The sequence below is a fragment of the Buteo buteo genome, chromosome 7 (genome assembly GCF_964188355.1).
Source record: "Buteo buteo chromosome 7, bButBut1.hap1.1, whole genome shotgun sequence".
NCBI lineage: Eukaryota > Metazoa > Chordata > Aves > Accipitriformes > Accipitridae > Buteo > Buteo buteo.
This window is the reverse complement of record NC_134177.1, coordinates 43,869,942-44,371,883: the sequence shown is the minus strand read 5'-3', so window position 1 is coordinate 44,371,883 and position 501,942 is coordinate 43,869,942. Positions and strand designations below refer to the sequence as shown.

The 501,942-nt window shown below is 40.5% G+C and overlaps 11 protein-coding genes and 1 long non-coding RNA gene across 42 annotated transcripts; 4 read left to right on the top strand and 8 right to left on the bottom strand.

The window, feature by feature from the left end:
* The first annotated feature begins 22,301 nt into the window (after window positions 1-22,301).
* Window positions 22,302-61,388, top strand: TBX4 (T-box transcription factor 4). Of its 4 annotated transcripts, XM_075032952.1 has the most exons (10): window positions 22,302-22,545; window positions 23,917-24,075; window positions 24,999-25,093; window positions 37,014-37,133; window positions 38,864-39,011; window positions 52,189-52,341; window positions 56,099-56,187; window positions 56,717-56,958; window positions 58,338-58,721; window positions 58,900-61,388. In XM_075032952.1, the coding sequence occupies exons 2-10, from the start codon at window positions 23,920-23,922 to the stop codon at window positions 59,088-59,090; spliced, it is 1,578 nt and encodes a 525-aa protein (XP_074889053.1). In that variant the 5' UTR covers window positions 22,302-22,545; window positions 23,917-23,919; the 3' UTR covers window positions 59,091-61,388. The 4 variants fall into 4 exon arrangements, with proteins under 4 accessions (XP_074889053.1, XP_074889050.1, XP_074889051.1 ...); XM_075032949.1 differs by having other exon boundaries at window positions 58,338-61,388; XM_075032950.1 differs by having other exon boundaries at window positions 22,302-23,517; window positions 58,338-61,388.
* Window positions 61,389-88,200: 26,812 nt separating this feature from the next.
* BRIP1 (BRCA1 interacting DNA helicase 1) lies at window positions 88,201-193,202 on the bottom strand. Of its 3 annotated transcripts, XM_075032946.1 has the most exons (28): window positions 192,931-193,202; window positions 192,306-192,412; window positions 191,985-192,103; window positions 191,367-191,495; window positions 190,470-190,581; window positions 189,791-189,985; window positions 189,384-189,511; window positions 188,342-188,476; window positions 181,760-182,053; window positions 181,047-181,268; window positions 180,331-180,530; window positions 176,619-176,751; window positions 175,949-176,100; window positions 175,229-175,400; window positions 174,975-175,112; window positions 174,350-174,511; window positions 150,511-150,670; window positions 149,638-149,759; window positions 135,962-136,074; window positions 133,578-133,660; window positions 131,549-131,875; window positions 129,959-130,798; window positions 127,393-127,466; window positions 126,578-126,656; window positions 124,187-124,408; window positions 122,013-122,170; window positions 88,923-88,990; window positions 88,201-88,492 (listed from the first exon to the last, which is right to left on the bottom strand). In XM_075032946.1, exons 4-28 carry the CDS (start codon window positions 191,457-191,459, stop codon window positions 88,453-88,455), a joined length of 4,422 nt encoding a protein of 1,473 aa, XP_074889047.1. In that variant the 5' UTR covers window positions 191,460-191,495; window positions 191,985-192,103; window positions 192,306-192,412; window positions 192,931-193,202; the 3' UTR covers window positions 88,201-88,452. The 3 variants fall into 3 exon arrangements, with proteins under 3 accessions (XP_074889047.1, XP_074889046.1, XP_074889045.1); XM_075032944.1 differs by lacking the exons at window positions 88,201-88,492; window positions 88,923-88,990; window positions 122,013-122,170; window positions 124,187-124,408; window positions 126,578-126,656 and having other exon boundaries at window positions 127,189-127,466; window positions 192,944-193,202; XM_075032945.1 differs by lacking the exons at window positions 88,201-88,492; window positions 88,923-88,990; window positions 122,013-122,170; ... (1 more) ...; window positions 126,578-126,656; window positions 191,985-192,103 and having other exon boundaries at window positions 127,188-127,466; window positions 192,944-193,202.
* Window positions 193,203-193,410: 208 nt separating this feature from the next.
* Window positions 193,411-213,352, bottom strand: INTS2 (integrator complex subunit 2). 2 transcript variants are annotated; one of them, XM_075032947.1, is made up of 24 exons: window positions 213,001-213,352; window positions 212,345-212,483; window positions 211,511-211,613; window positions 211,155-211,268; window positions 210,335-210,465; window positions 210,064-210,237; window positions 209,287-209,513; window positions 208,333-208,458; window positions 207,674-207,745; window positions 207,464-207,578; window positions 206,736-206,804; window positions 206,159-206,293; window positions 205,498-205,674; window positions 204,667-204,850; window positions 203,534-203,638; window positions 202,897-203,061; window positions 202,523-202,724; window positions 201,866-201,991; window positions 200,140-200,329; window positions 198,946-199,188; window positions 197,810-197,917; window positions 196,340-196,445; window positions 195,986-196,162; window positions 193,411-195,142 (listed from the first exon to the last, which is right to left on the bottom strand). In XM_075032947.1, the coding sequence occupies exons 1-24, from the start codon at window positions 213,291-213,293 to the stop codon at window positions 194,973-194,975; spliced, it is 3,651 nt and encodes a 1,216-aa protein (XP_074889048.1). In that variant the 5' UTR covers window positions 213,294-213,352; the 3' UTR covers window positions 193,411-194,972. The 2 variants fall into 2 exon arrangements, with proteins under 2 accessions (XP_074889048.1, XP_074889049.1); XM_075032948.1 differs by having other exon boundaries at window positions 204,673-204,781.
* Window positions 213,353-213,472: 120 nt separating this feature from the next.
* On the bottom strand, window positions 213,473-273,336 carry MED13 (mediator complex subunit 13). Of its 3 annotated transcripts, none has more exons than XM_075032941.1 (31): window positions 271,781-273,336; window positions 269,589-269,823; window positions 259,704-259,872; window positions 244,984-245,129; window positions 244,484-244,534; window positions 243,694-243,891; window positions 242,565-242,759; window positions 241,446-241,608; window positions 241,026-241,136; window positions 238,340-239,023; window positions 234,409-234,625; window positions 233,386-233,470; window positions 232,857-232,978; window positions 231,590-231,680; window positions 231,204-231,418; window positions 230,537-230,733; window positions 228,368-229,284; window positions 226,774-226,941; window positions 225,447-225,670; window positions 224,682-224,871; window positions 223,691-224,156; window positions 222,804-223,023; window positions 221,964-222,155; window positions 221,590-221,813; window positions 220,989-221,131; window positions 220,602-220,760; window positions 220,330-220,515; window positions 219,986-220,134; window positions 219,568-219,741; window positions 218,266-218,366; window positions 213,473-217,554 (listed from the first exon to the last, which is right to left on the bottom strand). In XM_075032941.1, the coding sequence occupies exons 1-31, from the start codon at window positions 271,844-271,846 to the stop codon at window positions 217,422-217,424; spliced, it is 6,591 nt and encodes a 2,196-aa protein (XP_074889042.1). In that variant the 5' UTR covers window positions 271,847-273,336; the 3' UTR covers window positions 213,473-217,421. The 3 variants fall into 3 exon arrangements, with proteins under 3 accessions (XP_074889042.1, XP_074889043.1, XP_074889044.1); XM_075032942.1 differs by having other exon boundaries at window positions 244,484-244,531; XM_075032943.1 differs by lacking the exon at window positions 244,484-244,534.
* A 1,208-nt stretch (window positions 273,337-274,544) lies between these two features.
* On the bottom strand, window positions 274,545-306,200 carry LOC142033184 (uncharacterized). 4 transcript variants are annotated; one of them, XR_012651111.1, is made up of 5 exons: window positions 306,105-306,200; window positions 305,250-305,288; window positions 304,459-304,499; window positions 284,064-284,121; window positions 274,545-275,882 (listed from the first exon to the last, which is right to left on the bottom strand). It is a non-coding gene; the product is annotated as an uncharacterized LOC142033184 (long non-coding RNA). The 4 variants fall into 4 exon arrangements; XR_012651112.1 differs by having other exon boundaries at window positions 274,545-275,627; XR_012651109.1 differs by lacking the exon at window positions 284,064-284,121 and having other exon boundaries at window positions 274,545-275,627.
* RNFT1 (ring finger protein, transmembrane 1) lies at window positions 306,170-315,295 on the top strand. Its single transcript, XM_075032939.1, is given in 10 exon segments — window positions 306,170-306,189; window positions 308,202-308,233; window positions 308,236-308,616; window positions 308,942-309,018; window positions 309,631-309,731; window positions 310,299-310,452; window positions 312,150-312,308; window positions 313,155-313,220; window positions 314,066-314,167; window positions 314,361-315,295. Coding segments are annotated over 10 exon segments (1,212 nt in total). The 5' UTR covers window positions 306,170-306,184; the 3' UTR covers window positions 314,496-315,295.
* Window positions 315,296-317,881: 2,586 nt separating this feature from the next.
* Window positions 317,882-336,146, bottom strand: RPS6KB1 (ribosomal protein S6 kinase B1). Of its 7 annotated transcripts, XR_012651104.1 has the most exons (16): window positions 335,946-336,146; window positions 332,416-332,465; window positions 331,223-331,343; window positions 330,790-330,858; window positions 330,186-330,333; window positions 329,462-329,519; window positions 328,352-328,452; window positions 327,320-327,410; window positions 327,027-327,117; window positions 326,620-326,727; window positions 326,261-326,323; window positions 325,349-325,426; window positions 323,593-323,700; window positions 322,878-322,990; window positions 318,526-322,307; window positions 317,882-318,159 (listed from the first exon to the last, which is right to left on the bottom strand). XR_012651104.1 is itself a non-coding variant. In XM_075032937.1 (15 exons), the coding sequence occupies exons 1-15, from the start codon at window positions 336,015-336,017 to the stop codon at window positions 322,070-322,072; spliced, it is 1,509 nt and encodes a 502-aa protein (XP_074889038.1). In that variant the 5' UTR covers window positions 336,018-336,146; the 3' UTR covers window positions 317,882-322,069. The 7 variants fall into 7 exon arrangements, 2 of the variants coding, with proteins under 2 accessions (XP_074889038.1, XP_074889039.1); XM_075032937.1 differs by having other exon boundaries at window positions 317,882-322,307; XR_012651107.1 differs by lacking the exons at window positions 317,882-318,159; window positions 318,526-322,307; window positions 322,878-322,990 and having other exon boundaries at window positions 323,610-323,700; window positions 327,023-327,117.
* A 191-nt stretch (window positions 336,147-336,337) lies between these two features.
* TUBD1 (tubulin delta 1) lies at window positions 336,338-354,763 on the top strand. Its single transcript, XM_075032924.1, is given in 12 exon segments — window positions 336,338-336,545; window positions 337,871-338,065; window positions 338,669-338,816; window positions 339,262-339,478; window positions 340,017-340,248; window positions 341,060-341,224; window positions 341,928-342,068; window positions 342,604-342,787; window positions 345,585-345,615; window positions 345,617-345,719; window positions 351,262-351,405; window positions 353,784-354,763. Coding segments are annotated over 10 exon segments (1,479 nt in total). The 5' UTR covers window positions 336,338-336,545; window positions 337,871-337,893; the 3' UTR covers window positions 351,348-351,405; window positions 353,784-354,763.
* Window positions 354,764-354,768: 5 nt separating this feature from the next.
* VMP1 (vacuole membrane protein 1) lies at window positions 354,769-426,101 on the bottom strand. 8 transcript variants are annotated; one of them, XM_075032930.1, is made up of 14 exons: window positions 426,000-426,081; window positions 421,631-421,759; window positions 418,947-419,134; window positions 417,246-417,347; window positions 414,343-414,478; window positions 411,949-412,039; window positions 409,648-409,758; window positions 396,529-396,696; window positions 391,623-391,754; window positions 376,867-376,947; window positions 372,921-373,037; window positions 370,417-370,478; window positions 358,955-359,057; window positions 354,769-357,656 (listed from the first exon to the last, which is right to left on the bottom strand). In XM_075032930.1, the coding sequence occupies exons 4-14, from the start codon at window positions 417,319-417,321 to the stop codon at window positions 357,513-357,515; spliced, it is 1,221 nt and encodes a 406-aa protein (XP_074889031.1). In that variant the 5' UTR covers window positions 417,322-417,347; window positions 418,947-419,134; window positions 421,631-421,759; window positions 426,000-426,081; the 3' UTR covers window positions 354,769-357,512. The 8 variants fall into 8 exon arrangements, with proteins under 8 accessions (XP_074889031.1, XP_074889028.1, XP_074889027.1 ...); XM_075032927.1 differs by lacking the exon at window positions 418,947-419,134 and adding an exon at window positions 422,980-423,092 and having other exon boundaries at window positions 426,000-426,019; XM_075032926.1 differs by lacking the exon at window positions 418,947-419,134 and having other exon boundaries at window positions 426,000-426,101.
* A 15-nt stretch (window positions 426,102-426,116) lies between these two features.
* Window positions 426,117-427,470, top strand: PTRH2 (peptidyl-tRNA hydrolase 2). 2 transcript variants are annotated; one of them, XM_075032936.1, is made up of 2 exons: window positions 426,117-426,192; window positions 426,810-427,470. In XM_075032936.1, the coding sequence occupies exon 2, from the start codon at window positions 426,829-426,831 to the stop codon at window positions 427,345-427,347; it is 519 nt and encodes a 172-aa protein (XP_074889037.1). In that variant the 5' UTR covers window positions 426,117-426,192; window positions 426,810-426,828; the 3' UTR covers window positions 427,348-427,470. The 2 variants fall into 2 exon arrangements, with proteins under 2 accessions (XP_074889037.1, XP_074889035.1); XM_075032934.1 differs by having other exon boundaries at window positions 426,130-426,192; window positions 426,746-427,470.
* A 1,784-nt stretch (window positions 427,471-429,254) lies between these two features.
* Window positions 429,255-464,722, bottom strand: CLTC (clathrin heavy chain). Of its 3 annotated transcripts, none has more exons than XM_075032917.1 (33): window positions 464,399-464,722; window positions 454,253-454,460; window positions 451,828-452,096; window positions 451,319-451,480; window positions 450,400-450,513; window positions 449,820-449,993; window positions 448,757-448,954; window positions 447,901-448,101; window positions 447,171-447,323; window positions 446,739-446,861; window positions 446,330-446,467; window positions 446,040-446,204; window positions 445,739-445,919; window positions 444,476-444,639; window positions 442,638-442,763; window positions 441,918-442,060; window positions 441,277-441,511; window positions 440,808-440,930; window positions 440,566-440,711; window positions 440,216-440,399; window positions 439,683-439,875; window positions 439,062-439,219; window positions 438,680-438,844; window positions 438,479-438,586; window positions 438,185-438,352; window positions 437,864-438,013; window positions 437,458-437,589; window positions 437,179-437,289; window positions 436,292-436,462; window positions 435,786-436,007; window positions 434,662-434,682; window positions 431,616-431,691; window positions 429,255-430,263 (listed from the first exon to the last, which is right to left on the bottom strand). In XM_075032917.1, exons 1-33 carry the CDS (start codon window positions 464,438-464,440, stop codon window positions 430,139-430,141), a joined length of 5,049 nt encoding a protein of 1,682 aa, XP_074889018.1. In that variant the 5' UTR covers window positions 464,441-464,722; the 3' UTR covers window positions 429,255-430,138. The 3 variants fall into 3 exon arrangements, with proteins under 3 accessions (XP_074889018.1, XP_074889020.1, XP_074889019.1); XM_075032919.1 differs by lacking the exon at window positions 464,399-464,722 and adding an exon at window positions 454,556-454,965; XM_075032918.1 differs by lacking the exon at window positions 434,662-434,682 and having other exon boundaries at window positions 464,399-464,720.
* A 1,894-nt stretch (window positions 464,723-466,616) lies between these two features.
* DHX40 (DEAH-box helicase 40) lies at window positions 466,617-481,754 on the bottom strand. 4 transcript variants are annotated; one of them, XM_075032921.1, is made up of 17 exons: window positions 481,450-481,754; window positions 481,048-481,193; window positions 480,552-480,671; window positions 479,123-479,353; window positions 478,855-478,921; window positions 478,162-478,293; window positions 476,634-476,733; window positions 476,094-476,180; window positions 475,413-475,595; window positions 474,780-474,860; window positions 473,912-474,069; window positions 471,675-471,789; window positions 471,281-471,389; window positions 470,863-470,957; window positions 470,223-470,292; window positions 469,576-469,804; window positions 466,617-467,722 (listed from the first exon to the last, which is right to left on the bottom strand). In XM_075032921.1, exons 1-17 carry the CDS (start codon window positions 481,586-481,588, stop codon window positions 467,586-467,588), a joined length of 2,199 nt encoding a protein of 732 aa, XP_074889022.1. In that variant the 5' UTR covers window positions 481,589-481,754; the 3' UTR covers window positions 466,617-467,585. The 4 variants fall into 4 exon arrangements, with proteins under 4 accessions (XP_074889022.1, XP_074889021.1, XP_074889024.1 ...); XM_075032920.1 differs by having other exon boundaries at window positions 466,617-467,725; window positions 481,450-481,753; XM_075032923.1 differs by having other exon boundaries at window positions 466,617-467,725; window positions 481,711-481,732.
* Between the last annotated feature and the right edge of the window lie 20,188 nt (window positions 481,755-501,942).

Here is a 501,942-nt window from a genome sequence, read left to right as displayed (position 1 = left end):
GCAAATTGCAGAGCAGATTATCAGTGAGCACGTCTGAGATTAGAGACCCGTATTTATGTCTGCTTCCCCCAGAGCCGGGGAGGCCAGAGCTGAATTTGGTGCAGACTCTTTGGCACCACAGGGCTGATTACTGGGGTAACCTTTTACTTTGCTGGGACCATTGCAAGGAGGGCTCAGATGATTTCCAGTTAAGAAAAGAGGAAAAAAAAAAAAGAAAGGAACACACAACAGCAGTTTCCTCCATCAGGGTGGTGAGAGGAAAGTCAGGCGCATCTCTGGGAAGCCACCGTTTTGTGCAAGCTGTGACCCATGGGGCAGGGAGCGAGTTACTGGGGTGGGTTGACCCCATGGGCTTCTTCAGCTGCCCTTTGGTTCTGTAAATTCTTGATTGAGAACCAAGTGAGAAGCCCAGAGATGATGGTGGATTTGCAGCTGCGGGATGCAGAAAAGCCCTGGGGCTGCTCCTGCTTTGCTCTTCCAGCCGCATGTGCCCTGCAGAGCACGTGCGGGTGCAACGCTTGCTTTTGCTGGGTTACAGAGCCTGGGGCTGTGCAGGGAGGGCATCCTCATCAAACCAGAGTGAGATTTTTTTTTCTGAGGGTGCTCTGAGGGCTCTGGTTAGGAGAAATGATGGAGATTTCTCTCTGCACGCTGTGTTCTCCTAGGCAAAATCTGTGCCCGGCTTCTTTGGGCGAACCTCAGGCTTTGGAGGGTGCGCAGCTGAGCGGCGGCTTTGCCGGGCCAGCCGGGTGCTGATAGCCCTGGCCAGCCAGAATGGCTTAACAGGCTTAGCGCGGCGTTGTTCTTATAAACAATCACGTGAATTAGTACAAATCTCATTAGAACCGTGCTTCTCCTGGCCTCCTGCGTTCCTAATGCCAGGAGCAGCCCCTCGCAGGGGTCCCGCGCAGTCTCTGGGCGAAGAAACTCTTTCCAACGAGCTCTGAGCTGCTGCTGTGGGTGCTCAGCCCTCCCGGCTGCGTCCCTGCGGAGCCGTGGCTTTTTGGGTTTGCTTTTCTCAGAACCATTTCCATTAAGGTTAATGGGTGGGAGAGCAGAAATCTAATAGGTAAAAAGCCATTCAAGGTCCCTGGCTATTTCAAACCTGATTTAAAGCTTTGGTCGCTCTGTTAGCGCAGTGATTCAGCTGATGTTGCCCGGGGGTGCTCCTCACGTCTCCCCTCGTTAAGCAGCGGGTACGTGGCGATGTGCTCCGCTCCGGATCGGCACCAGCCCCGCGGGGCTGCGGTGATCATCCCCGGCAGCTCTGCTCTCTGTTGGCTCTTGCTCTCGGCTGGCCAGTGGCCTGCCGCTGCAGGGAACGGGGTGTCTTGGCAGGGTTTTATAGGATGCTCAGTTAAGAGTTTAGCAGCAGAGGTGGTCCGTGCCCAGAAAACATGGGAACTGTGGGTTTTAGCCTGGAGCGCTTTGGGGAAGGGAATGGTTTTGTCCTGTTGGTGCCGTGCATGCCTGCTGAACGCTGCTAGATGCCGGGCAGCGACAGGCCTCCGTGTCTCCCATTTCTCCTCCCAAATCACTCCGAGAAGCAATGCAGGAGTCCCCCTTGTTCCAGAACCGCGGCTGTTCCTGGGGCGAAGCACCTCGGCAAGTGCTTCAGGGCCTGGATTGGGCTCCTGGGAGTCGTGGCAGGAAACGCCACGGGAGCTTTAATGACAAAAAATGGTTTTTTTTTTTTTTACATCTCTGCTGAAAGTCTGTTGCTGCTTCACCTCTCAGCAGAGGAGGGACGTGAGCAGCAAAGGACCGGGGCAGGCAGCAGAGCTTGAGAAAGCTGCTCCCCAGGGACCTGGGCTCTGGCGGAGCAGCCCGGGATAAGCGAGCATGAGAAAAGCAGGCTTAGCCCTCCAGTCACCCGTTAGATGCGTTTCCGGCTGCTTTTCATCTCACTTTGAGTTTAAAAGCCATCTTATTCCGGCACCGATACTGCCGCCAGCTCCGGCATGGCTTCAAAGCGGGGCTGTCTCGGGGTGGCCCGGAGGGAGAGGCGCAGGCGGGAGGAGGAGGGCTGTGTCCCAGCAGCACCTGCCGGCCCAGTGGGAGCCGCTTCTCCGGGCACTGGGAGGGTCTGGCCTCCTGCAACCCCTCTGCGTGCTGGGAGTCCGTCCCCGCAATGGGTCTGTGGCTTCCCGGGAAAGCGTGGTGGTACGGGGCTGCCTGGGGGGGACAGGCCAGGGATGCTCTTTCTCCAGACCCTTTTTGTCCCACTAGCACAAGGCTCAGCCTTGCGGTGGGGAGTGGGATCACCCCTAAGGCAGTGACCTCTCAGAGGTTTGCATCCCCTTTTTACCTTCCCACTCACCTAAATCTCTTCTTTTCCCCCGTAGCGCTCTGCGGCGTGGCTGAGGACAAGCACACGGAGGGGTGGGTGGCACCTGCTGTCACATACCCAATTCTGGGGGGACACTGGGGATCCCCCAGCGTGTGCTTGTGGGGTTAGGCATTTAGATCCTCTGGAAACAGGAGGACGGTGAGTAACGCAGTGCTCGGCAGAGCTGTGGTGGTGTTGGCCATCAGGGCGGTTATTGTGCCCATCACAGCTCGGGTGATGCTGGTGGATCCCTGCTGTTACAGAGGGACCGTTGCCCAAAGGGCTGGGGCTCTCCCGCAGTCCAAGCGAAGGGGTCTGCTCTGTCCTGGGTCACGCACAAGTGATTTCACCTTAACAGGGCTGCTTTGGGCAGGAGCTCGAGGATCTGAACCTCATGTTTTAGGCTGGAGGCGAGACCTGGATTCAGCTAATGGTGATTTCTGTGGATTTACTGGAAAGACTCTTGGAGTCAGGGGTCGTATTTGCTCTTCCTTCTTGGCTCTTCCTCAAGTGAGAAATACCAGATACGCAGCGCACTCTGGTACAAGCGGTGTCTGCCCTCTGGGAAAAAGCTCCCAAACACCCTTCTGGGCAGCGTGGGGTGTCTTCGCTGCCCTGAAAGGAGCCGTGTGGGCAGTGCAGGGGAGCGGAGGGGCTGAGTCAGAAACCCGGGCTGCCTAAGGATGGATGCACTTTTTTTCTTTCCCCGATGCTTAGAGGATGAGCAGCAAACCTCCCTGGATGGAAGAGCGCTGCCCAGACTCTTCGCTCCTTGGCTTTTATTTGTTTGCTGAGCGCCCGGATGCGATTCTCTGGTTTTTCCAAGAGCTCTTGCTTAAGCAAATCTGTCGGGAGAAGTGCACTTACTGCTTGGTGACAAAACGTGTTCTTGAGATGGAAAAAGCTCTTTTCAAGGAAAACATGACATTTCAATGGAAAAGTAACTTTGCGTGCTGTTTCTAATTTTAAAGCTCTGCCTTGGAATGCTCCCATGGACTTTGAAATCAGAGCTGACTCTTATGCTTTCCAGGTTTTATCCACCTTTCCCATATAATTTCAAATTGCTCCCTCTGTTAATGAGACAATATTAATTCTGCCTTGGTGGATTTTGCGTAGATCGCTTCCAAAGCACAGTTTTCCTTATCCCATCCCTTTTTTTTTTTCTGGTTTGACTCCCCCCCCACCCCAGCTCTAGGCTATAAATACCTTTAGGCCAGGCTCTGGGAACTGCGCAAAGCCCCGTACCTGGCTGATACCTCCTGAATGGATGAATGAATGAACGTGCTTCCCGGTATTGCTCCCTACTAAGATTAACTCTTACAGCCACATGCTTCAAATTAATGCATCTGCTCATTCGTAAAGCATTTCATCTCTCTTAAATGTGCTAGTATTAATTTCCCCCTGTTAATCTGACCTGTGTCATGAGGGAGAAATGCTGATGGGGTTTTTTCCCCCCTGTATTCTGCCTAGTCCTGGTTTGGCCTCGCTGTGCTTAACTCAAAGCAGGAGCAAAACCGGGTGCGAGTCAAGTGCTGCAGCTGGCCAGAGCCAGCAGAGGGGAGGCGAGAGCAGAGATTCTGCTTTTACCCACTTTGCAATAAATTTCAGGAGAGGGGAAAAATGGCTACTGGCTTATTTTTATTATTATTATTGTTATTGTTATTATTACCCAAAATAAGAGTCATCTGGTCAAGCTGATAGTAACAGTGGTTATAGGTGGGTGAGCGGGGCAGATGTGGAATTAAATCATTACACCGGCGGCCAAAACTTCCCGGCTTGTGCAAGGTCCACGGCCGCATCCTTCCCATCCCCTGTGGGGACCACTGACCCGGGTACCCCTCTCCTCGGCAGAGCTGCTGCCAGCGAGGTTCCGCGCTCCGGGAGAGCAGGGGAATATTTATACTGGAAGATGGTATCATGGTGCTGCTCGAGCTGTCCTTTGAGGTGAAGCACAAACAGGTTCGTTTAAACAAGGTCACCCCTTTAACAGGTTTAAGTGGGTTTCACTGTAAAATGAACTCATTTCAACAAAACCTTTTTTGATAAATTAAACCAGCACCACTCTGTATATAATTTCTATAAACAATCTTCTCTAATGTTTACCTAACCTGGGCATGCAGAAACTCTTGCACATTAAATATTAGATGAAAAGGAGCTATGAAAGCTTTAAATAATTTTTTTTTTTTTAGCAAGAAAGCCAGCATGCCATGGGAAAAACTTTGCTGCTTTTATGCTGGGGCTCTCTGTGCTCCTGTTGAAGGTGAAGGGAAGGAGGCAGCCCCTCAAGTTGCTGTGGTTTTGTGTTGGGGGTTTTTTACTTTCAGGGCTGTGGTGGCGTGGGGCTCGCTGGGTGCACGGTGCTGGGTGCTGGCACCCACCCATGCACACCCCTGTGTCGCTGGAGGTTGGCAGTGCGATGGCTTATCTCCTCCTGTGCCACATTTGCGGGGCCTTGAAGTTTGGGACTCTCGTTAATTTGTGAAATAATGGTAGAGCATTCATTAATTCATTAATTAAAAGGGCTGCAGCCCAGCCCCACTTCAGGCGGTGGTTTGGGAGAGCTGAGAACTGTTTGTGATTTGAAGCGTTGCGGTGTTTCGGGCTGTGCTGGGTCATTTGCTGAGTGATTTGGATGCTTTCCCTTGATCACCCTGGTTGCAGAACACCACTGGAAAAGATGGACATGACTTCAGTGAGGACAAACTGTCCGGCTCATAAAAGATAGCTGTGGTGAGTGAGAAATCTTCTGCCTGCAACGAGACTAAAACTTGCCTGATAGGGGACATGTAGGTTTGAGTGAGTTCGGGTGAATTTGTGCTGTTTGTCTCCAGAAAGAAGGAAGGGGTGAGTGGGTTGGATCCATTCCTGCGGAAAGCCCCAGCCTGGACAAAGTGGCTCCCTTCCAGCTTTGCTCTTCGAGGGCAGATTGCTGCCATTACCTTAACTCCTTTTTGGACTGGTAGGAAAAATCTTAGGCAAAGACCTTGTTGCAGCTGAGTTCTCCCTAAGACATCACCGAACCAAGCCCCAGATCCCACTGTGATGTGAAAATAAGGGGAACGTGCTTTGCAATTAAGCTTATAGCTTAACTGGATTGGAGGGAGGACAGCAGAAAAATTTCTGCTGAATAATTCAGTATTTAGAGACGCCCTCACAGCACATGTCCTGCTCGGCTGTTCAGATCCATATCTGGAGTCTGCTAAGCCAGTGATTTCATCATGAATTAAATTATTCAGTAACATATAGACTAAATTTGGTCCTTTCAGGGTTGCGAGAGTACTAATCCAGCGAGCTGCACCGTGGGGCTGTTTGCAGATGATTCAGCTGCTGCAGCGGCTCCTGCGGAGAACCGATGCCGTCAGGGGAGCACCCACCCCAAAACCAGCCCCTCTGCTCCCCTGGCACCCGAAAGCCAGCCGCTCCCCAGCTGGGATGCCCATGGCTCCATGGCGTTTTCTATTGCCTGTTGGTAAAAGTTTCCAAAAAAGCTTTTTTGGGGGTTATTTAGATGGTTTCCCATGGTTTGCTCCGGCAGGTGACAAATAGCCCGAAATGCTCAGTGAGAGGGGTGCTGCTGTTCAGAGTATTAATGGCAGTGGCAAAGCAATGCACGGTGAGGCACGACTGCCTGCAGGAGAGAGAAGCGATATAAAATGATGCGGGAGATGGGAATTATACAAAGGAGGTCTCGGCTGCAGGACTCGTGAGCCGGGTGAGTTCCCATCCACTGGGGACGGGATGGGACCCTGCAGCTCCCAGCCAAAGCCGGGACTTGGATGGGCTCAAAGTGGTTTTTTGTCACTGTCTTCAGTGGAATTGTGTAGAAACCCTTTCTCCTGCGGGCCGGGGGACCCTGCAATGAGCCCATGGCATTTCTTCAGGGCTTTGTGGATACCGGGATTGCACAGTCTGTTTAAAATATGTGTTAGAAATCAGCTTATCTTCCAAATAAACCCTCGGAAATTCCAGTATCTCCAAGATGTGCTTGGAAGCGATTTATTCTTTTTTGCTTTTGGTGTTTCCCTGGTGCTTTTCAGCATTATTTTTAATGACGCTGTGTTACCAGAGATTGCTTTTGGTGGATAACACGGTATTTAGGGAGAAACCAACAGCTAAATCTGGTTATCATTGGCGTTGCTTATAAAATATACATAGCAATCAAGATACTGACCATGGCAGTAAATTGAAAATATATTGAAAACATAAAGCATTTTTTCAATTTATTAGTAATATAAAAAATATTTGGGCATTTTTTTTCCCCTTGTTAAAAAGATATAGAAGCTGTTGTAAGGAAATCTGTAATAGTGTTGGTCCAAACTCCGGCACAGCGCGGAGGGCAAGCAGTGCGCTGGGTTTTGTGGGCTTTTAGATAGCAAACAGCCTGCTCCGGACACGCTACGGCAGCGCCTGGGGCACGTTCCCATCTGCCGAAGGGCTCATGGAGGGAACCCAGCCTGGAGCAGCCGCTGACTCAAGGCCCTAAGGGGTCCTGGGAGCAGGTTTAGGAGCTGCTGGAGGGCTGGTGGCTTTGCAGCGGTGGCATTAAAATATGTGACTTTCCTCCCCGCTGGCTGCAGCCTCTGGTGCTGGGTGGGGTCAGCCCTTGTGCCCCCACAGCACAGCACGATTTGGGCGCGTTATTGAAGGGTTAACCTCGGCAACTGCTGGGTAAGTGTAAAAATATTAATAAGGCTGCTGCGGGTCGCCTTAAAAATGGGAATTTACGGTGGTAGTCAAAGCTAATGTTTTGGATCAATGCAACATCCCTTCTCAGAATGAAAAAATAAATTAAACGGACCGTCATACAGAGGGTATGTAACCAAATCAATCATATTTATTGCATTTAATCAAAACTTGATTCAGTTAAACTTATTCCATATGATAGCCGTGCGCTTCGCGTGATGCACACCTAGCTGATGTTGCTGGCGCAGCTCGGTGAGCTCTGCACCGCTCACCGGAGGGAGGGCTCAACCCCCGTGTCATTACACATTAATAAGATTAGGGGTATTAATTTGTGTATGATGCTCTGAGCAACGGGTGGGGCGCGTGTATACGTACCCGGGGAAACGATCACAGGGGCTTTACCGTGGATAAATAATACGTGTTTAGTAACCGATATAATTCCCGCTCCCGCTGCACTGCCCCGTTTGCTTGCTGCTGGCCGCGTCTAGAGGGCGAGATGCGATCGATGCTGCCGTACAGCGTGCCGGCCTCGCGCCGCGCACACGCCGGCACCGTCCGGCATGGCCTTGCAGGTAGGTGCGATGGGGCGAGACCTGCCAAAAATCCCAGGTGGGGCCGGAGCGGGGCCGAGGGATGCGGCACAGGCACGCTGGTTTATGCTGTGCCGATATCCAGGGAATAGAAACAGCAGCCCGCGCTGCTGCCCTTGCCGTGCCAGCGTGTGGCCGGCCGGCCTCGGCAGAGCTCCCTGTCCCACGCCATCCCTGCCCCGACATGGCCTGGGCTGCTTTCAGCTCCATCGCTAATTGAATCCGTCCATCCCTTCGGGAAGGCTCTTGCCACCATCCCGCAGGAGCGGGTTCCCAGGCGCGAAGGGTGCTCACACCTCCCCTGCCTGCACCACCGGCTGCTGTATTCCCATCCTGGAAGGAGGATTCGATCACACAAACCTTCCTTCTCCTCCTGGAAGTTAAATATTAGAATTCTTCCTAGCTGCATATATAATTCACTACATTAATCTTCCTTTAAAATGTGCTCCTTCCACAAAGCCCCTCTGTATTGATCCAACAAAGACAATTATATATTACGGGGGGAGGGGGAAACAGCTGAAATATTTGAGATTGGCCCTTCAGTGGGATTTATTACGTGTCTGAACTATAGTGTCTGCCTATTTTTTATTCTAAGCCTCTATGACAGGGGTCATGTCTTCCTCCATATACTGTACAGCGCTGTGCACTCCGATGGGGCTATATTAAATACTCAGGATGATTAATCACACTGTATAAATAACACTTCTGTTGTGTTTGGAGGCGTGCACGCGTGTGTACGTCAGCGGTACCTCTATAGCGCGCAGCCGGAGCGCCGTCTCCAGCAACAGGTACTGCTGCCCCGTGCACAAGGGTCCTGAGCATCGTGGTCTGACTTTGAAGTGCTCCTTGGTGTGTGCAGAGCCTTGGTCTGGAGACCCCCAAGGTCCTTTCTGACCTAGATTTGTCCTGGTTCTCTGTTTTTTCCCAGCCCAGTCGGTTGCGGTGACCTTTCTGAGCGGGATGCAGTCCCGGGGCATCTCCCGAAGGTGATGCAGGGCGTGAGTCTGGGGGCTTTTCTGGTACCCTGCCTCTGCGTGGGAGCCCATCGCCCTCTGCCTCGGGGTGCCGAAGCCCAAGTTGCGAGGGTGCAGGGTGGATGCCCTTTAGTAGAGGGATCGTGTACTGCCTCCATCCATACCCCAAAACAAGGAGGCAAAGCAGACAGGCTGAGGTCTGTGAGTCTGACTGGGTAGGGAATGAGAAAATAATGAATGACCAGGATCGACTGTTTGTAAATGTGTGTGAGATTAATGAGCAAAGGCTTCTCCATAACACAGAAGGCATGAAATCAATCCCGCACTCTGAGAATAATGAGGGAATCAATAGGATTACGAGGTTAAGGCTGGAGTAAACCTGAATGACAGCTGCAAAATAAATTTTATTTGGAGGACGTGGCTGGGGTTAAATGAAATGTAATAAATAATGTAAAGCATTTAAGGGGTGGGGAAATGGTCCAGAGATGTAAGGAAGAACAGAAGGCCCCACAGTCGCTAAATCTGTCCAGTTTATATCCATGGTGTGTTTTCGCAGGCGTGTGACGAGAGTGTGACATAGACCATGCCTGCGGCTGGACTAGCGGCACTGCGAGGTTGTCCCCTCTCCCCTCGCTGCCTGGGACGGGGACAGGAGCGGGGAGGTGCCGCCGGCACCGATCGGGACAGGGATGTGCACGCGTGAGCCGTGTAACACAGCCCCGGATGCGTTCGGGGTGCATCCCGTACGAGCTGCCGGTTTGTGCATCCCTTTCCCCCTGTGTTTCTCTTCTGGTGTCTGATTTTAAACAGCCGGTGTTGCCGCCATCCCCTTTCCCGCTGGCCGCAGGCCTCCTGCTGCAGGGCACGGAGACCTCCATCCGCAGAGCCCACGGATGCGCTCAGGGCTCACGCGTACCGGCATGGACCCGTCCTCTGTGTGTCGTGGTCACTTGCAGGGACGTGGACCCTCCTTGCGGTGAGTGCCTGAAGCCACTCCACCTTCAGACCCATCGTGGGCACGTCCCGTCCTGCTCTGTGCTCCTCTGGGCATGGGGCTGCGGCTGGAGGGGTTTGGTGTCCTGCTGGCCTTGGTTTTGGGGATAAAAGCTGTGCAGGTGGGTGCAGGGCTGGGATTTCAGGTGCTCGGCACCTTCTCCTTTGCGGCTTTGGGGGGATGGTTGTGGAAGAGTTTGGCGTCGAGGCTGCTGCTCTCTGAGACCTCAGCGACTTTCAATGCCTCAGTGAAAACTGAGCTGCTCTGAAAAATTGGCCGTGGGGGTGGGTGCCAAACCAGTCTGAACCCTGAGGTTGTAGCAGTTACGCTGATTCTTCTGCCATGATTATTAACTCCTGGTCCTGTTCCTCTCTGCTAGGAGTTTTTGGGGAAGGAGATCTGATGTTCCCAGGACGTGGTGAGTGCTTTAGAGGCAGAGCCTAGAGAGATGTCAGCTGCTTCTGTCCCCGAGGACACAAGTATCCCCCTCTGGGAGGAGCAGCTCTGAGCTGGGATGGGACAAGCAGAGGTTTTGCTCTTGAATCTCCACATAAAAAACCCTCATGCTTCCTTCTGGGGCTGGCTCCCAGGGGTCCCCGCAGTGCGCTGCTTCCCCCGGATGCTTTTCCATCAGGTTACCCTGCGCTGCCAGGGCTTGTCCTCCCAGAGCGGACCATGCGTGTGCAGCTCAGCCCTGCTAATAATGGCTGCATGTGTTTTTCCAGTCATTAAGCATATGACTAATAGAGCTGTCCTGGCTGCATAATGCACGCTGACAACAAGGAGCCTCAGGGGAGGGAAACAGAAATAGCGGGATATGAAGAAAATGGCTTAAATTTATCCCCCGCCCAGTAGACGGGTTTTCCCTGTAGGTGTTATATCCCCGCTGTGCTGGGGCGGGAGCCTGGGGAGCCAGAGAGTTGCCCTCTGCTGCCCTTCCCATTGTGGCGGTCTGGGGCTCTGTGTGTCCGTCTGTCCGGCCCAGGCCATTCGATGCAGCACCGTGGCACCCTGGGCCGTGATCTGCCCCTGTGCGGGGGATGCCGTGGGCTCGTCCCCGTGGGTGATGCCCCTGTGCATCCCGACCCCACCGTGTGTTCGCTTCAGCTCTGGTGGCACCGGCACAGACTGTTAACGGCACCGCTGGCGGTCAGCGGTTTATCCCGCTGCTGCGCGCTGCGTGTGTATGAGGAAGGGTTTGCAAACCTCTGCGTGGGCCGGCGGGTCCCCGCTGCCTGCGCATCGCTGCCGGCCCCTGCACACATGTGCCTGGTCCAGGGCAGCACCTCCCTGCCAGGGTCCTGCAGACCCCGCCTGCCTCCCACATGAGACCTCTCTGCAACAGGGTGCAGAAAAATGCCCCTCAGTTTCCTTTTAATAGCTCCTGTAAATCTTATTTTATGCAAAAGCCATGTTCATTATTGTCATAAAGGAGGAAGAACTGGTGAGTGCCTGGCTGGCCCCAGACTGGGTGACTTGGGCAGAGCAGAGGCAGCAGGTCGAGGGCCACGGTTGTCCCTTGCCATTTGGCACATTTGGGGACACATCGATGACGCCAGGTGAAAACCTCCAGATGCTTATGAGGTGCAGACCCCTGTGCCTGGGATGGGCTCGAGGGGCCCCGGGTACAGCACATGGAGCTGTGGGTCAGGCTGGGGATACGTGTGTCTAAGTGCCCGGGCGCTGGTTTTGTTCCAGCACCTTCCACGCCATAGAAGTCACGCAGGATGTTTGGAGTTGTTGGGGGTTTTTTTATGTTTTTATTTAATATTTTTAAACCATTGCACAGGCAATCTCAATCCCAAATCCCAGCCCAGAGGTCAGCGGAGAATTGGCCCTGCACCTGCAACCTGAAACCAGCTCTGCCTGGCTGGCGAGCCTCACGCTGCGCCGCTAATTAAGGGTTTGGGGGGTTGTTTTTCTTTTCTATTTTCTTTTGAGATGCTGTTTTGAAGAGCATGGCCAAGAATGGGAATTTCATACGGTAAACAGAAAACCTGTTCTGAAGTTATTTATTGGTTCTGTTTTCTAGCATGTGGACTAGTATTGATTTATTTTGCAGTGTCTCTAGAGGCTTCTTCAAGGTTAAAATGTAGACATCGCATGTTAGGCTGGACTAAATACTGGCAGGAAAATGCATTTGGCTCTTTTAATTGGAAAAACATACTCCTTTTATCACCCTGAGGCGAAGACTCTACCAGAGCAGCACAAGGAGGGCAGGGGAATGTATACAAGCGCAAGATGCTCTGGTTCACACTCAGGGGATTCGGTGGGAGCACAGAGGCCCCCACAACCGCATCTGGCTCTGGGGTCCCACCAGGCCCTGAGAGCAATTCCCCGGGGGACGCTGGCCCCAGGTGGGGAGGCTGGGTGCGAGCCTCCTACTGAACAAACCTGCGCTGGTTTTAGGAGCTGCCGTGGCCAAGCTCGGTCCCAGCTCCATTTTTGCCTCTCTGAGCTTATGTCCATTGGCATCGGGGACTGACCAGGCTCCCGCAGCCTGGCAGGGACGGCTCGGTGCCGGTCCTCCGCAGCTGATGGCAGGGGCTCGTCCCAAGTGGAGATGCTCTGCATCAAGAGCAGGAGAGACCCACACGCGCTGACCGCAGATCCCGCTACCCCCTGTTTTCAGTCCAAACAGTTGCATCCATTATTCAGCCAGAGACAGTGATGGGGAAAAGAATTTTTCATCCCGAAGAAACACTTGGCAGCCCCTTGCATCCTCAAAACGCTTTCCAACCCCCGTGCTGCTTCTGTACTGCTTGTGCCCCTTTCTTTGGCAGGTTAAGGGACTTGCCCTGGGCCGTCGAAGGAGGCAGTGTCAGAGACAGGACGGCTGCCGCTCCTGCGGGTCCCCCTTCTCCGTCGCTCCTGAGCCGGCAGTGAGTGCGTGCAGCCGGGGCGGAGGTGGAGAGCTCTGCTGGGAAGGTACGAGCTGAGGTTTAGAAATCATGATGTGTGAATTGAAATGGGAAGCAACGGATCTCAGGAATCACCGCAACTGCTACAAGGTGTTCCTTGAAGCTTGTCAGCAAGCCATCTGCCCGCTCGCCCTAGGTAAACACCGTGCTGCGGCCAGCCCTCCTTGGAAAGCCGTGAAGCGGAGGGGTCCCGTGGGGTGACCCCCCCCCAGGGCGGCAGTGTGGTCCCGGGTGGGAACGGGAGGAAAAGGGCTCTGGCGCACGCATGCGGAGGGAGCTGTGTCGGGGCTCTGGAGCAAAGCCCTGGCTGCGGCGCTCGCTCCTCGTAACTCATCCCAGGGACACCCGCGGTGGGGAGGCGGTGGACATCCGCGCGAGGGCCACTGGACCCAGCGTGCAATTTATGGTGCCGGGGGGGAAAAAAAGCAGCCGGTTTGGGAGCAGAGCGGCGTGCGGGAGGAGCGTGCCTGGGGTCAGGCTGCTGCCCGGTTTCTCTCACTCGGAGCTCGTTATTCAAGCGTTGACTTTGCCCGTCGCTCCCCCGCGCGCGCCACAGCCACCTCGGCTGCGTGGTGGATGCAGCGGGGCACGGCTCGGGGCACCGGGTGGAAAGCCTGCCATTCTCCAGTCCTGCTGCACATCACGGCTTCCAGCACGGTTTGGGCAGTGGGGACGTCACCCCCCCTCCATAGGGACATCTGGGTCCCTGATGCCCTTCGACATCAGGCACCTGCGTGCACCGGTGCTCGCGGCCAGCCGGCTCAGAGGCCACGTGGAGCGGCAAAATGGCCACGGGCTGGCCCCGTCCGCAGCCCCAGCACAGCGAGGCAGGCAGTGAGCCCTGAAACAGCTGATTAAAAAAAGCTGGGTGACCTGGGATGACACAGGCGGCTGGTGAGTCAGTACGGCCCCAGAAACGCACCCAGTGGGTCGGGACTGCAGCATCGCCGCCAGCCCCGAGGGCGGGAGAAGGAGGAATGGCCCACGGCCGAGACAGACCCAGCACGGGAGGGCCTGGGGGGGCTCCTTGTGCTTCCCCCTGCCCGCTGCACGCCCACGCTGTTTGTTGTGCCGTGCCTCAGTTTCCCCTCTGCGCAGGGGACAGTGGTGTCCCCAGGCACCCAGGGCAGGGCGCTGAGCTTTGGTAAGTATTAGGTCTGAGTGAGCTGGAGAAAAGCAAAAGTGGGGAAGAACGAGTGTTTTTTGCAAAACTGGTCAAACGGATGGCAAGGTCCGTCTGCGCCTGGTGCAGCCGTGCAGGGAGGAGTGTGGAGGGTCGGGATTTGGGGGCTGAGCCCCCTTGCTGAGAACGCCAGGGTCTTCATTAGCCCAAGGCTCCCCGCAGTGCCAGCCAGCGCTCTCAGTCCTCCCGTTCACTCACAATTCAAAATAAATACAGAGAGTGAACATGACCTTGAGTGTATAGTCTAAAGCTTTTAAAACTCTCCTCTAATTCTTTTAACTTCCCGCACATCTATCCTCTGCACCAGCCTCCTCATTTCTCTTTCTCTACAGTAAACTTATACCCTTTCTAAAGTGCCCGGAGAAGACGCCGCAGATGAAATGTTGCTTTAGCTTAATTTCCTATTCCTAACATATGCTTTAATTAATGTCATTTGCTTTGATTTGCTGCCAGCATGCCAGTGCGGCACTTCCTTCGTTTCCCAACCTTTACCATAACCTTGTGGGAATGAGTATCAGGTGTTCCCGGCTGAGTTCATCTGTTGCAGGGCATTTATCTTGAGCTCTGTGGCTTTTCTGCGCTGTGTTGGTGGCACCAGCACAGAGGCAAAACCGCCGTGTCCTCCTTTGCTGGAAGTGCTGAGTATCTCTCGCGCGCAGAGAAGGATGCTTGTACATAGAGCACTGATCAACATTTCTTGTCCATGTTTTTTACCCTTTCTAGGGCTGAAGGTTCAATCCAGAGCAGTGAGGAACACGGCAAAACAGGGGAGTGGAGGGATGGGACCCCCAGCTCCTGGTTTCTCTGCGTCAGGATCAGAGAGGTGTCCCTGCCGCCAGCCTGGGCGCGTGCTCGTGGTGGTGGAGTGATGGCTGGGGTCCAGGGCAGAGCCCCCTTCGCCCCCTCCCAGAGCTGGCTTCCAGCGAAGCGCGGGGAACGGCAGGGGCAGAAGCCCCTGATCTCCCTGCGTGGCAGCGGTTGTGCTGAAGCTCGGTGGTGCAAACCTTCTCCATCCTGCTGCGCTGAGCAACAGTGCTCCGGGGGGTCGGGGGGGGGCAAAAGCAGCATCTCCTGCTGTCCCCGCTGCTCCTGCTTCTCCCCAGATTTCATCCTATTGATTTATGACAGGTGCAGATGGACCAAGAAGCCCCTTTTCCATCCCTCTCGCTGTTCCCACTGCACGGTGACACGCGTGTGCCCACATCATTCACCGCAGCTGCGGCCACACGATGCCCTCCCTCCAGCTGGAGCTGCCCTGGCCTCGCTGCACCACCAGGTCAGTGCCCTGAGCTCCTATGTGAGAAGGAAAACTGCTAATTTGGGGGATCTTTTTCCTTCCATTCTCCTGATGGAGCCAGCTTGGTCTCCCATCCCAGGCAGAAAAGCACCATTAAGCTCCCCACAACTTTCTGTAACTGGTACGCTTGAGAGCAGCTCCCTGCACAGCAGAGCCCGGAGGAATATTTAGCAATTGTCTATTCTGGCCCCAAATCGCTGGCACTTCCATACAGCAGGCCTGAAATGGCCCCTTTCCCAGACAGCTCCTTAAGCAAGGTTTTCCTGTCTCTTTATTTAATGAATCTCAGCCATCCTTTCTCTCCTCGCTGGAGCCAGGGGCAGATGGAGGAGAGGGAGCACACTCCGCTCCAGCGCTTCATCTCTCCCCTCTCTCCAGTTTCCCTCCTTCTACCTACAGCATTTGGGGTTCCACAGCAAGTCATGTCCTACGAGGAGGAAATTCCCACCTTCTGGGCCCCATCCCAGTTGGCTATGGTTTCCCTTCCCATTTGCTCCTATCGAGAACCCTCCCCCCCGCCCCAGGAACGGGAGCGTGATGCATTTTTGCAGCTCTTCCCCCCCTCCCTTACTATGGGGGCAAAGCCACCCCGAAGGCTGTGCCCTGCTTTCAGAGCAACCCCGCTCACTGGGCGAGGAGGAAAATGCCCAAAATGGAGAACAGCATTTGTCCCAGGCCTGGCCCTGCCCCGCTGCAGCCCGAGGAATGTGTTTCATCGCAGCGTCCCGGGAGCAGGACGGAGGCGTGGGAGGGATGCGACTGAGCAGGGAGCGAGCCGCCACATGCCGGAGGCCGGCTGGTGATGCGGGGTGGCTGCCTGATGAGCAGGGTGATGGGGAACCAAACTCAAGCTGAGGATTTGCCTCTTGGGAAATCGCATCCCAGTGCGTCCTGATGGCAGAGGGATGCGGTGGTGAATTTTGATGGGGTTTGCCGACCTGCTTCCTAGGAAGGACCTTTTATTCTGCCTTCTCTCCCTCCCTCCCCGCTGCCAGCTCCCCAGCAGCTCTGCAGCCTCCCAGGGCTGGGCTTGGCCCCGCAGCTTCTCCCCCCTCATCTGCGGGGCAGAAACCCGAGGTCATCGCGCTGCCCTGTGAAGCAAAACTCCTCCCCGAGGTGGCCCCTTCCCTCTGCAGCAGCCTCCTGCTCCCCAGACCCGAGCAGCTCTCTTCCTCCCTGCTCTCATCTGCCTCTCACCTCGCCTTCCTCCATCCCGTCCGGCCGCCTCCTCGCCGGCAGCTCCACATCTGGATGCGTGTTTGTGCCGCTCTGCTCTGCCCCGTGAGCCGCTACGCTCGGAGGCTGGCCGCCCGCGCCGCTCGCCGCTCCCCTCCGCCCTTTTAAATCACGGCTGCCTTCCCGCGCCCCGAAAACCTCACGCCCCTTAAATCTGCCCTGGGTGATTTAGCAAGGACCCGAGACAGGACTGACCCCCAGGAGCATGATACACGGCTATCAGAGGCATCTGGCAAGTGTTTAAATCCCCAGGGTCCCCGTTTGCTCCTGGCTTAGTGTTTCCAACGAGCCCAAAAGAGTGGGTGTCCCCCCACCCGCAGCTACGGCGGCGAGCCCTGCTTTGACCCGTGGCCGTGCTGCGGGGTCTGACCCCAGCCCAGGGAGGAGGAGGAGGAGGAGGTTTCCCTCTGGGCAACACCATGGTGGAAAGGCACTGGCCAAGAAGAGCGTGGGCTCTGGCAGGGAGCGAGGGCTTGCACTCACTGGCCTGGGATGCGGTGGCTTTGCCGGTGGCTGAGATGATGCTTTTGCCTAAATAGCAACTGGGACACTAAGAGAAACAGTGGGAGCATGGGCTGCTGCCTCTGTCCCAAAGCGTGGCAGTGCACTACTGGCGCCCGCTCGTGCGTTGCTGTGCTGTCTTGCTCGGGCTGTCGGTCGGTGGGGTCTGACCCCAAGGCGAGGGTCCACGTTAGGGTGAAACGTTTAAATGTGACTGTTCAACCCCACCGGCCCCGGGTGCTGTGGCAGAACAGGGAGCTGTGCCACATCAGGGGCTTGGACGGGGTCTGCGCCCAGCTCCAGGGCAGAGACGGTGCTGGCAGCTGGCTGCCTTCATCCCTCCCGCTGGGAATTTCTCACCTGGACCAGCATTTTCCTCTGTTCACCCTGGAGGACAGCGATTTCCCATAGCAATAACCTCCTCCTCATCCCCAGCACAAATTAAATAATCACTTTGGGCAGGACTTGCCCCGAGCCCCTCGTCCCCTGCACAGTGACGGGTGGATGGTGCCAAGTACGCCGTGCCGAGCCACAACGCGTTGCTCTGAGGGTGCGCCGGGCTAGTTTTGCAATACCTTAAGGCAGTTTCTTGCTCTGATGCAAGGCTTCTGAGACAAGCCTCTCCTCTTTTCCTCCTGCCTGGTGAGAAATGACTTGCAATGTTGTCACTCGGTGGATTTATGTGCGTCTCGGTTTTGCTCGTAGCCCATGTGCTCCAGAGCAGCTTATCCAGGAGGTTCCACGCGTCCTCCTCCCGCTCCACCGAGGTCCCCGCAGGATGCCGAGCTGCCGCGGGGCTGCTCTCCCCTCTCGGTGCACATGTCGGGCTGCCGCCCCATCCCACGCCGCTGCCCGAGTCCCTTCTCTCTGGGGCTGTGTCCTCCGGCCCTTGGCCAACGTTACCCGGCAGCGCCGGTGACCACGGCGCGTCTAACCGGGGGCTCGTGCGACCGGAGGCGCTGACCCGCTGACCTGCCGTAAACGGCGGCGACCGCGTGCCGAGCGGCGATGGCAGGGCCTGCTCGGACCAAATCCCCGCAGCACCATTTTGGCTTGGTGCAGGGAGCGGGGCTGCGGCCGCCGTGGCGCTTGTAGCCAGGCAGCGTAAAAAGCACAACGTGCCGAGCGCTGGGCATTGTTCTGCTTTTATTTTTTAAAACCATTATTTCCATTTTGGCGTGGTCCCTTTTGCCTGCTCCCATGCTCCAGCATGCCGTAGCTTTAGGGCTCTTTTAATTAAAAAACAAAAAAGTCATTGCAAAGCAGATGGAGCAATTCTCTTTTTTTCTTTTTTTTTCTTTTCTTTTTTTTTTTTAATATATTGAAGTTAAATCAGACCTTTGGCTAGGAAAGACCATTGGGGACTATGTCAGTCTGACGTTCACCAGGGCAGTGATCTCTGGACTATTCATTCTCAGACATGAGTGGTGCTGAGCTCACAGTAAATTCTTATTTGTACAAATTGTGCGATGGACTTCCAATGATGTTTTTCTAGATGCTACTTTAAAAAATAATAAGACAGCATATTAAAAAATAAAAATCCAGAGCATTTAGACAAAATTAATGTTAGTTTTAAAAATTAAAACCATGCCACAATTGTTTGCTTTTATTTGTAAAATACTTAAGCTTTTAAAAAATGTCTAGATAAATGAATATTCGTTCATCGTTTTAATTATTACTGGTTACACAATGAACATTGCTTGTTTGCATCCTACATAGCTTTGCTGGAAATTACGAGGGGTAAGTACGCTTGGTACGCTGGGACGAAATTATCAAATATCCCCCAAATATTTAAAACCAAATCGGAATATGGCTGTTCGTTTGATTTACCCAGTTTCAGCGGAGCTCGGTGCAAGACTGAGTAACACGTTACTTTCCAACATTTTAAAACGTTCGTTAAATTATTTACTTACTGGTCTAAAACAAAGCCTTAGAGCCTACAAACGTGCCCAGGTCAGGCAAATACATGCGGATAATTCGACCGAACGATTTAGAAGCAGAGAATCACTTGCATTTAAAACCGTGCATATTTTCAATGCCCCCTTACTGCGTCTATTTTAGGCAGATGCTGAAGATTAAAGGGCCGCACGTCAGCCCGTATCTTACCCATGCTTCCTGTCATCGTTTCTTTGCAATTTAATTTTGTGTTTTCCTTTCAGCCTAGAAGTGTTTGGTACCAGTCTCTTGGCAAAAGAGCCTGAGGAATGGAAGGGTAAAGAAATACGACCCAGCTGCTATGCACAATGAGGTTTGTAAGTCCTTGTATGGTATAAATAAGCATATTACACAGTTATTAGAAGTTTGGCACTGTCCCTGTTTAGAAGCCCGAGTCTGATGCCGTGTAATTCCTCCCGAGTACACGCATAATTCAGTATTAGCACTCCATTCTTCCAGCCTTATTACTGGCCAAATTCGGCAACTTTTTCGCGGTCCTCATCCATTCAACCCCTCCTCGGCAGCGTAAACCGGTGAGTTTCCGCTCCAGCCCATCCATCTCTGCCAACCCATGCGGCCGAGGCTCGGTCCTGGCTTCCCGGGAGCCGGGGCCGGACCCCGCGGGGTTTTTCCCCGCAGCTCCGAGCCGCGGCCGCCGTCGGGGCCGCCCGGGACCGCCGGGTGCGGGCTCGGGGCTCGCTTCTGCCCTCGTCTCCGTCGTGGCTGGCAGGTTTTCTTGAGGAGGGGGGGGAGAGAAAGCAGGTTTTCTTGGAGGGCGGGGGGGGAAGAGGAGCGCGGCTGGAGAAGCGGTGGAGCATCCCCGCAGGTAACGCGTAGGTCTGAGCCCGCTCGGTTTTTTTCCCGGCTCGCAGCCTGAGTGTAATTATTGGAGAAAAGCGACAGTAAACTTTTATTAATCGCCGGTGTTTAGGGCCAAGGCATGAGCGAGCTCGGTGACAGTGATGAGTGGTTTGGAGAGCCGGTCCCTGAAAGCGGGGCTTATCCTCCCCCTGCCTGCTCCTTGGGCTCGGCGGTGATGAGCCGTGAATAGGAGCCACCCTGCCGTCGGGGATCCGGCCGTTTATCTGCCGGGTGATGACAGTCAGGCTGGTTTCGAGCCTCGCCGGGAATTGCCGGAGCCTCCGGGAAGCGCACGGCGCTGCCGGGGGCTGGGGGGGTGGGCTCCGTCCGACGGGGACGCTTCGCCCCTCGGCTCCGGTCCCGTCCCCTCCACCGGGGGCTGATGAAACCGGTCGCGGCCTCCTCCAGCCCCATCGGTGCGGGTGGCGGCTGGGGGAGCCCCGGGGGTGGGGGGGGGGTGGGGTGCCGTGGACCGGAGCCCGTTGCGGGCAGGTGCTGCCCGGTCTGAAGGCACGGAGGAGCCGAGCGTGGATAACTTCAGCCGGGGAAGGGCCCGACACCGCGCTCCAGCATCCCCGGCCGCACAGACGGGGAGGGCCGGGGGCTGGCGGGAGGAGGAGGGGGAGGCTTTGGCTTTGCTTTAATTAAATCCTCCCCACTTGGGGATGGCCCCCTCCCCCCCCCTTTTTTTTTTTTTTTGTTCAAGGGGGAAAAAAAAAATGCATTTAACGTAGGGAAGCGCAGGCAGCGTCCCTGATTCCCGCTGTCCCTGTCCGCGGCTGCGGGAGGAAGGGGTGGAGGGAGACTCACCCGAACAAAGCCGAGCGACCGGCACCAGCCGCAGAGTAAATCCCCAAATTCACCTTTGCCGTGGAGCCCGGCCCTCGGCAGCCGTCCCGGGCCCCGCAACCTGCGGGGAGAGCCCGGCCCGCAGGTGGGAACCGGCGGCGGGACGGAGCGCTTCGAGCGGGGGTCGGTGCGGTGCCCGGCTGCGCGCATCCTCCGCGGCTCTGCGCGGACTCTCCCCTCCCGCGGCGGTGGGGTCGGGGTACGGGGACCGGCCCGTAGCTCAGAAGCAGCTACGACCCGCGGAAACCACCGCGGTCGCGTACGGGGCCCAGCTCAGCGGCGGGGACCGGTGCTCCGGGACCCGCCGGACGAGCCGGACCGGGTCTCCCCGCTCCCACCGCGGTCCCGCCGGGACGGTTCCTCACCCCCAGGCCGTCCTCGGCCCCTGCTCCGTCTGTGCGGGGGGCAGGACGGGCGCCGGTCCCCCCCATCGCCCCGGCCCCGCAGGCGCACGTCGGGGCCCGGCCGCCGGCCCGGTCTCACCTGCAGCCGGTCCCGGTCCCGGCCCGCCGGCTCCTGCGGGAATTGCTCGCCGCTCCCTCGCTCGCATCCCCCGGCCCGCACGGGTCCTTTTTTTTTTTTTTTTACCTCTCCCCCTTTTTTTCCCTCTTTTTTTTTTTCTTTTTGTAGGAGTGGGGAAAAGGTTCATTAAGAGGTTGACCCCAGTTTACTTTTTATTCTGCTCCTGTTCCCAATTTCGGCACCACGTGACGGTGGGAGTGAGTTTGGGTTTAAATTCACTTTCAAGATAAACCCCGATAAAAATCCTGCCCCGGGAAGCCCCGCCGGCTCATGGCCGTGTCCCTGTGAACCCGGGGCTGCGGGAGGCGAGCGGCACCTCGGCGCCCACCCGGGACCGGCCGGCTCGGGTAAGCGGTTCCCGTCCACCGTCCTTCCCCGCGGGCGCGGAGCCGGAGCAGAACCAGGCGGGGCTGTCGCGATATAGGGCGGTGCACAGCAGCGGGGCTGTCGCGATAGGTATAGCTATGGGGGGGGGGAGCTCGGGAGCCTGGGCGCGTTTCGGGTGGAGGCGAGGGGCTGCTCGGCACGGGGAGGGCAGCCGCTCTGCGGGGTGGGTGGGTGTCGGTAATCGCGACAGCAGAGCTGAAGCGGCCCGTTCAGTCGCGACAGCGCTTGTCCCGAGGAAGGTTCTCTCCCTGGTTTGGGGGGGGGGGGGGTTTGGCTTGGCGGTGGGAGCCCCGAGCAGGCGATGCCCGTGGCCGGAGGGTGCGGGGGGCTCTCGCCCGCGGGTGTGCGGGGCCGGGAGCCCCTCTCCCCCCCACCGCGGCCGCACTCCCCTCGGGGCGGCCCCGGCGAGGGCTGACCCCGGCGGCCCGGCCTGGTCGCCGCTTTTTTTGCAGCGGCCGCGCAGCTCCTGCCCGCCTTGGGGCGAGGCTCGGGGCTCTCTGTCGCGACCGAAGGAGGACAGGGAGCCCTGTCGTCTCTCTCCCGGCCGGTCCCACCGCCTTCCACGGCCCGGTCCGCCCAGCCAAGAGCCCCTTCCAAGCGCGGCCTGTGCCCACCGCGGCACTCCCGCTGCAGCCCCCCCGGTCCGGCGGGCGCTGGGGAGCGCCGGGACCATCGGGGTTGGGAAGGGACCGGCGGGGCCGGGGGTGTCGTGGTGTGTTCCCCCCTCCCTGGTTTCCCCCGCTCCCAGCAGCGAGCGGCTCCGTTCGCCGCCAGGCCCGGCCGCAGAGCCGAGGCAGGCCGGGGAAGGAAGGCCGCGACCGGGCCCGGTACGCGGGGAGCGGGAGGTGGCTGGGTCCCGGTCGGTCGGTCGGTTCCCCCCGGTACGGACCGTCGGGTGGGACCGGGGCCGGGGCCGAGCGGGCCGGGCCGGGCGGAGCGGGCCAGAGCCGGTCTGTGGGGCCGTGATTGACAGCGGCAACGTCAGCAACAGGAGGGGAAGGGAAAAGGGAGGGGGGGGGGGGAGAGACAAAGAGGGAGGGAGTCGAAAGGCCCCAAACTGGATCTTTATGGAACATTTTCCGCCGAGATCAAGGGAAAGTGAATCCGCGCAGCGGGGGATGCCCCGCACGCCGCTGCCATCGGGGGCCGCGGAGCCGCGGCCGGCGGCCTGAGCGCCCCCGCGCAGCCCCCGCGCAGCCCCCGCGGATGCCCTTCATGCCGCAGCCGCCCCCAGGCGAAGCCCGGAGCCCCCCGCTGCGCCTCCTGCCCCCCCGGCCGGCCGTGTGAGTTCCCGGGGTGCGGAGGGAAGGAAGGAAGGAAAAAGGATGGGAGGGAGCGGGGACTCCGCGGGTGCGGAGCTCCCTGCAGCCTGCCGAGGTGTCCCCCCCGCCGCCACCCCCGGCCTGTGCCCGCTGCTCCCCCCCGGTTCGCCACCCTGCTGCGTCCCCGGGAGCACCGGGGTCCCCGGCCGGGGGAAGGAGCCGGGCCCTCGGGGGGGGGGGGTGTCGGGGTCGTCGCCTCCCACCTGTGCTTCCCCCGGGTCACCCGGGTTGACCACCGGGAACATCCCCACCTCGACCGGGCTGGGGCCGTCCCGTTCCCTCCCGGAGCGGGACCGGGGGAACCGGCGGTGCCACCGCTCGGGGCACCGGGTGAGCCGCTGCGGCCGGGGGCTGCCGGGCAATCCCTGCCCCGGGGCGGGGGGGGGGTCCGCGGTATGTACGGTGCAGCTATCCACGGGAGTGTGTGTCTGTGTGTGTCCCCTCGCCCAGAAGCCGGGCTGGCTGGCTGGAGCTCTCCCTGAAGCTCTGCTGTGGTTGGAGCTGGGGAGGGGGAGCGCCGGGGACCGGGACCGGGGGAAGAGGAGCGCTCCGTCGGGGGCCGAGGGACCGGGTACCGTCAGCGTTTCCCCGTAGGGAAGGCCGGTATCGCTCCTCAGGGCTGCTCCCCCTCCTTGCCGGGGGAAATCTGAATCTCCGTCCGTCCGTCCGTCGAGCGGAGCGGGCGGCCGCGTCCCTCCGCGCTGTAAAAGTCGGGGCTTGATGCGCGGCAGCCCCGGCGGAGCTGTCAGGCCTTATCTTTATTGGCTTTTCCCAGTCTCCGTCCAAGTTTAAGAGGGGCCCTTTTATCTCGGAGCCCAGCACTCCGCCTGTTTACGCCGCCCGGCTCCGCCGCAGCGTTTCGCCGCGGTCCCGAGCGCCGTCGCGAAGCCCCCGGAGCCCCGACGGGACGGGACGGGCTGCCCTCCCCGACGGGTACCGGTGGCAAGAAAGCAGGGGGGGAGAGGAGAAAAGGTCGGGGCTGGGAGGGGGACGACTGCGGCCACAGCTGAGATGAGCTGCTCGGGCCTCAGGCGGGAGCGCAGCCACGCGTGGGCGGCTCCCCCGCGGGGGCAGGCGGGCCCGGCCCGGCTCTCCTGGGCACAGCGGCTTTCCCCCCCGGGGCCGGGGGTGTCACGTCCCAGTCTCGCCGAGTGCCGCCGCCTGAGGAAGGACCTCGGGCCGGGCCGGGAGGGTCTGACCCCCGCAGGTGGCCGTGCCCGATGGCTGGGGTGGGGGGCGGCGGGGAGTGGGGGGGGGGGGACACACACCACACAGGGGCTGGACGTGGCCCCCGGTGCTGCCAGCTAACGGTGCGCCTCTCTTCCCCGCAAGGAAATGCTCCAGGAGAAAAGCCTGTCTGAAACCGAGGAAGGGTTTCCAACAGCCCCCGCGCCCGGCCATGCGGACTCCTCCGCCGGTTCCCCCGTCCTCGGCGTAGCCGGGGGGAGCAGCACGCCGCTCAGCAGCCCGCAGCTCCCCGACCCCGAGCAGGTACGCACCGCCCGGCCCCGCGTCCTGCCCGACGGCTTCGCCCCTCTCGCTCTCCCCGCCAGCCCGGCCGGAGCCCGGCTGGGGGGCCCGGAGTCAGCCCTCCCCGCCACCGCGCAGCTCCCTCGGCCACGACCCGGGTGGTGGTGGTGGTGGTGGTGGGGGAATTGCGAGGAAATTGCATTTTTCTTTTTTTTTTTTTTTAATTTTTTTTTTTTTTTCGGTGCAAAGCAGGCCGCCCGCGTCCCCGCCGTCGGGTGCAGCCATCGGGGCCCGTCGTGTGGCAGAGCCGCGGCCGCTCCTCCCGTGGGTTTCCTTGGGTTTTCTTTTGTTTTTTTTTGTTGTTTTTGTTTTGTTTTGCTTTCCCCGCTAAATAAAACGTCCGCGCCCTCTCGGTACATCGCGGCTTCTCTGCCTTTGTCCCCTCCTCCCCGCGCCCGGCCGGCGCCTCCGCGGTGTCCCCGGCATCCCGCGGAAAAGAACATCTCCGCGCAGAAACCGCGGCCCTGGACGCGCACGTTGTTCCGCGGATGCGGGTATCCCCGCGGATGCTCCTGGCCCCGGTTTTTTGGGAGCCCCCAGGGCGACAGCGGGGCCCGTCTGCCCCATCGGGGCACGGAAACCCCTACGGAAAAAAAAATAAAAAAATCCCTTTGGCCTCAGTGTCCCGCCTGGATGTGAAAGTCTGCAATTAAAACCGGCCTCAGTTTGTTTCTCTTATTTTTGGCAAAGGGCAGTGGAATTTTTGGGACTCCATCCTCCTCCCGCACAGGCAGGACCGGGGCTGGTGTGGCTTCGCCCGGCGCCTCGGCTGCGGCACCGGTCCGGGGTGCGCAGCCCCCGAGTCCCACCGCCCTTCCCCAGCCCCTCTCCGAGGTTTTCGCAGGCATTTCTTCCTATCCTCATTGTCTTTATTTTTTTTCCAGACAATAGAAAATATCAAAGTCTATCTCCATGAGAAGGAGCTATGGAAGAAATTTCATGAAGCTGGCACCGAAATGATAATAACCAAAGCAGGCAGGTTAGTGAAAATTCCCCGCGAACACGTGTTGCTTCTGATCCGCATGAAATGTCCTTGTTTGCCGAGACCGGGTTTTGCTGCAATTAGTGTCATTTAAAAAAATTATTATTGTGGTTGCAGATTTCAGTAAGGTCATTTTTTTCGGTATAAACTGTGCATGCGTTTGACTGTGGCAACGAGACTGTGGATGCAAGAAAGAGTTGTGGAGTCATTTGCTACATTGAGTCCCAATTCTCTTTGGTAATTCTTCATTTTATTATTTGGGTTTTCTTTTTAAGATGTTAGCATGATTGTGGCTCTACTTTTTTTTTTTTTTTTTCCCAAAGCAAACCCAACTCCCCTTTTCTGCCTTAGTGCGCTAAGACCTGTGGTGGCATACTTTGCACCGAAGTTTTAGCAATACGAAGGCTTAGGCTATGCTTCTAATCTCAAAAGTGAAAGAGAGATGGGTACCATTTTGATCCTGTTAATGTGGGAAAAAAAAAATCTGCCTTCCCTTGGAAACAAACAATAATTTTGACCAAATCAGAGCCCAGGCCCAGGCGAGAGGGAGCCCAGCGGCTCGCAGAGGCTTCGCTTCCCTGGGGAACCCATCCCTGCGCCTGCTCAGGGCTCCCTTCCCACCCGGGCTGCTCAGGTGGGAGATGGCAGAATTAATGTCAGAAAATTCAACAGCAGAATTAAACCTCAGCCCGTCAGCAGCCTGGGAGTCAGACAGTTCCCAACAAAACTAGCCAGCTCCCACTGCGGGCACCGAAATATCTGTCCTCGGCTTCTGCGGCAGCAGGCTCGCATCGCTGCTGCTGGAAAAGCAGAATTGCCAGACTTAGGTGTGGAAATCCGTTTAATTCTAACACAGCTGTGTGGTTCTGCCATGCCCTGCTATTGCTGATTTTACCCTGTACTAGAGAGCTGTGGAGGAGGACAAATAATGTGGAGAAAGCAGAAAAAAAAATTAAATTCCCACAGTCAATATCTCTGCAGTCTTTTTTTCCCTGTGGTCCCTGAGCCTTGGTGCGGGGCAGGCGGGGGGCTCGGGGGGGTGCGCGTGACTTTTCTGCCTTGTTTGCTGCCCACACTGCGAGACCCAGACCCCAACCCCGGCCTTCGGATTTGGGAAGTGATGGGCGGTTTCCCTCTCCTTTCCCCCATCCCCGGCAGTGCTGCTCTGTGCAGCAGCTGGCCAGTGTAGGGAAGCTTTACTCTAATAACCGAGATATTCCCATTAGTCCCCCTGGAGAGGGGGTGTATGTCCCGGGGATCTTCAATTTGTTTGCTATTTGGCCTATTTATGAAGTGATTGTGCAGGTAATTCTGTCCTTATCACCCTACATTTTGGTGTATAAAATCTTAGGGCTTGTTCTGTAGCGTCTGCTGATGTGAAGAGCCGGATTCATTTTGATAGGTCTGCTGCCTAAGTCAGCTAAGACTAGAGGATCAAGACCTCAAATATTTCACCCTTAATTTATAGTATCTGAGTGCGTCTGTGCGGGACGTGTAATATCTTTACCAAATTCTAGACCCTAAGCATCCCAAATGTGCATGTTATCTCTTTGTAAGTCTTAACGTGGATTGTTTAAACAAATCCATATGTATAGGGCTCAGTCCCACATTCTTTGTCCGGTGGAGCAGGCAGTGCACACGTAGTCACCTTTCGTGAGCATGTGGATGGGACTGAGGGGATGGGGGGATTGAGCCCAAGATGTACAAAACTTTGGTTTTTACGTTATCGAAGCCGAATTCTCCATTTATGAAAATAAGCGCGGCACCACCGAGCTAACAGCATTTCAATTTTTTTTTAAAAAATAAATAGCTTTGAAATTAAAAAAAGAGAAATGGCCAAAATGCTGATGAATAACACGAAACAGAATAGTCACTTCCTTTCTTTTCCCTGTATCCAGCTGCAAATGGTGTCGAAATAAAGGGCAATATTTTTTATTTTTTGTCCTCTTTGGGCACCGGGCTGGGGCTGAGCGGGGGCCGCCGCCGGGGACCCGCCGGTGCCCGGACCCGGCTCTCTCCCTCCCTGTCCCGGGTCGGGCTCTCGAGCAGCACCGAAAGGGAAAAAAAAAAAATTAAAAAAAAAAAAAAAGGCACAAAATAATTAGTAAGAGGACAGCAGAAAACCCGAGCAACTTAAATCCCGTGATCGTTTAAGTTTCTTCGCTCATACCGAGTGCGGGGCTGGGAGCGGGGCAGCCCAAAAGCAGGAATATGCCGTTAATGGTAATGCGAATGACGAACTGAAAATTATTACTTCATGCAGATTTTATTTTACCCAAGCTATTTAAATAAAGAGGAGCAATAATAAACCTCCTCTTGACCCAATTAAAAAAAAAAAAAAAGGATGCTTAATGGAGATTTGTATGCACTTGCATTTAGCATTGGGGGGGTGTGTGTGTGAAGAGGGAAAACGGCTAATTGCAGGCACTAATTAGGACTCTAATCCCCCTCCCAGCAGGCACAGAGATGCCCCTGAATGCAGTTAGTTGAAATCACTTCAATGTCGGTCTGTCTGACCTCAAGGGGCACAAACGAAAAGAAATTGAAGCCTGATTTTTAAATTTCAAACAACAACAAAAAAAGTGACTTTAATGACAAGTTCACTCAATGGAGAGGAAATGTAAAGCTCAGCGGAAGCGTTAATTCCATGGCAATGGTGTAAAATAGCCTTTTTGTATAAACAAGGCAAATATTGATAACTTAGTGGGGGGGGGGAGAGGGGGAGTCATTTGTTTCATTCTTTGTAGAGCTCCACAGAACGAGCCAACTATAAATTATCGAGAATTTAGGGCTGAGAATTACTTTGGGGGATTATTACTCCCTCTTAGGACTGATCTGTAGGAGATATTAGGAGAACACAGCAAGCTCAGCATTGAAATAGAAATCATGTTGTTGCCAAGGAAGCTTGATTTATAAAGTGGAAACATCTTTAAAATGCACTCGCTATCTTTTTAATGTTCGACTGCTTCATTGTGGGAGGGAAAAAAAAAAGAGATTATTTTATATTAAAAGGATCATCAACAGATAAAAAGTTTATGTTAGCAAAGTTCCCTGAACTTTGCATAAAACCGCTCGCCTCCTTCAGACATAAAATCCTGCCCATCGCAGCGCCCAGAGGATGGGACGCCGGGCTCCATAAATCAGAACCTTTTCTTCTTCCTCCTCTCGGAGGTTTCTTCTAATTCCGGATTTCTCCTCCGGAGGATTTGGCCGTTGCTTGTTTTTAAAGGCTGCCATAGACGTAGCGCAAAAATCTCCCCGGTTTTGCCGTTGCCCGGGGCTGGAGGTACCCGGGGGCTGCCTAAACCGGGGGGGGGAACGAGAAGAAAACCGGCCACGCGTGATTTCTCTAAGCGCTGGCCGTGGGAAGTGGCATTTTTTTCAGGGCAGCTCTTTCGGCAAGGCAGCCTTGGCTGTGAAACCCCGGGCTTCGCTTCTCCCGAGCAGCTTCTCACGGCTGAGCCCCGGGGCGGCGGCTGCGGCCGGTGCCCGGTGCCCGGTGCCCGGTGTCCGGTTCCCGGTGCCCGGTGCCCGGTCCCAGCACGGCTTCCCGGGATGGCTGAATGAGCCCAACACCCACATCGAGCTGTGCACGCCTGTGTTTATAAATAAGGCTATTAATTATTCACAAATCCTCCCATTTATTTAAAAAAAAAAAAAAAAGCGCGTTTTCCAAGCGGCGGGGTCCTATTAAATGAAATTAATAAAATCACTGTAGATGGTAATAAAGGGGACAGGGTGTACTGGAGGATGGAGGTGCAGATGGCCATGGGAATTCCCTCCCGGGACAGCCCCGCTGTGCCCGGCGCTGGCTGTGCCTGTCCTAGGAAGGCGCTCACCTTCCTGCTGGAGTGCAGGCATGGGGCAGGGAGGGAGCTTTACCAGGGTGGGTAAAGCAGAAAGCAAGCGAGAAACTTCAGTATAAACCCTGCTTTCCCATTTCATCTCCTCGCTCTTACGTGCTATCATTTAACTGAGCTATTGTGATTTTTTTTTTTTAACCATGTGGCAAACCCCCGCTTTCTCTCTCTTAATGCTTTGTGAAATCTCATCTGCCAGACCTTATTTTTGCAGGTACTTAATCTTTGCTTACACAGTCTCCCTGGCTCAGGATTTCTTTCCTTCTGTTAGTTTTTATTTAGCTCTAGCTGTTCCCTTGTTTTTTTTCCAAGGTGCCAGTCTTTGCAGCATTGCAGTTCCTATCCAGATATTGCCAGGGGCAAACAATTTGATGAAGCTTATGGCTAATCAGTAAAAAATGCCAGTTCACAGGATGTCTGGTCACGTTTTTGTGAACAGTTGCTGAAGAGAAAATAACGTGTAATTCCTCTATGGTAGCATAACCACCCCAGAGATGTGAACAGGAGGCTCAAGATACTGAAATTGGGTTTTGGCCGGAGCGCAGGATGTGCACAGGTACAAAGATAGCTTCAGTCTTTATGGTAGCAGGTTTTAAGAAGCATATGTAGGAAAATATTGCACAGGAAAAAAAAAATCAATAAAGCAGCTTGCATGTGTGGAAAAGACGCAAACCCCCTTTAGATGTTCAAGTTTCATTTTAAAAGTGGCTTATTTCAGTTTAAAAAAATCTGTTCCTAATCAACTTTAGTAAACCAAAATAAAACTAGTTTTTAGGACATCAAGGTCTGAAGAAGTATAAATACTTTGGCTAAGCTGGTGCAGCTTTCCTCTGTGAATAATCCTTTAAAAGTTAAATTTTCCATGGCTCTGTAGGGCATATGGATGCCCAGTTCTCGTTACAATTAAAGGGAAATATTTGTCCAGAATCTTTTGAGGCAGTTACAAGAATCTCTGCTAAAGGTTTTTGATCCAAAAGCAAACCTTAATATCTGAGATCAGCGATGGAATGCGAGCCGTCAATTTAAAACTTGGAAATAAAGTAGATATTTAAGGAATGTTTGATCTGCTTAGTCCTAAATTCGGGGTCCTGGAATTACCCTGTTCGGGCAAACTCCTGCTTTTAGAGAAAGGAGCGGGAGCAAACTCCAATGGCTCTTGGCCGGGCTGCTAAGGATGTCGACAGCGTTGGCAAGGAAGACGGAGCTCGTGCACGCTGAGTAGGGCAGGGATGGGATTTTAGTTTTTAACACGCTTCTCTCTTCAAACAGCAACCCTCGCTTTTAGTTTGTTAAAGACACGGGATGCTCATGATTAAGGGTGTTCCCAAAGCTTTCCCGCTCGTCCTTAGACTGGAGCTGCAGCAGCGCTGGCCAGGGTTGCAGGGGAGGGTTTGGTCAAGCCCAAAGCAGCCGGGGAAGATCCCCACCGTCGCTCGGGCTCTACCCCTGCGCTGCGGATCACCTCCTGCTCCGCACCGATGAACCGGCGCACGGCCTGGCACTGACACCAAGGCTGCCCACGGCTCCTCCGAAAGCCCCCGTGGAGCCCCTGCGGCTGGAGGGGCTGCACCGCCGAGGAGGTGGGCTGGCGAGGGAGCCAACCTGCCCTCAAAGGTTGCGGCGCCGGGTCGTTGGCCACGCTCTTGTAGAGCTTCTCTCGGAGGTACCTCTGTGCTGCGCTGCTGGTGCTGCCGGCATCCCCCTCTCCCGTCCTCCGGCACGTTGGGACCTTTTCTACTCGACTTCAGTCGCGGCAAAAGGAAAGGACCGGAGAAGCATCCCACGGCAAGAAGCCTGCCCGTGTTTCGAGTTACCGTGGGGCAAAGAGAGGAAATGTTCTAGACCATGAAAGCAGCCATCCAGCTAACCAAGTTCTCAAGTATGTGAGAAACAATGTTTTATTTAAAAATTAGATGCGCCAGCCAGAAGAAAAAAATACAACCTCGCCATTCCAAAATATAAAAATCCCTTAACTGTCTGACCTTCTCATCACTAGGTCATGGTCCTGCCACCAGATAAATCTCTCCTATCTGTCCATAGACTGAGAGTTCAATGTTGCTTGTGTTAGTGACAGTGAATTTGGGGCTGAAAAATGAACTACTGATGAGAACTCCTGTTGAACCTGTATTGTTTGTTATTCTGAGGCAAGGATCTGGCATGGGCTAATCCAGCACTTCAAAGTTAACTGCTCTTACTTTGTATACAGAGCGTCATAGCGGAGTGGCGTGGGTGATAAGAGAAATAAGGGACTGAGGGTTAGGATACACTGGGAAAATGGGACCCTGTTGAAAAAGTCTTTGATCTCTTTAAAGTATTTTCTGAAAGCAAGAATCTATCAAAAAGGAAATGCCATTTAAAAGGCTAAAAGAAACAGCTGACATCCCCAAATTTGTTTTAATCTGCCCCGGAGAATATTATTTTTAAAGATGCTTTAAGTCAGGGGAAGAAATGCTTGTCAAAAGAAGGGAAATTAGAAAAAAAGGAGAAAGGTCATCAGAATGGAAACGTGGTTCTTGAAGCCTCTGCGCACCATGCCTTTCCCTCTTAACAATGAAGATGTGGAGAAGCATCCTTAAGCAGCCATGGCCAATTCCTGAGAAGAATTTGGGGCCACATTAGTCATTATCAGGGATGTAGGCATGTCATCTGCCTCGGTGCTTTGAAACCGTCACTGGAGGCATCTTCGCATGTCCAGCAGCTTCTGAGGAGGTGGTCTTTCAACCATGATATGGCTCGTTAGTCAAGATGTTGAGTGATTTCTTGTTTTCCTGATCCTTCCACAACCTGATATGCCATAAGCATCACCTTTCCAGACAGCACCGTACAGGAGCTTCTGAAAATCCTGGTTTTGCTTTACTTGACGACCCCAAACTCAAGGATTTGTAAAATTGCTGTCTGTCTGTGGAAAGCTTTGTCTTACTGAAACTCCTTTTGAAAACAGGACTTCAGCTGCTGAGGGGCTGGGGGACAGGTTTACCCCCCGAAAGGACAGAAGGAAGCGCTCGGTAGTACCTGAAGCACCATCCGCACCACAGGGACGTGCAGTGAGCACCGGTCCGCACGTTTCCGTGGGCTTCAGAGAGCACCGACGGCCTTTGGTGAGGACGTGACTTGGGTTGCTCCAACAGGACTCAGGTGTCCTGTTCCCATGCAGGTTTTTTTCATGGAAATACCATTTAAGTTCCCCATGGCTTCCCTGCTGACCGTGTGCTGGTCAGAGAAACCCCTTCCCAGCTAACGCATCAGAAATGGTGTTTGCATCTAAGCAAGGAAGGTCAGATCAAATCCCTGTGAGCGGGAGGGTGGTGAGGCCCGAGGGGTTTGCAGAGGCCACCTCGTCCCCCAGCAGTACCAAGGCATGAGCCAGCGTCCCTGGGACACGCAGGGCGGTCGGTGCTCGGATGAGTGTTTTGAGCTCTTTGATCAGCTCTGATGCTCTCGGCTTTTCTGGCTGCACTGGGTTGCTGTCCCCTCTCCAAAAAATATGACTTTATTGGACCTGGGAACCTTGCAGTCGCCCAGTTCTCCAGGACCAACCAGGCCTGCTCGCATGGGGATTAAAACACAAGATGCCCATGAAGTGGCCAAGCCTGGAGACCCGAAAGGCTGGGAACTGCTGCTCCAAACGAAAGCAAAGCTTTCCTCTTATCGCTCGCTTCTAAATCCAACCAACCAATTACACATTAATTAAACTTTGTTTGAACATAATAGAAGCTTTGGCTCCATGTCAGTAACTGCTCCGTGGTTAAGGGGATTGGATAGTAATAGAATAAATAAATAAACAAGAGATGCTTATTCTAACAGTTCATTTTAAAACAATTTGTGAATATCATGTAGAGATAAAATGTGCCTAGCATAAACTTAGCTAAGCAATGACTGCTTCATTATCAGAACAAATAATTCACTCGCACATCATCTTTGAAGCTTGGGAGGGCTACAGAATTGTGCTGCTTGTTTATTTTCCTGGCTTTTACTGGTTTTGCTACATTTCATCTGCACAGAGCTGCGGGGAAGGGTTTAGCCGGGGCTGTGGCAGTGCAGTGCCAAGCCCCGGTGACACCGGCCACGGTCCCCAGCGCCGCGCTCAGCCCCTCTGCCCTCCCCAGGGCATCATCCTGCGTTTCAGCCCCCCAGTGACCAAGTGCCAGACCGAGGTATTTTAATGCCATATCAGATGTCCTGCTCGCACAGGAGCGAAGCACCGTAGCCTTTCCCCCCGTCATCGCTTTCTTTGAGGGTGGTTTTCTCGTGTGAGTGTAAAAACCGATTTTTCTCGTGTGAACGTTAAAAACGGATTGAAGTTTTCCCCTCCGAAGGGTGGTGAGAGCTGCTGCCGTCGCACAGCAGCACCGTGCCCCTGCCAGTGCAGGGAGGGAGGTAGAAACGTGCCCGGCAGAGCCACTGAGCCCCGCAGAGAGCTTTGGGGGGCACAGGAGACCATCAGGATGGCGCTGAGGAGTCTGGACGGTCCCTTTCTTCTCTGGCTTGAGGGAGAAGCGGGTTTTGAACGTGTCCAAAATTGGAGTCTTACTGACTCGGTGTTTTGCAGAAGAACCTTGTGTGGTTTTCAAAAAAAACCCGAAACCAAAGGATAAAGGGGAAGAAATTGGTCCGGTCCTGGCCTCCCCCAGCGCAGAGCTGGCGGCGATGTTTGCACGTTCAGGGCGTTTGCTGCAGCCCCTGGACACCGTGTCCGACCCGGGCTTTGGGTCTGAACGAAAGACAATGAGGCCAGGACTTGCTGCTCTTAATCTCCTGATTACCGATGGCTTAAACTTCACCTAATAGTTGGTTTATCCCGTGCTGCGGACGTGCGCAGCGCTTAACCTCGCTGAGCATCCCCGTTTGCACGCCTGCGGCAGAGCTGCGGCCGCCCTTGGCGCAGGAGGTGTCGCCTGAGGATCAGATGCCACCCGCTTGGGCACGCTTCCTGGGAAGCCCCAAATTCCCAGTTTTTGTAACCGGTTTCTGCGCAGCAAAGCTCTCGCCCGGTTTGGAGTCGTGCGTGGCAGCGGGAAGGAGGGTGGGTGAAACACGGATCTGCCTGGATCTTGCTTCAGACCTCCCACCAAAGCCAGGCTGAGCTTTCCCAGAGCTTGGCAAGACGTTGGCAAGTTTTTTATTGCAGCGCTGGGTTGTTCTTCTGCCGCTGCTGGTCCCTGAGCAATAGATGATGAAGCAAGCTATTGTCAGGGAAAGCTGGCCGGAGCGAAGCATCCTCTGCGGAGACGCCCATCCGCCCGAGAGCTCCTGCCTGCGGAGATTTGGCAGAGGGGCCGGTTATGCAAAGCTACTACTGAGCGTAGCGCCCGTGGCTGTGAGTAGGTCCATTGACCTGTAGTAAATTTGGGGAAGCAGGCAGGTTTTTGGCCCCTTCCCAGGGCTGACGGGGAGCTGTATAGACCCACTGTAGGCACAGCCTCGCTCCCGGGCAGGGCTGGTGCAGCCCCGTGCCTCCGCCGTGGTTTTCTGCTCCCTTCTTTCGAATGGGACATTTAATAAGGGCCAGAACATGACATTAGGCGCTCTCTCTTGCCCTTATTTATTTATTTTTTTTTTAGTTGAAACTCTGTGACTGCATTTTCTAGGACCCAGCTCTTCAGTTTGTCATGCCTTCCTACCAGAAATGCACAACCCATGTTTGTATCGTATTGCAAAGAGATATTTACTAAATGAGTCTCTGCCAAGGGGTTGAGAAATATGTTTTCATTAAGAAAATTAAACTGACAAGTCCCTGGACAGCACATTAGTTGCATATTTTTTTTTTAAGGCCAAAATGCAGCAGCTAATAATAATGATGAAATGTCCATGCACAGCCAAATTACTGAAATCTGCCCCGTGTTTTCCTGGAAAAGAATGCAGAGAGTTGGCAAACTTGGTTGTAGCTGGGTCTGTCGACTGCCGAGTACAATGCTACCACTGCAAGATAGCGAGCGGTTTGCAAGTTAAGCAACACCTTCAATCAGATGTGAGTCCCCATTTGTTATCCTTAAAGAATTTCAGCTGTATATATTATAGTAGTACTTTGGCTCTTTGTATTTATTTTAGAGGGCTATACTGAAGAACATTATAAACTCAGGCATGTCCATGCTATATGAACTCCATATGCTAAAGCTTAATTTTAAATGCCATTAAAAAAGCACTTAACATTTACAGTATATCAGTCCGGCTACTTTAGCAGCTTGGATGTACTACAGTAAATGAAATGATTGAGAAAAAAAAGAAATTCAGAAGCTAGATGTTATAAAAATCCCTGATGCGGGACGTTTGCCTGGTACAAAGCAAGTAACTGTCAAATCGTGTCCATCTCATTTCTGGTTTTTAATCAGTTTCTCTTCTTTTTTTGTTTCATTTTTAAATGTCATTCTAAGGCCTGATTTTAAAAAAAAAAAAAATATCTTGGCATTCGGATTGGATTCCTAATGCAATTTTTTTCAAAGCGTGAATTGGGCTGTGTATTCGCAAATTGAAATGTCCTACTGTATTTATCCAGGTGCTTACCTGTAGGAGGACAAGGTTAAGAGGAGTGCAGAGTTTATGAATGAAAATCAAATACGGACATTGGTAAACCACCCCTTTTTAGTCCCGGCTAATTACATGGTAAACATCTGGAATTTATGCAGGGCGGTTAAAAGAGTCAATTGAAAGGATGTCGAACAGGGCCCATTTTGTTGCCTTCTCCCCAAGCAGTGACAAAATGGTGCTGCAGACCCGGGCCAGCTCGGCCGGGCGCGGGGGCAACGTGCGGGGGAAGGAGGGATAAAGGGCGGGGGGCAAAGTGGCCGCCACGTCCGATGGAGAAACGACATCGGGGTTTGGGCCCTTGTTCGTTAGGGTAATTAGGATGACTCCAGGATGTAGCAATTCTCATCCTCTGCCCCCTTACGCTGGTGGAAGGGGGAATTTTCTGTTCTGGCTGGTTGCTCGAAGGCTGTGGTGAGCCAGTTTGTTCAATTGACTTGTTTTTTTTACTGGATGTGGAGGAGGTTGGGAAGACGGAGCCAAGAAAATAGTTACTCTGAGGATGTAAGGTGTCTGATCCTGCAAATCCTGGCTCCTGATGCAGCCTCGAGGGCTCGGAAAGCCCATGGCAGTGCCCGTACCCATCAGGGCTATCTCCTTTGGATCGTAAGACCAGATCATGATGGTATATACCGGTTTCACGGCCACAGCTTTATAAAAAAATATTCTTTAATATTGCAAAGATTCTTTAGATATGTAATGTATATGTATATATATAAACGTTCTTTAATGATACACTGGTTTATGTGATGTTGCCTGTTTGGTGTTGGTTGCTACGCGTCCACTAAAGTCAATGGGAAATCAGTGGGATGGGCGCATTTTCGGCAGGGAGCTCTGTGGCGCTCCTGGCTCGAACAAGGTTTAAAGGGCTTGCTGTGAATTTGGGAAATTCGGAAAGGCCAGAGGAGCAGTGGCTGTCCGCACCACCGCAGGGTTTAACCCTTAGTCTCCCGCCAGGCTTTAGTGATCCTCAGTTTTCAGTCTGTTGAAGGGAACACGGGTTCAGCTGCTGCGCAGGAGTAGTGGTGGGACTCGGTGTTCTGGGCATTGGGAACGTGTGAATGAGAAACTGCGTGTGCTTAGTTTCTTCTGAAGCGTAGTCACATCTCATGACTTTTCACGCACTTTCACGGCAACAAGAAATCTGCATTTTTTGAGGCTGCCATAAGCCATGCGGAGCTTCCTGAGGTAGTGAGGGCTCCCTGTCCCAGCCTCCCGTAAGGAGGGACGTGTTGACTCCCCCATGTCTCTCTCTACACACACCTTTTCCTGGCACTGGCCCATAAGCCCCCTCTATATACCCTCACCCGAATTTGTGCCCCATTTTTGCGCTAGCCCTCTGCAGCCCACGCTCTGGAAAGGGTGAGTGTAATTCAGGTGATGTATAAGCAGCAATAATGTTTTGGAGCTCATTTGTCCTCGCGTGAATTCATCACATGGTGGATCTGCCTTTTGGGGCGCTGCTCCAAGTTTCCATCAGTTCCAGTGCTGCTCCAGGTTGTTCACTAACATGTTAACCCTTTGTTTTTCCTAAGGAGGATGTTTCCTAGTTACAAGGTTAAAGTGACCGGAATGAATCCCAAGACCAAGTACATCCTGTTGATCGACATTGTCCCAGCTGACGACCACCGGTATAAATTCTGTGACAATAAATGGTAAGAGAACATTTCTCTTTGCCTTCTTTTCCTTAAGAAAATTGCAATTGGATCAACCATTTGCTGTGCAAACTCAGAAACCAACACAAATACCTTCCCACGGGAGGGATGCCAACATCCCAGAGTGCTCTTTTGTGGAGCAGCGACAGATACAGGAGCCAATGGCTGGAAGTTAAAACCAGACAAACATAATATAAAATATTCTTAACAGGTCGGGTGATTAACTGCTGGAACAAACTGCTAATAGAGGTGGTGGGGTGTTCATTTCCAAAGCGCTCAAGGTTGGATGTCTTTTCAGAGGAGATGCTTTAGGCCAAGCATAGGTTATCAGACCATGTGCAGGTGTAAGAGGGTAAAGCCACAGCCTGCATTATACCAGAGGCTGGGCTAGATGATCTAATGGTCCATTTTGGCCTTACAACTTAGGTGTCTACATGAGTCGAGAAAAGTTTTAAATTCCTTTCTTCTAGAGTAATATTTTGCTTTTAGGCAATCGGCTATAATGCAAGAGGTGGGGTGGTTCACTCAAAGCCCTGGTTCAGCCACGCTGATCCCGCAGACGAAGGGAGCGGCGATTCTCCCTATTGCAGTCCAACACCAGATCCAGTCTAGATTTTTTTTTTCTTTTAATTCATTCTTCCTCTGGAGTTTCTTTCTGTTCTGTTATTCTTCCCTTCCCTGTGCCTTTGATAGTAAAGTTACTTACCCAAGAGGCAGCTATGATTTTTGCTTTCTGACAAAGGAAGCATGTTGTTTTCTCTTTTGATTTTTACCCCAAATACACCCAGCAGCCTCCCTCGATGTGACTATTCGCTGTGCTTTTCCCAAACCCTTCTACTGACTGCTGCCTAGTGAAAAGACGAGCAATGGAAAACTTTGTAGTCATCTTAATGGGAACGAGCCTGGTGACATCCTATAAAACTGTAATAATTCACTTGCACATTAGGGCTGCTCTAGTTTTAAAAAATCCCTTTTCCGCTCACTTTTGTCCTGGAGTGCCGCTGGGTAAGAGGAGTGGACTGAGGGCCTCTGCGGCGCGGTGGCCACTTTGTGTTTTAACCATTAAGCCCTAGATGATGGATAGTTGTTAACTCTCTTTAATTTAGCTTTTGCCAGCCCTCGAGCTGTTTCCCCTTTTCATTTTATTGCCACTGGAAAGTCTCTGTTGGTTTTGGTAATATTGCTTTTTATTGGTGTTTTATAAGAGGAGAACAATGCACAGTAATGGGGGAGTTGCCATGAAGGGATGTCTCACGGCTGGGTCTTGTGTCTGCGAGAGTTGGTGGTGGTGGTGTTGATGTGGGCGCGAGGGTACCTGGCAGGAGGGTACGAGGGGCAGCACCGTGTGCCAGCACGCAGCTCCGGAGCAGGGAGCTGCCCCTTCCCACCGGAGCTGCCGGAGCCCTACCAGGCTGCGGAGGCTGCACCCACGCCGCTGCCCGCTCCCGCTCCCAGGTCCCTTCTCCCCGGGGGAGCGTGTGAGACCGTCTCCCCGTGCAGAATGGCCTTGGAAGGCTTCATCCTCTTCAGAAACCCGGGCGAGATTTCCTCCTTGACCAACGCCAACACAACTGCCCCGTAGAGAGAGACACCACAGAGCGGCAGGAGCCTCCCTGAGTCCCCCTGCCCCAGCGCATCCCCCCAGGGCTGGCGGGAGGGTGGCTGGGTCGAATTTAAGGACAAAAAACCCCACTCTCCTATGTGCAAATCTGTAACCGCTGTGTTTGCAGGATGGTGGCCGGGAAGGCAGAGCCAGCCATGCCGGGGCGGCTGTACGTGCACCCCGACTCCCCCGCCACTGGAGCGCACTGGATGCGGCAGCTGGTGTCCTTTCAGAAGCTAAAACTCACCAACAACCACCTGGATCCCTTTGGACATGTAAGAGAGACGTTCTGCGAGGGTTTTGGGCAGAGGTGGGCCCGTGATGCTGAATTTGTGTCCGGACCGGGATGCTGGTTGGGATGTTGGAGTTAATTTAATAACGAGGAGCAACGTTTATTCTGCGCTGCCAGCACAGCTGGGTGGGGAGTGTTTAATGCTGAGGGAGGGGGGCTGCCGTTGCTGCCCGCGTGCTTGCCCTGCTCTTGGAAATGCAGCCTCTGACTTGCTTAGTCGTGTCCTGCCGGATGCCACCGACCTTTTATTTTCTGCCCAGGAACTTTCCAGGCAGCGCTGTGGGATTTTCAGCCCGGCTGTTGCTGCGCGCGGTACATACAGCTCGCAGAAACAGGTTGCATAAACTCATGATTTTCCAAGCTGGCTTTGGCAGCTGTATAAAAGATGAAGTATTTTATTTGGAAAATCTTAATTCATGTGTATTGCGAATGCAGAAGTGGGAAGTACACAGTTATCTACCACAGTGCATTTAATAACTCTGAACAAGGGCCCTTCCAGCCTGCCAGGCAAACCAGTGCTTAGATAATGCGTATAAAAATACAGACCTGTCTGGTTTGCACTGCCCGAGCTGAAAGTCACGTAAAAATAAACAAATCTTGCTGGTTGGAGGGAGGGAAGGTAGTGTGCAAAATCCTTTTAAGTTTAGTGCCATCAGCTCCTCCTAGTACCACAGGTAAGGGAATCTACTTTGCATCGTCAAATGTGGTTTTTAACCTGGCAGTCTTGTAAGCAGCAGCAGTTTGGGGGGTGAGGGGGGGCTGTGCAAAGGTCCTGAAGAAGGGTGCAGAGGGAGAAGGGGTGTAGCTGTCTTGCTCAAAATGATCCTGCATCAAGCCTCCAAAGAGCAGCTTTTCACGTGGAGCCAATTGTCCTGATGCCACCCAAAAGCCGTACAGCGAGCGCGATCCTGACACGGCTAAATCAGATGGAGCTTTACGGGCTTGACTCTAGCAGCAGGGTGACCCTCCTAGCTTAAAACGCTGCGAAAAAGTGAGACTTTTTGCTGCGTTCATAATTTTCTGCCAATTTCGAACTTCAAAAAGCAAGCGTGCCGGTCCCGCGCGGTGCCGCGGCAGAGCCGGGCTCTGGCAGCGTGACACGGTGATAACCCAGCCCCGCGCGAAGCCGTCAGCAGCGCCGGGGACTGACCCTCTTCCCCAACCTACTGACCCCAATGAAACATGTGTGAACTTCAAAGGCTAATCAGGACCATTTAATGCTGACGTTATTAATCACAGGCGAACCTGCCCCTTCACTCTTCTTTAAGGGGGAAAGCACCACGGAAATGAAATGAAAACAACCACGTTAAGGGCTGCACGGTAAAAATGACATGAAGCCCACAAATGCCGATGTTGCGGTGTCGGCAGCAGCACCGACCTGCTTGCTTTGCACGTGGCGTTTTCTTACTCCCGTGTTTTTCTCTTGGTTAACTGTGTAGTCTAATATATGAGTGTTTACGTTGTAAAATGTAAACCATAAAACATACAGGATGTTCGATGTGGCCGTAAAACAAACAGGATGTGCAGTGTTGGTTTTGCAACTTTAAACATTTGCTTTTCCTGACTTTGTCATTTTTTAACTGTGATTTTAACACTGCATTTTAACAGGGAAGATTTCTCCACCACCCCTCACCCCCCCTCGCCTTTTAAAAAACAGCCTGTTTGTCCTTCCAGAAAGCTCCCCTAGTGACACAGAGAGGACTCTGCTTTGTGTTTTGGGGCGATACCTGCAGCACGATGTGGTGGCCACGCTCCAAAAAAGCCCCGCTCGGTCCCCTGGTACCACGCAAGCCTTGTACCACCGCCCAGCCCGCTCTGTCTCACGCTGCTGGGAAAATGCCTGAAATAACCTGTTTTAAGTGTCAGTGCGCTGACAACCTGCCTGGCTGAACGGGATTTAGCCCCTTCTCAGACAGTTCCTCGGTAGGCTTCTAAATGAACCATCCGCTTTAGCAAAGTGGGACTCCGCTTTCTGCCGTGCCCGTGGAGGAGAGCTGGACGCTGTACCAGGCGAGCGTGAATTTTCCCATCGGTTCATGCTGAGAACTGTTCCCCTGCTGTTCCCTGGGTGGCCGACGTCCCTGGGCCAGGCAGTGCCTGCGAGGTGTCTGCCCGGCGCAGCGCAGTCCTCCCAGCCCTGCCTGCGAAGGCATTACATTATGAATAATAACAGCTTCTCATTTCTAGGAATTTGTTCCCAGCGATTGCAAACGCTCTCTTAAAGCTCCCTAAGAAAAACAAGTCAGAAAACCCACAGGATTTGTTTGCCTTCTTGTGCTCCAGCGAAGCCTGCCTGCCATTTCCTTTTGTCTTTGATTTTCTCCAAACCTCAAAACCACGCGGAGCGATGATTTCTGCAGGCTGCCGCTGGTGCTTTTTTTGGTGTGCGGGCAGCAGTCCAGCCAGAGTCGTGCCGGCTCACCCTCCCTGGCACCCTCGGCCGCTGCGGGTGCCCGCAGGTGTCGCGCCACCGGGCTCCTTACCTGGCTCCCACCGTCCTGGGCTCCAGCTCCTGCCGGCATCCCAAAATCCCACAGAGCCCAGCCCTGCCGGCAGCTCTTTGCTGCGTCTCAGCAATTCCCTGAAGCCCCTGCCGTGCTCGGATGCGCGGGGCTCGGGCAGAAACTGCCTGCTGCTTGGGGGCAGGAGGGGCAAGGAGGCAGGGGAGAGGCACTCGGCGAAACATCTTTGCATGAATTATTCCTTTTCTGGATTAATTGTTTGGTAGATGCTTATTTGGGGGGAAAAAAAAAAAGAAAGGAGCTCTTCCAGCTCCCCTGCCTGTTCACCTAAGGGTTAACACCGAGTGCGGGGAGCTGATCCTGGGGGTCAGGCTGGAGCATGTGTGGTGTTTGGGGGGTCCCGCAAGAAGGACACGGTGCATTTTATGGGCTCGCAGCCGCAGCTGGAGCACGACAGGCTGCTGGGCTCCGTCCCTGTCCGTTTTTTTGTTTGTTTTTTTTTTTTGCACGGTGTGGGGGAGATGCAGGTTTGAAGGGCAAACCTGTCACGGCGTGGGGCACAGCTCCTCTGAGCCTGGCTCCTGGGTGCCTGGGATCTCACCTGAATAACGAACCGGCAGAAATTTTGCATTATTTCAGTGAATTCGTTGAGAAATGAATCCATGCCCTGACGCTGTGCGCTGTAATACTTAACATCAGGGAGAAGCAGCCCCACGGAGTTCATGAAGAGAAGTGTAGGTACATTAGAGGCTTAAAATAAGTAAGTTAAACAGCTTAATTAATAAGCCATGGAGCTGAAGCCCTCGCTGCAATCCACGGAATTAGATTGAAGATTATTTACTGTGCTGGTGGGAGGGGATGCCTTACAGGCGGCGCTGGAAAGCCTCGCTTTCTGACACCCAGCCCATAAAACCCAGCCACCAACCGTTCCTCTTCAGGCTCAAAACCCCTCACCCCTGCTTCTTCCACTGGCCAGTTATCTATTGTGGTGAATTATTAGTTACAGTCAGAGGCACAGGAGGCATTTTTCAATGCAGACCCATAAAAACACGCAGATTTTAAATAAGAAGATATTAAGTGCAGAGCTCTGTAATCTGCCTGCAAACCCTGGGCAGGTTTTGCGGCAGGTAAGCCTGTGCCCAGCTCATGCACCACAGCCTGAAAATGTGGGCTGTATATTTTCCTCTTGGGGGATTTTTCGACCATGAAAGGCTTCTTTCACACCAGGCTTAACAACTGAGAAATGCTCATGTTGAGAATGGATTAAGAAATCAGCAGCCGCTGTTATGTTTAGCTACGGCGAGGTCTATCTGATCCTAAAGAAAGCATTGTAAGCCACCTATGCTTAGAGTAAAATCTTAATTTATGTATTTTCAAATCTTTACATGCAGAGATAATCAGCCTGATAGAGCCTCTGATTTACGCGGGGCTGGTGAGTGACAGGGTTAGTGATTCTGGCAGAGCCCCTACTTCGCGCTCTAATGCCACGTGAATAATAGGCAGTTGCGTATAGTCTGCCTGCGGAGACAAAGATGCTCTCTAAGTGCCAGCAAACTGCGCGAGGGTGGCACGACCCTTACCCGTTCCCAGTGTATTCTCCCTGGGAAGCACCTAGCTGTGTTTTCCAGGTGAAAAATGAGAATGACGCCTTCAGCACGCACCAGGTTATATCACTGCAAGTGCTAACAGATTGGTTGGCTCATAGCAGCTGTAGGCGATGCGCAGAAATAACCTCTCCGTCGGAGAGGATAACATAATATTTGTATTTCTTTCAGAAGGTTAGTTCAGGGCATATGGGGAAATATTGAGTGAGTCCTGATGAGTATCTCCGTAGTGATTAATGCTCATGAATGGAATTCCACTTTCTTCAGAGGTTTAAAGTATGTAAACAGCGGGGTGGAGGGCGCCCATGAGATGCTCCTTATGGCCGGCGAGCAGCTCCTGCTCCCGGCGCCGGCAGGTGAAGGATGCTCAGGGCTGGTGCGAAGCCACCGAAGGGACACGGGGGGGCTTTGCTGGGGGGCTTCGGCTCGGTCCCACGGCGAGGTTGTTCTCCTGCGCAACTCGTTTCAGCTATCGGGCTTTTTTTTGTTGGTTCGCTGTTTGGGCTTTTCTTCATCTCCTGAGACAAGGTATTATTTAAGCTGCTGAGGCTGGCAGGTCTTTGAAGCAAAAATCCTCTCTTTTCTTTGCCACCTGCAGTGCTGAGCAGTACAGCAGGAAAGCCTGGGGCACGGCACTGGCAGAAATAACCGTACTAACCCCACGGCACACTCGGGCCCTCAGCCCCGGCTCCCTGAGACCCTGCAAGTGCTGCCCGGGACTTGAGCAGCGGGCAGAGCCAGCGAGGGTCCCGGGAAGGGTCCCGGGAAGGGTCCCTGCTCCCACGGGATCGCGTGGGGCACGGGGGGGGCTCCCTGCCCCACAGTGCCCGCAGCGAGCGACCTCCCGGCCCAGCCAGCCCTCCTGCTAACGGTACATAATAATGTACATAATAATGTACCTAATAATGTACGTAAAGGTACTTAATGCACCTTGAGGGGTGGCGAGGATGAGCAGCAAAGGTTAGAAACCGCCCAGCAAGGGTTAAGCAGCGTCCTTAAACACGAGGGCTGCGGCAAAGAAGGGGAGGCTGTTAATTAGGGCAGGCTTTAATTTGGTTTTAAGCTGGGGATGGGATAGATAGGGAGGGCACGAGGATGCCTTTCAGGCATCGGCGAGAGGGCTGGCGGCGAGGAGTGCCAGCTTTAGGTACGGCGTCGGGGAGGGCAGCGGGTCGGTGGCTCGAGCCGTCTCCAGAGACGCGCTGGCAGCGTAGGAGCCCAGCTTTGCTTGGATCTTTCTCCTGAAGACCTTTTGAATGGGGTTTTCGGTATCCAGAGGAGTTAACGATGAGTTGGATGGCAGCTCCGGGGGAAGCCCGTCTCACCAGATGCAATGTATCTGGAAGAAAACCCTGTCTCACTCTCAGGCCCCCCCGATTTTAGGCAGGCTGTGGACACGCAGAGCCACGTAAGGCCAGCGCTCATGGGCACGGAGTGACGCTGGAAAACGGCAGAGGAGCAAGCACATTACTTCAGAGGTTTCTGCTTTTGTTGTTGCTGTTGTTGTTAATGACTCCGCTGAAATTAAACCTCTGCCAGAGGACTCAGCCTTTCTCATGGGCTTTTGCAGCCAGGCCAGCTTGGAAAGGGCGATAGCATCACATCAGTATTTCTGGCAGGCTTCAGCTGGGACCAGATCAATTGGAAATGATTTTCTTTTTTTTTACAGAATATATAAAGATATTCCTGCAGAGGAAAAAAAAAAAAGACAAGTAATAAATGAAGATGAGATGTGGAGGTTGTGACAAATAAAAGTAGAGATTTAATTTAATCCCCCCCAACACAGTATTGCTGAGCTTCACTATGTTACGTACCTTGTACCTACCTCGCTCCTTGGCTGCTGACCGTGCCTTTAATTGCCATAATGGACTTTTTATCTGCTTTTAAAGTGTGAGGTTATTTTAGTTTCTGAGATGTTCCCTACTGAGGCTTAAAGCTACAGGATATTATAGATGGTCTGCCACTTGTGATTGATAGAATTTTAAGTGATATTCTTGGTATTCTTGACCCAAATCTGCTATTTACTGGCTTTACTCTTTAATGCTGATGGCTTCACTCTTTAATGCTGATGAGTTTGTTGTTTCTCCCCAGGTTTATTACTTGCACACTTGGTTTATTTGATTATCAGTGAAAGACTTAATTTTTCCCCTAGTCTTGGGGTTTCCCTCTCATTTTTTAATTAATTCAATTTTAGCATTTTTCTGTCTTTGCTCATCAGGCGCACTCAGGCACTTTAATTAGGTTAACGTCCTAGTAATCTTGTGAAACCCTAGATTTTATTTAGAATTTTTTTTTTTTTTTATTTGTTTGCTTTATGACTTGCAGCCAAGCAGTTCCCTCGCCCTGCGCTGGTATGAGGTTTATGTGCCGCTTCCGCAGCAGCCTCCCCGCGGCCCTGGATTGCCTGCGGCCGAAGGGATGGGGCCGCTGCAGCTCCCAGGCAAAGTCCTGCCTGGTGGGAAGAGACGCGGCCTCGCTGGCCGCACCCCGCTTGTCCTCACTTAGAGCAGTGCTATAGTATCGCTGTAGCAAGAGAGCAGTTTCACATCCTTATTCTCAGCTAAAGATTTCATATATATTAAAAAAAGATTTCTTTTTTCATATATATATGATTTCTTTATACATATATACACAATTTCTTATATATATATATAAAAAAGACATATAAAAGAATTTCATATATAGATACACATGTCTCCCATTACTAAACTAGCTTTTTTCTCAGTCCATTAAAAGCCTGAAAAAAACCCTTTTGCCCAGCCCTAGATTTGAGGTCAATTTTTTTGGAGCATCACTAAGTCTTCTGCTGAAAGAATATCTATGAAAAGGTTATTTTCCTTTTTTTTTTTCCCCTCCATTTTAGGAAATATGTCTTACAGCTGATCTGAGAAATAGTGGTGCCCAAATAAATTATGAAGTCCAACGTGAAGTTTTATGTTGCCTGCTTTGTTCCTGCAAAAAAAAGGAGCAGAGCTGCGTGCTGCTGGGGATGGCATGCGTTTCGCAGGGATGAATAGATCCAAGTGTGCACTTTAAATAGCTGGGTAAGAAGCAACCAGTAGAGTTCTTGGTTGAAAAGAAGATTTACATCTCTTCTGTTACATCTTTTTGTTGTTACATTACTGGTTTATAGGAGTCAAATGCCATGGATTTTAGTGAAGTTTAACTAGAATCAGATCCTGAAATCGTCTTCCAGTCTTGGGTGGGGAGCTGGCCCGGAGAAGGGCAAGTGCAGAAGTCACGGCTTGCCAAAGATCTTTTGCGTCCACGGGTGAGAGGAGGCCGGGCAGCAGCGTGGGCTGGGGCAGGGGACGCTCTGGGTCCCGCACGGTTGGACGTCCCAGGATCGCGCACCCGGGGTCGGTCCTGTCCTCGCCGTTCAGAAGCAAATGCCCACGAGCTCGTGTGGAGGGGGGCTTCTCCTCCGCACCAAGGCTGTATCCCAAGGCCGGGAAACACTACGACGAATTTCAGCTGACATTAGGCAAAAAAGGACCGACCAAAAAAAAAAAAAAAAAATAATCCCAGCTTTGGCCCTCTCGTAAGGAACAATTTGTCTGAGCTCATGTTGAATCTTTTCCCAGGATTTTCCAGCCTTTCTTTTTTCCCTCATTGTGCGGATTGCCAGGACAAACGTGTGGGTTTGGGAGGCTCCTCCTCCGGCAGCCCGGCGGGGAGCAGTCTGGCTGGATTCAGGGCCGGGGCCGGCTGGGAAGAGCCCCTTCCCACCATCGCCATCGAGGCCGCCTGGCTTGGAGCAGAGCAAGGTGAATCGTTTCGATTGAAAATAAATAGGATGAAGTTTAGGTAATTTTAGAGCTAGGGTTTTAGCTGCCGCAGAGGTTGTCTAAATATAGCGGTTTATTTGGTTGACCTCGATGATCTTAAGGGTCTTTTCCAACCGAAATGATTCTACGATTTTTAACGGCTTGCTTTGGGGCGATGCATCTCTGCAAGCTCCCGAGGTGGCTGCAGCGAGGGCAGCTCTCCCGGGGCGGTGGCACTGCGCTCCCGCCATCTCCCATCCCCGGAGACATCCCGTTCATCCCGGGCAGCCCCGGCTGGGGCAAATCCTGTACTGATGCCGCCTGGCATCTCTGAACCACTGACTCGCAAAGAAAAGTGAGGTTTGGGATGGCTTACACCATCAAATGCTCTAAATATTTATCAAGATGAACGGCAGCAGTGGCCGCGATTCTGGAAGAGCCTCGTTGATTAACGTGCTCTTTTTTCCACGCGGGAGACTGAATCGTCAGGTTTTTGTTCTGGTCCTTTGCGCCCCAGCTCAGTGTCCCGGTGTGGGACAAGGGCCAGCCTCAGCTCAAAGGCTTTTTCACTTTGAAAGAATAGAAGGAAGGAAGAAAGAAGCAGAAAATATATTAAAAGGAGAGATTTTATATTAGTTATGTGATCCTCCGGGAGCAACCATAAAATTATATGGCTTTTTCGTAGCCATTTACTATTCAATATAAAAAGGGTAGTTGCCATAACAACCACTGCATCATATGACATTTGATACCTTGGCGAAACAGGGAGCGCTCTTAAATCAACTCCCCAAATTTCATATGAAAGTAAATACATTTTACTAGTGATTTCAAGGCAAGTTTGCATTGTGACAAGCAACGCGGTACCATTACCCCGCTAAGCTCCTGGCCTCTGGGCCCAATCCTGCAAACTGGCAAATGTCTTCAAGCCCTGAAGCCGACATTACTCAGCAGTGTGTGAGATTAGATGCTAAAGGAGTATGTTTTCCTAAGTAAAATTAAATGGAAGGAGCAAATGACACCATTTTTTTTGACATTTGTTGCTGACTGGGGAATGCCAAAAAAATAAAGAAGTTGAGCTATATTACAGCTTAGGTTCCAGCTGCCAACTGTGTGATCAGCACAAAGGAGGGAGACGGGGGGGGTTAAAAAAAAAAAAAAAGAGATGTTTGTGTAAGCTCACATTTGACTTTGGAGTTCGTCTCTCTTGCAATCTGGTCTGCACGTGCGAGGTTGAGGGGGTAGAAGTGACATCACCCTCGAGATCCGCTTTGGCTCCTTTCTGGCCGGCAATAACACGGGGAGGGGGGGTGCGCGGGGGCAGGAGGAGGCATCCCTGCCTGCTTCGGGCTGTGCATCACCGTGACCGCCCTGGGAGGCCAGAGATGTAAAATGTTTCTCAACGACTAGAGGAGATGTTTGGGTCTCGCCTGGCGCAGCCCGAGGAGGGTCCCCACCATTGGGACCCGCCGCGGCGCAGGTGGCTCATTACAGCTTTTTGGTGCCATCCATGGTGATGCTCTTAAAGATGAACATTGCTGTTACCCACACGGATATTTTAATTTTTAGCAGCTGTTTTGTTTCCAGAAAATGTGTATTTTCCAGGCAAAGATAGCGCTTGTGTGGTGGTGGTGGGAGATGGCATCCCCATGGGGGCCCATGTTGGGCTGTCAAGCCAAGATCCACTTCCTAAATTTGGGGTTGTCCATCTAATTTGAGGAGGCTGGTTGGGATATCTGTTTAATTTACCTTTTGCTGGATTTTTTTCTGTGGTTTTTTTTTTTTAATACAGAAGAAAAATTGTATTTATTAGACTCCTAAGTGTGCCACCATTTCATGCAAGCTGAGCTGTTTCTTTCATAGGCAAATAGACAAAATCACCAAGTTGCAGAGAGAGAGGCTCTCAGTTACTAAGCCAGTGTGCCTCAGTGCTGCTCAAGAAATGCTTGTTTCCCTTACTAACTTTGTATCCTTGTCCTTTGTCACATTAAAATTCTCCTCTAACACACACACCAGTAACTATTTTCCATGGCAAGACAAGGCAAACACCGTTTCTTTTTTAGTAGCTAACCTATTTCAAACTATCTCCATTTCATACTGAAAACAATTTAAAAATGCGTGTGACAGTGTCTGACACTGACTTAATCTCCCCGTGCCCTTGCAATGAAAAAGATAAGTACAGGAAAAGAGAAAGTTATTGTTTTAGCATCATCTTTGAGGCTGAGAGCTCCTACACCACCTTCTGTCCTGCCCAGTGCTGCTGCGGAAGCCCTGCCTGCCCAGCACCGACCAGCAGCAGCCATGCTCTGTCCCGTCAATTAAAATACTTCTCATTTTTGACACAATTCTTTAAGTTACTCTTTCCACTGATGTTCGTCATCGGAGTGGAATTTACATTTATTTTGTGTATTTTTAGGCAGTGACCAGTTTTCCACAGCAGCCTTGAAAACTATTTAGCCTGAATTGTTGGCATTTCCCTTTGCACAGGCACAGTGTTTTGCCACTAAGGGTTGGGAGGCTTTTCTGAATGATTTGTAGGGTTTTTGAATGCATGAGGCTTACACCGAGCACAAGTAAGGAGGAAGCGTGTGCAGACGCAGCCTCTGTACACGAGTTCTTCTTTTCAAGCCTGTGAAATGTTGGTCGTGAGTGGTCGCTGCACCCCAAAAAAGATGCGAGGAATCACCCATGCAGCAGGCACAGGGAGGCTGTCCAAAACAGCACCACGACTTCCCATTTTCATCCCCAACCTGGCACGCTGACCGCTCTGCCAAGTCACTGAAGGGATTTTTTTTTTTTCATCATATGAGAATGGCGTATTTTTACGGGGCTTTGCTTGGCTGGAAGCTGTTCCTCATCCGCGTCCGTGGACACTGACTTGATGAAGTTAACTAACTGCAGCACTCTGCGGTTCTCGCATCTATTAATCACATTTCGTGCTCAGTGATGGCTGTTCGGCTTTGATCTGGCACATCTCAAGGAGGGGGGTGTCTCCTTTCATGGTCGCGCACTCAAAGAAATTCGGCACTTTCCAACGGGTACTTACACTGAGACATGTGGGCAGATACTCACTTCGGTGCAAGGGACAGAAATGTCCAACCTTGTAAATCCAGTGGCTAAATTAAACCATTTAGGGTTCCCCCCGCCAAACATCCTACAGCTATCAAGCAGTTCATGTTGGATCTCCAGGCAGGTTTGCAGTCACAGCTGTAACTTTGAGCATCTGTCAGAAATCCTTTCCTGCATGTGTCTGTCAGGCTCCAAAAAGTAATGTCTTGTTCATTTTAGAAATTGTCTGGACACTTCGGGTTTAAAGAGGGTATATAAAAAACAGAAAAAGATTTTTAAGGGTTAGCCCAGTGGATACTACTTTGAAGGGGAAATACAGACTATTCATCCAGAGCGTATCGAAACGTGGGCTTCTAATTTTTTTCCCTTTGGAAATCTCAGTTTAAGATTGTTTTCTTCATCCTGCTGTTGGCTTGCTCTGACTCTGGGGAAAAAAAGTGACCTGTCCTTGCTAGACCTGGGCAGGCAGGGACAGGCGGTGAGGAGAGCTTAGCACACCCCAGCTTCTGCTCCAGACAACCATTATTTATCAACTTGGCTCAACTCTTAATTACCGAAAATTAAAATGCCCCTTCTTATGAAAGTCTCGGCCCTCTGGCATTATTCATCTTGGCTTTGTTTTACGAGTGGCTGATACATGAAAGGAAAGAAAAGGCTCCAAACCCAAACCTGAGCCGACCCTCTCAGATCTACACCCTGCACATCAACAGCCGCAAAGTGGTTAAGAGACTTGATGCAAAGCTGATAAAATGCCAAAAATTCCTCATTCTCTCTCTTGGGGAGCAGGGAGGGTTGTCTGGAAAACGTCAACAATAAAAATTGCATTTAAGTGGTATATAATGCAGCCAGCTACTGTGGGCAGAGTTACGTGCAGCCAGACGAAGGGGTTTAAAGAGCACAAGCTCCCTACGCTGCCTCCCGTCCCAGCTGGAGCGCACGGAGCCGCGCTGCTGCTGCGAGCCCTCCTCGGCATGGAGGGGCACGAAATAGAAAGGCTTCCTGAACGCAAAAGCCCATCACGGAGCAAATGCCTCCTGTTTCTTAGTAATCTTCATTTAAAATATCGGCTAAACCCACAATGAGCGTAAACTGATGCTGCTCCGCTGCGTCATGGACATCTGTCCACCCGCCCACCCATCCATCTTCTATCTGCCCGTTTCTCTACCACCGGCTGCAGACACCTCCCACCGCAGTCTTCCTCACTTGGCCCTTTGCCCGTGTCTCCCTCGGGGATGGACGTGACCTGGCTGGAGATGCCCTCGCCTCTAGGACCAGCCGGGCTTGGGGAGGACGGACTCAATTAGCCCATTTTGGGAGAGGGAAGAAGAGATTGAAAAGGGTTGTGCCAAGAAAACGAGAAGAAAGCAGTATTTCTTCTTTGCCCAGTAAAAAGAATAAAGGCTTTTCTTAAAACCATCCCAGTTCTTAAAAGAAATTCCATTTCTTAAAACCATTTTCTTCTGTAGCACATCCCTTCTTTGTGGAAGAGCGATGCTGCGGGGCCAGGCTGGGACGGGCAGCCCCTCTCGTAAGGCTCCATCAGAGCAGCCCTGCGCTGGCCCGAGCCCGGGCCGTGCCATCCCCGCTGGACCTCAGCGCTTCCTCGCCTCCCCTAGCCCCCGCCGTAAAAAAAGCACTTGGCTGGCTTTTGCCTCTCGCTCCCAGAGACTCGAGAGGAGGGCAGGAGCCACGGGGTGCCCGGACCCAGCCACCCGTGTGGAGCCGCTCCACAAATACGAGGAAAAGGAAAAAAAAAAAAAAAAAAAAAATCTCCTCTTTTGTAGTTTTCTTTTACCAGCAGATAAAACAAAAATAGCTTGGCTTTTTTTTTTTTTTTTTCCTGTGGTTTGTGTGATTTTTTTTTTTTGCCTCTGCTAAACTGTGTATTTTTCAGCTCAGTAAAGTATTTATTAGGAATCTTTATGGACCAGTCTGCTGGTGAATTATATATATTGTACAGCTTCAGCATGAGCTGGGAAAAAAATTTATGACTTTTTTTCCACCCAGACTGACTCTATCCAATAGCAATAAGAAAATGAGGGTTTACCAGGAAAGCTTTAAGTTCAGTTCTGCTTGCCAGAGCAGCAGATACCCTTTCTGTCTTGGTTCATGTGCATTTATATAATGTAATTTTCCCCTCTAATTTGAAAGCAAAGCTAAAGCTGAGCACTAGCGGGCTTTTGTGTCCCACTAGTAAAATCTGTCTTGTTTTTGTTTTTTTTTAAATTGGATTTCTCACTTTAGCATCAATTGTTTTTCAGATCATTCTTAATTCAATGCATAAATACCAACCACGACTGCATATTGTGAAGGCGGACGAGAACAATGCTTTCGGGTCGAAGAACACAGCCTTCTGCACCCACGTTTTTCCAGAGACGTCCTTTATATCGGTGACTTCCTACCAGAATCACAAGGTAGGGTGCTTTCCTGGCTAAAGGTGCTTAATTTCTGCTCGCGGGCTTTCGCGACTCGCAGCCCTCTGCTACCAATGGCTGTGAAATGTTCTTCCAAATGACAGCGGCGCAGCGATGTCGCTGCGGTGCTGGGCTTTGATGAGCAGGATCTGTTTGCTCGGAGGGAGGGGGGAAAGCCTATTATGCTGCTATTGTGCAGCAGAAAATGCCAGCTTCAAAAGACAAGTTTCCATCCCAGCATTAAGCAAGAGTGACGAGCCAGAGGATGCAGCTAAGGAGCAGCATGAACGTCGTTGGGTAACAATATCTTGGCAAACCCTGCGAGTCCAGACACTAATGAATTGGCGTGCTCAGAAACGCTAAGATGTCATTCAAAACAGCAAGCAAATCTAATAATGACCAGTAAAGCTTGCTCATAAATCTACAGTGAAAAGTAATTATAGTATGTGTATTTAGTGAGACATACGAGGAATGTAACCATAAAAACGCAGCTAAGAGCCTGCTCTGTGGTTAGCACATGAAGGCAGGAGGGGGTTTGGGTTTGTTTTGGGCGAATATAAAATACAAAGGGCTTGGTTCTGCACTTTGGGTGTGTGTCACAGATACCCGTGTATTGTAGGGGTTGGCTTCCTCTTCTTTTTGGAGCATTTTGGTGGTGGCAGCAGTGGGTAGTGTTCTCTCTGAGGATTTTGCCAGCCCAGGTTACCAGCAGAATGGATTTAATTGTCACCTCCCCGTGACATTGTGTGCATCGTCACCGGGGCAGGGAGGGGAGAGGATGGCAGGCAGGGGATGGCAAGGCTCCGTTTTCAATCCTGCTACCGATTTGCCTGCCTTTGCGCAAGTTCCTGCTCCCCCGCAGTTTTCCTAACGGTGAAGTCCGACTGCGGGGCTGTATGAAGATTAATGGGAGTTTTTAAAGTACATCAGGGTTCATAAATAAAGGTGCAGAGTGAAGTAGCACCACCGGAGCCCTCCTGTCACCCCAAATGTGAAATCGGCCACGTGTTACTGTATCAACTCCTTTTCTACGCATTCATAGGAAAATACTACAGGAACAGGAACATATGTGAAATTCTTCCTCCCCAATAAGCTGACCAGACCTTTTCCTCCCAAGCAGGATGCCTGTATGCCCTTTGATGCTTGAAACATAGAGCCCTTGCAAGATTTTGCAATTAGTGAGCCAGTTAAAAGGCTCAGAGCAGAAACATGGATGTGTGTGTTATGGGAAGATGGAGAGGGGGGAAGAAGTCCCTATTTGGACACTGAAGTGAATCCTGTTTGAGAAGTTGTAGCAGCTGGTGTAAAATGACCAGTTGCCCAAACATGGTTAACCAAAAAAGGCTCGAAAGAGCTTATTTAATACCTACTTAAAATGTCTCGCGTGTCAATAGTGCCTTTCATCCCTAAGGTTCCCAAAGTGCTTCATAAACTTAACACTTCCACTGTCATTGCCATACAACCACTGCGGGGGGGGGGGGGGGGGGGGGCGGGGAGGCGGTAGCTGGCTGAGCAGCAGCACAGAGCGGACCCGACAAGTTTAGGGAAAATGTCCCAATTCTTTTGCGAAGATGCTGCGAGGAGCAGCCCAGCTCTTGCTCTGCGGTCTGTAGGCTGGGGGGGGTTGGATGCTGCCCGGCGGGGGGGGAGCAGGGCGGTCTGCAGCCGAGAAGCGGGAGGCAGAAGGTCTCGCCGCGACCTCACTGTGGTCTCGAGAAAATCACAACCTCAGAGAAGTAGCCGAATGGTTTTCCTTATTCTCTTAGGCATTAACAATTAAAAACATAGTCTGGGTATCTGTTTGAAAAAACAAACCACTGAACTATTTTTAGCTCAGAAATACCCTGCTAGCAAGAAGTGTCCTTGCGAACAATCGTCTTTCTAAACAAAAAATGAGAGTCGTGGTTACGGAGCTGACTGTGGGCTCCCAGAGATGGAAAGCTGATGATAGAGGTTACCCCTAAGTACAGGTCGGTGAGGAAGGTGTAGGTGTTTACCCCAAACTCCCTCCTGGGTAGGATGAAGCCAGGGAAAGGCGGCAAGGAGGGACCGAAGCCCCGATTCTGCTCAAGTCAGAGGAAAACCACAGTCACTAAATAATAAAATTAAATTAAGTTCTACAAACCTGACGTCAGGCTGTGGGTTAGGAAGGGCCCTACGCTTCTTGTGGTTCATCAGCTGATTGGGAGCTACCCTGGAGCCACTGTGGGAGCAGAGAGGAAAAGCTCGATCCCTCAAGGATGGTTGAATTCACATGTCACCACCTTCCTTCTCCATCACAGATACCGGCCAGATGTTTTCTCAGGAGTTTTTTTGGTAAGGGATATTTTTCAGCATTGCTAAAAGCATAGTTGTTAGTTATAGCGACACTCTCGCAAAATGATCCGAACGCAGAACTTGCTTGTTATCCTCGCCCCTAAAATGGGATGCAGGCTGGTGCAAGCCCGCGGCCGGCTTGCGGGGGGGAGCAGGGCTGCGCTGCCTCGGACACAGCGGGGACCTGAGGGCAGTGGGTCCGCAGGGAGGTCCGCGTCCTCACCTCTCCTCCTCCTGGAAAAGGTCTTTTCAGTGACAAGCAGATGCCCAAGGAGATGATCCTACCCACTGGCGTCCCTTAGGAGGGAAGGACATTAATAAGACCTGGTTTTGACCCATTTTCTTTGTACTATGTGCTAGACCTGTCTGTAACTTTACTGTCAAAGAGCCTCAGGTATATGGTTGTGCGCAGACACACGTACATCTCTTTGGGAGGCGGACAAGGGATATTTTTAGGAGCTCCTGTGTCCCTACAAATGTTCCGGTGCTGTTCTGGCATTTTGCAGCTCCTGAGACCCGCTCAGATGATCTTGTTCACTACTTGTTTGCCTTTACAAAATCCTTTGTTAAAGAGGCGGTTTATTTGCATTTTTTCACTGGACAACCAAGTACCTCTTCCTGGCATTCCTGACCATTGTATGGCTTTGGTTTGTACTTGCCTTACAAAGGGAAGGGATCGGGCGGCAGCGTTGGCAATGGAAAACTATATTTACTGGCGCTGTAAGATGGATGAACTAGTGAATATTTTTAAAGGAAATTTCACACATAACTGTTTTTAACAGAATTTTCATGAAATGGCAGAGCTTTCACAGCTCCCTCACAAAAGCTGAGCTCCATCAAAATTAAGTCTGGTCTAAGTGAATTCTAAGGCATTTTGACCCTTTTAATACACTGCAGCTCCTGGGGGGAAAGGCAGTCCTTGCAAAAGGCAGCAACTTTCCCTTGCCCAAAGAGAATTCACTATTTATTTGAGCTATGAGTCTTTTCACAGAGGAAAAACGACTGAATGAAGAATGTAAAGATATATAAAATTGTTATGGGAATGAGGGAGAGCCATGCCATAAAGAATAGGGCTCTCTAATATGGAGACATAGGAAATCTTCTTTTAAATCAGACAAATATATTCTCGCTAACAAGAGCCTAGACTTAAGGAAATTTGCATTCCTGTCCTCATTAATAATCAGCAATTTTGTCAGCTTTAAAAGCTGCTTCTGCAAGATCCAGCACCAAACTTCACAGCGCAGTTTCTCTCAGCGGCGAATGCAGAAACGCCGTCTCTGCCGCCATGTCTTTAGATGGCTGAAACTCTCATGGCCTCTGCATTTCGCGGGGTGTCACCGAGGACAGGGCACCTGGAGACCTACGGCCTCAGACCTGCTGCTGCGCCTTTTGGTCTGACCTATTTTCAAAACGCTTTATGCTTGATTTCGTTCTTTTAAAGATAACCCAGCTGAAAATCGAAAACAACCCCTTTGCCAAGGGATTCAGGGGGAGCGACGACAGCGACCTGCGCGTGGCACGACTGCAAAGGTACGGCAGCGAGGAGGTGCTCAGCGGGGTCGGGGAGCTGCTGCAGCGTGCACGCCTGTGCACGCGTGTGTGCGTGGGTACGCTCGACCCGGGCAGCCGCTATGGGCAGGCGGTGTCCGACACACGGCCAGCCAGCTCACCCTTCAGAGCCTGTGCAGAAATACAGCCTTACCGCTGGGCTTTAATCCTCATTCTGCTACTAACGTGCGGCACCTCTTTGGAGAAGAAGAAGTTAAAAGGTGCCTACGCTGCGGGGGGCATCACATTTTCTTGTGCTTGAGGGCATTAGGGCTTTAAACGCTATTTATACCCCTAAAAAGCTCCTCCTGTAATTCAGCAACACGCTCTGTGTGTTGTCGTAATACTTGCCCACACCCAGCAGAGCGTGATGAGTGTGAGTTCATTGTATTTGGCAGAGGGCGTTGAAGTCATTGGATGGAGATGCTCTAGGGAAGCCAAACTAATATTTCATCTTTCTCTTAATGCTGATTGCTGTCTAACTGGTAATAATTTTTCTCACCTCTTTCAGCAAAGAATATCCAGTAATTTCCAAAAGCATCATGAGGCAGAGGTTGGTGTCCAGTCATGGCCAGCTTTCAACAAAGCCAGATGTTAACCCACTTCATGGGAATCACCAGACCCTTCAACATTATCAGTATGAGAATGGTGCTCACATGCAGTTTGCAGCTTCAGATACTCAAGATCTGCCACTCAACACCTTCACAGCACAGAGAGATTCAGGGCTCTTCTATCATTGCCTAAAAAGAAGAGGTAACTCGAGTTTACAGCTAGAAAAATATGATAGCAAATAAACCTAAGAGCACGAGCACTGAAAGACTTCTTATCACTAATTCCAGTTCGGATCGATCTCTTAGGCCTTGATCTTAAAGATACTGATGTGATCAGAGTGTTTTGGAGGGTCGGGGCCCAAGAGCTGAGAGCGGTTTTGTCCCATAGAAGGCAAATTCAGACTCTGAGTCAGAGCCGAAAAAAAGAACCAGAATGCATAATTCAAACGGCACGAAGCTACACTGGAAAATTATCCACTGTTAGAATCAGCTGAATTAGTAATTGTTTGGAGGAGGCCTTATCTATCCTGAGACGTTCTGACACTGCCATTATTAGCCTTAATGAAGTTATACACATTCAGCACTTTTCCAGGGCAAAGCCATTAGCAATTCTCTCAATGTCTGCAGATTAGTGAGACTGTGGTAGCTGGGTGTAAGCATCCCTTTCTTCTTATCCACTAGCTCTCAAGTTTAAGTGAGCTGTAACTACATTCTCTTCCTTTTAGTCCAGCATCAGATGAGATCACGGCATGTTTTAAGTTAAATGGAAAAATTTTGCACAGAAGAAAATCCTTCTATTTGCATGTCTCATCGGCCGCTAATTTATTTAAGCTGTGAGAATCCTCTGATCATGGGCAAATGAAGAATCTAGCAGCACCACTAATGAGGACTGCGAGGCAAATGTGTAATTTTAGCAGATGTTTAATCTGCAGATGTATTCGCTAATTCATCCAGAGAATATTCCTAACAACTAACAGAAAGCTGCTGGTAAACGCAGCCACGGTCACCGTAATCTGTAGGAGAGGGGCTACAGCTTCTCAGCATAAAGCTGAGGGGAAGGACTGATGACTGGGAAAGGGCTCCTTTATCTGGAAATATTTCTGCAGCTTTTGACATGAATATCTGGGAAATGTATAGTCATTTTTGCAATGACAGGAAGGCAGGCTGCGATAAGACCTTCTAAGAGACATCTTGAATTTGTCAGGAGTAACACTGCAAGAGCGTCAGGGACCTCTGTTATCTGGATGAACGTGAAGTAATCTCTGATGTGAGAATAGTAGCCCAAGTCACTCACTTAGCCTGATAAATGTCACCAGAGTGCTTTGAGGCCGAGGGGATTAGCCTGACATTTGCAACACAATGTCTTTTTGATGTTGTACATTGTCTTTCCGAACTAAAATGGTTTAACTGGATTAATCTGAAAAAGAGCACCAGTTGTCTAGGGAAATAATCACAGATTGCATGCTCGGCTTCTAAGGGGACTCCATAAAACCATGCGGGGCTCTTAGCAGATTGCTGTTAAACGCCGGCCGTGGCTCTGGGAGCTGCTCCTGAACGTGCATTTTTTTATTTTGTTCGCAGAAAGTGCTCGGCACCTGGACCTGCCCTGCAAACGCTCCTACCTGGAAGCCTCCTCTTCCGTAGGAGACGATCACTATTTCCGTTCCCCACCTCCGTACGACCAGCAGATGCTAAGCCCTTCCTACTGCAGCGAGGTGGCTCCGAGGGAAGCGTGCATGTACTCTGGTTCTGGGCCTGAAATTGCTGGTGTCTCAACGGTGGACGACTTGCCGCCTCCGCCTCCCCCCTTGAGCTGCAATATGTGGACTTCTGTCGCACCTTACACCAGCTACAGTGTTCAGACAATGGAAACTGTCCCTTACCAGCCTTTCCCTGCTCATTTTACTGCCACCACCATGATGCCGCGGCTCCCGTCCATCACGGGTCAAGGCTCGCAGCCACCAGGTAACAGCCACTTCAGTGTCTACAACCAGCTGTCCCAGTCTCAGGTTCGGGAGCGCGTTCCTTCTTCATCTTTCCCGAGGGAAAGGGTGCACCCATCTGTGTGCGAGAGAAAACCCCCCTCTCCGCACCTAAACGCGGCGAACGAATTCCTGTACTCACAAAGCTTTTCCTTGTCGAGGGAGTCGTCGCTGCAGTATCATTCAGGGATGGGGACTGTGGAGAACTGGACTGACGGATGACTCTGACAGCCAAGCGATGCCACAGCCAGCGTTACTGCTCCAGGACAGTGTTCAATCAGTGTTGATACCTGTGGGTAACTTGCACTTCGGTGAGACAAATGTGCATTTCCAGAGGGATTTGAGTGGGTGAAGAGCTCGTGTCTTCAGACACACAGAGAATTCCATCTCCTGTCTTGGTGGGCTGGATTCATCAGTCTCTTACTGACTCCCGAATAAATTAATTCTCGCGTCTTCGTTACTGATCCAGTAGAAACCATCTTCATGACTAACAAGTGAAGTAGCTAGTCATTTTCTTTTGCTCGTAATATTAAACATCCATGAGCAAATTTTGGCTATTTGGGAAAGATACGAGCTTCACTTTCATGGTACTTCATTCATGAAGTCACAGCATCCCAAAACTCAAAGGAAAAAGTGATCCGTTCGGTTGCGTAGTTCAAGGACTGCTGTAGCAGCACTTCTTTAGCTCTTTTTATCTGTAGAAATTACTCCTTCCTCTGGAAGTGACGGAGCTGTAGGAGCACAGGGGCCTGCGGGGAGGCTCAGCGGTGGGGTCAGGGAGCTGCGGTGCCGCTCCGGTACCTCCCCGGCGCAGCGCAGGGTTCGTGCCATGGCGCGGAGAGGAGAAGGCACCGATGCACAAATGTCTCTTCTTCTCCCCACAACGCCATCGTTTGTGGCTGTGGGAAATGAGGAGGTGAAGCGTTATGCCCGAGGCCAAACAGCAAATTAATTGCAGCGTTAGGAACACACCCAGTGTCTTCAGACTCCCATCCGTTGATTGAATCACACTTGCTTATTGCAATATATTTATGAAGTTTAAGCTTAAAAGTCGCTACTTTCCAGAAACAATTTCTGTATTTGCTGGTCCTTGATTTCTTTCGTATTCAGCTGAAATGCGCCTTTTGTGCTATGTTTTTTTTCTTTTGCAGCTAACTCGGAAAGAATTGTTTTCAGCATAAAGGAGGCATAGAGGAATATTTTCTTAATTGTGGGGTGGGGTGGGAAGACTGCCCATTACCTGTCAGGCTTTACAGTGTACAAATATTTGTAGAACAGGTAAAAATCTGTAACCAGTGTATACATTGCTACTATTGTTTACTGTGGAAGTATCTTGAACTGACTCCTTCAGCGCTGGCTTTGCCTTCCGGACCGTCCCTGCGAGGTAAGGAGGGATCACTCGGCGACAGCCACGGCGCGAAACAGCCTCGCGTGGGAAAGCAAGCTGCGCTCTTTCTGGAACGAAACTCCTGTTGCCTTCACCCAAAAAACTCCTGAGCTGGGATGCATCCTCCTCCGGTCTGCAGTGTGTCCATCCCGCTGAGCTCCCAGGCGATGGTGTCCCAAGGGATGGCAACACAGAGGTGATGCTGGCAGTTTGGTTCCACTAAAGAGTGCAATATTTAAGATTTAGTCATGCGCAGCGGGGGTTCCCCCCGCCCCCCTCCCCCGGCCCCCGCTTCCCAAATGGGCAAAGGCAAAAAAAGCTGAAATACAAATTTGGAAGTCGGGACGTACTTCTGCATTTTGATGAATCCATTCCAATGAAGAGAGGCTGATGGATGAGGGCAGCTGCTTGCAGCGAGGACCCTGAGGGCCACTAAAGTGGAAGTCACGTTTCAACCAGGACAATCTCATACACCCATTCAGCAGACAATGTGTGTGACTGGTGTGGATTTTGTAATCAGATTTTGGAAATCACTACAATTTTTGCATGCTGAATAGCTATTTATATACATATATATTATATATATATATATAAAAAAATATATATATATCACAAATGCAGGCCACGTGTCCAATTCAGCTTTGCTTTTTACGAACAAAATACTTAATAAAAATGAATGTTGCAAGGTTTTTTTGGAAAGACATCTATTTAAGATTTTTTTATTACACACCTTTGATGTAAAAACTAAGAATTGGTTAGATAAAAAAACATATATACTACAGATAAATCTTTATTAGAAACCACATTAGATACAGGTGGTATGGAATTTTTAAATGTTTGTTACATAGCATGGACATTTTATTTTACATATCAGAACATAAAGTCATTTTACTACTATAAGCTGTCTCTGGGTGCATTTCAATAATTAGCATAAAAATGTTCCATGGTGAATTACTGGATGCCTCGTCTCTCTTCTGTCTCCTACTGTCCGAGTATACCAATCTCACACTTTCCCAAGGTGCACATTTGACCCTTTTTTTACCATCTCAAAGCTACACTATCAAACTTTAACTGCCCACTGCAAGACTAAAGGGGTTTTGGTTTGTTTGTGATAGGTCATGTTTCTTTTATTTTAATGGACACATGAACTGATCCGAATACACCGAGCACTACTAGGCTAAGTTAAAAGCAGCCACTGGCCCGATAACAGGAGCATGAAAATGATGTTCCAGTACTTACGGGCAGATCAGTTACAGTGACAATAGTGAAGAATTAAAGGTTGGAGGCGGGGGGAGAGGTCTGAGGGTGTCACTACCCATAATTTGAAATGCTCAGTTCATTTCTCATAGTGACACTGAATCAACACTAAACGAGACAAATGCTGCCACTATAACCTAAAAATTAATGGGGTCAGCGGTCCAGAGTCCAAATGACAAGCTAGACTGGATCTTTTGCCTGTATTACAAATATGATTAACAGAATAACAATGTTATGTTTAATGAATAATCATTGCTTCTATTTTTAACCATTTTTCATATACCGTCTGCTCACCAATGCAATATTTATAGATTTAAGGCAGTGTAAAAAGTAACTCCTGTAAGAATTGTTCCAGCTTTCAGTTAATGGAGAGGATGTAGAGGAGACTTGAACATGTAACTAATCCAAGTTTTAACTTGCGAGCACACAGCAGGCAGTGCTGCCAGCCTTCGTAAAGGGCACAGCCGAGGCTCAGTCCCAAGCCAGCCACTGGAGCTGAGTGTGTGCCTTGTGAAACCCTATGGCAAATAACAAACTTTTAGTTATGAAAATAGGACAGGATATTTGCAAGTACAAGACCTGATTGTAAAAGGCTGAGTTAGCACATCAATGTGCAAAATTTGGGTATATGCTAATCTGGTCATCTGGGCTCCTTTTATAGTCAATGCAGAGAGATCAGACATTTAGATTAAAACGGGATGAATCATTCTGTACTGATGATCTTTTTCCACTCAGAGAGGAATCTAGCTCAGCCACTTAGACTAGATTTCCCATTTCTAAATAGCTAAAGTTAAGTTAGTGGGATCCCACTCCTACATGACATTTTTAAGAGCATTTAGATAGCATTAAATAGCGGTCAGCTTCCATATCACATTCGACCTGAGCACAGACCCATAGCTAGCACATCTCTGAAGCACATTCTGGTTGTATTAATTCATGAAATAAAAATGTGCTGTTCTTTTTTGGTTTTGTTTGTTGGGTGGGTTTTTTTTTTGCATTACAAAATTTCTAACCTGTTTCTGTATCCAATTCCAAGAGCAAGCTCATGGGCAAGGTGGGCGGCACTGGTCTGGCCAGATGAGGCACCCAGGTTCCATTTCATTTCTTCTGCATTTCACATCTGGGTAGGTTTGGCAGTCACCGAGCGTGCGACTCCCTGTCAAGCACCCGGCTGTGCAGCATCATTCCCGGTGATGCCTGCCTGGCAGCGTGCCGCCCAGCTGTGGGCATTCAGCAACAGAGAGCGCAGCAATAGCAAAGTATCCTTGAGGATTTGGTCTATTTGTTTTTCAAATCAGAAACACTAAACTGTGGACATCATTAAAAAAAAAATATCCCAACAACCTGCACAGCATTAAAATAGATCAAGTATGCTTACTGTGTCCGGGCTTGATTTATTACAGTTTAAAGAGCTTTGACTTCTCAAGAATGTGGAGAACTTCACGTGTGGGGAAGCTTTTTCAGCTCTAGCTCTGGTTAGACGGCTTGTTGCAGCGTAGCAGGGAATGGCAATCCAAGTGCAGAAAAACTAGGTCCATTTCAAATCAGATTAAGGCAAAAATTAGCAAGCGAGGAAAACTTGGATACACACGAGGTCTGTTTTCCATTGATGTATTCTAATCTGTACCTAAAAAGTTAGGGGATTTTTTTACTCTGTTTTTCTTTAAGGTAGATGTCCAAATTTAATATTGGCGCAAGCAAGCGTAGTTCCACCGAGTCCAACAGCACTTATGCCAGCACTGAGTTTGGACTTCGCTCTAAATAGAACAAATATTTGTATCAGTTTGCTGAGTATGTGAGTAATACGCATATTTGCCAAAATTTAAACAAGCTAAACTTAAGTCATGCCAAAAGCCCCACCATTCAATTTGGTATCATTGGCAGCTCACAGGCTCAAGAGAGGCCTAAGTCTGGAAGAGCTGGGGTGTTTTTGGCAAACACTTATTTTTTTTTTCTCTCTCTCTACATTTTGGAAAATTTGTGCCTCTCTGTATTAATTTATGATGTCATTAAATAATTCTTTTTGCAGCTTGTGTAGAAAGAATGTTTCTTTTGAAGATGAGAACTCCCCTGAGGATGGTTATAGTGAAAAATTCCAGCAGGAGGAAAAAACCTCCTCTCTCCTTGGCCACTCATGTTTCTGCAGTAGTGTTTGAATGGCAAAAAAATTTACAATATTTTAATTTAAGGACCTCCTCCAACGAGATGCCGTACACCTGACTGTGACAACAGGCAGCCTAAACTCGATGTGATTTGAAGGAGTTTATTGCTGCGATAGTAGGCTGGAAGAGAAATCATGAGTCCGTGACTTGCTGGTGGAGAGAATAAGGTTTTGAACCGATTTCCTTTCCACAAAGTACAGGATTAATATTAAAAATGAAAGAGAAGAAAATATTGGGAATGGTACAACAAAAGCAAAAAGCCTTGTCCAACATGAACTGTATTTTAATGTCAAAACACTGTCACGAGAGAAACTGCCCCTTGGGCTCTGCCTATAAAACAGCCGCTGTAGGCATTGGCGTTTAGATAGCAGCTTCATGCTAGGATTCACAGTGCTCTGCAGTATAGACCCACCTGTGTTGTATTTAAACCAAAGTGAAGTTTAAAATTAAACTAGGCATGGGTGGCTCAACCCCGCTGAGAAACTGCTTGGGTAATGGCAAGGGAAGTTAATACCCTTGGAGCTTTGTGCCATGGTGCTAGGTGGTTACGGCCGCCAAGCAAGCCCACGTACCCGCCTTCTGCCAGAGAGACCAGTATTCCGGTCACAACCACCAAAAGTACCTGTCTGACTACTTTTGAGACTGACTCTTCAAACGTGCGGTGGATTTACACAGGGTGTGCACACCCTCCGGGCTGAAAGTTGCACTCCTGAGCCTGAGTCCACCTTTGGAACCAGGTCCTGAGAGAAGGAAGTAAAAAAGTATATTAATTAGTGCAAAGGGCTGATAAAGCTAGGTCAATTAAAATCAGGAGAGTTTTGATTTCTGTCAATTAGAAACTTGTTTAACAAAAGAGAAGCAAACCCCACTGGAATGAAAACAGAAGGAATAGCTATGACAGGTCAAAAGGCTCTTGTTCCACTGAAAAATACTGATGGGTAAGAGGTCTGAATGAGTATTCTGCAAACGCCAATATTTTTCATCTGGCTTTTTTGTTGCCATTTCCCTTAGTTTTCAGCAAATACTAATTTTTGGCTTTCAGCCATACATTGTTACAGTTTTGATTAATATTTTCAGTGGTGTTGTATTTACAAACTGGAGGAAGTTGTTTTTTTTTAAAAAGATAATTATGTGGAATATTGGCACCATCTACTTGGACACCAATGATTTTAACAATTCTGAAAGACAAAATTTGACAAATGTAGCTTCTAGTTGGGAGGTTTACACTGATAGCAGGAAACGGGGCCAAATATGTGTACTAAGCCTTAGACACTGCCAGCAGGAATGGATGCATCCTTTGACAAGTATTTACTAGAGAACAACATGTGCAGAGAACAAGATGTGCAAGACTGCTATTTCTCCTTAACAGCCTTTATCTTACGTAATGCAGACAACAATGCGTGCTGCAGTTCAGCGTTCACCAGAGATGAAAAAGAATATTTTAATGTTTTCATGCCAAAATCATCAGGCTCAGTCCTATTTCTGTTGAAGTCAATAGGAAAACTTTTATAGACTTCAGTATAGTAAGACCAGCCCTTTAATCTTCTTTTCAACAAGCCCAGCTCGCAGCCTTGGCTGTGCAGTGTGGTTTAGGTATGAGGCAGAACATAGTTGAGTTTGATGGATGACACAGCCACACTCTGCAAATTAGAGTTTACTCATGCCCAGTGCATCTGAGCAGCTACTGAGAGAATACTAAAATTTGGAATCTAATACATTGTATTGTATATACTATCAGTTGTGAATCTAATACACAAATGGATAGCTCAAAACATAAGAAGAAGACTCAAACCACTGATTATCCCCACTAAATCCAAGCACTCATTTTAGCCTGAAACTTTAGAGCAGATTGCCCTGGACATGAGGAAACAATCACGAGACATCCTGGAAAGGTGATGAACTCGCTTCGTGCATCAGAAGTAATATGAAACAGTCAGCATGCAATGGATACCTAGACTGAAAGCAAAGGTGATGGCTACTGAGGAGCTACATGCAGGACAAAAATGGAAGTAGGAATAGGTAATCAATTCAATTTACGGTAAAAGAATAAAAGTAGCCATAATATCTCACCTGATTAGACACCTTTGGGTAAGGATTTGGTCTAAGACTTACTTATGAGCACACCAAAGGTGACCAAGAGGAGAAACATACCAAGGATTTCAGCCATATAAAAATTCTGTTTTAAATGAATCTGCATTCTTCCTTCCCATCCTTCTTAAGACACAACCAGTTCAAAGTTTAGATAGTTTTAACCCCTCCCTCACCCTTTCCCTCCCACCATTTATCATTATGAAGACAAGTAGACAGGTTAGAGGCAGGAAAAACTTCCACTGGGATTTCTGTCCAGTATCACAGAGAAGGACTAGATTTACACTCAGTGTTAGGACTGAGCACATGCCTGTGACATAAATGTTTGGACAACCTGCAGTTTTTCTACGTTTCTTCATCAGTCACATGTAAGGAGAAAGGGGTTTTTAACTCTTTCTATAAACATTGCCCAAGCACTTCAAGACTGGAAGGTGTCAATGCAAGTAGGCTGGAGGGGTGTGCTTGAAAAAGCAAGAGGGCAAATCTCATACTTCAACACATGCAGGATATTTAGAGCGAGGCAAGCAAGGTTTGGAATACTGATGTCTCGATGGATCCACTGACCGTCCTCCTCGGAGTGATACAGAAACTCGGGAGCAGCAGAGACATTAAGTCAAGAACCTAGAAACAGAAATAACCTGAAGCTCTGAGAACCCAGGGGAAATGAGGACCAAGCTTGCACATCCCACGCTAGGGCATGTCCCACTAAAGCATAATAGCATGTTCAGTGTGTGACCAAATGTGCTGCTGCTAGCTCACTGCATGTTTTAGTGTCTACTGCAGACATAGCTCACTCTCCTCCTAACAAAGGCTAAGCTGAGTTAAAGATGCAAAGAAGCCACTACTAAGTCCTCGTTTAGACCAACTACTAATGAAAATCAGCACATGGGAAGCTAAAAACCTGTACTTACTTGTATTGCTCTTAGCTCTGGTTTCAAAGGAGAAAACAGCTTCAGTTGCAGGCTAAGAACTCCAGTGAAATTCAGGATTTACAAATGCTAATACCTTCAGCAATGATTCAGTCTACAGCCATTAGTGAACTACTGGCTTCTTTCATGCATAACACAAAAATAATATGCACTCACTTCTGGGAAGTAGTTAATTCGATTGTTTGAAAATCCGTTTTCATCCTGTTAACAGCAAAAGAAGGGGAAGTAGGAAATCAGTAGCCAGGAACTAAATACAAGGAAAACGTGAACTGGAAAACTAAAGAGAAGAGAAAGGGAGGAAAAAAAAATAAATCCCTCTTCTTGCCAAAGAGCAAAACCAACTGGCAACATGCTAACGAGTTGCCTGAGGATCTGACTGTCGCTGGTAAATGCAGGCACTTGCGCTTACATGCCGTGAGCAATGCAACCCACCCAAGTGCCGTTACGTGCAGGGCGTAAGGTGAAGTTCACAGTTCCATATAATTGAGACTGGGACCCTAGTTTACCGCAGTCACATGTGGCAAGGTCTGGCAGTATTGAATGAGATTATGAATTGTGTACACTGCAATATCACTTAGTGTGGAGTCAACAACTTTAGTGTCATGGAGAGAGGTTTAGGTTGTTCTCCATGTTCACTTGGTTTAACTACTTCTCTTCTCATAGTATGTAAAGAACTATGGATAACACAGCCATGCTTTTCTTAGTTTGAAAAATAGGTCTTTCAAAATGTGTGAAAAAGGAGAAAAGTAACTTTTATCCTATTTAAGACAGACTAAACATCCCCTTCCTCCTGGGACCAGTTATTACTTCTTTGGTTAAGTTTCAATTTTACAGGTATATGGGCCAGTCCTGATCATCACATTGATGCTAATAAAAAAAATTCCTATTAATTTCAAAATGACATGGTATTCTCCTACGCCATATACTGTATGGCCCTTTCCTGACAGGATAATATACTAATAATTCCTTGCTTGCCTCCAACACTATGCTCAGGTGTTTCCTTGGAAATATTTTGTTCCTTTTTGTTGTTTCTTACTGCGGATTGAGATTCGTTGTGTGGCAATCGTTTCTTGAATTGGTTTTCCACAGCTTAGCTTCTTTTGCGTCCTTCCCAGTTTTCCGTTCCATAGATACTAAAGTGCACTATTTCAATGAATCATGCTTTCTTCTAATAAAATATCTGAGTTCAATGCCGAAGGCCAGATTTCTATAAAAAAGATTCAGAATGAGCAACAAGTACAGCAAAAATGATTTTTTTTCTGTTGTTCTGTGGGTTTCTTCCCCCTTCATTTTTGAGGGGTCAGAGCCTCGTTAGAAGACCAGTAGCATTAGAGGAACCGAGCAACTCATTGCACTGTAATATTTTTTACCTTTATCCACATTTAAGAGCTACCTTTTCGGCTGGAGCCCCTTAGCTAAGTAAGCTAGGTATTGCTGTCTTCCTCATGCTCCTGGGCAGGGCCATCAAGAGCTAGTTCAGTTCTTGGCTCAACAAAATATCTGTCCTCTTCCTACTCTGACCTTTCCCACCCCCAGTTCCTAAAGCATACTGACAGGTAGCCCAGAGGCAGCTGCAAAGGGTCAGTCAGAGGGGAAGGAGCAGGGGGCCCATGGGGTAAAAGACTTTTCCTGAGCTCTCCCGGCCCAAGGGGAATCGGTCCGGTTATTCTTCTCACCCTCCCACCTCCCCTCTTGGCAAGGAGGCGACCCGGCGCCCAGTAAAGCGTTTGAGCAAATACTGGGGACGATTACGACGCAGAGCAAAGCTGAGCCAGGCTTCCTGGCAGCACGCATGGAGAGCTTGGAATTAGGGATATGGTTATGGGCTATGAATAGCCGTTACCCAAATACCTGCAGTAGAAGGATAAAAGTCAGTAGATGGTACAGTAACGCTTTGGCTTATAAAGGTCACTATAACTTATCAACAGCGACACAAAGAAGAGTTGCTGTGTATGGCCCACCATGCCAGCAAGCCAAACAAAACTCATTTGTTCCGGTGTTGCACAGGTGACTTGGCCGTCTGTGCAATGAGCTTTGGATACCTTACTGCCTAAACGGGCAAGATCTTCAGATCTTCAGGGTATCAACAATGTCTTTCACATGTTGGTACAATGCCTCACACAGGGGAACAACTGGGAATTACCAATATAAAGCGATAATAATGGCTGTCCACACATTTCATTTAATAGGCTACTTTCCTTTTTTGTAATATTACTGAAACCCACTAAAATATAAATGAAATAAAAACTGTTCTTTTACTTACAGCTAATAACAGCCAGTCATACCGTCCTTGATACCCACATATAAAAACATTAAAGAAATACTTTAAAATGGCTTGCTCTATGGTAAAATACTACACTATAAATGAGATTTCTGGAGATGTTACCTAAATTAGTCTTGTTGAAATGCCTTTGTGATATTTAATCATAATAATAAAAGGTGAGTGCTTTTGCCTTTCCATCAGAAACTGGTCTTATATGTTTTGCTAGTCCCACTCTATACTGGCAACGTGGTGTCATGGTGTATAATTTCATAGACACAAAGACACTTCACTACCATAGCTCTCATTATTAAACAATATATTTTAATTGTCACCACCTTTCTCATGTAGACATGGGCCAAATCTATCCTTATTGGCTTCAACTGAGCTACACAAGGGATGAATTTGGCTCAATATATATAAAAATACAGCAAGTCAAGTAATAAAAAGAAATGTTTGGGTTTCTTTTTTTATAGCAGCCAATGCTTTTTGCCATAAGAACACACATGCCTGGCCAGTAAAATCCCATGATAAAGGACTAAAGTGTTTAAGACTTCATATGCAGAATAGCCCATGGTGTTTAATTACAATAGCGAAAGATGCCATGTTATAAAAGCATTTCTTACCTGGAGAAGGGATCCATGCTCTCCAATGAAGCTTAATTACCCAAGACATGCTGAGTTTTTCCCTCCTGGCAATAACCTCTAACACCAATAACTTTGGTATTTCTTTTGACATCTGAATAGCTGAATATTGTTAATTTTTGTTCTAATTTCCTTATTTGGATTATAGCCTTCTAGTGTTTTACTTCCGATGAAAGTTTTGAACATTATAAGAGCTTCATTCCTGGGACATTCCTCTTCCTTTCTTCCACTTTTCCCCTTGGAATTCCGCTCGCTCTCAGCCCTGCTCTGGCACTCCTGCTCCCCCATCTCTTTATGCCTTCCCAGCATACTTGGCTCCAGATGTAGATTTACGCATTCCCCTCTTGTGATTCTTTCCTGCTCCACTAGAAAGGTTTCAGCTTCATCTCAGGCCCAGAAGATCCACATTTCTGCAGCATGAATTTACTTAAGTCATTAAAGAAAATGCCTTGCCTGCCTGTAAGTCCCAAGCCCTCCCGAGTCACTGGTTTTACAGTTCACACACACACACAGGGCACAGAGCAGTAACTCTGAAATGAGCAGCGGAGCTTATAGGGAGTAATTCTTTTACTTGTGCAAAAACCCCATCCAACTGATATTATTTTGGGGAAACTGAGTCTTCATTATTTATTAAGTTACATTAGATTTATAGCTCAGATTTGTGCTGAACTTTTATTAATTCATAAGGGGAAGATTCAATTTTTATATAGAAAAACCTGCTTTTTTTTCAAGGTGGGGAGGAAACCTCTCCCTTGGAAAATGATGTGATATTGAGCCATGATTTAGAATCATCACCTGCGTTATCCTCCTCATCCTCACGCCTGCATCCTCGGCTTTTGATGAAGTCAATTTCCTGAGTGCATGTGAAAGCCTGTGGCTGCAGCCTGGAACAATCCTACCTCAGTGCTTCCCTTATGTTGTTGATCCTTTAATTTCCTCCAGCCGACTCCTGCAGGGGACTAGTTCGAAGTTTTATGCTACTCTTTTGGACTAATCATTTACGACTGACTTAAAAAAAAAAAAAATCACTTACATACTGCTACTGCTAGATAGAAGGGTTACTAATTGGGATGTACTTCTAGCCAAATGGCAACAAAGGTTTAACAGCAATTCAGAGGAACCTAAAAATTCTGCCCAAAGCTTTATAACCAGACCAGTTATTTAGAATCTTATTCAGAAATCACGGTTGCAATCCATAAAATACCTCTGCAGTGCAAATTTTCACACCTTGAAAAACCAGGCTAGCAGAAAGTCATATAAAACTGATTAATAGATGAAATCACAATATCAAGAGAAAGGTCTCCTATTCTGATGGTTATGAAAGTTACACACAGGGCTCTTATCATGGGACCCAGTTCTGTGTTAAAAACACAAAATCGAAGAGTATCTGAAATCACAGATCTGAAAGAAAGACGTGTGCTGGATTAGAAGTTTAAAAATATGTGCCTTAGGGGCTAACTGTTGACTAATGACAAAACAGGAAACAAGACGAAATACAGAAGGGACATACATTACTTTCTCCAAGATTATTGATGTTAATATTCAGTAAAATGGAGATCAAACCAGTAATTTTATTATGTAAGAAAAACAATTACTTTTGTAATAAAACCTATTAAATTCCAACTTAAAGTTGAGAATCTGATGCCCATCTCTTAGACAACAACCCTATTATTTTGTTTTCTCGTGTTAATTACATTATCACAGATGCCTATCCTTCCAAATACACTCTTTTAAAATAGTGTAGGTTTTTTGAGCTGTGCTACTGAAGAATATCATGACAGCAGTGACCAGGCTTAAATATACAGACATGAATGGTCAACTAGAATAATTCTTTTTGCATTTGTATATGTTATAGGTGATAAAATTTTTCTTGAAGAATCTTTTATTACATTAAAGGATAAATTTATACAACAGTTTGATACATTTTACACACCAGCTACCACTACACACTATTGTTAAATCTTAAAATCAATACATTACTTCAAGTGAAAGCAAAGTCACACTACATTTTCAAGACTAGAAATGGGTTCTGCTGCTATTTCTGGCTGCATCTGTTAGCCTGGCTCAAATTCACTCCCACAGTGTGGGTAAAAGCTAGTAATTCAACCATTTCACACGCTCATGATAAAAATCTGAGAATCGATTAAAAAATTATTCTGGCATCCCAAAGCACATGTATTCCAAAATACCTTAGGAAACAGAAAGGAGGAGATAGAAAGGCTGAAGCGACCATTTATATGAAAGGTTTTGCATGGCAGAAACAAAAAAATCTCAAGCAGCAGCCGATTTATACGCTGCTAATTCCTTCCTTAGACGATCAGACTTAGACCGGTCTGATTTCAGCAGGAAAATCTCTGCATAGACATCAACACTGGTCTCAAGCATAAGATCCTAATTATTTGAAAGGCATTTGTTTTCATAGCTTTTTTTTTATGTGTCCAAGTCGATGGCATTTTAATGCCTTATTAAATGGTTGTTTTACAGCAGCCCGTCTGTTCAGTCTCTGTGCCCATGTCTGTACTTTGTGCTGCAGGATTTTACCTTTCATGCTAGCCAAAAAATATTTTCCGAATTCCCTATAAAAGTTTTCGATATTTCCTAAGACAAATAGAGTGGTTTTTTTACATACTCTAAAATGACATTGATATGGTAGATATGACATGTATGCCTCTCCATTTATGGTCTGCTTGCAAAAAAGGTGAAGGTTTGTGTTCATTAAAGGGATATGCTCGCTAGCTTGGGTCCAACTTTATATGACTTTTTTTAATTACATAAACAAATGCAAATGTTTTCATTTCTGTTTTTCTTTAATTCAGTTTAAATCCCAGCAATACGAAATATGCAAACACTCCCCTACCATGTTTTGAGTCCAGACATTGCCATGTGGGGTCTCTAAATGCACAAGAAATAAAAAAATGAACCAATTCAAAACCAACTTGAAATAAAATGAAATTGATGAGAAGTTTTTATATCAAATTACTTTGAAGTGCATGTGCAGTAAACAAACATCCAAATGTGAAAAGGACGGTAGATTTAAAGATTATACATTCAACAGCATTCTGACAATAGTCCCAGTGAAATATTTCTATTACACATATGGTGAAGCCCTTGCTTTGTTGAAGTCAAATGGCAGAACCCCCACTGACTTCAATGGGGCCAGAATTTGTAACCAGCTAGCTCCTTCCCATCACTCATACACAAGGATTGTACTGCCTCTCCACTTGTGCTGAAGAATAGCTTTATCGGAGTTGGCATTAAATAACAAAAAGTCATTTACTTATCTGTCTTATTAGTCCGGATGAATACATGGTATGGATCAGCAAAAATCTTTTAAGATAAAGTATAATCTAAATTGCCTGTTTTCAGTTCTTGAGGGTTCTGTAGCAGTAAGCAATAATGAACGGATGATGGAAGCAGCCAGACCTACAAAAGAAATAGTATTTTAGAAGTACCGTACTTAGGGGAAAAATGGTTTGCCTTTGTACATAAAGAGCTCTATTCATTAAAAGAAGTTTTTACAAATGTGGTTATTTCAAATAGTCAAAAAGTGTGAAATACACTTAAAATGAGTAAAATTTGTGGGTTTTCCTATGGGTTAAATATGTGCCATACTAATAAAGCTCTCCTCACACCTCTTCCTAACTCATAGACTTTGGCCTCATTCTGCAAGATGTTTTGAATTGAGGGAGCTCAGCACTTTGCTGGAATGGACCATTAAAGTTCCAGCTCTGTAAAGATTAATGGATTTTAAAGGGATCCAGAAGAAATCATCTAAACCTGACATTCAGCATGGCACACATCACAGTATCCTGCCCCAAGCCCATGAGTACATACATGAGTGAGCTCCATGTGCTTACGTGGGTCCTAACAATTCTACCCCGAGGAGCCCAGCGGAGGACAGAGCACTCTGAGGGGTAGCTGTTACACTGAGTAGCTAAGCAGGCACAATAAAAGTGAAATGAGAATGGAGACCAAGTCCCACAAATCAAAACCATCAAGCAACCTCAAACCTTCTTCCTTACAGCCCCCAACAGGTCAAATTTTAAAGCACAGATTACTTTGAATTCTGCCTAGGTGCTCAGATCTCGTGTTGCTCCAGAATCCAAGCACCTCCCAAGTACATAGGTATTGGGGGTCCTTGATTCAGAGGTCCCAATATCAGGCACAAATAACAGCTAACTGAGTCTGCTATTTCATGGTAATGTGCTTGTGTCTGCAGGAGGGCTTCCCACATTCAGAACCAGTTTTCTGATGCTCTCCTTCCTACTCCTGTTTTTAACATCTACCTGGCACTTACGCTGTATAAAAACCACATCAACAGCTTACACATGAAAAAAACATCCCTGCTTCATGTTTCATGAAATGTACCCCTGCTGATGTAGGTCAGTATTACTGGATAACCCATAGTAACCTAGCAGTACCACTGATTTACATGCGAGCTCATTCAACAGAGGTTTTACAAATCGATGAAAATCTTTACACAACTGATTTTCCAGTGTTTGATCCCTCCTACTGCTTGAAGAAAGCTTCAAATAGCTTTAAAATGAAACAAATGCGTTAAAATCAGATTATTCATAAGTACCCAGTTCCCTAGCTTTTGTCCTTTCAGTTTTCAGCTGCCTATGATGTCCAGAAGTTGTTTAACATAAACATGGTTAAACTCATGCACTTATTTCCCTTTGCTTCTCTAACTCCGATATCATGGTCTGTTGCTGCATGTCAATGAGACACTAGAAATGTAACATCATGGCTCCATGATGGTTCAGGTATAGAAAAATAAGACATTTAGGAAAGCAAGGCTTTCGATACAAAAACTTTAAAGCTGAATGTCCGTTTGCTATAGCAAAAAACCCTCAAAATTTCATAGCACTTGGTTTAACGTAGCAAGAAAATTATCAGTCTATTACTTAGTTCACATGCACAGACCCCAGAAATCATCACGATATTTTATAGATAGATAGGTATAAAACCACATACGTCTCAGCCACATGGTATTGTGTCAGTCCTTCACTAAGGTACAGATTTTCTTTGCTTCATCTAACAGTAGAGATGGAAAATTTAATAGCAGCATACCTGCTTTAATTCAATTTATTGCAGCATACTTATGTCAGGAGAAACTAACGGATGATACAGCCATGTGTTTCTCCAATACAATTATTCTTGTTTACAAAAAGAAGCCCATAACACAGCAGGAATCCCGTAACACGAGATGATATCTTTGCCCACCGCTCCAACTCCCTGTCCCGAAGGAACACAGACTTCCAGGAGAGCCATTTTGACAACTGGGCATTGGGCTACCATCAGGGTTTCCCCAGGAGACCCGATCCTCGTGTTCTGGGATAGGGCAGTGTTGGTAAAGAACCCCCAACGTTGCTCTCTAGATGAACCTGCGCTCAAGTGTGTTTCACACCACGGAAGCGCAACATTCTTCCTTTCTGCGATCAGGAGGCAACGCGCCCTTCAGAGTCCTGCAGCCTGCCGAGGATTTGTCCAAACCATATATCCTTTTCCAAAGAAACGGCAGTGAAAACGTTCTATAGATTTAACCACTGTCAGATGTTCTTTGAGCAGAATATTAATTTCTCTCCCGAGAACATAAACTTTTTGTTGTAATAAGCCACCATTCTCTCAAGTCCTTTGATTTCCTCTGTCAATACTGCCCCCAGCCCATAAGCGCTAGCATCTGTGTCCAGCCTGAGAGGTGTCTGAAACATGGGGAGGCTAAAATGGGAGCAGTTACAAGAGCTTTTTTCAAAAAATGAAAATATTAAATCACACTATGCTAGCCACTGAAATAGCTTCCTTCTCGCCAAACTCATGCAGTGGTTTTAAAATATTAACAAAGCCACAAATAAACGGCCTGAAATACTAGTAGCAGTAATCCTTAAAAAAACCCAGAAACCTTTACCTGACTGCCATTGTCTGGAGAGCTGGTCAGGATTGTCCTGCCTCCATTTTCTTTTTGTCTGTGAAAACCATTCCCTGGCTGGCTGTGTACTCATAATTAATTACACTTGCTTGCAATGATTCACTTGTCTTTGGATTTGATTTCAGGTGGATGACTTTCAACGTATTACAGACCATTTGTAAATACGTCAGTTCCTGTTCAAATGTTTTACTTCATACCAAGATATCATCTAGAGATAATCTGAAACAGGCATGCTGTACCATACCTTCTCCCCATCCTCTAAAACACAGCAGGTGTGGAGCCAAAAGCCATCTTTTTAAATTGCAGTAGGTCTTGTCCTGCTCTGAAACCTGTTCCCTCCCCCTTTTCCTGTTACTTGGCTCCGCAGAATCTGCTCAGGCCACCATTTGACTTTAATCAGAATTGTGAGTGAGGTCCAAAAATTGTTGAAAGCTCACTTATCCCATCCCAGTTCATTTCCTTGATGCCCAGTAGCACTCCTTACCGCTTTGCTTTTGCTAAGTAGCGAGGTGCAGTGTAATGGGTTGGTTTCCCTCAGAATCAATCTGTGGTAGACCACTGTGTGCATGCTGTACATTTATTGGATCCAGAGAACTGATTTTTAACTGGAAAAAACTTTTAGGGAATCTAAACAGTACACAGAAATTGTGATTGTGGCACAGCCGCAATGTCTTTATCCCCGCTAACACAAGTACCAACAGCAATGGCACCTCTAACTTCAGGACAGTCTCGCAAGCTCAGTGTAGTAGACCGTTACGACTTGTATTGATCTCTGAGCTCTTGTATTTTCAAAGTTACAGTTAGCTGTGCTAGCTGGGTTAAAGCTAGAGCAGGTATACCTACCTACAGCATCATATGCTGCGAGGAAATCACTTGAGAACATGCTGCAGCTCTGCCTTTAAATGAATTTAGAATTTAAGTTTCTCAGTGCAAAAGAAAATTAACCTCTCCTTCAGATCTAGCACCTAAGGTTTCTGCAAGGGCTTGGCCCTTAAAATATGACTTCCACCACTCTACCTTTACTTGGATAAAAAGATACTGCAACAAGTAGCTGCTGTACTAGTTCACTTCTGTACTAGGAAAATCTGCTCACTGTAAATCAGTTATCTACAAATACTCTGCTTCACCTGGGCCACATGATTAAAGAAAATTTCCAGAGATTTAATTTGTAAGACAATACTTCCAGCATGTATTACTCTATTACTAGCTAAAATGAAAACCAAATCCTTCCATAGCTTATCCGTCATTTTAGTTACAGTTCTTGCTCAGAAGAGGACAAATTTTCAAAATCGGTTTTCCCACCTTTTGGATGTTTCACATTCGCCAGCAGTTACTCTCCCTGCTTGAGACCAATTTATTCTTTTTCAGTCCACCTAGTCCAATAATTTCAGTTTGAGAAAGGGTACTTTATTCCATTCATTTCACAGATCCTAATATACATTCAAAAAGTAAACTGACCAAATCTAGAGAAAAGCTATAAGCTTTATCCTCATTCCTTTGGAGCTCAGCACTTTCAGCTTCATGTCTTCACATTTCCTGAACTGATTGAAGAACTATCCCTAGACATTTCTGAGGCTCTATCCTGGCCAGCCTCAGAACAGATTTTATGGCCAATTTTTTCATAAGTCTAATATTTAACTGAATTACTTCCTTTAATTTTTCCACAGCTGCCAATTTTCCTTGTTTTACAAACCAAGATTATCACTTTTCCTAATTGTACAGTAAGGCCAGGGATCAGATTAGGATCGCCCCTTTTCATCATTCATTTTATAAACAGTACTTGAGTTACGGGATTTGGCTGCTAGGAGCTCCAGTTTCTGCCCATCTTTCCAGTCATTCACTGGGGCTGTGATTTGAACAGACTGTATGTGCTCCTCCTAAAGCCCATAGCTCAGAAGTAGAGGGTTTGGTATTTTTTGAGCTGATCTGAAATATCCCATCTGAGTAGCTGTAAATTTCAAATTACAAGTAGTTTTTTCTCCTAACTTCTCATCTCAAAGACATCACTGACTGACAATCATTTTTTTACACTACGGACTTCAAATGTGACCTAAGATTCTTTGATTTCATTCCAAAATTGATATTTTAGTTTGTATCTTCATCTGTGCTAGCAAGTTCCAGGCTGGCCAAAACTTTCCTGGTCTCCGCTATCTTCTGGTAAGCTTTCCGGGTGATGGCAGTCAGATTCAAGACCATCTAAGGAACCTGAAGGTGTTCAAGTCCATGGAACCCGATGAGATGCATCCATGGGTCCTGGGGGAACTGGTGGATAAAGTGGCTAAGCTGCTATCCATCATACTTGAGAAGTCTTGGCAGTCTGGTGAAGCTCCCATTGACTGGAAAAAGGGAAACATAACCCCCATTTTTAAAAAGGGAAAAAAGGAAGACCCGGGGAACTGCAGGCCAGTCAGTCTCACCTCTGTGCCTGGCAAGATCATGGAGCAGATCCTCCTGGAAACTATGCTAGGGCACATGGAAAATAAGGAGGTGATTGGTGACAGCCAACATGGCTTCACTAAGGGCAAATCGTGCCTGACATTTGGTGGGCTTCTATGACAGGGTTACAGCATGGGTGGATAAGTGAAGAACAACTGGTATCGTCTACCTAGACTTGTGCAAGGCATTTGACATCCTTGTCTCTAAATTGGAGAGACATGGATTTGACAGATGGACCACTCAGTGGATGAGGAATCAGCTGGATGGTCACACTCAAAGACTTGCTGTCAATGACTCGGTGTCCAAGTGGAGACCCGTGATGACTGGTGTTCCTCAGGGGTTGGTACTGGGACTGGTGCTGTTTAACATCTTTGTTGGTGACATGGACAGTGGGATTAAGTGCACCCTCAGCAAGTTTGCCGATGACACCAAGCTGTGTGTTGTGGTCGACACGCTGGAGGGAAGGGATGCCATGCAGAGGGACCTTGACAGGCTTGAGAGGTGGGCCTATGCAAACCTCATGAAGTTCAACAAGGCCAAGTGCAAGGTCCCGCACTTGGGTCAGGGCAATTCCAAGCACAAATACAGGCTGGGCGATGAGCAGATTGAGAGCAGCCCTACAGAGGAGGACTTGGGCGTGTTGCTTAACAAGCTCAACATGACGTGGCAATGTGCATTTGCAGCCCAGAAAACCAACTGTATCCTGGGCTGCATCAAAAGAAGCATGACCAGCTGGTTGAGGGAGGTGATTATCCCCTCTACTCTGCTCTCGTGAGACCCCACCAGGAGTACTGCGTTCAGCTCTGAAGCCCCCAACATAAGAAGGGCATGGACCTGCTGGAGTGAGTCCAGAGGAGGGCCATGAAGATGATCTTGGGGCTGGAGCACCCGCCCTATGAAGACAGGCTGAGAGAGTTGGGGTTGTTCAGCCTGGAGAAGAGAAGGCTCCGGGGAGACCTTATAGCAGCCTTCTAGTACCTAAAGGGGACCTACAAGAAAGCTGGAGAGGGACTTTTTACAAGGGCGTGTAGTGATAGGACAAGGGGTAATGGCTTTAAACTGACAGAGGGTAGATTTAGATTAGATGTAAGAAAGTTCTTTGATGTGAGGATGGTGAGGCACTAGAACAGGTTGCCCAGAAAGGTTGTGGATGCCCCATTCCTGGAAGTGTTCAAGGTCAGGTTGGACAGGGCTTTGAGCAACCTCGTCTAGGGGAAGGTGCCCCTGCCCATGGCGCGGAAGGGTTGGAACTAGATGATCTTTATGACCCTTCCAACCCAAACCATTCTATGATTGTATTGCTGGATGAGGCAGCGACCTTGTCAGTTCAGTCTTGGAGGTCTTTATCCAGCCTTCTCATTTGGCCTGAGAATTTTGTAGATGTACCCAGAACTTTCTTTCTTATCACAGGTCTCAGTCCTTCCAGAAAAGGGCTTGCAGACATTGCAGATTTCAGTTGAAATTACATCTGACCATCTTTGATTTCTGCAAGTCCTGCAGAAAACAAGGTACCTGAGAAAAAAAAGAAAAAAGCAGCAACTACTTTTCAGATACTGGTGCTTAAAAACACTGTCTGGATGTTCTGAATTAATATTGTGTTAGAAGAAGCCAAATGGCTGTACGCCAAGACTCAACTCAAGGTGTATTTTTATGGCAAAGCTATAAACCCACAAAATCAGTGGTTTATAATGGAAATTCTGACACATTTTTAATATTAAGAGCAGAAATATACTGGTTGTGGCAAGTAAGTATTTGACAGCTGTGGTACTCACCTGTCAGCTGTACTGCCTAAACAAGTCCATTTTGATGGCAGGATTCCTCCTTTATCTCGTCTTGTTTCAGCCACACAGTTTTGGGGCAGATGGGTCCAGGCATATTCTGCAATTCATTCTGCAGCCTTTCAAAATCCTTCTTCTGGCTGATTACAGGGAAAAGCAGCAACTGGGATTCACAGAGTACTGAAGCCTGCAGTGTTCTGAAGCTTATTGCACTGACATGGCTCCAGGCAGAGCGCAGCTTTCATCATCCAAAAGATGAGAGTTTTCCATTGACACTGTTCCTTTTGAGTGGCACTTCCCACAGGGTGACAAGGTATTGTGGTTAGGAAGGACTGTGGGACTGAGCAGATGGGCCTTGCTTTCAATTTGAAACACAATCAAAAACTATCATTGGAAACTTGTTGATACCAGAGCTATGGATCAGCCCACGCACAGCTGGAGAAAGGAGCAACCTTGAGTGATACTTAGGGTACTCCATCAGTTTACATAGGCCTAAAGAATATCGACATGCTGTGAACGTGGTAATAATAAGACAATACTGGCAATAAAGATAAAGGACTAAAAGGAATTTCATAAGGTTGAAATGTCTTACAAATAAATACTATACCTAACACAGTATGTTACAACTCTAATTTGAAAAAAGACCAGGGAAAGTTTTATCTGCACATTAATGCTCTAACTGGTCACCTACATTAGTAGCCTCCCATCAACATATCATTTACAACATACATATCTATCTATCTATCTCAAGGAAAAGTAGGAAGGAGAAGCGTGAAAAGGTAGAGCTATTTTTCTTTACAAATATGCAAGATGACAATGTTCAAAACAAAGGTATGCACTGGCTCTATATCTGATCTGTCTGTATAGCTTCTATTAAACTTGAGATTTCCAAATATAGTTAGGGGGGTTACAGATAATTTTCCCATCCCAAGCATCTTGATTTGCAGTCATATTCTTCAGGAAAACCAAAAAAGAAATGAGTCAGTCTTTGATTGTCAGAACAGAAGTTGAGACACGCATACACACGCTTATGTACACATCTTGAACTTATTTCATACTTCACACACAAGTTGGAAAAAAAAGATTGTGACTCAAAGAGAATGAAATCTAAACACAATAAACATAGGATGATGGATTAAACTTTCCAAGTAGCATGCAAGCCTTCTATGCCATAAGATTAACTTTTGCTACTCTTAATGCACAGATTAACTGCAACAGCAAATAACAATGCAGAGAGCTTTTTCTTTTAAATAAAATGGAGAGGAAATGAAAACCAAATTACATGTTACATAAAATAATATATCTAGAGATGAAATAAAACATTTGTGACTGTGAACCAGGATTCATACCTTTACTTTCAACATCTTCAATTAACACTGCTAGGAAATTTAACACAATTAAATTAATGTTCTAAAGGGTATGCTGGATCGAGGGAAGCAGAGCCTGGGGCATACTAACTGGCTGTGGTCTTTAAGAAAGTCTAACAGCTTAAAGACATAAGGAGATTTTACTTGCATCTTGAGAATATTATTCATAAATATACATTAGCATTTATAGAATGCCTAGAAATTAAATCAAAGCTAAAAAAAGGCATTGTTTTGTTTCAAATCACAAGCAGGCTGCTTGTCTCAGATTTGAAAACCTCTGATTCTCCACAGGACTGTCTGTAAAAACAAAATGCTGCCATAACGATTTAAGACAGGACTGAAACACTATTGACCTACACAAAAAGTTGAATACAAGGCAAAAATCAGATGGAAAGACATCATATGAATGAATCCTAGCAAAGATACATCTAGATAAATCGATAATTATGTAGTCAGAAGTTTTCAAAGGACTGTGAATTCAGAAGAAAGTCAATGCTTATACAAGCTTGTGCTTTCCATGCTGGACACATTAGTAGAGTTAGCTAAACTGTCTACAGTCTGCCTGACAGACAAGAAACACCTTGGTGGTTATGTGCTCTAGCGTTTTTCTTTGGAAATACAACTGGTATGTGAGACTTAAACGTCCTGGCTTCAGCTTGGATTAGGAGACCATTATAAGGTAATACACACACCCCCTTTTATCAGTTACGGCCGATACTGTTTTAAAACGTGGTACAAAGCATGTCGCTGCTCTACTCAGTTGACATGTCTTTAAAGTCTGCGTATCTACATATCTAGTCTACATAACTTTAAGTTAATTATTTTAGTGGCTGTTTTCATGTTTGTATATAGGTAAAAGATAGACGAGGGTATTTTTAATATTCTAGTAATGGAGGTTATGTTCAGGCAAAATTCTGTCATCAACAGAAATAAGGGATCCTCCCTCCTGCCTTCATTGCATATCTTTTCTGAACAAGTGGTACCTATTATACTTTCCACTATTTACTTCAGTCAGCCTTTTGGGTGCTCTAGGCATATACACATACATAGTTAGAAATTAACATTCATTTAAAAAATATAAAATCAGTTCTGATGCAACATGGTAAGCTGAAGGAAAGTATTAATGTGTCTGGGGAAAGAGTCTTTGGCAAGAGAGTTTATTTTTCTTTTTGTGGAGATCAGGCTTTTCTTTATGATTAGACTCATATGTTTCTTGTTGGTTACTTAGGTTAATTTTTAAATATAAATTAATGTCTATGTTAGTTTAATCTCTCTATTTGGATGCTATTGGAATGGAGCCCCAGCGTGGGTACGTGCCCAGGTCTTCTCCAGCTGTGCCTTGCAAATGAGGAAAAGGAAGGAGATTGACAGCAGCTCTTGTTGCTCCCCAGACCAGCTCTGCAAATCTACAACAGCCACAGTGCTTTCTTTGGACCAGCCTTCCTCCTTTTATTAGCTCCTAGCTGCTTTTCTGGGTAAGAAAATCAATGGAAAATGGATTTTTAAAAATATTTGTTTTGGTGTAAAACAAAGATAGCCCAAGAAAAGTACTTCAGGCAGAAATCTCATGACTGAAGAATTAGACTAGTAAGATTTTAAAACCAAGCTAAGAGTTAAGGGTTTTCTTAATTTTACTTTCCTTGGAAGCAACAGAAACTAACAAACCCTTTTTTGGTACAATGATGCTCAGGACCCTTGAGGGTCTAAGTATCTCCTTCTGACATGATTTAAGTCAAGAGATTTTTCTTAAATAGTATTAACTATTAGACTATTAGAGTTAAAGAAAGATATACAACTTTCACCACTGAGATGTGAAACAACTCAGTCCCCTACAGTCCAAGCAGCAGAAGGGCTAGAATATTTCGGCTATGGCATGGGAGCAGGATGTGGAAAGTTGGAAGGTCATTGGAAAAAATATGTGCCATAGGAACTCTGTTTTGTTCCATTTTGAAATCATCAGGGGAAAATTGAGGGATGCAAGCCATGAGTACGAATACAACCCCAAGCAGGGGGAGTGCAGCTGTTACGGAACTGGTGCAGCTCCAGGTCTGCAGTGGGAATTTGGGAGATCCGCTTTGTTGGCGTTTCCCAAAATGGCCACCCTACACCACTGTGCAAACCCCATTTACCTGGGCATTGCACAGAGGCAGAGGACTGATCCAGCGTCTGCGAATGTGTCAGATATAGTCAGTCTGGATGGAGCAGAAGAAATCCTAAAATCACTCAGGCAAAGATAAATCTGTTTCTTAGGCCCTGCCTAGCCTATGAAAAGATGGGTTCTGTCCCTCACTGCCAGGGCTGGAGAGGTGTGGTCAGCTAGGTACATTTGATCATGTATATGGTTGGACTACACAAAACTGAAATCGCTTTGCAGAACTAGTGTTCGCTGAAAATATTATGCTAACCCTATAGCAGCAGCCTTGCTGGGCAGACAATGTCAACCTGCCAAATATAAAAAATGAGGTTTTGTTAAGCTACTTGTTATTAGCTGCTCAAACCTTGACTGCAGCTGAATGAAGAAACCCCAACATTCCCACGACGAACACATGGCTTAACCAAAATACAGGAGGTTCTTTCCTCGGAGAAGATGACAAGTCTAGGAATAATTGTTAAAATAAATACTTGAAAACTTGGCTCTCTTTCTTCACCTACACAAAAAGGAACAGTTAAATCCATAAGCCGAAGTTTCTGACTAACTTTTACAAAGTATTTCTCCTTTAAAACAGTTTAGCAGCACACTTTGATCTTTGTGTATGAAATACTACATCTTTTAGGGTAATCATAGTCAATGTCCAGTCCCATTTTAAAGTATAATTTGTGGCTTTAATATTTACAAAGTTGTTTTGAGGAAACACACAAAATATAATTCAGTCAGTATTGTTTATGTCTGGTTTGAAGTCACAGATGTTACAAATTGAAGTTAAGATATTCAAATTTTTCACATCTTTTTGAATTTTAAATTGTGCCTATGGGACAAAACGTCTTCCTTCACTGACTGATCTCCAGTTGATTTCAGGATGATTTGATTTCTACCTGACATTAGAAGACATAAATTGGCTAAAAGTAAATTCTGGATCATATTAAGGATTATTTTTCTTGCCAAGTAATATTATCCGATAAGTCTATATAGTATAAACCACCACAGTAAAGGAATAATTACAAATGAATTATTTCCATACAAAAAGAAACTGATTAAGAAATACAGCACATAACTTCCTTATATCAGTGTAACACTACCATTTCACATATACAGGGCTGTCTGAAAAGGCCTGGGATAAAGGCTAGTGTACGCGGTGGGAGAGACTACTTGGAGAGTAGATTAATGGAAAATGAAGAGCATAGAGGATGTTCACTGACTCTAGCACAAATTACAGCAACAATTTAAACACAGATCAATACAAATAAAAGTTTATATTGACAGAAATCTTACCTAATACAACACATACCATTTCATATGTAGTAATAATAATAAAAAAAAAAAAAGAAAAAAGGATTGGCTCAATCCTGTAAACTCTTTAATGCGAGTACCTACAACATTTTCACGTCTTCCTGTCTTATTTGTGATTGCTTTCAGAAAATTGGATAAACTGTACTACCTTCAGTTGCCTTAGGAATAACATCTCTAATAATCTGACAGTGTAAGTCACGCAATACTCCTTGTGCAAACAAGGAGGACTGGACAGGAAGATAGCAGTTTCTTTTTTTGGAATTACTTTACTGCATCGCCTCCAAAAGAAAACTGGTATGTGCTCCTTAGATGAGAAAATACGATATTCCTTCAAGCACAAACCAGTATTTAATTTGTAATAGCATTCATCTGATCCAGTTTTTAAACAGAAATAAACGCAGAAGACACCATCTTCAGAACCCAGAAAGAAAAAAGGCTCGCGTGCCTTGAGAGCCATTGTTACCAGAGAATAAGTTTTCCCAAGAGGCACCAACAAAATTAAAAATAGGTGGCAAAGATAAAATGAAGCAAATGCTTATAAAAAAGGAACATCCACTATCTCTGTTCCTTTCCAACAGACAACCCCATCTGGAATTTATTTTTAGGATGCTCATTCCTTCTCACAGATTCAATGCTACCCATTTCACACCATTTAACTATTGAAAGCTCTTGAAATTCCGGACCAGAGAAGCCAGAGCCCAGTGTATTTCACAGTGATGTAGCTAATGTGTCAGACTTGTAAAATAGCTCTTAGTGGTAGACCTCCATTTAGAGAAAGACGGAAACTAGCTTTAAATACTTAAGGCTTTAATATCTAGTCCATTACGCTGCAGCAAGGTCTTGTAAAGAGTCAATTATGGGATACTTCTGATTTGATCCACATGCAAGGGAAATCCGCTTCTTTGCCTTTAAACCTCTGTAGTAAGTGTCCTGTTTAAATAATTAGTGACACTTTTTCTTTGATCAAATTGATTCACATTGTTATTCTTTTATGTTAATTTAAAACTTAATCCATGTAAAATCCAAGACAGATCTTAATCCATCATTCAGAGACCTTTTACAAAAAGGCACTATCATGAGATTGTCCAGAAAACACGACAGGTTAAAGACAGTAGTGAACCAATGCGAAGTAAAATGCTTTTTTTTGGCCTTCTGAAAACCTGTGAATCACCAACCAAGTTAATACTAGTAGCATTGGTAAGCTGTGCGACAATTTGGAAATAGCTGTAAGCGGAGACACAAGGCTAGCAGCTACTCTAGCACAAAACCTATTCTCCAGCATATGTAATGATGAAGCCAAAATCTGAGCGTTTCCTGCCATTAAAAATGTGTTAATAATGGAAAATATTTTAAAATAAACTGCAGCTACTTTTACTTATATTCTTGCTTTCTATTCAAAGCTTAGTTGTCCAGGTTACAGGGAAGTTACCAGCAACAAAGTTGGAAGGGTTTTCAGGCCAGACAGAGCTAGTTAAGGTGCTCAGCCAGCAGAGCAGCAGTAGAAGAAAAAATACTCTCAATATTTATTGTTTTATGTCCATGCCATTGCCTTTTGTAAGATATTTCTAAAAATCTATGAATGAGAGGTTGGTAATAAAGTTACCTGTGTAAGTGCATAAATATTTAAGTTTTGTCCAAGCCCATAAATTCAATAGTCCATGCCAACTCTTCACTTGCTGTACACTTTCAAATAATTTGAATTAGTATCTCTACAGTGACATAAAAATTAGTTACAGTCTTAACTGAACATGAACTGATAATTTCTGGATAGGAGAGTTACATTTTACCATAACATTTCAGATGCTTGTATATTTTCTACTAATAATTAAAAAGTTATGCTTCTAGACAGCAGCACTGTCATTTAATGACAAATGAGGCACGGGAACTACTTTGTTAAAGTACTGCTGTATGTTTCTTCAAAAGGCTCGATGGAGGAGTACGTAAACCCTCCAAGTGTTTTTCTAAAATATTACTGCAATACTGCAAAAGAAATAATATCAGATAATATTTCACAATAATTTAAAAAAAAAAACCTTAAGGAAAACAAGATTACCATTTTGTTTAACTGCATGACAAAATCCTTGAGCAAAATTGTTTTATAAAATGACTAACAGAATGTAATTGCTGCAAAATTTCCACGTGAGCACGAACAGCTAGGTCTTGAGGACCTCTGCTGTTCAGGCGGTGCACTGTACAACTGCATGTTCGGAATGTTAACTCCGCTCAACAGCGAAGGTGAACAATTTTGCCTTACCTTTAGAAATTACTCTGGCTGTATAGTCACACTGAAATTTGAAAATTTATTTCATTTAGTATAACAACCTCAGTACTTTTGCTCTCTATCATTTATAGAGACTGCCATGAAAATTTAAATAGCCAGTATTTCAGTTCACCTCCTTAAACTTGTATAGTAACAAAACTGGGAGATTTGCATATATTTTCCTTTCACAATTTCAAATAGAGTGGAGTAAAAAGGAACTCGCAGATGACATTGGAGACACCAAAGCACCAAAGATATGGCAGACGCAGTCTGGTGAGCTGTACACTGATAAATCAAGCCAAAGATAAGATCTCCACAGAGTTCCCTCTGTATAGGAATAGTCCCCATCTCCTCGGACAATGGCAAATCCAAACACGTAACACCCTAAAGCTGGAGACAATGGCAACAGCCCAGAGAGGCTGACCTCCAAAACCACAGGGCAACTCGAACGGCACAAGAATGCCACCTGCGAACCAGCCACATCGATCCACTACCGATTGAATGTCACTGGCTACAAACATCAGTCCCTCTTACGTACAAAGGAGAAACACCTAAGTTAGGGCTAAAAATGCCAATAAGAAAAAGAATGTCTTGTTATTAAAATAAGGAGGCACTTTCAGGGACCATGAGAAAGGTAAGCATTTTATTCTGCTCTTTAGGCTTTGGGAAAACCACCCTCTCTGTAACATCTGAGCATTGTGCATACAGAGTTCAGACACAATCTATGGACTTGCATGTGCTACATACCTATAAAAGCTGCTGGGGTGTATTCTAATCTTGTTTAAGCTACTAATTGTCCTTTATTAAGAAACAGCTTTTATATTTCAGGAAAAGTTGGACAGTAAAATTTTTCCCCAGAACCTGCTATTTGGCTTTCAAATACCATTTGAAGAAAGACTGCACAAACAGAGAATGCAGGCAGTGTTCTAACTCCACCCTCGGTGTCCTGCCCTTGACAAGTATTCTCCTTTTAGAGGTATTAAATCTTGGCAACATCCATTGCAGTTCCCACTTAAGCTGAAGTAAGTACATGTACAGAAGGGCTCTGTCAACATATCTGAGTGGAAAGATGTTTGGATTAACTAAGAAAACCTATTTCAAATCTCAGATAATAAAATGTCCTCCTAAATCCTAATTGCAACTTTCATCTTGTGTCTTAGGCCTTGCCACCAGCTGATGTGCCGATACAGATCAAGTGTTTAGTTTGATAAATGCGGCTTACTAGGGTCTTGGTATTGCTGACTGACAGAGTAGCTGAATAGGATCCAGGCTTCTAAAGGTGATTATCTGCCTAAAGAAGGAAGAAGATGAGCACAGGACAACCTTGTTTGTCATTTTGCGCACTTAATCAGACAAAGCTCATAATACTAAGAGCTTCTCTATACTATCAAAAATAAAACAAAAGCAGCTTTCAAATAAATTACACTACCATTTTACAGAGGGGGAATCCATAAGCATGCATTGGAGAATTATCTTTTAGTTGCTATTTTCCAGCAAAAGAACTTATAACTGGAACACTAAATCATATTCCCAGAGTCTTTTCCTTAGAGTGTTGAGTTTGGAGTTTATTGCAGCCAGATCTCACCATACGGCACACATAAAGAAGCATTCTTGTTTTAAACAATATATCCAAGTAGAAAGTCACTAGATAAGAAGATCTCCCCTTTTAGTTTGAATTGTTATTTAAAAGAAATAGAAATATAATGTTTTTTCAAGAAAGATATCAGACTGACAAGGCTATCTCACTAATACCCCTCTTCCGTGTTGAGCTAACACCAGCGGTATGTGTCCGTTGCTTTATCTTTGTGTCTGTACAAAAAGAAAAAAGCATAAAGAAATTCTAATGTAATATGACAGAGTGGTATATTTCTCACTTATGGATTTAACTTACAAAGCATTACGTTTAAAGAAGGTCAGTGAGCGGTGTCCTATTACACCTTACTTTGAGCTTTGTTTTATACGAAAAGAAAAGAACAATTAATTTTCATGAAGTTCTCTTTACTTTCAAAAGGGAAAATCTGAGAAGGGGAAAAAAGGGGAAGAAAGAGGAAGGTTTACTCTTGGTTCTGCTTTAGGGTTAATATAACATCTACAGCTGTATTACAAACTTCTTTCTATTTTGTAAAAAATCTGTGATATTTACTTTGTATTTCTTTAACCAAGAACTTGCATTAAATCAGTTTAATAATACTATAAATACAAATGGTGTATCAAAAGCAGATATATGCAAAATACTTACAAATAAACAGCATTTGCAGTGGGGAGTACACCACCATTTAAATGACAAATGAAACAAAAACCCCAAACCTGAAGAAGCAATAAAGATGCCTAATTAATATCGCTTTAATACTAGTATTTCAAAAAGAATGAAAGGAGTCAAAATCTCAACTGAAATGCATTCAGAATTGCCAATAACTTGTTATTTGCATTATCATCACAATTTAACAGCAACTGAATTCCTATTTCATATTGAAAGGTCCTAGTCCTCACTTGTAGATCACATACAGCAAATACTTAATCAGCCAATTGTCATAAAAAAAATTCTAAAGTAAAGGCCATTTTCTCTAAACCCTTAACATGTGAGTAGGCTTATTGACACCTACAGGACTATTCACATGAGTGCAGTCTTGCAAGGTCCGGCGCTGACACTAAGAACTGCACTTTTTGGTTGTTGACTGGTATCAGAATAAAAGTACTTCAGTTCACAATTTCAGAATTTTACAACTGATTATTGTCAGTATCATTTATTACGATTAATTTCATAGCTGAAAGGTTTTGATTATCAACTCTGTCAATCCAAGCAATTTCCAAGTGTCTTGTAATCACACCTAATTCTACATCTAAATCATTAGAAGGATAAAGTTGTTATACTTGTAATGGTATTTGTCCTACTTTGAACATTACCAAACTGTTTTATCTAATCCTTTAGGAAACACCATAATGAGGCTCATCTAATGGCTTCTACTAGTTACGAAGGCAAACTAAAAGATTTAGCTCCTCAGTCTGTCTCTAAATCTTCTAAGTGAAAGATGATTTACAGTTAAGCTATGAAAAATGTGACCACTCTCAAGTCTGGAAAGTCTCAATCTGATTTCAGCAAACTTAAATAATGAGAAAAGATTGTGTCTCACTAACTATAGATTTGCTTACCTAGGGAATCAGCATCTGGTGTGAAACATTCATTAAGTTATAAAAGGTTTATAGACTTGTCTGAGCTTCTATTAGGAAAAATTGTTAGATTTTTCACTGAAAACACTGATCTGAAAGGTTAAGTTTACAGCTTCTGTGTTTGATACCTAAAATAATGGTTTTCTGTCCCACTTCCAAAAGTGTTATAAAATCAAATAAAATATAAATCATTATTGTGAGAAAAAACAGAGTAATCTCAATACATTAAGACAAATATTTACAGAAATTAAAAGAGAAAGTGGGGTGGTTCTTGTTAGGATGAAGCTAAATACCCATTCCTTTGGAATTAATTGATCTCCAAAGTGTCTGGAGAACAAAAGAGGAGAGTACTGACATTACAGAAGCCATAAAACCTTTATAAAGACAAGACTACATTTTCTTCAGAACTTAAAGCAAAGATTTAACAATAGTTTCAGGGCAAGCAAATCTGGAGGTGAGAAGGGGAATGGAAGCTATGTAATTCAATTAAAATATAAATGTATTTGTACCAAGCTTTTGAAGGTTGATGCTTGCCTTTCACCTTGTCAGAGACCCCTGCTCCATCACACCCTAGTACAAGCTCCATTCCCCTATTACTTTGTATGAGTCTCTACTCAGCACTCACACATAGGTTGGAATTTGCAATACAGCTCTGCACCCAGCACTACCAGTTAAAACACTAACAGCTGCTTGGTATTAATAAAACTCAAGTCTCCAATAAACCAGTGGAAGCTGTTTTGTTGAAATGAACTGAAATTTTCATTTCATAATTAAACCCTGTGCAGTACAAAAGACAAAACTGAACCTTGCAGCCAAGTCAAACGATAAGTCATGACTGGGACCGAGAAGCTGAATTTAACAGAAAGTTACTATCTGGGAAAAAGAAAAAAAACAACCCAAAACCAAAAGAAAACAAAAGAGGGAGACATCAAGGCCAATATTGACCTAAATATGTATTTAAAGAAATGGATTTCAAATGTCTGTGCCAAAATTCACTTCCTGAGTCTTCACTGGTACAAGAAGAAGCACTAACGTCTGTAGTTTTCAGATTGTCTCTCACCCTCTGGGAACACTGCAAGTACAGCACATACTCGCTTCTGCAAGCATATGTTTGTCGTGTGTCCTCCAAGTCCCCTAAACCAAAAATCCACATCACGGACTGTGGAGGGAGTAAGGCTGAAGTAAGCACTGGAGCTGGACTGTGAAGAACAGAGGGGGAGGAAGCTGGGACAAACAGCCAGCGACAGAGAAGCCCTTGTTATTACACGATGTTCTGGTGGAATAAGAAAGTAACAGGCTCATGTAGATAACTTCAGTTTTGCTGGTGGCAAAACCTCCTGCTGATTCAATGACAGCAGGAGCAAAACACATGGTTTCCTATTCAGAGGTTCGGAAAAAATGAGAGAAAGCAACCGCACAGAGATAGCCTCACTAGATATCCTCACTGTTGGTGCTGCCCTGCAAAGCAGGGAGAACATCCTTTCTTGTCAAATTTTAAATATTTGTGATAGTTGTTATTATCCTACTTAATTCCTTAAGAATTCACTGTTCTTCCTAAACAACAAGAAAACATTTTTTATTCTTTTCTTTCTTAGGCCTCGGGCTTCCTCCATGTCAGAAGATCTCACAGTTGATTTTCATTCCCTATTAAAAGAGCATCCTCACTGTCTGCAGAAAGGCAGGGATACAGGTGTCTCTGTACTTGCCACCAGTATTCTTCACTTAACCAGAGAAGTCCTGCTAAATGACATGTGGGAACCTTGCACTCTAAAGCCAGAAGAGTTGGCTTTAGATATAAGCTTTTAAGTAAAACAGCCTAGGGAATATGCAAACTACATCTCTGAAAGTAAATTTGGTTTTGATCCCAAGAACCGCTCCTAATTAGAGTCAAAGAAAACTATTTCCTTGCAAAAATATTCTTCTGTCTTAAAAATAAAGTTTTGTACATTAAACAGGAATTTTATTACTAGTTTGATGGCCAGACAATAATCACCTAGGTATATAAGCAAGTCTGCTACAGCTGACACCACCGTGCAAAAGTTAAACCCCTAGCTCCCCAATCCCACACACATAAAAAAAAAAAAAATTAAAGAAAAAAGAAATGGCTAGAAAGAAAAGCAGAATCTCAGAAAGGTAACTTTAAAAGGTTTTAGAATAGAGATGAATGCATATCCAATATGTTTATGTGTAAAACCAGTAAAAGTATTTGGAATAGCCACAAGTTCATCATACTTACATGAAAATTAAAGAAGATTAAAGCATACAAGTTTAGCACCATGGGTTAACGTGCCCATTTTACCTCCCTCCCAAGCACATATTCCAACAGAAATCTGGGAAAGAAACTGTTTTCACGGCGTGTTCAAAGGGCTACGCATTGTGCAGTGTTGAGTGGTTTTCAGTTTGAATAGCAATATAAGCACACCTGCTGAAACATTATTCTTAAGTTAATGTTTACTTGGGGAATAAGAGTTTGGGTTTTGGAGTTTCTTGCTATGACACCATTGAAAACGTAATCTGAAAAGGTTATTTCAGTAGTACGTTTTCAATGATCTGCATTTGACTTTTGATCTGCTCTGTGCTTTTGTCTGTTGTTCTGGTGTGCTTACCCAAAGTCTTTGTTATTAGCAACTTGCTATTCATAAAACCTGTGAAAAGTTTAGTACAACTAGTGATCAAATGAAAGCATCTTCAAAAACACAGTAACTTTTGTGGCACTGGGTGTAACCTAAAATTGGAAGCTCTTCAATATTATGTATCACTACTTCAGCACATTGATATAACTAAACTCTATATGAAACCTTTATCATAGGCAAAAAAGCCCTTCCAATGCTCAAGGTATTATAAAGCCAAGTTATTATTTCTGTTCAATGCAGTGCTGACAATAACAGAACAGTATGATGTATGACTAAGGCAGATGAAAATGAACATCTGAAACAGTCCATGCAAGCTGTGAATTGCTTCTTGTTCTAAAGAATATATTCAAAGTTTCCTTTGAACTTTCCCCTGCTGTGAATGATGACTGTAAAGAATATGAAAAAGTGGAGAGAGAGCAAACACGAACCATTGTCTGACTTACAGCTCCATTGTCCTCAGCTGCACTTTTTTTCCCACCTTTGCATTAGGAAGAACTACAGTATTAAGGAAAAGTTCCTTTATAGATAGCCGTGAAAAGGTTTGATTCATGGTCGCATTCATATCACAACATTGTCAATCTATCCACAATGCACGTCAACAAGTAACCCAATAGATATAGATATTTACTAGACTGGCGGAAGTAGTTACCAATTTGATAGGTTTGGTGGAATTGTACCGAGCTACCAAAGGACATTCTCCAGGTGCCAGCTCTTCACCGCACCCCAGAGGTACCCATCACACCAACCACAGCTTGTCTTTATGAAAGCTGAAGTTGCACAGCTTTCATAAATTAAAAAGCTGCATGAAAAAGGGAAAGAACTCTTATCACAGAAAGCCTACAGACAGATGTCTGCCTAATAGCAGTCCAACAGCACGGCAGCTTCCTCATCTATACAGGAGTTGCAGACGTTAGTACCAGCCTTTAGCTTTCTCAGGACCTTGCTAGATCAAACAGCCTTCAATCCTTCTGAAATTTAATTTTGGGATCCTCCTGGTTCCTTGTCCCCAAAGAGTGGCCTGTTCTCCATGCCTGGGAGGTTTTTCCTTCTTTACAATAATTCATGTGCCCGGGTCACGCAATGTTGATTTTAAGACACTGAAATGCAAATCTACTCATAAAAGAACATAAGGTAAAAAGCATTAGACAGCACAAGCATTCCAGTATGTCTGATCCTTAATCTTGTTACGACGAATAGGCACACACAGCTAGAAAATAAGCCAGTAGTAACACTTCTCTGTTAGGACAAGTTATTTTGTGAACAATTTAACTAGACAATGTGCTCTGCAAATAGCCTCTATTTGTATTTTCCAGAGGAAAATTCATATACACCCCCTATACTTTCTAACCACATCTTTTTACAGTTTGTCCCTATTTCACTTTCATAACACAAAACCTAATGGATAATTTAAAATATTCACTTACAGCCAGGTTGTATTTTGTCTTTTGGTGCCACTTACAAATATACCGTCCATTGTACAAAGTTTTACAGGATTCTGTATGAATATATCTGGCAAATTACCTGCTTATATTTGAAGTTACAGCGCTAATCTCGCTGATGCTTAACATTCCCTGTTCCGGCTCTATACACAGCATATCAGTTTGACTTAAAATTCAGCTAGTAAATGTGTATCTGCAGGCAGCAGGATAAAAATCTTAGAACTTTGTCAGACCAGAATGCTCTGTAATACTGAAAAGAAAAATTAGTCCTATTTGCAAAAAATAATTCAAGCTGCATATAAAAAAAATAAATCTTTCAACAGCATTATCAACTTTTGTATTAATATCCTCTAGCAGTCCATTCAGATATTAGGGATGGGTAAAAATAACACTAGTGTTGTGCTGCCACCTGCAGCTGAACGAAGAGTGCTTGTTTCTTCAGCAATAACCCAAGGCCAGTACTTATGTCTGAAGTTATATACTATTTTCAGCAGTTAAAATGATCTCTCCCGGGTTATAATCCACAAATCCATAGGAGTTTTGTCTTGCATTACTGAAGAGAAAACTGGTGAGAAATTCGAAAGGCTGATCCACCTACTTGAACAATTCATAATAGACTAGGAGGAGAATAAATGTTTGAAAGCTTTGAAGAGTACGAAATACAAGTCAATTAAGCATGCAACATTCAATACTTGCAGAAAGAATATTTCAAACTGTCTTTATTTAATATTTTAAAAGCAGTATTAATAACTGTGGGTATTTTAAAATTTCCAATGTCTTTAGCTGTACATATCATTACAAGCACTTTGACTCATTCAGAAGCTTTATTATCACTTTGCTAAGGGAACTGTGCAGTATGAATAAACTTTCACTTTTATGCTGAACAAAACTGATTCATGTTCTGGTGAACAGACGGCAGACTCCAAGCACCTGAGATACAAACTTGTCTTTGCAGCTGGACTGCTGTGTGCCAACAGGAGAGGAATCACATCCATCCATCATTAGTCTCAATTTATTATCTGTATAGAGGGTGTTAATAATGCCTTAGGAATCTCAGAGAGGCTGCAAAACTTAAATGTTCCAAGATCCTAAAGACAAAAACTATTATTGATACACATCCTGCTGTACTGAAGCTAAACTATCGCTGAAAGCCATTGAAAGTTTTCATGAAGGACCCTAGTGGATATTGGCTGCTATAACAGCTAATCTCACTCTACCCTTCCATTTTTTTAAAAAATTGTGAATATTCATATCAGCATAAACCAGAACATTAAATGCATATTAAAATCCATTTTATTAAAATGCACTAACACTAGACATAAATCTTCTGTATCAGCTGTGTTAACTCATTAAGTACTACCTCTCACTTCATCTGTACAGCTGCTTACAAGGGAGGCATTAATAGAGGATGCCGTAATATTCTATGCTTCCTTTTGGTCTTCCCAAACAGAAACCAAGGAGTAAATAAAAGAAAATATAAGAATTTATTGCTGTTCTGTATGTGCAATGAAAAACAAGGTAACACAAAAATAGAATTCTGGTCCTTCAGAGCAAGCTATTAACAAAAAAATGGTAAAGAAATAAATCCCAAGTAAACATACTGTGCTTAAAACCTGTAAATGTTCAAAAAGAAATCTCTTAGCTACTTGTTATTCTTACCATTTGCACAACTTTTTAATCTACCTTTTCATTAATAAAACACTCAAAGTATTTCTAGAGCCATCACAAACATACTTGTCACAACTTCTTATGCTTTACTTGTCACCATAAGCTATATAAATAGTTTATTGAGATTATAGGTCATTCTTCCTGGAATGAGGCAGTAGTAGTCCTTGTAAAGATCTATTACAGCCTCCTACCACATCCTGATACTTTTCTCTGGGCGTGTTATTTCTAAGCATCTATTAACATCCAGAAGTCAACCCAGCCATATATCTGAAATGACATATAAGACTTAAGACACATAGTCATCAAAATTAAATGAACCACCTCTCACTCATCTTTCAGCATTGTGTAAAATGTTCCTAATTTATCTATAATCTTTAAAATAAACAAAGTGATTGCCAAGAAAGGCTCTGAAAGCTGCAGATTAAACTAGAAACTTTCTGTAACAGACCTACAGCTTTGAATGGTCAGTTCTGAATGGCCTAAATTCTTATATAATGGAAGTCAGATATATATACATACACACCCCCTTATCCATATGCATGTATGTGTTTGTGAACACACACATACATCTATTTAAAAAAAACCAAACAAACCAAAGATATGCCCTAAAACAATGCAGATCTAAGGTATGAAGAGCCAAAAAATTAAATAGGTCATATCTTGCATGACTTATCACTTATTGCTTCAAGAAGATATAAAAGCCGACGAAGAAAAACAGATATCAATATTAAATCAGAGGAGTAGGTAAGAAACTGGAAATAAAGCATATACTCTTTTGAAAAAGTATTTTGTAACAGTAGCATGTGTCTGAAAATTAGCATAGAAAATGGGCCCAGACATCAAATAATGTGACAGGTGGCATTAGCGCATGAAAGATAAGCATCCCGTGGAGGCCCCAGAAAATGAGTAGGGACTGCTTAATATTTACTAGTCTGGGCATCCCGTCTGGCAGGCTGGAATAGCGACTCTACCAGTCACCAGTGCTGTCTGCCTCCTTTCCTCCCAGTGTCAGAGCTATGAGCTCCACTGCAGCTTCTTAGCTCTCTTGTCAATGTTACTCTCTTACAAGACGTAGTGAACCCCTGATGGCTTTACAATTTAATCATACCAAAAAGAAGAGTGACTATCATGCTGACAGCCAGTGATTGACACAGCCTGGATTTCTGCTGTCAAAGATTCGCATGTCAATCAGTAAGAACCAATATGGCATGTGTTCACAATGATCAGAAGTCATTTGATATCGGTATCTTAGCAAAGCTTTGACAGAAATGAAATGAGATCCATGTTCTATATTCCCAAACATATGAACTACAATAGATGCATGCAGAGTTCTCGGTAGCTGAGTTAATGCACATTAATGCTGAGATGGGTTTGAGAACACAATGCTCTAACAACAAAACCATCAGGCAACGTTCGCTTATTAAATTCAATGAGGATGCCATGTCTACTGCCGGCACTCTGTCCCATAGCTGTTCCTATTGATTTTGCAGCTTTCCATTTTATGAAATAATACATCTCCTCTAAATGTGTATGTGTGTGAAACTCATCACCTCTGGTAATGTCATCAACCATGAATTATTACTGAGCTACATCTAGACTTCTTTCATAGTTTCTTTTGGCACTTCATGTGTTCACTTCCACTTTCTGTCTAAAGTATTGCAAGATCATTAGCTAAATTTGGAATGCAATTGGAGAACACTCAGGCTGACAGAAGGATCTGAACGTTAGATTCCAGAGAGAAAAATAACTTATCAGGCAGATATCCTTATTGCTTTAAATATCTGGCATGGTGCTCACTGGGAAACCATTCTGGATGAATGCCACAAAAACTCACATGAACTCATGCTGTTTTTATTGCAAATTCTTGATAGCAAAAAAATGCACGTCTGGTAGTAATCATAGCTGGGCATAATACCATCCTGTAATGCAATTCTGCACACCCAAAGAGTGATAAAAAGTATCTTGACCCTTCTTATTCATGACTGAGGCAGCCACAAATTCACCCAAGTGTACTGCAAGAGCAATAAAGCTTTTCTCTCCATAAGTGAGTTTCATGTCCTTAATCCTGCCCGCACGCTGACAGATCGTATCCAAGCATTCTTTCGCACGGATATTCTGACATTAAAAAAAAAAAAAAAAAAAAAAAAAGCACCAAGGCTGCTGGATGACCGTACAAGTCCTTCTATTTTTTTGGTAATTTCTTCCTATTTCTTCACATGAAAGCTCTTCTAATGAGTGACCTGCTACAGCTGTTAATGCCAGTTTTTCCAGATAAGCTGAGTATTAGCTGTATGTGACATTCAATTGCAGTCAAAAAGTGTAAAGTACACTCACATTATATGTAGCACTACCTGGATCATCCATTAGAAGATGGATAGCTGTCAGATTTCCCATGTCTCTCTGGGGACGTAACTAAACATATGAACAAATGAGTTATCCAGCAGAACAATAACAATCTGAACATTTTTTGATGGAAAAACATGAAAAAAAAGTTAGAACTGGGGGAAAAATAAAATAAATAAGAAAAAAGAACGAACTACAAAAAAAGCCCAAGTTCTCTCTGCTCTAACTGCCAAATCCATGTTGTCTTGCTTGTATCAGCTACTTGCATTTCCTGGATGGTCACTTAATGAAGTAATTGGTTCATCATTTTTAAGTCTAAATGCTATGTGCCTAGACAAGTTTTGCCTTTGTGTGTGTGTGTGTGTATATATATATATATATATATATATATAATTCCTTCATCCTTTTACTGGCTTTATTACAATTCAGTGGTGACTCAGTTTATGAAGAAGACATGCACAGTTTTAGTTTGGATAAGAATTAACTGGCTATCCAGTAGCAGCAAGTTTTTCCTTCCTGCATAAAATACTTTTTCACTTTAGCACACCATTATTCCATTGTGACCCTAATCAAATAAACTGATGAAAGTAAACATCTGTAATTCAGGAGGCATTTGATCACTGCACTTCCTCTGCATTTGAACCCAGGGATTCTTTTACAAGATAACTGCTCTCTCCCAGCGTGGTATACATGATTACCCGATTCCTGTTGTTACAACAGACATGCTTAAACCACCTATTGTGTGTACTATCCATAATTATATTTGTGGTTTTGTCCCATACTATCTCCTGGTCTGTGAGCTCATGCCTCTCCTAATCCTCTTTAAATGAATGACACACAGTTCTAAGGCCCAGAGATCTTGTTACCAACAATTACCAATTTCTGCCTTTTTACAACACTTAAGGAATCAAACATACAAAGAGGATATTAAAGATCTTTCAAATACATGAATCAATAAGTCACATTGGATTAAAAGAATTTATCAGCAACCCTTTAATAAATCTGGAAGCATTAAAACTAAGAAATATTACAGTGACCCCAGGTTAAGTACAATAAGGGAATATAGATGATGAAATATGTTTAACGATTGTATTGAAATATGTGTGCAGAAGACACACGGGAGGCTGGAAATGCAGTGCTAGATTGCCCCCTCCCCCTTAATCTTGTACCACACTATTATTATTTTTATTGTGTTGGTACACCATGAATGTTCACAGTCCATGGAACTAATTAAAGCAAAAAGCCTACTCTTTGTAACAGAAAGACTCTTAAGAAATTTGAGGTACTTGCATCCCTGCAAGGTCTGGTTCTAAAGCATTTTGGCCACTTAAAAAAAAAGTATTCCCCTGCTACCAGCCCAAAACAGCTTTATTTCTATTATTTATGAGTTTAAAATGTGCTATATGAGAGAACCCCACATTTTCAAACATTGCTTGCTTAGACAAATACCTGGCAACTATAAAGGAAAAGAAAAGCCCCTTCCCACCATGGTTATACCTGCAGGGATAAGGAGGAAAGTAACTTTATTAATACTAAAGTAACCCTGTGCCACTTTGCTCCTTTATCATTTTGATAACCCAGTAAGTCTTCTCTTGGTATATTCTGTGTGATTTCACCTGGCAAACAGACCCTATACTTGTTCCTCAAGTATCAGCAGGTGACAAGTCCCTTGAATTATTACTGCAACATATTACGCCCTTTTTTTAAAAAGTGGTTTCACTAAACTCTTCCTAGTAAATTTTTTCAATATGTTGCACCCAAAAGCTGAGTGGCATCTGAAAGGAAAGTATTTAAAAGAGAACAACTATACATGAGAATTAACTCTGACACTAGATAATTAAATACCGTATGCCTGCAGAAAAAAAGCTCACCAACCCTGCAAAATACTATAAAATGAGACAAATATTTTCCTGATTGTTCCTGTTGCATCCGTTTTGTGATAAAGCACAAATTAAGATCTGCCTATATTTGTCAAATACAATTAAAGATACATTTTATTGATAAATATCAATTTTATTCTCTGCATTTTGCAGTACAATTTACAGGAATCAATCTAAAGTAGCAATCCCAAACTATTGGGACTTCATCCAGTTGTAAAATTCAGATTCAATAACAGGAATGTTTTATAATGCACACATGATTGAAAATCAAAGTTGGGGAAAAAACCCTCTCTTTAAAGATCAGATGTATTAAATGTTTGACTGCAATTTCAAAAAGATCAGAATAATAAAAATTACATTGAATTCCAGATACAGAAAAAAAAAAAGTATAAAAACCCAACTTCCATAATAAAGCCAGTTTTGGTTTTGCGTCACTTTATGTATAGAAAATCTTACACATTACTAAAGCTATCAACTAAACTTCTATTGGGTTTACTTATTTAAACAATCAACTGCAGGATTACTGAATATATATTTGTTACATTTCAATGAATGTCTAAGCACTGTGTCCCTACAATAATAATATTCATACCAGAGATTAATATTTTACAGAGAGACCTTACTATAAAGTTAGTATATTAACTACATTCTTTTCTCAAACACAAGAGACAAATTAATATCTACTCTATGCTGACTACCACACATAAAAGGTAGTTAATTTAATTGGAATATCTGGTAAAGTAAAAAAAAAAAGTTTACAGACTGCATTGCAATACTAACAACATTTTACAGTCCATAGTGTATTTAATTCTTTATTGCCCAACTCTGATGGTTTTATTTTCTTCCCCCTATATAGAACCTTTACATCTAAGTTGGATTTGAGAGATTAGAAACTGGCTGGAAATTTTTCATTGAAAGTGGCCAAATTCTTATAACTGAATACATTTTAGAAAGTGTGGGCAGATCTCTGTGAGCATATACATGCATGTCAGCCTATGTAAAGTCCTTTAAGATGAAAAGAATATGAAGATTCAGGTATACACAAAATCCCGTACGGGTAAATCTAATCAGCAGTTTAATCCCATGCCCCATCTCCCACAGTGTCCAATACTACTTGATTCAGACTCTGTCAGAATTGAGGTAACAGGCAACCACAAAATCACGGTGTACAGTTCTGGACCCCCAGTCTACGACAGACTCTGATAAACTGGAGCAAGTTCAGCAGAGGGCCACCAAGAAGGTCAGGCTGCTGGAATAGGCAGTCTAAGCGGAGGAGATGCGAACTGACTCGTTTAGCCTGGAGAGGAGAAAGCTTAAAGGGGGAGCAAAACAGCAGCTTGCCAGTACCTACAAGAAGGTTACCAAGAAGACGGAACCAAGCTCCTTACTGATGTGTAGTGTGGGACAAGAGACTGTGGTCATAAATTAAAACAGGGGAAGTTCTGACTGGGTATAAGGAAACGAAACAAACAAACAAAATCGCTGAGAGGATAATCGAGCAGTGCAACAGGGGCCAAGAGAGGTAGGGAAATCTCCACCCTTCCTTGAAAGTTTTTGAGATTGGACAAACTCCTAAGCAACCTGGTCTGAATTAAATCCTGCTTTGAGCAGGAGGCTGGACTACTGATCTCCCAAGGTCTCTATCAACCTGAATAAAGCTGTTCTGGGCCAGGCTAAACATCCATCTGAATCCACAAGACCATTCTTCTGAGAGTGGCCAGAAGTGACAAGGAAGAGAAAAAAATCAGGAGAATGATAATGACCCATAGCCCAGGTTCCAGTTTATGGATTTGCAGAGCTGGTAGAGTTTTTTCTTTACTAACATCTTGTTTTCAATTCTTGAAATAATTCAATCAATTCTTGTTGCACAGCTTTCTTTCATGAGTATTTCTAATTGCTTTTGGAATCCATTTACGCACAAGGCACATGTTATAACCCGTTTCAAGGAGTCTCATAATTTAATTCAACAATGCATGAAAAGTATCACAGTCTTTCATATACATCAAACACTTCTCATTCATTGTTGAGCTCATCTTTTTTTCTTATTAGAAATCTTTTTTTGCTTATTATTTACAAACAAAGTAATCAAAATGTAATCAAGTTTGCCATGATCACTTTGGAAGAAAGGCAGCAGTGATAAAATCACTTTTGGATCCATAGTGTCGATCATTTTTATCGGTTCTCTTCGAAGTTCAAATACTAAGATTAGACACATAACACTGAGTCACTATTGCAAAATGCAGTATTGGCCTAAGAAATTAAGAGCATTCATAACAAATATGTTCCTTCAGAGAGAGACAAGTTCCCTTTCGATTTGCTTAAGGGCCCCATCTAAAACCCTTTTACATCAGTCTTTCAATGGATTCCAACAGGACCCGCATCAGATTTTTTACCGACCAATAATTACAGGCAAAAACATCCTTTTCAGGTTTGGTTTCTTTCCTCTCACAAGCCTACATATAGGTCTTAGGCTTGCTGTAACCAGAACGCACCTCCAGCCAACTAAGGTGTTCCATTGCTGTTTGACTCACCCAGGCCACAGTCAGCCACACACACGGGCAGGATCTGGGCACAGAAGCTCATGCAGGAGGGCACAGTTGTTTAGGATTTAGTATTGTATGCAATTTCTTATTTTGAATATATTATTCCTCATTATGACAGCTCCAGAGAAGAGAGTTAATAACAATAAAGGGCTGCCCTTGCTTGTCTTTCAACAGCTATTAGATACTGTTCTTCTGAACTTTTGTACTAAATTTAACTTCACATTGTTACAAAAGTTGACTCCTCCCAAATCTTTCAACATGCATTTGAATCCCTCTCATTGAAAAACTGTTCTTTTCCTCTGCTGCCGGATACACAAGAAGAAACGAGCTTAATTTGTAGCAAAGATTAAGGTTGCATATAGGAAACCTTTCTTAGCTCTAAAGGTAGTGCAACGCTTGAGCAGGCTACCCAAGAAGCCTATGGAATCTCTTTCAGTGAAGATTTTTAAGATGACAAACATTTGACAAAGATGGTCTAATTATATTTGATCTTGTCTCTGTATAATGGGCCAGACTAGAATGTCCGTCTAGTCACATCCTTCAATGAGTTCTATGACTGATGGATTCTTTTTCAAATTTTAGCTTCTGTGCATTGTGCAAATAATACTTTTATTTCAAACCACTCCAATCACTCACTCATTCATCAGACTATAAAGTTTGTAAACATGGTAATACCTAAGCAAGAGACAGTGCATGCCATGCAAATTCTAAACATGTCTAAAGAAGTTTTATGCAATTCTAGTAAATCACAGGGGTTTTTTCTTTTTAAAGATAAGTATACCACTAGAATTTAGTCTTACTCTCCTTTTAAAAGTGTCTAAATATGCTCCTCAGAGATTTATCACTCATGCAAAGACCAACACAGTCCAGGAAACTAGAAAGACATGGTTTTAAAATCTAGTTACAGAAACAATGGAATTTACTGGGCTCCCTTATTGTACTAGCTGAAGTTTGTTTTAAATGACTATGGCCTATAACTTGGCATAAACTATTCCAATACAACTAATTTTCAAAAGTTTTACTCAAACTAGATAATTTGGGAGAGTCACTTTTCTTACTTTTTCTTTTCTTTTTAAGAGAGCAATGAAAGTATAGTATTTACAAGGTCTGCTGTCAAACAGAAGACTTTGATATGGAAAAAGGAAATATTACATTCAATTAAACCTGTAGAACCAGCTTTAAACTGGGATTTTCAAAGTTGCTAAAGTAAGAAACCTTCTTGAAAATGCCATAATCAAAATAAATACATTTACATGTGTTTTCAGACAACTAACAGTTATAGCAAGAAGGCAAAATAGGGCAAGTTAAGAACAAAATGATAAACTGAACTATGAAGTTCGTTGAAACTTTCAACAATACATTCAATGTTACTTTAACATATTTTTAATAGAATTTCAACTAAACACAACCCCCTGTATATTATATATAAACCTCCTCTGGGAGGAATACTCAATTACTTTCTGCATGCATAATGACACTATGCAATAATCTTAAACTTATATACAAAAGGAGTTTAAGTTTTTAACTAGGGATTTAGTCACACTTCATCAGTATCATATTTACATGAGCTCAGTCAAACACAAGTGAAAGTTTTACTGTCAACTTACTTTGCATGTTCTGTTATTAATCCATACAAAGTCCATTGAGGTAGTCCCCAAGGTAAAATCAGTTTTCAAATGTTATGAAGAGTGTTTAAAATCTAGGCTAAATGGATTTGCCAAGGTATGGATTTTGTCCTATGACAAGTTTAAAACGTGTCACACAATTAAAAAGAATCTGTAGTACTAGATACCAGCTTTAAAGATGACAGAGAGGTAATGCAGGCTATTAAATATGTGAACATTGTGTATCTGTATGATTTGTATGTGTATGTATATTACAGATTTGTAAATACATGCATTATAGAAATTATAGAAATCATTACTACGAATACTGTTTCATTCTATTTGCAGCCCCGAATTCCCAAAAGGCACTAATTGAGGGTGAAGCTCCATCACACTAGGTGTTGTCTAGACAACACAAAGCAAACTTTCAAGGGTTTGCTGTCTAGACAGACAAGTCGGACAAGTCCTATCTCTATTAACGGATTTATACATCCTATAGATAAAAGATACAACAACAACAAACAATACAAGCACTTACAGTATGGGGCAGCATTATAGGTCTGCATACCATTACAAATGTTTAATGTATATTTCTATACACCAACAGTACTTTTTAGCTCTTTAACTATTATAAATAATCGGAGGGATGCGTATATGGGAATTTAAGGTCTAAAAAGTAAGTGAATATGAGCTATTCTTAAAGTAAGTCACATAAAACTGAACATTTTAAAGCCATAAACTTCCCAGCCTATTAGAAATAAAGCACGTTTGTATTTTAAGAGGTTTTCCAAGTGCAAGTGTGATTTACATTGTTCAGACACTTAGAGTTATTATTCATTTCCATGAAGCAATGCCCAGGAGAATGGCTTTGCATGATTCATCTTAAACTTGTGCCAGTTCTGTGCTTTCTGTTTACACCTGTGTAGATGGCAGAGGTTTTGGTGGTGTTTTTGTGGTTTTTTTTCCCATAGCTGTGTTTTCCCTCTGAACTACCTAAACAAACACTATACCCCTTATTTTACAAATACCTACCATTATTACAGAATATTTGATATATTCTATGTGTTAGCTCTAAAAAATTCCATATAGTAGTCAAGAACTATCAAGGTCATTTCCTTTAGATGAGTTATGTTTTGACTGGATTTTTCAATTTTTTTACTATGGCAACATATGGTCAATCAGAATAAGAAAATCCCATCTGTTTGCAATTGGTTTCAGCTACTATGTTTTAGTCTGCTGGCAATATTTTGCATTCTAAGCTAAGTAGGTCTTAAGCTAAGACTTTTTTTAAAATAGACCTCTACAAAGGAGAAGATTCCAAAATAGGTTTAATTCAGCACTGATACTTCAAGAAATGATTTTAAGGTTTTTCTTTCTATACTATTATCAGAATAATTGCATTTGTATATCTGTAGTTCTATAAAAGATAAAAGCACAGAGGAAGCTACAAACCCACCTACAACTATAAGTGTCTTTAATATTATAGCCCAGTACAGCATTCATTGTGTTGAGAGATCAATAATTGTCTCAAGCTATGATTTAAAGCATTCAGAGGAAATAGTTTATAACAAAGCATGACTGCTTCTGGCATTGAAACTACATGACACTGGACTTGTCCAACCAGCTTTGAGTGAAATTCCTCTCTCATCATGTCTCAAGAAGACTTTCTGCTAAACAAACACCTGGGTGGGGAAAGTAGCTGGATGAACCAGGACTGCAAGCCTGGGCTACATTTATTTTTACTGGATTACTTATAATCCATAGCATTCCTTCTTTCGAAAACTCTTCCATTTATATATTCCTAGAAACTTTTACTACAACATATCACCAATTTTAAACACAGCTAAGCTGCTTTAAGAAAAAAAAAAACAAACCACACAACAGTGGCCACTGAATGATCAAATGGTATATTGAATTTTATTTTTTTTAAAAGAGGGCAATATTTATTATGTTTAAGCTTCTATTCACTACATGGTATATTATGTACCTCTAGACCTTCTGAAGCAACTAACCAAGTGGTATACCAGATGCTATGAAAGGTGCCTTATGAGATTATTATACTTGCTAGGCATCGACTAAAACAAGTTGCATATTCACAGGACAAGGAAGTCTTTAAGATTAGTGTCTGATAAGGGAGTAAATAAACCGTACACCAAACAGGAATAATAATCTAAGCGTTTAAGTTATTAAACCTACTGTGCATCAAATCATCTCACCACTGTGTATGATGAAAACTTTTGAAAATAAACACCTGATAAATCATTCATGCAGAGACACAGTTAAATACAAACTTATACAATGTACACAACCAAATGAAAATTTCAGGACAGATTTATTAGCTTGTGGATGTTCCTAATTATTTGAAAAACTATAGTCTTACTACCAATAGTAACAGCAATCTGTAATAAGACTCTAAATCTCAGAAAAAAAAGAAGTCACTTATTGAAGAAATGAAGAATAAAAAGAGAGAAAATTAAACCAATCTTGTAACGTAAAGCAAACATATGGTAGGCAAGGGCAGTGGTCCCTTGCATCAGCACTGTTATGCTGTCACTACCAACAAGGCTTACTATAAGTATGAACTCAAAGATACAATGCAGAAGGCATACCAGAAGGTAGGCAGGGGAAGATTTATTGCATTCAATTATTTTTGTTTAAAAGTTTCCTCTGGGGCACAAGCACGTAATATATTGTACTTTCCATTACCTGGTGCAAATGTAAAACATACCTGAAAAACACATTTCATGCTTATAACATATTAAAACAACAAGTAAGATGTCATGGCATGAGTTTGATAGATTAACTGCCAGTTACTGATGTTGTACTATATTAGTTAACAGCAAATTAATATCATCAGGCATATTTCCTCTCTTATACCTAAAAAATATTAGTATGGAAACAGAGATTCCCATAAATTCTTATCACTAGATTCTAGAACAGGGCTTTTAATCTAACTTGGGACAAGATAAGCAGCAACTTATAGATTTTTTTTGCAAACATATTACTCATATTCAAAACCTTTTCTACCTCAGTTACCTTTTGCAATTTAGAGAATTTTTATACTATAAGCCCCAAAATCTACATAGGTATCCCCACAATTTTTCCACTGTGATACTGATTCTACTTGACACATACACACACATACTCTAGTACTTTATGAAGCAGCTCTTAAAGAGCATTTCAACAAATTGTACTGTATTTATGATAACTGTCCCTACGATAAAATTTCAATAACACCTTTAATTTAAATTTACATAGGTCTATAGATTCACTGTTATTCAAAGTAAAAATAATGGGAGACCAGCATGTTCTTGTATAGACTTTATATCACCATACTGATTTACTATATAGCCTGACCACCTGGGAATGCACTTTCATCTTATTTAATTTCTTTTCTTTTGTCTTCCACAATTTTTTAAAGCAAGGAAAGCAAAGAAATAAATAAAAAGCAACTTGACACAAAAATCAGATGCAAACTAAAGTCTAAAACGTTATCATGTTGAACATATGGCTAAGTTTGGTCTATCACGCTTAGCATTCTGCATGCTCCACTGGATGCGCATTTCAATTATAATTAATTGTAGTAAGTGACACTGTGCTACACGCCTTTCCTGGCTCCACCTTAATAAAACTGCAGACACATTAGTTTTGGCTAAAATACTTCAACTTCCATTCAGATACCACTTCAAACCATGTAACAAAATGAAGCTTGTTTTAATATATTGTGGCCAAGTCCTCCAAACCCCCAGCCATAACCATGAGTTGGACACATCCCCAGTGCTGCTGCAAGTCAACCTTTCCTTAAAAGTCTCCCCTCCAGGACAGGCTTCTTCTTCCATATTAGAACTGTATAATCTTAGGCTTCCTTTGACCCGAGCAGAACACAGTAGCGACTCTCTGGTGTATTTCCTAAGTACAGGGTTTTAAAATTGGAGTTCACAATCCACTGTCCCTGTTCGAGTGACAAGCCTCACAGTTTCTAGTGATGGAAGTACATCCTTCCTTACAGTCCCAGTTTCGCGGAATTTGAGACTGTATGTGGTCTCTTCATGTATATAAAAGAAAAAGTGGAGCCAAGGGGGTTTACTTGAATTTAAAAAAATACCCCTCCCCACAAACATTGATCAACATCTTATAATTTTTGAGAATTTTCTAGGCTTCAATCAAATTTCTCAAAATTGTCCAAGACTCCTCACATCCTGCTTGTATTTACTGTCTGAATTATGAAGTTTCTCTCAATCTTTTCCTACTTCTCCTTCTAAAATAATTTTCTCAATTATCAGAATATTATCCCATTGCCAGAATTAATAAGTTCAAATATAAGTTCTCCAGCAATCTCTATTAGCAGTAGCTGGACAAGCCAGCCGTTCTAGGTGGGTAATGGCAACTACAAGTACAGTCACCCTACATGACTGGATTAGGAGTAGTAATTCTATTTAAGGCAGCCTTTGGTCAACAATATAAGCCAGCATCTGTGGCTCTAAGCAGCACTCCTGACCTTTGGTTTATGTATCAGTTTCTGGCTTAGACTTCCAGGCCCGTGGCTGCTATTTTGGTTCCTGTCTGGCTCCAGGGCCTTGGCTCTTGAAACACTGGCTAGAGCACGATTGCCGACAATCCAATCCTTCACATCAGTCAAAGGATTTACTACTTCTTCCTGGGAGTTCCAATTCCAAGAACTGTTTTGTCCAGTGCATTCACAGCTTTTTCTTCCGTTACTATTTTAAATTGGGAATCATCAAAGTTTCTCCCATTGTCCCAGGTTCTGAAGATTTATTGTGTAGAGTTGATATGATACGTCTGACTTCACATTCAGTAAAGCATTGAGTAACGCAGAAATTTCATAGCCAAAATTCTTAAGTTATGCATATAGCATCACATTAGTGACATGGTCTGAAGTCACAACTCCAGTCTCTGAAACCTAGAAATAGTATAAAATCTAAAAGAATAAATTATCCATCTGTTTTTCAGTTTAAGTATATTTGTATTGCTTCTTATCTTTACTGTACAATCCTGAGTACTAGAAATTTAATTTAATCAAAGAAAGCTGATGTTCATACGTGCTCACACACTTCTAGGAATTAAATTGGGAATGACCCACCCACCTTACTTATCTCCAGAAAGAACACTTCAGAATATCTGTGCACTTTGTCTCCATAACATTACCAACAGAAATGAAAGCAAAACCGTACCCTGGATGTTTAAAAGGAAACAGGTATCTCTTTGAAAAGCACACTGTGCACTACCTGCACCTAAGCCTTTGCTATCATCACCAGTGGTGGTATTTCTACATTTCAAGCTTGTCTTTCAGACAAATTTTCACTCCGTCCAAAATACAATTTATTTTAAACATTTTTTCTTACAGCTATTTTCCATTTTTCCAGCCATCCCCCATCCTTATCCACATTAAAATTCTTTCTCCAGCACTTTTCCCACTCCCAAATAAACTGTCATGTCTATAATCTATCTACTCCAAAACATACTGATTGGCACAAGCAGGACTATGCAGTGGAGATCAGGAGTCCAAACTCTAATGCACACCAGTCGACAAAGGTTGATTTAAGTTAATCTTAAGCACTTCAACCACAAAAAGTTTTTAGTATTATCTATGTTTTTAGTATTATCTATGTATGTCATTTCATCTATTCATAAACTTAATAATTTTAAAAAATTATTAATAGATATAAAAACCATAGAATAGAAGTAGACCTGGGCTATGTTTTTTATAAGTTAACTTTTCAGTGGTCTAGTGTGGCAGCTATTGTTTAATATGGAATGCAAAGAGGAAAAAAGTGTCTTTTAAATGCTAACCTTTCAACTTTTTTCTTTAGTATGCCATGAAGCTTCAAAGTGACTGATACTCATGTTCTTTTGCAGAAGCAGCTAGGAACACTGCTTCCCCCGCCTTCAAAAAACAACTCTTTTACAGAATTCTAATGTAGATTAAGTTATGACAATATAAACCCAATGGAGTTCAGAGTCATGCTATTGAAAAACACAGTAATGAAGGAAGATTCAACCTCCATTTCAGTGATGACAAACGAGCTATATAAGCTGACATTCCTAGCTCTTGCCAAAAAGAAAATCAATAGCATCTTTAATGGCTAGCAATCATCTTTAATCAAACCAAACAACTGGTTGAGAACCCTCCTATGATAGAAACAGGACTATGTTAATATAGTAAAATATATGCTATAAAGTAGAGGAACAGCTCTCCAACTCCTGCTCTAAAGAACAGCTCCGCTGCTGCTCCAGAGATAGCTGGCATGTGTAGAACTACAGAAAATGAAGCTTTGAAGGATCAGGATTCAGTTTATTATAAAAATACTAGTAATAAGATGATAAATAGAGGAGAAGAGAAAAATCATGCTCTAGTTATATTAATTTGTACTATAAACTCAAATGCAGAAGTAAACAAACATGAATGTCTATTAAATCCCTATTTTCATATTTTCCAGATCCAGACCATAAGAAAGTATAGAGTGGAGGAAGTGGGTTTGATTAATTAAAAAAGAAGCAATACAAGACTGCAGCTCTTCCTGCTTAAGCACACAGCTTCAGAAAACTTTGTTCAGTTTTGCAACCTTGATCTCAAGGCATTCCATCCTGGTTTCCTTCAGAAGAGGATGAACAACTTGAATAACACTGGACAACATGGCTAACCTTTCATCCAGAATATCTTTTGTGGTTTTGTTTTGTTTAAATTAAAGAAATGTATTTTTAAAAGAATTTGGGAAAAAATATGGTATATATGAAAAAAAACATAGCTGCTGAACTAGAAAGCAAAATTATTCTGGGAAATTTTTATTTTGACATTTTGGAGTGCTAAGCAAAAACTGTAAAAAATACCATACTGTATTTAGATTATTTTAAACAAACAAACAAAAAAAGAATGACTGTACCTGGTTTATTTAGAATCTAATGAGTGTTCTCAATGCAAAGGGGGAAGAAAGAAGTTCTGTGTAGGAATCCTAAAAGAGCATGTATCAAAAAAAACTAGTGAAATGTGCAGCCCAGTGAAAGGTTCAGCATCTAATGATAACAGCACAGCAGTGATTCAAAAGCAAATAAATCCTGCTAGAATGAAAAATCAATGAGCTTTGAGAAATTCTGACAATGAAAAGGTCTCTCTCCCTGTGAGATCAAGTGGAGAAGCCCCATTAACAGAGCAGCCATCTGCTTTTTCCTGCTTGTTACGTACTGTACAACCATTCACGTTACTTTCTCCATCAATGCAAGGACATTCACAATTGAGCAAATAGGCCCAAAACTTGGGGGGGGAATCATCTTGGGTGACACAGAAGGGAGCCAGAAAACAGTCTTTAAAACCAAACCAAAGCAAATCCAGCACAGTATTTTGAAATCAGAGAAACAATTCCTTGCTGCGTGCACTATCTCCAGTGCCAGGGAAACCGATGAATTCGTGAGGTCCGGAGCCTGATCCCAGCTCTGCTCCCATTGACGAAACTCATTATTCACAAGAAGAGAGATTAAACATTTGTGTAAGTTCTTTTGTAAGATTATCTGACACAGCAGTGGGCAAAAAATTTAAAGAAGCCCGCATCAAACAAACATGATTTCCCTGAATGCTGCTGAATAAAACTTTGAGATGAAGGACAAATTTCTATTATTGACAAATGGCTTCTTGACTTGTCTGCATCCACTGTGTTAGTGTCCTAGACAGGCTAAATGTTTCTAATATAAAGGCTGATATACATACTGCGGAGGAAGAAATTTTACAAGAGACACCACGTAACAAAGCGGCAGTAGATAACACAAGCTTAAAAGAGAAAGGAAGTAAAAATTCCACTCTCTTGAAGAGAATATTGGCTCCGATTCATTCCCTGAAGGTGACATTCATAACAAAATCCAAAGCAACAAGTGGTTTGGATTTGGGGTCTGTTTTATCAGCTGATATTTGAAATCTATTTAAGAAAGGAAACATTCTGGTTCCATTCATGCTAGTTATCTTGTTGCTTTGCATGACTTTCAAAGCAACAAAATAGTTGGGCAATAAATTAAATAACTACAAAATATAATTAACATTCAGACATCTGCATTTACCAAAACACCAAAATAAAGCTGGGTTCTTAATCACAATCAGTCATGTGGACTGTGGAGGAATGCAATGAATGTTTTGGCTATAGCATTAATTCTTTTCAGTGAATAAATATATTTGCTTAAAAAGTAATGCAAAACATACATATTCCTTTCCAAATATCCCAAGTGCCTTCTCTTCTTTTTCCCTATCCTTTCTGAGGGGCTGTATTTAATGGACAAACATTTCTTCAATTTAGTAGTCTTACAGCTCATTAAGAGGGTATGCTCGTTCTTTACCACTAGAATTCAGATCTGTTTCTCCTCCACAAACTCTAGTCTTCAGTACAATTTATACTGAAAATATAATATGAGCAGACTGACTTTATAAAATGGCTCTCAAGTTTATGACACAAGAAAAACATTTTCTCTATTACTATAAATTCTAATGATTTTAAACTAGTAAAATGGGGTTTTTAGCTCCATTGATGAACTTACATGTACAGTATCGATTCATCTTTTAAAAAGCATAAGTAGTGCAATGCGTCAGAAAAAACAAACCCAATCATTCACCAGCTTGCGGCATACTGGCTTTATGAGTTAGAATAAAATTAACCTTTATTTATGTATATTCCCCCCCCTCCCTGTAATATCTTAGAATGTTAAAATTTGGCATGGAATATATATGTGCATCAAGCAAAATAGTATTTTACAGTGACAAAAGGGATGACAACAGTTTGAGAGATAATAATGCCTGCTTGTGTCCGAGAAGAACAAGCTGTAATCTCTTGGTAGGGTGGTTCAAATGAAGTAATATTTACTCAACCCCCCCCCCCCCCCCCAACCTACTCTGTAAGTTACATATTTCTTACTTTTAAAAAGAATGTGCAGTACTATCATGGCTTACTATGATTTCTCAGATGATTTCCAAATGTTTCATTACTACATAGTACGGGATACAATTTCTGATCCAGATGCTTAGAAGAACAAATCTAACAAAGAAACTTAATCTGAGCTAGACTTGGCAAATTTTCCAGAAAAAAAAGTAGAATGATGTTTTGGAAGCTGCTCAAACAAAAGCCAAAATGGAAATATGCCTCTTTCAACCATACCCTAGGCTGCTGTTAAAAATAAAAGGACACTTACAGTTTCCACAAGTGTGAACTGCAGCTGAGGTTTATAAAATATAAAACTTAGATGTCTAAACTGCCCAAGAATATTTCTTCACTTTTATCTAAAGCTAGAACAACCATTTTCTACAATGCATTAACAAAAGAAATATATAAAGGAGAGGTCTTACATGTACATGAAAGATTCTGTATCAATTAGAGTGAAAACACTCATTATTTTAAAATTATGTCTAAAAATAAATCATGGAAGCATGTCAATGGTAGAAAACTGACACAAGTCCACTAAGCAATAATAATGCATGCTTCTGTATAAACTTTAATCTGACCATTTCAAAGGACCTAATGAACACAAGCTAAATGTATATAGAAGTTTTTTCCATCTGTGTACTAGGAAACTGTAGGACAGAGAGCTCAGATACATTCAGAGCTACGTACGATTTATGTGAATTCAAATGTGCTGAGGTATTGTTTTATCTGATAGCCTTGTTCCTCCCCTGAAGAAAGACATGGCTGAATCTTTGTATAGCCATGCATCTATCTATAAACACCATAAAAATCTTTAAAATCTTAGCCAATTCTTTTTATTATTATTATTTCAAGCCCTTCAGAGAGGAGAAAGAACCAAATTTATCCTTGGCTCCACTTACTTCAGGCAAAGAATTTGGCCAAATGTTTGTATTCCATCAAGAGGAAGAAACTATGAACTTAAACAATAAAAATAACCAATACCATATACAAATTACATATGGAAGAATGGTGGTAATTGTCTGTCTTTCCACCCCCCTACCTTATATTATTGCTGTATGGTTGCAATTTAAGAACTAGAAAAGTTCCCAAACTAGAATTCCTACAGTGAACTAGCCAGACATAACTACTACAGAGAATATCCCTGCCCACTGCATACCACAGTCTGCATGGTCTGATATACACTATGGAGTTTAATTATGTAAATCTATAATACTATATTCACATTATATAAATATTTTTTTTTCTAATTTCCTAGAAAGGAGGAATGGCTTAGAGAACCCAGAGGTATCTGATTTAGAAGACATCTGCAACAAATCTAATTCACTCTTTCATTCTACTACAGCCACTTGGCTCTTGAAGTGTGAAAAATGGCTATCACTTGGTAAACTTAGTGTCAAACTACTTGAAAGTACACTCACTTTAAGAATAAAAGAAAAGTTAAATTACTAATGTTCTTACCTTGATTGGAGAATTACATTTTATAATAGAACAGAAATGTACAAGAAGGGAGAGTTCGCTATACAGAATTAATGTTGAGAAGTTTAGATGCATCTAGTGAACAGAAGTTCTATGGCATTTGGATGCTTTAACTACTTCATCTATACTTTAATTATATAACAAGGTACAATTTTTTAAAGACTTGAATATAATAATTTATGCATGATGTTTAGATTCCTGTCAATGAATCGTGGAGCTTTTAATTTTTCCTGTGCATGATTGCTATTCTGTTTTAAATTCACACCCACAATGGCCAAGATATTTCCCATACTGATAACAAAGAGGGGTTTTGTTACTGTTGATTGAGGGGTCAGTGGCAGCTGCACTATGTGGCTGACAATCAGTATAAAATACTAGCTTGCAACAAAGGCTGCTCATTAGAATATAAAACACTAAGAATGTTCAGAATGTTGAATCTGTAATTTCAGCAGCTGCTACTGTGAATTTTCCATAACTTTTAAGCATCAGCTATCAGCGCACTAACTTTCTGCTTCTTCACATCCCAGATCTCATTTTAGTGATAAAAACCGTTTGTGGGATTGTACCACAAGTAAAATGCCTGAAATGATTCAGTATAAAAATAATCCCACAAAAATGGCAATATACTTAATCCAAACCATTCCAGAGATACATTTTGCAATGCAGCTTCTCAAAGAGTTGCCCTAATGTAGCCAAGGAACAGACTGAGGCATAGATTGAGACCTAGGAGTCGGGGAAGGACAGAAACTTACCAGCTCAGGCTTTCCTTCAAAACCAGGTTCACCTGTAAAGGTGACCTGAGTTTATATAAACAAAACTTTACTGTGTTTTTGCATCAATAGAGAACTACTGCATAGGAAGCAAGCAAAATTACTGCGTTTTGCCACTCACAACATCAATGAGCATTGGCCTTGTCTGATGAAAGATCACTTGATTATCAGCACTAGGCAGACAATAAATCACAGCGCTGGCGACTGTCTCAGCACTTCAAGAAAATTTTAATATATGGTGGGCGAGCCTAACGCTAGTTTTTGGTTCCTATATTTTTAAATCTCTCTCTCTCTCTAAAAAATATTTTTAAAAATTCTGTATATTTTAAAGCAAATTTCAATACAGTGGAATTCAAATAAGCCTGACAACTAACTTAACAGAATTTTTCTGGCAGGCAGAATGCCAGCATGAGCAGGGAGGCAGGAGATTAATTAGTGCTTCATTTATGTTATTTATCTATTAAGAAAAAAAAAAGTGCCTCTGGGAGTCCAGCCTTGAATTTAAAAAATAATACACCAAACTCTTCTTTCTCTCCTGTACATAGTTTTTCTCAGAAGACTACTTTTGCAGCAGCCCCCATGAACAGACATGCTTTCACACATGCCCGACAGGCTTGTTCCCAGACTAGTCCATTTTAACAGTGCAGTCCTAAAGTGACAGAGGAACAAGGTTATGGATCTAGTACCACATCTAAATAGCAATAATCTCTGTCAGCACCAATCATAAAAACCATCCTTGACTAGGAGATCATCCTGGTAAAAGCATATTATATCAGATGCTATGAAATCCTCCTACAATACTTAGGGAAGCCTATGCAACTTGTCCCTAACCCAGACAACAAAGGAAAGATAAACTTCCAGGTTGGAAAGATAACATATTAGTACATTTACTGGCTTCCCCTCAACCACTCTTACTCTTGTCTGGATTGCACCTCTGCTGACCAGCTTTCTCACCCACGTCTAACATCTTCTGACACTCAGCAAGCTCTATCAGAGGAGACAGAAATGTGGCCATCATCAACCTACTGAAAACTTTGCAGGAAGCATCTTCTCATCCACTCTCCTAACGACACCTTACATGCATGAAGACATTTATGATTAATGAGAATTTAACTGCAAAAAGAGAAGAAATGTTACTTTTGGAATTTAAAAATCAAATTGGGTAAGCACTATAAATTGTATCATGAGAAATCTGAGAGAAAGAATGGATTTGATGACCTAGGAGTCTGCTTCGTTCCTCTGCTTTACAGGCCAGTTTCTGCACCCTCCTTGGACTGGGTTTATAGGGTAATACACTCCTTAATGAGTTAGTAGCTACTCAAGAGTTATCCCTTCTTGTCAGTGACCATGGAAATATGCATTTGTACAAGTAAACATATAAGTATCTGGTACAATAATTCAAGAGAAGGAGGAAAATTCATGTCTTAAAAAAAAGACGACATCAAAAGCACCAGTAACTGCATGACAGCACTCAGAGGTTGACATGTATTTCTCACTAAATAGGATTTAGTTTCAATTAAATATAGCTCTCAAGGAATTCTTTAAAGAATAAAATATTCAATGCCTGATACCTAGAGCTTTCAGCCTTATCAAAGAATAGTGTTAGCATGGGTATGATGACAAATACATGGAAGATTTTGCAATGACAACATAGCATACACTAGGATCCATAGAGGCATTTACTAAAACATTGGTTTACTCTTCTTCCCAGAGTCATAAACCCATTTTTTCTTCTTTAACAAGGCCATATGTTCAGCAAATAACAATATTTACAGAGTCTGCGAACAATCTTTTCATGAGAAAGGTAGAGGTAGCCTGCAAGTATTTTCAATGCATTTCATACAATTCGAGCAGCAACGTCAGTTGAAACCAGAAAGGAACACAGTGAGGAGGAGAGAGAACGAATGAATGCATTTTTGGCCAAGTGAAAATTAACATATTGAATTTCAAGAGTAAGTACAGCAATTCAGTCAGATAATTCCTGGGAGACAATTGATTCCGGCACCAGCAGAAAGAAGCAACACAAAAGACCTTTTCCAAGGTCGTCTATGGCTCTCCCCTTCCGATGTGCGCATACAGATGCTCTGAAAATATTTAATCCATTTAAACTTAAACTCAGGTAAGTTCCAATATCCCCTGGCCTGTCAGTACATTATTTCTTGAAAATTCTCAACAAGCCTTATGCAAGTGCTCAAGAATTGGTGTGGTAGGGGTGTAGTCTTTCGTATGAAATAAAATCACACACTGAAAATAACACAGATTAGATTTAGTTATGATATTAATTAAAATCAGTAACTAAACAGATCAGTTAAAACTCAAAGAGGCAGGAAAAGAAAAAATGCAGAGCAGAAAATGTCATTTCATAGGAATAGAAAAATATGGATTGTGAAGCAAAAGGAAAAGCGCAGTGTCAACCCATTGCAGATACAACTTCTTTTCAGTCTGATTTAACAATTAGCTGCAATTACATGTGAAATGTTTAAAGAATATTTTACAGCTAGTATGCTCCATTTATTTTAACTTGTATTATATGAAGCCGCCACCATAGTTAATTGGTGGTATCAGCTGACATAAACAGCTATTTAGCACCAACCAAATGCAGTTAGACTCTAAAATTATTTAAAGTTAACGTCAGATGAATGTTATTATCCTCCTAATGCTCAAAGATACCTGTTTCCATGTTCACAGATAACAAATAATTGCCAGTCACAAATACTTTTCTTCAGAAATAGTCGCGATATCATTTAGGTTATATTGTCAACAAAAATAACATTAAGAAAATTTAAGCTGATGTAATGGTTTTCATGGCATCTTTTCGACAACAAAGCTTGTATCTAAGATCTGACCACTCACAATTTCTAAACCAGATTATAAAGCTAAATCCATGCAAACCCTTAATGGATCAGGATTTTATTTCTAGTGCTGCAAAAACTTCAGTTGTGGCCAAGTCTTATCAGCTACAGTGGCAGACAGATTACAGAAGATGTGCCATGGATAAGTATGAAGCACTACCAGCTTAAACCAATTACACACTTAGCACAAAGTTGTCAAACTACAGATGAATGCCAAATCCTAACATGTAATTTCTATCATGCTTACAAATTTTAAGGAGAATTATACTGAATAGAGAGCCTGTAAGAAATGCAAAATGTAGCTGGGAAAACATTTGGTAGAAAGATCAGTATTTGGGAATATGTAGGATTTTAGTGGTGTGTAAATAAGGAAACCACACTAACTCAAGAATTACCATTTCAGAATCTACAAGATTTCTTACTAGAAGCCCACAGTTCAAACTTGCCTGCATCTATTCATTGGCAGACATATCTATTAAATTATTTGCTGGCTGAGAGTCATTTATTTTACAATAAGAAGCGTAGTGAGAGGTAACTACAAAGCAATCCATAGCTCTCCTAATTACTCTTTACAGGCAAGAAAACGTGTGATAAAATGCATGTTTTGCGATTGCCTTCCTCTGGTTTACTTGCTTCGGTACTGTTAACCTGTAGCTTCTGATGGCCTTCTACAGTGTTCTTAAACCACATGAAAAAAAATCTAGACAGACAAATCACTGTACAATTTAAGGCGCATAATTAGCAATTATTTCATGCACACTTCACAATAATAATCTGTTACGTACTGAGGGAAAGAAACATTAATGAGCTACTTCTGGTGCTGCTCTGTGTACTGTGTTTGCATAATAATGAGGTCCAATCTGCTGGAAAACACATAAAGGACAAATTAATAAGGTCGTCATTTTTGTCTAATGATGCTTAATACAGTTTTAGCAATCTGCTCAAGACAAAAGACGGTCACTCAGACATAGCCGATTATGCATTCGCGTGGCAGATGAAATCTTTATTAAACAGAATGATGAATCTGATTAACATGCGATAACAAATATACAGTCTGCGAAAATGACCGTGCCACCTCCTGCAAGCATCCCTCACGTCGACTATTAAGGCTTTACTCAGATTGAGGTCAGACTGGTATTCCCGATAGGCGCATTAAGATAAAAGTTTGCCAAATGTGGTAGCATGATGAACAAAACAATATCCTGTTATATAAAAGCTACTGTCTCAACAGCTGACTGTCTAATCAGTTACAGCAACAACTCCTTAATAAGTTTAAAAATTTAATTGTCAGAGTTTCATTCACCTTGTAACATATGAAAGACAATTTATTACATTAGCTAAGCTAGATCTTAAAGCACCCCGAGTCCTCTACATTTATGGTACCAAAATATTTTCTCAAAGTTCCAAAGTACTGTCTTCTACAACGTCATTACCATTTCACAAAGACAACTGCAAACATGAATATACAATTGTTTAGGGTACTTTAAGCAATATAAATAATAATATTAATTTGTATGCCACTGATTTCACATAAAGCCTGAATAAGTTAATGGAGGTTTCTAGGTCAATGGCAAACACAAGATGTAATTGAATTTGTACAAATGTAGCAGTAAATTTAAAAATCTGATTTTCAATATAAATGTGTAATTGATAAAAAAGTAGGTTAAAAAAAGATTTACAAAATGTAATTTGTTAATCACACCTTAAATTTAAGTCATGAAAATACAGTGTTGCCTCTTTAAATGATTACCAAACCTAGAGGTAAATTACACATATTAAACCCAGTGATTCTATTTTAAGCTTGTTTTGCTACAGCAATGTGATTTCTATTAAATGAGCAATTCCTTGCCTTCCAGAACCAACTGTACTTGATTTATAGACAGCACATGACACGAAGTAATTTAAGATGACATATGATACCTCATGACAATGTACATGATTTAACACAGGGTAGGCAGCAGTATAAACTACAATGTTGATTTTATCTCTACAAATATACTGCTCAACAGCAGCAGGATCTTGTATTCAAGAATATGTAACTGGGAGCTAAAACTGACTTAATCACAGCTCCTTCACTTCAATGCATATGTATTAGCTTTGGTATATGATAGCATATAATAAATCATCACTTTAAACTCCTTTGACTCATTCTTCATGTCTTCAGCTACATTCATATATTCCCAATTACAGGAAAACAACAGCCATTCAATTTAAAGCAAGGAGATGATAAAGTTAAAGCTGTATTTACCTCTACCATCATTCATACCCAGTCCATTCTACCTTTCTAAATAAGTAACATTTTGACACACACACACAAAATAGTAGCTTCGTTCCTCACCCTCACAACTCTCACATTCAAGTCATCTGGCATATTAATCTAGTCATACGGCATACAGTTTGCAACAGATCCAAAGCAGAGATGCCAGTTCTGACAATTGTTTCACAGGTCTATTGAAGATGATGGGATATATTTTTCCCTGAGCCTCTCTTCGAAACAAAGACATGCATTAAGAGATTAGATGTCTCTCTACTGAAAGCCACTAGCTTTCCAAATGATTCTCCAAAGCCAGATGTGATCTTTTTTAGCCTATGTTGCTCTTCCAAGCCTAAAAGTTTACCAAGATTTCTTTCTAGTGGATGGAAATAGAACATAAGAAAAGAATAGGAAAGAGACTTATTCAGAAAACCTGCAACAATTAACGGTGTCTTTCTAGCTAAAAGAAACATTAGTTAAATCTACAGGTAAGCTAAGAACATAACACTTGTTTATTTTACACTAATAAAAACACAACCCTTGTAAACCTAATACCAGCTGATTACACATTAATACTTGACACACCTGGTAATGAAAGACAGCCAGTCCCCCCCTTCAACTGCCTACCTAGCTAGCAGTATGAATAAAACTGCTGACAGTGTTTGGTTTGCACAGCCAGTCATGGGAAGCGACAAAGAAGTAGAACACAATGCTTCTGATTTCCTGGCAGTGTTACAGAGCCCCTTATTTTAAACGTACAGAAAAAGACTGTTAAAAAGATAAGACAAGAAAACATTTCATTATACATCAGAGGAACCCATTATTTCACATTCTTTCAATACACATTCCCTCAATGTAACATTTCATTACCTTTGATATAAAATGAATGCTAAAATACTAAGAAATCTTAGTAATAGTGTTTGAAATATCAACATTCATACCATACAATGCTTCATAAACTTTGTTCTATTACCACATTGTCGTATAGTGCATTTCAAATACCTTGTACTAATGATGCACACAGGCCAAAACATAAGGATGGTATTCAGTTTTTGGCAAAGTTTTAGTCTCAAAAATCTCTGCTTAATTTCAATTATATTTATATCCACAGTATATATTTATATCCACAGAAGGAAAATTCAGGAAAGGCATAGGTGTCCTAAGGTTACCTGCACAGCTCATTCAGGATGGAGCCTCACCCTCTGTCTTTATCTTAAACTAAGGCATTACTAAGAGTACAGTAAAAATACACAGAGCTTTCCTGTCTAGATTTCAAAGAATTCTGTTGAGAATTTAGTTTGCTAACATTGTTGGAAATACAACACCTATAAAAAAAATTTATTCCTGTTGACTCCTTTAGACCTTGTCTGCGTTCATCCATCAGGGTCTGATTAACATTTTTGTTAGTACCACAAATAACATAAAACTACATGTCTGAAAATTGAAGTCTGAATTTATCACTTGTGCAAATATGTTTCGTTCTGTTTCTCCTTTCATGAAAGACATGGATAGCTGCCACCTATTTTTCTATCCCTTTTCATAAGATACAATACTATAGACACTGCATCTAACTATGTATAGACAATTACAAATACATCAAGTGACCTGAACTCAGCTCTTAACTGTAATTTCAAATCTGTGGTAGAAATTAGATGAATCATATACAATTAATCTAGATGAAATAAAATTTTCATTCTATCTTTTACAGAAATGGTATTTTAACATTTACTAAGCAAATCATTCAGCAGTGATTTTAATATACAAAATAAACTAATTTGACTTACCCGTGACTGTACTTTATTATTAAAATGAATAACCTCAGCTCCTATCAAAGGACACGGAGAAATCGACTGAATGACACAGCTCCTGCATTGTAAGTAACTTGTCAGAGAATACTCCTTCTCATTCCAAATAGCATTTAAAGATAAACTGGCATTCAAGTCTTTCAAAAAGAAAGAAAAAGTGCTTTACATAGGCATCAAGACATATTTTAAAACAGATAAAAGATCACCAGTTGCACTTCACATTTCTAAACATAACGTTCTTTATTTTGCCAGAAAGTAACATGGTAAAGAATGCTTACTCATCTCTGCAGACTTTGTAATTTCTAAAACAGAGCCATTGTGACAAAAATCACATATGATTAATTGTGCCATCCTAACACTAGAACTGCCCAGACACAAACAGAAGTACTTTACATTTGGTCTCTGTCACCTGAATGCTGCTAAAGGATTACACATTCCATGGTCTGACACCTGGAATCATTTCATATCAAATACATTGCTTCTGCGGAGACCTACTTTAACCACAGGGGCTGCAGGGTATATGCCTCCAATTCACAGATTTTAATTTGTTTTAAGAAATGTAAATTATTCTGTTCTCATTATCCTTATCTTTTCTTTTTCATCAGAACAGTATGTAAGGACCCAAGAAACTGGGGAGTGGAGGGTAAGCTGTTATGCATCCTCAGTGTTCGATTAAACATGCAGAGCTCAACAGATCTCAGTGGAGTTTTGTCTACTTCCAGTCAACAGTAAATTGTGTGTGGCACTCTTTTTATGTGTCAACCAATTCTCTCAATTTCAGCTATTGATGGCTGAGGGAACAAGATAGCATCTCAAAGGAACAAATCTTGCCAGCAGCTTCCCAAAAGGTCAAAGGCAAGGGCTGTAAGTCTTGTGAATGGCCCGGTTAAGAGAAAGTAAGTGTATGTAATATATTTTCTTGGCCCAGTCCCACTGTCAATATCCAATTCTCCAACTTCGGTATTTCCAGTCTGCTGAAAAAAAACCATTGACCCACATGGTTTTGCTGTTTATCAGCTTTCTAGCCATATGCTGTGCCTTGGTCAGTAAGCTTCTACTGCCTTCAGTGTTCTTACTCTGTAAAATAGTCAAACTTCTCCTTATAAGCTTTAAATAATCTTCCTCATTTATCTAAGGTCAAAGACACAGTTTACGGTTCTCACTAACATGTTTCAGCATGGTAGTATCGCTTTTACACTTGTTTCACCTTTAAAATATTTTCAGAAAGATTTTCAGAAACATTCACAAACCTTGGCAAGAGGACACAAAAATATCAGTATCATTGAAAGATTTAGTATTTTTTTATTTAAGAAAAACATTTCATTTGCTTTAAGAAGCAAAATGTTCCTTTCAACAAGCTATGAAAAGCAAAGATGCCCTTGAAGGAGAAAGCAAATAGCCAGAGCATTTCATTCATATCCAGTAGAGAATTGTTGGATATCAGACTTCCTTCAAACTTACAGAAAGTTAAGTAGGAGCACTGGAAAGGTGTGGAAGTTAAAGAACAATGCAGACTCAACCACTACACTGTGGCAATAAACAAAACACTGTTAAACAAAATATCTCTTGAACAAAGATGTAATGAAGCAAGATGCTAAGAGATGAAGATCACAAAAAAATGAAGTCAGAATTATTGACCAATAGGCAAAAATCAAGACCTTACTGACACAAAAAAGAAAACAACGTTTGCAGCAACTGCCCTCAGCCAATTGCTAACAGACAAGAAAACAGGTAGAACGCATGATTTGTAACACGGTATTCAATGTCCCTTACAAGGAGGAAATTTCCTTATAAGGAAACAATTATAACAAAGCTTTAGTATAGCTTTGAACAGCCTATATAACAATTTAACGAAAGACAGGTTATAGTCTTTTTGAAAGCTCACATGTTTCTCTTGGCTTAAAAACGCCTTCCGTTAAAAATATCTGCAAGACGTGCACAGTGCTGTTTTGGAGAGTAAGAAGTATTGGGGCAAGAGACTTCTACTGGTCCTCTCCGTAGGAGATTTCACACATAGATCAAAAGATAAAAACACGTTACCAAAATCAAAAGCTTTTGCAAGAAATGAAAGAAAACAATGTGTTGTATTTAATTGAAATCTAAAGGACTTGACAAATGTTAGGTGGTATTTATCAGTAATCAGTAAGATTTACCTTCACTTTTCATGGGCATCTGATAAACCTTCAAAGTTTCTTTAAGATGACTGAGACTTGCAGCATCTGAGATGATCAACATCATATTATCATCTTCTGAAGTGTTATCTAGTTCACACATACAATTATTAATGGATTCTTTACTTCTTATATTAGTATTTCTGAAGAGTTTCCAGATTATTTTCAGTTCAATATTACTGTAGCAAGCTTTTCTCAAAATTCCTATAATTTAAAAAGTGGGGTGTAAGACTTATATATACATGGTTTTGAATACAGTACTGTTTGAACATACTGCAAACTTTCCACATTTACAAGATGGTAATTTAGGCCCTGATCCAATACCCACTGAAGTCAGTGAAAAGACTTCTATTGATGTAAATGGACCTTGGAAGAAGGCCTTATTTAAATTTTTTAACGTGTCCAAAATTTACTTTTCAACAGATAATTTTCCCCTTGTTATTACTCCCAAATTGACCAGTGAGTTTGAATCCACTTTGAATAAAGTCATTTATTTTTCATTTTCTTCAAACTGTGGCAGATTTTTTAACTTTCATCAATCAACTGACATCCGAGATTCAGTTTAAACAGCATAAAACTTCTCGCTGACAACGGACACCTTGGTAACTGTAGGCATTAAAGTACCTCAGTGATTCACAATGCTTCCATTTAATACATAGTGATTCCATTTCACAGATTCTATACCAAATTGCAAAGATACGACGATGCTGATAAATTAATATTAAGGACATGAATGAAAGTCTACTGATGAGATTACACAGGTCTTAAAGGAGATACATTATGGTTGCTCTGGGAAAACAGAGAGGCAACAAGTGGCCTCCATCACCTGGGCCTCCCTTTCTTTACTCGTACGGCAACGTGGACTTTGCTAGCTGGCACATGACTTTAATAGGTCCAGAAGCAACAGGGATTTCTCCCACTCTCCCTCAGGCTCAGGTTTGGTTTGCAAAAGAGGAGACTTGTCCTTTCTTGATTTCAGTTTCATTTGATCCAGATAACGTCTGGTCTAGCTTCATGACCTGATGACCAGTTCAGCTACATCACACAATGGAGTCGTGAGCCAAGCGCACGCAGTTCCTGCCTACTAAAGCCTGGCTTCCCTCACTTCTATGGCTGAAAAGGATGACTTTGAAAGGGTTGGGGTTTTTTTGCTAGTGTCACTTCTTTGCTTGCTTCATCACTTCATGAGCTTTTGGGGCAGCGGAAGGGACCTTAGAGAAGGGGAGGGGATGTTTAAGGGTCTCATAGCATAGGGACTACTGTAAAGAAGACTGCACAAGAAACAGGTCTCAGCTCTGTGTCTAATGTGCACCCCTCTTCATCTCAACCTCTGTATCATTTCTAACACCTCCTAAAAATGTAGTTTTCTGGCTTGCTTTCAAGGTCCTGAGACATACTTACAAGGCACACAAAAGCAAATGTCTTCTTACCTTCAGACCTGTAAAACCTGGGACCAGTTAAATCCTCATTAAATTCTCCTGGAGGACAATGTTTTATATATTAAGCGTATTAAGCATCTATATCTAATTGTTTCTTCATGAAACTGATGAGAACATTTTGTAATTAGGTCATTACCACACACGGCCCAGTAGCCTGAAGATGCAGTGCATTTTTTAAAAGTAGCAGAGTTGTTATTACTGATATCAGCTTTTAGACTTTCACAAATTAAAGTGCCTCACAAAAACGTAGAGAATTTCCAAGAACATCTAATCAACACTTCATACAACGGGTCAACTGAGGACTAAAACGCAAACTAAATTAATACAAGGTAGGTTACATATTGAAGAATAACAGTGTGATCATACAGGTTTTCGGTAAAACTTTTGACAGTTTCATTAAAACATGTATTAGATTCACAGAGTTACTATGCCAAGATATTACCAAACTCCTCACAGCAACTGGTAGCAAATTAACACCTAATCCTTAGAAGGAACATACCCCAGTGAATGGGCCACTATGTGACAAATAATTTCTTTCAGCCTCCCATAATGTCAGGACCAGTTGCTTTCAGTTAACTCTTAAATACCAGACTCCCATTGTACTTCAAGATAGGTCAGTGTCTCAGGACCACTGAATCAAGCAACAGAAAGATGTCAGAAAGAGATTACATTAACAGTAACTTATTTTCACTGAAATGCCAAGTAAAAATAGTTGTGTGTTTGTGACAACTCCCTCTTTCTCCCCCCAAAAAGATTTTCTGCAGGTCTCAGTGCATTGCTAACAATTCATTTATCTGGTTACCATATCCAGTGGAGAAATTAACCAGTTATTCTAAAATACCGCTCCAGTATCCAAAACTGTAAAAAGAAAAATATGGATTAAAAAACTCATCATTCCCAACCTGAAACAAATGATCAGTTACATAGATGTTACCCTTTGCTTTAGGCAGTATTTCAGCTCCACAGACAATACAATAAAGTCCTTTCTTGCAAAGCTGGTGGTGTGTTTCCTTCTAACAAGACAATACACAAATTAATGTAAATACTAGTTTGCATATAGTCACTATGCAACTATGCAGATTGAAGCGTTTAAATATAAACAGAAATATATCAAAACTGCTTCGGAGAAATATACTACTTGAAATACTCTAAGAAATCTATATGAATCAATGTTTATCATTTACACTAGCCAATAATGAAAATATACATCATGCTAAAAATGCCTAACCGAACTGAAATAGAAACACTTTCATATAAATATGAGGTATGTTTATAGTCTATAATGCTCCAAGCTATCAAAGACTTAGTTTGGAATTTTGCAAAGGAGCCGAGGAAGATGGGTGCCCAACTCTCGTTGGGTTTCAGTGTGATTATGTTCTTACACTTTGCAAATCCTGCCCTAAAAATTACGTACTAACCAGAAATCGGAAGCACTGCTTATATTGAACAGGAATCACATCTGTAATGAGTTATGAGCTGGACTCTGTAAGCAGTCCATATCTGCAGCTTCTCCCTGTGTCAATAGGGCTTGAAAACACTCAGCCTTTTTGTTTCCCATGAGAAACATAGGTATCTATTGAGTGTGTAAATCGTAAAGATCTAGAGCAAACCATACAGACCATGAATAAACTATTTCATCTGTATTATTTCACTGAAAAGATTATATAATACATTGTTCTTATTTCCCTTGCACCTTAACACTTAACAGTAGCCACTTAAAATAGGTACTTTATTCTATCTACATGGTACCTTTCTTTCACAGGTGTCGGCACTTTGCCTAACTGTAGCTTTTCTTCGTCTGCATTGTCTCTGATCTTTCAATCCTTTAATAAATTCAAGATTTTATGATTATCAAGATTATTCAAGATATTTATGATTATTAAGAAGAGATCATACTTAGCAGTATTTCAGCTCCACAGACAAAGTATGAGAGGAATTTTCAATAATTTAGCTTTTACAGATTTGGGAAGTCCAAACAATTAATTCTAGGAAAGTTGGTACATAGACTTCACTTCCTGCTATTTGCAGACTGGGCAGCAGGGTATTTAATACTGGGAACCACCATAAATATATTAACAATAGAAATAAAGAATATCCTTACCACTAACATATTAAATATCACAGTTAGTTAGATATAAAGACAAATTAAAATTGAATTTACACAGTTTTTACACCAAAAGAAACCTTGTACCCTGCCAAAACCCAGCAGTAATACAAAGGATTATTATCCATCAGTTGTCCCAAGCAACACAGCTATGGTCAGGATTTGAGTTTAGTGAATGGGTTGATAGAGACTTTTCAAGAATAATCTAATATCTAGTAGGCCAAATGCTGATATTTCAATACATATTTTAAAAAATAATACTTAAGGAGCAATTTTATATAAAATGTAGATTTTGTAAGTTAATGCAAAATATTTGACATGAAGAAGGCCATGTCTTAAAGGATTTCTAATTAAAGTAAGATGCAACACAAGACCAGGAAAGGAACAATCTCCTCCAGATAAGGAAAGGAAGATGGATTTTCTTTTTTTTAATGTTACAGATTTAAAGACAGACAAAGACAAATAAGGGATAGTGGTCTATGAGATGAGCAGACAAGCCACAAAGCTTAAGTGATTGCTATCATCTATTTAGATATACATAAAAAATGGTTTGGTACAGAACACTTGTTTTAAGAAAACTGAGCTATTAGAGACTCAGGAAGATCAAGCTGATCAACTCTTGGGAGTGTAGCTGCAAAGCCGCCTGCCACAGGCTGCCTCAGCATTTGCTGTGGGATGTGGGACAGTTCTAGTCCAGAAGCCAGTTACAAACAGAACCATGCCTACCCTACTAAATCCTGATATTCAATCAATTACTTAAATCTAAATTAAGTATTTTTGTCTTTAGACGTGTCATATATTTAAACTGCTATCAATATTACAGCTTGCTTCTGCCCTATCAACTAGTTCAAAACCATCAGCATCCAATGATTAAGCAAATACCAGGAAACCTAAACCAAGAAAACATGATCCTTACGTGGCATCAATATAACTAGAAGTTTAACCAAATGCCTTATACCAAGTACTGCAAGATAATGCTTATTAAAGAAATTCAACAGCATTCTTGCCATTTTTGCAAACAGAGTATCTAATTTTATAAAGATGCATTTATTGTGTAAAGAGAGGATACAATTTAAACCCTATTGATACGAACACATTCACAGCTCTGTAGAGGTGGACATCAGAATGTTATTCAGATGAACTTCTATGGAAAATGACCAGTTAACGATTTCATCTCTGCTCTCAGTCAAAATACATAAATACCTATGAACCAATCTTAAGATTGTAAAAATTCTGTGTCTTCGTATGAATATATGATGTAAATGAACAACCTTTTCTTGAAAAATCAGGCATAATATGTTTTATTACAGCAAAATCCTGGCTGTTTTGATTGCAATAAATGAACGAAATGTTTGAAATACTTCAAAAAAGTAGACTGAGGAAGATTTATAGACCTTTAAGTACATATTTACATTGTTATACATTGCATAGAAAACGTGTTTGTGGGGCATACAAATAAGTACACATTTTTATATGAATACATACAGAATCCGACCAGAAGAAATGAGATCCTGTCACAAAAGAAAATTTTAAAGAAAACTCAACTTTAATATAAAACAAATAAAGACCTCTGAAGGAGCCTCTCATCATCATCAAATATCAAAATATTCAAATACTACTATATTACTACTATACAGCTTCTGAGAGACATTTTGACAAAAGAAATTTGAGGGAAGCAAAGTACTGAAGAATACAGCTATTTCAGTATCTAGGCTCAATCTATCATATTACTTGATCTGCAAAGATGCTGTTCTACATATTTGATTTAAAAAAAAAAAAAAAAGCCCTAAGAAATGCAGAAAACCATAATTTGATTATATGAGTGTTTTGCTTTCTGAGAAAAACCCAAGTGTTTGATTGTATTTAATGGCAGATTAATTAAATCTGTAATAGACAAACCTCCTCAACCTATAATTACAAGTCAAATGCTACTTAGGCTTCTATTTAGGATTTCTACACAATGCCCTTTTGCTACACAATTAGGATGAAGAATCTTAATTATATCTATAGAAAACTGCATGTTGCATAACTTTCACAGTGAAAAACAAAAAAGTATAATGAAAAATCAAGTCTGATAGTAGTATATATTAAATGAGAACTAGAAAGCCATCCCTGCTCTATAGTGAGGCTATATTGTAAAGGCTGCTCACTATGTTTCCTATAGAAGCTGTCACTATGTGCTAGTATTGTTAAATAGAAAAGATGACACACCTTTATTTTGTGATCTGGAAAGATTGATCTTCCGTTTTTTGGTGTCCATCTCTTGAGATGCTATCTGCTCTGCTTTTATTTCACTAGTCATCTCTGCATTATTAACTGCACTATTCTTACTCCCCTTGTTTTGCATTATTCCATGTAAACTTGTGCTTCTGTCATCATCATCATCAATCTTTTTTTTAGTCACACTTGGTGTTTCTGTGGTGTTGATTGCAAAAAGATCATCAGCGACTATGGAGTTTCCACATTCAATCCCATTTTCATTTGTATTACAGGTTGGAACCAGTGGTCTGATTTTCTGTTCCTCTGATTCTACATCATCATAGAGTTCTGGTGTGAAGTAGATACTCTCATCCTCATCTTCAGCTTCTGCAGATACGTTTAACATTGAAAGTTCAGATTTCCCTCCTGATGAAGGAAACTCACTGCAGGGCTCAACTTTAAGCTGTAGCTTATCAGGATGCTCTTCAGCAACTGCAGCCTCAGTATTTTTAACTGAAAAATTAGTTGTTTCCAAACATGATTCTGGTACACTTGGCTTATGTTCTGAAATTAATAATGACTGGCATTGATTTACACTATCAATAAGTTCACTAGCCCTATTCACATTCTTTTGTTTGCTACTAGCTGTGGACATGCAGTTCTTGGCCACAGGCAAAGGTGTTGAAGTCGGTGTTTTAAGGCAGCAATGTTCTTTCATAATATCAGCATTAGTCCAACCATTCTTTTTTTCTCTCTCTATTTTAGTTGCTGGCATTTTGGGTGGGGAGTCCATATGTTTTCTTCTTTGTGTTACATGGTGAGAATGAGTCTCGACATCAACTTTCTGGCCACCTGTGAAAAATCACAAAACAATAATTAATTGTATATGCCTTGCCCCCACTGATTTACAGCATGTTTAGCACATCAAATTTACCACTGTTTTATTAGGTTTACAGTTATTTTATAATACTCATTAAGATCCAATACAAACAAAAGCCCAGATGTTACAACTATCTTTGGACATGAATAGTCTCAATTAAAGCAATAGATTAACTGGCATATGTAAAGTTTTGAGTAAAACATGACTGGGTTTTAAATTTGTAACTTTTTATTATTGTGCTCTTATGTTACTTACATCTTTCTTGCCTGAAATAGTCATAAGCTTTCCTAAAATTAAGGAATGGATAGAAATTTACTTGTAGAGCTGGTACCAGAAGAGATTATATGAAAGGTGTCTCACAACAATGTCTAAACAACAGATGTAGCTTGAACCAAGGCACTCATCTTGCAATAATACTAATCTTTATGTGTTTCAAATATATTTTAAATTAACTTCATAGTTTTCAATGGAAGAAGAAATTTAAGTGAAAACATTTTTGATTGTACTATAAACTTATCAAACATTATCAATTTTTTTAAGACAACCAGATGGAATGACAATTAATTTCAGTCTGTTGAGCACAGCTCATACACATTTATGAATAACTATCATTTTGCACCATAGCACTTCTGTAAAGATAAAAACCATTTGTTTCTTCAAAAAAAGATGCAACTTCACATTTTAAAACGTTAATGAAGTTTTTCCACAGGAAATGAACATACTTTGTTTCATTGTTGTCATGATGTTACTTGGCTGATTTGATGCTGTAGGATTAACTGAGCTGATGGTTGTAGTAAAATTAACTTCTGGAACCAAACTTTTCTCCTCACTTTTAGCAGGAACATCTGGTGACAGATGAATAGTTGCCTCCTGTTGAGAGGCTTGTGACAGGTCTTTTGGGTTTGAAGGTACATGGATAAGTTCACTGCTGCACTCTGATGAACAATCAATGCTCTTCTGGTTTCTTATAGCAAATGCATGCAAGGATTCAAGTGCACTACCAAAATTTTCATGGTGCTGGATTTGTTGCCGAATCCATTTAGATAATCCTAAGAAAAATAAATAAATAACTAAATAAAGTGTTACTACAAAACTACATCATCTATACCAGGTATTTCATATTAGTACATAGTACCTTAATATTGCAAATACTTCTACATACGTATAAACAGATTCATAAAGATTTCAAGAAGTTGCTCGTGAAAGTAAGATAATGCATGTCTTGCTTTCCAGGGCTGGGAACTTGATTTAATCAATGGTAGTATTCTGATGAGTAATACTAACAACATAATTCCTTTTAATAAAAAGACCTTTACCTTTTTTACTAATACTTTTTTTAAGTGCAAACTTCTGCTTTGCAAAAACATCATTATACTTCTTTTATGCCTGGGTGTTCATTTTGCTTGTTGTCATGAATTATTAAAAAGTAACTTACAGAGAGTACAGCTATTTATTATCATACTGACAAGCTCTGACAAAAATTAGAATATAATGAAGTTTTTACAACTTTATTTCAGATTAAGTAAGAGTAACTCAGATATTCAGAAGGAATCATAAATTCCCGATAGCTAAAATATAATACAATATGCTCTTATACAGCAATCATTTTAAAAATTCTCAAATACTAGACATCTTGACCATAACAGCTGTTTAGATTATGTTGGAACACACAACAGTGAAGTAAAAACTAACTTTCTTGATTTTAAAAACTGTTTTTAAACCCATTTAAATATTCTTTTAATAACAACAAACAAAATCCCAGAGAACTTGATTCTTCTGTTAAGTTTTACTTTTTAGAAGTACTAATCTTATCAAGTCTTGAACATATAGATTATTTGTATTACTATATGAATTACTTCTGTTTCCTTAGACAATTTAAATGTATTTTTAGTACAGACATGTCAGAAAAGCAGTTTGACTCGTACTACAGCAGCTGAGCTCCACCTGCTGACTAGACTGCAACATTATCTGTTTACATCATCTTTTTGCCCATGTCTTCTAACCAGGGCAGGAACAAATATACATAATGCATTCCTAAGCAATTTTATTTTATTTTATTTTTTATTTATTTATTAAGGTTATGTGCATAATATGTTTCATTTTATCCGCATTTATTTCTAGCCAGTATAAAAATGCAAACAGAAAATAACTTTTTGCATATTGAGCATTTGGTGGTCCCAAATGGCACAACTTTTACCTGGTTCTTACCTAAAAAGCCAGAATGTTAAATTCAGACTGCCAACCCTAATCATTAAAGCTCCCTATAGGCAGAAAGTATACATCCACTAGAGACTTATCCAAAGTCCAAATAAAAATCTAGTAACTATTTTTTAATATATACATATATATACACATATATACACATGCACACATATGTATATACATACATTGTATATACTTAATATGCAAAGATTGAGAGTCCTTAAGTTTTTGTAGGTCCCATTTTAAGAAGGAATTCTCAAATTCTGCACACTGAAATTTCTATATCATTACCTGTATATCCAAAAGCGGAAAGAAATTGAATACACTGAGCATTGGTATCAACATGTTTCAGTGTATTTAATGAACTAGCAATACACCAGGCTACAGTTTTAGACTTTTCAGTTTCAGCTGCACAATTTGAGTTCAATGGATATATTTCATTATGACTTTTCCTACTTACCTGTATTTGTATAACCATACTTCTGTAATCTTGATTTTTCACTATTTGTTAATAATAGGAACTTTCCCAGAAAGATTTTTACAACTTACCAGTTATGTACTTATTAGGGTTATTCCGGAAGCGGTCATCAACTAAAATAAGAGCACCCCAATCATTCCTATGTCTTATACACCTATAAGTGAGCAACAAAAAAGAGCGTATATGTAATTAGAGTCCATATAGTAAAAAACCATGGGGATCTGACAACAGGGATTGCAGTGAGTCAGCTAGAATATGCAAAAATATACAGGAAGTGCTTTCGTACTGTCTTGCACCAACAATTTTTATGGATGTCATGGAAGCTTAATTTCTCTTCAGTTCTTGAATTTACTATATGAAAACAGGTAAATTAAAAAATCCTACACAAATATTCAGCAGCTAATCAAACTACATGTCATTTGCTTTCCACTCTTAACTGAGTAGTGTAAATACTGAGAGGAGAACATGTAAAAGTGTAGAAGAAAAGAAAATAGACTGATGCAAGTGCAAGCAGTTTTTTAAATAACTATGCACTTTTTTGTTTCTAAACTACATTATTCCTAACTCTCTTTAATGAAATGAATAATGCTACAGATCAAAGCCGTAAGCCATACCATTGAGTTCGTAATTCAGTTGTTAGAGGCCTACAGAAATAATCCAATAGTCACTTTACATGTGTTGATATTATTTCTAACATTATTTGGATTTCTATACTGCCTGCCAGAAAAAAATTATTAAAGAACAGTGATAACACAAATGAAATAGTTTAGGGTTATTATCCCCATTGTATAAGAAGAGGACAATTTTTGAAGATGATGTTTACAAAATGTACATAAAACCACAAGTGTATCAGACTCAGGGCTTAAAATGGGAGTGAGAAGGCTGGCTTTCCAAAGAAATATTATTTATTTATATTTGAAGTTTCTCCACGATAAGAAAAGCTACCAAAACATCTTTAAGAAATAGATTTCTTCCAACCTCTCATTTTTTCATTGCTTTAATAAAAGTTCTTTCAACTCACAGTTTAAATGAATTATGCCCACTGGAGATATATCCCACACTTTTAGAAAAAGTAGCAGTGCAAGGAATTCATAGCATGATTGTCACCTGGCCATACACACCATCTGTTATATTCCCAAAGGCTGCTATTTCATTTCATGAACTTGTGTTACTTCATATAATGCAAGAGCATTAAATTAAGAGAAAAGTGCCAGATTGAAGACTATCATGCTTCTGCTCACTTCTGTCCCTGCAGGCATCTTTGCAATAAGAAGCCTGCCTATCTACTATATAACTTAGTATCAACTTAGTAGACTGTTATGGTTTTATAAAAATAGTCATCATACGCTGTCATCATTCCCCAGATCCCAGTTTAGTAAGAGCTTAGCTTAGACTGATGGCATTATACACAATTTATATTTTCTCCATTTAAGTTTAGACTACCATAATTCAATTCAAATGATAAACTATACAATACGCAATTTTCACTAAAACTAAACTTAAGTTAAAACTTATTTCACAGTGACAAAATTTCAAATTAATTTCTTACTAGTGGCATTCCACAACTTAGAATTTTCTAAACAAATTTTAACTAATGCTTTTACTCTCCAAAGAGTAATCTAAGAAATCAGACCTGTAACAAGAATTTACAATGAGATTTTACTAATGTAGACTATTTTCTCTCAATTTTCTTTCTAAACCTTCATTATGTCATCACATTTGTATTAGGTGTAATTCAAATAACAAGAGTCTTCCAGCTGATGTTTCTCCTCTTATCTATAAATCTGTGTCTATACCTCTATATATCTATGACAGATGTATGGCATCTATAACATAGATGACAGATAGCTATATCTATCTATGTATATGATAAATTTTGTTGGAAAAGGATGAATTAATTCTATCCTGTTAATAAAATTTTGGGGGAATTTTTTCATTTGAGACAGTAAGCTATACCACTTCTTCTAAACCTGCAAAGAGATCAGTAAGCATGATAACTGAATTGACCTTTTGCAAAGGTCTGAGAAAACCCCCCACTATTTCTCCCTTTCAACAATACTTGTAGGCTAAACATCAAACAACTGCTCCAAGTCCACCAAGAGTGTGAACAATTAGTACATTTGAAAAGGCCTAAGAATTTTCATTTGGTTTATAAGCTCAAGAACTATTTATCTCTGCAAATGTTTTCCTTTCTGTATTTCTGGACTACAAGCAATAAAACCTGCAACCAAACTAAAGTGGATTCTGAATGTAAAATAAAAACTCTGAATTATCACAACACTCAAATGCACAACAGACTGAAAACCAGACAGCTGCCAGTACAGAACAGCTGAAGACCTGATTTACCCCCTTTGTATTAACAGTAAGGAATTAATCCTTACAGATGTCGCAAAAAAAAGTTCCACAAATATTTTTTTTATTATTATTATTATTTTTTAAATTATGTTCAGCTTACCTTCCAAGGGCTTGGTTCAGAGCCCTATAAGCTTGAATTTCATACCACTGACTCCCTGGTAAAAGGCCTCTTGTACTTTTGTGCTGGTCATTGTACTTCCTCTTTAATTCAACCTAAGAAAGAAATCATAAAACATTGTTTTTAATAATGATGTTGAAAAGGAAATATTCTCAAAAGGGAAAACAAGCAAACATTGATTAAATAAGTGAATATGTAAAGCGTGTTTCAGTGTTCCAACTTTGTATTTTACATACTAACCAATATGGCTTTTACCCTTCTAAAGTTATTCTTAACATGTGATCTATTCCAATAATTTATATGTAATAACACAACAACCACACACTTATCCAAATGTCTCTGTTAGCAAAAGAAGGATAAGCTGTTCACACAGGCAAAACACCCAGATGTAAGTAAATGGACTAACTAGACCACAGTTTTATTTGCTCATCTGGAAGTAAATGATACAATGGAGATCTTTATCCTTTCCTTTCTCACAAACACTGACTCCTAATCTATTGCTGGGACCAGACCACGCTTTTCCCAAGTGAGGGTTAAGCAAATATAACCCCTTCTACTACAGAAGCTAAGAAAGTACTTTAGAGACAGAGTGGCCTTGCCAAAGTACCAGAAGTCAGCAATACCAACTCTAATTCCGAGCTTGGCACCACCTTCTGCGGTTTGGAAACAAACGTTTCACTGGCTAAATGTGAGGAAAAGGCGGCAGCTAAAGTTTGCAGGCCCATGGGCTAGCATAAGGCAGAAAAGAGCATGCCCCTCTTTTTTTAAAAATGCTCTCTCTCAGCTGCTGCAAGAGCAGATCTGGTATCAACTGCAAAAGAAAGCCCCCGCCCTCCCCTTTCTAATCTTATGCATAACTACACATACAATGCCTGATCTGAATTTGAACAAGAATTTGTATTTGGACATTGTACACAGTTACAACATACATCAAAAGAATTTATTATTGGGGGGTGGATGGTGGACTGACTTTTATTTTTTTTAAATAAACCTAAAACTACACCAAAAAGGGTCTTTCCATTGCTCTTTTGTAAAGTATTAACCTTTCTAAACTGACAAGTGAAAGGACACGCTTCAGGAGAGAAAACAGCAGACTTCTAACCTCTTCTGACAGGTAACTTTCAAGTTGCATTTGGATAAAAAATTTTATTTTAAGTACTTATGCCCTTTAAATTGCCTGTCAAATTTACAAATTCAATCTTTACAGCCAGAAAGTAAATTCAGTTTGATTTCACAGATTTAATATTTGTTCCAGTCACTCAGAATTTATTGACTGGCATGTGAGGTTTCCTTTGTAATTTTCAAAACAGAAGATGATTTCTTCTGAACATTTTATGTACATTAAAACCATTCCTTAAAAAGGAACTTAGGCATATCTGTGCATTCCTACAAAGGGAAATACTACGTGGAGAAACAAAAGGATACCCCTCACCATTTGAAATGAGTTACGGTGTCAGAAAATTTCACTGAAGTCTTTAAAACATAACCAATGACAATATGCTCCTGTACGTACTTTGCATTTGTCTTCTAGTCCTGGTAAGTTTTCTAACAATTTCCTCTTTTGAAGTATTTATTATCACTAAGATTTTGGCCAATTGCAATAAATGTAGCTTTACCACAATTTCTTACTTTGCTAGCAGACTGTTATGTGATAAAATAAATGTTTAATTATGTGATAAAAACTACAACATTTTTAATTATGTGCATAAAGCCACTGAAGTAACAGGAGAACGCAACCATTCAGATCATCTGCATTGTATTGCATTATCCTGTGAATAAAATACATTACTTTTACATTCTTCTAACACGTTAGCATTATGCAAATGTATACTGCTTGTACTGCACATCAACAATGACATTTCATTTCTGAAATTATATAAAAATCCACATTCTCTTGGTCTAAATGTGTAATGTATTTTTAAAACCTATCTTTTCTATCTTAATTAAAAAAGGGTTAACAGAAAATAAACATTCTGTTTTCTCACTTAAATGATCATGTCTCAGCATGAGATGACAACTTACATTGCTGAGAGTTCAGTTTTCATTATAAGTCTACTAAAGGTAAAAGGCCAGGGCATGTCATTTTAATGCAATCAGAATCTATTTCATTGTATAACTCTTACATTATCAAGCATCAAATCAACGCCCAATTCAAAATGACATGTTACATATGTGAAAAAGCCAGTCTCTCCTGCTAGCAAATATCCTAAATGTGCAGTAAACCACAGGCTAGAAGGGATTAGTTAAAATGTCAAAAGACAGCCTTTTACTTTTACCTGTTCATCCTTAAAAATATACTCTTAGCTATCAGGCATGCTTTACAGACAAATAGCTTCAGCAAGCAGCAGCAGAAGGCCTGTGGCAAGCTCTGCCATCTTGTAGCTGTCAGACAGATTAGTCTTTGATCTATCTGGGAGGTCACGGTCACATTCACATTAACTGAAGTCTAACAACATTATACCTGCTAACCTCTCGTTCTTTTAATGCTTAATTAGTTCGACATGTTTCACTATGGAATATCAACTGAGAAATACCAACAAAAAATAAATGCCATGAACAAATTTTTTTTTATATGACTTGGAAAAATATTTTGAGGCAGTTTCTGTATAATTCAAAAGAATTTCCAAGCGTATTCTTCAATCAAAATTAGCAACACAAGTTTTCCTTCAATGACAACAACATTAAACAACATTCATTATATTAAGATTTTAAGTGTTTGATAAACCACCAAAAAAAAGTTACTTGTGGTAACATTGCTTCACATGAAGAAACTCAGACTTATTTAGGATTCAAGTGATATATATGTACATAAAGTGAATTTATACTGTGATGACCATGGACTGTATCAGTTAGCTTACGGCACGAAGTTCAGAAGACTAGCTCAAAAACTAGACCTTGTTTTTGAACCTCCAAATAACCTGCAAATTCAGATACAGAAGCCTGCAGCATGCCTTTTTAGCAACATGCCAGGCTGAACCAGATTTATTCAAAATTAACAAAAACATGGCTATATTTAATAGCAAGGTATACAAATATCAATCTATTATGAACTATTGGTTTCTACAGAAAAATAAATGACTAGACAATAAAATTAAAACATCATTTTCTCCTTTAAATTGAGTTCTTTCCATTCCATAAATATAAAGCTTCTCCTTGTTTTGCAGTCATAATTACAACTGGGATAAGGAAATGTGAAACAATTTCAGTACAATTTAGTTATCTTCAGTTACAGGTTTGCACAGCATCCTACATGCTAATTTACCTGTTAAGAAGTTAAGGAGAAAGCATTTAACCTACAAAGAACAAAAACTACTGTGCTACACAATTAATTACTTTTTTAAAAGTTTACTTCAGTAAAAACGAGCAGATGGTCCAGCAGACACTCGTCCAGAATCGTTTTCTCCCAGCCAAAGAACAGGACCTTAGACCTAAAGAGCTAATAGCAAAGCCTAGCAGGACTGGAGAATGTGCATTTGGGGCAGTTACTATTCATAATCAGAATACTGTAAATGTATTTATCAGCACTAGTATCACAATATGAAGGTTGAATGGGCTAAGCCACAGTATAAAATTTTTTTGTTTGTGCAATTTAAATCAGCAAAATAAACTGTGTTTGGTTTTACTTCATCTGGCAAAGTTACAAGATTATTTTTTTTAGATGCATTACTTTATTTAACCAAATGCAGTGCTATACTTTGCTTTCTAAAAACAAACAAAAAAATCCTAAGATGTTACTAATGGTTAACAAGCCAGGCCTGTTCTTTGACAAGGCATCACTTCACAAACATCTCCAACCGTCTCCTATTTTCTCTGGTAGATTAAAAATGACCTCCAGTTTGTAACCTGTGGGATTACAAACCAGATTACCCAGAATTCTAAAGACAAGACAGAAATTCATGAATACAATGGCACTATTGTGAGTGGTTAAACAGAGCACTCATCTAAACCTGCATTTCTCTATACATCAGCACTCAGCAGTGTTGTGACAGCCCAGGTTAAAGAAAGAGACAACTGCTGAAAGTGAAAAGGCAAAGAAGTTTGGAATTGTGTCACTACATGCACATGTGTGTAGGTAGGTATGTGTACACACACACGCATGTGTAAACTCATGCCCTTCACTCCCCAGCACTCTCCTCCAACTATCCTCCATGGAAATAAAAGTCAGAAAATGGATATAAGTGTTTTCTGGCATTCCACTGACTTGTTTCTCTGGTTTTATGAGAGGAAAAATGGTAATGAAAATAAAGACCATTGCTCATATCATCCAAAAAACTTTAAAAGACACATTCATGTTTAACATCTACTAATTCCCCACCTCCTAAAAACAAACAAGCAAAAAATACCAGGTGGTCATTCCCTACTTCCATCCCAAAAAAAGACATAAAAATGGTTTTTAAGCAAATCTACCGTCTTAAAAATCTCATGTGTCCAGTTAGAGTCTCTCTTCCACCTGAAATAGCAATAATTAGAATTCTTCAAGAACATACTTGCCATCTACTTTCCTCCTGATGAATGCCAAGTAATCATAAAAGTTTGTAAGTGCGGGAAAGTAAAAGACATGAAAACCCATTTCATTTCTTTTACATCTGAAAATCCTTAAATGGAAGTAGCATTAAATAGTGCAGCATTTAACTCCCCCCCCCTCCACTTCAAAAGCAGTAACAACGTCTGTGAGATTTAAGACTAAATAATGCACGTGTAAAGACCTGGGTGAGTCATAGAACATGCTTCAAACATCCTAACTCCTCAGTAGACCTACTAAAAGCTGTATCTAAACACATAGTCTCAATTTATTGGTCCACAGGAAAAAGATATTATGGCAGGACGTTACCTTTAAATGCTCCAGGCATTCCAAGTGCAGTGTTAATACATACAAAACAGTATGAAATAAGCAAATGCTTATTACCTCTAATTTATCAAACTAGGTTCTGTATGTGACAGTAATTTAAGGCCATTCAAACCATCTCATATACCTAAAGATGGTCACCAGACACTTAAATATACCACCCTTCTGCTTTCACACACAAATACTGCATTTCTTTAAATAACAACAAAACCCCAAAACTGTGAGTACAGCAATACCATATACTGTGAATAAGACATTATCAGGTAGAGACATGATGAATACTTTGTATTGCTCAATTATCTTCAAGACACTCTGTTACACAGCTCCATCCTACAAGAAGTCTCTTCAGCAGATGAATCACTGTGAGGCTGAACTCTGCACCCACCATCCTCCAGCAGCCACCCCTTACAATGGCTGTCAACTCAACAGTTCGTGCATCAAAGCCACAGAAGCTTAAAAATAGTTCAGGTGACCTCTTCTGCCTTAAAATTTCTACGCGCACTTAAAAAATTTGCCTTCCTTGGATAATACTGAATAAAATAAGGAAATAACTTCTCTGCAAATCTAGATCTCAGACTAGCTATATCTTGCAGACTGTTGCACCCAAATAGCACACCTGAAAAGATACTGGGCATCCATGGGATTTAAATGTTTCTTGCCTGAATGAAGATATAATCAAAACTAGAAAAAGCTACTGAAACTGGAAAAAAAAAACCCCCATGAAGGTGCCAAGAAAGAAACTATACACTGAAAAACACTGCTAGCTTGTTTCCCCATAGCCCAAAAACTTAAACATAACTTCAAAAGTAAAGCCAAACAACCCAACAGCAAACTGCTGTCTGTTAGACTCTACTAACTGGCCAATATTATCTTCTGGGGCAGAAAAACAGTACTACCACTTTATGCAAAGCCGTACTTCTCTTATTTTGAATTTACCAGGTATTTTATGACTAAATGCTTCCCCAGTATTCTCAACTCTTAATCCCAGTGTTAGAGAGATGGAAAGCTTATGTTATGTTGTAACCGCTGAACACTTTTAGTATTGTCAACTACACCATGTGGCATCTCGGAGATCTGGAAGTTTTACGGTTTAACAAATCTTGTAGCACATTCACCCCAGGCCCATCTACTCATCTCAGTCTTGTAAGCTTTGAGGGACTGCGAACAAGTGACTTGATTAAAATCTAATGCAACCAAAACTCTCCTCTGAAGAGAAAATTCAATCCATTTCCAGTGAAGCAGAAGTGAAAAAAATCAAACAGCTTCCCTTGAGGTACAACGCTGCTGCATACGCTCAGTGCTACTGCGTCTAAGGTGAAGTGGTAAGTGTCAGTCATCCTTACAAATCCCCAAGGTGATAGCTTCACTTTTAAAGCTTTCAACATACTTTGACAGTAAGGTAAAAACGTAAAGGTCAACACTACTTGCTAAGGACAAGATAAACACAAGAAAATCACTTTGGAATTTTTTATGGATCAGAAAAGTAAACTATTAAATGTAAAGGAAAAGTTTTGATTTGCTGTATTATTTATCCAAAGGCTTAACTTCCGGATATATTCAGGGATGATTTCTGTGATCTGTGCCAACATATTGACATTAGCCTGGCACCAGTAGAAGAGAAATGCCATCCACTAGTCTTACACGTTAAGTTGAACTTAAATGTTACCTTTCTTAGCTACAGGAATGCTGTATTCCACAGGATTTTACAGCTACTCCCACAAATTAAGCCTCTGCCATCGATTTTTTTTTTCTTAATTAACACAATTTCTGTTGGATGTAAGAAGAGTATGGATGGCTTTAACATTTTACAACCATTCTTATTTCTGGAAAAGTGGGAAGTAAAAGACTTTTGAGATATCTTATTGCTTCAAAGTGATGTAAGAAATTGCCACACCACCATATATTTACGGCATTGCTTGGGTTTTTTTGTAACACCAGTAGGTATACCTCCTGGCATTTTCCTTTGGGGAGAAAAAGGGCGGGGGGGGGGGGGGGGAAGTGATGGAGATCTGCAATATGCAGCCAGTCATCTTGTGATGACGTGATTCTGCACACTGCATTATCCCTTAATAAGCAGTATCACAGCAGATTGCAATAATTTACAGTGTACTGCTGCAAGACAAGAACAATGCTGGCTGAATAATCTGAAAACATGCTCTTTTACAAAATGTAAAAGTATATTGTCTCGATAATTGTTATTTAACATCTAGAGGCTTGCTAGGTAACATTATACATTTCAATGATGTAAGTATATTTCTTATTTACATCCTTAACTTGATTGTTTCAAAAAGCTACTTTGCAATTAAAATACAAATTAATATTGAATATAAAGTGGGGCATGGAAGAAAGACAAGTGTGTGTGTGTATGCGTATATATACAAACACATACGCACATCACACTTTTATCCTATTCACTATTTCCCACTCAGAGAACATTCAATAAATAATAGACCATCATATTTGGCTTTCCTGTGGAAATTCCATAAATGCTTTTCTGCTTCCCACTTTATATTTAGAATTTTTTTCACAGTAATGGAATGAAGAAGAAAGTAAAAGTGGCTCAGGTTTAGACAGCCATTAACAGACAATCAAACAAAACAAAAAAGTCAATCACTTTTTACAAACATTTAAATCATACTGAAAATGATAGTACACACTGTGTCTCAAGGCTTTTGCAATGAATGTCAGATTTAACTGGAAAGTTGTGGCAAAGTTGCTCAGAAACATTCGGCCTGCTTAAAACAATCACATCAATAACAGAACAGTCAATCTTATATCTCTAAAAAAATTCTTAACTTCACAGGGAATTTTCAAATTCTACTAAACACAACAATGACCTTCCCATAAAATGTAATTTTCTGTACCAGTTTGCCCATATTTTAAAACAATACTTTGAATAAGGAGTGAAGATATTTTTTAAGTGATGCAAAGCTATGATGAAATTCATACAGTGCATGCTATGTTTCTCAACTCAGGTTAAGCATCTAAAATAACAATCATTTTCTTAGAAATTTTTCTTTTCTTAGAATATAGTATGCAAGAAATGCATTATTTCAACAACCACTTATCTAGCACAAGATTCTTTCTCCTTTCAATGGAGAAAAAGCATATAGGCTTAAAATTTGCCACAAGGACTAGAAATTAACTTAAATATTTGGAAAAATGCCATTATTCTGAAATGATACAAATACTCCAATTTGTTGAGCCCTCAAGAAAGGAGAAAGAAACTTCAGCCAGATAGCTGCAAACTCTTTGTATCATTAAGGTACATATAACCCAGAAAATTGTAATTGAAATGATGTATTCCATCATGTTTCACAAATTATGTTACTGGAAACAATAAAGAACGTATTTGCCATTGTAGTTCATATTCACCCTACAGCAGCTATGGCAAATACTTCTCATTAATGGCAAACTCAGCTACAGTTCTCAAGTAATGTCACTGCACAGAAATCCTAACCTTATCAAGTATATTTTCCTTGCACATCTACTGATGTAAAAGAGTTTGACTGCATTTTCCTCTATATTTTGGTAAAGTTCTCTTAGCTGTTACATGATTAAGTACACTCTACTGTACTACGATCAAAAGCATCTGGAAAGGTGGAAGTGAAGAAATGCTCTCTGGGAAAGTTAGCTTAATACTTGCACTTCAGAGTCGCCCATTATCAACATTTCATAGCGAGTTTCTTTATTTTCAGGTCCCCAAGGTAAGAACAGTAAATTATGACTTGAACTAAACAAGTCACACTTGGCTCCAAAATCAGATTTTCCTACCTCTAGTTTCAGGTCCCAGAGGTGGGCAGAGGAAATCCTGGTCACAGCCAAAGAAGTCATTTTTGGCTCTGAAATAAATTTTCCTGCTTTACTAGAGCCAAACCCTACCATTGAGAGTACCATAGCTTTAAGCAATACTTTAACATTTCTTTTATATATTTTGCTTGAGCAACCTGATTCTTCAGCAATATGAAACCTTTTTCAGTAACACAGAATTAGGGTTTTGGCCTCTCTTTCTTAAATCGGTATTGTTTATTATCAAGTACACTTCTGAGCCTTAATCGTTTCTTTCTCTCCAACACTGACAAAGTATTTTAGACTCTTCTCTTTGTAAAAATGAATGAACGTAAGATATTATGAGCCTAAAATTTTTAAGTGAAACTAAATCATACTCTTTAAAGGTTCTACAGAAAATAATGTAACTTATAAAACCATACAGTTACTTAAGGAGACCAAATGCTGGCCATTTAATACCAGAAGTTGTGGCATATATTTAGCACAAACATATGGAGAAAATAAAATTGGATATTATACATCACACTTGACAATGATTTTCTTGCCCAAGTAAAGACTGATGTCTGGATCCAAAATGCTACAATTCAAAATATATAACAGAAGTTAATGAATAGTATGTTAGCATCAGATAACATGTATATGGGATTACACATCTTTTTCTGTCACATTATTTATGTTCCCTAATATTACAGTTCACTGGTATTAGCATCAAGTTACAAATCATAAAATATATTTAGAAAGCAAGTTGATCACAGACAAGTAATATTAGTGGAGATGAGCCAACATCAAACTGCCAACATAAAATATTGGTCTCCAAAGGTACGATTCTACAAACCCTTATGATTGTGCACAGTCCTAGAAGTATTAAAGGGATTACTCACACAAGTAAAAGCTATATGCAGGAGTAAGGGGTTATGGAATTGAGTCTTAAGAGGACTTTTATTAACCCAAAAAGCAGACATGCAAGTGTATTTTCATGTAGAAGCGGAGCACTTTTTAGTGATTTAAACCAATCCTAGAAGTATATCATTCATGGATATTCCAAGGGAATTGTTAATCACTTGCATTTCCTATTTTTAAGGGGATGTCATTATTCATCATCAGTTTCTTTGTTCCTATACCTACCTATACATACCTATAGCTATGTAAAGGAACAGATGTACCTGTGTTCACAATTTTATGTCTATATAGGTCTAACTTGACTTGTGCCACTGTGTTTTGAATTTTCTTCTGTCTGCTCAAAACTCAAGCTCCTCCCCAAACGTCAAAGCTGGAAGTTTTAAAATGTCCAGGTTTTAATCAGTTTTCCGGTTAGCCTACAAAATCTAAACAAACACTAACAACTATATCATAGAAGCAAATGTCATAACTATCCTATAAATTTTAACTGTATTGTTTGGGAACTTAACATATCCTAAAATCCTACAAAAGAGATAGACTGTACAGTGTCCTCTAACATTTAAAAGTCTGAATTCTTCTAACCCCAAAGAAAAAAAGAATTCCCATAGAAAAAACTGTTAATAAGGAGAAACATTTAAAAATAAAATCAGCCACCCTAAAAGAAAGTCACTCAGTTGTACTTGGAAGGGAGAATTCACATCTTGGTATGATGAACAATACTGATATGCTGTGAATACAATCCTGAGTAGGAAAAAGTATTTGAATAAATTCTGTAATCATATTCTTCCTCATAGTTGTATCATAAAATTCCAAATGACTTAGAACTGATCATAAAAGTGTGGTTAGAAGATGAATTTGCGTCATAAGCAGGATGGCACAAGTATCATTTAATGCCCTGACAATTGGGCTTGTGACTTACAGATTCTAACTGTTAATGAAACAGTAATACAGCCAGCCGAACTCCAACTGGTTAGGACAACAGGTTAAGGCTTAACTATAGACAATCATCTATACTTAACAAAGAATCTCTTTTCATTTCAGGTAATACTAATAACTATCTGCTACATGAGAGCATGGTTTATAGCATCCCTTCCAATCCCTACAAGTTTCATGTACCTTTTTTCCCTTATTGACAAATTAATACTCCTTCAGTTCTATGAAGTTTTATTCACTGAAGATAACTCCAAAGCATTTATAAGAATTATAATAAAGTGTACAGGAATAAAACTTTGTTTTCCTTTCTAATGTTCAAGGTAAGGTCTGTTGGTCTAGGGGGACTGAAGTAACGAACAACAATTTGCATTTGTTGCAATACCCCCCAAAATAGGGTATCAGACTGGTTTTATATAAAGCTAACCAATTTTTAAAAATGTAGTGCTCACTTTTCTCTACCCTTTTATAACACATTTGTTTCATGCCATTCTCGGAAGCAGTACTATTGGGTCAGCTCTCCCAGAAATATACAAAAAGAACATTTTCAAGTGAAAATTGGTGTCCTGTCCCATTCTCCCTCCCCTCCCCTCTTTTTAATTTTACATGGCAATCTTCACTATCAACAGCCAGTTTTCCTTAAAAATATAATTCCAATTCCTTTCCTGAGCTGACATACTGCTGAAAAAGATGCTTAATCTTCCAAATTTCTTTTGTATCTATGCTTATGTTTCTACAAAGCTACTAATTGATCTTCTTCAGTGAACAGAGCGACTATCCTTCACACTATCATTTTTCACATAATTGAGCTCAACTGGTAAAAGAAATGTGCATTAATCCAGAACTTTTTGGGGTATCTGATAAACCTAAAGCCTTGGACACAACAAAACATCATTCAATTTAAAGGGAAGTACTGCTAGCTGAATATCACTTTGGATCCAAATTCTGGAGCAAAAGACACATTTACAATAAAAACAATTTCCTCCAGCATTATTCTAGGAGCACTGCCATGCACCAGACAGCAACTCAAATCTGATGCTAAGAGACTGGTGCATGCCCTTCTCTCATCTAGAATTGATCACTGCAGTGCTTTGTGCATTACCATATCTAAATATATACACTCAAACCTTTAGCTGCTTGCAATTTGGCAGCTAGTGTTTCTATCCCTACTTAAAAATGTAGAGGCTTTCTTCAGTCTAACTAAAAAAAATTGTTCAACACAACACTGATTTTTTTTGAATTTAGTTATCACTAATGGGATGTACTGCCTGTGATTCTATTATATTACATATTTGGTTGAACTCAAGGTAAAATCAAATACACTATTTTAAGATTAAGGAACATAATCCACTGTGAACATAATTCACCCTTGACACGTTCTTTTCAATTTAATTTTGTATCATTTAGAACATAAAAATACTGACTTTCTGGAAATCATTTGGAGTAAATTGTAAGAGTTCCAGCCATACTACAGACCAAGTATTTCCAAAATATCATTTCAGCATATGCTTCTAAAACTAAGCATTTCTAACTCTAGGAAGAGTGCTAAGTAGTCTTTGAATGTAAATGTTTTTATACTAAAGTACAGTGTATTATATTTTAGTAAGACAAAAAATGTTGTGGCTGAGTTAAGTGCTTCGAGAAAGTTATGCAAACATTGAAAGAACACTGCACCAGGCAGCCACCACTAATATAACCTCACTAGTCCTTATAGGATGTGGTTTTTCTCTAGCAAGGCTGTAATTAGGCACACATTGTAGACAACAAAGAAGTCTTTGGTTGTTCACTTAAGCTCAGAACGCATCTCTAAAACCAAAGCTGAGTCTGTTTGGTCTTTCAAGTGTGAACCTACGATTTTCTTGTTTGATTTGGCATTACTAATAACCAGAATCCAGCTATTTCTGGTATTTATTTATTCTATGATACTTCACTTTATTTCTTAGCTTCACAAAGTAGTCCTCAAAAGCTCTAAAAGGTAAGCATAAGATAAAGCAGTGACAGTGGCTATTATCACTGGAAGAAGTGTGCCAGCAACTGGGTGACTACCTAAGTGGCATGCACAGACCACTAAAAAATATAAGTGGTCTTACAAACTAGTCAATAATAAATGTTCTTTTTCAGTAAGTAGAAAGTCTAGAAAAATACTTTTCCATATTCATTGGCTTTCTTTTCCTTTATGAATGCCTGGCTTCAACTATGAAGTGCCTATTCTAATGGAACATCATCTATCCATAAGACAAGACCTGTTGAAGTCAAAAGGAAGGAAGTGTTGATGTGAGTAATTACACACCAGTGCAAGCAACAGGATGCTACTTTGGCCACCTGCTGAAAAATACAAATAGTCTCAAATTTCTTTCATTGGAGACACTTCAAAATACTATTTTTAGAGGGCACTTAGAAGCTTTTGCCTAAAGTTAGATGAAGCTTGAATTATCAAAATAGTTAACGTCCTCAGTATCCACAAAGAGGTTACGTCATGTCATAATTTCATACCTCAAAGCTGCAAGCTAATAAAGCAGCATTAGCTTGGAAAAGGTTTACAATTCCAGTCTCCGTTTAAGTGGGAAGTGTCATACACATGGTTACACGAAAGAAGGCAATAGGGATTAGAAAGGTGATTATACTGCAATCAATAATGACCTAGGGCATGATATACATTGATTCATTATGCTATTATTTTACACTATAACTATCTTTATCTTTCCACCTATTTTCTGAAATAATCTTTTGATCAATCTGAATGCCTTAAAGTACTATTTTCCTAGTGTTTATCCTAGACCTTCGCAACCAAATGCCCCACACCACAGTAAGTCAGGAAGTAACTTCATTTCTGTACAAATGACATAAGTTTCAGTGTATGAAAACAGGCAAGTGAAGATGGAAACATGTACTACTGTTGCTTGGCAGAGTATGCAGTTAATGAGCATTTTGACAATGCAATAGCCTTCACTAGCAATGTCAGACAAAAATTTACAATATATCTAGCACGATATAAATTTATTTAGAATGACAAATGAGTCCACAAGACATGCTACGCTATTCCTCCTCTTACCTGTGTAGAAGGTAACTCAAAGAATTCAAAAGGGATTGAGAGAAGTCCAAGGGTAAACATTTAGAAAAAATATTTTGTGTGCATTTAGTGTTTTAAACATGACATAAAAATAAAGTACAACTCTTTCAATTGATATCCTACCTGAAGGTCTTTCACATTTGCAAACGGAATACCTATGGTTATAACTGCACGGGCATTCGCATCACAGAAATCCAAGCCTTCACTAACTTTTCCTCTGCATACAGCTATAAGGAGTGCTCCATCTTGAACAAGCCAGAGAGGAATATACAAATCATTCCCAGTGATAAACTGAGTGTCAGAAGAAAGTTTCACCAACATCTTTTAAAGAGCTAAACATAATATAGCATAATACACTGTGGCAGTCTGGAAAAGGTGAGTGGATATAAAAATATAGACTTCTTTGAGATTAACTTCACTTTGATCAATAATATTGTGATTTTGAGTATCAACTAGCAAAATAATTTTGCACTATATAACATAGCAGTACTTAATTAGGCAAGAACCATATGTATCTATACAAAAATTTAAAATTTAAACCTTGGATTTTGCACTTCAAAAATCATGCTATTTATTTTTTGACATACTATCATTCTTTATTCTCTATACTAATATTTAAGTATTTTGAGAAAAAAACCTATAGTGGCTGTAATATAAGATGGTAAATCACAGTTATGCAATGTACTATAAGTTTGATTATTTGAGAAGCCACTCTGCACCCTGCTGGACACACAATTGCACATCCTTACACAGCTCACTGCCTTTTGAATATCACTGTTAGGATTATGCATCATCCTGTACTTCCCTATATCCTCATGCAACAATATAAATCACAGTTATTCTTCCTCATTTATCACAATAACAACTTAATGTGAGGTTAATTTAACTGTTTATCCATATCTTATTCTAATTGTTAAGCACTTTAAGACGCCCCCCCCTTTTTTTTTTAAACTTGAAGAGTCTGTATCAACAATTTCGTATGTCTGAAGAATGTACCTTTTTCTCCTTTACATTTTATGGCATCGTAGTATATTTTCAGCAGTTCATCAAAGTCACTCTTTGCCCCTCCTTGAGGCTCTGCAATGACTGTCTTAACCAGCTCCAGGTTTCTCCATAAGCCAGTGTGCATCCAGCGATCTTTCAATTTGTCCAACAGCTGAAAACAAACAGAAAAATCTGGAAGAGCTCTAATGAAAGGTCAATCACTTGAACCGTTCAAAGAAAGCACACAAAAGACACTTATTTTAGTGAAATTCTATTGTTCAGTTTTTGTACTTATGAATACAAGTGTCCCTACTGTACACCGATCCACAGATATGCAACAGTTTCTAAACATGATGGACACTAACTTTGCTAATTAGAAACAGTGCGGATTTTTGAGTTATCAAAGTAAAACTCTCTAAAACTATAAGACTGGTCAATAAAGAGCATCTTCTGGTATTCCTCAAAGCAAGAGGAACGTCATTCAAAGAAAACTGGAAATTACCTGTTCTTCTGCTTACCAAGAAAGAGATCCATCTTCCATAAGACTGGAAACAAATTCTAAATTAATTTGAAACAAGCCTTTATATGTTAAATTTCCATAATATTTCAGTATTTTTAAATTTACATAGATAAGTTGGGGGAGGAAGTATTGATGTAGGGTTTATCAACAGCCTCCTCGGCTTCTTGAAGGAAGTCAGCTTTGTTATATCTACCAGCTTCTGAACTGTACACGTTTTACTCCAAATCAGTACATGTTCAAATCTTGCAAGCAAATAAGCTTGTTCTACATTTAGTGCAAACGTAATGAAAATACGTATTGCATTACAAAAAGCAAAGTTTAAAACTACCACAGAAACTGAAGTCAGCTGGGTGGCGGACATTTTGCAGTTAGCAGTCATGCCCTTTTCTCATCAATTTCTAGACTGAATTTTATGAACACAGGGAGCAAAAAAAGTCACTCCTTCACCTGACATGTTTGTCTGATGGTGCACAGCACTGGCCTCAAGACAAAAGCAAGGCAACCAACACATTTTAGAATGAACTGAGTAGATCTGGTTCAGTGGACAGAAATGAATGCTTTATTTCACTCCTTTTACTGTTCAGTGATCATTAGCGTGTCACTAACTATTGTGCAGCAGACTTACTGAGCTTCATATATACAGAGATTTTAAACTCACAGATTCTGTAATAATGGTTATGCTCCTAATTTGTTTGCACTTCCCTCAACCCCACTCACTGAAGACTTTCTCAGCATTTTGCTTCAGGCTATATGAACTGCTCCATCTGGAACCTGCACTCACCCCAGTTCATTGCTCAAAAAGCCACAGCAACCCTTAACTCCAACCCACTTGGCTTTCTGAGGCACCCCAGCCAAGATCTCAGGATCTTTAACAGTTAAATTGTTACAAAATTAATCTGTCCCATGTCCAAACATACAGTTTAAGTGTTATTGTGAAACGGAACTAATGGTAACTAACTGTTGTCACATTTGAGTTTAACAGGGAGAACACTTGCAAATTTATAGGAAACCGTTTACAAGAACCCTTGCATATTTCACGTTCTCAGAATTAACAATCTGAACTTAGTCTCTGACTTGGATCAGTTCTTTTTGAGGTACATGTGGTTCAGAGTGGACAAATACTATGGTATTCTTGAATTTTCACTAGCTTTGTCCAAGCCTCTATTCAGGGAAATACACTTGCTTACTACTGACGTGACACCATTCTCAAGCAAGCACAGAGAGACTAAGTGATGAATAGTAGGAACAGTTTCCTACAAATACAGATGTTCCTGTAGAATAAATCATCTTTTCTAAATGTGTCTGTCCTACTGTTTGTCCCCTTCTCTACCAGCTCTGTCATTTCCTGGCAGCATCCTGTCTGTAATCTCTTTTTATATAAAAGGTCGTAATACTATGACTGAGCAATGACTGTCCATCTTGCCATCCACAGCCTGCCACTATGCCTTCAGTTCTTGGATATGATATGGAGATAATTCTGGTAAAGAAAAGAATCAAACAAATTATACCTCTAAGTACATCCATTTGGGATCTGTTAGAGCTGCCAGTGACTGTAACATTATTAACTTTCCAGATTTCATTCTTCCTTCTGTGAAACTAATGTCTGCCTGGGCATTCACTTAGCAATCTATGCTGAACTCACTTCTAGCACTGCCTGCTGTTCACCATACATGACAAAAGGAGGCCAGTAAGAGAATACAGACAGGATATATTTGGATATAACTGAATTTGACATTTACATATTCATGTAAACTATCCATGCTTTGACTTCTAAGAGTCTCTTGCCCCTGACTTTCTCCTCCTTTTATTATCTCAGCTACTGAAATCAACTGGTATTTTTCACAAACACACCCTTATGAAGCTTTGTTAGCAGAAAAATTGTTTCTTAAATTAAGAGAACCAAAGTCTGTTAATAGCCTCAGAAAGGGCAACATTCCTTACAAAAATTACTTAATCCCTCTATTCCACTGTATTTCTCTCATATTTGAAAGACGTATAACTTATATTCATAGTTGGAAAGATGGCAGTAGAAAACCTTCCTCCAAATTCTTAAGAAAACATATTTTCTCTTTTGTCGGTTACCCAGCCCCTGCAGGTAAGTATCTGTTAGACTACAATAGGTTCAGGTTTCTTGTTTAATTGACAGCAACCATCACAATAGAAAATCTACTTTATTTTATGGAAATGTGTGAATTATTTATGAACAGCTTTGGCAAGAATGGAACAATTCATTTAATTCACACAAAAGCTGTTACCTCTTCCATTTAATGGAGTTTGCTATGTAGAGAAACTTTCTTGTACAGAGGAAAGCATGCACAAACATGCACAATACCCATGCTACAGACACTAAGACGACAAGAATTATGGACACGACAGAATACAAATAAATAAAATATAGAACACAGATATGCCTCACAAGAGCTAGGAATCAAGTGCAGGTTTCTCATAAAAAATTATTTCACTTTGGGTTGAAAAAGTGCAAATGGGAGTAAGGTATAATGCCAGGAATCACAGGAAGCGACCATTAATGCCCACAGTCAGTCATTTTTTCTACCCAGGGGAATAATAGTTTCTGCAGTGGAAGGCAGTCTGTGTATATTTTATTAAATCCCTTAAAAATGGATTCTCAAATGGTTTATTAACAAATGGTCTTCCTCCAGGAGAGCAGAAAATCTTGTTAGAAAGAATCTGTCATCTTCCCATGCACTGAAGGATGTTTACTTTGATAGCTTTTTCCTTTTTTTCCTTTCTGCAATTTAAAGACACCTGTAAGCTATAGAAACTACAAGCTTAGTATTTAGATTCACCATTCGTCATTGTCAGCATCCCCCTTTTTAGGCAGCTTTTGAAGCACTCTTGAAGTTTGGGAATGGGGGAAACTGTTTTCTCAACATCTCTTGCCATTATGTTGCACTCCTAAGCAAAATCCTCTCATCATGTGTCCACGAAGGAAAAGCTTTGCCCCTTATCCATTTGCTGTTTTGTTTTATACAGTGCCAAAAATTGCATTAGGGGTTTCCCATGTCATAAAGCAAGACCAAAGATTTGTTTAATGTGTTTTACCCTAAGGCAAGCTCATTCTAATTTCCAGCATCTTAACGAAGTTGAGAAGTTAACTTGCAGCAATCAAGTTGCTGGGGATGCACTTTGTCTGCAGTATTCATTACCTCCTGACAGTGATTTTTGAAGTAGCAAATACCTGACATGAGAGAGGGTCTAACAGAAAACACTGTAGCATGATGAGTTATTCTGGTTTACAGTTCCCTAGCTCTTGTCCTGCTACAAGCACCTGCTACCAAATTTCTTCACATCAAATATTCCTTAAATATTTTAGCATTGATTCACATAATGAATGGATTGCACCTTGCCAGCAGAGTAAAAAGGCATCACAGAAATAATCCCTCCATCAGAAAGTGCTTGGGAAAGCAATGGAAAACTTAAAACTACGAAAGGATGTTCAAGAGCAGTGCAGGACAAAAAGGATAATGACCTAAGCAATACCTGACAGCAGAGTAAAGTAACTCTGGCTTTATTGGCTAGCTTAACAACTACTAACTATTTAATAATAACTATCATTTACAATTGTATTGTATATTCTTGTGCACCTTTAAAACTATATGCTGTCTCATTACCCATACATTTATATAATGATAACTGAACAAAAGGTATTTCAAGGTACACAGAATTTACACAAATACCTTGTAACCCTCTTAGAAGTCTGCCATTATACACTAAAAAACCCCACTTCTCCAAACTTTGGTATTTTTTTCATCTTGTTTCTATGTAATATTTTTTTAAATGATGTGAAGTTCCACTTTTCATTGTTATTCAGATATGAAGGGTAGCTGGGGGGAGAAAGGAAACAGCCATTAGGTTTTTCTTAATAAAAATCACAGTATTGACACCACTGTTAGTGCAAAAAGTCAGAGATTCCCGAGGGACTAACATTGATCTAAAAGCCTCTTCCCAAGCACAGCTCTTCATGTGTTTGCTACCAGAATTTTCTTTTTGAATAAGCACTGCTTCAAATCAAAGCCTGTCTCCAGTGGGCTGGAAACGTGTTTGAAGGGTCAAATAGAAGTTCTACATGCAGTCAGCACAAAACTTCAGAAATGGGAAACAGACATCTATGGCCAAGCTGGAGGCTGAGCAACAGGACTTACTTCACTAGACTTTGTTTTGGTAGAACTAAGAGGGCTATGCTACACTTGGGACTAAAAGGGCAGTCACTTGCAGAAAACAGGGTTATCATCCAATCCACCAACATGTAAAAGTGACACACAAAGACATACGGTGCTGCTATAATGATGTACTATTACATCATCTTTTACTATCAGTCCATTAACACACATTCTATATACAGACACCAAAATTCTACATTTACATGAAATGGAGCGAGGAAGAGGTGGTGTCAGTTTTAGAAGCAGTTAAAATCTCATAATACAAACATTTTCCCTTTAATTTCAAGGCTGACTTATGTGGTAGTATGGATTTTTAAAAAAATGTAATATAGACATATGCATCTTAACATCATTTCCAGCTATGGTTTGTAAAACCTGAAGTTTCTTGAGAAACACCAAATGGAAGAGACTGGTCTGGGCCATTCTCTGCTGAATACCTACAACAGATTATAGAAAGTATTTCCAAAGGGAATCTAGCCTAAACTACAACAATACAGACATGTAGATTAGGGACTTCAAATATGGAATAAAGGGATCTCCCAAAGCTTTAGCAGATGGAGAAGAATATACTTTTACACCTACAAAACTGAAACACATCATGCTATTTTCCTAGTACACAGACTAGGGAAATTACAGATTATCTCATTAAACAGTTTTCTTTTTCTACATAACAATGGAACTGTCTTACAGATTTATTTTTGCAATACCAAAAACATTTTAAGAAGCTGCAGATGTATGCACCCGCTTCCAGCTGCACCTCTCCACATACAGGATGAACAACTATTTCAGCAACCATAATTAGATTCAGAGAGAGACAAGAGAACCTGTCAAATTGAATTGTGCTCTGCTACTCCTTTCACATCTTGCATTGTGAAAAAGGCCGTAAATTCCTCATGTACACAAAATCAACCACAAAGTCAGGAAAATGTATCCAAAGGCAATTCCAACTGCGTAGAAATCTAGCTAGGATGAGGGAACAAAACTAAAACCTACTCATTTAAATAAATCAGTAAAACTTTTTCCAACACACTGCTCTAATTTTAAAACCAGTGCTTCTTCCACTCTCATCTGAGTCATACTTAAATGTACAGAAATGAAACAGGTATCCCCACATATTTTAAACATGCGTTAATAAGGTCTTATACCTTTCCAAAGAATGCAACACTTGACATCCTACCAGCATTTCAATTTCAATAACCCATTATAAAAGAGAACAAATACATCATAAAATAGACTATCGGAGATGCAAATCTGCAACTGATATATATTGTGATTCAGTAACCAACAAAAAGCTAAATAAACTAGAGATAGTAATCCAAATATCTAACAATAAAACTTAATAGTATTAAATAATTTTTGCTCTTTGTAAAATCTTTTAAAGTTTTTCATCTATCATTAAGAATATGCATGAATCAAAGTTTTTTAAAAACAGACTATTCAAGACAGACTTCACCAGCAGTGTGCCTAACATTTTAAATACCTTTTCTTTAAATTTTATACTAGATATAAATATAATTTATACCTTCTTCAATAACAGAAGACATTAATTTCTGTATCTTTCCTCTCCTCCTCTTCCACTGATTTCATAAACTCTGTTTTGCTTCAAGACATTGAGGAACTCAGTCCTTCAGTGAGTGCTTTTATCTTATCTAAACAACAGGAGGCGGCAGTGGAGTAGAGGAGGCATATACCAAATTTATACACAGAGTTTTATCAAATGTTTTTGCTTCAGTGCAGTGCTTGTATCTTGACAGAAAATAACAGGTGTCAAAACCAAACAAATAAGAGGCTTTTTTTTTCCTCTGCATCTACTGAAAACCCTTACAGTCAGAGAGAATGTCAAGAAGAAAGGTAGTTTTCTTGTCTTTCTGCAAAATGTTTCCCACCATTTGGACTGTCTGCAAAAAAAACCCAAAAAAACCAGTACAGGTTGTTTTATATACCACAGGGCAACTCAACCTGCCTCTGCATCAGCTGCCTCCTCTCTTCCTTTCGGGGAAAAAAAAAAATCAAAAAAAAAATCTATATACTCTGACAGATCCTTCTGCAAATTTAAGCTATTAGGATGGAGGACATAATATTTTCCACTAAAGTAATCCTCTGATGATCTCAAGGCACAGATGTTTTTATAATGTATCTAATTCCATAGGTATTGCATTACCTTTAATAAGCTTCCAGGATGATGCAGTTTGCTGAGTCAGCCGGTTAGCTACAGCTGTAACTTTTTGTTCAAATCACTCTCCCACTGGTCTCCAAGCTCTAGTGTGTTCAGCATGATAGTTAATTCCCTGGTTGAATGTTCTAACATTATGAAAGAATGAAACGGTCTCTATATTTGTGATAATCCCAAAATGTATTCAGTCATTAAATAAATGCATTTAGTACACCACTTAAACATTAGTGGCCTTAAATTCATGTTATTTCAAAGTAACCCTGGAGAATGTATATGGCCAGACTCCACCCACTTTTTCACATCACTTACATACTGGTAGCACAGGCTCATATTAAGCTAACTTCTTCAAGAACTAACATGTTTTGGAAAAGTACAGAATTAGCAAAAGTTATTTGACAGTTCTCTGAACTAACAGGGTTGCCAAGCATCTCTACTAAATGACCCAGAACCCTATAGGTAACTGACCTCCAGGACTATTGGAACTCTTCAATTCAGGGGAAACAACACTTTACAAAAAACATGGGGCGGCATGGGATCAGTAACTAATTCCATTTCCACCTTTAGTTAAAACCAAAAACCACCACCAACAACAAAAAATCCTTTGAGGTTAACAGTGAACACAAAGGAAACAGCAGAAGGAATAAAGTAAAGAGAATAATGAAATGGGAATACAAGATTGAAGGGACAAGAGATAACTGCCTGGAAGGATTCATGTGAAAGGAAAAAGCTGAGTTTCCTTCCAAAAACAGGAGGGAAAATATTTGGGCCAACTAACCAATAAAATCTAATGTCCATTATCCAAATCTTTAAAATAAATTTGGAATAGCACTCTAGAACTATTAAAAATAGTACTATAAAAAGTGCAGTGTCCCTTAACAAGAATAAAAGGTCACATGTATGAAAAGAAGGCAGTGAAACCCAATAACATTTATCAACATCACCAAAAATATTACATGCTTTCAAAAGGACTGAAAGAATATGCACTTTTGAGCCACAAGTCATTTACGAAATTGGCAGAGCTAATTTATATTTCATCTTTTTTTCCTTCTTAATCAACCTGTACACTTTTTCAATAGTGATTTTATTCTTAATCACATTCCTCACCAAAAAAGAAAAAACCCTCGATTTTGCTTGACACCCAGACATTTGCACTGCACTACGCTGGGACTATACCAGCCAAGAATAACTTAGTCCATTGAATTATTTAAGCAGTTGTTCGCACTCAATTAGATTTTCATGAAAGGTTAAGCAATACTGATGCACAGAAACCTCTTCATGTTTATGGGAGGTATCTAACATAATACAAGGAGGTATTTAAAATACATTCTTTTGAATGACTAAGCTGATATGTTAATATTTTTTATCTATTCACAAAAATAATTATTTTAAGCTTCAAACTGAATTTTCTCCATTTCTAACTCTAACAGATTTCATTAAAAGAGAACATGAAAATATCTGTGCCCAAAATATTTCACTTGTGAAGTAAAAGCTACTTTCAAAATAGAACGTTAATTTCCCACTGTTAATGGGAAACTGGAGAAAAATACCAAATGCCCATATAAATACATATGCACAGGTAATCTTTTCTTTATGTGCCAAAAATAAACTGATTTAATGCAGCATTTTAATGGAAACAGGCCACACAAAGATGCTATTCTTATCGAGGAGAGGCTACGCCTCCTTTCTACTGCACATTTCCCCAACTATTTATTATCATCGTGGGGCTACAACCAGCAACGCAAAGAAGTGTTCTTTTGAACCAGACTTGGTTTGCAGAGTACTAACTCAAGATCAATTTCTGTCTGATTTCCTTTCCCAAAGTGTCACAGAGCCTCTGTAATGAAATGCTTCATAATTGCAAAACAGAAAAGATTAAAAAAAAAAAAATTAAACATTTTTTCTGCCATCAGGAAAAAGAAAGCATTGTATTGTAAAACCAATAATTAAAGAATACAGGGAACATAATATCTTCAGAGACTTTGATTTCTTTGTTTTAAGGAATATGAAGACTAGGCAACACAGAGAGGAATTTTAATGTGGAAAGACCTTAGAAAAGTCCTGAAATAAAAGTAGACATTATGAAGGAATGAAACTAGAACGTATGCTCGTCTAAGTACAACTTCCAGAGGAATACACACATTCCTCGCTTTTTTCAGAACCTCTCTTTTTCAGCTGATGGGAAAGATTTTCTAATGTGTATTTGACTGCTAACCCTTACCATTTGTTACAGCAAAAATCAAATCAAGTGCATAAAATAAGAGTGCATATATTTAAAGCAAAAGTAGTTAAAAGTAAAGCAATTTTAAAAACTTAAGCTTGCACAGATAGTCATGATTCTAAAATTAAAACAGAATTGCTGAAGTTGATGAATGCTCAGCAGGTTATTCTCTTCTATAAGAAAAGTTACATTTTATTGGAAAGACTTCAACAGTCCAGAGACAGAACCCAGGAAGCTGTGAAAGGACCTCGACCCAAGTCACATATTTATTCTGACATTTTACATTTCTTCTAGAGTTAAGAAAGCTCATACAGCCTTTTAATTTTCCTAACAGGTGGTCTATATCATGGAGTTTCTCCTCAACCCATCTCCCAGGAGAAAGCTGCCCTCAACTGGAAATCTATATCACTACTACTTGTGCTATTTCAAGAGATTTTTCACTTTGATCTCTCTTACCATTTCTTCGGAACAGAAAATGAGCTTGAAGAATAAAACTTTAAAACCATTTAAGCGTCTGGTTTTCAAGAACTTGTGTGGGAAAAGTGTCTTTTTAAGTTTAGAAGTACTGTACTTACTTTCTCAAGGAAAATTTTAAGCAAACATGAAAGAAAAACAAACATTTATGGCCAAGACTCCTGTTGAGATACCTACATATGCTAGGAAATGCGGGGTAAAATCTGTGCTAGCCCGCACAGCCTTGGCAGACACACTGTGGGGGACAAAAATAAAATAGATAAAGCTACTGTGCAACTCAACTACATAATTAAACTAAACCCTGAACATGGTGAAAAACTCTGTATTATGAACAAGATTCTGATCACCATGTGCACACTCCAGCACAATAAAATGTGAATAATTCATAATCATTTTCAAAGAAAAAGTATGCATCACTCAACTTGGAGGAAACACAGGGGATTTCACTGGTATGATTTTTCTTTAGGGACAATGACAAAGTGCCGCTCACCAGCAGGAAACTGAAGCACTGAACTGTGTTCCATGTGCCATAAATCAACACTGCAGCCTACAGGATGTCTCTCTGGTACCAACATACCATCAATTTTTCAATAACCTCCTTAAATAATGGAATATGTGAACGGCGACAACAGTAATGAAAAATGAAATGTTTTGCACACCAAAGACTCTAGAATAACACGTTTAATATGTTGCTTCTACAGTTAAAGAAGCTTTTTTATATAAAGTCTTTCCCCCCCCAAACCAACATGTTTTACCACAAAACAATCTGGATAGTCTTTGAAGTATTCAGTCTTTGAGCTCCGTCACAGCTGTTTCTAAACAACCTGGTTCAAAACAGGGTTTCTTTTGTGGTTTTAAAATTAACCAAGACAACAGCTTTCTGTGTTACAAGAACTGCTTGTACACTCAACCCTAGGCTATCATTACACTTTCATGTTCCAGTGAGAGAGCAATCTTTCACGCAAAGAGAGCTCTCCAGAAAAATTTATTTTTAAAAGGATTGTTTAGATCCTGGTCTGGAGTCAAAACCAAAATTATTAACTGTTCATGAATGAAGTCAGCATCCTACACTGCTGTCCTCTTCTTCACCAGTCAAAACCCAAGCTCAGTCATCTTTGACCTCTTTTCTTTCCAGAATAAAGAGAAAAAAAAGACAAGGTTGTCTTAGTGGCACATCAGCAGTGAAGCACAGTACCACCTGGGAAAACTGATTCAAACAGACATGCTGTGTAGGCCTAGGCATGAGGCTGACCAAGTCCATGAATGCTCACACAGTAAATGGGGGCAGGCAGATGCCTGTCATGGGGAACTGACTCCAAGAGTGGAAGAGTATCAGGTTTTAGCTTTTAGTCTTCTATTAACACTAACAGGGAAAATATTTTTACATTTATAGAAGGCATTTTACACATGTAGTTATTATATCATTTTCAGAAAGATTAATATTCTTTTTACTTTCTCAGAAAGGTTAGTCATTTTTCCCTTGTTATACAGCAAATCAGTGCACATAAGAGAATGAAGACAATTTCTCAGCAACAACCATGTATTTTATGCACAATGTTTAGCACTGAATAGGTAATTACATAATGATAAATTATCATAACAGGGAACGGTATCAGCTCTGATTCCTGGAGACATCTAAAACCTCTCATTTGGGAAGCAGGACCACTAAACAGAAAAATCAGTACAATTCCAGACCTAAGTCAAAGAATGAATCAAATGCTAAAACAGAGAAATGCAAAGCGATAAAACTTTCCGCAATCGTGACAATGCAAATGATGTCACCGATGTCACCATTATTAGAAACATGTACTTCAGTCAGCAGCAATTAAGGAGGGAACAATAAGCAATTAATCTCACACAGCAAAAAGCTATTCAATGACTTTACTGAATGAAAATTTTACAGCAATCTGCCAAAGTTAAGTATATAACATTTCTATAACAAACAAGAGATAAGATATGGTTCTGTAGATAAAAGAGCATGAATACAAAGAATTAATCATAACCTGTTATCTATCCCACAAAAAGAATCTAATCCTGGGGAGGAAAACCTGAAAGCAGGATCCCTAAACACAAACTTTACCATAAATGCACTGACCTCATTGGAACTGTGCAAAGCCATGCTAAGTAAGGAGATGATATTCTGGTTTGGGGTGGTGTTTGAATTTCATTTTTTTTAATTAAGTACCCTTCCTTCCCACGTGAAAAAGAATTATCTGACCTTATGTAATTTGGACCATCTTTTTTTCCCTAAGAGTAAATGCTTGATATACCTTCACCATATATACCACACAATAAAAAAAAAAAAAAAAAAAAAAAAAAAAGCTAGTGTAAGTATTTCTTCAAAGTAGACAACTCTATCCCCTCTCCCTCCTTCCATTCTCCCCCACAAAAATATGTGGGAAGACAGAACAGCAGACTTCTCAGAATATCTGATTCTTAAGAAAATAATTTCTCACCTCATGATCAAAAATAGGACAAAAAAGCTGAAAACAAAGTTTTAAATGTAACACGCTGCAATGTGGCTACCAACAAGCCAAGTGGCTCATTTGTTAGCCAAAATCAGAAGCTTTATGTTTTGTGCAAGTTGTTTCAAAACATTTTTGCTAAAAATAATCCATTAATGAGCTGTGAACTGAATCAAAATGCAATGAATACTCTTTTGAATACACCAGCTAATTAAGTTTTATCACCAAGAAGCTTGCTTACCCAACTAGCAACTAAGTCATGACTTTCTAAGACACGATTTGGTAGGCTTCCTGACTTTCCAATGAATTAGAATTTTTCTGAATTTAAAATAGCGCAAGTATCCCTTTCAACATATTTAATATTCAAATTCTTTTATATGCTGTTACATTGCTGATACAGAACATGCTACCTAAATATAAGCTTTCAAGTATATTCTAGCTCATATATAGTGTTTTTCACACATGAAGAAGTCGCATCTCTACCACATCAGGCAGTGAACCTCTCAGAAACCTCTCAGGAACTCTGCAGGTTCGGAACAACAGGAACATCAAAGTAACCCGTGAAAGATACACCTTATTCTTAAAAATAATGTTGCTTCTGTATATTGTTCCTTATTAATAACTACTGTTTTCTATCCCACTTTCTCTCCCCTTCATTAAAAGCTCTTGAGGAAAAAGATATGTCGACTGTAATTGTTATTTACTATTTGGACTCTAACATTCACAGAGTGCAAACTTCGTGACTGTGAAAACTCATTTTCAATGCAGTTACTACTTAAACGGTAGGAAAAATATGCAAGCAGAAAGTGTTAATTACAATGGAAACTGGAGCATGTGTTAACTAGACACAACAATTCAGCTTGTAGCACTTTTACAAGTCAGAGCTTAGAAGTGAGAAACAATAATAGATTTTTCGTTTATTTTCCTGATGCTGTATGCTCAGGGTATTTAAACTAACAGCATAATAAAATATTAAACTGCACAGCTCTCAGGGTGTGAAATTCACAAGCAAAACACTCATCTACCAGTATGGCATATAATTTTTTTAGACATAATACCCAATAATCTGCCACAGACTGTCGCTATGGATTCTACTTTATATGATGTGCAGATGCTACCAGAAAGTGTATCCGCTCTATGTAAAAAGCAAGTGCCACAGGGCACTTGAATAATTGCAAGTCCCTTGCTGGTCACCATAACAGTTCTGTAAGCCACAGAAAGTATATTTGTTCATTCTTTGCAGCCAGTAATTCAAAAAGATAAGGTGGGACCTAGAAATTTCCCCTGAGCCAACAGCACTGAACTGCTAGAACACTCAACCACAACAGCCATTGTGTACTGGAGGAGCGGCCGTGTGTAAAATGTCTGATTGCATAAGTAGTACATACAAACAGCAAACAGCTCCTCCATTCCCACAGTTTCTGCGGGTTTCCACAGAACAAGAAGTCAGAACAGTTCATTCCTTTCGTATCACCTCACCCAAATTTCCATTCACCCAGAATATTCACCTGAGTAACTCTCCAGTTTATTTGGTTAATATATGGTAAAGACAGACTCGGTTAACAACGGTGCAATTTCATACTAACAACTTTATAACATAAATCATATTTCATAAAAAGATTAGCATTTCCAAATGAGTATCTTTACAGATGCTTATTAAGGTCAAGCACTGAGAAATGTGTTTTTAAAAAAGCACAGTAATGTTTCATCCCTGAGACTGAGCTCTAGCAGTAAAAGGGATGATCATGCTCCCCTCCTCGAGTGTGCAATATTATCTCTTCCCTTGAACTATCTCTGACACTTCTCTGACCTCCTGATGAGCCAACTCAGTTCACGAGGCCAGCAGAAAACCAACCAGCATGGCGGGGGGGGAACAAACAATTTTTCCTTTGTTCTGATCTGAATCAGTTGACACAAAATTCAGAGTAGCACAGGAACGATCCCAAGGAAAGGGGGAAGAACCTTGTCGTTCAGCAGCAAGCTGCTGGATCATCTCCTCTAACTTCTCCAAGCATATCTAATGTTTGGATTGTCTCTTATTTCCCAGAAATCAGGAAAATTACTCTATAACCAGTGCATATATCCAGGATCCTGTCATACTATTTAAGAAAGAAAACATGTATTGTGCACCTATTCAGATTGTCAGTTATCACCCCCCAAAGATAAAATTTTATCTTTGACATAGCCCAACGTTTTACTTGGCCTGCTTTGTGTGTAACACATATGGATGGTCAAAACTGAAATAAGCCATCAGTAACCAAGCAGCGGGGGAAAAAAAACAACCACCAAAAATGCCAAAACCCAAACAACTCAGGAGGTTAAAAAATTTAAGTGAAAACATTCTAATAAATCTTTGTAATAAAACAAGCATTAGCTTTAAAAGTTTAGGAGAACTTCAACTATACAGCACTTCAATTATTCCTTTGGAGCATAATTCAGCACTATTCTGGCTTATTTCAAGGAAATATGTTTGCTGTAGCCTTTATCATTACACAAGAAATGATCTTGCCAGGGTGTGAACTGCCAGCTCCATCTTCAAATTTAGTTTGGCAGAATAACTTGACTGAACTGATGGCATGAAAGAAGGAAGCTTGCCAGCATAATTTGAGGATAAAGATTATATACCTGTTTATAGAAAACCTTCTAATTCTTTTTGTATGAGCTTCACTATTCCTTCTGCTACTGTTCTTCTCTATTTGAACCGATACCACCACAATAGTCTTCACTGCCTGAGGCAAAGAAAAGAGCATCGTGATGGAATGGTTGAAATCTTCCATTACACACAGTGATTTTTACATGCATGTCTTCGTTATCCCCAAGTCAATGGGATAAACTGAAATGGTAGACCTCAGAAATCACATTAAGATTTACAGGAGCCATTGGAGCTCTCAGAAGACACCTCAGATAATGTACACCAAGCCTGAAAATTGTTCTTTTGGATGAATGTGAGGGCCCCAATAGCTAGATAGTTTCTATTACAGGCGTTTAAATGTTTAAATGATGAAAAAATAGAAGGTAGATATTGTATATGATTAATGGGAGAAAAAAACCCATAAAACATGAAGAAGCTGAGATAAAGATCAGAAAGAAAACTACCAGTGCAGAGTAAGAGTGAAAAACAATCAATGAAGAAACAACAGCGGACAAGTAAAACAAAATTCCATTTACAATTATTAGGTACAAATGCTGAAATGCATAGTTTTTGAGTCATTAGAATTTGGCTTTTTTAGATGACATGTTCCCAAAATTATGCCTCAACAGACAGAAATCACTTTACTAAGATTTTCAGCAGAGTAAGGCAAAACCCCACAGCTTTAGAATCTGCCAATAAGCCTTTCTATTCAAAGAAAAAGAAAAAAAACCCCAAAGGGTCACTTCAGTGTCATGAGCCCTACCTCAGCCCTCTGCAGTCACTAAAAAATTGCCAGTGACTTCCAGGGGGCATTGCACAGAGTCGTTAGTGCCTGGAAAGAGACACAGAGTGCTTCTCACGTGTTGTTTAATTACTCTTCCATCATTTTGCTCTACTTTTATTGTTAGGTACTTGCACATAATTTGAGATAGCAAGGATGACAGAATTCTATTCCCTAAAGTCTTTTCTTGTTTTTAGGGTTTCTTACACACTGTAATAGCACCGTTGCAGCTGTTTGACTCAAACAAATAAGGCTTCTGGAGTAAGAGAATGCCTTTCCCTTGAGAGCAGAAAGCAAATGCTGTGCAGAAAGTGAGTATCATTATTAATTTACAATTATTTCATAACTTACCCCTGATATGCCAGCCTGTTTAAAGGCCTCCTTTCTTTTCATCCCAATGAACGTGATGTTGGATATTAGCTATAGTTAAAGCATCTAAAACTAGATGACACATTGAAACCTTCTGTTTCCTTTATCAGTTTAAAGCTGTAACTGTAAATTACAATCTCTAACATTAAAATTATGCAGAAAGTTAATGCGTATGTAACTTCAGAGAACAAATTTGTGTCATAAAACATACTTGGTGTGAACAGATCCCTACATCCTGCAAATATTTACACATAGGAGTAAATCTCTTCCTCAAAATACTCCTACAGCTGCCAACAGGAATATTGAGGAGAACATTACTCTTGATAAAGCATTTATCCCTGCATATTATACCTAAACACACCTAACAGAAAACATTTAAGCAAACTTACGGAACCCACCCGATGTTACTAGGCAATCCCTCACATAAGCACTCTGCAATCAGTACAACTGCACCACAGAGCAACCATCTGTGGTGCAAATAACTATTTTCCTATTTAATTTCGAATACACCTTTTAACTGCACAAACCTAATGGTTTCCAATTTTTCCTCCATATACATTACAAGCAAAAAGACACTGTGGAATGTTTATCTCTTATCTGGATATTGTCATTTTACTGTCTCAAACTTCTTAAAACAAGCTTTTCGCTAGGGAGGAAATCAGTCAGCATCAGACCTAGTGGGGAAACCCTGCACTTGCTCAATGTCTATGGCTCTTACATAGTTCCAGATGTTCAGAACATTAATAATGCACTAACTCAAAACCTCTTTTTGAAACTTTAGAATGTGCAAATTGCATTAAAACCTCTTTGCCCTCATTAATGGTATTGTTACAATCCCAGTACTCTGGAAAATGTTTTTTGGCATTTGTTTAACTTTGTGATATTGCCATTTACTCATTTTAACAGCCAGTGCTTGAATCTTAATGCTTTTAATAGGCCTGGCTAAACAGACTACCATCTTTTGTAAATTTATTGAAGTAATTTATTAAATAAGTAAAAGTTGTCTGAAGGCAGTGTTGTTTTTTTTATTGATGGTAGAAAAAAATGGGTTTCTTACAATTTATTTACAAAACTGTTTCAGGAAAGTTTTAGAAATGAAAACATTCTGTTCTTTTTTCAGTGTTATGACCAATTAGTTTTCTGCCACTCTGACATAGACTTCTTAAAAAAAAAAAATTTCTACCAACCTCACACAAATCTCACTAAGAAAAGGGGTCTGTCTTCAACTAAGAAGAGCCAGACATTCAGAACTAATACTGAAACTGTATCCCTCCCTCAGCCTGTCATATATAGGGGTGGCACATTTATGTCCAGGCCAGAAGAGAGTGTGTTCAAGGACTCAGGCTCACATCCAATGCAGACACGTTGCTGTGCAATGGCAGAAGAGTGCCATAGTCAGAGGTTAAAGTGAGGTCCCTCCCGTTTATTCCAAATAACTACCTAGACTGAACCTGAAGATTCTGAGTCTGTCTGAAAACAGCACAAGTTAGACCTATTGCCATGCTCTACACTGCTCACAGCATTAATTAGTATTGTTAAGGCCTGCTCGCCTAAAGTTGTGTAATACTGCCAAGAACAGTTTGTCAACAGAATGGTAAACAGCGCTTGTCTGCAACTTCACTACAGCTCTGGTTGATACCTTAAACATGGAAAGGGAGCCAAGACAATAAACAGAGGTGTTCAGTCCAAATGGATTTGCTGTCACCCAATCCTGTCTGTTCTCACTGAAGAAAACATGATCAGCCAAGAGAACAGGAAAATGGGAAGTGATTGACAGAACTTAAACTCCGAACTAGCAGCTCTTAAAATTATGAGATACATGGAAACTCGAATGTGAAATTCAGCATTTATTTTTTGCAAGTGACAAAAGTTACTATATATGTATCATTATAACCTTACCCCAAAAGTCGCAAGGAAAACAGCAAATGCAATGCAGCATTAATTGGTCTGTACCTACCTGTTAATAGTTCCGCCTTCCTAACTAACATAGTACACGGCAATGCCAACTTACGATGAAGGGTATTTGTTCATTAGCAGTAGGATTGAGACTGCCAGATTTATTCAAGATTGGATATTGAATAGTTTGGTCTCAGATTTATTGTACGTAAAACTCATGACATACTTACTTGCATGGAAAAGTAACAACTAACTGTTGTTAGAGCTGACTGTATTGCAAATATTTACCCTTATATTTAAACCTCAAGTTCAATAGCATCTGTGATAAAGTGACCTAAAAAAGATTTTCTTGTGGTTTTAGTTGCTTTTAAATTATACCCTTAGTTACCAAAGTGCTACTTCAATAATGGAACAGTGCTTTCAATTAGCCTTGTAATTCCTGTTTCCTTTTTTACCTTGTCTGTTCTGTCATTCTCTACCTCAATTCCAGCTCCCCAGTGAAGAGCTAGTGAACAAGAACAAAACTCAAAACCACCCCTTAATATAGGATGTATGAGAACGTTCTTTAGGATATACCAACTAACTTTACTAGAAATAAGTCAGTCTGAAAAAAAGGTCATCCACAAGAAAAGTGCTCTAGGAAACACATGCCTTAGACCACTTTGTTCCAACGCAGTATTTGTTAGTTACTCTTCCATAGCCCTTGGAACCATTGTAGTACACAGCAAAAGCTCTAGACAGTTCAACAATTTTCCAGCAGTTACTGTTTAGTTGTAAGACAGTCTTGCTACTTTTTCATTATTCTCCACTAATTTCTCCTAAAAACATTAATTTGCTGGAAGTTATACATACAAAAAGAATAAATGTTAATGCAATATAAGAAACACTTAAAAATTCTGCATTCGTTTTCTTTTCCTTTTCTATTATCTTCACTACTTTTGGAATTAACTACTCATTAGAGGTAAAATTCATATAGCACCATAGCTATAAATGTCAAACAATGGTCACCTGCATTTTAAAACAGTAACACAACTGTTATGAAAAAAAACAAGCATGTATTTTACAGACATCTGGAAACAAATACTTCACAGAGTATAGCAAATAATTTTTAAAATGTAGATTTAGATCATTCAGCCACTTCTAAGAGGTTCATGAGACAGACAACAAAGCAGTTACTGTTTCTGTCTTTTAAGGCTAGTATTTCTTGAAATTATCTTCATTTTTCCAAGACATTTCCCTCTACAAAACTATTTGATACAGTATAATGAAAAATACACAGCAACACTGTGCAACTACTGAGTAATACTGATATTTGACCTCAAAAGTTAAAGCTTTGTAAAGGAAAGCAGATACAAAAGAAATATGATTAATCTCAATCAATGGAGAACACTACATCTTGAAGATATAGGAGAAAGAAAAAAGTAGTAAACAAACTTGGACTCTCAAGCAAAGAATACTTACCAGTTCATAAGTTTTACTGTTGAAAACAGTCATTCAAACCCTTTTGAACAACTATGTTATTTTAAAAATTTTACTTCCAAGTTACGGCTCAACAATTAGCAGATACAAATTAACCAACAATGCCTCACAGAAAAAAAAACCAACAAAACACCAAACCCAAACCCGACCAAAACACCAACATTAACATTATTGTCCAAAGCTTATTTTGTAAAAAAAGCTACTAGAGAAAGGTCAGTTAATTCATCATGATGGATTACCACTAAAATTTATAAGCATTAGCATTTTTCTCCCTGCTGGATACCTTGACTTTGATATGACACATATTGAATGAATCATCTAAGATGCAGGCACCAGGCAAGATATATCTTAATGCAGACAGGTCGGCAACATGAACCCTAATGGTCCTTATCTTAATCTTGTTTAAAAGCATCTTAGATTTCTGAGTAATCTTTTCACCTTCTGATATTCTTTTTTATAGAGTGTTTTTGCTGGAGTTGCTACTGATTTTCACATAAATGCATTTTTGTTGCATAGTATCACCAGTTTTAGTAGCCCTAAAAATGATTAGGTTTGCAATTTAGTAAATGTTAAGATTCAGATTATTTTTAAAAAAGTCAATGTGCCAGAACTCTGATAATGACAATAAAAATTTGTATGTTATTGTAGATTATCCCAGTTATGCAACATGGCATCACAGCTGTTCATAACATAAAAAGACACTTATCAAATGTGGAGATGTATATCTGATGCATTGTTTTCTTCTCATCCATACATTTTCCTCCATTGCATTATTAATCTCAAATATTTGCGATATGTGTATTTTAAACAGTCACTCTTCAATGAAAAATGTTTATTCAAATACCTGATTAAGATAAGGGGAAGTTACTCTATTATTGCTTTTTTCATATTCACATTGGATGTAGTAATTCCAAATTACACAGAGATAACAGGGTGGCAGACTTTTCCCACGAAACTGCACTAAGCTCTTTCTGCTACAGCTGCTTTGATTGAAAGATAAAAACCAAAAAACAAAACAAACAAAACAGGGGATGGAGGGGCACAGAGGAAGGTAACAGGTGAATTATTTTTAATTCATAATTTTTTTGCAGTAACAGCAGTTCATATATTAGGTAAAAAGGTCTTTGGAAAGTACCTTCTCAGCCTGACAAAGTATTTTCTTAAACTTATCATTAGGAAAGGATGCAGGCTTAAAATGTTGTGGACTTTAAATTCTTTACAAAACAGCTGAATAACATTCTACAGATCATAAACATATTGTTGTAAGGGGCACTCCAGAACAAAATATAGACAAGTGACTACTACCTCTTCCTGGCAGTAGACAGCTTCTTCAAAGAAATCTAGAATCTCCCAGGAAATAATCTACCTGAAGAAACGCTAATAGAGAAAAATGCAAGCCATTAATGGATGCTTTTTGAATGCATTAGCACTGGAAGGAGTATGTGACTAAAATGCTAGCTCCTATGCAACATATTCTGCTGACATAACATTTATCTCAGACATTCTATAAGCAGCATCCAGTTTTCTCATTTTATGATTAGGTTAATGTGGTGACATTTAGAAGTTTTACTTGCCCTCTATTTATTTGCACATGGAAACTTTCTAGTAGGTTGATATCTTCCAGGTAAGTAAGAGATATATTTTCTATTAAACACTTCAGAAGTCTGAAACAAATCACTACATTTCTGCCAGAGTTTGTTTTTCCACCTCTAACATGACTAGAGGGGTCATCATTTTCACCAAGTATTGGTAGATTACTTCTTTAATGTATACAAAGCAACCTGAAATTCCAGACAAAATATAGAGAAATAAATAGTACTCATGGAGGCCCCTTAAATTCCACAATGGGAAGTTCAAATGGTATTATTCATTCTATTTCTGTCATAAATTTATTTTATTTCCAACATCGTGTAATGAAGTTCTGATTAACAGGACAAGCAGTAAGAGAACACTGCTTGGGTGCTAGCTCTAGGGTCCCAACATTGTTCACCACAAACTGTGTCAGGCAGGGTTCTCAGCTTCTGCTTCCTGTGGCAAGCGCTAGACCTTCCATTCTTTCTGTTCCCATAAATCGAGGTCAAAAAGCATTGATTTACCATTCTTACAACAAAAAAGAAATATACCTATATTTTATTAAAGTAAACAAAAGTCTATGAAATTCAAAGTGAACGGAAATGAATGAAAGTGCAGTAAGATGTTACTTCTCTCTCTAAGCACTCTCCTTATATATAAACATGGAAAGTAACACACAATTTACTCCCTGAGTTAAACTAAATTCTGGGCTTTCCAGAAAAATAAAATTAACTTTATTTACAAAGCAAAATAATTAGGGATAATTGTCAAAGAGTTTTCGGACAAACAGGTAAAAATGTGCAGCACGAGTGCTGAAAGCGAGGTACTGAAACAGACAGAGCCATCCAAGAAGCAGGGCTTCAGGCTTCTGTCAGAGGTGCAGAGCAAAAGGACATCATTGCTGAGCCACAAATTCTTAAAACTGAAGGAGAATGTTGCACTGAAAAATGCATCTGTAAGTGCAACCAAACTGAAATCCAATGTACATGCCTAAATTCAAGCTCCATCAAATTACCTGGATAGACAGTACTCAAAATCCAGAGCATTGCCCTCAGCCTTCCAGACATTTAAAAAGACTTTATTTTTCACTTATTCCAAAGTTGAAACTCCAATTCATAAAACAGGTTGAGCCCTCAAAAAACCTGCTTAACTCATAATAGTTAGTGAGGTACACAACCATGTACATTAATCAGATCTTGATAGCCTTGAACAGTTTCCTTAGAAGCTGCTGTATTTTAAAGAGACATAGCAATTTCCCCATGAAAAATCTCTGAAAATCAGTTTTGAAATGCATATGTGCAGGTAAGCAATATACTGCATGATGATGAAAGAAAAATACCTTGTTTGCCCTGCACTAACATGCTTATGCTTACATTATTCTGTGTTTTCAACATATTAATCTCAGAATTAAAGGCAACTCAATCCAGAATAAAAGAAGTAGAATGAGAAAGGGCATCTGTAGAAAAATATTGGCAATGTCATTTTAAAATATCATCCTTCAATTGTCTGCAATTTATATTTATCAATATTTTCGCTAGGATCATGGAAGTGTTCCCACAAAGGAAAAAAAAAACAAAACACTCAACGCGTTTAGCTAGATGACCTTTCAGTAAAACATAAGGGCAGTGAGAGGGGGAAGGGTACCAGAGCTGTCCAGCAATCTCTTTCCTTCTTTATTAAATGTCATTACAAAGTCTCTTTATACTTTCAATTCAGATTACTATTCTCAAAAACTTACATAAATATTTGTCAGGTCTGTATATATAAGATCAACTATCACATACAGTTCAACATTATACACTTTAGTAAAAGAAAAGTGATGATACTGAAAACTGAAATATGCTCCCATTTAAATTCTTAAATAAACTGAATGCAAAATCTATTTTCAGATCATTAACTTTGCGTATAAGTGCATAGTTTTGTGAGCTAGGTTAAATAAATTTATAGCCAGTATCTGCTTTTTTCAGTGACTGTACATTACCTGGTCTAATGTGGTCACCTAATGGTTACTGTCAGTAATTGCACTTCTTCATAGACACCCAGCGAAGAAAAAACCCTTGCTTTGTAGCCTCAGTTAAATAGTAAAGCTAACATGAAGGTTTGTAAAAATAAAGAAATCGTTTCTGTTTCATTTTTTAAAATATTCTCTATTAAGGAACTTCAGAGATAAGGGAAATGGTCTGAAACCTTTATTTCCATATGCTGGTTTTTTTGTTCCATTTCATAGGATTTTGGGGGTTTTGGTTTTTTGAGAGGTTTTTGTTTTGTTTGTTGAGAGGATTTTTTTAAATCATAAATGATCATTTAAAATGAAAAAAAAAAAAGCCACCACACTCATGCAAGCATTACAAGAAAAATGGGCATGAATTACAGAATTGCAGGTTTATATTCCTGTTTGTCAGAGCTGACCAAAAATAACAGTAAGAATTAATACAGAAGAAAGCAGAACTATACTGTGAGGTACAGATTAACCATAATTAGATATCTGTTGTCAGTGACATTAGATATTACATAGTTTGAAATTGAGAATTTGATTCCTTTCAGCCAATGCCAGTGAGCAATTCCCCAGACTCAGGAAAAATATACTAGAATCTCCAATGCAGTGAAATGGAACAAGAAACAAGGAAAGAAGACATTCACTGGATGAATACTGCATTCAAATAGCATACAAAGAACATGCAAAGGCATTCTTGCTGCTGAATTATACACATAAAGTTTCCTTTCAAGATGTGTGCTTATATAGAGGAGATTTTTTTAAAATAATTTCAAAACATTCAAGGAAACAATTTAAGAAAAAACTGCAGATCAGTGTGGCTTTTTTTGGTAAAACTAATCGAAACAATTGTATTCTAACATACAGACATCTGTTGAATACAAATATGAACACGTTTTTTCATGAAAACAAACTCACATGCCAGCCAATATGAGATCCTAGAAATTACAATATAATATAATCGCAGTGTACTATTACAATATATTTATTTTATAAGCATCTATATATGCTGATGCATAAAACAAAAGATTACACAGGACATTTTCAAATAGAGTGTGTGTGGTTTCAGAGGAAGAACATGAATTAAGATTTCCTTACCTTATAGGATGGCAAAAAGCACAAAATTCCTTGGCCAACTGTTTGACACACTGAAAGCAGAAGGGCTCCCACCTCATCTTGGAACTCAAAGGTCTCTGTATGCTGGAATGTGGCACACAACTTCCGACCATTAGGGCCTGCTCCAATGGTGCCAACCCAAACCTGGTGTAATTTGTATTATAAAAGTTAATTCTAAAATACATGGCACAAACTGTATTAAATCACATTAGATTCAATAATGAAATTTAAGTGTGAAGGAAAATATTGAAATATTTCTAAACAAATTAATTCCAGTACTTAAAAACAGAAAGTGCAATAAGTGATACACAACAGAAAGTGCAATAACTGATATACAACATGGTTAGTACCAAAATAGCATGACTTCAACTTTTCCAGAGGAGTACGTGTCTAAAAATTGTCCCTTTTTTAATTTGAAAATTTACTTTACAATTGCATTAATCCAAGCAGTAGTCTGCTCTGTACATTTCTTTTTCCTTACAGAATGGGTTTGTCATCATTTTTATTTGCAAGTTATTGTTTCTTTTACAATGGATTGAATTCACAATTTCTTTTACAATGGATTGAATTACACCTCAGGAGAGGGAACAATGATGCAAAAGTTTACCTGTGACTTCTGAATAATGTGATTTGCCTCCAACTGAATAGAAAACTTCACACCAAGCTCTGAAGAAAATGAATCCATTGGAGAGAGTGTCCCAGATGTCAGAACAATTGTTCTAACATCACTTAAGTCTGAAAAAGCCTAGGTTGCAGAAAGAAAAGAAGGTATTTAGAAAATCAGTACAATCACTTTAAGGTCTTGTATGTATTTGTTATCACTCAAATTACTTAAGGCCACCTACTTCACAGTCAGCTTACCACAGCAGGATTCAAGCACCAAAAATTAAGCATGCGGACTACGGTTTTCTGCCGCAAACTCCTTTTATGCTTGGGCCGTGTAAAGAAGGCACTTGTATCTGAAACATCAAGTTGGTTTTCATTCATCCAAGCATAAGTTTGTTGTAGAGCAACTCTGTAGTCATCTGCATACCTATATAGAGATATAGAAATATCAGTAAAAACTACATTTAAGCAACCAAACTGTAAGCATTAAGCTCATACAAAGCAAAGACAGTGTTGCTACAATTCATTTACAATTTAAGTATAAAAAATAATTTTATACTTTCTGAAAAAACAGTGAAACTTTACAATAATTAATACTTAAAAATAAGTTTTAAATCAGAAATTTTTAGTAACTGCTGGCTGGCATTAGTAGTCAAGATATCAAGGCAGTCAAACAATAAGTGCTATGTAGAAAATCAAAACCCATGCATATTTAACTTGGCAACACATCAAGAAAATTTACACCTAACCTTCAAATAAGTTTCTTCAATATTTGAATTCATTTATGAATGAAAAAATAATTTGGTAGTATTTAAATTCTTTCCACATAAATAGATTTTCCAAAGCTTTCCGAAATGTTAGTTTTGCTCAGAAGCCAGACACCATACGTGAGGTGTTCACAAATGAAAGAGGCAGTTTGGCAGAGCAGCTCAATTAAATACCACCACACAGCTTGGGCTATGTATTTACACTGACCTGCCATTATCTTTAAAAAGACATAAAAGAACCATGAATAACCCTTTCAGCACAATCTGAGTGGCAGGGCTCACAACTGGTATCTCAATAAGTTCCTCTTTACCAAGCACTGATATTTTTTCTTCTTTTTCCAGGACAGTAGCAAGATGTTTCTATAAGAAGCAAACAAATTCAACATCAACAACATTCTAAGTATCTTCTCAAAACCAAAACTAATACAGATACAAGACTATCAGCATACTGGTTTAAAAGTTCACCTAAGATAGCTATGAAGTCAGACTGAAGACAGAATTGGAAAGGAAAAGTAACAATGCATTTAACATACAGCTTACACAGAAAGGAGAGAGAAACTTGAAAAGAGGGTAAATACATTTCAACAGTCAATAAACATGCAGATGGACAGAACAGACAAAACTATCACTGACTCTCAGTGGTTCAATTTAAATAATTGTACATGATCAATTATATCCTTTAAAACATTGATTCTCTACAAATTCCAGTAGCTCAAGTGGATTATTCCTGGTTTTCATCATGTATCATTTTCAGACAGCTTTTCAGTATTGCAGTAAATTAAAAGATCTGTTAGTATTTAACTTATGTACATTTTAAGATGCTTAACATAATCAATATTATGCACTCTGGTACTCATTTATATAGCATACAACATTACCTGTAAAATGGGAAAAGTAATACCAGTTATTCCCATTTTGTACAAAATGGTGACCATTTCTTTTCCGCTCCAAACCTTACAGGAAGTTTCATACCCTCTTTCTACTAGTTGACTAGAGCTCTCCTGTAACCAGCTGTAAAAAGGGAAAAATCAGAAATAATTTCAGCATTAATTTTAGAGAATTAGAAATACTTTGCAGGTACAAACCAAACCAAACTTCAAAAATTGTACCAGACTTCTATGATGATGATAAATATTTTACTACATCTGAGTAGAGAGACTCTGCTTTTCCTTATGCCAGGTTTTCACTGTTGAACCAACTTCTACGGAACTGCTCTTGATGCAGCTCATTGAAGTGAGAGAAAAACTTGTCCCTATACGTTTCTATTTTATCATCATATATCTTTACAATAAAGAAAAAAGGTCAAAATATAATCTGTTCTTATGATATAACATCAGGCTCATTTAAGAAAGATTTCTGCTGTACTTTTAAAGCCACTCATTATTACTCTAACTGATGCAAGTTGGCTTATTACCCCTGTCAATTGCAGGCTTTCCTATTAAGAACAAATCTTGAGGCATGAAATGAGTACTTATAATATTTATACAGAAATGAGTACTTATTTATACACAGTAAGAAAAGGTAGGGCAATAAAAAGCATATACCTTAGCCTACCTACAGGTATTTGTAACTGCTACAACTTGAAAATTAAGCAGAATTATAAATTGTACTGACAAGGAAAAATGTGATAGGACTTCCTAAAAACATGATCTGAACGTGCAGATTATCTCATTTGTGGCAGAGCTAAAATTTTCTCTAACTGAATGTGTCACTCATCATCCCTACAGTATTACAAGACCTTCCCTCCATCTAGAAAAGTAGGCAGGGTTGCTCCTATCAGAAAATGCCGAAGCTGTCTGTTTCATCAACGAGCAGAAAGTATCGGAAAGACAGCTGTCATTTCTACAACAGTTCAAAATCTTTATCTGTAAAATCAGTTAATCACTATCGACTAAGCAACAAGGCTTAGTGACTGTTTCAGTTCCAGATTTCCTGTCCTGTCACTGCAAATAATCTGATCAATGGAACAATTTAAAAGCCTTTCTTTTTGCCAGGTTAAATGCAAACAAAAACCCATAAATACCACCATGACAATCACTTCTTTGGCTATAATTTGCTTTATCTTATTAAGGAATGATGATCACTAACACAGGCACAACTTCACCAGTGTAGTACTCTGCCCCATTTCCTCAAACGTAACATCAAAAAGACCTGGAGCTAAAATTAGGAAGAGGCCACTATGACAGAAATGAAACAGATTTACAACAGATAAAACATTTCAGAAAATGTAACACTTCTGTTTCCCTGTTATGAACTTCAAACACCTTCATGATCATGCTATGAATGCAAATACAAACTTAACGCAACAACCTTCCTAATATTAAAACATCACAAAAACCCCAAAATCTAGAATAAACTCCATCCAATTAAATCTAACGTTAAAGCATTTACTTGAAATACCTGTTTATTTATTTTTAGAGTAAAGCAGTAAGCATAAATAAAATTAGCTTGATTCCCAAAAAGATATCTATGGTTTTGAAGTGAAAATTGGTGTATGCAATATTTTCAGGAAAAGATTTAACGAATGTTAGAAACATGCCTTCAATTCAAGAAAGTATATTTGCTCCTTCCCTCCCTATCAGAAAATCCCATTGTTGATACAGCTTACTCCATTGAACAAAGTAATTTGTCCTGGTTAATCTGCATCTCATCAGAAAAGCTTGCCACTATACCTCTATCGGTGTATCTTCAAATTCCTCAGAAAGGTCATTTTAGCACCTCTGTGGCACTAAGCCCATGTTTAAGTGCTTTCTGGAATGAGGGCTCAGGATCTTTATAATTGAAATAAGATTTTCCTAATTACCCATGCATTTGGCAAAGTCATGTCGCTATGCAACAGCATTTTACCAATTACTGGCCATTTACACCCAGTCTTCTGCTTTCCAACAACTGGTTTTCATGCTGTTGGCAGATTTGCCAAGACAATCAACCTTAGTTTTTCTGATAAGGTTAAGAAGCTCAAGGCAATCAAATCTCCAGCCATGCTGTTCTCATCTTTTACTAAAATTTAACATTTGAAATATCCCAGGTAGGAGAATGAGCTTCTGCAGAAAAGAAAAACAAAAGTCACTTGTCTCTGTGACACATAAACATTAACTCTCGAATAGAGAAAAGATAGGAAAAATGGTGAACTACTTGCTGTAGTGTACCCTGAAGTCTATTTCACTAACCACTAATGCAACAAAATGATGATTTGACATGCACTGAATCAGAGTTCAGTTAACTTCAAAGGCACTTGTATCATCATTCACTTTTACTCTGCTGCCTTAGTTGTTCAAGGTTTCACTAGCAGTGTGTTTCTGAACTCTTTCAGTTCGTGGATCCCTCAAAAGAAAGGTTCAAAAATTAAGAGCTACAGAGCTGAATTCAAAATTCTCTAGTGGTGACAGACTCTTCTGACGTTGTTTCAACTTTCTCATGTTCCCACTCCACCCAATACACTCTTGGCCCTTGAACCCTTGTTTGTTTCCCTCCTTCCTGAGCTTCTGCCCCCAGCCCATTTGCTTCTGTTCCATCCCCTCTCATGATTTTTAACTTCTGCTCAGGTCCTCCCCTTCCAACTCTGTCTCCATAGTTTCTGGGTTATACCTTCTTTTTAGCTCCTACTTCTTTTTCCTTTATGGGTACATGGGCAGAAAGAAGCAGAGAAGAGCAGAACATTTCGTATTTTTTCAGCTTCTTTCTGCCTTACTGATCAACTCTTGCTTTCAAAACCACTCCCTCAATCATCCATATTTCTCTATCCAATGAACTCCACAATGCTTGTGTTCCAACAAGGCAGATACTAAGAGATTTAGCACATCCTTGTTTTCAATTTCAGTACAAAAGCAAATAATCAAAACCACATTCTACTGACATAGTCCAGGGAGAAAGAATGATCAATAATTAGGTGTTTGGACATCTTTTGCCTGAGAATAATCAGAAATTCAAAGAGGATAGTGCATGCTCTGTGCAAAGAGTTTGCTACCTGAATCCTCTAAAGACTTCAACAAGTCTCTTCCGAGAATCTGCGTGTACCCCAATTTTTCAGACCCTTATCTCTTTGCTCAAGTTTGAGTTGTTTCACAGGGAAAACAAAGGGCATGACTGATAAATTCACTTCCAACTATGAAGAATCTGTTCCAAATAGATTCCAATCAGATTCCAATCTGATTCCAACCTGTTCCCAACACTTCCTGTCCAAGGCTCTGAAAGTATTTTATAAATGTCAACTAATTAATGCTCTGACAAAATAATGCTATTAGTATTTGTCAAATAAGCAAACAGAAGCATGTGAAAGATAAGAACTATTTATCTTTGGTAAAATTTTCATACAGAGCTTCATACAGCACATCATTCAAGAACATAACATACTTTTCAAAACAGAATTTCAGTGCTTCCCTTCAGGACGAGTATTTTTTTTAAATAGCTCAAAACCCTCTGGATTCCTTAAATGAACACAAATCAGGTGACTGAGTAGTTTGAAGTATACCTCTGTTGCATTTTATCTGATGCAACGTCGTAACCAGTAAGTTGCATCAGTGAAGGGAATCTAAATGTAAATTTTAAAAATACTAATTGATATAATGGAATTAAAAAGAGTAGTCTTACTTGGTCAAAGAGCAGCACACAGCCCGTAGGGGCTCATGATCCTTCTGTCTGATGTTGTTATTGACCATGAAATCAAGCTCTTCTCGAGCAACTCTTAGTTGACTTTCTGTAACACTGTAGCTCACTGACTCCCGAGCACAGTCCTCAATATTATGGGCTTCGTCTAAAATGACTACTTGGCCTTTTAGGTTAATTTCCATCTAAAAAAAGAAAATTATTATCTAGTAAAACAGAGTGAAAGACATTAACAAGAAGCAGCAACTAACAGGATCCTGTTAAAAAAGTGCACGTTCTGCACCACACTGCAAGCAACACAAAGTTTTCAGCTTTTTGATCCAATTTCAGTAACCCAGGAAATAACATGGGGGTGGGAGAGCCTTATCTCAGCCTGGATGACTATAATCTGAACCTACTACGCTTTCCATAAACCAAACAACTGTGAAGTTTGCAAGGGTTTCTTTTCCACTGATTGAAAAAAAAACATGTGACTGATCAGCTAGAGTATGAGACCAGTGGAAGCATTACCTGGAATACAGAAATGCGGGGTGGGGGGAGGGCAGAGAGAAAAAAAAATCCTTTAACCCAGGAGTTACTTTGTAGATAATATTTTGGATATAAATAGGATTTCAGTTGACCACGGCCACTGAACATTATGTTCTTTTTTAACTTCCATTTAACCTCAGTTATTGCAATCTCTTTCTTACAAATATACTTACGCTCTCCCGTATCTGTGGGTCAAGGAGATAATTGTAAGGACAAAATACAATATCTGCGCCCACCATGAGTTCTCTGGCTGCAAAATATGCACAGGCACGAAGCTTCTTTCCCAGGCTCACTAAATCTTCAATGTCCCAAGCCTGATACATCCTATGTGCAGACTGTAGAGCATGGTGTTCACTGAGTTTATGAACACCGTGATAGTAAAGACAGGACTTGCCCTAAAAGCAAATAAGTTCAGATAGCGGTTACATAAAATAATGAAAACCAAGTAAGCTTAAAACCTCCAAGTTGTTACGTGCATTTGGCTTTATTTCCTGGAAACATTTCTAACAGCCACTTATTATGTCAGACAATGATGAAAAACACATCATATCAGAAAGAAAACAGGCAAATCCATGTTCCTAAAATGTACAGCAACAAAGAACACTTCTTTCTTCTTCTTCTATAAAACCAAAGACAATTTAACTATTACTGAGAATGTTAACCTAGCAGTTACAAATATTATTCCTATCATCATAAATTTTTTCAGTATTGATACCGTGTATCAACATTTTCTAACAATTAATATTTAGTTTAAACCAAATTACCAGGAGGCATTTAACCAACATAGTACAAAGAAGTAAAAAATGTTACTCATTCCAACTGTTCAACTACCTTTCATTTTAATGTATTTAAATGAATGCTCATTTTCTGAAACAAAATCACTTACATGTTTTCCTTCCAGCAATTCCACACACATTTCGTTCCTGTTACTACCACTGCTAGACACCACTGGATGAATACAGGTATAATCCCGGCTAGAAAGAATTGTCATAGGGACACTGGAATATGCTGTTCTCTTCAACTCTTTGGTAATCTGGGATATTTGCTTGTGCGTTCGTGTTCCAAAAAATATTTTGGGAACGAATGACCGATCTCCATTTTCTTTCTTCTTTGTGTTTCTAGTATCTTTATCAGTTTCTTTTCCAGAAGAACAGGAACACTCAGTGCAAGGGCCAGAAGACTGCAACCCAAGACAAAAAAAAGATTAACAAAATCCCACTGTAAGATGAACATGCTAAATCTGCTTATGGTCTATTTAGAAAATGCCCACTAGGGTAGTTCAAGATAGCCTGTTAAATCGCCAGGTTGGCCTACCAAACTGCAGAAAGTTTAAAAATGTTAAAGCATACACACCATGTCCTCAAGCCTGAAAATCTTGAAAAACTTCTAGCAATCACTAGGTACATCTTTATCACAACCCAATCGTAGAAAGAATTATTATTCCAGTGGAGTATTTACACATCTGAATAATGCAAATAAACTTCTCACATTTACGCTTCAGCCTAAGAACACTGCTGTTACAGAACAAGAAGTGTCTAGCTACTTCGATGAATAAAACCTTGGGACCAGGCACCCAAATTAAAATACTGAGAAAATTTTTCCTTAAAGCAAGCAGAAGAAATCTAGATGGTTTAATGAAATCTGTTTGCAGATAAAACAGACTACATCATACACTCTCCATTAGAAACGTTTGCCATGCCATTATGTCAAAGGCCTTCTAGTAACTATGAGAATAAAAGACACATAGGGTATAATTCTAAACAGAACCTAATCCTATTTGTTAAAAGCCAATGTTTTTTTCTTCCTGAGAAGCATCATGTTTCATTATATAAAATACTGGAACAACTGTCATGAAATTGTAATAACTGGTGTGAAAAGACACACAGAAAACAAATAACTTGTGAGTAACCACATCCACACACACCTCCCATAAAAAATAATGGATTCTTCTAGCATAAATGATTTTGTATTTGGTTTTCAGGTGATAGTGCAAGTAACAACATGTAGCTGCCTGCTCAAATACTCCTCCCTCCCCTTCTAATTGTAATCAGTAAGATTATCCATTATAAACAAATGCTAAGTCATGCCGTGTGTTACACCACAATTCTGGGGATCAAGCTGTCTTTTAGCCTCCACTCTGAGGAAAAGCAAGTTCGCATTACCCTTAGTCCCACTCAGCCTTGTCCGCCATTAAATATTACAATACATGATAGAATGCATGTAAATGTAACCCTTCTGGAGCTGTCACTCACTGGGATAAAAGGTTCACTGATGTGCCAAATAAACAGGCCCTCAAAGCAGATGAAGTTACACCCATGCTGGAATTGTTACATTCCCCTCTCAGGTTGCCAGTAACAGCAGATTTCATTACGGTGTGCTGCCACATTAAATAGCCAGTTCCAAATATCCTGCCTTCTATATTGAATAATTACTTATTCACTGAAAGGATAAAAAGAAGAGTTATGAATGGGGCTCTTGTCAACAGCAAAGCAGGAAACAGCTGACACATGGTATATGTTACATATGTAGCAATACTCAACTCCATTTGTACTCACACAGAAAACTGCAATGCAAATTATACCTTGATATTTCTATCATCTATTTTGCTCTTTGAAATAATGAAAACCACATTACCATGCTAACGATTAATATAATGGAAGCAGTTACTGTGTAGGGCCTTTAAGAACATGTTTATCTTTTAATTCATGTCAGTTTGAGTTTTCAGAGGTAAAAAGAATACACAGAATTCAAAGATGATAACATACCACTAATACTTCACTGCTAATGCTAAGCCTCACATTTAGTTTGCCAAATAATAGTAACAGAAAAATATTAGGACCGATGGGGCAGCTATTTTGCAAAAGTTGTTTTAACAACAGGAAAATACAGGTCAAATAAATATATACATAAAACATGAACAGAAGGCTCTTCTATGATGGGTTTTAAAAAACCCAGATATATTTCTTTTTTATGAAAAGAATAGAAAGTGTTCTTATGTGTAAGGCTTATAAATTACAGTATTTTACAGGTAGCCTTAAAAGTTTTTCTTAAAAGGTTTGAAATTGGTATAATACTGGCTTTAAGAAGCACTTTAGCCAGTTTTAAAATGTTACCTTTATCTTTGCAAAAAGTTTAAAAAAAAAATCAACATTGAGAAAGTTGTAAACTCAGACTGATTTTATAGTAACTAGTAAGAGCATAAAACTGCCTGCAGTAGTTATAACATTTCTGAAAGCCAGAGACACCATTAGCCCAAAATACAAAAATAAATAAAAAACCCTTTATAGAAGGTCCTTTATAATGAAGAGAAACTTTAAGAAAATGGTTAAAACATAGCTTAAAAGTTGAGTTCTTCATGTTATTTGCACATTATTCAAGCATGTCAATTTGCACTTGAATTCTTTGTTATCCTTTAGAAAATGGTTTGGCCATCTTTAGATTTTAATAAAAACAAGCTATTTTAATTCTATATTTCTATAAAAAGAATTTACTGTTGATATCACATAGCAAAATCTAACATGATGTTAATCTCCCATTACTACAGCAAAAAGAAAGATAATACTCTCCAGCTGAACAAAGCGGTAACACTAATATGGCAGTTTCCATAGCCATGTTGCCTCAAATTTTTAGACTCATAACACAGAAATACTGGTTAAACAATAATAAAATTAGAAAATGCTTCAATTTATTTATGAAATATTTGGGGGGGTGCTGACTAGAAATAATCAGTATTAAGACAATAGACAACTCTTTCATGATACCCTCTGGCTTCAGAACTAAAACTGTTTTCAGCAGTTTGAATCTGGGATAGAGATTTTCATGGGGGGGGGGGGGGGGGAGATACTCCTCTACTTTCTGCAGTATTTAATCAGAAACATCCAGTAACAGATGCTGTTAGAGATCAGATACCAGACTATATGGACCTTAGGCTAATCCAGCTTGTTTTTACTTCTGTCAAGGGGTAGATAAAACAGCCTATCACATCAATATTTATATAGCAAAAAGTGGAAGTCCGATTAAAAAAGGAATAATCGAGTCCACCAACCTGTCCTACGTGTAAAATAGAGCTAAACAAACACTGAGGCTATGATCTTTGAAACACAAAGAGGTAAGAGGAGTTCTTCATATCTTCATCTACATTTCCTGGTTACAAAGCCATCTAAATGATACAGCAGTGAATACCTCTTGTGTGAAATATCACACAAGCACAATCTTGTGAGATATCAGCAGTGACATTACCAGAGCTTTTCAACTATTCCTTTATAAGCTCTCAAAAAGCACAGTATTCTGCTGCTGCTGCAGCCTCTTGATTAAAGTACACAAAGCAGCTGTTTATCCTCTCACAGTAACCAGCAGGTGAACCCAGTTCAATATTTATCACAGGCTTTCACAGATCACTGCTAACCAAGCAAACGTTTTAATTAAGCTGGAACTTGCTTCAAAGAGCTCATTCAAAATGTCAATCAGCAGGAAAAGGATCAGATACGGTGTCAGGTGAGAGCGTGTAATACAAATCCGCAACTTTCTTCATCCCATCGCGGTAAATTAGCCTATTCTGGAGTCCAGACCCTGATTGTAACAGGCTGCCAGTCTCCTGGAATGTGTAACAGAAGTCACTCAAACTCCATTGTGAAGGTTGTAAGCAATATGTTAAACTGCAATGGGCTAGCACATTAAGACAGATTCTTTTCACAGTTGTTTTTTGATACCCCAAGTGTTTGTTACACTACTCTCCATTTACTGTTTACTTTTTTTACCTAGTATAAATGGGGATTCCTTAACCCAGCTGCCCCAGTTTCTCAGACCGTATGCTTTGACAGAAGTAATCAAGAGAGTACCACAAGGGTATAATTTCTCATCTAAACTCACACTAGAACTGCCCTTTTTTGCAAGAATTAACAGCAGAAGGACAGAAATGGATTCCCAGGCTCCGGACTGAAAGCAGGTAAGAACAGGCAGTCACCTTGGGCAGAAGATCCTCACCCACAGGATCTACCAGTGTTCTTCTCGTGCAGCAATGCTGGGCAGCACCTCTCATGCTCTTAGAACAACCAACCCATACTCTCTCTTGGGCTATAAAAAGGACTTGACAAGAAACTAAGTTTGCTTTAAGCACAGGATTGACTACAGTAAAACACAAGTTATACAAAGGCAGGTTTGTCTCATTGATTAAGAAAATATTTTTATTGCATTATTGTATCATACTAAATACATAGTCCATTATGGTAAGTTTTGAACACAACCTCAGCTGACTTTATTTCATAAGCTACACTAGAACAGCATTTTTATACCCAACAGCCTAGGCTGTGATGCTCTTCACATCTTAAACTTAAAGTAGTTAAACCACAGAACTAAGGCCTTACTTTCTGCAATTGTTTCTTGATACCAGAGAAGTTCTCAGTCTGCTCAAGTAAAAGTTCATCACAGGAAAAGAACACCTTATTCTTTCATTCTTAAAAAGAAACTTTTTTTTTTTTACAAAGAAATAAACACTGCTTTCATTCTTAAAAAGAAATAAACACTTTTATTTCTTCGTAGGTTGCTTCTTTCTAAAGAAGTAGTAAACAGTATAGTGGTGAAACCTTGAGTAGTATTCTGTACTACCTGTCTGCAAAATCAGACCCATGGATAGCACATTATAACACACAGATGTACAGCTAAACTACTGTTACAAAAATGAAGAGTTTTCTTAAAAAAAATCAGTGAGTATGATTCACTATTTTAACAGTTAGTTGATCTATACTAAAAATTTTCAGTTTTCTTCACTACGTGAAGTTTCCAGAAGCTGTAAATCAAGTTTTTCAGATACCCAAAGAACCAAAGCAAACTTTACAATCAAGGAAGGAAGGAAGGTCTTTTTAGTTGAAAATCAACAGCACACTCTGCTGGCCTATGTATTTCAAACTACCAACTGAAGTTCAGTAGCACAATGCATTTCAAATCCTCCTCAAAAATCTATGGAGCTCTCCAAAACTAATATAAATTACTTCCCATCAAATGACCTAGAACACAGATTCACTTTTGTCAAGAAAGATTTAGCTCCCAGAGTCTTAAAGCAATACCAAAGCTTTTGGCTTCTTTTGTGTTTACAAAGGCACAGTATACTGGAAAACAGCTCCTGAAGTTAAAACATGAACTGATTAAAATAGAAGCTAATTTAGGACATACAAAGAGCCAAGTGCTGTTGAAAGAGGTGGAAAGAGAATTGAAATGCTTGTTGAAACCACGCATATTTCCAAACATACATAAAAACTCTGTACTTAGAAGCTGAGTTACCTACAAGATGGGTATTACCATAGAACATTAAAAATATATATATATTGGAATGGGAGGATGTTCTTTGCCTTTTGAAAAAAGAAAGTAGATATCTGTAATGAAGAAAGAAATGAAGGTCAGACCTCCTTCCTTTCTTATATTTGTCTCAAACATACAATTTTATGATTTCATGGAGCGCTCCTATATTTTAGTATCGACAAGAACTATTCTGTCACAGCCTTTGATAAGCATTCATGGGAACTACAGCACTAATGTAATTTGGCATCTGACATCCATCTCTACTGCCTCAGATTTCTTCTTCTACTGGTTTTGCTTCAACAAACTTATGTAAAATCAGTAAGATTCAAACACCAAGACATGCAGAAAATGCCTAGCAGAAAGCTGCAGAAACAGCTGCATATTTGTATCTCAACTTCTCATGTTGTACTTCTGCTATGGAAAGTGGCAATTTAAAAAAAAAAAAACCAAACCAACCAACCCAAAAGGTAAATCCATCACAGTAACACATAGGATTTTTCTTCTTAATCATGTGCAATATTTATTACTCATTTTTTGTTATAGTATATTGTAATGATCAGCTCCAACTTTCTCCATACTACTTTTTTAAGGTCTAAAAGGCACACATGTTAATATTAAATGCTATCTTTCATTTACTACATATGCCACAAAACAATGAATGGCAAGTTGAACAAAATCTACAAACGGTGATGTCACTTAATTTCTATGGTCCTACTTTCGTTCCTCCATAAAGTCACAAATCTACTATAAACCGGAATATAACACAGATTTATATCTGCTGTACAACTGCTGTCACATATTGAAAGTTTACAGGCTGAATTGCTGTGCCAGATTCTGTGCTACAGGGGAGCCATGGTAAAAGAGTTCAACCCACTGTTTAGAAGAACACCCTTCACAGAAATAATTTACACTTTGCAAACCACATTGGTTAGACAGCACTATTAGGAGTAAAAGCCACTGCAGTTCTCGCTATTGATAGTGACAATGTATTACTTTAAGACAACTTACATACTTGGGAACCTTTACATTAGACTGTAATGCAGTCAAAGGTACAGTGTTTTCTGAAACTATATTAACAAGCTGCATTTAATGCAGAATTTCTTTACAGTAATTTTTTTTTTAATTGCTCTCAAACTAACAGTCCTGATGTAAAAGATATTATTGTATTACTTACTGTTTTGGGACAAAAAGTAGTGGTTTTCACACTTTTTTCGGAGTGAACTGTCAGCTCTCCATTTTTTCTCTGATGATAAACTTCTAAAGCATCGACTAGCTGCACTCCTTTTGCAAAACAATGACGTTTTCTAACCTGCCAGAGGAAAAAAAAATGTACTGTGTTCAAATACACTGAATGGAAGTATGTGCTTACACTAGCAGTCAGTGATTTTGTTTCAACTGTTTTCCAGTGAGTATGTTTCAGTAACACAGTGCATCACTAATATTTGTTAACAGTTTAACCAAATCCAAGCCACACAAAAATAATTTGGAAAAAGCTATAAAGTTTTAATTACAAAATTCAGTAACAACAACAACAAAACCCTGTAATTACTACTGAGCTCTTCTTAATTTCCCACTGTTACAAAACTGATACATTACAATACTATATAGATACAAGCAGAAAACTTCCATAACTAAAACAAGAAGTAAATTCAAGCCATATTGATCTAAAAACTTAAACAAAAGTAACCACCTGAGCAATCCTCTAAAGCAATGTAAAAGCTATTTACAGTGCACATCTGAATACAAGTACTAAGTTACGTGATACCAATACTGACACAGATGCAAACACTACAGAAATATTGTAGTCCACATATTAGGCCAGAGATAACTACACTTGACAGAATATAAAACAGAACTCTCATACATTCATAGTATTATTTGTATTTGTAATACATATTTGGAAGAGCCCTTTCAACTCTAGAATCTCATACTTTGACTTAATATTACAGATCAACTGGGGGTAAATATATTTGAGGGATATTAGGTATTTAAATATGCAAGATATAATTTAGGACATGGTATTATGAACAGTTTAGTGCAACAATGGACTCCTTTGTAACAAGAAACAATAAAAATGAACAAAAACCTGTCAATCTTAACTATGACTGTGACATGATTCAACTATTCTCTATGCCCTTCTCTGACATGTTGATTGGTGTTTGACAGCTTTGTTGAGCTACGCCTGGATTATTTTACGGCCAATAATCTTTGCTCACCTGCTGCTCAGTTTCTAAAGGACGAATCCTTTTCCTGTCTACTTGAAAATCATCATTCTCATTGGCACACAGAGATAATCTTTTTTTGGCAGACAATTTCGAAGCTAGTGTTTCATTTTCCTTACATTCTGTAATTAAAAATAAAATAAAAGGTATGTCCACTACTAGAAATGCATTAAATAAGGGCCACATTTTAAAACTAGAATTTACTATAAATATACACTTAGGAAATATTATGAGACGTTTTTAGACCCATTAACGACCATTTCCATGCAGGGCAGAATCATGTTGTACTCTGCTATTATGATCATAAAAAAAGTCCCCGACTTGAAAGCAAAAAAATTGACATCACTCCCTACATATTTTACTTCCAGGACAGATTTTTAGCTGCCTATGTATGAAGTTACCTGTGTTTGTTAGTGGGCTTCCAGGTTTTATAGAACTTCCTGTTTCATAATTATTAAAAGAACTAGAAGCACCATGATTCACATTTGTTGCAGCCTCGTTGCTCTTAGATTGGGAATGACACATGCAGTGACATGGTGGTGAGGTCTCTGGCTTTCTGTCTTCCTTTTCACATGATGATGTAAGCAGTGATTTCTCTAAAGGACACAGTCATTTGTCTTCCATTAAAAACTACTCAAGAGTATACACGAGAAATAGACCTTCAAAACAGTTAAGATGAAAGCTTTTGTTTAGGTACCAGCTATAAACCTTGTGCCTCTACCAAGTCTGAACAAGCTACCATCACCCTTTGAAAAACTGCAGTGCAAAGAACTGTAACAACTGGCAGAAATGAAAAATACCCTTCTTTTTCAATTCAATCTGCATGACTACAATCCAGAAGTATTTTCTTTCAAAGTTCCAACAGCCATACAATTCCCTTATGGTAACAGATATCTAAATCCAGCTTAGTATTACTGGCCGTTACTGTTTTACGATGCCAGTAAGGCAATATGTATAACGGTGGACAAAGACCTGGTTAGATTCCTGAAACCAAATGTTTAAAGGCTGATAAACAACAACAGTTCATTATAATATATTTTGGTAATAAAAACTGGGCAAACAGACACTAAGACAACTTACCATACAGAGACTGCTGCCATGATAATGCAGAACAAAGTAATGCCAAGCTTTTGCCACTTCCTGTAGGGCTCTCCAACAAACAGTGTTGCCTGTTATTTAAACCCTTAACAATCTTTAAGGAGAATAACAAGAACAAAACCAGAATTAATAGAAAAAAAAACCAAAGAGGATGTCTTTAAGCTAGAAATAACTTCTTAAAATAGATCAGGACACCTGCTGTCTTGTAAAACAAACAAACAAACAAAACAACCAATCAATCAAACAACCCCCCACCCCTCTTTAATAATAACAACAGGCCAACAAGCCTTAGCTGTATTTCTCTCAGGAGGAACATGCCTCATTAGCAATGCTCAGGAGTTCACTTACAGGAGGCTGTGAAATACTTAACTGCTAACAGCAATACCTGATGGGCCTAGCTTGCTTTCTTTAGTCTTACAAAACGTTGAAAATATCTGTCAGACAACCAAACCATTTGTCCCACAGAGAAAAACTGTTTAAAAATGGTTACAACTGTTTAAAAATGTTTAAATGTAAAGTGTAATAATTCATTTTTAAAAACCTCTCCAAAAAGTGAAAACTTACTGAAATATCGCATTCTGTTTAAAATACAGATGTTTTAATAAATCATTCCCTCCTTACAAACTTGCAAAGTTATGTAAAATTTCTGTTACAGTATATCTAGTTAAATAATCATATATATTACAGAAGACATAACTTCTTTCTTAGCATAAATGTTCACAAATCCAAAAGTACTTCAGCACTCCCTAGTCATGGGCCAGGTATCACTGTACAGCACTGAGAACAGTAAGTTAAGTTACAATTGAAATTCTCAAGATATTGGAGGCTCTGAAAACATAAGCTATTAGTTTAGCAAATGTTAACACAAATTCTACTTACAGCATTCATCATAGCAAGTTGTGAAGGATAAGCCTTGCAAGGGAATATAATCTTCACTCCCCCAATAGTATATTCTGACACATCAGAAGACATTGCCACTTCTTCCTCCCGTTTACTTCAGGTTTATAACTGCAATAAAAAAACAGTATTAACAAGTCAACACTAACAACCAGGCAAAGCCTGAAACAACATATGGCACCAAACAAAAACAAGCAGAAAGTGCTAACCTGATAAGGGGGCTAAGTGGTTCGGGATATTACCAGAACTGGCATGTAAGAATTTATATTACACACCATCAGTTCAGACTCAGTCCTTGTTACAAATGAGAGCAAGTTGCCATGAGCAGCACCAGCAATTTAAGCAATTTAAATAAAAGTATGAATGAACTACGCACATCATTTCAGATTCTATTTCTCAGACTGAATATTGTTGCGATAAGAAACCAAATCCTTGGGGAAAAGTATGTTATGATGTTAATAACTAAAAATAGCCAGTTTTTCAATTCTGCAGGTCCGTTAGCTTGAACTCCAAGACATTGCAAACTACAAAGATACAGTAGACAACAGTACCTTATACTGTTCATTTTATGACAATGAGAAAATAAAACTGGACACTGACCTTAGAAAGGAGATGTTTTAAACTAACATTTTTCTTCCACTAGTAATACAGTAATTATTCAGGGAAAAAGGAGGTGTCATTCGCTTTACTGTTCTGTATTATCTTGCATTTCTCTCACTCTGCATAATAAGAGAAAGTCAGTTTCCATATCATGCTAAAATGTTGAAGTTATTGAATTAAAAATACTGAAGAGGCATAGGTGGCTTAAAAAAAAGGACATTTTTAAGTGACAGAAATTTTTTCTTACAGGTTTTCAGAATCTACAAAATAAAAGAGCAATTTTAAATTGGCAGATTCCCTATGATAAATTAACTCACTAACCTGTGTCCTCATCTGCCTTTTAACGAGTAAACGTATACATCAAAAAACCACAAATGTATGGCATGATTCAGCTTCATCATCAACTTTCTCAACAGGAAAAAGAAATCCTAGCGAAAAGAGAACGCTAACATGAGTTTACGTCCCACTCCCCCTTCCAAAAATGTAACCGCACCCCTTGAAGGCTTTTCCCTAACACACGCGGGGCGGGGGTTCCCTTAAACGAGCACAACTTCGAATTGCGCTTTGCCCAAGAAAAAAGCAAGCCCCCGTCGGGGCAGCGGGAAGGATTCAACGTGAACGCGGGCAGGAGGCGGCAACGGTGCGGGACACCGGGAACGGGGAGGGACACCCTTCGCCCCGGTCTGCTCCGCTCCGCCTCTGGGAGGACCGGGGCCGCTCCCCAGGGACACCCCGACGCCACCTCGGCCCTCCTCTAGCTCCAGACCCGGGGAGAGTTTTTCCGCCTCTCTGCGGCCGAGGGCAGGGCCTGAGGAACCTGCTGTCATTCTCCTGTGCGTGTCGCCCCGCCCTAGCCTGTAGAGAGGTACCCGGGCTCTTCCTTCATCTCCTTTAAGAGGCAGAGACCCCCAGAAAGCCACTTCCCTCCCTCCTTCCCCGCGCGAACCCGGTCCCCTCACAGCCGCGCTCCGCGGGAGGCGACCGCGGCCTCTCCGGCGTCCGTCCTTCCCGCCTCCGCCCCGGCGCCAATCAGCTGACAGGAAAGGGCGCCGAGCCACCAATCGCGAAATGGCAGACTGAGCCGCCCCCGCCTCCCACCTCTTGCGCTATTAGAACCAATCAGGGAGGGACTTGCTGGCTTCCGGGTTGCACTCGTTGCTGGGCAACCACGCGTTTACCGTGGGGGAATTGCGTAGCAAAATACTTTTAATACTTTGTTTACTTACCTTGTTCTAAGCATAGTGCGCTGAAAACACTGTGTTGGGAATGAGTGATCGTTTTTAGTAAAGCCAGTGGCTTTTCAATACTGCCACGGAGGAAAGCCCCGGCAGGAGAAGGCCCCCACGTACCAAACTTAAAAATCAGTACGGGCAACTCCCTTTGAAATTACAAGTATGAATACCTATGACTGGATCCAAATCATACACTAGGTTGTTGGGTTTTTTAATTTAAATACCACTACAGCATAAAAAAATTACACTTAGAACGGGGGGGTGGAGGGATACATACATTTAGATTATTTACATAATTTACATCAAGATGACAAAAATATACTTGGTAGACAGATGGTGTTATCATTTGGTTACAGCAGGCTGGTAGTCCTGGAAAGCAAACCCAAGTGTGTTTGGCAATTCAGTATTATTAGCCTTCCCAAATCACTGTCCAACACGGGCAGGAGACAAGCTGTGCAAGATTTTCCCAAGGCCACACTAAAGAATCAGACCATTAATTTCTGGAATATAAACTGGTTTTAACTGAAAAATATTTTAACTTACTTAAGGACCCTGGACGCTGTCATTTAGGAAAAGAGTAAGTGCTGGATTGACAAGTTTAGCAATTCAAGTGTCTCGAAGTACTACCGTCACTTCTGGCACAACAGCCAAACCTTAATTTTCTTTCTCTGACACAAAAGCGTGTCCTGCCTCACATAAGAGCTTGTGCAACCTTCAAGAAACTCCCAAATATTGCATCACACACACCCTTCTGCAATGCCACAGAACACATCTGTCGAGGCTAAATCCTGGAGCTTTTGTATATGAAAGAACAACCAACTTCATGCACGAAGCACAAAGGATTCAGCCTTCTTGTCCACCGAGCTGCACGTAACCACTTTGGTACGGCTGAAATCTGTCATTCCTTTCATTATAGGGAAATTTAGCTTCTATTACAGTCACTCTCAACATTAATTTATCTTTTTTAATCTTATCCTGATGAGAACTTAAGATACCTTTGCACTTATTTCTTGAAATCTTTCTCATCTCTTTTAAATCAAGTGATGTTAAAAAATACTAAACCATCTGAGCTGCATTAAAAATACATAAGCTTTAAAAATCACATTTATACAGCTCATTTTATAGTGGTACTTTTTTTTAAAAGAAACTTTTAGACCAGTTTTAAACTTTTAATGAAGGCTGGCTGATCCTTTAAATGAAGTTCCTGATCTCATGAAATGAACTTTGACCAATGGTTTGAAACACAAATTAAAAAAAAGTTAAAGCATTTTCTTAGTGCTCAATGTGATGATGCAAGTTACTTACATCACTTTTTCAAGTCTTCCTTGGAGTATTTTATTTCATCTTGCTCTGCAAGGCTCTGGACAGTAGTTCATTTAACTTAAGCAAAATGCTTCAATCTCAAATTTTTCTTACCCATCATTTTGCTGTTTGCTCAACAAATTAAGTATTCACTTTCTGGAGTGTTATAAAACCCTTTTGTGTGTGTTGCTGTATCACTTCAGAAACCAAGCAAGCCTGAAAAATCACACTTGGTTTCACTGGAAATTGTCTGCTGACCCCATCAGCCTCCAAAGTGTTCACTGGAAGCAACACAAGCCTCTTTAAAGAATTCTTTTCTTTTCAGCCATAACTGAATTGAATGAATGAAAAATACAAACTTCTTGTGTTCCTCAATGCACTTTCACAGCTTTCTCCAAATTTAAGCACCATAGACTGTGGGACTAGCTACAGTATAATTTCATTTGCGTTCTTTCTAAACTCCACTTACGGTCATGTTAATTATTTCAATGATAGTATTTTCAACACACTGGCATAACCGGACGTCAGGGTCCATGCTTGCAATGTCCCTTGAAATGCTTTTGTTAGATGAATCTTTACAAAGTCCTGACACTTCAAGTGGTTTCTCCTTCAGTTGCTGGAGACCTAGAAGATTAAGTAAAAGAAGCAAAGCACATCTAAATAAATAATTTTTTTAAAATTGTTAATTACACCCATAACACAAACATGTATGCTATGAAACTGCAAATCTGAGCTATTACTGTTTCATGCACCAGGCTTAATTCCACAGGTTATTTCTAGAGAGGCTACCACACTTATTTTTCATCTACCTATGTCTGACTCCTTTGGGGTTTTTTATATTCCCTCTTACTTCTTTTAACATAAATATTTTAGCACAGATAGCATCAGGGAACCTTGTATCACATGAACAGAGCATTTGACTTTAGACAAAAAAAGACACAAAAACATGCTCAAGATCAACTGATAAACAGTTAACCCGTGTTCACACCATCACTATACGTTTATCCAACCATGCTATGTCATGTGTAAGGCTTCAGGTAGCTCATTTGACTTTGCATTTCCAACAGATTAGGAAGATTTATATGGCCATTACGCCTCAGCTGAGGGGTTGAAATGCCCTTGTGTTCTCGAAAGCCAATGGCCTTTGCTCAAGTCTTTCATCCTTAGACTACAATGGCAAATTCTATGCACAACACTTGCACGCAGGGATACATTTTGAAATGACACAAGCAGGGAAATAAAATGGAAGGCAATACAAAGTTTAATACAAGGGGTACTTTCAGCCCCTTTAGCCTCTAAATTCCTCCAGTCCAGTAAAGCCACCTATCCCTATTCCTTCTATATTTACAAGACAACAGCAGTAAATTTCATACTGCATTCCAACTATGCTCAAACTTTTTAAACATTAACATAATTTTCTCCCTGAGACCATGACATTACTTTTGAAATACAAGGCACTTTACTTACGTGTAATAATTGGGTCGAAGTCTCTTGTCTGTGTAGCGACATCAGAGGCACAAACTTGTCCTATTTGTATCAGCAGAGACATAATATCCTCGTACAAAGGAGGAAAGGCTTGACAGAATGACACCAAACAAGGCAGGGTCGGCATAAAAAAAGCATAGCGCTTTGACTGGGTTAAAACTATCAAGGAAAAGGAAATGGTTAAATAAAGAGAAATTATTATAAAAATCCAGTCAAGAATTATTCTTACTTTTACAATAGTAATTAACACAGTGGCATTTAGATAAACTGCATTCAACCAAGACAAATAATTCTAATTTACACAACAATGTATTTAGGGGTTGCCAGAGCACTTACCTGTGAGTAGGGTTCCCATCACATTGATAGCTAAACGAGCCACACTGAGAGATTTAGGTAGTGCATACTGGATACACAAAAATGAAAGTAACTGGATGGCAAATATCTGTTAAGTAGGTGAAAGGCAAAAGAGAAATAAGCAAAAAAGTTACAGATTACTTTGCACTTCCTATCCAAAGCTCTTCACGTAATTTATGAATTAACAAATATTCTCTATTTTACCAATGAGGAAATTAAAGCTAGAGAAACCTTAGTAATACCTATTCTGAATTTTTTCTGCTAACATTAAGAAAAAACCCCACACATATTTAACATTAATCAAAGTACCAGTGTCCCCCACAGACACAATGTTCTGATATTAACAATGAGCAACAAAGCAACACACAATTTACAACATAACCCTTGTAAAAGCTGTTTAAGGTCCAATATGTTAGAGTTTTAACTTTAGTTGAGTGTCGTCTCATCAGCAGTAACTTAATAGTTGAGAAGGGATACATAAGAGCAACTACGAAGTTAGCTGGATACAGAAAACAGAGGAATCTTTAGCCAAACTCCAGTTACCTACAACTAGCCAAATATGTCATCTCCCCTTGTCACAGTATACTAAATCAGGGTCTACATATTGCTTTAGAAAGTAATAATAAACAACTATTTTCTGTTGTTTTTCACAGTCATCATGAGAAGACCTTCAAAAATATTGGTGAAACATTTCAAAATCAAATTCTTGACTCCCCCTTTCCTGAGCTTGTAGTGAGAAGAAACTACCACTCTTCATATTCAAATAGCATAACTTGGAGGAAAGCCACACGTCATTCTAGCAGGCTTTGTTCCTGCAGTTAGACCAGGGAACAAACTGGTAAGACAACTGGCAAAGGAGAAATTTAAATTGATTTAGAAATTTACGCCTATCATCTTGTTCCAATCTTGCTTCAAGAAACAGTAGTAGTATTCCCTGGAAAAAGACTTAGTAGTCAAACTTGAATGAACGTTTCATTCAATGAATACAATTCTGATCTTAAGGCTGCTTCGTATGTTCTACAGAATATCTTTGCAAAACAGGTTTTCAGAATTTAAATCTTCACAGAAGTTCCTGTAGCTATAAAGTGTCAGATAAAAACTAAGTAGGCAAAACTTTTGCCAACTGATTTATACTCAATGTAAAGAATGAATGAAAGTCATTATTGAAAAAGTGTTTTCATCCATGTTCTTGAAGGTAATACTGAAATTCATGAGTATTTCCTGAATAAGTGTACAGAGGTACGTTAGAGGAGTTGTCACAATCCCTGATTTGAAGGGGAGTTAAAGTCTGGGCCTTTAATTTAAGGTAAAAGTGCGACAGATATTACCTTAATATCTCAGGCAAGTTAGAACAGGACTTTTTTAGTGATCCTTTTATTTTCTCCCCTTAACCAATAATTCATCAGGGTTAACTACTTACAGTCATTCTCAAGCTAGATGACTGTACACTACCTGTTTTTCAAGTTCAGGCTGGGCAATGAGCTCCGGTATGAAATCCAGACAGATATGCATCGATGGAATCCCCGCCACTGTCAGCGCCAGAAGTTCACATGGATAACCCTGTGTGATTAAGAAAACAGACGAGTCAATGTGTCAAATATGTTTTAAAAATTCTGCTTCAATTAAGATTTTAAATCAGATCTGCGTTAATGCTTTTTTCAAAACTAATATATTTGTAAATCTCTTTTGTTCAGAATCATAAGCAACAGGCCTGTATCCCAAGGCAACAAGAGGCAGGCTGGGTGACAAACCCAGGGTCTGAATCAGTTCTTTATCCTCAATACTCAATGTATTATTTGCACAGAAACTCTCCCTCCACTCTCCAAACTAAACCAAGCTGCAGTGACCCTTTCCTTTTGTGTCTTTCCCCTGTGTTCCAAACTTCACCATAGGCCCCAACTTGCTTATTTCACAACTGCACCATTAAGACTTTTTCAGTCACTTAATCGGTTCCAGGTCAAGGCAAATTAACTCCTTTTAAAGAGACTGCCATCTGGCAATGAGCAATTTAACACACACTAAAACCGCACTTATATTAAAGAATTTGCTAATCTTTCCCCCTTCTTTTTTTGAAGATATACAGCTGCTTTGGCAGGGGCAACCTTTCTCCTTCCACTCTAAAGAGAGAAACTGTGCCCTAACAAAAAAGAAACATAAGGTGTTTACATTTGAAGCCAAATTACAGTTTTGAATACTGGGCATACTAATTTAAAAACATGACGAGAAAAAAAGTAACCCACAAAAGATGCGGAACAAGTAATTATAAGATGATTAGGCCAGTCTTCCTTGGCCTAGAATGGACAAACTATTTTGGTATAAAAAGGGGCAGAGGCACAAACAAAGCATATGTTTAACGATGAGGAACAGGCATAGTTTAGGTGTTCCCTTCTCGGCTACAAGACAGAGTCCAAGCACTGAAATATGGAGGAAATGTAGGTACTACAAATTTGGTGAGAAGGGAGGCAGAAAAGTGGGCCATTATAATTTCTGAGGAACACAACAACAGCATTCAACATCCTTTAACCACTTCATTTGGCTCTTTCTTAACCAGAGAAACCATGAAAGAACTAAAATAGTGCAAAGCAGACCTGGAAATGAACTAGTTTTACTATGTTGGGATCAGCTATATACATCTGATGCAGAAGACAGCAGATCAGACACTGGACCTCTCGAAGATTACACAGCAAGCTATCTTCTTCTTCTAGTTCAGGACTCTTAGGGCCTGTGGTACTATGAACACTCTTCAGCAAACTGTGGGTATTACTGCTCTGGGCTTTCTCTTCTTCTGTAGGTAAGCAGATCTCTAGAAGAATCTGCACAGCAGCACTGTCCTATGAAGAAAATAAGCAATAGAACATGCATAAAAAACCCTGATGAAATCAAATATGACGTAAGGACAATTTAAGAAATGGAAGACTGTCAGGTGGCTAGAATTTCTAGGTAGAGATTATTTTTATAGAGAATAAAACCAACTCAGTTCAAGAATCACAAATCCTGCAGAGCATTAAGAAAAACCCAACACTATCTGAATCAAGACTCAAAGAAAAAAAGCTTAAATCCAACAGATAATCATAAATCATAGATCAAAAGAGTGAATTCAACGGAATCTCGTTTTGTTTCAAAATAAATATCCAATGGTCCCTTAAAGCATCCAGATCAGACACAATATGTACATGGCCAGGTAATTCACAGCATTCAGGGGAGACTACCCTACTCATTAAAAAATAAAACTTCCTATTAACTCAAAAATCATCCGCTAATAGGGACCATATATGTGACATTCTTCCATACAGAGGCAAGAAGAGACTGTGAAATGGGATTACTCAAGAATTCCCATAATGTCAAGCTAAGTAAGTTAACCACTCTTCAGCTTCTTCATACTTTACAATGCTGGCTGCTTCTCTTAAATAACATAGTTCAAATGATCATGCATAGGTCTGTCACATTTATTCATGTTTTACTGCTCCAAATTCTAAGTACAGAAAGAGCCTCTGGATAACACAAGCAACAAAACAAAAAAGGCTAGTAAGCAGAACTCTACTGTTCTAACTAACAAAAAAGAATACCATGAAAGCAGTTAACCAACACAATGCTTCAGACTAGAAAACAGAAAACCAAAAAAATTTAACAATCTGAATACAGAGGCAGTTTTCTTTTTCACAGTAACAGAAGTCAGTAAAAAAAGAAGTGAAAAGGTCTTCTTTTTTAATTTCCTGTTTCTGTATTTCTGTTTTATGATTATCTTTCCTCACATCATTTAATATCCATTTCTTCCCCCTTACCTGAGCAGCAAGCAATGCATTTTTTAATTCTTCCCTTGTAACTTCTGGGGCCTCTGGACCCATTGCATTGTTTTGGGATGGCCTAATGTCCTGTTCTGCTGTTTCTTTTAGGTGAGAATTGAGGTAAGCTTTTGAGGCAAGAAGATATCCGTTCAACATGTGCAAAGTTATATCCATCAGAGGAGGACTCCTGATATGGGAAGACATGATAAAATAAAGACATTTCAGTAGGCAGAACAATAAGACAGTAATAATATGAACAAACTAAAAGCACTCACTCCTCAAAGGCTCATTGGGTTGTAGTCTGGTTCACACTAAAGGTCTTTTCCCTAACACAGCAAAACACTAAAGGTCACAATCCCTTCTACATGAGCGTATGCGTACATAACACAAAAACAAGGAACCGTTGAAGAAACTTATTTCTGATGAACGAAGGAAACCCAAAAAGTATTGGCTGTATGTGAAGTAAGGGAAAATATTTATCTGAATGATGGGGAAAAATAAGGCAGACAAGCTCTGAACTGCTTCTACAACACCAAGATGGTAGTTTTCAAATCACACTGCATTACAAATCTCCCTAACAGTTTTAGAAATGTAGGATTTTCCATTTGCATCCAGAGTTGAAGGGACATACTTTTAAATATTTCACCTATGGGTTGGGGATTAAAGATGTCATCAACAGAAACTTGAAGTCTAGCAGAGTTGTAGCAACTCAAATGAAAACTGGATTCATGGCTCAATTGCTAAAAGGCAAGGGGGGAGAGATGCATACAAAAAAGAACACAAAGAACAAATCAAGTTGACTATTAGCCATTTATTATGAACAAAAGGATAACAAAAAAGAGGAAAAATAAACCACAACCAACAGAAAACATGAAAAAGAATACACAAGGAATAAAGCTAGGGGCTAAAGTACATTTAAAATTATTAACTGTATCTTAGAATAACGGATGCAATTTTCTTCATTACTATGAAAAAGCAAAGTTATAATTTACAAATTCTGACCTATTGTTTCCATCATTTCATATTCTCCTTAAAAGCTGGTCCATTGCTATCAATTACGATCATTTTCACTACTTAAATCCTCAGCTTACTCTTCTGCATCAGAGCCATAAAGCAGCATTACACATCCTCCTCTGTCATCACTGACATCTAGAGGAACTAATTTCTAAGTACTACTAAAAGACTTTCTTGGGAAATTAAGCAAATCTACCTTTATCATATCCATCAAGCACCCACTGGCAGAAACTGCTACCCAAAAAGATGGAATACCTACCGGCCCACAAGGGATGGCAAGAGACAGCATGCAGTGGAAGGATGTTACAGCTACAACCTCAACCACCACCACCACCATGTGGCAGCAGCCATTTTAAGCACGCTGCAAGGTCTATTTAGAACAAATTCACACCCACAAATCTAAAATGGATGACCTATGTACAAATCCCAAAGTTCCCAAAATAGAACCGAGTGTAAGGTTGTCCAACAAGACACTCAGCTGGACAGGATGGCATGCTGAATCAGCATGCACAGCTCGCTCAGTCCTCAGACCAACAAGCTTAATACAAAAAAGATGGAATTTACAAGCTCATATGATTAGTTTGAAAATATGTTTTGAAGTACTGAAAGCTTTTAGAAGTTTTCTATGAGACACCTTTATGTTTAGCATTCACTATGTATCAACGTAAGTACCACAGAACATAAAAAGCTAAAGGAGGGAGACGCTTACCTATGAACTCTCTGATCGCATCTTAGAACAATCAAAGGATCAATCATCAGATCATTCTGAGTGTACTTCTGCTGTCGGACTATTTTTACTGAAGGCTGCAGAGCGTTAACAGTCATCACCCACAACCTAAAATGAGATGATTTTTATGATTTTTTGACAGATAATCCGTACGAGAAAAGGGATCACAGAAGCACCTGGACACTCACTTATCTCAGCGAGTTCTATCTTTCTGGGCCTACCAAGGAACAAAAACCCCATACTTCATTTGCAGCCCTTGAAGTTAACTTACATTCACTGGAATTACAGCAACCAAACAGTTTTCACTGCAATTGAGCATCCACTTCCTCAGAAAAGGCATGTTCTTACCAGAGCGAGTTCATGTTTCATCAGTAATTCATCATAAACAATGTACACAAACCGTACTTCTATATTTTAAGCAAACTGATGACTTCCTTTCCCCTGAGAGCAAGAAGTACCGTCCTTTTAAATGCAAAGGTTACAAATTTCAACAAAGCAAAAAGAAATGCAACTCCAACACATTCTATTCAAGTCACAACCTCCAATTTCCCAGACAAAGGCACTGTGTCATTATTTTTGAAACAGAAAGTGGCGTTCCATCTATCTGCAACAACAAACTAAACAGTATTCTGAGCCTACCTTCTTGGCATCACAGTGTTAAGAACCATCCAAAGTTTATTGACAGTCTGAAGAATCCTCCGAGGGACTCCAGCATTCAGCAAGCGATTCATATTTGATGTCAATACTTCTGCATATGGGATCAATTCACCAGCTGAGAGAAGTGTTAAATGTTCTAAGATCTGCATCAGCTGGGTATGATTTCCAGGCAGCATGGAAAATGCTAAAAAAATAAAGACAATGGGATCTAACATTTTTTTCTAACTTGGCAGCAGAACATTTTCATTATACAAATGTAGTATGATCAAATGAACTAAATGGCTACACACTTCCAAATCCATTATATTCCAACCAATTTGGAAAGAACACTGCTTACTTCAAATGAAGTTATTTACCTTCCTGGAGCTGTTTGGGAGAGTGATTCTTCGCAATGTTTGTAAGAAGCATCCTCCTCAACAAGACATCGGTGCCTGTAATCTGTTCCTCGCAGATCCAGTCTTCCACAATGCAGAGGTGTGGATAGTTAGTTGCAAGAAGGCGTAACAGTGCAGAATGCAAGCCTTTATGGGTATTAAGAAAGTATATATCTTAGATCTGAGTAGCTGCATCTTTCACCTGAACATATTTGCATCTACCATTTCAACAACAGACCTTAACTGAATCACTGTCAAGAAGGACAGTGAGCTTGCATGTTTATAGCCTGATATTCTAATTCCAACAGAAAGGAAAAGTTACCTTTTGGGAAGGTGGGAGGATCCTATAGCAGCAACTCAGTCTGGAATAATAAAAAATTCTCAGGCAATTCCTACTCTAAAACCGACCCTACACAGGTAAGACCTACTCTAAAAAGAACTGCCCTCCTCAAACTTTCACTATTACTCTTCAAACATATCTGTAATCTCATTAGTTAACTGACAGATTTTAAAAGAAAGAGAAAGGAAGGCACACTATGAAACGGACAATAGCCACAGAGCTGGAAACATGCTTAGCCTTCCTTCTTCACACACATTAGACATCCACACACAGATATACCTCCCAGTTCCTGCTGCAGTCCCTGTGCCTGCCGGATGAGGTACTTGATTGGAATCTGATCCATTAAAGCTGAAGAGTAAGACTTGGGTTTTTTCTGCATGGCAGCTATAAAGAAACAGGACAAGAACACATGTACAACAGTTACAGTTGGAAAAAATTATTTCCCCAACTAAATCAATACAGAAAATGTAAAACACTTGTCTCTGTATTATCCAGGTAAACTAAAGAAAATCCTGAATAACACACCTCATTCCTGTTAAAGTATTAAATTAAGCTCTTCAGGAAACCATTTCTGTGAACATTTCCATTCAAAGATTTCCCTGGCATTCAGATTTGTTCACAAAATCCCCATACTATCTTTGACCAAGTCCAGCTGATTTTGAGATGATAGCTCAAATCTGCACTTTCTTTATTCCAGGTTTTTTATTCTTAACAAAAATATTTATCAGTTGGTACATGGAATTCAAACTGTTGGCACACACGACACCCTGTAGTGAGGTAGAAGCTACAAATGCAGGAAGAACTGTAATTGATTTTATAGTATTTCAGTCTTTCTTGAATAGCATGAAGAGAATAGCAACAATGAATGCTGGAAGTTTTGCACCCTAAAAAGGGCAGGTAAAAACACCCACAAGATGTAAATACTATGTTTTCACTGAAATCAAACTCTGTCAACAAACTACACAACATTCTTTTAGAAACAATTTAAAGTCTCAATTTCAAAGGTAAAAACGGACCATTCAGTATTGCCAACCCAAAGAAATGCGTGCAGAAGTTTGATAACACATGAATAAACAAAGATCTTAAGTAATTAAGAAGTCTCTTAACTGTTGCTGTATTTATTAGAATAATAAACATTTATATGTCTTTTTATAATTTGTTGGTCACAAACATGTCTGGTAACTTTTTGGCCAGCTTGGACCTTTTTTAATCTGGAAAACAAGTTACTCAGCTACAGAGTTTTAGCAGAAACTTTATCTCCTGAATTTCTACAGCAATGCTGTATTTATTACAAGAATCTAAACTTTTTATGCTGTGCTTCAATCTGACAGCAACATGAATTTTGGTTACTGTAAGAATTCCTCTCTTTGCATCTAATTTTCAGTTAATCTGTTTTCCACTGGTGCACTCACATATACCTAGTATCTTTGTGTTTGCCAGAAGCGCTTCTTCGTACGACAGGACATAGTAGAGGACAAGCAATTGTGTTGTGATGCTGTATCGTTGAGTAAGACGAGTATTTTCTCCCTGTACATAAAACCACATACAAAGGTCATGTTGCATTCCTGATTCTTGAGAACAAAAATTTGGATTTACCTGCAAATATGAAGAAAGATAAGGCAGTAAGCCTTCTACAAAAATATCAAGCCATATGAGGTTCAAGCTGAAAGTTGCAGGGAACTTTTTTTTCCTGTTTTTTTTTTTTAAATGACCTTCAAACATAAAATGTATTTTTGATAACTTGGGACGGTAATAAGGAGTAATCCCAGGATTCCAACGCAAGTCAATGCTTGCCACTCATTCTACATGTGTCCCAAGTGACCATTCTCATAATTCTATCAAAATGAAAACACTTCTTTCAAAAACAGCTGCAGTGCTTCAGTTAAATAGTATTTTTAGCTAACAAGATCGAGTTGCTACAAAAAATATACAAATCCTACATAAAGACCCACACTTCTCAATCCCTGAAGTGCTTTTCTTTGCATTTTTAACAGCATGAGCTGGTGAGTTCCCAAGGAAAAGGGCAAAACAGGGACAAATAGCAATCCTCCTAAAAAGCTGAGTAGCACTAACAAGATTCACTTCAAAACACTTGACCATCACTGTAGTAGGAGGCAGTTTACTATACAGGCATTAAAGACAAAAAGTGAGGCAACTTACAGGATCTGCATCAAGCATATATACAAAATACTGAACTGCATGTTCATATTAAAGTACACGAAAGAGGCAAACAAACCATTTACCCCAGAGAGTCCTTGAAAAACATTCAGTATCTCCTGTTCTGTGACAGGCTGATTTGTGGCCTCTGGGTTGGATTTAGACGCAGGAGTAAGAATAGAGTTAATGTAGACATCAATAAGAGGAAGCAACTGAGGATGGAGAGGAGTGGTGGTTTCACAGAGCTGCCGATAGATCCAGTCCTAGAAAAAAACATGCCATTACATGTTCAGTTTCAAAGCTGGAGGGCATATTTTTTTTTTTGGCTGCAAATACATCCCCTTTTAACTAGTTACAAAAAAATGTAACTGGCTTTAACTTTGGAAAGTGTAATACCAGTTCTGAGTTGGGTCTGGTCATAAACTGTGTATCCTGGACCCTGCTCTGTGCAGACCCACCAATAAAACTACTTCTGGCTGGAAATACCATTCTGACTATGATTTTATTAAGCATAGACAGGGGGAAGAGAGATAACTTCATTATTTTTAACTTCACTAAGTTGTGGTCTCTGGATTACAGAGCTAAAACTGGGTATCCTAACTTAATACACAGTTCCTTCTTAAATCACATGGTAATAGGCTGTAAGATTCATCAAGAATTCTGTTCCTATAATTCCACCAAAAAAAGCAGCCTGCAAAACCTAGTCAGCATTCAAAATTATGAACAGAAATAAAATTAAGGCCATACCTTAATGGATACTTTGTGCTTGGTGAATGATCGACTTTTTAAAAGCTGGTAAATGCAGTGAATAGGTAAAAACCCAGTAATGTTGGCACTGAGATTGCCTGTAACAGGCACGCGAACTGCATGTGCTGTAACAACCTAAAGGAAAGTTATAATTAACAAGAAAAATACTGCAAATATTCAACTTACCACAACATATAAGCACAAGGTGTCAAAGTCGCACAGCTACATTCTTTCTGACATTTACTTATTTCTGGTTGTTTGAAAGCTGAAGAACATTTTTATGTAGTTTAATACGGTATGTGTAAAACTGAAGCACGCATACTACATTTGTGAATGATTTCCTGCTACTGCAACAAATGTCATAGTGGACAATTTTTCTCCTTTGCTTCCCCATTATTTAAAAAAGCCAATTGTTCAAAAAGCATAATCAGGTCAGAGTACAAAAAGAAAGAGCCAAGGGTCTTCAGCACCAGCAGGGCCTGGATTCTTCTTGTAGGTCAAACTGAAGCAATTACAGAAGAAAGAAAAAAAGAAAGAAACAAAGAAAGAAAAAGAAAAAGACCCAGGCTTAAAATACCTGTTCAGTGAAAATCTCCTGTGTGAAGATTGTCTTCATTCTGCTGAGTGAGCTGGGTTTAATAACAATCTGAAACAAAGAACCGTAATTTTAAGTTCTAGCTTTCTTATTAAAAAATACTGCAAATTTAACTTATAAACTGTTAACTTTAAACCTTTTTAAACTTGTCTTCATTGGGATACCAGGAAAATATTCACACCTATACTTCAAATGTAAACCAAAATTATTTCCAACTGCCACAAGTTCATCACTCCACGTCTTCCTTATCCTAAAAACTACCTACCTAGCTTTTACATTTGATGAGACACTGTTTCACGATAGTAAATTGAAGGCAAGTCTAGCTTGGTAATTTTCACAAATTAATTATTACATATATAGGTATTTCTTGGAACTATTTAAAATAGCTGTTTGCAGTTCAGTTTGGACACTACTTCAATTAGTCTTCTAAAAAAGTTCACTTCTTGCAAGTAATGATTTCAACAAGTCAGCACTTTCTGAAGATACTTCTATCATAACATTCCTCTGTATCAAGAGGTATGCATAGTTTAAAGTTTTTCTAGAGGAACTGATTTAGTTACCCATTTTTTTTACTTTACATTTGCTTTAAGTATATTAGCAAAACCAAAGTTCTTTATATCAAAACTAAAGTAAATACAAGAGTATAAATACACAGTAAAAAGTTAATTTTAACAGAAAAATATATGTGCTAGAAACGGTTTAGGATTTACCTTCATTCCCAGTGTGGAGCAGACCAAATCAATGATAGCACTGAGCTGATTACTATGGAAATACATGGCTACCAAGAGAAGCATCTCTCCAAAAGAAGCAGACACACCAGAAATGCTAATAATAACAAAGAGTAAGAGTTAATTTCCAATAGGACTTAAGTAAATGTGAGATTACTGATATCATTAAATACAAAAGAAGCTTGCTCTCACCTTTCAAAGTAAGCTTCTTCCTTTATCATCCAACTAAGCCACATTACCATGAGTTGCTCCTGTTCCGGGGTGCTGCACAAAAAAAAAAAAAAAAAAAAATCCATAAAAGATCCTTTTCCCAGGAACTACCCCTAATTTTACTAACAATTACTAGCAGAAAAGCCAGTATTTGAGGAATCTTACACCAGAAGACTTTTTATCACTTTCACTTTAGCATCAAGCAGCTGATAAGCACTGATATTTAGCACAACCTTCAGTCCAATTGTCAGACAATTTCCTGTCTTGAATGCAGAGAGCAGAAAGCTACATCCATTAAATACCTATATTGCTACTCTTTTGAACAGGGTCTCTGAAGAATTTAGCCATAAACTTGTTCAATGGAAAAGTGAACTAGTAAGGCCTACTTTAGCCTTCAAAACCCATGCCAAACTAAGCTAATGCCAATGTTCTCCTCTCAAAAGATTTGCTATAAACAAGAGGCAGAGCAGAGTGGAATATCAATTTGCTCACCATAGTGTGAGACAAATCCCTTCAACCAACATATGGAGATTTGTACAAAGAACTGGGAGAGAAAAGCTGTGCAGCTCTGGGGAGGTCATTGCCTTAACAGTGCTGAAAGAGTAACATCTTTACAAAGCTCCTCCTTTATTGAGAGGTACCTGACGAGAGTGGAGAAGGCCAGAAGCATACAAAAGGAAAGAGATACAAAACGAACACCAGCTGGAGTCGCGGGAGGCCGGCTGGTCATCAGCTGCAGTAGCTGCTCAGCTTCTTCGTCAGTTGGCCTGAATAGGACAGAAAAAGAACAAAACCCTCACTGCTAAATTAAAAGGGAAGATATTTCCAATCTCATCACAATGGTTAAAAATTAAATTTTCTCTGTTACTTAATCTGTTTATCAAGTTGCCATCAATAAATGAGCATCAAGATTAACTGGCAATTATCTCTGAACTTAAAGACATAAAAATCTCTGTAAAGAGACAATAACAGTGAGAAAACTTCCTCATGATATAATCTTGCCTATTGGTACAAAATACCTAAATTAAAACTAACAATGCATGAAGATGCTCATTAGCACTCTCTAAAAAGTAAAAGCAGAGGAATAGAAATTCTAAATTCACGTAGTGTATGTTGCTAGAGTTTTCAGCTGCTTTCTCTTCTACACAGTTCTCCAACCACATAGGCTTAGACTTCTTTTAACAAGCCAGTAGAACGGACTTAGCAGCATTAACAAGAGCACCACGTTTCTTGCATGATTTCGGATTTAAAAAATCAGCAAAGTTGATAAATGGATCTTCACCATTAGAATGAAAAAAACTTTTCTGTTGAGAATACTACTGGAAAATAAAAACCATACATGTCTCCACAGACTCTACCATTACCTAATATTTGTTCTCTGCACTATAAAGAAACTTCCATCAACTGGCAACTCCAGCCCTCAGCACGTGAGAAGGGCCGCCCTTAGTACTAAAATTGGCGAGTCCTGCCAAGACTGTTTCAAGGACACAATGGCATTAAGAGACAGCTCACGTTAAAAGTGCCCAAAGCTCTCAACCTCTGTTTAAATGGACAGACAGTGAATAAAAAACACAGAGCATTAAAACATTCATTACTTCAGCCCAGCGATTCCCATCAAAGCGCAATAGAGACGTAACAATGCGCTGGCTTTCACGACATGCTCTTCCTTCAGTCCTGAATACACAGACACATTTGGCTCCATATCAACATCTGCTTCTTCAACAATGTGTGTGCTGCGAACCGTGGGAAGGATTCCCATGAGCTCCAGGAGCAGCTGCCTCCTCATTTGCCAAAGCACAGAACTGATATTATCTCTTTTTCTCTGTGTAAGAGGTTAAAAGATGAGAACAACAATGTAAAATTCATCCCGTCAAACAATGTATTACCTAAGAGCTTCCATAATGATAAAGTTAAGGAAAAAAAAAAAAAAAGAAGGGGGGTAGGGAGAGGAATTTTTTTTTAAAATACACAAGTTTCAGTACCAGGGCAATAGGCAACACGTGATCCTATTACAACAGCTCATTACATCAAAACACAAGCTTTAACTAATTCAACTCACTAAGCAAGTCAAGATGCAACCTCCTACTGTGAACACTGAGGATGAACATATTTCTCAGGGAAACATTATGAGCTTACGATTCCCTGATTTCCATGCCTAAAAATCTCTCAGAGGAACAACCAAATAGCTGCCTTCAGGGACACTATTTATAGACCTGATGGTCCAACAGGAGGAGGCTGCTTTGTAACGGATGCTCCAAGGCATGCAACATGATTTGTATGCATTCAGACAACTATGGGTGCCCACATCCAGAAGAGTTACAGCAAGCTGTAAGAATATTTTTTAAAAGCAGAATACTCAAAGATTTTCATACCTGTTGGCCATTTCGGATAAAAGTTCCAAACCAAGTTCGAACCTTTGCATTTGTTCCAAGTAGCAAACCACTCACAAAACACACCAGGTCACTCACTCCATCATCTGGAGATTCATTTTTGGTGTGATCCAAGGTCAAAGCCACACCAAGACCTGGTAGATGACACTCTTCCACCTAGATAAAATGCTCAGGCTCAATCATTTTCGTTGTTTTTAAAGCTCCAATAAGCATCATAATTATGATTCTTGCGACAGACTAATGACAGACTTACCACCATGCCGCGGACCCTTAGAGCTTGGGAAGGGTTCATTTTACACAGGTGGCGAAGTGCTTCTGTTCTCCGGCGGCCTCCAACGCTTTCTTCATCCTGCCGTTCACCATTCTTAATCAAACCTCTACAGACTAAATACCCAACAGGAGGTGTAAGAAAATCTGGTCTTTCCAACAGAAAGCCACATAAACGTAAACAGAGAAAGCCAAGGCATTTTGCTCAGCTTACTAGATTTATTAGCTGGGCTGCACAAACCTTGCCCGGGCAAGGACTCGTGATCTACACTATATAAGCAGAACAAGAAAATGGTCTTTCTCCTCAGAGAAATTACAGGGTCGTTACAGATCATCCAGTTACTACTCATACTCTATCTAATGTAACCTGTGCATCTGGCAGCCCTGGAAGCTGAAATCTTACTGCAAGGTATGGGATGCTAAACAGGGACGTCAATACAAATTTTTCACCTCGTAATATGGCTTATTCAAAGGGACGTGAACTATTAGCAAGGCTAGACCAGGTTCGTAGTCCCAGTCATTTACTGCCCGAGTCAGCCTTTATAACGGTGAACTACAGATGAAAAACTGCAACACACACACACTATAAGACTACAAGTAGGCTGCAGAAAAGGGGAATCAACCTGATGAGAACGGGAGCCCATCAGCATCTCTAGGTATAAACGCATTCAAATTATATTTCATAAGCCAAACATTCTCTCATTCAAATATTTATGACACATGGGCTTAGCCCAGAATTAACTACATTACTAGAAATCATTTTGAACCTTTAGAAAAAGTAAGCTGAACAAGAAACTGTAACTCACCCTCATTAAAGCTATCAGGAACATTGGCCACCAGAAGGCAGAGGAACCAGGCTCCATTTTTAACGTGCAACAGAGCTTCAGCCACATCAACTATTGGCAACAATGATGGGAGCTCTGGATAAAAAGAGGGTTTAAAAAGTCACAGTGTTTCGCTGTAAAACCAGTAAAACCTTGCTTTTAAGATGCATTGAAATAACACGCTCAAATCAATGAACAGAAAATCAATCTATGATCTGTATTTCTCTTTCAAAGAGCTAGACAGCCTTGGTTAACCTTAAATCAGTCACAGGCTCCAAAAGCTATTTTGTTATATTTGTAAGAGGTTAGAAAAACACTATAAACACAGAATACTATACCTGCTTGCAAAATGCAGAGAACATCTGCTGCCTCTTCCAGATAAACAGGACTCTCAAAGAGCTCTGAAGATTTGAGAAAAAACTCACCGTTTGATTCTGACACCTACAAGACATTATTCATCATCACTGAACAGGTATTATGAAGCAATTTGTCTAATCATTCTTTTGTGGCTTTCAATTCAGCAGATTGAATACATTAAAAATTGTCAAAAATGTACAGCTATAAACACAGAGCAGGCAAGGGAAGTGTTTAGACTAAGAAATATTTACTAATGGAAATAGTTCGATACAGCTGGTATCATTGCTTCTTTCCAGAAAAAAACAGAAATAGCTAACTGACAATTCTAAAAACACTGTAAGTTTACAGAAGGAAAATAAAATGCTAGGGGGCAGGCAGGAGTGGGGGGTAAGAGAAATAGGGTGGCTAATATTATACTGCAATAGGAGTAAAGAAGTAGATGGAGAAAAGTCATAATTTTGTTTTCAAATATGATTTCTGCACTGACGCATCATAAAATCACATTATGTTTGAGTACAACCAGCATATTACAGAATATACAGAATCCATGTCATGTTAGAAAAGATCACCCTCATGTTGTGAGGAAGAAAGCCTTCCTCGGGGAAGCTGGTTCGTAAGGAATTTAATCACAAGCCACTGTTCAATCAATCAATCAATCAGACTACGACTTTAAGTCTTGGTGAAGCAGGTAAGAATTGGAGAAGAGTACTCACAAACAATAGCACCAGAAACAGAAGCAGAGAGCGTATCGACCCATCCAGAGTGTGTTTTCACTGACATAAAATTTGCAAGCATCCAGATACGGAGAACTTTACCTTATTCATAATTGCCAGTAATTCGCTAAGTACGAGACGAAGCCGACGAGGTGAATCGCTGTGTTCAAATTCCAGCGTCAGCCCATGCTGAAGCTGCGACACCAAGATGCTTTCTCCACTACCTCCTCCTAGCTTGTGCCTAACAGACAATTAAAAGCAACAACTATTAAATGTTTCTGCAAACACAGACATTTTATTGGTTAACGGAAAACGGCAATCCGGCAGGAGTTTCTTCTATCCTGCCAATAACCGGAAAAGACTGTTGTAACTGTAGTACGTCGCGAAATCTAATTCAGTAGACTGTCAACGTTTCAAGGGCCCGCTATTCCCCGTTAGCACGGACAACAACAGCCGAGAAAGTGCACCCGCCTGGTCCGTCTCTTCGCCTCACAAAGGCGTCCCAGCCGCCTTCCTCCCCCCTCGCAGACCGGGCAGCTCCGCCAGCCACCGGGGAGGAAAAGATGCCCGAGACGGACACCGAAACCCCGCTCCCTGTCCGTTGCTCCGCCAAAACTCGGGGTTTTCCTAAGAGACTACCAAAGGACGTGAACGGGAACGGCGGGGTCAGCCCGGCGCTCCGACAGCAGCAACAAACAGAACAGCCCGAAAAGCCCCGCAGCGGCTTTCACCGCAGAAAACGCCCTTCTCCGCCTTACCGCAGCTGCTGCTCTTTGCTGGCGTCCTGCTCCAGGGCGTGGAAGTCCACGGACAGCAAAGCCACGATGGAGTTGACGGCCTCCACGCCTGAGAGGAGCCGCAGGATGAGCTTCTTGTCCTGCGCCCAGCTCTGGCTCTGGTCGGCGGGGGCGCAGAGGGCCATGCGCACCAGGCAGGGCAGCAGCAGCCGCAGCTCGGGGTCGCTGAGCGCGGCCAGGCGCACCACGTCCACCTTCTGCATCGCCTCGAAGGCGTAAGGGCTGACGAACTGGAGGCCGGAGCATTCCGCCATGGCGGCCCCGGCTCCCCCCGCCCCGCGCCGCCGACCGTCGCCGTCCTCTTCCGGCGCGGGCCGAGCGCGTCACGGCGGGAAGTGAGGTCATCCCCGCGCGGCGCGGCCGGCGGGAAAGGCTGAGGGGAGCCGGCAGGCCGCGGCCCCGCCCCCGCCGCAAATAAGGAGACACCACAATCAAGGCTTCATGAATAATTTATTCCATTTGAAATTTTTTTAAAAAGTATAAACCTTTTTCATTTCCTCAATCACAATTTGTACAACTCAGTGTTTATGGCATTCGGCAGCAATAGTGTTTGTTCCTTAATCGCGGTTTTTTTTTCTCCTTTTTTTTTTTTTTTTTTTTTTTGTCATGATAAATACGACGACTTGGCCCATGGCGTGTGGCGGCTGTGTGAGAAGGTCGAACAGCTCCCTCGGAGTGAGCCAGCCGTGCCGGGAGGGGCGGGGAAGGTGACATGTCCAGCAACGAGGCCGCAGGCTGCGTGTGTGTCGTCCCGACCCAAGCACTCGGCCAGGTCCTCACGTCCAGTTGACTCGGAAAAACCTAAAGCTAGATTAGTAACGTCCTGAAAAAGTGACCCTGAGGATTGTGGTAGGTCCCAAATCCAGTTTTACTGTAAATTAAGCTTTACTCCACTGAAAATAAAAAAAGTACACCCACAAACAGTAATTAAAAAAAAAAAATAAAAAAACAACAACCAAAAACCTTTTAAGTATGAAGCATAGTCCTGGGTCCTTTACTAAAAACAAAACCAAAACCTTCCCAGCTGGAGGTTGTGGAGATAGTAATGTCATACAATGTCACCTAGTCAATGAATTCTCAAAAGAAACCCAGATCAAAACATTGTTTATGCAGCATTACTATCAAAACAGACTGATATGCTGTGCCATACTGTTGTGCAGCAAATTATATGGTGCAATAGCATTTTTTAAAACATTTTACTCCTATTTTTGAAAGCTTTAAAATAATGCAACATAATATTTTGATATTACAGTATTAACAAATAGTGCTTGATTAAAGACATCTGCAAGTCTTCATAGCAACACATGAAGTTAAAATTACCATCAGAGGTAAATATAGAAATACAATAATCTGCGCCATAACTGACAGCTAAGTAAGAACATAGCTGAGGATTTAAATATAAATTCATTTAATTATTTCAGGAAACGTTAGAAAGATCTAAGTGTTACAGCTACTTGAAAGTGTAAGGGTTGTTTGCAAGTACAACTGGTGGCCTGCTGGTCTAGCAACAGGGTTTTCAGAAATCTGATTCCAACAGTAGCGAGTCAAAGGTGACTAAATGGCTTAAATACAGCAGTGGCTATGTTAAAATACGTATTTTTAATCAGAATGGAAGGATCTCAGATTCTTCTTTCATTGGATACTCAAGAGGAGGTAAACCTCCACAGCTACTAAACAGAGCACTGCCAGGAAGAGTATTTTCTTGCAAGACCATTTTGAAAAGCTATAGCTGAAATTTTCAAATATTTAAGCTTGTACTTGCTAAAGAACCCAAGGTACTGGATTGTGACAATTTCATTTATAAACCACCTATTATGTGCACTTAAAATAGTTAAATGAAAGTAGCTAACAAGAAAGTATGCCCAATGTAGTAGTTGGCTCCATGGTGCTGGCAAGTTTGATATGTACGTTGCCGGCTGTGACCATCGCTCCAGAAATGGCCTTCCTAATCCTTTCTAGTGGTTACAGTATTATAATTTACTTTAACTGCATTTGGGGAGGGAGTGGGAAAGTGGCAGCTTTCACAGTTGGACAGTTTCACAGGGAAGGCTGTGGTCCAGGTAACAGAATAGTTACACCAACATTCAGGCAGCCGATTCACTTACCTTTACGCATACAAGTCAGATTTAACACAAAGAAAGCCACACCAAAACCCAGCCCCTGGAACTTGGCTAGCTGAGCCAGGGTTAAAAATGACCACTTAGCAAAAAAGCTTAAAAAAAAACCAAAACAAAACAAAAAAGATAGGACATATGCTTTGAAAATTCCAGTTTTAGGAGCACTTTTCCACTTCAAAAAAATCTCAGCCAAATGAGAAAAAACCTTCTGTAAAACAATAATGTGCTGTTTAATCTGCAGTGCATTACCGTTATCAAGACAAAGTAATGGGCAGACCCAGTTTTTAACTCTATTTATCAAAATATGCTAACTTCTGATTGCACTTATGTTATTTTGAAGAAATGACTGAAAATTTTCATCACCAATTGTACAGCTTCTTTATACAAAACCAAAAAAAAGTTGCTAATATTGTATATACATGATTCAAGGAGACTGTCTATATGAAAAATTATCTCAGGCAGGTATTTTGCATTTACAAGACATGATTTTCATTAACACAGTAAGTTTTGTAAATGCAAGCTAATTCTTCCTTGTAGAGGATTAAGAGCGGGTGCACAAATGGATCTTAAAACTTGCTCCTTTAAAGGTTTAAAACAGTGAGACGGACAGTATTAAGACCCAGGACATGGGTTATCACAACAGGCTCATGTGAGCACTGCAGGAGTTAAGTTTTTAATCTGGCAGTCAGATGAGGAACCCAGAAAAAAGCATATGCAGTTGCTCTTCAGCACCCCTAGGGGCTATTTTAGAGCATCATCAGACATTTGGCATGTGCTAGGATAAAGGAAGGAAACTACTAAGAAAAAATGGTGACTGTAGATAGAGGGAGACGATTACGAAAGCCTTGTGATTTGTCAGTCCCTTCCTTAGGGAGGGCTAAGCCTCCTTGGCACATGCCCCAGCCAGAGCCTGAAAAAGGGATATGGGGAAGGCCATACACTGATACTTGGGACCTTCACCACAGTGCCAAAAATACATGAAAAAAGAAAATGTTCAGGGTTTCGTGCTGTTTTTTTACTAGTGGAATAAAATCTGAATACCAGAATTCACTGAGAATCTATATACACCACATTTTAGTTAAACACACACCAATCTTAAAGTCAAGATTGACTATTTTTGCATTTGTAAAATGGCTAGAGCTGGGCTAAATTTCAGCCTTACAAGAGACTTTGGATAAGATCAGAGTTTTCTGTGTGTTCCGCCTCAGATTCATGTTTTATCGCAAATGTGGAAGAAAATAATGCAGTCACCACAGTGCCAAGAATATCTAGGTAAACAACAATGCACAATAGATATTCTTGTAGTATTAAAACTTGTATACTGGAAATAGATCTGAGAATCTAGCCACAGCCCTGAACCATAACACAAACTTCAGTTGAAGAGTTTATTCATTTTATTCTCACTACAAGTTAAACCACCTACAATATCACTTATATATTGCCATTGTTACTCTGTAAAGGTGTGATATAAAATGCTGTAAGACCCGGTACCTTTTCAATTTATATAAACACAGTGAACTTCATTACTGTACATGTACTCTGCAACTACAGCTTAGCTGTAAATCCCCCACACACAATGGTATGGACATTAACCCCTCTATCCCCATTAAACTGTACATCAAGACAATACAAATTTACTGTCCCCACCCACCCCTTACAAAAAAATAATACTCTAAAAGCAACCTACTGCAACTTTTAATTAAGACGATTACATATATTTTAGACCAATTGCTTTAAAGCAAGAAGGCAGTATAAACCTTCTAGGAAAATTTTTATAAAAGAGGTTAAGAAATATAAGACAATTTATACATTTAAAAACTTACAATAAATAAGAGATGCAGGCATTTTTGAATACTAGATACTATAATCCAATACAAGAACATCTTGATGTTCTGAAGCCATAGGTTGAAACTTATTGTTCCTCATGTTTCTTCTCATCTCCATGCTTTTAATATTCATTAACCATGACCGGGTACTATGGCTCATTACTCTTCACAAATACTGTGGCTGGGGAAAAATGGTTAATTTTGCTACTAAAAATGTTATAATACACTTTCTGATCATCGTTCTAAAGCGTCCCCCATAGTCAATGACTCAAAGACAGTAGGGCGATAGGTGCCCCTCTCACAAGTCAAAACAATATTTGCTGGAAGTAACAAGATTCATACCCCATCACAAACAACTTGCACTGAGAAGAATTATAACTTAGTCCTGCAGTGAAATATCCCTTTTCCTCATTTTTGTCTTGCAAAATTCAGGTGAAGATCACAGCATATTCATGATAAAGTTATACAACTGATTCAGCACCACAAAATGAATTGGGAGACATGACCGTCTGTCCTGGGTTGCAGGATCACAGGTTAGCCAGGAGAGTGCATTGTACTGTTCCAGAACAAACCTGAAAAGCAAACAAGCTTCCATCAAGCCAACAGATTTTCTCACCAGTATTTTACAGTCCTAATTTACTATAATCCAGTTTCTTTGGCATTAAAAACATAAATAGGTTTGCCAACATTCTGAAATAACAGGCCTCCAGCAGTTCAAAGCTAAACTTTTTCAGAGGAAAACTGTCATTTTAATTGTCTATGCTTAAGTAATGTGAAGAGGTTCACATATTAAAAGAAAAAAAAAGAAAAAACCCAACAACAACAAAAAAACCAAACACACCGCGAAGAAAAAAAAAAAAAAATCTGACTTTTTGTCAACAAGTATCCTATGTTTACGTGAGTCTAGACTCTTGTACTTCAGCATTTCCACAATATTGCTGTGCAAGATTCTGGCTTAACTGTAACTATCTTCCACTGCTTTATGCACCATCTTCTGTGTTACACCTCAAACTCCCTTCTGGCTTGACGAGTTCATTGTCTTTCAAATATTTTCAGTTGTAATCAACACTGATTAGTTAAAGAAGGGCTTAGAGATGTTTGTTTTTAATTCACTGTTGTGTAATAAAGCCATCTCTTAATCACTCAAAGCACAGCAATTTATATTGTCTCTGTGATATACTAAGGATATCAGCAGCGCAAATAAAAACAAATATGTAGCTTCACTGCAGCAGTATTAAAAATGAAATGCACAATATTTTTTGCAAGTGATCAATCATAAATACCTGAGCACATCAGAAGTTTGATTAGAATCAAGTGGATGGGAGTGTTTACTGTGGAGTAGCTCGTCTGATTGCACTGAAGGCACGTGGAGGTGCAAAGAGGCCTAAGAATGCAAGAAAGATGCCAGCAGTTACTGCCTGATTCAACTATTTTCTTCCTTCTGTGTTGTCAGCCTGTACCTTGCAATCACCTTCTATTCTCTGACACACAAGCCAAAACAAATCTTATACCTAGGCCATCAACAAGTTCAGGAATTATCAGAATATAAAGGAAATGCATGCAGATCCCTCCTAAAAGCATAGTGCTAGTAACAATATATTTTAGGAAAATTTTTTTTTCAATCCCTTTGCTACATTAAGTGATTATTAAAAAGGCAACTCAAGTGGCCCAAGATGTCTAGTAATATACAGACTTGGAAGTTCAGTTGCCTTCTGTAAGACTGGTCTATTTATTTTCCATATATAGAGTTGCTTAGGGTAAATAATAAATCCTCTATTCAAAAAAAGTGTCTTATACCAAAGCCACAGCTGAACTTAGGCCAAGAGGAACTGCTAATCCAGACACAAATAAGACTGCAGAAGATATATCTGTATCATTAGAAAATAAAGCATAGTATTAGAGGTGCTAATTTAAGTCAAAAGTGAATAATGTTAATACAGAAAATTTCTCTGTGTGGTAATGTGTAGCCTTAAATGTGCCAAGTATGTCTTGATTGTGCTGTAAAAAGATAAAGGGATCAGACAATATCCAGACAGATGATATAAAGGCTATCACTTGGCAACAGACAACATGGGAAACCTAGCTTTTATGCTTTGTGCAATACATACAGAGGGTTTTTTTGGTTTTGGTTTGGTTTTTTTTTTTTTACCCGGTGTAAATGAGATATTACATTACACTTATGTACTTCCCCCTCTACCACCTGTCCCCACAGGAATCTAGCATTAACCAAAGATCTGTCTAGAAACTCAACCTAGTCTTACAAAAGACCATAGCACAAAACCAGAAAAAGAAAGGAGTCCAGACTACTGCAAAGAACTCATCAGAAGAGTAGAACCCTTGAGAACATTTGCTACTTCCATTAATCATTTTTCTTCCCTTAAAAAAAAAAGTGAACTTTAAAAACCAAAGCTCAAAAATTTAAAACCCTACCTCTCTTAAGGTAAAAGCAGACATATTCTAAGCAACATGCATCAACTTTGTTTTAAACATAATAGTTCTCATAATTCAGATCCCTGCACACTGCACAATTTTCTATGACAGACTGTCCAGGAAGACGGCTGCACAGCCTGCCGAAGTTACACTACCTTAAGAAACAAGGGACACTGATTTTGTGCTTGAGGACACGCTGACCAAAACCAGTCAGGCAATGGACCTGCTTTGGCAGTTGACACAAAATAACCAAGGGCCAATGGCTGCTGCAGTATATTTGTTACTTCATCGTGAGATTCTGTTGAAAGCAATCTATCTGTACCTTGACCCTGTAAAAAAACAGGCAATGGTTTCATATTAGGAGAGCACAAACTTAATAAAAATTATCTGTAGCTTTCAAAACACAAAGCATTTTGAAACATCCAAGCATTACGTGAATCTTGCAAAGACAATCCAATATCCAATCAATTCAAAACATTTCATAGGAACCTTTCATTCCACAAAAGGAAATTAGCAGATGGAGAAAAACCAAACAAAACTCACACACAACTCTCTATTTCCTCTAATACTTACCTTGCCCATATCACCTCCATGGGGGTAGTGGGACCCTGGAGAATGTACAGGGGATCCAGTAGGGGATGCAGGAAGAATATTTATAATATCAGGATCAAGATCATCTCCAGTGTCTAACAAGTCAAAGATTCCCATTCCATCTGCTCCATCTAGAAAACGAACAAGACCAGTGAATTTCTACAGCTTCCCTACGTACAGGATATGACAACGTATTCCGAAATCAAGTGATTTTCCATATAAATCTTGTGGCTCATTAGAATAAACAGTCTTATTCTTATTATAGGGGGAGTGACGAGGCATTTTTTGGTTGTTTTTTAAAACAAGAATAAATCCAATCTACTAACCATTGTTTGTGTTAAAGGCCAGATCCAAGTTTTCAGTGGTGTAAGTTGACGATGCTACTTGCACAGATGCAGATGTGGGAAACACAAGTATATGAGTGCATGATGTGTCCTGTGGGGTATTCAGCTGAGACGTCTGCATATTTAGAGTGGTGCTGCGTCCAAATACAGAGCCAGTCGATACAGAATCTTTAGAAGAGAAATGAAGTATTTCCTTAGTTTTGCTAAACCTGAGCTATTTGTTCCCTTGCCAAAAAAGAGAGTTTCTCAAATACCTGGCATAATAATGAAGGACCCCTGTGGTTCCATTGCCACCAAACAAGCACTGAGAATGCTGGGAGAGTCTGCAGCAGAGATACCACACATTCTGCACATGTCTTTTAGTCTCTTACTAAGGGACTGAAGGTTTCGGCGACTCAGCAAACAACTCCAGTCTGAGGATATAAAGGACACAGGTTTGCCTAGAAGAACAGTGCTTGCTGCAGAATACCTATTTCACATGTAAGTGTGTGGTGCAAACTTCACGTGCGTTAAGCTTCGAATACACAAAGCAACTCTAAAATTATTTAGGTTTTCTTCCAGAAACAGGGGCAGACACTTTATATGCTTGAAAAATGAAAGCTTAAAAATCAAGTTTTAGACTCTAAACATGCTAATATTACCTTTTAATTCCCCATGTCCTATTCTTCCTAAACGGCCTATTACAACTCTCCATGGCAAAGAGCTCATCTGCACAAGTCCCAAGCACCATTCCCAGAGTTTCTGAAGACCAAGTCTGCGGGCAGAGCCCTTTTTCCTGCGAGCTCTAGAATTAAGAAAGAAGGGAAAACAAAACTAGAACTCATCTGCAACAAGTTTTTATTGCCGCGTTTGGGACTTCTTATTTGTATTAACCTGAACATTCACAGGACCCAGGAACGTTAGTATTGTACTACATCAGTTGCAACTTTGGTTTGCTTGCATTTTTTTTTAATTAATCACGCTCCAACACTGACATCAAAAGCCAGCAAGTGTGTGTGAAGAGTATGAACACACATACAAAAACACTCAAGAATCGCATGAAACCAAATAATGTTCTTCTAGAAATTTAACTCAAAGCAATATGCATATAATATGGAAAATATCCATTTGCTTTAGCTAGTTTTGCAATATAGTGAGTCTACAAAAGTCAGAGTTATTTTTACAGCATCATAAACAAACATTCTTCAGGGGAATGAAAGAAGATACACATGCTAAAAATTAATTTAACAGTTTCGTTCTTACCTGTTTGGTACATCAATATTAATTATGCAAGTTTCTAACTGTTCTCCATAGAGATCTGTACAGGATGCAAGAAGCCATCTTTGATCATGAGACAAACAGTAGCCTACAAAAAGTACGTTATACTTCTGGCCAGCTTCTCCAAACGTTTCTCCTAGTTCTGTTTGCTTGTCCTTTACAGGAGCCAGTATAAAAGGAGGGGTGTATAGTCGAATACACTCAGGTCTCTATAAAAGATGACAGAACAAACAATAAAGTTTCAGGAAGCAATTATTCCTAAGAAATCTAGTTAGTCAAGGTGAAAGACACCAGTGATTTAATAAACACGGACATTCCTCTGATCTGCATATTTACACAATCACATTAACAATACTCACATCAGGGCTCTTAAGAGCAGTTTCCATGGCTAAACCTGGGCCAAAGCCAGTTAACGTTTTCACATTGGTGGAAGTTGGAAGAGGCCTTCGACACTGAGTAAAAGCTGAAAATGCCAAAGATTTTAAATGCTGAGTGTAAATCTGCCGGTCTTCATGTTTCACAGGTTGTAGAAGGTACTGACATGGAACAATCTAGAACAGATTACAGAGGGGGGAAAAAAATAATTACTGTTTCATCATTAGATTAAATGGCTTTTGAGATAGTATTTGGGCATGCTGCTTTTAAAATTTTACTTTGCAATCAAATTTCTCTGGTTCTTGGACATCTCCTGCCACTTCTTCCAAAGCTACGTGGGACTTCAAGCAATTATTCTCACCGAAATTTTCTTCAGGGGAACAAAAGAATTTATTTAGAAGAGAATCTTAATGATGCCTCCAAAAAGATGCCCTCTCTTAACTAGTTCTGCAGCTGCTGACAACGTTACAGTTGGATGTCAATCAGGAAGGAGCACTGGCTAAAGCCCAGCAGGGTCAGGCTGGCAGCACAGATTCTGGTGATGGGACAAGCAGCTTTCCTGTACTTCACTCATTATTGGAGCAGGCCACTACATTTCCTCTGAGATAAGACTGATGAGTTTGGAGTCTACTACAGGATTTGGCTTTGGTTAACAACACCCAAACTGCTTTAAAAACTATAATTTTAATGATTTAACAGCTGTGGAACTGTAATCAATGTTTATAAAGCAAATTAAACTTTCACCTTGAGGGCGTTATCGCCTCCAAAACACAGCCAAAGGCAAAGATACATTGTTCAGCATGTTTCTATAAATGTTGGCTCACCTGCACAGAAATTATATTCTTGATGTTAGGAGGAAGAACCTGAACCATCTCTAAAAAGCAGCGCAGAAGTCCAAGTGTCCACAAACTAGATGAGCTACTGTTCTCATCCTTTTTTTCATATGTAAAAGGATCAATTATGTAAACTACAATTGCAGGTGGATAGGTGATAGCATGTGAATCTCCATCTGTAGGGACTCCAACTTTATCACGATCCATAGTGCTGGAAATGAAATTTTGAAACCAGTTACAAAAAGATGACTTTTACGATGATTTATTTTCACTGTAAAACTAACATCAAATTGTCAAATATTAACCTGAAAGACCTTTGAGTCAACTGTGGTGTAAGAAACAGTCGTTTTATTTCATTTTTGTATGTGAGCTTATCAGCAATTCAGTATCGCTTGTCTCTTCTTTAGCCTTCTTTATTACAGAAGCTCAACAGCACATGGTTCTATTGCTTCAACCAGGGAACAAGAATATCTACAAGGTCAGTCTCTCAGTAAGAGCTGTCTTTACTACTATAACTTTGATAGCAGAAGACAGAACTTTAAGATGGTGCCAGTTACCTATTCCACCCTGCCCCTTTATTCTGAAGTGAGTAGTTTGGTGAATTTTCCCTCTTTAGAGAAAGAAGTAAAAAGACAACGTTTATTTTTGTACCACAGCAGACATTGAGATGCAATTAGAACTGCAGCTAAGACTGGAACCGAAAAGTTCAGCTCCACCATGAATGAATTCTCATTCTCCCTAAAAAGCAGGCTGATGACTAGAAGAGAAATACAGGATTTTTATTGAGGGGACGAGAGTGGCATTAATAGGTTCACATTAGTGGAGCTGAGGGGTTGGGGTTTTTTTGCCGAAGAACGTTTGACTCTGCAGTTCATTACCTTTCAGAAACCTCTGGATGGGGCTGTGCAGGTGCTGAAGTAGTATCTCCAGACATCCCTGCTGTTTGCAGTGTTGGCTGTTGCTGCTGTCCTCCTGTTTGTCCATTTTGGACTGTTGCAGCCTGAGTGGGCAGAGAGGCAGAAGTGGTATTGTTCATACTGCTAAAAGGTGGAAATGAAGAAGGCTTGCTTGTTGGTATCCCACTGCCTACATTGGCAGAAGAGGATGATGGGGCAGTGGTAGTCAATGTTGAATTAGCTGTAGTTGCTGCAGAAGGCATGGCACTGTTTGATGTCGCTGTCATAGTACTACTGGTGGGAGCTGCAGGAGCAGACGATGGAGTGTTAGGATTTCCAGTGTTAGCCGTCACTGGGGGCAGAGCAGAGGCCGGCTGGCTAGAGGGAGGGACCAGATTTGTTTGGGAAAGTAAAGAATTGTCCAAAGGCTGAGAAGCAAGATAAGGACCTAAAACCAGAAAAAAAGCATAGATTTTATATTGCAGCTGTTTTTAAGCATTCTTCATCTATTTAAGTCTATAGTTTTAACAAAACAGAGAGCAAACCTTTAGCATACATTTTACCTCTCAAATAAAAATACCTGCATTAAATTTTCAAATTCCAGTATTCTCATAAGACTCTTTCAGAAATATCCAGAAATCTATTTTAAGAAGAATTTTTTTCAGCCATGTTGAATTGCTAGAAATCACTGCTTCAGAATCTAAGTCACCAATACAAAAAGACAACCGCAGTCCCTGTCAGGCAGCAACAGTGCCATTCCCTAAAGATACTGCTAGATGATAAGAAGCCATTTTAGCACATATCTAAATATAGGGGCGTTTGGGATTGTTCCCCCCGCCCCCCCAAGCTTAAAACCAAAAAACTACAACAAACAATAAGTCTCAATGAATAAATGCAATGATTTCTTCTCCTCTACTGGAATGGAGCGAGTGGTCATTATATGAAATAAGAAACACTAAAAAGAATTTCATACCCAGCTCGTATCTGCAAACTTGGGCATATAGTTTGAGTTTGGAAAATGCTTCATTGTTGGCATTAGCTGTCTGTGAGAACCATTCTGTGACCAGCTTCTCAGAAAGTTTCTTTGAAGCAGTAGGTCCAACTCTCATGATCCCATCAGGCAATAGCTTACAGATAGGTCTGTGCTGACCAAGCCTGCATGACTGCAAAGAAGGTAGAATAGAAGATGCAAGGTAAGGAATCTGCAAGCCCTAAAAACTGTTAAATATCACGCAAAGGGTCATATATAGAGAGACAGAGAACTCACAGTTTAGTTATGATATTCTAAAGTAATGTTTTAATTCTAGAATACTACACCAGTATGAAACATTGTATAGTGATTTTATGGTTTAGTTTCAGGTTTTCCTAAATGCAAGAAAAAACAGGTTGATACATCATCTACTCTAGTCTTAATCACAATCCAAGTAATACACGCATTTAATTAATTAATTAAATGTAGCTAAAACAATTAAAGTGGTAATACAGAGTTTCACCACTGAGTGGCGTTTCTCAGATAAAGATTCTCAAAACAGCTATTACTAAAAGAAATGGTGAGCAGCATGAACAACCCTTATCTTCCAAGTGCCCATTCCTAAAATCCTTTCTAGCAGCTTTCCGAGATAGCATTCTGTGCAAGTGTTTATATCATCCAAGACAAGCTTGATAAGTAGTTATGAGTATGTATTAGAAACAGTCTTTCAAAAACCCATTTCACTGCTAACTGCCATCAATAATGTACCTCATATATTGCAGTCAGATCCCTAAAGAAGCTTTTTGCTCCATTCAGCAGAGCCTCATTCTCAGGGCACACCACAACATAAGCAACATCTCTTTGAGATCCGTAAGGTTCCAACATCAGCCTCTCCCAATAAGGTAATGCAAATGGAGACAGCACCAGAAAATCGTAATCATATCCCAACAAAAATGTTGGGATTGGCAGTGGTTCCGGGGACTCATCAGTTCCTGGAAAAGCAAGACACATTTTCCAATATATTAAGCAGAAAGCTTAAAATTAACACCCTGCTTCTAGGAAACATCTAACAGGAAGTACCACAGATTATAAAACAGAATAGTTCTCATTTTAACAGATACAAATGAAAAACGTGCATGTATGATCCAACCCTCTGCAAAAAGCATCAGCTAATTATTTTTATTCGAAATCTCTCAGAGCCTCAAGAAGTTCCACAGTTGTATAATATTTCTACCAGTATATAGACAATCAGGAACAGATCTTTACTGTCCAGGAAGCCTTCCCCACAGGGTCTAAGCAATCAGTGATCAGAAAAAAAAAACAGAAAAAAGAAAAAAAAAAAGAGGGGGAAGAAATGTAAATAGTCTAAGCGGATACATAAAGAACCACAGAAGGAAAAAACCAAAAACTTAAGAACATGCATTTACATGTACTCTAAATATATAATTACCATGTTCTAAATATAGCTACAAAAGAACTGCTGGTGAAAGTTCACTCTTCTACATAGTGGTAAATCAATCTCATATGCTAATGAAGTCAGTTTAAAGCTTGAGTGCACAAAATTTACCTTGTATCTGCAAATGTGCATCACGTGTTGGCCACTCCAAATATTTATCAGAGACAACACACTGGATAACCTCAGATCTTCAACATAGTTCTGAAACTACTGAGCAATAAAGCACACTTTTTCAAGCATTTCAAAGCTAGTATTTTTAACTACGCTATTTTTAGAGTAATTAAAATGGAGTAATTCTTTTGAGTGAAAAAACCAGAGCAATTACTCTGTTTTTAACATTAAATCCATCTTTTCAATTTCAGTCCCTCAGCTGGAGAAGTGTCAGGTGTATATAAACAGTGCAATTTAAGCTGTTAGTTTTAAATACACATATCTTTAATTCATTTACTGTTTTAAGGAATATAAATATTTTCTGTTTTTCTAAAGAGTAGAATTCTCCCCTGTCTAATAGCTCTTGTTAGTTTAAAGAAAGGTCAAATGCTGTTTAGAATTCCAATAGGCTGAACAGCATCCAGACACTGAGGTTTGGTGGCCGGATCAAGCAGAGATTAACAGACAGGAGTCTACACAGCAGTTTACCGTAAGAGCCTCTGCCAGCCATTTTGTGAAACTGTTGCCACGTGAGGGGGCCTTGCACACCCCAAGACCGGACTGTTCGCTTTTTCTGAATTGCATCCTGAAGAACTGGCTGGAGCGAGAGGAGCATACGAAGGATGTCCTGGGAACACTGCATGCTCACATCCACAACTGAAAGGATGAAAAAAAATTGTCAAGGCCTACTGCAACAACAGGATACAATAAAGCCCTCCACAAACAACACAGAATCCAAAACCACCTTGATTTTAAATAAAGTCACTCTCTTCTGAAATGTAAATGCAGGCCACCCAGAGGCCATGATATAAAAAGTTAAGCACACTGATTTAGAGCTCTCCATCTTTCCCTTCTAGCCACTTAAAAAAAACAGAGATGATTTTTTTTTTTCCTGTAGAGCTTTTTCCCTTGAAAGCCTTACTATCTTATGATTTAAATTAAGGGGAAAAAACCTAAAATTAGAAAAAAAAAAAACAAACAAGTTGTACAACCCTTAAAACTACAGGATTTTCCCTCCAAATAAAGGAGGGTTAGGCAGACTGCCACCCAGTGCTCACTTCTATGAAGTCAAGGGAAGTCTCAAACAGTCACAGCGTGTTTCATCAGCTTGCAACCACTATGCCATTTAATGCACAGTGTTTAAGATAAAAAGCTGACACAAAATTTGGTATGGCTATAGTTTCATAGCCTTCCATATAAAATTATCTTTACATCTTTTTATCCTAAATACTAAGGTCACAGTAACACCAAGTCTTCTCCTGGGTGCCTGAAAACATTGATTTATCTACAGCCTGGGCTTTTAAAATTAAGCCCCCACCGATACACAGAAACCTAGCTGTGTTTTACTGTCAGTCCTCCTCATTCTCGTTAACAACTATGAATCGCAGCTAACTGCTATCAAAGTTTCGTACTTCACTCTTCACCCCGCTCAAGTTGCTGCTTGAAAAGACTATTATTGAGAGGAGAAGTATGCAAATACACACAATAAAGGGTATTCCTTGAGACAGTATATCATTAGTCAGGCCCTAGAAAGAAAAATCCAAGAATCTCCGGCAGATCCAACATACAGTGACGGCCACAATAATGCTTTATTTGCTACACATGCTATTAAACTACCACCCCCCGCTTAAAGAAGGGGGGGAAGCCAACTGAATCATAAATCTTGTTTAATTCTACCACAGTAGCCTTGACAATACAGTCACCATTTGAACCACCTACACTTCCTATGTACACTCATTCCACAGAGCCTCTGTAGATGCAGTCAACAAAAGCTGCTTTAAAAGAATAAGCCTAGTGAAGTGTTGTGGACGGTTACTGTGGTCTTACATTATACTTCAAATTTATGTTAGAAATTTACAATTGATGGTAGCCAAGGCCTACACTCTACTTGGTGTATGGTACCAGCACAGAATGTAAAAGGAATGGCTATCCTGAACACTGTTAAAATAGAAGTTTATGCAAGCATGCAGGTGGAAGAACAGTCTTAAGCATCCAATAGTCACAAAGGAAAAACACAAAAAAATGAACCCTTAAAAAAATTCATAGGTGGACAAGTAGAAAATAAGCCATTTTCAATATTTACCATTTCTTTTTGACCAGTGGTGCAAGCAAGTAGTTTTCACAAGTGCTTCATCGACTTTCCCTCCTGACATATTGTCCATGAACTGCCGTCCATGTTCCAAGGCTAAGTAGCAGTCATTGCAACAATCCCTTTCTTCTACACGTACCAGGTTGCTAACTGCACCAACTTTGGGAATGGAATCTTGATCTGCTGCTCCAAATGGTGAGAACAAGTTGGTGCATTGATCCTGCAGCAACAGTATTAACTCATCAGGCAGCTTCTCAGGTTCTTTCAGTCCTCCACTGCCATGTTCAATAGAAGTAGCTCTGAGAGCTTCAAAGCGTTTTTCTGCTTCTTTGCCGCATTCCGTATTACGTCCTAGAATATCCAATTCATCTTCAAGAAACAGGCCAGAACTGTTGCCAAACTTTCTATTCATAACAGCACTGAAACCACAGGTACACCTATACTGGGCCTCTTGTGTTGGATCAGGAATGTAAACTCCAACATCAGCACCTTTGATGTTCATATTGCAAACACATATGCAGCAGCTGTCAAAGTTACAGTCTTTGAAGAGATTCATTACAGACTCTGAGAGGATGAGATTCACATAAAGACTGTGTGCCTCTGGAATAGAAGGCACAGTTGCAGGTTCAACAGAATTAAGCGGTCTACATGTCGACGGTGTGGAAGCTGGTGAATATAAATCGGAGTTCTCATATTTGACTGAACCCTGTGCACTTGCAGGTCCACCAGCTCCACGAGGTGTTCGAGGAGTCCTTGGTGTTCTAGGAGTTGGGAAACGAGGGGTGGAAGGAGAAGGGAGAATTCCAGCTCCACTGTTACTGGGAGGTGCGCTACTTGGTGGCATCCCAAATGGAGTATGAGTCTGTGGTGTGTATGCAGGGCCATACTCTTGATCCATAGTGCTTCCATCACTAATAGCAGCCACAAGAAGAAGGAAATACTTTAAGTGCACAACATACTGGTTTTGAAGTTTAAGTCTCAAATTTCTAAAGAAGGACCTTCCTAATTAATATTTGCTTTTTTAAACTAGTCTTTCATAATCCACAGCAAGATTTTCATTCCCCAAGGAACTTCAAGAGCATTTGTTCTAAATGACTTTGCAGGACTCCCACTGACAGCACTGTTAAAGAATCTATCCCTGCCTCCTTTCATCTTTTCCTTTGCACAAAGCGTCCAGGAAACAAGTGTGGTCAGAATAAATTATAAATTCTGTGGTTGTACAGAGTCTAAAGGACACCTTTTTTGTTCATGTTTTATTTACACATTGTGTTGACACACACTAAAGAAAATATACCAGGTCTATCAACAGCAGATTCAGCTGGATCCACGAGGAAAGTATCACCTGGAAACGTTTAACATTTTCTTTCCTAAGCAGCTGAGTGTCTCCAAAGACCTATAAGGCTAATGTGACCTGGAAACATATTGCTTATGAATGACCCTAACAGAAGCAAGGTCAGTATTTACTCCAAGATTTAATATTCATTTAATTTTATCAATAAATACATAGCCTCATTGTTGCCTAATCCATTTATACCAGCTACTAATGCAGAAGAGAACAAGGAATAAATATCTTCTTCAAGAAGAACTGCCAGCAAGATTGTCATTACCAAATGCAGATTACAGAAATGCCTACTGCAATACTACTGTTACCAGGCAATGTCACACTGGGCATAGCTTCCAATCAAAGGAAATGTTTTCCTAGTCCCAATACAGCTGAGATTACTGCTATTTAAGAAAATAATTTAAGAAACAGAAGCACCACCTACTAAGTGCTTACAGTACCTACAACACCACCGCAAAAACAAAGCCCCAAGTTTACATTTATCTTCATTGTTCATTACTTCATTACTTATTAAAACTGGACTTGCACCATTAAGCTTCCCCAAGAAACCTTTAAATGAGACAACGAATAAAATGTATGCACAGTTAAGAAGCTCTTTGAGAAGACAGTCTCTTACAGTAAGGTTTAATCATAAGGATTTTTTTTAAAGGCTCTTGTCTGTTGTATAAGCACAGTGTGTCTTCACAAATATTTCTCATTACAGATTTACCAAAAAAAAAAAAAACCACCCCAAAAAACCAAAAAACCAAGTAGGGGTACTACCTATAGTGTGGATAACTGACCACCTTACAAAGCTTAAACATTTGTGGTACAGGTCATACCCATCTTTGATGAATGGCATGGCAGGTCCCGGAGGAAGTAAATCCAATTTTCCCACAGTCCAACTCTGGCGATAAATGCATTCTTCTGGCAGTTTGATGGGAGGAAGACACTGGCTGGGAAGCGTCTTCAGTGGTGCAAACATGGAACATCCCACTAAAGCTTGACAATTCTCAGGTTTATAAACATAAGAATAATCCTAGAAGTCAGACATGGTAAAGCATCGACATGTAAATTATTATGTAATTACATGTAAAATCACTTCAGCAATTAAAATGCTTCTCAAAAAATGTGACTAAGTTCAAGCAGTAGTTCTTTAATATTAATTCCCAATATAGCTGTGAAAAGAGAAAGTTAAATTTATATGAACATCATTTGCACCTATAGTTGTCCAAAAAGCAATATGCCAACACAAAACAAACAATGAACTACAATTATTGAAATGCATTCCTTCAGCTTACTAATGACTAATTATGTATTACACTGTCTTGAAGTTCAAGTGGTAAAATACTATATACTACTTACTAGAATGTGCGTTACCTACCCCAGTATAATGCAGGACACAAGTTACAAATTGTACTTGATTTCCCACAGTTCCCATTCAGGATTAAGTAATAAACTGAACAATAATCATTAGAAACATTTATCAGGACTATCAGCACTACCTACCTTTATTTCAGCAGGTTTGGGGCTGCAGAAACCCTCATCTACTTCAATTCTGAACTGAGCTCCCACACTAGAGCTATTCCCTTCAAGTACTGTTCCTCCAAGTGTAGTGTCCATACTGCCATACTCCTTATTATTCATGTTCATTGGAGAAAATCCCATAATATGTTGTTCCAGTGAAGGTGGAGTTGGATACATTTTATGGAGATCTGCAGTGCCTAATTTCAGATTAGAAGTAGGCTTTAGAGCATGAAAACATTTTGAAGTATTTCCTTTGTCTTAAAATTTCAGTAGGGCAAATGAAGCATATGTTTCCAAATTCCCACAACATATTAGCAATCAAACGTTTAGAGCTAGTATTCTATTTAGAAAAAACAAATAAAGCTTACTTATGCATGACAGTGGGTCTAGATTTCCAGCTTTTGCCTCTTTGCAGTTGGATTTGTCATCAGCGCCATTCACTGTTCTTTTGGATCCAGGCTAAGAAAGAAAGGAAGTATTGTAATAAAATCACTTTAGACATGAACACATGTTCATATTACCTGCTAACAGGAAATTTCATGCGCAGTGGACATACAAAGCTGAGACTTCATATAGTATTTAGAAAAAATAAAATAAATCAGAAATCCAATGCTAGTAGTTGAGGTTACACTTGTCCTCCCTTAAAACTTGTAACTTGGAGAATGCTCCCCCATCAAGTCATGATGCTATTAAAATGAAAGACCAGTTATAAAATAACTCTCAGCCTGTTAACAGACATATTAAAAAAAGGCTGCCCACAACCTATCAGAAAAAACATACATACTCCCAAAGCCATACTAACTTTATTGATGTTACCACATGAACAGAAAAGACAGAGAAATACAAATCCTGGAACAAGAGGTACAGGGAAGAAAATCTGCTGAAATTAAAAGAACAAGAGATATTTTACAATGTTTAGACAGTACTAAAGTCTATAGAAAATAAGAGTCTTCATGTTTAAGAGCAAATACACTTGCTTTATATAATGATGACCTTTGATGGCTATTAAGATCCTTCAGCCCTTACTCAGCTACAGCTCCCATTAAAGTTGATGGGCATTTTGTCTGGGTAAGGGGATTTAGGATTAAGCATGGAGCAAAGTACAGTTCAAAAAAGACAACCGATTACAAACAGTATTGAAATAGAAACTAGAAAGATAATGGATTCAGAGCTATCAGAGACTGCAAGAGAAACTGTTCCAAGATAATAGCTGCTGCAATGAAGCAGCTTATTTGGCAGAATGTCCGCATGTTTAAATGCCTCTTCTCTTTCAGAAGTTTTTGTTTTGTTTCAGTATTACCTTTATTGACTGGTTAAACAGAACCTAGACTATGGGAAAAGAGCACTAGTACCACTGTCAAACCTGTAAAATTATAACTAAAGATATATTCAAGAAGCTTATACTGTCTGGATAATAAGGATATAAGGTATTTCTGATACAAACAAGCTTTTGGTGATTGTATGAGTCAACCAGAACAGTATGTCTGCTACAGAGGAGCCACTGCACTTGCTTATATGCACATTTTGCAACTCTTCTATAAATGCCAACCCCCCCCCAACCCAAAACCATAAAGACATGCTTGTTCCTCACAGGTTTTTGCCTAGCAGCTGCCATTACTTTTGCACATCACTTACTGTTAGTTCATCTTCATCAGAATTGAAGAGATTGTCAAGGTCAGTATAAGAGACCACTAAGTCTGTTTCATGGAACAGGCTAGTTGATGCAGTGCGTGCATGAGCAGCAATACGTTGGGCTTCTATAAAGAAAAACAAACATTACAAAAACTCTGGCGATATATATTCATTAAAAAAACCAGATGTCTTAAGAACTATTTCCACACTGGGGGGGGGGGGGGGGGGGGGGGGGGGGGGAGAAAAAAAAAAAAAAAAAAGAGGAGGAGGGGAAAGTATGTTCTCAGTTCCACTCAACTACCTTACACATAAAAGTGAGGTCTGTTTAATTTTATAACATTTGGATTTTATAGCCAACATTTACTTGTAAGGTGCAAAGAAAATGTGTTCCAAGCAGATTCCTAATTCTGAAGGGACAGGGAAATGCAAACCGTAAAGTAAAAACTTAGTAGCCTATTAGAATCTATTGACTTATTCAAGACATCATTAACATAGCACAATTGAAAGAGGAGAAAAAAAAGAGTCTCTTTACCTTGCTTGACAGAAGGACTAAATAGAGACATAGCATCCTCTCCTTCATGGGATAAAACTGTAACACTAGATGTCCCATCCTCAGCCTATTAAAAAAAAAAAGTAGAAAAGTTTGCTTAAAATAATTGGGGAGGTGGGGGCACTTTATCTCCCTATGGGAATTCTTGTACTGATATGTACAAGTGTCAGGTTCTCATTAGCCTTCTAGCTCAGCAAAGTGTAGTCTGGGAGTCTGGTTAGTGTACTTGCTCAGTGAGAAGGAAGCTTGGAATACAGACAACATGCTAGCAACACACAGATGATGAGCACAGATAAGAACGTAAATCTTAGCTTTTGTGTTGGGGATAAATTTAAGAAGCAAGCTGTGGATTCTTGCTACAACAGCTTATTGAAAAACACTTGATATCAAATACTATACATTAACCATACTAGTTATTGAATGAAACTCTCAATGCCAGGAGTGCGTACAGACACAACTAGGCCTAATAAGCAAATGTATTTCATATACAAGTTCCCAACACAGTTATACTTTCTCCTTTTTTGGAGGGTGTACTTTTGTTTTAAGTAGCAGCCTCATATAGTTGGTACTGGCTAAAGCACAAGGAAGAAGAAAAAAAAAAAAAATCAATTCACTGTCCAGGCAACCAGTCAGAGTTCACCTCACCCATCCCCAAACCTTTCCACACATGAACAAAGCACTTGCATTGCTCTTCCTCTCTTCCCCAAGCACCTGCTGTCACCCATTTCTACAGAAAGGCTACCGAGCCAAACTGGGTTTTTTTTCTGATCCAGCAGTGTTCTCCCAGTATAAGCCATAAACCCTATGCAACAGCACCATCAGTGTGCCAAAAAAATTTTAAGTGTAGTTAGAGGCATGCTGCATAATTTCATTGATCATTTCTGCTAGAATACTTTTTTTTTTAATTACTTCTAAATACACAGAGAAGGATTTAAATTATATTTGGTGACTACAGCAATTTGTTTTAATCTCATCACTGATTTGTACCCTCACTCCTTTACTCACCTTGTGTTTCTTCCCGGCTTCCCTCTCAATGTTCTGCCTGTCTTTTTTACTATCAGGAAATAAGAATTCCACATCACCATCAACAAAAGCATAAGGATCGATTTCAGGTTCCTGGTCAGCTTCCGTCGCTACTGCTGCTAGGTATTGGTTTTTACTCTGATACTGTTGCACCAATTCATCTGAAACCTTTAAAGGTTTCCTACATTGCACCATTAATCTGCACAGAAGAAAAATAAAAAAATCATAAAACATTATTTATCATTTATTATGTGGAAATACTTTTGCTATCACACAGCCTTTACAAGAACTACTTCATCTTCCCTTCCCACTTTCTTCCTTTCCACCCCAGCTTCAGAAAACTTTTTGGGAAAAAGATTAAATCGTTAGTCATTTAATATAACCTCTTTACACACGTCAGATACAGCAGTGTGATTCATTCTGCCCATCTCTCCTCAATCACTGTCAATTCAGATAAAGATTAGTAATTTATCCCAGGTCATAGCTGTCATTTATTATCAAGTATAACTGTATTAAACTATCTATATCCACTAAAAGATACTCACCAGGTTAAAAAACTACTCATTGCCATTCCCAATCCATGATCAAACAAATGATCAGAAAAAATGTGGAAAATTCAGGTTTAATGACTTCTAAGAATCTAATTCCTGAACATTTAATTCATTTAAATGTAGAAAGTATGCCAACCCTCCCAATACCCAGCTGTGCCTAACACAAACAGACCAACACTCTGTTGTACACAAAGCCTGGCTATCCAAAAAGCCCAAGCGATAACCCCTACTAAAGCACATAAATGCCACTATGTTTAGTAGACATTTGTATCACTTATATCAATACAAATGAAGCTTGCAACACACCAATATCTAATTTACTAATGAGACTAAAATAAACACATTTGCCTTTGTCAGTATTTTTCTTTTCTTAACATTTGGAACCAAAAATGGAGTTGGTAAGTACAGAGAAATTAAGTTTTTGTATCAGGTTCGTTTGTTTCACAGATACAACATTGCATCAGCAAAAAGAGATATTGGCAAGTAGAAAACTACCTTATTATTAGCTATAAATATGGCCCTCAACAAACCTTATTTTATGTATCCCGGTATACAAAAGGCACCATGTGATGTCCCTTATTCCTTCAAACACAAGTATTTCAGGACTGTCAGACTAATGTAGGTACATAATTTCTACCTGCTCCGAGACCTCCTTCCTCCCAAACAGCAACAGATTGACCAGTGAAAAGCATTTACAGAAGTCTCACATGAAATGAAAAAGGGACATTGCAAGGATTAAGATTACAGAGGGATACTTCAAGTCCAAACACAGGTTCCAACATATCTATCTGTTCTTTCCCTTCTCAAGCCTTTATCCAAAAGGAAATGCTATCCCGTAAGAAAATCATGTGTCTCACAACTAGTAGGGCTTGGCTTTGACAGCCTAGATGCAGACGCTAATCTGGGGTTTAGAATAAGATAGGCTTACATTTCTCCTCTGAGAGACCAGAAAGAAAGAAAAGCGTGATAGAGAACAATTCAAATAGTTCAACCTCAAAATTCTGCACACAAAAAGGCATGGTGATTCCTCAGAGTCCTCCTTGCTGCCTTGTACATCCCTGTCAACTACGTGGTATGAGAAAGGACAAAGAAACAGTTTTACTTTGTCAAAAGACTTTCTAGAAATAAGCTTTCCAAAGAAACACCTCACAACCAACATCATCGTCAAATCCATGCGTGCTGGTCACCCATGCTCAATAAAATCTTGTTTTAGGCATGACCACCACAGTACAACTGCCCCAGGCAACAGTGCAGTGGGTGCAGCTTTGTGTCAAGCACCATCGGCATTTACATCTGGAGTAGCACTTCATGGAGTTCAGGATTTCCTCTTTTCTAAGTCCTGCAAAAATTACCATCAGGAAAACAAAACAAAACAAAAGATGGGAATGACTTTCTAGGAACAAGGAATTAAACACCAGGACAAATACATAGCAAAAGCAAGCAGCAGTTTCCAGTATTTTTGACCACCAAAGAGGAAGAGAAGTTAATAACCAGATACTTGGGGGGGAGAATAAAGTTCAATAAGTTGTTAAATCAAGCCAGAAGCCATACAAGGAAAGACCATGTCTTGAACAGAAAAAAGAAAATTTTGAAGTAGAGCATATCTTTCTCGATCTGGCTGGCTGAAATGAATTCAAGTCAAAAAAACCACTAAAAATCCTATAAATGCACATCTTGAAAGAGTTGAGACATGCACTAGCTAATATAAACTCTTAAACAGTGAAGACAAAAAGATATGGCTAAGAAAACACATACAAGAACAGAGCTACAGCATATTTACTTCTCACAGGTTTCCAATGCAGCAAAGTCAATGTGACTGCCATCAGTGGCTTTCCACTGCCAGCAACAAAACAGAAAATCAACATAAAATTTCAGTCTTGCGAGTAGCTGCTTCAACTCTTCTACCACAAGTGAAACACACTATCTCTTAAAAAAAGAAAAAGGCACCTCAATAATTTGATACTGGTCACATTAAGAGTCTCCTTTCACCTGAACAAGAAAAAAAAAATTTTTTGAAGCAAAAATAATCAACAGCAAGTGAGTTGATAGAGGCAACTCTGAGTGCATTCAAGATGCATTTTTTAATCCCTCGATCACAACCCCAAGCCAAAGTTTGACACCTCTGCATCCACATCCCAATCATGTTAAGTTTAGACTGCTATTAACAGTCCTGTCAGCACCTGTTGCTTCCCATTACCATCCTTTTCCTGCGGCATGTCCTCACAAGGAAGTGTTGTAAAAGATGGATGACAGAAAGAATTTCTTATGCAGTACAACAGCAAAAGAGACAACACAGAAGGCCAAATGGTTTTGTTTCAAGTTTTTTGTTCTTATAGTGTTTTGGGGGGTTTGGTGGTGGTTTTGGGGTTTTTATATTTATTCAACAAAATCCTTTTTTAAAATAACTATAGACGACACATTCTTTATTTCAGACAATATTAGCTCATGTCAAAATAAAACAAAATTAACAAATAAATATTCTCAGATACATTTCCTGTAGCTTAAAGGCTGAGGTTCTAACAAGGATCTAACCTGACTGTCCCAATATTTCTTAAAGTTAGACAAGCTTTGCTTAATGAATAAGGATTTCCCATATGATCTGAGGTCCAAGAGTAACAGTAGACACACCAGTCACTTGTTTGCTTTGAATGATAACCTCAAATCCTTAAGCCTTTTGAACAACAACACAGAGAGAATGCACCATGTGCAAGAACACCAGTTTATGTTATTTATTCCAAAGACAAATCTCTGATATTAGAAAGTACTTGCAGCCTACATTAAAGTTAACATCTTCCAGGAAACCAGATTAGCTTCCTCATTGTTCCCATCAGCCATTTAAATAGCAGCTTTCAAAATCTAAGAGCTCTTCTGAACAAAGACAAGAGCAGAACTGAGGTAGAAGAAACTTTTAACAGGGTAAACCTGCAGCCAAGACCATCCACACTTTCTTCAAATAACAAAGAAAGCAAGTATTAAAATAAGAAAGTTAGGGGTCTGGGGGGAGGGGCAGGACAGGGAATAGGGCGGGACACTAAGTCCCAAATAGGCATAATTTGGCTACAGCTTAATTTTACAGCAGACAAACTTCATTGCCATCTGCTAAATCAGAGTTCTAATGAAAAAAAGCTGGAAAGTCTTAATACATATTTAACTGTGCTTCATGCTCACATTTCACAAATATTATCTTCCTGTATACAGACAGCACAGATAGTTACGCTCACACACTCAGCATTACTGCTTGAGCTGATGAGAACCACATTACGCTTTACTCACAAGCTTGCTTATAACAAGAAACTACTGCCTTTGGTCTTTCAGTTTCCTCACTTTCTCACGTTATTACTACAGTATTAAGCACTACTTACTCTGTAACTGATGTTACGTTTTCTTGTCCAGCAGGTATTACTGGATCATCTCTCAACTTATCATTTGGAAGCTGAGGTGGTAAGAATTCCACATCCTTTTTCTTTGGAACTTTGTAATACTTCCAAGTAGTATCAGCTTCATCTTCCTCCAAATTCACTGCAGTACCAACATACATTGTAGGCTCTATAACTTCAGGAAACTGAGCTGGAAAAGGCTGAGACAAGCCATCGAGTCTGTCCTCCATTGTTTTTGTGGGAACCAAGGGGTCTGGTGTTGGCATCTGGTAGAAATGTTGACTCTGAGGAGTAGAAGGAGCTTTAGCTACCCCTTCATCAACTACGTCACACGGGTGAGGACTAAGTGGTGGTGGCTGAGGTGAATTTGCCATTTCAGCATTATGCATCTGAGGAGTCTTTGCTACATCATTAGTTCGGATATTTGAAAATCTCACTTGACTGTCTGGTGCAGTCATCACAAGCCTCTGACTTGCTGAATCTGCCTCCATGGCAACATCATCACTGATAGATACACGATGATGAAAAGGAGTCAAAGGGCGTTTCTGTGGCTTATCCCCTTTGTCTTGCTTCTCATTTGTCTTGTGCTTTGGAGCTGCTTGCTGTTGTTGGCCCACAGGTGGTGCCTGCCCCTGTTGACCTGAATTTCTTGGTTTGAGATTCTTGTGCCTGCAGAATTAATATAGGGGAAAACACTTTGCATTAATCTTTCAAATACGTCTATCATGTTCTTTTTCACCAGATAAGAACCCACTTCTAAGCCATTAAACAGCCGATTATAGAAGTCTGAAACTGATACCATTCTGAAGTGAAGCTGTCTCTTTCTGACCGTAACTTAATTTGAATTACTTGAGTAGCATTGCAAGATTTTAGAATACCATTTTAAAAAAAGAACTGGAAAAGCTGTCCTATTAGCCAAATGTGCACATAATCCTCATAACTGAAGACAGTATTTTATAACTGCTTTTAACAGAAATAGATAGTCACATGAACACGTTCTCGCTTTTAACTTCTGCCAACACTGGTGAATCAGTAGAACAACATATGAATTAGTGAATGACTTCTTGACTTCAAGCATCAATACTAACCAATAGTGCTGTCCAAGTCTCTATGGCTTAAGGAGTGGAAAATTAACATCAAGGATCTAGAAGCCAAGCTCAGTCCTACAAAAGCTATTTCAAAGCTTTCGTAGCTATTTACATACAAATTTAGCAAGCATGGGAAAAAGAAAAACTCAATGTCTTGACTGCATTCATACAGTTAGCCTTTTTCCAGTATAAATGCACTTGAACTTAAACATTTTATCTTGAAATTATTTCTAGATCATCTGACAAAATGAGAGACATGAAATACCAAAGTCTGGAATGAAATGTTTATGATTAAGCTATTGAACTGCACATACATCCTTAGTGCCTGGATATTTTTTGCCACTCTTCCATCAGGAAAGTTAAGAAGCATGCAGCTTGTATTAAAAAACCAGGATTAGGCAGGAATAAAAAGGTAAGAGGTATCAAAAGCTATTTTTGCTTTAAAATCTCATACACATACACATGTTTTTCACCACTTAGAATTAAAAATACAGAGAACAATAAGGGGTTCTAAGTCTTTGCAATTTCTCTTTAGGCAACTGCATATTTCTAATACACACACCTCACAGTTAACTGACTGTTTTCTCTTAACTAATGCTATCATATATAAATTCTCCTTTAACAGAATATTTAATCCTCCTCCATCTCCCAGCTCGTCTCAGGACACAAGTATTTCAACAGAACTTAAACCAACCATTTCAATAAAGGAGGGAAAAAAATGCATTTCTTTCAAAATGCTACATCCTCCAGACATTAATTTATTTTTTTTTTTTAAGATTCCAATATTCAATGCAAGGTAATCAGTGTAACATTTACATCAGGGAAGAGTTTAAAACTTTGCAACACTTCAGTCACCTGAAGATTATTATTCTGCCGTAAGTACAGAGATTGAGAATTCACTGAAATTAATGTTTCCATTTATGTTAAACAGTCTGTATCACTGCACAGTTTCAAAACAAAAGTCATTACAAAAACTGGAAGTTGAATTCAGGCTTTCCCCTTGTGTTTTGATCTTTTTTTTCCCCCAGCTAATATAAAAAACATATACTGGCAATCAATTCACAGAAAAGCAGTTGTATATACAACCACCCACAGAATGCCGTATTTCCCCCAAAGTAAAGCAGGTCTGGGTTTCATATTCATCAAGACACAATGCTACAATCGTCTTGCTGTTGCTTAACAGCTTTCTCCCTTCAAGGCTAATGCCACGGCCCTCTAGAAAGGGTTCTTAATTCGTAAATAAATAGGCATTCCCTTTACATTGCAGCCCCAAAAAGTTGCCCATGAGATAGTTTCTACCCATATACAGGCCTAAGGAATTCCAGCCCAAGACTCGGGAATTGTCACTGAACTACCAGTAGGTCCACTCAGATGATTCACTTGAATAAATACCTCTGCGTTATCTTATTGGGCAGAGTTTCAAGACCTACAATGACATTTAGGATACAAGATACAAATTTTGTTACAGCTTTCCTACAAGCAGCTATTGCTTAATTACTCCTTTAGGAGTCATCACAAGCCCTCTCCTGAGAGCTTCAGTCTCAATGTACATTGTTGGACTGCGGGTTTGCCAAGCACTGTACCTTGAACAATTGCAGTTTGTCCTTTGCGTGGCTTCAACAAAATCCCAGGATGCTACCTTGTCAGCTGTCTCTTCATCACACAAGCCATTTGATGTAGCAGAATACTTCCTCCTATGATTCAATATCAGAAGAGTTATTTGGTATCAACATATGTTCTTTCCTTATCTTCTGTCAAACCACAAGAGCAGTTTTGTGACACAGGATTCAGCAAAGAAATTATAAATAACCTTTTCATAACATATTAAACTGAGAACTAAGCAAACTACTAGTTAGGAACAAATTAACTTCTTTAAAATGTTTTTTTTTACTAAGAGTAAAGCACCTTCTACTAGCAGTCACAGCATCTTTAACAGAACTACCTTCTACAATGAAAACACAAGATACCATGGGTATTTTTAGCTTCACAAAGTGAGTACATACTTGTTCTGTGCTCTGTTCATATTGCATTCTTGCCAAACTCTGTCCACCACTTGATTGGCTAGCTTTCTAGGTATTTTGCCACCATGATGGCTAGTACTGTCAGAGATAAATCCATCAGAAACTGAAGAAAACTTCACCCATTTCTGGGCAGATTGAGCATCAACTGAAAAGCAGCACCAGAAGAAATAATTTTAGGCAATCAGGCGATAAACCCACAACCGCTACTATTCCAATTCAACCACCACAGTAACACCTTAGGAAGAAAAGTGTCTTCTTAACTCAATGTTAGGAAATAAAAACAAATAGAAAATTTAAGTATAGTAGCAGATTATTATAATATGGTTCCCTCTCATAGGAGAGAGGGAAGAAAAAGTAGCACCATACATGTATATAACTGTGCTGGCTGTTCTTTATTTTCCAAGAAACTATAAAGCTGAAAAAGAAAAAGAACTTGAGCAAAGCTACCTGTTTGCAAATTTAACAGTATTATTAAAAAAAAAAAAAAGGTAAAACTAAGGTAACAGAAGAGCTGGGGAGGAGGGGGCCAGAAACAAACAAAACCTCTTCTGCACAAGAACAACTGTACATACACCACCTGAAACTATCAGTGAGCCTTACCTACTTGGACTTAAAGCAGCTGACCATAACCCCTACTCACACGCAGCTCAGAGTGCACACAGCCTTTCTGGGAACTTAGCTACAAAGAATCTTCCCTGGACTGTGAAAAACGCTGAAAACATCCCCTTGCTCACTAATGACTGAGATGCACAATGCAGTTTATAAAGCTATGCCAGAAAACATACATGCACACAAACACACACAGAGAGGAAAAAAAACAAAACCGAAAACTCAACCACAGAAATTCAAAGTACTGGATAACAACATCAGGTACAAAAGCACTCCTCATTTCCGCAACTTATAAAAATGTTCAAGTTAATTTTGCCCACAACTGAACAACAGAAATTGGATTTACTACAACAGAATTACGACTAAAGCAATGTGATTTTTGGTAACAAGTCAGCTGTACAGAGAACATCCGAATCCTTTCCAAACACTGCCAGATTTAAAGGAAAAAACATCAAAATGATTTCCTGCATGCAGGAGCTAATATTGTTATACCTGTTTGAACTTCCTCTGGGGATGTTGGTGGAGTCAGAGTTACCGAAGACATGGCAGGATCTCTTGTGGAAGCAGGCACTTGGTGGACACCCAAGCAAGTAGTCGAACAGTGAGATGCCCCTACAGTACTAGGAGCAGGGATGTCTGTCTGAGGAACTAGAACGAAGCATGCTGGATATACCATTCGTACACCAGCTGAAAAAAAACGCAAGTTGATTTTACAGTTGTTTACCTTATATTTAAAATCATCAACAGATGGATCATTTTACCAATCACTCAAATTTATCTGCCCTTCCTACCTACTAAAGCACTACCCTTGGACAAAAACTCTCTCTTGTCACCCTCATCATTACTTTATGATTTGCTTTATACAGAAGTTTTGGGTGAATGAATAAAAAGGGCTTTGTGTACACAGGCAGAGACAGCCCTGGCATCTACGTGCTACTACTTGCTTCTATCATTTTGTTTTATAAAGAAGACTGAGAACATACTTTTAATATCACGTAAAACTGACAATATACCCCTCTCCACCATCATCAGGGTCTCCAGTCATCACTGCAATACAAGCTTGTAACACTTATTACAGAGAAATGATTACATTAGTTGGCAAATCAAAGGTCAATAGCCCACAGCAGAGGAACAAACTACTGCGTCCCAGGGGCTTAGATTTTAGGAACAGTAACAGATAAATGCAGTGCCTGAGTACATTAAGTTCTCCAGGATTGTGGTTTTGAAGACATCCCTGAAAGGCACGTCTGTTCCGTTTGAATTTGCACAGAATCTGAAACAGTACAACATGTTTTTGTCGCATCTCAGATGTCAACAGTGATGGTCTAGGGTTTTTTTGATTATTTTTCAATTTATTTATTTATTTAAAGAACAATCTTGCTTCTCAGGGCACATAAAGAAAAACACCTCCTACTAACAGGTCTGCAAAACCCACTGTAAGCAGCAACTCATTTTAGATACTCCTGAGCATTAAACAAACAAACAAACAAAAACCCAAAAGACCAACAGCAGTTGCAAATAGTTGCAAAAAGAATAAAATGGGGTCACTTTTGCATTCAGAATTTTGCAGATCTAACTGGCTAGTTTATTTCAGTAATTAAAAGATAGTTGGAGCACTCACCAACAAGGACTTCAACAGCAGCTAAAGAATCATCCTCCCAATCCATTTCTTCTTGTTTTTCCTCAGATCCCTCCTTCAAGTTAGATGTGACAGGATAGAATTGTTTCCATTCACCAATAAGCTTTTTTGTTGATGAATCAGAAAGCTTGAATGACTGCCCTGTGAGCGTGCCATTTAATCCAAAGGGACTTAGAATAACTAAAAAGATAAATAAAAATATGTTGGAGCTTATATTGAACCAAAATTCACTACGCCCCACTGAAATAGCATTACTGTTATTTCAGCCACACCAAATAAACAACTTACCATCAGTAAGTCAGAATGCACCCTAATTACATTTTACTATACTGCACAAGTTGTTGGTAATAGGTACACATTGTTAAATGTATGTGTACTGTAAGAATCAAGGTACCACAATAACATTTACAAGTTAATCTATTTAAACAAGCAACAGGCAAGTTTTCATCTTGGCTAGCAAGGATGTCTCTAACATACAGGTAGGACAAAGAAACACTATTTCAAATTCTGACAGAGTTACGGTGTTTCCTCATCCTTTCATTCTGCTTGGTACAGTTACAACAACAATGTATATTGAGGGAAGTAATCTGTTTCATGTTTAGTCTTGTTCACATTAGGAAAGCACAGCTGCTGTTAAATTGCATTCAAAAAAAAAAGCAAGTTTGGACACTGAGCATTAATAAACAAGGGCAGTGTGTGGTCATGCAGGAGAACTGATTTCTATTGCCAACACAAGTGTGTCTAAGAGAGAATGATCAAACAGCCCACTAACCAGACTCAGGCCCCATCACTCCTTTGTCTTCGAGAGCATACCCTGCATCTGCTGGTGGAACCAAAGGAGTTTACAGGCAATGAAGAGCCAAATAAAAAGGGGTAGGGGGAGTGAATAGGTTAAGTACATTGAATCAGAAATGGATTTCTAAAAGAGGGGTTGATAAAGGTGCATGAAGGTTATAAATATTTTGCTTTTTCAACAAGCTTTAAGTCACCACTAGGACAGTACTTGGAAATTAAGTTTATTTTGTTGTGAAGACAAATTATTTGGCTACATGCCAAGAGATGAATATGGAAATCATCCACTTGCAGAAGAGCTGAGACACACCAACTGGCTTCTGACTATGTCAAGACAGTGGGCATTTGGGGAGAATGCGTAATCAATACAAAACAGATAATGCCTCTGCTCCTGCTTCCAGTCTTTGCCAGAAGTCCTCATTCTGAGCAACTCAAAGGATTCATTCATTTTAATACTTGCTACTGACTGGCAAAACCTACCTTGAAAAGGGCTGTTAGACTGCTGGGCGAGAGTGAGGTGTTCTTCACTAAGCAGGTACACAGGTTGATGCTGACTGATTTCCACACTGGTGCAAACATTGCTATCTCCATGCAAGAAGAAGGTGAATGAGCAGGACAAGTGCTCGCTGGCGAAAGAGAAGTGGGGAGGGTGCAGGGCATGGAGGGGAGAAAAAAAAAAAAAATTCCTAAGTGTAGAGCTAAAAATGAGTTAATGGCATTTTCACTAGTTTGAAGGCATTTCCTCCCAAAATATTCATTAATCAAAAATTCCTTCTATCTAAATAGCAAGAAAATGCTAAATACATGTTCCCATGGAGCATTTACAAAGCATTCCATCATTAGGGACAAAACCAAAGATCAATCAGTTAGAAAACAACAGATACTAAGTTTCAATCTCTTTAGACTGATGCTTTACATTTTGAGGTCTGGAGGAAATTTAAAAACACCACTTTTTTGCAAGACAAAGAAAACTGTAACTTAATAATTCTATATCTTACATATTTATTTAAAAATCTATAAAAATATTTCTGAACATATATGAATTTTAGTGAGGTCATATCTAGGTTCTCCTGTCACAGATCCACTAAGCAGAATTTATATTTTAAGATTTATATTTAATATTAGCCAACAAGTCACTTTAAAAGCAGGAAGAAGAATGCCAGCAGCTTTGAGAAGTGTTTTGTTTGTTTTTTAAAACTGAATCTTATCTTCATGCTCCTGAAGCCAATCAAGTAACTAAAAATGAAATCCCATACCTACACACAAAAGGGAAGATACAATCCATTAAAAAAAAAAGCCAAAGCTTAAGTCACTGTTAAAGTCATTAAAGCAAGTATCAATGTATACTATCTAGGTGCTTCACTGATAGCTTCTCTCAGTCCAGAGTGTTTTAGAAAAAAAATAAAGTCCTGTACAGCAGAAAACGCCCCAACAATAAACATCTCCTTCATATAACTCTGAATTAAATGCTGTTTTCACAGTGCTGTACATAGTTACCAGTCAGCAACTCCATGAAATCTTCTACCTCCCAAGATCATGCTTCAGAGACTTTCCAATTTTTGCAGCTTTGCTAGTTGTTGTTTTGTTATGAAAATATAGATAAATCCCTGCAAGTATAACTATCAAAATATTTTATGTTGTATCTAAATAAATTCAGTGGTTTATGTGAAATATATTCTACCAATTTTAATTAAAGGGCAGGAATAGAGCAGGAAGGCCAAAAAAGCAGATCCCTGCCAGGATGCTGCAGAAGTGGTACATCTTCATACCCAGTTCCATCTGAAAAAAACTTTTTTTTTTTTTCTAAAGAAGTTTAACAGGCACAGTAATTTTCAGTTATATTAGCTACAAGTCATCTCAAGTGTCTGCCAGACTAATACACTCCCACAGGAAAAGAACAGATGTTTAAAAGCAAGAAGATGCTATTCACATTGGACATTAAATTAGATCCACCATCTCAGTAACAGAAGAATGAAAGTCAAGGAGAACCTTAAAAGTACTTCATAAACTACTGAACAGAAAATAAGTCCTTCTCTGTAAGGAGGGTAGCATCAAGAACCTGCTCGGTCTTAGGAAAAGAAAAAACAAAACCAAAACAACAACAACAACAACAACAACAAAAAACACCACACAAATCAAGGGAAACAGACTAAATCAAAGTCAGTCAAAATACTAGGGCATTTTTTGCAAGGTCAGATGGAAAAAGACACTCCATGAACTACCGTAGCCTAAAAAGACTGTATGAACGCAACACCCCCCAAACAACATGTCCCCCCAAAATAAAATTAGACCAAATCAACTAATGCCCAGGATCGCATGCATGCTCTCTGACCTCATGAAATGCTTGCATTTCTTAGTCTACAGCATGAGAACACAAAGCAAGTTTTGTGTTCCTGAAAAAGATATAAACGGAGCTCCAGAGCATGAAGAACTGACAAACTCCAAGCATCTGAGCAACCTATTAAAATGCAACCTCGACAGAGGTTGCATTTTAACCAACCACCACTAGATACATCTTCAGTGTCATTTCCAAGATGTTTCTTTCCTCCACCAGCAGGTAGATGGTGGGACAGTAAACAGTAATGAAAAAAAAAAAAAGTTTCTGGAATCGGCATAGTCTGTTCAATCTATGAAAACAGAGATAAATCGGTTCACCGAGTCTCACCCCAAAGATTCAAACAGCAACCACCAGGGTAGTCACTACAATGAGAAGAAAGGCTACAGTGTTAAATACATGGCTTTGCCTAACAGCAGATTTAAAATTAGGGACCTAAAACTTCAAGGATGAGAGAACCCACAAACCGTTCAAGGAGGAACAGGAAACGCAGCACATTTTTTATTACAGTAACTTAAAGCAGACCATGAAGTGAACTCAGTGAGGAACTGCCCTAAGTGGCTGGCCTTGACTGAAGCATAACAGTTTTCAAGGTGCATCAAGTCTGCAGTGGTATGCTGATCTGCTGTTCCATTTTAACTGTGTTTTAGGAATAAAAAAAGCCAGCATTCAGCCATACGAGTGAATTACCATTATTCGTTGAAAGCTATGTAGCACAACTGTTTCAGTAATCCAACTCTGGGCGGAATACTCCCTGCAGATAAGTAACACACTGCTCAGGAACCCCAGTAAAGTTAGTTTCCAGAATGCAGTGATGATGGAGCTAAGCATCTTGTTGATGATTTCAAGTTCAAGTGAAGTCACATGGTTAGCAAACAGCACTAAATTCCTATATGGAAATCTGATTAAACTTTAATCCTTATGCAAACAGTTGAAGACCGATTTTCAAGTTTTATTTTATTTTAAAATTGTATTGGATGGTTTAAGGTGAAAGAGCGGATAGTGTTCTTGGTTCTGAGTGACAGATAACAATTTAGAAGCTTGGCAAAGTTTAAAAATAAAAGCACATATTCTTTAAATACACTTTAAATGCAATTAAGCCACGCCTCCTGTAAACACATTATTACACAGATAAAGGGCAGACAATTGTAGCATAATCTGATGGAATTCAAATAAACCAAGACAAAGAGAATCATCAGCATGATAACAGAAGCATTTCAACTCATTACACTGCAAAACTAGTCCTAAGAAGTAGCAGGGAAAATTCAAGGTCATCATGTAAAAGCCAAATCCAAAAAAAACCCCAAATTAGGACTCTTTTCTCCCCCCACTCAGCAGGGGAGAAGCTTCCAACAAAATAATAAGGTAAGAGAGTAGCCATTGTTGTCACTGACACCATTCAACCAGCTTTGGCATGCAAGCTGCAGGCACACTACTTGTACGGCAGGGCGAGCAGATCTGCTATGATACAATTCATTGTAGAAAACCGAAACATTATAAAATTTTCACTAATTCTGCCTATAAATTTAAGTGTTACACAGCAAAATGATGCAACCACCTCGGTATTTGTTTCAGTACTTTCAGAGGTGCAGCAAAGTCATTTTACGCACAATAGAATAATGTTGTTTCACAGTAGAAATACATAGTAAAAACAGTGCTGTCCTTAAACTCAAGCTAAGGTAAAGATTTCCACATGGTGCACAAAGTATCTCCTGAAAACACCAGTCTTCTTTAAACTAAAGGTTAACATGAAAAGCAAAACTAACACTTTATGTACTCAAACATCATTAAATTTCTTCCTAGCTAGTCATGCTCAGAAACTGTTTCTTCGCATTTAACATCACCATTTCTGTTAGGTTACAAAACTGTAGGAAATACCAATATATGTGAAATAATCACAAGAAATACAATGAAGAATCCTAATTAAAAACAAAACAAAAAACAAACAAACAAAAAACAACAACAAAAAAAAACAAAACCCAAAACCATACTGAAGGTCTTTGCAAGGGGAGTGGAAAAAAGGAGGAAGGAAAACAAAGAACCAGAGCTTTAAGTTACTGGATGCCTCTACATACACTGTTTTACGGACTTAGCAAGAAACTCTATAAACACACATGCTTAGTACTATTTTTTTTAATTAATACATTTGTACATTCTCAAATTCCTTATGTTACCAGAGATTGATTGCTAATACACAACGCCGCCTCAACCTCAGTTTAGGAGGAATCTTCTCATGCCTTACCATAACCTATTAAAAAAAAAAAAAAAATATATATATATATATATATATCCCTCCACCATTTCTCTAAGTCTTTCTCTCCTATTCTCAATAACTCACCTCAGAGCCAAAAATCCTAAACAAGGAAAAAAATTTACCTACTTATCACTTTGGGGTAAACAGGCAAATTACTTTCATAATTCAGTCAAGGACACAATAACAGAAAGCAAGCTGGTGGTTTCCTGCCTGCTAACGCAGAGTTCATCCTATGCTTTTATTTGCAGACTTTTTTTTTTTTTTTAAGTAGCTCAGAAGATCACTAGATAATTTGTGCAGAGCATCTCATGACTGAAATATAAAAAATATACCTATAGCTCAATGCTCAGAACTTTTGTCCTGCACGCAGAGAGAATCAGTGAAGTCCTTAAGGTGCAGATACAGAAAAAAAAATAATAGCTTGTTTTAAAGCTAGTATTGGCTAGTATTGATGTCCCCCTCGGGCCCCCCCCCTTTTTTTTTGTACTTTTACAATTATGATCAGGTATTATTGTATGTGCATACATAAGATGTAAGAGCAGAGGACAGAATTTTATCAGAAAATTCTGAAAACAAAATCCTAGTCCTCCCAAAACCCTCACTTTCTTGCCTGACCCTGAATTACTCCATTAATATTTCTAATATTTCTAATTAACTTAAGTCCTAATCACAGACCTTAAATATCAATAATCCAGTTTCCAACTGATCTCTGAATATAGATGTTATGAACTGTCATGAGAATGAGCATTCTTTATGATTTTTCATCTGAACGCACCAGAATTCAGTCAGAATGAGTTCCAATACTGAAAGCAACTTTAAAAATAAAATAAATTAAATTAAAAAAAAAAAAAAAAGACACTCGTTGGAAGTAATGCTATTTTAAGCAATCTTCAGTCCTCACCTATGCTCCATTAAAATACATTTGTATAAAACCCATTTTTTTATTCCCCCATGCTCCCTCTTCACTGTAGTCATATAAAACAAAGATGTTTTAGTTTCAGAGACAAAGTATTATGATTCTATGTGAAAAGAAACAGAAACTGATGTTGACAATTTCAATGTAATTTCTACTTCTACCTTTTTAAGAGAAATTGAAGGTTAGGAGGGGAAAGCACACTAAAATTTACATATACATGAGGTTTCTACATCTCCGTTAGCAAATCTGAAAATACCTTCTTGATAAGAAGGTAATTAGGTCTGTTTTTCTCCTCCACATTAGTACTTACATAGAGCTTTGTATCTTCAAAGTGCTTCACAAACATTAGCTGCATTAGAACCTCACTAATCCACACTTCACTAGATTGCATACTTCCAATCAGCACCACACTACAGCTGAAAGGTAAGGAGACTGCAACATCAGAAGCAACAAGGAAATCTCCAACTAAAACACCCTATGGTACATTCAGTAGTAAATTCAAAAAAGCATCCAAACGTTTCAACTGAAAGAGAGGATTTTGTTTGTTTGTTTTATAATTACCATCTCATATTTTCCTAGATTGTCTTTGTAAATTACTTCTGAGTTGAACCAAGATTGGCTTACCAAGTCAAAGCACTGCCAACCCTGCCAAAATATTTACCGTATCCTTACAAACTATGTACTTTCTACTCCCATTTCCTAGATGAGGAAAATGGACATTACAAAGCAAGATTACTGTCCCAGAACTAGTGGCTGTCACAATTAGGATTTTACTATTTCCCTTTCAATGGGGTAGAACACACCTTGTTTAGAAGCACAAACACATCAGCTACAGTTTTAAGTCTCTAATTACCATGCATCAGTATTTCAGACTGTTATAAAATATTTGCCAAAAATTGGTACATACTGGCCAGCACCCAGAATCCTTCAGGGCATTTCGACCAAGAATCAATATATCATGACTGGCTGACAACAATTATCAGTGGCAGCAATGGAGCTGAGAGTTCCCAGCTGATGCATCATAGCTGCCCAAATAGAAGCATCTCCAAATAGTCATTCTTCATTACAGACTACTTTGGTATGCCACTTAAATAAATTTAAAGTATCAAAGAAGTTCCTTTTTAAAAAGGTGACAGTTGCCTATAGTAAATTCTTGGGCTGAAGAACACAGTCTTAGAATTAAATAGGGTCTTTTGGGAATAAAAATTTAAATAGAACAGAAGTTTCAAGGTGACACACACCCACACCCACCATGAAGCCCTAAGACCCTTCATATTCAGTCATTTGTTTGTTGCTTTTTCTTTTTCCTTTAACCAGGTTGAGAGACAACACTATAGCAACCAGCATAGGATAGAAAACAAAACGTAACTGCCAAAGAATAAGTCTTAGAGAAATTACACACCTGACCACATGCTCAACATGCATTACATCGTCCTCTATTCTATGATAGATTACACTATACGCTTTGTTCTTTGTAAGGCAACCCTCTAGGGCTTTTCATCATGGAGAAGAAAGAGTGAAACTGCCAAGCCACTTGAGGCTTTCTGAGCTAACAGAAGAAAAGCAGAAGCAAGTCCCTCAAGAAAACCCATCTACCACCTTTTTCTTTGTAAGTGCTCGTTCAGAATAGTTCTTTGTGACTATATACATCTTCCAGGTATAGCCACAACACCGCAATGCACTAATGAAGAGAAAATTTCTATACAGCCGCCTTCACACCTATGCTGCTTCAACAACCAATCTTATTTTAAACATGGCATCTTTAATTTCCACTCACCATCCACAAACCTGAATCATGAAACTCCACAACCTTAATTCAGATTATAAGGGAGCAGGAAGTTAAGTAGGCATTTGCTGTAATATGCAAAATATGAAATAAGTAAAATACTAAAATCAGATGGTTATATTAATGCAGTACCAAAAATAATTGCCAGGAAAAACATTTGAGTTTTCTTGACTTAAGAAATGAAAGAAGAAAAAAAAAAACAAAACAAACAACAAACCACAAGCCAAGTACACAAATTTTTTCAATTACTAAATCGAAGCTTTCTTTGGTTTTGTTTTAGTTACTGGGGAGGGGTCGGGGGGTGGGGTGGTGGGGTGTATGTTTTGCTTTTTAAGCACTGAGGGCTGAGGGAAATAGAGGATAAGAGAAATTAGTTCCGAGTTCTCTAAGAAGGGCATGCTATCATACATACTCATTACATTGCAGTACTACTTTTTATGATAACAGTTTGAATCATCATTAATCAATTCACAAACATGCCTTTCTTGCCCTTGGCTACAAGTTCCTCTAACATCAGAGTTTGTATCAGCCCCATCACAAGATCTGCACTTCACGCAGACTCAGTGGCATTAATATCCTTAATGTGAAAGTGGAAAGAAATCTAAACAAATGCACATCTACATTTTCTAGCAAGTTACATATTCTGTATCTTAACATGAAGTAATAAGATCTCAAAATACAGATGCTTCTTTAACTACTGACAAAAAGATGGAACAGCAGACATTCTTCTAAGCATCTCTGAGTAACTGCCTATGGTCATGAAGGTAAATATAGCAGAAAGCTGATTTTGATGATAACACAAAGCAAAAAACATAGCTAATAGCAAAGTAGAAAAAAATCTTCCAGTTCAAAGCACATCATTAATGACTACTGTCAAAAGGCTCTCCAAAATATTTTTCACATAGCTGAGAATGTTTTGATTTTAGTTAGACCTGCGAGTTAAAAATGTTTATTTATTCCATAAACAAGTTACGTGCACTAAAACAAATACAAATGTAGCAAGTGACCTGTATTCCAGAATAAATCATATTCACCTTAAAGACTTCCACATTTTTAAATTAACTTCATTATTAATGAGCTTAGCTTCATCCCAATAAAAACAAGGTTGAAACAAAAAACAATTTTATTTTTGTACACTAGAACTATAGCATGACATCTTACAAAGAAGCAGAACTGATTTTTTCAGAATGCAATAGAAGTTTATATATACACATATACACTTAAAAAGTATATATTTCTCCAGATACAACAACTATAAGCAATACTACAAAAGGAGTTTGCACATATTCCTGTATTTGAGAATTCAAATGAGATTAATAAACCTGTCATCTTGTATTTTAGCATCCTTTAATTATTGAGGATGCAAATCTCAGTTACCTGAACTTGAACTTTCACAATGAAATATAGGTGTGCTATAAAGAATAAGAATCCTGAACATATTTGGAAAATGGATAATAGCTAGACATTACTCTATTTCAAAGACAGCATAACAGCTTTCAATGTATTGCTCTTTCCCATTCTGAAACATTTACAAACATCTTGTTAAGCCAGATTTTTTCAAAGTTCAAAATTGAAATGCATTATAAAATTTTCATTTAACAAAATCTGAAGTATCTGTATGGTTTTTGTACTATCTTATTGTTCAGTGAACAAAAAGAGCATAGATTTATTGTTGCAACCTAAAAACCAAGAGCCATATAATTTTTCAATTTTTCTGATGAACCAACTACCACTGTAACTTAAGCTAAATAAGAGAAAACTGCTTTGTGATGTAAAGTGCTAAATTTGTCTGCTTGTAGTCTCTGTAGCAACCCAATATTCCAAAGAGACAATCATGTGATCAATGCTCTCAGCTCCTGCTGTTTATCCTGCACTGTCCTACTTACAGCAGCTCTCAATTCCAGCTGTCTACAGTAAAAGGAAAAACATCACCTGCTCTCCTGCCCGTACATGATGCCAGAACAGCCTCATTAGAGCTGTTGTAAAAAAATGTTGACATTGTTTGATTTAAAGATTAACACAGGGAGGAAATTTACACTGCAAAAAGAGTTGAGCAGACTTAATAGAAAATACTCCAACAGCATCAAGGAAGAGCCCTGTAGTTTCAGCTATTAAGGTTTCATTAAATATATAGAAATAAATGCAAAACCTGTGGCTACACATTGCTCTTGTATAGTTAACTCTCTCAAGTACGAAGAGGTTTTTGGGATTTAGCACCCAGAAATCTCCTCATTCTGTTCCTTAATAATAATTCACAGCATCATTCTAGAGGGATCAAGAAGCAAACCACTCCGTTCCCCTGGAAAGGGGACCCATGGGAAACAGGTAGCCAAACAGAGGGGGAGAATGCAGAAATGTGGGGTCAGGACCAAAAGCATAGCATTCCCTTTGTCTTAAGGGCAGCGAAGACCAAACAGACCACAGCTGATCTCATTCATGCTGTTACATTACCAATACAAACATTTCTGAAGTAGGCAGCAAGATCATTTTCATGGCCCAAGTGAAAAACAAACAAACAAAAAAACCCCAACCAAACAAACAAAAAAACAAACAAAAAACCACCACCACCACCACCCCCCCACTGCAGCCACAGCCATTCATTACTGCAGATCTGCCAACACACTTGCACCAAACTCAGGAATCACTCCATTGTGACTAGTTTTACCTCTTCCTCCCAGCAAGATGAGGCCAACCCTCCCCTCCCCCCACATATATATTCAGAACTATGATAAGCACACCTTCAATCAAGATAACTACATGTACAAAGGCTTATAATAAACCCAAATTTATATCTAGAATATTTTTCAGCAGTCATTTCCCATGAAGTCATATACTTATTATTTACATCAGGTAGCTAAAATAGTATTTCCAGGAAAAAAATAAAAGAACAGTGGGCTGACATTTTAAAGTCCTGTATTCAGACTAACGTTAAACAGCATTACTTGTGAAACCTGTGCAGCAAGTTTCATTTTGTAAGCTATGATAAGCTTATCACTTATGATTTTCCAAGTGGGTTTTTGGGTGGTTTGGGTTTTTTTTATTTATTTTGGGTGTGTGGTGTTTTTTTCTGGGTTTTTTTTTTGTGTTTTGTTTTTTAAATGAACTTGTCAGGCACAAGTTCTGGTTTGCCACCCACTGCAATTGGTTACATTAGTTCCTATTTACATGGAAAAAACCCAAAACAACCATACACGTAGTATAGTAGCTTTTAGTAATCTAGATTTTCAGGTGTCTATCAGATCCTCCCACAAAATCAGGATTACTCAATTATTTGCTTACTAATATTTCAATTGTGTCTAGCAAGTTGTACTTATTACCAAAACTTCACAAGATATCCTCCACATAAGCACTTGATACTTTTGTTTCATTAGGAGTATCAGATTTAATCTTCATTAAGGAACTGTATCTAAAATAGTGTTTAATCTGACAAGTTTCCTAATCATATTTGTTCCAGGTATACACTACTATTTTAGCATCCAGTTGGCAAGAGGAAAAGTCTCATCCAAAGGCTGTTACTTGAGCAGTCTAACCAGAAGAGGTAGACAGACAATCAGATGCAGCAGACCACAAATTCTGTCTCATACATTTATAGGGTGTATTTTTTAATAAAGCATATACAACTGTATTTCTGAACATGGCAATAACAACACAATAGGTTGGAAAGGAGAAGAGAGAATGACATTCCTATTTGTCAAACTTTTTAATTTAATATGCAGTCATTTAAACCGCATTATTGAGCTTCTGTAATCTACCTTGCCTTAAGTGACTGAAAAAGGTTGTGACCAATACCGAGGCAATGATTTTTTTTTTTTTTTCCTGTTTGGTTACAACTATGACCATTAGCAAAACCTTCTCTTTAGTCTTTTATTCTACTGTTGTTCTCCTGCTGACCCCCATTACCCATTCCTGAAAACTGAAAATTGCCTACTTACAAACGAGCGACGACAAAAAACCCACCACACACACTTCAGGGAGTTAGCTACTCCGTTCCTACCCTATCTATAAACAGAAGTGGAACTAGCATACTTGAAAACCTCAGACAGTTTCCTCAGGCATGGTAATCATGACTTGTTCTAACAGATCAAATTTCACCAAATACATGACTGTCTCACTTTTCTGAATGCTGGTTTTAGACTGGGGAGACGTAGGGGGAGGGAGGGAAGAGCAGGTCATGGTTATTACCTTGCAGCTTTTTCAACATGCAGCACGTGACTGCATAATGCAAACATCTGAGGTTTTTACTTTTTCCGTAGCAAAATTTTTAAGAGATATTAAACAATAATATGATGTTAGTTTACTAAAGTTAGTTTGAGGAGTCACATGATTAAATGTAATTAAACAGTGAACACTTAAAACTATCTAATTCTTACTTTCTTGGTCATCTATTCACATGCCACAATGGCATCCGTTTATGAACATTAAGGACTGTTCTTTTAAAATTAAAACATATGCAACACAATGATGAAAGGGATATATTTTTTTCCTTTTAATATAACCTTATACAAGGAGGAAAAATAACAGCGACAGGAAGCCACAGCTGTCTGAGGATCTGTCATCACAGCCAAACACCTATTAGAAATCACAGCCTTATGCCTGTTGCACTACCATATACATACAAAAAGTGCAACACAACTGACTTCTATTGTTTGGAGACCAAATAACAGAAAATCTCACATTCTGGAACTACATGCTTTCAAACAGAACTCAGAAAAATCCAGATGGGATCAGCTTCAAATGAAATAAATAGCTCTATTTGCACATCCTTCGAAGAGAAGGAAAGGGAAAAAGCAGGACTAAGGTCCTGCACATTGCTCAACCATAGCTCCAGAAAGCACATGTTAAGAAGTTACCTCCACCACCAAGAGAACCGATTACTCGGTCTCTAATCAAAGTCTTTGAAACTAAAGATTGCCAGCAAGGACAACCAACCTTATCAAAACCTGTAGTTATAATACACAGAGAACAAGTATATATAGCGGCCGGCCAAGCCCTGAAGTGCAGGGTAGTATAAACTATGATCTGAAGCAGACTGGTGGCAGACTTCATAATCCCAGTGTACTAGGTACCTCTAAATTATATAGGCACGTAAATTCTATACTGGGGGTTTCTGAATGTTAATGCAAACAACAGTTCCAAAGAAAGCAAAGCATATGTAGCAACACAGGATGAAACAGGAAATAAAGGTAACAGTAACAAGGTCTGAAATGAAGCAAGACAACACTCATGCAGGGATACCAGAGACTGGGGCAAAACATCCCTATTTTTGGCTACACGCAATTTCTTCCTCTATTTCTCCCACTATTCAATGTTTTCTAAGAAAGAAAGGATGACTAAGAATATACCAACACCGTCACATATACTTTTTCCTTCCTTAATAATGCGATATACATTTAATCAGCACAAGCAATACAGAGAAGTAATTACAACCTTCCTGAACAGAAATGCTTTATTCCCCATGACAGATGCAATACCTGCCACATTTATCTGTGGCCACTTTTGCATAGGAGAAGCACTACTTTTTGGGGTGATACATATATTTCTAACAGAGGAAGAAAAAGAAAGCCTTCCAAAAAAGACTCTATTCTTCCTACATCAAGAAGCTAGTATGACATGCTTTTGAAAATATCATTATGAATATTACTATTCCTATTACTTGAAAGATGATAAAAATGCCCAAAAGACAAAAATATAGCTTCAAAACCATTCTGATCCTTAAGATATGTGCATCCATTATCATGAAGAGAAGAATAGCTTTGTGGGGAGGGGTTGGTGGTGGTTTGTTTTAATTTTTTAATTAAGCCAGCCACATCTACAAAAAAAAAAAAAAAAGATAAACTTAGTGTAGGTCTTGCTGATTAAATGGATGCTAAGGAAGGAAAAATATGCCAAAGTTGTCTAGAATAAAAACTAAACCTTAGTACCAGTTGTCTGGTAAGAAACATATTAGCACCCGAGGTGCAACATTAACAGCATTTTCTAGGCAGGCTGCAAGTCCTTTTATGTTGAGTTTGCTGCAGTGTCACGCTTAACATTTGATAAGACAGAAAAGTCCCTTTGACTAGAAGAGTATTCCAATTTATACAAGAGAGCAAAATCCACTCAAACCATTCCACTTGACATTTCCTCCTCAATCACAGAGCGACATACTTTCCAGCTACAGAGGTGGTATCACAAAACACCTATTTCAATCATTTGGGTTTCTCCCACAGGAAGTTGCTGGGAGCAGCAGAGGCCTGAATTGATACCTCTGAACAGTTCAGCCTAACTTCCCAGAGAGTATAGATTATCCAAATTCTAGTTATTCCTAGAAGGGATGAGCCAAACATGCCATGAGTATGCACATCTGTTAACCATGCCCCTCGCTTTATTTCATAAAAGCCAGTACTCAGAATATCATGTGGTATTGAGCTATCTGATATGAAACATAGAGATTTCTCTACAATGAAGTTGTCTTACACAGATCTAATCTTTCTACACGTTTTTGCAGTGGTTCTGGACTACTTATGATGGAGTTGTTGTGTGGGTAAGCACACAATTCCTTCAGTTATTTTCATCAAGCATGCTGACCTTCTGACCTTCTTAAAAAAAGAATCAGTCTCCAAATTAAACAAACACTGCTATTTTATTTTAAAAGCTTTCATCAGCTTTTGCAGCTGCTGCAGAGCGCTTTATAGAATTACTGTAAGAGATGCCATGCCATAACTAATGCTAGTTTCAAATGGCAATTTGGAAAACCAGTTCCTCAAATGAGGGAAGCCCAGACCGTGCCAAGACAATATTGGCCTAAGTAGTTAAAAGTAAACTCTTTACTATCAATTTATAGCAACATCACAAGAAGAAATGCATGGACAAGGACACCCCAGAGAGGAAACATTTGCCCCGACCAGGGTGGAGAAAGAGATGCCTAGAACTAAAGGATAAGTTTATACATAAATTAAAAGCAGCAGTTCACAACTACTAATAGAAACACACACAAAACATGTGCTTCTGCTTCTTTTGCTACAGAACAGCTCTAATTTTCTTTCAAGTTTAAATTTATTGCAGAAGATGCCAACAATGGCCAACTCCACACCCAAAAAGCCAAGCCACTGATCTCAAAATTTCCTGCATGCAAGATTTAACACATACATATACACACACAAAAAATACTCCACACACAAAAAAAAAAACCAACATCGTCTAAGCTTTAAATTACTTTGGATTTTAAAAGCTGATTTGGGAACAGCGATTAAACTTGTTCCAGCTAACCTAGTTTTTATTCATTTCATTATTTATTGCTAGGCAACACAGACCGTGTCAAACCACGTTAGAACCATGAGAAGAAGTCCTTCCAATTCAGATCAAAAATTCTCCTCTTGCCCTCCTCCCCCTCAGCGCGGAGGCCACATGTAGTCTTTTAACACCAGTGTTCCCAGACAACCTTCTTTCTGACCAGGAGCTGACATTTCAAACTCTCTTCTCAACACCTCCCATAAGACGCAATTTATTCAAACCTCATGTGGTGCCTGTAAATAGCTCTCTAGATCCTACTTGCTCAAAGAGCGAGTCTTAGTATTTACAATCAGAATTAGTCCTAGACACTATACTGGCAAGTCCAAACAGCAAGTATCTCTTCCTACAGTTATCCTTTTCTTCCTTTCCAGAAGACTAGCTTCTTTTCCAGCATCCCTATTGTCCATGGTCTGTATATGAGTACCAGTACAGAAGAGACTGCCTACTACCTTTAGTATTACTTCCTTTCACCATAAGGAAGTTTTGAAGAACTCCAAAAAGGCAGAAAACCAAGAAAGATCAGAGATCCAGGTTCCCAAACAAACTATAAAGAGTGCTCTTAATTAAATGTTTATTCTAGCATGAAGCTTAAATAAACCCTGTAGCTTCTTCAATAAAGCAAAATAAGACATCCTACCTTTTGTTTATAGGTTTTTCATCTTTCTCATAAGGCTTGACAAACCATTTCCCAATGCGTACAAAATTCCGATTCATTAAACACCTCTCCAACAGGTTGTGAACAGCTTTGAAAAGCAGAGTTCGACATTCATAAGAAAGTCCATTCTCCCAAACACCGTCTTCCTCTTCTACAAGACAAAGGAAAAAAAAATAAATTAGCATTGAATTCTATCCTATTATTTCATGCACATATCACAATATCCTTTTCTCTCCCACAAGCTTTTAAGACATTCACAGTATACCATGCAACCAAAAAAAGCCTGTAACATTCAGATAATAACTCTACTCACTTTATAATAGTATAACAGCTAAAAGTAATCAGCTATAAAAATATCTCGTCTCCCACAAGAAAAAAAGATTCAACAGCTATTTGTTCACAAAAGGGAACAACTAGCACCAGTAGGTTATATATTTCAGCCTGCAAGATCACTGTACACTGATCTGTCTGCAAGGTGGCCCATGTTTTGGGTAGTCTGAATTAATATCCTGAAGAGTTAGCTGACAATTATGCTTAATAATAAATTGTCCAAAGCCAAACTTTCAATATATCCTAGCATCTTTAGCTACCATTGACTGAGGAAAGCTGGGCACAAGTATCATTGAGCAATTGACCCTCAATGTTCAACAATTTGCTAGAGGAAGGGGGCAGGGGGAAAATACTCGGATTCAGAATACTGGTTAAAAGCAACCTGATTCTCCCCAGAAGACTCTCACAACTGCCATTTTTCTTTTTAATTCAAAATCAAAAAGAAAGATATTTAAGCAGGCTAGTTCTGCTTTCTGATCTATACATAGAACAGAAGCGAAAAACAGCAAGCAGAAAGACAAAGCCCAGTTCATACTGATAGGATTCTGAAGTGAAACACTGAGATCTTATGTGCCCTAGAAATCAGAGTCATGGAATCCAACTTACACAAGCCAAGCTGATTTGCCAAATTGGAAAGCAAGATTCATTACAAGAAGCTGTAATCTCTTCAACCACTCTGACTTGTAATCAGTGTTTGAACATAGTTTACAGGCCCTAGAAGTATATGCGCTGGTCCAAAGAATTACAATGGCATTACAATTACATTACACAAGTAAAATGAGGGACATTTGAAAGTTCCTGTAGTATCTCTCAGTATATATGTGATATCATTCATTCCCAGCAACACACTAATATGGAGGATAATATAAGAAAACTCAAGATCTTGTCCTTAAATTACTGGCAATCAGGTCTTATCTTTATGCCTACAATTCCTTGTATATTGTGTTTTACATATATTCTCTAAGGATCTGCTACTGGTCTCCTTGGACTAACCTAGCATAGTTATTCTTATAATGCCATTGCTTTCATACTGCAAGTAGCAGCAGAGACTAGAAGATTGTCTGACATAGATAAGACGACATATTTTTACTTCAGTCTCTGGATAGTCATGGAATAAATTAGGTTGAAAGGGACCTGTGGAGGTCATCTGCTCCAACCCCCACTCAGAGTTCAAAGTTAAAACAGGTTGCTCATATCTCACGTTCATTGCCCCTCATGCACACCTCCAAGTTGCGAGGCTTGGGTTCAGGTTTAGTTCCATACAACAAGTCTTACAGTAGTGACCTGTCTGTTCATCTCTCCTTCGCAGAGGATTTTGGTTCAAATAGCTTTCCACTGGTTTGCTCGATAGTCAGGAAACCTCAGTAATACAGCCAAGTCCTTGCATTTTAAATCCCCCTTTGAAAAAAAGCCCCTTCACCTTTATCTGGAAGCCAGTTACAAGCTTAAAAGGTTGCAATAGTATTAACTAAAGTCTCAATATCCTTAAATTAGAGAGCGTGTAGAAAACCAGACACCAAAGAGCTTATTTAGAAAAAAAGCCTTACAGATTATTAAATATTTAAGACAAAGATGACAGAGAAAGAAATTTCAAGATACTATTGCAACCAGAACATGGCGGCCATATTTGTATCTTGCTAAATGCCACACAAGTAAAAATACATTTCCACTCAAGATCAGTACTGCAAGTTAAAAGAAAATTACTCCCAGTATCCTTCTCTGAGAGACAGAATAAGAGTAAACAGACCTGCCACATAATTTATAAATGAGGAGATGTGCATCATTACAGATGAATCATTACATAAAGTAATTTTCTGGTAAAGACAAGGAAAAGCAAGGAACCACATTTCCTAAATAAGAGACCCGACCATGAGTTTCCCACCCCACCACCCTATTCCAGTTTTGAAGTTCAGCAAAAGCTTGTTTTTAAAAACCATAAAGCTACAAGACAATACAGTAACTCACTAAAGAAACATTGAACAAGAAGCTTGTAACAAAAAGCAACAGAGGTCCAAAGTCAAAGGGTATAAAATGTTTGTGACAAGAGGACACTTTTTTTTTCCCCAGCTCAGAGATTTGTAGACATACACAAATGAGCAGCCCTATCCTACGGACAGCTTTGCTGTTCAGCACATACTGCTCAACTGGTAGCAAACAAGCAGCTCAATAGAGCAAACATTAACTACAAAGCTTAATGATATTGGACTTTAACTGCACAATAAACTCCACACCATTTCAAAGGTTAAATAGTTGGTTTCTATATGGCTCTTGTAATTTAAAAAAAATCATTCCAAGAATGCATCCCCTGCATCAATTACCTATTATAAGAGGAAATAGAAAGAGCTATTTCCAGCCTTTATGCCTAATTTTGTTTTGACATATTAGTGTATCAATGAGAAGATGCTGAAATTGCAGATATTGAGTGTAATTCAAGGCTTGTATTTTGATGGTCATACTATGGACACAAAGGAGAGGTTTCGATTTTCTGAAGACACTACAAAGTGCTAGGTATTTCATTTAACATTAACAGTTATGCTGACAACCAAGTTATGAACAAAAGTTTACATGTAAGAACTTGCCACAAGATTGTAATTCTTAAGAGCTCTCCTAGCTGTCTTAGTTTATTGCTGAAACAGAGCACTCTTAGATGAGCATATTATGTAGGGAAAGCGTAAGGCATTAGATGGAAATTACAATTAAAACTCTAATATTTAAAAAGATAGCATGCTGTAAGCATGCCTGCTGGTCAGGAAGAACGTCTGGTACCCAAAATAAGACCACCTGTTCAAGTTGAAGTGCATCTTGCTAAAGAAAGGGAAGGTTAAATAAGATGACAGTTAAAGATACCCTCATTTCTGAACATTATTCAAATTCATGCAAAAATAATAGCAGTAAGTGTTCTGTGTCTTTTTGAAGTCTATTTAGTCACTCCCCCCCTCCCCCCTTTTTTTAGAGTGGAGGATGGAAGGAGAGAAACATGACATCTGCTCACATCTCCCAACTACTTTTCTTCTTTCAAATTGTTGTCTCTCAACATGAGAAAAGTCCTCCTACTTAATAGAAATTGTACAAAGTAAACCATTTTTAAAAAGGGAGGGGGAGAAGAGGAACTTTTGTCTTCTAATCTTTCTTAAACACAATAACTTCAAATGTTCAATGTGATGGTGATAACAAACCAAAATAAGTTGCTGACTCATTTTAACAAGGTGTCAAGCCACAATTTCACTTCAGACAAGTGTTATCCACAAAAGTGCTCTGGCAACCTGAAGGTTACAAATATTTTATTTTTTATTAGTTCTCTTAGCTGTCCAAACCACTCAACTCCCCTGCGACACACTTTTATGTCAATCCATTAAACAAGTTATACACATATCATCCCACCATAATGAATTTAGTTCCCTCCCTCTTTATACCACATATTAGGCAGCGAGTTTTCCTTAAATGAAGCTAAAAAAATATCAGGAAATGAAGAATTAATGGAAACAATAGCCAGGAAAAAGCAATTTTCATACTACACAAAGAACAAACTTTCTCAGTCACCACCTCCTTGATACTACCACCATTCAATTTTAATGAAACAGCTGTAGGAGGCTATTTGCTTTCAGTACTTTTATGTTCTACTTTACATTCTTCATATAGTTCACCTGAAATAGTAAAGTTCATTTTTACTGATTATGCCCTTCTGTCTTTCTAGTGCTCTTGGACAAGCATACTATGAGGCAGGAGTTTGGAAGCATGTTCATATATGCTTAATGTATGTTTTTTGCAAGAAAACCAATTTTGAACTTCTTAATCTATATTGCAACAGATAAACATACAGTATTAAAAATGACATTTTCAAGATGACTTTTAAAGAATGTGGATTTTCCCCCTTCCTCCTTTTAACATATAGATGGTCACATCAGCAAAACCCCAATAAGCATCAATTCTTGAAAAGGCTGAATATGTTTAACATACCATTAAAAATATCTTCCTAATGCTCAATGAACCTCTAAAATAAACCATGCAAAGAAACAAATTACAGTCAAGCCTCCACTTTGGACTACAATTTCCTCCCCCACACCCCCCAATTACTTCAATTACAGAGGAAAAAAACATTCCTTAGTATCGTGACTGAGACCTGTCTTTTAAAAATACTACTTACCTTCACAGGCTTCCTTTCTGTCATCATTTGACAGCATGCCAGTTATAGAAATAGACTGATGCAAAACTGATTTATACAATCAAACTTCCTATATAAGCTTCAGATTACAAGGGAAGTATAATAAGCAAAATAGTATGAAATTGCTGCTGTATACAATATTGTAATAATATGACAGAAACATTTCAAGTAAAGTTTTCTATTTAAAAAACAGATTTTTATTTAATCTTAAAGTATTGGAATTTAAAATTGCTCAAAGCAAGAATCACCCAGTTTACTGAAAAATAATATTGAGGGCCTATATCCCTTACAAAATAAGCGAGAAACAACAGATCTTGCATGAAAAAGGGACTGAATACAATTCAAAAATACCAATTTACAAATCCAAGTAAGACAACTTAAGTTTGTTTCTAGTAGAGTTGTATCTGTTATCTATGTTCACTGAAAAGACTCTAGATTTAAGACTCAAGATATCCAAACTAGTTGGAAAATTTCATCGACTGAGAAGGAAGCCAAAATGTAAGCTACTGTCTAAAATGCCGTACTCACAATATTCAGCACCATTACAAGTTAGCTTTTATACTGCTAGCCCATTACCAGCATCACATATATGGGGTTTATGCTTTCTCTACCCAGCAGAATATTTTTGTAAATATTAAAAATTTGAAAGTATGACCTTTTTGTAAGTGTGTAGCTATGCCTGTCTATAAGGATAATAAGGTAATAGCTTTCCTTCACTACTTTTTGGGCGTAAGTTTGGCTGGTGTGGTCTGCACGGCCACAAGACAAGAAAAGCTGAAAAACTTTCTAGCTAAATGTTCCAATATCCTCCTCCACACTGTCTTCGAGTAATACCATATGCAGATACATTTTACTTATATTGTTAAATCTTACCCTTAGTGCCCATGGAGTCATTGCTCTTATTTATACAGGTACATTATGCACGTGACGTTGTACAACCAACCAACATAATATGACGCAAAATCCTCATTTACTGTGACAAAGTATCTTTTACCTTACTCCACAGATATTTCACATGCATATTGGTCAGGAGAAAAGAAAAAAGGAAAAAAGTTAAACTTCACCTTCAAGCTGGTACTTACACTGAGTCACAGAAGTTTTACAAAGACTGCTTCAGTAATTTTTGCATAATGATTATCAGTGGTTTTGCTTAAGCAGAGACACATCTATAACATGGAGGACTAAAATGCTAAGACATCAATGCACCACACAGTAAGGAACATTCGTAATGCCTTCTTATTACATACACAAAAACATACATATCCACCACAGATAAGTTACTTAAGCTCACCCTACTGACATTAAGCACAAAATTTTTAAGAAAGCTTTTTTTTTTTTTTGTAGGAGTTAAATGGTCTTAGGAAGCAAATGTTATTAAAAAAAAAAAATGCAAGCCACTAGCCGAACTATTTTCAAAGCTCACTTTGCCAACTGCTTTCAACTGGTAGGCTTTTTTGCAGAACCCTCAGTATGATAACTGGCTCATGCTCTGGTTTCCATTGTATTAAAAGTAATGAGACGCTCAATGCTGACATCAGCACAAACCAACCAATTCACAGATTTGTTTGGAGACAAGGATTTGATCTATAATGCACATGTATCAAGAACTACACAACACACAGAAGTCTCTGCTGCCGTGACTGTTGCTGTTTTTACCACACAGTATCAACAGACAAGCAGCAGTATACAGATCTTTCTCCTTATTCTTTCAAGCCCTCTTACAAGCCAAGCAAGGAGCTAAGACTAGCATTATTTTTATACATTTATCCCATGCAGAAGCATGAGGAATACTGCTCAGCAAACAAAAACTGATTAACTTGATATATGACAGGTAGAAGGAAAACTCTTTAATTTTTAAAATAAATTAACAAGATTTAATAGACACCAGGACGAAAAAGACGCATCTTATAGCTCACCATTTAAAAGATGCAATCTGAAGGTCAAAGCCATATAGAAGCATTCCCCTATCCATGCATTAATCAAATTGTAACCATTTCCTTGGGACTACGTCTTGTACATAATTCATACCCAACTGTTCTCAGGTTTGAAACCATCTACTGCCAATTTAAAAAAAAAAAAAAAATCCAAGTGTATAGGTAACCACTTTAAAATAAGAAAGAATCTATCTGATAAAATAACTGCTGATCAGACCAGTGAGAGACCATTGCCTTCCAAAATTTGAAGATATGTCCTACTTTAAGGTTTGAGTTGCAGGAATTACTATAATCAAGCCTCACTGTCACAACAAAAACATAACCTTTGAGGTTGTTGGGGGATAAAATAACATTTCACTAACTTCTGTCTGCCTCTAGCTATGTTGGGGTAGAAATAGACTTATGGGTTTTTTGGTATTACATACAGTAAGTAGCTTCCTAGGGAAGGAAAAAAAAAATTATAAGAGCAAAGTCAATATTACTGATCAATCAGCATCTCTGAACAAGTCTCCTTTTGACATGCCCCCAGGCAACAACAATCCCTGACCATCAACAAGACAGTTATCCAAGGCTTGATACAAGAATTCAGATATAGCCAGTAGCAGGCATTCAAACATATCTCCAGGGCAAAGAATGAACTTCTAGAATGTACAGGCTGAAGAGAGGGAGATATAGTTTATTTTTTTAATCTGATATGCATAGATGTACCCCCACAAAACTGTACATTCCCTTTTGAAGTGATCTTGGGAAGGGGACGAAAGGATTCTTGAAGGCTGCCATGTTTCAAATCCCTGAGGGTTGATAACCAAGATGCGTTCCAGACACTGAACATCCATTGTTCACTGAAACTACAAACCACCAAAAGAAGTCAAAAACTGTACAAAACACTGACCTCTCCTTAACAGGAACGGTTTCATACCAAAGGAAGCCAGAATCAAAAGTTATTAACATTGCTCTGGCATATTTCTAATTACAGCCCTTTCAAGGCCCACTTCCCCAAGAGAAGTCTGTCCGTAGGCAATAAAGGACAGGCTAGCAGCAACAGACTGCTTTTAGCCCCCCTCTTCCTCCCTCACCCCATTCTTCAGGACAATTCTTCACCTACTGAGTAGAAAAGTTCTAAATGAGGCAGCACCTTAACCTTCAGCAGCAAACAATTTCCAATCAATTTTGCAGGTAACAAGCCTCTGCTAGGAAGTAATTTATCTTTCCCATTGAAAATGTAACAAGCAATCATTGGGAGAACAGGGCAATGTGAATTACTAGGAGAAATTGTCCACCAATGAAAAAAATCCATTAGGTCTACGACAAAGGTCAGATAACATTGTTTGGGTTCAGCCATAATTCTTTCTTGTATGAGGTTCACATTAAGATTTTGTCTAATGAGAAAAAGTGCAGGTGCAGGCACTCCTCAGCCATCTCCTCTACGATCTAGCTGATTAACATCTTTATCAACTTCTGGTCAGAAGAGCCAAGCAGACTAACACACTCCAAGAAATTTTTTTGTCTCCTTTTAATTAAAAGACAACAAAAACATGCCTGCAAAAACCAAGATGTCAGACACATCGTCTACACATAGACGTAGGTAACAGTCTCACGGGTGATATGCTTTTATGTAGAAAAATATCTAACAGCAAGACATGTGGAATAGCTCCACTGAAGCGCAGACATCCACAGGTGACCCGAACAAAGAAAATACCCAAAACAATTGCAAAGACATGGCTGGGAGACACTAATCCTCTACTATCTCTCCCTTATACCCTAAGAGAGGTTAAGAGTTGTTAAGTACCTAGGATGATACGTGCTTATCTACCTGCGCAAAAGTGTAATTCCGTAAAAGCATAAATACACACTGATCTAAAAGTTCAGCTACAAAATACCACTATTTTTAGAAGGTGCCTATATACTAAATCACTAGTAGATAGATTAAAGAGAGAATGCAAAGAAAGTTGCTCAAACAAATAATTTTGATGGCCAGGTAGTGCAGAAATGCACTCCCCAAATGGCTTAACTTTTATTTGATCTTTCACTCAAAAATAGTAACATTTGTCTCAATTTAATCCCACCAGCCAACAGCATACAAAATTTACATAGATACTTTCACACAAGCGTTGGTCTTTGCTCAGGGCAGGCCCGGGCCAAAACCAGCATTTAGTCTAAGTCTAAATTACATCTCAGTCATACAAAGGATGTTCCCTGCAGTTCAAGACGGAGGTTATTCATAGGGCAAAATAAGGAAGCCTTAAATGCAATAACATATCAAGCAACGTACAGTATAAGTGCCATTTAAGATGCAAAGTTTCTAGTTCCAGGACAGACAGGAATACAAGCAACATCTCAATCTTTGAAGTCAATTATTCAAAGAAATAAACATAATTTCAGTGCATCAATTATTTTTCAGATCATATTATTTTTGTATGAAAATTCCACACGTTACTGTTTCAAGTCAACTTCCTCAGTGGCACTTCAAACTCATATTTGTTCTTCAGCTTATCCACAAACACAGACAGCATTAACAATTTCTGGTTACCAGGTCACCAAACCTTGGTCTCATTTTACACTTCAGTAATCTGAATACTGTACACTATTTGAAAGGAAATTGGAGTGATGTGACTTTTTTTTACCCCTAGAGTCAGTATAGCCTCACCACTAGACTTACACAGACAAGGTTTTTAAACCTAACTTTGTCACCTTACTGTGAGGCAACTGGGAAGCCATCTACTTCAGGAACTGAGATCAACAAGTAAACATTTTCAAAACAAGGTGACAAATTTGAAGTACAACATTATTGAGAAATAGAAATACTGCTGGTCTTTCAAAAGTCCAAGTTGGAAAGCAGGTGCAAGTTCAGAGCACTGGGGAAGGGGGGAGAGAGAAATCCTAAGAATACAAGGTTTAGAGATTCTTACACAAAAACAGCAAGCTAGTTTCAGATGCCTTTTTTTGAGGGCTTCTCACAGATGATTCGACTTCCAATCAAAACAGCTCCATACGGTTCAAGAGTTGCCCAGATCTCTACAATTCTTATTACATAATAAAATGGGCTTTACTATTTGAATTTGAAAGTTCTAATTGCCCAACAAAAGGGATCTTATCAAAACACATTTAAAACATCACTTCTGAATCACAGGCACAGCTTTAGGCACAGCTTTCTTGTGAAGAAGCTACCAAAATTCATAGGCTCTTTTTTTTTTCAAAAGAAACAAGTGGGGAGCAAAAACTTGTTTCTTGAAAATCTAGCAGTCCAAGATGACCTAAACACAGACAGCAGCTGTTTGGTCACTGCGCTGCCGTAATAATTTGGTGTAGATTATAGGAATAACTTTATCTTATCTATAGACAACAGTCCATCTAGTACAGATTTTCTAAGGGCTGGCAGAAGACAGCCCTGAGTAACAGCATCCTTTCACTGACCAAAAGAAGGTATTAATTTCCTCCTACCTGAGAGATCATGATGAATAAGGTCAGCAAAGTTGGGGTCATCACCCCACCAAAATATCCATAGCTCCCTACGTCCAGGTCTCTGGTCTCGGCGCCAAACACTGAGTACATCCGCCTTCAGACAGCGACTGAAACTGCTCAAAATAGGGTCCTCTTCCGTGACCGGAAAGAGAATTGGGGCAGATGTTGGACCCTGCCATACGTATCGCTTCCATTTAATCCCAGTTAGATCAGCCTAAGGGAAGGAAAAGAACAACTGTCAGACACTGGGGTAGGTACATCCTCAACAGAAACATCCTGCTGTAACAAGATGATGGCACAGGAAGAGGCGGGTGGAAGGAAGAAAGCAAGAATTAATCCAACAAAATATAACAGAAACCATACTTCCAAGTTTTGTGTACCTTAGAAGACAAACTGAAAATAATCAGGCACCCTGTTTTAAAGTCTCCTTTAATAACTGCAGTAAAGCAAGAGCTGTTCATTTTCACTGCAGCTTTAAGATTACAGAGAGAAAAGTCAGATTTGATTTAAAATAAAAGTGAAAGATGAGTGAATAATGTAATTATTTCCAGGCTGCAACTGTCCAATCTACTAAACACTTGCCTTAGCAACAAAAAGAACGTCCTTTTTGCTTACTTATGCATACGCTACCTTTTCAATCCAAGATTACTCTAAGGAAATAGGTAATACAGTAAATCTAACTCAAGCATACATTCTTCCAGTCATCTACTTTGGAAAATTTCACAAGTTTCTCCATTGTAAGAAATCCTCTATGTCTCACACAGGAAGCTTCTCAAGTACACTTATTTTACCAAGAGCTATCACACTTTTCATCTCTCACACCACATTTTAAGAATTTCAACCCTGGTTTTATCATTAAATTATATATCAGACTTGCGTCCGCATTGATTATGATCCACTAAATCCCCTTCTAGGCAAAAATTTGTTGGACTTCCTAAAGTAAGAGAGTTACTGCTGTAGGTAATGGGAAATAGACAATTCCTGGATTATCTACAATGCAATACCATACCAAGTTTTAGCACCAAGTTTTTTCACTTGAGCACAGTCACCTCAAGGCACATAGGGGAGGCATTGCCCCTGGGTTCTCTTTTAAAAGGGAGAACAAGGTGGGCTGGCATTTGCTGGGAAGTCACTTGTGTTTTTTTTTCTTCCCAAGATGACAACACACAAAAGATTACTGCAACATTTAAACCTAACATGGCAGTCTTCCTACATTCAGGAGGAGAAGCAATTTAGATGAAAGGTAGGGAGTCTGCAACAGTTGATACTTTAGAAAGGCTTCAAGATTTAAAAATGCACTGCTAATACACAGCTGCGGGCCTGATGCAGGCTGCAGACATGTTCGGGCTGCCCAGATCCCCCTCCATCCAAAAATATTAGTACCACAGCTTGGCACAGGTTTTTACTTATAACAATCTCTAGAATAACAAATATCAGGCAGTCAGCTAAGATTAGCTCATTTGCATTAAAAAGCAGATGAAACAGCTCAGCACAGCCACCAAAAATTGCATCACTGTCCAGTTAAATCAAATTTACTTTGGGAGCTACCAAAATCAACAATTTGTACGATTTCATACTCGGGTTAAAAAAAAGACTACAAAATGGTGCACAACAAAACGTAAGATACCACCGCTTCACAGGAGTGCATCATCAAAAGCAGACCTCCAGAATAAAAACAGGCAGCAAAAGAGATCACTTTAAACAACAAGGAAGAAGGGAGCTTTCGGCTCAGATTTGTCTGGGATGTCACGAGTGGGGAAGAGAAAAGAGAAAGTTCCCCGAGATGTGGGGCTGAAAGAAGAAGGAGCAGCAGATCTCCTTACCTCCTGTGAGAAACATCACGTTCAGAAGCAGAGATAGGAAGATACGGAGAAAGAAGGAAAAGTTGCAGGCAAGGAAAGCGAAGGAAAAGGCGAGTTGCAGGGAGGATACTATCCAGGAAGAAAGCGGAGGGAGGGGCAAGGCTAGACAGACAGCGATGGAGGGGGAACCAGAGGGGCATGGGAGAGTTGGCTGGCTCCAGGCAGGGCCTACTCTGAGGACTCATCCAACAGAAGCTATGCTAAAAATGGCTGCTTTGCTTCCACTACCCCTTCCTCCCCTCCCCCAAACCTCCTCTCTCTTTCACTCTATGTCTGTCGTGCGTGTGTGTGCCGGTGGCCGACACTTACCAGGCAGAAGAGGTTGGAATGGCAATCCTCCAGGCTGGCCCCGTTCGGCACGAAGCAGGAACTCATCCTCACAGCCACAACCCACACGCCATTATCCCACAGCCTCCGACAAGAAAGAAAGAGACAGACAGAGAGAGAGAGAGAGACAGACACCGAGAGGGAAAGGGGGGAGGGGGGACTATGCACACGCACAAATAATAATACAATTAAATAAGGGATTTACATACAGACACACACGCACGCGAAATAGTGGCAGGATAAATAACCCAGGAGGAGAGTGGTATCGGAGAGGGGGGTAAAAAAATATATTAAAAAAATTTAAAAAAAAAATTTTAAGAGAAACTCGGAACGTTTTCTCTTCTTCTGGATATCAAACGGGGGGGTAAAGCCACCGTGGAAGGGGAGAACAGAAAGAGGGAGGTGGTAAGTAATCCAACGACGGGAGATTAAGATCAAAATCCTCCCTGTTCCTCTTGTCTTCTCATTCGCATAAGGAGGGGAGGGAGAGGAGGTAAGGTGAAGGGGTAATTGATCCAACAAGAGAATAAAAATGGGGTAATTAATCCAGGGGGGCTAGGGGTAAAAATCAGTTGACATCCCTCCTTCCTCTCTTCTCAGATGCCAAGCAAGAGAAGTAGGAAAAAATAAATAATCCAGTGGGGGCAATTAATCCAGAAACCTCCCTCCTCTTCCTCCTGTTTCTTTAGTCATCAGATGAGAAAGGGGCAAATTGTGGAATGACTGGGAAGGATTGGCTGTGGGAGAGAGAAAAATCCAGGCTCGTCTCTTCGGAGTCCGAGGGCAACAGGGTGTGGGGGGGGTCAGATTCTTCTCCCCTGCTCCAAAAATATTCCAAATAAATTAAAATTTAAAATCATAAAAACAAACTTCAGGGGCCAGAAGCAAGGCGAGTCTGAAGAATTCGTAAAGGCAGGACAAGAAAAATTTCCTGGGGTGTACCCCAAAAACACATCTGCGGGGGGCAGGGGAGGGGGGAAGGTATTCCTTGAGAGAGAAAGGCCGCAAAAGTCTCCTTAGCAGCCCAGCAAGGGATTAAATTCCCCTGTGGAAACCCCCCCTCCCCAAAACAAAATACTCTTCGCAGAGAGGGCGAAACCAAAATATCCTCCGTTGGCTAAAAATCCTTCCGTGGGGAAAGAAGGGAGGGGGGAGAGGGGTGGAAGGAGGAAATTGCGGGTGACCCTCGAAGTCTCTTCGGGGAAGGATGGAGGAGTCTCCCAGAGGCCGATCCCCAGTCCTTTCGGGGGAGGAGGAAGGGGTAAATCGCAGAGTCTCTTCAGGGAGGCTCGCCACCCCCAGCTGTCCTCCGGGGCCGAGGGAGCCCCACAAAGTCCACACAGCTGGGCGGGTCTCTTCAGGGGAGCCCGGACCCCGCCAAGTTACCGCCGAGAGCCGGAGGAAGGGGGGGGATCCGGGGCAGGGAGGGCCCCCTCCACCGCGCCAAACCCCGCAAGACCCCTTCGAGCTGGGGGCGGGGGGGGGGCAGGGAGGTGAAGCGGAGAGGGACCAGCCTCGCAGCTGGGCTGGTCCCTTAAAAAAAAAAAAAAAAAAAAAAAAAAAGGAAAAAAAGGGGGCGGCGAGAAAAAATATAAAATGATAGTCTTCAAACGGAGCGGTCTCTTCTGCGGGGGGAGGGAAGCGAGCCCCGAGGCCCCCCCGGCGGGGCGGGGGCCCCCGCTCTCCTCAGATGAGGGGTCTCCGGGAGGGCCGGCGAGCCGGCGGTTGCCGCGGGAAGGCTCCGCTCCGCGCCGCGCCGCGCCGCCCCGCTGCGGCGTCCCCGCGGGGGGCAGTGGGCGGAGGGCCCCCTCCCCGAGGTCTCCTCGGGAGGGCGGGGAGGCGGCGGCCGAGCCCCGGCCTCTCCTCAGCCGGAAGGGCCGCGGGGGAAGGGGTCGGAGCCCCACAATTCCCGGCCCCGCCGCCGCCGCTGCGCCGAGACAGAGGGACGCGGCGGCCGCTGCCGTTGCTGGCGGAGTCGTTGCCCCGAAACCCCCGCCGGCGGGTCTCCTCCTCGCTTCCCCTCAGCGGTGCCTCTGTCGGCGGCTGCCCGGCCGCGGCATCCTGGTCAGCCAGCTCCCCCCTCAGCGAGTCTCCCCCATGTCGCGTCGCGGCCGGATAAGGGAGGGGGGGGGGAGGGAGGATTCTTCTCCCGTTTAATTCCGAGCCCCTTTTTCTTTAATGGCGGCCACAGGGACGAGAGTCGGGGCCCCCCTGCCGCGCTCTCATTGGCCGGCGCGCCGTCACGTGCGCCTGCACAACGATGGCCGCCGTCGCTGCTGGGGGAAGGAGGCTGCGGCGGCGCGGCGCGGCCGCCAGGCGCGTCCTGGGCGCTGGAGAGCCGCCCGCCTTCCTCGTTGGGAGGCCGCCATCTAGCGGCCGCGCCGGGCCGTGGCGCGGCGGGCTGCGCCGCAGGTTGGGGCGCAGCGGCAGCGGGGCCGCCTGTTCGAGTCCCGCCTCCCCCGCCAAGGCCCGCGGTCGCCGGGCCCCGGGGGGGCTCGCTGTCCCCCTAATCCCCCCCGTGGCTCCCATCCGCTCGTGGGCATCACCTCGGGGGCTGTGCGGGAGGCGTTTCTCATGCACCCATCGCTGCTGGGCAGCCTGGGGCCAAAGTCCGGGCACAGACTGTCCCACCGGCACAGAAATCGCTCACCTGCGCTCAATACCCTCTTGGCCCTTTGCACCGCGGAGCAAATTCCGTACTAAGGCTATCGGAGCCTTTTTAAAAAGATAGGCAAGTATTCGGAAAGCTTGCGTTAACATTTAATGCAAGAATTAATGGTTTCGCTAGTCACACAGGCATCGTAGCTGCTGGAGCAGAACTGTACTCCAAAATCCAATTTTTTTCACGTACAGATACATATCGTGCAGTTTGTGAGGATGAAGTGGGTGGTTTCTCCGTTACTATATGCACAGATTTGCAGGAGGACTTGGAGATTATTCAGAATTAAGATGCTACAGTGACAGTGAAACCTATTTTTAAGAGATATTTGGAAAGCATTATGCATCCTGTTAATCCTCTCATATTACATACTAATTTTCTATGCAATGGTTTGCATGGAGAATGTAAAATTTTAAGTCACTATATACAGAATTTTTTGACTGCAACGTTAAAGTGAAAATACAAACCAGTGTAAAGTGCCTAACGTAAAAGAAAGACTTGAATCTCAGCTAACATGACATTCGCATTAAAATACGATACGTTCATGCAACAGCAGCACATTGCATCACAACTATGCAACACGATGATGTTTCAAAGGCCCTGCAAATTATTTCAGGACTCAGGAACAAGATGAGCAGCAACCTTCTGCAAATGTCTTGACAGAGTAGGAGGAAAGAAGGACACTCTATAAATAAATTTATGTGATAAGTTAAAAAAAAAAAGTGAGGCTAGATATTTTCACCAAGAGAAACTTTGAAGATTTACTCACACTAAGGCTATTTTTGTATGTCAGTGTAGGCAAGCAAGATTCTTCTTTTTATCTAAATAGAACCAGAGTATTTTTAACGCAGGAGATTCATTCCCTCACTGCTCATCAAAACACGGCAGCTGGGGACGGAGCCGGGATGCGGGGGGAGGGCGCGTGGAACCAAACCCCTTTCCAAGTGGAACAGATGGTTTTCTCCGTGGTGACTGCAGACGAGGACCGCGGTGCAAGGAGGATTCGCTCTGCGACGGCGCTCAGAACCCGCTCCTCCACGCAGCCGTGGGTGCCGAGGGGCACGCAAAGGCCCTCCAAAGTTTCAGCATGCCGCTTTGGTCGTTAGAGCAATTATCTCACTGCGCAGAGAGATGTTATTAAGTCGCACCTCCCGAAGGAAAAATCCAATGCTTTGAAGGAAATAAGAGAAAGCAGCATTTGGCATTAGTACAGAAGGACTGGCGTGATTTTCCCTCTAAGAGGAAAAACTATCCCTTGGTAAAACTGGGATTTGGTAGAGGGAACGGAAGTCCAGTACGATGACTCAGTGTGGGCTTGATGCACCGCAAATGTACTCTTGCATGTCCCCATTGATTTCAGGATGACACCAAATTTTCACTAGCTGGGAATCCATTTCTTTTGCCTGAAACAGCACAGCTCAACGTCTGGAAGAGAGGATTAATCTAGCGTCTAACACTGGTTTTGGCATTGATTCACTTCACAGTTTTGAGGAACCTAGCTTCTGTGTCTCAGTTTACTTATTTGTAAAACGCATTTTGAGATCTGGTTCATTAGTACTTGCATATTAGTCACAGTAAATACTTACATAGGACCCCAGCACAGTCATATGCAGAATATAATTTTTCCAGTAAACATAAATACGGGATAAAGAATTAAGAAAATATTGACAAAAGAGGAAAGAAAACTAACACTACTAGAAGCGTTTTTTAAGTCATTCCCTTCCTGCTTTGTATGCAAATTAGAGAACCTACAAGCCACCAGCTTTCCCAATTACATGTACAGCACCAAATAACAGTAAGACACACAGGATAACAGCCATACCCATGTTTGGCAAATTTTGGACTTAAGACATAGCTTGCCCTTTGCATACGGTACATGATGCTACTTGGGAAATAAAGCCTCCTTAAAAAATGGGGAGGAGGCAGGTTGAAAAAACAAACAAACCACAAAACATTGTGGAAAAAACGCTATTGGAAACATGCTTTCTATTTCTTAGATAGGTTCTTATATAGTTCTCATCTCTGCAACTTCCAGAAGTGCATTAAGCTGCATAATTAGCATCTGTCACATGTAGCCTTTTCCTTCCCTCTTCCTCTCCCTAGAGGGAAACTGCATGAAGAAATTTTAATATAAATTTTAGTATATACACTGTGCAGTGCATTCATATTAGGAAAGATACAGTCAAGTAAGTTTCTGCTTGATCTTAGGTTCACCTTTGTGTAATATAAATTTACCAGTTAAAAAAAAATGCTACTGATCCAATTTAAAAATTAACTAGTCTTTTGGAAAGACAACGGGGGCGGGGGTGAGACGATCCCCGTTGCACCAGATCTAAACCAATGGAATTGTTAGGAACTGGGCAGTTAACACTAGTCACTCGTCCTGGTGTTACATCCTTACACTCTCACATAGTCACACTGAAACATCTAGACAAAAGTAGTAAAGTAAGAAATGGATGATTTTCCCCTTTAGTCAAAAGTATTTATTTTGAAAGGAATAATTATATTTTGAAAAATATCAAAACAAAAAGTAGGACTTCATATGGCTTTTTCATTCACATTAAAAGATACTCCACTGCTGAATATAAAAAGTCAATGGACTACAGCATCTCCTAGTGAATCTCTGTAGACAAACTTAAAAGGAGATGCTACCTTTTAGAAGTAAAGACTAAAAGAAAGAAATGCAGCTTAAGAACAATAGCAACATGAAAAAGAATGACATTAGCCTTTGATTTCCATTCAGACTATCTCCTAATTTTTCAAAGTATTTGTTTTCTACTTAATTAGTCAGAGAAAATTGAGATTATAGGGTTGAACATGTTGCCAACAACCTGAGGTATGAAGTGCAGACTGAATGCTTAAACTTCAGCTACAGAGGTGGTAATTATTGTAATTGGTCCACGTGAAGCAAATATATCAAGCAGTATAAAGTTCAAACTCATGCCAGTCAGTCTCCAGTTGGCACCAGCAGTTCTATCAGGAGGATACAGAGGTCTCAGCAGGACTTACTATTGGCAACTGTTCAACAGTTCTCTTCTCCAAATGGTTTCAAGGGGATTTGGGTGGGAAGAAAGATCATTTTTAACAAATTAAACTACCTAAAAATGGCTAGATGCCCAGAGCCACCTAGTCTGCATTAGTCACTACTACCAAACAATTTTTAAAAGAAGATTAAAAATATCATTTCTGTAAAGAAATGTTTATCCAGCTTTAACAATATGATCAGATCATGGCAAAGTTACCCAAATACATACTGTACACCATACTACAAGTATGTATACAAATATGTCCAGAATAAAAGGTATAGCAGAATATTTACACCGTGTGTGTTTTTCAGAAGACAGCTAGCTCAAGTTACTGGAATCCAAGTATTCCTGTAAGGACATGCCATATAGTTTCAAGAAATGAGAAGACCACTTACTTTTTAATTAAAAATGACAATAGCAAAGGCCCCATAGGAGATAAGATTAGGGGGACTGTTTATTTCCCATTAGTATTTATCTTACAGCATTTGTAAGGTGTCCATAATTGTGGTGTAAAACATAATTTAGATTTGCACTGAGAGTTTTCACAGGAGACTCTGCTCTATGCCATATTGACGTTCAGCTGCTTTGTTTAGATTTTGCAAGGATGCTTTTTTCAAATGGTGAATATGTCATTTTTAGCAGAGGTCTCTAAGAGAAGATTTGAGTTTAATGGACGGCAATAAAAAGAGGAATATGAGAATTCTTGCTCTCTTTAGTGTCAGCTTTGGTTAAGACGTATGAATGCACATGAATAGTCTTGTCAGAATCTCTGGGGCTACTGACATTCAAGATCTAACATATTATTACTTCTGACCAGAACATTAGCTGCTATGCAGTAAGGAGAAGGGAAAGAGAAAAAGATAGGACCACTCCCTAATCAGACAGAAATTGTTATGGATTCCTCTGGTTGGAAATCCCTGAACAGAACTTTTCTGCTGTGAAAATACAACGCTTATTTTCTCCAATCTGAGATGAATGACTGTACATACTCCCTACATCTGCAGCAGGAAAAACAAAACAAATCATCATTTAATGCCTGATCTTGCACCTTTTACTCATGGAAAGGATCCTAGTTAATTCATATAAATACTGTACAACCAAGCATTATATCCTTGTAAAGGACGCATGCTTATCAGAAGAAAGGTTCTAGCATTTCTAGCTGCTGACTCTATTTTCCACCACTGAAAGTTTCTTTGAAGTACTAGTTTCAGATAAAAATAAGCTAATCAAAGAATTTAGTTAAAAGAAGATAATTTTAATTCAAATGTCAGTATATATCAAATCTGGATACCACTCCAATGGAAAGGTTCATTCACCAGAAGCAAAAATCTTACAATGTGCTTCTGGCTGAGTTAAAAGAAAATGTATTTCAGATTTTGTTGTTGTTGTTGTTAACAATTTGTTGCCAAATAATTACTCAAAAGCATGGAAATAAGATTAATCAGTATGTTTGTCTTCTGAAATTTGAGATGAGTAAGTACCTTTTATTTATAGTGCAACAAAAGAGAATATCCTGCACTTTGCAACTGAAACTCCCTTTAGTCCACATTCACAAAGTACAGCATGTCAGACAAAGAAACTGATTTGTTTGGTGCAATAAACTATAGCAGACCTTTACATATTTGAAGTGCAACAGATGGTCTTCCAAGAAGAGCATAATGACTGGCAGACAGTACACTTCGTTAGAGTGGCTTGGAATGTCTTCAGCAATTACACAGAGAGTGTTTTCGGGGGGGGGAAGCCCTGTCATCTCTATGATTCTTCTCATGTAAATAGCTGTGATTTCCCTGTTTAGATGCTAAAAAATTCTATCTTCTAAAACCTGACAAGCTAGCTAGTGAACTGGAAAAGGAAGCACCTTTGGCCCTCCCAAGACTATTCAAAATGAGGCTTCAAATATTTAGTCACCTGAGAAAAGAGATGTAAGTAGAAAAAAAAAATAGCATTAAAAGGAAACTACTTTGGGCATGTAACTGTAAAACTATTAATCCACAGCCAAGTATTCCATGGAAATGTAATTTATGAGAAAAGGAAGGTTTAAAACAAGGTCCTTCAGACATTAAGGAGCTGGGAGGTCTACAGATGCAACATGTGGAATATCTAGAGGAGGGGAGCGGACAGTCAGACCCAAAAGAATAAATTATCAAATTACAATTTCCTTCCTTTGGGAAACTGGGGCCTTTCGAAGAGTCCTCTTCAACATGAAACACTGGCTACGGTTCTTCAGGGTGAGCTTTTTTGAGGCTGTGACAGTCTTTCAATTTTCATAGACAAGCTACTCCACAAGCCAGCAATTAAGTAAGAGTTATAATAAATAATCAGAGTAATAAAAAGCTGATATTTAATACTGTATCTGTGGGTTGGAAAAATTTAACTCTTCTCTCTCCCTCCCTTCCCCCTAATCCTCGAATTAGTCTTTTCTGTTATAAAAATCTTCCCCACCAAATTCACCCTGAGTAAAATTTTATGTGGCAACATAAACACAACCACAACGTGTCCTTTAACAATGTAACTTAAATGTTGATGGAATCATAACTGCATTACTCCCTCTTCAATTAGCAGCAGCATTCTTTATGTTTGCTTATGAAGCGTAAACTGTTCGCTTGTCACTACAAAGACCTTCTGTAGAGGACGTAAAAAAACAGCCACAGCAATTAAAATGACAACAACAGAGGTGGATTGGTCACATTATGACAGAAAATATCCAGCTGTTTCTTTCCAGTAAAAGGATACACCAACTATCTGAAATACCAGGACCAAATTTTGTCAGTCTACATAATGCTGATGGATATTCTGGCAAAAGTATGGATTTCCAAGAAAGCAATAGACTAATATAGAACTAAATCTAACCTCATAGACTAATTTTTTTTTTCCACCCAGTCAGGATTACCACTCATCCTTTTTACCCATACAAATTTCCCTTTTTGCTAGAACTATAGATATTCTATTCTGTGAGAAATTCTCTAAAAATAAGAAAAATTTTGGGTTTTGTCATCCAAAATAAGCAAGGCAAAAAGTAAACTGATAGGGTTAGGACAAGTAAATTAGATTTTAAACTTATTTACTTCAGTTGTGTTAAAAACATTCTAAGAGTTAATTAAGACCATAAGTCTCATTACACCCAGGCTATTACTTATAAAACACTAACCTCTGTTACAGTCACATCTGTCTCTGCTGCTGGTTCCTGCCTGTTCTGCTTCACAACAGTAATAACATAGGGAGTTAATTGTAATAGATGTAGGGATTTTTTAAAATTATTTTAAACATACATTTAAGTAATAAAAAAGCCTGAAAAGTAAATGTTTCAGGTTAGCTTTTCCTAGTTAAGATTATAGGGACTGAACATCTGAAGTGATAAGGTAGGTTTGATTTCTAATACACCAAGAAGGACCGTGAGAAAATAACTGACACATACAGAACCAGCCATTCGGGGGGGGAAACCAAACACTGTCTGTAGAATCCACCTACAGACACATCCTTGGAGAAAAAGTGATGAGAAAATTATCAGGAAGATTTTCACTGCTGTTTCTTTTCTGGAAGTTTTTGCCTCTTGTAACAGCACAGACGTGGCAAGTGATATGTACCAGAATTCATCCATGCATTATATTTTGCACATCAAATTAAGTTGATTATCCATGACTTTTTAGGCAAACACAGGAATGCAGAAAACATGTCAGCTGTTATACATAGAATATATGGGCATTTCACTCCTTACTTTACATTTAGAAAGAGCAGCAGATAATGAGCTCAACCATCACATTGAGAATAAATTTCATTTGCAAGTTCAGAAGTATCTCTGGCTCCCTATCTGTTTGTGAACCAGAATTTACAGGTAGCTTATAACGACTGTCTTCTTTCTGTCTCCAGAGTAAGTGCCATAAGTGGGCAAGAGCTTTAATGTCTCCATCTGTATACCTTCAGCCATGATGTTTTTCATAAGCTGAGAACTTACAGACTCAAAACAATTACTGCAAAATACACAGGACAAGAAGGAAAAATATTAAGAAAACCAAAGAACTGTCTTTTCTCTTCCCTAAATTCCCAGAATTCATCTTCAGATTTCATGCTTGTAAATCAGCTAAAGTATTTTCAGACTATAATATTACCCTTCTGTATGTTTCATCTGATATAATTGCTTGACAACAAGCATCTCTTTCTCCGTAAGTATTCTGTAGTGAATTTATTCACATAAGGAAAAAAACATTAGAAAGGTGTCTAATTTTAAAGTCTGCAAATTAGACACCAATGACAAACAATTTAGTGTGACAGCATAGGCAAGACACAACCTTGAACCATTCTGCCATTTTGTGGACACACAGATCAATAGCTACAAGAAACATTAGACTGCCAAAAGTTTGGAAATCAGCAGGTTTTGACAAACCAGTAATAAATCCTGAGCAATTTAAAAAAAATAGTGTTTGAGCAATATCTCATAATTACAATTATTCTTTGCAGATGTTTGCTATTTAATACAATGGAAAGAATGTTTTGTTCCATCTAGCCAAGTGGTATCAGACACCATTTTTACTAAGACAATGAGCACAAGACTGTTCAGTCTCAAAAGGTAAATTCCTTGACATTAGGCTGATAAATTCATTTGAGATTTTGTAATACATGTGTGTCATACAATAATTACATTTTATTTTGTAGTTTGCAAAAATCTATTCACTGAAATACAGAAGCTTTTCATGCATTCTTTATTTTCAAAGAATAAAACTCATCCATGTAAACAGTCCAATTTAAATCACTGATTGCTTGCCTATGAAAAGTACCGGATAAAGCAAATAGTATCTTATCGGAATGTATTGGAAACACAGAAATCAGAATATCTTGTGTGCCTTGTTTTGCAACTTCCTGGAAGTCACGTATACAACACAGTGTGAAAGTAAAGCTTTACAATAACAAGCCGGAAAGTAATAACTGTACCTATGTTATTGTCTTTGTTGGCTAATTCACTCATATTTGTCTCAGAAAGGACTGACTACCCATCACTAGGTCAGAAAGGAAAGTACTGTAACAATGGCTTAGTAAGATGTCCATTGTTCCTCTGAAGTCCTAAGCTTTCATATGCTCAGGAAGCTGAAGCTTTGAGTCACTCTTATTACTTAAATCCTCAAAACCAACGAGGTTAAGAAGGCATTAGGTACTAGAAATGCTATCTGCTTTCAAACACAATGGGCCTCTCTGTTCACAGAAGTCTTGCAGGATTCTACAGTGAAATAGAAAAGAGTCCAAATGTGGAAGACTTGAAAACTTGGCCCCAGAATGACTGCAAAATGCAAGTAAAGCATTAAGTTGCAACTGCAGTGTAGGAGTAGAGATGGAGTTCTAGCTGGAAGTTGAATCAAATCCCTTTGTATGAAGCAAATAACCACTACTTAATATTATATTTTAAAAAAAGTAGAATTCTATGATCTGACCAGTAAAAAACTGGGTTCTATTTGTCCATGTATCAAAAGTTCTAGCACACTTAGTCAAAAAAGGTCTTCTTTAAATAAATAACTTTCTGGAAGATTGATTGGTGTTTGTTAAGTACTCGATATGGTCTGAATATTAGCATGTTTCACAAACTTTAGAATGTAATTCCAATAAGGCTGCAGACCTTGTAGAACTTGTAGAGCAGAAAACTAGGGAGAAGGCAAAACACTTCTTGTGCCAGAAAAACCTAAAAGATTCAGTGAAGAAACTGATGGGAAGTACCCTTCCTCTAAATGCACATATCTGCATAGCCAGAGTAATTGCAGTGCAACAAGTAAAAGGCCATATAAATGACAAGACAACACGGCAGCCATGGAGCAGGACATTCCACTGACATACAGATCCCGAAAACACAAACTTCTGGATTACAGCATCTGCAACTACAACAGAGAATAAAACCCCACTTCTGTCAGGTAGAGCAGAAGCCTATTTCAACAAGAATCACATGCTCATATTATTGCTCAACAGATGTACTTGAACTAGAGAGGTAAGCTACTTTAAAAAATACATGGAAGGTATGTGCAAACTGTTTTGCCTCTTGTGCTTCCTTCATTGTAGGGGAAGTGCACAGTAGCCAGGATTCAGAATACCTTATTCTGTAGTAAGTGAAAAAAAAATGAGCAAAAGAAATCTTGTCAATACACAATCATCCAGCGTATTAGGAGAAGATGGGAGGACAACCTGGATAAAGCCAATACACATATAAATTAGAATATAGTACACTCTCCACTGAAAAAAAAAGTATGTAAATCTCTCTCCTGAGGAAGGTTTTAAGACTATTTTCCTTTTTCCAAATCTACACCACCAGTGAAGTCCCACAAATGAATATTCTCTTGCAAATATGGTCTTCTTCACTTTTGGGCAACTGCGGTAAGAACTGCCTTACAAAAAAGATCCCGTAAGTAGGTTTTATTCCTGTGAGTAATCTCCTCAAAGAGTGAGGAGAAAACATGAGCTAAAATTACTTGCACAGTCATGTTTCATAACTGTTCCTAGCCTAGTGGTATTGGTCCTTCTCTTTCCCAAGTACAAAAAAGCACAAACTTTTCTCCCTCTTTTACTAAGAGGAAAAAAAAAGATCTGCTTATCCTTGGATACTTACAGAGTTTGGAGGAGCTCAAAACAATGGAGCACTGTGTGCCCCACTCATCACATAGACTCTGAAAAAAAAAAAGTATGGAAAAGAATGCACAAAGTATGTAATTACTGTTTCACAAGATAATTTCATTATTAATACATCCCCAAAGATAGCATGCACAGTACTGCAGTTTAATTAGATGATAACTGGAGGGGGTTTGAATTTTATGAGGTAATAAATATATTTTGGACTAATAAACTCCAAGGCTGAAGTGTTTATTAATCTAGAATATAAAGATTATATAGTTGATAGGAGACAACCTCAGGTTGTGCTGAGATGCCTATTGTTTATATATTTGAAAATTAATATTTTCCTTCTTTTGGGAGCTAGATCAGAAAGCCAAGATTGCTGTGGATGGTACTGAACAATACTAGAAACCGTCCAGCAACTATGGCTTCTCAAACGTAGAGTGTTTAAGTCTCAGAAGATGTTTTTTTTTAAAGTTTCACCTTTTAATCAATTTGTCACCTCCTAAAATATTAAGTACTGCAAATATACCCTCTATACTATGCTTTCTGACAGCTGTCAATGCCTTATTCTGATGGTAAGAAAGCCAGACTCCCTTGTAGGATAACCGAAGCCTTTACAACACCAACAGACCCCTCCCCTGCTCCCCTCAAATACTCAATTCTGTCTGTTTTCCTGCTTTTGGATTCACCTGCAAGACTACACCATGCGGCAAGCAAGCACATCAATTTTAGTGTCTCATTAAATTTTTTTCTTTCCTTAACATCATTCTATAAACTTTTTGCCTAGTACAGCACATTAAGGATTTGGAAACTAACTGTTCACTACTGTGAGGATTTATATCCCAAACAGCTGTGCCAAGAAGTCAGAGGAATCAAATGGCATAATCTATTAACTTGTCCTCGGGTAGTTACAACTAGAGCTTTATAAATTGCCATAGACTTCAGTCCATTTAAACTACATTCCTCTGTTATTTTGAAAGTGTCAATGTCCCACACAGGCAAGACCAAATTTAGTCCAGGAAAAAGTGTGCATGACTGAAGTCAAAGACCAGGTTGCTTAAGCCAAAGCTAAATTTAGGGCTGAGAGAACTACAAAGAAAAAGGAAGAAATACTAGGAGGAATAGCATGTGGAACCCTCTCCTTGCAGATGAAACAAGACTAACAAATGCAAAGGAAACCCTATCCACACATGACTGAGTGACGGCTGCTGTGGCGTTAATGGACAAAACCAGGGAAATCCTGGATGTGCCGAAAGAGACTCGGCACACTGGAGCAGAAGCAAGGGGAGGAGGAAAGGGGCAAGACACATCACATCTTAGATTTATTGGTAAGAAAAAATCCTGATTCTCTGAGCCTGTCCATGTTTAGTGACAGTAGTAAGAAAGTTGTGTTACTGAGGGCCATAAAGATTTAAAGATATTTAAGAAAATGCTTATTAATTAGCTTAGGTGATCCAAATATAATTGGCCATGGGTTCAGACACCTTCCAGTCTGGCTCCATAGGTTCAGAGCAAAGGCCTCAACACTAAATCTTGAGAAGACTATACAGACAATTAATGGAAGATGATGATGACGGCCATTTCCAAAGCTCCTGCTTTTTAATTCCCAAGCTTATATACTCTCTCCAAATGAAACAAGCAACAGAGCTAACTTTCCAATATTAAATCTCTAGGCAGTATGCTATTCATACAGCTTATGTAGATGTCTTTACCCTCTGGAAAAACAAAGTTTAAGAAAAATGGTTCTATCTTTGGGGAACAGTTTAAGTCTCAGGATAACTACATTAGGAAATCTAACTCTATTACTTTGTATCTTACATTTTATTACTAGATTGGTAATAGGAAATTACCAAATAAAATTGGTATTTTACTTGGTAATTTTTTTCCGTGGGCCTCGTCTAATATGAAAGATGGTGATCATCAAATTTATTCAAGTTTTCCTGTCAACAACATCATTAACCAAATCCCTCAATTTCAAAGTAAATAAAAGCATCTGGGCTTCTCGCACAGCAAGACTGACTTGCATATTTAAGCCTCATATATAGATGAATTTGCACTGGACCAAATTTGCATATTAATGAAGGACTAATTGCTCTTTGCAGTCAATTTTATGCAGATGAATTTACTCCTCTCAGTACAATTTTCATAATGTTCAGAAAGAACCAAAAAATGTAAAACTTTTTAAAAGTACACAAATGTTAGACAATCAAGGAAGAAATATCATAATGACATCAAACAGCTTTACATTAAATTGTATATAATTCATCTTTTATATTGTTGCTTTATTTTAACAGCCTCCCACAAAGAACAGAACAATTCATAGAATAACTTCAGCCTATTCCCCCTCCTCAGACTCAAATTTTAACAGCTTGTAACAACCCATTATATTATCTTGTTTCCAGCTGGAAGGATGGAGCCTGAATTTTTAGGAGAAGTTAAATTTGCTAAACAGGAATTTATTTTCTCTCAATCATCCTCATGCCACAGGTCAGTTAGGAGATACCCTGCCTCCCATGATTTTAAGGTACTTTCTACCCAGTTTTGCTCTATTAAGAAAAAGCTCAAGGCTCAAATCCCCATTCGGTCTCTCCTTCAGAGCTAAAGTACAAAATACCGAGAAAAAGACAGAAAGGTACATGGGAAAGACAGACATCAACAAATGCTGAGGAAAAAAATGGTAACATTAGGGAGGAAAGGGGAAAATATAAATACCGGAGTAGAAGAGGAAAGGAAGTGGAAATGGAAGGAGAGAAAAATGTTGATTCAATGTGTATATTCAGGTCTAGCTAAAAAGAGGAAAACTGAAGGATTTGGGAGAAAGTTCAAGGCAAAGTAAACAAATAAAAGAGAAAAATGCAGCCATGAATGTATCCACAAAAGAAGAAAAATAATGGGAAAGATAAGGAAACAAGAAATAAAGCAAGAATCAAACAATAGAAGATACATAAAGAAATAGACAAAAGAGAAGATAGGAAAAATATAGGCTTTCCTAATTCTGTTGGAACATAAGGGCAGAGTTAGTGGAATTGCATTAGGAATCTGAATTTGCATGTATAGCCTTTGTCTTGCCAAAGAGAAAAGCCTTATTTTAACCGTAAAGACCGATAACCATAATATTTATATGTATCATAAAATCACTTAGAGAAGACGATTTTAATTGGGAAAGGAATAGCACAAAGTATCTTTAAATTACTTCAAGGCCTTTTGTAGAAGGAACATGGGAATGCGGTTCACAATCACCACATCTGCCATATCTTTGATTGGATTTGTTGCCCTTCTCTATAGCTTTTGCTGTTTTAACATATTCTTTTTAAGACACACAGTACTCAAGATATATGATGGTTTTATAGTGGTATCAAAAAGTTTCTTGTGTTTTGTCTCTATTTCTTCTCTAATAATTCCTAGCATCCTACTTGCTCTCTGGACCACAGAGCATTGAGCTTACAGATCTCCTATAATTCCACAACTTTGTTCCTGAGAAGCAATAGTTTATCACCATCATGATATTCCATGATCAAAATAAAACAGGCTTCAGTATGAACATCTTTTGACTGAGCTATAGAGTCCTTCCCAAAGAAGAATCAGAAGAACTCCCAAGCCTCAGATGCAAGGTGGAGAGAGCACAGAAAAACTGCCAGAAGGTCGCTTTGCAGTCTCTCCTCTTGGTCTTTCCAACCTTGATGACAGAAGCCACAACATATGGACCATTTGTTAGGGATAAACTCCTCCAATGAGCAATAAAGGCAATGGTTGTATCGAGGCAAGATCTAGCCATTGCGGGGGGCAGGGAGAGGCAGGGGGAAGGCTTTAGGGCAGAAGAGTTGGCAGAAAATATCAAACTGAGGGGAAGGACAGGGAAAATGACCAAGAAACTTTCACTAGCATTCAAAAAAAGAATAGACCACAGAACAAAGACAAATAGAGTTATAAAATAATAACAGTAATAACTGGAAAAGAATGAAAAGTACTCCACCAGGAAAATACTGCAATGCTACTGCTGAAGAATTTTTACCGAGGAAACAAGACTTAGTTCAGCTGATCAGCCCGGAGGACTTGCTTTTAAAAGTTATTTGAAAACAAATGTGTACTTTGAAAATACAGCTTTTATTCTGGATTATGAATTCAAAATGTCTTCCTATTTTGCTCATAGGGAGGAAGGAAGGGAAATGCATCCTCCTTTATAACTTATGTATATAGCTTTGAAAACCTGCTCCCCCTTTTTTTCCAAAAGATGTCTGGTTCAAGTGATTAATGCTGTGTGAATGTAAACAAAGATAATTATTCAAACAAGAACAAGATGTTCCACCCCAAATGATTAGCTTTTTCAGTGGATGAGATGCCTACTTCTAATCATCAAGAAAGGTTAACCTGACCAGATTTAATTAGCTACTTAGTACAATAGTAAAGTTGCATACGTAATTGGTGAGGAAAAGACTGCAGAAGCAACACTGAACCCAAACAAAATACCTCTGTCAAGCACAAAGCCTAGGCTGTTATTACACGATCACACTGATGTAAGAATTCCCAAGGTTTTTTTATATCTACTATATATACTTTTGCAATTGTCCATGTGGAACTTCACCTGTTTAATAATAATAAACATATATTAAACAATCAAAAAAGGCAAGAAACAACATCCTTAAAGTGAAATAGGTTACTATTTCCTCATAATCAAAAGAATTAAAAAATGTGCATCACTTTTTTGGAATCACGGCTGCTCAACTAGCCCCTGCAAGCCAAAGTTGTGACTCTGAATTAAGAGACAGCTCTTCCTGCTTAAGTGTATTTTAATCACTACTTCTCTGCAGAACAGATGCTTTCAAGTTTTAGGGGTACCATAAATACTAGGAACTGGACGATACATTTTAGAAAGCAGTTCTCATTAATCTGCTAGTATTTGATTTCTGAATGAGAAGGACTACATCTCATGGAAGATTTTATTATATATATATATATATAAGGAGATACCAGACAGACATTTTCAACACAGTTGGTATTTTCAGTGAAAAAAAAGTCCTAGTCTTACTCTGGAATATTTCCCTAATAATGAAATGAAAGCTTTCTATTACAATAATAAAACAACTTGCAAGTATTTAAATGTTATATATTGGGAATACTGCAAAATATATTACATTTCAAAAAATGTTAGGAAATTTTATTAGCCTTGTATCTCTGGATAACATGTACAGCACTTGCTAGTTGAGGCAGGTTGTATCTCAAAGTGTTACCAAATAATGAGTTTTAAAGTGCAAGACTGGCCATCAGACTTTCCATTTTCTTTCAGTAAAGTTTAAACATCCCTTAAAATAAACAATTCAGTGCAAACCACCGTATCTGATATTGATTTATTCTATTCATAAAAAGTAACAACATAATGGTAAATTCAATCTATTCAATGAGAAGTTTATGAGCTTAAATATATCAAAAGGGCAATGAAAGCTAATATATAGTGATTAAATAACAATCTGTGAGAAAAAGACACACAACTTTCAATTCCATTATACCGAAATCATATACTGACAAAAAGCAGGCTTTTGAATTGTTTCAAAGGAAGCTGCGGCCATTCGCCCTTTTTAACGGCTTGGAAGTTCACAAGGAAAGATTAATTTATAATTTAGCTGAAGTGTATCTCAAATGAATTTTTTGATTAAAATCTACATTTCTGAGCCTCCTGGCAGTGCCAATATTGCTGAAACAGGACATCAGCTGCAACGCCAGCAATTCTAGAATGCAATGCCATAAACTGTAAATCAGTTTTGTCCTACTTTAATATTGGTTTAACAATAAAAGAAGAACTTTGATGTTTAATATTTAAATAGTATAATTATTCCTTTAGAACTAAGTCCAGAAGGACACTTCATGGGTACACAATGCAAAACAACAATGAAGAGAATGTGGTTTTGCTACACTAGGAGGCTTTAATTTGTAGGACCCAGTTGCAAGGTACAGCACAATTTCTGTGTGCTGCAGGAGATTCCACAGGAACTCTTTAAAATGGGAAATGCTCTCCCACAATGAAGATGATGCCAGTGGGTCCATGCGTCCATGCACAAAATTGAACAACAAAGCTTAAATACTGTCAAAGCAGAGAACTGTGAACAATATCCACTACAGCTGCTTAGAAATCATCACCAGCTGGCTATCCTGGTGCCTTGGTTTTGAAACCCAGACACAATGGTTGCCTTCTTCATCATTTTTGAAGTCAAGATTTGAGCAACCAAAGCCTCCCTTTCCCTTTTCCTCTCTCTCCTACCTTTTGTCACTTCGGGATGGGTGAACACAGAAAAATTCAGATTTTGGGTATGAATGCCTAATATTATGAGCCAAGTATTATCTCTACATTTAATGAATTAGCGATGTTCAGATGCAATAGTTTTTCTCTTTTGGAGGAAGGTTAGAGAGAAGGTAAGTTCTGCACCTGCACTACAACCAGGGAATGCAGGGTGATTATAACTGGAACTGTCGATTTTTGCCAACCATACAGGTAACTAAAAAACACAAAAACATTTCTCACTACTTAAATAGATCCAAAATACTACCGTAAATACAGAGACAAATACAATTATCTGCTGTAACAGAGAAAACTCTTGTATGTTCAAGGAAATGCAAGAGAAGGATGTCATTCATTTTGACTTAGAGTGCTGTTTGTCAGATCAAGCAATTACAGAGTTACACCGAGGAAGGATGAGAGAGTGATAAAAGGGATACAGGCTGAACTATGACTTTGTGATGCAAGGAACATCCAAAGTAGCAGGAGCTTCTGCGATGCAGAAGACAGGCATTATAACATGACTTCTAGTGGTGGGATCACATCAACTGCCTGTGTCTACAAATATTCATAACCCAGTTCTGTACTGCACTATGCAGTATTTGGCCACCATGTTTCATATGCATTACAATACAAGCTAGGCACTGGAACTAAATCATGGTTATCTAATTAAGAAGTCAATTATTTATAGCACTCTGCCTTAATTTGTTCCAGAAATTTAAAAAAATAATAATAATAAAAGTGTAATGAATAGAAAAGGAAAACAAAAGAAGAGAAAGTTTCATGATTAAGATGGATGAATACTATCTAGGGAACTGAATACTGCTGCTACTTCTACCATGGAGTTCCACTGCAATGAAAGAGAAGTTACATAAAGCCATGCTCTTCAACACTCAGTTACTAATTGGGCTCTCAACATGAAAGCATCATTAAATGTAAGGTCTAGTCTCAGCTCTATTGCCTGATATGGTACACTGCACAGTTCAATTACAGGAAGAAATTGTGACAGCTGGAACAAGCTCAGGAAACATAGATTCATCTGAGATTTTAGTTGCTGAAGTCTATCAATATGTTTACGTAGTTGTGGATGCGGACTCTAAAAGAGATTCTCTCCCACAGTTTTCCTTCTAAAATGCCAAATTTGTAGCTACATTTGAATTTTAGTACAGGCTAAGGTCTTTCATAGGGCAGCGCTGGGATACAATGTCTCAGACTTGAGGAATTCTCCTAGCTGTACCTGTCTATACTAACCATAAGCTGGAGCCACGGCCCATTCTCTCCATTCTGCTACTTCACACGTACTTGATTTCAGCCTATGCGTGCCCTGAAGTGGTTACTTGTAGGTGTAAGGCTCCTAGATCACTAGTATAGGACAGAGACCATGGTGATTCATCTACATAGCCAGAGCCTACAAAGGCTCCACTAAACACATACAGACTCAAAAAGAGAAAAGGATAACTGGCACTCTGAAGAAGGCAGAGTTTGGAGTCCCACCAGTATCATTAAGAAATGCTGCTAAAAATGTAAAAAGTTATATAGTGATAATTATCATAGTAATTGCTGTTTAAGATCAAAATTCATATTGATTAACATCTGAGTATTGGAAAATAGCAGTCACCTTTAACAACAATTGCAACCCTGGCTTATTACACTGAATTAATTCTGAGATTAAGGAATCTTTATATCTGAATGCAAATAAAGACATCTACTTCATCAATGTAGTAAGAAACTGGTCACTTAATGAATGCAAGATTGTCCTTCCCTATTTATCATTGTATTCTTACTCCACAGTTTTCAAGGGCCATGTAATAGCACAGTGAACTGAAACAAAAACTAAACTGCAAGTTTATTTGCTCAAGCATTATTTACTATTTGCATTTATCTATATCTTGTATACTTGTATAAACACTCAGATACTTCATACACAATTATTCTTAGTGTTTAGTGACTTAAGTCCAGAAAGTGTATGTACACTTATGTCTAGACAGATAAGGATCTACAGATTACATGTGTACAGAGAGGGAGTGCGCATATGCAGACATTTGTATGTAACAAAAGTAGAGTGCTATTTACTACCTAACGCAGATGGATAAGTCCACTTTGGAGATCTCTGTAGACTTGTGAAATCAGGATGATGTGTTTGGAATTCTTCTTCTCTTTTTCACTGCTGAAGTAACTCGGGCAAATGCATGTTGGCAGCTCCCTTAAAAGATTCAAACTAACCCATTTTACATAATAACCTTCAGCTGCATTAAACACAAACACACAAAAAACAGGTAGCACAAATACTAAAGTCTAAATTTGTATTACTTGCATACAAAATACACAAAGTCTGAATAATTTTGCAATTAAATCCTAAGTAAACTAAAATAATTTTTACACTAAGCTGGATTGTCCATGAAACACATTAGTCTTTCAGGAGTGAAGTCTGCACCCAGAGGGAGGTTCCAGTAACAAAGTGGTGTGCTTCCTGAGGCAACTGAGGAACGGCAAATAGAGCAAGACATCTCTGGACCTATTGGTTCCTAACAAAAAAAAAAACAAAAAAAAAAACAAAAAAAACCACAACAACAAATCCAGTCTCCTGGGGTATTATAAGCCCCGGCCCAGAACAGCTCTGCCAAATGCAAAGTGCAAGTCTTCTGTATTAAAGAACCCTCTTATTCCATAGCTCCTAATGAGCATTTGCCTCAACATAGCTTTCACACTCCTTGTATATTAATTTATTTGTTGCTGAGCATAAGAAAAGCTTAAATCATAACTCTCTGAAATACCAAATGAAACTAATCTATTTCCAATCTAAATTTTAATTAACTATTTTACTTCAACATTGCATTGTATCACTAGAAATTACTTGGAGGTATATGCACTAGAGAAGCTCTATAGAACAACTAAATGCATGAGAATGAATAAAAATATTTATTTTGAAACTTTCATTTATTTTTCTCCAAATTGTTAAAAAAATGTATTTGGTTGGTTGAAATAATGTACAGACATAGTAACAGAAATATTAGGTGACAGAAGAGAATGGACCAGATCCTTGTGAATCAACTCCATTTTACCAGGCACATAAAACTAAACTAGCCTCAGCTTGATGCAACTGTTTTATCTCCAGAATGAATGCTAGACATGAAATGGCAAAAAGGCTAGTGAGCCAAATTTATCTTACAGGTTTTTTTGTTGTTATTCCCCTTCTACACTTTCAAAATATCCCTTAATGCTCTTTCCTTTCAGAAGGAAATGTAAGTCTCTCAAAATAATATTTATAATCTCAGCTGCAATCTCCTTCATGGTAATTCACTCTGGATGTTTGCTACTTTTTGTGAGGAATAGTTCTGCTCGAGTTCTCCACTTAGAACAAAACAACTCTGTTTTCCTGATATACTTCATATTCAAATTATTTCAAAGTGTAGCACAGAGAAATGAATTAGATAAGGGCATAGGGAAATGTGTAATTCATACATGGCTGCCATGATGAGCTCACCAGTAACTGATACAGCTTTGAACATTAAAACAACTTTAATGAGAGATGATATTGACCTAGATGCCAGAGTTATCACCACTACTTCCTTAAAAAAAAAAAAATTTGATTGAACTTCCACTTCAGCAGTCTCCACTGACAAATATTTTAGTTTAATACCTACTTCTGATTTCCATTAAAGTACCTTTAGATCACTACTTAGATATATGAGAATTTCAAAAGCAATCTCCATCTTAGTTTTTTATAGTTCTATGATTTTTTCACTCTCTTATAATTAATTAAAAAGAATTCCAACATCTTTTCATTTTCTACCTAATTCAAAGGCAGACATAACATATCATATCTTTTGCTACCCCCTCTCTAAATTACTAACATTGTTTCTGTGCAGCCTTTCATAAAGTTTCCAGGTGAAAATAACAGCTTCTAGTGTAGCGGGTATGTTGTTTCCGGTTATTGCTAACACAGAACCAGGTACAATTCTTTCTTTTCTACAGCTACGTCTACACTGCAGTAAGAAGTGCAACCCAATGCAAACAGGTACTCAGGCTGCAACTCTTAAAACCAGCAGCCATATAGCTGCAGCAGCAGAGCCTACAACCCCTGCCCTCAGTTTCTGAGACATTGCTGTCCATGCCAGGTGGATTAACATGAGGTTAGCTTCCCTGTGCATGTTGTAATCACACATCTGACTGCTGCAGCAACTTTGGGGGTAGGAAACAAACTATAAGGTAACTTTCATGATTAAGATGAGCTATCAATAATCATCTATTTTTAAGTACAGCATCCTATAAATCCTTCTAATTAGTAAACTAGATGTCTTCTTTTCAGCAAACAATCCCCAGCCTACTTCCTTATTTATTTTCTTGAATTCAATTATATTTGCCACCTGCTGGCCCAATCACCTAAATGACAGATTCTGGATGTAAGGTAGAAGCTGGGCCATAAACAATAATTTCATTATAGTTCAATTTAAAATATTTCCCTGCACCTATTTTCTCTGCTTTATGAAGAATGTTTATGCTATTTCCTCCTCCAGGGCGCTGCTGGCTATGGTACTCTGCACTCCCATCAGGAGATGCAGCAGCAGCACCAGCAAGAATTTTGTGCTGCTCCCTATCCTCCACTGCCGACCCCATAAGAAATCAAAGCTCAGATTCTTCCAGAGGGGAGGGACCACCAGAGGCTGAATAAAGAGGGGAGGAGTGATTTCCAAACCTCTACTGAAAGATTGATACGGCTCCAAAAAATTTAATTGGTTCCTAAAAAGGATCCTTGGCAAAATAAAGGTTAGGAAATATTTCTTTAGAAGATAAAAATAATAGAACTTCTTTTCACATGAAAAGAAATGGAGGAGGCTGTAGTCCTGTTGTTATTTGCCTATCATGGAGCTCTAAAATCCATCTATTCCATAAACTAACTGATTTACATTTCCAAAAATCTTCCTGAATGAAATCCAGTCTGTAAAACGCACATCTTGCAGACAAATAGTTTAACCTGAAGCATGAATTCAAATGCATTGTTCAGTGTAGTGGACCACTCTCAAGTTTGATAAAAGTAAACGGGCACTGAAGCCATTCATTGCCTTTAAGGATTAAATGACGTAGAGGCAGACTGCTATCCAACTGTGAAAGCACGCAATCCTATCATGTACGAGCAGAAGGAAAGATGGAAGACTGAAATCTGTTTTGGCCCACTTGGTTCTTGACTAGAAACTCAACAACATCCAAACCATCAGGGTTCTACAGTTCAGGCCTTCAAAGAAGTCAACATTTCCTTCCGTCACCTTTTGAAATGTAACTTGCAAACCTACCTTCAAAAACTCGCTAGTACATTCTGAAGCCATTACACCTTCCTCAAAAAACACCAAAAACATGGAAAAGCTGCCCTTCTGAAACTGAGTTAACAAAACTCAACATTGTGATAGGAGACAATAAAAGCAATAACCCAGATTCTTGAGCATTTCCTACTATTACAGTATATACGAATCCATGCTACCTCCTTTATAATTGTAGAAACTTTCTCCATTATATTTTCTTACAACTAGTTAAGAATACCTATAAGCACTAGTTATTCTCTAGCAACTCATTTATTCTGTGATTCTGCATCTTCCATTTCACCAATCCTCTCCCAGATTTATTTTCCATTGACTTTCACAGTTTGAAAATTAATGTTAAGCCAATATTGGGTAAAATTATTATTTTACCATACTTATTTTGCAATAAATAGTAATTTGGGTGAGTGTGTAAAACTGTATTATATATAAGTGAAAACATTAACCAAACTGGAGGCATAGTCAGTTAATGCCCTAATAGAGGAGCCTTGGAGAGAGAAACTGTACAGCATTTTTATGTAGCACGTGGGAAAACTGTGCAGCACGGGAGTTTTGAACGTTAATACTGCAGCTGTACTAAATCTACTGTGTCAGACTGTCTGCAAGCAAACCAGACTTAAGGAAGTACATTTTTACTGCAGCATTGGAGGCTGAAAAATGGTTAACTTGGTTAAGTTCAACAGAAGTAAGTTCAGCTTACTTAAAAAAGAACAGACATGAGTTATGTGCACCTGTTAAATAGTCACAGACAAATAGTTCTGTATGTAGACAATTACGTGACCTGTATAAAGGTTCAAATTATGGATCAAAGAGTAATGCATTTTACAATTACATTTTAACACTGTGGCAATTATGCATGATAGAGAACAGTTACTGTATCAGGATCTAAACAATGAAAAATATAGAACATTTCCACTGACCATAATTTCACTACTTAATGTCTTTTATCTGCTCTCATGTCTTTCTCTGAATGTACCATAAAATGTTAGATGGATATCTGAGTGACCCTGGGCAGATTCGCAGGTATTATTTTGTTGTAGTGTTTCATATTTTTTTATACGTTAAAAAAAAAAAAAAGTTCTATTGCACACAGAAATACACACAGGACAAATGCTGTTTAGCTGTTGTTATCACTGTGACACATTTAAGAAATTTAAACAAACATGCCAACTCTTCTGCAAGCCTTGAATTACTTGTTTCACCATGAGCACCGAATGCAACATTGGCCTCACTGAAGACTGTAGAAGACATTCTGCAGGCCCCTTCTGACAAGAGGCACAAAGAAATATCCTCTGTACAGAGAAGTTCTGGAAGATGGGATGCATGATGGGGAAGTTTGGAAAAGTATGTATGCACACATACGCACACACACACACACACAAATGTTTTGGGCATCTATTACACTATAGCTGGAATCCTAACAGTGATACAATGTATTGTACTTATAGCTTAATTTACCGATATCTGCCCCCCTCTCCTCATGCTGTTGTTCTCTAGCTCTCTCCCCTTTCACTGAGCTGAAGAGAATCTTTTGTTGGTCTGTATATAGTCAACCACATGTTCCTTGTCCACAGCCCCTCCTCACACAGTTGACATCTCCATTTGGTCTTCCCTAGGATGCTACTGTCAAAATTATAACGGTATCAATTTCAAAACACACCCCACTCCCCCAAGCAGTGTGGTGTGGTGAACTCAGCATCAAAAGCAGAAATTACAGAGTAGTAGACCAAACTTTTCAAATTTGAATGCCTGAAGTTACACATCCAGATCCTTATTTACACATAGTAGGAAGCCTGCTTTTCACTAGACATGCTTAGGCCTCCCAGTTACTAGGACCTTCTGCATCACTCAAAAAAGGCTTTTTATTTAGGTACTTATCTATTCGTTTCTTGCCTAACTTCAGACAATGAAGTCCTACAATTTTCATTTATAAATTTCGGCGCTTCAGCTGCCACATCAATAAAAATGAGCGTGTTAACTTGCTGGAGCCTGAATGACCTTCAGCAAACTTTTTGTTTGTACTTTTGATCTATGAGCAGTCAGAGACTCAGCTAAAACTGATGGACAAGACAGTCATTTTCTACTGAAAATAGGGTAGACAACGCCAGACTTCAAATCATGCAAGCTTACATGCTTGATCATTACAATGTCTTCTGAAAGAAGTTATATATGAGCCTAAGACGAATTCCAATATTCCTTCACCAGTGTTTTACTTCGTAATTCTTAGTTAAGTAGTAAGTACTCTTCTAAGTAATCTCGCATTAATTCTTTCTATTAATGAAGAAAAGCACTAAGTGAGCTAGAACTCACTCTTCAATTAAGATAATCATTATCATAAACAGATGTTTTATTTGACAGTTTGAGGGATAACAGTGTGCTGTGATTTAGTTCAGAGACTTTAGTTCAACTGAAGACTCAGACCATAAAATTAAATGAATTAAATAGCCTCACCCTTGTCTCTAACTGTATAAATCATAAAATCACCACTCTAAGGGACAAAATTGGAGATCTTTGCAAAACGACACTAGTTTTGTTTCGTGGCGTAAATGCAAACATACTGAATTTTCTCTACCTACTCAGAACTGGTTTTAAGTATGCTACTGCAACAAAAGTGTACATTACAGCAAGATAACAAATGTGTCTTGCTTAACAAACAACAGTGTTATCTCCTTTGACCAGACACCAAGTAGATGGCACTATCTCTTAACCATATGCTGCAGACAAAGCCTCTGGCAGGTTTAAAGTTGAACACCTCATACTATCACATAGCCACTTATAACTAAACCACTGAAAAATAAGCATACAGCCAACTATGATATACATATGAAATGCATGGGGAAAAAACTCTTCCGTGGAAATGAAGAGTCACATTTGGAAATATGAACTAGTCAACTGTAAGGATCTAAAGGTCATCTATGCATTTCCTCCTAAATCATACAAGCGTGACTACTGTACTTACTCTGACTTAATTGAAAAATGGCTAAGTTTGTGCTTGCTTTCCAAAACAAAAACAATTTTTGAATTAGGAGGAGGAGTACTCTAATTTTTCTCCAGAAACCTTTGCCTTCTGAATTAACATCTGCATCCTAATTTTTACAACCAAAACATTTGCACGGTTAAGCATGGGGAAGTATGATGAACAACTGCTTAAACGACACTGGTTTCATATGTGGTATTTAGTTCAGAAATGTGCTGCCTCTTCACCAAGCTGTTGAAGTCTATAGCTGATTTTGTAGTAACTGGGGGCACAGGATATCCATAATATCAGCAGCAAGTAATTCTGCATTTTGCGTAATTCAGTTACTAATTTTTCACTTTTCATGAGCTACAGCGTCACTATAGCATACTATACTACTAGCCTCAAGAACATCTGGAAACACATGCTTGTTACTGTTAAGGTAAATGGAAAGTCTCTCACTGATTTCAACAAGGGCAAGCATGATAAAATTATAGACACATGTTTCTGTGTGATACATACGCTAACAAATTCTGGAATGAACAACCATAATACCATAAATTATACAAATATCAATATCTTCTCTCCAACTAAAAAATTTTTATTAATGAAATCAGAAAACAGTGAGCTATATGTGGGCATAAGCAGAAGGATTTCCTAATGACAAAGCAAGTATTTTTATTTTTATATAATGCTGAGGTAAAGGGGACCTTGATCCTACAAACTCATGCAAATAACTTCATAGACAAGGAGCCCCTTGATTCTAATGAGACTACTCCCTTATGTATCCTAATCACATATATTCATAGGATTATGTCCTAAAAATTACAGCAGAGGTAGACTGCACTGCTGAAAGCACAGTAAAGTTCTTGGGGAAACTGCTGCCGACATATCTGAAAAGCTTTTACTTGTTCTTTGCATATTCAATTTTACCTATGATTCTGATATAATTAAGGAAAAGTTATATAGCTTTACCTCTAGATTCATAAACCTCCTTGAAAATCACAATGGGCATAGTTTCTGCCACTTCTATAAACTCTGGTGGACATACGAGATTCTACGGTGATTGCTTTGTAACAGAAAGTAGTTAGAGATGGCTAGAAAACTGTATTAGAGATATATTTGTCATGAATGAATACAATACATAAAGTCGTATAAAAATTTCCCCCCACACACTATATTTACATTTCAAAATCTGTGTCCAATATCTTCACTAAGATATACTCCTTTTCTGAATGGATTACTTACTTTAATTAAAAGCCTGTCAGCTTTTTTATTTGTTTGTTTATTCATTTTTAAGACTAGGTTAAGCACATTCACTCAGCATTCATTTTTCAGACAGCCTTCTCAAGTATGCTAATGCCAAACAACTTCATTGTAAGTAGGTCTGGCCCACAAAAATCCTATTCAGCAGGCTATGCCCGCTTTAATTCTAATCTAGCAGTAGCTTTTCCCATCAATACATAGAAGACGAGTATCTTGTCCTCAGAGAGCTGGGAAGTTTCTCCTAATGCCATTTGTTACAGTTATTAATGCTTGAGCCTCCCATTATTATAAATCAAAACTAGCAGAATATGTTGGCTTCCCAGGGTCGGAAAAAATCTTTTAGTGTTACATTTTGTATTACAGCAGTCATCTCTACTGGTTTGTAATATACTCGCAATAAATAGCTTTGAGTTTTAGTTAAACCAAATCGATTCTATTTAGGCTATTAGTCAATTTTAACAGCAACATATCGCTTGTACAGCATATTAGTAAGAAAAAATATTAACATGTATTAATCTAAACATGAATGGAATACCAATGTTTGAACGAGGAAGATCTTGCACCTTCTAATAAGAGACCCCAGAAAGTTGGGATGCGTGGGGAGGGAAACGAAGGAAGCACAGAAGAAACTTTCATTTAGTGATGGTCAACAAGAGCTAGTGCAGAAAAGATGACTGCAATTTCTTCAAAATACTGGAGAATATTTATGACAGGGAGCAAAACAGTGTGTTCTTGAGCTTTCAAATGGACGCAGTGCTCACTTCTATTATACCTCTAAACTGGTGAGTGAGGACTCTAGCTGAGCATCTGGACATAGTCCAAGATTTCTGAAGTAAGGACCCAGGCAGCGCTCACCTACTATCAGATGGGAATCTTCAAAAACACTTCTCAAGATAAATTAAAGATCTGAAGAGAAGCAAAGATGAAAGCAATAGCATCATGCAAAAGCAAACTACCACAGATGACTCTAAAGTCTTTTCCTTTCCCCTCCCCCCATTTCTTTTTCTTCTTTTAACATATTTGACCATGAAGTACAAATTTTTGAAATGCCAACGCTTAAAAAAAACACCAAACCAAACAAAAAAAAACCCAAACAAAACAAAACCCCAAAAAACCCACACCACAAAAACCAGAACCCACAGTAGGATTCCATTCTTTTCATGGGAAGCCAGGATATGCAAGAAATTATGCACTAGATCTAGCTGACAAGCATTTCCTTAAGACATGCTGGTGATTTATCCCAATTTAACTCCCAATAACATTTCTATGAGCCAAAAATCTACATGTTGTTTCTGAGGTTCTCCTTCAGTCTAATTATTTTATCTTATGCAAGGAACATTAAAAAACAAAATACCAAATCATCATTTAATGAATAATGGCACATTTTCCTTTACCAGAGAACCTGACTGGCGCAAAACAAGTACAAAAAACAACTGATGTGAAATTCCTATTTTACGGTCTTATACAATCATTTTTAAATTCAGTAATATATTTAGTCATCTTATCCCTCTTTTTTTTTAAATTATCATTTCTTGTAACATGTTACATGTACTTGTAAAATGTTATAGGCATAATCCAGATAATCTTATTACATGATGAACATAGTCTTACTTGTGGATAAGACTTCCTAATAAACTAACGCACATCTGTTAATATGAAAATTTTTTGTTATTAGAAAAGAAGCAAAAAAGCCCTCCATATGGTAAGAAACAGAGAATTTTATATATTGCCACCAAACTAAAAACAGTAAGTAAATATTAACTTGGTGAAGTGCAAAACAAGTTTTATTGACCAGTGAAGTAAATATTGACTGAAGTGAAGCAAATATTTATGTGCTGACGTTAATGGGACAAATCCTGTTCAGCATGACAAACAAGATTTTGCCTACTATATTTCTGTGTTTGTATTTATTCTGAAAGTTCTGAAAGGAAATATCTGGAAGCATGCCTACAATGGTAAAGCTTTTTAATAACAATTATTTTTCCTTAGCATCTAAAATGCGTTATATGCGTTCAGAGGGCCAGAATATTTTGACCTTGTACAAGACAGAGGTTTAACAAATTGTTTTCAGACAGAATGTCTTAACTCACTAAAATCTGACCAGATAACAACATCCAAGACCTCTATTTAACTGATGTCTAAAAAGGTAAACAGAAAGTTGGTCAATTTTCAGCCACTCATAAACCAAAATTTTTCTTACCCATGTAGTGGTAACTAATGCCAGAAGATTCTTTATCTCACCATTTGTTCAGGTTATAGTCAGTCAAATAAAAATTTTACGGCAGACAATCTTAATAATTACAAAGAATTATTACAAATAATTGCAAAAAGTAGACGTTTTTTCTTCTGTGAGTTAAAGGCTGCCACCCTCCACAGCACACGGACAGGGCAGTTACAGAAGTACTTACCGGAAGCAGTACCTCAGCCTGAGGTACCAGCAGAACCAACTTCAGTAAACACAGTGTTCACTCCTAGTGACAATGTGCCACAGAAGCTCCCCGCCCTCCAATAAAACCCTTTCCCACTATGAAACAAAAACTAACCCAAATTAATAAACCAATATAACTTCTAAATATTTCCATTTTATGAGTTATGTCAGAACGTTCATTTGGTTTTTGAACCTAAAATGTATTACTATTTACCAAGGAAAATAAAGAATAATTAAGGATGTAGCTATAAGTAGGTACTACAGATTGAATATAAATTAACAAAGCTATCTACACTTTCCTAGTAAATCCACTCAGGGTAGGTTTTTACATACATGAGAAGTCATTATTCAATAGAACGATTCACACAAGGGTTCACACATACAGATTAACACATTAGATTGGAAAAAAAATTAATTTTGAGCAACTTCAAAGGTTCTATTGAAAATTCTGGCACCTTTAAGCACACCCATTAAAGAAATCCAAGGTCTTTCACAGTGGATGATCATTACAGTACATCTTCTGACCTAAATACCTTTGTAATGGTCTTACAACAACAATTAACACCTTCTAAAATTCTTTAACAGCTGAATATTTTTTGAGTAACTGTACTTAACGGATCCTTCAATGTCATTACAAGAAAAGACCAGTTCAGAAAAGAGCTTCTCCACTTCGTTCTAATGACCATGGGAATCACTCTTTCTTGCGGATAAAGACAGAGGCTGAGCACCCTCCTGTGCAGTGAGCAAAAATTACAACTGCCCTTTGCGGCTCCGCTATCTGAATTTCATTCAAGGCTCTATCTATACATGAAACCCAAGACTTCGGGATCTAATTCACCAGTTTTAAAACAATTATGTGACACCATTTCAGTGGAACTAATCTCAGTTTAGAAAGACTTAACAGAAATGAGCACACTGCTGTACACAGAGAGCTAGTAAGATTTCTGGAAACTTCATGGAACAAGATGATGTCACTGCATTATAAAAATATCTGGTTCAAATTCTTTGAGAGTCTGCTTGACAAAACTTACATGGTCAGACTTCAACAGTGAAATTCAGGCTCCTCTGCCATCACTTTCAAAACTGGTCTCTATTCTTCAGTGCCTTAAATATGGGAGCACAGGAGATGTTTTCTTGTGCTCAAAATTCAAACTGAAGTAAAGGTTGTATAATTGCAGGAGCTAGTTTTAAAAAGATTGAGCATTCAAAGCTCAGGAAGCAATCGAATTTTAAAGGTCATTTGAGCCTCTTGGCAAGACTTTCAAATCCTTCAAACAATTTAAATTAAGCCCTCTTAATTTTGCAAAAGTCTTCCACACTCAAGTAACATTTTGTGTAGAATGAAGACAACCAATAAAGCCTTTGAATATTCAGGACATTCTGCTATTTTACAGACTCTTGCAAGAAAACATTTTTTTATCATATCATTACCTACAATTCCTTTTCATGTATCTGAGATCAGTTTCTTTAAATTTCACCAGAGATGTATGCTGTACATCTAATTTTAAAGGACTAGTTCCTTCCATGCCTTCTCATGAAAAACAGTGATATTACAGCTATTAATCTGCTCTATGCAGGAAGACTTCTGCAAAGCTCCTTCAGGAATTAGGACTAGGATACAAAGTATTTTCTTCTAATATTTCTATGTATAGAACTAGCTCTCAGCAACTTTAGTACAGAGTAACTGTTGAAAAGGTAAAGTATTATGCTGCCAGGGCATCACCAGCAGAGTTCCACGAGGATCGGTGTTTGTTCTAATGTTGTCTCATGCATTTAACAATCCCAGGAAAAGCAGATATACACTGAAGAAATCTGCTGATAGCATCAATTAAGGAGGTACCACCTACACCTAGGAGGATGAGAAAGTCTGGGACTTATCTGAGTGTATATATACACCTGAAAACACGCCTGGACACCGATTCAACTGTCTGCATGAAATTTATGGGCATCCTAGGAGGAGAGTCCAAAATACAGATTGGTAAATTTATTACTAGGTATTACATGACCTAATGTGTGCAATACCCATGGGAAAAGAATTGCAATTTCATGTTAATAATCTCTGAAATCTTTCTTGTGTCAGGAGTTTCTAAATCCAGAGGTCGTTAACAGCACCATGAAAACATACCTGTTAAATAACAACATCACTGAAGAGTTACATACCTTCTAATGAGCTGCGAATTGGAGATAAATCAGCAAGTGACCTGCATGAGCAAACATTATTGATTAATAAGCTGCCATCAATTAATTTCATATTTCCAGTGCATGTAACAATGAGAAACAGTTTGAGAACAATTTTGATTTAAAACTACATTTGTACTTTAATGCATTTTTTAATTACAAAAAAGAAACAGCTGAACGAGGCTTTTGTATTTATACACTCCCAAGCAATGTACAGAAGGCATGCATAATTTCCAACCATAAAATACTATTTAAAAATAAAAGATTTATAATTGCTTTTCCTGATTTGAGAATCAAATTAAGATTTGTCACATTGTCCTTCATAATCCAAACACTATGTGAATGACTAACTGAGCAAAGAGTAAGAGAATGAACAATATGGCACAGCATAAGTCAAACACAACAGTTCTGCGTTATCCTTGGAAGGATGGAGATATAGCCGTATAATTCTTAGACTGCTTCCAGCCAAGCATCTGAAATCTGCATTGGTGCGGCTACTGAGCAGCATTATGATAATTAGGCAGAAGTACTATACAAATTAGAAGGTCTTCTGAGTTCAGAGGGCCTACAGGAACAGAAGGCTTGTGGGTTTGTTTAATACTTAACCGTATCTGTAGTAACTAGCCCAGGTTTCTTCCAATACATCAGCCACGGCCCAAGAGAAATGCAGACGATATGAGGCCTGAAATTTCCAGTGAAGAAATTCTAGATACAGATTCCAAAAACATCATAAAAGTAGATCAAACTGCTGCAGATGCCTACTTAAAACCTACCTCTAACAGCAACAGAGATGTATCCACTGTTTCCAGCTTCTTCCTCAAGTACAAAAGAGAAAGTCTATTGTTAGAGGGTTCTTAGCTCTTCTAAACACTTAGTTTTTCACCACATGAGATCTGATGTCTAAGTGCCCGTCCTTTCCCTCTCCCAGGGTTTCTGACCCCACAGCATTTCTGTATTTAAAATTTTGAATTAAAACAGTATTTCTGTTTTAACTCAAAACAACACAGGACCCATTTTCAAAACCACTCAGACATTAGGCACAGGTTTCAGCGTGAGCTGCATACCTAAACACTTTTAGAAAAATATCAGAGCCAAGGAAAACAGATGCCATTTCTGGATGCAAACTAATTTATTCAAGATCATATTTTGAAAGAAAACCCTGTATCTATTTAATTTCAAGCTTCTCCTAAGAGCTACAGCAGCCTTAACTAGGGCAGCATTTTCCTCAGGTTTCCTAGGAGGCAAAGCCAATTTCCAAACAGCAGGACTTCCCTGCGGTGAGCGCTAATCGCCACCGAGAAGTAACGATACTGCAGTATATATATATTTCTTGATTTCCTTCGTTATTATTACCTTCCCAGATTAATTTTAATTGAGACTTTAAATAAAAAGGAAGAGGAACCACTGCCCCCCCGCCCCGTTTGGCGGGCCCGGACCGCGGCCTGTCCCCAGCCCTCAGGCTGAGGCGACCCCCCCCCCCCGTCTCCCCGTCCCCTGACGGGGCGAAGGCCTCGGCTGAGCCGCGGCCGCTCGTTGCCAGAGCAACGCCCCAGCTCGGGGCCTTCCTCCTCCTCCTCCCCTCACGGCTCCTCCTCTTCCTCCCCCCGCCGCGCCCTCTCCCAACCCACTCGGCCTCGACGGCGGCGATGGAGGCGGCGGGCGGCCGCGGCCTGGGCAGCGGCGCCGGCCGGGAGGCGCCGGCCGCCTGATGAGGTACCGCCGCCTGGGCCGCGGGTTGGCGCCTCGCCTTGGCTTCTTTAGCGCAGGGGAGGGCGGGAAAGGGGTTCCCGGCGGCCGCTCCCCCTCAGAGCCCGGGGCGGGGGGGGGGGAAGGAAGCGGGGACGCGCCTCGCAGGGTCACCCCCTCCCTCCCTGCACCGGGGCTTTTGTGGTAGGTCGGCGGCGCTGCCCTCGGAGGCTCCCACCCGCCCTCCCGCCGCCCTCGAGGGGGCGGGCGGCGAGTTCCAGCGGCGCCGCGGCCCTGAGGGGGGGCGCGGGTGAGGCCGCCGCGGCCCAGCGGCCGGCGGGCGGGAGGTGTCGGGGGGAAGAGTCTCCTCAGGCGCGGTGGGCGGGAAGAAGTGGGGAATGCTCGAGGGGAGGCTTTATCAAATATCGTCTTTTATCTTATTGGGGGGGGGGGGGGGGAGAAATTCTGGAAGCCTGTGTGCGGATTTCTTACGCTTTGAAAATCCCGTTTAATAACTTAGTTATTTGAAAGTTTGTTCGGCAGGGCGCCAGGGGAAGCTGCACTACTCGAACAATGGGATCGCTCGCTTTTTTTTTTAAACACCGAGCTGTCAGTTTTTGCAGAAGTAGGCCCTAAACCACTACGTGAAGAGTGCTAATGAGATTTTTAATTTTTTTTATCCCCCCCCCCCCCCTTTAAAAAACCGCATTCGTGTCCTGATCCTGCAGACACACTGAGCGATACTGTTCACACATGTCAATACTATCTCCAGTTTATTGGCTTTATTCATGTGCATAAAATTACAGAACGTGAATCTTAGCTGGATTAAAGTATGATGTAATCTTTGGCCAACAAAAATACAGTAGTAGCAGCAGCATTTCTAAATGGTAGTAAGTTCCCCTATTCGGATATTGTTTAAATTCATGCAATTGACTCATGTAATTTCCATTTTAAAGGCTAAAGAATTCTAGGTTTGTGCAAATATATAAAAAACTTCCTGCAGTGCAAAATCAATTTTGCTTTAAACTTTTTGTATCCCCAGTAAAACTAGCTGTGCATGTACGCTAAGCTTTGGAAAAAATAATTTCAGAGAGGAACCTGGAAGAGTTTGAACTATTGAAAAAGGATTATAACAAAATTCCCGATGTCTCAATAATATTATTCGATAGCAACAAGTACTGTGCCAAATCTGGCTTCAAAGCATTCTCCAAAATCATTACCCTCATGTAACACCAGTCCAGAGAAGTATATTTAACACTATTTGACAAATGTAAAGACTGACACAGAAGTGAAAAACTGCCCTAGAAGACAACAGAAAGATGTCAGCAGAAAGAAATAAAACCTCATTTGGGTGGTCTCACTGTTAGATGACGGCTTGTTGGCTGCACTTCTTTTTTCACCTAGCCCATATGGCCCAGGCTTTTTTAAATGCTGCTTAGAAAATGGACTAACCTGGTTCTGCTCACCCAGACAGGATAATCTTGTTAATCTCATAATGGCCCTCAATTTTGAGCATGCACTGGCTTTTGACTAGACTTGTCTCTGAACAAATGCTTACCATTTTATGGATGCATGTAAATGTACTCTGCTTCCTTCCCATCATTGTTTGCTCCTTCTTTGGCCTACAACTCTTTGTATTTTTGTGAAATTATGCAGCACTTCTAAGATCTCTTCTGTACAAGGTAGTGCTGGTCTCCTATTTAGCAGCTTTTGCTGTTCTGATTTGCACTGAAGCAACTTTAGATTTTACTAAGGCAGCCAGATTCACTGCAGGCTAGAAAATCTACACGTGAATGAAAGGAAGTCATTTAATACGGCACACAGAAAACTGCCCCGTGGAGAACAGGGTGCAAACCCAGCATTCCAGCTTTCAGAATGAAGACAAACAATATCTCTCGGAGAGAGAATCTTTACTTCATGCAGGCAGTCACTCAGTACAATCTGTTGTATTTTGGTGTTGGTTTTTTTGTTGTGGTTTTTTTTTTCCCTTGAACTAGTTCTCTCTTCTTTCAACTGTGACTTTTTATATCCCACTCTAGGAGACAAAATAGCAAGAATCTGGACCAGAAAAAACTCCCACCATGCAACCAAACTGCAGTCATCTCCACAACATCCAAGGGAGTGGTGATGACTCTTCATCTCAGAGCACCCACGCAGTGAGGTTGTCAGGAGAGAGCTCATGCCATCTTAGCGGAGATGTTCGCATACAGCTAAACTCTGCTGTGGGAGAAGCCAGAGAAAATGCAAGTTCCCGGCATTCAAGGCCGGGTTCCCAAAGTCGCTCACACGGACATGCCCACAGCGAAGCAGGGGGGCTCGACGACTCCACTCCAGACTCAGAGGAACACAGCGGCAGCTCCCTCTCAGAGCTCAGATACCTCCTCCAGTGGCTGCACAAAAGTCTGCCGTATATCTTGATTCTGTGTGTCAAATTGATCATGCAGCATATAATTGGTAGAGTATAACAAAATAAGGTCTGAGGGAACAGACCCTCCCCCAAAGAGAAATACTAACAACCATGCCTGAAATATAATTAAATTTATTTTTAGCTTTATTTTTATTTGCTTTATTCATCAAAAAGAGAGACTTACTAAACTACATTTCAGTGGCTTCTGTTTCCTTTGCTGGCATATGTACTATGTGCTTAATTATTATGGCTTGATAGTCTGAGCTATTAATTGTAATTACAAAGACATATTAGAAGTGGCTGGTTTTTTAATCCACTTTAGTAATTTTTTTTTCATTTTCTTGTGTATAACTGACCCTTTTTTCCTAATAGGCATTTCTCTTGGAATTGGGCTGCTAACAACTTATATGTATGCAAACAAAAGCATAGTAAATCAGGTTTTTCTAAGAGTAAGTATCACCCTATGCAACAAAATTCTGTAAGTTAACCTTTATCCATCAATTTTTGAAAGAAATGTGAATGGAGATACTGTTTTATTTACCTAATATTAGGTGTCAAGGCTTCAAGATGGAAGTCAAGTCTTAATGCTTCTGTACAGTGTAGAGCTTCTCAGATAAGTAAGGTTTGCAAAATTCAAAAAGAGTTCCCCCTTGCCCCTCTTGACTTTGAACACTGAAATCGCTTCAACTGATATAAGCTTTTTGGAATTTACGGGACAACTTCTGTATTTGTGGAATCAAATAGCAGTTGACAGTTTCAAACTTTCAGTTGTCTCCATTCACTGCCAAAGGAAAACTTGTTGTTCTTTCAGAGTGGGTTGGATTTTGTTTGTGTTTTTAGAAGAAACCATGATACACATAGAAATTGTTATGCTGAAAACGTTAAAATTACTGCTTTATCTTTCCATTGAGTTCTCCTATTTTATTTGACCTAAAATCACTAAGATTGAATCCTCTAGTAGCAAGTCTGCTCAGGTGCAGCAGACTTCGTGCTTTGGAGATATATTCAAGACACTGATACTGAGATAAGGACTGTAATACTTCTTTACAATTATCTTACAGGAACGGTGCTCCAAGTTGCAATGTGCTTGGTTACTAGTATACCTAACTGGATCATCTCTCCTCTTGTATTACACCTTTCATTCTCAGTCACTGTATTACAGGTAAGTAGATGAACATCTCTACTCACATCATAAATTACTCAAAATGTTTCCAGTTAATATTTAATTTTATCTGGGCTGCTGCTGTTTTTCTTTAATTGTGGCATTGGTTTCTCTTTCATTTTAATCTCTATTCCTCCTCTTCGGCCAAACTGAACAGGTGCTGTCCTTAAAAACAGTATGTTGGAATCTGCAAGGTTAGACCCCATACTCAATGGCACTACTGTACCACAGGGAATGTAATGGTTGTGATTCCTAGCTTTGACCATGCCACCTTGCCTTTGGAATACTGAAGATGGCATTCTGGGGCTCTACGGAGTTTGTGTCTCCATTTATTTTTTTTTCCCTTACATTCCGTAGGTACAGTCTTGGCTGTAGAAGGTTCAAAAATTGAAAGGTTGTCAGAAATCATAAAGGATCAATTTGCAATAAAGAGTTCATTTTCTTACCAAATATTTGTCTGCTGTGTAAACCAGGTTTCCTTTTTCAATTAAACCTGTTGTGATAATCTCTGGTTATGCTTTCCTCTAAATAGGGTGCTCCAGTAACTTCTGATAATTCTTTTTGTAGCTTAATCTTCTTAAACCCTACTGTGGATTTTATGAACTTCTGGGAGGTACTTTGGATTGTGGGAGTCACAGACTTTATTCTGAAATTCCTCTTCATGGGCTTCAAGTGCTTTATTCTCTTGGTGCCTTCTTTTATGATGTCCTTTAAATCCAAGGTAAGGAAACAAGTTATATTTTTGCTTCCTTGTGAAGATTCTTTTACGGTAAAATTAGCTAATTATTAAATTCTACCCAGAGAAAAGTCTTTTTAATTAAAAAGGTCTGTATATAATCCACCACTGTATTGTGGGTGAGAAAACCCTGTAGATTTCATGTTCTTCCCTGCTTGGTGCTAAGGAAGGTTTACAGTCTGATCTGAAACAATTGCTTGTATTATGTCATCGGATAAATGGGTTTATTTCTGTCTCTAAGTGGGGGGGGGATGGGGGGGTGGAGAAACCTTTTATTTGCTGCAATGTAAGAATGTGTATACAGGTGGTTAGAATGGAGCAGCTGAAGCACAGTAAATTTTTAGCATGCTCAACATGGGAAGATTTTTAGGTCTGTGCATGCAAACAGCTTTTTTTTCCATCTCTTAAAAAAATAATTCTGAATTTTCTTTTTGTTAATAAACTTAAGCAATATTTGTGTCAGATCAATGAATTTGATTCATAGCTTAATTCCTCAAACCAGTGAAGCTTAATAATTTTCACCGAAGCCTAAACTGGTTGGTGGGGTATTTATTTTTATCTGCTTCCCAAGGTGAGACAGGCAAACCCAATTAAATTTTATGTCAAAATAGCAAATACTAGTACTGGTTAAAAAAAAAAAATTACGAACTGGAATTATTATGTGGTAGCATTTGAACAGGATGTTTCAGCAGGTTTTATCTTTTAAAATGTACCAGAACAAGTTTTTCTCAGGTACAACTGATTTCTCTAAATACCAGTTTATAATCAAGATCTCTATTTGTTTTCTACAGCTAGTGATAGAACATCCAAAAAATAGTTATTGAAAATTCCATTACACCAACTGTGACCTAAACTGTGGCTAAATTAAAGAAGGAATCTCGTCAATAGTGGCAAATTGTGGCATTATCCAGTGTACATTATAGAAAGAGTACTTCTTCCCTAATATAAATAGTTTGAAAGACAAAATTAAGGAAATAAAGTAAGACCTAAGCTAAATATCTATGATTATACATGCACACAGACACAGTGCTCTGTGCAGGACATTTGTGCTTTGTCGTTGTTATTCAGTAATTTTTAGGGTGTCGTTGAACTCTGTTTACCTGGTCAGTCCAGCTACCCTAGGCTTCTTTCCTGGCCCCCCAATTTTCTTATCACCCCATTCTATACAGGAGTTAATTATCACAAGATAAGGCTTCTTACACAGGCATGAAATAATGTTTACAGGAAGAGAGTTTGTAATTTATGTTCCTTAATAAAAGAATGGGCCTTACTCTCACCTTCTAATCCTGAATGCAGGACACAATGCTGCTAATGACAAGCTGATCTACGTGGACCAAATTTTTCTTATTTTCCTTCTTCATGTAACTTTTATTTTCTTTTTTAATTCTTATGAAATTAAGTCTGATAGCATTGCTAAGTAGGTAGGCATCTGACAAAGCCATCCTATTTTAGCCTATTAATTTGATTTTCTGCAGTACAGCAATCAATTGTGGTGGTATTATTTGTACAGTTGTGGTGAGACCCATCATCTGATCTCCATTCTCTTTCATGCTCCATATTTAGTTGCTTCAAGATACTATGAGAGGAGGTTACTCAAAAGAATAACAATGCATCTTTTCTCTGTATTTTAAAAATCCTTTGTGTTTTAAATCTTGAGCGATTCCTTTGCATGTCTTGCTTAGGGCTACTGGTACATGCTGTTAGAAGAACTCTGCCAGTATTACCGTATGTTTGTCCCCATACCAGTTTGGTTCCGTTATCTTATTGGCTATGGGGAGCTGGACAGTGTACTAGGATGGACCCTTGGGATATTGCTGGGCCTTCTCTACCTCATCCTAAAAGTACGTAAGCTTTATAATCCTCTCAAACTATTTTGTAGTAATTATCACTGGAGGGTTAGACACATATAAACATGTTTCTGAAAGTTCCCCTGTCTTTGAACTGACCTGCAAGTCGATGCTTCAGTTTAACTGATACAGCCTTCCAAAACTGATAGGAAAACTGGCTCAGGACACTAAATCTTCTTTTTTTTGCACCTGTTCTGGGAATGGATTGGGGTTGCATAGCAAAGAACACTATTACTATAGGTCCCCTCACATCAGACACTGATCAGACTGTTATCAGATATCGAGGAAAAGAGCTTGCAAAAATAAAGATAAAATTAATGGCTCAAAGAATCGGCATATTCCAGGAAAGTAGATTTTCTCTCTGCTAGAGTATCCTGTGTGATGCTAAACAGGTTACAAATAAGTATTCATACTGGCTGTCTACTTCACCAAAGAGCTTATCTGCCCCAAATGTAACCAGACTCGGTACAAGTCTGGCTTTGAACATGAAAAATACTTTATAATGCTATGGTATCTTAATTACAAGTCTAAAGACTATTGCATATATGATAATAATGCTGATATATTTACACTTGAGTGCTTCATTTTAGAACCTCAACACTATTTTTCTTTTAAAGAACAGACACATACTGTGAAAAAAACTTGAGGCTAAATTCTTACTTTGGTTACATATTAAGCAACTAAAATAGGGTCAGTCTGAACTATAACTTTGCTTATCTTCCTGCCAACATCAAACTAGCAGTGAGACTTCCAGTGCTGGAATCTGCACAGAAGCTTGGAAGCTTTTTAGTTCACAGAGAAAAATACTATGCATAACTCAGGTTTTCTTTCCCATTTCAGCTTTTGAGCTTTTTTGGACAATTGAGAAACTTCAGGCAGGTCTTACGGATATTTTGTACACGACCAGTGAGTACTGAATTCTCTTATGACAAAACAATAAACCCAATTTACATGAAAATACTTTTTTTTTTTAATACATCATTCCTATATTACTTTGTATTGTTCTAGCAACAGACAATTGCATTTTTAAAGTAAACCCTGTATCCTTGTTCTCCTCTTTTGCAGTCTGAATTCCTTGACTGTGTGATTACGTTGTCATCTGAATAACAGCAAAAACAACCCCCAAAAAATCTATTCTGCATGTCTCTTCAGATAAACATATGTGAAATAACATACCCTTTTTGTCCTGCTTCCTACTTTTTAACTGGAATAAATATTGGCTGGATGCAGGCTGAGCTTTGTGCTGAAATATAGTGAGAATTGAAGTTTGCCAAAATAACTGACATGCAAGTAACTTCTGTTAGAATTATTAAGTTTCTAGATAATCCTTCTCTGTAGTAAGAGGTATTGTTTAGAGCTTACTATTCATAAATGTAAAATGTATAGCACAGTGTCACTGAACTAAAAAGAATAATAAAGCACATTTTCTAAGTGCTTTCTTGATCAGATTGGAATTTAACAGTGTTTTGCTCAGATGTCACTGTTAAAACAAAACTGCTACAGATTTTTCCAATAACTGTGATTGGGGAAGATACTAACTAGACAGCATGGTAAGTAGGAGCATATAAGCTTCAGACCCCAAGACAGCTATTAAAAAACTTAGCAACATTTTGTTGGATTAGGGATTGACTAGTGTTCCTGACACAGCAGCCCTTATTCCCAATTCCTTTCTGTCCTGGTATTTTTGTGTTTCGTTTTGGCCTCCCCCCCTCCCAGAAACTAATATCTGCTGAAAATATCTTGGTTTACAGCACTATGGGGTGACGGCCAGCAAGAGACAGTGTTCCGAATCGGATGATATTTGTTCTATCTGCCAAGCTGAATTTCAGAAGCCTATTCTGCTTATCTGTCAGGTAATACACATAATCAGAGTTATTTATTGCAAACTTAAGAATATTTTAAACAACTGGTAAACAGAATAACATAAAGTTAGATTAGTGAGTGTATGTCTTCTGATTATTTTTAGAAATCAGGCTATGCAAATAATATACCGTCTTATACATGGAAGAGCTTAGGAGCTCTAAGTTCTCATTCTTTTCATTACAGCACACATTTTGTGAAGAATGCATCTCTTTATGGTTTAATAGAGAAAAAACGTGTCCACTCTGCAGAACTGTTATTTCAGACCATGTTAACAAGTGGAAGGATGGAGCTACATCTATGCATCTACAGATTTTCTAAAGCATGTCAAATAACTTGTTTTACAGTTTGTTTGTTCAAGCTAAGTTTTTTCAGTTTACTGCAGATTAAATTGTAGGTGGCACAAGGAATGAGTTTCCAAATTCTAGATATCATGCTTCTATGAAATGTTCCAGCATTTAAAACAATGCAGAAAATGTTAACTTGACCTTCTTAAGTTTTCAGAATGAATGCAGAAAAGCCAGCATTGCTTCTCTTCTGATTCTTGTAGGAAACAATCAAGTCCTTGAAAAATGCTGCATTACTTTTTGCAGCAGCTTCTTAATTCAACATTTTTTTTAAAAGTTTAAGTAGTGTTCCAGACTGTACTAAATTGTATTTATCCTTCTAACATGACTCAAACCAAAAGGTCAACCTATCAGTTTTATTATGAGCAAATTTTATACTCTGGACTACAGTGAGAATTAGAGCTACTTGTCACACTTGGCATTAAAGATCCTTTAATGCTTGCCCAGTAGATGAGAGAAATTAGCTTCTTATTCATGCACCTGTAACAGCAACTATTTCTCACTGTACCTGCAGATAAGCCACAAGAATAAGATGTTCCCCCTTTAGGTTCTTGTAGACTTCTAATGGATCTTTGGCTTAATACATAAACCAACCACTGATGTTAGTTTTTTACTTAGTATTTTATAAAGTTGGTATTTTTAAAACAAATCTTTAATATTATATTTTTGTCATAACAGGAACCAGATTTTCTTACAGGGGAGAATCTATTTTATACTATATTTGCAATTTGTAGTATGCATAAAAATCAGAGAGAATAAATGCCTTTAAATCTATTTGTTTGGTGCATGTTGAATAAAGACACAAGATTCATTACTGTTTCAGTATTAACTTACATGTAAGCACACAACAGCAGCTCATTGCTAGGTATACCCTTCCTGTTAAACTAAAGTCTCTGAAAAACAAAAAACCTCCAAATGCTACAACTTATTCATGACTAGTTTTTATGCTAATTATAGAGCTAACATGTATAATCTCACTTTTTTTTCCTGCTTGTCTTTTTTCACCTTGCTATTCAGATAAGACCATAAAAAAACCACTTAAATTATTCTGTTACAGCAAAGTGAAATTGAGTTGCCATTAACTTAAGCTTAACTGAGTACCTTTAGGAAACTTCTACATTTGGGGGATGCCCCCCCCCAAATTAAAAAGTTAAACACTTACTTGATGAATGCTGTAGCCACTCAAATTGCCAGGCAGGCTGAGAGAGTGCTATAAAGTTGCAGCTGACACAGCCAGATTTATAGAGCTGACAGGGCATGATGGGAGAGTGCCCTTAAAGGTAAAGCTACAAGTATAATACTAGTAGAATTTAGTATTCTGAATAAAAATCTAATGAGATGGAAGATTTAAGCTAAGAGGTATCATTTTATCTTCAACCTGGGTTTTGCTGTAGCATGCTGTGTATTTGCTAATTGTATTTTTGTTTGAAGTTTACTGCAGTTCAGAGTAAATGTGCCCTATGATTGTTCCACCGTGGTATCCGAGTCACTGGAGAAAAAGACTCCAGCTTAAAGAAAACAGGCAAAAGCTTCTAAGTCTGTAATTGGAAACTTATGGGAGTAGAAGAGACTCATTCTCATGGAAGCCCTTCCCAGCAGGTGAGGTACTTAGTTTGGAGAATGTGCAGCTGAACAGTTTTAGAGCAGTCCTGAGGGTGGCAAGGAAGAATTAAGAGCTTGGCCACAGCCAAAGTAATGGGCTTGTGCGTGTACCTCCAGTATTGTCAGAACAAACTGCTCTTTGTTTCCTCAGAGAGATCTAGCTATGCCTTAGCTTGCATTTTAAGTTCATACAAGATCAGAACTGTTTTGTTATTTAAATTTCATCAGTGCTGATATTCAGACTGCTGCTGCAGCAGAACTTCCCTTGAGAGATGGAAAAGAACTGAATCAGTCAAGGGGAAAAAAAAAAAAAAAAGAGTAGGGGGAACTTAAGGTTGGATTTTGAATCTCTGATGGGCCCGTAGAGACTTTGGCAGCTCACTTAGTTACACAATTGTATTTAGACTTTCCCAGACTTCATCATGAACATACAGTTCAGCTAAAGAGTGTTTAAGTTTTTTTTCTTCATACAGGTATTGTGTGAGTACTGTGTAAACCATTTGAGTGCTATACTTAATTTAGTCAACAAATGGCACCTTTTAAAAAAGCTTTGCTTGTGTGAGTAAAATGCATGACTAAACCCAATACACAGTTTATAAGGACAGATGTAATAACCAACCCTTTCTAAAATACTGGGCAAAATAAAAATTGTAACTTATCTTGGATTAGCTTTTCCTGAAATACCAATACCAACAGCTTAATCACTTTTTAATTCAAAAATACTTTCAGAGAAAAAAAAAAATTCAGTAGACTTGGACAGGATGTTAGAGCGAGGAAATGCACCTCCTAATACTTGAATATTGATTAAATTCATGGCCTACCAGTAATGGGTAGCCATTCATCAGAATTCCAGTACTCTGTGACAGACTCTCAAAAATGTTTTTAGAACAATAGGTCTAAATCACCTAATCCATTCCTGAAATACTAACTGGGAAGGTAGACTCCGAGATGCACCAGGTGCTTAATACTAACAGTTGTCCTGAAAGCAGAGCCACTACCCTGCTGACTAAGGAAAAAGATCTGAGAAACAAGTACACTTTCTTACGGCCTTATCCAGAAGATGAGTAAATAGCAGCCCCGTTGCTTATGCAGCAGGGAATAGTGAGAATGAAGCTTGCCGCTCCATCATAGAATCTATGATTCTATGATTGTGCAAAGCTGAAGTGGTCTGTCAGGACCAATAGCTTGGACTGGTAGACCTAAGATGTACTAGGAAGGTAGTTACAGATAAGAAACATGCTGCTGTACACATATACATTCAAAGTATGCAGGGAAGTTTGAAAGAAATTAACCTGAACTAAATATTCTTTTGCTATAGAACAAAAGCATTTATAAACTACATACTGCAACAGGTAGTTCAATATCTGAGACAGATACTGTACATTGAGGAATTAAGGCATCAAGAACTGTATGCAAGGCCAGCATTATTACTAAAAAATACGAAACTAATTTAGAAGCATCCCACTTGTGGTTAAGAGAAAAACCCACAGGAACTTGACAGTGTCATCTAGCCTGTAAAGCTCACCAAGACTATTTTATGGAGCACAACAAAACATGATGTCAGTGCTTTGAGTCAACCTTGGATTGTTGCTGATCCTTTGGTCTTTGTCTACCACATAGTAGTAACACTGCCTTACTATAATAAAAGTGGATATTGGTCAGAGATAGGACCAGGGAACAATTTGTCTTTTATTCTCTCTCTCAGTTGATGATTTTTTTTTCCTTTAAGATCCAGTGAAAATTATCCAAAACCAGTAATATTATCAAACACATTTTATTAAAAAACAAAGAACTAAAAAGAGATTTGATCAACCAGTTTAGATTTACACTTCATAAATGAAACAAGTCATTCTCATCTTAGTTACAGAGAGGAAAAAAAGTGAGTAACTTACATCCATGAATGACATCCTCTCTGATCCGCTTGTCAGCATCATGCTATTAAGATGCAACTCTTCCTTATCAAGCCCACTCAGGCCAGGGTAGCTGCCCTGCTTTCCACACACACAGACACACAGACACCCAGCACATGTCTGACTCTGCAGGAGACACAACAGAGAAGAGGATGACAAATGGCAATCAATAGCTACTTTTTAAGAGCCCAAGAACCTAGGTGAAGGTACCAGCCTTGGTAAGACAAACCGATCAGAACTAGCATCTGTCAGGTCCTCTAAGTTCTAAGCGTAATTCCTCCTCCCTCCCTTTCCCTTCAAAGCTGTCATGAAAGATGATTTAGATCCACAGTTATACTTGGGGCCTACCTACTTCCAAAAAAAAAAAAAAGTCACTTGGATTAGCATATGTCTAAATTTGCATTTAATTGGTATTCACATCCATCTGATTCAGCAGTTGAGTATATTTAGTTCCAGTAAACTGTGAAAGATGAAAAACAGAATAGGGATTACCTTTATTTCTACTAAGGCAGCTCAAGTTTGTTTCTTGAAGACAGCAGCAAAGCCAAGTTAATCTAGAAGAGAACAATCTGTAGAAGTTCATAGATAGGAACTGCATACAGTATATCATCAAGGATCTGCAGGAAGAATATTTAAGTAATTTCCCTTGTTCTTAATAACTTCTCCTTCTTTATCCCTGAGGGTAAAGGACTTCCCTCTAGCTGGGAAAATGAAACAGCAACTATCCTGCTGTAGAGACAGAATTTTTAAAAAAAACAACCAAAACTCAAGCACCTCTCCTAACAATAGTAGTCTTTCTCAATGTTTGATGCACTTTCTGATTAACAATGAGAGCAGGTTGGGAGTTAATATTAAAAAGAGAATAGACCCGAAGTAAACATCCACTCTGTGACTAGAGTGGACTTAAATATTAAATGTTCTCCAGCAGTTCAGCTTTTAGATAGCAAGACAAAAAAAAGGGATATTCAAAAGAACAATTGACTCATTTATTTTTATCTTTTATTATGAGCTAATACCAGGATGACATTCAAATGTCAGATGGCACAATTAAGACAGTCTTGGTAGGAATTATTCCAGCATTCCCAAAATTACAATTTAGTACACGAATGGCATCAAATGTATGCATCACTCCCACAGAGAAAAATTATGAAATTCTGAATATTTTATACCAGAATAGTTTCTGCATCAAATGGGAAAAGAAAAACTGCTGGTAACACAGCTGACCTATAAACCTTTTGTGATAATGACCTGCAGAACAAAATATTTCCCTATTTAACATCTGGTAAAAAAAAAAAAGACTTCTGTTCAAGTTTAAGATTTAATACTTTTATATGGTTAGCCACAACAGGTATTAACCTCAGTTTTACTATATTTTTGTAATGCTACAAAAATCCTATAAAATCAAATTATAGTGAATTTTTCAGTGATTATAATTAAAAAAGCGCAGCTTGTACAAAATAAAAAAAATAAGATTCTATACTCTAATGAAAAATTTAAGACATTTTTAAATGAACAAAAGAAAGCACTTGTTAAGCTCTCCAATATTCAATGCATTCTGCACTTATCTGAAATAGCCAGACAGGAGCTAGAACTCCACTCCCCTTAGTTCACAACTAGTAATTTTGACACTATTATATATATATAGAGGATCTATGTCTGATATTTTTACAAATAAATACAGGATAAACCATATTGCATAGTGTGTGCTTGCTGTCTGAGTCACACTCCAAAAGTTTCACAGTTATGGTAGGGAATTAAACTTATAATCTATGGGATGAAACATTGACAGTACATGAAATTTACTTTTAAAACCGATGAATTGTATCTGTAATTAATCAGTGAACTCAGACAAACAACTCTTGCCATTCTTGCCAGCCATATTAAACCAATTCTACTGGACAATTATATCCAGCCAACCAAAAAGCAACTGTTAGCTGTAACTAGGACCAAGAGAGATCTGCCTCAAAAAAAAATTTTTTTTTAAACTAATTTACTTTATACTCAGTAAACATGTTAGGAAACTTATGTTAACAAGTGGCACAGAGAGGCACTGCTTCAAGTGTTGCGTATTTGCAAATATGCATAATACAAACACACGAGCACTTTGATTTCAGTTTCACAACATGTCACCAGTGGCCAAATGAAAAATGGCAATCTTCCAGTATGATGTATGTCACTGTAAGGTAACTTGATTTTCCTTATAACTAAAAAAAAAGAAATTTTCCAACAAAAGGCTTATCAGGAAGGAAAAAAAATACTAATTTTTGCTCAATCATAACCATCTTTTTTGTTGGTTCTTTGTTAATATCAACAAGATACTGATGAATCCTCCTGACTTGCAAATTTTAGAAAACGGCACTCTGATTGAATTCAACATGCTTAGAGAGTTTATGGCTTGGATCCTATGGCTCAAAAAGATTCAGTATACACAGAGTAAGCAGAATCTATAAAAAAATCCCTACTGTTGTGAAACACTAGAAGTAGACTTTGCACAGTTTGACTAAAGATAATGCAACGTGTGGCAGGCAAAAAGTGACAGGACTTGTATGCAGTTGCATGATCATATACACACACACGCACACACCATACACACTCTAACTAGTGTAAAGCTCTGCAGATATTAACCCTTTCACCAGCTATGTTCATGGAAATGCTTTCTTTAAGGCAGGAAGTATTTAAGTAAGGTAAAGTTACCTTTATTTTATTCTTTGTACCTGTAGGTCATTTGTACAGATTGTGACAATTTCAAAAACATAAATAGTGTCCTTAGAACATGTTTCCTAAATTAAGTTGCTAAAGTTCTGACCCACTGTGGAAGACATTCACTGAAAGGCCATTTAACACTTTTCTCATACAATCAGCAAATTTATTGCCCCAGCATAGAAAAAAAATGTTGATAAATTTAGAAATGTATAATGGCAGGGAACTCCCATAAGCAAAATTTTATTAAAAAAAAAAAGTCCTCAAATTCTTACCCACTGGTTACAAAAAGGTTTATTTCCTTATACTATGTAGAACTTGTATATATTTCCTGTGGTACTTCCTATATGTTTTTACTGACCTTGTATTCCAATGCACTTTTTCCTGATCTTTTGTATGGGTAAGAATCTGAACGTATTCAGCTGTCTCCATCTAAGGACTAGCATATACAAAAGTGATGTTTCCCAGTGAAATGTCTGCTGAGGACAAGGATGAAATAAGCAGGACATGTATGTGAGCCCATGGCTTCCAGTTAAGCCTAGAACATAGCAGCATTGCTGTTTGATTAGATCCATTTGTCTTTGCAGGAACAGGTATTTCAGCTGGGTAAGCAAGTGAAACAGTTCTCTCCCACCCCACATTGCCAAGCTGGTAATTGAGTGATTTGCTTATTGATTTGTTGTTCATGAGGAGAAGAATCAGAACTAGAGCCTTTACTTTCTTCACAGCAACCAATTATTTTGCATTTTTAATTTTGGGATACTTTCCATAATGAGCTGAATCAAAAAATCTATTTGAAAAATATATATTTTTATATATATAAAAAACTCATTATGTTTTGAATGTGAAATACCAATTAATTTTATCTTTGATTCCACCCCATTGTAGGAAACAGCTTAATCAAGCTTGCATGCTAATTATTCCTCAGACGCAAGCATAGAGGCATTTCATACTTTGCCTAGTGAAAGGGCTAACCCTCCTTGACACATTCACGACTAGACCAGTGATTCTGAAGCAACATCCTGACCCTTAATACTGTCAGTTTCAAGCTATCAAGCTGAAAAATCCTTGATAAGGTGAGAAGATGTCACTGCGAATCAGTTAGATGATGTGCCTAGAGTTCTGCAATACCATTTTCTAAAGTTTTTTTATGCACCATTGATTGACAGAAAAAAATCCATATTTCTTTGCTTTCCAAGTCGCTCTGTGCAATGACTGACTCTTTGATACTGTCACTTTTTAAAAGTAAACCATACAAGCCCTCATATTTCAACTTCAAGGGGGCTTATGTCCGTTCTTTGTTTTCCACCTTCGAAGGCTTAAAAAAATTGTGTTGTCATAGATTCATGCGCAAGTGCTCTGGTCGTTTGGAAATCATGGGAAAAGCTTGTTTTTTATATGGCCCAGAGTTTGGTTGCCGGATTGGAAGTGGTGCTGAGGCCTCTCCACAGACTGTCACATCCATTTGTTCTATTCCACTTGTCTCCATTGGATATTCCACAGGTGTCTGAGTATTTGATGCGCTGGCAGAAGCACCTCTTCCCCAGAATTCCCCAGGGGAAAACTTTACAGGGCTTTAAAACAAGAAATATAAAAATCAGAGATGAAGATATACACAGCACCAAGGTATGTCCTTTACTCTGCAGGAAGCTGAACTCAAATGCCTATTGAGAAGCATTTATAATTCCTTCCTTCCACTTGGAGAAGTTTGAGAAAGTTTCCATGTCTAGCTTCTACCACGGTCTCTTGTAAAGTAAAATTCTCTCATTTGAGTAGTGAGGATATATTTTTAGATGATTGCAGAAGGAATTTTCTGTACTAACATAATTCTTTAGCGGCACATAAGTACTTAGGATGTTCTGAAACAGTTCTAGAGGAATGGTGTACCAAAGTCACCAGACTGTGAGGCTGTACCAGCGTTGAATAGCAAGCAAATTAGTACTTCTTGTGCTGCCAAACACCACAGATTTGTCTCTAAAAATGTGGTTTGTAAAATAGGATCGATGCTGCACTTCTAATGGAAGTGATGGGCTTACCGAGAAGAAAGGCTGCATTTTTTATTCCTAGTACAGATCTATTTCAACTACTTGCCAAAAAGTGTATTACAAAAAAAAAAGAAAAAAAGAAAAAAAAAAAAAAGATACCTGACTGGTGTCCTAGGGCTACCTATGAATCTGCGAGGTGATCGAATTTTTGGTTCAAAAGAAAATTTCTCTTTTACGCTTTCAAGTACAGATGGAGCCACATACGTAAAACCCTGCAAAACAGGAATGAACGCACTATAACTTACAGGCAAGATGTACATTTATGATCACTTCTGCAGTTATGATTGGCATGAAATAGTAAATGAAAATTATAAAAAGGAGAGTAAACGTAGACATATGAACTTCTACTCACTTCCTGAAGCAAACAGCAGGACTTTAGGGAGTTCCTCACCCAGGTGCCTGCACACCCCAGATATTTCTACTCAGATCACAGATTCCCACAGGCATGCTCAATTTAATTAATTTTGATCGATAGAACAGACATTGTTCTTCCTGCATGACTATGAAAGTAATCACATGTCCAGGGTTCATAATGCAACTACAAATTAGAATGCTGACATTCCAGAAAGTAAGCAACGCTTGTTGGCTGTTTTATCTATATAAAGAAAATGTCAGCAGTAATCAAACTAAGTATTTTCAAAGCCCTTAAACATATCAAACCTGTTGCACGACGTGTGTTTAAAATGATGACAGCTTGCTTCAAGTATCAGGTGTTAAATTCAATAGAATTAATTTACCTGAAATACCCTACTGTTTCCAAGTAACACAACATACGTCTCCACAGTCATTACATACTTGTCCCTGGCTCACTTACCAGAAAGACCTGGTTGGCACTTTCACTGAGAGTAGAGTCATCTGGGCTATCAACAGGTGTCTGACGTGTAAACTTTGAATCAAACTGGCTCACATCCTCTTCAGATTGCTTTGCAAAAACAAAATGATTAAGGGTTTATATTACAGATATCAACCAAATGGCTTAGCGGTGATCAGTGTAGCCTCTGGATGGAGTTCATTCCATAGGTTTTTGGCAGAGCTTTGCTGTAGTAAAACCCTGGAGTGGTGTCGGAATCCTGTCGCTGCCAGTGGGAGGTCACTATGGGCACTGACACTGAGAAATAAAGGCAAGGGGGAGGGGCAAAAATTATGGATCAAAAAGGAACACAAATTAAAAAGATGCCTTAAAAAAAATATCTCAAATTACAAACAAAAACTTCTAGAAATACAATGCCAGTTTCTTGCAAGTTTAGCCCTTGTCACAACCAGTATAGAACAGTTGCAACTATTAGTGTTTGGAAGCCTCTCCTGATAATTTCATCCTGTTTTTGCAGATACAGAAGTGTTTATATTGTGAGGGATAGATGACAACTCTGGAATAAGTGACTATGAAGAACATTGTTAAATTCAGTCAAAGAACAACAGATACAATTCCAAGATCCCTTCTCTCATTCGTAAGTGTAACTGAAAAGGCAGTATATATTCATTTGTGCAGGCCTTCATGCAACCATGAAAGCACATTTTCAAAAACCATCTAGTTTGTAGAAGTAACTTCCATAAAATTTGCTAATAACAGAAAAATGCTAAACTACCTTCCGATAATTCATTTGGAAATATCAGTCTTGTGTCATTTTGAATTTCCTTCAAAACGGTGAGGAAAAAAGGTCTGGAATCCCCATGCTGTAGTATTTTCAACATTAGTGATGGCTAAGTCAGTTTAAAGTGAGATTTTTAGTAGTTGGGAACTACTGGGGTGGCAATACCATTGCTGCTGTAGCTAATTGTACCCAGAGGGAAAAAAGACAAGACACCCCACACCATCAGAATCTGAGATAAGATAATAGAGCCTTATTCATCACATCACTGGTTTGAGGTGAACTTTAATTACTGCCTAGAATGCACAAAATGCATTGTAAATATTAATGAGCAAACATACAAAATGCTTAATTAGGTGACTTCATTTACTTTTGCTTAGCAACTACTTATCTTAGTTTCAGCTAAATACTGACTTACTGTATAATGTTTAGAAGCAGAAATTCAGAGGTAAGTGCACTTGCAAGTCTGTTTAACCTACAGATTAGAAGCAGGAGGAATTAAAACTGAAGCAGAACCTTCTTCCTCCAGAAAAGTAAACAGAAGGATAAATTAGCTCATGGCTGGTTTCTGCCACCTTCTCACATAAAAAAGCAAGATCCTATTCCAGTGACGTATGAGTACCATGACCACAGAGTCAGACAGAACAGCATGCTCATGACAGCCAGTATTTCATACTGTGTGGAGAATTAAAGAGGTTTTTTTGAATTGTTGATTCAGCACCAGTTCTCAGGAAAAAAACCTCCCAACTTCATCAGGTAGTAGATCTGGTAGATCAGGTGGTAGATCTCCCATCTTTAATTTGACAAGAGTGAAATCTGAGAACCAGTAACCTAAATTGATGCATTTAACTATATAAAGTAGCAGAAATCAACAGCACTCCAGTTTGTAAGAGTGGGCGTTTCTAAGTTTTAGGTTCCGCATTGTCTAAGCCCTTTCCTAAAGGCATACAAGGAATATCTCACAGCATTCTGAGTACATACCAATAAGGGTTTAAAAGGAGGTTCCACCTTTCGTGCCAACAGCTCATCCCAGTTAATGTGTCTGAAGAACGGGTGAGCCTACAAGAGTTAGCAATAGCACAGTCATAATCTGCCTCCTGGGTATAAATCACAGAAATTTAAGAATTAAGCTTGTTCTTTTCAGACCCCCTCTGTGGTGTCTTTCTTTTCAAAATCACATATGGGTCTACTGTAATATATCCTGCAGCACTACATCAGAGTAGCTGGAATTGCTGAAAAATGATACCATACCTCCAAGTCAGACAACATAGGTCCCTATCATGTTTTCCTTGAAAGATTAGAAAAAGCCGGTTTACATGCAAAATACCTCTACATTTTTCAACTTTAAAAGTTAGGTATCTAAAAATAATGACAAAACACTGTATTAATGACAAATTGTCAGAACTGTGAAATAAGGAGGACTCTCTAGTACATTGTTAATCTCACCATAAAAAAAGTCAAGCTGGAAGCAAAAGGAACTAGGCCTCTGCCTTAACTTTTAACTATGCAACACTGAATGCAAACTAACAACCCTTTTCCTTTGGAAAAGCTGCACTAAATGCAAAGACTGGCAGGTTTTCGTCAGACTGCTAGAGTATCATCGCTCTTATATGGTTGACTGTACAATTAGCATTGAGCAACTAGTAGAAAAGATCTACTGGAAGACAGAGCTAAAGAATAAAAGTTATTTTCCAAATCTCAGAATTATCAAACAGGTAGACAGCTGCTTTCGTTAAGCTTTAAACCATTCACATTTTGATCAGCTGTCATGTGTGACTGCCTTTTTGCTCATTACACTTCAAGACAGACATACTCTCCTTCCCTGATGTACCCTCAAAGCTGTTTTATTTTTAGTGAGGTAATTTAAGAATTCTTGAGTTAAGCAAAAGTTACCTGAACTTCTCCAGCATCTCCAGGACCAGCTCCTAGACGTGAGGCAGCATTTCTTTTTAGCAGCTTAAGGAGAAATAAAATCCAAAAAAGAAAAATCAGTTATGTCGTTATGACTAGACTAGTTCTGACATGAATCATCATTCGAATGAATACCATGCAGAATGAACACAGAACAATGAGAAAATCTGCATTCGTTAGAAAACAATTGTATTTTCAAGGAAAATCACTTTCTGTACCATGCAAAAACAATACTGACTTATAATGAGTAAAACCAAGCATGGACTGAATAGCCATACTCATATCATTTTACTTCTATTTTCTACATACACGTGTAGTACTGACATTCAATGAAATTCTACCTTTTTAAGCAGATCTCTGGCTTCTTGTGTGAGGTAGGGAGGCAAGTTGAGTTTACACTTGAGAATCTTGTCAATTGTTTTCTTTCTGTTCTCCCCAGTGAAAGGAGGCTAGAAAGCACCATTGTAATGGGAGGAAAAATAGGACTTGTTCAGGTCTCTTATTTGTGTACACAGAACTCACTTCAGTAGTTTATAAAGCAGACAAAATTACTGCAAATGGGAGTTCCAAGTAACTGTTTGGATCAGAGCAGCTCATGACTGTAGCCAGCATAAGCGTAGCCGTATTTTAGTCATATTTCTTACTTGCAGTTTGTATATCTACAAATATTATACATCATCTGAATTAGAATACATGTAACTACAAAAGCTACAAAGAGAAATACATGCAATTGTAACTGTGCACCTACTGCTCCAGTCAGCATGTCATACATTAATGCCCCCAAACTCCACCAGTCCACAGCACGATTATGCCCACTCCTCATCAAGATTTCAGGGGCCCTATAATCAGAAAAATTGAAAATATGAACATATTTTAACAAGCTTAATACTAATTCTGACTAGTAGTTTTCAAGCAAAACCACATTTATCAAGTAAAATTTCCGCAAGTGACTGAACATATGAACCATGAGTTAAAAAAGGCAACATTTAGCCATTACCCCCAGACCAAAGCAATACTTTTCTATTTCATCATGCAGCTCACATGTATTCAATTGTTCCACAAAATGTGTGTGTGACTGTTCCATCATGAATAGATTCTTTACATAATCCGAAGTCAGTCAATTTTACGTGACCTGAAATTAAATACATAAAATTTAAGACTTAACAGAATTCTGATATTTGTACAAGTAACATTAAGAAAAACAGAAATTTTTAACATGGATATGTAATAACTTTGAACTACTTCCTGGTATCTTCAAAGGTCTGACAAAGCAATACAGAATGAGGTAATCACACTTAGAAATAAAGCCTCTGCATTATACCTGCATAAGAAAGCGTTGCCATTTGAAGAGAAACAAAACTACCAAAACTTATTCACATATAGACAAATGTATTTATACATAAAGACTGTAGAGCATCATTCAGATAAGAGCGTAGGCTATCGATTTTTACTGCTTGCTTCAAAAAGTTCAGAGAACAACCTCCAACAGATTGTAAAGTGCCCTGAATAATTCAGTACAAAGACTTAGACTAAGTAAATAAGTTGTTTAAGATAACTGAAAATACTGGATGGCACAGATTGTCAGACTGATCAGTGTCATACAGCCAATGTAACAGTGCATTCAGGAATTGCTACTACTGTCCCGTAAAGTGTCAATAGCTAGATCAATCATTTCAGCTACAGATGATTTGGCATCCTACCTAAATTGCCTTTCCTAACATCTTCAGTCATTCCCATTACTAAAACGTCACTGATGCTACACTGAAGACACAGATCTGTATGTACTTTACAATGACCCAGTAGAAGAAAAATTCCATGAGCTGCAGAAATAGCAAGTCAACCATTCAAAAAATGCCTGTGTCTATACACATGGAACTTGGGAGCTTGATGTGGCCTATTACATTTGAAGCTGTGTTTAAGGGTAAGCAATTAGCTTTGGCAATTCTTCAGTTATACCAAGAGGGATAATGAACATGCCATTGTTCTAAGGAAATTGACATAAGAGTGAAGCATTGTGACCTTTGAAGAATTGTTTTCAAATGATTGGCAATATAACTGTTACTATAGTTCTACCTTGATGATTAAGCATGATATTTTCTGGCTTCAGATCACGGTAGATGATTCCTTTTTGATGCAAGTGCCCCAGTGCCATTGAGATTTCTGCCAGGTAAAAGCTGAAAGGAAACATATGCCACAAGATTAGACATATTCAATCAAGCATCTTAAGCACTAAGACTATTATGTACATACCAATGGTTCCTTGAAAGTATCATTAAAAGTGTATGAGAGAATAAATGAGAGAAACAATGATGCCTTTGAGGATGGTTTGCCAAAAGGCATACAGACTCCAAGATGAGCTACAAAATTACGCCATTAGCATTAGGTGTACCTGTTCAGTAGCTCTCTTATCATGAATGTATTTGGAGGGATCTTAATTTACCAGTTAGTGGTTAAAATACGCTTCAATCTGTATAACCACATCTAGATGGCAAAGTTGAAGAAAAATAAAAATAAATGAAGCTAAGGAGGTAACTGGCAGCACCCAGAGTGCCATCTGTGGGGCAGTATTACAGCCCCATAGGTACATCAAAGCTTTTCTGAGGCATTTATCAGCATGCACTGTGGAAAGATACAACTGTATTCAGTTGTGTGAAGCCTAATCAATACAGGATAAATTTCAACTTGTTTATAAGTAAAATATCACTATTCAAAAGGCTTTTTCTCCTTCATTAGAATAATTACCTTTAGCACTTTACACATCTGATTGTTAGAATACAGCCAATACAGTGACTTGGAAATTCTGTAACTGGCTGGTAAAATTGTGTGGGTCAAGAACAACAAAAAAAAAATTGCATCTACAGCAATTCTTTCACAGTCTTTTCTCCAAACACCAAAGTCCAAACACTTTCACAGTCTCTTCTCCAAAAACATGTCCTTTACCACAACCCTACGGAAGTTGGCCTCACTCAGCAACCAGCAATGGACCTTCTTCTGTAGTAAGACTGGCACAAACTGGTAAGTACAGAACACATATGTCTTCCCAAAACCCAGTTAAAGGCTCTTTTCACTAGACTACGAAATTAATGAGTAGTTATAGTTTTTCAAGTCATAAAGTACCACTTAAGCGCTCAGAAAAAAAAACCAAACCCAAACCTATTAATTTACTACAATAGTTTCACTTACCAAGCTGTGTCTTCCATAAATATCCCTTCTCTCTCTAACTGCATAAATAGTTCTCCTCCTGTCATGAGAAAAATGAGATTATACTCTGTTGAAGTGCATTCTATCATTTTTAGTCAGTCAAAAGTCTATTTTCTAGAAAAACTATAAGCAACAGGTATTCTGTTCTGCTCCACGGAAAGCTGTTTCACAAAAAACAACTGAGAATTTACTATTCTGTTATTCTTGGAATTCTATCAACTAAAGAGATGCCAAAAGAAATCAAAACAGCATGCTGAAAAAAATAACAGCGTTTCTGTCCCTGTTTTTTCCTATTGCTACAACTTGAGCAAATTGCTTCTAATCTGTGTCTGTTTCCCTATCTGTGAAATAAAGATAACACTTTCTTGTTTCACAAAGAACCTGCAAGGACTAAAACCTCAGGTACTCTGCATGACTGCATAGGATCTAAGTGTAACATACAAGAATTACAAACCTGATGGAAGAAAAGGTATTAAAAATCTTCCTCTCCTGTACTGTCATGAAAAATAACTATTTTATGTTTCATTCATCTTTCTTGTATTGAATTGGAAGGTTTATTTATGCTATTCTATGTATTCTTAATGCTAACCTATTTTACATTTTTAAGACACTGTGTCAATAGTTAGCTGGCTTTTTATAATCAGAATAAGAAATCCAAATTGTCAATTAACGCAAGATACCGGGTAACAGAATTTTATATACTGACCACTGAGATACTCAAGGATGAGGTAGAGTTTTCCACCAGTCTGAAAGGCATAAATTAAGTCTACGATGAAGGGATGTTTCACTTCCTCCAGTATATTCCGCTCTGCTTTTGTATGGGCTGTATCCTTTGCATTCCTTACAATCATTGCCTACAGAAAGCAGAGATATCTGAGCACAAGAACACGCTAAACAAGGCAGACTTTTATATTTAGTTCCGTTCTGAGTTTACTAAATCACAACACTACATATGACTCGGCAACATAATAAAAAAAAAAAAAAGAAGAAAATTTAACCACAATATGTATGTAACATCACAGGTTTCTTCTGGAAATTTAATTCTTAATTTATTTCATAGAATCATACAATAATTTGGGTTGGAAGGAACCTCCTGAGCTATTTAAATTAGTTGCCAAGAACTACACAGACAGAATAATTTAGTTAAAGACTAATTATAATTCCAACTGTACCTGGATAACAACTGTGTATATCACAGATAAAAGTTTAATTTTATGTATATTATGTAATTAGATAATTTTTAACAGCTAAAGGGAGAGAGAGTGTTTTTTTAGATTCAGACAGTAGTGAAACATGAACATTCAGGTTACCTTTTTAAGAACTTTCATGGCAAATATTTTCCCAGTGTTTGCTCCAGTTACTTTTCGTACTTGAAATACCTATACAACACCAATACAAAAGCAATCACATATTATGACCGCGTTAGCCGTCACAAATTAAAAAACAAAGTTCTGTGAAAGAGAGATGAGATCACCTACAAACTGCAATGCTGCCTGAAGCAGAAGAGCTAGCGATTTGAACCAGAACCAGTTTGGGACATTTTCTACTGCCACCAGCTGGTGAGACTCTGCCAGTGACTTTGGTCCCATGACACCAACCTTGGCAGCCCAGAGGTTACCTTCTGGTAGAATGAACTTTTCAGAAAACTAGGATGGGAAGATTAGACCTGGCCAAAGGCAGCAAGCAAGCACTTTAAGCGCCTTCAGTGTAATGGATTTACTTCTGTAGAAAAGAGTTCCTTACCTTTCCATAGCCACCTTTGCCAAGTACGCGTAGTAACTCAAAGCACTCTGGTCGGATCTTTTCTGGACCTCTGTTTACACTAGTCTCTGAAATCTCAAATTTTTCACAATGTTCCATGCCACTGGATAAAACCGAAACAAGAATATAAGACTACCTGATACTCAAAAGTGGTCAAATTAAAGTAAGCAAGCAAATTACTTTCTGAAAAGCATACAGTATATCTGACAGAACCGAATGACTGCTTTGGAGATGGGGAGAATTCTCAGCATCAGAAATTTTATTTAGGTGTCTGCAAAGCATTAAGTTGCACCTTGCACAGAAAAGATTACCTGCAAATTTTTGGGATTTTAGTATCAAGATTGCCTTCAGATTCCTTCATTTTAATGCATAATAAATCTCTGTATTACACCAGAATTAATTTTAAAAGACCAAAGCCTCAAACTGACTTAGATATTCCTACAGGACCTCAAGTAAAGGCAAGGCTACAAGGTGTGTTTAAGTTTCAGATCGCATTCAGCAGCCCCAACAGTAACGGTAAGACTTCTGTAACACAAATACCTTGCAGAAAAAGCTGTAACAAAAAAAAGTCTCACAACTCTGACCATGCCACAGAAGACTGAACCATAACTTAATGATGCTTCTAAATTATGCTACAGTTCTGCAAAAGACTAACAGATGGATCCTGCTAAAGTAAATGTAACTGAACTGTTTTAACTATCACTGCTTTCTTCTGACAACACGGTATGCTGAAACAATCTGGAAATCTATAAATGAAGTAATGCTAAAGGTAGCTGTCTCCTGAATGTCAAATCAGAACTTCTGAATTCTCATGATTCAGACTGCTATGCAAATCTGCAGCTGGAGCCTTTATAAAATGAACAGGACATACAATGTTCTGCGGACAGTGCATTATATTCATATTACAAATATTATTCAAGTACAAGAGATATCTTAGGAGAAACAAGGATTAAAAGACAAACAGCAAGTTTTGCCAGAATATTTTTTTATTATTATTATTTTATTTCGAGGTACAATTCACAAATTTTAATGTGAAGAAATAGTGAAATTACTAGAAACAACTCAAAACTGAACAAGAATGACAAAATTTTCTATTTAACTTAACAATGTAACAAAATCAGAAGTTATATGTAGTTGTCATGAATGATACAGAACATTTTCTAGCAGCAACTTACAGGTCATATTGGCCAACTCCTCCATGGTCCATGCTCTCACTTAATTGACCCTAGGGATGGGAGGGGTAGAAGGAAGATTAATTATAACAAAAAAAAAAGCACCATTAAAAATAAATGCACTGATGTGTTTTACAACTTCTTAAATTTTATATATATATATAAATTAATTATATAATAATTATAATTTATATTATATAATTAAACAAGTCTAAAGGTCAGGAGTAATAAGTTATCAGAAGATAAGACATGTACAAAATTCTGTAAAAGATTCGCACTAATTGCACATATCTCACACAGTGACACGGGGAACCACTGTATTACCTGACTGCCTTGTTACTCAATCGCTTAAATATTAGAGGTAACAATTTTGCACACCCCCAGGTGAATTTGAAAAATGTTAAGGTACTGCATTTTTCTTTGCAGTTGCTCTTGCATACAAATTTTAAAATCCTATTACAGTACTATACAAATCAGAACAATAGTAAAGACTATGTGAATAGTTGGAACTGGGATTCATACGCACCAGAGACAAATAATCTACCGAGAAGGTTTTATTATTCTGTATTGGTAACAGTCAAATCCCAATAGTAATGAAAGAATTAAGCTTTAGTCTGATGTTAAATACCTTATCGGACCAATAATCATTCAGACTAATGCACGCAAATATTACTAAAGAAGGTTCAAGGATTTCAACATCAGAACTAGTCACCATTAAAGAATGTAGTTCAATTTTTAAGAGATATTTTCTTCAAAGAATTTTCAACTTGATCACTTATGCAAGATAATACATCCCTGCAATTGTGGCTCTACATGGCAAAAGAAGTGCAAACCAAGCAGACAGCTGGAATGAATAGAATTTAATGGGCAAGCTTCTAATGAGCTTTAGACTATACCTTAACATTTTTATTTTTAAAAATACGTACATAAAATAACAACTGCAAGTTAGTGAGAAACAGCCTGGAATCTACACGCTGAATACCAATATATTGAACGACGTGTGAAATTCAGAGAACCAGGAGGAAAAAAGCCATTGAGATCTGCAAAACGCAGACCAAAGCAAGGAGGGCATTGTAAGATATTATGTAAGTGAAAACACCACCCAATGAAAACACTAACCAACAAAAATTAGAAACTTCCAATAGCTTCCAAACCATTTAAACATTAAAGTTTACAGAGGCTGGTTTATTTTGGTGGGTGATCTAGAGGGGAATTTAACTCCTGGTTCCACCTATTAGCACCACAAGCAGTTATGGAGTCCAAAAGTTCAAGTTTGTTTCCAGGTCAGAATGTTGCTAGCTCCTGTCCTCTTGATAACATTTATTAGAGAAATCCAGCTTATTGACATCTGTTTCACAATAAAACCCACTGAAGCTGCCCTTGACCCTACCATTAGATGCCAACAAACGAATTTAAAAAAATTTCAACAAATACGGAGAATAAACACCCATCATGTTCCTAGAACAACTTCTCAAGTTAGCCAATGGTTCTGGCAAAGTTTACACATGCTTTTCTTGCCCCTTTGAACTATGGTTTTCATTCTCAGTATTAACTTGAACAAAATTCACTTTAGATACCACTCCACTATTTTCAGGATTTCTTCTCATTTCAAAAACCAAGAAATGCAATAGTGTGCTGGCTGGAAGGCTAGCAGTCCTTCAGTCTGTACATATTGTTTCATTAATTACAAACACAAAAACTAAGGCTGTTTTTTTCACCATAACAACTAGTGCAAACAACCATATGGCTTATGAGTAAACTCTCCATTTAAACAATTCCTCAGATTTTCTAGAAAGGCTGCACCTATTCAAAACTACAACTGATCTGTTCTTGCTGCTACTAGGCTTACAGCTTTCAGGAGGTACCAGGGACCAGCACCACAGAGATTAGACAACATAGTCCAGACTTTACACCTTGCTCACTTCCAGTTTAATGATCTCAACTGCACTGGCTGCAATGTCTTTCTGATCCTTGTAAGACATGCACAACACTTACAGAGATTACTTTCAGTGAAACATTTTTTCCCCTTACACGTTTCTGATGCTTCCCCTTCTTTCCTGCTCTTACGTTCCCTGCTCTTCAGTTCTAATTTCAAGTCCGTTCTTACTCTCCTTTAGCTGTTTGCCAAAAGGCACCTGAGAACCAAATCAGGTTGCCAACATGCGTGCATTCATGTCCACAGTTGCGCCAGTAAAACTTCAGTCATAGCAATTTTTTTAAATCCACAGTAAAATGAATTTTTTAATTGTTCCCTGAGACTGAATTACTGGGACATGAGAGAGAACAAATTCAACTTTCTTGCCACCCCTCTTAGAACCTGTTCTTGGCAACAATAACAGTGTGATGTAAGCGACGTTTTTTTAAGCTGAGTACTTTATTGATTATTGAGGTGACAGACACTGCTTCTTCCTGCAGGTTGAGAAGCGTTCAAGCCTTCAGCTGTCAGACATCTCTACAAGTTTATGTGCAGTGTGGGTATTCCAACTGTGATATCAAGAGTATCTCAAAGACTCCAAGAATGTCATTAGTATTTAAATAGCAAAAAATAAATGCGGTAGCAGTTTAAGCAATAGCAAATGTTTAATACACCAAACAATATAAAAAAAGCAACAGTAGCACTAGGAAAATATAAACAGAGATCTTGTAATAAAATTCCCCCAAGGCCTTAACAGAATCTATGTGAACGTTACAAAGCGACAAACTACAGATTACAAGGTGAACCGTTTACGAAAGCATGAGATGGAGATGCACGCCGATCCACACAGACGTCTAACGCTGCATTTTAAAGCTTTCCTTTCAATTTTGGCGCTAGAGCAACGACTGTATACAGCCTCAGAAAGATTAGCATTTCTGCACTGACGTTAAAACATGTGACGAGGGAAGAAAACGTGATGGGGGGGGGTGGATAAAAACACCCCCCAAAACCCCCCACTCCGCTGCGGTACTTGTGCTAGGAAATCCAACGCAAAACTTCCAAGGCAAAAAGCTCCCGCGAGTTCGGCGCAGCCCCCACCGCCCAGCCAGCCGGAGCGCAACCTCTGCCCCCCCCCGCCCCCCCCCGCCCCCCCCCGGCGGGGAAGCCCTGCTAGCTCAGCCGCCTCAAACCCGCTCCTCGCTAAGGGCTCCACGCCGCTTCCTTGGCGCGGACGGGAACTCCCCGGGCGTTACGAGAAGCCCCTTTTCCCCCTGCCGCAACCATCGGGGCAGCGCGGCGGGCTCTGACCGGGCAGGGCGCGGTCGCGGCCGCCTCTCACCTGAGCGGGCCGGGGCGGCGGCCGGCGCCTCGCTCCCGCCTCGCCCGGCTCCCGCCTCCCCGCGGTCCCCGGCCGCCTCCGCCGCCTCCCCGGCCGGGCCGGCCGCCGGCGGGATGTCGTCCCGTCCCCCGTCCCCTCACGGCGCGGACCCGCGGAGCCGCCTCCCGCTCCCTCCCCTCAGGCCTGCCCCTGGCGCCGCTCCCCGCGGCGGCCTCCCGCTCGCTCCCTCCCCGCGCCGCGCCTCGCCTCGCCGGCTCGGGCTCTCCCCCCCCCTCTCACCCCCTCCTCCAGCTCCTCGTCCGAACCCGCGTCCTCGGGCTGGTCCAAGTCGATGTCGAACACGCCCGCCATGGCGCGGGTGTGAGCCGCCGCGGCGCCGCCGCCCCTTCCTGGCTGTGCTGGGTGCGCGGGGCCTGGGCCCGCCTCATGGGCCCGCACCCCCCAACTCCGCCACGGACGCCATCACCGGCCGCCCGACCTCAGCGCGCCTGCGCCCCCCCGCCCCGACTGCGGGCGCCGCGCAGGCGCACAACCCCTGCCGCCATTGGCCGGGGCCGCACTGAGCGTGCGCGGACGGGCGAGGGGGCGAGGGGGTGGGGCCGAGCATGCGCAAGCCGCCGCCCGCCGGCTTTGCTCCTGGCACGGAGCGTGCGCAGAGGGCGCGGCGAAGCCTGGCGGAAGGAGCATGCGTAGGGCCCTTGGCGAAGCCCAGACGACCGACCCTCGTGCCCGACCTGCCCGGAGTCCGTTCTGAGCATGCGCGAAGCGGGTCGTTCGAAGGCGCGTCTGGCTCCGAACCGGCGGGGAAGGGGATCGCGGAGCCGGGTGGCTGCGCATGCGCCGTCGGCGCCCGAGCGCCTCAGCGCGGGGGGAGTCGAGGTCAGCCCTGAGGAGAAGCCGGCGGCGAGCGGGGCCGAGAGCGGCCGGCGCTGCCCGGGCGGGGGGGCAGGCGCCTCGGGAGGGCAGCTGGACCGGCGGGGAGGCCCGGGGAGGAGAGGGAGCTGGCGAGGAGAAAGGCTCTGGAAAGGGAACGAGGCGGCCGAGCGACGTTGGGGGCCGGGTAGCACCGGCAACATGGCGGCCCCGGAGGGTGGGCGGGCGGGCGGCCGTTGGCCAGGCCCTGTCGGCACGGCGGAGCCCGAGTGGGTCTCCCCACGCAGGCGGGTGACTGCAGCTCCAGAAAGGAGGGTTCAAGAGACAGCTGCCTCCTCCGAGTGACAGGCGCAGAGCACACCGATAGTAGGCACGGCAGGGTCGGTATCGAACGCGTGAGTTGGACGTGAGCCTTTTCTGAAAATCACTTGCATCTTTATTTATTTATTTCCTGCGGTGAGGAGTAACTCAGCGTTGCAGTAACACACAGGCTGGCCTTAGGCTGTGAGGTGCAGGCTGGCAGCAGTGCTGAAACCAAGCACAGGAATCAAAAATAGCACATACCTGCCTGCAAAATGCAGCAGGATCGAGTTACAGGCGCTGGCAGTTATCCAAAGAATGCTGTTACAGAAGTGCTGCGGCACAGCTGGGATGATAATGAAAAATAGAAGCCCAGAATAATGAAGTGAGCTTAAAAAAATTGACCTTGTTTCTGTGAAAGGAGAATAGAAAAGTGAGAAAACAGAGCTGCTGCAAAATGCTGAGTGGGGGAAAAAATGTCAAAACATACCAGTACTGACTGAATCAAAAACTTTGCTTTCTGTGATGGAAGCAAGGGGAATACTCTAGCAAACCCTTTTGTCACCTCAGCAGATTTGGCATCAGGCCCATAGCAGTACAGGACTGGAAATCAGCTAGATTTTTGAACGGGCTTCACATTTCTAAAAGCATATGGTACTTTCTTATTATGCTTTTACAGCCTAATCCTATCACTTTGTTTGGGTTATAATTATTTGTTTCTATCCTGCCTTACTAAGCAAAAGTAAGAAAACAAAGACTTTGCTTGCTGTATGGTTGGTTTCAGCTCCCTCCAGAGGTATAGCAACAGTAAACAGATTGATTTCCTGTAAACTGCCATCTGCATTCTTCTGATGTTCAGGAGAAAGTGCTGACAGTCTGCTTTTCCCTAGAAATTGCCACTGGTTGTAGTGTAGCCTTTTCCTTCTCACTAGAGGTTCTCAGAAAATTGCAAAACTGATCAGAAATGTACTTGTCAGAACTTTTCCCCCCCTCTTTTCCACAGTTACTAAAGGCACACTTTTCTTTTTTAGGCTTAAATACAAAGTGAATAAGAATGTCAATAGTCACAGTCCAGCTTGGTCAGTGTGGTAATCAAATTGGTCATGAGGTGTTTAATGCTATCTGCAGTGATGTCCATGGCACGCATGGGTTGTGTTCCAAGAAGGAGAATGAATCCTACTGTGATGCTTGCAAAGAACGTTTTTTCTGTGAGGAGGAATCTGAAGGTACAACATTTAAGTGTTTGTTTCCCACAGAGGGTCTTGTTTCCAGCCTAATACAGATAAGAGTATAGAAATAAAAAAAGTCTTTTGCCTTCAGTTGAAGAATGAGTTTTACCTTCAGTCTTGAAGAATTATCACAACACTCTGCCTTCATGACATTGCTAACAACCACAGAAGGAAAATCAGTGCACTAAAGTGTCTGAGACCACAGAGCAAGTCTGCCAGTAACACAGCTGGAAGCTGAGCATATATGCATGCATACATACATAATCTTTCCTTCCAAACATCTGCATTTTCTACTGTAGATAGTTCATACCATGGAGTAGGACCCAGAGCATCTAAATTTGGTGTTATCAAACACAGTAAGTGGTTTCTTTCCTGAAAGCTCTATGGTCTCTAGAGTTCAGATTTGTCTTTGGAACAAGAGATGGTTCACCAGAAATCCAGGGCATTGCCAGGTCCTCCTTTCTGTACCTGCCTGTACTGTCCTTTTAATAGTTCGGCTTACATGGGTGGGAGGAATATAATTTGCAAGTCTATCCATCTTAGGTGAACAAGTTTTAGTATTGGCACATTATTCTTAGTTTTGTTTTTCTTCTTGTCCAGTACCTGTTGCCCGGGCTGTGCTTGTTGACATGGAACCTAAAGTAATCAGCCAAACCTTATCAATGGCTGCCAGGTCTGGCTACTGGAAATATGATGACCGGTCACACTTCTGTCAGAAGCAAGGGTCAGGGAACAACTGGGCAAATGGGTATGAACAATTGTTTCAAGCTTCACTAAGGGAACTGTAGAGGCTAATGAGCTGTCTAGACTCTAGGAGTGGTACTATTGCAGCTGTGCAAGGTACAGAGTATGTAACATTAACTTGATTTATTTTTAAGTTAAAGTAGCAATATATATAGCAGTGAAATGTCTAAACTGCTTTTTGCAAGGTGAAATTGGTATTCACAGTGAAAATCTAACGTTTTAAAATAGAGTGAATATATTCAATTTAAGAATAGGAAACAATGAGCACAGTTTATAAATAACATGCAAAATAAATGTCACAGCTGAGGATTGTTTACTGCAGATGGATGATATAATGCGAGGTTATGTAAATAATAATAATAAAAGTATGCTTTATGAATAGCTTCACCTTTCTGTTTTTGTTTTGATATAACCTGCCCTGTCTCACTGTTTTGTCTGTTATTCAACAGTTATTCTGTTCACGGGCCGAGACACAAAGAAGTAATAATGAATTTGGTGCAAAAAGAAGCAGAGAAATGTGATCGACTTGGTGGATTTTTCACAATAATGAGCATGGCTGGTGGTACAGGATCTGGCTTGGGTGCATATGTGACCCAATGTTTGAGAGATGCTTTTCCAACCTCATTTATATTAAACCATGTTATCTGGCCCTACGGCACTGGTGAGGTGAATGTCATATTTCCCAGAGATACTCTGCAAGTTTATAATCACTGTTTACTTTTAAACATAAAATATCTGCAACTGAAATAAACTAGAAAAGAGGTACATTTTACTTTTTAAAAGTTCAACGTGACAGAAAGTAACACAGCTAATGTTTGCCTAGTATTTGGTATGTTACACCGAAAAAAAAAAAAATTCTTGATAATGTAAGTGCTAAAGTATAATGCAGTTTCACAAGAAGCTCTATTAGCTAACTAGAAATCTCCTGTTATGATAATATCTCAGTATTATAACCAGTTCGCAGACAGATTTTATTCTAGCATGTTTGTATGAAGTGAGATGGATAACATGATTTTCACAGGTCTTGCTCTCTTTCCATGAAAAAGCTCTGCTAGTCCCTGACCTCATTCTGCACTTTTGCAAAGAAAATGAATCACTTCCTAAGTCATAACTGAGGAAATGACAGTAGCCAGAGGATTATAAACTAGAAGGAGATTAAGTTGTTTGACTCTCATTTGTGTGTGTTTTTTTGTTTTTTTTCCAGATCATTGTTCAAAACTACAACTCTGTTTTGACTCTGTCACATCTGTACCAGTCATCAGATGCCCTTCTTGTTCATGAAAATGATGTCATCCACAAGATCTGTGCTCAGCTGATGAATATTAAACAGATCTCCTTCAGGGATGTAAATCAAGTCATTGCACATCAACTGGGGAGTGTTTTCCAGCCCACTTACACAGCAGAAGGTGGCTTACACTATAGCAGAAACCCATTAGGTATCTAACTATCTTATATCTGCCTAATGCATTCTCACACATCTTTCTGAAGCCATTTCATATTGTGAAGTTCTTCAGTCTGCTTACTCAAGTATTTGGATACATCCCAAGATTTAAGATGGGAAAGTGAAGGAAAAGACTAAATTAGGAGTTCAATCCCAATTTTGTACCAGAGTCAAAATAGATCCCCCAGCTTCTGGTTTCAATCTTTACCAAAATAACCCTGTTTCTCCTTTTTCAAGTGATTTCAGACACCACTGTACCTATTTACAATTCAGAGGAAATTTGTGCAGGACAGTAATTTTGGACTGAGTTTTACATTTCACATTAGAAGTTTGTATAAACTGAAACAGAATGAAAGTTTTGTGTTTTGCTCAGGCAGAAGACAGGCTAGCATACAACTTGGTAGCAACAAGCAACAGGCTGACATTTGTATCTTTAAGGGATTAGAGAAAGTTACCAATATTGTCGAGAGTTTTGCATGTAAAATTAAACTTTCACATCTGTCTGTCAATCTCTTTAGCAGTGCATAGGGTCTTTGAGATTTTGAACCAGACTATAAAGTGAGACAAGTCTAAACTCTAAAACAAGAGCTACTAACATGCTTGTATAGAACTCAGTAGTACGTAGCAAGTTTGCATTACTTTGATGTGTGTCCATAAATTTGTCAAATTAAAACTTTACATATCCTGCTTTGTTTCTTACCTTAAATTGCTAGATCTTTGTAAAATTCCTCACTCTCTTCTCCTATTTTAGCTACCCTATGCAATATCTTTGTCAAACATCAGCAGCTGTTAATTTCTTCTTTCAGGAGACTTAATGGAGACGTTAGTTCCACATCCCGAATTCAAGATGTTGGGTCTTCGTAACATACCTCAGATGCCTGAAAACTCCCTCGCTTATAGCACATTCAGTTGGCCTGGACTCATCAAGCATTTAAGGCAGATGCTCATTGCTAATGCTAAAATGGAGGAAGGTAAAAAGCATTCACTCATCTTCAGTATCTGTCATTCTTCAGGCATTTATTTTTACAGATGAAATAAAGCTTATTGTTTTGTGGAGCTCACTGACTAGCTTTAGTCAGTTCAAAACGAGTTACTGCCCTCAGACAGCAGGAATTTGCCTCTACATAGCCAGCTGCTCCTTTAACTATTCATTCAGCTGCCACTGCAGCTCCTGGCTTGCTCCTGTTTTTGCTCCCAGACATCTCAGTTAATTATAACTATTGAAAATACGCAAAACAAAACAGTTTTTGGCCATGTGCTTAATTTACACGATTCATTTGGAACATTCCTTGGATAGTTAGTTCTGTTATACTTTTTCTTTTTACACCTTCTACTAATAAAAATCATGTTTAGCTCTCCCATATCATTTACATGCGGAATTCAGTACAGTGTCCAGTTATGCAAAGAATGGGCTGGCAGGTTGCTTAATATAGAAACAAGTATCCATTTTCTCTGGTAAGACTAGTGACTACTAGGCAAATACTGCTAGATTAGCACTGGTTTTCTCTGAAAATTGTGTAACTGCTACTTCACTAACGTGCAGAAGCCACAAACTCTAATAGGATCTCAACTTGGGGCACAGTGTTAGTTACCGTCTGACTCTTTGGCTAGTCTGAATGCATATTTCATGACACATTAACTTTCTTTTATATCTTTTTTGCCAAAATCTCATAGGTATTGATTGGCAAGTACGACCACCACGTCTAGGCTCCTCCATCCCCTCCAGTCATTCCGCAAACAAGCCACTGCAGTTCAATACTTCCATTGCCAACCTGGTTATCCTGCGAGGAAAAGATATGCACAGTGTAGACTTAGGTAAGAAGGAAAACCACAGTACCTCAGTGATTCTTGTTTCCCATCTCACCGTTTTCTTTTCAACCATACCTGACAAAAGTGAAAAAAACCCAAGGCCACACATTTGACTACTAAGGTCAATATTCCCTCTAGAAACATTTTAATGTCCAAGGCCACGTTGTCTAATTGCTTAGGGCTGTTATATTTACAAGCGACTTCTGTGTTTCCTGAACCACTTCAGGGAAGGAGGAAGATACTGAAGTCCATGTATACAACAGGATTCTTGGCTAAACTGTCTGAAAATATATTTAGGTGCTTCTGGAGTGATGAGCATAGCTTACAGATGAAGTACCAATACAAGAGTATGCTTCTAGATAATCTAATGAATCTGTTTAAAACAGTTATATTTTCAATAGGCTGACCACTCTGCAGATGTTTTTTCAAGGCCTGAATTGATCTGCCAGGCATTGATTAGGTCACACAAGACTACTGAGATCAAGATGCAGGAGCCTGTAGCTTTACATTTGTCAACAGGGCTGTCTTATTTCTGCTGCAGGAAGTTTCCGAGATCCCTCATTATATACATCATGGCTGAACCCTCAGGATGCTTTTAATGTGTGGAAAACACCACGAGCATTTAACAAGTACGAAAAGTCTGCTTCTTTGGTCAGCAATAGCCAGTTCCTGCTGAAACCTCTTGACAATGTTGTAGGAAAAGCTTGGAATATGTTTGCTTCCAAGTAAGTGAAAATAATTATGCTGATACTTCATTAATAACTGCCAATATCTTCAGTGGTAGCAAAATCATTGTAAATACAGCTCACTCTTTCAGCAAAGTAAAATAAGCATGAAGGCTGTTCCCACACTGTAGTTGAAACATTTTTATGTTTGAAACATGATGGCAGGGTGAGGAACACAGAACAGTGCTTATGTTCTGTGGATAAGTGAGACCACTTATTCTAGTGCTGTCAGTTTGACTATTTTCTCAGTACTAAAACTCCCCAAATTTAGTGCATACCGATGTGACCATTCTAAAAATAACACATAGAAACTCTTTTACTGATCATATAGTTTCTAAATTGGGTACACATGCTGCACAGTCCAGGGGAAAAGTTCCTGGCTCAGTTCAGAAGCATTTAGGGGATTTGTGTATTTACTAAGGCTCCCATGCTATTAGTTTGATTTTTCATTAGAACCAAGAACTCTAGAAAATAATTGCCTCTTTACTTTGATCATCATGAAGCCAAGGTTACTGCATGTCACAGCAGATGTCTGCTAAACATGAGTTTCTAGCACAGGAATTCTGCAATTAAAAGCCAAAAGAGGAAAACTGCTGCCACTAGCTGTGCTCCTAGTTTTACCACCTGTTACAAAAACACCAGTGACAAGAAGCAAGCTATCCTCCACACACAGGTTTAGGCTTTGTATCTCAAATCTATAGTTTACTTCTCTCATTTAATAATCACTTCTCCTTCCATTTCCCAGTCAGGCCAGTTTTGTTAGCTGCGATTTTGTTTCCCGAAGCAATACACAAAGTTATAGAACCTATTAGAAACAAGTCATGACTTATCAATAAGTATGAATTACAAAATGAGTTCAAGAGAGCAAAGTAGAAACTAAACAGCATGGTTACTGGGTGGAAACCAACCTTCATTTGAAGTTTTTACCATAACTATACAATCTGATTTCATGTGTCAGATTCTTCACCGATTTCTAATGTCTTACCCATTTTCCTACTCTGACTTCAACACACAGAGCCTATATTCACCAGTACACTAAATTTGGTATCGAAGAGGAAGATTTCCTGGACAGCTTCACAGCTCTGGAACAAGTTATCTCCAGTTACACCATCCTGTGATTTTTTTTTTTTTTTTTTTTTTTTTTAAAATGGTCTCAAATAGAGCTTTCCTGAAAGAACCCAGCACTGGAAAACCTTCCATCAACTTCCTGAAGTGTATAAATTACTGGACTGTAGCTATTTTTCAGTCTTGTAAGCAGTGTGTGCATATGTTAGAATAGTAAGAACTGAATATATTTGTATGGGCGAGTATTATTCATATTTAATATATCTAATAAATAGCTACTTTTCAATACATTTGCTACATACTGTAGCTCAGTCTTTGAACATCATAATTCTTGTCACTGGGTTATTTTTCATAAAGAATGTCTATACAGAAGGATTTTTCTCCAGGCTAAACCCTCAGCATCTCAACTATCATGAAATAACGTGTGATAAAAATTAAATGCGTGCTTGACTACAGTAGTAAGGCATTCCTGATCCTCCAATTTCAATTTTTGATGATAACACTTTGCCCTAGGAATGTTTCAATATTCATAAAAATGTACAGTATCAGAATTATTAATCCAAACTCCATTTGGATTCAAATCATTCAAGATACAATAGTGTGCCACCTGTTCCTTTAAAGCAAAGTAAGACTTAAATTCTATTTTAAGGACCTTAACATTGACCAAATAGCGGAAGTTTTGAATCATCTTTTAAAAAAAGGTATGAAGGGTTCTTCATTTTCCTGTCATCCTCAAGTTATATTAGAGATTATAATGAATTATATGCTTTTCTGGCCATTTCACTGTGCCATGTTTTCAAGTGGTGTTACCTACCTCTTGGAAGAAAAAAAACCAAACCAAAACAAAGTCCCTATAGCACATCAGAGGTCTTAGCTATTTGTTACAGGCAAACCATAGATTTAAGCAAAACTACAACTCTTGCTTTTCCTCCTATAAGTTAGAAGCAGGTAGGTTTTTTAATTAATTTGTTATTTATTTAAGCATATTTGGGAGGAGAATTGCTGGTTGATTTCAGATGTAAGAGCCTGTATAATATAATAAATATAATAGATTGTATAATTTCAAAAGTCAATTCAAGAAACGGGCTCTTTTTTGCACAAATTTTACCACGACCACAAGGTGGTGCCCCTGGGAAGCTGCAGCTGCACCAGCCTGACAGAGGAAGAGACTGCAATAGCTTGTGGGGGTACAGACTAGATGCTTATAAAATAAGAGAGTACAGTAGAATTGAGGATCATGTTGTAACACTGAGCTTTCTTCTGCCTCTGTTAGCTTTTCACTTAATGGTAGGGAGAGCTTTTTGAGTTCTTGCTATTCCTCCCCCCATAGAAATAATCCCACACACTATTAAATATGTATGCCAAAAAGAAAAGTTAAAAAAATCAGTCTCAGGGACTTTTTCCTTGACAAGTGGACAAATCTCATAGTTTCCCTTTAGGTTTTAGTGCTGTTTCATGCCAGGCCTCTGAAGTTTTAACTAAAAAGATGAGCACGCACATAGTATGATGCTAAAGATGTTAAAGACGTTTGCAATATGGCTAACGATGCCCACATAGAAATCTTACCCTGTTAGAGATTCTGATTTAGATTTTAAATCTGTAATGAATTAACAGTGGTAGATGCAGAAGTGACCTTGCAATTCTGCTAGGCTTCAGAGCACAGCAGATACTCTGTATTACTTCTATCTTTATTTCTTTCCCTGGTTTCATTTACCTCTTCACTTTCATTCAGGCCAGGTACAGAAGCACTAAAATCCCCTCCTGGAGCACCTGTTCTCAAAGCAGCTCTGGCACAAGACACCTAGAACAGCCAACACGCTTCTTGACGAGATTCAAGTAACTGTACAACTGAATCTGAAGAAAACAAGTAAGTACTGAGGCTAAGTTCTCAATTTCTCAAACACACCCATAGTAGTAGCTGATCACTGGCATAGTTGTGTAAATGCAAGCCTCAATGGATTCTGATAAATTTCACAGTAGCTTATAGACAAGCAATGTTAATCTCCCATGCCTTCCAAAAAAAAAAAAAAAAAATTTCAACTGCCTGTTAGCAGTAGGGCAACCTTCAGTACACATTAGGGTTGAGTCTAGTCCTAATTCATGCAGAAAAATTACCTGTGTAAATTAAGAGCTATATTGGTGCTTCATTTCAATAGCTAAATCATTAAATATATAGGGGAATGAAGATCATTCGTGGGGTGGGGGAGAACACAAGAGGGAAGGCAAAGAGAAGAAAGCAGATAGGGTAAATATACCCAATAACTTATAAAAAGACACTTGACATTTATGACAAGACGATATTCTTCTTGCAGACCACAGTACACAATCCAACAACTCAGTCTGGTTTGCTTTCTGTTTTCACTCAGCTCTGCTAATTCCTGTTTTAGGAACTCCCTCTCAGAAGGGGAAGACACAATAATCATAGTTCAACTATCTAGCCATACTTAAATTTTACTGAGAAGTATAGGGCTTCGAGTAATTTGGAAGTTCAAAACTACATACAACTTTTGTTATAAGAGTATTATTTGTGATATTTAGTATTCCTTTTCACTAAGTCACTTCCTGGCAGCTCAGAGCTGGAGGACTGTTCTGATCAAAAGGGCTTTTCTGGTGTTGTGTTTCTGTCAGTTTCAGCCATTGTCTTTAACTTGGGTATTTTCACAGAAGAAACAGGGAGGAAAGATTGCACAAGAAGTTAAGATAAACAGCACAGGCAATTCAAGTTTGCAAGGAACAAAGGGTCAGGAAAGGAGACAGCATGGTAGGTTCTCCCTCCTCCCTCCTTCAAAAGGCACAGGATGTTTAGCAACATAGAAATAATTTTCTCTAGTGTTTTCAACAAATATCAGACTGAGAACTTCTTCCAGTATCAGAAATGAGAATAGATAACTCCATGTCTGAAAAAATGACCAAGTCCCAGGAATGCATACTCTTCTTCATTGTTCCACGGGACATGCAAAAAAGAGATTTTTAAAAAGCTAAGGATAGATAAGTCCTCTCAGAAATAAGGAAAAGAGCAATGGGTTATTGTACTGCTATATCAATAAGTAACTTTATTGCAGAAATAACCTCATGTTATCTCTATGTATTTATAATTCTGAGCATGAAGCAAATACAGCAGGCGCTTATTGCACCAATGAATGACATAGACCCATTTATCCATTATTCGTAGGTACATTATTTATGGCTTATGTCACTTTTAGTTAACAGAGCAGGATATTTGGGGGTTTTTTTGTTTCTTTAAGTTTGATGGCAGAATTTGGGCCACGTCAGGAAACACAGCACACAGCTAAGATGTATAACCCCAAAACAAAAATTTCCTTATTTAATCTGTAGTTATAACATATGAAAACAGAGGAAGGATTCTGCAGCTCAAAGACAGAGCTAGGCCAACGGGTTCATTACTGCTTAACAAGGATACTTCTCGTTCACAGTTAGAATTCAGGGAAAATACTTCTACTTCACAGGAAAACAAAGTTTTTCAAAGCAGCAATAGAGGATCACAACCATCAGCCAAATTTTGACAACACAGATTCCTAAAAAAAAAAAAAAAAAAGAGGTAGAAACAAGTGTAGCTGTTGTACTAGCTGTTACAATCCTTTTCGTTGCTCTGGACAAGAGATTGACAGGAATTGTTTTAGGCATCTCTAGGCTTCTTCCTGTTGGTGTTTTTCACAGCTGACCTCAGTTCTGTAATTCTCACACCCTTTCCCAAACTAAGCCTTCATTTTTTCATCTATGGCTGAATTCCTCTATTTTTTTTCCCCAGGATGTGGAGAGGGTCAAAGTGACAGGAAGTGAATAGCTATTATCAAATATTCATCATCTACAATTATATTAGAAGGTGGAGTATTCATTTTCTATTTTATTGATAAAATTAATTATGTAAATAGTCAGAGCCTGGATGTGGGCCTTAATTTCTAATGAAATAAAAATTAACAAGGTAGATCAAAGGTCAGCACAAGCCAATGGCTTACTGAGGCAGGAACAACAGAATTAGTGGCCTTGACCTAGCTAGTTTTAGGCAAACTACCCACAGGATGTCCATAAACCAAGGAACAATGCATCAAATCTCACTATTGTTTTTTGTAATGGACAGGTGCAGCTCACTTGGAAGTTGATTCAAGGACTCTAACTATAGCAGATATATTTAATGAATAGGATAACATTTATTTGGCAACAAAAAAAACAGGAACAAAAATTAACCTGTTACAAATACTTCAAGCATAGTAACTGTTTGGCAAGTGACAGGGCACTAATGTAGTTATGGATACAATTTATTTCAACTTAAGTATATATGGGTGCTTGTAAGGTTAGGCTGACTACCAGTACAGAAAGGATAGAATCTTAGTATAAATATATAAGGGGTTTTCAAGAAGATTACCTGCACAGATTTAACAAACTGAAACAGCTCAAGATTAAGGGAAAAAAAATCTGTGGTTTCCACAACAACCAGGGTTTTATCAATAAGAAAGAAGGAAGTTATATTCAAACTACCAGCTGATACACTACTGGGAAACATCAAGGTACAAAAGGATATTAAATGAATAATTCATTTCCTTCTGCATTTGTTAATAAACTTAGTATAAATAAATATTATGAAACATCCAAAAGGAAATATTTTCAGATGTCAAACTGTACTTTAAAGAAGTATGCGTTTTGCTGGACACCACTTTAAAAACTGCACAAGCCTCATCAGGAATGTGATTCATGGATCTGATATGGTACAAAAAAACTTCCCAAAGGAATTGAGCTGCTGCCTTTCCTCCACTGCTTTCAAGGGCAGCCCAGACACAGCCTTACCAAGGCAGCAAATTCCAGTGTGGGCTTCCTCCTCAAGCCTCCTGCCTCTGGCTTCCTATCCCACCTCTGCCCACGCTCCAGAAGCACAGCCTGGACACTCAGACAACTTTTAATTCGCCTGGATGTAGAGCTGATAATCCTGAATTTTAACTATAGAGCCTTTCCGGCTCTTTCAGTCAAACTCGAAGTTCACAATGGTCACTTCTGATTTCACATTGTATGAATCCTCTCCCTCTAGACAGCCACTTCCCCTCTATCCGGGTGGGGTAGTGAGTCACCTACCTCCGCAAATCAGCAGAACCTGCTTAACCCCTTCCCAGAAGCGCAAACAGCTGCAAATAGGGTGGTGTTTCAAACAAATGTTACTGCCAACCATAGGGAGCAGTGGAAAAGGTGAAGATAGCCAGAGATAAGAGATTAGAGAAGCTGCTTCTGCTCATTAGGAAATTTAAAAGTAATTTTTAGAGGTATAAATGTGTTCCATAATAAAGATCATGGAAGAAGTCTAAACCTTAAGCCTATGGTTCATGCAAGCCTGAGAGATCCTAAACAGTGAGTTCTAAGAGAGTCTAGTGGTATAAAACAAAGGCACAGGCTTCTGCACTTATCTGCATGAATCAGGTTGCAGAAACCTTCTTGTCTGTTAGTTTTAAAAGCAAAATTTTTAAAATATGGAATGTTACACCCTAAGGTAGAAAAATAAGTAAAATGAGGACACTCTCTAGGCCAAGAGTCCCATTTTAAAAGTAAAGGCTGTAAATAGAGAAACTACCTAAAATAAGCCACTGGTTAATACAAAAAAAAAAGACAGAATAAACACTGCTTGAGCTTCAGTGAGCTATGAGCTTTTGTTTCATTAGTTATACGTGATGAGAAATAAATAACCATCTTACATGGTATATTTGCATGTAAATGGGTGTGTTCTGTAAAAATGATTATTGTACATATTTGGTTACATGTACAATGTAATGTTTATTTAAAGGCTCACAAAAGTATACTTCAGTTGCCTGAGAATGGTGTAATTGTGGTCAGATGGCATGATTTAATTTGAACTTTTGCCCAGCAGTCTCCAATACGTAATAGATCATTTACAGGAGCATGTAAGCAGAACACTGCTGAAGGAGCCAAATGGAAAGCAGCCTTATCCCACACACTGAAGGTGTAATAAAATACTGACTCTGTACTTGGTTGGCAAGGGCAGCCGTAGCTGTTCATTATAATATCCTCAATAAGTATGGTGAGAGCTGGGCAATAGTTCAGAGCTACTGCTCTCCAGATGGCTCAGAACAATACTGAGTTCAAGAACACATATTTCCATGTAAGACTGCTTGCTGCTGGCTGTCATGCAGTTCTGCCACTTGCAAAGAAAACTCTGGGAAATTTCCTCCCCACCCCACTTTGGGCAACTTCAGCCTGTATTACTACCTGATTCTGAGTCATCTAGTCAGCAATTGTATTTATGTAGTTATATGGCATTGTAAACTAGCAATTTCTCCTTCCTAGGCCGAATTTTGGTGAAGAAACCTAATGCAGCTGGTAAAACAGTTAAAAACATAAATTTGGCAACGGATGAACAAAAATCCAATTAAATACTCTTCTCCCAAGAAGAAAGCTTCCCTTCACTCCCTACCAGACATTAACTCAGGTTTTCACATTATTTTCCTCTATAAAGATTTAGTCAGGCTTCTCCACAAAGCCGGTATTTTCATGGTGAAGTCTTCGTGTATAAAAAATAGATACAAACTTAATGTGTGCTGTGAAATGGGAGCTTATTCTTCAATGACATTATAAAGGAAACCTGAACTTGCTTTAATACGCATGGGGTCCTGTTCAAGCTGAACAAATCTCCAGTAAACAGGCCTGAACTTGTCCAAAAATCGCTAAGCACCAAGGACAGACAGGGCTACAAGAAGGACTGAGAGGAGAAGAGACATCAGTGACAGTTTTAAGCTAGGACTCTCAGGATCAGGTCTGTCAAACAACACTTAAAACACTTTCCTTATTCACTTAATTGGAATGATCCTCTCTCAGCCACAGCTGAAATCTATTGCCAAAGGATAGCACAAGAGATTTCCACACTTCACTTAAGAACACCAGGCTCCTCCTGGGCAGCCATCACAATTTTAGTTCATCCACAAATGCTGCAGTATGATTTGCCACATGGTAGTTCTGCACATGCAGGAGTGTTTAAGACAGCTTCATACAGAAGTTAAGGGAGGCAACAGAATTAAAACCACCAATTCCATTAGCACAGATCTAGTAGAAATACCGCTTTGAAATTTTTTTTAGCATCCATTACTTTGAGCTTAACTAAATACTCGCTTCAGGCATCTTAAAAGTTTCTCTCTTCCTGCTGCTCTCCACCTAGAGTCTTACACAACACACATGGATGCATGTGACTGTATGTCACAAGAGGTCAGCTGGACTGAGGTGAGACATAAAAATCAAGGAATCAGAGAAATTAAATGTTGTTATGAAAATATCCTAAATATTACAGCTCTCAAGAAAACCAGTTGCAGCAAACAAGGCACCGAGAGAAGCACCATTTCTAAACAGACCATTTGTATGTTGTTGTAAATCTAAATGTGTATTTTCTTTTTATGCAGGTCCAGTTTCTTTCAGAGATGGAAAAGAAATGCTGAGCACACAACCCTGCTTTTTCAAGCCTTTTCAACAGATGGAAAGAGCCTAAGAAACATGCAGTCTCAGGAAAGACACATGGTCACTTAAAACTCACATGGTTTCTACACGTAAGTGTGAGCCTCAAAAAAAGTATTTATGGTTTTAGTTAGCAGCAGCTTCTGCAAGAGAACTGCCAGTCTCTTTCCTGACAATATGGAAGGAAAATAGAGGTACCACAAGGTCATTGCATGCAGATAGAACAAGCTTTAGGAAATGCATCTAATCCCTTAAAGAATTTTTTATACTTTGTCAAATGGTTCAAGGCAATTTAACCTCCCCAGGCACACTGGGCGCCGGTGGTGCCTGTGCTAAATTAGGTTAGAGCTCTGGCTGATACCTTCCACCAAATCAATGCCACCTTTCAGTGAAAAGGCTTTAGACGTTAGAAATGTCGTGCAGATCAGCTGGTACCCAAGTAAGGTAACAGGTGACTTCCTACAGACTGATGCCATCAATCATAACTGTGGTCACAATCTTGTGTAAAACCAGGCTAATGAACACTTCCACGTAGTTCATAGAATTTGCCTAGATCTGAGATATCTTTGAGATAAGTAAGTGCAACACTCCCTATAGCAAAAGCAGCTAAATGACACACTACCAAGGCCACAAGGAAACAAAAAGTTCCAACCACCTCTTATGAGGAGGTGGAATCAGACCTGCATGGCCTGCTCTGTCATATTATCATTTAAAAAAAAATCAAACAAAAAAAAAAAAAAACCAAACCCAAAACCGGTGGATTATGCCTTAAATCACGTGTACTAAACACACAACCCTTCCCTCACAGGACCCCTTGAGCAGGAACAGAGCAGCAGTCACCAGAGAAAAGACACGAACTTGCACTTTTTACAAGGACAGAAAAGCAGTTTCTGAGGCCATTGGAGAAGGGTGCGGCTTGCAGGGCAGTTATCAGAGCAGGGAACAATACACCAAGCTGAGGAGTCCTATCTTTTGCTTTTCATCAGGAAATAGCAGCTAGTTTCCTTATTACCAGCTGCCTGGGCAACTCATTTAAGCTTCTTGGGAAACCAGAAGAACAATTAAGCTGGGAGTAACTCCCTTGAAACATGAAGATGCAACACACTTACTTATCCATATCTGCACAGCTCGTCAAATGAGGTTTAAAGAAAGATGACCTTTGATTTAATGCTAAGGTAGTCAGTGCTCTTTGAATCATTCCATGAGTGAATAATAAAAAAAAAAAACCTCTAGGACAATAAACGGTAGTGTTAAAGGCAAACTAAAACAAAGCTTGGCCCATTTGACAGGTTCACATTTGCACATTTGTTTTACCACAACTGAACATCACTAGCAGTGAAGAGGCTAGATGACTTCACAGCTCAGCAGCCTCTTCACTTTAAATTCAGCACAGAGTAAGTCAGCTTTTTTGACCAAAATACCATTTTGCTGAATTCCTGACACATGCCAAGAAGCCCATCATAGATTGCTGGGCTCTTCCCATTGCTTGTACCTAGGAGGCAATGTCTTTTGGACATTTGATGACAGTTTCTGCCCTTGAGCTCCTTTCACTCTTTTGACAACTGACCCAGGTTGTTGCAGCCTCTCCCATTGACGCCACTACCAAAACATTGTTTTGCTGCCTTTTATGAAAGCTGAGTGGATGCATCAATAAGCAAGTGAAATGGATAAAGAAATAAATGCTAGCATTTCATGCCCTCAGTTAGAGACTTGAATTAGGAAAGTCACAGCAGGCTCAAAGAATTTTTCACTATAATCCTTTTAAAAATGAGTTTGTAAGAGCATATGCAAATATTTACCCTCAATCTAGTTCTGAACGCATTAGCAGGGTGTTTCACAGGGAAGGCCATTGCTTCACTCCCCATTTCCTGAAGAGGTTACAGCAATCCACCAAGGCTCCAGCAATTAAACCCTCACCTGGACCAGCCTGCTCCCAGCAAGGGGTGGCAGCCCAGCAGGAAGCCCTCCCTGGCTATTGCTCTCCCACTTGCACACTCCACTTAGTGCTGCAGTCTGGAGAAGGCTGGGCAGAGTACTTACTTACTCTTTTTTCTTCTTCCTCTCCCAAAAAAACCCCACAGATTTACAGGGAAAAAAAAATATTAAATCTCAGAAAAGCAATTTCAATTACCTTATATATAATTACATTCAACCTTTTAACTGCTGATTACAAAGTATTTTTTTAACCATGTGCTTCAAAGAAAACAATTACTTTTACCTCCAAGGAACACACCCAATCACCACTTACTTTTACACCTGCAATCAATTTTGTTCACTAATATTTATATTTATGCTTGATAATCAGGGAAACATCCACAGTATTTGTGCTTGCAATTAGCAATGCCTGCAGTGAGAGGGAGGCTGATTCTAACAAATTAAATAATGAAACCAAAAAGCACAGCAGGGAAGGACCTTCTGGAACAGCATTAAGCCATCTTCAAGTATTAATGACAAGTATCTTTTATTTCAGAGGGAGCTGCTTTAATAAGAAATACAGTATGACATTGGGATGGAGGTAAGAAACTACAAGCAGAGACAGGGAGCAGGAGATGTCCCAATGGTTTTGAAGTGTGGAACTGGATGATTCAAAACATTTGACATGGTCTGTGCTGGTCTCTTGGCTGGGCCTGGCACAGACCAGTGTGACCTTTTTAGCTTTGCTCCCATCTACACAATTCTTGCCCTGATGGGGTACATCGTGGCTGCCAGGGAGAGGGGCACGCCAGCATGCTTACATCTACACGGCCTTCAAGGTACATTGTTGGTGAGGCACAATTCACAGGTCAGGCAGTAAGCTAGTAGAGAATGACGAGGAGGATTAGCTGCAATCCTACCTGACCTTAGCTCTGATGTGCTTCTCTGAATTGTTAGGCTGGCAATACGGCCAACTTTCTTGCTTTGCTTCCTATTTATGGTGCACTTGTGAAAGCAGAGATTTAGCCATGTTCCACAGATGATGAGACAAAAAAAAAAAAAAAAATCTCTATCACCTCAAAGTCATCTTTGATGTTTAACCAAACATTAGTTCTTACGAGGGCTGTTACTTCTGTGTGATTTTCAGTAATTCCAAGAAAAAAAGCAAGATACTTCATTCAGTGTCTAGACCGCAAGAAGAATCAGCTAAAAATACAGTGATTTGTGCTAAGATTGTTTCTCTTGCAACAGGGCTCACTTTGGATTTTTCTCTGACACACTTTAAACTCGATGATTGACTGCTTCCAATGTGTAACTGAAAATATGTACAGCAAAAGGAAACCTTGGATTAAGGGAGCAAAATACATGTTTTCAGATGAAATGCTAAATGCTCTGGGTCTTTTTTTGAAGCCACAAAATGCAACTGCAGATGTATTTTCCAGATTCACACCCATTGTAGAATGGGACAACAAATTTCACAGCGTAACAACCAAGCTCGATATACAGAAATGGAAACAATCCAGCTGAAATAAACACCGGGAAACAGTTATTTGTTTCTTTATTTAAGCAAACATAAAACTATCCATTTGCAAATCTCATTAGGTTTGCATAACTTTCATTTCTATTTTTTTTTTTACCTTTTACCAAGTCTTCTTATCTCCCAGCAGCTCAACAGGTAGAAGCAAGTAGAATGACCAGTCCCTTTAAATAGTGTTAGAAAGCTTCAAAATAACAGCATAGCTTATTGGAATGGACATGTACAAACATGAGTTGCAGAACAAGAGATATATTTCGCACTATATGTATGTAAACATATATTGAAATACAAGTGGGAGAAGGCTTTCATTTTGTCTAGTGATTTTTCAGTAGGCAAGGAGGCATAATTATGAGGAGACTGGTTTTTTTCTTTTTAGTTATTGTTACAGTCTCCTCATTTCAATCTGACAGCACACAGGGACCTCAACATGGCATAAATGTCTCACGAAAGGCCTTAAGACGCTACCAGAACTGTGTGAAGTAAATACAGTGTCCCTAAGGTGAAATAGCAGATTTGAGGAAAAAAAGCTGCCACTAGAACTGGGGAAAGTAGCAAAAGGCTGTTTCACTAATCCGAATATCCTGAAGGAAAATGAAACAAACAGCTATGAATTGCTGACGTGATCTCTTACAAAGTGCAAAATGAAAGTTTGAGGAGACTGAAAAAAGTGAAGTATCAAATAGAACTATGATTTTTTTGAATGTGTATTGTATTAGAACAAGTTCTTTGCTAATTTATTTTCAAAGACCATATTTAGGCCAAGAAGTGAAAAAGCTGCTAGGGCCAAGATTTAAGAAATACTGCTTATCTTTTAAAAATCCACAGGGGCAAATGAATGGCCTTTGTGCTTTTAACTATCTTGTAGTACCTCCCAGCACTCAGCCTTTTAGATATTTAAATTTAATCTAGTCAGCAGCTCTACCGAGAGAAGTCCCTATTAAAAGCCTCCCCATTCATTCAGTAACATTGTTTAAAGTCATATATGAAGCATACAGGAGAAACACTACAAACCTCACACACAACTGAGATGAAACTTTAAAAGATGTTTCTTATGTAGACTGCTGCACTGCGTGACTTCTGAACTCATTTCCATCTAACCTTAAAAACACTTATATGCTGTTGATGTTCAATGAAAACAGTTGGAGATGGATGAGCAAACGGTCAGATGAAAGATACCAAAATGTCAGACAGCCTACCGACTGTTGTTGCCATGAGATCCAACAGTCAACATCAGTCTGATAAGCTATCCGACAGGATGGTACAGCCATGGAGATGTCACGACGGTTGGCAACACAAGAGGACATTCAGGCAGGATTGAACAAAATACATATTCTCACACCTTGCTCAAGATCTGCCCTAGCCTCATGCAGGGATAAATCTAACCTGAGCAAGAGCAAGATCTAATCTACTTTGTGCTCATATGCCACCTTTTGATAACACTAATTGAAAGTCAAATTAATTCTTATTACTTACCCCTAGGATAAAAATAAAAAACAATAGTTCAAAAGTTATTAGAGTAGTAATACATATACAGTAGCAGTGGAATGGATATCTACTTACTAAAGAGGGAAAAAGATCCATTTTAATATTAGTTATGTTCATGTACATTAGAACTGGAACACACACCAATTCATAACAACGTTTTAGAAAGATCTGACTTTAAAAGCCTAAGCGTAAGGTTCTCTGCATCATTGCTGGGTTTGACATCAAGTCTGTTTTCAGCTGGAATCTTTACTCTTCCCCCCTCTCTTCTCCTTCATTGCCCACGGTGCTGTGATCAATGGCAAACATCTGAGAAGAATTTGTGATAACAAATATCACTAGCTATTCAACTTGCCTATTTTAACCAGTGAGCCGTACTTCAAGCCAGTGATATCCTTTCTACTTCCTTCTGCTAAGTAAGAAGTTCTTAAGAAAAAAAGAAAAAAAAAAAAGAACAAAGGGCTTCAGCACCATTTGTGCAGGAAGGATGAGTAAAGCATGCGATTCATGGGATTAAGGCTTAATAAAGAAACTAAAGAAACTGAGCATACAAAAGCAGAGAGGAAAAGAAACAGCTTAAAAAGACTGACACAAGAAATTCTGGAATGATCAAAGATGACTTTATAAAGTTTTATCTTAACTTCATTCTAAATATACATAATAAAAAATGTCAGCTTCAGCATTTTGACATCAATCATCTCTGCTAACATCATGAAGTTTAAGAGGGTGGCTTTTCCAACCGAGAGCACGTGCAATGCGATGGGACACTGGAGAATTCAGATGGAATAGCCTTACCATGAAGGACATGCAACAGTTTGTATCCAATCGGTATTCATTTATATACATTTTGATGGTCTTGAAAGTTATGGAAAAAGCAAACCAGCCACCCTTCAAAATAAAAGGTTACCCTTAGGTCAGTCTGAAGTTAAATCAGGAAGTGGAGAGTATTAAATCATAAGTTTTGGAAGTAATTTGGATGGACGACACTTGCGTTAAACACCATTTAACATCACATTGTCCATCCTGTATCATACAACTCAGACTTGTAAAGCATTTATACCTTACCTTAACATTTATAAGTTTGTCAGTGAAACGTCTGCTCTAATATCCAAATTACTTTCAAAATTAAATCAAAACTTGTTATAGTTGAAAATTGATGTTAAAAAGTTTTCCCCCATTTTTGAATAATGCTGATTTTTAAACATATGGAAAGATGTGTCATTTTTTGTGTCCGCTAAAACCCATTCCAAGGTTTTTTTCCCAAGCTCATTTGGTTTTTTCTTCAGAGTACATCTTCTGTTGCAGTCGTTTGGCATAGCTCTGGGCCATGGAGTTGATTATAGATAAGATAAAATAACAAACCATGACAATCACCAATTTTTCAAACATCCAGGATAGCCAGTTTTCCCCCTGAAGAGACAAAACAGAAGAAGGAGGAAAATTAAGATTAGTGGACAGCACAATGGAGAAGTCTCCATTTTCTGGGTGAAAGGGAAGAGCCTAACCATTTTTTTTTTTATTATGTAATTTATCAAATTAAAAACAGGAACCAAGTGCAAGCCGACAGGATTCCTGCAGGTCCCGCTGTAAAGCTGACTTTAGTCCCTTGAAAGACAATGCAGGAGGACTTGCCAAATACACTGCAGGGCAGATGATGAATCCTTGATCATTACTAGTGTGCTAGTGAAGTGATTTATTATTCCTAGTATTGTTTCGTCTTTGCTAACAATTCATGGAGTTCAGAATTAGCAACCCTGACTGTCATTCCCTGTCATGTTCATTGCAAAGAAAACAATAAGGTCATTGGTGAACAATGTTTTTTCCCTAAACTGCATATACTGTGTTATCTTCCAATTAGTATCCGATTCTTCTGGTGTCAGTAGAAGTTAATGCGATGACCTCGGCAGTCCCACTTCGAGCGTTTTCCATGGCTACTCTTAACTTGTATTTTTTTGTCAAAGGAGGGCAGCAATGCACTGCACAAAAATTACTTCAATGTGCATAAAAGGAATCTGCATATTTAGTTATTCCAGCCTGCTCCTCCCTAATTTAGTCTCTTTTGTGGTAAGAAATGGGCAAAGAAACATTTGTAAGAGCTACAAGTATTAGATGTGAAATGGGAGTTAGATTAATGGATTTTATCTAAAAATGCCATAGCATCCTAAGGAATTTCACTGCAAAGTTGTTCTGTCCCCACTAAAAATTCAGGATGTTTTTAAAAATACTTTTTTTTTTTTATATGAAAGGACACTTCTGCTCCTTTGTACTGAGTCTAAACACCGTATTTTTCTTTTCTGTTTGAACACAAAAGGCTCAGGGATTTTGTTTCTCTTATTGGCCATTAAGCCACAGATCTTACTGGCTTCTGAACTATTGATGCTGCACACCGTTTGTTACCATTCCACATGTAAATGCAACTTTTTTCTGCTTAAATTTCTCTTTCAAAATAGGTGTGCTATTGGCCTTACTTTATTGTTTTCTTTATTCTCCAAGAGGTTTAAGTCCACTTGCATACAATTACAGTATTACTTTTAATTCCCAGGTTGCTTTTAAAATGAGATTTTTATCTACTCCCTAGGCCACTGCAAATATTTGAAAAACAAAATCAAGAGTTATACTGGTAAACCTGACAAGTCAGAAGACAGCTAGAGAAGGGAAAAATTAATTGGGAGGGGAGGGGGGTGGAGGGGAGGCAGAGAGGTTCTTACCTGTGGCACGCCACCGTCTGATTTGTGGTGAAGTTTTATCCTCTGAGCTTCCAAATACTCTTGAAATGGCTTCTGAAGAGAAGGACCTATACTTGGAATAGCACTGATGCAAAGTTCATCCCAGAGAACAGACAAAATAAGGGAGAAAAAAAAAACAAAAACAAAAACATTTTTTTTTTTTTTAAAACTTACCACTTTGACCCAAACAGAACAAAGTTCAGACTGAGCTACAGCTCAGAAGGGCATTGCTACTTGAGAAAACATAACCACGAAATAAAGTGTATTTCGTCTTTTTATCTGATACTTCTGAAAGGGCCATATTTCCCCAGATCCTCAAAAAGTGCTTAAAAAGAAAAAAAATTGCAGAGCAAACCAGTGACAATACACTGCTGGTAACACAGAAAGAAGCTGCGAGCTAGAGCATTTCCTTAAAGCCAGGGAGAAGCCAGCTGAGGCTCTGCACTGGTGCAGTGCTGAGAATCAAATGAATGACTTCTCAGAAGTCCCACATTTATCACCAGCAGTTCCTGTAAGAACTGGTTTGAACCGATTAATAAGGAAATGACTTGTGCTTGTGTCATCCCTCAGTTAAAAAAGAAACTGCTCGCCCTATGACTTGCCCCTATCTTCTCAAAGAAGACGGCCCCTTTCTCAAACTAAGTCCTTATTAGGACAATCTGTGCGTCATCCTTACCCAAAAAGAATGCATTAGCAAATTCTGCAGGCGCCTCCCACAAGTCAGTGATTAACAAAGGAACAAAGAAGGAACTATGAACCCTGTTCTGAATCATGCCATGGTTTATGGCAGATGACTTGCACAAAAGCTACAATACATAACTGAACACCTTGTTCTGACATTAACGTTACAAAGATCACGGATACGTTTTTGGAACTAAGAACCCTCTCCCACTTCTACGGCGTAAAGGTGTTGGCGCTGGACAGACTTACAGCAGCCCCCAACTTCCATTCTGCAAATATCACAGCCTGTCCAGACTTCAATCAGAAACAACCTAGGTAATTTTTCTTTATATCTATACACCATGCTATTTAGCAGGAGGTCCAAAGAGCCTTAATAATTGTCACAATACTTTAAAAAAAACCCACAAACTTAAATACTATACAGAAGAAATTACTACTAGCCACAACACTAGCTTGGCTGGTGTGGTGAGAACACACGCACAATCCGAAGGCTCCCAAGGTTTCATCTCCGTATGTGCACCAACACTCCTAACCCCAGCCACGGGAGAGTTCCCATTACTGACAAGTGCCATTTTAACTTCAAAGAGAGCTAAGATCTTAACTTTTTTTTTTTTTTTAATTCTAAAGAAATAATATGGTCTTCTACATTACAAAAGTCACCTAAATTTCAACACTTCAGGGAGGATTTAGTAAAACATGCTTCAGACACCAAGATACACATGGACAATTTTACAAACTGATCATCTCCTCTCCAAATGACTGTGGGAGGGCTAGGTCTCTCAAATTATTTTCCTCAGTCTTCTGATTTGACACAATATTCCATTTTCCAGGCTAAAGCCCAATTAAAAAATAACAGCTTTCTAATCTTCAGAATTTATGAAAATGCACAGACCGAAGAAATGAAGTAGCTCACTCTCCTCCACTAAATCTATTTCCTTCAATAGCCAGGGGCAAATAATTTTTTTGAACATATTTACAAGAAAAAGATTGCTTCCCTCATGATTCACCGTCACAATGATACAAATGGGTGAGTAAATTCTGTGCCTAGACTGGTAAAATTTCGGGGGGGGGGGGAAGAGCAGAGACTAAGGCACGTCTATTACACATTTTACACAAGAGTATGTCAACTTTTACAAATGATTTCTAGTTTTTCAGAACCATCCCTTACGAAGCTGACTATTCGTGGTAAAAATGCTCCTAATGACTCGCCGATCAGTACGAGTCACAGTTTTAAAAAATGAGTTACATTTTGAGGTTTCTTTTCTTTTTCGAATGACACTTGGAAGCCCAGAAAAGCTACTGAAGGGTAATAGTTTACTTTTAAATTTCTGCATGATTATGAAATGAGGAATATTTAAATGATGAGAGATGAATGATTAACAGAATGGTTGTTCAAATACCTCAATTTTTTTTCTGAAAACTGAACTAAGTCAGTGCCCAATTAGCATTAAACAACAGAACAAAGACATGAAAACCAAGTTCAGACGGCTTGAAGAGATCCTGGTGCATCAACACTGTATTTCAAAATTTTTTTCACTAAAAGAATTCAGCTTTTTTTTTTGTGAGCATGACTAAGAATTAAGTACACAACATTCATTTTTATTAAAGCTATTTTGAAGAACTCCAAGATCCTGAATGCAAGGCTTCTAAAACTCTGCAATATTTTGCACATTCATCTAGAAAATCATGAATCCACAGTACTAGGAATAAAATTCTTGAAATCCCATTTCAGCAGGACAGTATTGGTTACTTGCACTCTTTTGACAAAATTCAATCATTTAATCAACCAGCTAACTCATATGTCACCTAATATCCAAAGCATAGGCATAATCTTAGATCTGAAAGTCTTAAAAACCAGTTTTCATTTTGTTTCATTACAAACAAGTGCTTGGTATCCCCCCACAAACCTAGTGAACTTCAACTCCCTAACCCTGTTCTTACCAAAGGAGGAGGGGGAAGACTTCAGTATAAATTTTCAGGGATTACACTCAAACAGAGGCAGGTACACAGGCAGAAGGAGCAGATTTGCATCATAATTCTGCGCCACTTAGCAGTGACTCGAAGATACACCTTCAAAAGACTGCTGCAGTTTCAGAAGTCGACATGCAAACCACAAGCGTATTTACACATCCGACTTAAGGAGGGAAGATGCTGGAAGATAACCCTGTTTGTAGAATAATCTAAAACCAATTCCTTGCATTTTCCTTTGAGAATCAAGCCTGTTGTCTTTCAAATAAAGACTAGGAAAGGGTAAGAAAATAAAAGGATCTTAGTGCACAACAGAACGTAGCTCATCCCCACTTTGTAGTCTCTATCTGCCAAAACAAAACACACAAAAACCCCCCAAACACACAACCTGCTGTCCCTTCTTAAAGGCTCAGAATATAGATCTTAGTGAGCTCCCGAAGGACTTCAATTAAAAAATAAAAAAAAATAAAAAACCAAAACCACAAAAACCCCATTCATGAGAAGTTGTGTGTAAAAATAAGCAATGAAATACATTTCACTAGTTGCTATCATTGTTATTAATCAATTTTGCAGTTAATCAGCAACAGGCAGGCACTCCTAGGAAGAGAGATGCTGTTCTTGTGTATTCTGTCCTTTCACCAAAATTTACTTGAAAAACAAAGAGACTAGCTACAGTTTTACCATAAGATTCAGAAAAAAATGCTTTGGTTTTTTTTGAGGAAAAAAAAAAAAAACTCTGAAGAAATTTTGATTCAGAAGACATTTTAGAAACACTTAACATTAAACACCAATTTTTTTTAACTCATTGTGATTCTCTGCTAAAATTGAATGTTTTATAAGGAATTGAAACTGAAAACAGACTTCCAAAAAATTGTACTAGCCTTTGGTATAGCCCAAATTCATTAAAATCATAACATTTCAGTAAAAAACATTACTTGCATTCTAATACTACAACATAAACACCCATTAAGAATTTTGCTTCACTGAACAAAACACTGCTGAAGCTTGTTTTCAGAAGTATTACCTGATATTTGTAATTAAACAGATGTATCTTTGATTTTTTTTTTTAATTAAGAGCTACGATTTCTATGCAAATGAAAAATTACATAGCTTTTTTTCCAACAAATAAAACAAAACTTCACATCTGTTTGAAGCACCACACTACAGAGATTCAGCAAAGTTGTTCTAGGATCAGCTTAAAAATTACACCAACTATGTACAGATTCTGACAATATGACTCCTACAACTTCTATTCCAGTTACAGCAAAACTGTGTTTATTAAAATACACTGTACAATTTATTCATTTGCTTTTCAAAGAATGCCTGTCAACAGCTGAACCTCAAACACGTGCACTAGTCATGAAGAGGTAGGAAAGATTTTTGGGAAACTTATCTTTTTAACAGAATCTTTGGAACTACAGGCAGGAGTTTTCTCAAACACACGTGGATGAAGTGCCAAACCAAGGGGTGGGGAAGAGGTATTTTCCCTATGCCAGTTTAACAAAAAATAGAAAGTTAGTAAAAATGCAGCTCACTAGAGTATTGACTAATATTAAAAATACTTCTTTAAAACCATTTAATCATTATATTTGCACTTTTGAAAGGCATATTTTTCATCTTACAAGATCTTTAAGGGTATAGGTTACTCCTGAGTTATCAACATTTCGTAACCTATGCTTTTAGAGTTTGTGAACGCTCAGATAATTACAAGCTGTGCTAAATGCTGAAGTACAGTCCTCTGTCAAATGCTGCCTTTTAGTATCATTGTGCAAACACTTCACACACAAAAAATCTATCAGTCCACGATTTTGGATATAAAGCTCCCATCTTATAAAAGCCTCTGCACATGTGCATATTCACCTATTCTTCCAGAGAGAAATGTTAGAATTAGCAAGTATTTTCAAGAAACACTGAAGTTGCCATTTTAGACCCATGTTTTAGGAACATTAATACAGTGGGATTTTTACTGCTAATGAAACTTTTTTTTGTAAGAGGCCTCCAACAGCAAGTGATGATTAAGCAGCTGATTAACTCCAAGCAGTTCTTAAACTCCATTTATTCTGATGGAAATTAAAAATGTAAATAAGAACTTCAGTGGCATTCAGTTCTGAATTTTATACCCTATTCAGCAGCTCGTATGAACAACTGGAATCAGTCCTCCAGTTGCGACGATCAAGAAACATTAAGCACCACAGGTTTAAAAACATGGAAGTCTATTTTATCATGGAAATGATAATCTGAAGGGAAATGAGAACCACAGTAATTGAATAGATGGTGCAAACAAGGCGCCAGGCTCCCAGGCTGAAACACACCGAAGCCCTGCTTGGAAAGGTGATGCAATATTGAGTCACAACCCCATTTTACGGATGATCTCTCTAATATCCACAGCTGTTAATTTGGAAAAACCGTTTAACTGTTAACAGGGGGACTGATTTTGTCAGACTCTCTGGCACGCACGCTTTGTCCTTGTCCGGACCCTCTCAGAGTCTGGGGACAAACAGCGTCGTACATGTTTTGCTCAGATTCAGCTATTCGGGCTAGTCCAGCTATAGAAAAAAACATCCTTTTAGGAAATGCCAGCACCACCATTCCAAATGAAGACAACAGCAAAAGAAATTTTGAAACAACAGAAAACCAAACTGAGAGGAAAATATCACTGTGCGTTTTGTCAGCACAAACCCTGCACACACTCGGTATCTCACCCTGGCCGTCCTGCAGCAAGCATGGCCCAAGGCCAGAGATTATCTCCTTCTACAAAAAAGGGAGTTAAGTGGCACTGAAGAATGTGACAAACGAAGGAGGGGGTGTGCTGGGATGGAGTCTTCACTCCCAGTACCTCCAACTCTTTTTTTTTTTTTTTTAATTTATTTAAATCAGACTAGCTATTGACAGCTAGGCCAAAGGGCCAAAGCAAAGGCTTTCACCTTCCGAACAACTATGCAAAACTTCATTAAATCATCACACCCAACACCCGCTCCTCCCACACAGAGTTTATATTAGATTCACATTTCTCCATTCCCCTGTAAGAATGCAAGTAAAATCCATCCTGCAGCTCAAAAGCAGTAAGGCATTTAGCAAGAGGCTCCATATTTGGTTATTTTAGCCATTCCTCCCTTAAAAGAAACTGGAAGTTTTGCTCCAGCACGGTATCAACTTCTTTGAGAGTTAGACATTTTATAAACCATTGAAAAACAGATTCCAACGGAAATATTTTTATGCCACTGGACAATTAGCAAAGCTGATTAATTCGCATACCGGGTTCACCATCTAAACAGAGCACCTTTCTTCCTGCAAGTTATCTGAACCTTCAATGGTTAATTTTTTTCCAGACAGTGATCTAAACAGGCTTAACGGTTAGTATTTTAATGAGCTGTCATTTCCTGTGCTGATAAAGATTCTCACAGTATTTAAACCATCCATTTCCCCCCAGCTCCGCCAATACCAGGACCCTGCGCAGTGACTCAGTGGATCTCTGACTCAGCCCTCAGACGATGCTGCAGCAAACCTGGACCCTGGCTCAGAGCAAAACCTGAGCTCCCAAATCACTGAGGGAGTAACCACAGCCTTCAGCTTCCATCACCGCCACTTCGGGCTCAGAGCCTTTGGTGAAACTTAGATGTTATCTCTGTTCAGTGGTCTAAAAATTGCAGAAAATAAATCTGGTTTATGCTCAGGATCAACAGAAACATTTCGGGGTTAAAAGACTACTTGGCAGATTCACTGGCTTTACAAGATGAGGAAAGAAAATATCTTATTTGAAGATTACTAAGCTAAAATTGTTACACGTTTGACGTCATTTATACCTGGAGCTACGCTCCAATACCCACATTAACCAAGCTGTCTGCGAAACGGGTTTTTTTCTTGGGACATTCTGTTATGTTAAAATCAATGCTTTCAGAAATGGGAATTGCAACATCTCTGAACTGCTGGGTCTTAACTCTGCTCAACATTGCCCTTTGCAAGGAAACTTCTATTTGTGTTTTAAAGATATATTTTTGTACACAATCTAGAAAAAAAAAGCTTGCCTGTTCGGAGTTAAATCCCACAAGCCTTTTCCAAATAAACTTTTATAATTCTGTTGTGATCCACTGGAAGGTTTTCAACACCAAAGCTACTCAAATTTCATCCACATCTGTGTCCCTTTCAAGACACTAAAGCCTGTTTTGTGCAGAGCTGATCTATTGTGTACAGGGTGTCTTACGAGGGCACAGTCCCACAGGTTTCTGATACACTTGTGGGAGGAGAGCCATTGATTTATTGTACCAAGAAATGTCAGGTGTATTGGTATAACCTTCCAGAACCATTTCTCTCAGGAGATTTTGAAGTCACTGCCCAGTTATCCATGTTCTCAGCCACTTCGGGTTATTTTCAGTTGAATTCTATTACACAGGTTTCAATTTAAATATTGATTGGAGTCTGTTTTTCAAATATCCTTTAATGAGGATGCCAGTTCAACAAGATATGGACTGTCTGGCATACAAAGGTCCACCAAGTGAGAAGGTGTGGCTGGCAGATTGAGGCTCGCTCCTTTGATGCTGCTCTGCCCAGAGCAGAGCGATAGGAAGCAGTGGAGATGAGCTGGCAGAGGCCACGCTGTGCTGCCATACCCTGCTGAAGGCCCCCAAAACCCCAGGCAATCGCTTGGCACAATGCGAATCAAAAAAAAAAAAAAAAAAAAAAAAAAAAAAGAAAAAGAGCTCTTCCCACCCCAGGACAAATGATTTCTGGTACAGCCCCTTCTATCCCTGTATCACTATATTCTAAAGAAGTAACCTAAACCTGTATGGTAAATTATTTTTGAAAAAAATTATACAATCTTTAAACAAAGTTTCCAGTTACATCAGTCACCATGAATTCATTTGTACTTTTTTCATGAAAGGAACATCACGCTCCTTACAAGAGTCAACTGAGATTAAGTTGTGAAGCAAAGAATTATGGCACAATAAATAGCAGCAAACTGGTTTGTCAAGGCAATGGTTCAAGTACCTGTTACCAAAAACTGTTTTTCCTTTAAGACGTGCAATTACTCAGACTGGCCTGCATGGCTGGTAAGCATGAAAATTTGTTCCACAGAAACTACCAGGTTAAGAAACCCTTCAGAAGCACTGATATTTTGGGGTAGATTTTCAAGTCTGAGTTTGTTGAGTTACACTTCACACTGTTAACACATTCCACCCACAGAACATGGCACTAACAAATTAACTTCTAAAAATCTGTGGAAGTATGCAATTTTTTTTTTTTTCATGCATTTCACTGGCTTCTACTTAAACTTCAGATTAGCTTATTGACTCAGTTCATTAATTGAATAGATTAGTCTCTACTTCTCTTAAAATCAGCAAGGCATGATTTGCTACAGGCAGTAGTTCACTCCTTTAGCTGAGACGACAGCATACCTGGTGTATCACATGAGCACTGCTCAGTGGTCATGCCTCCCCTCTGAGTAACTATCACAGCCTCTGTAATTAAGACATTCTGCAGCCTATGCGAGTTTATCATTAACTTAACCATAGTCAGAGGGAATCTCTCTGCCCGACGAAGGGTGGGATTTGTCCAAAAGGGATGCAGCCGTACCACTTGCCACTAAAGTTCAGGTGATTCTGAGGTGAAGGCCAGGAGCTGTCTAACGCTATATAAAACATGTTTCTGATTTTCTTAGATGTCTATTGAAGTTCTAAAGTTATTAGCTCATTTTCACAAAATATGAACAGAGCATGCTGAATTAAAAAAAAAAAAAATTAGATTTTTTTCTTTCTGAACATTTACCCAGAATTGATGGCAGACAGTTTGTGGATTGTGTGTGCTTTGAGAACTACTTCTTTTAGTAGTTTTCTGGGAATTCTTAATCCACATTTGAAACTGCCACTTCAAAGAAAATATGATCATGCTTAAAAGCAATATGCTTAGTGTGACTTCATAAACAATCCTGCAGCTGTAGGTAAAAAAAATTAAACGGAAAGATTTAAGAGCCAAAAGAAAACCCACAACACACATGATAATTAAACATTTTAAGTGGGCTAGGTTTGGCCTAAAACCAGCATCAAAGTATTTACATGGATGATCAGTAAGTTAAACTCTTCTTTAAGTGACAGAATACAAGGCAAAACTCTTACACACCGCCTTTCCTCACAAAAGCTTATGAATGTAATACAACCTGAGAGAAAACATTATCCTCTTCTAGCAGTTTAGACAGCAACAATACAACTTTAAACTATTAACTGGTAGAACAGGTCGATAATTACCAGCCCCATATGAGCTACCAGTATCTTTGTAATCCTCTTCAGCTTTGATTTCAAGACTCATGCTAACTTCAGTTTCTTAAATCCATCCACGTCTTCTCGTCCCTTCTAACAAGGCTTGCTGCAGCGCGGCTGCCATTTGCCTTGCTGCTGCCACCACCCGTCCTTCTTACCTTGTTTTTTGTACACTAGCTACCACCAATGTTTTCAAAAATTTTTTGTAAACAGCTTCTTAATTTCCTGCCACGTTTTCTTTTCCTTTTCTTTCCTTATTTAATCAATCTGAGGAGTATTTTATGATCCTTTTATAAAGGAGACCTAGACAAAACTGTAAAATCAAATTACCCTAAATTATATTAAAAAAGCCTGGTTATGGCAGGCTTAGTGTGCAATGCCAGCAGCATCCAGTAACAGAAGTAAACAACTACTGAGCTATGGGCAAGGTCTGCAGGTGAATAATTTTTGCTTTTTGACTAAGACTCATGTAGTTATCGAGAAATTCTCTCTGGTTTATAAAATCAAATACTCTCAGACTTTTTCTCATAACTTAATCTTCCGTCTAGATTTATCCTGTATATTAATATGTTCAATGTTTTAAAGTATTGTGCTTAGACATTTCCTATTGTGTAAGAGCAATATCCCAGACAAAAAAAAAGTCTTAAGCCATTTGTCGGATAAAATTTGATTAAAATCAAGTTACTGACCATTAAATAGAACTATATTTTAATTTAATAATAAGGGATTTAATACAAGCTATTGTTCAACATGTTTTATACTCCACTCTAAAAGAAATTGATGAGGTAATGCTAGCAGACAGCTTGAGAAAAGTCAAGGATACCGGGACATTCCAAAAATCTTACTGTCTCCCGAGAACATTTTTTAACTCTGACATCAACCATCTAATAAAATCTGAATCCAGCAGAGGTCTTGTGAATGCATTCGAAGTAATTCGATGCAAAATTATCTCCAAGGCAGATGAAGTAGGAAAAAACTACTAGTTGTGGCTCAAAGATTTGCAAGAGAGTAAATCTTTGGAAATATACCTGACCTAGTAGCAGAGCAGATCAAAATTGAGTAATAGATTGTCTAGTGTGATTGATATAAAGAAAAGCTAACTATTGATGGTTAAAAGTAGCCACATTCCTCTCTTTTTTTTTTTTTTAAATAGTGTTCAAAACAACAAATTAATTTTGAAGTTTGTTACAAACCAGACACCCAATCAGAAGATCAGGAAGTAATAAAGTCAGGATTTGTTTCATTAGTGAAGTGCCCTAGAATGTTTCTTCTGATGCTCCTTTTTCTTTATATAGCTTTACTATGTCAAGTTTACATATTTTAAAAGGAATTATTTCCAGACATTCCTCCCCTGAAACTGTTCTTGAGAAGTGTGGCTTTTTGGATTTTATGTGAAAATAGTTATTACAGTTTGGATAGCAAAGTGTCAATCAGTTTGCCCCATATAACAAGTGAAAGACCTTGGAAGAGTAGAAACACCTTAGAATTTATTTTATGGATCCATATTAGGCATCTAGTTTAAAAAAAAACCACACCAAACAAAACAAACAAAAAAAGCCCACCCCACAACAATAAGACTTTCTATTTAAATGTTAGAGATTCACATTTAAAACTTTAAACCTGCACCCCTGACATTAATCTGATCAGTGTACTGAAAACAGGCAGTAGCTTCCCTCCCAAGAACACAATTGTTCCTTTGAACAATTAAGCATGAATTTTTTATGAAATCCGTATGATTTATCTAGTTGCCTACATTTAAATTAATTAAGTTGCATACTTCGTTTGCATTCAAGCAGTTTATGAAACTTCTGCATGGTTAGAGAAGCACTGTTGCAATGTTATTTGCTGGATTACCAGGCAGGAAATGTTAACATCAACAATAGATTTTAAAATTACACAGAATTTCATGACTGAACAGGTAGATATGAGGCAAAAATCTAACACTTCATCAGTGTCCAATCTTCATTCAAACCCACTGAGGCAACATGAAAGTATGTTGTTTTAATTGCCTCCTCCCCCCCAACTGTTAGCTGGATTTTTGCTTAGTTTTCTTGTTTAAAACTGAGATTTTCACTTATTTCTCATTCTGACATTTTGAGACATCTGAGATTTTAAATGTATAAGGTACTTCAAATTATGGAAGGGGTTTACTGTCATCTTGGGACAATGCATAAATCACAACAGTGCTTTTATTTTTTGTCATAGGATCATACTACCAACACTGAAGAAAGTCCATTAAAAAAACAGCCTATTTGCAGCTAAAAGTGTAGCGATCTATAATTGGAAGAGCTGTATCATATTTCTGGGTGAAAGTTAACCGTCGGTACTATCCACTCAGGCCATCTGACCTTCAGTGCTATTATGTTTCTTGAAGTACTTGAAGCCCTTGAGGTGAGGAATGAAGTTGCAAATAAGACCTAAATTATGTGTTGGCCAAAGCTTGCACTTTGAAGCAAAACATAATTTTCAGCACATCTAATTTGACTCCTCCAGTATTTTTCCACTTAATGAGTGAAGGTATTACTGTGTTAAAGAATTACTCACCCGATTAGGGACACCATCTGCTCCACTATATGTTTGCTGAATGTTACAATAACGAAAAGTTTCTGTAGGAAGGAAAACATCAGTTAGAGAAACATTTGATCAAAAGGGAAGCAGGGACAATGGGGTATGACAATTTATGTTCCTTTCCAACCAGACAGCTTCTCCAGCACTCGCACATAGTTTTCCCCCTCTCTTTTCTTTCAAGATCTTTATTTTTCAATACTCTTCAAAAAGAGGCAGGAGAGAGAAAAGCTGTTTACTTTATTACTCTATTTCCTCACAGATTTCATTTCTTGCAATGTTTTTGTAGCCTATGTTACGAACCGTTCGCATCCTCCCCAAACCTAAATTCCCAGAAGCTCAAGGTCACTTTACTCCGTCAACAATGTTTTAATGGAAAAACAGTCATCACTGTGCAGAAAAATTCACATCCCCTTACACAAACACTTGTACTTAAAGATCACAGAAATGAAAAATAATATATCTTCTAGTCCCCCAGTTCATGTGCTTCAGACAGAAGCATAACAAAAAGTACTTAGTGAAGAACAAAGGAAGAGCCATTGGGTACCTGTCTGTTCAAAAAACTTAGATTGTCACGGTCTCTAATGCAACAGTCTTATTTGAACAGAGTAATTTCAATAAAAGAAACTTCTGTAACACATAGCTTATTTTGCAGAAAATCCAAATGTCCACAATTTTACCACTCCCTTCTCTTCTAACACGAGTTAAAATTTTGTTAAAATAGCCTTTGCTACTTCCACTTTTGTCATATTTGACAGCTTGTTAATTTGCAAAGAGTGAGCAAGACTGTGTGTAGCTGTGTATACACACACAAACAGTTCCCACAGTCTCCTTAAATCAATTTAAACATGATCTAATGAGAACTGCATTCGTTAGTCTGGAAATAAGGGATGTGACTAGAACTACACAAAATGATTTTGTGGTCCAGAGGAAGAGGCCAGTGAAAAGCAGCTCCAGGACGGCCACTGTACCAGAGTCACTCGCTTCCTGTCTAGAGCAAGATTTCATTAAAAGCCTTTTCCATGACACTTATATTTCCTAAATTACAAATTGCAGGAAGATCACTACAAAAATCAAGGCTACTGCGCAACAGTATGCTTGAAATCAAGCGTCGCAGAAGAGAGAATTCTAATAGCTAAACATATTACAAAATAAGATGATTTACCAACTGTACAAGACACTGGGAAATATTTTTTCACTTACATTTGATCTGAGTGTGGAGCACTATAAATTACATAGCAAACATTCTGCTAGCTAAACAAGACAAATAAAATAATAAAAGGAATATTACAGAAATACTATTTCACTTTTCTATGTTGCCACAACAAATTCTAACAGTACCCAGATTTGAAAGCAGAAAATTTCAGATAATACAAAAATAGGTGTGGAGAAGAAGTTGTTCTATCACAGCAAATGAAAGAATTTTCAGACCTATTTATTATTTTCTGTTTAAGACCGGACAAAGTAAAATAACCATTTACAAAAAGACGGGAAGAAAAAAAAGGGTTGAAGATTGAAATCTTCCATTCAGGGCGAAAGAAAGATGTTTAAGCAGCTCGATGAGGGTACTAATCAAGTAATTTTATACTACTAATAGCTTCTGCTATTTTAATGTAGTGACAGCAAAGATTTCCAAGCAACACAGCTACAGGCACTGCACCAGTCCTATGGAAATGCTTAAAAAAGCCCCAGCTGAAAACATTGGTTCTAATCATTACAAATAGGGCGATGCAGTTCATGACATAGCACTAACCACACTGCCACCGGTAAAGAATCGCCTGGGAATCAGTACTTCATCCTTCATTGGACAAGATGGTGATGCATTTTAAAAGCGAGACTCAAAATTTTGGAAAGCAACTGGAGATTCTGATTGCCAAATTCAGAACATGCAGGAAGGCTCTGAGTTCGCAAGAAAAACTGGACATACTCTGATATCAGACTATTTCAGAATAATACAGACTGAGGACACCAAAAGTCACTAACCGTGCTTGAAAGCTGTGGACAATCTGCCCAGAGACATACCCTCAGACTGCTTTCTGCAGGGCCTGAAAGGAGTGGGGTTTTCTCTACACACTCAACTGAGATAAAAGGCAGCATTTAAAAGTGCCGCTTAACTGGTAAAGGCTAGTTGCAGTGCTCTTTGAAATGAGTATTTGTTACCAAAAAGGCAAGTTCATTATGAGTACGAAGTCCTTTCAGTCTGGTAAAAACCGTAGGTAAATAACTTGGCTAACCACCAATTTCCTGAGTGGTATAGGCAGCGAGCTCATTAGTTTGTAGCTATAAATTATTCACTTGCCTATGTTTTGAACATAAGAAGCCTAGCAGATCCTTTATTGTAAATCCTTTGCAGCAAATTAATTTCTGTTACTTCAGGTCAGGAAGGGAGACTCCAGAATTCATTACGAAGTAACACAGTGTAACAGTTTAAAAAAAAAAAAAAAGTCTTCAGCCCAGAGCCTTAAGGGAGGTGTAGTACTTGCCTGGATGTGCATTTTAATTACTGCTTTCCCAATCAAGGTTGCACCAAAGAAGGTCCAGAAGGGAACCAGAAAGTGTCCACATGTTATCCCGGCCAGGTCAAACAGAGGGTTTGGAATCTATGAAGTGCAAGGGAAAGAAGTTCATGAATTGCAGCACTTACTTAGACGAACAGGAACACGACAGATGTTGGAACTTTGAAAAATGAACATTTTCCCCTTATTCAACTTGATCCAAAACTCTTGTGTCTTAATACTTACAAAAATGCTAATGTCGCACCACATAACTTAAGTCTCTGGGATTAAGCTAGACAATGTCCCAGACAATTCCATTCTCAGGGTCCCTCCTTACCCATGGATTTTAAAAAAGCTAACAAAAAGTTTTCCATGTGAAATGCACAGAAACCACAGCAAAGCCATTTTGAGTGATTTATCAAATTTTCTTACTGACAAGCACATCACTCTTGGAAGCTAGTGTTCAAAATGATCCCCAGTGACTTCCATCTGAGAAAGTACATTTAAAAACTGGCATTTATAGTCATATGTATCCAGTTTAAAAACACTGATTAGATTTTATTAAGCATATGCATTTCATTTAAAATTAAAATACTTTTTTTCATTGTTAAACTGTTGGCTTGACATTTGGTATTGTGATACTATCTGTAAAATATTTTTGAAATTAAACCAAGAAAGTATCCAAATTCTAACCTTTCACACTTCACATGCAGTACAAGGGCAGACTGTCTGAGTGAACGCATGGGGTATGTGTAATTCACAGTAGCAGTGTATTACTGGGCTAATATCCTGCAGTATTTGTGTTGGTTTGTTACACAAACAAACAAACAGTGTAGATTGTTAAAGACCATAAAAGATAGTAACTTTGCAACTGACAGAATGGAAATCTGAAATCTGTGAGAAAGCTTGTGAGGGTTATGCTTAGCTGTTATAGACTAGCAATTCAAATTTATGAGCACCCACAACACCACCTGCATAGGAAGAAATCTGAAACGGTCTCTAATCATGCCCCGAAACGGTCTCTAAACATGCTCCACTTCAACTAAAATGATTCTTTACCTCTGACAGCTGTCTTAGGCATAGGAGGCTAGTAAATTATTTACTTATACCACAGCCAGATAATTTTGCTCTTCTGAGCCAAGTCTGCTCTAGGTCTCAAGTATGTTCTTTGTTGGTTGGAGTTGGTTTTTTTTTGTAAGTTCACAGTACATTCTAATTACTGCTTTACTATTACCATGGAGGGAGCAACATGCTTTAGGTAGGGGTAACTGTGGATATCATCAATACATTAAACATATTGCAGCAAAAAGTTACTCAACAAGTCCACATTAGGGTATATTAGCAGGCCAGCAAGGTTTTCTCTTTGTTTGTTTTTGAAAAAAACATACATATGCAGTACTAAGGGTTGCCAAAAAAGCCCACGAAGACAGGAGGGCAAATTCTCACAAGTCACAGCAAGGATCTTCCAGGGCTAATTCTTGCTTTGTTCCTTCCCCAGAGCTGCCTTTATGTAGCAAATAAGCTCCAGACAATAATATGGCTTTCTTATTGCCACTAAACAACATTCAATTCAGTTGACTTCACTGGATAAACTTGCAAAGTTTTAAATTCAATTTGATTGTGGTTTTATGTAGCATTTAGAAGCCACTGCTTGACAGACAACTACCTGCAGCTGGGACAGCCATTACCACTTGATAAGCAAGTTCTCTAATCATAAAAAATACACCCAACTAAAACACTGTTTAAAATCCAAAAGTAAGATTGCAATTATAAAGGGGGCAAGTAAAGGAGACACCTTCTAGCATATGGAGAAGCAGCAACAAGCAAGAGAAGCCCTGAAGCTCATGGGGGAACACACAAACGCAAGGAGCACACGTGGCGGGCTGCCTTCCTCACCTACAGGTGTGACAAAAATGTATAGCTTCGAATCCCTGTGCTTTTTTTAGTGCCCCTGCCACATTAAACCTCACCCTTTTTACTGCTACTCTGCAGTTATTCTGTAAACACATTTACAAATCCTCAAGCGTACTGTGTGGATTCATGATTCCTCATCCCTCCCCCAAGCCGCGGCAGCCTATATAAGCAGAAGGAAGCTGGAGCTCAGAGTGCGCTGCAGAACAGTGCGGCAAGTAGGTAAGAAGTTAAGCAAATGTTTAAGTATTACTAAGCAGGAACTAGGAAGAGTTTACACATCCCCTCTCCTGTTTACCAACTCCTTCCTCATGTTCTCCATTTATCCACTCTTCATCTTGTCCAGCCACTCCAGTAACTCATCCCTGCCACCTACAAGCTGTCGTTCTGATTACACAAGACAGACAGAATAGCCTGTGCGGCGATGTCTCACAAGATGGTGACTAGAGACTAATGAGTCAGAGGCAGTGAAGGAGCAGTCTAAGAGCTTACTGGATGGAAGGATTTAAAGAACAGCTTGTAACCTACAGCTCCACTCTAAACATTAAGGGAGTTCAACAGATTAGTAAACAGAAGTTGCCTGCCAGCAACTATAATCACATTAATTCTTCCCAGCTAACACAGGTTACTTGCATTTGAGCAAATAGTTAGCATTGTCATCTCTACAACTTGGGAACCTAAGAGAGATGCTAGGCAAGTGTGGAGTTAATATCTCATTAGCTGAGCAGCTGGCTAATGGCTGTGGTTATTCCGGAAGAATGGGATCATAGGGGACCTACACTTCCCCTCTTCACTGTAATCACATTTCTGTGCATCACATCCCACATTTTGTGTGTGGGATGGAAGAGTAAGGCACATCATTCCGACCAGTTTTCATTAAGTTTCCAGAGAGAGATTTAAACCTCAAATGGTTCAATATTTTTCTACTCCAAAAGAACAGTATTATCTTATTGAAACACTGAAATAGCATCAGTGGAGATACACGTATCACCTCTTGCTTAGAGAGAAAAAAAACCTACAAGTAGTTTGTATAGCCATGACTCTGAAACTTGCTTCCTCATTCCGCTCTCTCTGGTTCCTAATGACCCAAAGATACCTCCAGAGCAGACTTGGGAGAGTTACTATGGATGGATATCCTAGTTAGGGTTTATACAGGTAGTTTTCCACTCTTCAGTCTGTGTATATCTTTGGATTTGAAGATGTCAAGCACTGTAAACTCTAGTACATAAACACCTAAAGAAATTATAATATGGTTCCTGCAGAATCTATAGGTAATAATACAGCTCTTGCCTATATCTTGCTAGCTAATAATCTGGGCTAGGAAGTTGCCAACGGGGTAACTGTCAGTGGGCACGTGATCTGATCTGCCAAATACCCACTAACGCAGAGCGGTGAGCAGCAGTGGGCATACACCTCTGTTAGAGAAGACGTGGCCTCAACATCAAATGCAGGGAGCCTCCCTGGTCTGAAACAGAAACACAGAAACTTCCTGAATTTTAAAAATGTCTTAGTTCAGTCTCTTGTAAGTCTTCCTTACTGCGACAAGCTTTCTGCATCTTTAGGGAACTGACTTGTTTTTATCGGGTTTCACCACACCATGCTGAACTACGGAGTGAATTGCTTTATCTTTTGAAAAAAGGGATCCCTTGCTGCACCATTCTTTTCTGATGGATTAAAAAGGAAATAGAACTATTCCAAACTCATTATCTTCCAAGGAGAACCAGTGTCAAGAAGCCCAACGGTGAAGTTGAAGGAAGGGATAGTAACTGTTAGCTGTGCTTTTATGCAGAATTCACTGTGTTTGGTACCAATCTAGGACTGGAGTTTCTCCATGCTATTGTATTTGCCACTACCACAACCATCCCGTTTCTCTAAGAACCACAGAGAACACAGAAATAGCAAAGAAGGCATGAGAACCCATATGGACTCATATAAAACCAAGTCACAGTTCACAGCATTAATTGCAATACATTCAATCTGCAATTTGCGATTATAAACCCCTCTGCTACTGAAATGAACTTACTGAAGCGCAGGCCAAAATGCCAAAGAACCCAACCTTCTGCACCAGGTTCTGGACAGCCAGTTTAGCCCGGGAAGCAAAATCCTGCAAACAAGAAAACAGTATTAATGAGGCAAAATCCAAACCGAACACACCTCAAAATGTATGTGATTTCACTATCCCCCATGCTTTGGGATTTCCTAACTAGCAATTGGGAGAATTTTTAAAACAAAAAGGCCAGTTTGAATGTCTGAGCTTAGGGGGAAGAGAGAGAAATTCACAATGCTCACTGTGAAAATCTGACCACCCACATGTATTGAGTTTTGTTTTTCAAAACTCTGCAAGTGGCACTAAGTTCACACGACTATGGAAACAGGTTTTCTAGTATTCATTTCCCCATATCTTTGAAATGCCAGTGCTGCTTATACCTTATTCCTTAAACAAGCAAAGGGAATTAATTCCTTCAATACCACTTACAATGTTAAAAAGGTACTTTCTCAAAACACAAAGACAGAATATAATAATCCCATTATATCCTCAGACCTTAATCAAAATAGCTAATTCCAGGTACTCTCTACAACAGACTTGTTAAGTTCATTAAATCCATACAGCTGAATCTAAAATACTTTAAAAGCAACAAAGGTGGCAGACCATATAACATTTGAGCTATTGTTTACAAACAACATGCTGCCTCCTTTTATTTTGTCATCATAGCTTTCAAACATGAGTCTCAAAGTTTACCAAATACACAGTATACATTTTAAAAAGCAAAAATAAAGATTCTCACAGGCAGTTTATTTGAATGTGAGAAGTGAATTTACAGGAGAATAAAATTCTTTTGAAGCAAAACTGTCCAAAAAGTTAAAAACAGGGTCAGTGTTATCTATTCAGGCTTGGCAACAGTAGCTATAGAAAGCTGAGTATCTTTGGTAATAGCAAACTTTAAAAAGTAATTATTAATTCTTTTTTAATAAGCACTAAAAAGCTGATTTTCTAGTAGCAATGCAATATGCACTGTTTTACATTTTTAGAAAACGACCAGATAAATTTCACAAGGAAATTGCTTTAATCAATAATTAATGATATTCTAAATTCTACACTTCACTATTGAAGTGTAGAATTTAGAATATCATTAATTATTGATTAAAGCAACTACAAGATAATCCAGAAAAATTACATTTATGCAATTTTAAGTTTGTTACAATTCTGTTGAAACCTTTAATACTATACACCAATGCAAGTAAATTACAATTACTTGACAATATTCTTGCATATTATTTAAATTCTGAACTATAGAACAGACATAACTTTCTATGCCAGATTAAAAAAAAAATAAAAACCAACCAAAAAAACCTAATAAGGCCATTTGCTAGCTTTTTACACCCCTTTTTCAAGTACTAACTTTTCTCCACTACAGTGCTTTAAAAATAGTTAAATTCTCAAATAAAAAACCCCAAACAATTCTTATTGATAGAATCATTTTATTTATCATACTTCATGTTTGAAAAAAGAACCCAAATTAAAACAAATACTTCAACTTAAAGAAAAATGCCAAGGAAATGAGATTTCCTACATCTTACAGTGGGACTTTTTGAACCACAGGAGACTATAAAAACCCTTTAGAATATTCTATAAGGGGTGAATTTGCTAACTTTCACCAGCAGTAACACCATGGATCGTGAATGTCTTATTGCAAAATGGAATAGATGAAATATTCCCTCTTTTTTGAAAAATGGTTCCTGATATTTTTCTAGTTAACTTTTAGGATACATACAGTATGCTTGAGTGATTAAAACCTACTCCCAGTGAGGCTGATACCAAACACTTGAACTTCTGTTAGCAGAAACAGGTCTAGAACATGCCTACATGACAAGTAAAGTAAAATTTTTCATGTTTTTCTGTGAAGAGTGCATTTTGACACAAATTGTTATAAACAACAAAACGTGATAATTTAGCAGTGAACCAAGTCCAAAAATCTTGCAACATTGAGGGCAGTTCCTTCTCAAGCTAAAATTCCCTCGTTGTTATTTCCAAGTTAGTAAACAAAACTGAAACGAGGTAATATATGATCACTAGTACGGGTCAGCACTAATGTACACATTCGGTGCCACTGAGGATTTAGGGCATGAACTAAAAAGGAAGCAAGACTCTTCTGCAGAGTGTGATCACACAATTATCAACAAAGGAAATAAAATGCAGCACACTAAGGAGACAACAGGTATTCTAATTCCTTAACCAAATACAAAAGTAGAAGTGTGTCTTTAGAATTTCTCTACAAATTAATTTAAAATGAAAAAGCGTGCTAAAGCACAACAGTAACATTGTCCTTTCAACAACAGATTTTGGTCTTTGAAAAGGTGAACTGAAAAAGTAGTGCCTTATGTAGGAATTTCATAAGATGTCTCCCCCTGTACTCTACAACAAAGCTGAATGTGACCATGATATTTTCAGTTCCTATTTTGTTCACCATTTCACAATGCTCGTGGGGTTAGAACAATATTTTCACTTTTATAAGCCAATAAAGATTTTTTCACAGCTCCATAAATCTCACTGTAAAGTATCTTTAAAATAAAACACTAAAATCCAAGTATTCAAATAGGTCCATGATATATTTCAAGGGAAGTTGTTTCCTTTCCAATTTTAACATATTTACCCGTTATCTTAGACTGCATTGCTAATACACTGTTGCATTAATTTTCACAAGCTGGAATTGGAAAAAAACTCTCTAGCAAGTGACCTATAAACTAACGCTTGCAGCACAACTGGTTTAATAAAATATATTATTATAATTATATATAGATTGACTGTATTAACTTAGCGTAAGCACAGTGCACCATTTTTCATCAAATTTCTTAAAAATAAACAGCTTCCTTCACCCACTTTTCTAGACTGCTGCAAAATTCAAGGCTGCCTTAAAACTAATTTTTTCCCTCCAGCTAAAAACATACAATTTTTGTTATAAAACCAATGATGAAAGTGTTGAAAAAAGTGTAACAAGTTTCTGTCTCCAAAAAAACCCCAAACCAACATTGGGGCAATTTTTCTCACCTTATGAATTCATAATTTCTTTTTTTAAAGTTATTACTCAGATTGTTTCTTCTTCAATTTTTTTTACATTCATTGTCTATTACAAAGTACTCCACGGAAAGCACAGCTAAAATTCTAAAAATTTCAGTCAAAAACTTCTAATTTGTCTTCCTTTTTCAAACTTTCTAAATAAGCCAAAAGATATAAATTAAGGGGTTTTTTTCCCTCCTATTTTCTGTGATCTAGTGTAATCATAGCCATGAATAATTTGCATGGTAATATACACATCAGGGTTGCAATAAAACTATGCATTTGCAGTCTCAACATTTACTTTAATGAAAACAAGTTCAGAAATACTTCTGTTTGGTTGCTTCCTTAAATTTCATTTGTCAAATCTTTGCGACATCTGCAATAATAAAAAAACCTTAAAAGTTTCATTTCTCAGAGAATACAATCATCAGTTTCACAACTTTTACCTATTTCACAATATAATTTTTCTGTTATAAAGCCTGCACAGGGAACAATCTTTTCTCTACTTTTTTAAGCATTTGAAATAAAAGCAAAACAACTTTCATAACTTACTGCTTTTAAAAAAAAATAAATTAAAAAGACATAAAAGTTCAGCTACTTACAGGCAAAACATTTTCCCCCAAAATTAAAGTATCTAGACTGGACTCGACTCTCAGCTAATATGATTCATTCTCTATAACATTTCAGGATACTTTAGCTCACTATGTCCCTTTCAAAGATGATTTGTTTTTTTGGTTTGGAAATAGATTTCCTGTGACTGCTACAATACAGGCAAAGGAAGGTTAAATGATTAAACATTACTTCATTGGGTTAATCATCAGATCTCAAGAACTGGAATGGAAATGAGAGGCATAAAAAGGTCAGTGCTGAAATACTGATTCACAAGTCTCAGCTGGCGGCTTGAGGAAGCTTGCTTCATATCTGCCTTCGGTAAAATGGCACATTTTATTGATACCAGCATTTCATTACTACATGTTGCAAAAGCAAAAAAACCCTCCCAAACCTCCAAACCTAAAGGGATAGTAAAGAGAAATTACATGTTTTGCTGCTAACTAAGACATCCCACAATGTTCCTCCTTTAAATATGCGTTACGGTACAGCTTTGAGTCTAACTTAACATGGACCGTTTATCCCTACAAAAAAGCCCTCCTTCTTGAAAGAGTGAATGGACAATTTTGTCTTAACTACAAGGCTTCATCCCATCCCTCTGTTTTATTTTGTTTCCATCTATAATTTAATCTCTAATTCTTCTTTCTCCTTCATTGTAAAGTAAGTTGCACAAGCTCTTCTGTATTTGAGCAAAGAACAACTAAACTAACTACATTTAGTTAACAAGCTCAAGAAAAAAAAAATATCAATTTTTACTCTTTTCCTTCTGTAACACTGATTTATTATCAGAAAACAGAATGGTCTCAATTTATTGTTCGCATTGAAATTGTGAAGCCTCTTTTTTCTTAATCTCTAAGAGCAGAGATTGTTGATGGATCCATAGCAAGTAACTAGTTGATGGTTACCAAGGAGTTCTGAATAATCAGCATTGGATTGAATCCCATAGTCCTTAGAGAAACAACCCATAAGACTTCAACAGAAGATATTTTCTTGAAAAACTGCACAGATGGGCCTATAACGATTCTGTAATACAACAATTTATTTTCTAACATGAAGTTGCAATCAGTTTTTAGGAGCATCAAGAAAACTGTGACTCCCTATAACAAACCCAATCTTCCTTGCATGCAGCAGGGATGATAGTTGTCCATCTCTGAAAGACATGATCCACAGTTTGAATGATTTGAGACCCAGAGAAACTTTTCTTCTATCACAATTTTTTTTTTCTGTAAATATGTCACGCACTTTACAAGTTTATTGGTAATATTGGTGGATACAGCACAAAAAGGAAGGCCAGTAAAGAAGGGAAGGAATATATGAGACCAAATTCAATCTTAAGGTTATAATCTATGCATTCTCTACTAGTAAGAACAGACAGTGCCTTAATGTAGGATCAGAGGAAAGTCAGTGATGTGAGTATTAATGCAATCGCTCAAGCAAGATAATAATTACCTAGCGGATGGTAGCCTTAAGAAGTTCAAAATAAATTTCTGGAAGGCGTGGGAGGCATTATGCAGGATTTGTTACTCTAATAAAAACAGGATCATGAATGAACATTAAAAAAAATACAAAGCCATAAACAGGGATCTGAAGTGAATGTGTGGCACCTTGATGGTCCTCTATGAACAAGGAGAATACTACAGTTGCTGTAGAGGTAAGTATTCATCCTACTGCCTGCAGACTCCCCTGAGGCAAAAGTGTAACTTGCATGTGATGAAGAAGTGGACAATCCTTCAAGATTTGAGTATAATTTATACTATTGTTATAATAGTTTCTTACTAGAAACATTTACTTATCCAGATAATAATCTAAGAGAACATTTTTTTTCCAAAGATTGAAGATGATGTATGAAGCTACCATCCCAGATTATTAAAATTATAAATTCCTTCACATTTAAAAAGCTGCCTACAAAGACAGTGCTCCTTTTTATGTAAAAATCTGAGTTATGTTAAAAATGAGCTGCACAATATTTTGTTTCTTCTGGCTTTCTATTACAACACAATAGAATCAAACACAACTTATGGGAGAATGACCATTTGTGGTTAGGCAATGAATTCTAGAATTTCAGAGGACTGGGAAGAATTATTAACTCATTGAAATAACGTATTAACTGCAGAAGAGCAGTTTTAAAGAAGTCGGATAGCTACCTACAGGCTGTGAGGTTACAACATACATCCATGCTAAAAAAGCAGTAGATCAGCAATGACATTTAATGATCAACACAGCAACCTGGAGTTACGATGAGGAGAACAGAGATCAAGATACAGTTGATAGTCATTGCCTATCACTGCAAATAATTCATTACTCAGTGACCGACGAAACCATTTCATACCTCTCTTGCAAGACATCAAAGGTAACAGATCTCACGAGTAAGGTTCCAGTAAGTTGCCAGCAGGAATATTTTGATAGTGGTTCATGGTGGCACTGATCTCCCACTCCATCAGCTGCGATGACTCTCAACATCTAAGCATGTGTGGAAAGGGCTGTGGCCCTGCACCTCTGGTCTAGCTTTCTCAAAAATACTTCCAGCATAATACAAACAAGGGGCAAACTAAAAGGGGATATTTCTATCTTGGTGCCCGGAGAGAAGAGGGTGTGAGAGGTAAGGTTTAAACTTACTTCTCACTCAAAACTTTGGGAAAGAAAGGCCCTGTCTTGGAAACTGGGCTGTCAAAAGACAAAGTTAAAAAAGGCTTTCAAGGATTACTGAAAGCAGCTAAGGGAAGGTGGCAGATCTAAGCAAGCACTGAAGTTTGATAAAAGGTATTTACATACGATAAGCATAGGACAGACATTCCAGATTAAGAGGACTGGATCAAATTCTAAGCTTGGGAAGGAAATAAATTTCACTTCACAATAAGTCTGGGTTTTCTGAGACATTAAACTCTGGAAGAGGAATAGGGCAATCATGGAAAAGTTACAAGAGAAAAATACGTCCATGTTGAAAATGCAAACACCGTTTTAGAAACTACAATATGGAGAAGATGGAACAGCAATGAAACAGGGCCCTTGACTTCACAGGCTTTACCAAAGAACTGTGGAAAGACAAGAGAGCAAGTACCTACAAAACCTCATTAATTAGACTATGTCAGAGATCTGAGGACTTAAAGCTAGTAAGACTTCAAGCCATTATTCAGAATATTTGTAGGCAAGGATGAGCACAAATCTCAAGTCAACAAGAAATCAAATATACAGGTGAATTCTTCCACTAGCCTTTCCTAGGACAAGAATACCGAATACCGACTGTTGAGGGAAATGCACAGATTTATTTCCACATCTGTTTGTGCTCAAATTCTTGAGGTTGATTGCGTGTTAAGGGGTGATGCTGCAATCCACAAAGATAATCAGAAAGATGCTCATCTTTGGGACTTTGTAAACTCAGACATATGAGTAACTACAATTAGTTCTTGTGCCAGAAAAATTGAAGTTTTTCCATAGGAAATACAGTTAAACCGATTATCCTTATAATCAGATTTTAAAACTGATGTTAGAAAAGAAAGACCTAAGAAGCCATAGAGCAAGCCCTACACAGAGCTGAATGCTTTGCAAGTTGTAGAGGAGCAGAGTGTAACAGACTGAAGCATTCATTCTAACAGCAAGCTTTGTTTTCCTTGGTCATTTAATTTTAACCTGTCTTGGAGTAAAAGTGTGAAACTTCAGAGTAATGGATCCATTATATGGCAAGTAAGACCTCCCACTAACCCAAGTAGGAAGGAACCCAACCAGCTCTGGATTAAACAGACCATTAGCTTTAGGAACTTCTAGGTATTGTCTTCACTTCATTAACCAACTGCACCATGGTAAGAACATTTTATTTCCCTCACTTCTCCCTCTCCTCTAGACCTTGGTGGAAGAACTAGCAAATGCTACTTCATAATAAACTCCATCTCAGGAGCTTTAGTTTCAAGATTTTAGACTTACAATCCAACACCATGCTCAAGTTCGGAAGTGATATACCAAAATGAACACCTATTATAGAGCTCAACGAGTTAGTAGGCACCCTCAAACTTAATGCCAGCATTTTCCACAACTAGAACTGAGGCTCTCGGACTTCGACATAGAAAGTCCTTTTGCTTCACACTGTAAGAATAAAGAAATTTTATAAAGAATAAGACACAATTAAAGGAAACAGTCTGAAGGAAGAGGAAGGAGCACGTCCTTTCAGTCTTATCAAATCTGTCCTATTAAGCACTACCCCTTTTAACCACATCCCCTGCCACCTCTACTCCTCAGTTCAGGTCTGTGGAGTAGCATGAAGCAACACATCCCCTTTGATACTTTACAACTTCATAGTGGTGCATGAAATAAAACTTAGTATTTCTTTGCTCGCTAAAGAACTACTTTCTGTTCACATCTTGTAGGAGATCTGGCAGTGAGCAGATCCTGCAATCTATGTCATGGAAGAGAATTGTCAGGCTGGCATGTCAGCGAAGCAGCAAGGCCGTCAGGACAGTCACGCAGGAAGGGATTACCCACAGAGGTTGTGCAGTCTCCAGTCCCGGAGGGCTTCAAGACCAGACTTGACAGTGCCCTGAGGAACCTGAGCTGATCTCATAGATGACAATGCTCTGAGCAAAAAGTTGGCCTACAAACTACTTCAGGTCCCTTTCAAGATGATTTTTTTTCTGTGATTCCATAGTGAGATACTAGCAGCCACCTACAGAGAGAAGAATGAAGGAGACGAACATCCTATCACTCTGGTTCCCACACATCAGCCATTGACCCCTCCAGCCTTTGCTTCTACAGTTGAAAGCGTATGCTGGCATTGCCTCCACCAACGTGCTGGCTGCCTAAAATACCATTGCAGCTGCACAGCGAGTGCTCATTTATCTCAAAGCTACAACTGCAGTTAGTTATTGCGGCCACAGGTCTGCCGACCGAGTTACAGTGGCGTGACGAGCAATTCCAGGATATTGTCAATTTTTTTTAATCCATTACAAATCATTAAGTCCTATTTTCAGGCAGTTTAAGATCCAGACATCGTAAGGAAGGGCTCATGATTGTTGGATTGAAGCAAGTTATTGCTTTGCTTTAGCCACCATCATCAAGAAAGGAAGCAATTTTTGATAACCAGACAAATAGATTGACCTTTTCAATCTCTGCCAAATCAGAGCCAAAGTCACCAGCGCTGAAAAAAAATACACTGTTCATCCACAGAGAACTTAATTCTAAGGAAGAAAACCCATGCACAGAAAAATACTTGTAGAATAAAAGTGAGCAACTTCTTACGCAGCTGACAAATCCTTTTACACACACAAGTCTTCCTGCTCAGCCTAGCCAGCAGATGTGCAATGCTAAGCATACCTCTCGCTTGTTCTCACTCAGAAGTAGCAGAGGTTCCCAGACAGCTTCGAGAAGTGGTCTGCATACCAGACTCTTGTACAACACAGATATTTAAACAGTGTCTGGAGCAGGGCGGGGGGGAAAGTAGCCATTTTCTTGATTACGATACCATAATTAATTTCTACCAGTTATTGAAGGCTCTCCCTGAAAAAATATTTTTGAAGCAGCTTATCTGACCCAAACTTTTGATCATTTATCGGTCTTTCTCAGAATACAGGGGAGTGAAATATCAAGTATTTAGGACCAAATTTTTCCCTTAGAAACTGGTGCTGAGCATTCCCGACACACATAGAACAGGGCATGCAAATCCAATGGCAGAGTTCAACTAACTGCCTCTCCACAACTACAGTGCAAATGCAGCCTGTAAGATTTCCAGTAAACTTGGTGACATTCTTTCTGAAAAGGTTCATTTCTGTTGTAAAGTTAGAGATTCATTACTGAAAAAATTCCTCTGAGCTAATATCCTAATATTGAGCGAAAATATTGCAAAGTAATCCAGATTTCTTCAGTGGCTTGATAATTTCCGATTTATGTATTTACACACTAAACACTAAAATGACGGAGGGCCACGTAAAGGAGTTTTAGGGAACAGACCTTATCACAAAGAGCAGTTCAAAGAAGAATGTGAAAAAGTCATCTCCAGATTACCATTAGCAAAGGTAATGTAATGCTCATTGCTGTTTTTTCCTTATCTGTAAGCAGGTGTGCAAATGAATAGAACAATGCAGGCACAAGACTGCCCTATTCTCTCGCCAGTGTCCAAAGAAATCCAGCAAGGAGGTGGCTTACACATTTGTTACTCATAGCTCCTATTGTCTACCCTCTGCCTATATTAACTCTTTGCTACCTCTTTTCTCAGGAACTCCTCTATAACAAGTTCCCTTATTTAAAGCTTTCATTCCAAAGCTTGTTTCAACTCAGGAATTTTGGAGAGCGATTTAAAACTAAGCTGTTACTTAGTATATTGATGGCTTATTATATTGCCTGTGAAAAAAACCCCACCACACTCTACTGTTAGTTCACTGCCAGTTTGCCATCTCACTCTCAAGCGATAGCATTCGTAGGAAGTTTCTAAAGTGAAGCTTCAAGGTTTGATTAGTTTTGAATTTCCATTTAATTACGTGCCCAGATAAATGGGGTAAGATACCTCTCTGACATATAGTAACAAACCTAGGCATCAAACTTCAGGAATGCAGTGTATGAAGACAAGCCTCCTGGTGGCCACCCATCAGGCAGCCTAGACCGAACACCAGCAATCTCCTTCTTGTACAGCACAATTAATAAAGAGAGGAAGCTGATGAGGAAAGGGGGTGACTGGAAGACGGAGCAAGAGAAATTATGAACGGAATTTGATGTTGGGTTTAAACAAGTTATTTCTGGGAAAGCAAAAAAAAACCAAAAAAAACCTCAAGGTTTTCCAGTTATTGTATGTGACTCTACCACTTCCATTTTTATGATAACTGCTTTATAAAAACCTGCTTGCGGTCTGCTTGAACTTCTTTTTTCTTGTACCGAATATGCTCAAAACCTTTTGATTAAAGAAGCCAGCAGCCGGCGAATCCTTTTCAAGCAGGAACTTATCAGATACTAGCTGTTAGCTTAATCACAGGAGAGATCAATTTTTAATTTGGCCATCTTATTTTACACTGCTAATTAAGTAACATTTTGCTTATTAGTTCAACCTAATCATTCCATTTGAATTAAGTCACAGTGTCGTGTCAGAACACAGTGCTGGGTTCTCGGAGTAACCATGGCTGGGTGTGGTACTGCACTTTGTTCTGCTTCTGCGAAGAGAAACCCCACATGAAGATGTGGAAAAGCAATCCAGCTCAAGGCACCAGACCTTTCAGAAATGCCAGGAAGATGGGTTTAACATGTGTCTAACTGTCACTATCGCAAAAGTTCATCAGTTTAACTCCTTGCAGACAAGAAGCCGACTCTCGGAGCGAGCAGGAAGTTGTTCGGTGGAACTCCTGACGCAATGCAAACCGAAGCAGTTGCAGCTTAGTTTAATACAAACCCTCTTGAGTCCACGTTGACAAATTCTTTAACAAGCCCTGTGGTTACAGGGAAGCTGGTTTCAGTCTGAGTCACTCCTGTTCAAACAGTTTACTGGAAATGGAGGGGAGGGGGAATTTTCAGAGAAGTCATGTGATGGCCAGACAAACCACAACCAGTAAAGGTTCAGTGGAGTCAAAAACAGGTCCCAGCAACAACTGACATTCAGTGTGCAGATGGCACTCAATCATTTACAAGCCAGTCCTGCTGCATCTCAGCATTTCTATGGATTTAACCCTTTTTCAAGTTTGTATTCTTCCAGAGGCAGGACACAGTTCGGAAAGTAAACAAACAGCAGTGGCTGATAGTAACATAGGCAACTAGAAAATATTTTTACATGGAAATTTGGCTGCAGCAATGCTGCACAGAAGCAAAGCCCAATGTGTAAATCATTAGTTCTTAAAAATATGCCACTTAATGAATCCAAACACTTACAGTCATTAAGGATTAGATATACAGCAAAGATATTAATACTTTTTTCCTCCTAGCAAGGAGTACCAGGATACAGCAAGAGCCCACGCATTATGCATTATCACTAAGTACCTTGAGGGAAGCTGGCATTAAAAGCTTCATTTTCACCAGAAACCTCCCGTCAGCTTTAAGTGTTTCAGCATGACAGAGAAAAGATGAGAATACTTAACAATCAGCAACTATTAAACGGGCGAAAGAGAGTCCCTGCATATGTGCGTGTAGATATGAAACTACAAAAGTATGCTTGCACTGTATTATTACCAATGTGCTGCCCCAGCACTAAATAGTAGATTCACTTCCCCTAATTGAGAGGTTGGTTTGAACGGCTGCACTGGAGATACTCCCCATGACTAAAAGGACAGCTCTGATAAAAAACTCCTTCGCTCTGGAATTCGACTGGAAGAGAGTTAACAGCAACTGAGATACCGTTTCAAACATTCCTAATTTTTAAATACTGCCTTAAGTATTAACAAATCCGACCGAATTGCTCTGTTCCTATAGCATGCTGGGCTCTGCATTGTGTGGAGCTCTGAGAAAAAAAGAGCCCTGCTTGTAAACCACACTCCTTCTCCAGGGCAAAGTGGCTCGATTTTAATAAGACCAGCCACGAGACAAGAGAAGCTCTGACGCTCCCTTTATGCAACTGGGGCTAACTCCCCGGCGTGCACACGCAGGGACGCACAGGAAGGAGAAGTGAGTGTTCCTTTAAAATGAGGGGCTTTTTCTGAAGGATGCTAATGGAAAGTACAAGGCAGACTTGCACGTTGTCTGCAGGCTAGTGAGGTTTTGAGAAAACTCATTCGAGGAGACAGGTCACTTAGATCTGAGGTTTATGACAGAAAAATCCATAGACAGACTCTTTAAAGTAAATAGTATTTTACTCTGTGTAACTTTGAACGAGGCACTAAACCTTTCTGCTGTTTAGTCCTTCTAGGTTCCTTTTTTTGTTGTTTTTTAAAGTGCCAAGCTAGCGAGCACATTCCCCCTCACAGATCCTTCAGGCTGGATGTTATATTCATAGTCTATTCTCACCATAGAAGAACCTCATCTGTTTCTCAAAATTACCATTGTTTTTGAGAAATGGCAGCAACAAGCTTTCTGAACAAAACACACGCAGGCAAAAACGTCAAACCATTTGGCTTTGCCTTGTAGGCATATAGCAGCTCAGCAGAAGTAGAGGGGGAAGCTATTCTTCAAAATCTAACACACCCATTTTCATGCCTTTCAGAAAGGCAGGATGAAGCGAGACCTTTATGCTGAAAGCAGGCTCCTGTCATTTGACGTCAAACATTTGTAGTAGCCTCCATGGCAGAAGACACTTGTCACATCCCCCGTGTTTTCTTAAGCATAAGGCTTCAATGTGGGAGAGTGGGAGAAGCTGCTGTAGGTAATGAAAATTGTTATTGAGCAATTTAAAAATAGACATCATAACTGCTCGTGAATAGCAATTACAGAACAAAGAGTGATAAGCTATGCTGAAGATTGGGATTTACTCAAGGTCATAGGAAAAGGCAGGCCTGTCTCCCACAGACATCTAGCAAAAACATGATTGAAGCCAAAAGCAAAAAGGAAGTCATATTAGCAAATGGAAAAAACTGAATTGTCAGTTTTATGAGTGCAATACAGTTTAATCGGATTGTCAAAGCCTCATGTTAAAAGAGTTTTATAGAAACCAAACCACAAGTGGAGTTTAAAAGGATTTTTTTTTTCCTGGCCATCCATCCACAAAACAACATGCTTCAATCCAAATTCAATTGCCAAGAAAATAAAATCAAAAGTTCTGGTAAATAACACCATCATTTTTCTTAATTAATTACATAACGCCATTCGTTTACTAAGGGCATTCAATACAGCTAGCTATATTTTGGCCTGTCCTGACAAAATGCTCTCTAGCAAAAATTTTCTTCCCAAGAATCTTACTGTGCATTCTGGAAACCAACTCTGGCTGCTCCCACAACTGTACACGCATATAATTTGCTGGGAGAGTTTCAGTAAACACAGATAGCATTTCAGCTCTCGAGTCATGCATTTGACTGGTTTCATTTGGTTGTTTTTTGTTTTGGTTTTTTTTTTCAACATGACTTGATTTTTAAACAGTTAGAGATTATTTTGCAAAGCAAAGACTGATGATAGAATAAAGGACAAAGCAGATTTCCCCCCCCCCCCGCATCTTAAAAGAAATAGTAAATTCTTCTATTTACAATAGCAGAAAAACCCTTTGGAACTTTCTAGTAGGGGGAGGCTCTCAGGAAACACAGGGTTTACTGTTAGAATTACTAGATTGCACTCAGTATTTCCAGACAAACCACCTTCTTTCCATAGAAAAGCTTCATCCATTTTTTGAAGAAAAGGAAGAAAAAAAAGTAAAAGTATATATTTATATCAAGAAAATACCCTGGCAGAACAGTTCAAAGACAGCAGTGCATGGTAAATAGCATCTGCTGTTTTTTTCATAGCAGTCTCATGACCTGTCTCAACTTAGTGGCAGACAAATCATGGTAAGAAGGAAAAATACAGAAGAGAAATTCAGTGGCAAGTAGTTTGAGGATAAAAAGTTTAATTTCTTCTAAAACACTATGATTAACTTGTGAACAGGATGCAAACTCCTGACCTGAATGAAAAATTACCTACAATAATATCTGACTGATGTACAGCATCAGTTGCAAACTACACTGTAACACAAGCAGTATTTAATCCATCAATAAAATAAATGACAAGAGCAACGAAAAGGGATTCAGAGCAGTTTGGGTGCATTTTCACATCAGGAAAAATATGTTTCCTCAGGCTGATGAATGGGTCACACACTGGCCCCTGACAGCATTAATGGCAGGGCAGGCAAATCTTACCTGAAGGGGGTGAGCTGACTGAGAATCATCTCCTGGCCCAGGAAGGCTTTAAATGCAGCTATAACAACCATGGTTACAGAACAGCACTTCCTCTATCACTGGTTTGTTAGCCCACTTTCTCCCTACCTTCATTGTGCTGTTCTTGGAAGTCTAAATAAATGTGGTATCTGTAGCAAATACTTTGGCTGCACTATTGTATGTGCTTCAACAAGCTGCATTCTTGTCCTCCCATCACCAGAGGTATCTCTACCCAGTGGAGGATCTTTTTCCATCCCTGGGAAGTCCCTTGTGAACTCACACCAACTGATTTTTGGCCCATTCCCATTTCATTGGAATGGTTATTTACTCCATCTAGTTGTTCTGTGTTTTATTAATTCTGTTGTTTTGCACTGTTCTTACTTGTGCAGTCTCTGCATGTTCCAGCATCTCCTCAAATTCCTGGTACTCTTCATCATCAGGTTCAGCACCAGAGAGTCGGGCCGCCCTCGCCATAAAATATGGAGGCAGCTCTCCAATGGCTGTGCCAGCACCCTGGGAAAAGAATAATTCTGATTTATTTTCATGTTTATTCTTAAACAGGAAACATGTGATATGCACAGCCCCGCAGACATTTCAAACGATTAGAACTGATGAGGCCAGCTGCTTTGAGAAGCTTGCTTTTACCCACCAGGTCAAACTCCTCCCGATTTCAAACATAACGCTGTTCCTTTGACACCCCGCTTTCCCCCTGCCCTTGTTTAGCAAATTCGGCTTCTCTCGGCACAGACCATCACGCTCGCAAGCCAGCGGCTCCCAAGCTGCGGTCCGCGAGGTCATAACGACACGATCCGTGCATCCGCGGGGCCCTGCAGAGTGGCACGTTGCCCAGCTCCGGCAGAGCTCCGCAGCCGGTGGCCAGCTGCGCCCGGCGCGGCGGGGAGGCTGGAGCTTGTCGCGGCGCTGCAGCCGGAGAGCCAGCCGGGACGGGGGCCCTGCTATCCGACCCGATCCCTGACTCAGCACAGCGCTGCCATCTCACCCCGCCGCATGATGCCAGACACATTCGCCGGCATGTGACAGCCCTCGCTCCTGAGCGGCCTTCAGAATAATCCGGGAACTCCTCCCCGGTGCCGTCACGTAGTTTACTTGTTCAGTCATGAGACTTTGCGCGAGTGTTTGTTAGAAAACAGGCTCGAGTTTTCCTACAGCTATGAGCAAGGAAAATAAGGTTAAGCAAAGCTTGATCTCGAGTTTTCTCTCTCCTTTAGCTGGAATAAAGCAAGCCAAGGGAACCCGAGATGAAAGCATGGTTGCTTTCTCACCACAGGAAAATTATATTTGTTTTCTCAGGACATCAAATGACTCATTTCAATCTTGTGGGTAAATGCAACTTTAGCTTAACCAAGGAAAAAAAGAAAAGAAAAGAGAGACAGCTAAGACTGAACATATGGATAAACAGAGGCTAATGAAACAGGAACTCGGACTAAACTCAGAATGGTTTAAATATAGGACAGGTAAATAGCACAATAGTTGGGCACCGCACTGGAAAAGTGCTAAAACGTAGCTACATGCAGATGGCTTTTCTCTCTTAGGGTCAGTAGCGAGTAACAAATGCTTTTCTATTCCTTTGAAGCAATGCGAAAGCTTTTCAATTTCCTTTGTTCCTGCTCTATGTGCAGCTGCAAGCAAGGGAGAATTCCAGCTGCTGTGGATATTCCAAATCAACAGGTTGTGGTTTTCAATACCGCCGCTCTCTGCAGTTACCCAAACTGTTAAATTCTCAGTTTAAGCATATGAAGTGCACAGCCTCATATGTTTATGCCCTTGTTTTCCACAGAAGAAAAAATTTAAACGAGTGCAACAAGCTGAACTTCATTAATCTGCAGATTTCTGGCACAAGGGAAGATAAGCCTGAAAACAGTAGCAACAACGTTTCACAAAAATTAACTTGAGGTTATGTTCTCAGGGTGATGCAAGAACAAAAAGTCACATTGCTTCTCCAGGCTCTGCCAATTTGCTTTGGCTTCATTTTGTTAACTGAGAAAGAGGTTTGCATGTGTGTACTGGACATGAACTTTCTTTAAATTGGATAAGTCACATGCTCATTATTACAAAACATTTCAGAAGTGCAACAAAAATCATATGATTTCATGTCTGCTGGAGATAGGTTCCTTAAGTGCGTTAAAAAAAAAAAGAAGCAATTAAGGGATCCAAACCAGTAACTATTTAACTGCTTTTTGTAACATTAGCTGTCCATTTTCACCATTTAACTTCCAATGCCAGTTTTACATGGAGCTTCCTTGGACTAACAACAAATTGGAAAGGCAAATGCTAATCAAAATTCTTTTACACAAATACATTCAGAAAAGGAAACTGGGAAATTACTCCACTAGAAAGAGTCTTTTAAACAGATTTTATCCTGGTCAGGACACAGGCCGTCTGTTCTGCTAATCCTGAGCAATTAAACATTTTTATTCTTTCCCCTTATTTCTTGTAAAAAACAAAAAAAGCTGCAACACATTAAAAATGTAGGGCACTATTGAATTCCTTGTCCCTGTGGGATGGAAGGCTGTGAAAACTGGCATACACCTAGCAGATTGTTTTTGAGAGTCCTTCTGCAGGCCAGGACTGGTGGAGCCAACTTTTACAGTGATTGAAAAAAGCATCATTTTCATTTCACCTAATAATTCCTTAGATACAGTGATATTTAATCCTCGTAACACTCATTATCAGCAAAAACGGCTATCACTGACATGCAAGGGACTAGTAATGATTTTAATCTCTGGAAAAAAACTGTACCTGGTTTAAGTTGGCTGAAACAGCCACTGATGTTTTTGTGATCTGAATCAAATCCCTTGTGCAGATAAATCCCCACATTCAAACCTTGCAGGATACTTAGTCTGGGTAGCTTTATAGTCAGAGGTCTGCAAAGTCCCCACTGGGACTGACCTGCTTTCAGCATTTCACATGAAAACTTATATTGCTACCACCCTCCTGTCTCCCTCCAAACAATCAAGGAGATTGGCCAGATTTCACTTTGGAGCCTTTCAACATAATTTCACTTTACAAGTCTAAAGGAAACAGGCTGGTGGTGGTGTTATACATATTCTTCACAGGGCTCCAAGTGCTGCATTAGGAACACATCTGTATACATCTAATAATTCCTTTTCTCTTGCATTTATACAGTATTTGCCATAACTTCAGGTTTTAGATCTAATTAGAAGTTGCTGGTCCCATTAAAAAAAACCAACAAACAAACAACCCAGATATTTTGTGAGCTCATTCAATCAAACCAAGATTAGGAATTAAACTTAATATTCCTGATTACAGTTTAAAAGCAGAAAATTAAATAAATTAAATTTCTTTTTTACTAAGGTTTTGATTTGTAATAATCAGCCTTTTCACTTTCTGAAAGTCACTGTAACTTTCCTGTTAAGTGGACATTTGGTTTAAGAGTGACAGAATCAAAAATAAGTTTCTTCAACAGCTTCCATAAAAAGTGAACTGGAATTAGGACAAAAGAAACATACTGGAAGAAGCAGCAGCAATTGCCAACTTGATTTGGCTTACAGGAAATTAGCAAGCAATGTTTATGTACTCATGAAACATTCCAAGAAAGCATAACATTACACTAGACACCACTGGTAGACAGAGGATGCTCCCAAGGGAAAATCTAGTGGAGACAGCGTTCAGTGAAAAGGTAGCTGACAATGAATTTGAAGGCGAGAAGAAAGAAAGAAGGGGGAGAAAGAGTGGGATACAGACGTTCCGGCTTGGTCCTATTCCCTTGTCTTTTCCCTAGCCTGAACTAAGAAACGCAGCTCAAATGAGAGGCTGAAGGTACTATTTGTTCTCCCTCATGGCTGCTCAGAAGGATACAAGCTTTCAATCCTTGCAACTCTATTAACTCATTTCTAAACTACTTGATTCTCATCATAGTTCAGTTATTTTACATGCTGAGGATTAAGCAATGGATGTTTACCCTGAGCTACATTTTTATTTTGCAACCCTAGAAACGTCATTGTAAATGCCATTTTTATTACTCTAGTCTCCATTAAACAAAATTAAGCAGAGGGGGACGAGGAAGAAAATAAAAGGAAATCTTATATTTATGGTCTTATACAAGTACTTGTATGTTTAGCTACTTATGTAGCATTCAGGCAATTCTGTCCCCTCATTAGAAAGTGTGAAATTTAAGATGTACTTTGCTTCTTGAGAGGGCTGTAAGTCCAATTTCTCTGTTACTATTGTGACGCTGGTAGTGCTACACATTACTTTAGTCTGTAATGCATACAACCTAACTGGAATTTTTGTAAGTAACACAGCTGCTGATAATTTTAAAAGCTGTGGTAGTGACCAAAGTTGCCTTAAAGTATCTTTTCATGTCATTAGAAGGAATACAAGGGCAGACATCAGATACCATGTATTTTCAGAACTTCCTCTCTCTACATTTGAAATGGACAACCAAGAATTTAATAATTAAATCATCTGCTAGAACAGGAAGTCAGTAGTAAAATAAAGTTAATTTGGCATGCAGTTCACAGCAGATGCATCTGTGTAAACTGCAATCCAAAATAATCTACATGTAATGAAAAAAAAATCTTAGCTGACCAGAATCCTCCAAAAATTAAACTTATATAAAAAAGCTGCAGAGGGCAAAAAAAGGAAAATGGAAAGGAAGTTCCAATGACAGCATTTCCTAAGATCCTGATTCACTTAAAAGCTACCCTGCTTTTCCTGTTTTAAGTGAAAAGTTTGCCATGATGGAAACAGGCAGAGAAACCGAAATAAAATACATAAAAATGTGCAACGTAACACTCTTTTATTGAATCCAATCTATTGATGCAACCCAGAAAAACATTTCAGCTATGATATTAGGGCCCGAGTCCTTCATATCCGTAACTGCAACTTCACTCAAGTTACAGGCTCAAAATTTTTGAAATTATTTATCGCTTAACTGCATGCAGTGCAAGACCTGACAGCTGCAAGTTCATCTGGGATGCAGATACCCTTTCTGAAACTTACCTTTTACATCAACAACTTTGAAGTACATGAGCATTCTCTGCTAGCATTTAGAAAAGTAGTCAACACTGCAGTTGATAAGATAGCCCAGTAATACCCTATTACTTCTCTTTAAAGGACATTAAAATTATCCAGGGCAAGAAGGTTGATCAGGAAGGCATCTATTCACATTGCAAACATACATGTTACTGTTGGTAGTGTAAGCCATCACTATTTTGCTAATTCAGGAATTTTTGTGTATTGCTGGACACAGAAATTAAGTGCATAAGTTAAAAGTGCTTAAGTTTTGTAAACCAAACCTTACCCACATGCAGGCCTCCAGCCTAACTTTTGAGATGATAGCCCATAAAGAGATGGATCCTTCAGTCGTCTCCTCATCAGGACAGATAATTTGATCCGGGTAAGGAGGCTCAGGAAAATTAACTGAGTTACATTCATATGCAGCAAGAGTAACTGATGCTATGTGTGGACCCTGAAAAAACACAAGTGATTTCAAATGCATTTTATGTTAGTTATAATAAAAGTTAAAATCAAAAACCCACATTTGTCCCTGATGCAAGGAGCTTAGGCTAAAACTTAGTGTTTCTCACTTTGGCCATTAATAATGTTATATATGTAAAATGTTGAGGGTTTTTTTTTGTTGTTTTTTTTAGACCATCTGAAGTGCAATGTTGAGCTATTAATGCTCTTTCAAAAAAAAAAAAAAATCCTTCTTGTGATCCACTAAAAATGCCAAGGAGCCTTTCAGCTTTTGCCATGCCATTGTACAGTAGTAAAAGGTTGCCAAGGTGAAATAAGAATCCTCACTTTGTAAAAAAACAGGAAAAATTTCAAAACTTTACAATGTTCTCCTCAAGGCATTTATGACCTACAGCTTTATTAGAGCAGGTGTTTTCCCTACTGTTGCTTTTAGAGGATGGAGGCATTTAAATTTTATGTTAATTTTTTTTTTAATGACTGGGACTTTATGACACCTTAACAGCTGACCTTCTTAACTTTGGGATATTTCTCCATAAACCAGTTGCTTAATTTGCGTCAGTTTTTCTGCATATACAAGAAAGTGACCTTACTGCTGTTTGCTAAAAATGGTTTGAAATACAATTCAAAACTTAAACATTATTTAAATGCCATATAATTGAACTCCTTCTAGTCTCCATCTTACAAGATTTTTTTAGACAGACCTCCAAATAAAACTAGCATAAAAATCTATTCAAGAATTGAACTGCTACATACTTTAAAATCCTGAAAGAATTGCCATTATTTTAATACAAAAGGAGCGAGGAGCAATTCAAATAGACTATGGCCTGAACACTAGACATTGTAGCTAAAAAAGAAATCACTTAGCAAAAGGTCAGGGAAACATTGTCTGGGAAAGGAGGAAAACAAAAAAAAGTACTGAGTTAAACTAAGGTCTTTTCATAAAGTCACAGATTTAAATAAATTTTAAAGTTTTCTTTACATGCAGAACAATTTATACGAACCTTAACTTCTGCTATTATTTGATGGATTTTTGACATCACGTTGGGAACCATATTGTCAACAATTTTCTTCTACGTTTTTTCTTTAGATGAGTCATGTTTTATTAGACCAACAAGGGAGCCTGATACCCCCCACCCAAATCAAAGCTAAATTCATTACAGAATAACGAAGGAAAGTGTGATAGACCTCAGCAGAGCCATTCCCCTGCACAAGGCTTCCAAAGCTCACTTTGAAATGCAGGAGCCAGAGATATATTCAGAGGACCCTGCAGGCTTCATTTGCACATTAAAGGGTGAAATTCCACAGCAGGTCTCACACAAAAGGTGAAGCTCCATTGCTTTTTCTAGACTTGCTGGGAAGAAGATTTTAGTTGGGTTCACTCATGTCAACATTTCAGGTCCCACTGAAGAGACCAGAGCACTGGACTTACGCAGTTACAGTGATACTGTAATTTTTTAGTGGCAGTGAAGTAAGAACGTTGAAAAATATACCAGTTATATTTTTCTATACGACAGCTGCAACTACTGTTGTCATATGTAAATAATTCAAAATAAAACCATTCTTCTGGCATGCAACTGGTGCAAGACAAGCTCCTCTGATACCAAGCAAGTTCTTTTATTTATTCCTTGTTACTTTACAGGAGATTAATTCAAAGTGCTTTGGCATACTTTGGATTATATGAATACATAGATGCAGCCTGCTGAGATGATAAATGAGAAGAAAAAGAAAAACAAAGGTACCTTGAAGTAAAACTGAAAAAGAGAGGATCCAGAAATTGACACACAAGAGTGATTTTGATATGGAAGGGAGAACAAAGAATGGATGAATGAACCAATGACTAATAACGTATACTATTGACATTTCTATAGGCTCCAATGGCAACCAACTCCTTTTTGGTACTTGCAGCGAGATCATCCCTGTCCCCAGCAGCTTCATATCTAAACAAATAACATATCTCTATTTTACTCATCGAGGACAGACTTAAAGAGAGTTGAAACTTTCCTAAAACTGTAAAGTACATTTATGGCAAACCTGGGAACCTCCTTTTCCACCGTACTCTGAAACTTAGGGTATTTAATCCCACCCCCCGCTTGCTGCTCCCCAGTCTGACAGCTACCTTGGGACAAAAAAGGTCTCAAGCCATCTTCCTTAAATTAATGGTTTTCACCTGCAGAAATCGGCAATAAAATTCTCTTGAATAGCAAATTTGCATGGAGAAAATCCCCCCTGTACTTGAGTTGTAAATGACCATTTCCTACGTTCCCTTGAGAGTAAGGGTAAGGTCGTTGCCAAGGCAGTGAGATACGGTGTGTGAATCAAGAAGTATGGTTTTCAGTTCCACAAATTTTGGAAGATACACCACACTACAGTGTAACTACAGCCAGCTGCGATGGGAGACTGTTAGTTTCAGCTTTATAATAGTAAGAGATAAATTTAGTTGCTACTATAGCGAGGGCCCCACACCCTTGCAAGGTTTCAGTGATGGCATTACCAGCATTTCTTCTCTGACTGCATGCAGGGTGTGTGAAGAAGACCGTACAATCTCAGGAGAGCAAGCAATGACAAAATGCCTAACAGCGGACTGCTGCACGAGCTTCTTGCCATGAGCAGCTTCTCAAGAGTTGCCATCCTTGAAATGGCTTAATGGTCTCAAAACATTGCCTCCTGTTAAGAGAGCTCTCCCAGTCTCAACAAACGTCTGCAAAAGAAAAAATTTTACAAGTAGCCGCCAATGGAAAAAAAGGCATTTCACAAAGCAGCTGTAAACGGCCCATGAGCCACCTGAAGACTATGCCAGTCGAACATAATTCATCCACTGCAATGTAAACAATTCTATAATGGAAAAAAGTTGGAGTTATGGAACCCACAGAAGCCACATTTTAACTGGAATAAGAAATAAAGCATAAACGGTTCATTTAGAGTAATGAAGTGTGGAGTATTGGAACTCAGAGCGAGCCAAAGGAAAGCAGAACAATCCTGTGTCCTCCTCTGGCAGCGGAGCCCAGCTGTCCTGCTAGTCAAATGGACGATGTCTCGCAGCTTGGCAGGCTGCATGCAACATCTCTGACATCTGCTTTTGTTCTAGCTCAGCTCTGAAAGCTCACATAGAGCATTATACTTTCACAAAGCCATGGTTACCAAGCACCTCAAAACAATGGCTGGCTAAACAGGACCATGGTTGCAATGGGTGGGGGGGAGGAAGAGTGGGAGGGTCGCTGGGTGTTTCGTAAGAGAGGTGCCATTTTGCTTTATGTTTAGCAATAGTGACTGTTTAACTCTGAAATGGAACAGGAAACCAACTTCAAAGGAGCTTTAGGTGCCATCTTTGGAAAATCCCAGTCAATACACACTCAGATGTTTTCTCTGTACTCCTCCCTTCGCCAGAAAGATTAATTCTCATACAACTTTTTAGTCCTCTTCACAAGTAATACCTCCTCCACCCTCTCCTCCTCCTTCTCCACGTGGGGCTGCAGTAAATACTCCGAGTGCTTTGCCTCTCTGCAATAGCTCAGTTTATTTCAACACTTTAGGAGGGCCTCCAAGATATCCCCTCTTTGACTCTAACTGCAGCTCTACCTTTGAAAAGGGCATTTGCAAAACTACTTCAAACCCTGTCATACCAGACAACAAATACTAAACCCAGGCGATTTAGTAGACACGCTGCTTGCCAAACCAGGAAGAGTCGCTGAAATTCAAGGCATGTAAGATCCTGAACACCAACTGTCTTTCCCTCAACCTCTTCCAATGATTTTTTTTTTTTCCCCCCTTTTAAGTTGCAGGAGGCACTAACAAGGGCTAACAGAAGAAATTGAGAAACATTCTGCTGACTCGGGTGAGAAACATTTGCTCGCCACTACTGACGACCAGAAGGAGCCTGTGGTTAGGCTGGAATGCGATTTGTTAGAAATATCTGTACAATTTACAAATCAAACAAGACAAGATCTGGTCATCAAGATCAACTCAGCATAAATCTATTTTTTAGCAATAGTAATTTAGGGGAGTTTGGAAATCCCTATCTACACAACTCTGATGTCTCACCGAAGGTAACCTCGAACTCTTGAACTCACAGGCTGTCAGAGAAGTTTTAGTTCAGTGATTGAAGGCACCCAACTTAGACACTGCTAATGCTTAGAAATAAGTTACTTTAAATGCTGTATTATGAAATTTCTAGAAAGTATAATCTTTTTATCTATAAATTATGCTTGGAAATTCATCAGTGCAAGTAGAAAGAGACGGCAGGCACATGTAAAAAAAATCAGGAAGTTAAAATCCTTAAAAACATGCTGATATGTATAATTCTTACAACAGAAGAGTCTTTACCATAAGGAAAAATGACTGAATACCCAATTAAAAATGAATCATATTTTCACATTATTAATCATTCCCTGCACCTAGCCTGTGAACACAATTAAAGCTATAAACAAACTCCGTATCAAGTGTTGGTTTCTCACATGCCCCTTCACAGAACAGCCACCCTGCTGAAGTGATATGAGCACAAGAACAACTACATCTAATTTTAACCTTTTATTTTGGGGGAAGATATAATTTTAGACTGGCTGTAATTTAGAAACATTTCACAAAGAAAAGTGATATGTCTGCCAGCAAGAAAAATATTACACTGAACTCATTGCTGAACTTAATGTGCTAAAAATCTGTTTTCCTCCATGGATACACTGCTTTTCATACTGGGTTCAAGACACGGCCCTTCCACAGGGGGGAAACATGTCATGCTATATTTGATTAAGATAAATTGGAAAAACAAAAGCTTGCTTCTCATGGGAAACATCCTGCAAGCGTTGCCCCAGGCTGCGACTCATCTCATACTTATCTATGAAGTCATTACACCTCTCAAGAAAGTAACACCATGTTACAGCATCTTTTTTATCTTCAAGAGCTGTGGACAACTACCCACAAAGAAAACTGCTCTGTGATTAAGAGAGAAAAGCTTGATCTGGAGGTGGCTAGTAAATATGTCAATCTAGTCTGTCTGTCTGTGTTACAAGATTAAAATGTCTCGTGATTTTATATAACGTCTGGTATGCAGCGCTGGCGGTAAAACAGGGCTCAGAATGAAGAAGGACCCTGTACCTAGAGCATCCTCAAGTGACACAAACATCCATCAAGCAGTCAGGACTAGTTTTAGCAGACCGTCATGGCATTTCAAGCAACGTATTAATTTTATAATCATGTGCCTGTTACCAAGTTTCTATTCCCACTTCAGTCAAGCCTTGCCCCACAGTGCAGAGCTGATGGAAATTCCAAACGATGAGCCACAAGCTCTGAATATGACTGAACGAGAACCACCGAGAGAGCAGGCACGTGGTACCACTGCATGCATAACAGGGCCACGTCGCTACTTTGAGGAGTAACACGAAAAGCAGATGTTTTGTAAGGCTGTGCCCAGGCTACTTTCTATAGGAGCAAACAGACTCATGTCAGGGAAAGACACAATTGGAAGAATCCAAGTTTATGCTCTGGTGCTGACAGAAGACAAAAATAATCTGTCAGCATTCTCTCCTTGCCCTTCCCTAGCCACCCACTTATTATTTCTGAAGAATAAATCACAGCATCTATTCAAATTGACACTGGGAGTGATGACTGGCTCTAACGTCTCCAATTAGAGATCGTCTTGCACTGTTATCATTATTTCCAGCCTGTTTAAGGAAGCAGTGACATAAAAAGTATAAAGTTCAGGCTGTGCATAAAAAAAAAAAAAAAAAGAGCAGAAACTCCAAGGGAGCAAATGAGGAGAAAGCAGAACGTGACCTCCCAGCAGAGTTATGAGACATAGAACCAGTGACGAGGAAGTCAAGAGCAGATAACGAAAATAAGGCATCAGCATCTAAGAGGTAAAATCCATCAACCTTCAAAAGGAAGAAAAGGGCATACCTATCATCTTACTAACTCCTCAGCTTGGTGCAAGTTCAGATCACTATGGCTGGCCAAGACACTCAAATATAGCTTAAATACTAGTATGACATCAATATTTTGCGGACTTCTGAAAAGTTGAAGCAAGCTAATCCTGCACAGATGGAGGTGCTTCACATTAGCTGTTTATTGCCACAGTTCCAGCTTTAGATAAACCATCCAGACTCTGACGTACGCCACTTTCAGCAGCACTGGAGGCCATATATGGAACTTGCAGTCACACCATTTCGGGCTCTGACTCATGAGGTCCGGCAGTTCATGGTGGGGCAATATGGGAGGTTATTGCTTCCAGCTGTTCCACCAGCCCCTACGCCAAAGGTTACCACCCTCGGAGCAGGGCAGCGGGACCAGCAGTGTCTGCTTGGCAGTTGCCAGGCTGGCACCCAGAACTTAAACCACCATCAATTTCAACTCACGTTAACGCACCGGACTGGGGGCTTGGGGCTCAGACCACCATCTCTCAGGCTGAGCTGTGGCAGTTGAAGGGATTGTTCTTCCACAGCACAATCCAAACCAGAGGCACCGGTTTTGTTCTCTGCGGGTATCTTCTGGTATCTGACATACACAACAATGGGTGCACTTCGAAAGACTAAGACTCCAAAGGAACATATTTCTCCTTGAACATATAATTTTTAATCTCAGGGTTTTTTAAATGCAAGCAAGCCACCAGAAGATTTAAGAAACATCCAGGTAACACGACTAATCTGGCAGCAGTGTCCAGTTTAATTCATTGGACACTTCCAGTTCATCAGTGCACTAATATCAACGCTGCAGTTTCAAGCAGGACAGAGCCCATGCGAGCTATAAGCAGGAGTTGCCATCAAGAGATGGTTGGCAAAAGTGATTTTTTTTTTTAATTTTTTTTTTTTTTTTTAAGTTATATGTTGATTCAAGTATTCCAGGATGTTTCAGTTCATTGTAAAAAGCTTAGGACAGCTGGAGGAAGTAGGTTGAAAGGCATGAAGGAAACAAATGAGAGAGTAAGAGTCACAAACAACCCTCACACAAACAGGATCCATTTCAACTTACTTTAGAATTAGTTTCTGTCTTCTGCACCCACCCAGTATTTTTCTTTCAACTACCTTAACAAGTCAATAGCAGTAATCTGAGCACAGATATTAGACAGGACCGTTTATTTCATTTGTTTTAGGCTTTCAGGTTGACATATGAATTGAAGAACAGTATGGGCTGGAAATGAACACCTCGCTTAACAAAAATAATTCAGCACTGGGAAGGAGAGCACTGCTGCACCCTCCCACCTGGCTGAGGCAGCTCAGCCTTTGTTTCTCACTTTTTCCTTTACACACAGAACCCATAGGGTTCTGGGTTACTCACACTAGTTTTGAAGGATCCACATGGAAAGAGCAAAACTTCTCCTGAAGTTGACAATCACTATGAAAATACTCCTGTACTAAAGTCACAAGGAAATAAATGGAGAAAAAAATGAGAGTAAGTTCTGTGGATTTCCAAATTATTCTCTGTCTACTTCATAAAAGTGGAGTAAGCCCTGTTTTGGAAGCTTTTTGTTTTAGAACCACTCTAGTAATTTTATCATGAGTCTCTTTACAAACTCAGCTCCTGGAACCAGATAACTAAAAGGAATCAAGTTTGATTGAAAAGTCTTCAGTAGTCCTGGCAGGAAAAGGTGGTTTTTATTTGTGTTGGGGTTTTTTGGGTTGGTTTTTTTTTTTTAATTATTTACACCAACCACCTTTTTTTTTTTTTTTTTTTTTTTAAAGCTAATGGGCTTATTATTGCACAAGGTACCTGGATTTTAAATCTTCAGATTCTAACTTACACAAATTCAGATAGGGCCAAAACACAACTCATGTCAGCTGCAAAGCACCACACTTTCAGGAGGCCAGAATGTGACCCCACATCAAAGCCAAACCCTGGTACCAATTCAGAACAGAAGCAGGACATTGAACCCTCAAACCCAGATAAACTCAAACCAGCTCTCTGAAGCCAGCACTGTCAATGCGGACACTGTCTTTCCAATTCACTTCTCTTTAAAGGCAGTTTTCTGTTCTTTTTCCATGGCCTGAAATTATTGCTGTCCTCTCTTCCACTCTGCTACAGAACACCCTGGTAAGAATCAAGTGACAAACCCACATATTACAGCTCTGAAAAAATGCGAACTCTTGTGTGACCTCCGCACACAAAACATTCCTATTGTACCTCACGTTTCCTGTTTGTGCTAGTCCGCAACCCGGCCACCAGCAAAAAACTTTTCAGCAGTTGCTCCACTTGGCTCTATCAGCGAGCAAGCAGAGATCCATATTTAAGAAACAAAAAACACAAACAAATGCAAACAGCCAAAGCTCGCTCTGCACTTCTGACCTGTGAGGAATTCGCTTCCATTCATCCCCCACCATTACAGATTATAACAGACCATACACAGAAGGGACATTTATCACCCGCTTCCCGCGCAAGGCTTTTTGATAGGCATTAACTCTAAGCTGATTTTGTTTGCCTCGGCCGCATCTTTTGCAATCCATTTGCCAGAGCTGAAGTGAAACCAAATCACGAGGCAGAGCGTTGGGTGAAGATGGCAATGGCGGCGCGGTCCCAACCACGCACTCCACCTAGCGTCCCCCGCTCCGCCGGAGCCCGCTGCCCACCGGCCCTCCGGCAGCTCATTCATTTCATTTTGCAGCAGCAAACAGACCTCTCCAAGATGTACAAACGCAAGAAATTCCTGATGAGTTACCCTCAGTCATCTTCTTTTGGTAATTAGGTGATTCATGCCATTTGTATTTTAATATACCACCAATAGAAGAGAAAACATCTCAGGACTAAGAAGAAAAATTGCATGCTGCTAAAAACAGTATTTAGAGTCGTTATTCATAATAGTTTTATTTCCTACAGAACCACATCATGATTACTATTTTTAAAGTGTTGTTTTTAAAGAATTGTGAAAAACCTTTAATGGACTTTGGGAAAATAAGCCAGCAGACTTGTTTTGAAAGTGTCAGAATAAAAAGGACTCTTGGAAGAGTGGCCTGCTTCCCTATTTCTTCGTTGAAGATCCGTTCTGTGCCAGCCCTTATCTCAGTGCCAATCTGCAGCACGAGAATTGTTTCCCGAAAAGCCATGTCAAATTCTACATTTAGTGCCAGCTACAACTAAGGAAGCAGCATTACACTAGGAACTAACACAGCAGAAAATGTACAGACCCTTTATAACATATAGAAAGTTCTTGAATCACAGAAATAACAATAAAAAGCCTATTTTCAAACTAACAAAATTGACCTCTCCCTCCTACACCAAGACGTATGCAGCAAGAATATTCTAGTGACCAACAAAATCCAAATCAGATGTGAACCAGGGGCAGTAACATCCCCCCCACGCACACACTGAGACTGCTTTAGACTGTAAAATCTACCTTAAGCAAACTGCTTCCAAGTAATCTCTTCTCGGCTAACCCCAGGATCTCTCCTGGCACTTGAATTCATGCCGCTGCAAAAAGCGGCTGGGGAGAGATGCTCTGAAGAATCCAGACAAATGACAGTTTTCAACACTGGAAAAACAGCTAACCAGGCCAGGGAAAGCAAACATCCAGAGTCATTCATATACTGCATCTATTGCATAACTACTTCTATGATTTGCCCAACTAACAGGCTGTGCTTATGAACAGTTTGATATGAAAATAGTTGTATGCAGTAAATGGAAGGCTATATTTAAAAACGATGCACCTGTGTCACAGCTGAAGAAATTCAGGCACACTGTCTGAACAGGTGCCTACATGCCATCAATTCCTACCCGTTGGCCCTTAATGGCAGAGATAATACTGCAAGCATCAACAAGAGCTCAGCAGCACATGGGTGGGCCCAAGAGCATTGTTCTCTAAGCATGTAATTGCATTCCCAACAATCTCACTGTACACACAGATTTAAAATGAGCAATTAATTATAAGCAATTTTAAAACACTTACTGAGTCTATTCTCTATTGCCAGCAAACCCAGGCACTAAAGCAGAAAAGGATTTGCTGCTTTGTAACTTTCATTTCTTTGAATCAATAGAAGAGTAAGTTTTGTCATAATGAAGAAATGTAATTAAAGTATAGGGAACATGAAAACTAGATATACAGTAATGTAAAAGTTAATATAGCGAGTTCCCCACTTAACCAATTGTATTTCTACTTTTAGAGGCAACTACTGCACAACTAACAAAGCAAATTAGTTTAAAACTCCTCCTTTTGAAAGCTGGAGCTCCTAATTGCATTGTTTCCAGATGGGTTAAATACAGAATAGTATTCTGAAACAATTTACCCTTAAAAGTTGTACCAACAGCCTTAAGTTAGTACTCCGTGTTCCCTTTCACACAAGGTGTAGAATCAAACTGAGGAGATATTAAGGAGTGTATTACTACATTGATAGCATGTTATGTACAGATATTGCTGATATAGCTGTACTGACAAGAATATTAACAGTTCAGGTACTTAAGATGGCAACACACTGTTAGGGCAATAAACTTCCGTTTTTACACTCCCAGTGCCATCTAGTGGCTACAGAGCCACACATATTCCACCAAATTCGGAACCATTCAGTGTTCAAACAAGCCTTCAGTGCCCAGAAAGTGCAATTGTCCTAAATTTACAGTCCATGCTAACCACTAAAGCTTGCACAGGAGAAAAGAGAAAAATTATTACTTGCTTCTCCTTCTTCCTACACTCATTGCCTTTATGGAATTCCCTCAATGTAATAGAAAAATGCTTATCTGCCTTACATATTTAAAGCAAACAAGTATTTCTCCTGTATTGTTACACATTAGATGTTTCTGGTATAGTTTTATTACATTTTATTCTATAACCACCTTCTAATTATTCAGTGAAATCTATTTTGTCTGTTTTTTTCCCCTAACAAAGTTACGTGAAACCTTGCCTCTTACATTCCAAATAAATATCTTCGCTAACAATATTAAACTAAATTTCTTTTCCTAGGTGGTGCACCTCACTATAATCTTTGCAAAGCTGTTCACCTCCTATACATCCACCACAAATTGTATTAATAAGCCAACAGAGAAGTTATATTTTGTATATATGGTTCTTTAAAGTCAGCTCAGGTCATGGCCTTAATATATCCACTAGGTTCACATACCCCACAAGAAAACCTAAGTTATATGTTATGAAATTTAATTTGTGTTCTATTAAAAGTAATTTAGAACTATTTAAACATCAGGATTTTTAAATACAGAGTAAAAGAAAGGTCAATTCATTCCACCTTCTTAGAGGAAAAAAGAAGTGGTGCTGTCTTATGAAGACTTCTTTATGTGACAAAATCATCTTGGAGTGGCCTAGGGTATAAAATGACAGCACTCTTGCTGCCCTGTGTCAGACCAATGTACAGTAAAGAAACACGACCCACTTTCAAATACGGTTTAGAAGTGGTGGATAATGTTTCTTATTTACTGGATTTCTGACAGGTGTAAAAATTAAGAATAGGAACTGCACGATAAGCTCTCCAAAGTGCTTCAAAGAGGATGTCTAAATACATGAAATCTTTGGTCAGAAGGAATCTTAAGTTGAGTCTCACTGGTTGATAGCCTAATAAAATATTGAAAAAACACAACAAGATTAAAATCTATCATTTAAACTGTTTCCTGCTCACTGATTTAAATCATGACCAATGATTTCTGCAGCAAACTTGGAATTGCTATACTTTCCCTTCCTCTCTTTCTGTCCAGCTGAATAGCTGGTGATGCCATCCTGCTGCATTTTTACTCCCACCGTAGGTTGGCAGAGAACCCCAAGTGAGCTGAGTTTGTGAGCCTGACTCCACCTCATGCATCACTCGATGCTGGTTTGCCTCTCCAGCGAGACAGAGCACCTCAGTTCAGGACTGATGATTTTGATGGATTCTGCCTCTGTCCAGCCCGTGTGTCTTACTGTCCCTAAGCTATTAACAGCATCGTCTCTGCAAGTCAGAAAGACCTGTACATTGTCAATTCACTGCTAAGCGCTATCCAGTGCTACATAAAAATGTTTAGATGCTGTGTTCATTGGCTTTACTGCATTTCCATTTCCAATCATTTAGACTGACAGTAATATTTTTGTCTAGAAGGCCGTGCATGCATAAGCTTGTTTCTGTTTAGCAATAGTTTCCTTTCTCTGCACTTTCTGCCTCCACAGTCTTTAGGAGAGAAGCTACACTAAGAGTAAGTCTAAGACTACTGCAAATGCAGCCCATACAGATGCCGTTCGATCTAACAGGCATTGCCCTGCTGTGTGGAAAAGCACGAGTTTCTTGTTTCTTGTAGTGTTTTCTGTGTTATTGTTAATGATTAAAGCAGTTCTGAAAGTAAACATCTGTAATTGTTCCAAATACAAGATGACATTTGTTGCATAAACTGGTTTTAATTATTTTGTGGCCACGAATCCTTTTCTTAAATACAGGACAGTGGTTTCATAAACAAGGAACTAATCCAATGGCCAAAAGCAAAACACACCCAAACGTTTCCCTAACTTTCCTAGCTAAGTTGAGATAAACAACATCATACAAATTTTCAGAACAGACATTATTTTATCTTTGTAGACAAACATTTTTCTTGCTATTATTTTCAAAGCAAAATTAATACAGACTGAACTTTAAATTAGCTGCCTATTTCAGTGGTTTCAGCTAGAAAAATGATCGTTTTAAGCTACCAAAAAAAAGAGTATGCTGAAAAATTTTAAATGGGAACATTTGAGCTGCACACACTAGAAAATGTTTCATTTAAATTAGGAAATTAGAGGATAAACCTTGCAGATGTTGACTCATTGTTTCAAAGTGAGGATTAACAGTAGGCTAATATCTACAGTTCAACAAACATAGCATACAAACTACAAAACAAGGTTATACAGTATAAAACATGAATAGCATTCACTAGTGCCCAGAAGCATTACACTAAGCATTTCTTTTCCTTCAGAAGTACTTAACATTTAGGACTTACAGAATATTCTTTATTCACATATTTAAAAATGTGCAACAATTAAAATAGTTGATTCAGAAAGAACATGGTATGGAAATGTCCTTACCAAATAGAGCAGAAAGGTGTGGAGACCTGTTCCTAGTCCAACAGAGGACAGAATGCCTAATCCTACCCAGTAGGCACACCAGAAGAACTTTTTCTCCATATACCGCACATACTGAAAAAGAAAAGTCACAAAAGAGAAAAAAACCAAGAATGGTGATATCTCCTAGGGGAGAAAGTTAAAGCTACAGACTACCACAAATAGTTATCTGGATTACAACAACTGAAATAGAATCCTAGATACTTCTATTTGCAATTTATTACAATTACAGCACAAACATGTACAGAAAATAGCGCACTTTCAAAAGAAAAGCCCACGCGGCTTAGAATCAGCAAGTTTCCAAGGAGATACATGAAAAATTCAGGTTCAGTAGTAAGCAGTTGAAATCCAGAACAGGCATACTAGGTGTGAGCAGTGAGCAGCAAGCCCCAGACAGTGTCTACTGGAGCCCAAGCAGTGAGCAGACAGCTCAGGGAATTGCCTGAACAGATTAAATAAAGGAGTAGAATTAGCTGCACTCTCCGTTAGTCTGTTGAATGTTTTATCTTGGACCAGTAAGTAACCAGGTTTGTTACTTTTAAGAAAAGACTAAAATGTTGGTTGTGTGTTACATGCATAAATGAGGGGATATGAGAAAGTCTGGACATAAGTAGTCCAGTTGGGTACACCGGAGAAACAGGAAGCAATATCTCCCTCTCACTGCCATGAAAGCAATACTAAGAGGATGAGCCAGGCCATCAACTTGTCTGTACCACAGCCCCAAGAAGAGGTGCCATTTTATACCACCCACGGAGCAACAGCACCAAGATGTTTACCAGGCTTCACTCTGCCAGGGTGTAAAAAGGTCCTGAAAATGCCAAGTGAAAACCGCAAGTATGCTTTGCTATTTTGAGTATGCTTTTGAAAAAAAGTGGCTCATATTCATGTATATGTAGACAATATGCAGAGATAGGTAGAGGCACTACCAGGACATGGACTTTAGGGAAGGTGCTTTGGAGGAAGAGGGATGGACAGATACCTGCTGGCTCACACAACTGAGACCACCTGTAATAGGAGCTCCAAGCACTGGCTGACCGCTGCAGGTCACACTCGCCTCGCCAGTCCCAGAGGCACAGGTTTGTTCCCAGCAGGCTCAAGGAAACCTTGAGCAGGATCACTCTGCCAAGCCTTGGCAGAGCGGAGGCCCAGCAGCCCGCTCAGAGGGGCCATGTGCCTCGACACCAGTTTGCAAGAGCCATCTAGTAGCAAATGTTGAGTGCATCAAGCTCTGGCCTTCATGCTGACAAGGCCACCAACCAGGGCAGTTTTAACGAAGCAGGTATTTGTCCATCAGGAATGGGCCACCAATTTACCATCTACCAACTTGGTCTGCGTGTAAGTGCTTAGGTCTCAGCCATGGGATTGAGCGAGCAAGAATGCAATGAGGTGAAGCAACTAATTTCACTGCATTTCAAGACCCCTCCTAGGAAGCCAGGACTCTTTTCAGATCTGCATGTCCCTCAGGCAGCCAGTGACACAGCATAGCAGTATGGGTGTAAGCAAGTTCTCTGAAACTGGGAACCTGCTGATTTCAGAGTCAGAGCGCTAAGATGATTCAGTTGCACAAGGAAATGCTCTGCAGGCTTTAAAAGGGCTGTCGGCCCTTAGGGAAAATCTGAAACTCAAAGAGAAATGGGGAGGGGAAAGGTGTAGACAACACCATCAGCTTATGCTTAAACAATGGCTTACACTTCAAGTGATGCAAAAGCATAAGTCGTCACGTACCCAAAGCACAAAAAAGTTTTTAAACAACCATTTGAAAACAATTGGGGTATGAGAAGCATCGCAGAAACAGATTTGAGCACAAAACCATTTTATGTCTAGATACATGCTATCCTAGCTGTTCAGGAGACCCTTCCATAGAAAAAGAAGAAACATTCCTTGGGAACCACAAAGTTCTATCGTGACTCAGTTTAACATTATATCTCAAGAGCTCACAGCACTCTTGAAAGCTTGTTAACAGCAGATGTGAAGGAGTGCTGCAGCGTTGGAGGTATGCTTATTCAGGAACAGATGGGAAGTGGAACACCTACAGATACAACAGAATAGATCAAATGATACAGCTGATCATTCCCCATCTCTAAAACGTAACTCATCCACACACAGAGAGCAGTCATGACATGAATGAACAAATATCCTTAGCAAGTAGGAGTTCAAAAGATACATTACAATTTCATGAAGACCCCATTCAATCCCAGTACATCTACTTTAGCACAGGGAAAGGAACTATTAGTCACTAAAGAAAGTAACTTGAAAACCTCATACCTGTTGATGTGTTCCTTCAATGTAATACGTAGCTGTAAGCACTGCAAGCGTCAGTAAAAAAGACACCAAGATACTTCGCCGATGCCACAATCTTAAAAGACAAATGGCAATTAGGGTTGTTCAAAATTTAGCATGCATTTCAAAGTAACTTAGTTATTCCTGTAGACTCAGTCTGCATGGATGTAGTCAGGAAGGACAACGGTAGCTGAAAAGTTTGCTATTATAAAAGCATAAACCTCCCAATAAAATATCTGGGAAGCCTTCATTCTTTATGAAAAAAATCTCTACTTCACTGTCAAGTGAGATCAAAGTTCAGCCATGCATTTTTTTTTTTTAAATAAAGAAAAACAAAGTGACCATCTGAAAACAAACAATCTGAAAACAAATATTCAGCTTCTGCAGCCAAGACAGTCTCAAACACAGGACCATTAACAACATCCATGGTTAAGGAAAGTGCAAAGCAGGCACTGCACTGGCCCTGGGCAAGGGACAAGCTGTGGGTGGAATACAGAAGGGCTAATTTCAACCTGTGTGCTGGTGGGTAGAACCACAGTGACAGTAAGAGGAACAAATCTTTACACTATTTTGGTTCCCCTGATCTATTGAAATTAGTATCTCTCGTAACAGCTCAAAGTTTAATAAAGACATTTAGCCAATTATGAAGTGTTAGGAAGCTACTACAGTAAGGGGAAAAAAGTGTTTTCCTGTGTAACCCAATACCAAATTACTTCTGGGCCTGTTTAGTTTTACATACACACTCTGCTTGATGTGTATGTGGCCACATACAGTGGATGAGCAAATACATTTATTATTTTCTGGGAAACACTATTATACTGTCACCTAATGCTATAAAAAAGCAAGTGCTAGCATCACTTAATCTCAGACATGAAATAGCAAATTATGAACGTAACTTATCTATTTAGACAGACAGAAAAAGAAATGTGTAATACACAAATGTTTCATATTAAACAAGCTGAAAAAAAGTCAGTCTAACTTCCCTTTAATTTTAAAATAATTTGTGCTGCTTATGTTAGTATGACAATTGCATTTTCAAGTGACTGTCATCATTTAAATCACAATTTACTCAAGTGGAACACAGGAAATCATTAAGAGTCAATCTGAGGTCTCAACTTAATAGCTTATAATAGTCAGTGTTATCTTCTGTAAAGATATTGTCATGCTAGTGCTAGACAACATAAACATGCTGCACGACAGAGGACGCGAGTGCTATCTGTAACAGAATTTGATGTCTGGGAAGCCAGGTAATAGCTTAAAATAAGACCTCAAATATTATTTCTGCTGGGTTTAAATGCTTGGAGGTTGTCAGAAATGGCTAATGTAAGACCCGATAAAACAGTTCTCAAAGAAACAACTCCTAATGATAGCTAAAAGAATACACATAGTAAAATAAGTAGGTTTGGGGGTTAGATTGGGGGGGCAGGGTGTAAAAGGGGATTAAGACTACACTACATAAACCTGGTATTCTTCATACAAATTATTTCAGAAGATCAAAACAGAAAACAGAAGTTTCTCTCAGTGGATCTTATGTGTCAGCACCTTGAACCTAGCCCAGAAGGGTCAATCAACACAGCCCATTATCACCAATCTCGGCTCACTCTGCAAAGGAGCAGTCCAACAATCAGAATCACCCAAGGTGATATTAGATCCTGTCTTCTGACTGGGAAAATGATTATAAACTTGATCCCAAACACAAGAGATTCCAGTTACCAACACAAGCACTAGCATGGCTGCTACTCTTGGCTTTTTCCGTTGCCAATTTTACTCATTTGCCTTTTAGCACTCTTAAACCCTCTCAAGCCTAGTGCGTTAAGAAATAGCTATGCATTTCAGCATTAGTAGGGGATGTTAGGACTGCTACTCGCAAATTTTCTAATCGGAATAAAAGTCCGTTTTATCCAGTGTGTAAATAATTCTTAGGGAAAGTGCTTTAATAAATCCTTTCCTGCTGTGAAAGGGACCACATAGCTTAGAAGCAAAGTCCTCTTTGCAGCATCATAAACATCACTGCAAGTTCCACATAATCCTGAACCTTGCCCTAGCTGAGCTATTTGAAGATCATTCAGCGATACTAACACATACATTAATAGATCAGTACTTAACACTGCAGTCATAAGTACAGTATCTCTTGCCTTAAGGATCCCTAAACACTGTCCCACTCCTTCAAATTGGAATATTCAACTCTTCAGAAAGGAAGTGTGCAATTTTCTTCCACTGACAAAATATAAAAAAAATATAAAAAAATAAATATGTTTTCTGGAAGAAGAATTTTAAAGTTGTGAATCATCAGGGAAAGCGAGATGTCAGAATGACCTACTGAATCAGAGCATGGGTTTCCCCAGAACGCTTAGTAGAAGTTAAAGAAATGATCTTTACTTTATGGTCCATTCCTTCAAGTTTATTAGAGTTTCCAGGAAAAAATACTGCAAGGTAACAAGCGGTTGTCTCCACAGTAAAATATTCAACCTTTCTTCTCGGTCCCTTCGCTTCCGTTCACTCAACAAAGAGGAATCTGCAAATGAAAAGCAACAGAAATGTAAAAGTACGGGGTGACAGTTCAGATTCTATCCTATCCAAAAAGACACCGACTTTTTTTTTTTTTTTTGCTTTGTTATGAAGTTAATGTGAGCTCCCAGTCATCTTTTCTACTCATCACATCAGAAATCAGGTGACCTCCAGCCAAGGAAATAAGGTGGCTTTTTTCCTCCATGTAGCTGGCAACCATTCAAGAATCTAATTGGCCCAGGGTGCAAAAAAGTCTGGTGTATCTATTAGCTTTTATGCAAGGTACTGCCCTACTAGTTACAAATCAGCTATTACATTAGGTCAAATGCGACTCTATCACCCGCTACAGAGACCACGTTTCACTTTGAACTTCTGAATTTGGTTCTCTTCCAAAGCTATTCTCAGACTTCTCCAATCAAACTAGATTGAATTACATGTGCTCTTTATACACTTCAGTCACCATGTAACTGGATAATAGCATCTATCCGCCCAGTCGGGATCCTCAGGCTATGGCAAGCCTTGCCACGCTGTTCAGCTTCTCCAAAATGAGCCCAGCAGACAGGAAGTGCTCCCATGAAAAGGACCTGCTTTTATACCACAGTCCTTTGCTGGACTGACACTATACATTTGGTTGCTTTTAATTGCAGTGATTTGGTTATAATGCAGTGCTCAGCACTCCTGTAAGAGCATTCACTGTACACTACCATACAAGTATAGAAGAAAGGGTCTTCTAACAAATGTGTTATTTTGTGCTTACAGTACACTCAAGATTAATAAAAATCCTAGCTATTTTTTGGATGAGAATGGCTTGTTCAAAGGTTGTCAAGCTAATGAGCAGTAATAATTTTTAAACTTTTAAAGAAAATGAATTCTGAAATAAGAGAAAAAAACCCCACAAAACAATGGAAAAATCCACAAAAATAGTTCTTGTATCCAAACAGACACCAAACTTGTTTAAACATCACTTACTATACAAAGTCAAAATGTATGTATTCTGATTTGCATACATTTAAAGCACTGCGATATTCATAAATTTTAAATTTGTAAAAAGCTGTTGCATTTAAAATACTAATCTAATCTGAATCCCCAGCATACTGTGACCGAAGATATATTATTTTGGTCTTATTCCAGCAATTGAAACATGTTGCCTTATCAGATGCTAATATTTACATAGAAATTGCATACCTCATTAGCCACATAGCCCATTTAATTTTGTATTCTTTAGCTAAAAGAATCTTAGCTTTAGCTAAAGCATCAGTTGCTTTAGATGAACTAAGAAAAATCCTACAATGGCAAATACTGGATAACATCTGCATTGCCTTAGAGTTACAGAATGATTTAAGCCTTTAAGTACAAGGCTTTGATTTGTTCCATACATACACATATACCAGTTCCTCTTTAAATTTTGCCACATTCATTGCTTCATGAATTTCTATTCCCTAAATGCTTCAACCTTGTTTTTTATGACCTTGTTTTTAGTAAAGGTCATAAAAGACACTGGTGTAAAGCTGCATACAACTTGAGAAATCACTTGGTTACAAAACTTAATTAAATATGTAACTGGCACATTCAAGGCTGACAGGAAGCAAACTAAGATGATTATCATTTCTATGCTATATTACACAGCACAGATAATTCAGTGACACAAGGCTCTTCATGAAATGTTTTCAGGTTATTTTTCATGAGTCCTAAACATTAACCCAAGCCTACTTCAGATATACTAGTAGGAAAAACAGAGGCAAGGCAGGAGATGAAGCAGTTAATGGTTTTGTTAGTAATTTGTCATTGAAACGGATAAATTGTTGGAGCAAGTCCAGAGGAGGGCCATGAAGATGATCGGGGGCTGGAGTACCTGTCCTATGAAAACAGGCTGAGAGAGTTGGGATTGTTCAGCCTGGAGAAGAGAAGGCTCTGGGGAGACCTTATAGCAGCCTTCTAGTACCTAAAGGGGACCTACAAGAAACCTGGAGAGGGACTTTTTACAGGGACATGCAGCGATAGGACAAGGGGTAATGACTTTAAACTGACAGAGGGTAGATTTAGATCAGATGTAAGCAAGTTCTTCACTGTGAGGGTGGTGAGGCACTGGAACAGGTTGCCCAGAAAGGTTGTGGATGCCCCATCCCTGGAAGTGTTCAAGGTCAGGTTGGATGGGGCTTTGAGCAACCTGGTCTAGGGGAAGGTGTCCCTGCACATGGCACGGGGGTGGAACAAAGTGATCTTTAAGGTGCCTTCCAACCCAAACCATTCTACAATGCTAAATTATAGTGAAGCTAAATGTCAACAGAAAAGCTAGAAACCGGGAGACTAGTAACTGGATTTCTCCCCGTGTAAAACAGATTTTTATTACCAAGTACTAACTTTTCAGTGCCAAAGGGTGGGGCTGTATAGCCTGACTTCTACAGCCACATATTTGCCAACATAGTTTAGTTTTTTAGCTCAGCCATGTTGAAGTCCCTGTTGGTACCCAAGTCAGATTTACAGGGCTCACATACATATGAACTACAGAGTAAGAACTTTGGAAGGAGAAAAGAGTATAAGAGAAAACTGAATGGAAATACAGGACATAAAACTATGCTGTGGCTTTACAATACATAAATCCTCTAGACTTCTGATTTAGAAATGACTGAAGTTTCCAAGATGGATTCATGCATTGAGGCTTTTTGCATTATCCAAGCATAAAGTGCACCAACATAAATACCTTTTGATTATTGTGCTGACCATTTTACACACCAAGCTGACCAGCTGAGAACATTAAGTCATTTTCCACCTACCTGTAAAGTTTCCATTGTGCTGTTCTTTGATCATTCCTATGCGTCTCTGATCACAATCTGTTCCATTCTCTGCCATTTCATAGATCAATCACGTATGGGGATCTAATAGCAGAACAAAACCAAAAAGCATAATGTCTCCATTTCTGGTTATGAAGACCCCACTTCCTCCATAGTCAAAGGATACAAGCAAATATCCAGCAGTTCTCCAAATCCAAATCACAGTTATCCTGCATTACACTATGAAAAAGGAGAGAGTGATTCAATTCCCACAACGACAAAGATTAAAACATTTCCACCTACATCAATCTAAATTTTTCACTTAAATGACAAAACACCCTCACTTCTAACAACGAACAAAAGCTTGTTAACCAATCCCTTCTACTAATCAGCCCACTGTTTGGGCTTCAGAAGCAGCAGAGCTTCATACAAACCTCAGTTCAATCCTGAGAGAGACATGCTTAAGATTTGATTCTCATATTAGAAAGCATCTATTCTGACACTAAGCTTCCAGGTAGTTAGTATGCCAAGTAGACCTCAAAAACGTCACGGCCTAAAAAAATAGCCCTCAATATGGCAATGAAGATACAGAACTGCATCTCACGTTCTGCACGGTCTAATATCTCTAAACCAGAAAAGGTAAACTCTTCAATGGACAAGAGCTCTCTGATGGAAAGCTTTTTTGAAAAGCGTACATTCTGTCCGCTAGTTTAGCCTCTCTCTAGTGAGATCAGCCTTAAAAAGCCCAAAAGAACAGCTATGGTTTTCCTTATCCAGGAGAGTAAATAGTGCAATAATTGGAAGCCAGCATAAACCAGAATGTTGCAAGAGCTGCTTTTTTTTTTCCCCTTAAAAAAAAACAAACCACCAAACCTGAACAGCTGACAATTCTTATGCAATCAAACACAAAGAAAGTAGCCAGACTCCTTGCTTTAAAAATCCTCTCTTGAATCTTAAAACAGTTTCTGGAATTTTATTTTGGCAAAGAGAGTCCCACAAAGCTAAAGCATCTTATTTGCATTGCATTTCTCCCTGTAAGCAAACATGATTTACAGTTTTTGATACGCTGCTTTTGTTGGAAAGAAAAGTAGCGCAATATTAAAATGACAGGTTATATAAAACTGTCTAGTGGAGGAAATTAAAGTTTTACAGAAAAATAACCTTCCCCTTTGATTTATGTTAGGCTTAAAAGCCAAGCAGCAACTCAGGTTTGGTAAACAGGAGTGAGATTGCCCCTTTGATTCAGACTGCAATAATTTTGTCAATTTTTAAAATAAAATGTTAAGAGATTTCAGATACTGCATTTGTTTAATATTTCCAGGATTTCACGAGTCAGTTTTAGACAGGTGGTCTTCCAAACAGGTACAAGCCCTGTGCATTACTTGTAATAGAGATAAAATCACTAGCTCGAATGTGATTATTAAAAGTGTTTTACTTAAAGCCCAATAGTCAAAAGCATCAAGGTCTCTGGAAGGAGTCTCTCCTCCAACACCTCCTTCCTGAAATGAAACGCACAGAAATAGAAATCTGTCTAGTTAAACAAGCTAGCAGAAACTAATCTCTTGCATGTTACAGTTTTTATTCCTTAAAATTTGGGCCCCAGAACACCCAAACCACCAAGAAAATTAATAAAACAGCTTTGCAAAAGTTTGCTTCTGAAAAATGCTGAAGGGCTTCATAGTCAGCCAAGGGCAGAGGACTGACCTGCTGCAGTAAGAGCTCTACAGCATCATTCTGCAGTCACTTGCAGTCGAAGGTTTGCTCTGAACTGTTGGTCAACCACCAGAGAAATGTGAACCTCTTTCTCTCCTCAGATCAGTTTTATGGCAGCCTGACACTCTGGAAGTCAGTGGCGTTACAACAGGACTTAGTTGAGGGTAACCAGCCAGTTGCTACGGTGATACAAGGATCAAATGTTCAGCATCTCCTAATTTCATTAGAACAGTAAGTCCCTGTAGATGGTAGAGTGTTTTGTTTCTACTCACTGCACTTACATGCACTTATTTTTTATACATATAAATACGTATTTATACCCATACACAATATAAGCTTATATACACACATACCTATGTACATCACTTACACACACAAAGCTCAAATTGCAGAGGGGAATATTGAAATTGGGTAGTTAGAAAGCCTGATGTTCACAGAAAGTGCTTAGGAGGCAAAAGCTATCAGAGCTGTTCTGTACACAGCCACGCTAAAAACAACATTCTGGTTTAGGGAACTTCAGTCACATTTTGTTGGCTTAAATATAACAAACATATTAAAAAAAACCCCAACAAAAAAAAAACTTCAGCCACATGTTCCTCATTTTGAAATTCATCTTTTTTCCTTGTGCAAATCTAGCCTCCAAAATTGAAATCTCAATTGGTTTGGACTCTGCTCTCAGCTTAATTACATTTCAAGAAAGTTAATTTACTGTAACACAAACTGCTCTGCGTGTTTGATGTTAAAATCTAGGCTGTGCACAACACTCCCTCATCATGAACTGAATTCCACTGCAATCCATTAAACATCTTACTGGCACATAAAAATCACCAGTCTCTAGGGATCTCAGGTGCATTGTTACATGCATATTACAGCTTTCACAAGCTCAACTAACAGAGCCAGTTTTACCCTGCCTGCTTGGAAAGGCACTAATCTGGGATTAGCTTTGCATAACGCTACCTCAAGCACACAAGTCAACGTTTACAGCAAAGCAGATAAATAATCCCCTTGCACACTTCAGTAGGGCAAATACTTGTTAAGAAGGTCTTAAAGTTCAACAATTCTGCAGAAAAGCGCTAAAAACTTGTATTTAAGAATACAGTTGACTAGGAGATTTAATAGCTATTACATGGCAAGTCCGAAGGGGATGCAATTCAGAAACCAAACCCTTACTGGTTTCAGAAAAAACTTCTTGGTTTACCAAAGTCTAATTATACTTAAAGCATCTTAGCATAAGGAACTGGAGGATGTGCATCCAGAAGGCTCAGCTCCCTGATCGGTTGCTCTGTTTGATGCCTACTAGAATCAGTAGTCCTGCACTAATGTCTCCCCATGGAGATTAATTGGAGTGGGAGTCTGACCCAAAATGGAGCTATCCTTCATTAAGTGAGTCCACATCCTCAAGTCTACACCAAATCCATGAGAGCTCACCACAGGAAATTAAATTCCATCTGCTAAACAGAACTTCACTTCTTACGAATGCTGAGAGTCCATATCTAAAAATAAATTTGCCTAATACATTGAGTAGTTACCAGAAAACATAAAAATAAACTATTTAAAAGAGTGAGAAAAACAACTTTGAACAGTTTTTGTATCAGAGTCGCTTAGATCATTTGTCAGAGCTGTGCTCACACAAGAACTTCTTTGTAGGGCTGAACAAATAGCCCACAATACACTATTCAGCTTTAGTGCAATCCATAACATTAAGTATAAAAAGACAATTATCACTAGTCAAAAACGTAAATTGGTCAACAAAAAGGGCTTATGGTAACTGTGACTGGCACTTCACAGCATAAGTGAGACAAAGCAAAACAAGCTATTAGAGCACGAGAACATAACAAAATTAGGCTCTGCAATCTCTGCACTCCGTAATCGGAGAAAAGAACCAAAGTCTCTTCTTTCTGAAGCTCTGGGGAGGCTGCTGAAGCACCCAAGTGTTGGGAGCACTTAAGTAAAAGGAAACAGTTTAAGACAAGGCAGTTGGGTGCTTGTACTCTCACTTGGAGGAGCAGAATGTGGACTCATGTTCTGTACTAAGGATTTTTTGAGGACTCCTTTCCGATGTGCTGGGTCAACAGGGAAGCTGTTAAAAGTATTTTAATGATCTCACTGCTTTCCCAGACATTGTTTGAATCACTAATTCTTACCGCTTCTTACTTAAAGAGACCCTGGAACCCTGACTCTCATCTCCATCAAAGTTACTTGTCACACAGCTGCTAGAACCAGATTTATAGTTTAGACCGTTTTGCTGATGTTTCCTCCCAGCCACCTCAGCAACACACCATTTTCAATCTTTTGTAATTTCTTGCATTTTAAGCCAAATGCTCCAATCCTGCCGGTATCCTGCTGCTTTCTTCTCCTCAACTTTTCTGATAACCATTCCTTCTTCTTTATCTACATCACTGTTCTTCAATTACAATAAAGATTAAAAAAACAGAATTTCACAGGTGGGTAAGTAATTGTACTAAACTAGACAGCGTTACACATCTGTAATACAGTTTTGTTTCAGTCATCAAATGCTCTACACATAGGCAACAATTTACACAGGGAGTAAGTTAACAGTTTCTTGGCAAAGTAACAGTTTGGAGAGCACTTTCCCTCTTAAGTCAAAGACTGGCTGGCACATGAACACATTTAGGTAAAGGATGAGATCAGTCTTGCAGTGAAACATTACATACCCTTTCAGCTCCGTACAACTAAGTCACTCTTCACTACTTCTGTGTTTGAAGCCAGTGGAACAGACAACTATGTCCTCAGCTCTGTAGACATTCAAGACCAAAGCGACTGCTCTTCCAAACCTTCTGTCCCTACAGAGTAAGATAATAATGTTCATCATGTGATCCAAAACTGACACAGTCCCTAACTTGAAGGTTAATAACTTTCCTAAAGGCGACAGAAAATAGAAAAAGTAACTGCTTGATTTTTTCCAGTTCTTCAACACTCAGGGGAAGCATTCAATTAAAATAAATTAGGACACATCTGAAAGATGTTCAAAATCTCCATAGATTTAGCTATAATGGGTTACTTTGATATGAGTGCATTTATTCCCGTACTAAAAATGTTTTTCTCACTAAAATAGTTTAATCCCTCAAAGGAAAAGTAATTCAGTTAAAGACCACAGGTTTCCATTTTGTGGGTTATGCCTCTGTACACCAGACCTATTTTCCAATTCCTAGCCAAATACCATTTCAAAAAAGTCATCTTACAATTTAGCGTTAAAATTTCCATTTTTCCAAAAGGGCTTTGGGATCTCTTCTAGGAAGGAATGACTTAATATTGTTGAAACATGAGTTTCAGGGATGCCACACATTTTCTTTTGAGGTTACCAGAAGTGCTGTCCCTGCTGTTAAGGCCACATATATTAAACTGTTCTCTTTGGTGGATTTTCTCAGGTGAAACATGAATACTGATGGTTGTCTGCATAGATCCAGCAGCAGAATCAGATGCTATAATAATACAGTAGGGTCATTACACAATATATAGATGAAAAGGCATGGAAGATGGTAGGAAAGAAAAAATCCACGTTGTTCAGGTCTTTGCAGTGATCTCTTGCTGGATCTTCAAAAAAAAAAATTAAATAAAAGAAAGGAAATTGAAATATCTGTGAGTGTGAATATCATTAGTGTAGCATCTCAAGCTACAATGCAGATTGCAGATCACAGATCAGTTCTGCGCTCCTTAGGCTGGCAGGAGGCAGCAAGCCTGTGGTGCAGATCACAGCTTACAGAATGAGACTGCTCCTCTGCTGACTGGGACAATGCTCAACCAGCTGCTGAGAAAACCACTTCAAGGTTATCAGAGAGGGTGAAATATGCTGCTGAGAGTGTGACCTGAGGAGATCACAGGAGACCTCCTTAGTGTTACTGCTGTGCTGCTATGCTACCTTCGGTTGCCCAAGCACCCAGCTCAGCTATATCCGGATTTTGAATGAGACAGCATTATAATACACTGTACTTCATGTCCTCTCTCAAACAGGGATTCAGTGACAAGTACTACCACAGCCCTGATCAGTGCCACAATAACATACCTCTGGGGGAGGGCACGTCACGTATGCCCAAGCAGCCCTTTCACCAAAACTGCTGACTTGGAAAGACTGATACGAGCAGAGAGAAAGGCTTTGGAGCAAGGGGTCACACAGCACTGGAAAAAAGACCATAACTTAATATTCAGGTGACTAAACACACACAGTATCTTTCACATCCTCAGTTCCAGAGGGCTATCCAGAAATCCATGTACATACTATCCGCCAAAATGTTTGTCTGACAGCCCTCAGCCTGCATTCTGCGTTCAGAAGGTGGCAGTCAAGCCCTTCGCCGTCAGCCTCCCTATGCTACCAAAAGGCACAGAGGAAAGAAAGGTCACAGGAATTGTCACGAGATGTTAACATATCCTGCACAAAAGAGGCTTGCTAAAATTTGACTAGGAAAGAACGAAGAGTTAGAAAAATACGAGTATAAATGCAGCCTTAAGAATTGTCACCTCTGACTCTTCCAGCAGCTGGTGGAAAGTGCAGATTTGGTAGGAACTTTGCCTTTATACTATCTTGTAAGTGCTGGGAGATAGTTTCCCCCCAAGAAGATGCCTGAACCTGCCCAGCCGTTATATTCAGAGCGCTTCTTCTGTAAGAGGAAGCACGGCACAGATGAAAGGGAGTGAACAGAAGTGCCTAACAAACCTCACAGAAAACAGTAGCTGAAACATGCTCCTGAGACGACAACTTGTGCTTTTCATAGACATTAACAGTCTCCAGCTGGAACCAATTCAGATTACACTACGGCTGCCTTGGCCATTCAATGAGAATACACTTCTCTTACAAGGTGAATCAGAGGTAATTCTGAGCTTTGTAAGAGAGCAGAATATTCTTTCAACAAGTCTGAGAGACACTGAACAGCTACCTGCCTTACTAATAATGTCTTCCCGTCTCCTGGGTGCACCTCGTCAGTGCAGCACCAAAACCTGCAAGGTGCTGCCCCATGACTAGAGTTGCAACCTGCTATAGGAATACAAAAAAGCTTACTGTTGCAACAGCTTCAAGGCCGTGCCCTTTGTTCTCATGGAATAGCAAAGTCCATCCAGCTCACACTTCTCCACAAGTAACACAAGTTAAAGTTCTAACCTGCAGATAATGGTATGTTTCCCATCACCACTATACCAGAAAAACTGGCCTACCCTTACTATACATCAGGAGTAACAGTTTTTGTTTTAAAACCAAAGCTTGTGAAGAAATAAGAGGAGAGCTCAAAACATGCGCTAATTACACAGAATGTTCTAAGGAGAGGTATTCACAAGATGCAGTCACAGCAGGAGTTATGACACTCAAAAGATATTCAAAGACAGCCACAGGAAAAAAAGCTTTAAGGTGGAAATAGTGCGGATGTTCCAGCTAAGACGCTTGCTCCCAGTATACTCACCTTCCTCATTGCTGCTACCCACTTAAAAGCTACTAAGTCTCCTCCTGTCCTTTCCCACAGAAATTACAAGTACCATTGACTTCAGCTGTTACGTAGGACAAGCAGCTTAGCTCAAATTAATAAGTAGCACTCACATCCCATTGCACAATTGGAAACATGTTTTTTCAAACCTTCCTCTGAAAATATGGGATAAAGCCATCACATTACAACTGTCACTTAAGACCTATAAGGAATAAAGAAAAGTCCAGCCCTTGCTGCAGAAATAATGGATTGAAAGCAAGAGGACTGACATAATGAAGCCCATTTCAATAGGCAAATTAATGCATTAAGAAGAGCTTATATATGCTATCATAAGGTAAGATGGTATAAAGCATGAGAACCCCCAACCGACTTATCTGGCAGGAACTGGGGTGCAACAACCTTAGAAAAGCAGAAGTCCTAACAGTAAAACAGCACCAAAAGCCACTGCTCAAACAAAATTCATATGCTCCGAGCCATAAGAGAGTAATATGGCACTCTCTCCACCTCCGAGTGCTCAACCCATATTATTAACATTAACTAAACCAGGATACCCACTTGTTGGTAAGCACACAGCAGAGAAAACAAGGACAGGAGAGAACCCTGAAGAAACGTCGTATGCGCAGTTCAAAGTGGATAACCTGGATTCACGGCACTTTAGAGATAAATAGCCACTATCAAACTTATTACCCCCTTCCCTTAGGTCACCTAAATGACTTGCCAAACATCTAAGAGGCAAAACTGGAATGAAACGGGAATCTTACTGCTTTGTTCTCATCTGTAATCACTAGATGACGTTGGCCAGAGAACTAAAAACCAGACAAACGCATCTAGGCGCTTAACTTCAGTCAACAGAAAGGAGACATGAAGAGTCTTTGTGGATTTGGGCCTAACCACCCAAGCCCGTAAGACAAGCCACAGGCCGACTACAGGAACGAGGAGGACGCGGAGGATGCAGTCAGCGACCCAGCTAGGAAAGCGCGATACGCTTCTACTGGAGAAGCGAACCAAAGACCACCGGCATCCAGCTTTTGGCAGCTGGGAGGACGAATTTCTCACTGTGTCATCAGGCACCGTCCCTCGGGCCAAATCGCACATTTTCCGGGTTTTTTTGTCCGGCGGGACGTGAAGCATCCCGAGCGGAGCAGGTCTCCGGTGGGCCGGGGGATGAATTAGCAGCAGCACAGCTTCTTCCTTCCCTCCCCAACCCCCCCCCCCCCGCACCCCTTCACCCCTGCAACCCTCCCCCCCCCCCCGCCGTTCTCCCGCCCCCCCCCCCCCTTCCACAACCCCGCGTGGGCCGGACCTGGGTCACGGTGCCCCGGGTGGGGGGTCACCGACCCTTGTGTCGTCCCCCCCCCCGGTCCGGCCCCGCGCTGTCACCATGGAAACGGACACGGGGCGGCGGGAGGGGGGTGTGGGGGGTAAGAAAGGGTGGCGCGCGACCCCGGGCGGCCGTGAGGGGAGCGGTCCCGAGGTCGGTGCTGAGGTAAAACCGGGCGGGTAGCGCTGAGGGAACGCTGGCGCGGATCCACACCCGCCCGGGAAACCCCTGCGGGAGCCGATCCGAGCCGGACCGAACCCGGACCGGGCCCCGGGCCCGCATCGCCGCACTCACCGCACTCCCGCACCGGTGGCTCCCGCTGAGCCCGGGCCAACCCGGAAGTAAGGGCGGGGCCAAGCCCACCCCTTTCCCGCCCACCGGGAGGCGTCACTTCCCGCGCGCCTTCCTCCCTCCAGCCCCTCTTCCCGCCTCTACGCTGGTGGCGTCATCTCCGGGCGACGGCAGCGGCCTGGTGGGCGAGCGGCAGGTAAGCGCTGGGCGGGGGGGAAGCCCCTCACGGCCGCCGGTGTTTCCCTGAGGGTCCGCGGTTGGTTTCGCTCTCGGGTTGTTTGGTGGTTTTTTTTTGCGTTCTTTCTTCCCTCAGGTTTCAGATTTACCCGGTGAAGTCGCTGCCGGCGAGGGGGTTGCCGGTACGCGGGGCCGCGGCCTTCGTTAGAGCTGGAGGCGGCTCTGGGTCCGCCCTTCGCCCCCTCCTGGGAGGCAGCCCTCGAGGGGATTTTGGGTATTGATTTTAAAAACCCCCACGCTTTTACCGTTTCTCTCGCCATTTTTAGGTGTAGCTTGCACATAATTTGCGGTTTTGGGGGGTTTTTTTCTTAGTTCTGCTTCCCCAGTTGAAGCCCATTGCCGGTAGGTTTTGCACCGTCACCGGTGACGTGGTTGCGATTAAAATGCTGTCGCTGGGAAAGGAGGAGACGGTGCGTCGAGGAAGGTGTCTCTGAACATCCTTTCCCAATGCACGAACATGGAACAGTCCTTTTGTTTTTTTTAACAAATGCTGTTTGTCTCCAAATAACCAGGTGCACTCTCACAAGCTGAAAAAATGCTCGAGTAAATCCCGCCTTTCCCCCTCTCCTTTCACAGCCAGTCTCTGAAATCCATCATGGATTATCTCTCTAAACCCGGGGTCCTCAGTGTCATCGCCGGAGTTGCGTGTGGAGTGTGCCTGGGATGGGGCATTCGCGGGAGACTTTTAAGACACTCCAAAGCTGGAATGACGGCGCCTGCCGACAACCTGGGGAGCAAAGCTGACATCATGGGAGAGTCTGGGGAGTTCAAGATGGTGCTGATTGTCCGCAACGATTTGAAGATGGGAAAGGGTAAAGTAGCAGCACAGTGTTCCCATGCTGCTGTTTCTGCCTACAAGCAAGTTCAGAGAAGAAATCCTGAACTCCTGAAACAGTGGGAGTACTGCGGACAACCTAAAGTGGTCCTCAAAGCTCCTGATGAAGAGACTCTGATCCAACTCCTGGATGATGCTAAACACCTCGGATTGACTGTGAGCTTAATACAAGACGCGGGTCGTACTCAGATAGCTCCAGGCTCCCAGACCGTCCTTGGTATTGGACCGGGACCAGCTGATGTAGTAGATAGAGTTTCTGGTCACCTAAAACTCTTCTAAACTGAGGACCAAAGAAATCTGAATGCAATGGTGTATGTCGGTAATGAAGGCATAAAACCCAAGTTTGGGGATTTCTCCATATGTTCCCTCAGTATAAATAAAATAACCAGGTTTTGTAAGAGATTCAAATTTGCAAACCATGAGTTTCTGTAGCTTCTGTATTTTGTTCTAAAGTGGGAAAGAAAATGCTGGGCTTAGTGGAGGTGAGGAGAGCAGAGCTGGCAGACTGTTACTACCCATAGGAAAGAACCCGGTACCTCTAAGGCTTGTGCAATTAATTGAGGATTTTGCACTGTGTCTGGTTTACTGGCTGAACAGAAGCATTAGTAAAGCTTAAGTGCATTTATCCCACGTGTTAAGAATGATAGGTTCCCCCTCTCTGCCTTACAGGAGGTTTTTCTGAAGACATTCTGAATTAAAGAACGTAAGGATGAGCTGCTGAAGCAGTTAAAAATTGCCCTATACAGCTGGGGGTAGCTGTAGCCAACTTCCTGCACAAACACTTTCTAATAGAGTAACTGATGCAATAGCTTGTGTGTGGTGCAAGACTGACCAAGTTAAACAGGTTTTGCAGCCCAGACCTTGAGAAGAGCCAGTAAACAGTCGTGGGGAGACACTGTAGGCCACACTCCTTGCTGGAGGTGTTTGTGTAGCTACTGCACTTGCAGGAACCTGCAAGCAGGTCAGCATGCCCCGTTTAGCCATGGAATACTACATATAAACAGCTTGTCACACAGGGGCAAACTTAAATCTTGTTTTACTAGAATTAAACAGGTCCTCCCGGGTTTAAGGAAGTACTCTGTAACAGATGTTACCGGACAGAGTTCAGAGCACAGTGATCATGGCTCATGTGTAAATTCTACCCTTGCAGCTCTAACACTGTTAAAAGGCAAGTTCCCTGCACTTCTAAATTAGGTGGACTTTCTATGAGTCAGTTTTGTAACAAAGCTGGTTTTTGAGAATCCTGTTGAGCATGTGTCTTTTACAGCCTCTCAGCCATGTCTTCCTGTTGAGTACCCATGAAACATGTTGTAAAAAAGGGAACGGAAGGATTTGCCTCCATCAGTCAAGTTAACAGACCCAGAGGGAGTGTCAGAGGTGTTGAAATGCAAGCATAAGCAAGTGCAATAAACACAGAAAATAGAGAAGTTTTTATACCGCACTTCTTATTTAGGCATAATACTTTTCAAAGACTGACAGTACTCACTGCAGACTTCTGATCCACCTCACTCTTGAACAAAGACCTACAGCCTGTGGCAGGTTTAGCCCCCCCCCCCCCAGATTCTTACACCCACCATTACCCATGGAACTGCTGCAATGCTCGGCTGACAGCATCACACAATAAAACTGTGGAGTTCACAGGAGCAAACAGGGAGGGGATTCAGCCTCAGAGCTGGAACCTGACACTGAGGACAACTCCTCATTAAGAGACAGAAGCTTCTAACAGCTATCACAAATACAGCCAGTGCTGTAATACTCATTACACTCAAGTATGACAGTATTCATAGAGAAACATTTAAGTCAATTTTATTTGAAGCTAAATATATTTAAGGCAACTTACATACCTAGAACATGATCTCAAATTAACTGACACACCCTACTACAGTCCTAACGTATCACCTGGTCAAATATGCTGTAGTTGACCACAATGCAGCCAACTATTGAAAAGTGCTATTTTCTTCTCTCTGGCATAATCTTTCTATAGAAAAAGCGTTACATATTTTCTTGTATTGCCCCCTCAGTGCAAGACACCACTAATGGTCTCCGTTGCTGCTCTTCTAATGGCCCCTCATACCCTTGACTGTACGCACTTGCATGCCCCATACCACTAGCACTGTAATACTTGGGTCGAGTTCGAAGGTCCTTTTTGAAGACAGTAAAGTGAAGCTACCACTATGCAGCATGTCCACAGTCCAGTAATTTATTTTTAAATTGAGTAATTTCAAATTGCACAAACAAAACTGAACAGCAATATGCTTGAATTCTCTCTTCTGTACACTCAAAACAGTGATCTAAAACACCACAATATCCAACATACACAAACCTCAGGGCAGGGTTAGTAAATACACAGATTGGAATCATGGTGCTCTGTTCCTGAATGGAATGTCCCACAAAAGCACAGGATACAGCACAACATAAGGTCATCTGTTACATATGGAGTGAGCAAAAAGACACTAGCATTTTCTATATGCATAACTGGAAAAACCTGCATAGGTTAAGGAAAAAAAACTTTTACTCATTTTAAGTCAGGCAAGGTTGTCTGTACGCATTTTAAATTCTTTTAGAGCTATGCAATCCAACCAAGGTAGGATATGCTGATTAGTGTTGTCTCTTGTCAGCGGTCTTGCAAGGTCAAATACAAGTATCTTCACTTTAGCTTTCTCCGAATATACAGTGAGACTTAAATGCGTTTAGAATAGACAGTACATACTGTAAGCTGCTCACATACAATGAACTTAAGATTCAATATTAGAGTGTAACACTATAGAGTGCAAATCAGAATCTTCACAATAGACTTAATGGTAATAAGCAGTCCTGCAAAAGCCCACTTGAACAAAGTTGTTTAAACTATTCCCCTTTTAAAGTAAAGTCTAAATGACATGGAATGTGAAAAAGATTTAACATAAGTGATTCAAATAGTTTGCGCTAGAAAAAACAGTCCTTCATGAAATAAAGGTTACAAGAACACGAGGCAGAACTCTTGCTTTTCCCTGTTATGAGTTAAAGCGGGGAGGGACGGTGGAGTTTCAGTAAGAAAATACGCTAGCTCCAAACTGACTTGTGCTGCATCTTACATGCTGTACCCAAAGCCAGGCTGTGGTTGCCCATATGGAGGTGCAGTGTAGCCATAGCCAAAAGGTGCTTGTGGAGGAACTGCAACACTGGGTCCTGCTGTCAACATTAGCTGTGGCTGACCTGGAAAACAGAACAGTTTCGTCTTTATTCCTTAGTACCAAGAGTTCAGTCAGCAGAATTACTGCAACTTCCCTGTAGATGTTTGTATGTTTAACAGTTAAGTTCCCAGTGACCTGGTTTGGGGTCCTTAGCGGCCAGAACAGGTATCTCCCCACAAAACCTCGGGACAACAGAGTATATAGCTAAAAATACTACACTATGAAGTACATGGACACGGACAGATTCTTGAAATCTGGGGCAAGTAGTTTAAGTTCTTAGAAACCTGATGAGAGAGAACAGAACAGCTTCCTATTCCTTAGGCAGTGAGCTCACCCAGTCCCAGAATCAGTTTGGCTTTGGAATAGCATTTCCTGCTCCAATTGTACTAGTAACTCTACTTAATTTAAGGCCAGAGTCCTATGCTACAGTGAGCCTGATGCAGAGGCTTGACTTCTGCAGGTCTGAAGTACAGAAACACCTTCTAAAACATGCCCATAAGCCACATTCACTACAATGGAATAGTTCATTCTGGAGAATTACATCTTTGTCAAACATCTGACTTTCAGCTACTTATGATAACTATTTAATGAGACAGCCCAACAATTCGCAGTTATAATAATAGCATGTTGGGCCAGGACACAGTTTCCAGACTAGTTCAGCCTTATAGTAGCAATTCAAACATATTAAGAATATTAAGTGTGCATAGAGACAACTGTTGCAAGATTTTTTGCTTTGGAGACAGTGTAGATTGGGTTACTTGTCACATGAGTACTCAGAGCTAGGTCTTGAAACATTACACCCAGTGGCTTTATGGCCACAATTATTGTGCTGCTTCAGGGTGTGGTGACTAGAGATGTCAGCTATACACTGGAGGCTCCTTTATCACTGGATGGAATTCATATTTGTAACTCTTACTAGAATTAGTGGAATAACCTGGATACAAAGGAAATACCCAAGACGGACGTGAAGTGTGTTGAGCAAGATCCAAATAATGCACTTGCTGGAAGTCTGGAATAGTACAGCTCCCACACTCCTTTTCTTTAGAAAGCACTTCCTTAATGAGCTACGACAATCTTAAATCCTGCAGTCCATATCCAATCTTAGCAGCATCAGAGCGGTACTTTATCTAGTATTTTGGAACATGTTCCTTTAAGACTTGATTTCACATGAAGAACGTTCCCATTTCCAAGGGCTTAGAATCATAGAATCGTTTAGGTTGGAAAAGACCTTTAAGATCATTGAATCCAACCGTCAACCCAACACCACCATGCCCACTAAACCATGTCCTGACTTCCTCGGAAAAACACATGACTAGAGAAGTGTTGTTTTAAAAGTGAAATGTGTTACTGACAACACATGAACTAAAGCATTACCATAAACGATAGGTTGTGTTTCTGTAGCTTGCTCCTCTTCCTTTCTCAAAGACTCCGATGCATCCAGTTTATCGACCTGGAATTGAGACCAACAATTAAAAAAACTCCTCTAAAAGAGGTACTTATTCATGGCAGAGAAGTGGAAAAGCCTTAGTGGTATGTTAACACCCATCAAGAAAAGGAGACCATTTACAAAGTTAAGATCAATTCAAGTAGCAATGTTGGTACTGGTGCAGTCAAGATTGTCCGTTTCCTGAAAAAAACCCCTAATTGAGGGACTTGTGGAACTGCTTTGAAAGCTCACTCCAGGCTGAAGCTTTGTATGAAAGGTCTCATACTGGACTAGAGCTGCTTTGACATCAGTAAGCTCATCAGTCACTGTTGCTCCAACTGCTTCAAACCAACAGCCTTAGGGCACAAACTCAGATTTTAGCACAATATCAGTTGGAGACCTTTGGTGTTGGAGCAATTGCTAAGATAAAGCCCAGACCTGGAGAAGTTTCCCTGAATATAACATTGAGGCAAAGTAATCTGAAGTTGGTGTTTGTATACGGCAGACTGCAATAGCATCCGACATGTCACTTGAGCCTCAAGATTTCACTTTCCAAACCCATTCACTCATGCAATTTAAGTTCAAATGCAGAGAATGCATGTGTATAAGACTTGCTTTTTTCCACTCTAGAACTGTGTGGCAGTCAGCCTAAACCCACAAATACTCACTCAACTTGTTTGAGCTTAATACACAGTAACAAGACAAGACTAGCCAGCTTCACTCTGCTGCACAGCAAGTGCAATTGTGCTGTTAGCTCACCCCTACAGAAAGGCAAGAGAAGAAACTTATTCTGTAGTGAAATATCGCTTGTTACTAGAACAGATCCAAGGAAACTCAGCATTACTACAGTCTAAGGCAGGCCCTGAAACTAAAACCACAAAAATTAGATATTGATATTTTACCTGGGAGATAAGATCTAGAATAAAGTCAGAGACAATCATGCCAATTACTTTTTAAGACAATAAGACAACTCACAAACCAGATTAGTCTTTCGTTTCATTTGTGTCCTTAATAAAGGAGTTTGAAGACAGGTTTCCTGTACTTACACAGGGTCAGCATTACTTTTTCAGCTACAGCAACGTCCATGAGTTGAACAGTTTTCAGCTTAACTGTGCTACCTTAGCAAATATTTGCAGGCAGCTCTAACGGCTTTCTTCCGTTTAGTTGTGAATTACAACATGTGTTCCATAAACCTGTTAATCTGTAACCTCAATTAGAGGCATACATCCAGGAAGTGGCGTAAGTCCTGAGCTTTACGAGTTCATTCATTGACTGGGCTTTCATGGCAAGCCTTTTTGTTGCCTCACACCAGTATCTGGCTTGCTGCTGTCAAAGTGCACAGGAATGTATGTCAATGCTTCAAGACTCATTTCCAGACACCGTGCTGAGAACTGCACTGTTTTTAACTTGAATAGCAACACACTGAACACAGAAGCACAAGTTTAGAGACGCAAATCCAAGGAGAATGTGCAGAGTTTGCTACTAAGCAGAGGCATTTGGCTTACACGCACTTGGAAAGCCTCCAGCCCAGGACATTAAATGCATCTTTGACCCAGTTTTGATGCCTCCCCTCAGAACTAAACAAATATTTACAATAACAAGCATAAGTTTCAAACCAGCCTGCAGGATGGTTCTTACACCATTTGCTTGAGCATCACCAGGTTCAGTACCCTATACACTTGTAGCAAGATTGTTTTAAAGGCTTTTCCACAGGGACTGCTATAAGCTGCAGAGGAAAAGTAACATGCATTCAATGTTATTGTGTTATGTGTGCATGAAAAAGAGGCAAAAGTACTGAAGCAAGAGTGAGGTCTGAAGATGACTGCCATACAGGCTCCCCCCAAAAAACCACACGCAGCCCACAGCAATGCCTTGTAGCTTAAGGAATAGTGGGATGTAATTGCAATGACTGCTACACATGCGTAGTTTATGCAAACACTGCAGTTCAATTACCTTTTTTCACACACACGCTTTCTTACTGCCTCACTTACTAGCTGCTGAAGGACCTTACACTACATATTTTAGTCAGGTTAGCCTTGAGTTCCAGTGGTGTAATTACAGACATCTCGTCACCAAGAAGCAGTTTGCATTTAGTCCATCTTCAAGCCGTTTGTCAGTTTGTTCGCCCTTTGCTCAATCACATTAATGGAAAACTCACACTAGGGCTGAACTCTGGTCTAAGGAGAATCGGAGTGGTACTCGTACAGAAGCAGATGGACAGAAACCTTAAAGATTGCCCTTCAGAAGGGCAAAATTGCATAGCAAAAGGCAAGCCTCAGAAGAGCAATAAGTATTACCTTTTTTTTTCTTTCTTTTTATTTAATGAGGTAGCAAGAGAAGTTTAGTGAAGCTGAAGAGCTTGGAAGGCAGTCTTTTTTGCACAACTACAAGAAATTTACTACAAGGAAGAGAACCACAGACTTTGTCTAATAATAGCTGAAGTTTTAAGTTGCTATGTGAACTAGAGCACCATGTGGATTAGACTAGCACCATAAGAACTGGACACCTGAATGAGGAAGAGTCTCTTCTGAAGCAGCTAGTATCTATTCTGCCTACTGTCAGCACGCATTAGTAATGGTCAAGAGATCAGAAACTGGATCACAGTCCTTAAACTACCAAATGCCATATTGATTTATGGTTCAGAGACAGTGGTCCAAGACTCATTTCTTATTGTAGGAGGTTCGTCCAGTCAGGCTGGCTGTCAAATAGTAGCATTCGTGTATTCTTTCGATACCAGGTTGACTGTGATCCAACTGATCACCTGTATGCCCTTCCTGAGGATCTATTAGCTTATTAGTAGCAAATGAATCTACTTTTGTCCTACAGCACTAGCTACTTGTGGAGTTAAACAATTTGCATATGCTTTAGTGATATTTTGTTTGGGGGAAAAGCAGTAGCAGCAGTGTAGTAAACATAGGAAAGAAAAACACTCATGCAGAATCCTTAGACTTAGTCCTCCAGACTTAAAGATGGAAAACAAGAATCAACTTTCACCTTTTCCTTTATTGCATCAACCTGCAAAGGAATTCAGAAGGTGCAGCTTAGAAAAATCAAATTCCATATTTAGCATATAAAAGGTAGAAACAAAAGCGTCAGGGAAGAAATAATTAAGGTACAGGCGAATAAAAACAAAGATACACCAGAAGTATCTGCTTTAGAAAGGCAGCTCTGCTTGTTGCTAGATTTTACTGCATTGATTTCATTAGCTACACTACAGCTAGATCCTAATCGTTCAGCAGATCACGAAATTTTAATCTTTAAGAATCCTACTCCAAGACTACTACTCTCAAGAGAGGCCTAGTATTAGCTTGGTACATCAGGTACATCTGACAAGCAGTGCTATTGCTTAGATAGCTCCCCACCTCCCCAAAATACAGCATTTAAGGATAGCAGATTGCTATATGACTACAGAGTAGTCCTGCCTTTAGAAGTAACAGCCAAGCAAATCTTCTAGACAAACAGCCACTCTAGTCTTCATTGACTCATGCTTGAGTTATGGTTTTACTTCTCACAGAGTCTTAATCATTAAGGAATTTATACCATTTCACTAAAAGATACTCTAAAAGCTTCAGCTGGGCAAATCTTGCTAGTGACAGTTGGTATTTAACTCAAATCTGGTTCAAGTCTGTCAGAGCATTACCAAGTACTTCCCCATCCTAAGTCATTTCAAACAAAAGCTGAGTCATAATTAGTGACATTAAGTGTAAGAGCCACATTTTAGGGTTAAATGCGCAGCAGGCAAAGTTAACTCAAGATCTAGCTATAAAGTTTTTTTAGTATACAGTCTAGAATTTAGTTAGAGCTTGATCCCAGCTGGGTTTTCTGACTGACACAGCATATGAAAAGCCTGAATCCTGGAACTACTTTAAGACACTGCCCATGGTCAGGCAAATACTACTGATGTAGGTTCTGTAATTGGTAGATAGGGTGGAGTCTGCAAGTGTTTCAGTCTCTTAGAGGGCGAAGTCTCTCCCCAGATGGACTGAAAAATAAGTGTGGACATGGACAGACAGACATCTGACAAAGCCCAAATCAATGTTAGTAGCAAGCAGACAGTCTCAAGGCATACACCACAGTGACTAACAAGCTTTCAGTGTTGGAGAAGCACCTGCTCTTACCTTGGTCAAGTATTCCTTCATGACCTGAATAAAGTATGGCATGGCAAAGTCCATGATGTTGTGCCTCCACGCTGTTTCCAAGACAACATCTGGCCTTAGGAGATCATAGCAGGTGAAGAGACAAGCACCAAAACATTCTTTCTTGTTCTCCTGCAAGAACCACTGCAACAACTCTTCTGCCAACTCAGTATCTTTGGATTCTGAAGCATACTGCATTGCATCCTACAACAGGAGAGAGTCTGTTCAGCCTCAGGTGCCATAGTACAATCACTCACATGGATGCGGTATTTAACTAAGCTGCAACCTATTACTGACGTGAGCAGAGAGGAGGCATTCTATGCCTTGTTTCCAAGAAATCTGTCCATCTACTGCCACTCTGAAGCAAGATTTGCCATATTAGCAACAAACACTGCCTAGTGGCATCCAAAATGATGCAACTTTACTAGTAAGTCACAGGTCTCCAAACAAGCCAAGTGTGCTAAACCAGACCTGTGTAGCACTCTTACCTTATACAGTCTGTCTTTCTTACAGAGTTCTACACTCTGTTTCCAGCGATTGTTTCCTTTGAAGAGATACGCAGCAATTCTTCGGAACTCTATTAGTTCATGTTTCTCCAAACGTTGAGCAAGAGAAATGTTGTCAAAGTTGTCATAAGCATCTATAGAAGTCCTAAGAGCCTGAGTTAAGTAGAAAAAAAGTTATTCACACTTCAAGTGTATGACCCCATCCAGAAAGACAGAAACATTTTCCATACATCTCAGTTCTGTATTCCTACTTCTAGGAGGATAAAGTATTCTAGCCAGACTTGCAGAGAGATCGATTTTTTTTTTTTGAGAAGCTGGTGTTTGACACACATAGTTTAGGGTATTCCAGTTAGTATTTTTCAGTAGTGATTGCTGAGGTTAAAAGCCTCCAAATACCAGACAGCTGCTCTCTGAAAACAGTAGAACAGCTAGGCATCACAACGGTTTGTGCTTTCTGTGAGTTCTTTCCTTAGCACCCACTCTTTGCCTTAAATAAAAGCTGATCTATCACACTCATAACAAAGTAGCCAGTCTATCCCCAGTAGGAATGACCCAAAAAGCTCCTAGAAAGCCACTAACAGTTCTCCACTTAATCCTTGGCTAGTCACCACTAGTTCAGTTTGAAGTGTCAAAGAACATACACTTAAGGAATTCAAGTTAACAGCAAGCAGGTAAAATCTACTGAAAACAAGAAAGAAACCTGTGTTTCAAGACATTAAACAGACTGAGAATGTTAGGTTAATATTGACACAGAAGCCCCAGCCTGAATAGAACTTTGAAATTCAGAAATAGCTGCTTCTGTTATGAAGCATACAGAGCATGCAAGTTGATACCTGTTCCCGATACTACTGTTTCAAGACAAGACATACCTGGTAGTCTTCTTCAATAATGAAGAGGTTGTTCAGGGACTCATTCACCGATTTGTTGTTGTGATTTTGAACAGAGCGCAGGTAGGGCTTAACCAGTGGTAGCTGTTTAACCTTTAAGGAATCAGATAGATAAATTTAAGTCAAGATAACTTTTTGTAGAGGTCTCCTACCTACTTCACTACCTCACAGGAAAGATGCTAAATATTTTTAAATGCTACTACAGCTAAGCGCTTTTCCAACTGCTACTTTTTTCTTTGATGTGGATAGTAGGAAAATTACCTTTGTGAAGAAGGTGACAGCACGAGTGTGGTCAAGCCGAGGGGACAACACCATCAGCAGATCATTGAGCAACAGAGGTTTAAATTCCAAATAGAATTGAACTGCCTTGTAATACAGCTCCACATTGGCCACCTAGAGATGAGTAAGAATGTACATTCAGAGCAGAAGCTTGATTGTAGAGAAATCCAAATGAGACACAGACATAACCTTAGATATTCCAGCACAAGTGAGCCACCCATCCAAGACTCATTCTTGTCTCTAGAAATCTCTTTAGTTACTGTAGTTGACTTGCTTTGAAATTATGTGGCAATATCAAGAACTGAATTTTAAACAGGCTACTAGTGAAAGAAGAGAACTGAAGAGCACATAGCAAGAAATTTACTTCCTTTCACTAGGAAAGTAATACCTTAGTGATGATATCTTTGAACTGGCCTTCTTTCCAAGCATCTGTTGGGTGATTCATCATTGTGATTATGGCATTATCATATTCTTCATACTTATCATACAAGAATACCAGTTCAGCCCAGAGATGGGCCTGTTCTGCAGCTCTCAGAACCTAAGCAAAAGGCATATTAGAAATTCCAGTTAACATATATTGCTATCAGTGTCCATCAGCGCTCAGGCTTTAGTACTATTAATAACCTCAAGATCTGCTATTATAAAAGCTAGGGTACAGACAATCCTAACAGATGTGTCTCAGGTTAAATTTAAGGCCTCAGACTTTCACCTTGGGGATGTTGACTCTGGACCAGAACAGCTCCAAGTGCTCCCTCATCTTCTGTGGCTTGAACTTGGAGTAGAGAATTGCTAGCTCTGTAAACATCCCCATGTGTGCTCGCTCAAGTCCAAGTGCTGCTTCCAACATAGTTATCAGCTCTTCAAAGTAGCCACGATCCTAAGAGATACAGACAGTTAGAGATGTTTCACATTAGGAACCAACCTGACTACATCTCCAGTTTTGGACAGAGTTGCCATGAAAGAATTTAGACTTTGACTGTGTAACAGGAGTCAGCTTAATTACCTGGTAATAGTTGATTAGCTCTTCCAACTCATCTGCATGTACTACAATATGGAGTCCACACATCTGGGCCAGGCGGAACTCTTTTCCATCAACACAAGCAAAACAGACCTGGAATTGACAATTGCATTATCGCTTATAACCAAAGCTTCTGAAGAGGGTACAGCTTTGAAGTCCCTTAACTTATTCAATCAGTGAGTTTACCTCTTTCCATGTGCGAGTACTGTTTGCTTTCCGAGCACCATCCACAGCTGCCTGGTATTCACCTAGGTGAACTAAAGTTGAGGCTAAACGGCCAAAGTTGGACACGTTGTTATACAACAGCTTAGCTGCTTCATACATCTTTTCATCATAACAGCGATCGCCAACCTACAGGAGAGCATAACCAGGTTATTCTTGCAGCTTTTCAGTCAAGGGCTTACATAAAACGCATAGCATTCAAGCCATTATCAAAATGGAAATGCCTTTGAAGTCCAAGATCTATCTGCATATCCAAAGAGATAGAAGTCCCAACAACCCTCTGGTTAGCAAGGTCTAAGGAACTTGCTGCTGCAATTCAGCAAAACTGAAACTCAGTCTCACTCACTTGTTGGATATGTGCATTGTTGGGTCCATTGATAAACTCTTCTAGCTCTGCTAGGCGATTTGTTTTAGCAAGAGCAAAGATTAATTCCGTTTCCACATATGACTCCCGGGCCTTCTTGCGTGCCATCTGGAGATACTTCACCAGTTCTTCCCAGTTTCCTATGAAACAGAGTTCAGAATGCTTACTTCCCACCATTGAGGACAGTTGTGTTTAAGCTATACTACCAGCTCAATCTAGTTTGACATAAGTATTTCTACAGCTATTCCCCAAAAATCAAGACTAGCCTTCATACTGCACATGCTACATTAGATTAATAAAGTCACCTTACAATGGGCCTAACTAAATATATCCTGGTATATAACTTCATGCAAAGACCTCCTTAGCAGCAACTGCTCTGACAGAAGTCTCCAGCTAGCTAAAGAAGGTAGTTAAAAGACCACTGATTATCTGCAAATGGAATACACTGTCTTTTCGCATTCTCGTCTAGGATGAGATTGAAAGGACCAGATTCCTCCACTTGCATCAAGATATAGGTTTGACAGAACTGCAGTTTGAGCAACAGACCACTCAAAAGAACTGAACAACATCAACAGGAAAGATTTAAATAAAACTTAATCATACCACTGGCATTGGCAGCTTGAACAACTTCCATGTATGAGGAAGGATCATCTGCTTTAATATACGAGTCAATCGCTTCCTTTACCATCCCCTTCTGAAGCTGTGCTTTAGCCAGCTGACTCCACACAGCAGGCTCATTACAGCGTTCAGCAAATTCATATGCACGATCCAGGTTTCCAATGTGCTCTATTAATACCTAAAGAAAGGGTTACCATGATCAGCCACTATCTATAAAGGTTAGTTGTACAGACACTGAGCTGTTTTGTTTATGTTAGTTCTTCAATGGATCCACAGTTGCTTTTAAAATAGGGACTACTCTATACAACACATGCAGCATGAGTGATTTTAGGCTTACGAAGTTTCACTTACTAGAGGGTTCAATACCCAACATTTGTTCTACTTCATAAGACAAGACACTGAGCAGCTTTGGTCACTTTGCTAATTGGTGTTAAGTACTGAAGTCACAAGCTAAAGCAAAGTCCTGGTGTGAGGATACACGTCACAAAGAGTTATTACAGAGTGAGATTTTAAGATACCTGTACAGCTGATGTGTTGACATCAAACTTTCTGAAGATAGCAAATGCCTCCTCAAAAAGCTCATTGCTGATAGCTATATTGGCTATGTCTGGAGCATCATAGTTATCCAGGCGATTGATGTATTCCATGACACGGGTGCGATCAGCCTTAATTGCTGTGAGAATGAGAAGGTTCTGCAGATTCCTAAATAGAGGAAGAAAATATTAGTACATAGCAAGTAATGATCAGGAAATTCATTCTCCCCTCTGCAGAGGGTATTAGTTTATTTGCTGTTCTACATTACAGCAATTTGGCACCTGCACCAGGTATAACTTCAAGTTTCCTATGACTTAGTTTTGACTTTACACACCTGTGCTCACTGAACACAGAGTTATCAAGAACTATTTTCTCCAGCAGTTCAATAAGCTCATTAGGAAGATCTGCAGTCATGAAGGCCTTCACAGTAACAGAGACTTCCTCAGGGTCCTGTGTCTCTGACAGTGCAGTCTGTACAACCTGTAGGCAGAGTCGAGCCATTGACAAATCAGTTATGTCAGGTACCAGCAAGTCAAGTTAGGACAGCAAAGGCTTTTAATGTTTTGTCAGTTTTACCTGGTCAATCAGTGGTCTTCTGTAAGGGTTGCTTTCCAGTAGTACGCTGGCCCACAGTTCAGGGTCTTTACGACGAACTAAGTAGCGGGAAAGACTTTTGAAAAGGGAGTTCTCATTGCACACCTAGTGAAAGGCAAAGTTAATTCAGAGTGAGGTCACAGCTCTTGAGCCTACAGTGGATGAGATAATTTACTGCAACATTAACTAAGCCTGCCTGAGATGCACACTAGAAATCTCAGGCTTTGATACTTCCATCAGCTTCCCATTCTAGGATGTCCAGGGGAGTCCCACATTTCTCATTAAGTTGCACAGGGAGATTAAATAGCTACCCATTCTATTAGAAGTGAGCAGTTCCTAGCTTAATACTTTTTATGAAGTAAGTGCTTTTGTCAGTCATAAACCCGAATATCTATCCCACGATACTCAGGTTAGAACTTAACCCATGAGTCAGCTGCCTTGGCATACGTACATTAATAAGTTCCAAATCACACTGTCCACGCTCATAAGCCACGCAGGCCAGGTGAGGGTCCCTCTTCTCACAGTACTTGCCAACAACGCGACTGTCATAATAAGGATTCTCACGCAGGAATCTTTCTGGGTTGTTGTTACTATCAATGTATATTTTGGCCAGTGCGTTGTGAGTCGCAGGCTCCTCACAACCCTCGTGAATTCTTGCTTCCAGCCAGGGCAGAAGCAGTTTCAGCCTAGAACGAAGCAGTTTTCACATTAGAGAGGTTGAGTGAATAAGCAAGTATCTACTTGCACAGTTTCTTCACTATAGAAGTCAACTTCAGCATAGGATAGACTCAGTAACTAAACCAGAGTTATAGTGTTCCATCTTGACCTGCATTCTGGTTCATTATTATAATGGTATAACTTTCTGACACTACGAAGAACATCACATGCCCAAGAATCATTATCTGGAAGCTGCTTAAGGGGGATCCCCACATCAGCCAAGAATTAAAGCAGACTTTTGCTGCTTGTTCACCCAATGGCAGCTCCTTTATGTCAGTACCAGCTTTAGCTATGTAATGAGGACACGTACTGATGGATGAGCAGTACAACCATTAACAGTCTGGCAGTGGTAAAAGACTCATAGAAGTTTAATACCTGTTTCTTTTCTCAACCTCTGCGACAAGCTCATCAGTCGAAAATTGACCTCTCACTACAAGGATAAGGTTCTTTATCACATCTTCAGAGCAATCCACATCAAGCAGTCCCCCAATAACAACAGGCAGACGGCTTGGATTCACCTAAACAGGATCATTTAAAGAAGTCAATGTGTTGTCATGCAGCATAGGCAGTCAATACTTTTATCCCTAGAAGTACACATGAAGGCTGCTTGTTAAGATTGACCTCATCTTCCTGCCTTTACCCCCAGCTTCCTAAGGTTCTGGACAAGCTTGCAAGTCAATTCTTCAGTCAACAGGGGTTCACACCACAGTTCAGTGGCTCACTAATGCTCAGTCCCCATAGAAAGAGCTCCTGAGCAACCCAGTTTGTCCCTGGAGGAAGTATAAAGGAGAACTTCCCCATCCCCTAAAATACTGGAAGTTAAAACTACCCTAAGAATTCCTAAGTTACTCTACGAAGCCTTCCTCCTGCAAGATACACCTTAGCAGGGGTTACTGCTCAGCTTCACTGAAGAATATGAGATGTGACTCCCATAAGGGCTAACTTACTGGAGGCCGCTAATAGGTACTTAAGTGTCAGTCTCAAGTATGAGGCTCTTTGCAGAATAGTTACAAACATAATGCCTATAGTTGCATGTAATACTAGAAAGATTGATCTGTTTGACTCATTAAAGCCAAGTGACAAATTGTAACTTACCTTCTGTACATAAATCTCAATATATTTTTGGAGATTATTTCTATACAAATACAGCACCAAGTCGTGGACAAAGTCAAAGCGATCACATACAATGATGAGTGGCAACTGGTCAGTGAGTTTAGCTTCCTATAAAGAGAAGAGCTTTAGTAATTTGGTTTTGTTCTGGGGCTTAAGCAGACAAATACAGTCACTTAAACTGTTAAAGCAGCTGAATTTGGAAAGCCAAAATTCAACAGTCAACCAAATAGTGACAGCTTATTGTTCAACTAATTGCTTGCAACATGTAGCAAGTAGGGGTACTCACACCCACTTCAGGGCCTACAGCAAGAAGCTTTCTGAAGTTTAACCCTGCCCCTTTGCATGGCAGAGTCTACAAAGTGTTACAACACAATACAACTATTACAAGCCTAAGCTATAGATACCATTTTTAGTTGCCACTGGTGTTTGGTGTGCAGGATTAGCACTCTGGGATTTCAAAATGAATTTAACCAAGACTAGATTAAGTTGTGGTTCATAAACTTATATACAGAACTGACTTCAAGTACCATGTGTCTTATGATACCTTCTAACTCTGGATTTAGAGAACAGTAAGAATCAAGCTAGTAGCAGTACTACTTAAATTGCTAATCAGATTAGTTATCTAAAAGCATTCCAACTTTCAGCATAAGATTACGACGATTACAGTACAGAAGCTTAGTCTATGTGGCAGACAGTATTCCGGATGCATATTTCAGATCACTTATTCGAACATGCACATCCCAGAATATAATCCTACATATAAATTACACTTAAGGACTTTACACAGGGAGGCCTGTACTGGGAGATTTACCTGGTACATGTCCTGCACATTCCAGACATGGAACAGCACAAAAAACAATAGCTTTCATCAGGAATTTGACAGCTTGATAACATATCTTAGGTGGCTTGATCAATTTACATACCTTACACCTTGATGACACCAGGTTATTTTTATAGAATTCTCATTTGAAGAGTTTTGCCATCTTCAGATATGATCAGCGAAATCTAAGACTATGCTATGTAACCAACAAACATGAAGGCAGGAAATGTTCCCAGATAAAAGTTTTTCCCTCCCACACTTTCTCAGGTATTTCTAGCAGTGTTACATTTGTCAATAAGCTCAGCACTAACAACAGGCTACAGAATCTGAACTTTGAGCACACCATCTTTTTCCACTCTTCAGAAATGTTTCAGCAACACTCTGAATCCTAGCAGTAAGTCAGTTAGCATGTGTACTTACAGACTGGCACATCCTAGCAGAGATAAACTGCTGTTCACCTGGCTAAAATTTCAGTAAGTGTGTACAAGTAAAATGACTTGAGACACATCAACCCTGAACTCTGAAAGCATTTATGGAATTAATTGACACTATTCATTTGTTGTTTCTGTAGCTACTCAGTTGAAGCTGATGACACTGTAAATAAGCATTAAGTTTTGAACTCATTTGGCATTATGGTTGCCCTCAACCTTCAAGTTAGCTGTTTCCTACTTTATAGCAGATGTCTGCAACAAGTTCTAGATGAGCTGGTGCTATTATTACAGGCTAAAAGTTCAAGCCAGGTTAACCTTACTAAGAGAAGTGAGGAACTGATATGACAGATTCTCCATTTTTGAGATACTGTTCCAGGCTCAGGCTCTATTAGGAGGTACTGCCAACATGCTAAGATACCTCTGGTTTAAGAGGACAGATGGATTCTTAAGTGCAAAGGTTACAACTCATCTGTATTTTCACAGAGCTAACTCATCTCAGCAGTGACACACACCGTGTTTTATCAGAACCCCAAACAGACCAAGACAGTCCAGTGCTACCCAAACATTACCTTGAGGAAGTTTTTAACACGTTCTGGATCATAGCAGTTACTTTCCCTGCAGATTCTTTCCACTTCTTTAATTTGCCCTGTCTTGCACGCAGCTTGAATATACTTGAAGTGCACATCTGGATCCTGGCTGAAGTTTACAATAGAGCCCAGGAAATAAAACAAACCTTGAGGGAAAACAGTCAACATGTTATTCTGCTAAAGCACTTGAGTTGGATCAATATTAGCTTTTAAGCAAGCCTTCCAAGTTACAATTACATGAAAACTTGAATCTGACTACTGCAGAAGTTACAAAGAACTGTAAAAAAGATTCAAGCATTGTAATTGTTTTATTAAGAGCAGGTTGTCCTAGCTGAGATGAGCCTGTTGTTCCTCCCCATGAATTACACAGACTAGTGTGTTATATGTAACTTTGATAAATACTGATGTATTATCATCAACTGCCATAGGTCAGCTTTGTTAAAACATCCAGCATGTGCCTTCCATACAAACCCTAGACAGGAGGCAAGGAAGAGTTTAGAAAATCAGAACTAGTTGTGACCAAAAGCTATCATCACACCTTTCACTAAAACAAACACACAGTGCAAAAGCTGCTTGCTAGGACCCACAGCCAAAGTTCACTTAAAGCTGATGCCATATACTACTTGACTGCTTTAGACAAGTGACTGCCAAGTCACTTAGTCAAGAAAGATTCATGTGGGTTTTGGAAAAAAACACATAGGCTGCCTATACAAGAAACCTGTCTACAATAGCATCTTATTCCACTAAACTTTCTCCAAATTCCAAGAGTCCAAGATTATGTTGGGTTCTCAGTCTTTAAGGTTTTCTTTAAAGCTTAGCAAGGTGCTGTTCAGCCACACATCTGCAGAGATTTGAGCACCGACATACCACCATGCTGACTAGACTATACACAGCTCATCTTGTTGAGAAGTATAAAAGCCCGAAACCAAAGGCTACACAAATTTAAGACGACCATTTTGGACAGAGGAAAAAGGCCAGCAGCTTCTTTGGTTAACTTTTAAGGCTGTCCACAGCTCCAAGGTTTTTGGTAGGATTTCAGAAAACCGAACTACGCAACACTGAATGTGGGTGCCCCCCTTAACAGGGAAACTTTAAGGTTTAGGTCAGGTTTTAAAACACTTTTGAGGCCTAGGTACTTAAGTTCAATATGGCTTTCTAGATTTCAGCAGAGACAGTCCTTCATACACACACATATGATGAGGTAAGCACTAGCTCCTTTTGCTAGAGACAAGTGCACAAACTTACCTTCAAAGCTCTTGAAAGACTCAAACAGCTCAATAAGTGACTGTGTTGACAGCTGTTCATGGTATTTTGAAGCTACCTGCACACAGATCTGCAGGTTCTGACGAATGTTAGCAGACAACATAGCACGCAGACACTCCAGAGAGTCTTCTACCGATAAGGAACCGAAATAATTCACTAACCACTGCAAAGACACATATGCCATTTTAGATCAAATTAGAACATTCCACACTCTGAAGTCAAATGTTGAAAGCAATTATTAATGGCCTGGCTTTTGCTAGATTCAGGATATTTGATCTCATACCTCAGGATTGAGAAGATGAGTGTGAACTACTGCACGCTTGATGTCATACAAGTCTGTGAAGTGTTCAAGTGCTCTCTGTAGCAAGCCAGCTTTCTCACACAGCTGAGCTATGTGAGCGCGGTCATAATGAGTAAACATTTGGTTTCCCAGGATAGCATCTGCAACCTAGAAGGAATATTGAAAAGTTTCATTTAGTTCCTAAACACTATCACTAGCATTTGATATGGACCACAATGCAGTGGCTAGTCTAGCTACAGAAAAGCCTAATCCAATAACTCTGAAAAGCATACCTGAGGTGCATGCATGAGGTTCATCTCAAGTAAACGTGTTTGCAGGGGACCTTCTGAGGGACGATTATTCTTCAGTGCATCCAGCAAGAAGGCTGTACATTGCTGAATTAAATTATACTCCATAAAGACATCCACAATCTGCAAATGAAGATTTAGGCTTTTGATTAGAAACTGGAAGTATATTTAAACAAAATAACATCAAGTGCAGCTTCCAAAGCTAAACTGTTTTTTATGGCACTGCACTAAGCTGCCATTTAGTGTTCTTAAAACTAGGAAAGAAACAGCATTGTCCCAGAAAGGTAAATCCAAACTTGTTGCTCAAAAATCTGTCTCTGACGGTAAGAGTAAGGCTCCTCTTACCAATTTTAAGGCCTTGAAGTTAACATTTCATAGCAATAAAGTTACTTACTTGTGTTATGTCTGCAAGAGGCTCTTCATCTTGAACAAGCATTTGTGCAAACTGCTGTCCTTGATCAGGGCTGATTCTCATTACATTCCTCAGCAAAAAAATCCAGTCTGGAGTATATCCAACCTGAATAGATAATGAAAAGTAATAACTCAGCGAGAGCACACGCCTTGTTCAATACAGAGCTCAGTAAAAGCTACTGTCAGTAGCTTACACAACCCAGTTAGGATTTCCTCATTTGGAAGAGGCTACATAGGGAAGTAGGAAAGGATACATGTAAGAAGTCTAGCAGTAATTATTCATAACAAAACCTTAGGCCAAAGTAGGTACTACACAGGCTCTCAGATTCCCCCCACAATTACTTTTAGCTGCATTGGAACATACACTGGTTATTCTTAAACACAGGACAGCTTTGGCAATTTAATTTCCTCTCACCTTCTTCGCATACAAAACAATCTTCTGGACTTGTCCTGTTTCAGCAAAACACTGGATGACTTTGTTTGGAACGTTGGCTCTCAGATAGACACTAAGTGCTAGTGTAGGATCTACAGATTTCACAAGGTCTCCCAGCTCCTCTGAGCACTCCAGCTGTTTCAAGACAGAAATACAGTCAGCCCACCCTGACAGTGCCCTGCTGAAATGCATTACTACCTTCTTCCTCATTTGTCTTCCTTTTGGATTTCTCTTAAAAAAAAAAAATTAAGGCCCAGCTTGATAGCATTATCTGACTCTTTCAGCAGTGATCTAATGGGCTCTGTTTCTTATGCTGTTCTACAGGAGTCAGAAATGCATTCATAGAGATAAAAAGAATTAGATGATACATTGTATCAGCATGTTTCTTCAGCTAATTACAGAAACATAATCACAGCTCAAAGTATATGCAAGTGAGTATCCAAAGAAGCCTGAAGTGGTTTGGGAAAAAAAGGCAGCAGCTCAGGAGCTTTTCCACACCAAGGTGACTCTGCTGTAATTTTAAGTGGAATGAGTGAAGCTCTTGGAGTATTTGATCAATTCTCTTGCAATAATATGGGTCATAGTTACAGGTAGAGTGAACACCTACTGCTCAACTGTTTGATCACACTAGCACATTGATGAGTTGCCCCATTGAGTTTTCCTGGGAAGGAGGGGAGGCTGTCAAGCAGTTATGTCCCTCTGCCTCCATTACCTTATCTTCTTTTAACCATTTTTCCAAGAGCTGTTTGCGTCCCTGCTGAAGCACTGGTCTGCAGAGTTCCAGCGACTCGTACTTATTCAGCTGCCCTTGGTCAAGCAGAATGCCAAAGTACTGTAGTAAAGGGGAAGTCTGTCCTGGCTGAGCTGGAACACTCTGGAACCGGCGTATGGTGTCTGGAGTACGCAGGATTCCCTGCCAGAAATAAGATGCACTTTAGTTTTCTCTTCTGCTATTGTGGCTTGGCAAGATTTTCTCCAGAAAGCTGAAGTTAGAAATGCTTGCCACAGCAACATTATGTTTTGCCAGCCCGGAATAAGTCAGCAGCAGTATAACATCAGCTCAGATATTCCCTTTGAGATGTTTTGACAGAAGATGTGCAATAGTAGCCTATCAGTAGCAATGCAGATTTAAGTTCAGAGGACTGTCCTACAGAATTAAGACACCCTTTTCCTTGCAAGCAAGTTCCTCTCATTTGAATTTAGTCTCTTAGTCTGCCCTTTTTATCTTCTTTCCAGGTGCAGCCCCAGCTAGAGGCTGTCTTTTCATGGAAAATTTTTTAATCATTGGAAAAGATAAGTACCAGAAACATTAAGCCTTATAGCCATTACTTCATCATTTATTCCTCTCCCCCTCTGTGGGCTTCATACAAGCTTTAAGATCTTCCAGTATACAATCAATACTCTCAGCACATTGTGCACAGGTTCTTCACAGGTATGTCTAGTACTACATTAGGACAGGAGCAGTAACAAGATTCTCATCTTGTTACTTATGAAATTCAGCAAGCTTTCCTGAAGCAAGCAGTGTAAGCCGGTAGAGTTCACTACTGTTCTGAATACCAGTCTATTACCTTTGGGGCATTAGCTGCCACTTTTGCTGCCTCCGAATAGTTCCCTTGTGCAAACAGTGCATTGAATTTTCTGGCAAAGAGTTCCTCAGCACCTGCCAGGTTGTTGCGGACAGCCATTCGTAAAGCTAGGTCAGGATTCTGCAGCACATTTGTGATATAGGGAATAATATTCTCTTCTTCCACACACACTGAGAGCACCTGAAGAAATCAAGGAAAACTTCCAGTTAGTCCAAATATAAGTAAGCCAAAGGCTAAGCTAGCCTCTACGAGGAAAGCAATAGCATACATGGAAAGTTTTTTCATCCCTTGGTAACTGCAGAGTTGTGTCATTCTATTTAAGAAACAGAGCTCCAGTTAGAAAGAACCTCTACCATCCAATGACTGCATCAAGGCAGATGATTAACAGTCAGTTTAAACTGAGGTATTGACAGAGGTCAGAAATACAGAGATGTAAGTACTAGCTTTCTTTAACCTGTATTCAGTGTCTTAAGTAACCAATCGTGGAGGATAAACTAGGAACAAGACTTCTGCTCTGTATTACCCATGCTCAACAAGCAACATTTGAAATCAATTCAGTCTAAAGGCATAGCTGTACAATGTTAGCAGACTAGTTTAAACTAGTTAAGTTAGATGTGTATGGAGATACAGTAGCAGATTTTCTTTAAGGCTCAGAACACTATCAGACACCAGATATTCTCAACAGAGTTCAAAGTTAACATATTTAAGACTTCCATTAGCATATGCTCTGCAAGGGGATACAATCTGCCCCCAAAAAGAGAGGTATACACTAGTTCCATCCTCAACAGTAAGACAGTGTTTAGATCCACTGACTGCCATTACAAAACCCTCCAAATTATGCAACTAGGACTTGAGCTGTAGAAGAAACTAGAAGTCAGACAAGCTGCACTCCTGTTCAACTATCCAATACTACCATATTCCTCATTCTACTATTCTGTCTTGTTAATATACGTAAACCTTTAGACATTGATATGAACACTACAGTGTATCATTAAGGGCCAGTGGGATTAGCTAAACAAGTGGTTTCCGGGCAAAGCTTCCTTACTTGTCCCTTTCTGTTTACTCCAATAATTCCAGCTGTTGCTTCATGCTGTGCAGTAACAAATATAGTCTCTCCACTGATTCTGTTCATGTAGATACAAGTGCCAGTTTCCAGGTCATACAAGTGGATATAGCCATATTTTGTTATGAGAAACACCACATCGTGCTTGTCACTGATCTGCAAAACAGGAATAGATTAATCAAATTTGATATTGGATAAAGCAAGTAAGTGCTTTTAATAATCAGCAGATAGCTATGCCATTTCAAGAGAACTAGAAGTGCTGTTATATTTTTACTTAATACTTGAGTACTATCACAGTAGAATGGTGTTTTAAGAGCTTGAAAGACAAGTTAAATATACATGGATATTTCTTCCATAAACAGGAACATGCTGCCTTTGAATGCTCCTTCAGTCTCCACCTTTCCTTTAACACCACTGAAGCAGAGGCAGAAATCACAACAGTTTAGTGCCAAGCCTCAGGTCAATATATTGACCACCTGGCTTCCAGTGCCCTGTTACAGTGTCACATCCACCAAGAGAAGCTACAGACTCGTTCTTATGCTCTTGTTTGCAGCTGTCATACCTGCATGGCAACAGGAAAGTCATTTTGTGCTTCAGGAGGAAAGAAGACATCCACTGCTTTCTTCGGAAATGGCTGATTCCCAGTGGGTGGTGTGCCAACTTCAATGATATGTAACTGCGCAATAGATAAGATTAGTCTGTTAGTTGTTGTATTTAATTTCTGTGACAATAGATTCAACAATAAAGATACAGCAATTCTTTTGCTGCTGAGCCTTAATCCCAAGCTTATGCAGAGATAAACTAAGTCAGTCTTCCTAAATATTTTCACTGGCTAAACATGTGGCATACCGTATTTATGTACCATAGGTGAGGGAAACAGTTAAGCATAATCTTTAGTTACCTCTAGCTACTTAGAAGTTTAAGGATTCAATTAGGTCACTATACACACTCTTTCAAGTTGGTTAACATTTTAGAGACATTTCTGAAGATGTTTCTCTGAATCTAGCGTTGGTTTTACCTTGTTTTAGCTGTCACAAAGTAGCTCACATAATTCCAGTGTTAGTATTAGACAACTAGTTAGCCTTGTAACTCTAGCGTTCAATTTTTTGTATCCAATATTTTGGAAGTAAGTTAAGCCTGATACTGGGGATCAGCATCAAAGAAAGATTACAACAGCTTTTCCCTTAAGCTTAGCCTGCGAAGCTGAGAGTCACATGTTTCAAGCAGCTAATTAGGCTGGTTATGACATGCCACCTTACTTCATGACTCAAAACAGACTCCTGCTACATCAGGTAGTCCCTGCTGTGAAGCTCTGTATGCACCAGTTTTCACATACATGGATATATAGCATCCAGGTTGACACATAGTCCTTCACTTTTTTTCCTAAAGGCAACTTTGTGCATTAAACCATTTGGTTTCCTGGAAGCAGATAACCAGGGTGAGTCACTAAAGATTACAGCATATTTAGAACCAAGTCTTACCTTACCCCCAGCTTGCCCTCTTACTGCAAAACAAAAGAGAGTGGATTCTTCAGCATTTCCTTCCATCTTGAACTGCGCAAAGCTAGCTGCGTGTCCCTCAATTGGTTGTGACACTTTTCTATCTACAGAATATAGCTGCATTGCTCCCACAACACGATTTTGCTAGACAAGACAGAACAGGAGTCAGGAATTACAGGAACTCAGCCAGTAATTTCATTTAAGTTAGTGTTAGTAAATATGTTGTCCTATCAAGCTGAAGTACCATGCCATGAGGTACCATTCTCTTACAAAGGCATCACTTAAGACTCTTAACCTTGTACTAGTGTTTATACCATTATTGTAATATTTTCAGTAACACTTAAGTTTGTTATTTGAAGATCAAGACAAGCATTTACATTCCCAACAATGTTTTAGGAAAGAAAACAAACATATCAGTCCTGCTCCTACAGGAGGAGGAAACAAGACAAGCTCTGCGTTTTCCATGGCAGGCCTCCCTAGTGGTAAAGTACCTGTGCAGATATGCCTGTTAGCAGTAGCCATTTCTGCTTAGCATCAGTACGGTAGTTGATGATCTGGCAGCCAGCAAGACTAGAATGGCGATCAAACATTTTCACAGGCTGGGACTCCCCCTCCATACTCCAGTGGTAGACTGCATTATCCGTTACAAGGGCAACAGTATTCAGAGAGATCCACTTCCAGAAGGTGACATCATCTGTCATTGTATGAGCCTTCATTTTGCTCTTCATTTCAATGTTAAATATTTGAAGCGTTTTCCCAGCTAGAAAACACAACAGTGTTTGCCATGTTACAGTTTCCACTTGTTACTTCAAGCACTGGTTAAAAGTAGAAGAGCTGCACTATGATATTAAACCCTTATGACTTCCTTCAAGAAAATGCTGTTATATACTGGCAGTATCTTCAGTGATCAGCTATTACTTTTAACCAGACCACATTCCTAGGGCTAATTTTACCAATTTGCCACTACTGAGCTACCAAACAGATGTGGAAAACAACTTGGTAGGAGACAAGAGCTTCAATTGTACGATACTTCACATACATCAAAACTAGGTTACAATAATGCTGAGTATCTTGAAAGTTGTGATGAGAGCTATGCCGGTGTCATTAGAAACTATGTCCACATCTGTTTTAAGTATAAAAAAAGCGCAACATGCAACAGTCAAGTTGGCAGAGGCTTTCGTAATTCATTAACCAAAACCCTTAGGTTGCACTAATGGGACACACAGCTACTGGTTGCAAACCAGACTAACAGAAACTGTGCAAGGAAGGGAATCTAGTGACCAACACAAGCTCTAGAAGGTAGGTAAGAGGAAAAAGTTCTCTGAATTACATAGAATGGTGCATACATACATCCTGAACAGCCACCTGCAGTCATTTCTACCAGTTTTTACAATGCAGTGGCATATAAGAAATTATTTCTTCCTGTTGAGAAGATAAGGAAGGTTCTGACCAACTTCTACTAGTTTTAGGAGACAGCTATTTAAGCCCATGCTAGTGTAGCCCAAGAGGAATGTAAGAGATCATGGGAAACTAGGTGCAGGTCAGAATATCTACTATAGTTACTAACAGTAACTCAGCTTGATAAAGTCACAGTGCCATATGGGCAAGTGCCTTCACTGACCAAGGATTAGTTTAGTTTGAAGCCACCATTAGTTCAGCTATTGACAGAACGTGCAGAGTCAGGAGTTTCTCCAGAGCTTGGAGAAGACTGTCTAATAGGGTTACTCAGGCTGCAGGCTAGCAGTTTGTTTCCATATCTAGTACAGCTGGAGCTTTAGAGTCAAGGGAGATGACATTCAGGTAACATGTATCCTACTTAATATGCCTTGCATAGCATGAGGCAAAATCTAGACATAAGTTGAAAGGGTCAGTCCTGTTTATAAAAAGCTTAATATCAAGACCCCAATAGTTTAAGTATACTTCAAGTTCTCAAGTGGATTAATTTTCTGAATCTTAAGGATTCACTTGTTTGGGAAGGCATGAAAAACCTCTGAATTTTAAGCTTTCAGTTGCTTAAACACCACTGTTCAGCCATGTGCACCATAGATCTGAGCCATTTCATTCTGCTTTTCCTTTTCATAAGACACGACAGGAACTAGTACAGTCAATTGAAATAACTCACCATCTGCACACACAAGAAAGCATTAAAGTTGTGACAAAACAGTAGCACAGTATTAAAGACAAACTTAGATAACATTGAATACATATAAATCTTTCCATTAGCAATACATGCATTTCTGGAGTGACAATATTTAAGGCTTCTTGGGCGTCTTGGGGAAAGAGATCGACACTTCTGGAAACTCCAGAGGAATGCTTGTTTTCTGTATTGCCAGAGATACCAAGCTAGCTGACCTTGTGCTTTATTCACCACACAAATCTGCCCTGCATAGTTTTACCCTTCTTATCACTGACTGATATAATAAACACGCACAAACTTGTGCGCTGGCCTCTTCCAGCAAGGCCAGACTAAGGCCTTCCGGAATATTTCCCCTCCTCCCCAGTCTTAGTTTTCCTCTCTGTAAAGAGAGGCTTACTTGACAGACCTTATACGCTTAGAAGATCAAGTCTCACTTCCCTCTAATATGATTCCAGGCTTGAGGCTCCAGAAGTATCTTAAAGCCTACACTTTCCTTCCAGCTCTCCTTGCTCGGAAGGGAGCATTCTATAAGCATTCTGACTGAAGCAAAAAAATCATCCTAATGATCAGCAAAGAGCAGGAAGCCTCAACTGAAGTTTACTGCCCAGCTACCTTCAGAAGAACTGAAAATGCATTAAACTTAAGCTCCCATTAAGCTGTGGAAAATTGGTAAGGGATTCTCCCACATAAATTGCCTGAGAGACTTAAGTCTGTCATAAACTAGTCTTACAGAAAGCTGTCCATCCATTTCAAACATTTCTTTATCAGGACTTCCATACCTTTTAACGCAATTACTTTACTGGCGGGGTTCATGATAGCACTGTCAGCTGAAATTGGTCTTCGAATAGGGTTGCTGGGGTCATTCATGTCAATGATCACCACTTGAGCCTGTTCTCCTACTTTCTCTCTTATGCAGATGAATTTGTCAGACTCCATTGTCAGAGTGCTGAAGCCAATGTTTGCTGGGTTGATGCCCAGATTTTGGAGCTGGAAGAGAAAAAAGGTGTAGCATTAAGTTACTACCTCGGTATAGCCATGAACAGCTTTTGTGAAAGTCGCAAGAGATACTAGGCTTCACCTACCTTTTTGTGACAATACAACCACGCTACCCAAAAATGGCATGGCACGCAAATTCTTGCCCATCTTCAATTAAACCCCGCAGGCTTCCTGAAGAAGCCCTGCAGCACTCAGGTGCTTGGTATCTTGTCTTCAAGGTCCATTTACAACTTACTGTTTTGAAAACAACTTTTGAGCCCCTCGTACAGTTTAAGGCACGATGAACTTGCCTGCTCCTGGTAGCTCTGCTAGAGTTGCAGCTTCAGTACTCACTCTCACCAGCTTTGCTTCCAGAGCCCTAACTCATTCCACTGAGCTTGGCAGCTATCGCTATTTCAAGCTTAGCATCACATGTGAGGTGTCTGAGCTTTATCTTTATCCTTGTAGAGTTAAAAAAAGCTACCTGTCTAGCAATTAGCCTAGTCCTGTCTAGCAGCAAGGCTGTATACCACCCAGCAGGCAGAGCTAACACATTCGAGATGGACACTACTGAAATCAGACATGGCTCATCCACAGCCATATTTAACATGGAAGATATCAATAAATCACCTCCTTTTCTGCTGAGCCACAGTCTACTTCTGTAAACCTTTAAATGCATACCCTCAAATTATGTTTCTAGTATGGCTTGCAACAAAACACAGTTTAATTAATACCACTTCATTGCATTTGCAACAGGCTGGTGTGTTAGGATGTCAGTAGTGAAGCAAAGTTTATTCCATTTTTAACGGCTGAAATGCAGAATGGTTAGTTCACCTCACATACAGATACCCAGCTTGTGGGTGGATATACCTTAAAAAACTCAAGACCAGTTTTCTACCGTTAAAGGAATTATCACTTCTAATACTTCAGATATTTTTCTTTCTGGGAGACTGTTTGAACTTCAAGCCCAAGGACTCCCAAGAAGGGCTAGACCTTCAAAGCCTTTTTAGTATTATTGTACTAGTTTGAAGCAAAACAGTAAGCTCTTATCAGCTGTGCTCTGTACAAGCTCTGAGATGACCACGCCTCAGCTGCTCTGTTCCTGCCTACTTGCAGCTTGTGATAAAGAGGGTGTTTTACTATACTTCCCCTTCGCCCCAGCTTTCAGGCAATGCACGCGAGTAACATCTAAGCTACGGCACACCAAGTTAACAGAACAAGCTTCACAAAAGGCACGTCAATGGACTATTTATATAACCCAGTGAATCAAGACAGACAGATCTTGGTACAGTTTAAGGTTGAGACTCAAAACCAAGTCAGTTTTAGCTGCTTGGGTCTGCTGAAGGAGAGCCTTTCTCGCAGATGATTCAGACTTCATGCATGGTTCTCTGGGCACTCTGCATTTAAGTCCTTTGTCCTAAAGGACACTATTTCATTGAAGTTACCGTGAGAGGACTCTTTCAAGAGAGGACTTCACCGTTTGAAGCTCTTCAGTCAGGTTTGAACAAAACCAAAAACATGTTCAGGCTTTTTAATGTTTAAGGGCTCATTTCATAACTAGTTGACAGAGAGTTAACACTGATCTTTTGGTAAACTTAAGGTCTACCCAGCTTTTCTTCTTCAAAAGATTTCACGAGAGATAAGACTACAAGCAGAACAGATTTAAATGTAATTCTTGAAGCTAGGCATCAAGCTAGTTACCATGACTGACTAGCTGAAGCTGTTCTTCCAAGGCAGAATATCTACACTTCCTGCGATGCCACACAGTGAACAGTTTCATTCAGAGACAGCTCCCTTTACATCCATCCACCTGACAATAAAGCCAGGAAACTTTCAGGTGAAAGATAAGTGTTTTATCAGCTCTCCCAAGAGAAAACTGTCTTAATGCTACAGCTATAAAAATCAAATCCTACCTCCTTGACAGGTCAGAACTCTGTTACTCAGGTTTAAGTCAGCGTTTGAGGTCCAGCACCACAGAATCCAACCACACATTCTTTAGCAACATGGATTCGCTTAGGAGATTTCAGATTTAAGTTCAATTCTCCCTTTCACACCTTTATTTGGGTAGTATTCTCTAGGCCCAAAACTCTGGTATTTTTACATCAGCTAGGCAGGGCTATATGCAACCCAGTCACACCCCTGCAGGCAGAGATGGTTTGAAGATGTAAGAGTTTCATCTAGTAGAGCTGGAGAGACTTACTATGATGTTGCATTTCCTTTTGCTAGGGCTGCAAGCTTAACAAGTGCAAAATCATTTATCAAGCAATCCATTTCCTTGTTAGTTTGGTAGAGGAGGGTAGTTTGAGTGCCAAGTACTCCGCCTGGCAGTAACTCACAGCACTACACTCAAACATTGTTGACAGAACAAACCAAGTCCTAGCAGATGGCAGACCTCTTCGGGAGGCCTGGACTTAGCCACTGAATCAAAGTTGCTTAGATATTGCAAGACAGATTTATCTTAATCATGATCAAACTGCCATCTGCTAGGCATCACCTCTGAGGCATCCAGCCATAGTTAGTAGTGTAAGATGCGGTCCTTTTTAAACTTGAGGCCATTTTCAAAGACTAGATATTCCTTTGAAAAGATTTAGTCGATTGGCACTGGAGCTCTGAAGAAAGCTTGAAGAAGCTTTTTGATGGAGGCGTGACCATTAGTGAGGTCTTTAAGTATACAAGCACTTTCTGCTAACATTTCATCTTTTAATCTCAACAGATCCAAGTGCATGAACCAAGTCTGCTTCAAGCACGAAAACAGGAAGATGACTCTAACCATGACAATCTCTGCATTTGATTACACAAGAGCATCACCAGCCAAGAGTGGTACTTGCTTTGCCCAGTCAGTAAGGCTAATGGTAACTTCTTGGCTGCACTCAGACCTGATGCAGAGATGTATCGGGTTTGTGTGGCAAGGTTTTGGTAGCAGGAGAGGGTTACAGGGGTGGCTTCTGTGAGAAGCTGCTGGAAGCTTCCCCTATGTCCAACAGAGCCAATACCAGCCAGCTCCAAGACCGACCCGCCACTGGCCAAGGCCAAGCTAATCAGTGATAGTGGTAGTGCCTTTGTGATAACATATTTGAGAAGGAAAAAAAGTTGCAGGGGGCAGAGAAACAGCAGCTGGAGACAGGAGTGAGAACATGTAAGAGAAACAACCCTGCAGACACCAAGGTCAGTGAAGAAGGGGGAGGAGATGCTCCAGGCACCGGAGCAGAGATTCCCCTGCAGCCTGAGGGGAAGACCATGGTGAGGCAGGCTGTCCCCCTGCAGCCCAGGGAGGTCCACGGTGGAGCAGATCTCCACCTGCAGCCCGTGGAGGACCCCACGCCGGAGCAGGTGGGTGCCCGAAGGAGGCTGTGACGCCATGGGAAGCCCGTGCTGGAGCAGGCTCCTGGCAGGACCTGCAGATCTGTGGAGAAAGGAGCCCACGGAGCAGGTTTTCTGGCAGCACTTGTGACCCCATGGGGAACCCATGCTGGAGCAGTGTGGTCCTGAAGGACTGCAGCCCAGGGAAGGGACCCATGCTGGAGCAGTTCGTGAAGAACTGCAGCCTGTAGGAAGGACCCACGTTGGAAAAGTTTGTGAAGGACTGTCTCCTGTGGGAGGGACTCCACACTGGAGCAGGGGAAGAGCATGATGAGTCCTGCCCCTGAAGAGGATGAAGCGGCAGAGACAATGTGTGATGAACTGACTGTAACCCCCATTCCCTGTCCCCCTACGCTGCTTGGGTGGGTAGGTAGAGAATCCGGGAGTGAAGTTGTGCCCGGGAAGAAAGGAGGGGTAGAGGGAAGGTGTTTTGAGATTTGGTTTTATTTCTCATTACCCTACTCTGGTTGATAGGCAATAAATTAAGTTAGTTTTCCCCAAGTTGAGTCTGTTTTGCCCATGACAGTAATTGGTTGAGTGATCTGTCCCTGTCCTTATCTCGACCCAAGAGCCCTTTGTTACATTTTTCTCTCCCCTGTCCAGCTGAGGCCGGTGTGTGTGTGTGTGATAGAATGGCTTTGGTGGGCAGCTGGCATCCAGCCAGGGCTAACCCACTGCAACACAACTCTTGAAAGTACTGATCTTTCCCTGGACTATAGGTTATTTGCTTCCCCAAGCAGGCTAAAGTTCAGGTGAGCAAGGCAGGAGTGTTTATAAAGCTAAGCAAAGTAAACAGAGACTAAGATTACTATTAGGAAACATGACAAGAGATATTTCTTTGGAGGCATTTATTATGAAAATTTCAATACTATTCCATGTACGAACTCCTGAGTTTGCACTACAACTAAGAATATGGCACTTATGGCAGATTTTCTACCCTTTCTCTTACCATAGAGGAAAAAAACCCAAGTGTTTAATATTGCACTCATTTAGATCCACTACCTTACATCAATTCATAAACAAGTTTAAAAGACTTGGGGAAAAAAGAAGGAATCATAAGATACTCCTACATTATACTACAAAAAAACACTTCCTTGGCTTTCAAGCAGCTATTAAAGCAGAACTTGGTAGCTGTGCTTGGGCAACCAATTTACAGTTCAAATCATTTTACACCAACATTTGTTGGAAAGTTGCATTATACCAGTCTCCTGAAAGCATGTTGAGAAGAAAGTGTCCTGTGAAGTATCTGCTTCATTAGAGTGGAACCATGAAACAGGTTGCCAGAGACAGCAGCAACTCCTGTTCAGCAAAGATGCTGCCTTGAAGGACTCCTCTAACTTGAGGTTGGATACTTCAGTCAATTGCAGGCTGTACTGAACCATCGAATATTATGACAACATTCATCTGAACAGCATTGAGAGATGAATCTTTGTAACATGGCAAGTGAAAGTCTGATTAGTAAAATTATTTTTTCACTGGAAGGTAATTCAAGTACAGTTCTGGTAACTCACCCAGAGAAGTTGTCATATTACATGCATGTTTGAAAAACTGAATGGTAAAACTGCTGACAAGAGTCTCTTTGTTGACCCCTTCCTGGAACATTTGCTTTCTTGTGACAGTTTGCTTAGCTGTCAAATAATTTCTCCTTGCCTACAAGGAAGGGCGCGGAACTGCTGAGTACGCATTTCACCTCGACAGGATATAACCACTGTTCTTGTAGCCACAAGCAGCTGCTTAGTCTCTGCCCAGAGACTCCTTATCTACATGCAGCTAGAAATCACGTAGCTGGGAAATGCCAGTTAACAGAAATATTCCCAGTCTTTTGAGCAGCACGGAGCTCCTTGATGTGCAGTGAGTCACATTAGCTCTATTGCAAGGCCATGCATATCTGTGCTGATCTGTTAGCGTTGCTGACTGCAGTTCTGTAACACAGGAGTCCCACAGCCAGTCAATGGCTCCAGAGTACTTCACGCTTAGCAGCGCAAGGTAAGACTTACAGTTTGTGACAGGCTAGGAAGTTATGTTTCCAACAGATAAGAGACCTCTATAACATTCAAGAGCTCTTCTATTTCTATATCCTTCCTATTTTCTGCTTCACCCTCAATAGGCTGAGGTAGCCATCCGGTCTCAGCAGCCACAGGCATGCTGTGTGACTATTTTGGTTACAAGCCACAGCTGATACTGTACCTGCTGAAACTGGAGTTCAGAACCACTGGTTGCCATTACTTATCTTTGGTTAAGTCACCACAGTCCCAGCGTGAAGTGCTAACGAGTAGTGCCACCAAGACAAGCAGGCCTGTTTACTTCAGTACCTGCTGCAAGGGACAGGCCAAGAGGAATAGCTTATGAACTGCTTAACTAATTGTTCCTATCCAATTAGTGGACGCACACACACTCTTCAGGTCATCTAGATTTTTCACAGCGTTATTTGTTACAGATTTTCCCACTGTAAGAATACTCCAAGCTCACTGATTTTAGGAATTCAGATCCACTAAGAAGCAGGGGGCAAGACACAGCCCCCCCCCCCCCCAAAAAACAGCATTAGGCACAGCAGCCCTGTCTAATTCCTGATTTAAAATAACAACAAAAGACTTAACTGCTTCAAATTAATGCTTTCATAGCAGAGATTTAGTGTTTCAGGATATATTAAACTGTCTCACTGCCAGCACAATACACGGAAGCATTTAGTTGTTTGTCATTCTTAGAATGAAGTAGTAAATTTGTAAGTTTTATTATACGATGACTCGGCTGTCCAGTTTTATTCAGTTAGCTCTTTGGCACAGCTAGCTATGATTCTGAGAGCCATCCAAGTACCGCAGCCCTAGAACAGCACAGCCGCCATTCAGGTTTGCTCCACTGATGACCAACAGATACAAGAACCCTTTTCCTAGTTTAAAAGAGTAGTTCTGTCTCAGCACCAAGCACACAGCATGAGCTGACAGTTTTCTGTACTGTCTAGCCAAGTCTACAGGATAATTTAATTTTTTTTAAAATATATTTAGGTTCAGAAGAGTATTTATTAATGCCTTAAGTCACGCCAGTACAGCGGTGCACCTGGTCCAAGTTCAATTTTTATGTATTTCAGGGTAGTGTAGCTAAATTAAATGGCAATCACAGTTCATCACCTGCTAACTTGTCTGTTTCCTTCTCATTCATCAGGAACATGTAATCTTAGAAAAGCTCCATACACCTACCACAGTAGGCAGTTGTGTTTTGTTTGCACCCTCAAGTACACAGAGGAACCAACTTACGGAATCCCTAAAACCTGAATACGAGCAACCAGATTTGCAATCATTTGACATACTGAACTCTGATGTCCCACTACATGCCCACTGCACTGCTTCCTCATGGCTACTTAAAAAAAAAGCAGGCAGCACTATGAAGTTTTATAACAAGTCCAGTAGTTTTGCTAGCACAGGAATCAACTTTCTCCTTGGAAACTCCCAAGGAGAAAGTTTCTCCACAGTGTGTTGTTGATTTTTTTTTTTTGTGGCAAGGCAGGCATCTACAATAGACAATACACAGATAACCTCCTACATATTTGTGACTACTGAGACTTCAGAGCTAGGTAATGGGACTCAAACAAACAAAACCTGAAGCCTGACCACACTTTTTTTTTTTTTTAGACTTCACTTAGGAACTATCCAGAAAGCTTACTTAACCCTAGTAAGCTAACTACTTGCCACATCTTACTTGCCCAAACTAGATCTTTAGCTCAAATTGTGGGTACAAAGCATGCTGTACTGCGTACCCAAGAGACAAAGACATCCAGGAGCACAACAGCGCAGGGCTTCTGGAGCCTTTAACTCTTCATTCCCATATCACCTAGCCAAGATGCTGACAGCAACAGATAATGCCAGCGTGCCTGGAGTAGTGCAATATGGAGTGCAACTGGACTGAAGCTGAAGATCAGGACAAGGTTTGTACAGACAGTTACTTGACCGTTTTCTGACCTGTAGTGGTGGATCCAGGGAGAACGAGCATCATACCACACATATTTCTGACTGCCAGTCTTCTAGATTAATTAAAAGCAACTTTCAATAATAGCCTCACAAGAACTTTCTCATTCATATCCATCATCTGCCTTTTTATGAATAAGGCTCCAGTTGGGTACCTTGTCTTTCGTTAAGCATCAGCTACAAACTTGCAAGTGTTGCACAACACCTGTACCACAAGTTTCCTAAACAATGTAGGTCAGGCACAGTTCAAGAAATTGTATGGAGTCCATGAGGACCTCCTGTGAACAGCCTGGAATACGCTAAAGCAGTTCTGGATAGCAAAAATGTAGCAATACCAATGTTTCCGCTCTCAAAATTTGCTCCAACAGCAAGTCAGAAGATTCAGCACAAAAACAGTACCTCCGCGAATTCAAGTTCCTCTGAATTTTTTCAATGAAATAAAATGAGGAAGTTCAGTAGGCACAGCAAACTGAAGTGTTACGGGCAAGAGCCACACGCATGTAGGTTCAGAAAGCTGGACACCCAGCCTCACAAAGAGCAGCTCACATATGCAGTTGTAAAAGATACCAGTTAAGCCAATGGTCTACATTAAATAGGAACAGGGAAAAAAAAAAATAAAATAAACAGATAAATCACTCTTTAGTCAGAACAGTCATGTTCCACAACAGTGCTGGCCTGACACCTATCAGCACTTCTGGAGAGAGGCTGATGAGTTTCGTTATGTAATAGTACTCATGTCATTAGAGACCTGGTAGTGGGTCACATGCAAAGTTTGTATCTTAAATAATGTATCATAGATGCATTTCCACAATACTTTATTAAGAGCTGGGCTACCCAGAGGGATGAGTTTCACCTGAGTATACAGAACCTGCTCAATACCCAGTTCTAGGCTATGCCACTACCAGGAGAGAACACTTGCTCAGAGTTGAAGCTCTGGCCAACTCATGAGATTCTCCTGTCAGTGCTGCTCACTAAGGAAGAGTCCAGGGCTACACCTAAGCTATGAGTTCTAGCTGGTTTTAAACTGATATTGAAGTAAAGTTATCCAGTGCTCAACAGTTAGCTAGCTAGATAAAAACCAATTATGGTAGGTTTTTTTTAAATCTAAACATAAAACTATGGACAGCAGTAATTTACACAGCAAAACAAGTATTTTGCAATTGTTCTTTTAACAAGGTGTTTAGAAATTAAATTCTTTCCATTTGGGTTAGAAAAAAAGTCACTACAAATCATGCAAATCCATCACTAGGTGGGTTAGTGCCCACCACAGTCCCAGTTAGCTAAGCACAAACTACACACAGATGCAGGGCTACAGACAGGTTGCTAGAAGCCAGAAGACCCTGCCCAGGTACATCAATGTCACTTTTATTATACAAGTTCTCCTCAAAAAATACTCCTCAGTAGTGAAGCCAAGCTTAACACCATCACAGCTACAGCAACTCAGGATGAGAAGCATGGCTCGTAGTACTTCGCCCTATAGACTAGTCAAATAGGAAGTACACATTGCACAATTGTGTTACCACTTCCAGACCCCTCCCTGTACTCCAGCTCCAGCTTCACTGAGAGACTTTAAAGGCACATGCTTATTTGAGAAGGTAACCTTGCATTCCTGCAGCAGAGCAATTTTAAAATTTGTTGCTAGTGCCTTTATAAAGCCACCTTAAAGAAACTAAAGAGCATCACTTGGGAATAATCTATTAGCATCCAGTTATGGTTTAATGATACCCAAACCTAGAATTTGTCAGAGACCAGTAGACACCAGAAAGTGTAGACCTGGCACTTCTGTGCCTGCACTGCCACAGCTGTACTGCAGGGAAGCCCGCAGTAGCTTTCACATTTCGCTGCAATATGTGGTTTTTCTTCACAGAAGATGACATTACAAGTCAGAACATCAACAAAATCACTTCGTGTGTCCTTACAGTTATAAGAAGTCTTAGCCTCGTTAAAAAAAAAAATAAAAAATTAAGCGATACACGGAGACAATTTGGCCTCCTCATCAATTCACCCCCTCCGCCCCCCCATCCCTTGCAGATCCCACACCGAAGCGGGATTTCCCACTCCCGCTGCCCCGGAGGAGACCGACTCTCTCCCGGGAAGCAAAGAGGAACCACCCGCCCTCTCCCCTCCCGCCTCCCCGCAGGTGCTAGCGTGGGCTCGCCGCCAGCCTCGCCTACACCCACCGGCACCACAGACACCCCACCACCCGCACCGGGGAAGGCGAGGCGGGGACCGGCCAAGGGCTGGATACCCGGTACCTCGGCCTTTCGCCTCCTCCCCAGGACGCGGAGAAGCCCCGGCGGCTCCCCAGCCCTTCCCCTCAGCTCCGGGCCCGCTGGAAGGTGCCCTTCGGGAAGACACGGTGGGCAACCCGCGGCGGGCAGGCGCTGCCCGGGCTTAGACGCCGGTAAGGCTTTGCGGGAGGGCGGCCATCCCGCCACCGGAGGGACCCGGGCCGCTCCACGGCCCCTCAAGACGGGCCCGGAGGCCTCTCGCCCAGGCACCGACCCCCCCCGGGGCGGCTCCTCCGCCTGAGGGAGCGGCGCGGCCCGGCCCGCCTCAGCACCCGCTCTCCCGGCCCGGCCCGCCTCAGCACCCGCTCCCTCAGCCCGGCCCGGCCCACTTCGCGCCCACCTGGAGATGCTCCTGGAAACGAATCGGCAGGATCTGGGCCATGGCGGCGGCGGCGGGCTGGGGCTCCAGTCCGAGGCCGGACCGGAGTCACACCTCAGCGGGGTCCGGGCGGCGCGGGGAAGCGGGACCGCAATGGCGGAACGGGCCAGAGAGCGGGGAAGAGCCGCGGACGATCCGGAAGCTGCCCCCGCCGGCGGAAGGATACCGCCGCGGCAGGAAGAGACCTGCCCTCACCTGCCGGGACCGGCCTTAACAGCGCCGGCCGGGCGGAAGGATCCCCCGCCGAGCGGAGTGACACGCACGCCGCGCAACCAATGGGAACGGCGGAGGGATCCTCCACCGGAAGGGACTATTTCGAGACTCATCACTCCTCCCTCCCCGGCCTTTTTTTTTTTTTTTTTTGCCACATCATGCGACTGAGGTGCGGCTGCGTCACTTCCGTTCCGCGCTCGTCGCCCCGGTGGGTCACGTGGGCGGGGGGCAGAACGGCCGGGCAAGGTGACTCCCCCGGGGGGGCTTCTTTTTTTTGGGGGGGCTCCTTGGCGACTGAGGGTCCCGGGGGGGGTCTCCCCGGTCAGGGACGCGATCGCTGCTTCCCCCCCCACTCCCTGCGCCCGGTAGTTCCCGATGAGGGCGGTTTTCCTCCCAAATCCCCATTTAAAAAAAAAAAAGAAGGGAAAATAGAGTCTGGACCGACTTTCTTCCTTTCCTTCACCAAAACGACGGGGTGCAGCAGTGCCCTGAAGGTCCAGGGATGGTCCAAAGGACTGTTAATAAGTACAGCAACATAATAAAACTTCCACCAAATCTCCTGCTGGGTTTATTAACTCACAATGTTAACTCCAGCCCGGGGAAACTCTTTTTTTAAAAAACTCTCTTTAAAAACTTCACTCTTTTTACCGGACCGCAGCACACGGGGCATTCCGAGTGCTTTACCGAGAGGCTGGGTGCGCTGTAAGGCACCAGCACCCCGACAGACCTCACCGCTTCTTTTCTCATATCTTGCCTTATTTTGCAATCTCATGGTTATTTCCTTAGACCATTTTTGCTTTGTCTTAAATTCACAATTTCAAAACCTCTCAGCAGCCCTGGAAAACAGGAAAAAAAAACCCTCCCTTCTTGCTACTAAGTAAAAAAAAAATAATTAAATAAGCATTAGGATCTGCCAAGAGATACATAGCCCTTAGCAAGAGTGGGCATTCTAGCTGCTACCTCAGACCTAGTGCATGGTACAGATGTCATTTGACTCCCAAGTGGCTATGACATTGCAAATACAAAATCAAAGTAAACACCAAAAATTTGTGGGCTTTCGCAAAATTCAGGCTATAGGTTTGGTCAAGAAAAAGCGCTGGCTTCTCAAAAGCAGAGTCTGGGCAACAGCGTGAAAGAACAAAACCCTCTTCCAGCTGAACCCAGGATAAAGGGCCCAACAAAGGAGGAATCGTAAACATGCCACTTCCTACGAAGACCGATCACAAGCACTAATTGTTCGATTCATGCAATCCCTTAGGAACTAGAAAGGCATTAATCTTGCTGCCGTTTCTGTGCTCTGTACACACAGAAAAGGGGCAGGCGGCAGCAATTCTGCAGTTCGGAACTCCGCATCTGAAACTTGCAGGGCAGCCACAGGCATCACTGCTCGCTCCTGCTATTGCCGCTGACAAGTTCGGTGTTGCTCGAGTTAAGCCTCTTACAGCTTCGGAAGGCGGCACTCGGCCCTGCAGGGCAACCGGCAGCGTACGCTGCAGCCTCTCCAGCTCTTCGAGACGTGAATCACGCCTTCTTCGCTAGGTTTGGCAAGTATGCAGACCAGGTTCCGCTTTTTCATTTTAATAGGTACAATCACAGAAAGAGGGACAATTATCAGACCTACTACCTTCTTTGTGAAGAATATTATCATATTCCCCATAAGAGAATCCCAAGGTTTTTGAAAGCTTATGATCAGCTACACCCTGTGCAGTATGGAGGTGGAACGCTTAACATTTTACATCAAGTGCTAAGGCTTCCTTACAACATCATTTTAACAGCATTAGCTAGTTACCTGAAAAGCAACTGAAGGTGACACACAGCTGCACACAACCAAGGCATGAAAAATGACGGTAGGTTCTTCCACTTTTTTGGAAACTGTCTTCTACAAAATGTTACTTACTGAAAGTGAAAAATAGCAAAAAAGACAAGCTCCACGCTAGAGCACTGGAACATTTTAGGATTATTAAGGTGACAGAAGGGAATTACCTCTTTATTGAGAAAGAAACAAACTTTATGATGACAAAGCATGACAGCTCTTTGCTTTTTATATATTTGAGTTGAGGGAAAAAGCTAATGTTTCCTTGTGTGTTCTTTCTACACGTTTGAAACACTCCTTCAGAATGAAATCCATATATTTTAAAAATAACAGCCACCAAACTCAGAAAAACAGCCCACTAGGCAACAGGCCTGCAGGATGTAACCTAGCTGAGGACTGGATTGACTGCTGGGATTTTTTTTTTGCCAAATGGGAAACACACAGTGCTAAGTCATCCCTGACAGAAATTATGCATTGTTAGCAAGAATGTGAAAACATTTACAAAATACTTTGCATACAAAGACATCTTCACCCAGAAACATCACTGTACATGGTACAGCACAAGACAGAGTAGGAACAACACTGTCTGCAACAGAGAATGCAGGTGGCAAACGTCCTTTTGAATTTGGATCCTGATGGTTCCATCATTAAAAGAGCACTTCCTACACATTTTCCTGAGTAGTGTATGAGCATGAAGACTGTATAGCCACAATCATACAAAGTAAAATGGATAAAAAGTGACAGTCCCACTCCTTTAAAAAACAAAAAACAAAAAACAAAACACTTTAAGAAAATATATTAATAATGGCACTGAGACCACTGAGACCTTTTAAAGTCAACTAAATGCCACAGAATTGGCACCATAGTATGTATCATGTCTTCATCCACATTTGAGGCCATTAAATTGTTGCCAGTGACATGTAGCAATAAAATTCAGCTTGGTGACTTTTCCTTGCTGGATGCAGCAAAGGGCGATTGCGTTTGTATGCCTCAGCACTCAAACTTACCACAAAGCAGAAGTTTTTCTTCATTCCAGTTAGTCATTTTGCATTATGCAAACATACCCAGAACAACTGCACCAAACTGCCTTTCCTCACAGTGGGAGTCGAGCAGCCACGAGTATTAAACCGTTTCTTTCATTGGGCCACTTAAACCTTGTGCTCTTTGCTGCTTTCTCTCAAGATAGCGCGCTCGGGCATCCAGTATTGATTGATCATCATTCCTTCTCTCCATCTTCTTTGTAGAGTTGTCTGTGACTCCTTCTGGGGGAGAGAAGAAAGAGAAATATACTCTTCTGTGTCAAAAAAACATCCCAGCATTACAATTCCTCTTATTTGTAAGATACCCCAAAACCCCCAACAGAATCTCAAATGTTTTTCAAGTCCCAGTCAGTCATTTGAATGACTTCCAGAGAGGACAGACTGTACCACAGCAGGGAGGAAAAAAAGAAAAAAAAAATAAATAATGCCTTAACTCCCATGTCAATATTTGCAGCTGGGCTCATCTCGTCCCCAAATGTGTATCTTGCTTCTTATTGTAACAGGTACTACGCATCTTATGTTCTATGCACCCATTTCTTCTCTAAATTACACATCTCAAACTCAGGTTTAGGCAGGAGAGGGACAGCACTGGGAGCAGGGGAAAAAAAAAAAAAAAAGCTTAGAATAAACTATGTTTATAAATTTCCAGAGGTAGGGGGAAAGGGGAGGATAACATACAGATAAAGGAGAGGGAAAAGTCAATAATCCAGAACAGACACCTTTAGAAATGCACATTCTCCCACTGAGCTGAAACCTTGGGAGTGCTTCTCGCAAAGAAAAGCAGGAAATATTTTCAGTTTAAAATAAAATGTAAAATGTAAATAAAAATAAAAATATCATTCAAAGACTCTGAAAGCCTAAGTTTTGTGTGAATGAAGCAGCTACTGCATCCTGTTCCTAGGGCTCTGGGGCTGGGCACCAGATTCTTTGATATGAGGAAGGAGTTTCAATCAGCGTTCACTCTTGGAATATTTGCAATTATTCTGTCTCGGAGTCAAATAATAATTCAGCTCATGATGCTGCCTTTCTTTCCACTGGGCACTAATTAAACCTTTATCAGCTATTCAGCCTCATCTGTAAGGTCAATATTAATCTCAAATTAATTTACAATTGCCTGGTGAAGTCAAAAAGTTAGGGGGGACAAAGAGAAACCTCAGCTGCTTGGACTTCAGATAAATAGATGAGGCTCCTCTGCATTATCCAATAATGAAAATATCCTTTCCAGCAAATTTATCACCAAATCCAATTCATGTTTTTATCATTTAAAATGGTTGTTTTATACAATAATGCAGGAAAGAAAGAGATGCTGGTCTGAGCACAAGAGTCTACATTTTCTCCATTGTTAAGGAAACTGAAGAGAATCTATATTGCTATTGCCTGTACTATATATTAAATTAATGTTTTGGAAGGGTCAGCTCAGGAGCAGAGGCCCTTTGAATACTTGGCTGCTTTACGAAACCTGCTGACAGAAGAATTCAAAGAATGTCAAACAGCCAGATCAGTTAGCAGGCACCAGTTTTAATTAAAACTGACTATTTAAACATATGGCATTAAATTCATTGTCAGAATGAGACATTCACCAAAATGTGATACTTCTTCCTCTGTGTTTTTTGTTTGGTGGGTTTTTGGGGGGTTGGTTGGGGTTTTTTTTCTCTCCTCCTCCCCCTCAGACCCCCCCAGCCCTTAGGACCTCTTTCTCTCAGGACAGTATTTTTTTGGGTATCTATGGCGAGATACCCTTTGCAAACTTAAACAATGGTTAGACTCAAAATGCTTTTATTCAACTCTGGGCTAAAGTTCTGCTCCTGTCAGCTGTATTAAACCAAAAAAGGGGAGCATGGCAAGAACCAGCAAGCAAACACCACTACACACACTGCTGAGGCAGGAAAATAAGGATTGCAGAGCTGTAATAAGAGAAGAAAACAACTAGAGCTACACATCAAATATGTTAAGCACATACAGATTAACACCTACTGGTCCAGAATGCATTCAGTGACATAACATACACGCACATGCCCGCAACAACCAAGAAAACTACACATGCCATAGATAGAGGCTAGTAATGTGCTTACCACACTGCCTTTTAAGGTCCTCCTTATGTTTCCACTTGGTTATTTCCTCTTCAGTTACTTCTTCCCGTGCCACACTGCTGAGTTCATATGCATCAATTTGATGCAATCTGGGCAACAAGTCTTTGACCCATTCATAGCGAACAGGACACACTGTCCGGACATAGATTTTAGATGTCACTGTGACATCATGGAAGATGATCCACTCGAGGCGGGTCTCCTGGTTATATAGCTGAAAAATTAAAGTATTATTTCAGAACTGATAAAAGAGAATTTTTATTTCTAGAGCACCCTCCATTGGAATATATTCCAATGCTTCAGATGCAAGAATGAGATAAAGCTGACATTACCCTAAGTTTTCAGACAGCAGAACTAAGGCATAATGACTTGCTTAAAATTGTCCAGGAAATCCAAAGAGCCAGAGAGAAAGCTCAGTCTATGTCACAGTCGATGTCACACTCATTTCATAAGCCAAACATTTACCAAATTTGAAGAAGTGAGGCTCTTCCCCACTCTCAAAATGAACACTGCAACAGTGCTTCTCCTGGCCGTAAGTTAGCACAAACCAAAACAGAAGAGTTTACAGTGACCTGCCTCTTACTCCTTTTATAGATCCTTTGCTACTTTATTAACAGACTTTGGTAACTTACTGTAGATGAAGGATGGATATAGACTATGCTGCCATGTCCGTCCATTGTGCAGAATGTCCTGGCTGCAGATCTGAAAGGTTTGGGGAGGGGGGGAGGGGGGAAATGTAATGAAACATACTTTGCTGTGATTAGACAGCAACAATAAACTAAACAAATCAGCAGCAGCATAGAAGAAAATACTCAAATAGATAAGCAGAGGAAGATCCTTCCAGAATGAAACTTCAAAAAAAAACAATGAGGAATAAAATAGATCTAATTTACCACAGTAACACTGCAGATATAACAACACAATAACAAACAGGGTTTGGTATTGAAGTCTTTGACAGCCATGATAATTGGACATTTCTAAGCCCTTTAGGTTAATATCTGGAACTACTCATCAGCTTGCAAGTTCATTTCACAGACAGAAAAACTACTATTCCAAGGACATAAGCAACTTCCCCAGGAATGTAATGAGAGTCAAAAGCAGAGTACCTGCCAGGCTTCCAGCCCTGTGCAGAAACACCACCTTCAGCTGCAATTGCTACTTTGCTACTTTTAACAATAGACAGTCTTACTATTCTGTTTCAGTATGCAGCTACACCTTTAAAGAATAGGCATAGTATCTTTTCCATTCAATTCTCCAAACGTTATTACTTACCTCCTAGCTACATTGATAAAATATCCTGCACATAGACATCTTCTTAATATTTCAGTTCTGGAGCCTTCAAATGTCTCTTTAGGGAAGTCTGGCAGCTATGTAAAGCAAAAACAAAATGTATCAAGATCTCTCCTAAAGAAAAACTGGCTATACCCCCTCCATCCCATGGATCTTAAACCCTGGGTTTCTCACCCTATGGAAACCATGAGGAAAGGAGGAAAACCCTACTTCTTGCTTGTTACCACCATCATACCTGTGAGTTATAAAAGCCACAACAAGGATGCCCTAATAAATATTTAAGTGGATTAGTTTCTACTGGAGAAAGGCAGCAGCCATCTGGCAAAGGCTCAGTAGTCCAGTACACGTCTTAAATATAAACTTAGATCAGTCAATCACATATAAAAGTCATATTTTTTACCTGTTTCAGTTTACTGATTATTTCCCGAAGTTGTTTTTCCACACTAAATGCAGATTTTAAAGCTCTCCAATGGATCCAGTATTTCTGGCACCAAGCTGAAGGAGACTTGCTGAGAACAGAAATACTTGTATTATAAATAAGCCCTTTGTGAGCTGCAGGCAGAAAGTTGCCTCTTTTTTGTTATGGTCGTACAAAGAAGGCAACCTACACAGCCAGATACTTTGTTAGTTTAAATAATAGGTGTCTTGATAGAAATTACAGATCACAATAAGGAATAAATCTGCAATTAGGTATGAGCACATACATGTGCATATACACAATATATCTAAAAACCATCAGCAGCTGGAAGTTATGAGCAATGCAAAACCACTTACTGTAAGGAACAATTTTATACCTTGCTTTGCATTGTTCAAAAATATTTAAGAGGGTTGCAAAGTCATTGCATCCTCCCACTTGTGAAGAAAGTTCCTGGTGCTGAAGCTCAGCCTCCTTTTGCTTCTGAGGATCACCTGAGGAAGTAAGTTATATCTCACTTTAACAAAGCCATTTTTATTTATCACTCCTACTTAATTTTCTGTTAGCATCTCTCCAAAGTGTGTTTGACAGCCTTGGCTCTTTATTCATGTTATTTTTAGATCCATCTCTCCTCCACAGCTGCATTTACAGTTCTTCCTCCTTCCACTACTGCTGAACAAGAACACATAGATGCTATTGAATCTGTGATTAATCTCATCAGTCAGCACTAGAGGTGAAGAATTCTAGTCTCTTAGAAAGAAAGATTCCACATGTTTCTCTTACAATCAGTTCAGATGCTGACATGGAAAGATAAAGGAACAGCAATCTTAAACAGCTTTCAGGGATCAAGTGAAAGTTTTGCCCTGAGAGAAAAAACAAGATTGTTGAAACCACCCCATCATAGCACCATCTAATCTATTTAGCTCAGCTTTTGTCCTAGTACCCAAGTGCCATAGTAATGGAGGTCTTGAAATAAATAAGAGTCTAGAAAAAACGTGATCTGTGAGTTTAGTAGGAATTCACCTTCACTAAATACTAGGAATGTACTAGGCAAAAGCAACATTTCCAAAGTGTTATTTCAAGTTTTAAATACCCAAAGAATTTCTTCCCCAGCACAACCTATTCCCCTTAGTAGGGAAGGATATGGCTGCAAATGCCAATGCATTGCCTTGCCTTGCTGCTGTACTGCAGACAATGTCAGAAGTTTGTGGGTATTAAAAGTAACACCGATTAAGTAAGAAGGTCTGTTCGTATACATATCGCACATGAGCAAGTGCCTTCAGGATGGGAGTCTCTGTGCTTGTGTCCCAATGTGCGGGGTTGCTGGAGGGTAACGAACACATGTGCATTAGCTAGCTGAACAGATAACAAGGGCATATTGCCAGATGGAGGATGGGAAAGCACACGCACATTTGCGGGAAAAGGAAAGACCCCAGAGCAGAATCCAGTCTATCAGTCCTGTCAGCAGTGTCTTTAGCTGTTGCACTAACGGGCACGGTTAATAGACTACAGAGATAACCGGACAAGAGCCAATGAGTGACTAGAAAGGACAAAGGTCTCCCAGAAAGACTGTGCTACATACAAAGACTATATGTAGCACAGTTGGGGAGGACGGGTCGGGGCAGAGTGGAGGGGAAAGGAGATACAAAGGAGGACGTGGGAGACCAGTGAGAGGTGCTAGCTTGGAACCACAGCAAAATTACAATTTCCATTTAAAAGAACACTGGAAATGGAGGCAGTGACAAGCTGAGTTTCTCAGTAACTTCAAAGGTCTACTTGGTTAAACAGTCATCGAACAGAAAAGCCAATACAGAGGCAACCCCATTCATTAAAAACAAATTAATCAGTCCCCGTTGTCTGTACTTAGACCAACAGCAAAACGTGCTGTGGTGCATTTTGGTTTTTGGGTGGTTTCTTCCCACCCCACCCCCGCCTTCCTGTAACACTGTTTTCCCCCTTATGACCTCTCAGCAAACCACTCGTTCACCCGTATGTTGCTTTACAGCTCACAGCCTTGGGACAAATGCAGCCCAGTTCCACGCTATTTTGAAGTCTTTGGAACAGCTGTTGTCCAATTCCTAGCGTACAATGTGCCCTGACTGAAAGACCACAGAAAGCTGTAAAAGCATACAGGCAAAGTGCCTTTGTGTATTTGTCCTAATCATACCATTCTTCCCAACAGATCTGCTACGATGTACTCTGGGAGACAAGGCATTGCACTCGAGTAATCTTCCTCACACTGCGACATAAGGGTTATTTAAAGCATTAGTTTGAGGTAAATACTTATGTCTCTCACCAGTGTTGGGCTCAACTAAGGAGACCAGCTTGCTCCCTGGCAGGAGTATCCTTATGCTCAAGTAAAGACTTGTGCTACCATTGTTCAAAATACAGAATCAGTTCCCACTTTATAACCTTGAGGTACACCTATAAGATACTGTGGTCTCACAAACTATTAGCACAGAAAACTACTGAGAGAAAAAAACACTGCAGAGGGAAGCTGTAGAAAAGGTCTCCAGGTGAAGCAGTGTGTGCTTGCCTAACCATTGCCTGAGATGTCCCTCTGCAAGCAGAATTCCCCACCCACCCAAGGCTGCTTTGGAATAAGGGGCTTCGTACCTGGACGAATGAAGACATTTTCCACAGACAACATAGCTGCTATGGGAAGCAGCAGATCTTCACAGTCAAGAGAAGCAGCTTTTATGACAGCACAGGTCAGGTTGGGAGGGAGGGGAAACTGCACCAGGAATTCACCCAGTCTTGTCACGTGGCCTCTCCTTATCCCAGGAAAAAGATTCAAACACCACATTCAATATAACTATGTTTAAATGTAAATCGGAGCATGCACACACAATGTCAGCCACCATATACTGATAAAGAACACGAAAGAAGCATTTCCCTCTGGACTGTTCCAACACTGCAGTCTGTGTGTGCCCAGATAGGTGCTGGAGACATGAAGCAAGTGTTGCTAGCAGAAGAAAGTTTCACCTTTCTCCAGTTTGCTTATGCCTGCCTCATGGCAGGCAAAGCCAGCTTTTTAAGTGTATCAGATGCCTAAGACTAAGATTTTTTTTTTTTTTTTTTTTTTTTTGCAAGAAGAATTCCTGGAAGCTTAGGATAAGATCTCGCTTCCTGTCTTGAGTTCTTGGATGGGCCTCACAGCTAGTGCCTAAGCACCTTCGTCACAAGAGTCTGGGATCTGCTGTCAGGAACTACAGCACAGAGAGTTGAGGTAATTTGTCTGAGGTCACTCAGGAACTCCAGGACAATGTGGAGAAATTAATCGGTATCTCTCAAGTCCTAAGCCATGCTCTAACCCTAATTTTAGAGAGAGTATATTAAAATCCAGTAGTTAACTTCCTGGGCTAATGAGGAAACATATTCTACTGCTGGGGAAAGTCCTTTAGTCCACACAAAAAACTCACTAACACCAGTTAAACCATTAGTTTTCAAATTCTTGTAGGGACTACACCCCTTTCTTCTTTACCTGTCAATAGCATCACACTGGTAAAGTTCCTTGAGAGCTTCCAAAATATGCCGTTCTTCAGGGCGGTCCAAATAAGGAAATCTACAGTAAAAAAATGAAGTAAAAAAAACATAATCTCACTGTACAGACTCAGTATAGCCTTGTTAGTTTTCCTATTTATTAAAATATTTTTGTAACCTTCCAATACAGGTTTCTGACCAAAGTGCACATAAGCGTCTTCGGTATATGGGCATGTTACATGTACAGTCTCAGGCTGAAGAATTACGATGACAAATCCCAGCATGGCACATGCAAAGATGAACTGTATTTTCTGCACATGTATGATCCTAATATTAAACAATTCCACAGAGATTAAGCTTTTGGGATATAAACATCAGTATTTTAAAGGAACACTATTAACTATTTAATTTTGGAGAGAAGGAGCTAGTTTTGGCAGAACCTCAAACCGAACTTGAGCTCAAGATCCAATCTGGCATTAAAGACTGAGGAGAACAGCAGAAAAGCTGATTGTATTGAGGTGTCACAGTTGGCTGGGGACCTAATCCTGCCTCTGCCAATAGGCTGTTGGTGCCTGTGCTGCCTTGCTCCTGAGACTGAGGAAGAAAATGATAATCCCCCCTCCTTGGAGGTTACCTTATGACATCATGCACAGAAAGGCACTTCAAGGTCAGGATCACAGATGTCAGACTGGTTCTCTTGATCTCTGGGACCGTGTGATCAGGCATGCACTGCTCCCAGAATTCTTTGCTGTATAGCCGATAGCTTTTTCCAGATGATGTCCTGCCAGCTCGGCCAGCTCGTTGCCTTGCTTCGCTCCTTCCAAAACAGTACAGCAGGGAAAAAAAAATTCCAAACTCTTGATCCCTTCTGTTATTATCCAAAGCAGCACACTGTCTTTACAATAAATAATAGCAATTTCTATACTTGTAGATGGAAGATCTATTATACTGTGCAGCAACTGAGAAATCTAGCTATACAAGAACTAGCAGAATGAAGAAGTATTTCTGTGCAAGGGAAGATTTTTTTAAGCTTCTCTGAATCAGGCTGTTGTATTTGGCAAACACAAGATGACATGTAAGCCACTGTTGAGACTACAGACAATGCATTGTCAATTTCTTCTTAATGCCTGTAACTTTTAGGAAATTATATGTCCTGAACCATTTTCTATTTAGCAGCAAACAAGATGGCTTTAAATTACAGAGCCTCAAAGCTGCTCACACACACCCCCTTTTTTATTTTTTAAGATCAACTGATACACAGTATTGTCAGAGCAACTCCCAGAAATGCCAAGCGCACAACCTCTTCAAAACTTACTTTGAAATGGGAACCACCTCCAGTATGTCCAAGCCAACCCGGGGGTTATGATTCAACTGCTTCACAAAGCCACTGTCTACTACATATCTGAAAAAGATTCATGCTCTGTCAGAGAAGAAAACAACAGAGGTCTCTGTAGACAGACAGGAAACTGCCACGTGCATATCATCAAAGCAAGAACACATTTACCCTAGAATCGCTAACAGGTAGTTGCACTTTGCTGGTCAGCTGCAGCCCTGCAATGGTTCAGTCTAGAGGATGTTACAGATAATACCTCCCAGCACCCAAGGAGACTATGCTCATTTAATGGAGCCGAGATTTGATTTCAAATTAGGGTCCAAAAATATTAGTCATCTGTAGGACTATATAATAGTATCATATAATAGTATTTTTTAATTCACTACATACACAAAAAAGACAACAGGTAATTATTGGGCAGGTATAGTAGTGGAAGCAAGTCAGATGCATTTTTCCAAATCTCGTAGAACTTTCTGAATTATTCCCTCTGTTACAGCTTTGATGAAGGATAGGAAACAATACCTGACTCCTTCAATCGTCAGAGATGTTGCAGCAATGTTTGTGGATACCACGCATTTTCTAATGCCTGTGGGAGCTGGCAAAAATATTCTTTTCTGTTGATCTAAAATGACAGGTAGTCAGTCAAACAATCTGTTATGTTACAATGCTCTGATTTCAAACCACATCTCTAACACTGCGCAAACTTACTGAAATGCTTAGTGAAAGTAATTTAAATTAAATTAGAAAGTGAATCACATAACATTCTAAAATATAGGATTCAGTATTATTTTAGCATATGCCAGAAATCAGAGAAAGTCTTCTTTATTGCTTGCATATTCAGGAAGATTTTGAAGTCAAGAAAGGCCAATTCTCCTGGATGTTTCCTAACCCAGAGTTAGGAAAAACAAACAAGGTATCTGGTCTTAATAGAATCTTCATGAAGGATTTGAAGGGTTTTAACAAACAGAGCAAGTGAAGGCAAATGTGAAAAGATTCGGTTAAACACGCCACATTTCCAGCAAATCTTCTTCTAACATGTAACAAAGAAGCATATATAGTTTCCATTCATTCATTTGGCTTTCCGAGGAACAAAAAAGGAAGGTGGAAATTCAACTTTCCCCTGAAATTTTCTCACATATTATACTTGAAAAATAGAAAAATCTCTTTAAGGAAAATTCTCTCTTGTGTATTTAAAAATATTCAAACACAATGGCCTCTGAGAAACTACCACAAAAGAAAAAAAAAATTTAAAAAGTCACTCTCAGTCAGGCATCTAACACCTATCATGGAGTAAGGAAGAAGCTATACCTTTCTTTTATGCAAATTTTCAGCTTGCTTTTTCAAGAAGGTAAAAATTTTGCTCTCTCTTGCAGATCGTTACCAGATCTTTCCTCTCAGCAGCACTTCCAGACAGAAATTGCTGTCCTGCTCTTCTGAACACTTATTCAGCCTCTTGGCATTCTACATACTGCATCCACACATTTAAACATCGCACTCAAGTTCATCTGAAAATACGGTGTCTGTGTTCAGTAAAGGTCAAAAGACCTTTGTTTTTACCTCTTTGAAACTAACTGTGGTATTGTGGCCACATAAAACAGACTGACTCATTCTGATAACCTGTACTTTTCTGTATTGTGTAACACTGTACTACTTCTATCTTCCCTTACACGTCTACTCTTATCACCAAAAACCTACTGGCAATATCTTTTCCATATAAAATAGTATGTGAGGACCTAAATAAGACATGTGAACTTTCAGTTACACAATATCTCCTTCCTAAGCTGGAGACCTTGATGTCATGTGAAGCCATTTCCAGTGGACATGAACTTTAACTGGAGGCTTCTGTACAACTACAGAGAAGGCTGAAGTTTGATTAGTTTACGAACACCACAAAAAAACCCCATAGTGCTACAGTATTGTAACAAAAGGGTTAAATGAATGCCATTTTTTCCAATCACAGTAGAAATATTTGATTAGGATACTGTTTATAACAACTCTTGCAGTTAACATTTATGTGAATTAAATTTCATATGACATTATATGCTCTTACCTGTTGACATTGATCCATACAATGGTAAGATAAGCAGGCCTTCAACAGATTGATCATGTACTTCATACCGGTAATCAACAGATTCTGCTTTCTTGAAAAGTAAGTCACAAGCTCTTTCTATCTCAATCTGACCTAAAAAACATCAAAGAGCATTTATACAACTTTGCCTTCCTAGTTTGCAACATCTTTAAACAAGATTGCTTTGCCAATATTACAGAGTCATGAACACCATTGCAAGAAGGAAGTCAGATTTATGAGAGCTGGTTTAGAGATGACATCCAGTCTTTCCACAGTGCCTCTCACCAAGGCTTTTCCTTAAAAGATGACTGCATTATGTGTCTAGCCCATACATTGATGTAGGGTTTTGCAGCTAAAGAAATTCTCCCTTCCTGAATTAACAACAAAGTAAAACATGTACACAATACAAATAGAGTAAGTTTGACACAGGAAGAAAAGAGCATATGCAAATTTTTAAGTTAATGTTTTCCTTATCTGATCTCATAGGCATGGATACATCTGAACATGCTCTGAAAACTATCACTTCACAAGACTATGTGCATCAACCTGCAACTTTCCCTTCTCTACTTACCGCTCTGGGACAAACTAGACAGTCATTGGAAGGATGTACTGTTTTGCTAGCAATGCCATGTTTCACCTAGCATAACCACCAGTTGTTCAAAGAAAAATTCTCACCTGTCAGGAAAACCAAGATGTCGCCTTCTGGTTCATTTAAATGGATATCCAATGTCACTTTTACAGCCTGAAACAAACAATAAAGAAGCCAATAACAGCTGGAATCTCATTTACTCCTTCTAAAACTCACAGTACTAACTAATTCTTCCCTACATCCTGCAGAGATGCTAAAAGCACAGCAATACAGCAGCTAATTCTTGTGGTCTTTCACAGGTGACAATCATACCAAGAACAGAGAACACAGCACACAAAGTAAAACAGGCCAGACCTCTGTAACATATGCAGAGCTGCCTATGTCCCTTGGGCTGAGCAGGTTGCAGAATATCTCCTTGACAGGATAACTTCTTCCTGGAATATGCAGCACTGAACAGTGTCCAAAGAACTCTGAGAGCTTGTCTACCTCCAGGGTGGCTGACATCACCACCACTTTCATGGTCGTCTTCCTGTTTGGTGGTTTCTTCTGTAGAAATAGTTTCTTCAGCAAACCAAATAAAATATCCTAACAGAAAACCAAAAGCAACTCATATTAGTACCCCAGTTTTCTTAGAAGTGCCTGACAAACTTGGAAGGGACTGATTTTATCCCACTGATATAGTGAAGAGAGAAAACCACACATCTCCAGGGCCTAAGCACTCAGAAGAATACATACAATTACCCTGGTCATCTTGTAAGCACGCTAATTGGTTTCTAGAATTTAATTAAATTTTTATGAGCTCTTCTCACAGCCTACAAACAGAATCAGTGTAATTTAAAATCCTTTGGTTTTCCTTTTTGTATTCTCACCGTCAAGTCATTTGCAAGCAGTTACCTCAGACCCATTTTAAAAAGTCATCACTCTTGTCCAGCATACATTACCTGACGGAGTGTGCACCCTTCTTTGTTGTACTATTTATTGTTATGACTTCAGCAAGTTTATTTTACTCTGCAGTGCTCTGGATTAAAAATCTGCTCCTTTTAGTTAGACACAGGTGATGGAGGAGCAACTTCTTACATCACCCTAGTTCAATTACTTACAATACACTCAAGTGCCTGAGGGCAGAACTGGAATTCAGAAAGCATTTTCCCTTTCCCCCAGCTGGACTGGTAGATTGTTTGCTGGACTGGTAGGTTGTTTGACACACAACACAATCTCTTGAGGACTGAGTGACCTGAGTCTCACTTTGCTTGCCACAGAAGGGTCAGAGTGACATCTGATAGCTTTTGGTACTTAGGTCAGTCTAGATACTTCCATGATCCCAAAAGCTGTTATCTCTTTGCACAGTCATATACACACCCTAAGAAACATTAGGCCTTAGAGTAACAGAGATGTTTCAGGGTTTTGTTTGTTTGTGTATGTTTGGGTTTTTTCTTAATTAGGATTCTAGAAAGTTTGCGTTCACTGTGCTAGCTTCAAACTCCTGGAAATTTTGGGAAAGTATCCAATAGCCAGCCAAGTTTTAACTGCTTTCAACAGTTTGTTTCAACAACAGCTACAACAATTCCAACAGGATCACAGGCAACGCCTTATTTCCAGATTACGCAGAATGTAATAAACAAAGCAGCAATTCTATGGTCTTAGGACAGCAAAAGCATAAAGCACATCCATGGAAAGTCAGCCAAAATCCTTGGGAATTGCACAGCAGTGAAAGAAAGGTATAAGTAGACCCCAGTAAAGGAGCAATAGTGAACTAAAAGGACAGATATAAGGCGACACTCACAGTGCTGAGGCTCCGCTCGTGGGCTTCATCCAAAATGATGATACTGTACTTGCTGAGAAGGGGGTCTGCCAATATTTGCCTCAACAAGCAGCCATCGGTCATATACTTGATGGCAGTATCCTGAAAGGTTTAATTAGACATTCAGCTGTTATCCTGGATTTTTACTTCAAAGTAAACACTTCTCTATAGATCACATATTTGTCTGGCACACACACTGAGATTGCATCATGGGTGTTTGGCAATGCTTCACTCGCTTGTTCAAGTTTTTTGAACGCCTTACGAGTTACACAATACATACAACTGCAGCTTCACCACAGCTGGGACAGCTGGCTCCTGAAGGCTCCGAGACCCTCTGCACGCAAAGCCCCAGCAGAGGCAACAGGGCTGTGCCACTCCACCCAGAGGCCCACAAGAAACAAAAGTGAACCGCAGCCCACCGACCCCACCACACCTTGCCACGACAACACCGGCAGGTACTCCGCCCTCAGAGCCCTACCTCGGTGGTGCAGTCATCGAAGCGGACCTGGTACCCAACGACGCTCCCCAGCGAACACCCCATCTCCTCGGCCACCCTCTGAGCCACCGAGATGGTGGCGACGCGCCGGGGCTGGGTGACGCCAATGGCCCCATGCTTGGCAAGGCCTTCGGGAGAGACGGGGAAAACAGGGACACCGAGTCAGTTTATACACAAGTACCTACACCATACACAGATGGCCGTAGTTTGTTAGTTGACAAGGTTTTACCGAGCCCCCTCCTCTCGCCTCACCCCGAAGCCGCGTCCCCCTGAGGGGACACGAGGATTATCTGCGTTTATCAGTGCTTCTCTCTCACGTTTCGGGCCCGAGGCGGCAGGGCAGAGGGGGCTCTCAGGGGCTTCCCCCCCCTCCCCGGCCGTTACCTGCCTCGAAGAGGTACTTGGGCAGCTGCGTGCTTTTGCCGCTGCCCGTCTCGCCGGTGACGATGAGGAAGGGCTGCTCCCTCACGGCCTCCACCAGGGCCCGGCGGGACCGGCGGATGGGCAGGGCGGAGGCCTCCATGGCGGCTACAGGAGACCCCGGACGGGAACCGCCGTCCCCGGGAAACCCCTCGGGGCCCGGCGGCCGCCCTGTCAGGTACCGCGCCCCTCCCCCACCACCTCCCCTCACGTCAGCGCGCGCACCGACGACATCCGCTCGTCACGCGATCCTCAACGGCAGGCGCGGGCCTCTACGCCCCGCCTCCTCCTCAAGCCCCGCCTCCTCCTCAAGCACCGCCCCCTCCGCAAGCACCGCCCCCTCCGCAAGCCCCGCCTCCTCCGCAAGCACCGCCTCCTCCGCAAGCACCGCCTCCTCCGCAAGCACCGCCTCCTCCGCAAGCACCGCCTCCTCCGCAAGCACCGCCCCGCGAAGCCCCGCCCCTCCGCGCAGGCCACGCCCCCGACTTGTCCTCAGCCTTCTGCCCCCGGACAGCAGCTCCCCCCCCCATCCCCGTTTAGCCAAAACCCTTTTTTTTTTCTTTTTTTCCCCCAAATCTGCTGCAGTTCTTCCACAGTGGCACTTGCTCCTTCCTGAGGGACGTTGCCAGCGCAGGGAAACCCAGCGGTAGCTGTCCTTGGGCCGCCCCGGGGCTTCCTCAGGTGGGCCCAGGCCCAGGCCCAGGCCGGAGGGGGCCCAGCGCCTCAGCCCCTCCAGGTTTGGCACAGTTGAACTGTGTAAAACCGCAGTTTACTGGTGTAAAACCAAATGGCTCGCGGGTGACATAACCAGTGGTTCTCTCTCAACAGGTGAACTAGCCCCTCGCCATTGACGCGGTGCATGGGAGAGACATGATTTGGGGGAAAGCAGCCCTGTAAAATCAAAAGAATCTGTGATTTACCACGCGGAGAAAGCCCGGATTTGCCACCGAGGCCCGATCACAGGCCCCGGCTTTCTGGCAACGTCTGTGAATTCACGTAAGACCTGAAGGTGGCAAGCGATGTACGCTTAACGTGAAACCAGCCTGCAGTCCAGGTTCCCAGCTTGTGCCTAACGGCTGCAACTAAACCCCCATTTCTGCTAAAGCACAATTTTTGCGTTGTGTTTTGTCTGCACGTCATGGCGTTTGCTGCCCTTACAAGTCCTGTGTATGTTAATGTTTCACCCTCCATTAGGCTGTATCAGTGACAAGAATCACACAATAAATTTGTCATTATACCAGGACTGAATTTAGGCCGCCTACTGACTCCAGTTGTCACCAATAACCTCAATTTGTACCTCCGACACAATAGGAGGAATATTTACCTACTGGCTCAGGCATTGTGGTGAGCACTGAGCCGAGAACACTTGCAACACATTCTGAAGCTTGGAAAATGTTACATCAGTCCCCAGTGTTGCCAACTTCAGATATGTCTAACCTATAAATATTTGTTTACCCTGTCTACAAACTGGCATTGTAAAATCAGGGTCAATAAGCTGTTTTTCTGCCCTTCCTTACTAAAGTAGCCAGAGAGAAGAGAACATTGCAGTAACTGTTTCATTACAGTACCAGAACTAGGAGAGATACCCGGTATTATGCCTGTGGGTTTATTCCTTTGATATGTTTGCAACGATCTGACAAAAAAAAGACAGACAGATCCCTCCTCCAAAGGTACACAAACTGTCCATCAGCTACCGACAAATCATTCGCACGTTGGTCTTTTTTGCTATGTGCAGATTTCTACTTTGAATAACACTAAGGCGTATAAATCTTCCATTTCTGTCTGATGCTCTCCTGTAGCAATTACCTAAAATAACTTAAATGCTCCTCTATAAACATGAAAAACATGTCAGTCTAGCAGTAATATTATTATAACCAATCTATAGTGCTGTTCACTTAGGTACATAATGGAATGTGCCAATACACTGTATGTTGTTACATCCCTTTATGAAAGCGTATAGTATTTATTGCCTCACGATGTACTAATGCTGTGTTGCCACCAGTAACTCACACAGTTAATGGTGACTATATACACTGCTTTATTATTTCTTATTGGAAACTTCAAGCACGGCCTCATTACACTTTTTCGTATACATTAACTAGTAAGTATTTAATGGTTTTCATAGATACATATGTATGCAGCACAGTTGCGCATTGTGCTTGATTTTATTTAAATCATATACTGCTTTTGGCAGACACAGGGGTAGGTAAGGTTTTTCAATTTTCTTGTTTTGTCCTCCTAGCCTGGGAATAGCAGATTTGGTTTTAATCAACCTCTTTGCAGTCTTGAACTTTGTCCTCCTGGAATACAGTGCCATTCATTTAAGGATTTCCCTCTGTCTAATAAACATTAATGAATCACACTCTACAATTCCCTTGTGATCTTATCTCAATTCCACAGATGGGGAAAACAGAAACAAATTAAGGGGTCTGCACACACCACAAATCAAAGGCAGAGCTGGGGGAAGAACCCAGTAATCCTAGCACAATTCCCAGCTCCAATAACTCTGTAAAAATGCGTTTCTACCCATGCAGCTGCTCTGTCAGTAACTGCGTTGCACGGGGCAGCATGGTTACTTTCAGGCTAGCCAGGAAGACTGAAATTGCTCTTTTCCTAAGGTTTAGCTTTACACATAACTGCAAGTTCTGTGAGGTGATAGAGGGCTGTAGCTCTGCCAGCTTCCTGTACTGAATTATTCCTGAGGATGTCTTTTTTCCCTTCTGAGCAGAGGATATCTTTTCTTTTCTGATGAGCCCAGATGTAGCGGGATACAGGGAATATTCCAGTCCCTACTTGTACACCACAGGTTTATCTATCTTCCCAGAGGAGAGGAGTGACTTCCTAGGGAATTTTGTTGTCCTTCCTCTGGACAAAGTGGTCCATTCCATGATGAACATGGCATCCCTTGGTGCCTGTGAAGAAAACCACATCTATTAATTACATCGAGCAAGTGAAGACAGATAATTGCCTTGTGCCTGGAATCTCTAAGTAGAGCCGCTTTCTAGAAGAAAGATCCCCGAGCTGTAATTTCAGTACAGACAAACAGAATAAACCAATGTTCCCTGCAAGCTGCACTCCTGTCAGACAACCAGCAGTTTTTCTGACAGCCAGGATTTTTGTGGCACTGGCTGTGAGTCATTATTGAAAAAGCGTTATTCTTAAAACAGAGGATGAGCACTGTAGAAAGAAGGTGTTAGACACAGCAAAAAAAACCAAAAACCCTTTTGCACCTCCATCTGCTATCTTACAGTGCCTTGCTACAAAACATTTACAAATTGACAAATTTTATTTCAAATTTTTCTCCACTTGTTAAAAATTGCTTCTTTTTGAAGACAGAATCAAATGCCTTAGCCTTTCTCCTGCGTAATGAATAGATTTTCCTTGTCTTTAACTCCATGGAAAACAACAATTTCTACAGTGCAGCCTTCTGCCAGGATAGCCAGGTTACTCATAACTGCACTCACAGGTTTCTGCTAAAAAAGGCAGTCCTGGCAGCAATCTGCATTTCTACTGGCTTAGCTTGTTTTGTTCAGCAGGTGGCAAGGGACAGCGTATGGCCGGATCCAGGCTAGGAATCGCTCTGCCAGCATAAAATACCGGCATTTCTGTGCTGCGAAAGGATCTGCAGTGTCAATCTACCCCGAGAGCACATCTCAGCTGCAATTACCTGCATGATCCAACCCCTGTAGAAGCTCCTCAACCAGATCTCGCTTAGCTAGTGCTGGCACGAAGGATGAGATAACTGCTACAGCAATTCCTCGTCCGCTCGCTTTTGGCCGGACAACCCCGCACGGCTTGCGCCGAAGCCTGTACCCTTGCCCCTTCCTGAGCCAGCTGGTCTGAGGGCGCCGTAGGTTTTGTCTGCCCATCACCACAGCCACAGACCTGACCTGCAGTGAATGGCAGCTACGGATTCAGGTCTCTGCCCCAGTTCTGCAAAGGTTTCTGCATGAACCTTGTCGTATTCAGCAGAAGAGACCTGGCTTGCTCACTGCAAGCCTGAACTGTTACTCTTAAAAGCCTGTTTTCTTTTGTCTTTCAAGTTGGTCTATGATGGGCCAGCAATTGATTTTGTTAATTTACCACCCTCACACGTACGCCTGCATCACCCTCTTTAAATTTAACTCCAGTGTCAGATCTGCAGCTGTTTCCGAGGCCACATGCATGAATGATTGCTGCTCCTGCCAGGTGCAAGTATGAATAAAAAGGTCGTGGGCTGGGGGAAGGATTAAGCTTTGGCTCAGCTGTTTGCATTCTCACACAGAGCACGGTCTGTCCGTCCGTCCGTCCGTCAGCCCCCACACACGAACCAGACAGGTGAGGAGCTGAATACTGGAAACAATTCAGTGACGCTCGTACAAAGCCACTACCAAAGATATGCACTTACTGTGGTTTAAAAAAAGCTTTTACAGCAATCCTCTGAGCAGCCCTTGGATCAGTGAAATTATCTGCACAGAAATATAAATGCAGAATGGCATGGGAACAGTCTCCCCGGAGACTGGGGTAGGGTAGATTGGAGAATACCTAAATCTTTAAACGGTGCCTGAGATTTTTGTGTTAAATTGGAACATTTTCTTCCCACGCTCACCTAAGAAGATGAAGGCAGGCAGCTACTTATGGGCAGTTACCACATAACACCAACTACTGAGAGCAATCAGGGCAAAAAAATCCACCAGGCATGGCCCAGACCCATCTCTCCGGATCTCCACCTGAAGTATTTCACTAATTCAAGGCCATTTGTACCTGCAGTAATGAAAGCTGATGGCTATTTTAAGACCTTCTCATGCTTGCACTTCTGTTACAACCCATGGGAGGCTTCTAATCTATTTCTGTATATTAGACATAATTTCTCTTCTGACTTCCTTATCAAATGTGCAAAATAATCAATAATTCACTTAGGCTCTACATTCCCATTAGACTGCACCATGGCTGTGATTTAAATATATTTCCATGACTGTAAAACAAGCAGATACCCTAAACTATCTTGGAATTGTCCTCTTGTATGTGACAGCACCTCCTACCACCCAAAGTAGTTTTATTTCCCCAACTGTTAAATCTAGGACAAAATACTACTCTTTTGTTCTATATTAAGACCATAGAATGAAAGCAGCTGACTGCTTTCCCAGCCTCTGTCCTCACGGAGGGGAACGTGGGGTGAAGAATTAACCCCTGGCATGAGCTTTGCTCACGATAAGTCATTAAGAAAAGCCAGATCTCCTCGATGCGCTCCCAGAATTAGATGGTGGCGAACTGGAGACACCCGTTGCCTTCCTCCCCTTCCCATAGCCCCCACCACGCACTGCAGTTAAAGGCTCACGCGTAATTACAGGGTGATTTCCTTCCGCAGCCTCGTTTTGAAGGACCTGAGATTCACGTCGCTTAATTACGGAGAAAAAAGCAGGTATGAAATCCTCCCTTCCCTTACCACCGATGCTGTCACACGTCCCAAGTCAGTAATAACCTCATCCCTTACACCCCTCTGGGGTCAGCTCGTTTTGTAGGGGGGAGCTGGGCTCCGGGAGATTAAGGGACTTGGCCGAGGTTACGTGTGTCACAGAGGGTCTTCGAAGTGGGACGCCCAAGGGCCACGTCCACGAGTTAGGAGGTCCGGCTAGTCCCAACCTGCACTGAAGTTCCTCCTTACCAGAGACTCAGCCTGGAGATCCAGGGACAAGGAGACAGGCCTATCAAACAGGCCCCCAAAAAACAACTCATGCATTTTGCCTGTGAATCTACAGACCAGAGGTTGCATTTCCCAATTTCCTCTTGTGCCTATGTTTAACCCTTTGGCATCATCAGCTGTGGGTGTCCGCGGCGTCCAGCGACAAGGGCAGAGCACGCGGCAGCCACACATGTCCTGGCAGTGACTTCATTTCTTCCACCAGCTCTGGAAAAACAAAACCAAAACCAAATCCCCTGTCCTGCATAATTGTGGCCCTCTTATTCATGGATCTTAAATTGTACTCCTTCATGAATTTTAATGTGCAGTCCATTTTCTTTCCGCTAATCCTACATTAGGCTGGAAGCCTTTATAGACCAAACATTTGCCCTCCTTAGCTCTTTATTCCCTGCAGCATTGTGGCTGCTGTGTCCCCAGGCATTGCCCTTGTCTCAGCTGGTCTGACAGCTAGGCTCAACCAACATTAAAGTGCTTTCTTATTAGGTACTCTAGTTTTGTGCATCCCTGACAAAAGCAGCAGTCCTGTTGGATATACGCCCTGCGGACAGCAGCTCATTTATTTTGCCCGTGATTTACCGATCTATTGGCATGGACATCAGTTGCACAGCATTCGAGACAACACCTGTCTGTGAATATTTAACGCTACGCTTCTGTGAATGTCTTTTTCCAGCTAAAACCATCTCCACAAGTCATCAGGAACAAGTGAAAGCCCTCCAGGAGATTCTCCTTTCCAAGGAATTGCAGAATTTCTGTGTTGCTGCTGCTGGGCAACACACAAGAGCAAAACACAGGCAGTTGTACACCACCGTAGACCGTAAGATGCTCAACAGCCTTATTTTAAATGGCATTTAGATTTGAAAGCCAGCCAGGACCATTAGATACTCTAATCTGACCTTCTGCAAAATGCAATTTGAGCCTGTTATTTCTCTACTGAATTTAGTAATTTGTTCAGCTGAAGTGATGCTTCCAAGCGGAAGATACCCGGACTCGATTTGAAAAGATGACGAAGCCACAGCTTTCTTCGGTAAGCCGTCCCAGTGGAATCGGTCTGCCAGGTCTGCCCCGAGGAGCGGAGTCTACAATGAATTGAGGCAAGATGCTCTTTTTGTGTAAATTGCTAAGAATATCAAGCCCTGCCCTTCCATGTGTCTCACAGAACCCTTATTAGATGGAAAAGGAATATGGCACGGTCCTCAACCATAAAGTTCTAAAAATACAGGAACTTTGATGTATAAATGCATGTGAAGGACCTTTCTGGCCCTGACTACAAACGTTCCCAATTGCCGCTAATTTCACATCTCTTGCAGAACCAGCGGTAATATTTCTTTTCCGAGATATACAGAATATACTTAGTGTTTTAAGGATTCCAGCCCTGGGGATACTTGATGCTGGCGTGTGCCATTAGCGCAACAGGCAGGCAGGCACAGGCAGAAATGAATCTGACTTAAAATCTGATTTGACTTAAACAACACTGACCTTATGAGAAGTGTGGAGTCCGAACCAGGCCTGCAAATCCCATCTGTTTCTTATTTCTATAACGGGCAAGCTAAAACCCTAAATCCAAACAGCTCTGAGCTTTGAATCCAAATTTTGCAGCTTGAGTCCATTACTAGCAAGGATGACGGCTAGCCCAGCGCGGACTCGCTTCTTAAATTGAATGCTGGGATTTATAGCACAACATTAAATGAAGGAGACCTATTGCTGGTTGACTAACAGCTAAGCTGGCAAGGAACTTGGAGACAGACGTTCATGGGTTGGTGAATAACTTGACCCACCTCTTTGCTCCCCATAAAATTGTTATCCCAACACTTGTGGGCTTTAGTGGTGTTTTGAGGGTTAACTGGTGTTTGAGAGCCACTCGAATGCTCCTCTGCTGTTAGGAGCCAATAAAAACCTGCACTAACTCTCTCTGTTAGGTATTGTATTATGTTACAGTTTTTGCTGTTTTTTTGCTGCAATTTGATGTAAAAAAAAAAAATTCTAGTCTGTAAAGCAAGTAGCTTTTCAGGCTTTTATGAAAAATAAAAGTGAACATATTCTGAAAAAGCCTCGTCTCTGTCCTTTAATTCAAAAGAACAAAGCTGGTGAAGGCTGGTCTCCAAGCGTGAACGGAATTTGGCAATACCATTCCTGTCAGTGCAGAATAAACCCGTTAAATATATAATGGCTCGAGTACAATGTAGATTAGAAAAATAAGCGTGGAACTGTAAGGGTCCTCAGTATTTTCCATCCATCTACCTTTACATTAAACACCAAGTTTTGATGCTTCCCCGGATGCTGGGTAAATTACTGGATTTTTTTAAGTGATGCTCTGTTTATAGAATTGCATTTACTCAGTATCGGCCTTTGTTTGGGGAAGAATCCCCGTCCACCCTCACTAATGGCTTCTTCTGATCTCATCCGACGTGGAGGATTTCCTGAGCATATTAAAAACGTTATTCACTCTGCCTTTTTAGCTTAGCCAAGGATTTAATGACTTCAGCATAAGAACTGTATATTTTGCTGTATTTGAACTAGATTTACTCCCTGATGGCTGATGCTGTGCGCTCTGTTCCCTACATATGTACGTAGGTGCTAGGGGAGTCCTTGAACTGCTCAGATTATAGATTTTGGGGTTAAGAATCTTGGTATTTTGCACAGCTGAGCGTACGAACCTTAGAGTACCTTTGACATGTACACCCTTGCCTCACTGCCAGGGTTGGGTGAGCATTAGCTATTTTTTGCGTGGTGGACCTTTGTGCCCTACCTGGACTCCCCATGAAACAGCCCGCGTAGAACCTGAAGCTCCTGAGACCTTGGTGGTCCAGTGCCGGATCCATCCCAGCCTAGACAAGGCAGACACCTACCTCCAGCACAGCTTTTTTTTTCACTATGTATGAAACACCTTTTAGCAAACATCCCGGTTTTGTTTACTATCCTGTAAGGCGGGTGTCTCTCAGTGTTTATGTAAAGTCCCGATTTCCTGGCTTAAAGAAAGTCACGAGCCTCTGGAGTAATATTCCAAGACCAGGCAAAAGGCAGCAAAAAGCCAAGGAGATATTCAGGCCTGCTGCTGATACGTCCCTTAATTTGGAAAAGCTCGGAAACATTATCCCTTACTCCCCGACGTGGAATATCATGACCTTGAAAACGCAGCCTGCATCTGGGATTAGGTCCTTTTGCAGCGCGTGGGTCCAAGTTTAATCTCTCACCAGTATCGCCGTGCTGCATCCTGCGCCTCCCTGGCACCGCCGGGACCACCGGCCCTCGGCTTCTTTCCGCCTGATTTGCCCCCTGAAGCCATCACTCACTCCAGGATTTAAATCTTCTCCGACACGGAGCAAACCCTGGGTGAATCGCTTTGCTGGCGAGGATTTGAAATCTTTCTTTTTTCCCCCCTTCTTCTGCACTTTGAGATGTTTAATCGAGATGCAGCAGTATGGTCCAGTAAGGTGGTTCGTAATGGCTTTAGAAAAGGGAATTATTGATTGTTGGTTCCACACCTCGCAGCGTGGGGCTCTGCAGTGGCTCAGCTCACCATGTGCCGTGGATTTTAAACCACCAGTGAGCGCGGGGTGCGATGCAGTCGGATTCTGGTTTGTTAAAGAAAAAAAAAGTTTTGAACAAAAAAAATTGTCCTATTTTCCCCTCTTTCTTCAGTGGCTGCCCACATGCTTGTGATTCAAGGGGTTTTTTCACCAAGATTTTTACTGCAGAGTGTTTCTTTGATCACGTCTCGCACGGATTACTGTCATTTGTTTTCAGGCCTCTCCTTCCAGCCTGTACTTTAGATGCAACACGAGGTCAAAAAGCAGCTTCCTCCGTCCTGCGTTTGATCAGCAAAGTGGCTGCGTGATTGCTTTCCATCCCTACCCTTATTTATCTCTAAAAGAGCAATCCCGAAAGGCAGGGTTTATGTATGTGTATTTAAAGCTTTCAGAGGAGCGAGAGCCCAGCAGACAGCGGGGAAACCCCTGCCTGCCCCTCGCCTGCTGCCCGGAGCATCTCGGAGGGGAACATCACCCATCACAGCTCCTGGGGGGGATGTCTCCTCGCTCTGGGGGGATAAACCCCGTCCTTAGAAACCCGAGAGCAATCCTAAACTGGAGGAAACCCCATCGTTCACCCTGCAGGTCCTCAGGGCACAGGCTTGCCCCCCTCCCCAGGTTTGGGGAGAACTTGTGTGGGGAAGGACGGGTGATCACCCAACACGCACAAGCTCTGCTGCGGTAGAGCAGGACGGTTGCGGCCCTTCGAGAAATCTATTCCTTGAGGAATCAAACAGCAGCCCGCGTTGGAGAGACTCACCGGCTCTTCCCATATCTCCCTGTCGGAGCCGGGCAGCATCGGGCAACCCGCCGCCCTCCAGCGATGCCTTTGCTTCTCCAAATGCTTCAGGTCAGAATTTCATCTGGTCCAGGACATTTTGTACCCAGCAGCGAAATGCAGCGGGAAGCGCTGCGTGATGCTCTCCTGATTGTATTAACTGGACATAAACTGCCGCCTTTCAACCTGCTGCTGCGTGACCGGCAGAAAATAGGAACAGAGGCCACGGGGGACCTCCTGGAGCCACTTGATCTCATGCTCGCGTTCTGAAATAAAGCCGTGTCAGCACCAGATTCATCCTGCTGCTGGTCTGAAATGCCCTTGGTGCGAGCGGTTCGCAAGGAGATGCCTGGAGGTCCACAGCGACGGGAAACGACACGCGGGCGCTGCTGCGGCAGGCGTGCACGCTGGCTCTGGAGGGGGAGCGAGTAATGAGGATATATTGAGAGGGTTTGATTTACCCGTTGCACAGAGGTACGTGATTGTGGTGCTGGAGAGCCCCATGTCGTGGGGAAGATGCCAAAGGCTCCTCTTTTTCAAATAAGTGGATATTTTGCAAGCTAATTCCAACGCAAACACGTAGACACGCACCCGCTCCTCCCCACCACGCTGCTGGAGGGATGGAAACCCCCCCTAAGCAGAATGACCCCCAACACCCACTGCAATCGTTTTGAACGCCATCTCAGGAGATGCGGGAACCAGAGCCCCAGAGGTTCGCCAGAAATCTGCCTCTTACAACAGGCACCTGGGCTCCATCCCCAGAGCGCACGTCCCCATCGACCGAGCCCCAGCCAAAGCCTGACAGCAGACAGCCCTGCGCGGGGTGGGATTACACTACCCCAGATACGCAGAACTGAGAGATTTCAGCCTAATTTTGAGACGTCGACCCTCAGCACACCTACCCAAAGCGAGCAGCCCTCCGCCGTCCTCTTCCAGAGAGGCAATTGCGTTTTTGCTCAGCGGCTTGGCGTAACGCCGGGGCGTTTCAGCCAGCTGCGACGTTTACAGCAAAATAAAATGTAAATCACTTCCCACATGTTACCCAGCGTGACCAGCAGCATCCAGACTGCATCGTCCTTTGGACAGGACAAGACTGCGGATGTAATTGCAGTTACTCTTTGCTGGAGAGTGATGCATTTTCATGGTAGATTTAATTCTACTCTCTAGTATTTAATTTTTTTCTTTTCCTTAGCATACATAGAAAAACAGCCCTGCAGGGCATGAGGGAGGACAGACTGGCAAGGCAAAGCAGCTTCTTCCGTGCTGCAGTTCCACGAGAAGAGGAGGTTAATTAGCAAGCTGCAATCAGTGCCTGGGAGAGATCAGCACCCGCAGCCCCCGAGTACCTTTTGGTGCCCTTTTTACAGGGTGCTGCGGGAGGGAGAGGGGTGATCTCGGGGTGCATGCCGCTCAGTAAGCCCATTTAAGTCCATGGCTTAAAACCATCTAAACTGCAGAATGACTTTTTTTTCCCCATTCAATACTCAACCATCGGGCGTAAACTAACTTAAAGCTAAATGTTGAGCATAGCTAAATTGTCTACAAATAACACGCTACATCTGTGCCACCAGAATTTCCTCCATCCGTAATAATTTTCAGAGGCAAAGCTCATCAGACATGTCTGATACGTGTGTTAATAACTCGCGCTGGTGCACACTGACAGGCTGAATTACTGATTTTCCCTAATTCATTTTTTCTGTCTCAAAACACAGCCTCCTCTATCTAATGCGAATTGATCTTTTCACCCAATCTATTTGACAGATCTACAATTTAGTATTCAGTTAACATCTCGAGAATAAAACCAGTTTGTGACGCAGACACCAGCCCCTAGCACGAACTTTAGACGTCCACGTTGGCCTGACATCCCTCTGCAAGCCAAAGAGAAGACCCTCAGAGCAAGCTGCTACCTCCGCTCTTAATGCTGCAAATAAAACGAGCGCAAGAGCTGCAGAGATTATCAGGGAAAAGAAACAAGGCGCACTGGTCGGGAACGCGCTATGGGTGTCTAAGAGGTGGCAGGATGGGCACAGCCCCGGGAAGGATGGATCCCACCGCGGGCAGCAGCGTGGAGTGGGTCTCCTCTTGAGGGATCTGCCAGCCCTGGCTTTCTGGGACGCTGCCGCTAAAGCCTAACTTCTATTGAATGAAATATTTTCAAGTGAAAGGCCTTAAATGGTGAACAGCGACCGAGAGGGATCTCAAACAGCTCTGGCCGGGCTGGGTTTGCAGAACCCGGCTTCGCCCCGCATCTGCCGACGACCCGGCCGTGGCGCGGGAGCCCTTGGGGTGCAGCGGCGACGCATCTGCATCTGCTCCGCCGCAGGAGGCGGCTCCCAGCCTCATCCCAATTAATCGTCTCCTAATGACTTTCTGAACCGGGAGGATTTCCTTAATTATACCACGCGTTAGGTTTTAATCAAGAAATCAATCTTCCCCGCCGCCCGAAACCCGAGGGTATGGCGCGTTGGGTGAAGAGGAGCCCGGGGCGTCCCTGGCGTTGCGCCGAGGGGGTCCCTGCGATGCCACCGGCCATCGGCGGGGCAAAACCCAAGGACTCCCCGGTCACGGCCCCGGGGGAACGACGGTATTGCCGATGGCACCGCTGTGTAACTCTCGCTTTGCCGGCGTAGGACTCCGGTGCCATCCCCGGAGCGTGACCCGCCGACGGTCCGCGGCTGAAACCATCGCTATCCAGCGATATAATAAATTCGTCGGCCGGGGCCACGGGGCAGGTCACGCGCGGCCCGTGTTACGCAGGGAGAGGGACCGATGCCTGTTTGCCGGGGCGTAAACGCAGCGGAGCTCGGCAAAGGAGAGGGGTTGGCTTCGCGCTCGACGGCGTGCCCGCTCGCCCTGCCGCGGGGACGTCAAAGCGGCCGCACCAGCCGTCGGAAAGGCTCCCCGCTCGCAAACGTACGGGGACGCTCCGCCGAGCAAAACAGCAACGGTCTGCAAAATATTGATGGTTTGCCGCCACCCCACAGAAATGATGCTCCGCTCTTTCGGGAACGCAATCAGCTGCTGGCGGATGCTCTCGCTCGGCCGCGGCCGTGCCCTGCGGCTTTTGGCAAGGGCGGTAGCTTCGCCTCCTCTCCCCCGGCTATGGCGAAACCGGGGCTGCTCAACTCGCTCCCAGACACGGATCGGGAGCAGACCTGGGCACCCGCAAATCCCCGCAGGGCTCCGGTGATTTATTTCTTTAAAAAGGAGCAGCAGCAGTCAGTTATAAGCGGAATCTGGAAGCGTTGCGTGCCGGCGCAGGGCTCGTTACCCGATCTAGCTGGAAATGATTTAATTAAGATCCCTGCACAGCCCAGTGCCTGTGCCCCAGCTGAGCTGAGCGCTGACATCCGTATATTTTTTCTGACGCAGGATGCCAGGCAACGCGCAGCCCTCGTGTGCCGGCTTACTGCCTTTGTGCCGAGCTGGATGCGGCGGGGAGAGGATTTGCATTTTTTCGGCGGGCGGCTGCGACGAAGCCTCTCACGGCTTCACCTTCTCCCGTCTCACGCCGAGACCGACGCAGCCCCGTGCTCACCTCCTGCCTCCGCAAACCTCGTGAAAATAAATATAAATCCCGGGGTTGCTGTGATCTGCTCTTAGTGTCAAACGCCGTGCAAGGTTGCTGCAATCCAAAGGAAAGAATATGTCTAATTAAATATTAACCTCGCTGGTTTTGTTCCAGTTTACAGGGTGCTGAGAGGCCGGTAGCAGCAAAGGATTTATCTTAAAGGATGCTGAGCGCCCTGGTCAGACAAGAAACCTCCTGTTGGGAGCGGAGGACGGGTTGATGAGCCGCCGTGGCGTCTCCAAATTTGGGTTATTTTGGTGAGGGAGCCTTCATTTCTCCCCTTGCCCATGGGCAGAGGGGAGCGCGTCCCCCTCCTGCAACACCCGTATCGTAGAGAGGGCCCTGATTTGAGCTGCATTCACCCCAGCCCTGTAGTGCCGGAGGAATTTTTTCACGAGCAGCTGCGAAGACCCAGAAACTTAAAAAAAAATACAAGTTCCTGCCGTTTTCACCTCCAGATTTGCTGGGCTGGGCGCAGACGGCTGCTGGCCTGGCTCTCCCTGCACCCCATGAAATTCTCCCCTGTTGCTGTAAGGCAGCATCGGTGATGAGAGAGGAAAATAGAAAGGTTTTTTTCTCTCTGTTTATAGAAAGGTTTGGGGTTTTTTTTCACTAATGAAATGCAAATAGAGGAAGCAAAGATGTGACGCAGCAAAATGATTTTAGAAAGAATATTATGGTAAAAGAAGGGAGGGAGACGGGGCTGAGCTCTGAGCTCACCTGTGCCTGAGCAAAGTGCAGAACAGCTCGGCTGAAACCCGGCAGGCTGCTTTGGTTTTAAATTGAGGTGACGACCAAAACATTTTGGTGCATGACTTTCCTATCAAGAGCCCTGCTGTGCCTTTGCCGGCCATCAAAATCCTGCCTGAGCTGGGGCTGCTCCGGCACCACGTCCTTTCTCCCATCTTTTGCCTGGTCAGATGATGGGGACGGGGTTTTGAGTACCTGCTGCCTTTACAAGGAGCTAAAAATAAAAAAATATCTGCTAAAAATAATGAATGATCAGGGAAAAAAAAAAGCTAAACCCCAGACATCTCCCTGAACTCTGAGGATTAATTTTAATTTCCCTTTCATCTGGACAAAACCAGTGACTTCACTGCTGGAGGGTATGGCTCAGCCCCGGGGACCGGAGCAGGAGTTTGTGCTTCCCTGCCCATCCCACCGGGCAGCATCCCGAGCCTGGGTATGGCCGGTTTTTGGGGTGCTCTGACCCCGTATCACTCTATGGCCTTGGGTAAGGGAAGGAAAAGGGGCTAAAAGTCCCAGGTTACAGACTGGACTTATTAAAAATAACATTTACCAATTTTCTTTACTGTTAGAGGGGGAAAAAAACCACTGATCAGAGCGAGCTACTTAGTTTGCAATCTTCCAAAGAGACAAAAAAATTAATTCCTGAAAAGGTATCTAAAGGTGCAAAGGATGCTACGTACCCGAAAGCCTGGGCTCCGTGAGCACCGCAGCCACCGCCTGCCCTGTCTGACCCCACATCGCGTGGGGCAGCCGGCCCGGCGCACAGCCGCTCTCTCCAAATCCTCGGGAAACCTTTTCCTGGCTTTATCCGAGGGATAAAACACCAATAACAGGAGAAGAGGAATGTGGGCTGGGCTCTCCCTGCAGTTCCTCGCTCCCAGCTACCCATCCGTATGGATAATGGGGATGGTTAAGCATCATTAAATAGACACATTGCTCCCAGCTTACCTACAGCATTCAGATATATGCAAATATATGCATGCAACAATTTACATACAGAGCTCGCCTGGGACCTTGCTTCGGTGCCGGGAGGAAAACTCCCTTAATTCCCAGGACAAGCCCAGGCAGCAGTTAAATTTGGGGGGGGTGGGTGTTGGGGATGGATGGGCTCGGAGGAGGGAGGCAGGAGGACGTGCTTTGGGACTCCTTCTGCAGCAGGGTCTCAGCCTCGGAAATATTTGAAATGCTGAGAGCCCATGAATAGATAGAAGGGCTCACAGTCCGAGGTGTGATTTATATGCAACAACACATAAACACCTGAAACGGGGTCTTTAAAAATGCCTCAGACTTCACCATAATGCTGCTACTGTGGAGTCGCAGCAGCTCCTCATGGAGCCAACGCGCGTTTCCGGAGCCCAACGCTGCTTGGGAGGGGAAAAAATGAAGAAAAAAATCAAATCTAAGCAATTCCTTACAAGCCGCTCCAAATATGTTTTCAATTCAAGAGTGACCAGAGAGGTAAGTAAATATTTTTCTGGAAAGGAAATGACATTGTGTTTACACCTAACGCTGTTTGCTGAAGCACTGCCCGCAGTCGAGCTCCAGCCTGCTTAATATTTACCCAGCTGGAGGAGATGCTCAGCGGTGTTTGGCCCTGCTGGGCACGATATAGGTGAAGAATTCAGCGTTTATACATATAGGAAGCCCTGCGGTTTCACGAGCCGCGATGCACAAGACCCGGTGTCTGTTTGCTGGGCCGTGTTTTTTTGCGAAGCCGCGAGCCTCGGACAAGGGGCTGCTGTTGGGCCGGGGCTGCGCGGCCACTTGGCAAAGGGCAAGGTAGATAAAAAGCAAATATTTAAGTCAGGAGGGCCCAACCTGCTGCCCGCTGGGGTCTAGAATTGGTCTGCGAGGCTCTTCCCATCGCAGGGAGCTTTGCTCTGCGCGTTGGGAAGATCTCCCACGGCTTTCTTTAAGACTCGCTGCTCCAAATGCTTGAAGGCGACTGACCCCCAAAAAAACCTGTTTGCTGTTCCTGCAAAGACCTTTTTGCCACCCTCCCGTGCCAGACAGAGGGATGCTGGAGGGACTCGGGTGCCACACGTTGTGTCCCCACTCTGGGGCTTCCCTTCCCGCAAAGCGGAGAGACCCGTGGGAATGAGCTACGGAACGCCTTCCCTGGGGAAAGCTCTAGCTGTACAGCCAGTTTAATGGCTGGTTCATCCTCAAGAGCCCACTTAAAACCTCTGCTTTTTGCTCCCTGGAAAGGGCACTGCCTGTGTGGGGTGCCTGCATCACGAAGCAGAGCTAACCCAGGCTGGGACTCGCGTTCTCCCATAGAAACAAATTTACGAGACCCTGAAAACAGTGGCCAAAACCTAAATATTTGTCTTGGACACGGGCAGAACAAAGGCACTCGCTGCCACGTTGCCAATTTGGGTAACCCGTCACCGAAGTGCTAATGAAGGTGCCTCTGCGATGCCCTTGCTCATCAGCCTGGAAACGAGCACAAAGTTCTCCCCTCCCCGGCTCCTGGGTGCTGGAAGCTGCTATAGGTCAGGCTTAAGCTCCACGGACTTTGGTGAGAGTTTGTGCGATGAAACCCCCTCCAACGTCTTGGGAAACACAGGGCTGAGCTTGGCTTTCTGTTAATCATTGATGAGCGGGGTGGTTTTGCCAGGCGACGCAGCGGGAGCAGCCGGTGGGACACGGTCGGGCTCCCCGTGCCGCCAGGACCTGCTCCAAATCTCCCCACCGAGCCCTTAATCAGCTTTCACCTGGGATTAGCTCAAACATTCCCAGCCTCTGGTTCAAATTAGCTTTTCTTGCTTGTGGGCAACTAAACCAAAACGAGCCCTCTCTCCATCAGCCAGCCTCTCCAGCAAGGGGTTTGTTTTTTTTTTTTAAATAAGACTTGAACCTTGCCTGGTTCCCAGACTTTTTTGATTGAGAAACCAGGACATGGGATGCACACATGGATGTTCGGAGCCGGGTTGTGATGGGGACCGACGGCTGCGGCTCCTGTAAACCCAACCCAAGCAAAGCCTGGCCTGGTGCAAGCCAGCTACAGAGAGCACAACCCAGCCCAGTTCGGGCTGAACAATCTGCGTTTGGGGGAAATTCAGGTTTTGCACGAGGGATTTGGTTCAGAAGCTCATGCGGGGACGGGAGGCACCGTGCAGACACCTCCTGCACAAGCTGGGTCCATCCTGTCCGCGCTGAGCTCCTCTTCTCCAGCTGACAGCAAATGGAGCCAAAGAAACTCTCTTGTGTATCTGAGGGTGTCGGGACCTGGGAAGGAATTGAGGAGGGGAAGCGACAGCCCCTTCTGTAGGACGGGGAGCCCCAAAGAGCTGCCAAAACCCCACGGAGCAAATCAACAGCCCCCGACTTCCACAGGCGTCCGTCAGGAAGAGCTGGGTTGGGAAGGGACGTGCAACCGGTCACGTCCAGAAACACTGGGTATGACGCGGCTACAATTAGATAAAGGACGTTATTACTGCCTTGCTAATGGCTCAGGGCGCCGGCAGCGATGCCGTCCGGCTGCCGGCAGCTCCCAGCTCGTGGGAGCTCGTCCCCGCCAGGCATCAGCGTTTAAAAGATTAAATTCACCTTCACAAGCCTGCAAACAGGATCCACGTTAACAATCCCCCATCGCAGCCGCGGCGACAACCTCCTCCTGTGGCCCTAATAACCAGGAGCGCAGAGCCACAGCAGCTCAATAAACAGCTCAAATATTGCATTCAGAAAGAAACCTGACCTCAAATTAAAGACAACGGAGCCTCATCCCTTCAGCCAGTTCATTTCGTCCCCTATAAAACCTGCTCCCATTTGGATCCTTCCCACTGATCTGCCCCAACACCCATCCCGGGGAGACGAGCTTGGGCAGCAAAGCCTGGCCAGGATTCCAGCAGCATCGACGCTCTAGATAAAGCTCCCTCCCAGCAAAAATATGTCACGGTTTCTCCAGAAACCAGTAAATCCTGGGGGTCAGGGAAGGCCTTTGAGATGGGCACAGCTGATACCTCACCGGGGGCATCTCAGTCGTGGGCTGCCGGTGCTTCGTTACCCTGAGCTGCAGCTTTATCCCGTCAGCAGCAATCAGGGTGTTGATGAGCTGCCACGTGGGAGGTCAAGGCCCCTTGGCCGGCAGTTAGAAATTTATATTGACTTGATGAGGGGTTCGTTTTTGTGCCCTCTGAGCATGAGTTTTGGTCGCGCTCTTGTTCTGCGCTTCCCCTGGGGCACCCTGGTTCGTGCGGCATCGGCGCCGCGGCCACGTCGCCTCCGGGCTGGAACTTCCCCCCCCCAAAAAAAATCACTGGGAGGTAAGGATGGAGCAAACCTCCCATTTTGACAGGCGAGACACATCTGCTAGCGAAGCGCCTTGGCGATGACGGGAAACCTGCGTCAGAGGCTGAATCCTCCAACGTTTCAGCTCCTCCGACACCGAGGCTCAGCTAGGAGAGGCCCTTGATTTCTGCCCTGAAACTTCCATAAAAATAGCACAATTATGGGAAAATCCTTGCCCAAGTGGAAAAGAAAACACCAGTCTGGGTTTCACAAGGAAGCAGAGCTATATAAAAGCGCGCTCCTATAGCCTTCTGTTATTGCTGTAAAGCGTCCAAAAAACTTGCACAGAAACCCTTTACCGAGGGGCATGTTTCCACGGGGTGAGGTCGGACCCCTGCTAAAGTATTTTATTATTTTTTCCCCAGCTTTTTACTTCCCCTAATCAGAAGTTTCCGTACGTGGCGAACAAAACGTCTGCAGAACCGTCCTCTGCGGCACTGTGCGGGGCAGCCCCCGCCGGCAGCCGGCTGCTCGATCCCGAGCCATAAATAACAGGGCAGGCTGGAAAATCTCCATGTGTTTTTTCACAGGAGGCGAATCGGTGATGTCCGTCGTTCCTGCCCATCTGTCCTCGCAGCAGCGTTTCCCCAAGCCCCCCCGGCGCCTGCCTTTGTAGGGATAATCCCTCCCTTACAAACGTGGGGTGACCCGATGGACAGAGGTCTCTTCTGGCAAAATTTAATGTATAATTAATGTATGTGGCCACCTCCTGCATGGCCCGGACAAAGTTTGTACCCAGAACTCTCCAAAAAAAGCACCGAGAGGCTGAGGAAACCTGCCTGGCTACGGGGCTTGGTGGATTTTGGGGGCCACGTGGAGAGGGGTGGCACCGGGGCTCTGCTATTTCAGCTGTGTCCCCCCCCAGGGACCCCTCTCTGCGGCCAGGACAGGCACCCACAGGGTGGCATCTCCTTCGTGCCCAGCCCGCGGCCGCGGGATGTTTCTCAGCCAGCGACACGGAGCGGCCTCAACACTATTTATACCTCGACTGGAGCCGGGTAAAAATAACCCTGGTGTGTTTGGCAGCCTGAAAGTGCTACTGTAAATCCTCTCTGTCAGCAAGAAAATCCCCCAGCTCGGGTCGGAGCCGTTGTCCCCGTGGGAGAGATGGCGTGGAGGAAGCCCAGGGGTGTCCGTGGGGCTGAACCCCGAGAGATTTCACCTGGGAGAGGACAAAAGGGATGAGGCGAACCAACGGAGAAGCGACCGGCAGCATCCCTCCCCAGCTTGTGTCCCATAAGGAGGGCCAAAGAGCAAAGCAGGAGTGTCAAATTGCTCTCGAACCAGGATTAAAGGCCACCGGTGCCGCTGTATTTATAGCTTCGCGATCATCCTTTGGAAAAAAAACAAACCAACCTCATTGTGACCGGTGGGATCTGAGAGGAGCTCTGGGAGCTGCCCCACGCTCAGCCCCGTTGCTCTTTATAGCCCGTCCTCCGGTAAAGGTCGCGGTGGCTCCCGCGGCACCTTTATGGGGACCGAGGAGGGGGTTTCATGCACCAGCATCCCTCCATCCCTCCATCCCTCCCTCCATCCCTCCACCCCTCCATCCCTCCATCCCTCCGTCCCTCCATCCCTCCCTCCATCCCTCCCCGCCGCGCTCTCCCGCTGCGGAGCCGTGGGCCAAGTTTGCAGCAGCGAAGCTGCAGCCGCTCACCAGAGCCCACGTCTGCTGCTGTCTGAGTCAGCTTATCTGCACTCGGCTATTAATAGATTGCTTTGGCTTGCTTGCGCTCTAATTGCAGTTTAATAATACATCTAATGGGAAGCCGGCGAGAGCGCTGCCCCGTATCGCAAATAGAGCGGCCGTTCCCTGCGACTCCTCTCCTCGCCCCGGCTGGGAATCGCCCCGGGAGCG

What these genes read in the sequence shown, in the direction of transcription:
- TBX4 (XM_075032949.1), top strand. Translation starts at nt 23,920, where the DNA reads ATGCTCCAGGAGAAAAGCCTGTCTGAAACCGAGGAAGGGTTTCCAACA. An exon ending in AAATTCTGTGACAATAAATG is followed by an intron (nt 37,134 to 38,863) that starts GTAAGAGAACAT and finishes CTGTGTTTGCAG; the next exon opens with GATGGTGGCCGGGAAGGCAG. An exon ending in ACCTGGATCCCTTTGGACAT is followed by an intron (nt 39,012 to 52,188) that starts GTAAGAGAGACG and finishes ATTGTTTTTCAG; the next exon opens with ATCATTCTTAATTCAATGCA.
- BRIP1 (XM_075032946.1), bottom strand. Translation starts at nt 191,459, where the DNA reads ATGTCTTCTGATGTGTCAGAATATACTATTGGGGGAGTGAAGATTATA. An exon ending in CTTTAGAAACTGAGCAGCAG is followed by an intron (nt 188,477 to 189,383) that starts GTGAGCAAAGAT and finishes TTCCTCTGGCAG; the next exon opens with GTTAGAAAACGTCATTGTTT. An exon ending in AAAATGTAAAGGAGAAAAAG is followed by an intron (nt 149,760 to 150,510) that starts GTACATTCTTCA and finishes GGCTTGTTCAAG; the next exon opens with ATGGAGCACTCCTTATAGCT.
- INTS2 (XM_075032947.1), bottom strand. Translation starts at nt 213,293, where the DNA reads ATGGCGGAATGCTCCGGCCTCCAGTTCGTCAGCCCTTACGCCTTCGAG. An exon ending in AGGAGATTTTCACTGAACAG is followed by an intron (nt 206,294 to 206,735) that starts GTATTTTAAGCC and finishes ACTTTCCTTTAG; the next exon opens with GTTGTTACAGCACATGCAGT. An exon ending in TCCCAAACAGCTCCAGGAAG is followed by an intron (nt 202,725 to 202,896) that starts GTAAATAACTTC and finishes TTATTTTTTTAG; the next exon opens with CATTTTCCATGCTGCCTGGA.
- MED13 (XM_075032941.1), bottom strand. Translation starts at nt 271,846, where the DNA reads ATGAGTTCCTGCTTCGTGCCGAACGGGGCCAGCCTGGAGGATTGCCAT. An exon ending in CCAAACCTGCTGAAATAAAG is followed by an intron (nt 230,734 to 231,203) that starts GTAGGTAGTGCT and finishes TCTGACTTCTAG; the next exon opens with GATTATTCTTATGTTTATAA. An exon ending in ATGGAGGTGATATGGGCAAG is followed by an intron (nt 219,742 to 219,985) that starts GTAAGTATTAGA and finishes GTTTTTTTACAG; the next exon opens with GGTCAAGGTACAGATAGATT.
- RPS6KB1 (XM_075032937.1), bottom strand. Translation starts at nt 336,017, where the DNA reads ATGGCGGGCGTGTTCGACATCGACTTGGACCAGCCCGAGGACGCGGGT. An exon ending in ATGACATGCTGACTGGAGCA is followed by an intron (nt 326,728 to 327,026) that starts GTAGGTGCACAG and finishes GGTGCTTTCTAG; the next exon opens with CCTCCTTTCACTGGGGAGAA. An exon ending in CCAGAGATCTGCTTAAAAAG is followed by an intron (nt 326,324 to 326,619) that starts GTAGAATTTCAT and finishes TTTCTCCTTAAG; the next exon opens with CTGCTAAAAAGAAATGCTGC.
- VMP1 (XM_075032926.1), bottom strand. Translation starts at nt 417,321, where the DNA reads ATGGCAGAGAATGGAACAGATTGTGATCAGAGACGCATAGGAATGATC. An exon ending in TTGAAGGAATGGACCATAAA is followed by an intron (nt 412,040 to 414,342) that starts GTAAAGATCATT and finishes TTGTCTTTTAAG; the next exon opens with ATTGTGGCATCGGCGAAGTA. An exon ending in GGCTGGAGGCCTGCATGTGG is followed by an intron (nt 391,755 to 396,528) that starts GTAAGGTTTGGT and finishes TTCTTTTCCCAG; the next exon opens with GGTGCTGGCACAGCCATTGG.
- PTRH2 (XM_075032936.1), top strand. Translation starts at nt 426,829, where the DNA reads ATGGATTATCTCTCTAAACCCGGGGTCCTCAGTGTCATCGCCGGAGTT.
- CLTC (XM_075032917.1), bottom strand. Translation starts at nt 464,440, where the DNA reads ATGGCCCAGATCCTGCCGATTCGTTTCCAGGAGCATCTCCAG. An exon ending in GAGGGCAAGCTGGGGGTAAG is followed by an intron (nt 450,514 to 451,318) that starts GTAAGACTTGGT and finishes TCTATTGCGCAG; the next exon opens with TTACATATCATTGAAGTTGG. An exon ending in GAGGTTGAGAAAAGAAACAG is followed by an intron (nt 441,512 to 441,917) that starts GTATTAAACTTC and finishes GCTTCGTTCTAG; the next exon opens with GCTGAAACTGCTTCTGCCCT.
- DHX40 (XM_075032920.1), bottom strand. Translation starts at nt 481,588, where the DNA reads ATGGAGGCCTCCGCCCTGCCCATCCGCCGGTCCCGCCGGGCCCTGGTG. An exon ending in TAATCAGTAAACTGAAACAG is followed by an intron (nt 470,958 to 471,280) that starts GTAAAAAATATG and finishes TGCTTTACATAG; the next exon opens with CTGCCAGACTTCCCTAAAGA. An exon ending in TTTATCAATGTAGCTAGGAG is followed by an intron (nt 470,293 to 470,862) that starts GTAAGTAATAAC and finishes CAAACCTTTCAG; the next exon opens with ATCTGCAGCCAGGACATTCT.